Consider the following 496168-nt stretch of genomic DNA (forward strand, 5'->3'; position numbering starts at 1 on the left):
CTCCCCATCAATATATAATGTTGCTCTGTGTCTGGCTGATGTTGAATGAGCCAAAGTTTGCTAATACAATTAAGCAATACAGCTAAGCAATTGAAGGGTGTATTGAAGCCTAGCTCATTTGGACCACCTCTTTTGAACCTGGAGCGTTTCACCCACTCACTCGGGCTGAGATCACCTATTAGTTAGAAATCTGTTAAACACACACACACACACACACACACACACACAAAATCACTAACACACAAGCAGGGGGTTTACTGTTAACCTAATAGCAGAGATGGCCTTTAATTTGATTCCAGCAGTCCACTTAAACAGTAATATATGACATGTAGCATGCATGACAGATTGATCTTTGTGTGTGTGTGTCTTGATCGTTAAAGAGCTCGTTAAAAATGCTTTCTGTCAACAGCTAAGGTCAAACAGCTAAGCTTGGTAAGGGCATAATTGTGTGACTTTAACTGGTGTTGCGACCTTATTGGAAAATAGTTACAATAAATCCAATTGCTGTCAAAGTTTGTGTATATGTGCATCCGCCTGCCTGAATGAAAGGGGTTTTTTTTTAAAGCTGCACAGTCCAGTGCGAGGAGACTTGTGGACTTTGGTCTTTCCAATCTTTATAGATCGCCATTTTCCAAATACAAGAAAAGATCAGTCCTTAATGCTTCTATACTGATCAACACCAATCAGATATTTTCTTCTATTGTCACATTATTTGCAATGTTTTTCAGCTCTGCATAACAGCTGGCATTTGCTCATAGATGTCTACATAACACACAAAGTTGGTGTGGAATAAGTAGGTTATCCGGGATGTGATGAGAAGATGGTTTGCTCTGATCACACTTTGGCATTTGCTTTGAAATGTGAGTTTCCTGCCACACTGCCAGCGCCTGTGTCAGACTGCACCTGTGGAGCCGAGTGTGTGTCTTTTAAGAGAGAGAGAGAAAGAGGGAGAGCGAGAGAGAGGAAGAGAGATGTGATAGGCTTCTCACCTCTGACAGACTGCAGCAACAGTAGTACGATTGTTCCCTCAGCAGATTACTGTGTGATATGAAGCCTCATGCCTTCAGAGGACATGTGACTCTTATTTGGTTGAGATACAAGAAGAGTACACTGTGTGTGTGTGTGTGTGTGTGTGTGTGTGTGTGTGTGTGTGTTTGTGTATCATTATCGATCTATGGATCACTACAGCGCCTGCCCCACTAGGCTAATTTGCCATGCTGAGCTGAACTCCTGGCCGAACCTATGAAGCCAACAGCGTGAAAGTTTCTTCTTGGCTGCAAGAAAATGGTGAAAGTGGCACAAATACACTCCTAATTTTAGCAGTAAGACTGAGACTTCTGCATGAAATGTTTCTTGAGAATATGCTCTCAACTCTTACATTATTTAAGAGTGTTCAAGAAGCACACTAACTTGACTGGCGGCAGGCAGGTGGCTGCTTATCTATACACAGGCGGTGAGTCCTCACAGTATTTGTGACTTTTTTTTTCCCCTTTAAACCCACAGATGACATGGAGCTAAGAGATTTACTGAGACATTCTTAAACACATCAAGCACTGTGCAGAATCTGACTCTCACTGCAGATATTACGGCTGTGCAAGCAGCAGCATGCAGATGAAGGCTTTTGCTCTTTGCAATCAGCAGCAAACTTGAATCAGTAAACGTTTGGATCCAACAGGTAATTTTCCTTTCACTCATTAATTTATCTCGGTCAGTGAACGGGAAATTGGGTTAAGATCTGGCGACTGCAGCAAAGGCATGTGATTCGTATTGCTTTTATGCTCTTCAGACCATTCAGTCATTTGTATTTATAATGCTTCTCCAATTATTTATTAGGTTTTTTCCCTTGTTTTTGGGGGAATTTTTTTTGCATCCCACATAACAACAGTGACAAAAACACATCTTCATTTGCAAACACAGTCTCAACTCAAGGCCCGCTTACATATCTTTTTCCAGAAATTTAAATTGTGATCTGGGCTTCATCAATGGAGTTGGATCTGACATAAAACTGCTGTGGATTAAATCATAAGGCTGAGGTTGCATGTCAGCAGTTCCATCTGCATCACATCAACAACCGACCTCTCTTTGGAAGACCTGGTAAACCTCAGTGTCTTCTGAACGCCAAGCCCCCAGTTTGTAAGGCAAACTCTGTGAGAGATTTGGCTCCAGGTTAACACTGCAGTAACCCTGATGGCATCACCCTTACATTACCGGGGTTCATTTCCCATACATGACAAAGCTACTTCCAGGGAGTTTTCAAATGTTTTCATTGGCTGAGAACTACTCCTCAGTATTAGTTAAGCTGACCTTCATGGGTAAATGAGAGTCAGTTTACCTGTTTTCTCATAGAGTTTGAAGAGTTACAACACAAGCGAAGATCTGCTTGAGAGTCTTACGTTAATTTAGTTTGTCTAATTCAATTCCAAACGTACCTTGACAATCAGTGTAGAAGCATTTTCTAAGTATTCCTGTAAGGAGTAACCATGTTTGCTATTTTTGAAATTTGGACTGAGGGTAAATACTGCATTGGCTTATATTTGCTGGCATCTGGCATCACACGCACAAACATTCTTTCCAATTTCACCTAGTTCTTCGACTGTTGTCAAGTCAAATAATGTCAGGGCCAGTAACCCGTTTTCTCACAACCCATTTGTGTTTTGAGTCCTTGGCACAGCGGTTGACAACCACTGTCTTAGAGGCTTCATATGGATGCTAATTGGAGCGCAGCAGAGAATCAGGACATATGTTGCATCCTCTCCCCTCTCCTACCGATCCTTCTCTTCTTGTCATCTTCAATTCTCTTTCTTCGGGCACTCAACCTCAGCTTCCACGTCAGCCGAGCTCCAATAAAAGTTTCCTCCATGTCTCCTGGTTGACTCCACCTAACATCTCATTCCATCACTTCATCTTTATTCCTGCTCCCCGCCTCAGTCTTTCACCTCTCTTTCCCACCTCCTCTCACTTTATCCTCCATCCCTCTCCCTCTTTAAAAAAAAAAAAATGGTGTGAGCGAAAGATAAACAGAAGTGGAGAACAGCAGATTCAGACTGGAGTGTATATGTGGGAGGGCTCTGGTGTCAGCGAGCAATCCCACTAACGCCACCAACACACATCAGAGGCTCCAGTGTGTGTGTGTGTGTGTGTGTGTGTGTGTGTACGGATGGTGCATACTGTGCCTGCTGTGCCTGAGGGCAGGGAATTTAAAATCAGGCGTCCAAGGAAACTGATACAGCTGAATATTTGAATATTTATTCCTTATCAGCAGCTGGGATATTAATGAGGGAGCCGTGACTGAGCGGGTTATGGAAAGAGAGCGAGGGAGTCAGGCGGATGTGTGACAGGCAGATGGTGTGTTTACTCCTCTGTTTTCATGTCTTAGCTGAAGGAAAGCACATGAGCTCTGCCTAGTGTTTATCCTCTGGAATTACATAAGAGCGAACACATCTAACAAGGACGTGGGGATGTTATGATGGCTGTATTCCCTGCTCATCTGCAGTCAAGTCAGTTTTTCTTTAACCCAGTTTTTTGGATGTCGCCTCCAGAAATAAGAAGGATAACCTGAGAATAAGGAGGGAAAACCTGCTAATAGGTTCCCACGACAATTTTAGAAAGAGCTATATAAATACTGTTGTGTTACAGAGATAAACACAACATGAGATACAATTAAGTTACATTAAAGTCACTGACAGGCACCAGAGACACACTGCAAATCTCTGTACGTAACGGCATTTAGGGAAACATGCTTGTTCACTTTCTTGCAGAGTTGGATGAGAAGTTTGACACCACTTTCATGTTTGTCCATTAAATATGAAGCTACAACCAGGAAGCTGTTAGCTTAAAGTAGCTTAGTAAAATCACAACATGCCATTTTTACACTTGGCATAATGGCCTAATGAGAGAGCTTCACGATTTTTCTTAACCCTCGGACAGAGCCGGGCTAGCTGTTTCCCCGTTTCCAGGCTTTATGCTAAGCTAAGCTAACCAGCGGCTGGCTCTGCCTTCATATCTATTGTACAGACATGAGAGTGGTGTTAATCTTATCATCTAATTCTACATGAGGAATAAGCATATTTTATTGAAATAAGTGAATAACATTTTAAACTATTTCTGTAAAGGAACCAGAAGGTCATTTAAACCTAAAGGAACATTAAAGCGCCTTCAAGTGACACAACTTTCTCTCAATCTTAGAGTCAAAGAAGCCAACATGTGGAACAAATCTCCCCTCCCTTTATCTCCTTTAACATTCACTCTGTTGGCCTGTTCCCGTCTTAATGGAACAATGGAACAGCATTACCAGCGGCTCATCCTTGTGATCCTGGCTCCCTGGGGTCCCAGTCCCCTTCCAGTGGTGTCTAAATGTAGGTCGACTGCGCTGTGGTTTAGCGGGCCTGTTGTTTGTTTAGATGAGGACTTTCAGTCGAGATGAATTATCGGCTCAGGCACTTGAGCGTGTTTACGGGTGGAACAGACGAGGACTGTAAGCACCTTTCTCAAATGGTCTCTTAGTAGTGGTGATGTACAGCCGGCTGAGAAAATTCAGCAGGGAGTCATAAAGTGCTTTTCCATCCACCTGTTTTTAATGCACTTTTTCAATTTTCACGTTAAAAAAAAAAGGAAATATCACAAAAAATGGTTTTACACTTTGAGATGCAGGCGTTTGTCTGTCATAAAGACATAATGCAGTTAAATGGAAACAGACTTAGCAAATTTGTTTCGGCGCACATGAAGCATGTGACTTAAATAACCTTCATCAGTGAAGAGACAAAAACATCAGACCTATGTCACATTAACATATGAAACAAGCACTGGGGTGATTTTTCTATCATGTTTTCCGCTGTTTGAGGTTCAACTCTCACTCTTTTAATTCCATCAACTCATTGCAGTGACGTAATGACAACTGACTGGATGACCAACTGCTTATATTACCAACCCTGTATTCACATGTTTGTTCAAATCTGATGTGTTTGGATGGAAACGACTATAGAGTCTCTGTGGTTTCTCAACAGGGACAGAAATTGTTCAACATTTTGGGGAATGTGATTCAATTTCTTGCTGAGCGTTAGATGAGAAGATTGATGCCAGTCTCATGCTTGTAGGCTAAATATGGGGCTACAGCCAGCAGCTGGATAGCTCAGCTGAAACAGCCTGGTTTTGTCCAAAAGCAACAAAAAAAAAAAAATACATCGACCAACACCTCTGAAGCTTGCTTATTAAAAAGCCATAACTTATTTCTTTAATTGTTACAAAATGTGCTGTTTTATCGGTATGCGCTGGAATATTTCTTGGCTTTTATTTTCCCATCTGCTGCATAAAGCAGTGAATCTCTTTTTTTTTAGATTTACTGCAGAATTACCTCTGATGTTTGTCAGCCAGAAGAGTTCCTAAAGCGTGGTTTGGCATTTTTGCAGGATCTATCGCCTCCCCTTGTTTGAAATCCACACTATGTCAGCTTGTTGTTCACAGACCAGACGTAGCTGTACAATTTATCACAATGTTCACTACAGGCACAATTTCAAATTGCAGAAGGCTGCACTTTTTTCTCCGTGAGAAAGATGTTTGAGACGGCTTCCGAAGCAAGGTGTTTTGATGTAATGCAGAATGCGTGGCCTGTAAACAATGTGTTTTCAGGGGGGAAAATCATTCATTTTTACTCAAACTAAGCACTCAGGCGTTTTCTGAGCATCTTTCAAAAGCTGAGGAAGAAAAACTGTTGTGTTGTATTTCAGCCCATATCTCAACTGCAATATTGAGCAAAAAGAAATGGCAATAGGCCTGTGATTTCTTTTTTCTTTGTCAGCACTGTGCGGCACAGCGCTCGTTCCAAATGGATCAACAGACGACTATACATTTGTCTCCTTGTCTACATTTCCATCCGCTCATCCATTTATTCACCCCGTGTGTTGCAGCGAGCTGCGTTTTCATCTGAGAAACGGCTGAAAGAACAAAAAAGAAGAAGAGAAAAGGGGCAGGGTGTTTGGAGCAGAGCAGAGCCTTATCCCTCTGACACAAAAGCTCACTCTGATCCCTGGAACACAATAGAGCCAGCCCCCTGCACCCTTGGGCCAGGCAGCAAATAATACCCGTAATGCAGCATGTCTGTGACTGCCGGAATCCCCCATGGCCATGCTTGTCCAGCTTGTAGAGGACTGTGCCAGAGACATGATGCCAGGCAGCAGCCTATAATGCCAATTTATGGATGCCAAATCCTGGCACACGCTCCATTCTTATTGTCTCACCTTATGGACAGTGTGGGATGTTTCTGAGCCTGTGGTTGACATAGATGTCAGCCGGTCTCGTAGAGCAACATGCCCTTCAGGTCTATAATGTACATATACTGAAAACACATGCTCACAGCAGCATACGGACCCTCGTCTCCTCCATCACGCTCTATGGCAGAATTGAGTTATTCGGCGCAGCCATGCTTGTCACACCAGCAATAACGTGGCAGTGCAACTCATAGTGGCTTAGATGAAGCAGATACAACAGTTCTCACACAAGTAATAAGTCCCATGGTGATGCTCCCTAAATAAAAGAACAAGGCACACACGCACGCAGAGAGACTGCAAGTTCACTGCAAAGTTTCCCCCTGCACTCCCTTGAGCTCCCATCATCTCCTCAAAACAGCTCTGACGAGGGAAAACTGGGAATTTACCCACAGAAATAAAAGAGCAATTACATCTTAGATTCCTCTGAATAATTCATAAGTCATTGTTTGTGGGATGCTGCGTGAACATGTGTGTGTTTGAAAGAAACTGTCCCTCAGAAACAACACGACTGTGCTACATTTATGGCCTCAAAGTTGAGGGTTGGGAATTTAAGAAGACTCATGAACAGCTATTGGTTTCAACTGGGTCGAGCTGTTGGCAGAGCAGTGCGCAGCTCCACAGCGCCACGCTGTGGTGAAAAGGAAGTACGAGACTGGCATGGTTGGATTTTTCTCTTTTATTTAAAATATACAGGGCTGCAGCAGCATTTACATCAAAGGTATGACAAAATTCCACTGTTTTACACTTTGGCAGCAATGGCAGCTCACGCACAACAGCCAGCGACACATTCATTCTTTACAACGAAAGCTCACAGATAAGCATACAGCGTGCAAATACAGTGCATGAAAATACTCCTGGAGTGAACTGTGGATCACGCGCGGTGGTTTCAGTGGCTTCAAGCGTAAACATGGTCATATGAGGAAACCTCGGACATCCTAATCTGTCCCAGCGTGTGAGATAATATGTAGGTTTACATAATGTCATATTGTGTTTGTAATAACTTTTTACAGCAACGTACATGAGAGCAGACTCAACCCCCAGCTGCCCCGGGTTATATTTACTGTTTGCACTTGCTGACATTGGGGACCACTCGTCTCACCACATATGGGCATGTGATGTGTGTGTGTGTGTGTGTGTGTGTGTGTCTGAGAACCCACACCGGTTTTCAGGCTGTTTATAAGACTGTTATTTATTACAGTGCACCATGATATATTCTTGGCTCTTGACTCTGTAAATACTCCAGGGAGACTCTTAGAATAAATAATTTCACACGCCCAACTCCCAATTTAGAAATATAGAAAAAGAAAAGAGAAACACCAGATCCGACTTCAAGTCTGTTGACTCATGCACACGAACATTTTCAAAAGGGAATGGTGCGATTGTCCGCTGCTGTCCAACATTCTCAGTCCTTCTGCGACCCAGGCACAGACAGCCCGGATCACAAATTAAGGCACTCAATGTGGAGACCACTTAAGTGTAGAAGACTGAAAACCCTCGTTTATAAAAGCAGCTTGTGACTGAAAGAAAAATGCTTCATGAAGAAGTCTGAGGCTGTTTTTGTATCTTACATTTCTCTCCCATTCACCTGTCAATAAATTAGGTGACATGAGGGGGCCATTATGAAATCTAAAGGAGCGGTTAAGCTGAACATAGCATCTGGATGAGCCAAACCATCAGGTATCAGTGTCTTCCACACTTCCACACAGACTTTAGACGACATGTAGCCCAAACAGGAATCAGGCAAATTCCCATGCCGCCCCTCATACAAGGGTCTACACCAACACTCATCCCCCGTTCAGCGGTTCCATCAAGGATCCATCCCCGTGCAGACATTCCTGATTTTGGTCCTCTCAGCTCGACGGAGCGCACGCTCATACTCGTCTCTTCTTCACCGTCTGTCTCATTCTGTCAGTCACACATTGAGCTTCTTAAGCTGTTCATATGTGAGGAAGAACTGGAAACAGAGTAAAGGAGGACAGCCAAAAAGGAGTGTATATGATTTGTTGAGCAGAATGTGAAGAGTTTGGGCTCTTCCTGTATTTCAGCTCTAAGCCTCCCTCGGTACCATTTCATTGTTGCCTCAGTCTACTCTGCTGTAACAAGTCAATAATCTCATTATATTTTTCAGGCCTGGTAGGAGCACACCGACGGCCTGCCAGCACTTCTCCTCTCCTGTAACTCTCTGTACTTTGCAGCAGGCTTTCATAAAGGTCAGTCTCCACCCTTCCTCTTACCCCACACAGAGGGGCCCCACGCACCCTCTCTAACCAGGGGCAGTGGGGTACTGAGGCAGTAGTTACATAAGTTACATAATGGAGTTAGCTAGGCATTAAGCTAAGCCTCGCCACTGAATACATAACAGAATTTACGACTTTTCCCTGCTGATTTCTCCAGTTCAAAGATATTGCATCACAGAGGATGTATGTAAACAGACTGGTGCACTAATGAGATGGTTAAAGGATACAATGATGTTCCACGGTCCCAGGCGGAGCCAGTTGGGAAAGAAACCCTTGTAGAGGGCCATGAAGCCCTCAGAGCGCCATGTCTGAAAAGAAACAAACATGTTAAAAACCCATTTTATCTTATTATCCTCTGATGATATTTCTGAACTCATCCCTGGGCATTTTTAAACAGGAACTGGAAAATCAGTGATCTAGATCAATTAAACATTACTTCTTTATATTAAATATTCATCATCACAGGGGGCAAAAACCAAACATCCAGCACTTCTTCGTGATAACAGGCCAGTGATTACCAAGTCTAAAAATCAAACTATTTTGATTGTCAAAACATGGTCAAAACATTTGCATGGTCATTCAAACAGCAGACTGAAAGTCATGAAGATCCCTTTGCTTAAAGCTGTGGGAACCACAAGAGACAAAAAAGAATGATTGAATTTGAAGGAGTGGACATGAGTGAGACATCCTGACTTTTAGTCTCTAGAGTGAGAGTTAGTGTCTCAGACTTTAAAAGCTCCACCCAGAGCGACAGAAAACATTACGCGTGACATTATCTTAAGGGCTGCATAGTAGTGCCCATTATGAGTAAACTGGTCTTCATTTGCAAAATCAGCAGCGTGCTCCTTTAATTGAGTCATTCAGAAAAACAATCCGACTGACCTGCAGTATACAGTCAAGTGTTCCTTGGTACAGAGCGCCTCCTCTCTGGTTCATCATGCGTGTCCGGACTACGTCCACTGGATTGGAGGCCAAAGCCCCTGCCAGACCACACACAAAGCTGGACCTGAGGGACAACAAGACAGGTTCAAATGATCATCTGTAGATTCTTCATGTTCGTCCTTTGATTAAATCTTTGTTACTAAACATGGCTGTGTAGTGTGTGCTGCTGCCACAAAGGGGCCGTGTATAATGTTTAAGTTCCACCTTAAGATATACAAATATGTCTCGCCCTGACAAGCTATTCCTCCAAGTGATAACCACCACATGAAAAACGAGAGGATAATGTCCACGTGACTTGGGAAACTTACAAGAAGTGTGTGTACACGGTGTCCCCCATGCAACCTGACAGGATCAGATGCTTCTTGGTGATGTCATAGACCGGTAGTTCAACTCCGACCACGATGGCCGCCCGCTGAGCCGTTAGAGAGACGCCCTGATGCACAAAGAGAGGGAACGTTACAAGACTGAAGAGCCAAGTATTAAAGAGCAGTGTCAGTGCCACCTGAAACCCATGTAAGATGAGCTCATTTATTGATAAAATGAAGCAATTTTTAGGCTTTCTGTACCTTCCACAGTCCTCTTGTTCCTTCCTCCTGGTAGATGTTGATAAAGTTGCCCATCATACTGCCCTGGATCACATTTCCCTGAGCCTGCATGCGAATCTGGAAGGACACACAGAGGTAATGTCCATAAACTTGAACTGGAGACAATGAAAGCATACACAGCCAGTACGGAATGTTATAGGTTCACCAAGCCAAGCCCGTGGGTGTATTAATCAGGCTCCCGTAGGAATGCAAAGGCCAAAAAAGTTAGTTGGAAATGTTGGCAAACACGATGTCCTAAAGTATTTTCTCAACCCTTGTTTCCAGGAATTCTCCGGCCCGTGCCGGACTTGTTTTCATTTATAATGACTGCTGTTTACTTCTGCTCGGCTCCAAGATGGCTTGGCGGGTGCAGCTAGAACACACCGTGATAAACACACAGTGTTCCAAACCTGGAGACACATCCCCTTCTCTCTTAAACTCTTAACAAATGCACACTGTGGACAGGGGCTCATTATGCCCAACAGGGTGTGGCAAAAAAAAAAAGGCCGAGCAAAACATTATGAGAGCAGATAAGTATGCACACAGACACACACACATATTCATGCAGCCATATCATTTACAGAACACTATGTTAAGCCTTAGAGGCTTCCATCTATAAATAATCCACAAGTGGTTTCTTAATAGCACCAAGATGGCCTTTACTCCACACTGCATCACATCAAAACACACCTACAGCCTGGAGCTCTTACAGACTCGTACAGAATGGACTTGCTGTCTCTCAGCATAGTCCTCCTCAAGGCTGCATGAGCAGTTATAGCTGAACAGCATGTGAAAGAAACGAAAGAAGACTGCCCTGTTCCTCAGGGGACGATTTGAGTAAGAAACTGTCCAACCTGCTCTACTGCTTTAGAGTTTTCTCTGACTGTTTAATGAGGACAACATGGAGATCCAACACAATCGTCACGTGTGCAAATAGCTACCTTCAGCACATCAGTGGGGTTGGCGATGGAGGAGGAGACGACTCCAGAGAGAACACCACACATCACATTAGTCAGCAATGTCTCATCTGAAAGAGGAGTGGGAAGCAGACTGTAACTGTGAACAAGCAGCATTTGATACCACGCATCAGGCAGTCGCTTGCAGTTTATCGTTACAATGTTTTGCAGAAGCGCAGACAGTTACAACGAGCTCTTAGCATGACTAAATGAGGAGACACATTTAAATAGGTCAACATGCACATCTGCACCTCCCCTTCAAGAGGAATGTGCCTGAGTTGATGGGGGCGGGTCACTGCCTGTCGAAATATGTGTGTATGTATGTGTGTGTGAGAGAGAAACTAGGACTTACCCTCTGGTCTGTCAACCAGCAGTCGCTTCAAACTCTGGTATGTGCCAATTTTTATGGTCCCATAGGAGGCCTGGCGCAGCATGGCAGGCTTAATTCTGCAAAAGTCAAGTGTTTTTTCATCACCCACTACCATAATGTCTCAGTGGGTGTTACGGACCCACAACTATGGTTTCTGTCAAAAAGCAAAGAAAGAAATCCCCACCCAAACTCTCAGCACATAAGGAAGAGAACAAATCATGGAGACTGGCACATCTAAGACAGCCCCCTACCCCCGCCACTCTGGATAGGATGGTCGAGGTTGAGATAAGTCTGGCAATGGCAGTTTACTAAACAGGAAGCGTACCAAAAAGAGGAAATGTAAACATTTAGAGGAAATACGAAGTACAGTGGGGGGCCCATCCGTGTATGAAACAACGTCTGGAAGACATCAAAACACGCGCACATAAATGCAGCATACAGACCCTGAATACAGCGCGCGGAGCCCCTCCTCTCGCCCTATCCTCACGATAGCATGGAGCATGCCTCTGTAGCGGATCTCTCGGTACTTGCTGTCGCCCACTTGGCCTTGAACTTGAAGACGCGTCTTGGCTAGGTCGATTGGGAAGGTCCCTGCAACACAAACCATGAAATGTTCACCTTAAGACTGTAAATGGCAACACAGATTTAAATGATCAACAGTAATCCTCGCAGCTCGGCCTCCTCGCCGCTCCACATCACTCACCGCATTCAGCCGTCACAGATGCTAGCCCGCCGAAAACAAAGGGCTTCCAGTTGACGTTAGACATTTCCTCCAGTCGTGTACCGAGTCACAGTAAAAATCTCCCGGCGAAGCGGGAGGACCAATGTTGAATCCTGCCGCTGATACTCTCCGGCTGCTATGTTTCAATTCCAACCGGCGTTTGAGGAGTACAGCTTCACGTGCCGGCTCCGCCTATCGCTCCCTCCACTGGCCACTGTATTCACTCTCCCCGCCCACTGCCTGTTGCTAAGCAACCGTGCCAGACAGTAGCGAGGGGCCATGTGATCATGAATTTGGCGACAAGGGTGCTTATTTTGTTTAATTGCGCACAGAAACAATTTAATTATGATATTATATTAATTCCATACACATAATTTCAGAGCTTTCTCTGGTTTGGGTGATCACAAGGATTATTTGAAAGCAGTAACCAGTGAGCCTGAAACTCATGGGAATGACACAGTAAACTTCTCCCACCACATAAACATACAAATACATAAATGTATAACCTGAAACTATATGTACATTCTATTTCCTGTACTGTCCTGCTTAAAGACACTGAATGTGAGCTCCAGAGGTTCTGTGACCTCTGACCTCATTTCAGAGTAGGCAAAGAAAATGTCTATTTTATTGCTGGGATCAGATGTCACATTGACCTATGGGAGCACAGAGTTCTTGAAAAGGTTACAAGATCACTTGCAGTGGTACTGCACAAATGTATAGCATACTGTATGAGCTACAGAGCATGTTTGCGGTCATATTTATGTGTTTCTACAAACTTATAGTTGAATTTTAGACAGCCAGTGAAAACAGTGGCTTATGCATACCAGAGGCTTAATTTCCATGTAAAGATAAACATAGCAGGGAAAATAACGTGAGGTCTCACTCAACCCATACTTCATGTACCACTGATTAAATGGACCAGACAAATACTGTAAATTAAGCGCTGCAGCAAAAAACTTAAACTCATGACATCTGACGCCAGCGAGACAATAAAAATGTTCTTTTGCCCTCTCTGCAGAGAGGTCAGAGGTCACACAACATCTGGAACTCATCTTCAGTGCAGAGGTCGACAGGAAAACTATGTATTACAGGTGAAGCAAACATCAAAGATGCTTTGCTACAAGCAGGAACTGCAGGAGCTACATATTAACATATGGTGTTGCAGTTTCCTTAGTGGAAGGGTGGGCAGAGCATTCACATTGTAGGAAAGCCTTCTGCATCTTCAGCAGGTATCTGAGGTACGTGCCCTCACTCAAACCAGACATTGTTCTTCGATCCAGGAGCACAAAAAACATCTTAGTAGCTGAACTCACAGTGGCCTGGGAGGACAGGCTAGTCATCTCCCACCAACTGAAAAAGGCCAAGTACCAGGATTTGATTGATGAGGCTCTTGTCAAAGGATGGCATTACAGAAGGTCGCCTTGGAAACCAGACGACTGAAGAATGCCTCTAAGTAGATAACCATGGCGGCTGAGACCAGCTGAAGATGGCTGTGGTTATCAAAAGCCTGCAGTTGGAACCCTTCTGCAAGTGAAGGTTAATCTAGTCTTTGTTGCCACACACAGGCAAGTACAGCCTAAGGGATGAAAAGGCTAAGGGCTGAGGTTTATTCTTCCGGAGAGTTTCTTTTTCAGGTCCACTTGTATCTCCCAGTCAAACACTTTATGCAAAATGGAGGGGTCTTGGCAGTTGCTCTTGCCATAGGAGTTTTGTCTCCTTCCCAAAAGTGACAACCTGGGATTGTGATGCCTGGTGTTTGCCACCTTTGACCCTCTGCAGGTCCATCCATTTGGCAATTTCTATAAGGATCTTGTGGCGCCTTCACCTGTATCACCTACTTTCAGCGCTTTCAGGAATCCAGTGGTACAAAAGGTTGCTCCAGACTAACTGTTGGCTACATTTATTGCCAAAAGTGTTATTACAATTAATGATAAGCAGTAAAAATTAATCAACAACAAAAAGATAATGAAGGATATAAACAAATAAAACTGAACCACAGAGCATTACTGACATCTCCACGATAGGCAGGAGTGCAGGAGGAGTGTAAGGCTGAATGTTGAGACTGTTGACCCTTCACACCATTTGTCTTGGGCTGTAAATGTTCAACATGTTCATGCAGAGGAAGGTCAGTATTTAATTTCCGACTGCCAAGGGTCCACGTGGACAATGAGCTGGAATGTCTGAAAAATAGTGAGGCGTGCACATGTCTGTGTGTGCCTGCATGGTCAGAGTCATGCTGTCATGTTCAGTGCCAATGCCACGTGCCAAAGAGGCTGAGTCATTCAGGTGAGTCATACGGGCTCGTTTGATAGGACGACTGAAGAGCCACGCTCATATTCAAACCATTTTATTGAAGGTCTGAGTGTGAGACTAATGAAAAACTCCTCCTCTCATACTATCACAACACTAGAGGGGCCTTCCAGGTTCATATTGGTCGACACTATGATGACAAAGATTACAAAACTTCCCACAGTTCTTCTTTAAAAATCTTCCTTTAAGAACACAAACAGTCCTAACAGTCACGACACCCACTTTAGCCACAAGCCACGACACCACTTAACTTTATCACTGAATCGATATGCCTTTATGTTTAATGACTACATCTCGTGCCAGTGGTTAACTATGTGAACATCATGTCTCTGCACCATACAGTCATGATGTCATTGTGTTAATGCCAACATATCAGCTATTGTATGCTAAGTTAATGTAATGCCATTAAATCAATGTGTCATTTTTCCAATATGTCACTGTGCACTCCTGTGAATTAATATCAATAGCATGCAACGTGTTTATGTTTACACGGTGCAATACCTTTTGTTTAATGTGCAGTTGTGAAGAGATGTCACTGAGTCACACGTGTGGAGAGGGTGTATTGGGAACATCGTGACTGATTACTCGTAGACCTCCACCTTTTTTAATACTAGGTTTTTCATCGTAATGTTCTGATGTTGTTAATTGCATCTCATGTTTGTTGTCCATCTCCTTATATTTGTCTCACTTTAAAAGCATGTTTTCTTAAAGAGTGCAAAACAAAATGCACACATAGAAAACCCTAAAACATTCAGAATGTTAACAGTAAAGAAATGAGTAACAATTTCTGAAAGAAACATTGAGTTTACTCATCAACACCAGTCATTCACCATCTTAGAAGTGTCTGAGTCTCAGAGTCTAAGATGGGGTCTAGTCTTTGGGAGGCACTTCAACAACTTAAAAGCATGTTTGAAAGTGGTGAGGCGTGACCCTGTAATTAGATCTAAAAAACAAAAAACAACAACAACCTTGAAATTCAAGGAGTGGTAGTTTCATCCCACTGCCACTAGAGGTCAGAACAGCACCACTGTAAATCTCTTCCAACAGAGGTCTGATTGTTACAGACAGCACTAGCTAGCAGCTCAGTCTCTTTGATGGTGACAAAACCACAGATATATGACAATTAGGCCAATCCCCTCAAAATGAGAGGACACTATCGATACAGTAAATTAGAAATTGCAAATATATTTGAATGACAACACGCATGTGCAATAGATCAGCAGAGGATTGTGGAATAATGGTTTAGTGAGGATGACATGCTTGCCTCAATGTAACTGTGCTCTGCCTATAAAAACAGCTTTCCACAGGAAGAATATATTGCTCGTGTAAATACCTCAGCTTCATCCTATCTGTTTTCTATCACATTTGTCCTTTTGCTCTCAGCTTCAGGAAAGCATCGGGTCTATACTCCTGACTGCAAGACATTCATCTGGAGCATATTTATTATGATCATATGCTAGTTGTATTGTTTGATTAATGGGTTGGCTACGGGTCAGTAACCTCAGTATTGCCATCAGTACATTATTAACGACCACAGAGAAAGAGGAGGTGTGTGTATAACTGTGCACTTTACCGTGAGTGTGTGTGGCATGTGCACGGATGAATGCGGTGCACAACATCGACAAACGGAAATAGATGAATGGAAATATTGCAGTTTTATCTGAAACCAATAAGCAGAGGGAAGTGTGGTGCACCTAAAAATGGCCACATTTAATGTGGTGATTTGTCATATGAAGCCTGAGAACGGACCTGGGATAGAAGAGGAGGGGATATATCTGTGTTTGGTGGTGTACAAAATAAGGAAGGAGAATACAGTTGTGTTGAGAGAGTGAGGGTGCGTAACCTAATTCGTCATTTGTTTGTCACTCTTGGGACATATAAGCCTAAAAACAAATGATCTACATCTATACATTCTATATCTGGGTTTTTATCGTGGTAAAAGGCTTTAATGCTCACTTAAGTGTGGCATACATGGGCAGTTTGTATTACTGCTGCCAAGATCAGCATTTCATGTGTTCACAGCATTTTAGGCCTACACACATGTAAAAGCACACCCACATGCTGTTTTATCCTCTGGCACAAAGTGCATTGTGCTGTTATTGTGTCAGCTAAATAGGGAGCGCTTGTTTTGTGCTCACCATGAGTGACTGCGGGAACATTGTACTAATGTCACTGAGCATCACTTGACTGGTGTTTTACACCAGCATATCTCTCTGCAGAAAAACCTGTGTGTGTGTGTGTGTATGTAGGTGTATTACTCATGTTGTGGGGACATAATGTGTAATGTGACATCTTTTTACATGGTCACATTGTTGGGACAAAACACAAGTCCCCATAATGTAATTTTAGGGTGAAGACTCGGATCAATGGTTTGGGTTAGGCATGTACTGGTTATGGTTATGGTTAGGCAAGTCCCCAGGAAATGAATGCAATGTTCCCCGAAGTGATGGGAGCACAACTCTGTGTGGGCGCGTGTGAGGTAACTGATGTTCCCAAGACAACACAGTACAATGTGTGACAAAGGATGTATGTATGTGGACTCAATTAGAAAGTGCGCAGTTACATAACCCTGTTCTAACTGTACCAAACACCCCTATAGCAAGCACACACACACACACACACACACACACACGCAGAAGTGGAACTGTATGAAGTACCCAGAAGGAATAATTTGACATTTTGAGATATATGCTTATTTACTTTCTTGCCAAGAGTTAGAAGAGAAGAGTCATAGCACGTGTTTGTATGCTAAACATGAAGCTACAGCCATCGGTTGGCTAACTTAATATGGCACCAAGGTCACTAATCAACATGTTATATCTTGATTGATTTAGCTCTTTTTAAGGTTTGTTTTGTACAGATGTGCTAATTAGTGCTTTAGAGTTGCTGGTAGGTAGATTCTGTTACCCTTTAACAGAGGCAGGCTAGCTGTTTCCCCTTGCTTCCAGTCTTCATGCTAAGCTAAGCTAACTGACTGCTGGCTGCTGCTTAATATTTACCATCCAAGTACGACAGTGCTGTCAATCTTCTCATCTCGCAGCATTAAAACGAATAAGGCAAAAAAATGTTTCAAACAAAACTCATGAGGCAGGAATACATTGCTAGTGTGATGTTTATGGAAGTCAAGAGGGGTGTTAAAGCCCAAGCTTTTCATGCTGAAGGGTTTAAACACCCACACATGCCCTAGATAGATGAAACCACCATTTCTTCTTTTATTTCTTTCCCTTTTTTTAATCCACGAAATGGAAAAACTTCACTTCATTTCAGGGAGAATGACTCAGAGATGGCTGGAAATCCTAAGTGCATCCAGTTATTGCTGATATATTGTAAGGATTACATGACTAAACCAGTGTGCTTTCATAGGCTTCCCACCAATCACACTGGTTACAGTGTTATCCCAGTTTTTGTGGATGTATTTTTAATTTCTTATGTAAATGAGTGTGTGTTTTTTTTTATACAACATTAAACTGGAACCATCAACATTAAAGTAATTATCTCTCCGCAATTAAAATAATTATTTGTAGAGGATAATCAGTGCAAGGTGAGAGTACACTGATGAACACTGCCTCATACACACACACACACACACACACACACACACACACACACACACACACTCAGATTTGTTTTGGACCCTCTCTTTGTGGTGAAGTATTTTTACCCCGTCCTCAGGGCAGCACTGAACTTAATGGGAAGTGAAGGCTTGTCCACTATGGTTAGTGTGTGTGTGTGTGTGTGTGTGTGTGTGTGTGTGTGGGTGTGTGTGTGTGTGTGTGTGTGTGTGTGTGTGTGTGTGTGTGTGTGTGTCTGTCCTAGTTGTTTACCATGCCCCCTCTCACTCTGCTCCTCACACCCTCCAGCTCTGAGAGCGTGGACTCATCACTATACGATGATGAATACGACATGCTGCTTTCTGATTGGTCGGACCTGAGCTGTTCTCCTCCAATCTCCATCCAGACTGCATCCGAGAAGTGAGCCTCGGTTATACAAAACCCTCACATCACAGTGACGCAAAATTTGCAGTGTTTTTCCAGACCTGTTTCTTTTCCAGTCACAGTCATTCCCATAAATCCATGCTTTCAATTTTTATTCTGACACCATATAAGGAATTCTCATAAGACGTCATCACAAATCCCCACGATTCACTGATGCTCCACCTGTTAATCCTCTTGCTGCGACATAAGATTCATGTGTAGCTTCTGTACCTTAAAACCTGAACACCTGCAGAAGTATGCAACCTTGTGTGTTTGCGTGTGTGATCACCTTGGTTTGAGCTTCCAGGTTGTCCACTAAGCACTCAGCCTCCTCAGGGTTGCTGCCCTGTCAGCAGGATTCCCTTATCAAGGCCTCCAAAGAGTGGGAGGTATAAGGTTGCTCACTCAGAGAAAATTTTCTAAAAGTGGTTAAATTGGCGAAATTCTTAAAATGAAAGCTTAATGTTGCCAAGGCCTTCGACGTTGACCTTAACCCTTGGCTAATAACTAGTAAGAACAGCTGACTTACTGCACTGTGATCTGCCCTCAATTAAGAGCTGCTGTTGCTGCCAAGAGGAAAGAGGAGTGGGCTTGAGACAGTGAGGTCAGCAGCATGAGGACTGGATTTGAAATGTGGAAAGAAACTAAAAGTTCTGCTGAGATGCAAGGCACTAGGAAAGCCTTGGAAATGAGAGTAACAACAAGCTGACCTTATGTGAATATCACACTTTAATTCGGCTGAATTTTACTGATGGTCTGAATCATTGTAATTAAAGCAGAACTGAACATGTGAGAAACAAGAAGAACAATAATTACGATAAGAACAATCCCTGAAGTTCTGAACAAAGTAACTGTTACACTTAAAGCTCTCCTCCACTCAGATGTTGTTCTAATTTGACCTTCGCTGTGCACAATGATTGCAGTGCAGACCTTGACGCTAGAAGGCTGTTTTCACATTCAGCCGCTCAGCCTCATCTGTGCTCAACTTAAATTAAAGCTTAAGACGTGGACAAGTCAGCTGGTCTCCAATATACAGCTGACACACGTGGGATGAGGAAGCATGAGGCCTCCAGGTCACATAGTCTGAGAACGGGCTTTTCAGACAAATAGGAGACATCTTGTCTGTTGTAGTTCTTCACATAAGGTGGTTCATATCTCTTCAAAAACCTCTAGGTTATGTTGTATGTGTTCATGTTTTTCTGCAGGCTCTGATTTGGACCAAAATGCTCTGTGTGATCATCAGCTTTACAAATATATTTACATCACTGAGATCTTTGAGAGAAAAACTCACATGTACACTTCTTAAATTCACGTTTTTCTACTTAAGTTCTTGTCCTTCCTTCTTATTGAAGGGCAAGATGGATTTGCAAACAGCTCAAAGTTATAGTTAACCAAAAAGAAAACATTTCACTTCAGCTCACAAGGAGAACATAGGCCGATGCTAATAACATTTTATCCACATACAGTTTATTTAGTGTATCTAAGACATACATTTTGATAAAGATTTGCCTGTAAACTACTTAAAATAATATGCAGACATCTTTGCAGAGAAAATAAAAACAAAACAAAACAAAAAAAACGTCTGTGGAAGTATTACAACAGCTGATTGATGCGATTGTGTGCGTGTGTGTGATAAGTGGTCATTAATGAATGTGTAGAAGTGTGTAGGAGTTGTCAGATGTAGGACTTTGCCATATATGGAGGACTTTAACAAAGAGGTCATCACAGTCATCTTGGGTGCAGAAGGCCCATAATTCCTGGCGACACCCCTCGGTGCATTCATAATAATCTAGCACTCCTCTGCTCCGTTTGGGTCTGTATTTAGAGCCATTAACCTAGCGTACGTATCCTCTTCTCGCACACTCCTTCCCTCTGCTTCCTAATAGCCTGGATTAGCCGCTGCTTTAATAGACTCATCCATCTCCTCTGTTTATTCACTAGTTTTCCTCTCTCGAACACACACACTTTCTCTCGTCCTCTTTCTCCCTCCATCTCTCTCTGCTCATGGGCAATTACACAAACAAATGCGGTTTGTTTTCCACTCAGTCCGACTGGAAGGCAAATGAATGGATTTAGCAGGCAATTACGTTTGTAGTTTAAGGTCAGTTGTTGTATTATATTATTGCCGAGAAAAGGTGAAGTCACAGTGTCACTCCTTCAATTTGCACAGAACATTAGCCATGCAGATTTATGCAAATTCCTGCCACAGAGTTTCGCCTCTGATTGGCCGGAGCTTTCCGCCCCTGCCAGGCAGACTCAGCGCTTAAATCCAAATTTGCATAGCTTGACGTGAAGCGAACAGGGGAGGCAGAGAGGGATGGCTTTTTGTCAGCTGACGTCGCCGGGCTGGCAGTCGTCAGACATACGTAAGACACCCACGCATGATTCATATAAAAACATGTATGGACAGCACGAGCTTTGAGGCGTTGCCACGGCCTCTGAAGGGCAAATCAAGGACAAGATTCCTGGACTTGACTGTTTTGTTTCCACGGACAATAAAAATGTCTGAACTGTTCAGTTCTGTATGTTAAGCCTTCAATGTGGTCACCCAGAATGACATTCAAAGCTATGGGCAGCTTTAATGTGGTTAAAACGTTGTGTTCATTTTTTAGATCTGATCCCCAGTTAGACCTTCAAAATGATTCCACTCCTCTGAAAAAAAAAAGTTACGTTTCAGCTCAGGTCAGTGCAGCTGTAGCTCCTCAATAAACTGACCAGCTGTAGGATGCAGCAGTGTATGTGTGTGTGTGTGTGTGTGTGTGTGTGTGTGTCTGTCTGTCTCTACATGCTGTTTATTGATTTGCTGACATTTCCCTAAACCAGCCAGTGGAGCATCGAGGCACCCTGAAGTAGCTGCAATCACACATACACACACACACACACACACACACACACACACACACACACACATAAACTCATGTGTTTTTAAATGAAACATGTTTGACCTAGTGTTACTGTAGGCAATGGCGGGGGACGCCACTCACGTGCACGCTTTAACTTTCAACTGTCAGACGCTCATCAGTCCCCTCCTCCTCCTCCTCCTCCTCCTCCTCCTCCCCCAGCATGTGCCGACCCCTCACTCCTCATCTCCTTCCGTCGTGTTTTCCTTTTGCTTGATTTCCTGAAGGGAGGAAAATTCCTCTTATCAGCCCCAACCAGATGCAGCACTGCATGTGTGTGCTTGTGTGTGTGTGTGTGTGTGTGTGTGTGTGTGTGTGTGTGTGTGAGGATAATCCCCTGCCTTGCTTTTATTGGCTCAGCATTAACCCGTTTTTGTGGAGCTGATGACTTGGGGTTTATTTTAGAAATGGCAGAGTTTCATTTAGCATTTTAAAGGTTGTGTCTTTCAAATGGCACAGCAGCGATTACAACGTGAAACATCTGAGAGCGGCATTTCAGAAAATTCATTAGAAACTCTTAACTCTCACGTAATCAGTTTGTATTTGCATCTGCTGACTGCATTAGAGCATCTGTGTGTGTGTGTGTGTGTGTGTGTGTGTGTTGTATTGGTACACAGTGACTCACTGAGCTTGTCTCAGAGTGTTAGCATCACTTCAGCTCCTTCTGTTTTTACCAGCCAACCCAGAATTTGCTTTCCTAATCCATCGTGATTCTGTCAGTGGTGTGTGTGTGTGTGTGTGTGTGTGTGTGTGTGTGTGTGTTTCCATTCAGCAAAATCACAACAGTCCACCTGCACGTGAAACTCAACACCCCTCACATCATCATGGGATGATTTCACGTGACCAATCAGCATCAACATCTTCAGTCAACATCCATTGGCTGCAGATACGGACCTGGGTTTTGGTTCATTCCTCCATTCAGCTCCTCGGCCATGATCACATGATGCCTGCGTGTGAATGTGTGTGTGTGTGTGTGTTCTGGTGTGTTCCCAAAACTGAGAAAAACGAAAAACTCTCCTCGCTGTAGTTGCCATAGTAACCAGCGATTCGCTGCATCTGGCAAATTATAGGGTTTTATTGAAGGGCGAGAGGGTGTGTGCGTGTGTATGTGTGAGTGTAAAGTGTGTGTCGCTGTAAGTGTGTGTGTGTGTGTGTGTGTGTGTGTGTGTGTGTGTGTGTGTGTGTGTGATTGTAGGAGAGGGCGAACTTCTCCTGCATACAAAAACTGGTGTTCAGGTGAAAATGAAAAGCAGAGCTGGATGATCGATTGTGATCTTTGCAGCCAGTCGATATGAGATAAGACAGCCCTCACACATTCACACATACAGCAGACAATGAGGCAAAGACACAACCTGGATCATTAACACCAGTTATTAGACCAAAGCACTGAGCGTGTTGAGATGAGGGCAGCTCCCTATGCTGAGGTTTCGTGACTTTGTTACGGACAAGTGAATGGAGCCATGGATGGAAGGGAGATGTTGTCTCCAGTGACCTTGCAGTAATCTCCATCATGGAGTTCAGGTGATACAGGTCCCTGTGGAGATGTTAGGGGTCACACATCTCCTCCTCACTCTGACACAAACCCTGTAAAAGAAGGTCAAGAGGAAATGATGAGTCCCTTTCAGTCATTTTAGCAGCATGCAGCACTGGGCGATGGACTCAGACTCAACACACCAGGGTACATCCCTCAACACACACACACACACACACACACACACACACACACACATACTTAAGATGAACATTGGCATTTAATGATATTGTTGTTCTGTTTTTCAAGAAGCTGAGCTGAGTTTGCAGTAATGTATTCATCACAGTACTTTGCAGTGTTGAAACAGAATCCCGCAGTATAAAACCTATAAATAAAAAGCCTCCAAAATGTCACTGCAGGGCCCTACACACCAGCCATCCTCCCTCACAGGTATCCCCACCTACTGCCTGATCAGGCCTCTTCTCTGAACTGTGTGGGAGTTCACAGACACCTCGCTCTCCTGTTCCACATGTCAAGACAAGTTACCAGCCATTCATCTTACATGCCTGGATTTACTGAATTGTAGCAAAATCACAGGAACAGCACTTCGGAATTTAGTGTTATACAAGATATAGAAATCTAACCAATCACAGTCACTGAAAACACCTGCGTGAGTGTGTGGGGTATGTAAGTAAAAGTAAACCAGTAAAACTAGTATCCACTGTCAAAGTACTCATACAGAATGGCACCTTTCAAACATTATATTATATTATATTATATTATATTATATTATATTATATGCAGGGTTGACTGATCCATGACAATTAATTGGATTCTATAAGATTATTGTCTCTTCTGTGTGTAAAATGTGAATGACATACATGTACAAAATTGTACTTAAACCCAAATTGACCTTTTTTTCCACTGAGGGCAGCACAACAGGCTGTTCACATAAAACTCACATATTAGCACCTCCCTTGTCGTAAAAGGATACGTTGCATCTCAGATTCAAACTTCTCCACACACGTGATGTCAGCAACACAACAAGCATTTTTACAGGGATAAACAGGAGAGCAGCCTCGCCTAGTGGCTGCAAACATTGCTCTATAAATCACATGGGTAAATGGTGTGTTTAACGTTTAACCGCTGCCCATTAGAGAGTCCTGTATGGCTGTCAGCATGATGTTTATTGGGAACATTAAGCTATTTATAAAAACACATTAATGTTACAGAGTGCGTATGTTTTCCCTCTTCTTCACCTGACAGCCTAGACTCCTCTTCATCCCCAGGATGGTGGAAATCTCATTTCAACTCTGTGGACTCAGTCAGACTTTGACATCTTTATTTTTACTGTACCTCAAATAAACTGAGCGCTTAAGGAGGAAACATGGGGAGCTGTCGTGGGAGAGAGAGGAGGAGAAGAGGAAGGAGGAAAAGAGACAAAGGAGGAAAGAAATGGGAAGTAAAAGGAGATGTAAGATGGACAGAGGAAAGAGGGAGAGGAGAGGGGAAACAGAGGAAGAGGAAGCTGAATGATGGATGGATGTGTGTTTGTGTGTCTGTGTGAGTGAGGACAGAGGTACAGAGAGAGAGAGAGAGGTGTGTGAGGGCACCATTAAAGCCTTGTACTATAAATCTCTGACAGTGCGTGTGTGTGTGGAGATAACAGAGGGATGTCTCTCTCCATTCTGGCTCTGTCAGAATGATGTATGCATCCCTTTCTTCCTGCCTGTGAAATATTAGAGGGGGGCCCTGTGTGTGTGTGATCTCAGACAGCATGTGGCCAACATGTTTGGTAATTCCTCACCTCTTATCAGCGCTCACATGAGGTATTGTAGGTGGGAGACTAGTGGCTGCCTGGGAAAAGAGGAAAAGTGACCCGGAAACACACTCACGCACATACAGACGAGCAGAAAACATACCAAAATGAAAGAAAGCCGGAGACAAGAGAGAAACAGGCAACAGCTGACAGTGACAGCTTTCTTGATCGAGGGCTACGAGCTTGACAGCCGTGATTGATCACATAATGGCAAGCACATTTCAGCGCTCTGCTCTTCATTTAGCTGACAGCATTTTCTTTATGGCACCTTGTGTTATGGTATCATAATCATGCCAGTGCCGCTGGAGCGCCCGAGGAATAAATCTTTCTAATCCCCCCCCGCCCTCCATGTGACGCACCAGGAGATGCAGCTTAGCCGTTGCTGCTGCTCGGGCCTCTCCGTCTCCTTCACGCCGTTTCAAATGGCCGCCTCGGCTGTCACTCAAATTACCTCATCGTTCAACTGCTTCATGGATGGAGGAGAGAAAGCATGGAGAATGTGTTTGTCTGCAGGTGCCACCACGCCATCTCACTTAGCCTACGGGCAGTGGTGAGTGATGGCATTCTGAAGACAGAACATATTAAAGCTCTGTGGTTTCAAACCTATAAGTATTTCTCTTTAAGGCTGCACCAATCAATATTTCAATATAGACAACAGATGAAATAAGTGTGAGATGTGAAAGGGTTCATTCGGAGTGACGCGTCCATAATGAAACAGCACCCGACTCTGCAGCTCTACACAGCCTTTGAGCCTCTTCTGGCTCATTGTTTGGGTCTGATAAACAGACTGTGGGCCATCTGTCCCGGACCAGATAGCTCGACAACAAAGTTAGCGACTAGCTGGTGAACAAAGTGGAGCATTTAGCGGCTAACGAGTCAGATTTTTCCCTCAGGAAGAGACCAAAACACATTCATCAGGTGGCCTGAACAGACTCAAAGTGAATGCCAATGTTGCTCCATTTTTATCTAATATGTAAATAGGTAACAAAAGGTTGGGTGTCCCCCAGTGGCCAAAAGAGTAATTAAATACATACATGCATGCGGCTTTAAAGAAAATCTTTGTAATTATGTAAGGAACAATCAGAGTTTAGAGTCAGAAATGAGCCTGAGAGTCCAATCTGCTCCATCAGGACAGTGTGGGCGTGGTTTCATCAAAGTCACCTGACAGTCGTGTCCTCCTGAAAAACACGAACAACCCCGCAGCTGTCAGCAGATTCCGAGTTCAGTTTTTCTTACCTATTAAAGAGCAACGTAACACCCCATGAAAATCTTGTTTTTTGTTAATGCATCCAGTGGTTTAGCTTCTCACCTTGTTGCAGTGATGTAGACGTGTTCTCCAGGGCATCCGTCACTTTTGGATGTGGCTTCAGGTGCAGCAGCGCTCACAAATATCAACATCACACATGTGAAATAACCAATATTCTTTTGGCAGATAATAATGTGTTGATGTAGGACCCCATCACTGTAAGTCAGACCGCGACTGAATGGAAGAAAAAAGGGCTTTTCAGGTGTGTGTGTTTGTGAGAGAAAGAGAGCGACAGACAAACAGACAGATAGACACACAGACATAGAGGTAGGCTACAATGTAGGAGAAAGTGAGAGAGAAAGGATTAATGTCACATTGGAAATCCCCTTAAAGGTATAAATCAGCCTTGAGGCTCTCTGATTAATGATGATCTGATCTTATTAATGAAGCATCCTGGTGCAGCTTTACACCCTTAAACCAAATTTTGCGACTTTTAAAGGCCTCTGTTGCATTTTCAGATGGTATGAATATGTGTGTGTTTTGTATGGTTAATAACTTTTTACTGTGATCGTTTTTAAAGCTGCTGCACTGTTTAACCTGCAGAGCACCTGATTATGGACATTGGGCTGCCTGCTGCTACACAGGTTTTCTGTTTGTTTTTTTTTGCTTTTTTGCACAATCATCATTGCAGATGAATTGATCAGTTTCATTCTGTGATCACAAGACTTTTTTCTTTATTCTGGTGATCAGGTCCCCTAATAAAAGTGAGCCCATGCAGGCTTTTTTGTGGAAATAGCTTCGGCTATGGATGGACAGCCAGCAGAAATGACAGAGGCATAAAATGAAGCAAGGAAAAGACCGGATAGTTAAAAGCTGGAGGCAGACGGATGGAACGGAAGGAAGAGGTGAAATGAAAAAAAAAAAAAAAAAACATCCCTGAAATGGGTGATGAGTGAGGGAGAGACAGAGATGGAGTGAGGAAAGAAAATGAAGAAATACAGAGCTGATGAGTGAGGAAATGATGAATGGGCTGAAGGAGAGACAGATGGGCCGACTCTATCAGTGCTGCAGAGAAATGGAAAGAATAAGTGGAAGAGTGCTTACGAAGTCAAAGATGATGATGATTATGATGATGACAGAGAGACACATACACGGAGAGAGAGAGAGAGAGAGAGAGAGAGAGAGAGAGAGAGAGAGGGACAATGCAGTGCCCAGTGGACAGTTATCCTTTAAATAGAGTTCATATTAAAAGCAAAGCATGTGCAATGATATAAATGTTAGCAATAAAACCCACTGGCTCGCGCTACGAGGACACAAACAAGTGAGTGATTTAATTGAAATAAGATAATAAACTGATGCGTGATTGCGTGTGTGTGCACCAACACAATGTAAAATGAATGAAAGACGACAGAAAGGTGAAGGCTGATGATGTCCTGGACACCTGCAGACATCAGTATGATTCTTTTGGTTGCTACTTAGCATGCAGACATGAGAGTGGGATCAATCTTCCGCTCCAACTCTCAGGTGGATCTCCCAAATTGTTGAACTATTACTTTAAGTGTTGAGCCATTGAAATAATTTTTACAGGGAGTTAATTTATACATGTCCATTAGTCACAGAGGTAGTTAGAAATATTATATTTCTCACCTGTAAAGTTTTTTATTTTTGGAACTATTTGTTGTGTTTCTCTCTCTCTTTTTTTTCTCTGTTGTTGCACATTTTGGCACGTCGTCATGTGCTGCATGGGATTTTGATTTGTCTGTTAATGCTGTGTGTGTGTGTGTGTGTGTGTGTGTGTGTGTGTGTGTGTGTGTGTGCGTGTGTGTGTGTGCGTGTGTGCGCGCGCGTGCATGTGTGCGTCTGTGCGTGTGTGCGGACCCCTGGAAGAAAATGCTGATGAGGATCCTAATAAAGGAAATGAAATGGAAAATTATGAAATGTCACTGAAAAACACGCCTGGCTTCTCTTGAAACGACAGAGAATTCACACAGTATTCACAGGGTTTTGTATTTCAAACACTGACTGTGGCGTTCAGGAGCAGCTTGTAATTTACTCCGCTTCTTTGTTTTGATTTGCGACTCACAGTTACATCACACATTTTAATTAACCTTACTTGGCCTTCACACTGGAAAAGCAGAATTTTGGCCAACAAATAAATCAATACTTGTGCTACCTCACTTGTCCCCCATTATGCGGCCTGTTTGTGACGTCAGCACCTGGCATTTGGTACCCTGCCACCCCCCACCCCACCCCACCCCACCATCCTGTTATACAAGACACACACACAGAGACACACACAGCCATAATGGAGCAATTATCCTCTCCTACTCCGATCTGCTCCTCTGATTGTAATTTGCATTTATTATTAGCCTTCAGCCTGCCAGAGGCCGTGAGGCATGAGGATGGATGGTCATACACCGCATCACACTGACAGACCTGCACAGATGCTTCACAAACATGTGCGCTCGAGGACACAGCAACATGAGCACCGGCGTACGAAATGAAGGTGAATAGAGACCGCACAAAGCGCATAGGCCTCCACCACAGAAGAAGTCATTATGACGGCAGGATGCTGTTTCGTTTTGTTAATGTCGCTCTGTGTTAATGATGCTACAGTGGGAACAGTATGTTCAGTGGCGCTCCATCACAGAAATACATGCTTCACATTCCACACGGTGATGTCCTGAAGGACTGCAATGAGTCTCCCTGTCCTGTGTCCCAGTCTGTGTTCTCTTTTACTGCGAAGACAGCCTCAGGGCTCATCATATGGAAATATGTGAGAAGCAGAGTCTCTCAAGGCACATACAGTACTACAACACGGCAGCACACTAATAGATGTGCATACTGGTGCTCACACGCACACACTCAAGCTCATACATGCACACAAAAAGGACGTGCAGGGGATCGCTGAAGTGTGAAATGATTCTGTTATCATGTCGTCTGTGTGGAATATATTTTCCCATCAACCCTCTATGGCAGGTGTGCCTGATGGGCTGCTGGTGCTGTGTGCATTTGTGTGTATTTGTGTGTGTGTATTTTGTGGTTCTCCGTCTGTCTGTTGTCGGGCAGGAGGGGGTGGGGAGGGGGATCTCTATAAAACAAGGTGACAGTGTCAGTGCAGTTTTTGCTGTTCACGTTCCACCTTGGTGTTTGACACTTGACATGAAGAGACTCGCTAAATTACTGTAAAATAATATCTTACATGACTGGTTGAGTCTGGAAACATGGATTCAAGTGAACTTAATATGTCTGTTTTGTTTTTTTGGATATCATGAGCTCTACGCAGGCTCTTACAGACCCTGAAATCTGATTTCCTTGTGCAGCTTCGAGCAGTGGGCTCATACATGAAGATTCACATTAGATATTTCTGCCCCTTTTTTTTTTTTGCTCTGTTTATTTGTGCTCTTATCACTGGTTTGAAGTGGGCAGGGTTTAGTTGGTAAACTGTGATGTCATATATAGTATTTACAATCAGAGTTTATATGACTATTAACTATTAATATAAATACTGGTTGAGTCTGGGAACTATTCATATGAATACTAGTGACTTTCCAAACTTTAACTTTAATGTAGTCATGAGTATTTAATGTTATAGAAACATGCTAAAGACTGAAAATCAGGGGCATTAATAATACATCAAAATAACCCTTTTTACTCTTGAGTAGCTTTCAGGGTAGAAAACTCATCTCATCCATATCATTTGAGCTTGTTCCAGCTCTTCACTGAAGGTCCATAATGTTTACATCGACTGAAATATTCAAAAAATATCTGTCTCAAAATTTAGGTTTTTGTGAGCATTAAAGCCCAGACTGGGTGGACTTATTTCTGCTTTTATGCATGAAAGGTATCCTTTATATTTGTCTGACCTCTTGGAATTGTGCACCTGTGATGCTGAATGAAACTAATGGGCCTTTATTTTGGCAGGGCAAAGCAGAACAGATTTACACAAGCCACGTTTAATGAATGCAACATGTTCACAACACATTGCCAGACTTCAGGGTTCAGTAGCCTCCATGTAGGGCCATGTGCACTCTGGAGACTTTTCCCTTTTGTTTTTGTTTTAAAAGAGCAAGGAGGTCTCTGGTTCGATCCCCGGGTCGGGCAGGGCCTTTCTGTGTGAAGTTTGCATGTTCTTCCCGTGCATGCGTGGGTTCTCTCCGGGCACTCCGGCCCGGCCTCCTCCCACGGACCAAAAACATGCTCATTAGGTTAATTGGTGACTCTAAATTGTCCATAGGTGTGAGTGTGAATGGTTGTTTGTATGTCTGTCTATATTGCCCTGCAATCGTCTGGCGACCGGTTCAGGGTGTACCCTGCCTCTCGCCCATTGCCAGCTGGGATAGACTCCAGCCCCCCGCAACTCCGAAAGGGATACGCGGGTATAGAAGATGAATGAATGAATGAATATACATACAGGATTTTTTCTTAATAGAGCATTTAACGCTGCAAGTTGTTTAGTGCACAAGATACAGGAAATTTACAAAATTGAGTATGCAAAAATCATTAGTCATATATAGAATTTACCAGTCAAAGTCGAGAGAAAATACAAGAAACACATTTATCTTTCATAGTGTGTAACTCATACAATGTAAGAAGGTCAAATGTTATGCCAATAATATAATTTGAGGCACTCTGGGATAGTCAGCACACAAGAACCCCAGCTGCTTGAATGTGTCATTCCTGTCTTTTAGTTTGGTTCCACGATGGCAGCAGTCCACCCAGTAATGTGAATGTAATCTCAAAGCTTAAAAACTCCATAATGTTCCATGAGAAACTGACTTGTGGATATTGTCCTCATTCATGTCTGTCTCTTTGCTGGGTTCCTTCTGCTCATGCAGTGACAAGGCAAACTTTTCTCAAGATAAGATTGATTGCCCCCTCTCCATTTTTTACACTCATGAACACACACACAGTCTACACACTCACCAACAACATGCACACGGTTCAGTGGTGTGCTGGTGTGCATGAGATGGATCCCAAGGGAGAGTTCAGTCCGAGCAACTTCACTGCACTGCCTAATTGATGTGTGCTTCTGTGTGTGTGTGTGTGTGTGTGTGTGTGTGTGTGTGTGTGTGTGTGTGTGTGCGTATGTGTGTGTGTGAGAGAGAGAGAGAGAGTGGCAGGTGAAGAGAAGGCATGCACATTTAACAGTCCAAGCTAACTTCACCTATCTCTAAACAGTGCTTGACACTCTGGCAGCAGATGAACAAGCCTGTCAGTCATGTGCTAATTTAGTTTCTGTGGGAAGTCTGAGCCTTCAGCCGGACAGTTTATCTCTTCTTGAAAGTATAAGACAACCATGAAACAATACAGCCAAGTGCTGAGGACACCTGAACCCATTTGCCACACACACACTGTCTCCATCCTTACACACATGCACAGGGACACACAGATTTAAGAATGAGGGCAGCTCTTTCGATGTATGCGCAGCTAATGTAGCAGTTACAGCTACTTATTGGATGAAATATGGCTGACATGGAGGGTGGACAGAAACAGCTAAGCTTTGTGCAAGAGGGGACTGGGGAAAAGCCTTCAAAATCTCTTATTTCTGAGCTTAAATACTGCACACGTGACTGTGCATTCAAATGCATTTTTGGTGGCTTTTTATTTTACAAATGAAGCAACCAAAAAACAATGCATTGCTGCTGCAAACTGAGGGGGACGGCAGAATTATGGATGGTAACATGTCATGGTTCAACAGATATTAAGACATTAGTGTATGACAATACGTTTTATAACACTGGTAATAAATTAGCTAATTAAAAGTTTAACAACCCATACAATGAACAGGAACACATAATTACCTATTTAAAATAAAAAGCCAACTACGCACAATAGTACGCCACCACTTTTATGAGCTGACGCTACACGCTCCAAAAGTCGCATATTCTTAGAATTGCAAAAATTCCAGCAGCACTTGAAGGCAGCACTGACTCGGCGTTGTCCCGTTTCTATGGTACCGACTGTTAGTTTACCTGTTGCGTCGCAAACATCGTTTGTCCTACTGACAGCCAAGCCCGTTAGCTTTCAAAGGAGACATCGTTATTCAGCATTAAAAGAAAGTTTCAGAATTTACAAACTTTCTGCCTAAAGTTGCAGTTGCTGTATCTTCCTCCATGAGCAGGTGAGCAACGGCTAGCTGTCTAACATTCTGCCCCAGCTATTGAATGCTTACAGTTCATAATGCAACGTTAGCTTCCTGCTAATTCGAGCTAACAGTTACTTTACTAGCTACCCCAACACAGCAGTTAATGACAGAATCATTTCTTTCAGTACTATAAATGTTAAAATAAATACTCCATACGTGGTTTTATCCTTGAATAGACTGAGAAAAGATACTGTGTGACATAAGGTCACTATATAGGCCGAAGTATACAATGAAGTGTCACACATAATCCTTAATTCCCTCTGAAAATGTTAAGATTTTATAACTCGTGCAAAACATTCCCAAGCAATAACAAAGGATTATATGATTTCACTGCTGTGATTTGATGTCCAGGTTAGAGTGTTTGGGGAAATCCTCCACTGGTTTCCAGAAACAGGTAAACACTAAAGAATCACACATTGTCCATGCCTGTGCATTGCCACTGTATGTGGCCCAGTTAACACCGTATGAATAATACCATCATTTTGATCTGTACTGGATGTAGCTGGCAGTAGAAGTCACCTCCGCTCATGCTGAGACACACAAAGCCAATGGTAAGAAGAAGAAGACGACACATGGTGCACAATACATCAGAGCCACATGTATTTCCTTTTTAAATACTGAAATGAGAAGATTTCACTTTGTGCTTATGCTGCTCTCTAGCCTTTCATGGCAGGCTCATATTCTGATTATGTTCCAGACAAAGTGGGGAAAAAGACAGTTATTGATAAACCTCGGTAAGAAAAGTTCCATCTTAGCAAATATACATTTCTACCACATCTCTGAATGCTCATGCTTTATTCTTTTTTTTCACTTTCTACGTCCCGCAGCAGTTTTCCTGCTCGTCCACTGCCTCGCTCTGTCCAGGTGCGTATTCTGAGATAGACTGAAGCAGTTGGATTAACAGAAATATGTTTTGCTTCACTACTGGACTGAAGGTCTTTGTCATTCTGAAGGTTTCTTGTCAGGAGACTCAAAAGTCTGGGTTTCCATGTGGTGAAGTGCTGAATACAGATGGTATGTGGTGGTGGAGGGAAAACTAATGTCATCATCACTCTTTCAAAGTGTTATACGTAACGTAAGTAATGTATGTCTGAACAGGCAGCAGTAACAGTTTCTGCATCGAAATGTGCCTCAAAAGACCAGAATGCAATGCAACCCTCAGACATGTTATGAGTGCAACTCTTGCTTTATCATGAATGAAAAAAACTCTTGTCCTTTTTTTAAAATTGCTGTTGATCACTCTCGACAGGTATGTTGATATATGCATGCATGTGCATGCCTGTTAAATTTGTCATTCTGGGAAAAGCAGTGAATAACAAACAATGTCACTGACTGTGACAGAATTAGAAGAGACAGGCTGGGAACACCTAAAGTAAAATAATCCAACTTTGCAGCATTTGGTTTTATTCACACTTAATCTGGACCTGCATTAGTGTTGTTTAATAATCTTGAGGTGTCGCTGTCTGTGTCACTTTTTCTTGTGTCTACTATCTGTTGCGTCTTAAAAAAGAAAATGAAAGAAAATCCATGCAAGTTTCCTGTCTGAATTAAATTTCTGGTACGTCCCTCCTTTTCCTGTAGAGCGCTCAGTGAAGGAATCCATCAACATGTCACCAAGGTCCGTACTCGGAGCTCAAATAGTAGGTGATCACGAACAAATGAAATGTCGCCAACACGCAGTTTTAAATCTTAAATGGCGTTTCAGGGTTGAAGAAGAAGCACAGTTGACTGCAGTGGCTGATGATGAGCTGGAAATGAAAGACTTGATGAAAGCACAGCCCCCAGACTCAACAGTGACAGGTAGGCAGACGTAGAACAAGAATGCAAAGAAAGGAAACGCAGAGATAAGAAACTGGAAGAGTGAGTTTTGTTGACAATCATGATGATGATACTGGTTGCCATTAGGAAGAACACATGCTCCCCCAGCGGCTGAGCCTCTTCCCACGCATGAGCCGAACGGGGGCGAAGAGCAGTCCGAGGAAGAGGATGCTGAGGATGAAGACCTTAAGGCACCAGTGGAGCTGATAATGGAGGTAAAGTGACTGATCACCATCATTGATTCCACACTTCAAGCTCTGTTGAGAAAAGGCTTAAACTTTAAATGTAAATCTAAATGATCCATGAAATATTTTTCATACTTTTAGTCCAAATTCCACCTTGAGTCAATTTAGATGAGCTGAACTTTAATGGTGGAAAGCGACATTGAAATGAGGATGTATGGTTTCAGTTCCTCAGAGCTGTGATGGACAGAGACTTTCAGCTGGCCAGCAAACTGTGTCAGATGAGTATGTTTCCTGCATCTATCAACTGTATGTCTGTCAGTCAATGAACCAGCCACCAGTGTAGTCAGCCCATCATGCCTCTTCTCTCCTCGTTTCAGTTCTCATCTATGAGCCAGACAACCCAGAGGCCTCGGAGTTTCTCCCGCTCATCCAGAAGAAGCTGTTGGAGGGTGAGAGTCCCCCCGTTTTTACACCAACACAAAGATTTACCTGCATACTCCTAAACACACCATCAGTTTGTGTCATGTTTTTTTTTCCATTAGAGCAAGAGGCAGAAGAGAGCAGTGAGGAAGATGATGAAGAAGAAGATAGTGAGGATGAGGATGATGATGATGATGACTCTGGAAGTGATGAGGAGTCATCTCAGAGCTCAAGCTGCTCCTCTTCATCTTGCTCCTCTTCTTCACCATCAGATGATGATGAGGAGGAAGAAGAAAAGCGGGTGAACAGACACAAGCCGTGTCCTCCTTCTCACGTTTGACCCGACATCTGTTGGAACAGTTCATAATAGCATCCTGCATTTATTTTAATCCTCAGAGCTACTTTGCACAGGAAGTCTTCCTACACATTGTAGATGTTGTGAAATATGGGTAACTTTTCATATTTCAACTGCAAATAAAATATTGAGTGTGGACAAACCTGATGCCCTTGTTTCCTGGAAATGCTTGAACTTGGGAAGATCATCAAAATATGAAGCTAAACATCATCTGATATAAATCCAATCACCTGTGGTGCTGCATCAGAAAATGTAAAGACTCATAGGCAGGAATCCAATTTTCGACCAGCTTGTTGCACTCTCTTCTTCTGTGGTGGTTTCATGGCATCCATCTGGAGAAGTAGCGCCACCAGCTGTTTATCTCCATGAACCAACTCCTAATGCTCACATGGAACAGCACTTCAATCAGCATTTTCGTTTGCTGGTATTATTTAAATTTGCTTAAAATGTGCTTCACACAGATGGTCACAAATGACCCTTAGAAAAAGTTTTAGAACACAGTGCAGGAAATAATGAGTTGCTGAAATCTTGACACTTCACTCAGCAGCGATTTAACACAAATAAAAATATGATGAATTTATCTGAACAGGGTTTACATTTGAAATGAAACCAGTGAAGGGCTGATTATGAATGAGGATGTAAGCATGTTTCTCTGTGATACGCTGCTGTATGTGCACACTTTCAAGGTTACACACCCACTCTCTCACTCACACACACACACACACACACACACACACACACACACACACACTGCTAATCCATCCTCGTGGAATGCTATCAGACAGTATATTGTGAGTTATTATCACATGGCAGAGCTTATCTTTATGAGTCGTCTCTACGCATGACTTGTGAGAGGAGAAAGTATGAGCGCCATCTGATAAAGGCTGTATAATTTGCTGTGATTGAATGAACATAATGGCCGGTCTCTGCCCATTCAGTGGACCAGGACACAGGCACGAGGATGACGCCGAGGACACTATGTCAATGCCTGCCAGCCTGGATTCACTTTGATGTCCTAGTGTTATTGTCCATGTCAAGGTTATAAAAAAGGGTCAAAAATTATGATGCATGCAGCGTTGTCATCTCATGAAGGTGAATATTACAGTCAGTACTTGTGTGGATGGATGGATGGATGGATGGATGGATCGTGGATGGTGCGCTCTGCTCTCTCCATCACTTGCTGTTTTCTTTATTCTAGGCTAAATAACCAGACAGACACCTTGCAGAGCTTCCACAGGTCCCGTGAAGCCCTGATGTATCAATTCTGCATGCGTAAATGTTGTTACTAAAACCCATAAACCAGCTGTTTGTCATCCCAAGGTCAAGTTTCTGTATAACCCACTCAGAATGCATTTCACATTCAAGTCTCCATCCTCCATCCTGTGACACGCACCCACACCTGGACACACACACACACACACACACACACACACACACACACACACACACAGAGGGAGAGAGAGAAAGAGAGGGGTGGGTATACGTCACTGGTGTTTTTCCTTTTGCTTTTTAGGCTCCTTAAAGTGGATTGTGACTGTCAGTACCACTCAGGGAGGCTTCATTAGTCGTCAGGGGGAGGCAAGGCTCTGACTCATGCCTGCGTGAAGAGACCAATGGGCAGCCAGAGCCTGAGATATAAATAACGAATAAAAAAAATATTCTTGAGGGAGAAAGGGTCACTTGCGCGTCGCTGGATGGGATTTTATTAGTGCGCTCTGTTGGTATTCCGCCATCGCCGCCTCTGGACTGTTCCTGGTCGTGCCTTTGGGTGGCAATTGGAACATCCAGTTATAGTTTCTCTGGACTCGACAACCTGTGCGCCTGTGAGTCGGTAAGATGCCTCCGCCTTTCATTTCAGCGGCGCCCTTGATGTGTTGATAAGCTTCATGTTTCCGCTTTATTCGTACATCACAACGTTATTTTGGAGAAATTTTATATGAACGACAAAGAAAAAAAAATGTGTTCCAATTCGCTGCGCCGTCTGACAGAAGTGAGCCTCAGATGAGTGACAGAGGGAATGCATTAGTTGCTCAGTCTGTCTCATGCCGTGGTGACATTGAGTGATGATGGTGTGGGATATGCTTGTTCAAAGCGCAACTTAATTGAAATGTCGATTGCTGAGTCAATAGGTGAATGACGTAGGTTATTTATGTGGATTTATGTGGTTGCATTTTATCAACATCTCTTTAATGAGTCTGTTTAAAATGTGCTGTGATTATCAAGATATCCTGTCATCTATTCGTTTATTTTTCTCATATGTCATCTTGACTGTGTCAGGCTGAATGTGTCTTCTTCTTTTTTTAACCCTCTTGTTTTTATTCCAGAGAAGATTCAGTTGTTGTGAGCGCAGTGGATGATCACACATAAAGCTCATAGATTTTAACGGTCTGCTGCCGCTCTGCCCAACACTGATATCTACTGAAAATTAACATTTTGCTCCAGCGAGCTATTACCTGTTATTCTATGTCCCTGATAACAACTTTTAAATTCCACCCTTATTGGCTCCGTGCTCTGGACCTCAGTGCCACTACAGTGGCCCTGGGAGTATTTTAATGGCTAATTGAATGCAAGAAATATTGACGGCTATCTCCAAAATGAATGCACCCACATAGGCATTATCTTATCACCAAAACTGTTTATCCTGCTGTGCGTGCTGCTTATGCGTCGTGCGCAATTCTGCGCGCTTTGATTCATGTCCTTCTGGAATAAAGCGTTTCTGGCGACGCACAGCAAATAACATCATTTTCTGAACGAACCCTGGCCTACTCATTAAACTGACTGCACCAATTATATAAATACATATTATATATGTTCGAGTCAAGTTTTTTTTATGTCTGAACTCGATAAACTGACCTGGTCACTCCACTAACCGTGGACCGTTTTGTTCGCAGCTGAATTATTTCCCAGTTGGAGATCAGATAACAGAGGACTGATGGCCACGTCTGAACCGAGAGCCACCGGCGGGGACCAGGACCCCAACTCCGACAATTTAAGACCTCCGTCTACAAGTACGTCCTCACACTCCTCGTTATTAACACTCTGATCCCCTATCGATCCCCGAGGGTAAATTCTCGTTAAGGATGTCCCTCACCGGAGCGTTCCGGTTGTGTTTACAGAAACAGCCCACTGGAGCTGACAGGGACTTGGTGCCTTGCTCAAAGACACTTGTGCAGTGCGATCTATTGCCAGCACAGGGCTTAGACCCAGTACACCCCCACACACCTCTGTCTGTGCCTCTCTCTCTCTCTCTCTCTCTCTCTCTCTCTCTCTCTCTCTCTCTCTCTCTCTCTCTCCCCTCCTTCTCTGTCTGATAAAAGCGAGTCTCGCCCGGGCCATTTGCTGTGTGGGCTCCGTCGTTAATCATTCCGGTTAAAAACAGAGCCATCACAGCTGCCTGTCGCTGCCTGGCGGATCAGCGGTGCGCACCGAGCACTGGACCTGGCGCAGAAATGATGCGCCATTAAGACAATGATGTTTATAATGATCCCGAGTGCATTTAGTGCAAACATTTCTGAATAAATGTGCATTTTCCCCATCGAAAATACAGACTACAGATTTGAATAATTTCCTGCATTTTATTGCAAAAACGCATTCGTTGGGTTTTTCATTGTGAGCGTTATTTAGTGATTTTGACAAATATCGCCAATAAGCTCCGCATTTTTATTCACGATGATTTATTTCTGTTCTAATTCATCTTATCTGATTCCCCACGATGCGTTAGGCCCTCGCGGCTGTAGGCTGCATTGATGAGTTGCGCTTGGAAAAAGAAATGTATATATTTAGCTGCTAATTCTAAAAGTGCCTGTTTAGGTTTACATTAACCTGTGGGTTAATTCATTAGTTTAAGACGTTGTCGCATGCACAGAATCGACCCCATTACAGTGCACTTGAGCAGCCATCTGCAGCGCAACGCGGGGACATAATTACAGGTTTTGTTTTTTTTTTTTGTCTTCAGCCAAATATAAAGGGAATAAGCGACAGTTCCCGAGGGCCAATGTACACCTCACTTTCATATTTTCTCTCTTTATCGAATAAAAATATTTTTCAAGCTTTTATTTGTGGCCTTTGGGTATCGATAAACATTTCTACAAAAAAAAATAAAAATAAAAAATCTCAGGTTTATTTCAAATGTGGATTTGTACCCGGAAAAGCCCATTAAAAAGAAGATGTTTGTTTTGTGTGACTTGCTCGTATACTGCTGCTGGATGTTGCCATTATCTCTCTGCCACGCTCCATCTCACGCCTGGCGGCTTTGTAGTGTGTCGGCGCGTGCGTGCGTGCATGCGCGCGCGTGTCTGCCTGTGTGTATGGTCTTGGCCTCGGCCCCTCGGGCTGTTCTCTCACAGTGAAACTGCCTCAGTAAATTTAAATACTTGTTTTTGTTTGGAAACTTTTCCATCAGGTATATGCGCCGCCTCGCCTTTGCTCTGCTTGCCGTGCGTTCTGCATTTTTATTCCCTCCGGCTTCTGCTCCATCTCTGCTCACGCATGTCCACGCTCGGGTTTGTGTGTAGCTGTGAGTGTGTATGCATGATGTGTGTATGTGTGAGACGCACTATACAATACTATAAGTTTGTGCATCAAGCCGGCCATAGGCTTCCCGGCCACAGACATTACCAGCTCGCTCCAGTCACACTGTGTTTCACTCAATTAATTTCTGCCCTCCTCCGTGAGCTCATTTCACGGGCGTTAATTCCCGTCCGCCCCTTGGCTGGGTGTGTGAGCCGGCGGGGATGTGCCGCGCGGGCCACCGTCGGTGCCTATTGATTGAACTTAAATCGGAAATGTTATAAGACTCATCCCTTTGTGGTCAGTGGGTGCTGGGGTAAATAAAAAGGTGGATAAACAAAGGCAAGCAAAGTCCACATTGAGCCAAAGTGCTCCTTAAAAACCCACAACCCCTAAAGTGTTCAGGATCTCACACCTGGCCAAGAGCCGTCCGCATCCCGCTTGCACTGTGCTCACTGTGCTCCACCACCAGCTTTATATCCATCATCCGCCCTTCCACGCTGTCTCCGCGGCCTCAGACTCAAACGTTCATTCTGTTTTAGCCTACGAATACGCGTGGATGCACGGATGCACGCGGAAACTGGGGATGAAGATTTGTGGTAAGTTTTTTTTTTTTTTTTTTTTTTTTTTCTTTCTTTTTGTGAGCACATAAAATGTTCCACGTTAACGTTATTGAACATGAAATATTTTTTCTAGTCACATTTTTGGCATCTTAGGAAAATGCTATCTGGGAGGGATATGAATGTCTCCATAATACATCATTGGGGGTGTGTATTTTCTCCTTCCATTCCTTTAAAACTTTAATCATAGGGTGGTTGTTGTTATTCTTCTTTGTCTTTTAATAAATAAATCCATTTGGAGGCCGGAAATAGGCCATCCACGACTGTCACAGTGTGTTTCCATCTTCCAAAGGTCAGTGGACATTAGCCTTTAGGTCTGATGATGAGAGCCCCGCATCAACCCCCCCGACCGCCCCTGAACCCCCCATGTCTTTTCCATTTCACCACCGAGACAAAAAATCCTCGAGACAGGCCTGCAAATACAGGTCATAAATCCCAGAACGGCTGTTGAAATATCCTGTAAATAAAGGAGTAGCTTTATTTCCCATTCAGATATTTCTTCGAAACAATGAATACAATTTTACCTTCGGTTGCCTTCACTGTCAGTCTCACTCACAGCCCACATTGGAGCAGAGGGTAGCGGATGTGACGTTGCAGGGATGGTGTGTTTATTTCGCCATTATTTGAAGGAATGTGTTTCCTTTAGTGCCTTAATTTTTTTTTAAGTGTATGAAGAATGTGTTTTTCTTGCCTCTGATGAAAGGTTGACATGGTCATTCAAACATGACATTTTTGGCCTGTTTGTTATGACAGAAATCAATTCAGACCAAAGGATCGAATAAGTTTGATCTTTACATTTTTGAATATGAGACATTGAACAGTCGATGTTGATTGACTTCAATGACATTTCAATGGACTGCAATGGAAACTGAATGCAATTTGAAATGTTTCCATACGGACGCTATTGCAGTTATAGGGTCTCACGTATCGGTTTTGAACATGTCATTTAGGATTTAATGAGCAAGGTATTCTAAAGTTTCCACTGGAAAAATACGAGAGATAATATCTTATATGCTTTGAGACAAGAAGGGTGTATGATTTCCACACATTTTTCGCACAGTTAGGCCCACGCATGATCCTGCAGCTACGGAGGGTCCATATGCAGAAATTCGATCAATCATGGAGTCGAAAACATGTCGGCCTCGCAGGGTCAGACTGCTTCAGGGCACTGTGACTCCTTCATTAACCCCTCTTTACAGGATGTGTATTTATTGGCTGTTGGGGTCATCACCAGGGGCTGTCCTGCCCACTGAGCCGATCAGTCTGCAGACTCGGTACCTCTGGGTGTTTTCTGACTGGGGTGTGGTTGTGATGTCAGAGGGTGGGGCGGGCACCCACCCACACAGGGATAAAGGTGGTCCCTCTTCTTTGTGTTTAGGTGTGTGCACATATATGGCCTACATAGATTTGGCCTCCACTGGAGAAGCACTCCTGATGAAAGAATTCAGGGGATGATTAGCTGACTCTAGACAAAACAGATTATTTACTGTTGTACCACGCGCACATTTACAGACTAAATAAGAGTGTATTTGGACTTTTTTTTCTCTCTCTCTTTCTTGTATTTTTTTTTTTTTTTTTAATTTGTTTTGGTCCCATCATTTTTTTCCTTGTGTGTGGAATGGAGATGTTTGGTGATAACTCCTGCCCTCCGCCGTGTAACGCCCTAGGGTTCCTGCAAAAGAACAACAGCCTCGAGGAGAAGGGGAGGCTCGCGGGACAGAAGAACCTGCTCTCGTGCAACAACAGTGACAGGGACGCGCGCTTCCGCCTCACCGAGACGGACTTCTCCAACCTGTTCGCCAGAGGTGAGGCCTACACATACCCACACCTGTCTACGTCTAAATATGTTATTGCTCATTTCTCGAATCATTTCTGTAATTTTCCAGAGCTGCGCGCCATGTTCACAGAGACTCATCACTTCTAATTAAAATGACTGTTGGGCCTTTGTCCAGATAAGGCTGTTAAAGGCCTGCTGTATTGTTGACCTTCTTACACCGAATGAAAGTAAAGTGTAGACGACCACTTAAGTTAGAGGCATGTGAATAATGAGAACAATACAGGAAATAACCAGAGACCGAGGTTGAATATGGCGTCAAGAAATTACGTTGGGTAGGACTACCTGATTTTTTGTTCCTGAAAATTAAATTAGTAACTCGTACAATTATCTTAACGGTTTTTGTTAGGTGTACTGTGAGTGTTACCAGTTAAGACCTGGTGAAAAATACATTTCTCAGCTCAGCCAAAATGAATGAAGATGAAAATGAAATTTATGAAGTGTTCCTGAGCTCATGAACTAATCTCCTTTATACAATCATGTGTTCACAAAGTGGTGAACCTCGCTCCATCCTTACTTGGATGCCCCTTTCATACCCATTCATGATACTGTTACCAATGAACCTGTTAACCTGTTTACCTGTTTACCTGTGGAATGTTCCATGTTTTTGGAGCATTCCACTATTTCTGCCAGTCCTTATTTGTTCGTGTCACAACTTGTTTGAAACACGTTGCTGCATCAAAGTCAGAATAAGCAAATATTTACAAAAGGTCTTTGTGCTGTTTTCAGTTGAGCATTGGTCAAAAACAATAAGCAACTTGTCACAGTCTGTTTTATTTATATTTTACACAGCTGGAATCAGGTTGTAGCTTGTTTGAATTCATCACACAGACATAATTTCCACTACCTTTCACCTTTTAGACTTGCTGCCAGCCAAAAATGGAGAGGAGCCTACCATACAGTTTTTGCTGGAGATAGTCGACATCCTCACCAACTATGTCAAGAAGACTTTCGACCGTTCCACCAAGGTGCTGGACTTCCACCACCCTCACCAGCTCCTGGAAGGCATGGAGGGCTTCAACCTGGAGCTATCTGACCAGCCTGAATCCCTGGAGCAGATCCTGGTGGACTGCAGGGACACGCTCAAATATGGCATCCGGACAGGTAGGCCAGGACACCTTTAAGGATGAGCTGTACTAAAGAGCTGTATCTGAAGGTGGGGGGTCACCTAGATTGAGTTGAGAATATGTTTTAAAAATCTGAGGCCTTTTCAATGATTCATATAGTGGCATAAATTGCTTTAAATAGCAAAACGTCACTGAATTTGTGGGGATAAAAGGCAAATAACGTTGTACTCTGTCAGTTCTAAATAGGCTACTTTTTTAAAATCTGCAGACCAACATATAACCATATACATCATCATGCAACGCATACAGTAGAGTTCAAGGAAAGCAATGCTATATTCTTAAAAACACCTGCCCATTTTATCCCTTTCATGTCAATTGATACAGACAATTTTACTACACAGAGGTGAATTCAACACAAACCTTTGGAGAAGAAGTCGTCTGCCACGTAGTCTACAGCCTATTACGATGACTGCCTTATTCATTGTCCCCCTGGTAATTCAGTTGACGTCCCCCCTTTTCTTCTCCCTCGACTTATTAAAGCAAGTGTTGCCTGAGGGGATCCTAACACGGGCTGTTTCAAGCTGTTAAAAACGACAACGCTCAAACTGTCCCCTGGGTTTTATATATCACGCAGGGTCTAGTGTGTCTACAACTCAACACCACTTTTCATCTGGAGATGTGGTCGGGTTTTTGTGTGCTTTTAAAATGTTTCCGTGGCTGAAAGTCCCACTGGAGGAGCTGTCCACGGTGCTGAAACACAAAGATGATCGTTCTTTCCTCTCACTGCTAAGCAGCACAGTCAGTTTCTTTAATACGTCCACAGTTTTAGATGTATTTTTCCACATTTGATATTTTTATTCAAATTAACTTAATATGACACACGTATTTATTATGTCAGCCATACAGCGGTTCTTATATCCATGACTGCATTTAGGCTCCAGGCCTGTTGATGGTGACTGTGTGTGCAAGCACCTTAGAGTCTAAATGGCTGTCATATAGCCTTGTTACCGATGTAATTATGGTACACTGAACAGTGCAGTGTCAGATCCCCCAGGTTTCATGGCTGACCAGGGGAGTACAAAACGAAATCTAAATGACTGTGAACATCGAAATGAAGAATGCTTTCTTTATGTTTCTTTTGTTTTAATTTTTTTGCAATCAGATTTTTAGTGATCAGCTTTAGCCTGCAGGTCATTGTGGTGATTATATGCCTTCGTAAAGCTTCTTATGTGCTCAGGACAGGGCAGACGTATCAGTGTTTCTTATTGCTGTGTCTTTATATAAAGCATGATTCCCTCATAGAGGCAGCAAAGCCCTGTTAATAGGAATTCAATTAAGATATTTGTGTACATTTTTTTATGTTTAGGCCACCCACGATTCTTCAACCAGTTGTCTTCTGGTCTGGACATCATTGGTCTGGCTGGAGAGTGGCTCACCTCCACCGCCAACACCAACATGTAAGTCACACAGTGTGCTGCTCTCTTACGTGCATGACACAACTTATATCCATACAGGGGAAACACCTCTATATGTCATGGCAGGACAACATTGATTTCCTGTTTATAGGCCACTGGAAATAGCCTCCAGTCATTATCATACTGTATAAAGTCACGGTGGAAGTGCTTGTGGTGTTCCTCTCCGCTCACACCACACTTGGTCACAACAGCCTCTGAGGGCAGTTACATAAAGTGTTTGGTTTGTCCTGTGGAGACTGTGTATTGACAGACGGCACGCTGCCACTGCGCTGTACTGTAAATCGGAGGAAGCCGAGCCCCAGGGATGGTTAGATTGCGTATTGATCCCAGGTCAGAGTTACATGGTGGCCCAGTCTGATAGAGGGCATGAAACTTATCACACACTCTCGACACAGATACACACACAAACTCACACGCATACATTGTAAATGCACTATGACTCTGTGTTATAATCACTGGAATAGAACAGGGAACGTTGTACTAATATTTCTGTACAGTATCAGAATATTGACTCCAGACTCATGCATGCACAGAGTTGCACACACTGACAAACACATATTTGCTGAAACTGTACCTGCCTAATATTTACAACTTTGTTAATTCATTCTCAGTGGAGGGATGAATAAATCTGTTAAAGTTAAATTACTTGTTGAAATCAACCAAATATATCTTGATGTTTATCCACAGACACAGTTACAGTATTAAGACCAAAGAAGAAAAGGTACCACACTTGTCATTTAATCTGCCATTTCATTTCTCAATGAACTGATTAATAATTCAGGCTATAAACTGTCAAAAAAATAGTGAAAACTGCCTGTCACTCTTTCCCAAAAGCCTAAGGTGATATACTCAATACGACACGAGAAAAAGAAAAGCAATAAATCCTCAGAATTTAGCAGCTTGAACTATGGAATATTTGACTTTTTTGCTTGAAAAAAATTAACAATTAATCAATTAATTGATCGGTTGTTTCAGGCTGTTATGTACGAGGCAGAGAAAAGGCATGACAATTACCAAATTACAGACAGAAAGCAGAAAATAGACAGAATCTCACACATAGTTGCAGAGACAGCAGGACCTGCACTGTGCAAAATGACCATACAAGATAACGCGGTGGTCAGAGGACAATATACACCACAAATTGAGCATTTAGTATTCTCTAACTATTGTGGCCTCTATCGTTTCCCCTAGGCTGGCTGCTAAAGAAAAGATCGATGTACGGACAGTAAACCAAAAGCTGCAGGAAAATTGAGACGCTTAATTTATCCAATTTCTCAAAACATTAGCTTGGGAAACCACCCCCTCTTTGGAAAAACTTTCCCATCTCATCTCCGGGTTGGAAGAACGCCCCAAGAGACAGGGCCATTGAATTCACACACTCGCGCACACTTTCATAATGACACACACACGCACACACCAGCTCTGGCTGTCCCAGATACAGCAGCTAGGGTTTCCAGTCCATTGACTGCAGGCTCATTGAGAGCTGGTCTTAGCAGATAGGCCAGCTGGGCCCCACACTGACACACAATGTCCTCCGGCTGCACAGAAAACCCTGTCACACTGTGGAAACTGGCTGCTGCAGCTCCCTGCAGAGTGCTCATTCCGGCTCTATTGTCCCTGTGGATATAGACTGACTCAGTGCTCCTTTGAGGGGCTGAGAGAAGAGTGTGGTAGGGGGTCACAGGGTTAGTCACATAGAGACACATACACACACGCATTCAAACACAGACTCACACACATTGAGTGCCCTTGATGATGATAATAAGGGCATTTAGGGGCTGTCCCTGGAGACAGGCAGGTGACTGAGGGGTAATTTTCACCCTGAAAAGACCAATGATTGGCTCTGATTGTGATAATGATCACCATTATTGCCATTACAGCGTGAAATGACTCAGAGAGAAGGAGAATTTTAAAAAGGTGCACTGGTTTTGTCCTTTTTCTGCTGTGGTTGGGATACATTTAAGAAGAAATGAAAGTGAGACACGCAGGATAATACCTATTTTTGTGTTCCTAATACAGTATGAACCACAATTACAGTAAATCACAAAACATATTTCTGAAGTCAGACCAGTGAGAAGCTGCAAAATAGGTCGTTTTGTCTTCTTTGTGATTTTGTCCGTGGTTGTCGCGGTTCATGGTTGACGCCCAGCAGTCACAATCTGATCTGATGTATTGACTCGAAGCTAATGTTCCAATCAAATTCATCCTTTGGGTGACCCCTAACCAGGCACAGTTATACAAGAAAAAATTCTTTCCCATTTCTTTCATCCTTCTGTTTTTAATTCAGTTCCTATCTATCTCGACTGTGTTCATTTTCTTTTTCCCTCCTATTTTCTGCCACTTCTTTTTGCCGTCTTGTCCTGTTTCTTTTCTGCACGCTTCCCTTGCTCTGCTTCCAGTATTATCCCCTCCTCTTCCTTTGTTGTCCTCTGTCACAGTTTCTCTCAGTGCATTGTTTCCCCACAGCCCCCTCTCCTCTCAGCCTTCATCTCCCCTCCTCTCTACCCAAGCTGCGAAATGCCTCGGTCCTCGTTTAGATGCCTACTTGTGAAGAAAGCAGAGAGGAATCAAAGAGGAGGGGGGATAATGTTATAGTTTTAGATGGTACTGGTGGTGGTGACTGATGGAAGTGGGGGAGTGTTGTGTAACTGGCCTCATTAACGGCAGGGTAAACAGGGATCAGTCCTAAGGGGGTGTGTGGGAGGCGATGAGATGTCCTGTCGGTTAGCAAAGAGAGCAAAAGTTCAGGCCTCACTGTACGAGTTGGCTCTCTGTAACACATTTAACCTACTTCAGCTTCTCCAGGAGTTTTCTTGGTTTGTTGTCCACGGAGCTAGCAGTCATTTTATCGTCTGTAAGCCGACAGAGAGATCAGAGAGAGAGACATCTAGCATTTTCTGTCCGTCATCTCTCCAACAATTGTTCTTGTGTTCTGAGTATTATTTTTTTTGTCTTTTAATCTTTTCTTTTTTCTTTCTTTTAATGAAAGAATTAAATTAGCAATTATGGTGTCTTGCTCAGCTTCTGAATTTTGGGGTCAACAGAGGCTGTTATCTCTTTAAAACACTCTCTCCACCTGTCTTTCTTCCTCACACACACACACACACACACACACACACACACACACACACACAAACACACACACACATTCATGTCCTCTCAGCCATCAAATCAGCCCCATTCAGACTCACGACTGAGATTGGCAGGATTGACAGATAGTCATCAGAGCTTTGTGTGCTTTAATTAAACCACTGAGTGATTTTAGAGAGCATTTGAATATGAATGTTTGCTGCCTGACTCCTATCAGACACTTTTTAATTAGCGCAGTCAGCACAAGCTCCAGTTTGTGGCTGGAATTATAGTAAAGCTAATGAAAAACCAATGAGTTTGTGTGTGTGTGTGTGTGTGTGTGTGTGTATCGGTGTGTCTGCTTTCTAATCTGCCCAAGTGTGTGTGCATAAGAATCTTCTTTCATTCTTTGTTCTCACAAAGCAGTTGTTAATAACTGTTACGGTGGTGTTGAACGATGCTATATTCATACATTTTGTGATGTGATTGACAGGTTCACCTATGAGATTGCTCCAGTGTTTGTGCTGATGGAGCAGCTGACTCTGAAGAAAATGAGAGAGATGATTGGTTGGCCTGACGGAGAGGGAGATGGACTCTTTTCACCAGGTAAGTTGATGCAAAATGAGTGAGGTATTTTGTGTTGGTGGCAAAAAAAAAATGCCTTTCCCATAAAAAGAAAGTTTAGTGAATTGTTATTTATTCTAATATTCTAGTTACAGTGGCATGCACTACAGTGTGTGTGTGTGTGTGTGTGTGTGTGTGTGTGTGTGTGTGTGTGAGTGAACACTGCTGTCCAAGGTGCTGATGTACCGTGTGTCTCTCCTCAACAGGGGGCGCGATCTCTAACATGTACAGCGTGATGATCGCACGTTACAAGTATTTCCCAGAGGTCAAGACCAAGGGCATGTCTGCTGCTCCTCGTCTCGTCCTCTTCACATCTGAACACGTACGTGACCGTGAACACACACACGCATCAGCGCGCACACACAGACACACACACAGACACCATTTTAGGTGTTCTAATAAAGCAGGCGCTATGCTTCATTGGCTGTAGATTGAGGCCATAGAAGAAGTCCGGTAATAGTCAGTGGGAGATGGCTCGTTTAATGCATTCTTTTTGCTTTTATCACATCTACTTTTGTCTATAAAACATTGCACACTTGACAACAAGACAGAAAGTAAGCTGGACCTCAAATAGCAATTAGCTCACAAAATCTCCACTCTCCTGAGAAATTAGCTATCATTTCAATGAAAGATGTCTTTTATACCTAATGTGTGTCCTTACAGAGCCACTACTCCATAAAGAAGGCTGGAGCTGCTCTGGGCTTTGGTACTGAGAATGTCATCCTGCTGAGCACAGATGAGAGGTGGGGAGCTCATCTCAGAGATGTAAAGCTGCAGTAGATACAGTGTGAAGTACGAGGTGATTCCTGTTGAACTTGTATGACATGTTGTATGTGATGATGATATGATGCTCTACACTCTTTCAGAGGGAGAGTCATTCCTGCTGATCTAGAGGCCAAGATCATCGATGCCAAACAGAAGGTCAGTGTCATTGTTCTTTTGTCTTTCTTTTACATTCTTTGTTTGTTTCAGTGTTTTTTCTTGCTCTTTATCCAAAATCCCCCCCTCTAATGGTCATGTGTGTTGATCCTGCAGGGTTATGTGCCATTGTTTGTGAATGCCACAGCTGGTTCAACAGTGTACGGTGCATTTGACCCCATCAATGAGATTGCTGACATCTGTGAGAAGTACAACCTGTGGCTCCATGTCGATGTGAGTGGTTGACATTGGAGCGGTCACTGTAGTACTTTCTTTATAGCAGTAGTAATACTATGTCCTTGCCTGCATACCCTTCTTTAAAAGTGCTGTCTCCTCAGGGAGCGTGGGGTGGTGGACTTCTGATGTCCAGGAAGCATCGCCATAAGCTTAGTGGGGTGGAGAGGTGAGTACACGGGAGCGGATGGGCTGTTCTGTGTTGTTATCTAAAGTTAAATCTTCAATGACACTACTTCAGTGCATTGAGACATGTATTAAACTTTGCAGGGCCAACTCTGTCACATGGAACCCCCACAAGATGATGGGCGTGCCTCTCCAGTGCTCTGCAATCCTGGTCAGAGAGAAGGTACAGTGAACACACACACACACACACACACACACACACACACACACACACACACACGAGTGAAACATTTCTAGATTTTTAACCCTTTCAAATGCCTTATTTTGAAGGTTGTATTTGTACACACATTGTATCTGGATTATTGCTATAACAGGACTTTTTTTTTTTTTAAATGGCCACAATGACCACAATGCATATTAATGTACCCTTTCATAGCACTCGTCTGTGACAGTGCTACATGGTGCTGGCGTGCCATGGGCAGAGGAGTCCTGGAAAAAAGGTGAACAGTGTATGTACTCAATGTGTGTCTGCAGGGAATCCTGGCAGGCTGTAACTCCATGTGTGCTGGCTACCTGTTCCAACAAGACAAACAGTACGATGTCACATACGACACTGGGGACAAAGCAATCCAGTGTGGCCGGCATGTCGACATCTTTAAGTTCTGGCTCATGTGGAAGGCCAAGGTGAGACACAGGGAGACAGATGCACACACATGTATTGGCTAACTTGTAAATCAGTCTTTCACCAGCATATAAAAGTCAAGCCAATACAAATTGTCATGGTGTTATCGTAGCAGATGCTATAGCTTTGCACTGATTGCCCGATCGTTCCTCCCTCCCCCCCGCAGGGCACCATAGGCTTTGAGCAGCACATTGACAAGTGTTTGGACCTGTCGCAGTACCTGTACAACAAGATCAAGAACAGGGAGGGATATGAGATGGTTTTTGATGGAGTGGTGAGCTTCCTTCATTTCCTATTCTATCATTAAGGAAAATTCAAAATGTTATCCTTTTCGTTTTTTAGGCATTTTTGGTGGGTAACCAACAAAAAACAATTACATTTTATTTTACTGCAACTGATTTACATTAAAAATGTTTCTTGAATGTTAATTCAAAATTGTAATTCTTCTCCAAGTATTCCTCTTGCTCTCTTTCCTCTGCCTCCATCATTGTTCATTTTCTTTTTGTTGGTGCAAATGAAAAAAAGATCCTGTGGTGTGTGTGTGTGTGTGTGTGTGTGTGTGTGTGTGTGTGTGTGTCTATTAACTGTATTTATTTCTGTCTGCAGCCACAGCACACCAATGTTTGCTTCTGGTACATCCCACCCAGCCTGAGAGGCATGCCGGACAGTGACGAGCGGCGAGAAAAGCTCCACAGGGTGAGACACCCGTCAGTGACTGCTGTCTTTCGCTATGCTGAGCTCTGCGTTGCTGGTGGCCGGTGCCCAGAGGCTACAGATGAAAATGAGCTTTTAGCTACATGTGGTGCAATAAATGTTGTGCTTGTCCCTTTTAAATGAATTAAAAAGTAAATTAATTGATTTTTCCACCTACCACCTTTCATGTTTACCCTGCCTTTTCAGTCATACAGTGAATGAACACTCGTTACAGCAGACTGCCTTCAGGAAGGTGAGCCTCTAATACGTTCTTTTTTGACTCCACCAGGTGGCGCCAAAGATCAAAGCCATGATGATGGAGTCAGGGACCACCATGGTGGGCTATCAGCCTCAAGGCAATAAAGTCAACTTTTTCCGTATGGTTGTCTCAAACCCCGCGGCCACCCAGTCTGACATCGACTTCCTCATCGATGAGATCGAGAGGATGGGTCACGACCTGTAGGCGCTCGTCGCTGCGCTGGTGGCCAGACGGTGAACCTGCAGTCTTTAATCTGTTCTATTTCCACGGCGAATGCCAGTGAGGTGAAACACTCACAGTGCTGCAGACAGAATAACAATAGGACATGTTTTAGGCTCTTTGTAGCCAGTCTATGTTTGCCTGAAGCATTCTGACTGTTTCTCCAACCGAAGACAAGCTTACAATGAGAGAGACTTTGAGTTTCTCACTCGATGGTCCCACTATTTCCTCCTCTAGACAAAGAATATAAGTACAAAGTATGTGAAGGCTCCAGGTACAACAAACGTGCTCTAATGTATGTGTGCGCTGTGGAGTCTTGTAATGTGTGTGTGTGTGTGTTCTCTCGTCCAATGTAGTTTGTCTTTTAACGTCTGTATGTGTGTGCCTGAGCGTATGTGTGTGCGTGTGTCTGTGGTGAAACACTGAAAGGGAGAAAAGCACAGATCAAAATATAACTATCATAACATTATTCTGCTGTATTATACATTTGCTACACAAAATAGAATCACTGGTGCTTTCAGCTGTACATTATATTTAATCCAGTGCACCGACCTATTTGTCCTAAACCAGTGTCTAAACCCCTGAAGCAGTGTGTGTGTATGTGTGTGTGTGAGTGTGTGCGCGCAGGTGTACATGTGAGTGTATCCTGTCATGTATTTTAGGCTAGCAGTATGATAAAGATAAGCTTATTCTGACCTAATGTGCACACCATAGGTACCGAGTGTGTTAAGCTGAGAGGTTTTAGATAACCTCCAGTAACTGGTCTACAGTCTGCAATATTTTCCCTTGTAGAAGTTTAAAGATTTAAAATGTCAGCAGCTCTCCTAAGTCTGTGACAACTTTTAACTAAACGCTGGCTCGTTGTCTGTTTCATGCAATCATGTGATACCCATGTGTGTTTCTAACATTGTTGAAATATTAATATTTGATTATATAGGAGCAAATATTTATTGCATTTCCACTGTTTGCAAATTCAGGTATTTTATTGTAAATGTATCTTTATGTGTATTACATGGTAATACATTTGTAAATGTAATCACAGAATTTGAGTAAAGTTTATTTATAGTGATTTTGTCAGCCAAAGAAAGCGAATCGGGAACAGAGCAATCCATCGTACTTCATATAGAACTTCTTATAGATTATAGATGTTTGTAAAATGTTACCTATTGACCCTCGACTGCGATGCAATTTCTATAGTGTGTTTCTTTCTGTGATTGTTAGTCTTTTTGACTGAATGTTTTGAGACGACTGACTGGCCTTCTGATGAGATTAAGGATGAAGTCTATATGATCCTCTGGCGCTCGTGCCAGTCTTTTATTTCAGAGAGAAGCACAAGGATGTGAGAATGTACTCTCCTCTAGAGACTGGGAAGAAAGGATCGTTGTACCCGTCTGAATCCTAATGCATTTACTGTAATATAATATATTAATTGTAATACATATTACCTGTATTCTCAGTGTTATGGGAGCTCAATGGAATATCTTGTATAAAGAGTTCCTGTTTGTGTCTTTGCACAATGTTCACCTTTCTTTCTTCCATTGTAAATGGATGTGTATTATGGCAGTATTATATAAGAATTATGTTAAGTATTTATGGTATTTAGGGACCATATGTGAATGGCACAATTGCGTAAATCATATTTAAGATAATCTGTGTACTGTATGTGGCCAGTGACTCCTGTATGTGACCAAACTGGTTTTTTTGCTGAAGCCAGCCCGAAGGCAGCATTTCCCAGGAGGTTTTCAGTCGGCACTTTAACAGAATCATAGCATCTCGAAAAAGATCTTTAATAAAGTCTATGAAAGGGAGGAGTGAGTGTGACTTATTGAAACACACACACACACACACACACACACACACACACGCACACAAATAAGTCTCTCATACAACCATTTTTCTCTGTGGCTCAACACACTGCACCCCTCAAAAATGACAGACATTTTATTTTTGTCTACAATCCCAGTCTGCCTCTGAAGTGCCTGCATCAGTAACTACACACGCACACACACACACACACACACACACACACACACACACACACACACACACACACACATACATTATTGTTTCTCCACCTAATCATCCTTGAGAGGCTTTGTTTGGCCCCCAGCTGTGTGTCGAATTGGCTGTTCTCCAGCCTGAAACACTCCTCTCTCCTCATTCTTTCTTTTCCTCTCCATTTCTCCTCTCTCATATCTTCATCTATATCCTCTTGTCCCCTCATCATTTACTCTTTTCTTCCCTCACAGTTGCTCTCCCCTTTCTTTTCTCCTTCTTAATTTTCCTTCTCCTCCCCTCTTACCTTTATTCACCTGTCACCTGGTTCAGCTTCAGTCAGGCACCATTTCACAGAGACACAAAAGCACTGGTGACACTGTTTCATAACCTTTACATGGATGGCATAAAAATACCAGACAAAAGGGTAGTTATGAAGTGAATCCACAGTGAGCGCAGCAATGAGGATGTGGTGTGCTGCTACCGCCCTCTAGTGGTGACTCTCTGTCGGCACAATCATCCCAACAACAATACAATACAACAATACAGAGCTGTGCAGAAAAATACCATATAAAATACTACAAAGGTGCTTCATGAGGGATTTTAAATATACAAATAAACCCATATTAATAATCATACAGTATAACAGGAAGCCCCTAATTAATGAATTTGTGAATTAAGAAGTTAATGAATTAATCCATGAAATTTGCCCTATTTATTACTAAGAGTCTTGTCTTTGTATTCTGTGCATGGAAGGGACATTATGGCACATAAACGCTATTGACTGTAGCTGTTCATTAGCCAACAAGGATGATGTGACATTCATTCAAGATCTGTCAGCAGACCTCATTAAAAAGAGAGCATCAGTACAGCTCTCACAACTTCAGCGCTGTAAGCTGCAAGGACCGACACACACTGCAGCAAAATATGTAACAAATGCCAAATATGTCAATCTAGGCAAACCAGCAAAGCAACAGCGAATAATAACTGTATGTCTTCATGACAAAGAGCAGCTGGACTTTTAAAGAGTTTTGCCCTCTGGCCCGTATAGGAAATGAAAAGCCTGCATTATACACCACAGTTCAATAAAACAGTAGAAAAGTAGCTTCAGGGGTTAAAAGATGACCTCACTTTCCACAGAGTGGTTGCAATCTATTGAATATTCCGGATGAATAAACCTACCAGATATTATGCCAAGAAATGTTGTGTTAAAGCTTGACCCTTCAGAGGCCCATGCTCAAGCTTTAGAATGATCAAGGTTTAGATTTACATTCAACATCGAACACATATTGTTTATGTGACTATGGTTGCATTCACTGTATCTATTTGTATGTATGTATGTATGCAGTGTACATATGAAGGCTGTGTGGGCGTGTGTATACATGAGATGAAATCACATGAGAGCACATTCACTGCAACAATACACATCCAGTACAACATAGTACCATGGCAATTTATGCACCGTGTGTGAAATACAGAAGGAGCTGACATGATAAAGAGGTATAAGATGAGTTATTAACTTGGTTTTTCCACTCCAGCTTGTAGAGTCGTGTGTGAGTGTAAAAAAAAATGTGGATACATGGGAGCACATACTGTAAGTGGAGGTTTATGTAAATGTGAGAATTTGCAAAAGGAAAGTTCCTGTACTGCCTTTGCACCTGTGAGGCGTTTAAGGTAAAAGACAGTGGACAGGCTTTGCAGTTTTCACAATGGGCTTTTTTATCTTTATTTTATTTTATTTTATTTTATTTTAACAGAGCATGAAAATTGCTTCAAGGTACGTGATAAAAGCATCTGCAAGAGAGCTTACAAATAGAGCAGTCAGTGTGGAATGAAACTGTGTAACTAAAGTGGGTAAAGTGACAGACAGCTTACAGCTCTGTCTGTTTTTCTAATGTTATAAGAACATTTCATGAGAATTTGAATGGTGATATGTATTAGTACTATTTTTTTTTTTTTATTATAGTAGTGTAGTAGTATTATAGTAGTTTATTATAGATTAAATTGGCTGAATGGGTCAAGATTACTATATTGTAAAAATATTCAGAACTTGTCTCAGCAGCGAATATCACCAATGTGTATTAAAAGATGTCGATTTCAGCATTGTGTCTCAGCTCTACGCTTTGATGTGAATGAGCTCTTTGAATCACAAAGAAACCGGCTGGAATTTGGGAATTGAAGAGGACGTTTCGAAAAGGCGTTATTTCCTGCCACGTAACGGCGCATGCGCATCGTTAGCTAATCATTTGGCGACGTGTACCCGGTGAGTAGAAGTGTTCAGGCATCTCACCTCTGCTGGGTAACAAGCTGCCATAAAAACTGTAAAGCCTTAAAAGAGCGAAAGCATGGGAGGATCGCAGAGTGTGGAGATACCGGGTGGAGGCTCCGAGGGCTACCACGTCCTCCGGGTGAGTTTTTAAGATTCTGCATCCTGTTGTTAGCCGTTAGCTTAGCACTGGGTCAGAGGCGGAGGATTCCCGGCTCCGTGTGTTGACGACAGGCCGGGGATGACTGCTGGGGCCTCCGTCTGGAAAAGACCACGTCAGAAAAATGTTGTGTGGTTTCGAGTTGTGTCATATCGTTTCTTCGTTATGTTTTGTCTTTATGTCTGAGTCTTAATTAGCTAGTTAAATATGCCTGCTAACAGAAACTAACTAGCATTGTTTGAGCTAGCCAAAGCTACGTAGCTGCACTGAATGACAGCTGCCAAGCTCCTTCTGTTATAGCGACCAAGTAGTGTTTCTTCTTCCTTGTTTTGTAAAATTTGTAGTGACCTTAAGACGCCTCTAGTAGCAAGCTAACAGTCCAGTTAATGCCAGTCGTCCTGTCTTATCCTGTGTATCAGTGACGTTTAGCCGTAACGTTAGTAGCTAAAGTAGATGCTCCACTTGACAACAGTGCAGATGAAGACCTGCATGTGCGGTAATGCACATTGGCTACAGTGATTACAGTGAGTGTATGAATCGTTACCCAAAACAAATCACATGGTGACATGATTGTTTGCCCACCATGGGCCCGGCTCTCCTGTGTTGTTGGTCAGCTCAGGCCCAGTCTGTTGTTGTCCCATGCTGTTCATGCAGAACATGTGTGATACGTCAGTGAAATGTAGGAGGTGACAGTGTGGCCCTGCAGCAGCAGCTCAGTCTCTTCTTTCTCTGCAGGTTCAGGAGAACTCGCCTGGTCACCGTGCAGGATTGGAGCCTTTCTTTGACTTCATCGTCTCCATCAACAACACTAGACTGGTAAGGACAGCCAACGGCTCTACCAGAAAGACTGAAGTCATGATGGACTGTGTGTTTCATGGTTGCCCCTCCGCTCTCCCTCCTCCCCATCTCTGCAGAACAAGGACAACGACACCTTGAAAGACTTGCTCAAAGCCAGTGTGGAGAAACCAGTTAAGATGCTGGTTTACTCCTCTAAGACCCTGGAGCTGCGGGAGTCGACAGTCACCCCCAGCAACCTGTGGGGGGGGCAGGGCTTGCTTGGTGTCTCCATTCGTTTCTGCAGCTTTGAGGGAGCCAATGAGAATGTTTGGCATGTGCTAGTGAGTAACCCCAAAGACACATCTGCGTTGTGTTGTTTTATGTGGTCAAACGGTTGCTTGTTTACTGATTCCCTCCCTCTCTCCTTATAACAGGAAGTGGAGCCTAATTCCCCAGCAGCCCTTGCTGGCTTGCGGCCGCATACTGACTACATCATTGGAGCCGACACTGTTATGAATGAGGTAGTTTATCAGCCCTTCAGCTCCTTGAATCCGTCACTCCTGCACATTCTCCACCTGATAATGATAGTGTGTGTCCTCATTTTGTCCACCGTTTCCTCCTCTCTGTGACTTTATCTGCAGTCAGAGGACCTGTTCTCTCTGATAGAGAGCCATGAGGGGAAAGGCCTGAAGCTCTATGTGTACAACACAGACACTGATAACTGCAGGGAGGTGATCATCACACCTAACAGTGCCTGGGGAGGAGAGGGCAGGTAACACTGACATTTGCAAACTCGTCCCTGTTAGACCCATTTGAGAATTTGTTTGACTCCCAAAAGGAGTACACAGAATGACTTTCAGTTCATCACACCGAGCCTGAGAACCAGACTGAATTGAAACTTTCGGTTTTGCATTTGTAGTTTGTTTTGTCTCAGCTAATCAGTAGTGAGTGATGCATCCACCTCGCAGACACTTTTAGTGGATGTACGACTAAATATGCTGATTTAAAATGGCAATGATTGAAATTTTTATCATGACATTATCATGAAATGACAGTGTGAATACAATTTGAAAGGGAGACACTTGCAGTGATAGAGAATTATCACGCAAATCTTCAGTTTCCCTCGGCTTCATGGAGCTGTGAAGTGGCCTGGTTCCGGAGCTGGTTCCGTTCGGGGTTCTTGGAGCCTTTGTGCTATCTGGCGAACCAGTTTTGGAACCACTGTAATCATGGATGCGTCATTAATAGAGGTTGTTGCACGATGCACACCAGAAATAATCAATACTTGCAAGATGGGGCATTAATTACCTTGAGCTTTTGTCTTCTGTCTGTAGATATTTGTTTATATCCCAAAACAGGCATAGACTCATAAAGGCCCAGTGTGTAGGATTTAGTCACATCCAGCGTGAGGTCACAGATTGCAACCAAATGAATACCCCCCTCCTCACCCTCCTCACCCTCCTCACCCTCCTCACTCTCCCCTATGGTGACTGCTAAGAACATGAACAACACGAAAGGCCGTCCTAGAGCCAGTGTTTGGTTTGTCTGTTCTGGGCTACTGTAGAAACATGGAGGACTCTGTGGAGATGTAGAGCTCTTTCTGTGGTAATGAACAGACGATTCTTATGTTCAAGGGGATTATACACGATTTAAGGTAGACTTCTGAACATTATATTCCATTTCTGTCAATAGATCCTCCTAAATACTACACACTGGACCTTTAATTATAAGAAGACTATTACAAGACAAATAGCCGCCTCCACCCTCTTTCCAGCCTGTAGAATATGACAGGTAACGTGCCAAGATACACAGCAGAGCAGCAGCAGTGTAGAAGAAGACTGACAGCACATAAACATGGATGTTAAATACTTTGGCTTTGCAAATATTTGATGAGAAAGGAAACGCTCTCAACGCATTTGTTAGAGCTCAAGGATACACACAATGTGTTCCGTGAGTAAAACTGAACGCTGGTGTAACTTTTGTTTGTTGACAAGAAAACTCCACAGACCATCTATTTAAAAATTGTCAGTGTTGGGTTTACTTTTTTTTTTTGCACAAATGGCCCAAAAATCTGTTATTGCAGGTTAAAGCGTTTTTATTTCTGTAAGTCGACTGTCATCAACCTGTCCGTGTCCGTGTCATCTGTGCTCGTTGCCATTATGTGATCATTTTGCTCTTACTGTTCTTCATAGATGTATTTGTCTACATGAAGATGACATTTTCATGTTCTAATTTCCCAACTCAGCCAGGAGAAATGTCCATTAACATGAACAACAGCAGAGATGTGGGCAGCTGTGCAGTGGCCTCATCTCTAATGTGTTTGCATGAAAATTTTCGTGTTTGTTTGTCGGATTCTGAATCTTTTTGCTCTTCTCGTCCAGCCTTGGATGTGGGATTGGCTATGGATACCTCCACAGGATTCCCACTCGGCCTTTTGAGGAGGGGAAGAAGATCAGCTTCCCTGGAACCTCTCCCAGTGAGCCAGTCAGCCCTCTGAAGGATGGCTTCACTGAGGTCAGGACACACACACACACACACACACACACACACAAATCAGCACTTGTGTAGTTCCGTTGTGTATTTCCCTGAAATGTTACCAGCTTTGACTCTCACTGTTCGCTGTGTATCCCTCAGAGCTATGGTCTCATAAGCCAGCCAAAACTTTCCTTATCAGTATGCAGCGTGTGTGCTTGACATTGAAAAGCCTGAAGTTTTGTGTCTTGTGGCCTCAGATTTTTTTTTGGAGAGTTCACACACTAGAAATGCAAGTGTCCTCATTGTGCATGCAGCAGATAGCAGAGGGACAGAGCAGTGCTGCTCATTACAGCTAATTGGCCGTGTGGATGAATGTGACCTCATCTGTTTGACAGCAGCATCCTTTTCTCTGCTGCCTTCATGTTTTTTAATGTCTTCTAACTCCTTCAGGTCCAGCTTTCGGCAGTGACCCCTCCCCCTGCTGCGCCCGTCGTCCCCTCTGGCCTTGAAGATTCACTGTCAGGCCTGTCAATCAGCACAGCCCCGCCCACCATGCCCAGCGAGCTGCAGACAGGTGATTGTCAGTTTTTGCTGTCTTTCTTCTGCATTGACTTCATGTATTTTTATCTAACATGCTGCTGTGTCGCGCTCCCCTCCAGGTTTGCCCACAGTACCTCTGCTCCCCTCCTCCGCCAGCCCCTCCCTCAACCCCCTCACTCCACTGAATCCTGCCGCCACCAGTTTCAACCCCGCCACCACGCTACCAGGTGTGTGATTTCTCCGACATTCAGAACAGACAGTCTGCTAAGTCTGTGAGCGCCGAAGATTTCAAAAGTCATTGCATTAGCCAATATCAAAGCTTAGTGTGTGTGTACACAGTATACACACTCTGTTTTTGCAAGGACAAGTCGCACCTTGTCCTTCATTGAACAGGATTTAAGTAACATTTTCAAGCACTGAAGCAGAGCAGTGTGTGACTTCTTGTCAGACTATTATCTGGCAATACTTAGTTTGTATTCTGGTTATCGTTTATGTTGCCATAAACTGTCAGCTGTGTCTACGATATGAATTCCCACCTCTTCTCCTCTGTGTCTTGTTGGCTCATGTAGAAAAGGTCTTCCATGTGCCGCTCCCTAAAAGCAATTCACTTTTCTCTGATCCCTTTTCTCTGCAGTAAAGTAACACGAGTTTAAGAATCAATAGTAATTAAAGCGCCGGCAGTTTAAAAAAAGGGATGAATAATGACAGCACACCCTTATTACACCCTACATAATGCCGTGTGTGTGTCTGTCTGTGCACGTGTGTGTGGTTGCAGGTCTGATGCCCCTCCCAGGTGGCTTACCTCCGCTTCCTAACTTGCCCAACCTCAACCTGCCACTCCCAGACCTCAGTGCCGTGTCATTAGCAGGACCACCGCCAGTAGGAACCACAGGTAGATAAAATCTTTCTCTACAGCTGCATTCTCTCTCAAATCAAATCAATATCAATCTCATATCGATCTGTTATCAGTCAGTTAGCTTAGCTTTTAGCTTAGCACAAAGACTTGGCTAACCTCAAAAGTAACAAAATCCATTTCAGCACAAGTTCAAGGGGTTGTATCCAGGGAGCAGTCATTTCCTGAAGTCTTATTGTCACCATGTGTTCGCCAGCCATGCCTCCTGGCTTAAAAAATAGTCTGTTTTCAGTCTAAGGCTAAGCTAACAGGCTGCTGGCTACAGCCGCATGTACACAGTACGGATGTAAGAGCAGTCAAGCTTTTTATCAAACTCTGAAGTTAGTATTTGCTGAAATGTGGAACCAGTGCTTAAAGTATGAGCGTGTAGATGTGTAGTTTGGTTGTGAGGCTAATTTTAAACTCTCTCTCTTCCTCTTCCTTCTGTCTCCACCAGTGCCCCCTCTGGCATCTCTCCCACCCCTCAACCTCCCAGGTCTGGCCCCCTTACCCCCTCTGCCCACCATGCTGCCCTCCCAGCTGCCTCCCCTCCTCCCTCAAGGAGTGGCCCCCCTCCTGCCCATTTCCACCAACGCTCCTCCAGCCTCGGTCACGGTCACGGCGGCGCCTGCGTCCGAGCCCACCGCCGCCTCCACGCTCCCCACGGAAGCCTCCTCCACGAACGCCACGGATTCGCCGGCCCCCACGGAAGCAACACTAACGTCGTAACCTGGGAAACAAGGTCCCGCTTGCCATCAAACCAAAACACACACCCGGTTTCTCTTTCTCCCGTCTGTCTTTCTCTGTGTTTTTCTATTTATTTGGCCAAGAGGGACAGGCAGACAGCTGCATTAGTTCAGACACGGAGGTCGGCATGCTCCAGGTTTGGGTGAGGAGGCTTGTGTGGAGCAATGAAGGATGAATGGATATGAAGAATGGAGGACGAATGTAGACTGGTCTTACCAACATGTCTTTATTGCCAGATTGTCATGGAGCTTGCCTAAGCTACTGTTTGAGGAGGACGAGGAAAGCTCTTTGGTTTGTAGTTTGCTTCGCACATCTGCATTTGCAACATGGCAAAGAACTATTTTAGGATTTCCCCCCTTTCTGATCTGGCAGTCCTCTGTTTCACATACTGTACTTATTTTTTTATATAAACAGTGTATGTTCATGGGGCTGGATGATAAACCAAACTTACTGAATTACAGTAACAGTCACAGCAGTGAGGCGGAAGTTCAGCCAACTAACCTGCTCCCAGTTAAGCCCAGAGGTCCTTAAACTGGTCATACTGTAAGAAATCAGGACGAAGATATTAGCATGTGCCTACAGGAGAAAAATATCATGCACTGCGCTACTCCAACATGTGTTATTATGAATTCATCACACAGATTTTTGGTCTTATCGTCCAGCCCTGACGTGTAACATTTTATTATTAGTTAATAGACGACCCCCCCACCAATAGAGTCATTTGATTTTTGTTGAAAATGCTATATGAGTCTCCACCCAGTGAATGAATCTGCATTATTTTGCACCACCTTTTTGTTTTGAAATGATTAGTCTGTCCCTTTGTATGTCTCCATATATCCAGAATCCACAGTATCCGTCTCTACCACACAGGCATGGCAGCAGCCTGCGGGCCGTGCCGGAGGGGACAGAGGTTTACACTTACATGAGCTACTGAGTCGAGGAGAGTATGTGTTGCTGGTGAATGATCAGTGGGTGAAATATGGGTGCAGGATTAATAAATACATATGTCTCCTCCTGGCATTGCCTACATGAGTTGGTAGGGAGAGGTGCAGTGATGCCTCTTAACCACAAGGTGTCACTGCAACACAACTTTCTGAAAACATCTACAGTATGCACTGTGCGAGCAATAAAGCCAAATTAATTTTACATGATGCCTCTGTGTGTCTTTATGTAGCGTCTGTTGCTACTTTTTGCAGTTTCAAAGAAAAACAAATCAAGTAGATGACAAAAAAAAAACAACCAAGATTTAAGTTGGAATGGGAGCGCAGTCTCACAGTAAAGTTTGGATTCAGCCGCCACAGGCTGGTGTGGGTTACACTGATCACCTGCAAGCTACAGGTGGTGGATGAAAAAGCACACGCAATGAACAGAAAGATGGAAATGCAAGCTTTGCAAAAAAAACATTTTGGGAAGAAATTAACACCTGAAACGTGGATGACACTCGTCTGCTTGTACTCTCTGTGGCTGCTCAGGTAGTAAAAATGACATCAATAGTCTCAAATAGGAGATTAACCACACTATGGAAGCAAACAATCGTTGTAGCAATTTGAATTATATCAGCAAATGAACACCTAATTGTGAAGTTGAATTGTTACTGAATATGTCATATTGAAATTTAAATATATCAATTTACAGCAGCGTGATGAAGCCGACAGGATCCCAGGCAGCTGTGACACTCAGGATTAGATTTCCATCTGGAAATGTGGTGTTTGGATTGAACCGATGCATTTTTCTTTTAATGGGACACATTGATTGTTCCATGGAAATCTGAAATTGCACCTCTTGAAATTACCAACTGTAAAGCCACGTAAATTCAGAAATCTGGTTCTCAAAGTCAAACATTTCAGTGCTTTAATTTCAGTGGCACTTAAAGTCAGGATTAAGCATTCAACAGTGGTTAAATTTGACAATTAGGCATTTAATACAATTCAAATGACCATTTGCTTCCATACAGTCACAGATGATGGATCACATTGTAATAAACGCCTGCTGACTGAACTATGTCCGAGTGAATCATAGTGCAAATAGTGTTAAATATCATTTTTCAGCATTTCCAGAGCTGCAGTACCAACAAATACTGCGAGTGTACTGTAACGGTGCCTGTGAAGCCATGCATCACTTCCACACGCGGCGTCTTCTTGTCATTAACACATCGATGTCGTCACCTCCCTCTGTGCTCCATCTTGTATAAAACACTTGTAGCTGCGTTACGTAACCCTTCACAGGAAATATGGGTCACACTGCAGGAATTAAGACTGGTAAGGCAATCTTTATTGCATATGAATGACACGGCCTAGCTGTGCATCCCCCCCCGCTAATGTGATGTGACACGTAACTTACTAATGGCTGCGTGGAACATCTGCCTGCACACGGCTCTCATTAATCATGTGCTGTACGCAACTGATGCTAGCACCCGCTTTCTACTGTTGTCGTATGTAGATGGAAAAAAAAGGGGGGATGTGTTTGTTTTAAGGTTTGATTTTTAAGTGGATCAAATTCAAATTTATCAAACCGGACACAGACTTTACCTTCTTCATTGCGCTTCATCACTTCCTGTCATGTGGGAGCAGCAAGCCGTGAGCAGGGACTTCCTGCACTTTCATCTGCCTGTCATGTCACTCAAACTACTATGGGAGGGTTTTTTTTTTTTGTTTGTCTAACAGCTGGGACACAGAAAATCACCTGAAACGTCTAAATGAGCAGAAGCTGAGACACCCACAGCTTGCTGTTAACGGCTCCCTCTTTAATGGGCCTTCTCGCCTGGGAAGACTTCTCTTTGCTGCCGCGGCCGTCCAGGTTGCCTTTGCTTGAGAGGGTTTAAAATGTCACAACACCGTACATGTAAGTGTTTTTTATTTACAGGACGACAACATTCTGATATATCCACTTGATTTCTAGCTGCAGGAAGTCATGCAGCAACACAGCCAACCCGGAGCGTGCCCTCTTCTACCGGCATCAACACTCCTCTCTACACAGCCTACTGGGCCTTTGCTCCATATAATATCTGTTGGACTTGTACATGAAAGTAAACAAAAACCCGTGTGGACATTGATGTTGGTGGCAGAGGAACGTATTGCATCCCCAGCCCCCTCCCCGAACAGCACAGCAGGTGTCCGCTTGGGCAAAGGGGGCTCTGGAGAGTGTTCCTCTGAACGCAGTTCAAGTATGCACATATGCCAGGCGGAAACCATTCACACGTTACAAACTAAAAGCAACATTTATAGCAGCAAACTGAGAACAGCTTTCAGGAGGAAACACAAATAAAACGGAGCAAAGTGAGACACTGGGAAGCGAAGATAAGCCTCATTATTATGTATTTGCTAAGTGAGTAATGTCTCCTGCACATGAAATGTACACTAAACTCTGTGTCCCGAGTCTTTGCAGAACAGTAACAGCGACGGCTGATCCAGTCCCTCAGTTCAGTCCAACTCTCTTCAGGCAGCTTGATGAGGACGTCTATGACAACATGGTGCTGTAATACTCTGCTGTTTCCGGACAACAATGGATTAAGACAGATTGACAGATCCACTTCCTGGCCGGCGGCAGATCTGAATTGCTTTGCAACAAAACAAAACAAAAAAAAAAAAAAATGTGTGCAGAGGACTTGGCTACTGAGGAGTCCAGAACGAGCCCACACTGTAGTACTTCATGCCAAATGTGTGAGACCAGATCACCACGACCTGGACTGCAAGTGCAAACTGACCCCAGACATTTCATCTGGAAGTTTTTTTTTCTTTTTTTTTTTTTTAAGTCGAGTCCCATTGAGGTTACAACCTCACTTTTAAGTGAACCCCTGTCGAGTGCAGAGGGGCTACGAGGGTGAATCAAAGAGATGTAACCATCATTTTTGTGCCTCATATAAATGGATCGCTCCATATTTGACGTCAAGACACTCGGACCGGTTCGTCCTTTTCTGCTGCTCCCCGCTGCTCAACGCCACCCTCACATAACAAGAGAACATCTCGAACAGCGGCTTTACTCTAAGCCATCTTGTGAGGTGTGCAGGGATAAAAGAGGTGGGCTTGGACAGGGCATGTAGCCGATCCTAGAGCTGTTGAGGGGGTATTTAATAAAGTCCATAAAGAAATGCACTAGCTTCATCATTTTCATTTCTTGCTCCAAACAATGGCCCCTCTCTCTCTTCCCGTTTCCCTTTCGTTTTCCAGTTTTGTCCTTTCTCGAATCTCACACAGCTGAGTTCAAGGGCACATCTCTGTACATCATATGCAAAGGGAGTATCCCCCTTTCACGTCTTCAACCCATTTCCATCTCTTCTCTTCTGGTGCCAACGTATCCATTTGAGAACAGCTCAAGTAGAAAAAAAAAAAAGCACATCCATTATCCTCCAGTTCCAACAATCCTGCCTTGAGATTGGTCAGAGGGTCCTGTCAGTCATGTGAGAGAGCCAGTCAGTAGGTAGGGAGAGATGAGGCGGAGGGCTGCAGGGAGCCGGAGGAGTTTGAACGTCTCATGTGAGGGAGGAGGTAGGAGTCCGAGCACAGTTGGTGAACATCGAACCGGTCCTCCTTGCGGTAAGCCAGACAGCGCCGGATGAATGCCTGCAGAACAGAGAGAGAACATATTATAGAAGGAGCTGCAGGCTGTGTGTGTGTTTGTGTGTGTATGTATACTCTTTATATAAAGTCCATTCAGATGCTCACACTCGTCCACATGTCAGCAGTCAGCACAACTGTTTGACATTAATACACTAATAACACCTTTTCATACTGCAATTAAAACTGCAACACACCAGTGTCTGAACCCTAGGTATGCTCACACCCAATAGAGTTGAGCAAAACGATGACACATACTGTGAGACGAATAACATCTGCCAACGTCAGACACACTGTTTACACACCGAGGTCACCTTTAATATCTCTGGCTGTATTAGACCAAATCAGGCATGTTTATATATGTATGTATGTATGCTAGCAGAATGTGGACAGTAAAACTGCCATATTAGCCCTTGAATATACATTGTATGTGTTTACACTGTGTAAAACTTAAATAGAATGTGATCATTTGCTAATCCTTTCTGACCTCAACTGAAAACAGCACAAAGACAACATATTTAATGTTGTACAAACTTCAACTTCATTGATTTTTGTAAGTATTTGCTTATTCTGAATTTGATGCAGCAACATGTTTCAAACATGTTGGGGCAGGAGCAACTAAAGACTGGGAAAGCTGTGGAATGCTCCAAAAACACCTGTTTGGAACATTCCACAGGTAAACAGGTTCATTGGTAATGGAGAGAGGTTCAACACTTACACAGCAACCCAACTTTTCAGGGTTGTACATTTATGTGTTCTTGTGTGCGTGTCTGTGTGTGTGTTACCTTGGCCTCTGTGCTAGCCTGTGGTTTAGCAGGGAACTGGACCTCTGTGGCTTTGAGGATGGTGTTTTCCTGGAGAATATCCTGCTGTGACTGGTTGTGACCAAACGGCTGGAAAAACAAAACACATGACATCACCACCAATCCAGTGTCTTTTACGCTGCAGGACACTGGGACTTGTGATCAGTGTTGTACCTTGCGGCCATAGAGGCACTGGAAGAAGATCACTCCCACAGACCAGACATCCACCTTGTTGGAGATTTTCGGTGGCTCCTTCCCCACCACAAAACACTCCGGTGGAAGGTACCTGAAACACAAACACAATGCAATCAATCTCATTTAATGCAATTCCTTGAAAAATGACTGCCATACAAAACAGGCCGTAAAGATGGATGTACTGTGTGAGTGTCTGAGAGGGGTACTGGTGTGTGTGTGTGTGTGTGTGTGTATTACCAGTAGGTGCCTGCTCCCTGTGATGTGAGGTCCATCCCGTCCACGCCGTAGTTGTCATCATCCATAATCTTAGACAGGCCAAAGTCTGTGATTTTGATTTCTCCACACGCAGTGCCGTCCACCAATAAGATGTTACCTGCCCAGCGCACAGACACAGACTCAGTACAGTGTGCAAGACACAGTGACTCACACAAAATCAGGTTCAAACACTGGGAAGGACTACAGCTGTATCAGCAACTGTGCTGCGACAGATCAAGCCCAGGCAGACCACTGCACCCCCACGGCTGAGAACACTAAAGCAACGACAAGGACGTGAGCTGACTCCAGCCTCTGAATCAAAACAGTAAAGTTTTCAGCAGATTTCAGTGCATCTATGTTTAATTCCATGTACGATGAACCTGAGTGACCCACCAGGTTTGAGGTCGTAGTGGATGATGGGGGGTTTGATTTCGTTGAGGTAGCGCAGGGCGCTGACGATCTGCATGACAATGGAGCGCGCCTCCTTCTCTGACATCAGCTTGTTTTGCTTCAGGTAGAAGTCCAGGTCGTTTCCTTCACAGAACTCCAGGACAGTGCAGAACCTGAGCGAGCACAGACGCACAATTACACACAAGAGGAAAAGATCAAATTCTACAACGGAGTGTGAACAGATGGAGGTCACCAGAACTTGAAACATCAAATAGCGACAGTCCAACAATACTGTCATTGCTTTATTGACCCCTCTGTCGAAGGATTAACTGCTCATCCTGTATGTTTCTTTTAAGAGCTCGAAAGGCCGAGGGCTTAGAGGATGAATGTCACTTCCCCCTCCTCCACATGGAGGTCAGGGGTCAGCGCCAGGACCTTCTGCTACTGAGTGAGCCTGACGCAAGTTTCCAGTCACGTCTGTGTGCTGCTCACTTTCACAAGCACAGCTTTGCTACAGTATGAGCCGGGCCTGCGCTCTGCCTTTGTACTCAACACAGAGGACGATTCATCCGTTTCTCTGGACAAATACGCAGTCTTGTTAGGCTGGGAAAGTAACACTGACTGCACCTCACATGCTCCAGGTTAACCCTTTAAAAATAACTTCCATTGTCAGGACATGTTGACGCTGAATCATACATTTTTCCTTGATTTGCTTTTACTGTTTACTCTTTCCAAATCTGATAACACCCCTGTGATGTTTGCTCTTACTTGTAGCACCCACAGACGCGGAGCCTTGGGGCAGAAAACAAACAACTCATCCATTACTTGAATATTTACTGCATATGGCTTTCATCAAGGTTTATGTCCAAAAGAGGGAGAAGCTAAAGATCAGAGACATGCTACTTGTATTATTTCAACATAATCATGGTTTTTTAAAGATCTACAAACCTACACATGACAGAATAAAAATATCTGATCCTGGACCCTATTTTCCCATGTTTTTTGTGCCCAAGTGACTAATGAGACAACAGTTTTTGCAGTTTTTTGCGGTATCAGGTGAGAGCACAGCAGCTGGCGGCCATGAAACAGGCTGCAATGTAATCCCTCTGAACGTTTGCACTGCGTCAACGTACGTCCACTAAAAGTGTTTGTTTTTGCAACTGATAGGCTCAGATTGTGTCTGACAACATTACGGACAGGATCCCGACAAGGATAAACCCTTTTGTTAAAGAGTAAGATCATTTTTGTTTACCCACAAACAGCTGACTGCACCAAACTCCATGCTCAGAAACAGTCATTTTATCATAGTAAAACACACGTCAGCCAAACTGGAAATATCGCACCTGAACAAAATATAAACACACCAAAAACCTTCTTGGTTCATCTTTCCACTGTTCCAACAATCCCCACCAACTGTGCTTTGGTTGAAATAAACACTTAATTCACCTAATCAGGAGAGGAGCGAGAGCGCGGGCGGACATCGAGAAGCAGCATGTACAACTGAATTTGAATTTTCACAGTCAAACGTATGGATTTTTTTACAATTTGAATATAAATTTGAATTTAGAATATTGGTTGACGGCTCTACCGTGCACAGTGTTGCACCGCAAAACGATAAGGATATTAAAAAAAAGCTTTTTAAGGCAGCGCTGGGTGATAAACAACCTCAGGATATGTCAACCCAGCAGGGCTGCAGCTGGCAGAGGTCAGAGGTGACTCACGTGTCAGTGTCCAGGGAGAAATAGTCATACAGTTTGACTATTCTGGGATGGTCCAGCTGCTTGTGTATCCGGTACTCCCTGCATGCATGCCTGGAAGGAAATAAATGTCGGGGTAGTGTGTGCATTAGTGGAGAAACATTTTGCCTTTTGTGTATCTTAACTTGTGTCTGTGTGTACATGAGACCTACTTGTGGTAGTTCTCCTTTTTCTCCTCTCTCCAGTTCTTGTTGAGCTGGTGGATTTTAACAGCTGCATAGCGCTGCTCAAACAGGTCAAAAGCCTGTGTGTGACGAGAAAACGCACACACATTTGTCTCCAAACACACCTTACAGAGAGAGAGAGGACAGGAAAAACATCCAGTCTGACCTCGCAGACGTTACCTTGTAGACTTCACTGAAGCCGCCTCTGCCCAGCAAGTGCAGCAGCAGGTACCTCTCGTTCAGGGTCGGGTGGTCTTTAAACCTGTGTGAAGACACACAAGACTTTTTAAGCTCACTGCTTGTACCCGACTGGTGTGTCACCTTTGAAACAAGGACCCTGCATAGAGGATTTTTATTGCACTTCCATATTCTTACATGTACGTCATAACTAGACAAGACCAGTGTTTTGTAATGACAGAGTAAAAACTCTTCATCATTAGGTCACCTGGCAGGCTGTGGTCCTGTATGTAAACTGTAGACTTACGCCGAGCTGTCCTCGTTGTTTATCCTCTTCAGCTCTCTGATATGGAGGTTCCTCACCCGCTCCAACCGCTCCAGCTCTGCTTGGATCTCCGCTTCCTCCTGCATAAACAAGACATTTTAATTTTGCTTCCTGTTGAAGATTCACGCACTTAAAACTCACATATGCAGTCAAACAATTTAAGGCTTCAGCGGCCATTTAAAGCAGAATGCGTGGTTGAATTTTTTTTATTTTTTTTTCCCTGTTACTGACCTTCTTCAGATGTCCAAGGCGAAGCTTGAAGATCTCTTCCTGCTCATGGTACTCAGCCAGGGTCAGTCTGCGAGAATATGGACAAGTCAAAATCTCCAAAGACCTCAAAAAACCCCCCACTTGATTGAGAACATTCATTTCAATCTACACACGTCTTAATAACTCAACTGCAAGTCACCTTGTAATGAATTTCAAAGTTAAGAAAAATGTATCTAAAAAGAGGCCTATGATGTACGGCTGCTCTGGTCAAAACAAGACAAACAAGGGACGACAATCCCTTTCATTTTTTACAGTCCAACATCCTCCAGTTTTACCTAAAACGACGGCATGTATCTACTTCAGTGTACTCACAGCTGGGGCAGGGAGGGCTTGAGGAAGGGGTCAGAGTCGTTGCCGTTGACCACCTTGGTTTTGCGCTGCTTGGGTTCAGAGGTGGAGGCCACTGAGAGGGAGGGAGACGCAGGGTTCGGAGGCTTCCTCTTGGCCAGCAGCTTCCTCTGTCGCTCTATGTCCTCCCGCTGCTGGTTGATGCCCTCCTGCTGCCTGCACGGAGAAGAGGCCACAGAGGGGCAGAGAATGGGTCATATGGAGAAATGCTGTCAAAGGAAATAAACGGCTTTGTGCCTTTTTACCTGTACCACTGTATTTCTGAGCCTTTGACACAGTTTAGAATAAAATCTAAAGGAAACACACAGAAATCAATTTAAATGAAAAGCTTTGCACATGCTTGCAGCCTCTCACTTGATCAGGTTCTGGAATGCGTATCCGTCGGTCCACTGCTCCGTGTAGGACGCCCCGTGTCTGACAGTGGTGAAGTGGCCGAGACGGAGACGGTCCTGCATGCTCTTCTCACGACACGACTGCTTCTCCTGGGTGCTCTGTTGATGGAGACAAGCGGACGTTACGCATTAGGAATAATGAATAGCGTTTCTGTAGGAGTCTCAGCAGAGTAAGAGAAGAGAGAAGAACAAAATGCGCTGATGACAAACCCTCACCTATACAGGAAGTCGTGGTAGGCAAGTTTATTGTAAACTGAATTCTCCAACCATACCAAATAAATCAAATGACTTGTGAAAGAGCCACCTGTACACTAAATCCCCCTACTATTGTGCAGCTCTATGACAAATGGAACCTAAGGAAAACAGGTGGCTGGTGAAGAGACTCTAAGATCGACTAACCCAAAGACAGAATTTTTCCCTCAGGAGCTGTCAATCAAAGCAGCGTTAAAACACTGGAGAACTAGACTGTCTTTCCAAGAAATGTGATTCAGAACCTCTGCATGCTGCTGACACATTCGGTGGAAGAGGATGATAAGATGATATAGTGTCTCCCATTAGGCTTGTAAGCTGTGTCTCTGTCAGTTTGTTTTTCTTTCTGCTCACGAGGGATCAACAAACACTCCATGCAGCTGTTTGTCTTTAATCAAATGTCCCGTGAATACACAAAAGGCTGCGTGCATGCAAAGACAGATACCTTCTCTATAAGCAGTTTCTTGCTCATGGTGATGCACTTGTTGAGCCTCTCCTTGTATTTCTCCAGGAGTTTCTGCTGTTCATCTATCTGTCTCCGCAGGTCACAGTTAGCCTGTAAAGGAAAGACTGTGTTAAATTTGGTTGTGGTTATAAAAATGAAACAAACCTGACATAATAACTTGTAATACACCGGAGAATTGTCGTCTTTTGCACTCTCCATCACAACTCAGCTTACGCACACTGAACTCACCCTGAGCAGGTCATCTATTCGCCCCTCTTTTTTCTCCAAGTCAAGACTCTTGTTGCTCTCCAGAGCGGCAAGTTTCAGGCCTGTCAACTCCGTCTAAGAGATCCAGACAGAGGGGTGCCAGTCAGAACAATGTAAACTGCTGGAAAAAGTGTGTCATGTCAGCATTTCAAGCGTGCATCATGTTACCTGGACACACTTGCTAGAGGAGGCTTTGGGATTGTGTTCCCCAAAACACAGACTCGTCGGAGAGGAGCTATTCTGCCGGATCTACACACAAAAGAGACTTTGTTAAACCTTGTAATTACACAGAGACTCAAATCACCTCATGTGCACATAAGTCATCAGAAATCCTCGTGTTACGGCATTCTGCTGGTGGTGAAACACTCACGATGGAGCCCGGGGCAGAGTGTGAGTTCTGTGGAGAGCGGCGAGCTGATGGGAGGCCTCTGACCGGACTGGAACCATTTCCACCCTGGAACTTTGCAGAGCAAACAAATGGGTAAACTTGAGAACGACAAGAATCGTAACAATTTAGGATGATGGAAGATTCTGTCGGACTCACGTCAAAGTAGTCGCTTATCTTGGGCCCACGTGCGGCGGTCTTCCCTGGATAGAACATTGATTTAAAGATTTAACACCAGCTATCAGTAATGCATATATGTCTATAGTATACCGATTTCTCTGAGGTGTCAGCCATACCTTGACTGCTTTCTGAATAGGTGTCAGCTTTCCTTTTTCTCCCTCTGGACGATTCAGAGTGCTTCTTCTCTGGGGTCTGTGAATTGATATGAAATAAGAGAGAGAGAGCGGGAAGTATAAATGCCTTGTGTTTCACCTAACAAAGCTGGTTCAAGTGGTGGTGTTGAGCAGGAAACAGCAGCAGGAAGAAAGAGTACATACTGAGTAGGCAGGAGAGCTCCCTCTTTTCAAATCAGAGTTCTAGGAAGAGAAGAGAAGGAGAGGTGGGAGTAGTGGGAGAGACAGAGAGACAAGTGGGAAGAGCAAGGGAAAAAAATGCAACCGTGTCTAACCAGGCCTCACTGTTAGCATCTGCGTAATAAAATATGGAATATCTAATTTTGGCTTTTGTTCTGTCTTCTCAAAATAAACAACAGTCACCCAAGCCCGTCGCAAAAATGGTACGTGTGTGCATGTTTTACCTCTGACTCCTTGTCGCTAGATGAGCCCAGACTGCCATAGCTGTGGTTAGAGGACTCATTGGCCAGGCCCTACACACAGTGAGAGGTCAAGATAAGTGAACACACACAATATGAAAGTAGTCTCTACTTCAGAGTTGTGCTACCCAAGTTCAGCAACCTTGTGTAATGTAAACACCAGTGAAACAAAGCCTGGAGGCCGGCCTCCATGTCTGCCACGTTTAATAGGAATCCAGATCTTCAGTTATTAGGTGTGTCACTTGGATCTTTTCCAGCACATGCACATTTCCAGGAAGCCTGCATCCTTTTTAGGAAAACAGGAACTTACCTGCTTTTCCACCATGAGAATCTGGGCTTGGTTCTCATTTCCTGCCACCAAAAAGTCCCTGTTGCTGAGGTAGTACTTTCTGATGGCCTAGGAACTATCATGGCGGATTGAGTCACTGGACTTAGTCAGTCAAGACTGCTAAAACTTGTTTGTGGCCTTTTTTTGTGCCACAAGTGCTCACTGGTTGTCGCTATTATTGATATTAGAACTCGGGATTGGAATTTCTTGATATTGACATCTGCATGATGCAGCCAGTGTCTAGAATAGTCTTGTGAGCGAAAATTACACCTTAAAACAAAGCTGTTTCAAAGCATTTTAATCCTTTAATTGTCAGGAAATGAGCAGAAAATGAACTTTTAGCTCATCAGGCTCATGAGCAACTGGGTCAACAGCATTTGTGCTCGGTGTGTGACGCATCTGAAAAAACAAGGCTCTCGTCTTTTCTGTGCTGCGGTTACCTTAGCACCTCCACTGGTGCTCCCAGTGCTGCCTACTGTGTTGCCACTGACAGCTCCTGTGAACCTGGCCTCCAGCAGCTCCTGTCTCCTGGGGTCCAGGCTGTGCAGCTCCTCCATGGGGCCTGGCATAGGAGCACCAACAGGGTAACATTAGACGTGTACATCATCTCCATTACAAGCAAACAGTGTTGACAAGAGCGACTGAGCACGAAGCGTTTTTCTGTTACAAAAATTATTAAAGAGGAATAAAAATGAGCACTAAGAGAAGGAACAGAGGACAGTATCTGGGGGAGGATTAGAGAAAATTAGAGTGATTAGGGGATAAAAATAGAAAAATGGATTTGATTCAACTGGGCAGCAGATAGCCCTTTAAAAGATGCACTTTCATGCTATGACGGAAGATACTGTAGATGAGTGACACTGCATTTCTAACTCAAGCAGGAAGGTCATTCTAGCACTGGGAAGGCAGGAGGGAGAAGAGAGGAGGTCGGGCAGAGTCTCCCAGTATGTCAACACAAAAATCTTAACCCAGCTCTTCTATTATCTCATTAGTCAGACTGTCACAATGGCCTCATTTCACAGTGCTAAACTAGTCTGTCTGCCTTGCAGACAGAGCACAACACCAGCTGATATAAAGGACACAGGAAGTTTCATCCAAAGTCACATCTTTCTACGTGCTGCAAAGTCAGTGAGGAACAGATGTGGGCCTTCAGTAGTTGTGTGGCTAATTAAATGCTACATGTGTGCATCAACGTTGCTTGAAAACAGGGCACAGCTTTTCAGGTCATTCGGGATTTGCAAAAGCGTGGCTTTACATTAGAATTTCCTCAGCATACAGTCAGATTTGCACATGTCGGAGTGGTAAACCTCACCACCGTGAGTCTGAACCACAATATGACTCTCCCACAAGCAGCAGGCTCAACATATATGATGCCTGACTGGGCCTTCTTCTCTGACAACAACGGGTTTCCAGGGACACACACACACACACACACACACACACACACACACACAAACACACACACACACAGGTCTTCCTCTCCCTGCTGACTGCTGCTGCAAGTGTTTGTTTCCTTATTGGACATTTCCTGGCTGTCATCTTTACATAGCTTCTGGCACAGGGGCAAGCCCTAAAAGGCATAATGGACATTATGAAAGCCTTGGACTGTGAAACAGAGAGCACACTACAAGGCCTGTGTGAGGTTATCTAAGGACAGGAGGGGGGATGATTTAGGTTAGTAAATCTATACAGCTGCAGCTTTACATTACAGCATTATTTTGGATCTCAGCAGGTTAGTGTTAGCGTTTAAGGTTGAAAATAAATCCTTAAACGTCATCCTCAGTACTGTAACTGTAACGCAGATCTTCGCTGTTAAGTTACCGTCTTATCAACACCGTCGCTGTCTAAACATTTTTATGTCCTCTAAGTTATATGCTTAACTGGCGGATTATAACCAATCGCTCCCACTTTTTTTAATCACTCTTTCGTCACTACACATCCAGCAACTCAACAACATCAGGGTAAATAAAGTCACAACAGCTTGTCAAAAACACTGTGGAAAAGCAGATGCGTCCCAGCTGGCCAGAAGGTAAAATTCAGGGCCTGTTCTCAAGTTTACAGCAGTGTGGACATGCACTGCGATGCATTAATGGATGCATGCATAGCTACGTTGTTTAATATCCAACTAGATGCTGCTGGTAGGGGGCGAATGTTAACAAACTGCTGCCTAACTGCAATCGCTCAACAGCTTCGAGTAATTAGAAATCATGTAAGCTGACAGTCGTACAAACACGACAACAAGCTAGCGCTGCCTTTGTGCAAACATGATAGCTCGCTGCTACTTAGACTGGCCATCAACTGAACTGACAGCTGACGTTTGGCTTCCAATTCACGGCATCAGTGAACTTGACATCCATTTTTACTTCAACAAACGTTTGCTCGACACGGCCAAAATAATCCACTTCTCCCGCAAAGGACACGCTTTAAGGACAACAAGAGTCGTTCGTGCACTTGGCGAGCTAATATACCTTCCTTGCTCTTTGCGGTCGCCGTTATATGTTGTTGAGAAATCGTTGGGGACGAGGAGAGCTGCGACCAAGATGGCGTCGCCTCCAAACTTCCACCACCACTTCCACTGTTACTTTGGACACTCATGAAGCCACTTTACCGCCGAGAGGAGCCAGCGTACACACTGCCGTTCGCGGAAATCCCAAACTTGCGTTCATCGTTTGACACCTGCTGTAGTGTAACAGGCGAGTAAACGTAAGTTGGAGCGTTTTGGCGTTGCTAGACGTCTCGCATTTTGTAGCCCGTGTGAGTCCTGCGGAGGAGCGGCTTCTTTAGACACTCGCTGAAACGGATCCAATGTAACCTTTGCATGATGACCGCACCGCGCGCCTGTCAGCATCCAGTTCGCGAGCGGAGCTCTGATTCTTGTAGGCGAGGCTATCGCGAGGCTGGCGCGCACCTAGCAGCGCGATGGGGGATGGCATGACACCGAAACAGACACTGATCTGGGATCATTTCACCCTCTTCCTAACAAGCCTTAGGTGTACTGGAAGGCACGTCTCAGCGTCGACCTGAGAACAGCCTCTTGTTTTGGTGAAAACAACAAACACCCCGAAAAAATGGCCGAAAGTTCTTGTCTGCCTGAAGAGAACGACAGCACACAGGAACACACACGCACACGTAAATGCCTGTGTGTGTGTGTGCGTGTGCATGTGTGTGTATGTGCATATAAATATATAAATATAAATATGAATATAAATATATATATATATATATATATATGTGTGTGTGTGTGTGTATTTAAGTTTGAGTGTGTGTTTGTGCATGCATATGTATATGTGTATATATATATATATGTGTGTGTTTTTATATTTATGTGTGTGTACACACACACACATTAACATTATCATGCATGTACAGTATGCATTTAGTCTCTACAGTATGTCAGTATGTGTTGTGTGTGACAGAGAACGTGTGTGTCTTTGTGTGTGTGTGTGTGTGTGTGTGTGTGTGTGTGTGTGTGTGTGACTGAGTGTGTATGTAGAGGTAAAGCTGGGGTCTTGATATGCTGTTTTTCAGTCTTGAAATACAAGTTTGGGGGGAGGGGCAGGTGCAGGTGGGAGGATACTGATGTGGTCTGGACTATAAGGTCTTTTGTTCCAAATTTGGTGCAGTGCATCAAAATGCCTTTGCCTTCTTGTAGGGCAGCAGGCACACACACATACACACACATACGCATACACACACACACACACACACACACACACACACACACACACACACACACACACCGACAGGCATTAACAGTCAACCGTTTGGTCCACATCTTATACTTCTATTCATTTCTAATTCATTTTACATGAAAATAAATTCCCTGTAATCCAGAGATGAGACTCAGCAAATGTGTGTCTTTCCTGATACAGAAAGATTTGTCTAACCAATATTCGAAAAGTAAATTCTAATGTCATTTCATTGTTTCAGAGCAGTATAGTAAGTACACTGTAAATGGATCATTTGTCTGTCAAACCCCGGCTCCCCTTGCAGCCAGATTGCATCAGGAAACAGACTGAGGCACAAATGATCATACTGCACCTCATATGCACCTGCCGGTGGTAACCTGATTTTTTTGGTCACATGGTTTCCATGGTAACAGAGCAATAGTCTTGACAGGCAATGAGGAGGGTTGTATAAGCAGACTACACTACTACACACTTCACCACACACACACACACACACACACACACACACACACAGAGTTTGTGATGTCATTTCAGGTATGAAATTGGAGTTGTGTTGTGAGGAAAAGGTGACGGGTGACTGATACTCGAGCAGCAGTCAGAACATTCCAGGAGCATCGAATGTCCGATGGAAAACTGGGAATGCTGGCTGACATTTTGAAACTGTCTCCAGCTTGTGTATGAGACACAGAACTGTGGCCTATCACAATAATGCCGCTTCAAATAAAAATAAAAGTTTGAAAATACAGAGAAAGTAAAGAGCTAAAGTAGCTGTGCATTTACACAAGGTACAATGTTCCCTAACTGTCTAAACACAGCTGTGTGTAATGATAAATGCTAAATCAGCATTCAGTTTGCAACGGTCCAACTCTCCAAGCTGCAAACACTAAACGCTGTTTTCAGTTGAAATTGTTTCAGCTGCATTTCACAAGTGTCAGAAAATCAGCTTGTCATTTTTTACATGGCACATTGAGGTCAGTCATTTTGGATTTTAAAGACAAAGATATTTATGCATGTTATATATGTTTTGTAACACCCCCTTTCCACCCTCTTATATACTTGAAATGGATATGTATGAATGCGGTAATCATATTTTGGTAAATTTTGCTGATCAAACAACAATTGATAAAAATTAGATTTTAAGTGTACGTGTAGATCTTGAGAGCCAAAGTAGTCTGATGTAAGTGAACAGTTTGGAAAAATACAAAAAGTATGAATGAAGTTATCGGGTGATTACTAAATATTGGCTGACGTTGAGTAAAACTGGAAATAATATGCAAGACCAGTTCAGGTACAAGCTAGAATCCACATTGAGGAGGCTCCAGTTTGTCATCCACACATCTTTTGGACTGTACACGCTGAAGTCAGAAGTACCTGATTCACACATACTGACTTCAATGGAATTCATTCATTTAGCTCTGTTCATCCAGGGACTCACTGACAGTCTAATGGCAGCTGCAGCCTTTTCACAAAGACATGAATGCTTTTTGACAATAATCATCTGACTGCAGCTCAACTTGTAGCCTAATCGACCTCAGCAAATTCCTTTCAGTGACATTCACAGAGACACGCCTCTTTGTCAACATTTCACTGTGTCTTCTTCAAAATAGCAAAACATAATCAAACCAAGAATTATATGGACCATATTTCATAGAAAAAGCAGTTAAAACCACTTGTTTCACAGAGGATCTAAGACACATTTGCAATCGTATATACATGTATACAAAAATTCACAATGTGCATCAGGAAACAACATAAATCTGATTTTAATATTATTAATGTTCAAAGAATGACATGTAACTTTGATTTGTGCTGTTTTATTACCCTCAGTCATCTCAGCCTTAACAGGCCTTCTTCACAGCAAACAGTTTGACCTGCTATAGCGAGCAAAGCAAAGGTGTAACTAATCACACTCATTACATCTTCATTCCATTAGCTGTCCCTGAACCAGGCCTCTTTAACCTGGCACAAGTGGCACAGCTAAATGGAATGCAGCTATAATTAATGTCATTAAGCACACCCGTGTATTTCCTGCTTTAACGTGTCAAATGTCTGCTCTGAAAATGATTTATGCTCCACCTGACTGGCTACTCCATTGTTCCGCTGGAGAGGATAAACACTGCACAGTTACAGTGTTAACATTCAGTTTGGCACTTTGCTGGGACTGTAAGAAAACTCAGTCACATCTCATGATTGTCCAGTTATTTTGGCCTGCGTGTGTATAATGTGCAGAATACTGCAAGTTCGTCAAACAGCGATGAATATATAAACTACGAAATAAATAAAACCTCTAAATAAAATCATTTTGCGCTGGCAGAGGACAGAAAATGGAAAGGGTAAAGGGACTAATGCCAAAAAGTCTGCCAATTAAATAAATGTTATTTAATGTGTTTACGTCTTGAAAACGTGTGTTTCCTTGAAGTGAAAGCCTGAATTTTTCATTTTGCGAGTGATTCGACTTGAAATGTGTAATAAAAACGAGTGTTAGTGAAATCAGAGGGAATGCAGTACTTTAAAAAATATTAAAACATGAAATTAGGGCAAAGCAAGGGCTTAATCCACTTTAGCTGAATGACAAAATAATGAAGGAGCAGGCAAATGTATTCTCCCCTCTGTGACTGCAGTAGCTAGTGATAAATCAAAGATAAAAGACTCAGTGTTGGATGTATTAAAGTTTAATACCACTACATTTACATGAATCTCAACACTTCTCACACTGACACAAGTTAGGTATTGCAACCAAGACAATAAAGAAGGAGGACATGACACTCTTAGGTTTGAATATGACTGTCTTGTTTGCAGAAATAATCTGTATTAGGGACAAATACATTATTGTACACATATCGCTCAAGAGTGCATATAAATCACAGCGGTTCAGTCTTTTCTTTTTCCTTTGAAGCCTCAGGAAAACATGGCGTTCCTCGGTGGAAAGGCCCGCCTCTGCCTCTCGTACATGCTGACGTGCGACTTCTTTTGTGAGAAATGTTTGAACGTTATGAGCTGATAAAGACAGCCAATCAGCTGCCGCCGCTCACCAGTGGTCACCTGGAAGCAGCCACCTTTGTGGCGGCGTGTGATGCGGCAGAACGGATGCACGACCAGCAGCTCCTAAGAGGTTTACAGTGTGATTGAGCTGCGTTAAGATGTGAAATAGTGATAGCATGTGAGTGAGAGTAATATGATCAGTAATACCAGTGCTTATTTCTATTTGTATTAATATTACCATTTTTGTTGTCTTCTTTTCTGTTCATAATATCTTTGTTCTGTGTGATGTTACTTCTTCTGAAAAGCAATGAAAAGTGAATTACAAAAAAAAAAAAAAAAGGTCCCTCAGATTGTTTTCTGCCAACTTTGTCTTTCAGTTCATCCTGATGACTCACTTCAAAGAAGGCACAGCTGAAGGTTGGCCAACAGGAAGGCGATTTTGGCCTCCTGCACCATGATGCTGCTCTGCTTGTTGTAGGAGGAACTGATGCGCTGCAAGCAAGAGAAAAATACGCAGGAGACGTCTCTTACACTGGACACAGTCACGTGAACGCTGCTTCTCTCCCGGTACCTCCCCAAAGATAAATTTCCATTCTCTGAGATGAATGGACATGTCATCAGTCTCTGGCCTGCCTCTGTACATTTCTTCCTTCACCTTCTTCTATTATCTGGTCTGCAGGAACCTGCTCCCTCAGCATTTCAGGGACCATGACAAACTGCGATCTGTTTGAATGGACTTTGGCTCTGAGGAGCAGCCCAGTCAGGTTGATCATGCCCTCTTTGCGGTATCCCTGCTGGTACTAAGGCCTCAGCCCCTGTATGGAGGCACATGCAGAGGTCACGCATCATGAAAATTCTGCATGTCAAAAAAGAGGAAAAGCTGGAAGAATGAAGAGTGTCTGGTTATATACCAATGGGAAATGGAAAGTGAGTCTGAGTCACAGCTTCCTCTTAAGCATCACCAGGTTGAGCCTGTTGGCCTGGATGCCTTTAAATTATAAATACAGAGAAGCGCTGACATGTGAAAACTGTGTCAGTATGATGCATTGCCTCTTTCAGTCTTATTGCTTTCTTAGGAAAGTCTGAAGTCTGCCTTAAACTGTCAAAGATGGATTTCTGCTCATCCGAGCTCAGCACCTAATAATTAAAGACAGAATAATATCAATATGTTAAACAGGGTAGATAGAGATTAAAACACATGACCTGAGTGTCTCATATTTTTCTCTCTACATCAAAATGAGTGATAGCAACATTGTGAACCATTAAACCTTAAACTCACATAGAAAAGAATAGATCTAATTACATAAATTACATAATCAATAACTGACAGAACTACAGGTGAAATAATTCCAAAGCACACTTCCAGGTTTTTAGAGGAGAGTGTGGTGTCGCACACCATCTGTGTCATTTGGGAAGTGGACCTCCACCCGCCTCTACAGGGGAGGAAATACTCAACATTTGAAAAGTGCCAAATTATCATGAGATTCATGATACTATCACCTGAAGTTCTCGAACATAATCTCTGTCAGAGCGGCACTGTTTTGTCTCTCTGTGGGGCATTTTGTGTTGCTGAAGGTCTCCTCTGGCCTGGATTGAGCAGCTCCTGATGGGTCAGAGACAGTTCATTAGTTGCACCACAAGGGGGGCTCAGGCGAACCATCGGACTCATGGATCCACTGCTGCATCAGCAAACCTGTGGACACACTACGCAATATTTTCATGTCCGTACATATGTGCAGCTCTCTGTAGAAGTCAGTTACTGTTTCCACCCATTAATACATCATGTAAATACTAACTACAACTATTTACTTTCTGCCAAAGTATGCATGACCATGTTTCATAAGAGACTTTTCCACCTTGTTTCAGTTGAAATTCTTTCCTTTTTCAAATGAACACAGTGAGACCTAAATACAAAGCATTGCTACAAAAAAAAACATTTGCATTGCATTTTCAGTACAACTGTTTTGGCATTGGTATCAGCCTTCAAAACCCTTATTATTTAATGTTCAATGCACTGTTATTCGAGTTTCCTTTGTTAAGCAAGCATCAAGGAGAGAGGATAATGTCAGCTACACGCCCTGAGATCTGTAAAAGGTTAGAAAGCATCAGACTTTCTCGGCACTCTGTCCTCCCTGTAAGGCCTCCAGTGCTACTGCAACACCGCAGCTGCCTTCCGCTTCTTCAGCAAAGACTTCCTGCAAAAACAGGAAAGATTGTCATATAAAAGCAATAAAAAAATAGAAAGAAGCATTCTCCTAAATCAGCCAAGAAGGTAAAGTAATACACACACCTTTTGAGATTATGTAAAAAAGGAGATAAAAGTATAACATCCATGACCACATTCAATTCTGAGTTCATACTGTCTGTGTGATGTCCCCTGTAGTCCTCTGAGAGACTGCATCTGTCTTTGCGTGCTATCACGAGCCTTTGGACCACCACAGATATCCTGCTGCACTCTCCTTCTCTCAGTGAACAGAAAATCATCCAAAGCAACTAAATCATAGTCAACTGCAGCCTACAGTAATAACTGAACAGTGCACAAATTGCCTAAGAGAAAATGTAATGTCAACAGTAGATGCTAGATGCTGGTCTGGTTCATAATACTGATATTATTTCAGTGTCAAAACAGTTGAGAAAAGCTGTGGACTAACGTGCTTTGAATTCCAAGTTGTCTTCACCCTCAGGAAAATCTTGGTCCTGCCTACTCTCCACTCGGCCTCTTCTTTAATCACTGTCTTGCAGATGGCTCCACAGCAGGCAGCAGCTGTCTCCTGGAGAGACAATAAAGAACTGATTTGATACTGACGAGATGCTAATGACAGCCCAAACTCTCCCAGAGGAAAGACTATAAAGAAGTAAACCATCTTTGAGGACATCGTAATGACTTTTACAGTTGTTATCTTGAGCGACATTTAGCAGGGTTTCCCAAGTGCGACACCAATTTTATGGAATCAGCAGACCACGTATGATCATCTACAGGATGACGTCGTTTCTAACTGTAGCGCCAGCACCTTAGGAACATGGCTGTCTTCATCAATCAGAGCCAGCAGGTTACACGGTTTCTCAGCCAGGAGGTCCAGGATGCTCAGACATCATGAACTCCTGCTTCACCACCATCACACTGTTAGGCACAGCAACAACAAGCATGGCTGAAAGTGAAAGAAACACCTGCTCCATGGTGGAGGAGTTGGCTGAAAAAAGGGGAGCAGGGAGCGGTTTGATTACCAAAGATCAGATGTGCAAGAAACCACAGTAACATGTAAGAAGTGCGAGGTGACTGGAACAACAAAAGGGGGCAACATAACAAACTTATTTCACCACATCTGGCAGAAGCACCAGGTTCAGTACGAGGAGATCTCAACAACTGCTGTAAGTTCTCAACCAAAACTAAAATTAAAGATCAGGGAGATGATTTTTCTTTAGCTTTTACTGAATCTTTGAAGACCATTTCTGACATACAGAAGTGCAACACTTATATATTTGCAATAGTATGTTTCTGAAGTTCACAATAAATGTTTTTTGGTGCCTTACACACATAATTCCTGCTCTGTGTTGGAGCAGCTGGTTCCTCAGGAGGCCCGCCTCCATCACGTCTCCCAGTTACATCACGCCATCCACACCCTCCACCGATCGGCTGCGTGATCCTGTGACGGACTCTGCACCTGGAGGAGGTCAAAGCAAGAACTGAAACTACACTTTCAAGGTCTATTTAAGGCTGAAAATGCTTTTATGATGCCTGATGTGAACATCACGCATCTGCATCTTCATTTTGCTCTACATCAAGTCAGCAAAGGGTGTTTAACTACCTTTCTCAGCATCACAAATTTGCAGCTTTGCCACTGATGAGCTGCAGTTTCAAGGAAAAGGAGAATGTGATCAGCTCATCAGCATCATAAGAAATGTAAATGGGAGGTTTTTGCTGGCTGTGTTCGACATTATTCATCACAAAGCCCACTGCTGCGCTCAGCTCCCCTGGTTGAAGTGAACACAGGTAACAGAAAAACAAAGCGTTTAATGTAACACACACAGAACAATCATCTTTTTAGCAGTGATCTTCGCTAATTCCCTCTCTTTCATCCTGCTGTGGAACTGTTTGTCTTCATGCCCCCATGAATCCATCTCAATCTGAGGAAGGTGGAAACACAGCTCTGCCACCACTGACAGATTGATTTTAAGGATTTTTTAAGGCTGATCCCATTTTTTTTGTTGGTGTTTTTGATAAAGAAATCTTCTGAGGCAGCCTGATATGACCAATCACTCCCAGTCATGTTGTCCAAACACAATTCTGCAATCGCAGCATTTTAATTTATTTTAATCTGATATCAAACAACTCCTCATATAAATGGCCTTATTGTAGATCGACCATGGTCATACAGTGAACGTCATAATGAATTTATAGGCAGCCTTTGAACCCTGGTTGTGCAAATCAGACACTGCTGGGCATCTCACAGACTGTCACTGCAATAAAGATGTAAATTTGAGATTAATTATTGAATCTTTTGAACTGAAGGAGGACCAGATTCCTCTCACTTGAGATTGTGTGTGGCTGCTATCATTTAAATCATTTTATGCATAATAAATAGAAATACTGCAGGGATTCTGTGGTTGTGGAGAAGTCAGCTCTTCCACTGCCGGTAACGAACTGTAATGGATTTCTATAATCTGCAATGATTAGCAGTCGTACTTCAAACCTGAAGGGAAACCTCACTGATCGTCAAGTGAGTTAATTGCATTACTGTAAAATTGAAGTTATTACGTGGGTTTAAAGTCAAAACAGCGCTGAGATGGGAGTCACTGCTGGTTATTGACTGGAGTCAGTGTGTTCAGCTTGGATAAGAATTTCTCTGCAAGACAGTCAAAGAGAAAAATCAAAATGTTCCAAAGGCAGGTCAGTTCAGCACTGCCTGTAGTGACTAAATGCGGTGACGTTATCTTAATGCACGTCTGTTTACAGTGTCAGATACAAAGATTAGCTTCCTGTTTCAACTCGTCAGCCTGATCTTTGACATCCTTTGAGACGTTATCAAACCAGAGGAGTTGACGTCACAAGATGGTAACAGCAGTATGTTAAAGGGATACTGTGCAATATTTGAAAGAAAAAAAAAACAGAACACTTTCTTCTTCTTTACAAATTAAAAGTTGAATTTGTCACATTAATAATCAAAAAAGCAACTTTGCTGAACTCATTGCACTCTGATGTTTTCCTGCTACAAACTTACGTGGTCTAGTATGACCAGCAGCTCATTGTTGCTAACATTAGCCAACTGATTTTTTTGGCCACTTGGGGGCAGCAGAAACAAGTGTTAATGCTGTCTGAGTGGGTGTGGAACCTACAAAACCTGTATATTATGAAGGCACCATCATCAACTGTGACATAACTATTTATCTAATCATCTTTGCAGGTGCAGTGGTTTTACAGTAGATTAATTACAAGCACTTCCTGGTAATAAAGAAGACAAAAATAATCTGTCTATTAGCAGCATAACCTCAACAGGGGAGGGCTGTGTCACAGTGTAATGAATTAGGGGTCACCTGCGGGTCGCACTGCAGGGTTTAGCCACCAAGTTGTGTTTGCGTATAATCTCCATTTCCCTCCTCAAAGATGCCCATCACCTCCAAAAATGTAGTTCACACAGTTTGAGTCACGTTTTTCTCCAGTGGATTTAATGTCCGTATTTATTTACCTAGAGACAAAGACCACCATCTATTACTCTGTATGGTGGTTTAGCAGAGTACAAATGCACTTTCAATACTGACCACAATCAAAGTTACATGTTACAATATAACTTTGGAAAAGACACAAAGAATTGCACAAGAGTTTTTAGACTTCGCACTGCATTCTCAGGTTTACAAATGTGAGAGACATTTTTTCAACCCCAGGCACAGAAACACATCCACACGAGCAGTTAAGTTGCTGGTTTAAAATACATTTCAAGCTCATGTCAGAGACTGTCCGGTTGTCTGAAGAAAAATAAGTTATAAAAACATTAGGTAGTGGTCTGTCAAAAAACTGAGATTTGATATGCAAGAATGAGACAAAACTGTGCAAGACATGGCAGCTAATTTGTATGACGTTACATGGCACTGCTCAAGAAGAATCCGAATGAGTGACAACTACAGAGATGCACGTTGACTCAGTTAAAGCAAAATCGGCCCACGAGCTTTTTTTTTTTTAAAAATGTGCAGCTGCACTGTAATGTAGCTGTATCTGCACTTGAGTAAATTAAGGCTGAAATTCACAGTTGATGTTAATGAGGTCCATAAAGTACTGTATCTGTGCTAAACAAATCAAGTCTGAGCATAAAAAAACAACAGCTGGAAGCACTCCAAAGCACATGGACCAACATAAAAAACGTTAAGAATTCAAGGCCACCGACCATTTTCAGCAGCAAGTCACATTCAAGTCATCCCCATGTCTTCTGTTAAAAACAATAAAAATGAGTTGACAAACTATTCAACTTCGGCCTGACTGGCACAATAAACACAGTAAATCTACCTGATGTTATACTAGAAGAATATGTTCAATCCAAATGAAAAGTCCTGTCAGCTGACCTGACGAGGCCCCTCAGCCCCTTCATTCACACCCCAGAGCAATCTGAAAACTCTTCCTGCATAAAACACTAAAAATACAGTGCACACAGCAATGTAAAAGTGGCATGTGGTAGCTGTTATTGTGTTAATACACCTGTTCGACTTTCCTATTCCTGCTACATTTCTACAGCTTGATCCACGTATCCTCACTCTGTTACTCACATTACAGCCACCACAGCCAGCCGACAGCAAAAACAAGCAAACTTCAGCAGCGTGGTTTTCTTCTTTTGCTTTGCAAAAATTAACACAGGTCTCCCGTCATTCTACACTCAGGAAACCACTGAAAAATAGTTCAAATTCATCCTTCACACATTAGGCTGTGTACAAGAGGTACATCACATTGAAGCGGTCCTCACTGGGTTAATAAATCAACAGCAAAATAAAACTCACTGCTGTATTGGTTCTTTCACAGTCAGATCAGAGCCACGGTTCAATCTCAAATCCTAACAGAACTAAATAAAAATGCTGTCTGTCTGCCCATTAGTGACTTCATTATGCCTGGCATGTATACATGCTGCATGTCTTTAAATGTTGACTTCCATATATTACGGAAAAGAATGGGAACCAAAGATAGAAGCAAAGTCCTTTTCACAGCCAATTCAAAAATAAGAAAGACGATAAGACGCCTTGGAAAGTGGGCAGCAGTCATGTGCATGTGTGTGGGTTATTTGCAGAAAGTGAGCAAACATTAAAAAACACCGGAATGGGCCTTCAAGTTCAGACTGAACCTCGGTGGGAATCCATTGAAATCTGACTCTGACCTGACTGTTAACCTCCACAGTAACACTGCTTCAGAGCTACATGTCATTTCTACCAATCAACAGAAAATGTGCAAGTGTTTGAGTATTCTGCGGAGCGCTGGAGTGTTTAGGATTTGCCTTCCTCGGGCCTCTTGAGCACTGCGCTGTATTTCATGGGTGCAGGGTCCGCTTTGAGCTGCACCTCCACCAGCGTGAAGATTGAGATCACCTGGAAGCAGAAACAACAGGTGATTTCTAACCATCCTAAGCCCAGCTGGCTGCTCCAACTCTTTTATTAAAATTATGAGTGGCTTGGTGTTTCTCTGTGTCCCATAACTATCACATATCAATGTTACACCTTCCTTCAAAATCTATAATCACCCACTGAAGAACTATAAAACCATGAAACCTGAAATTAGCTTCTCTATTGCTGTTACGGAATATTCTAATTCTTCTACTTTGGCAGGCCAAACCATAACTAAAGCATTTTCAGTGTCAGTGGTTCTTACCTGCTCTAATGGAGGTTTCTTTGGGTCCTCTGGTGTCCAGACCAGAGTCAGCTCGGATTTCTTCCCCACCTTACGATGGTGGAAGGAGTCCAGGCCTGCAACAAACTGAAGGTGCAAACAAATGGTTTCAAGCTGCAACTGGGACGTTGACTAGTTGGACAGTTTTGTTTTGTACTGTCACATCATCAGTCTCTGCACTGAATCATTTCTCTCCCCTGAATAAGCTTCTTCTGGGTAAATAATAGTGTGAGTGTGTAAGATAAATGACAAAATTGAAAGCCATCTACACAGTTTAAAAAATAGCTCTGGTTATGTCGCCTGGATAATAAAATAGCAAAAAAAAAAAAAAAACCCATAAGACTCACAAGCTTTTCTGAACATATGTGAAAACACTAAATCAAACAGAAATTCAAACAGTTCTCTGTAAACGGAGCGTACTGGAACTGACCTTGCAGTAGATGCGTTTCTGCACTCCGTATCTGAGAACCAGCACGTCAAAGGACTGATCCAGCACCCCCATCACCATGGCCTCAGAGTCCAGAGGACCACAGTCCTGTGGAGCAGACCCAAAAAGACTTTTGTATACTACCAGTATCCTTATTGTTCCTTAACGTTAGTCTTGTCCCTTAAGTCCCACTTGATGTCGAGACTTGGCTACTCACCTTTACAAACACTCCAAAGAAGAGCTCAGAGCTGAGCTCCTGGACTCTCTTCGACAAAGTCTTCTTGTCATTGCAGTGTGAGGCCTGTTTCTGGACTTCTTCTGTCGACAGCCCCAAATTAGGCCCGCAGTCTGCATGCAGACATTTAATGGACAGACACGTATGAGAAAAAAACAAACTGAAAAAACAGAAGTACTGCCTCGGAGTTGTTTGCCTCTGCCAAAGAGTCAAGTTGCAGTTTATATCCATGACTGTCCAGACTCATATAATATATGTAGTGAAGACTTTGGAACGTGCATTGCATTTATGAGAATGGGACGGACAGAAAACCTGAAAACTTAATGCTTCTGGGCCACAGCTGTCGCCGGCGTGACGTCATAAAAATCACACAGACACGAGCAGACAGACGCAGGAAGCGCAGAAACAATGGCCAAGTCAACCACCCAAACAACACATCAACTCAGTGTGAGATCTGAGGCGGCTTTGTTCTTTTCCGCGTTCCTCTTCTACATCAACTACACAGGCCCTGCAACACTACAGCACTGTGCGACACAAACACAGCGTTCCACCATTAAATGTGTGTGTTAGTTTTTGTGTGTCCAAGAGAGACTTGAGCAGACAAGGTACGCACTCAGTGAGGAAGCCAGCAGGCGGTGGACAATGATGTCAGCGTAGCGTCTGATGGGCGACGTGAAGTGAGTGTAGAGAGGAACGTTGAGGGCGTAGTGCTTGAAAAACTGCTCCTGCTTGAGTGCACCTGTACAGAAGTACATCGCCATCTGGGAAAAAAAACAAACAAACAATAACCCAGATTCAATTCAGAAATATCACTGCAAAGGTTTCAGGTTGACATGTTTTTTTCTTTCATGCTAACAACTACTGCATGACATGAACACACGACACATGTCCTGCTACATGTGGGTGCCTTATTGTCCTCTTTTTGAAGAAACTGTTATTCTCCAGCTGTGGCTGCTGGGCTCTAACCTGCATCGGTCTGGAGCACATGTGGGTGAGGACTTCTTTTCTGGCGGTGGAATACTCATCATCACCAAGGGCAGTATTGAGACTCTTCTGCATGTTGGAAAAGCGAAAACACAAACAAATAAAAACACGTAAAAGCAAGAAATTAAATACTTGAAATGCTGTAAATTTGAAATCTTACGGAAAATCTAAACCTTGTGCATTCACTATTTTTCTGAGATCTTAGAAACTGGGCTACTGACGTGCAGCGCTCCTGCAGAGGACAGATCGATGTCAATTCCCAGCTGGTCGCAGAGCTCCTGAAGCTCATCCACCATTTTGGCCTTCGGTGGAGGATGGCGCCTGAGCAGGGCCAGCTCAGGGAATCTGCGGTGGATGTGGTGGGCCGTGGCAATGTTAGCCAGTAACATGAACTCCTCCACCAACCTGCAAAACACAGTTATGGATGGAAGTTAAATGGCCAGCGGGGAGAGCTCAAAATGATTCAGAAATGCGTTTCCCCAAAAGTTAAGTTAAGTGTTACTTCATGAATATTATTTTAATTTGGAAGAGAAACAGACAGGATACAGACACAGACACGCATGAGGGGATTTTGTTACGCACTTGTTACTGTCTCTGTACTGGTAAACATAGCAGCCCTGAGGCATCATGGTCTCTTTGTCCAGGGTGAAAGACAGTTTCAACTGAAACAAACAAAACAAACAAGACATGTACAGAAAACAATGTCAGCAAGATGATGAATCAAACAATCTGGTTCTAGTTTCTATACAATAATGAATGAATGCTGCTGCCTTAGATCATGCTAACCATCTCAAATAATCTTGTTAAATCTCTTCCAGCTAACTCTTCCATGATGAACTTTCATTTTGAATTAAAGGGGACATGGGTGGAGTGCTGAAGCTATGATCAGCAGCTGCACACAATCTACCATGTCCTACTTCTTAACGACTACACAGATTATAGAGACTACAAAACTGAATATGCAGTTGGGTCAAGAGGTTTGCAGCATGATTCGCCCTCTGAGACATTTCTGTTATGCTTCATTGTTCATCATACAGAAAAGACAAACACATGGCAACCAGGACTAACCTGGTCCAGTCTGAGGGCTCCTCCTGAGAAGCGCTGAGCCCGGAGGTTCTTGGCAATGGAGTGCAGGTTGAGCACGGCTTGATGGATCTCATCGATGGGGTGCTCAGGGTCCACAGGGGGCAGCTCCTCAGCAGAGAACATCTTTTCTGGGGCCTCGATCAGGCTCTGGGCATGGTCATAACTCAACTTAACGCAGGAGCGGATGACGGAGCGGCCGAACCACTCACTCAGGATCTGGAGGATGGGCAGGTGAAGAGGAACCAATGTGATGAATCAGGGAACGGAAAAACAGAAAACACCCCCAACAAACGCCATCACTACGATCACCACCACCGTGTGCGGACAATTCAGCTTAAACAATGCGCCATTAGACCCTTTACTCTGACAGTTGCATGACTTTTGAATGGTCATACCTTCCCCTCCGGTGTGATTTTCCAAATGACAGAGAAAGTGAGTCTGTCGGTGAGAGGATTCAGACTGCACAGCTCCTCACACAGCAGCCGAGGCAACATGGGGATCACCTGGGCAGAGAGAAAGCATCCAAAAAGTCATTTAATGCAAGACAATCTTGTCAGATCTATTAAGTTCAACTCTGATACCACGTGAAGTAGCTCATTATTTTAACCTCTCACCTTTTGAACCATGTACACACTAGTTGCTCTTTGGCTGGCTACGGCATCCAGAGTGTTGCCCTCCTCCACAAAATAACTCACATCAGCAATGTGGACTCCCAGCTCGAAGTTACCTGTGTTATAAAAGACAGTCTTTGACCTCCCATCCCGGGGCAAAAACAGCATCTATATCAATAGTCAGAATTCATCATAATCATCATCAACAAGCTCCACAGTGAAGGTAGTTTACCATCGGGGAGTTGTTTACAGGACAGAGCATCATCCAGGTCTCTGGCGGTCGCAGGGTCGATAGTGAAGATACACTCTTTCCTACATGTGATGAAAACAGTGCTTAGTAAACCAGATGAGTGACTGAAAGTAAGATTTTATATAGTACGCCTGTTTGCTGCCATTGACATGATCAGTGGTCTTATTATAGTGGTCAGTGTGGGTCTTCAGAGCTCCCATCTCTCCTTCTGTGAGCCAAAGCTGGATGTGGCACATGTAACACGTTTCCCACTCAAAGAACATGTTTACAAAAACACAGGAAAGAATGCAGAACAACATAAGCATGTATGGACTTCACCGTTCTACCTCAGGTCTCTCCTCTTTCCCATCTCCTCCGGTGGGATGGTCCAGGGCAGGTTCTTGGGGAGGCAGTCTAACACTTCATCTGAGAACTCAGAAAAATCAATGTCGTACTCTGTCAGGATGCCCTCCGTCTCTGGCTCGATTTCTCCAGCTTGACCCAGAGTCTTAGCCAGTTGGCTGGAGGAAACATGAGGAGAGTCAGGTTGGTTCTCACAGGCTTGAAAAGCTTCCCTGCGTAACGCTCTGAATGTAACACTCACCCTTCTGCAAAGTTGCTGTCGGCTGCCCAGTTGGTGATGCGACATATAAACAAGGTGTTGGTGTAGTCGCTCGGGCGGAAGGTAAAGTCTTCGGGACAGTCAGCAAGGGGAACATTAATTCGTGGAACCCGGTGGTCCACAGGGGAAAACATGGCAAAAGGCTTATCAGGAAGGAATCTCAGGAAGCCAGTGGCAGCTCGTGAGTGTTTCTTTTCAACAATGTACACCACCTGACAGAGAAATGATACAGGAGGTGCTGAGATGACTTTGAAATCTAAGGCCTGAGTGCATTTTTTAACATCCTGCACACAAGAGAACGAGTTAGAGGTACAGCAAATACAGCACAACAGATATACAGGAAGCTCACTTTAGCTGTCTTTTGGAGTAGTTCCCCATTGGATTGTGGGGTCGAAGAGTCCTCCAGAGGTTCCCCTATTTCCATCAGATGAAAAGACAAATTAAGATGTATTAGCTGAACTACTGTACAACTGTTTTGCTTTTCTGCATTGATACTCTCTTCAGATGGGTGAATAAACTTCCAAATACAGCTTACAAACAAACACCAGCTGAATTATTATGACTTGACACCGCAGCTCCCATATTTGTGATTTGCAGTCGCTGCTGCCATCATAACTCCATCTCAGTACCTGTGTCAGTGAGGGAGGTACTGTGAACTGCTCTGATGAGCTCATCCTGGTCGCTGTACTGGTCTTCCACAATCACATCAGGACTGGGGACGTGCGCCGTCTTCTTCAGCGCTGTTTGCACCATGTTGTCTCTCTGGCTCTCTGACTCACTGGCGCCCTCACAGTCAGTATCTGACCTCACAACCTAGAGAGACACAGAAGTTCATCATCTGCAGACACATGAACCACTGATGGCTTTTTTTTTTTTTTTGCTGTCCTGTGGGGCTTACAAACTAAAAGTATACCAGACACATAGTTAAGTGTAGTCTACCTTCCACTGCTCCCGAGGGAGGATTTGCACCACCACTATGTCTCCATTCAGTGCTCTGTTGCGAGCTACAATCCCATCCAGAAATATGTCCCGTGTGTCATCCTGCAAACATAAAAACAGACTGTTTACAACAAAAGTCAGAGTACAAGCTCATAAAATGTGCCCACTTACACTGATTACACTGCATACCTAGCTTAGCAAGCTAGCTTTAAGGTGCTTTTTTTTTTTTTAACCCAATGAACAGAAAACAATGTGTCCAGTCTTTTCTGGGTCGAACTTACAGGTGATGGGATGAAAGCTTCATGGTATTTCTTTGGGTTGATCCGTAATTGTCCCTGCAGAGAACACATGTACAATTCAGAAATCAATATCAAGTGTGAATGACTGCTGCGATCATTATACATGTTACTTTTCCTGGTGCCACTTAGTTCAAGGTCTGGCTGAGGAACTTGGTCTTGAACAAGGTGGCATAGCAAGTATACGTATGTGGTATTTAAACATGGTTTGTGTGCATACAGAATCAACAATCCTCCATCCTCAATACAGATTTCATGCAGTAACTCTTGGTTTGTACCTGAATGAGTTCTCCTCTTTTCAGGCCTTTGGAAACCTCCTCAGACATCATGTACAACTCAAACACTTGCTTCTTTGACCTTCTCCCTCCTTTGTTCTTGCTCTTGTCGGCAGGAGAATTGGTACTTGCAGCTGAAAATGATTTCATTCTTTGATTTAATCCATCATGAATCATCAAAAGTATAAAAACCACATGATCTCAACACCTGCTGAGAATTAACATCCAAAAAAACGAACCTACCTCTGGGCTGCTGCAGTGTTTTGTCTTTTCCATGAGGGGACTTGGGCCTTGACGACTGAGTGTCAGCCTCATGTCCGAATGTCTCCTCTCTGCTTTTCTCCTCGTCCGGGTGCTTTGGCTGGTTCTTTTTCTTCGACTTTGTCATCTTCTCTCGCTCCTGTCCACTTTTGTTGGCTTTCTTTGGGGACTGGGGACGTCCAACAAATGAGTCCGTGTCTTTAAAGTCTTTGTTTTTCTTCTGCTGCTTCTGGTGTTTCTTTGAATCGCTGGGTTTTAAAGAGATGAGTTCCTCGCCAGACTCGATGTCTCCATCGTGGCTGGTGGCGGTGTCCCTTCTTTGTCCCCGTCGCTGCCTGTCAGACACACCCTGCTTCCTTTCGCAGTCCTGCTGAGCACTGCGGGTGCTTAGTTTCTCCATGTACAGAGACAGTGAACTCTCCTCTCCTTTACTTTTCATGGAAGAGGGGGAGAAGTCACTTGAATCAGAGAAGTCATTGAACACTTGGTCTTTTTTACGCTGTGGTATGTTCAGCCTGTCGCTCTGGGCTTTGAGCAGCGTGCTTGGTCCTTGTCCTTCCCCCTGAAATGACACATCCTTTGCATATTGTTCTAGATAGAGACTGAACTTGCTGCTGCTGTGCTGGCTGAGAAGCCTGGCATAGGCGTCTTTCTGAGGAGCAGTGCTGGACTGATTCTGGCTGCGCTTTGGCTCTCGACTCATGTTAGCCTTCTTGCATTGCCGAGGAGAATCCATGTGGCGATCCTGCAAGATGCTGTCTCTGAAACGGCAAAAAGCAAACATTGTGAGTGCTGCCATTAAACAATAACTTCATATACGTACACATGTTTCTGCTTACAGATCAGTGCCCTCAGAGTCGAAACAAACAGGAGATCGTTATCTAAAGTAAATTTCTAGAAAATGAAAGCAACTCGTCTGACTTGTTGCTGAGTAATCCACTCATCTTACATCATGTGTTAGCTTCGTAATAATAACAAACGTAGGAATGACTGGCAGGAAACCAAATTAAGGTTAACTGAGCTGCACTCGTACATTACTTGGAATCATGATCATACGAGAAACAAGCGCTGTGTTATCCCGCTCTCTTCGGGTTTAACGTCTTGTCAAAACTAAGAATGCCTTTAAAAACATATCCTTGCTAGCAACTAACCATTAGCTCACGTTAGCTGGCAGTTAGTAGCATTGCCTGGCTAGCACCAGCAAAGGTAACCGGTGCGACAAAGTGTCAGTTTAACGTTAACTAAGCACTTCTATGTCAGGCAGACCGCAACCCTGAAGCACCATAAACGACTCGATAAAAGACACAAAGACTGTCAAACTTAAAATGTTGAACGTTACCTTAATAACAACGTGTAAGTTATGTAACTTAGCTAGCTAGCTGTCGCACAGAGCACAAAGCCAGCTGATGCGTTCAGATCCTCCGTCGTCATGAATGGTTATAACAATGCTTCCTTTCGGTGCTGTCGGAAATATCGCCATTGGTTGAACACGCAGAAACGCCCCATAGACAATGTCAAGATTTATCTGTGGTAATGTTAATAAAAATTATGCAATAGAAATTGGGCCATTTTTCGGTTAGTCCTTTTATCAATTATTGCTCAGGAGCACACAAGGAAATGTAAAGGGACAATTCTGCTGCACATTAGAATAATTAAATCAACTTTTTGGGAGTAGACTGCTGACACTGAATTGGTAACTCTGTGGCCTCATATATTTCTGTGTGAAACTTTACAGGGATATGAATCAGTATCTCACCAAATTCCAATAAGTGCTGTCTGCACAGAGCAGTTCCATGATTTCTCTGTATTATTAACAATACTACTAATAATAAATTTTCTTTGTATGGCACCTTGCATACAAGAATTACAGCTCGAAGTACTTCACAACAAAGAAATCACATACATGTGCTTCACATAAAACAAAGATATATATAATGAACATAAAAAAGAGATAGAGAAGTAATGTAAAATAAGAAGAAAACTAAGGAACCGTGGACCTAGCTGGAGGCGTGAGAGGATCACCTCTAGAGGGCAGCAAAGACTAAACATTTAATTCATTCAACTGTAAAGTGACATACTGCTGTCCGTGTCAATACTCTAAACAATTCATCCTCTGTGATGGTAGATATTGTATGAAAGCAAACCTAGCATTCAGTCAGACAAAGATGTTTGTGTGTGTGACATCTGGGTGTGAGGTTGTGTAGGCATGTGTAAGTTTTATCACCTATATTTGCTGGAGATTCTCTTCTCTCCCCTGACAAGCTGATTTCACACCTGTCTGTTCACGCTTACATCACTTACATAGTACAAGACAATTGATGAAGGCTCCCTCAAGCACACACACACACACACACACACACACACACACACACACACACACACACACACACACACAGAGAGAGTCCCTGATGCCTTCAGTAGTGGTTGTGATTAAGTTATTTACAGTAGGAGCTGTACATGATTGAGGAGAACACAATATTACGCCACCTGCTGCTCATAACTGTCACACAGCATGTCACTGAAGTTGTTAACGACATGAGTTTGAGAAGACTGATTTAAAAAGAAACTTCATAGCACGTTTCCCTCAGCTCCCTTACATACAGTGTCCTGTGACCTCAGTGTCATCTGGCTCCATTGACATCATCACAATGCACTTATTTTCGGACACTTCAACAAAACCGCTCAGACTGCCTGTGGAAACATCTGGTCTCTAATTACAACCCACCTGTGCAGTATTGTTGTCAAACAGAGATAGCGTGATAAGGCTGTAATTGGATTAATTATATGATTTAATTAAGCCTCACCTGCTGTTGCATTAGACATGGACTGTTGGATTGCTTTAAGCAGTACTTACAGCTGGGTGTTATCTGTATAAACAGTTGTTGGAGACTGTAATGAACTAATGCTTGTTTAGGAGGCGACACCTTGGTGCTCTCTTCCCAGGCCAACAGTGAGAGTTAGCAGCAGCACAGAACAGCATGCAGGCAGAACTGGCAGCAGGTCTTTTTTGACTCCAATTCACTAGCACAAATCAATACTTCTCCCATATGTCCCCAGACATCATGGCTGATTAGTTTTCTCTCTGTAGATGGCAGAGTGGCTCAGTGATTAGTACTGTAGCTGCACAGTAATAGGACCAGCGCTGGGCCCCCTCTGTAACTGAGTTTTCCTCTCAGCAGTTATAAAACCTGAGTGTTTGGTGACACAGATGCTCCGAGTTGCCCGCTGGAGTGAATTTCAGCATGAATGTGTTTGTCTATTTGTATTTGAGACTGGCTGACTATCCAGCATTTACTCGGGCGCTTGCCAAGTGTGTGCTGGGAAAGGCTTCAGTTTGCACATTTAACGACCATTAACAAGGAAAAAACATGTCTATAGATAAAGAACCATGTTTCTTGCCAGCATTTGGTCGGATATTAGTACGCTGTACACACCCAGACCAGTTATTTGGGACATTGTGCTGACACGTGCAGACAAAGTAGGTATTTTTTTCCACCAGTATTAGTTGATAAACTGTCCTTCCTTTGGCAAACTGTACCATGGGAAATTAACATTGTTACAGCTTTCAGCAGCTTTTATCATAATCTTCATCAGGCGACTGCAGTTGATCTGGCAGTCAGAGCGTTGACATTTAACAGAATCATTATTTTCAACCTTATAATATCTCACTGCTTTGAGTGTTGATGGCCTGTTTCTATTACGCCGCCACAAAATGTACTGATTTGACTTGAACTACTTAACATTAAAAATCAAAGATAAAATGGGAAAAGGAGCTGGAAAAAAATCACATCTTTTTCATCATTTTCTCCATCATTGTTCTTCATCTGTTTCTGCATCACTTTCTGTACCTATCGGATACCCTACTGGCTAATTGAAGGTGAACTGTCAGAGGAAGAAAAATGAGGAGCTGTTTCCATCACCACATCAAGCTCTATTCAGTAACTATAGATTCAAACATTCTTACTGCGCTTCCAGCAGCTGCACAGCATCCAAACTATAAAAATATATTCCACTTATAGAGCTTTGATGTTGTTGACATCGCAGATGGAGATCTGTGGTTGAAACTGAAGTGTTTATTAATGCCAGAGGATGCTCTCATGACTGTAAACTGCACACCATGATGCATAAAACGCACACTTGTGAGGAATAGCTACTGATAATCTTTTCCAGAGCCCCTCCAGTGTGTTTGATTGTAGATTTTCATCAAAAACACACCGTTTCAATGACACTGTAAACTTTTTTTATTGAGCCCTGATCACCTTCCCACTGACAGCAACTTAGATCAAACAAAGCTCCCCTGCATGGGTGCAGGAGCACAGCAGACTTCTGCATGTACAAACAGGAAATACCCTTTCGCTCATAAGCCTTTTTTCCTTCCCGTGCTCTCTTCTGAGAAAATCCAGAGGAACCTCTGGGAGAACAGGGAGCGTGGGTGAAAGAGGGGCTGACTCTACCGCTGTTGCGGTTGTACGGACTCAAGTTGTAAAGCATGCAGATGAAGCAGCAAATGCCTATCAAATATTTATCAGGCCAGGGGAGGCAGTGCAGCTTGTAAAAGAGGATGAAATAGTGGGGGCAGGAGCAGTCACTTCGCACAGACTCTTGTCTCTTTCCTTCTGATGCTCCCTCACTACTTGGTCTTTTTTCCTCCGCCTAATTCGTCAGCTCCGCCACATGCACGCCTTTTTTTTTTTTTTTTTGATGGGGCCTGGACTGGAGGCTGCTTAGTCATTTAAGCCAATGTGCAACACGAAAGAGAGAGTTGATGGTGATTTATGTGATTTACAAGCACTTTCTCGTCAGTGTGATGTCTTTTATCTACGAATATCTGTCCTCATCGTTTGCAGCATTACATGTCAAAGTTTAAGGCTGATTCCACACAGACTGATGAGCAGGTGAGCGTGTGGAGTGAATGAGGTGTATACTGTAGTTGTAGATGCTGCAAGGCCAGTCAGGCTACCTTCCCCATCACCAGCTGCAGCAGGCAGCACAGGGAGATCTCTGTGGTCGTCACCTTCCACTGCCATGGCAACGGCCTGCAAGTCACGACAGTCCGGGGCTGACTCCTGATGAGCCCTGGACAATGTCAGAGTGAGACAGAGGAAGACACGTGCACGAACTCTCGTACACAACAACAAAATCAGTGCTTACTTTTTTTTTTTATGAGCGACAACAAATGCACTCATCCGGTCCGTTCACATTTTCTCATATTCTTTCTATGTGTTTATTATGTTTCTTTAACTGTGTTTGCGTATACACATGTACCTACACACTGTATGGCCAAAAGTAAGTGGACACTGTTGTCTGCATATGTTTGCATGCTTTTAATCTGGGGCTGTTTTATAGGAATAGGCCACATAGTTCCCTAAAAGAAAGGCTATATACTGTATATGTATATACATTATGTACACGCACACACGCTGTCGTATCAAAACTTAGTGCAACATAGGAGCACGTCAACATTATTAACCTGTGATATCCTACAATTTGTGACGATGCTCCCTCAGAGTCTTCAAATACATCATCGCATGTAACTCCTCCACATCCAGTCGCTGCCGTTTCCACGTCAACTAAGATGAGAGTGAATATATTTTGTGTTCTGGCTGTCAGAGCCTTGCTGCATTTACAGTATCACCCACTGCTTCATTTCCTCTAGCTTCTCCATCTGATCAGTAATGAAGGACAAGATCAAAATACAATGTATCACCTGCACTGCTGTCCCTAATGATGGTCTCAGGAGAAGGGTCTGATGTTCTCATTCTCATTAAGCTTTGGTGTAGGTCTGCAGAATGCAAATCATGGGAGCCGTGAGAGACCTACAAAAAAAGAGGGAGTGACAGGGAATTTTTGTTTTCTACTGTATTACTTAAGTCGCATCAACTCAAGGTTCAAGTTTCAAAGTTACTTCATTGGCCACTCTAGAATACAAACTCTCAATTTACCAACTACGACTACAAGGAAACCAGTCCTGATATCAGGGTTCAGCAGCATAACAGAAATACCTCATCAACACTTCAGTTCAATCACACGTTGTCTTGCCAGTTTGCCCACTAACTTTTTAAAAAATGTTTTTCACACCAAAGAAGCTGATGTTCGTTACACAGTGAATGTCGCACTTCTGTCTGGCACTTTCCTTCATCCTTGAAAAATGCAGTTGTCAGCCCTTATTTTGAAAAAGGCATCTTAGACACCTCTAATCTAAGCAACTTCAGACTCATCTCAAACTGACCAGTTTTAGGCAAAATTATAGAGAAGGCAGTTTTTAATCAGCCAACACATTTCTGAATTTTGAATAACTATTTAGATACATTGCAATCAGCCTTTTGGACCAATCATAGCACAGAGAAAAAGTTTATAAAAGTTCTGAATGATATTCGTTCTAATGGTAATTTAGGCAAGGCATCAACTTTAGCGCTTTTCGACCTTGGTACAGCCTTTAATTTACATAGAATGGAAAACTGGGTCGTTCTCAAACAATTTTAGTCTGGATTAAATCATACTTGGAGGGCTTGGGTTATTTTGTTGCTAGTTGGAACTATAATTTAAAAATGTAGACTGTATAAATAGTGGAAGGAGATTCTGGGTTTGAAAAGTGAAGCTAATTTGGAAGTGCCTTAAACCTGCATTCTCTTTAATGGCGAGCAGGGAGCGACTCCACTGGCTGCAAACAAATCTAATTGTCTGTAAGATTATGAGAAAAAAAAATTCTACTTCTCATTTGATTTATTATCTCAGGAAATATTTTTCCTAATGAGTTTAGGGTCTCAATTGCTAGTTTCAAGTCTCCCTCAGTACAAAGTGATGTTCATTGTGTAAATTATGGTCCCATTTAGAGTAAAATAGTGATAAAGCAGGGTATCCTTTTGGCTGTGGTACTGACAAGTCACTACCACAGCATGTCCTCAGTATCTCAATCGCACCCAATCAGAAAAGAAGGGTAGCAATGTGTATCACCCCCATCTCCACCCAAATATGGTCACTTCTGGCTCCAAAAAAACCAAAACAAATGGTGACAGCCAAACTTGAGGCCTCAAGGTGGTATAGGCCACAAACCTTAGGGAGGAATCAGGGAGGGTTTACACTTGTTCAGAAGGCATGCCCTTCACCTGTGGTGTTCCTCAGGGGTCAATTCTCAGCCCACTTCTGATTAACCTGCTCCCACCTGGCCACACAATACAGACAAAAAACTTGATCCATGATTTATATCTTAAGTAAAATGGATTGCTGTGGACTTCTGACTGGGCCTCCTAAAAAGACCATCAGGTACCTGCACCTGATTCAAAATTCAGCTGTAAGAGTTTTGACCAAAACCAAAAGACATTACACTGGTGTCTTGCAGTGGTTGCCATTACACCGCAGAATTGATTTTAAAGGTGTATCACTTATTTATAAATCTCTACATGGAGTTGGTCCTAAATATATGAGGAGTATGTATGGCTGAGCACTATAACGCTGCAAGGCCTCTTAGATCAGCAGAGAGTGGACTGCTAGTGGTGCCCAGGGCAGCATCTAAACAAGGAGAAGTGGCTTTTAGTCACTCTGCAGCACAGTGATGGAGCCAACTGGTCAGCGGTTTTAGGAATGGCCCAACCATCACTGTTTTTAACCCGGACTGAAAACCTTATAGTCCTCGAGCACTTTTAACTAAATGTTTTTAAAACCCAAAGCCTCACTGTCATTTTATTAATATAATTTAAAATCTAGTTTTAAGTCCTTGTCTCCTTTATCTTATTATTTTTTTTAAAATTTCATTTCTATATTAATGTATCTATTTTGTTCTGTTCTTCTAGTTAGGCGTTAGGTTACTTTGTTTGGTGTTACTTTAATTTCTCTGTACAGCACCTTGAATCTACTTCTGTGTATGAAACATGGTTTATATCAACATGGCAATATGACAGTATAGACTATCAGCCTGATAAAATTATAGAACAGGCCCACTGTGTCAAAAGCTGTGCTTCATTCTGATGGGAAAACGAGAGCTTTAGTAAAATAAGCGCACAGTTGAAGGGAAGCGTGGTAACGCAGTGGCTTTATTCTTAGAAATGTGAGTAAGCAGCTGAGAAAATCTGTTATGCTTATTGTTTTGGAATGGAATTTATAATGGTTATGTATCCACATGCTTTTGGCCTCATACAGAAAAGCCTTTCCAGTAGAATAACACACATGTGGTTGATCTCATTCACACTATTCTTTTCTAATTTTAGATTCAATCTAATTGACAGGCTGCTCCTCCATCCTCATCAGTGAGAGCCCTTCATCATCATCACTACCATCATCATCAGCAGCGGCAGCACCACCCTCGCTTTTCTTCCTACGGGCGCTACTTTCAGCACCGGACAGCTCCCGTCTTTCCCACGCTCCGCCCACCTCCGGCAGACTGGCAGTGAGAAACAACCACACACACCGGTGGGCGACGCTTTAGGTGGCCTATTATGGTTTTATTGGGAGGGACGGAACTTCAAGAACAATTCGCTCCGTTGCTCGTCATCCTACTCCTCTCACATGGATTTCTCCGCGAAGGGGGAAGAAGAGACGGTGAGCACTCGGTGATTAGGGCGCTTCATATGAATGGATTGCGGACTGGTGAAGAGTCAGTGTTGTTTTTCTAGGAGTTCGGAGGCTGGAAGGTGTCTGTGCAGCTCTTTGGATCAGATGGTGCTTCTGTAAAAACGGAGAAGGGGAGAGGAAAAGTCTGCGTTTCCTGTGGCGCGGACAGAAGATGCAAAGGATGAGAAGTGGGAAGCCTTCATCGTCTCCAGCTCGATCATGGCCATGAAATTGAGAGCATTCTCCGGTGTGTGTCACTTAAAGTGTCTCTAATCCCGTGAAGCCGCGGAAGGGGGAGAGTGGCTTTGGTTATGCTCGCCACACTTTGCAAAGTGTCCACGGTTTCTTCTCTGCGCCTGTGAAAAGGAACGACATGGCTCTCCTGGTCGTCCCGCTGCTCCTGCAAACGGGGCTCGTTTTGGGATCGAACTACGGTTACGTGGAGTGGTCGGATAATGACCGAGACGACAAGAGCCCGCCAGTCTTCAGCACGCAAAATATCAACAGGGAGCAGGTTTACCACCCGACCTTCTACCCGGTACCGGCCACCGAGCGCGCAGTGGTGGCGCACAAAATTGAGGAGGACCTGCCGAGGGTGGTGACCGCTTTCCTGCACACCGGGGACTCCTCGGCGCTGAGGCAGGTCAACTGCTCGCGGAGGTACGAGCTGAGCAGCCTGCGAGGCGGCCTCCACGTCGCCTCCCACTACTCCCTGCACAGCATCCTGGACACTGTAGCGCACGCCACAAACTTCCTGAATATGATCCTGCAGGCCAACAGGTCCAGGGAGCACACCCTGCGGAGGGACATCCACTGGTACAACGCGCTGGTCCAGAGTATCCTCGAGGGGGACCCCAAAATCCACAGGGCGGTGGTGACCTTCCACGCGGACGCGCCGACGCCGGGGCCTCACGTTTTCCTCCAAGCAACCAGAACGGAGAAGGAGGTGGTGCTGCAGGACTTGTCCAGCTCTGCGCACCGTCACCTGAAGAGCAGGAGCGCGGAGTCCGACTGGTTTAATGAGTTTAGGGACGGGAGGAGACCACACATGCACAGAAGAGTCGTGGAGAGAGGAAGTTACCTCCTGGACAAAAACCAGATCAAGTGGTCGGCACCGTACCTGGAGTGTGAGCACGGAGCGTTTGTGCCTCACTGGCTGCTCACCTTGTCCGCTGGCTTCTATGGGCTGAAGAGCAACTCTGCACCAGAGTTCAGGTGAGGGGAAGGGTGTTAAGTTTTGTGATGGTACTTTTTGTACGTATATGTATTAAGGTATTCCACACTTTTTAGGTCGCAAACATACTTGAACATTGAAACTGCAGCTCTCCAAATCACTTCAATTCGTCAGTCAACAAGAGCTAAGTGCCCCACATTTGATTGACAGTAATTCCCTGTGAGATTTCATGTAATACGGATCCCGATCAACTGCAGCCGTGATGCAAGAAACAGATGGTGTGAAAGAGGCTTCAGAGACACAGGTAGACCTTTCTCATTTAATATGCTTGCCTGTCAAAGCACAGCTGTGCGTCTTTACTGCTGCATCCCACCATCTAATGAACACTGCAGGCTTTACAAGTGTGTTTGTTGGTGAAGGGATATGCACAAGCTGGTATTTGTGTGTGTGTGTGTGTGTGTGTGTGTGTGTGTGTGTGTGTGTGTGTGTGTGTGTGTGTGTGTGTATGTGGACAGCTGTTAGGCACATAAAATCACCTAAGGATCTCATATTTCAAGGCTGCGGTCCAAGAGTGTCTCAAAAAAGATCAATTAAGTCATGAATAAACAATGAAAGATCAGAAACTGCGATATGAAGCTCTTCTGAATTTCAGGTGCGCTAAACCTTGACATCCGTCTGAGTAGAGATGTATCACACACAATGATGTCCACTTCAATGCCATCACATAAGTCAGTTAGTGCATGTTCAGAAAGACCTGTAAAGAAATGAAAGACGGTTCGTCCTTGGTGCCAAACACTTTCTCAATTTCTGGAGCCAAAATTCCACCACAAACTCACGCCCACATCTACTTACACCTCCAGCAAAACGTTTCGTAAAATCTATCTAAGCTGCAACTAGAGGATAAACAGGACAAATGAATGTGGGGGACATTTTATTTGGATGACACATAAATGTTGCTCAGTGGTTTGTAGGCAGCAGTGTGTCGTGTCTGTGATTTAGGCCTCGGCTTGGCATGCGTCCACCCTGTTGACGTGTCCCTGAGCAAAGTGCTGCATCACTACCTGCTCCAGGGACAGTCAGTCTTGGGTTATAGAGCTCGTGATGTGGTCTGGAGCTGCTCTGGGCATTTCTAGGAGTTGTACTGCGGTCAGTGTCACTGCTGCACTGCATCCAGGTGTGACAAGGAGGACTGCGGAGGTACCACAAAATCAGTTTGATCAGAATCGTCATGGTCTTCATTTCTGCCTTACTTGGCAGGAGATCTACTGCATAAGAGAGACGCTTAACGTTTGAGTTACAGGCCTGTTTCAATTTGCTGCAACAGCTGGCATATTTCTGGCTTTGATGCTGTGTTTGTCTCCAAAAAAAAAAAAAAAAAAGGATGCATGTCCTGTCTGGCATATTGCCTGTCAAAAACCATCAATCAACATGCAGCGAAGAGGATGTGGAACTAGGTGAAATGGGAGATCTGCTTGTGTCCGTTGCCTTAAGTGCCTGTTAATGCTAAGTTTCATTAAATGAATGCAGTGAACAAATTCATAATTAATCAACTGACTATTCAAGTTCAGCCAAGAGGCTTTTTGAGTGAGGGTGACATTTCACAAGTGACTTTGATGTGTGACAGAAGAAGTCAGATATAGAAAAGACATTCCTGAACTCTGCTAATATAAATATTTAAACAATATAAAACAGTGTATTTGTTGGCTGATGTTTTGATGTGGACATGGTGTATATTATCAGAGCCATGAGCCAACAGTTGAGCCAGGCTTTCTGATATCTGGTCTTCATAAAGGATGTGTTGTATATTGATTTGTAAACTAATGACATTTGACACTTTGAAGGTTTTTCAGGCTTTTCAGGTCTCTGGATGACATGGTCTTTATCAGTGTCATAGAGAGGAATTCATTGAAATGCAAGCACACTTGTTATGATTTAATGGACTTTCACCTCACATTGGCTTAACATTTAAAAGCCATTTTTGACCTTGAAATTAGTAGTTCCAAAAATTCCAAACTCAAAAAAGTCCTAAAAATGCTATGGATGAGACCATAACAGCTACTAAGCTCACATGTAAACATCTCCAAGACAGCTGAGAAAACTGCCTCTGCTGATGAAGATCAGGTCATACAGTGGAGAGCTCCTGAAAAGATGTATTAAGTATACAGACACTGATTTGGAAGTATTTATCAAATTACTGTTTCTAATATCCAGGACTGACTTGGTGATGTTCAGGCTTAAAGTAATGCAGCAACAGTTATGATGTCAGCAGAGGGAGCCAAGTTAGCAGAGAACATAATGAAGTGGTTGCTTCAGACCAGAGTGTGTCGTGTAGAAAGATACACTCTGTAATTCAGAATGACAATTGGCTGCAGTTGCAGAACTGGATGCATGCTGTTTTCCGCCTCACTCTACTTCTTGTAATCTGATTTGTGGTCTGCAACTTTTCTTCCACTCGTTTCAGTCCTGTGATGACATTTCTAAAAATAGAAAGCTGGTTGGCTCTGTACAGAATAGCATAAGCTTGTGTAGATGATGGAGTCAGTTCCACCATGTCTTCTATTTTCTACCTCAAAGCAGCCTCTTTCTCATCTCTTTTTCCTCTCACACTGTACTTCCAGACCAAATTTTCAAACTCAGACTACATGAAGAGAGGTAACTAATGTTGGTAAACCTATTCAAAGTGGAAATGATCGGCGCAGATTTGCAGCAGAGTCGGGAGGCAGGGAGAGACAGACTGCTGTGAGGCACAGCAGGACGCTGCTTCCTTTACATTGAGCACAACTGTTGAAGGCGATGTGATTATTTCAGTCCACAGTAGGTTCACAGCTGGTTTTAAAGGTGCAACAAATACCATTTTGACATATGTAAATTTGAAACAGTATCATTTTGAGATATTACAATGGACTTAGCTTTTATGATGATAAAGAAACAGCACAAAACAGCGTGAACAGTGTCCAGAGCTCATGAAGCTAATGCAGGCTGCAGTTTTGCACAGTAGGTGGTGGAAACACTGAATGAATAATGAAATATTTCTAACGTGTTCATCCTGTTCAGTAGAAAAGCGGGAAAACATAAATACCTGGAGCAACACCTTGAGGAAACCCATTTCAGACAGGAAAGAAAAATAATGCATGATAAAATAAAAATACCCTCATGAAATATTAAAAATCAGAAGACACTCATATTGACTTATATTGATCATTTTCAACTAGTCGGCCTTTTGACGTACCACAACACTTTCCATGTTTTTAGCCATGCTAGTAGCTTGGCTCGAAGGATGGTAATGTTGGCTGGCTGGTCCACCAATAAGAATTCACTCGGGATGAATTGTAGTAACTTTGTTGATCCCTTAACTTTCATCTAGCAACATCCTCAGATCCAGTTTCTAATGTGGATACCAAAGGGTTAGGGTTGAGTTAGGTTTAAGGAATATCAAATATTGCAAAACTAATGACAGTATTTGAAGCTAATGTGAGCATGCTAACAGGCTATACTGAGATGGTGAACATAGTAAACATCATCTGCTAAACATCATCATGTCACCTTTCACCTGCCACATGTCATTCTGAGCATGTTAGCATGCTGACATTAGCATTTAGCTTACAACACTGTGTGAAACCTTAACGTTGCTGTGGACTCACCGCCGACCTCTAACTGTGCGTGGTAGCTACCTTGTTGAACTGCTGAGGACGCAAAAGAGAATCCAGTAAATTTTCAAAATAAAACACCCTGTGCAGAGTCCCAATCGTACATTATCAATAAACCTGCCTATCCGTGGCAGACCAAATTGACTAAATCTGAGCAAGTCAACACAATCGGGCAGGCAAAATGCTTCGCTTCTGAAATGCTCTCTGGGCGAGAACAACGCACGTCATGTGGAAAATCTAGACAAGACTCTGAATCTCCATATGATGTGCTGCTGCAGCTGTGAGGCTGCTCAAACCTGTTAACATGAACCCTGAAATGCAAACGCACACACGCTGCTCACACAGCCAGTGTTGTTTTTCTTCTCTTGGGGTAAATTGGATTCCATAGCTGTTAGAGAGAGCAGGAGGAATAAATTACAACATCTATCTGTGTGAAGAAACAAAGGAGTCATTATGATAAATGTACGTTGAATTTGAAGAAAAACTAGCTCCAGCATTAATTAGCATTGACCTGAGATAGAGGCCTGCTATCTTTTATCTGTCTACATGCTGTGGTCGTCATTTGTTTGCCAAAATCAGAGTGAGGATAGTTGTTCTGGCAAGAATGAAAGAAGTTTAAAGCTGCACCATACACCTTCAACAACAAGACGAGCAACATCACTGACTTTTTCATTATTCTTGACAATTCATGGTATACTGATTTTGACTCAGACTGATACTGATTTTAACAACATTTCCAACAATATGAGACTGAAACTCTCACTGAGTGATCATCCTGGCTGTAGTGGCTGTAGACCTCACATCCACAGAGCGTTCTCAGATCTTACATCAATCGCATGTTTCTGATATTTCCACTACTCTTCATCTGTACTGAGCCTTGACCTGCAAACACAGACTGGAGCGCACACACACATATTAGGTTTTCATCACTTTTGGGGACGTTACATAGACTTCCATTCATTTCCTGAAGACTTACCCTAACCGTAACCATAAGCACTACTTTCCTAACCCTTACCCTAACCTGAACCCAAGTCTTCACCCTAAAATTGTCCCCCCCCCCAGCGTGAGTAATACATGGACACACACCGACACACACATGTTCTGTCATTCAAAGGTATCAGCACCTTTGCCTCTGTCGCTTTCTCTCCGGTTGTGTGTGAAGAGAGCTTGTGGCCAAAGCCTCTTTCCTTGGTTGTTTGTTCCACTTCCCAGCAGGCAGATGGAGGTAACGGGTGTCAAGCTCATCCACCAAACCACAGAGGATAGAGACAGAATGAAGAGAGATGGAGAGCGCTTATGAATTTTCATCTTGTGCGCGATGGTGGAGGAAATTACTGGGAGAGTTTTGCAAGAGAGAGAGAGAGAGAGAGAGAGAGAGAGCGACAGATGAGCTGGTCTCAGATCTACACAGAAAGCTATACAACAATAGCTAAAGTGAACTAAGCTCAATCAGTTCAAGTCCCAGGCAGTTTTCCTCTAATGCTGTATTGCAGTCACATCCCTGAAGAGTATTTCACCTTATTCACTTCTCAGTGTGGATCTGTGATGGCTCACTGCTGCAGAGGCCAGCAGTCTCCATGTTTTTACCTTTAAAACTGCACCAGCATTCTGCAGAGGTGTTTGGGTTTATAAGGAGATAGAAAACACAAGAATCTCTCTCACCTTTGGTGGGAAAGCGCTGAGTCTGCATTGTTGCTGAACAGCACACACTTCATGTGTAATTACTGTTTTTAAAACTTTATATTGAAGCACAAAATAAAGAAAGCTTCCACTGGAACTATGTGCACTGGCCACAGGTATTAAGGAACTAAAGCAGCCAAGCCAATGCCTTTAAGGATATGTCTGGTGATATTCTGTGTGTGTCTTATCCTCAACAGTTCCCATGAAAACACCCACACCCACAATGAACTGAGCCTTCTTACAAACATTGTCAGCGTAGCCAAAGCTTAATATATCTTATTCCTCGGTGCCACAAAGCTCCACTGTTGTTCAGAAACTATTAAAAGCCACACTGGGCGCCATGTTCCTTCATTACATGAGCACAGTAGTTTATTTTGAGTCGATCCCAAACACCCCATCTTGTATACTCCTCAGAGCGCTGGATGTGTATTCATCTTAGTTGAAAATAAACCCCAATGAATGCATTATTTACTTTAAGTTCTCTAAAAATGACAGGGCCCTGCTGTTTTAGGAAATTAAACTCAGCTCCTTGTTTGGTTGCTAAATCTGATACAGTCTTAAACACCAGCCCTGCAGTAAATTCTCCCTTCATGAAGGTTGTAATGTTCAGCCTTTGTTGAAACTGTTTCAGAGAGATGGTGCTGATTGAACGCTCAGATCATTTTAGAGGATGCAGTTTGTGGTGCTGTTGAACTGTATTGACATGTGTTTTTTTTTATGATTTTTGTCCACCCCATTTCTATCAATGTGAGCAGGGGATAACAGAAACAGCTCTCTAATATCCTCCTGTTTAGCTCTGTTTTGGTCTCCACTACCTCCTGAGGAAAATACCCGACTCTTTAGCCACTAAATGCTTTGCGCACCAGTTAGTCGCTGCCTTTGTCTGCTGGGCAGGTAGTACAGTGGGCTTATCAGAGCCTTTTCACTGAAAACAGCATCACCTTGCCAGAGCGATTTCAGCCAGTTGGCACAACTATTGGCAAACACCCAGGACAGCTCCAGAGTCTGACTGAGACTGCGGCCATGATACAGGTCCACAACCTGACACCAGTAACATCACTCAAATATTGGCTAACGATCTTAAATGAAATGAGCACTATTAGTACTTAAGCTTATAGTGTGACAGAGGGGAGCCAGGGGTTAAGAGTGGAGAGAATGGTGATGAAGTGCAGAAACAAGCTGTTCATTCTTTTTTAGAGGAAACTTTTGTTTTATTAAAGAAGTGAGGAGAAAGCTCGAGACAGCTTCATGCTGTAGTGTCCTTTTCCGGCCAAAACAATATAGCCTTTATACCGAGTACATCTCTCAGTGCATGTCTGGCAAGAAATAGCATAACCTTGCAGAGCAAGTATTTATTAAAACTTCAACCTTGCTTCTGTTTCTTTTTCTCTTCACTTTTATCTCTCTCCCTCTCTTCATTTTTCACACTTTGTCACTCCTATCACTCTTAATTTCTTTCCCACTTTCAATCTATTTCCTCCATTCCTCTCTGTTTCCACCCCCGTTACCTTGCTTCCTCCTTTTTTTGACCTCACCTCCCCTGAGCATCACTCTTCCTGTTCTTTTTAATTTTCTTTTCTTTCATTCTGGCCTTCCCCGCCTCGCCTCCTCCTCCCCCCTCCTCCCCCTCACCCTGATTTGCTTAACCTCGTGTAACTTTGTCAACTCCTTCCCCATCTTTCCTTTCCTCCCTTGTCTCACATTCCTTTCCTTTCTACTTTGCTTTTCCTATATTCCCATTAAATGTATTTCTTTCTCTTGTCTTCTTTATCATTTATCCCAATTTACTAATCCTGTATTCTTTAACTCTTCTTCCATTTTTACTTTGTTCAATCTGTTTAATTCTTTCTTTCACCTCCTTATCATCTGCAATTCCTCTGTCTCCTTCCCCTAACTCTACACTATCCGCTCTCCTCCTCACCCTTCCTCCCTTCTGCCTCTCTTGCAGGGGTGTCGTTCGTGTGGATGTGAACCTGCAGGATGTGGACATTGACCAGTGCTCCACCAGTGGCTGGTTCGCTGGGACTCACCGCTGTAATCTAACCAGTATGGAAGTGAGTCTGCTCTACAGTACGGCTGTCTTCATCATGATCCATCAGCGATAACAGAAAACGATCTCACTTCACTTTACTTGTCTGTTTTGCCCTTCTGGTGTGCTGTTAATGAAGTGAATATATTTCATCGTTGCATTCAACCATTTGTTCACTCATACATCCTCCAGTCTGCTCCTCATTTCCTTAAAATCAGACCCTGTGATCAAAGCAAATAGGTGCATCAAGCAGGGGAAAAAATGGTGTAATATGTCAGAGTAAAAGCTCGAAAGAGGCATTTGACAAGAGCCTTTCCTGTTGTATTAGTGTTGTTCACCACCTCCTCTCACAAGCATGTCCCTCATCGAAGTGTCCTTGACCCCACTGTGAGGCTCCCTGGTTGAGAGCATCAGCTAATTGAGCAGCACTGAAAGAGTAAAGCTGTCCGCTCACTGCCACAGTGGCTAAAACACGGTATCTGTGGAACGCCTCGAAGGAAAGACATCTCATCGAGACCAGCGGAATACAGCCATGATAGCAGCTCTGAGGCTGCACAGCAGTGCTATGAGCTAAATGCTAATGTTTGTATGCAAACATGATGTACATTATTCAGTATCAGTGGACTTTATCTTCTGCCTGTACAAAACTTCATGGCAATTCTTTGGACCAGCATGGTGGGCTGACTGACAAACCAACAGTGCCATTCATGGAGCCCCAGAGCTCAAATGTGACACAAGGACTGTTCTTATCACTGCACGGGAAATTGTCTGAAAAGGCAAACCACAGACAGTTCAGGTGCGGGGTCCTTGTCCGTAATGGCGAGGGTTGACAATGGTGACTTGTGTGTGAGTGTCTTCTCCGTGGCGTCGTGTTTTTACCTGTGTGTGACCACTGTGATGGAACTGGCAGCAGCCATACATCATATTAGTGTCTGTTAGAGCGTCCGTGTGCTGTTTGCATGTGTGCGTGTGTGTCTTTGTCAGTGTGTGGTCTCACCTGTGTGTTTGCTGCCTTGCTCATGTCAGTGCCAATGCGTTAGTTTTATGTGATGTATTGCAGGAAGCCTCTCTGGCTCCGACAGGGGAGAGTAGCTGCTCAGGCTTGCATGGCATGTCGCTGGCCATATGATGTATAATAAATGCAGTGTAATGGATTGCTGCAAGATGTGGTGAATAATTGACCATGCTCTTTGTCTGTGTGCCTCCCCCTTCTCAGTCTGTCAAGGTTTGGGGTGGGGGGGGGAAGTACAGAGGAGACACAGGAGGTCTCCATGTTCTTCTTGATCTGCTGCTCTGTTTCTTTTGCATTGTTCCATCTTTATAAGCAACTCTCTGGTGACTGCTGTCTGGTAAAATCTGAGTGGTGCTGAATATAGTGCTGCAACTCTTCTGTTCAGATCTGTATTGGCTGTGCGTGCAGATGGTGTGTGTGTGCACTGTGTGTGGCATCCTATTATCATCACAGTAGTGGGCAGAGGCAGCCTTGTAGTTACCTTCCAGCCTGTTCATCTAAGACCACTTTCATGGAAATGCTTTGAGTTTTCCAAGGTGTCTCCTCTAAGTATGTCAAAGTATACATATTTTTGTTCATATTAGGTACATTTATGTGTATGTGCATGCAATTTTACCTCCTACTCTCTGTGCAAACGTTTGCTTTTAAACTGCTCATGTTCTGTACTTTAAATGAACCCTGAGCCTGACACATTATGGGAGGACATTTTCAGCGGATCATTACAGAGCTCACCGCTCGTTACACTCGTCCTCTGACGATTCTCCTTAAGCACCATATTTGGCCAAGCGGCAGTGAGTGACTCAGTGCCATCTTGAATCAACAGTGTTATTTGTCTCTCACTGTTTCTCGTGTAGGATTGTTGGAAGCAAGAATTAAGACCTTGAAAACAGTTCAGCATTGAAGCTATGAATATCATTACAAATGTTTTGTTAGAGGGGACAAGTATTGACCATGAAACTCTATTTCTAGCGGTGGCATCAATCTTGTCCCTCTACGGATGATTTCATTTTGTAATGAAATCAACAAAAGGAATTGATGTCACTCTAGAATAAATTCAGATATATTACAGTAGTCCTCTGCATGTGTAAACAAGGCGTGCGGAGTCTTTCGTGGCAATCCGTCCAATAGTTGTCAAGGCTTTTACTCATAACAAAAAAAGTAAAATGTAGTCTCGGTGAGGCAAAACTGCTTCCATCACCTTAGATCTCTAATGATGTGGAAAGGCATGAGAGTCGACAGTTCGCTGATGGTGTTTGAGCTTCTGTAATATGACTGCCAATTAAAGGACTGTTACATGGAGAGAGGTTAGAATCACATCACAGTTATTTAATGGGGAGTGATGAAGAGTTGTTGTGATGTTGAAAATGTGAGTGAATGGCTTAAGTGCTACTCAACAAGTGGGAATTAGCCATTGAGTTCACACTATATGGATTAGTCATAATATTTGTCGATGAACTGTCTATAGCCTCTATTAGAGAGTCTGTTTCAACTTATTATTGCAATGCTGTATAAAATTTCAATTTAGTTTGACCTCGTCGTTTGTCATTTTGTGTTATTTCTCTCTCAGTGCTTCACTCTTTTTGTTTCTTTCCCCAGCTGTTGTTCAGCCAGCCCGTCGCTCAGACTTTGGTGTAGTACTTTTGGGACTTTACCTCATTTTTTTTTTTTCAAATCAAACTGTATTTAGGTAGAACTTTAATAAAAGAAAGTTGTTTTTTTTTAACTTGTTGGTACAAGCCAAGTAGAAACGAATTGTTTTTTGTTTTTTTTTTTCATCCCAAAGTCCCCATTTAACAGTTCATTTCTAAATCTTGCTAAATACATTTTTTAGGAAATGGGCTGTGGAAAGTCAATGTGAGGCTCATTGCCTTCCCCATCAAGTACAAACGCACCCGGAGGCTCTGTCTCAGAGAAGAACACAATAACGAGACAGTTTCTAGTAATGTGACGGAGCATCATGTGCTCTGCAGAGTGTGCAGACTATTACCACAACAGTTCCCTTCTCATTGTTACTATGATGTTCAGTCAGTGTGGAGCTGAACAACTTTAATGTCAACAATCTGCATTTCTTCTCCTCTGTTTATTCTGCATAATGGTGAATAGCCTCTTTTTAGCAACCAGTTTTCTTTTTCTTATGAAGGCAGTAATGAAACCTGAGGACGTTTAGGCTGGCAATGACTGTGGCTTTTACTTTACCACTTGGGGGCAACACAACAAGCTGTAAACACTAAAATATTAGCAAACAGTTGCCTATATACACACCCAGCATCCTGAGAAAAATATGTCTCTTTAGCTTACACTACATTCATCTGCCTGTCTTTATATATATATATATATATATATATATATATATATATAACCCCCAACCTCCTAAATTACGAGCAGCCTCTTTCATATGACACATTTGATCCGAACCAATTAAGGTGGTTCCAATGAGGAACGCTCACAAAACACCAATTTTACTGTAAATTGTAGATTAATTAGCTGTATACTGTTGAGCATCCTTTCGCTCAGCTACATCTTCGTCTTCTTCTTGGCCTTCTTTCTGGTCTGCCCAGATACAGCAAGGCTGTGGAGGACGGCAGGATGTGTCACCATGAACCAAATACAAGACTTCATGCATTATGGATAGTCAGTCGTAGGGGAAGCATCTTACATAAGGAACCACTGCTTATATAATTAGACGAGGACTTGAGGAATGATTATTGCGTGTGATTTGTGACTGGATGCGTCTGAGTATGTTTACATGTTTTCTTCGTTGTGTGTGCTTTTTAAATGAAAGTAAGCATCAGTGTGTGTGCAGTATGTTTGCATATGCATCGATGTGTGTGTGTGTGTGTGTGTGTGTGTGTGTGTGTGTGTGTGTGTGTGTGTGTGTGTGTGTGTGTGTGTTGTCTTTCTCCCCATCCTGTGAAACGTGCCGCTAGAGATAAAGGGCTTCAAAGGCAGAGCTCTGCTAATGAGTGTAAACTGCTGTGACAGCCAAGGAGGGTTACCCCCTCTGTCTCTCCTCTCGCTTTTTCTTCTCAATCAGCTACACTTCCTCTTCTCCTTTCCCCTGCTCTTTTCCGCGCTCTCTGTTTCCATGGCTATTCACTCCGCCAAATTTTGCTCTGTCTCTGGCACTCCCACTTCATCTCTCTTTTACTCTCTTGTTTTCCTGTTTTTGCCTTTTCCGTCACCCTTACCCCCGTCTCTCTGTCTCCATTTTCTTGAAGCCAATTAACTCCTCTGAGGAGGGCACGAAGACAAGCCAGAAATGATGCCTCCATCTGTCAACATGTCATTCTCTGTTTTTTGCCAGCCTAATCATTTGAACTGACCACGTTGAGAGACAGTCCTCGCCTTCTTCTACTGCCTTAAATCCCACAATAAAGTCCTTAAATTGGTGACCTCAGCTGTTGCCACTGCAGCTTCCTCACAGCGCACACCGAAATTTGTGGATTTACCTTTATGCAGTCGCAGAAATCACAACCTGGCAAAGACAAAAGCAGCAATACCATTACCTCTCACCTGCGCTGCTCACAGCAATGTGTGAGTCCCTTTATTCTGAAAAATTAATTGCCTGGACACATGTGGCCCTTCTCTGCCCCACTGCAAGAAACCAGGCTGGCTCTGCAGGCTCAGACTGTATGGGGTGAAAAAAGGGGCATAAATTAAATATTTGTCCCTGCCTTAGTGGTGTGTCTTTTGCAGTCCTTATCATCTCTGGCACATTGCAGAGAAAGAAGAGGATTTAAACTTCAAAAGTCTTAAAGTCAGTAAAAATACTGTTTGTAAGGAACAGACTACCCAGCCGAATAAGACTGCAAAAAAAAGTCTGCGCAGGATGTTAGCAGTAATGGATATTTAGGTAGAAGGAATATGCTGGATTTGGGGTTTTCGTCTTAGATATGTCATTCTGCATTTGTCAGGAAAGCAGACACTAGCAAGACCTGTTTTTACCTGCCTTATCTCTAGCAGGTAAAAAAGGTGATTTGAGGAGCGCAGGAGACAGAAAATAACCTGTTCTGCTCTGTCTTTTCCTGTTTCACTTCTCCTCTTTCTGTTTTGTTCTGCCAGAGGCTCTCCATCTCTCCTCAGGGAGTTTCAAGCTCTACAGCTAAACCTGGGTTGAAGTGTTTCAAGACTCAGTGTATCTGTACACCAGTTGGCATTGCATGCGTGTGTGTGTTTAAGCATTTTTCTTTCTATTTTTCATCATCAAAGGAAACGCTAGTGTTGATATTTTAAGATGCATTTACAAAAAAAAAAAAAGGTCAAACCAAGGCGAATAAACCCTCAATTTAATGAAGCGAGCCTTACTGTACAGCTGTGGAAATGTAAGAGGCTTTTGGTGCATTCAACGATATACAGTGTTCAAAAAACGCTTTCTCTTCTGTAGGCTGCAGGGAACATATATAACAGAGCATGAATTCACATTGTGACTTACCGTGCTGCACAATATCCATTAAAACCTATTACCATCTGGAGTGATCTGTACACCTCCATGACTGTAACACAAAGAGGTTTCTTCCCAAACGGGCCCACTCTTGCAAAACATGCCACTGCAAGGTGTCTGCTATGAAAGCGCCATACAAAAGGTTATGGTTTGTGGGTTACTTTTAAATACTCCTTCTTATACTGCACATGTAGATGCTTATACAGACTGTGACAAGATGCTGGTTAATGGGTCCAGGCTATCGAATGCAGCACGATGTGAAGAAAACTAGCAGCACAACTTTAGACACTTACTGAACACACTATTTATCATGAGAATTTAATTGCTGGACCTTTGTCAATATGAAAACTGCATTAATAATATAACACCGCACATAGCAGTTTGAGGTCACACCTCACAATAATTCAGCTGTTCTCAGTGGTGGTGCACTGACCACAAACACTTTTATTAAAAAGGGAATGTTGCAATAACCTTCCACTCCTTAATAAAACATCCAGCGGAAAGATACTGCAAGCAAATGACCAGGGAATTCTTAATGTCTGTTTTAATCAAATGACAGTATTCATTACCCTCAGGTTTTACCCTGAAAAGACAAGACAAGCTATTGATCTGAATTTAAATGTGACACTGCCATGCTGCATCACAAATAACAACTAGACTGTTGCTCGAGTGGAGCCTGAGCAGGATATTTGATGGCATGGCTTATTTTTGACTGGTGAAATTTAAATGAAAGAAAATCTTAAAGGGGAATTACGCAAATTTAATCTATCAACCTGACTTCACTAGTTGGGGGTCGTTTTCTCCAGAAGCTGGAGATGTGAAGTTTGAAAGAGCTGGCAGGAAGGGTTTAAAGAAAACGTGCAATCAAGTCGCATCTTGGGACATGAAGCGACAGTGAACTCCCTCTTTTGTTCCTGATCCTTGGCCACACATTGAGCCTCCTCTCAATTCCAGCTCCTCTTGGCTAGCTTGTCACAGTTCTTCGCCAGGTCATTTTTGATCCTCCAGGTTTTCTTTCGCCTGGAGTCCATCCAGTGCAAAGTTTGGGGTATAATCTGCTTCCAGTTCTCGATCCAAACCAGGAAGTGAAACACGGGATCTTGACCCCGTCTGCTTTAATGTTGACACTCTGTCTTAAACTCATCTTTTGCAAGTCCCTCACCTTTGAAATTACGACTAAACTGCTACTAAATGGCCTTTTAATGTCTGCTTTCTGGAAAATCCTTCACACTGGACACAGCTCAAAGATATACCATAAAGCTATAGGTAGTCTGTGCATAATATGCTCCGCAGTATTTTCTGGCCAGCATATTTCTTCTTTGATCTTTAATTAGGTTGATGACGCACGCATCGGAGCAAAAAGCGAGCAAGGAGAGCGGAAGGACAAGGAAGCATATAGCATGGGGAGGAGGACGAGACAGGCGGGGGGGACGAGGAGTGACAGCAGAGAGGGACAGTCGTCAGGGAGGATTCATCCTCCACAGAGAAACACCATTCACTCTCTAATCTGTTGCCTGCAGCTCAGCGGCTGCCACGGCAAAATGTAAGAGCCTGTCAAGTCGGCAGCAGCAGTTGGATCTTAATTGAGTGAGGCCTCCCAGTCGAGTCCATGCAGGGAGCTGGGGACCACCCACCCAGATGTCTGTGTGGGAAAGCTGAGGGTTCATCTCATAAGTCTTAAAATGCCAGGCGAGACTTGCATTTCCGAAGGCTGCGAAGCCAATCAGTGGTAGCTTTTTAAATATTTTCCCCCTTTAACTAACTTCAATTTGAATCGCAGCTTTGAAATTCGGAATTCACAATCCCACCGCTTCTGCTCCCTCAGCTAATGTCCTTTAAGGATGCAGGGAAACCAACACTTAGCTCAGCCCTGGCGACTCCATCTCCAGTCACAGCACTGTCACCGCAACAAGCCACCGATCAATAACCCAGCGTATATGGCAGTTTATGCCTTCTAACATTGATGGAGAAATTCCAGACAGGCTTAAGTCCAAGGTCTCCTCTCCTCAGACATCCACTGTTTCAGTGGTTGGTAGTCTTGTGAAACAGCAGCAGGCAGATTCCCTGCCCAGGGGACAGAGTGATTGTAATGCTTTTAGGGTTTAATGCTTTCAGTGTATTTATAGATCTCTGAGGGACGCCGAGTGCCTCTTCTCTCTCTATCTCCCTCTCCCGCCTTTTCTCTCTTGCCAGCTCCCATCTTGGTGTCGTGTTCACAGCTTTTTATCAAGTAGCAAGGCGTGAAAACTGAAACAGGTACCACCGGCTGTGGCCCAAACATGAGGGGCCTCCACGTGAAAGTTACAGATAATTCTGTGGAGGAATTGTTTTTACTTGCATGAAAAGGATGTTTTACACGTTGTATCGAGTTCTGTTGTTGTATTTGTCCTTGTTAGACAGAACAGGAAGTGCTAGCTGCGTCTTAGGGGGCTGTTAAGTTATGATTGATGCTCTGATATTTGTAGAGATTAAGTTTGAACATCAGTTCCCAAACTTTTCATGTCTTTAAAACAGCTGGGTCTAATTTGTAATATGTATTTTTCCTGTGAAAAATGGAGATATTTCTGGCTTGGCCAATGTGGAATTAAAAGCAGAACGATTGAAACATATGACTGAAGCATAAGTCAAAGAGCAGCAGCTTCTTTCCAGACTCATCACCGTACAGCAACATACATCAATAACACAAAGAGAAAATAGCCTCCTCTCCCAAACAGAAGTGGGATAACCTGAACACAATGTCAGGTTAAATGAAGTCAAATTGCAATTGATAAACTCTACGAGATCTGAGAAAATGCATGGCTCTATAATAAAACATCCCCTCCCCAGGGATCCCTTCTTAAAATAGAGGGGTTTGCACTTTCTGTGATTGACAACGCAACCTTGAACCCTGTCAGTCAAGTGTGATGAAAAAGAAGCTGAATTAAAAGCCCCCACTGCATCCAAAGTAAGGTGCAATTATAAAACACTTTCACACTTGCAGCCTGAGGTCTGATGAAGGTGATCCATCAAACTGAGACATGTCAAACGACCGTTTCATTCCGCTTTCATAGTGGCTGAGGAAAAACGAGGCTGGCCTTGGCAGCATTATACTCCCTGCCTTTAGATGTGTGTGTGTGTGTGTGTGTGTGTGTGTGTGTGTGTGTGTGTGGGTGCATGCATGTGCGTGTTGTTGTGGGCATGAGAGTGTATAATTTTGGTGATAGACGTCATATGGAGCAGTGTGCTGGTGAGGCAGTTCAGGGGTACTGCGTGACATTAATCTAGTTTCGGTGGTCCTTGTCAATCTCCTGTGTGACACGCATGTTTTCTGTATGAGACGCTTGGGATCTGAACTCAAACTAGTTCTGAGAACTACATGGGCTCAAATCCTGTACGAAGGTTGGAAACAACAATGCTCCTCTCATTCAAGGTTGAAATTAGCCAGAAGCTTTTTTATCTGACTCTCTTATTTGCTGTGCATTAAGATGCACTTGGGAACCAAGAACTGCCTCTGCCACGACAGCACAGACAGGTTTAATAAATGCAACAATTTGGATGCACGGAGCCCTATAAAGGTCTAAAATAAGCATCATATTTCATCCTAGCCCACCTCACTGTCCCTGGGTATGTCTTATCTTAATGATTCTCCACTTCCTTTGGAGTAAGCAGAAAATAAGTTCTTAACAAATGCTGCTGGTGAACTGTGTGTGTGTGTGTGAGTGTGTGTGTGGCTGGCTGTGGTCGGCAGTTCCTCAATTTACCAGATCTATCTATCTATCTATCTATCTATCTATCCGTCTGTCTGTCTGTCTGTCTGTCTGTCTGTCTGTCTTTGTCTCTCATCTTTTCGCCTCGGCAGATGTTGAAAGTTTCAAAAGTTGGACTCCAACTGTGTTCAGGGCCCTCAGGGAGGCTGAGTCCTCAGCTCGCCACCTGCTCCTCCAGTCAGAGGTAGAAACATCCTGGCCGAGACCCAGATTCATTCTGGGTTGGAGGAATAAAAAATTATCAGGCTCTGGCTCAAAGCAACGACCCCTTCCTGTGTTTTCTAGACTTTAATTTCACAGGTATGCTTATCTCCTGAGAGAGAACACACACAACGTAAACAAACACACACACACACACACACACACACACACACACACACACACACACACACACAGATTTGCTCCAGCAGTAGATGAACTGCAGCTTGCTGTGGCTCAATTTCTGTTTTTTAAACTTATTGCTTTTCAGGGTTTGTATGCAAATTGTGATTTAGCAAACGCGTGAGCATAGCATGGAAACAACACTTTTGCATAAAAATTCTCAAAGCTGTTGTGAGATTTAGTCACCCAAAAGCTGCATGTTGGTAGCTGTTGCAGCATTGCATATATACTGTAATTGTTTGGACATCTGAACCCTCAAACCATGAAACATGACTCATCTGCCCGCAGGACAGAAGCATTTATCAACCTGTGTGTGTGTGTGTGTGTGTGTGTGTGTGTGTGTGTGTGTGTGTGTGTGTGCCGGGCTTTCTCTGAACTGTGCACTCATGACTTTTATGGCAGTTTTCAATTTTGCTCTTTAATTTCTATTCATGACAAGTCGCCATACGGATACTTTATTTGCATAAATATAGTGAACCTGCTTTCCTCTCTTAGGGAGAATGAGATGCTCTTATCTATGCGGACCTATTTTTGGCCACACCAGTGACATGGTAAAAATTTCAGTATGTTCGTCCACCACTTAGGTTAAATATTAGATGAATTAGCATGGCAGGACGTTTCCTCAAGAGCCGGCATGAGCAGCTGTAATGTATTTAGTGCTAATCAGCAAATGTGAACATGCTGACACGCTAAACTAAAATAAGGTGAACATGGTAAATTTTACCTGCTAATCAGCATGTTAACATTGTGTCATTGTGAACATGTTAGCATGATGCATTTAGCTGCCTTCCGAAGCTTAGCTGTAGACTCTTAATCGTGATTTATTGTGCCTCGTAAGATGGCTTTCTTGTACAATAAAATGTTCCCAGTGCAGGTTAAAGCCAGAGGGCAAATAAAATGATGCTGAATTACAGTAAATAGTAATGGATTATGCTACCGTAACAGCTGTTGTTTGGTTGGTATTGGGTGCTTTTTACAGTCATGAAAATGCAACAAATATCTCCCAAGCTTGCCATAAAATTCCCTTGAATATCCACTGTTGCTTTGTGGTTGATAATCTTATGCAGAGTCATTTTTTTCTGAATAGACATACTGTACGGTAGCTTCACAATGGCTGTATGTGAATGTAAAACAAAATCAGTGAGACTGGGTCTTTCTTCCTGGTGACATTTATCCCTCTATAGGCCATTTGCCTCGGATTCCTGTATTACAAGAAGGGCCTGAAAATAAAGAGGCGGAAAAGTTCAAGATGGATTTGTAGCTATTGATATAAAACAGCTGAAACACACAAATATGTCACTCATATCATTATGCTTATATGTTTCATTTTTCTTCACAGCTAAACCAAAATAGCTTGAAGGATCTCCGTCTGACACACTTCACATTTCAGAGCAGTGCCTGCGCACTTCAGTCAGTCAGCACCTTATAAGAAACAAAAGAGGTGAAGTCTCCGAGGTGTAAAGCTCACATTTCTTCTTCCAAAAAGTGGAAACATGCATCATAACTCCCAGGCCTGCTTGTCTTCACTGGTGCAACACTGGAGCAGTGATTTACTGTATCTGTTTATTCTGTCAGCCACTTAGACTTCAGTTCAGGCGTTTATACCCTGTACAGCCCATCCCTCCTGCCGCCGCTTCCCAGTTTAGAGATTTGGGGCGGTTTGTCAGCTTTGAAAAACAACTGATCTGTGCAGAAGTTCAGTGAGGAAGCTTTGCAGGAAGCGTGCAAAGCTCGACCGCTTAAAAAAATAAATAAAGACGTGAAGAGAAATAAATCGTATCAAAACTGAAGGATAGTTAAAGGAGAGTACCACCGAAATACCAGACAAAAATATGTTTTACGTTGGGTTTATGGCTGTTAATGTTCCTGTCCCTTTTACATGTAAATGGTATTAACATTACACCAAAGCCCCTACACACTGTTTGGTTGCTCGGTTGTATCTGGTTTCAATTGACAATGAACTGCTTCAAATAGGTGACGCAGCAAAAGTAGTTAATTTAGGTTAAATGAGTGGTGTGACTACAAGGTTGTTCTGCTGGTATTGCATGTATGCAACAGTAGTACAGCTGTACAGGAGGAGATTAGCTTAGCTTAGCATAAGGACTGGAAGCTGGTGGCAACAGCTAGCATGAAAGTTCAAATATACACCTGACAGAACCTCTAAAGCGACAATGTATGGGAGCGTATCTATGTTCCCAGGGTCCTATGTTCCCCAATATTCTGTTACCACACATTAGCCCTCCCATTATGTTTGACCAAACAATCCTAAACTTAACATCAGAGCCTGGGAACACAGGCTAGACTCCCAGTGTATTCCATTTATTTGATCCGTAAGCAGACGAAATGTAAAAGTGATGAGTTGTGGTAACCAAACCACATCCAGCATGTAAATTCCTGAGCTTCAGAGGTGCTGATAGGCCTATTTCTGAACTCTGAAGACAGCCAGGCTAGCTGTTTCCCCTCCCTCCAGTCTTCGCTAAGCTTATTGACTCCTGGCTCTACGAACTAATGCTCTACTCTAACTCTCAGAAAGAAAGTGAATAAGCAGATTTCCCAAAATGTCAAACTATTCCTTCAACATGGACTCTGCTTAGAATATCAGAGAAATACTGATTAGTGAAGTGTGAATATAGTCCTGCTCTCCACAGCTGCCGTCCCTGAGGAGATATACTGTTTTTACTGTTAGCATGCAATGTAATGCACTATTTATGTGCATTCATGCCAAATTTATTGCAGCTTTATTTTAGGACAGAGATATGTGCATTCACATGAGTGTGCACCGTGCTCTACTGCTGCCTGCGTGTGCGTGTCGCTGAGTTCACTTCCGCTCCAGATGGCGTGTAAGCCCATGTAGCTCCCACAGTTATCAATGCAAGCTGGAATTATGCAGACACGCTTTAATTCTGCAAACAAGCCTTAATTCTTAATTTAGATATTAATTAGTTTCCCTGTTACTTGGCAAAGCCGTGTGATTTCCCCCGACACCAGGCATGTTTATAACTGGGGCGTCTGCTGCTCGACGCTGCAGAGAAGCATGTAGATGATGTAGGAGACTCAATAACATGATTGAAACAAGTTCATTAACCGAGACCGCAGCAGTGGGCCTGAGAAGGAGTGTAATCAGCAGCAGACAGTGAAAACACAGAGGAACTGTACTTAATTCAGCTTGTGATGTCTCTTTTAGCTGCCGAGACCCTGTATAATATTCAAATTCTGTGATTTCTGAGTCTGTAAAACACTGTGGTCTATGTTTAGCCTTCTGCATTATAAATGTTACAGCATTCACCGTCAGTAAGCTGCAGTAATCCCTTTGTTAGTCGCCATGAATCATCCAGATCTGGACAATGTTTTCCTGCAAATGCAAATATTTGGAAGGTCCGACACCAGATAGCTCATATTTAGTCAAGAGGCATGTTGAAGCATGTTGTGAAATAGTAAGAATATTGATGAATATGTGAATGGAATAATCAACACAATCACTGTTTATTTCTGTCTAGCGAGTGTGATTTCGCCTCATGTTTACTTGACATCTGTTTGGGTTCATTTTCATTTTGGATTAGACAATCTTTTTTTTAACAAATGTAGGCCTGCAACAAACAATTATTTTCTTAGCAATCTGCAGGTTATTTTGTCGAATTTGGTCTGTAAAATGTCATTAAATAATCATTTTGTAGAAGCAAAACCGAGTTGCTTTGGCTGAGACTCCATCTTCACTGATCGTCATGTTATTTCTCCTTCAGCTTCTCACTTCTGCCCTCATGCAGCTCCCTCCTCTGATACTCATGTTGACATCAACCAAAACGACTGAGCGCTGATTGCTGTGTTAATCTCTGGTTGTCTTTCTCTACACTTTTTCCCCAAGTGCACTCCCATCGTCGGCCATGGATTCGTGTTGGACAAGTACAAGTGCCAGTGCAGGAGAGGATTCTACCATCCAAGCCGAGTGGCACTCAATGGCTTTAAAAGTAGGTTACAAATCCCTCTGTGATATAAAAATACATTTTACAGCAAGCTGTCAGATCAAAACTTTGAATCTTTCAAAGCAAGCTTTTGGGATTTACAAAAAAAAAAAAAACATTTTTTTTTTTTTTTTTTTTTTTTCAGTTGACAGCCACACATTTTGTTTGAAATTCGTCTTATGTCTTGAATGGGTGTCTTGGGGCTTGTGAGGTTATGAAAGCTCAATATTCAGTCAAAGGATTTTGACTGTTCTCATTGTGGAAATGCCTACTATGTTTCTATTCTGAGCGCCAGTGGAGCCACAGGTGGCATCTGAATCACAGACCTGTTGGATTATAAAGTGGCTGTTCACATCTTGGTGGCATAAACATGAATAAGGTTCAGTCACACTTTAGCTCATTGTTCAGTCAGCTCAACGACACTTCCTTACTGCTAAGCTTTCTGTTGTCACACAGGATGTGATGGCAGATTCACGGTTTGAGATTCTTGATTTCATACAGAAGCTCTTGCCAATGAATTTTGCCAGCTGAGACGACAACTGTAGCGTAATGCTAATGCTAGTACTCCAGGTGATTTTTTACCATTCACAGCTGAACCCTGTGGAGGCAAGAACATGTGTAGCAGGGTAAATCTATTCTGCCTGAAGTTCAGTGTTCTCAGTGACAATCTGTCTTTTTCCGACCGTTAGCACCCCGCTCCCCCGTTCCCCTGAAAGAAACAAAACGTTTTATTTGCAGTATGTTATTTACTTAATTCATGTGCACTCGTCTCATTTCGGCTCAGAGTCTTAACTCTGCTTTGCTGTCGTTTTGTGATGAGCCTGGGTTTAGCCCCTCTGCACGTCTCCGCTTCTTTCCCAATGGTAATCCCACTCTGCCTCTTAATAGCCAGTGTTAGGCATGTGGAGTGAGATGGTTAGGGTTAAATGTCAGAGTCAGAGCCAGTCAGAGGCAGAGAAGGAGCGGGTCATGGAATACAGGTGGAAAAAACAGCGTTTCCACACACAGAGTGGAGCAGAGGAGGTGAGAGACAGGTGAAAAGAAGATGACGTAATTTATGAATGTAATCCATCTGAAATTCACTTTCAGTGGATAGCACTCAAAACAGCCTGTCCTGAGCCAAAGAGGACAAAGATGGCTTTGAATTAATGAGTGTTCATGACTTTGTAAGGAAAGCACTGTAAATTAAAACTAAATATGGGAAGAGTTGTAAAATATGACAGTCAGGTGTGGCAGACACAGTGAATATGGGCTGAGAACGTGCAGTCAAATCTGAACCAGTGCACGCAGCTTGGCTTTGGACCTTTTCTCCACTGATGTTTCTTCTTTCACCCTTGCGATTTTCATGTATATCCTCAGCTTTACCTCCCTGCTCGTGCTCTGAGTTTGAATGCCTGTATTCTGACACCTTGACTGAGAGCGCTGCAGTGTCCTCCGGCAGAGAGCTTGGCCCTGATGAGCGAGATAATCAAGCAACGGCGGTGGTTCTCATCCCTGACTCCAACAATACAGCGCCCCGAGGGGGATGATATGCTAAGCTGGAGCTTTATTGTAATGCAGCGTGATGAGGCCTCTAGTCAAACGGCTCAGTCTGCGAAGAGCCTCATCTTCCAAACCCCGTGCAGAACCCGTCATTAAAAATCACCGCAGCTCAGACTGGGTCGCAGTAGCTGGCGACCCCGATTCCCTCCCCTGGAACCTGTCTGTTATTCCTTGTGCGTCCCTTAAAACAGACCAGACTGGAAACAGATTTTCTATTGTTCCCTAGCAACAGGAAAAAAAGGACAGATATCAAACAGGAGACGGGTTGGAGAGAGAAAAACAAACTAAGAAATGAATTATTTGGAAATGTGCAGTAGAACTTCATGAAACATGATATTTGATCCGATTGTCACTCTGTAGTTTGTTCATAGGTAGATGCAGCACTTTAATTCAGAGGGCACCAACATGGCTAATACATACTGTACATAACAAAGCGGTGATGGTTGGTTTTGTTCCATTCAGCAGCTGATACAGAGTGAATCAGACATTGGCTGAGTCAGTGTGTAGATTCGTGGATCTTTAAATATCGGTTCCTTAATAGTGTGTACAGTCTGTTCTGTAGTGACTTACGAACTTTATAGTCCACAATTTTGATTTCTTTTCAGGAACGGCTTTCTAGCTAGTCATTATTTGGCAGTCAGCTCACAATTTCTGTCTTATTCACAACTTGGAAAGCTGTTAAGGATTGTGTGTCCTGCAATGTTTTAGATAAAGGCTCAGTTCAGAACTAAAGGTGTTCATACAGTAAGCGGGAAAAAAAAAAAGCAAAAATCTTTCCTCAAAATGTACCAGACATTCGATGCAGCTAAATTAGTGCAAAAACTCATATCAGATGACTGCAGTGTAAACAAGCAAAATGTCACCCATTACAAACTGTATCAATACTGAACGTAATAAGTCCTATTCATCAGCCACACGTGACGCATTTACCATCCGAAGCCATCTGTCTGCTCCTGTGTCAGCCATCGCCAAGTGCCACGCTGAAACTAAATGTCAAACTGATCACCAAAGGACTGATGAGCCAGACGAACGTAGGCACAATTCATCAAGCAGCCATAACAGACAGTAACAAGTAACAAGCGTCTCTTCCTCACCAGGTTCTGTACAGAACTGTCCATCGCTGCTTTGCACCCCCGGAGCTTCTAATTCTGCAGTCTGAGCGAACTGGGAGGTTTCCTTTTCGACATAATGGACATTTTCACCTGTTACCATTGTGATGCGTGCAGTTTAAGACCCAAAAACAGCTTTAAAGACTAACAGTCACTGAACAACACTTGTCCGGATGATCACTCCTGTGAGGGAATCTGATGGGTGGCAGGTGCTGCTTGCACCTGACAACTGACCCCAAACAGAGAGGTGTAGAATCACTGTGAACATCTAGATGTGTGAGTCGAGAACTGACAGCGTGATGGCGTTTCTCTTTCCCTTCTTTCTGTTCTTTCCTTTGGTCCTGTCTCCACTCATTGTGACAATTATTTCACCCTCTGAAGTCAAATCTAAGAACAGGTGTCTGAAATCAGAGCACTTCTGCTCTTCTGGTAGTCAAACACATACTGTACCAGACTAATATAAATACATTATTTAAATATGCAGAGATTACGCTCTCTGAATATATATGAAAAACAACCACATTTTTACAATTATATCCCATTTTTGACGAGATAAGTTGTGCAGTGACTGGTGTTGGCAACAAGCACAACTTGACCATATGTGGGAACGAAGGAGCTGAAGTTAGGGTGCATGCAAAATGGGCTATGGGAGCTTTTTGGATTCTTATCAAGAGCTTTTCCATTTTTGTATTTTCATTGGGCCTGCATTGCACTACTTTTTTTTTAAGTTATTAATTATGGCCCAATGCATTCTCATTGGTATTATTCCACTCACCTGTTTATTTCTTCATTAAGACTCTTTTATTAAGAACTTGTTGAGGTCCAATGCAAATCATGTTTCATTAATTCTGATGCATGGTTAAAATATGTTATTTTGCTCCCAGCTAAGCTAAACCTATCGATATATCTGTGTGAGAAGCATGAAACAATGATTCACTGCAGAAAAAAAAACAGCTTCTGGCATAAACCGTGCCCACATCTGTCATAACTCTGAGTACAGATAGAAATACAGATGTTTTTGTTACATAAACAGATACAGATATAGATAGCACTTTGCATCACACTCCTAACAGATACTTAACATATCCTGACACCAGTGAAACTGCCATTGTGAATGTCAGTGAATGCGTTAATACCATGAAGATAAACAGCTTCTCTGGGATTTACAGCAGCAAAAGATAGTGGGGGGGGGGGGGGGGGGATCATGCGTCCTTTTGTTATCAGGTCACCTCTGTCCTTTCTTTCCTAAACCCCTAAACAGAGTGAGACTGAGTGGGAAAGCAAAACCACTTTGTGTGATCAGTGACTGCATGAATGCTTGATAAATTCATCATCAGTTTCAACCCAACTTGTGCAGCTCTCATCCCGGGTCTTCCAGCACATTCTTTTGCAATCATGCACTACTGAAGCACTGTACAACTTTAGCACAGTGTTTGCATACTGTATGAGCTCTGGGACTTACAGAGGAATTACATGCTCATCAAGCATCATTTTCAAGAAGAGCTGCACAGCGTCTGTGTGGTGAGGATTTAAACCCAAGATTGACTCCAAATCCTGCCGCAGCAGACAAGTTGCAGAATGAAGAAATTATATTTTTGGCAGTCATTTCTTTACATGTAATTGATTAAATTCACGTTTCAAAGGCGCTTAGCCGAACACGTCCAGTCATGCTAATGTGAGCACTCTCAAATGAGATAGGAAAAGTAATCTAGGGACAGATTCGATAAACCGCATCCAAGTGTGCCTCATGCTGGTTTAACAACAATTATGCAGGCCGGAGTGATGAAGGGAGCGGTGTCGCAATATTTTATCCTCCCCTCCTTCATTATTCCCTCGTCTGCCTAATTAAAGCCTGTATTCTTGTAATCATCACCCCCGAGGCTTTGTGATTTATTGGATTGATGATTTCAACTCCTTCAAATTGATTAACTGAGCATTTAATAAGATGTCAGTGTGCAACAGCTAAACGCAAATTAATTACACTGATAATCCTTGAAAACACTCCAGTAAATCAGACCTGGGTTCTGACTTGTGATTAGATACGTAATTTTTCTAAAGGCTCTTTTTCATCTGTCAGAAAAGCACAAATGCTTTAGCTCTGCAGGACCAAACAGCATGTGAATACTCCCAACATTTAAATATCTGATTGTCACTTAAAGTGCCGTCACGTCCTCAGGTAAGGACCAGGGCTCTAACAGAGACGAGACCTCCGACGTGTCCAATAAGTGCCTGCCATGCCGCGAGGGCTGCCCCTACTGCCGGGACGACACGCCCTGCCTGGTACGGGAGGATGGCGCGCTGCGGCTCGCTGTGGCCTCCTTCCAGGGTCTGTGCATGGTGCTGGACCTGGCCAGCATGGTGGTGGTCTACCACTTCAGGAGGAACAAGGTGAGGGGGAGCTCAGACTCGCAGTTCGCTTCTGCTCACTTTTGACTCTGGGCGTGTGCACAGTCTGCACATAGAAACACTGATGTAGGAATATCTTAATAAGATATATTATAGCTTCTTATCTTATGCTTGCAACTAGAATTTCCAGAATTATAAAGCTGTTTGATGAAAACAAACAACAACAACAATGACTACAGGGATGGATTTAACACTGTCAGTAACTTAGAGGAGCAATTCTGAAAAATAAACATTAATTTGCTGTATATATGCATGTATTCACACTGCATGCATTTTACAGGGAGTACCTTCATGAAGTGAAATAAAAGACATTCCATCTATGCTTCATTGCTTTTTCCTTAATGAACATCGACATAATAAACATCCCGCACAACGTACCTGAGCTCTTCATTTAAATCCACACAGGTTCACAGCAAAGCTATGGCATAATATCTGCTCTAATAGAATAAAGGGAAATAAATATGAGATCCTCACGGTGTAGGATAATTACAACCATTCCTCAGGCAAAGTTGAGTTGAATTTCTCCCCGTGTGCTATTTATAGACACTTGTGCTTCAAATTCTCCTACGTTTGTTCAGCTCACAAGAAATGTCCCTGGAGCCCTTTGAATTTACATAAAAAAACATATGAAATCTTCTAGGAGGTCATGTGGGTAATTAAATCCAACCTAGAAAAGTGCTGTCATCACCTATAGACTTGTTTCGGGGAAGGTAAAACATAAAATATATACATATATACACACATATATATACATATATACACATATTCCACCGCTCTTTGTATTTGCATTGAAATGATTTTAATATTTGCCTGCAGTGGCAAAGAAGCTGGAGCTATGACTCTTCCCAATACCCTGTTAAAACAAACCATGATGTGAGATTGACAGCAGCAGGATTTGAAGAGTCAACCATGGCCCTCCCTCTGCGTATGCGCCATGTGCTGTCACAGCAGCATGAATTTTAGGCATCATGTCAACGTATAACCATGAGAGGCCATCATTTCTCAACCTTCCTCAAGTACAGCACCTTCTCACTGTCAGTGACTGATTGATTGATTGATTGATGGAGGGTTTGTTTGCTGTTTCTCTCTCCTCATTAACAGAGCATCCGAACATCTGGTCTCATTCTGCTGGAAGCCATCTTGTCCGGGGCGTTACTGCTCTACTTCCCGGTAAGTCTGCATTCAGATATTAAATGGCACTCACAATTTGCTTGACAGCGCACACTCCTTGAGCAGCCACTTTTTAGAAATATAACAGATGCCATTGCAATCACAATCTCATTTGATTAGTTTCACTGGAGTTGAACCATGATGTTGATTACCTTGCTGAGCGTCGCAGGTGAGCAACCTGTTGCTGCTAAGCTCCCGCTGTGGCTGCTTCTAACTCACCTGCTGTCAAAAAATGGCACAACTACCTGTAGGACTATGTTGACACCACTTTTTAAGGAATGAATGCTAGTAGCGCCAAACACAGTGGCAAACGCATCACGTTTCCTGTGCCATCGTCAAAATGAAAGCTTTCACCGATGCAGTGGTTTGAATATGAGGCAGCAGCAGCAGGAGGGATGTTGGGTTTGCATTAACAGCTCTGATCTGGCTGTCAGAGAGATGCAACTACAAACAGAAAGGCTGGATTACTTACACGCATTGTTTCCTGTTAATCCCTCCTGCGTGCGAAGGCAATTTCAATCCAGTGTGGTGGTGGCGGACTCTGCCACTGACAATGAAAACTGCTGCATAGACAGGCTATTACAGAACGTCAGAACACTGAATGAAGATAATAAATATAGTATCAAAAGTGGGATTTGATTTAATGAAAATCATGAGGATTTTAAAATGAAAGGTGAAGGTGGGGATTTCGATATCATACATTTACATGAGAAAAGAAAAGCTACATTTCACCAAGAAAATTAATCCAGAGCTTCAAGCACAGAAGGAATTGCTGTTCCTTATGTTGATAATTGCAGTAAACCCAGCTTCCTGCTTCTTCAGTTGCAGCCGGATGCTGTTATAGTAGCTACTTCTGATCATTGTCCAGACAAAAACAAAGGTTTGCACATCACAGTGTGACTTAATGCGCATGGGCCTTTGCAAGCCTTCCTATTGTCTGTGTGTGTGAGCGGTGGGTGAGCGCCAGCGTGCATTGTATATGTGTGTATTTACACTTGTGCACACAGCCCACAGTGCACCTGGAGTGCTGCGTCAGAAGCCCATCTTTAGCAGGGAAACAGATGGAAGAAACCTGAGCGCCGTGTATCAGGGAGATCTGATGTAACCGGGGAATTCGCTACTTTCAAATACTTGCACAGACTGCCAACAGTGAGCCACTGCTCTCCTCAAACACAAAGCCCAATGGCTGGATGTTAGCCATTTTAAAGAAAAAAAACCCCCCAAAATCTGTTGAGAAGGAGCTTCAGAGCTCTGGGCTGACTCTTGGGATGAAGGTTTTGATCTTTTTCTGAAGTTACTGGAGTGTTACCGTAAGGAACGTATTTACATCGGCACAGACAGCCTGGTAGTTTTGTTGCAGCAGATAAAGGGCCCGAGGTTTGTGTAGTTTTGTCCTTATGCGACCACACTTTTTATATTTCTGCTGTGATGCTCAAAATGGATTTGATTTTGCACCCATCCATCTACCCTCTCCCCCATTCACCCCAAGGATAACTCAAGTACCAATAATAGCTCTCCAAAAATATCCTGCCGCTGTCTTATGTTCACACACTTGGATACACTCAACGGTCTCTTCTTCCCTTAGCCTTGCTCTTTCTCTTTTTCCTGCATTTCTTAGCACCGCACCTGCATGTCTCTACCTTTTCCCTGCCCCCCCCGTCCCTCATGATTTCCCCTCTTTACCCCTCTGCATGCTGTCTCTCCATCTCACCTTTGTGTCTGCCTGCTCTCCTGCAGTCTTACGTTTGTTGCTGCTGCTGCTGTTTCTTTGTTGCTGCCACCACAAGCCTCCTCAGCTAAGCTCGGTGCAGCTGCTCTGGTGCTCAATGCATTTTTAAACAGTCCATCAAGTTCTAGCACAACTTGTTTTAAAAATACATCTGCTGATTAATTGATGGAGGAGGCATGGGAGGTTGGATGCACACCAAGACGGCCACCTTCTCTTCTGGGCGATATGAAAATGTTGCTTTTCTTATTGTGCAGTCCCCTGAGACTGTGTAGTCCACATGGGTAGCACTGCAGAAAGGGTGTGACACTGTTTGCATCTGCCTATCTGTGCATGGTTGTTTGTTTGTGTGCGTGTGTGTGTGACAGCAGGATGGAGGATGGATTATGAGTGTGTTTAAGGAGCTTTGAAACTTCTTATTTTCCTGTGATTGTGCACGTGTGCATTTGTGCGTGGATTTGCATCTCTACGTTTATGTACGGGGGTGTGAGAAACAGCGTGGCCTACTTTTACCTCTTATTGTGGAGCTGATTTATTGTTTCTGTCCAGAGAGCTGGAAGGCTGGATGTTTGCTCAGGAGGCAAAGAGATGAAGGTGCCAGGCGGGATGCTAATCCTGAGCACAGGTTAGCATCAGAGTGAGACACACAGAGGCAGGAAGGCAAGAGGAGGAGAGGACACTGGAAGAGGCAGAGGATGCAGGAGCAAGTGCCTGCTGAATGGTTGCACTCTTAAGGGTTTCTTTGTGTATTTGTCTGCTCCATTTCTTTGTTTCTCATTTTGATTTCTAAATTTAATTTTAAAACAGACGACGCTTAAAGCGGCTCTAATCAATATTTGTATATTAACAGTTGATCAAATGACGACAAAATCAATGCATTCAGGTTTAAAAGAATAGCTCAATATTTTAGGAAATATACTTATTCACCTTCTTAGCATGAGATGAGAACATTGATACAGGTCTTGGAGCGGGGCCACGACCTGGTTAGCCTAGCTTAGCATCTTTGAAAAAAGAGGAAAAGACTGACAATAAAAATGCTAATTTGTGGGTTAAGCACCTCAGCTTTTTCTTGACAAACAGTCTGTCAGTCATCTTAAAGCTCTCTGCAGCATCTCAGGCCACAGTGCAGGTTGCCAGACACAGCTGGTATTGTTGCCATGACCGTGCTAAGCATAGCAACCTCACATATGACAGGACTCTTGAAGCTGCACACGGTCATGGTGTCCAGTTGTTGTGAGCCAAGAAATAACATGTACATGCTCTGACTCACAGGAAGTAGGCTGTTCAAAGCCCCCGTTATGTCTGTGTATGACTGACAATGTATGTCACATGTTAATCACTGAGCTTTAAAGGTGTCGGTAGGCATATTTCTATACTTTGGACACAGTCAGCTAGCTGTTTCTGCCTGGTTAGAATCTTCATCCTCAGATAATCGCTCTCTGGTTTGAGCTCCACACTTAATGCACAGACATGAAACTGATAGCAGTCTTGTTTTTAAAGAAAGCCAGTTGCCATATTTCCCAAAATGTTTGTCTATTCACTGAAAAGAAAAAAGACATTTTTTAAAGGTCATCCACAAAATCACTGTAATTTTCAAAAAATTGTCTTAATATATGGAGGGATTCATTGTTGGCAGCAATTTCTTTTCTAAACTGATACATAAAATGAAAACTTGTTTTAATACATAATTTGTCAGATCCTGAGCAGCAACAGCGACTAACCCTAACAGTGGGCAGTGGAGCATTAAAGAAGAACAGATATAATTCCTGTTCTTGGGTATAAAATGGACTTGGCTCCCTGCTCTCTTATGACCAGCATACCAATGACAGACTTTGACTCTATGAGGTTTTGATGAGGATTGTGGATGGAGGGAAACTGTTGCTGCTGTGCTGCGTGCTTTGACTGTGTGTCACATTCTTAATCAGGAAGTTGGAGAAACGTCTGGATACCGAAGCTGAACTGAGAGTGGACAGACTGAAGGCTGAGCGTAGGGATGTTATGACAGGTTAACTGTGCACTGAGGCATGTTTTGGCAGAATGGGTGAAATGATCTTGCCTCTTTTAAGACTGCATTAGAAAATCCTTCATACAATCACGTGTTGATGAAGTGGTGAACCTCGCTCCATCCTTGCTTGTGAATGCTTCCTGTCCCAACTTGTTTGAAACATGTTGCTGCATCAAATTCAGCATAAACATACATTTACAAAAATCTATTAAGCTCATGAGGTGAAACATTAAATATATTGTCTTTGTGCTGTTTTCAGTTGAGTGTGTGTCATGAAGGATTAGCAAATGATCACATTCTGTTTTATTTAATGCTTTACAGAGAGTCCCAACTTCTTTGGAGTTGAGGTTTCACAACAAACAATACAAATGTGAAAAAACGAATCAAGCCGTAGATTAGCTCACTGCTCGTGCTGCTGTGACATTACTTCAGCACACCTACGCTGCGTGTGTCATCTTGAGACTCTCTTTTACCTGGAACTTGCTGAAAAGCTGCATAAGATGTTGTCAGATTTTAGATTTGTTCCATTTCATCATGGTGTCATTGTGCTGTGCTTTTTACTCTGCATTTCTGTTGGAGGTAACATGGAGCATAAACAATTATTCATATTCCCAATTAGACATGAGTTTCCCTTTTCCTTCAGTGCAGCTCACAGGCAGACTGCTGCAGCCTCGGGGCTGGTTGGTTGTTCAGTAGCGTTTCCCGCAGATGGTCTAGTTCTATTCTGAGGAAAAGAGGTTACAGGTGCTGTTGTTACTTAAGCTTAATTACTCTGGATAGCTGCTCTCTCTCGAATGCCAAGGCATCGTAGGAGCTGGGATAAATCACTGGCTGTACTCCTCGGGATGCATTTATACTGCATCTGTGATCCATCCATCCATTAACTATACCCACATATCCTGTTCAGGGTTGTGAGGTGCTTGAGGCTGACGCAGCTACACCCTGGACAGGTCTATTTAACATGTTTATACGGACTTCATAGATGGATGATCCGTTCAAATATCAGGGTGAAAACTTCAGTGTAGGTGAAGTTAGAAAACAGAAAATGCCCTGGTGTCTCTTGGGCAGAACGGTAAGTGGAATATCATCACGTATAATACAACAGAAAACTGGTCGATCACGTCTCGGCGAAGACAACCGTACTTATTTGCTGGAAATGGAAGAAAGCTGATTGTGTCAATCTGGAGCGCTGGTTTGAATATTATTTGAATGCAGCACTTAAAGAGCTGAATCACCTGGACTCGGATCAGGTCATATCCAAATATTATCCCTGTCAGTTAGGTCACTTTTTCAGTTGCTTTTACTGTTATGTGAGGCAGTCTGAAGCATCCATCCAGAAAAGTCGTTTTTACCTCATCTTTTGTGTAGAATAATACGAGACTGAGATGTGTAAGCATAGGAGAGTGATGTAAACTCAGCACTCTCTGGTGGGAGGGTACAAGGCTGATCTCATCTCTAGTGTCTTCAAGTATTTATTGTCAGAAAGTAGAGGCCAAACCTTCTATATCATGTCTTTGTTGAAAGGCCTACCAGTGAAACACCTACATGATGATGCTGTTCACTTGCACTTAGTTGAAGCACCTTGAAGTGCTGTCAAATTTGTTTGGGAGCTGGTACAAAAGTGCTCAACATGGAGGGAAGAATGTGCGAAAAGACTGCATATTTGTGTTATTATATTCAACATTTATCAGGTGACAAGTGAGGCTTTCAGCAGCCTGTCACGATCAAGGTTAAAACTCGAGTTTCTGGGTATGCTCTGTGTGAATTAATGCAGAGCACATTTAAACAGCCAGACGAGGCTGACTCAGGAAGGAGCTGTGCTTTAACACCGCGGAGGGTGAGCATGCAGCAGGTGAGTGAAGCAGGGTTTCTTTGCTTCAGTGGAAATGAGCACCGGCTCCTCAGAGCAGAACGTGGAACTCTGCTTCACTCGGGTCACTGGAGATTTGACATGTGGCGCCCCGTCGAGATGCACACTAATGAAATGAAACACAGCTGTAATAGAAATGCAAATGGTGGCTCAGATCTGTACGGGTGTGAGTGTGAGACTTGGCTCTGTCACAGCCTCCTCTTTAACAGTAATAGGTGCGAATAAACCTCACGCCAAGCAGAAAATGATGAGCCACTGGCAAACTCTCTGTGTCCTTGCAGATCCCACAAAAAAAGACATGACAAGAGATAAAAAAAAGGCAGCTGCACACACAGAAACACGTGCACATGTCCATGCACTGTTGACACAATCAACATGAAAATAATCAGACGTCACTCACATATGAAAAGCTCCAGAGTTAAATATCACTAGTGAGATAGGAACAAACTCATCTAATGTGTGCTAGCAGCTGACATGTGAGCAACATAAAGCCGTCAGAGCTCTGCGAGGCCGAGTCTGCCTCCAGCTCCGGTTCTCACTTCATTTTCATTTCTTACCTTCTGTTTGAATATGACACGAGTGGAAGTGTGTCATTCACTGCTTGCACAAAAAGTTCGAACACTGCACTAACACTGCTGCACCACTCCACAGGTGATGATCCTGTACTTCCATCCCAGCGTGTTTCGCTGTATCCTCCTGAGGTGGGTTCGCCTCCTGGGTTTCGCCATCATGTACGGCACCGTCATCCTCAAGCTGTACAGGTACTGTAAGCTGAAAGTGAAAGCACTGCAGTCCAAAGACTAGTCATCATCGTGTGAGTGAGATGTGACATTTCCTCCATGTTTTATCTCAGTCCTATGAATTATTCCTCTCTCTAATGTAGAGTACTAAAGTGAAGATGACAGTAAAAATAGGCAAGCCTCTCCTGTCCTCTCCTCTCATCCTATCTCCTCACCTCATTTTGTCTCTACACCTCACCTCTCCTTGCCTCCTTATCTCCTCTTGTCCTCTTCATTCCTCTTCTTCCTGTCTCCTCGCCGCTCCTCTTCTATCTCCTCTCCTCTCCTCTTCAACGTTCTGTCCTTATTTTGGCTTTGATCCTCTCCACTCCTCCTATCTCTACATCTTGTGTCTTTACCTTTTCTCTCCCCCATCTCATCTCCTTTCCTTATCTCACTTTGTCTCCAATCCTGCTCCACTCCTCTCATCTCCTCTGTTCTCCTCTCTTTGTCTCCTTTCCTCTCTTCCTATCTCCCCTCCTCTCCTTGCATCATCTTGTCTCCTCACCTCATACTCTCTTACCTTCTCTCCTCTCTTCCATTTCCTTTCCTCTCCTCAACTGCTGGTGTATCCTAGTTTCCTCTCATCCTTTCTCCTCCTGGTCTCCTATCCTCTCCTGGTATTAACTTGCCCTATGAGTTAGCCTTTCTCAGTTTCAGTAATTCAGCTCCCTCTCAGTCTGCGCACTTGTGAACACACACTCACACATGCGCGCGCACACACACACACACATGCATGCAGTCTTGCCAATAACTACATTTGAATTTCACATCAGGTCCAGAATATCTGCGTCTGCCTGCTGAAGTATCTATTCAGACACGCACACTCACGCTCGCTTCCTGCTCTTCAGCTCTGAGCAAGTGTTGCCGTGATGGGAGAAGGGGGTCAAAGGCCAGCCAGAGTGTTCCCTTGGCAAAATTACCAATTAGATTTTCTTCCGAGCTCGCTGGGTGTGAAGTGTGCCCCAGGGGCCAAGCTCTTACAGCCCGGTCCTGCTGAATATATCAGAGATAAGACAGATTTGTCACAGTGTGGCTGTGAGAGAGCAGATGAGTACAGTGCACAGATGATAGTAAACAGAGAATTGACTGTTTGTATGGATGGAAGGTAATATTTATATAACTACATGCTATCCTTGTCAGCATATAGCTCTCCCTAACCATTATCAGATCACCTCAAAATTATAGCTGATGTGTTACATTTTAATTCCCTTTACAGAGGCGGTATTGTCTTGTGTGCATACAGTGAGGATAGTAAATGCTGAGCAACTTAGACAAAAACAGCCTCTGCATGCAGCAGTATAATATATTGGTTCCAATCACATTTGTTCAACCACCTCCAAGCTAAAAATGAAAAACTGACAGCCATGAGAAAATTGCAAGTTCTTAAATTTCTCTTTGAATTGTAAAAAAAAAAAAAATAAATAAAAAAATAAATCTTTATTTCTCCCTTCAGCTCCAGAGATATTACAAGATGAATTAAACTGAAATGCTCACCTAACATGAATGAACTGAAATAACAGCGTCTTTATCTCCCTGCTCCTTTTAATTCAAGTGGGCATGTTAATAAGAGCAACAGCCGCGGGCATTAGCTGTCCACCGCAGGGAGAGAATCTTTTATTCACTGACACTGCTCGTCATGATTCCACCCAGCGGTCTCCTCCACCTCTCTGCTCCTTCTCCCAGGGTGTTAAAGGTGTTCCTGTCCCGCACGGCCCAGAGGACGCCTTACATGACCAGCTGGCGGGTCCTGAGGCTGCTGGCGGTGATTCTGCTGGTGGTGCTCTGGTTCCTGGTGGCCTGGACCTCCGCCGTGTGCCAGAACCCCGAGCTGAGTCGGGCCCTGATCGCAGCAGGACTCACCCCAGAGGGACTGCAGTTCAGCATGTGTCTGCTGGACCGATGGGACTACATGATGGCTGTCGGTAAGTGTGTGTGCCTTCAGTGTGTTGTGACGTCTCTACAGGAAGTGAGGAAATTTTGCTCCTACTTACCACTGAAGTGTAAGGAGCTTTTGGGCTTATAGCTTGGCTGTGGGCTGCTTGGATGGGGCTAAAGATTAAGTTTAGTATAGAAACTAGCTTGCGGGGTCAAGTGGAAAAACTGGTACCACAAGGGATTCTGAATTTTGGTCGTTTTGGTAAATGCTCCAGCACAGTTTTTCCAAACGTTTGTTTGACTCTGCATCAAATATTCTGTAGATACGCATTCCTGAAAACTGCTTCAAATACTGCTATCTGGTATTCCGTCAGAGAGATTGTCATTAAAGAATAATTTAAAGGTACCCTGTGGAGTTTCGAGCATGTGGGTGATACGCTACACATTCCTGCCATTGGTTTCAGACTATTATGTTCTGCATGTGGTGGTAACATGAAGAAGAGGAGTGCTAGCAATACAATACACGATTGAAAATGTGTTCAAAATTACCCCTGAAAAATGTTTTACAAGGGATGAAATGCAATCAACGTCCGTTAGACTTGTTAAACAGAAATACACACTATGTGTACTGACACACCCTGAGGTACGCTTTGCTTCACTGCAGCAAGGTGAGACATTAAAGGTCAGCAAAAAGTAAACTTTCAGGGGTTGTGAAGTTTCTCTTGAAGCTCTTTCACGAACTCTTCTTAAGGGGCACGCATCATCGCTTTCAGTATTAAGTGGTTTTGATGTGCTGCAGTTTGCCTGAAGTTCTTTTAATGTACTTTGAACTATTTTCTTAAGGTAGACGACATGAAATTACATAGAAATATAGAAAAGTACATTTGATGGCTATTTCTGAGAATATGTGTTTTGCAGCCTTTTCACTGGGGCTGGTGGCAACTCTAAAGGTAAGTTTGTAAGGAGCAATGACAGCATGCTGGCTTAACTGTGAGTGGTTTAAAGTCCAGCATGGTCAAGGGGTAAACAGCCTGCTACGGTTGAATGGTACAGTACGGTAGAAACTTATGGACACAGTCAGGCAAAAAGACACTCTGCGACCTCACTGAATTGAGTTTTCAGTAGTGTAGCCGCACCACATCTGCTTCATCTATTGTGGACAGTGCAGTCCTCTTTACAGAAACCGACGATACGACAGCAAATGCACTGCACGCAAATCGAGGGGACTATTTGAAGTCATTAAACTGCATCTTGAAATTTCCAGCGCGCTTTGAGCACAATACATCCATTGTTGTTCAAGTGACAAATCATGTCAGACAGAAATAAGCAGATATGGGCAGGAGCATCTCGGTCTTGTAGAAATGTGATAAATGTCTCTGCTTCGACAGGATTCTTGTTGGAGATGAATAGCGCTACCCCTTTAAGCAAGGCATAAAATGCTCCAAAGCATGCCACCTGCTTGCCAGAAGCCATTATTGTGCTGTAATAGGTCTGTTTATTGAGCACCCAGCCCTCCAGGCAGCATTTTGAAAAACCTCTGCTCTTAAATGGATGCAGTTATGAATTTTGATGATCGTGTCCATTGTTTGATTCACCTTTCCTTAATGGGCTCGCTCACAAACAGTCGAATGAATGATGCTCTGCATTAAGTTAACAGTGGGATGCTCTGATAAACAAGACAGAGTACTCCTCATTTATTTTTACAACCCATTACCACAAGCATGTCTCCCAGGGACTTTCTGAAGGATAAGATCGTCCAGTTTTAATAATCTATCACAGAGGAAAAACGCTATTATGTATTATGAAACATGATAAAACATATGAAAGCAAATCTAAACACAGTAGTAAACTACTCACCTTAATCTGTCAGCCACCAAGATGCTGATCACACTTGGTGTCACCACTTCTGATAAATTAATCTTGAATGGAGACCTGAATATTCATATCAACAAAAAGAATGACTCCAGAGCTGTGGAGCTGTGAATTGGACATCGCTGAACTCACCCAGTATATAAATGAAGCCACTCATCAGCATGGTAACATGAACGTTAAAAAGACTGTCGACAAAGAAGATAGACATGCAAAGAAGCCATGACTGTCTATAACAAAGAAATGTGTGTGGAAAGAAAAGATTACTTTTATTCTCCACTACTGACCAGCTGCTCATCACTGCCCCCACCCGTCCACTGTTCTCTGCATCAAACTGTGCAGAACTTGAATCTTTCTTCAATACAAAATCACCAACAACACAGATGACCTCAACAAACCCTGTAATAAAATGGGAAAATTCACCTGTATTACATTAACTGAGCTCTGCAAGACTGTCACTGAGTCTAACTCCTCCACCTCATGTGCTGACCTTGTACCTTCAGCATTTTTAAAGCAGGTGTTTGACAGTGATTCAAGTCTTGAAAAGTTGGTCGGTCTTTCTGACTATGTGTTAAACTGGTTTAAAACAAACATCAAATGGAGAAAATTTTACATGAGTCTTGCAGATCATTTGTTTTGGGGTTGCATAAAGGACCTGCCTTGGTCCATTACTGTTCTCATTATACATGCTGCCACTTGACATCAATTGACATGCTTGACTTTGAGAGAAACTGCAATACTGTCCACTCCTAATATTTCAACTCATCTCATCATCATCACCTTAATGGAACAACAGTTTTCAAATGGCCCAAGAACATTAGCAGTGGAATGAGCAATTGCAGCTGTAATATAATAAACACTTTTTACATCATCCCTGCATAAGTGAATGGGGCACAGCCATAATATTCAATTACTGGCTATTTGTTGCATGTGAAGTGGAAAATGAAGCCCTGGTTCAGACACATGACTGGTGTCCTCTGCATAAGGTAAAACTCACAATTATGGTCCACGGCACAGACAAAAGGCATTTTCTTTACAATAGATATTGCAAGAAAAGGACAAAATAAAATATAAAGAAAGGCCAAGAAAGAATAACACCCCCTTTTCTGACCTGTGACCAGTAAAGAGAACATACATACCCCCCGACCCCACCTCCCTTTTCTGAACAATCTCCAAGGACAGTCATTTTTGTAGCGTCCCTAAAATGACCTGAATTTCTAACACTGTCAATCTAACAAGCAAAAAGAGGAGTGGTGTGGTGTTGCAGGTGCTACTCCTCAAGTATCCTGTGAGTGCCCAGATGGCTCTGTGTGTGCGCTACAGTACCATAATGACCGATTCTTAAAGCAAAAGGCAGTGACAGGCACCTCACTGAAGCCAGTCTGACAGCAGGGGAGACTAATCCTGTTTGGAAAGGAGGGAAGGATGGATCGCTGAGAGATGCTTGGTCTGCCTCTGAGAACTGATCGACAGACACAGGGAGAGAGACAGAAGCAGCACGGAAAAAGTGGAGTGAAACCTGTGAAGTATGAAGCTTGTAGGAATGTGGGCAACGGTGCAGAGAGACTTTTCCACCAGCTGGGGAGGGGGAGAACTTGAAGAGGAGGGAGGTGAGGAGAGGAGAGGACGGCTAAGGACACTCTGGAGACGGGACAGCGTCTTCAGAGGAACAAACACAGCACTTGAAATGGAATGAGGCCCGTAGAGCACAGCCATCCCTCCGTTTGTGTTCATGAATCTGCGCGTGTGTAGCGGTGTGTATTTGTGTGTGCATTCAAGACAAGACAGGAAATGAGGGATCCCCGCTGTTCGCTCTGACAGCCAGGGAGAACACACTGGTGCGATGAGGCTACACTGAAGGACAGGAAGCACCCTGCGAAGCTGCTTTGGAGGATCTAACATTGCAAGCGGCGGCGGCGGCGCATGCTTGTTAAAATTGAACTAATTGCTTTTCTGTGTTTTCACTTGTTTTGTCATAGTGCTGACAAGGGAACACATGTCTTCCAAGAAATTAATAAATCATCCTATTTTGTGTTGAAATGCAGAGCAAAACGGTGCTAATGCGAAGCAGTATTGATAATGTCAACAATAAGCAGTTAATTTGAATCCTCAATTAATCTGCATGAGTTGCAATTGTGATCCTTTTCCTCTTGCGTGTAGCTCTCAGTGCATCCCAATTCTGAGCCTAAGTACCATGTAATTAGTGATGATTTATAGACTAGGCCTATTTATGAATATTAATGGACTGTAATCACTGTAAAGACTTTATGGACTCATAAAGCACAGTCCTTGGCACACATCTCAGTGCTCTTTTGCTGTATGCAAACAGATCAACAAGCTTGTCTAAAAGCAGATCACAGGAGGACCTCAGACTTTGTACTGGTGATGTATTTTGCAATTTCTAGATGCACAAACTGAAAATATTATTCATTTGAAAACGTATTGTTTTTCCCCTAGCAGTAGAATAAGAATCATCCCTTTGTTCTGCACCAGAGAGCAGCAAATATAAGATCTATTAGATTGCTTCAAGACATGATTTCATACCTCCAAAATGCAGCAACCCGAAAGGAATCCTATTCATCACATTCCAAAAATTAATATTGATCGATTGCAACAGATGCCCTTTAAAATTTCATTACGCTGACAATTTAGGCAATAACGAGCAATCTGTGCACATCCACACAGCATATTCTGATGTGTTTTGATGAGCGTGAAGACAGCCAGCTCTTTAAATACATCTTCCCTTTGATTTGCAGTCGTGCTGTGTGTCCTTGGTGAGATTACACGATAGCAGGAATATGTCAACACACTGTCGAGGAAGCAGCTGCCGTACTTGGGGAGAAACGCTGCAAAACACAGGGAATTCTTGTTAAATTAGGAAGTGCTAAATTTGAAACTGCGTTAATGCCGTCAACACTGTGAGCGTCGGGTGTGGAAGCAGGGTTGAGGATCCGCTTCTTTGCGTCCTGAGTCACTGAACAGCGCTGCTTTGATTTTACATACAAATTAAACACCAAGACTGAATCAATGCTCAGATGCTTCAACATTGTGAAAAATGCATTTTGGGAAGATTCTCTCAGAGATGGATGGGATGATCGATATCATATCACTCGTGTCTGTGTGTTTAATGAGGAGCTGGAGGTAATTAACCTGTCATAGCATTAAGACGGGAAACAGGGGGAAAAACCTCTACAACACCTTTAAAGCCTAGTATTTAACATGTTGTGTCTCATCCGTACACAAACAGAAAAACAAAACAACAGTATACTAAAACCTGTTATTACTGACCATTTTTGGCTAGATGGATGGATTGAGCATCCTAGAACCACAAATTTTCATTTTTACATTCCTGTTTGTGTATGACTTAAACAGAAGACATCCAACTTTTTAATTAGTGGGCTTTAGAGGTATATTCTTTGACTTTAGAGAGGGCCAGGCTAGCTGTTTGACCCTGCTTCCTGTCTTTATGCTAGGCGAAGATAATCACTCTAGCTTGGTGTTAAACTCAGACAAAGACAAGAGAGTGCTATTGATCTTCTCATCTCACACAGCAAATGAGTGTATTTCCCAAAATGATGAACTATTACTTTAAAACTTTTAGAGTACTTTGTTCCTTTAAAAAGAGACAAACATTTCCAGCCTCAAGGGAGGCGTTTACAAAGTCCTACTGTCTGGACTTTATGGACCCAGCGTAAGGAGTATACAAAGACTCACTTAACCTGCTTATATGTCATAAAATGAAGACAATGAAGTCTTTAACCTCCTGACTCTCCTTGTGACTCTGTTGTATTGTTTTTTTTCTTTTGTTTCCCAGCGGAGTTCCTGTTCCTGCTGTGGGGCGTGTACCTCTGCTACGCCGTCCGCACCGTACCCTCGGCCTTCCACGAGCCTCGCTACATGGCTGTGGCCATCTACAATGAGCTCCTCATATCAGCCATCTTCCACATCATCAGGTGAGCAAGGCAAATGGGGTGGAATAGACTGTCAGAGAGAGAAAGAGACGTTTGCTCAGAGGTGAATGGAGACATTTTTCTTTTTGCATGTTGACTGGAAGAAAGAGAGAAAGAAAAAGGGAAGTTAAACAGAAGGGGATATAAAAGAGACATGAAACAGGACCTCAGAACAATGACGTATCTTACTTCTCTTTAACATCTTTGTGACAGTAATGAAGAAATGGCAAAAGGCTTCGATGACTTCAGCCCTTCTTGCAGCACAAGCTGTTGTTTAATCATAATCATACAGATATTTGCTCGTTAGAGAGGGCATAACAAGTGCTGAACATGTCAGATGAAAGGCAGAGTTCACCCGCCCCCTTCATCAGGGAAATGAAGAGTGTCAGCAGAGCGCCTGTGTGAGCCACTTGAGAGGTGGTGAATAAAAATGTCTTCCCCAGGCAGAGACACAGCATATAGCTACTGTGCCGGAGCCCAAAATAAACTCTGTGTGCCCTGTAACTGTCTGTCTGTCTGTCTGTCTGTCTGTCACTTTCACAGAGGTTGAAAGTTACATAATGTACCCAGTTAAACATCTTTGTTGTATTTTAAATGTTGGATAATCATCATTATATGTAGAAGCTTAATGATAGCCAAACCTTGGTGTGACGGTGACTCGTTGTGGTATTTCCTGGAATTCATATGGACAGTAGGCGGAGGAATACATTACCATAGTGCTGTCTTTAAAGAGGCACACGTCAAAATGTTAGATTATCCAATATTAACAATGGATTGAATAACTATGTGTGGGTCGTTCATAGGTGAACTTATTATCACCCACAGCACCGCAAAGCCTTCTTTTAGCATCTTTTAGGTCGTTGTTTGGTGTTATGGCTAGCTGAGCATTTCAGTTAGCTCAGGAGTTGGTGGAGACCAAAGCGGACCTTAAAGGAGCAGCCTAAATATTGGACTTGACATCCATCAGGACAGAAACACAACTCTAAATGAAAGCTTATGTTGCTTTATGTCTACTGGACATGTAATTAGCCGACTGTTAGCGAAGACGTAAGATGTGTTGACTTAAAAAATGTGATTATATGTCAATGTTGTGTTCTGAACTTGTTTAGTGGGCAAAAAAATATTAGAGTCATCAGTTGTCACTGTCCATTTTTTGGTTTTATTCCCCGTGTGTCACTTCTTGCACAATGCTGCAACACCTTTGGATGCAAAATTTTACAATGTCTAAGCTAGACGTCTCAACATTTTCCTGTTTGGATGCGTTCATTTTACCAAACATTTGAAGACAACATGTGCCAATTGTTTTGCAAGCAGACCTTCAGGCAGCCACTTTAAGTTTGTGTTTGAAAATTAGCTTGCAGAGACACTTAATTAGGAAGTGTAATAGATTTCTTTTTATAAATCTTTCAATACATGTGCATCTTGCAGTTTTGTCAGTAACACAGTTGAAGACAGTGTGTGTTTGGAAAAAGAAAAACTCCTCTTTGTTTAGAAACAAAACCATGTGGGAGTTTTGAAAAAATCCATTAGCCTTCTGCCCCACTCGTAATTGATATCGTCAATGCTTGAATCATCTGTTTTGTACTGCAAAATCAGATTTGAGTTGGTATATTCTGACTCACAACAATGGATCTTGTGTGTCTCGTAGGAGCTTATTTACAGACAAGCTGTCTTTTCATGTGCTTGTGTCTGAACATGGGTTTTGACTATCTGAGGTGAAAAACACAGAGTGGTGTAAAGGAATAGTGGAAGCAGTAACATCCGCATTTTTACAAGACTCCTAAAGCCAGGACTACTTTGTCAGTTCAATTGCAGAGGGAATAAAACTGGTCAGGTGGTTTTTATAGTGAGCCTGCAGAGCCTGGGGCAAAAAATTCCATTTGTCACACTTTCTCAGATAAAACTGTAGGTGATTGAATATTCTTTCATTTAGGTTGAGGTATATTGTGCTCAGTTGGACAAAAAGGAAAAGATCACATCCTTTTAATCTGTTGAGAAACTGAGAAGTCGAATGGGTACACCTTCATCAGGGGTGTGAAACTGTTATAAATCAAGCTGTTCTCGCTTCCTGGGGAATAAAACACAGTGTTTTTTTATTTTTTTTTTTTGGTGAGCTGACAGAGTCAGTCTGCTGCTGCCACCCAGAGATAAGGCTGGACTTGTGTGTGTGTGTGTGTGTGTGTGTTTGGTGGGTTGAGGTTGATGAAAACACACACACAAACTATGCTTTTGGATATCTAATGTGAATTCTGAATGTGAATTGGGAGTGATGACAAAGGGCCGACAGCGTCTGAGCCACCTTGGTGGACCTCTAACAAACGACAAAGAAGCAACACTCTAGGTCTCTCTCTCTCTTTCTCTCTCTCTTTCTCTCACACATGCACACACACACACACAAGCAGTTGGTGCTGCACAGAGGAATCTTTTCACAGACTTAACAAAAAACACACAATTCTCAGTTTGATGTAACAGGTGTAACAACTGCATTCATTTAATTGTCATGGTGTCAGGTTTTGATTGGTTGTGAAAATTGGTGCCAACATGCAGCCACTTGTCGGAGCCCATTTAGGCTTTTGTGTGGTTTTAATATTCGTGATTACCTGAACGTGAATACAATACAAACTATTTCATCCATTCAAATCATTGAATTGTGACATGAAGTGTTGAAAGGAAGCCACAAGCTACCGAAACCGCTGCTGTGAGCTTTGACATAGATTCTGCACATGGCTGGATGGAGTCAGCTGTGACAGAAATAGGACACAAATCCTTTGTGAAAAATTACTTGATTTGGTGTCTTGCTGATGGTGGGAGAAAACAATGTCTCTGCTGTGCTCTTTGACTTTTTTATATGTAGCACTTTTTAAATTTTTACAGCAACGTGACAAGTAGCCATGCAGTATAAAAATAAAGATAACAGCAACAGATTTGAAAAAGGGGCACAGACTTTATGCTCGACCTGCCAGACGATCTCAATCAGCTAGACTGATATAGGGTAAACAAACTACAAATAAGCGGGAGCCTGACCATGCCAAGCTTTAAAATACCAGCAGTAAAATCAGTTTTAAAGGCAGCCAGTGAAGGGCAACAAGGATTTGCAAAATCACATTAGTCTACATTCAACATAAAGTCGGCATCTGGGTGTAAGAAGTATCAAGGCTGCCCTTTGTGGAGATGCACATTCAAGGCTAGGCATGTTAGCTTGTAATCCGTTTCAGACTTCCACTGTAGAGGGTCCAGGTAGCAGTCTGGATTCACACATGCCGGTACACAGCCAAGAGACCAGATGTTTGTAGTAAAGACAGAAGACAAGAGCCAAATATGAGAAATCTTAGCAGGTTTTATGGACTCACAATACATATGACATGCTGCCATTCCCAGCCATAAGAACAGTCATTTCAAATCTTGAGACCAGCTGGGAAAATGTTGCACATAAAGCTGACAACATACTGTATGAGCTGTCAGCATCTCACTGTAACCAAGACGCTAAACGCTGATGCCAGATATTTCTTTGGAAGCTGAGATGGTCAAGCTGACGTTAATGAGCCAAACCCTAAAGGGTTCCTCCAGGTGATTCAGTTTGCAGCCACTGAATGCCACACAGAGACAGACGCACAGACAGACAGATGGACAGGCAGGCTGTGGATGATTACATTACACAGTTTAACATTTTCGTATCAATGGAGCAGCAGAATATAAAGGAAAACTAGACTAGACCATGCTAGGAGCAGCTCTGTGAGGCTGTGACTAGGCACAGCGGTGCTTATTAAGCTCAACGCTAACATCATTATACTAATATGCTCACAACTGCAACGCTAGCATGCTGATGTTTAGCAAAAGCAATGTTTATGAAGTTCGGCATTTTACTTTAGCATATTAGCATTCTAACTTTTACTAATTAGCATGAAAAATAATGTAAAAAACATATGTTAAAATGTGTTGGTTGCAGGCATGGTTGAAAAAATATGCCTGGCAGCTACCATTCAAGTGTGTCTTGCTTTAACACAAAATAACTGCACTACCCTCAAAACCAGGTTTAGGTAAACAGATCTTTCATAACCTTTGCAAACGCCTCTGAAAAGGAAGCAACTGGTTCCAATATGCTGCTACTTTCCCCCCTCAGTTTGGTTTTTATGCCTCTGTTTACAGTTTTTAAAGCGGAGTGCCTCGAGGTTGTAGTGCATTTCATTCTGTTCTTCTCATCCTGGAAATCACTAAAGGCTGTTTTTAATGTGTGTGTTTGTGTGTGTGTAGTCCACAGACACACTAAGTAGTCAGTTCCACTGGATTTCAAATATTAACTTTGATAAAGTCCTGGTGAATGAACAGATTCTCTCCTCTTGGCGTTTCTCTGCAGGTTCTCTCTGGTGCCTGGGCTGCACCCTGACTGGATGCTCATGTTGTTCTTTGCTCACACTCATCTGACCGTGACCGTCACTCTGGGCCTGCTGCTCGTGCCAAAGGTGACACCTCATACCTGTACCTCATGAACCGTGTCAGTTACTGCTTTGCTTGGATGTCAGTGGTTAAATGTAGCAGAGTAGATTCACTCAAGAACTGTATTGTACTTTTCTCTCCACTGGATTTATTTGACAGACATTACAAATAAAAATTCTACATAAGAAAATGTTTTGTAGTTCCACCAAAGAGATATTTCCCCTTGAAACTTCTCACATGGTTTCTTTTGAAGAAATGTTTGAGGCCCAAATAGGTAAAATTATTCAATATTTCACAAAAATGCAAAGATTAGAAAAAAGTACAAAAGACAAGAATGAGTACATATTTGGAATATGTAGAGGGTATTTAGTAAAACAAAGTGAAAGAGGTTATTATAGTGCACTCGTGTACGTGCAAATTGATTTATTGACCATTATTTAATTTATTATTTATCTGATAATTTCTCTACAAAATATAACATATGTCATTTATGTGCTCAAAATGTGTAATTGCTTGCTCAGAATTGAGTCCCAGAGAGTTCAGGTATTTATACTACTTGACTGGGAAAATCTAGAAGAGGAGCAGCTCCCATAGGAGGAGCTGCGTGAACGTGATCGGTGCAGAAGTTCTACTTTTCTTTCTTATATGAGTGACAGACCACTCCATTAATCATCTTAAGTTCATTTGACATTAGCTATCTGGAACACACACATACACACAGATGCACACAGGCCCATTTGCTGCCATTACCTTAGACTCATTGAAACTGCATTAGTGGTTATTGTAATTTACCTAAGCTCTCCCCCGAGTGTCTTTATGTGCAATCTCTCAAGTCTGATGGAAAACATTTAATTCTCCTGCTGTGTGAGAAATACAATACACCATCAGCACTCTCTGTTCTTTCATTCTTTCTTAATTAGGCACCTCAGAAGTGCAAGTCAGTTGAGCACACGGGGATAATTAAGTACAATGGGAGAATGGTAATCCACACAGCGTCTGCTCCTGAATATGGGATAAATATTTGGTCTTTTTCTTTGTTCCCAGATTTGTTATTTAAACAAAAAAAAAGTCAAATCTATCAGATCATTCTCTCTTCTTAGTTTAATGTGTTATTGTGATAATTGTAATAGCAGTAATGCACCCTTTTCCCACCTTTGATTTCTGTGCTGAGGATACCAGTGAAGAGGAGATTAGTGCCTACAACAACTGAACCGCATACTTTTGAATCCTAAATAATTAATAGTAAAAAGAATTGCAAGCTAAACTAAACAGGGTTACTTATATTTGTATGTATTAACACACCTTTTTACTCTGATTTCAGATCCCTTAAACGAAAAAAAAAAATTCTTTGCTCCAAAAGTCAACAGATAGAAATCAACTTCAGTAAAAAACTTAACTTGAAATTGGAGCTAAAGATTAATGTAGAGCTGAAAATTGAATGCAACAATCAATAATAGATTAAATAAATAACAGAGGAAAAGCGCAAATGTCCTATAGAGTGCGTTTTTCTGTAGTCTGCAGTTCATATTATCTTTTTGGCAAAAAATTGTTGTTTAAGTTAAACAAAGTCGATTGTGGGCAAGAGGCTGAGAGTTGAGAGCAACTCTTTCATGAAATAAAATCTATATCAGTAAATATTTTGTTCCAGCCCACCTCAAATGACCCCTTTAGTCAACATATTTGTATTATAAATCTAATCAGAGGCAGCTATAGACCAGAGTAATATTGTTTGAGAAGCTCCATTTATAATTTTACATCTCCCTCTCACCCTTCCAGCTGGCTCATTTAGGCCATTCTTTAACCTTGCTCTCCATCTGCCTTAGTTCCTGTCCAAAGGGACACAGGCCAGGGATGATATTGCCACTGAGGCCTATGAGGAGGAGCTTGACATGGGAAGATCTGGCTCTTATCTCAACAACAGCATTACTTCGGCCTGGAGTGAGCACAGCTTGGACCCTGAGGATATACGGGTAAAGTAGCATTCAGAATCATGGCAAGATCTTAAGTCTGGTTACATTTAAAGATGTATGCTTTACTCCTGTTATTCGCCGAAGATAGAACTAATAGATTATGTCACACACAAGACAGATCTTTGTAGCCATTAACAATACTAACAATAGGATCTATTGTGACCTGCAGTTTGCAATACAAAAGCAGACACCTTTGTCCAGAGCATGATGTTCAGCTCTTGCTCTTAAATTCAAACCCGGCAGAAGCAAGAGCAGGATATTATAAAAAACTGGGATTTCTTTTAATAAATGTGATGTAAGTAAGTGCAAGCAAGAGTTGTTAAGATAAGATAAACTTTATTAATCCAGCACTGGGGAAATAAATTAGATTGTTACAGCCAGCAAAGAATAAAAGAGAGAGATAACAAGATGGATATGAGTGTATGTTAGCATAAATTACAGTAGTGCAAAACAGTAGGTTTGTGATGGGAAACAACATCAGCACAGTGCTGTGTTAAATATGCTGGAGTTAAATAGTCTGACCACTGTTGGAATGAAGGTTCCTTCTTACAGAGTGGATGCAGCAGTCTGTTGCTGAAGGAGCTGCTTAAGGCCCCCATTTTCTCATTGTCCATGATTGATGTCAGCTTGCCTAACATCCACCACAGTGTTGTAAATGGTGATGAACACTTCTCATTGAATGGTCCTTGACCCTTTGAGCAACACAAGCTCAGTCTTGTCCAAGTTGAACATTAGGCGGTGTCTTGACATGCTCTGCAAGATGTCAGCCAGGCAAACAGCAACGCATGCCTCCACCTAAGTGTCAGATGGGGAAAATGACAAGAATAGCAGAGTGTCATCAGCATAGCAGTAGAAGGAGAAGTCATGACAGTGTATGCTGACGCAAAGCTGCCTTGTATAGATGGAGAGGAGGAGAGGGCCCTGGATGGAGCCTTGTCTTAGATATTTCATTTATTGATTCATATTTCATCAAAATATGAATCAAGTTGCACAGAAGAAATGTAATTAGTCAAAAGTTAGCTTACATTTACAGCCTCCTTCCTTTTTTAGGATGAGTTGAAGAAGCTGTACGCCCAGTTGGAAGTCTACAAACGTAAGAAGATGCTCGCCAACAACCCTCACCTCCAAAAGAAGCGCAATTCCAAGAAAGGTCTGGGCCGCTCGTTAATGAAACGGATAACAGAGATCCCAGAGACCATGCACATACACCGACAGTGCAGCCGTGAGGACGGCAGCGAACACGGCAGCAACCGCAGCACCTTGAGGAGAAACCCATTTGAACCTAGTCACCACGGTAAGATTATGGTTCCCCCTGTTTCATCTGGTCAGGGTGAAAGAAGCAGCCTGGAAATTACAATAATTTATCGCTGAGTTTCACCCTTGAAAGGATCTATACATGTGACTGAGTTGTTAGATGAGTGAAGGCCTGCAGGTTTTTCTTTTCAAACCGTCTGTATAACTCTTTTCAAAATCTGTTAATATTGCTTATTTTCAAACTCATGACTAACTATTGTGACTGATTTTGTCTGTAATTTCTTTCTCCTCCAAAAAAACCACATAATGGAGAGGCAAGCTGTGCTAATGGTTTTTGTAATATGAATGTTCCGTTGAAAAGATTAAGAAAAAGAAGCCAGCTTTGAAAAGCTGCAGTTATACCTCATGAACAAAGGCCTTTTTAAAGACAAGCTGTTGTCATTGGAGGAAAAACGCAGGTGGTACTAATAGGATGGCACAGTCTTATACAAATGCCCAGTAAACCATGACAGACACTGTGCCAGCATGAACAATATCAAGATCCTGAAAATGATGGAACTGTGGTAAATATAGTTTGTTAGTTTGCTAACACTTGCTAATTAGCACTTACCGCGAACTGCAGCTGAAGTTGATGGGAATGATTTTGCAGGTCATAAATCAAAGTATTGGACAAAGTAAGATTTAGACCTTAGTGTCCTTGAATGCATCAAAATGTCAAGCTAATCCAATATTTGTTAAGATACTTCAGTTTGGAGAAAAGGGGAGAAAGAATGGCTGATCAACAGGCCAACATTGCCATCCCTTGAGCAACACTGCTTGTGCGTCTGAAAGTAACCCATCAGAAAACCTACACAATGTAATGCTATTTCATTGTTTTAATGTAACCCCAGGCAAACCTCGGGATGACTCCCTGAAGAACAAAGTCATGGGCTTGAAGAAGTCACTCAGCTATGACCATGTTTGTGACCAGGACGAGGAAACTGGAAGCCAAACTGGCTCGACTGCAGGAGACAAAATGACTCCTGTTGGAGGTGGTGGGGAAGGATCCCTTCTGGGTTCCCTGATTGGCCGGAAACATACGAAGAAGCAGCTCGAACCAGCGGCAACGCCACCGAGGCTGGAACCAGCTGAATCCACCGAGTCTGTTCCACTGTTCTGGAAATCAGCCAGTGCTCACAACTTAACGCACGAGAAGAAACCTGTCCACTTGCGGACCTCCATCATGCAGAAGTCTCTGAGTGTGATTGCGAGTGCCAAGGAGAAGATGCCGGGGCTGACCAACAAGACACAAAGCGTGGAGGACGCCAGTAAGAAGGGTCTGAAGGGACAGGAGGAGAGGATGCTGTCTGAGGTGGATGAGACACCTGAGCATTACCCCAAGATGATCATCAGCCAGTCAGTGGAGTACTCCAAGACACCAATGAAGATGGGCATCATGAAACAACAGGTAGTTTTTACATATTTTTATCCCAAATCCAAACTGATTGCTGCGCTAGCATGTTATTAAAGTCTAGTGTGGAAATGTTAGTCGATGAATCAATTAGTCCATCGATGGAAAATTTATCAACAGCAGTCATTTCTAAAAAAATACCAAACATTCTGTGTTTTAAGCTTCTCAAGTATGAGGATTTGCTGTCTTTTTATCACTGTAGTTCAAATACCTTCTGAGAAAAATTCGTTCTTTACCTTGTAGTAGTAGCAGTAGTAGAAGTTCTTAACTCAAAATCCTAACTACAGCTGACCAGCTTTTTCCGAAAGTTTCATTTACATCTCCGGGGAGGGAGACCCTCCTACACAGAACAGAACATCTTATAAGTGACACGTAGGACAGGGATTGAGGCTTGTTTGTTTTGTTTGCTTCTCTGGACAATGATGACAAGGAATGAATAATTGGAATCCTGCCCAGACTTTAGACCAGGACGGATGCCGATAAATCAACAATGACTACCCTTTATGTGGTTGAGCGTTTGGAACATCTGACCTTTAAACCTGCACTAACTGATTTCTCAGCCACATCAGTTAAACAAGCTGTAAACACATCATCAACATGTCAATTTAAGTCAAGCCTCTTTACATCTACAGCACATACAGATCAAAATTTGCATTAATTTGGAGCATAGAAGTTCAATATTCAGTCTCCTTTCAGCTCTATTTGGTCTCTGCTAATGTCTGAGGGAAACATCTGGACCTTCAGCTGCTAAATGCTCCACTATGTTCTTGTTAACTTTGTCATATGGTGCAGGGAAGGTCATGTTCAGTGAGTTTGTCAGACCTTTGTCGCTGAGCAGAGCTGCCTGTTGCTGTTGGGAATGACATGGGTGAGAGAAAGCAAGCCAAAACATTAAAGTTGGCCATGAAACCAAAACAATGAGATAAAAGAGGTAAAACGCTCCATTGAGCTGAAAGGAACTGCAGAGTCAGAGGGTATATATCAGGGGGGTAATCACTGCAGGTGTGCATGACTTTCACATACACATAGTCATTTGATCTACTGTCACGAATAAAAATCCTGATCAGCAGCTTTAAGTTACAGAAAGTCAGCACTCACCTGATGGTACACCCTAGAGGCAGGATGTCCCTGGAGAGGAAGACTGCAGCAGCTGTCGTCCTACACCAAACTGGTGAAACTCCAAAAATCCTTGAACAGAGGCAGGCTATAATGTCCGTCCGTATCTAACACCTGTTATCACATGACAACTTTCCATATGTTGGTCATGTGATGACAACTAAGACATCTCCATGAGAACTCAGCAATCTCTATCCTCTGAAGAAGACCATGAAATACAAATGAAAGAGCTGGAAAAAGTTAGCAAACTTGGACTTTGAATAAAGATTTTTTTTTGTCTTAATTTTTGGTTTGGGGCTGTTCAGGCAAAATAATAAATTAAAAGACATCAGCGACATTTTATAGATTAGATTCATCAGTTAAGTGATTAATACAGACATATTTGATCATTAATATAATTGACAGTTGCAGGCCTAGTAGTTAGTTCTCTAATCATTTGATTGATACTGTAAATGATTTATTGGGTGGTTATTTTGCTGCTTAATTCTAACAGGTGAGTGGCAGCCAGCCATCCATTTGCTCTGAGACGGGTAGGAACCTCTACGATGTGTCCGAGGTTTGTCCCTGGGAGCTGGAAGAACCTCAGACCCCCTCTGAAGCAAAGACCCAGAAACACGTTTCCATTGCTCCTGGAGAAACCACCACTGGCCGGAGAGGCAGCAGCAGCTCTGGAATCACCAAAGGCAGCCGATCCCAGCAGAGGCAGAAAGCAGGGCAGTCCCCTTCCAACAGACGGCGTTCCAAAGATAAAGGAGGAGAAAGGGAGGAAGGAAGGGAAACACGGAAGTCTCGACCACCCAGGTCACCTCTGCCTCTAAAGCCGGACGTCTGTCCCTGGGAGTTTGATGAGCAGCCCATGCTGGGAGGAGATTCAGATTCCATCTCCCCAGACAGGATCAGACGTAAGAAAAGTGTCACGCCCACTGATGGGAAACCCAAGGGGCTCCACTCAGACCACTCCAAGTCCACGGGCAGCCTTTTGCAGCCTCCCTCCCTGATGGTCGAGATCTGCCCGTGGGATTACAGCAGCCCACCTTCACCCAAGCAAGAGAAGACCTGCAACAGCCCCACCACACACAAGAAGAAACGGAAAGGCTCCTGCTCGTCCAACCACAAAGCTGAGAAGGAGAAAGCCAGGGAGAAAAGCAGAGAGAGGCGGAGCTCCTCCAGCAAGCCGCCATCAGAGAGGAGGCGTGTCAGCCAGTCGTCGGAGTGCAGCGGGCCGGTTGCTGAGCGGCGGAGGAGCTCCACCAGAGACCCAGAGATGATGGAGGTCAGGAGGGCGGAGGTGTTCTCCCGCGAGACCGAGCCCTCACACACCAGCTTTGTTCAGACTAAAAAATCACCAGAGAAGAAGAAAGAGAGCTCTTTGAGTACTACTTACAAACCTGCAGTCATGGCTGATGTTTGCCCCTGGGACTTTCAGGGGCAAGACTCCGGTGAGAGGGCATGATGACCGGGGTGTTGATTGTATTTTTTTGTATTCACAGACTGACAGCACAGAGGACAAAGCAGAAAAACGTAACGATTAAGATGTAACATTGCAATTGACGGGAAGGTTTTTCTGTGGGTGACCAAAGGGGAAAGATTTTGTGAGGAAGAGAACATTGATTCTGCTGTCTGCTGATGCAATATGATACTATTTGCTAAATAGCAAACTTCTCGTTGTTACATTGCATTGAATGCAACCTTCAAGTCACTTTAAAGGAATTTTTAGTCTGCACTTTTGCTTGCACATTTGTCAAAGTTACATTATATGTGTGTTTTATCACATTAAGCGCATCAAGGCAGTTAGAAAATGAATCATACCTGTATTTACCAGCAGATCAGACAATCATTTGTCACAAACACCGTAAATGCGTCACCTAACGACAAATGTTTCCCCTGTTATGCTGATGATATTCTACCTAACGCAGTGAGTCAGTGGAGACTTACTGTCGCGGATGCTACTGATGAAAACAAGCTGGCAGCAGGGAGGAGAGAGCGAAGGAAAAAATGGGATATCAGCTCTGAGACGCAGGACCAAAGCCCCAGATGCAGCAGTGATTCTTACCTTTAGGCCAAATGCATAATTCATGGCACAAGTATGATATGTTTGATTAGTGAAACGTGGGAATAGCAAAGAACTGTAGTACAGCCTCATATTAAAATGAGAAAAACTGTATATTTCAGTCAAATATACAGTATGTATTTTTCTAAAATGCCATTGCATGTGGCAAACTATCAAGCATCCAATAACTCAGTGTTTATTGGTGAACTTGTACTCAAATGACAGTGGACCTTTTGATGTTGTTGCTTCTGGTATTTGTCACATATGTGCTTTTGAAATTATGTGCATCGCCATCAATAATGTACACACTTACTTCAAATGGCTGCCAGTTACAGTTGAGCAGTATTAAAATGTCCACAAGGCTCTCCCTTCTGTTGATATTTATTTACTGTTTACTCTATATTCTCGCTCTGGATGTCCCTTCTCAGAGGCTGTCGTACATCCACATGTCTAAATAAATGTGCCCAAGCCTTTCACGGACCAAAACCAAGCCCGACCGGGGTGGATGATGTGAATAATGCATTTTTTCTGTCACTTAGTTGCCTGTTTTACATCTGCTTGACTGCACCCTCCCTCAAATCGTTGCACATATTCAATCGCGAAAACCACGACTATGCATGACCAAAGCTTTTTTTGCCACTTTCTCGCTTTCAGACAAAGAGTAATTTACCATTTCAGCATCACCTCCAATAACAACAACAACAGTCAGCCTTTCTGTCCTTTGATCAGCCACCCACCAGTGACACCTAATGCAATGCAGCCAAACACAGTTGTCAGTTCAGCTTCATTACAATAGTGTGTGCATGACAGTGAAAATACAGGGGTAATGATACGCTAACATCCACCAGAAGGTTTAAAAAAATCATTGCATATATATTATGAAATACTTAACAAGGACTTGGGAGCACGTGGGATTTTCAAATATACAGTAGATGTCAGATGTTGTCATGTATTTATCAAGCCTTTTAAGAAAGAACTTCTTGTGTAAATAATCAGTTTTGTCCAGCAAGCATTGGGAAGGCAGCATCCATAAAGTGAGATGCTTGATAAATAAACATGACCCACCACTCAGACTTTCACATGCCTTTTTCTATCGGATGGTTTTAGGCTGTTTCGAATGGAATGTTGTAACTTGCCCACCACACGTATTTTATGCTTGTTATACTGTATGGTGTTGCTCCGAGACGTTACAAAATGTTGTAGCATCCACATGGGAGTGTTTACAGTATATTGTACATTCATATTGTGTTGCATGTACATACAGTAAATACCCTGTTCTCAATTCTGGATTAAACCTTTCTATGAAACCCCAGTTTGCCTCAGGACTGTGTATTTCTTTTCTGTTTAATTTCTGAGGTTTGCAGGAATAGTCCATATATCTTGATCATATGCCGGCACCTATCGACATGAAAACACGCTGCTCAGCTTTTCTCCAGAACACCATGGTTTCATCACCCCACTGAACCAAACCAATCAGCTATTAGGGTGGTGCCTGAGGCAGTTTGTGGTTTTCTTACACAAGGTCCATTGATCAGCCATAGATCACCACTGATACCAAGCATACAAAACAGTCATCATCTTTACAAAAAAAATAGATAAATACATTTTTACATAATACCATGTTTACTCCCAGTTGAAACAGAAATTTACAAGAGAAATTAAAATGACCAAACATGAAACATTACAACCAACTTTTCAACATGTTCCTATGATGCAATCATTCATCTTAACCCATCAAATGATCAAATATATAATTTATTATGTCATATGAAGAAACGCATCTGTAAGTCTTTCCTTCAAACATTTCCAGTTGTCTGCCACATTTCTAGCTTAATATCATTCATTTTAGTCCTCTGTAAATTCTATTGGAGGTGTTGGGTGTTCTAGCAGTCTGTACAACACTGCCACCGTGTGGAGGATAAGAGAACCAACGCGTGAATTAGATGGTGCTGGAAAGGATCAGGATCAGGATCAGAATCAGAATACTTCATTGATCTCTGTGGGGAAATTGGGTCAGTTGCAATTGCTCCCATTGCGGAACAAGTAAATAAAATGGAAAAGTGAAATAAGAAAAATCTTAGGGAATATGTAAAGAATATGTTCTTTATACTGCAATACAAATCAACCTTAGATTCTAAAATATGAAATATGTAAACTATGTATACAATGCTACAATAATTAGCAACTGAATACTACTACTACTGCTAATACTAATACTATCGTCATAACAATACTTACAATAGTGCGTGTATATATATGCACAATAAGTGCTCTTAATTTTGTTTCTTAAGTACATTTCACTGATGATACTTTCAGAATTTTGCTTGAGTATAATTTTGAATGCAAGACTTTAACTTGTGAAGTAGTATTTCTGTTACTTTTACTAAAGTAAAAGATCTTAAAACTTCTGCAACCACTGAAACATTTTAAGGATATAAGAACATACAGTGATGCTGTACTGAAGACTCCAAGTACACCATGATGTGAATTTCATTTGATAAAATACACGGTCCCCCTCCACCAGGACCCGGCCCCACCAAGATCCACCTCCACCAGGACCCAGCCCCACCAGGACCCACCTCCACCAGGACCCAGCTCAACCAGGACCCAGCCCCACCAGGACTCAACCCCATCAGGACCCACCTCTACCGGAACCCAGCTCACCAGGACTCACCTCCGCCAGGACCGAGCCCACCAGGACCCAGCCCCATCAGGACCCACCTCCGCCAGGACCCATCCCCATCCTGCTGAATGAATAAGCGGCAGTGACGTCACCTCTGCAGCACCGGACAGGGCTGTGTCCCTGCAGGAACAGCTGGTCCGACTTGACACGCATCGCACATCCACTACAGAGCAGCACATCGCCAAAAGCCTCCACACACAACCTTCATTCTTCACCGTCTAACTGCAGCGAGCGGTCTGGAACATCATGGGCAACGTGCAGGTAAGAAAACTTCTGCAGCTAAAATAGCATCAGCTCTTAACAAGTGCATCATGCGTGAGTCCACTTTAAAAGACACTTTTCCAGTGCGGGATGGTCGAGTTTGCGGTGGTGCAGCGGGATAAATGTGAAAAATGAAACTCGTATAAATAAACCAAGAAGAACGAGATCACTAAACTATCACAGGCAGAATATCACAGGCCTGTTGTTGTCCTCAGGAGGTGAAAGCAAGACTTTTTTTTGTGCAAGCTGACTGTAAACAGTGTGCTGAGCAGCAGAAGCTGCGCAGTTAACTCGGGTAAAGGGAGTGTGGCCCGGCAGGCCGAGGAGGAATATGTGAGGAACGCTGATCAATAAGGCCGCATTGTGTTAAACAGAGGGTGGAGGAGAGGAGACTGTACACTGCTGCTGCTGCTGCTGCTGCTGCTGCCGCCCCATGACTCAGCGAACACACAGGCTGCACCCTTTTCCTGCGGGACAAACTGCCCTGCGTGGCCTGGAATGAGCCCCCTCCAGAGCTGCACTCTTTCATCTGTTTCACTGGACAGAATTAGAATTGTGGCTTCATTCTAGTGTTTTTAAATATATGTCATTATACATTTTCCATCAGTTTTATTCTGATTTACTTTCTAAGACTTTGCAGGCTGCTTTGACGTATGCACACATGTTACATTTTGCTTAAAATGTATGAATGATTGATGGATTTGCTTCTTATTCTCCAGCCCACCTTAGTCCCATATGAGGACTTTGATGTCACAGCTGATATTAAGGCCATCAGAAAAAAATGTAAAGGTTTGGGTAAGTGTACAGTAACGAGTGTGTGTTCCGCTGTTTTTCTTTGTTCTTTCATTCTTCATAGTTGCTGCTCTCATGAAGCCTCTCTGTCCTTCCCTGGTTGGATGCGACTCAGGCATTATCACCTGATTGGAGTGGGAGGAGTGCAGTCACAGTGCGCCCACTTCTAGCTATATTTTCCCAAATTAAGAATCAGCTAATTTAACTGACATCAAAACATGTGATGTGTTAATGCTCCAGTGAAGAAAACAATGTTGTCATCGTTTTGAAGTGAAGTTTGCAAGATATCATGCAGAACATTTGACAGCAATCTCTCAATGCATCTGTCCACTGACAGCTGCTACTGTACATACCAGCAACTCCCATTTTAGGCCATTTCTAACAGAGATGTGTTTTCCTGGTAGCCATTTTAATAAAAGTCCTGTCCAGGTTGAGGGACAAGATTCCCAGACTGCCTGCAGTCTTTAAAATGGTTTTAATGTGATGGTGCCGTGATGGTTAAATGCTTTGAGTGTATTTGAAGGATTCTGAAGTGAACCTTAATGTGTGTGTGTTCTGCAGGCACAGACGAAGAGGCCATTATTCAGATCCTGGCCAATCGATCTGCAGCTCAGCGTGTGGAGATCAAACAGGCCTACTTTGAAAAGTATGACGACGTGAGTACCTGCCCACCTCCCTCTCTTTATACACTCACTCACACGCACGCACACACACACACACACACACACACACACACACACACAACAACAACAACCATGCACCGTGTTAGCTCTGTGTTCATTGTGTGTTTGCTCAGGAGTTGGAGGAGGTCCTGAAGAAGGAGCTGACAGGTAGTTTTGAGAATGCCATCATGGCCATGTTGGACCCTCCTAACATTTACTTCGCCAAGGAGCTGAGGAAGGCCATGAAGGGGGCGGGAACAGACGAAGCCGTGCTGGTGGAGATCCTGTGCACAGCCACCAATGAGGTCTGTCAGTATATGACACTGCTGTTGTGCAACATCATTTTAAATCTAGAAATACTGCTAAGAGCAGCTTTAATTTAACTAAATCTCAACTTTCTTTTTCTTTTAACAGGACATCTTGAGCTTCAAGGAGGCTTATGCCCAGGGTGAGTTTTCTGCTGACTCACGCATAAACAGCTACCCATCTGATGTTCATCTCATACTGGAAAGTGTGGTCATTTAACCAGCACATGGAGCAGATACATACTAAGTGTTGCATTTGTCATAATGTTGTGGGTGTTTCACTTTTTTTTTTTTCCACTTTTCGGAGTGAATCATGGTGTAATGAGCCATGTTTGCCTTCACTCGCTGGCCACAAACACACTCTGATTTTATCGGGATCAAATTTCACTGCTTACAAAATGTCTTGTGGCACTGTACTGTAAGGACTTAAACACAGATATTCTTCATCTGTTGATGGTGTGAAACATTTGGCTGGATACCTCTGAAGCGGTGACTATGTTTGGCTCTTATTTTACAGTGCATGAGCGTGACTTAGAGGCAGACATTGAGGATGACACCAGCGGAGATGTGAGGAACCTGCTGATATCACTGCTGCAGGTAAAGACTCGTTATTTTGACTTTATTGAACTGTGAAAGCTGCTTCTAGCACTGGCTGTTAGAAGGGGAGCGGCAGTGCACAAAGCAGCACAAGTTCCAAGCGCAATTAGATATTTAACAGTACTTGTCTTCCTTTGATAATGGCTGGCAGACTTGTTCTCCGTGCTGTGATTCGCCCACTGAGGCATTCGTCACATATCACATCATTGTCTGGCATGCCTTGGCCTCTATGCCGTCTTCTCCAGCGCTCCCACCCTTTTGTGCTTCCCCTCTCTTTTCCTTCCCTCAGAAAGAAAAGACAAACACATTGTGACTCATGTTCAACAGCGACATGTATTCAAAGAGCTGCAGTGGCCTTCAGATATTCCCCACTGATGTGTGGCAGATGATTGTTATCCCATTAAATGCCTGAGATTATTTTCGTAATCCATCTTTTTGACCTTTCCTCCTCCGTCTAAATCTTTTCCCTCACTCTCTCTTTATGCATCACATCCCTTATCCGTCCTCTTAAACCTCTCTTCTCCTTTTCTCCCTCCACGCATCCTTCTTTTTTTTACAGGCGAGCAGAGACGAGGGCTACGAAGTGGATGGGGATTTAGCCGAACAGGATGCCGCATCTTTGTTTGAGGTACGTTCTCAGATGAAATCTGTGTTGCAGAGTTCCTTCAAATTAGAGGCCTTAATCAGAGTTTGTCCTTTGAATAACACCAGTGTTTGCAAAGTAACGTGATCCTGGATTTAGATGGATGCCGGGCAAATCTCACAAGTAGAGATTTTTTTGAAATCAAAGCTTGTTTTTCTTTGGTCATGCTGAACTGTGGCTGTTATTACAGTACAGGATTGTGGGTTCTTTGTGGGTATTCACAACTAAGGCGTGATGCTTCGTATTTGAAGTTTCACAGTAATGCTGTACAAATATAAATGTGTGCAGAGACTGTAATGTGGCAAAGTCTGCAAAAATATTTTCACCATGTTTTCAAAAAGTTTTATAATCATTCTCATACAACTCATAGTAGTATGACCCTGAGTCAGTTCTTTTTAGCCACGTTAGCATCATGACTCAAGCAATGGCAGATGTCCACCACTTTGGTCCAAGATGAAATAACTCAACAACTTTTGGATGGATTGGCCAGAAATGTAGTACAGTCATTTATGGTCCCCAGAGGATGAATGCCACGGACTTTGTCGAACCCCTGACTTTTCATCTAGCGCCAACACAGGATTGAAATTGTTAGGTTTTAGTGAAATTTCTTGGTGACCATTGGATGAATTGATGTGAAATTTGGTGCAGACATCCATTCCCCATTTGAAGACTTCTTAACATTTCATTTAGTGCCATTATCAGGTCAAAGTTTTGACTTGTCCAACACTTTTTATGAACAGATACCTACTAAACAAAGGACATTCCCATCATCAAGCATCAAGCTAATGTTAGCATGCTGACATGCTAAGATGGTGACCATGGTAAATGTTATACCTGCTAAAGAACAGCATGTTAGCATTTTCATTGTTAGCATGTTAACAAAACACCACTATCTCTAAGTACAGCCTCATCAGAATATCATAGTCCTTATTTTCATAGTACTAGCAATACTTTTTGTCTTGGTAACATTTTACTCACCATGTTAACCTGAGTACAAACTTATTATTACTGAAAGGAATGATTACCAAAAGTGTGAAAATATTCATCTAACACAAATACTCACCAATGTACAAGTGTATCATTTCCTGTTGTTGTGCCCATCAGGCTGGAGAAGGCAGGTTTGGCACAGATGAGTCGACCTTCACTTACATCCTGACTCACAGGAACTACATGCAGCTTCAAGCCACCTTTAAGTTCTATGAGTCGGTGAGGACTGCTCTCATTCCTGCCTGTTTGTGCACTGTGCATTTCCTGCCGACCTCGCCTCACTGTTGTTTGTTGTTGTTCTCATGTTAACTTATTGTCTTGCAGCTGTCAGGGACGGACATTTTGGACACCATTGACTCTGAAGCAACAGGAACTCTCAAGGACTGCTACATCACTCTGGGTAACATGGCAACTCACAAGCCGTGAAATATCAAATCATATATCAGCTTTTGTAATAACACCCGCTGCCATTGTTTGTGTGTGTTTTATAGTCAGGTGTGCTAAGAACCCGCAGCTGTATTTTGCACGACGCCTTAATGCCGCCATGAAGGGAATGGGCACTGATGAAGACACACTCATTCGCATCATTGTAGGCCGCTCTGAGGCAAGTCTGTAACCACATAGCCGAATGTCTAACCATACTCAGTCACTGCCTAGTAGTCATGACCAAATTTTGACACTAAAATGTGCTCTAAAAGTAATTTTGGACCATGTAAACATGCAATTCAAAGACAAAAATAAGCAACAGAAATGGATTTAGTGTTGACAGCAGTGTTGTTGTTGACCCACAGTTGGACCTGGAGACAGTGAAGGACATGTACCTGGAGAAATACGACGTTACCCTGAAAGATGCTCTGGATTCAGAGTGTGGCGGAGACTTCAAACGCCTCCTCATTGAGATCCTGCACTGAAACAGCTCGCCACCTTCCTACAGGCCTTATTTAACCATCGTGACACAGTCTCTCCTCTGTACCCACTCATCCTGCCTCCTCCTCCTCCTCCTCCTCTTTGTACTCCTTTTTACCAGTTTCACTCATTCACTTTGTAGACGTCTTTCTGTCTTTCATCCTTCTCACGTCTTTTCTCATCTCTCTCTCATTTCTTAGAGACAGTCAGTTCTCTTTGCAGCATGGACCAAAAATTCAACTTATTATTATATGATAGTGTTTTACACATGGTTAACTTACAGTGACAGTCTTTAAATACACAGTTTACCCAGAAAATTACACTCAGTGAAGAATCTCTTACTCTTCTAGCCCAGTGTGCAACAGAGACACATTGAATATTTGTTATGTCAGCATTGTGGTATTTCTATAAAACTTGTGCAGGTGGGACTCATATTAATGCATTCATCCAAATCTTCACAATCAGCAGCTTTACGGTCTCTTTGTATTTCACCATTTCAAGCGTATCCCAAAGCTGTAAACATTAAGAGGTTGCTGCTGCTCAACTTAAACTATGTAGCCTCTTGTATTTGCCACTGTATTCATTTCATGTCATTATCAGCCATTAATCCACTACTATTTGCCTCAAAGATGCCTTTCAGAAGATGGTAGAGATGTAATTTCCTTTTTGCTGCAGCACTCAACACTTAAGTGCCGAATTATGATGTTTGATCTCTGATATCTGAATACACCATCAAGCATGACTGTAGTATTACCCTGATGTCAAAAGTCTGAACTTAAGTACACACTACTGGGTTTTTGTAGTCACATCCCTCTATGTGGGATTTTTAACTCAGACAGTTTGTAGCTTTATTTCTAATCACAGCTTCCATTTATACACTTTATTAGACAGTTGCTGTCTTCCTGTTGTCATTAAATATACTAAATAAAGTTACAGTCCTACAAACTTTGAAATCACTGTGCATTTAAGATCATTAGATTATGATATTAATATTGAAACAAAGACATTTTGCTCTGTAACCCCTAAAGTACAATCACTGATAATGGTCTCACTGGCTGCATCCATGTATGAAATTCTATCTTGTATCTAATTGTATTTAAAACCAAGATTACAGTAATATAAATGGTGATAATATATGGTTATACTGTCATATAGCAAAGCAATAAACTAAATTGTTAACATGTAGTAGTGGCATAGAAACATGTGGTATCTGTATGCAGTGATAATAAATTTTAATCTACAAAAAAATCATGTTGTGTTCTCTTGGTGTCCTGTAGAGGGCAGTATTGCATCACTGGGAATATTGCTTTTCAGGAAGAAATGAATGATAAAATCGTAGTGACATAAATGATATAATGTTCTTTATAGTTAGATGTTTTCTAACATGTGCAACCTATTTTGTGTTGTAACATACTGTTTGAGGGACATTGTGATATTCTTCATAAACAAACTTTTGCTCTGATGTTAAGCATGAAGATTTACTGGGTTGCGTACCATTTCATAATGTTTGTGTTGATGGCCTATGATGCAAGGCCATAAGAAAGTTGTTTTTTTACAACATCTACCCCGAAACATATCTGACTTACTACAGAGCACAGAAACTGTGGAATGCCTCTGGCCGAGTTAAAAGGGGATAGAGGAGAAGAAAAGTTCAAAACAAGTGTGAACTGCTTCCAGATGCACTGACACAGGAGCAGCCGATTTCTCACTTTCTTTCCCACCGTTAGTTTCTTTCCCACATCTTCCTCCTTCTCTTTCTCCCTCTCTCCTTCCTCCATGTTTTTCTCTCTCTCCTTAGCCTTGATGGTAGGGTTGTTTCAGTAACAAGGGGCAAGTTCAGAGCATACCTGTCCTCTGTACATTCTTGCTACCTGTAGTGTATATCTGCAGTCTGTGCACCATATGTAGCTGAGCTGAGCCTGTCTATTTCTCTGGCTGAGAGGACTGTGAGCAGCACACATGCCTGTTGATGTAAGACAAAGGTGAGGAGTGGAGAGTGCATGTAGTGTGTGGACGCAAGTATGATGGGTTTGACGGGCTTTTGAGAAATATGTGCTTCAATATATTGTATTTTGGAGGAAATTGACTATAATGCAAGATTTATCTGGTTCATTTCCTAATAAAAACCAAATAAGGGACTGTAGGAGAATTATTATAGGTTTCCTTTTTTTATTTTTAATCAAGACTCTCCACAGGGTTATTGATATTTGACCCTCCCTTTCATCTAGAGAAAAACAAAACTCTGAAAGCATGCATGCATACAAAGCATGCTCTGCCTAAAGACATACATAAACCTACTCGACACACCCACATGTTGTCTCTCCCTCCGTCTGTACTCTGTTATCTATTATCTAGTGCTAATGTGTTAAGGCAACAGTCCTGCCAGACGGAGCACCACTCTGTACTGTGGCTCTGACCCTTCTCCTTAAACATTTATTATCCTCAGACCACCATAACTCAGTCAGCCAGTCATCCATCAGCCAGGAGGTGGTTTCAATTTGCTTTCTTTCTACTCTGTTTGTCAACTCAAGTCTGCTTATTGTCTTTGGTCCTCTGTCTAGTGTCTGACAAAGGTTGAGCCCAAGATTTAGGCTTAGTTCATAAACTGTGCTGCTCATGCCTTATTCATGGTAACAATCTGGTCAGGCAACCTTGAACTAGAGAGAATTAGAGGACTGAAGTGGGAAAACAGTTGAGTCGGCACTCTTTTGATCCCAGAGACTCCATACCAGCACCTTCAAGACGCAACCCTGCATATTAATGGCAGTAATCCCCTAAAAGTCATGATTTATTGAATAATCTATAGCACACACTAACCTGGAGGTCATGACTTCAAAGGCTGGAATAATAACATCAACTGGTCTACTGGTTTTATGCCCTGGATCGTAATACGCTTTTTGATCTGGTGCCAAAGCAGAGCAGCACTCTGGGAATGAGAAAGTTTGTTGGTGGACGTGCGCAGGAAGGCCATTAGGAGGTTAACTACGCAGCTAATATAATTTCAACTGTTTAAATTCACGATAAAGGACCTCTGTTCTTTGATGTGTAGCCTAATAGGAAACACCTGGCAGCTTCTGCCAACAGAAAACACGTTCAATTCAGTCTCCATGCCTCTGACTGCAGCACATGGGGAAACACTCATGATAGGGTTGGAACTCGCATGATTATCAGTCTCTAAATGCCATATATGCAAGAACTGGAATGAAACATACTCTCTCCACAAAGTGCGTCCCTGTCGACACAAAAATGACTTCTGTGACATATTACGTGATGTAGTTTGTTTTGACTGAAATGTCAGTTACACAGCAATGGCTCTCTAAACGTTTGCTAGCATGAGCTAACAGTAAGCTAGTCGAACACCAAGTTAGGCTGTGGAGGAAGAACAAACAGAGCAGCAGCAGCAAAAAATCAGGCAAAACATTTTTATTTTCATTGTATTTAATATGAAACATCAAATATACACTTTATTACATTTTGAGTAAGCTGTAACTATATCTTAAAGTGTTGATATTTAAAACAGCACGCTGTCCTCTCCAGGACAATTCAACAGGGCCTTGGTGAAACACATGACTCTCTTCAAGTCCATAATATGCAGAAAGTGGTCATTAAACAAGGCATGCAATAGATATTCACATGAGAAAATGGCAGCTAACATGAAACACATGCTCTTAAAAACACACTTCTTAATGAAACCAGCACCAGCAAATCGTTTTTGGTGACAACAGAAAATGCTGCAGTCACAGTGGGAATGATCTGAAGGTCTTTTGCTGTCAACAGAGTACTTACATAAATAAAAGCCAGACAAAGTACAGCACATGGAATTTATGAAGATAAAAAAGGCTGGAAAACTCAAGTAAAAAAGTAGAAAAAAATGTGTGTATTGTGCCCTCTACAGTTCTTTTGAGCCATCATTTTTTACTTCTGCAGAAATCATTACACAATATTCTTGCATTAATATAAATACAATGATTGATGCATAATGCTACATTAAAAAAAAGTCCTTATTTGATTTTGAAAAAGAAAAAATCACATAAAATAATTACAAAAGTCAATTTAAACCTTTGGCTACTCACTACAAAACCAAGGACTTTAAATGAATAGTTCAATATGCATATTGCTTTGTATGCTTAGTTAAGGAAGAAGATCCATACCAGTCTCAAATCTGTCTGGTAAATATGCTAAAGCCATGAGATTGTTGGCTGAGCTTAGTGTAGCTTACAACAAAGGCTTGGGGAAAGGGGAAGCAGCTACCCTGGCATAAAACCACAACCTGTTGTTTTACATTTCAGTGTTTGCACGGATTAAACAAACGAGATATAATGTGTTCATTTGTGGGCTTTACAGGTGCTGATAGGTACAATGTGTTACCTTTGCTAAGCTAACAGCTAACAGACTGCTGGCTGAAGTTGAACAGACCAGAGAGTGGTGGCAGATAAGTGTCTTTGTCACACTGTCTAACTATTCCTTTAAAATCAAACCAATAAAACTAGTCCATCATATCATAAATGGCTTGACATCTGGTCTACTGAACTGGGACCAACAGTAAGAAACAACACAAAGTTTTGGCTTTCTTATGTTATGCTGCCACCCAGAGGACTGACACTCCACTTCCTGTTTGGTGGCTGATCTGGTTGACCCGTCCACGTACACAGTCCAGTGTGAAGAACACCGCTGTGCCATTATGAACCTGGAAGGAAGCCCGCAGGCTCACTCTGGCCCAATGGCTGCCCTCAGGCATCTGACCACCCACCTGCTGGGCCAGAGGAATGGGCTGCGCTCCCTCTGCCTCCCGACCTCCTCCCGACCCCTCTGGTTTACTTCGCCTTAGAAGAGTCACCTTGAGCAAGTTGCAGGAGTGAATGAGTTTGAGATCCAGAGCCACACTGGCTGTGCCACTCTCTCTGAAGACAAAATCTCGTCTCTGATCTGTGGATCCCTTTCCCAGCAGCCCCATTTGGGATACCTGAGGAGTGGTCTGGCGGAAGAACAGAGGCTTGTTTCGAACTGCTCCTGAGGGAAGGCCGGTGTGAGCCACGGAGGCTGACAGAGAGGAAGAGATCGCTGCAGGGACCCAAACCAAGCTTAGTGTACTGATGCCTGTCTCATCGCCAAAGAAACGCACGTTGCACTGAGCAGGAGAGAGGATCTCAAAGCCCAGTGTGTCCCCTGGGCCAACTTGAGATGCTCCGGACAGAGATATGGATGTGTCTCGATAATGAACGCCTGGTTTGAAGGTACGGCACAGCTCCAGACTAGTGCCATTATGGTTGAGGTACGCCAACAGCTGGAAGCCCTCACTCACACACGCCTGGCCCATGGAGTACAACGCCTGCTGAAATACGAAACGCACGGTTCCACTTTCTGCAAAACGGATCCCACGGCCGTCATGAGTCAGCCCCACTACGTAAGGGTCAGAGGTGGACGTGGTGCGGAAGACTGGGCGATAGTTTGTATGGTAGTGTGTGGACACCGTGGCCTGTGCTGTCATGGCAACAGCTCCGGTGTCATGAGAGAGCCAGAGGAGACTGAGTGGAGTTGCTGAAGGGTCGTACAGCTGCAGACCTTCAGTGCTTTGGTTACAGTGGTGGCTGGCACTCCGGAGAGAGAGGGAGATGATGTGACCTGGGGCGACCTCTGCTACCCCGCTGATGCTGGCGCTCTGTAGCGACCTTCCCTCCTGCTGCTCGACCCTAACGCCACTGAGGTCACGACCCTCAGAGCCATCTGTGTTGTTCATACGCAGACACACCTGGATGAAACTACGACAGCCATGGCGCACTGATAGATTCTCATCCAGCCAGATTAGGCCATGCTGCCTGACCACCAGGCGCCCGTCTTCAACAGACACCAGACCTGCATCGTTTCGTCCCTGGATGTAGAGCTGCGCACTAGGGAACGCATGAGCCAGGACATGGCCTTTTGCACCAGGCAGACTTACATCGCCAGCCCAGGAAAGAGAGAGGGCACTGTCACCAGCAGCAGCAGGGCCAGAGCAGATGGTGTCTGTGGTGAAGGTACAAGGTGAAGCCATGGGCTCCCCATCACACTCATTACAGGCCTGACACTCATCCATGTCTGAGTTGTAGAAGTAGCCGTGGCCGCACATTCCCGAGTTGGCATCTCGCTCTGTCATGCCCTGACATCTGAATCCACCTGATGATGGGAAAAAAAGAGCTGAGCGTTAGTTCAAAACTTATTGCAATGTCTGAGAGCACAGTCTCTATAAATAATCAGTCAGTAGTTCAACAAATGGAAGAGAGGGAAAATGTGACGATGTTGTTATTGCATGGATTTAGAGAAATTAGAGCTGTTATCAAATGCAAGAAATATTGATAAAGGTTCTCAATAATTCACGTTACCTGGAGTATTGAGACATTTCTGTTGATCTCCGCACAGATCAGCTATTTCAAGGCATTCATCTCTGTCCTGTAAAAACGGAAAGACTCAAACTCTTAATCAACCCTAGGAATTTTAAATAAGCCATCATGCTTACTTGTAAAATGTACTTATATGTGAAACAGATTGCTCACAGCGGGGAACATACAGAAAATCACCCTGCTCTGTAGTTCCGGTCAGTTCTACAACCTTTATAGGGTCATTCAGCTTTGTTTTGGTTTTCCAGCCTGAAACTTAACTGTTTACTGTTTTGGTTTACCTTCACTGCTCAGAGCATAGCGTCTGGCTGCAGCAGGCAGTTGTTAACAGGAAAAAAGTTTCTAGTCTAGCAGGGAAAGAGTAAGATACTGTATTTTAACTCAGGGATTCACCAACACAAAGTTTGTTTTTTCTCCCCTTTAAGTCAAAGTTTTGTCATAGTGTGTGATTCATGTCCACAAGTGCCACACTGTAAAAAAAGAAACAGTAGTGCTAACCTGGCAGATTCTGTCTGCGTGGACTGAACACTGGGCGACCAGGAAGAAGCCAGCAGGACAGATGGTACATTTCTCACAGCGAGGATGACCGCTGCTGAAGCCACAGTACTCATCAGGACCACAGCTCCCACAGGCCAACAGGGAGCGACCCACCTGATGGCATCAAACACATCAATGTGATGAGCAGAGTTTATCTGACAGTTATATGTTGACTGCACAACATATAAGAGAATAGCTAAGCAGTTGCTGATATCTTTTTTACTTGTGCAATGCATTTAAGGAAGGAAGAGACAAAGTTTATGTTATATTAGACTAGATTTTGTTAAAATATGATTGTAACTTGTAACCAAAGTTATCAAATAAAAGTGAAAAGTACAATTTTTCACTCTAATTTTGTACTGGATGATTATGTGTGTAGTAAGTATAAAGTAGCAGGAAATAGAAATGTTCAAATAAAGTACAAGTACTTCAAAATTGTACATAAGTACAGTATTCAAGGAAATATACTTGGTTACTTTCCAGCAGTTCTTGCAAAATGATGCAAGATGATGCGTGAAAGAGAGCGAATTTTGTACATTACTTTAGTTACAAATAACTTTTTTTGCACTGCTTTTCTTTGAATGAGTTCAGCCTCTGAAGATGGAAACATCTGGTATCGTACTGACTGTCAAGTCATTGTTTTTTATGCATTATATCCTGAGCACACCTGTCTGCTGATTCAACTCGCTGCTCACCTCCATCACGCTGGCCTCCATGTCCACCTTGTGCAGAGAGAGAGCCTGCTGCGCTTGATGGGTTCGAACCTGCCCACTCAAGGATTCCACGTGACTGTCTAGCTCCCCCTGGAGGCTCTGGAAAGATGTTTGCTTTATGCTGTCCATCAGTGCATTGTACTGGGTTTTAACCTGGAAGCAGAAAAATAAGATTAAAAAGTTCAAATATTGTTTTGATGTGATCATAGCAATAATCATCACTACTTGTGCTTTGAAAAGACAAACTACAAAATATATGATTATTTTATGCAAACTCTGTTTGTCAGTGTCCTAATTTCAGCTCCTACAGAGCATTTTCTTCCACTGATCGGCACATGGAATAGATCCTCCACAGGGAGGACAGTGTTGTGTATCATCCAACAAAACAAAACCTCTATAGGTCAGATGTTTTCAGTCCACCTCTCCTAAATAAATGTTTAACGTTTCTCTAATCACTGGCCAATAACAAAAACACAAACTATTAACACTTCATCAATCATCATCACCATCAATCAGAGCCGCCTTACTTGCTCCATCTGTTCATACATCCTCCTCTGTTGCTCCAGTATTTCTCTCTGCTGGTTGACCAGCGTCCCCTGCTGCTCACTGAGGAGCCTCTGCAGCTCCTTGACCTCGTCCTGCTGGCCCCTGAGGGCCTCAACCAGCTTCTCTTGGCTCTTAGACAGCTGCAGCTGCAGCACAAGAGCGTCCTCTGACGGAACCTCATTGATCCCTGTGGCAAAGAAAGAAAACCATTACATAGCAATTTAAGCAATTATTGTTTTCTCACTGAGAAGCTGCAGTTTGAATAAGATCAGTTTTTCCGTTGTGTGGCTAATCACTCACAGGCTCATACTGACCTGGTTTCATGTCACAAGTCAACTGTATCCATGCACCACGCTCCGACCCAAAGTCTGGAAGCTCATCCAGAAATTGCGCAGCTCTGTCTGTCACATGAACCGGTGAAGAGTTTGCTCTCCCGTCGTCCACTACACCGCAGCCGTCTCCGACGCATGGCTTCGGCTTCTGGAGCATCCGGAGGGGAAGTTTACATCCAATCCCTTTGCACTCCCGTGTGGCACTATCATCATTCGTCGGGTGATGAGAGACAGTGGTCGGACAGGTCCCACCAGCGCAGCCAGGATGGAACACCTCCGCCGTGATGGTTCTCGGGTTCGTCCTCCTGGTGCCATCCGTACCCGATGGTTTCGCAAAACCTCCCTGTTGAGGTTGGACGATGGTGTACGGTGATAGCGGCGCACTCTGGGCTTGGTGATGACTGAAATGAGCATCCTGTTGGTAGCCCGGGTAGACTTGTCCTTGCCTGGGCTGTGCAGAGTGGTGAAACTGCGCTCTGGACGCTACTGCGTCCGTGCGCCCCTGGCAGTGCGCTCCGGCGCACGGTCTTCTCCAGTCCTGGCCAGAAAAGCAGCGCGTCCCCCGGCAGGTCTCAGATACGCTCTCTGCTCCACCAAGTATAGATGTTATACAGAAAAAAAATATGGCAGAGATATGAGCCATGTTTCAATGCTGAAATGTAAAAATGGAAACAGGCAACGAATGAATGATGGTCCTTTTTGCGCACCAACCCTTCAGCCCTGGAGATCTTCTTTGATCATCTCTTTAAGAGTAAAAAACGTCAAATTAGTAATTGTCCGTACATGTGTTTGCCAATTGGTTTTGAACAAGTGATTGCACAGACATTCAGCTTGTCTCCATTGCGCGCACCGCACTCTCTGCCCCCTTTGCCCCTTCTGGAGATAGCTACGTCTAGCCCACATGTGGCGCTCACTGCTCCTAATTGGCAACAGGCTTTGCTCCTAGTCTTAAATTAACCCGTAGCTTTCCCGGACATACCACTCTGCCGAGTCACTCCATTCCCATTGAAGCTGTGCATGTGGTAGATATTTGGACTATTCTAATGTTATTTTTATTCCCACACTCACAGGGTCATTCCTAACCAGTGTTTTACGCACAGAAATCCATGGCAAACTCCAAGTGGTCCAGTGGAATTTCAGATATTTAGTTTATAGAGTTTTTCCGAGTGTAACTATATTATTCAAATAAAGGCAAACGGCTCTTTCTTTTCAACTTTTCCTTCGTCATTCATTTTGATGACAGGATCAGCCCTGTGGGTTTTTAATAAGCCCTGTCAGAATTAAATTCTCTGCTTTTTATTGCGTCAAAGCTTTGATCCCCTCTGTAGCACTGAATTAGGGTGCTGTGGTGGGACTTTAAAAACACAACTCGTATTGTAAAGTTGGAGCCAAAACTGCCTCTCCTGTAAAATGTAAACTTTATTACACTTTATTACCACTCTCATTTCCCTTCCCTGACCCCACATGGCTTTGATTAAAGCTTTAGCCCACATTAGAAACACTTAATACGTTTTCCTCTCTTGTCATTTTGTGTCTTTTAAAAACACACATGCATACACACACACACACACACACACACACACACACACACACACATGCACTGAATGTAAGCAAGTCAGTACATAAATCCTCCACTTTTTAGCCGTAGTTTGTTATGAATCATTCAGAAATGCTAATAAACAATCACCAGATGAATATATTGAGTTGAGAACTCTCTAGAAACTGCACACACACACACACACACACACACACACACACACACACACACACACACGCACACACAAAGCAGGTGATAGCAGGCTCGCACTTAGACATAGTTACTAATTTACTCCCTGAGGCTAAAGTGAGACCACACATGATTCTGAGTGTTGCTACTGACATCAACTCCACAACTACGATAAGCCAGTCAGAACTAGAAAACGTCTGTGTGCACTGTTGTTTTCACACTGTGAGACTTCACGCATTTCTGTCGGCACTATTTATATTGATGCTGTTCTCATCAGGATGCTGTTTTATCTGCTGCCACAACAATTGTGCTGTGGCAATATAAAAGCACATCACCTCATTCTCACATGATTTAAATATTATTTTAATTTCATGTGGAAAACTGCTTATACTCACAACTAAGCAGACTTTATGTTTTACCCTTATTCAATTAGAAACATTCCATTTCCTATGTGTTTTCAATACTCCGCTGAACTCCTCATTTCCTTTATTTCTGAAAAGAAAATTAACCTTTTATGTATTGAATAATGTATTTGTATTAATTTGACTTTATTAGATGATAAGTGGCACAAGAACACACAGAGCCCAACATGTAAACATATGTAAACATTCAACACAGAGAGGTGTTTCAGCCATTTAGTCCCTCGCTGATATAAATGTCAGTATAACGCAATACAAGTCCACAGCAACACACACACAGCTGCAGCCAAAACGAGCATAACTGTTAATGCATGTTATTTGAGCCAATCATTTCACATATAGTATAGCTGTATTTTAAAATGTACGCTATAACAGATCTTTTCCTGTATTTTCCAGCTGACTGAATGCATATATATTGGAGTAATGTTGCTTCTTTTACCAAACGCTGTAAGTTGTTACTGAGTTACATGCAGCATTACCTCAAGTGACCCATATATTTAATGGCCCTGGAAACTAACACAGGTGTTTTCAGTTAAGCTGATTGATTAGACCTCGTTAAGGCAAGGGCTGATTTATGTGTATAGCACCCTCCAAAAATGTGGCAATGCAAAGCACTTCCTATTTGACATTAAAAAGGCATGCATTCGAGATTTAAAAGAAACACAGGGTAAAATGAAAAGACACATAGATAGGATTAAAAAAAAAGTTTCGATTTAAAAGAACCGGCAGTTGGAGCAGACCTCAAGAGCCTCGGTATCACTAGACTCTGTCCCCTCCTGAAGGAGGCAAGAAAACTAAGAGAAGAGTTAAGGAGATGTCCATCAGTTACGTTCTCTACATGCTCACAGAGTCCTGAGGGCAGGTCTAATCAGGCAGGGACCCCTGTGATAGGCGCCATCATGATCATATAAGGCTGTGAGAAATGAAGAGGCGAGTGTATCACGGCCGTTAGCTGCACCACAGCATCGCATACACTATATAATTAGAAAATTAAGCCTCACTCTGCTTCACCAAGCTGTGAAATCCACTTCCTCATTTCACAGGAACTTTAGCTGATTCATGTATGTGCAGAGGCAAAGCAACGTCATGTGTAGAAGTAGTTGTGCTGTAGTTGTAGTGTGTTAAGACTTATCACCTGTGAAAGAGACAGAAAAGGTAAGAACTCTGACGAATTTTACATGATAGTGAATGTTTTTTAAGGGCTTTACGCATATCATGGCAAGTGTACAGTAAATCAATGAAATACAAACATGCAAATGTCACATCAGGGCCTATTGTGTAAAAAATAATATATATAGACACAGTGTATATATACAGTGTTTATGTGTGTATTCTCCCCGCTACTCTCCTTGCTGTTAGTCTCTTGAAGAGTTAAATACTTGAGCAGCCACATCAGCTTTGTTTAGGACAAACACATGTCCTCTCAGAGCAGCCAGTGGATGGTTGTGCAACTAATTAAAAAATAGTAAGAAGCTCTCAACCACAAGAAAAGGGAAAACATGTTGGTTTACTGTCAGCAGGCAGTGCTCTCTGATTCCCTCCATGCATGTAAGTCTCAATAAATCGCTTTTTGTATTCAGGCTTTGGCTCGTCAGCCTTTTAGGCCGCCTGTCTGTCTGCTGACGGTTGCTCGTTCTGTTGATGTGTGAGACCACAGTGGGAGACGGCAGCAGTCTGACATGCATGATGAGAGCATGGAATTCATAAACAAATGTGGTTTTGTGATGCATGCTTTGATGAGCACGTGCCCCGGACTGCAAATACAGTGTCACTGACAAGCACCAACAATTAATATTACTGGTAGATAAACCTACAAAAGTCTTTTATATGAGAAAGAAGTTATGGAAACAGAAGTGAGGACTGACTTCCACATATGTGAGGTAGAAGACCTGAGAGGCCACAAAGGTTCACTTTCTTGATGCAAAAATTTCACTTTCATATGGAAACAATACTTAGTTCACTGCCATCCTCTCCTCTCTTCCCCTTCTACCTCATTACAGTTTAATGGACGGTCTGTTTACTGTTCAGCGTAAACACAGAATGAGACTGAGCAGCACAGGCGGGATTGTATACTGTATGTCCCTCTGTTTGTGTATATGCACATTAGGCTGCGTGTGTGTGCATATATACGTGTGTGTGTGTGAAGAAGAACAAGTGGTAGAGAGAGCAATAAAGAGCACAGCAGAGGCTCCATATTTATGAATGTCTCAAACACCACATGTAAGTTACCGCGTACAGGACAGAATATGTGCTTCACATACCTCGAGCTGCAGCTTCAATGTATAAAATACATCAGCATGAAGTAAAACAAAGCCAAACAGACGTCAGCTGTCCTCGTCACGTATTTAGACTCACCCTGACCTCGGTTGGTATTTACAGCTCTGTCACAATGTGGCCCATCTCTGCTAGAAAGAGGCGCAGAAAGAAAAGGTGATGGTAGTTGTAGCTGAGAAACTGACTTGTAGTATTAAGAATAAGAAAATAAGATGAAAGCAAATACTGGATTTGCATTGGCCAGAAATACAACTCCAAATGCTAACATGTCGGCTGGATGTGTTACCAAACACCTGTTTGCTAACATGTTCGCCATATCAAGTCAAAATGCCATAAAATGTCTCTGTTGTGTTTATAGGTTGTGGTAAAAAAAAAAAATCTGTTAATGCAAGTTTAACAAGAAAACAGGAAACGAAGTTTGGCTTCACACACAGAAACGCACATACAACCGACGGCTTGGATACAGATTTAGTTGTGTTTAAGCTCACAGGGGGTTGGAGCCTTTCCCGGCATCCACTTAGCAAAAGGCAAACAGACAATTAAGATATGTGAAGTGAAACGTGGTTAATGTGTTACAGAATTAAACTTAGAAACAAAACAACTTAATGAGACACAGAAAGGAATGAAAACAAAGCCTGTTCAATGCAGAATGTGATTAGATGAAGCCTCATCAACGCCAGGGGTGACAAGTTGTTAGCGCATGAAGACACAGCAAACATGAAGTTCAAATATTTGGCATATCCATATTACAGTGGTTACAGTCAAGTTAAGACCAGTGGTACCATGCATGCATACCCTGTCTATGCTACATGAAGTGATAAGCTAACATGCAGACAAGAAGCAGGTGACAGAAACAGAAAAACTTGCTGTAGCACCACGTGGTTTCCTCTGTCTATATGCACCGTTTTAGTTTCTATTCACGCTGCTGCGGCTTTACAACACATTATCATCCTTTGTCAATGATAACAGCACATAGCAACGCTCTCAAAGAGTTGGCAAGATGCAGACAGCTCATTCTTCAGTTTGGTTTTTTAAGCCGCTCCACATGCGAAGTGTATTTTTGACCCTATAGCTGGCAAAGTGCCGTCTCCATATGGACAAATCCAGACCAGAGTTCAACAAAGTTTGGCCTGATGAAAATCTTTGATCTCAAAGAGAATTTATCAGTTATTAATACAAAGAATGTGACATACTTTGTCTTGACCTGTCACCCATAAGTCACGGATTATTGAGTGAATTAAGGTCATAACATTTTGCAGGACACATTTCAGTGTGGTGTGTTTGCTGTCTTCACCTGTGGGACAGTCAGGTGAGCTTAGCTCTGTGTTCTCCAAACACATCACTCCGCAGTTTATTCAAGATGAGGTTTATTTGTTTGCTGGATAGTGATAAAAACAACTGGAGTGACTTCACCTCCAGAAAAACGTTGAAACCTCGTCAACCTGTCACACGCGCTGCTTTGTGTCTTCGTCGTCATGGCAGCGACACTGTTCGTGACTTTGAGCATATTCCAAAGTAGAGATCACATTTCAGTTTTTTTCTGCTCAGTGAATAAGCTCTCTTTGTGTGTTGTTTATCTGTTTAATACCAATGACAGACGTATCCAAACTGTGTATTCGAGCATGCATGTGTCCAAAAGTGTTTGTGTCTCCATGCCACAAAAATGTCTGGTGGACGCCTCATGCAGGCTTTTCAATACAGTTTATTTTCCAGCTTTTCCACTTGCTGCCTGTCAAACTATTAAAGAGCTGGTGGTGGTAGAAACTGAATTCAAAGTGAACTGAAATGATCCAAAGTGTTTCAGTTCTTGATGCTTCTGCTGCACTTTCCTATAATCTGCATTGTGCTTATTCCCCGCACTGCTGCTAAAAGTGTTGTGTTCTTCCGTTCTCAGATGGACGACATAAACGACATGTTCAGTCACCTGCTTGGAGAGATGGATCATCTCTCTCAGGTGAGTTGTATAGCAGTGGCAGGTAGGCTCTCTACCAGATTCACTATCATAGTTCACTATGTTAGCATGCTAACATTTGCTAGTTTTGTAAGTATTTGGTTGTAAAGCATCAGACAGATTAAGGGGTCACAAGTGCCGTTAGAAGGTTTTTGAGATATTTTGCTCAAACCAAAACTGCTGACTATCTTCTGGGACTAGAGGAAAAGTCCGGGGATTGCCAAAGTCTTTAGGATTCATCCTATAAGAACCACAAATGTCCATCCATCCATTATAGGTCTCAGCACATCAAAGGGCTGACACATAGAGACATTCATGCCTACGGACAATTCAGTCGCTAACTAACTAACTAGCTAACTAACATACCCTGCATTAACTTGTGAGAGCACCTGGAGAACTTTCAAACTCTACAGACACAGGTTTGAATCAGAACCTTCTCGCTGCGACAGTTCTAACCACTATAACACCACACACTAATATCTGTACCAAGTTCATCGCGACCCATCCAACATGTGTTGAGATATTTCAGCCTGGATCACAACGATGGAAAAACTAACCACCATCACCATCCTCAGAGCTAATGTGGCTAAAAATACACTGAACAACAAATCCCATTATGCATCAGTAAATTTCATCTGGAACTGTGAGAAGCAGTGTGATATCAAATATCTTTGGTCGCATTCTTCCTCAAAACATGACCAGATGAGCTGATGCTCTTACACCCTCTGAATTTTCCCATCAGCGCTTTTGAAACAGGAACAGGTTACAATAAGTGAATCAGACAAATCACTTGATGTTTACCTCACTAATCTGGATGTTATCTGATTACACATGGCAGTCTTTGTTTTGAAACCAAGCATCAGGCAGAAAAATGTAAGGCCACGCTGAGATGTGAAGTCATCGCATCTGGATTGGACCGTGGGCGACCGCTGTGGAGTCCCTTAAGCGCACATAAGCTGCTCATCATATATCTGCGGCTTGCCAAGAAAAACATTACACACTTCTAACTGATGCAACCTCAGCCTGAGGCCCACTTCATTATTGTCCATTTCAAACTTCTCTATGTAAGCTAAATGAGCGCAGCCCTGAGAATGGGATCAATCCCCAGCGTTGCGTCAGACATGCCAGAAAAAGGCTCTATATGTCACTTTGGCATGCCTGTTGTTGGAAAGCCATCGCAGTGACAAACACCACTCCACAGACTATCAGCGGAAAAACATTTTGATTAAAACAACGACCCTCTGAGCCTGACAAACAAAAGGGATTAAAGTAATTCCACTTATTGCCCTGATTGGGTCCATTCTCTGCCTTGGAGCCAGTCGACTAAAAGCAGCGTTTTTTGATCCCTGACTTATGGAGCTCGGAGGTGTCATTGAAGCAGCCGCTCCAGCATGACTACATATGTTTTCAGACTCAGACATGGAGGTCGAAGTGCACGCTGGCAGGCATCCTGTTGTGTGTATGTTGACAATCTGCCCAGCTTGTTTACAGAATATAATTGAGCCTGTGTTAATGATTAAAATATTGCAGCGTAGACATCAACCCCTCTCTTCGTGCTATTCACATTCTTTAACAGGGACGCAGATTGGCCAGAGTCTGGATGTTTGCAGCTCGTTCCAACAAAGAAAGAGAGACTGTAACATCACGGTTTTGGCAAATTTGTTTTTCTTAATGAACAGACATATGATTTATCATCCACACATACAGTAAGCTGAGCGCAATGTGTCCTCTGCTGTTGTTACAGCTTGAAAACCGAGCATGATTAAGCGCGAGGAAACAAAGTCACTGATAAATAACAGGCTCGTGTAGCATAATTATACAAGAGCTCAGAGCAGCAGCAGCAGCAGTTAAGGGACACATGTGGCCCACTTTGATTTTTGGGGCTGCTCTTTGATTACTCTTGTTATCTGAAATTACAAACTGCAGCTTCTGTCAAAGACGTGACGTATTTTGAAATATTAAATGAAATCATGTTTGATTTTTCACAGCGTAACACTATAGGCAAGGGAGGAGAGAGTTCCTGTTCACTGTGTACTTGCAATGAACTTAGTGATACAACACTTTGGTCCTTAAACCTTCATCGGGACCTTGTATCGCTAATGAAGTTTTTATTGCAATTAAAAGGCCCGTTCTCACTTCCTTCTTTTACAGCCTGTACAGTCACAATATACAGCTGTCATGAGTGGGTGTGGATAAAACAGTGGGACCTCTGTGGTGTGAGGTGTTGTTAGTTGACCACATCACATTACTTCTCTGCAGAGTTTAATGCCTGCAGCGGACTCACCAGATGTGGTGCCTGCCTCACAGAGAGAGAGCACCTTCTCCATCGGCTTCACAGACCTGAATGGTGAGTGCTCCTTCAGCCGGCGGTGCCCTCATCCAAACTTTGCAGAAAGAGTCACATTGACCTGAAAGTCAGTGGGAGGTCGAAGGATGCAAGCAGGGGAGACACGAGGCAGCTTTTCAAGAGATTAGATTTCTGTTGGGAAGATGGGGAGTAACTGTTTTTTGTTGTGCCAGAAGGTCGTGCTGACATCTAAACCAGGTGGAGATGATCAATTTGGGACGTGAAAACACTAAATTCTTTGGCATAAATAAGGATTACAACTTGTTAGGATTTAGAAATCTAAATAAATTAGATAGATAGATAAATTATGAGTGCAAACAACTGCAAATTTGTGTTAAAGGAATAGTTTGGCCTTTTGGGAAATACATCCTGTCTCTTTCAGAGGAGGAAATCAATTCAAGTCTGCTTGTTAAATATAAAGCTACAGCCAGCAGATGTTTTCTTAGCTTGGCATACAGACTGGAAACAGGGGGAAACAGCTAGCCTGTCTCCAGGGGTCTTATCGGTAGACTGAAGATGTGAGGCAACCAGAACTTTGGTTTTTGTTCAGGTTAAACAAGATATGTAAGAGATACATGATGTGTTCGTGAGCGTAGGTGAGCTTTAGAGGTGCTGGTGGGCAGATGTGGTTACATTCAGACAGAGCAGGGCTAGACGGTTCAAAAGCTAAGCCAACATAATGGTTTGTCATGAGTTTGAGTCCTGTTATGTGAAATGAAGAGCTGACTAAATGTCAAGCTAAACATTCATTTAATTGATCAAATTATGTTGGTTAGAAACATTCTTGGCTGGCCAGCATGTTGCAAGTTGACCAAAGACAAAGGCAAAGCTTAAGCTTTTGTTCAAGTTGTTTTTTTTTTTGTCCTTAAAATGTTGTTCAATGTCATTTTTACAGCGCAAACAAATAGATGTGCTGGCTTTGTCTGGTAAAAATGAAAATCTGTTTTAAATTTGGGGATTTCTTTTTCAGACATGTCCTCTGTGAGTGGAGAACATTTTTTTTCAATCTTATTTTTCAAGTGAAGCTTCAATGAGAGCAGCCACAGCCTGATCTGTTGGCTACAGAGCAGCTTCATTACAGAAACTGGCAGTTAAAGGGCTTTTTCGCTTGTAGCTCAGCAGTGCTAATGAGGGAGCGGTAAGGACAGCAGACGTGCCAGTCCAGGGATGAAACCATGCGGTGACCTTTATGAGGTCGCTTCTCTAACCTGTAGGCTGCAACCGCACCCTTATCTCTTTGCAGCGTCACTTTATGAACTGGAGGATAACGATCTGGACGCACTGGTAGCTGACCTCAGATCAAAATCAACCGAGAACACCAGCGGCACACATAATCAAATTGCAACATCAGCCGTGGCTGAGGAACAGGGGCCAGCTCAGATTCCTCCACCATCAAACGCTGCTGAATCCTCTGGAGAGCTGCAGATGGTAATCAAGAATCTGTCAGTGATCATAAAAATTAAATTAGAATTTCATGACAAAATGATTATTGTCCTCATTTTATGCTCCCAGTATGAATCCCAGACAAAGGCAGACAAAATTAAATTGGCTCTGGAGAAGCTGAAAGAAGCCAAAATGAAGAAGGTAAAATCAGCTGTTTTTTTCTGGCATTCTTCACCATGCAGCTACGCAGTGCATGTAACTGAGCTTGCTGCCTCCTCTAGTTAATAGTAAAGGTGCTAATGAGTGACGGCAGCTCCAAGACACTGATGGTGGATGAGAGACAGACGGTCGGAGAGGTTTTGGACAAGCTGTTTGAGAAGACGCACTGTGATTGCAGCATCGACTGGAGCCTGTGTGAGACGAACCCTGAGCTGCAGATTGGTGAGACGAAGAAGCACATATGCTGCACATGTACTCAAATCAGACGCTTTCAAGCACATATAGCACGTGTGAGTGAACTGCTCCACAGAGGCAGGAGATGCTGTTACACACACTTTCAAAGGCCGGTTCCTCATCCTTTCAGAAAGAGGCTTCGAGGACCATGAAAATTTAGTGGAGCCGCTGTCTGTGTGGAGTCGCCACAGTGAAAACAAAATCTATTTTGTGTTAAGACCTCAGAAGTATGTGATGTTCACAGACCCTCAGGTGAGTTTGAGACTGTGCATGCATTCTGTTTTCACCAAAGTTTGAGTGCTTGGTTTGTCACTGAATTGAACTGTGCTTTTCTCACCTGGAAGCTATTCTACATGTGGAAGAAGAAGACAGCGTGTTCTAGTGAGATTAATGAGAACGCCAAACAACTCTTACTCAAGGTCAGTTACTGAACCACGCTCACTGAACATATCACTGGAGCTACATGTCAGGTTGCTGTGTGTCATAACACAAAGTGGAAAGCAAAATTGATCAAAACCTGTTTAACTTCCTGCAAATGTACATGGTCGTAACATGATTGGAATTTTTGGCTTTCTGGTCCCCAGTGCTCAAATAAATTATTTTGTATTATTATTAGCTTCAACAAGTGTCACAAAATGTCCTGAAGCACCACCTGATACCTGTGAACATTTCTGCTCACAGGTATCAGGTGGTTTCTGTTATACTGTTTAATTCAGCATTCTGGACACGTGTCAGTTGTTTTAGGATGCACCACAGCACAGACTCCACTGTCCTGAGGGGGACGAATGATGTCTTCTTGTCCTTAAACACAGAAATCACACGACTTTGATTACTTCAGGTCTCTCTGCTGCCTTTGACACAGTGGATCAGTCTTTTTTCTCTGTACTTACCTCCTGTGGAGTACCGCAAGGCTCCATATTAGGACCTATTTCATTTTCCCTAATTTTTCCTTATATTTTCCCTATATCTCCTATCTTTGTTTCACAGCTGTGTTGGTAGATCTTACGCTTTTATTAATTTACATATATCCTCTTGATCATGCCTACGTTTTCATTTGATTGTAATCATCAATCAAATAATATCAAAATCTCACCTCTCCGTAAAGCACTTTTGTCAGCATTTCTTGTTGTTAAATGTGCTGTATAAATAAATTTAGCTGACTTGATAAAGAGTGCATTCTACAAACTGAAGACATCTGTTTTTCATCCTGTGGTCATTTCTGTTTTGCATGTGATCTTTGTTGTCTGACCCTGCAGGAGCATTTTGGAGGGTCTGCTCTGATTGTTCCTGATCTTGAGGGCTCACTGTACCTAAAGGAAGATGGAAAAAGGGTTTGGAAACCTCGCTACTTCGTGCTCAGGGCCTCCGGCATGTACTATGTACCCAAAGGAAAGACAAAGGTTTGGCAGATGAATATGTTTTTGAACAGTGAAAACACTTTGTAGCACATTTCATTTTAAGTGTAAGCACATCTGTGGTGTCAGTTGACACCAATGAATTGTTGCTAGAGACAACAGGTAGCTGAGAGATCACATTTAGCAGTCCGTGTGGGAGAAAACCACATCCCACACACAAGCCTGGAGAAAATTCTAGTGGGCTGTCTTCATGGCAGTCAAACTAGTAAATACTCAGTTGTGGTTATGTTTTCATGATTTTTGGTACCATGTGCATAAGAAAAACGATACTCCACTTTATTTACTCACAGTCATCTTGGCTGGCAGTAGCTGTAAGGTTTTTAAAGTTACAAACTGAATTTTAATTCCCACACAAACAGTTGAACTCATTCACATTGAGGTATTTGACTAAGAATGCTAAAGTGTAGAAAATAAGATAAGATTTTCATTTGGTTATCTGATGTGATGGTAATCTTTTGATATTCGCTAATGCCACCAAGATACATGAGGCGCACACATTTACATAAAGTGTTTATGAATTTAGTGTTTTAAAGTTCAGTCATATATATTCCATCAGACTCTTTGCTTAAAGCTAAAATTTGACTCATTTTCTCATTTCCATTTTGGGAACATACATTTTCTTGTGAGAGTTAGATGAGAATGTTGCTACCACTCTGTGGTACACTAAATATGAGGCTACAGCCAACAGTCGGTTAGCTTAGCTTAGCATAAAGAGTGGAAAACAGTCAGACTGGCACATATAACACATAATATTTGTTTAATTCAAAAAACAAACTGCAAAAACCACCATTAAAGCACACCTTTTTTTAAGGACTTTTTTATAACTAAGAAATATGTGTTGAATAAACATATATATATTTATTATTATTATTATTTTACATTTAGAGCCAGCCTAGCTGATTTCCCCCGTTTCCGGTCATTGTGCTAAGCCAACAGCTGCTGACACATTGGACTGGCCAACAAGAAAGTGGTATCAGTCTTCACATGTAACTCTTGGGAAGGAAAAAAAATAAGCTTGTTTCCCAAAATGATGACAAATAGTGTGGGTGTGGACAAGTTTTTCATTAAACGCTTGTGAGGAGAAAATTAAAAGAAAAGAATGGATGAGACAAGTATGGCAGCATGACACTTTTTCCCCATGAGAAGTCTATGATGTCAAGCGTAGCAAAGGCAGAAAGACAAGAGGAAGAGCCGTAGAAATGAAGATGGACAGCGTGAATTGAGGCCTCACTGCTGTTCAAGAGAAACATGTTATTGTGTCACTGAGACAGAGCAGAAGAACACCGCCTGTGCAGGCTCAGTCGAAAACAATCGTCCAAGAGGGAGAAATAGATGGAGGGGAAACTGTGCGAGGCAGATGTGCAAATCACAAACATAAGAGAGCTGCAGGAATCATCTGAGGCCGAAGACAGATGGACGAAGCGGAGGAAGATCTGGAAAGCACAGTACATTAGACAGGGAAAGAGAAATGGCCACAATCACACAGGAACAAAGCCCAGCTGACCAATCGACCTACCTGTACATTAACCACACGATAAAACTTAAATAGACACAAAAGCTACTGCCGTGTACAGATTGACAAACAGAGAATAATGGAGCCATGGTGATCGAGAAGGGGGAGTTGGAGAAAAAGGTAAGATGTGGAGGAAGAAAAGTTGGCAGCAGTGCAAAATGAAGTCACGGACAAAATCTGAAAGAAAGAGAAGTCTGAACTACACACCGTCACATCCACTTCCAGGAAGCTTCACCCTGTAGTTTCCAGTGAACAACAGCATCTTTGCTAGTGCGGTTTAATGTGTGAACGCGATGTGTTTCTGCTTAAAATCCAAAACGGAAGAAATGTCCAAATTCTTTAGAGAGATAAACACCATCTTTTCTCTGGCATGGAGCTTGATTGTTGACTTTCTTTGAGTCTAAAATAGAGACGACTGGCCTCACACTGGATTGTTCTTTGAAGTGTCTTCATTATGAATCCCTACCATGCAATAACACTGAGAAAATGTATTTCTTCTACACAACATGCTACAGACCTTCAAGATGAAACAGTAAATGGTTGACATTTAGACTTCTCTAATTTATGCTTCCTCTTAAATAGCACTGTAAAACTGCTCTGGACTGGAGAGGTTTTTTACCATTGAAAATCACAATCAGAAATGTTCAATATGTGAATTATTCCTTTAGTACTGTCAAGCATTAAAGAGCTATATTGTGCAGGACACATTTGCAGGATAACCCGACACATTTTATCTGTCATAGAACCTGAGTCACTCCAAACCTGTATGAAGCAATGATCGTGCATTTTGTCCTTGCTTTTTTCCTGTCCGGCAGTCTTCCAGTGATCTCGCCTGCTTTGTCCGTTTTGAACAAGTCAACATCTACACCACCACTAACTACAAACAGAGATACAGAGCTCCCACCAACTTCTGCTTCGTGCTAAAGGTAACCCCAACAGAGGTGAACACCAGGTAAAGCCATGACATCTGAGCGGACGATGCATGTTGTTAAACCACATTTATGAATCTGCACCACTTTGAACAACAAACCCTGTAAATATTAGCCCCTGTGTCACTGGAAAAACATGGTCCTGGTCTGCCAAGAGAAGAGAGAAAAACATCGCGGGCTGATGTCCGAAACAATGACTCATTTGAATCAATCAAAAAGGTTGTGAGGCCGAGCTGAGCGGAGAGTGGAACAACATGTAGGCTGCTGCTGTATTGTTCCATTTGAAGGACGTGTCTTTTCGAGGGGAAATTGAATTGTAATAACTAGTTTTGGCGTTTTAAAAAGCCACAAACACAAAATCGACACCCAGCACTATTAAATCACATAAAATCCACCGACTGTATCGCGTTATGTTACTGCACAGAGTTTGGCTCCATCAAACATGAGCACACATGAGCATGACGAGAGCAGAAACACACTGTTGCTGGCAATGACAGCTAAGTCACGCTGTGAGGAAGTGAGATGAATGAAGAGAAACCTCAGCCGGTTCTACCCATTTGAACTGTGAATGCAATGTCAAACAAGTGCTTCTCAGCTGTGAGAAACAGGACAAAACAACTAAATATAGCTTCATGTTTGCAGTTAACTGTGCCATTTTTTAGCAAATGAAAACAATCCGAGCCACATCAAGGATTTTGAGTCAAGAGACATTCACATTCACTGTGAGAAACACATTTTTTGGTGCTCTTTTAACAGTTCTGTCAGTGCTATTCATGCCACATGGGCCACGGTGTGGTAGCAGCGTGGTATGGGCTGCCCTCTACTGGCTGTGATGTGTACTACAAATACATGAACTGAAACAAAGTACAGCAGATAAACAGCTTCTGTGCTGAAAAGGGTGTTCGGTGTATCATCATGGGGAGGACCACTCACTGTATGCACTGTAAGTGGCTCTGAAAGAGCTTCGTCAATCTGAGACAATGACACCAATGATGTCATAGTGATGTCATCAGGGTTATCTCAGCTTGAGCTTTGGGGACCCTGATTAAGAAATGAGAGCGTTTGAAAGATGTGGGCATGAACCAGGGAGGCAGGGTCTACCAGAAGACACCACTGAGTCGCATTAAAGGTTCATTTAACATGAATGTTCTCTCTGTCTGAACTCTTTTCCCAGCATCCCTGCATCCAAAAAGAGTCGCACTACATCAAGTTCCTGTGCTGTGATGATGAACACACACTGCTGCTTTGGGCCAACTCCATCAGAATAGCCAAGGTCAGACTCGAATCACTTTAACGCAGGCCGTCAAAGGAGAAATCTAACTGCAATTCAGCTTCACATTTGGGAATTTCATGGGCAAGAATCGCAAGCAGAGACTTTTCATCACTGGCAAAGAGTTAAACAGGTGTGTGTCCTCTGTCTGTGTGTTCAGTATGGGACCGCCCTGTACAAGAACTACCAGGCTGCAAAGACGAGAGCCTCCAGTTTGGAAACTCTCCACTGTGCTGCACACAATGGTGAGCCTACACATTAGAACAGGGCCTGTACACAGAAAACAAAACACTCTTAAGCACACTTACAAGGGATTTTTATTTGTAAAAGGAAGACTTAAAGGAAGGAAGCAGGAAGCTCTTAGCAGGCCTCAAAAGGTGGTGTGTGTCAATATATGCTCCTGCATTTCGGATACTTTTCATAAAAGTCTTAATAAAATTGTGTGAAGTCAGAACCGTCTGTTGGAGCGGTGTAAAATGTTTTCATGTTGTTCAAACACTTAACGACCGTCTTTACAGGCAGATCCACCAATCGTGTTGAAGACCACCCGCACGAGGCACCACCTGACTTCATCCCTCCTCCTCCTGGACACGCACAAGTTTGAACCATGTTGTCTAACCTGCAGACATGATGCTTCAACAACACACACACTTCATGGTAGACCTGTAGAATAGGATATTTTAGACGTTTCATTTTTTCTTTGCAAATTGCTGCAACTTTCAATTTTTTTTTTACACCTGTTCCAACAGCCTCACCACACACAACACACACACACACACACATCTGTTCATTGTTTCAATGAGCTGTTTATTACAAAAAGACTGTACATAAATTTCAATGAACACATCCTATGTACAAACTGAGAGGAGAAGACAAATATTGGATTCTGTTCCCATGAACATTTAAGTTACTGAACAACCCCCCCCACCCCATTTCATCATTAAGAAAACACACATCAAAGAAAGGCGCCTTGACCTGTGATGCCCTGAAATGCTAGACGTTAAGTGGTAAACATTACAAAGTTCTGCACGTCAGTGGTTGTCTCATGATTTCTCTATGAAAAAAGTATAAATTAATCCTTTACATACAAACTGCTAGCAAACCTTCCACAGCAGCCTCTGACACGGAAACGAGTCGAATGCAAAGCTAGAAATACATTAGGTAGAAAAAGTTGTTTTCTCACAAAAAAATGACCTCATGATGGAAAAAATACAATCAAGAATGGGATGTAGTGGCAAATCATTCGCTGTAATGACGCTCAGATACTTTCACGCACGGAGGCTGGATGAATCCTCACATGTCGTCGTCGTCGTCTTTTCGAGTCTGCGCGGTCGCCTGAAAACGTTGGATCATGATCCCCTCGCAACATAAGTCTGCATTCATTTCAAAATAAAAGCTTCCCGTTCGATGCCCGTTACCCCCAAAGTACGTATCTTTGTTTATGTGGCTTGTTACAAACGTGGATGCGGAGATAAACAATTGTATTTGCTTCACTGGCACCAACAATCAATTTGTAAGAGCAGGCATCTTATTTTGTAAAAGCAGATGAGATCAGCGCTGTTTAAGATCTCAGGGTTGCAATTCATTCCTTCACTGCAGCTAGCAGGTGTCATTCATATGTATCTGTGTGGATGTAAACACATACTGTAAGCAGCAGAGCGAGTGTAGCTTTAGCACATTTCTGGTAAGTTGCCCACATTCCCTAAAAGAGAGGCGATTGCAGACGATTACAATCAAATCTGATGGATGTTCACCCTCTGGATCAGCGCAAAGAGGCTGAAATCCCTTGTTCCATCCCTACAGTATACAGAGCAGTCTAGTCTTGAGGTTGTTTGGGTTGGTGATTATGGTTATTGAGCACCAATGTAAAGCACCACACCAGCAACCACTGAAAGAACAGACGACGAGTGCAGAGGTTAGTTGATACTTGTGGATAACAACTCTGGTGTGAAAATCAAAGCAATGACGGTAATCCTAAAGTCATCACAGTTGTCGACAACAAATCAGTGCAGCTATTCCAACACAATGGAAAACGACATGAAAACATACAGGTTAGTCCTTCCTCTGCTTCGCATCTGGAAGCATCTCGGAGCTCTGCTACAGTAGCTGGACAGCATCAGCATATATAGTGACGATGATCAAAATGATATAGTCGTGACTTCAACATAGAAAAATAAATGTTTATACACGCAAACCTTGCCCAGATCGAGTTAAAATGGCACTGTGAGTGACGAATAAAATTAACATTCAAGTAAAAACAAACGAAATTCTGAAAACACCGTCCAGTCCCGCCGTCACCTCCGCTGACGCTGATGGAAACTCACAGGTGAAACACAATAACTGACAAATGTACTGTACTGGCAGCTTCTCACGTTACAGTTTATATACAAGACAAAGAAGAAACTTTTCTTTTTTCTTTTTTTTTTTTTGTAATGCGTTTTATACACTCGGCTCATCCTTTCTGACAGCATCCCCACTGGCACAGAGCATAGTAAATACACAACTCCAGGTTGCTTTTGTTCCCTCTTAAACATCTTGTGATTTGGACATCGACAGCATCAAACATTCAGCCGTGTCCTAATGCACTTGTTGATGTTTGTTTGTCCTTTTTTCATAAGGTAAGATGGATGTTTTTGAAAGGAGGGAAGGCTTGGTCTGCTGGTCTACAGAGCAAATAAAGGGGCAGGAGCGTCTGTGCAGCATTTCGGCAGAAGAAAGCTGCTCTGCCTCATCTGTTTATGAAATGATGCTTCACCGTCTACTGCATACTGGAAATACTGGAAATGTTGGTGGCACATCCCAAAATGAACACAAAGTGCCAAAACTAATTCCAAAAAAAAGCTGGGACCATGAGTTTGCTAATCCTTTTTGACCTTTACTCAATTGAAAACAGTACAAAGACAATATATTTTATATTTGACTCATCAGCTTCATTGATTTTTTTAAATATCTGCTTATTCTGAATTTGATGCAGCGACATGTTTCAAAGAACAGACTGGGAAAGTTGTGGAATGCTGCATTATTGGTGTTTTACACAGCGTCCTAGCTTCTCAGGAACCAGGGTTGCAGATCTTCAAACTCCTCTGATTGTATGTAATAGCTTGTGAGGCAAAATGTGAGTGTTAGAATTTGAGAAGTGCTGCCAACCATCGCAGATGTAACCGCGGTAGCAAAAAGGCTTTTATCTCCCCCCTTTTGTCCACAGTGTAAACTAACAGACCCATGGTCATCCAAAGCTTCAGCAGCCTCCTCCTTTGTGCAACGCTTTTTTTTTTTCTTTTCTTTTCTTTTTTTTTTTGGGAGCACAACAAAACCGTGCAAGCACAAGCCCCCCGAAAAGAAAACCGTTTGGAAATTCACCATGGCACTTCATTCAGAATGGGAACTCTATGAACCGCGATCGCTGGACTGCGTACATCTGTACAAGTTCATGGTTTTACCTCCGGTCAAAATTGCAGTGTTGTTTTAGCCGTTCTTTTCTTTTCTTGTTTTAGTCAGCATAGTGCATGATGGACTCGACGTAGTTTCCTGGGAAGAGTCCAGTGACGCCGCTACAGACGCCTTCAAACCAGCCGTCATCGTTTTTCTTGATTATGTAGATGATGGCTCCTTCCATGAAGGACAGCTCGTCCTCCTTGTCCTTGGTGTAGTCATAGATGGCCACAACTGGGACAAATAACACCAAAGAAAGTTATGACAGAAAAGAATGAAGCTGAACAGCTGACGGACACACAGTGGGACTTCCTGTCACTAACCTTTCTCTAAGTAAGCCTTGGGGGCCCAGTGGGGGTCTCCATCAGAGTAGGGATCACTGTAATGAACCACTGCAGCTTCCTCTTCCTCGTAGTCCACAGGTGGGGGAGGAGGAGGGGGAGAGGGCTCCTCAAACACACCGATGTCCTCTGGGGGAGGCGGAGGAGGCGGGGCGGGGCTGTCTGTTACTGAACGAGCACACAGAGCGAATCAGAAAGAGAGGAGGAGTGCACCGACAACGTGTTTGCTCCCCTGATCTGATCTGTCCCTGCAGAGTGTACATACATATACTTCATTTCAAACTTCAATACTTTTTCAAAACCCTCTATTGTTAGTATTCTTCAGATGGATCGGGTCAGAGTCCATCTTGGATGAGTGATCTGTAACAATATTTGGTTCTTTGACCATTTTTGACAACAACAAACGTCATGGTGCACAAGGACAATGGGACTGTATAACTACACAACACACTCTACTAAACTTTAAACTAGCATACTTATATTGTCAAATTCAATTTTCTGTGTTTGACCTTGTTGGCTGAACCTTGTTACTGTGAAGACAGACAGGAAACGCCACAGCAGACATGCAGTGATTTCACTGTTCACTAGAGGGCGGCTAAGGGTCGTATTTACACAAGTGAGGCACTCATCCAACAGCATCTACTGCTACTGCTACTAGTAATAATACTACTGTTGCTGCTGCTGCTGCTACTACTACTGCTGCTACGACTACTACTACTGCTGCTACTGCTGCTGCTGCTGCTGCTACAGCTATTTCTACTGCTACTACTGCATTCTGTTTCCCTGCATGGTGGTCTGGATGCTGATACAAATTTCCAAGAATACAACTGTTGGGAAAATATTGACTGTATTTATTTATTACCCTCACGTTCTGTCTTTTTTTTCTTTTTTTTTTTTTTTACTATGTGTTGGTATGTATGCATGTTATCTCTCCCCAGGATGTGCCTCAAAGGGATGTTTAAGCCTCTGTTCACTTGTACTATGGCCTCCTCTACGACATTCACTTAATTGTATGATTAATATTTTAGTTTCTCCCCTGAGAAATTAGCATGCCGTTTTGGACGTACACTTGAAAAACAAACACCCTGAATGTTCCTCCAGTCAACAACAGCAACCCTGCACAAGAGGAGTGAAGCTCACACATCCCTTTTTCCACTCGTCTGACAGCTGACTTCAAATCTGTTTAAGCACTGAGAGCTGAAAACGCTTCAACAACAGTTGTCTTGGATGTTTTAGTCCCATCCACGACCTCCCATGTAAACACAACAAATATTACATTTAGTCAGAGTTGAACTATGTAGTTGGCAACGACTATATTTACCTGATAACCAACCATTCTCTGTAAAGAATAATAAATAAGCACTGATGTGGGCTCTGTTTTGGAAGTGCCATCCAGTATTAAAGATTGGCTCATTGTCCCACTGTTTTCACTTTAAATGTCTCTGTGTTCAGAGCTGTGACCTCTTTTTGACTGTGCCACTCTTCTCTTTGTTCAGTCAGAGGAGCTTCTGCTCATCATACTAACTACTCTGATTTTGTCCCATTTACATACTAATGGCTGTTTCTGCTGCTGCAAATGGAAAAACGCCTCACCTCCTGTGTGCCAGACAGCCTCTGCTGAGACATCCCACAAACACAACATAGGTGAAGGGTTTAAGGTTTAAGGCGTCATCTATTTTTTATCCGACTGTATGCCTCATATCCAGTGGAGTGCCTCGGCTCGGTGCGGCGACGGCCTGCGCTACGTCTGACCAGACAAATGCAGACAGTTTTATCGCTACGCAGCTGCATCTCTCCAGACAGGGTGGCGAATCAGGACACGGCATCAGATCGCATTTTCTCTCGTCAGTGGACAGACAGCACAGGACACGCGCTTTCAGTGATCCATCACCATGGCAACAGACAGACATGTGAGGGGCGTGGGCTCCCCCTCAACCCCGAATACAGTGCGAGAAAAGGTGCGCTGAGTGTGGCAAGCCGCAGAGGAGGGAGAGGCAAGTGTGTGGACATTTCAGACACGTGAGAAAAGATTTCTCTATGTATGTAAAGTCGCACATGGAAAGACATTCTGAGGTTTTTTGGAAATGCACAGCAGGTACACAGTGGATTTGATCGGACTGGTGCATGTGCAGCTCTTGCATGAAGTGTGTATGCATGTCCTTGTATGGATTTTCTACTTACTGCTCTCCTGCATTCTGGCCACAAAGCCGGTCAGAGGGATCTGTGGGGTCAGCTGGACCACTGGAGGGGGAGGCGGAGGAGCCACAGACACTGGAGCAGCAGCACCCAGAGAGGCAGACAAAGCAGCAGAGACAGACAGCGAAGGAGGTGGTAGACAGGGAGAAGGACAGTGATGAGAGAGGAGCAAAAAAGATGTAACAGAGGAGATAAAGTCCAGAATTAAGACGGAGAGAGGGGGGAAAAAAGAAAACAAAGAGCTTGTGAGTGAGCGAAACAGTGCAGGAAGCCTTGCTGAGCAACTCATTTACACATTTTCAATCAGTGTTCTTTTGTGTGGCGTTTCTTCAAGCGGGGCTAAAGAGGCATTCATCTCATCTCAGTCTGAGAATCCACCTCATCAGCATCTGTTTGAAGGCAGAGGTTGTAGCTCGCAGTAGATTTCTGCTGCAGCGAGAGAGCTGCAAAGCACCGCACAGACCCAAAAACATGACAGTGGCAAGGTGACAGCTCAGACGCTGTGTGGTAGGAATAACACAGCAGAGACGTGTGTTCTCACAGAAGAGCAGTGACAGGTGGAGCTGCAGCATCCGTATCTGATCTGAATTAAATGCTGAATTAGCGTGGTACGTCTGGATCAGCTCCACATTCAATCACACCCTTTACAGTATGTCGCAGCATTCATACCATCTCCATCTTCTGGCCCTGAAATGAGGCTTTTTGCTCCATTGTCTTCCAAAGGGACACACATGAACAGACAAGCAAAGAGCAACACAGCAGTCCTCGCTCAAAGACATGATGTCACACACACTCCTGCCAGGTTGGACTCATAAATCACATGTAACGGAGTGGCATCCGTCCTCTCACTGGGCAGTAATGTCTCATTATTCTGCTGGGCTCTTTCCATCCACAGCTTTCTCCACCCTGTGAGATCAATGAGCCCCCTCATGTACTGGAACTAGCTTTTTGCGCTGTCAAACTTCTATTACATCCAGCGGGAGACCGAACGTATCTTTCACTTTAATTGCATATGAGGTCTCAGTTTAACTCCCTGGTTGATGGAGCTCGGCTTCATTGTCTCTCTCCTCCCCGACAAGACAGACAGCCTCCTCCTTCTGTGCCAAGGAAGATGCTTGTCCTTTGAGAGAGAAGCCATTAGAGGAGAGTGAAGCCTGCCAAAATAAATTCTACTCTTCTGACAGAAAAATCTGCATATGTCCTGGGTTTCCCCTTGTCTCGCAGCTGTTTGCGTGTTTCCTTCCCTGCAATGCGTCCTGCCTGCCGGCCTGTCTCTGCTGAACAAGAAGCCTTCTCCTGCTTACTAAAGTGATAATGTCATAACTCAATTAGAAATGGTAATGAAACCCTTTGCACAGCAGTGCTGAGGTGGGAAGGCTTAAACAAGCCTGACTTCAGCAATTACGGCTCATCATTCATTTTCATTAGCCTCTGAAAGGGCTGGCCCATGCATATCTTTCAGACCCAGAGGACAGTTTTTAGCAGTTTAACATAATTATGGATTGCGGTGAACAAGAAACTGACAACTGTCAAAAAAAAAAAAAAAGAGTTCACTAATACAACACAAGCTTAATACAACACTGAGTGACCGAAACGAACATGCCAGCTTCATCATCATTTCTACACACCACAGCACTGTAGCATGCATAGATTACTGATGAATAAATGAATTAAACCTGTGTTCTGTGGATAGGCAGGGCCCCCGTTGATGTGGGGCTGCTGGGAGGAGACAGAGGGTGCGCGGCGGTAGGTGCCGGTCGCCGACACCATGGAGGCCGAGGAGGTGGTGGAGGAGTTGTGACGGGAGATCTGGCGGGAGATGGTGCCGAACTGGGACATGGGGATGGGACCCAAGCCGGGGCCCTGGGGCACTGAGGCCGAGGAGGTTGCCACTGCAGGAGGAGAGAGGAGACACGCGAGTGCATTAACACCTCAGCCTGGTTAGTCAGCGTGAGGTGCTGACAGATTTAAAACATTAGCAGCAGTTTTTGTAATAGTATGCAGTCAGTTTCAGTATGTCTCCATGCAGTCATAAAACAAGCAGAGACACTGAGAGAAGGCCTGAACAACGCTGAATGCTGCCAGTTTGTCTATGATTCACATAAATGTCTCCAATATTAAGTATAACTTATTATCAGTTTGAGTGAATGCGACAAATTTGATGCTCAGGATAAGAATGGACCAATGAAAGCCAGAGAGGACACGAAGGGAGAGCCAGCGAAGAGCCATTAGTGTAAGTGGGTCCACACTGAGGACACCTGTGATGAGCAGCTGCTGAGACTCACCTTGTCCCATACTGGGAGGGGAGGGGGTGGGAACTGCTAGAGGGACACCAACTCCACTGCTTCCACTGTTCTCCCTGCCGCCACTGCCACCACTGCTGCCACTGCAGACAGAGAGACAGAGCGAGGGAGAGAGAGCGAGACTTTGTGGTGATCATTGGAAAATGTGTGAGACAAACTTAATTACATGACAGCGTTTGACATCCTATCATTACTCTCTCATATGTCATTCAGGCATAATATTCTTGTCACTGTGGCAACAGATTCTCGGTGAGTGTGCTGTGTGTGCCGTCTGGGACGTTCACACACGAGCACTGTTCATGCCAGCTCACAGTTACATTTGTAGTTACACAGTGTAACAAAAACAGTTCGAGAGGCTTGTCTGGGATGCAAAAGGAGAGGAGGAGAGCCACTGTCAGACCTCGAGAGCTCAGAGTAAAGGAGTAATTAGACTTTGTCTTGAGATGCTGAACTGTAAACTCGAACATGAATACAATACCGCATTGAATTTGAAACGCTGGTGTGGTCATCATAAGCAAGGGCTAATTAGTCCTGAAAGAGCTTTCAATAGCAACCACACTGTCTGTGCAAAAGAGACGGTTGTATTTTAATGGGAAATACTGTCTTCATTTTAGGAAACACCAGCACTAGCACAGTAGTACAGTGACGTGTTTTTTGTTTTTTTTTGTTGTAGGTAAGCAAGTATATTTTATGGATGGATGGACGTATCTGTGCTCCAGCATATAGCTCTGAAATGAAACTATGATGATCAAGTGCTGACCTTAATCTGAGAGCTGCTGTATTCAGACTGGCTGAACGTGTCTTTCTCCCACATCACTGTTCAAACTGTGGAAGAAGCTGTATAAAAAGGGCCTACAAGGACTACGCTGTTCATTTAATATGAAGGTGGCCACTCAGCCTTTTAGCTAGTGAATTGATTCCACTGATTCTGGGAGAAAATTCATTCGGTTGTCTGCAGTTATGAGTATGAAGGTGTCCAAACGCAGAATATATGAGAGGGTCTGTGCTACCTGTGTGTCCTGGGCCTCTGGTTGAGCGAGGCTGTGCGCGCAGGGCTGTGCTGGCTGCCCAGTCGGGCTGGGCTCGTCATGTAGTCGTTGGGCACCACTGGAGGCTTCACTGGCTCCAGGGTCTTGTACGGAGTGTTGCGCCTGGTTACAAGTAAACACAGTCAAAGAGGACACAGCTAATTCTCTGTGTATTCAAGATATGACAGACAGTACTTTGGGCTTTTACACATGTGGTACAGTAACAATACATAAAGGTATAATACACAGCCACATCCTATACCAAAGGACTATTTTGTCTGTGCAAGAATACACAGATGTAGAATGAGAAGAACTCAAAGTATTTTGAAAACTGTGTATTCTCACCCCAGGGTACCACGACCAGCCATGGGTGGGCTTGGGGGTTTCTGTGTGGGTGGGTTGGTCCTGGAAAGCGTCCCTCCTCGTCCTGCTGCATTGTTCCCATGTTGCTAAAGAAGCAAAAACATTAAAGTTAAAACACTCATTTTGAACAATGTCATTCACTGACACCAGTGTTGGGAAGGTGTGCATGTAAAATGGGACGCCGCTCATTGATTGGTATGTGAATGAAGATGTACAGGACAGAGGAATATGTGTTTAGAGCCAATATGAAATATAATGTTTCAAACAGGTGCATGGATACCTTGACTGGTTGCAGGTTTATCACTACATGACAAAAAGAAGAGAAAGACAACCATCTCTTACCTTGGCCTTAAGCCACTGAGTGCAAGCAGGCGAAAGGGGAAGACAGAAAAAAGGTTGTTGATTGGTTAATGGTTGAAAAAGTGGGTTTAGTGAGAGCAACTGTGAAATTTAAGCATTATTCATGAAGCCTATATTCATTCTTCATTAACACATTTTCACTCTTTAATCCGTTTAGTTTATAAAATGTCAGGAAACAGCAAAGCATGCTCAACAGTGGCATATTCAGCTAGAAGGGCACTTGGAGGGCGCAGACTATCAAGGCCAGCGGTCCTCTCCTCTATGATATGTAAATTAATGTTGGCCACACCTTAGTTTGAGTAAAGAGCTTTCTTACAGTTGTACCAGCCTTCCCATGAAGCCACTGTCCCTGAGTGCTCCATGATGACTGCTTTTTGGATGAAGTTTGAACAACTACATGCATCAGCTACCCCAGGAGATTACTGGTACTCATGAATGTGGATATGGAGTCAGCATATTTCTACAATTGTCTGTGTTTTGTCACTGGTGAACTTTACTACCATCTACTGGATTTTAAGATGTATAGCACTGATTCCACCAAGGCCAAATGCCAGATTTTACAATGTTAATGAAACAGAAAAATCCGTAATCTAACTGCTCTGTGATTCAGATTTGCTCCAAATCCTCATGGGTTCTTCTTTGGCCCCTGCTAAAGGCTTCCACCAAGTTTCATGAAAATGGAGCCACTAATTTTTCTGTAATCCTGCTAACAAACAGACCAACAAACCCAATAACCGACACAATAACAGCCTCCTTGGCAGAGGTAAATATTGCTTGTGTAGTCTGACCAACACCACAAAATCTAATTAATTACAATCATATAAAAGCAGCGAATAGTAACATTTCAGACGCTGGCACGACATCATTTGTTGTATTTTCACTTAAATGACTTCAAAGATTACTTCATTACCAAAAATGACAGCAATTCATTTTGAACTAATTCATCACTTTCACATTAGTCACATTTTATTCAACATTTCTTACAATATTTGGTCTATTATCTGTTACAATAAACCCTTAGAAACCTGCCTGTCTGGATGAAACCCAAACCAAACAACCCAATGGAGGTTTTCCACAATGAGGAGGAAGAAATAGCTTCCCGTTGTTTCACACAAAAAATGAAACCACCACAGATCATATATACATACAGAAACTAATCTCCAGCCCTGTTTGTGTGTGCGTGTATGTGTGTATATGAGGCTATTCGGTGTGCCTCAGTGTCTAGACTTGTGTTACAGACTGTAATCAGAATAAGAATCACTTAAATCGCTAGACACACTGGAAATAATGAGCAGTGCTGAGCTACATGCGGCGGTGCTGATGTTTTAAGCTCAGAAAAAAAAGAAAAAAAAACCTGGGCTGTAAAACCTAGAGAGGTCATAAATAACAGCAATGAGGTGTTCAGACCATCGGAGTGGCTGTAATGTGGCTGAAACTATGTCACCACGGCAACTGGCAGTAATGCCAATAAAGGCTGTTAGGGTGGAGGGGTGACACAGTCATCTGTAAACGTGTGAATGGGTCTTTGCGTGCTCAGGTCTGACTTCCCATTCAGCCATGAAAGGCCGATGGGCGACGATCACACCCCAAACGCTCGAGGGGATCCACGGCAGGCTGGAGCAGAGAGGCTGCAGGCATGCTGCGCCAATAAGCTGCTATTTCCCACACAGAATGAACACACCACGGACACGCAAATACACACACAAACACACCCACACACACGTGGGTTAACGTCCTTCTCAGAATACTGTACGAGTCTATCGAGTGTCTGATGCAGTCGTGAGTATGAAATGATATCAGTCCTTCTGAATTATTGACAGACGTGTGTGTGTGTGTGTGTGGGAGAGAGGGAGTGTTCTGGGGGGGAAAATATGGAATGAGATATGCATTTCTGTCTGCATCCAGCCAGACAGACGCACACTCGTGAACCAAAATGCAGCTACGCACACACACAGACACACAGAAATCACAGAGAATGTAAAATGAACCAGTAGCCAAGCAGTCTTCAGTGCTCAGAAGTTTTCTTCCTTGCTGAAATAACCCTTCTAACCCTTATTAAAATAACTAAATTAAAGGTGCTCCCCAAATGTTGACTCCCAAAATTAGTCTGAGTCATACGTTTTTATGTGCTGGCAGCATGAGCTGCTTTTTTCCTATGCAGGCATATTTTCCAGCATCTACGCTGATCTGCACTGATTTCTGCAGAGATCCATCATTTGCCGCATCCGTGAATGATGCTTCATTTGCATAGCGGGCCGTGCCAAATTCATCTCAGCGTGAGCCAGCTCTCAGAGGAGGAAACACGAGCTTCTGAATTTGAATCAGTCCGTGTTTGAAAATCAGTTGATGGCCACTATCTCAACAGAGGCAGACAGGGATGAAGAGGCCGAGTCGAGGGCGCTGTGGAAATGTGTGACGCCGGCGATCGATGCACTGTGCGCACAAACACACAGAGCGTTCTATGAAAGGGGAAAAAGAGGAAGAGGGGAGAGGAGAGGGCGGCGGGCTCATGTGGAGAGAGAATAAAAAATTGAAGAGTGAGCCGGAAAAAGGGTTGAAAGAATATTTTCCCACAATTCAATAGGGGGATGTGATGGTGCGAGCAGCACTTGGCCAAAATGTCTCTTGCTGGACGCCACACGCAAACACACATTTGCATTAACTTCCAGCTCAGGAAGTTGTTACTGGGCATGAACCAAACGTGTGACAAGCAAAGCTCCTTCAGCCACAGTCAGCTTCCATCTCAGCGTCTCCGCCTCGGACGACTGTTTGTTACATTTTGTGTTTCTGTGCTTAATCAACTAAAAGGCCAGCGTATCGATCGGCTTGCGGTGTGAGTGGAGGTGCCCGAGTGAATTATGAAAGCAGACGGTCACTTTGTGCACATGAAGGTGCCAGGTGTGAACTCCACTAAGTACGTGTTTTCCTGTCTAGCAGCATTGATTAACACTGGAAATCGAGACAGAATATCAAAGTAATGACTTTGGCTGCAACACTCACTGGCTGTGGTGAAGACCAGCAGCTGAAAAGTGAACAGAAACCAGGAGGCTCTTGTTGTGGGTAAATAAATGTAATGCAGATTAAAGTCTGTTTGCCTTCCCTCAAACCTGTTTACACTGAAACAAGCTGTCAGGGATGCACTTTGACATAATGACCAAAATCCTTCTTACTTTGACGCCGTGTCCCACGTCATCCAGCAGCGTGTAGTCGATGGGCTTTCGGATGTAGCGCACCGGCCGCTCCATGTTGCCCGGGGCGATGATCTTGTGGGTGCGAGACGTGTTCTTATTTGTGGTCAGGATGCCGATCTCTCGACGCGCCACCTTCTCTTTATGAATATCCACTGTCTGCAGGAGAGAGGAAGAAAAATTTGTACCGTTTACTTCTCATATTGTAAATAATAAAAACACTACATGTATTCACTTCTACTCCAGAGTTGCCAAGACAGGTTATTATTAGAGACATGCATGATTTCCCTGTAAAGAGATTGGATTACATTTTACTAAAAAGGCCTCCCCAGTGCATGTTACAGTAATTTGCTTTTAATGCAAACGCAACAAATCCTCCATCTGTTTCACGTTAAAAGCCTCCCAGGAGCTCAGGGGGCATTACCGCCTCCCTTCCCTTCCCTGGAGGGATTTTATTAGAAAGTATTTTCAAGTAAGTGTTCGATTTCAGCAGCAGCTAAACACGACAAACGCACAGCAAAGAACCCATTTTAAAGCATGCAAATGTTTGCATCAGGAACACCTGTGGGGTCCCTGTTTGAGGCCTCGTCCTTCTCTCTAAGTTAATCAGTCTTTTCAATTAAGCATATTTATCATTTCTACATTTACTATTTATTTAAGCTTTTTGTTCCTATCACAAACGACTATCATTTAAGCACATTTCCTATTATTTGAGACCCAGTGATTATTTGAGTGTTTTTTTTTTTTTTGGCCTGTGCTCAACAAATCTATATCTAACACTTGCTACACTCTACAGCTGGAGTCAAGCATTTCATAATTGATGCTTTCAGCCCGTGTTGTGTAAAATCAATTAGCAGCAGAAAGCAGCAAAATGAACATATTCATATAAAAAAAAGATAATCACGCTTTTTGAATTTCACGCAGCTGAATCCTCAGAGGCTTTTAAATGCCCAAGCCTCCCACTGCTTGGACATCCACTCTGGGTACAAGCCTTTGAACTCCTACTGACCCACTATTCTGCTATTTTACTGGTCTACACCCTGGGGCCCATTTGACGAAGCTCCCCTTTGAGCCCTTGCACCAGAAGTAATTGGAAATACCAATGACCTCCATCTCGTCTGCGATTACAGTCATCATCGCTCACAGCACCCATTCACAGCGGGCCCCTTACAGAGCGGCCTTCAATTTATGAATGATAGATGAAACTGGAAGGAGTGGAGGATGACGGGAAGGGGGGAAAGCTGAACGAAAGGTGGTGAAGAAGGAGGGAGGACGGACAGCTACATCTGTGAAATATGAGGTCACGCTTGGAGAAGAGTGCTGACGAGTGTGAGTGTTATTAAGACCCGTGTGACACATCCTACTGTAAACACCGCACCTCTCCCAGCACTGGTGCATACTAGAGACTCATCCGACAGGAAATAAAACACAAATGTGTGTGAGTTTACATACAAGTAGCTGCGCACTCGCATGTGTGTGCGAGAGCCACACAGCAACGAGGTCGCACATCAATCACCACTCATCCAGTCAACCCGGCAGCTCCACTGCTACCACCGCCTCTCTCTGAGGGCTGGAGCAAGGAATCCAGCTGAGACTGAAAGTCTGACAGACGTTGTGAAGTTGACCCGAGACTGCAGCTCCCTCCCGCTGTGAAAAACCTCTCCCTGCGCCTGACGTCAAGTTTGTGTGCTGCATGTCAGAGATATACCGAGAACATGCAAGGCTCTTTTTTTAGGAGCGGAAACTGAAGCGACACGCCCAGCTTCAGCTGGGAAGTAAGAAGAAAGAGACCCGCCTATTTCCTGCCAGTGATAGGCGAGTAGAGGTGCAGAGCAGATTAGAGACAGAGAGAACAATAAAACTGAGAAAGACAGTGAGAGATGTACTGTATGTCAAGCTAAAAGCAGATTCTGGTGGGCTGTCATGATCAAAAAAGAAGAAAGTAAAGTGTTGATGGGATGGATGCTAAGAAAGATTTTAGACTCTCTTTAGATTTAAGGCACCTTTCCCAAACAAAAAATGCAGCCCAGCCCCTGTCTATACTGCAATCCCAATAAAAAGCCATAAAAATTGAAGCGGCAGTGCAGCAAGCATGGCCCACATCTGTAGGTGAAGACTGGACCCTGTCAGCTTCATTCCAGCACGTCCTCTACATGCACACAGTGAGAAACAAATCTAAGTGAGGCAATCGCTCTGACAAATCTAGACATAATAACTGTTACCTAATCGCTGACGACAGACCTCTGTCTGCCCTTCCTGCACTCTCTCAATCTCATTTTTCTTGTGTAATCTCTTCACTCTAATAAACATCTGGCTGTCTGCTCAACCTCTGCAGCGAGCAGATGGTGCAGCTGTGATTTTCACTGCTGGATCTATACAGTAGTTTCAGCACGATGTTCAGGCAAATGATTAGTCTCTGCAGTGCAGTCGAACAAGATGTGCGTTTGTTTTTACTCTCGTTGAAGTGTTACTGGCAAGACGGAAATATGACGTAGTCCGTATTGAGATTCCAGGGCGTGTCAGCAGACGTGTGACTTCAGACATCGACGACCTCGTATGTGGCTTGGTAAGATGTCTGTAAATTTGGGCAATTGTGTGGTGGACAGAACATTCTGGAGTTATGAATGAATCCTCACAGGTGCCTGTGAATGTGTCATTATCAGGTTTTGAATTAACCCTCAGTTCTGCACTAAAGAGGATTTGACCAGTTGAAATGGAGGCACACCGAGCTGATGACAGCTTCTGAGGAAAAAGGAACAGATGAATCAGGAAGAAAACATGAGGCCCTTTTCTTTTCTATTCTTGCTGCGATGCAGAAAACAGTAACAGAATCAGGGAACTTCAAATCAAAATCAACTGTAAAAAGCAGAAATTGCCAAAATGTATAATGTAGTTTCTAAAAATCAGGGTTTTCTTACAGCTGCAATCGTTTTTCACAGTACATAAGTCACATGAAGAGAAAAAAAAAACGATGCTGCTATGTTTCGGTATCCATGTTTAGACCCGACCGTTCAGTTTAAGTGATGCACACACACACACACACAGCAGACATGGGCTGCAACAGCCCTGCTTTGATTGAACACGCTGTTGTTTTGCATTTCGGTCGTAGCATTCCTTGTATAATTTTGTCTGCTCTGCTGTGGGCTTTTAAATCCTACAGTGATGGGACTCGGATTTGGCAGCAATGTTTGGCTACCTTCTCTTTCCAATCCCATTTTAACTCTTTCAAGTCAAGACAATTTGCACAACCTAAGCCAGAAAAACACTTGGCAAAACCAAGCAAGACAAAATTTAATTTCTTGGGCACATCACTACTAGAATAATGAATGGAAGCCCTGAGGACATACCTGTGTGAGATGCATGGAAAATTAAATGAACTTTTCTCAAGAGTAAAAAAAACTTGAGGCATTTCCAACCCATCTGCGCCTGAGACAGCTGCTGGATCTATAAATGATACCACTTTCGATATATTATTTTTTTTCATGCAACCATGCCTATTTGATAGTCCTTCATACAGCCTTCATGAGGTCAGCTGGGTTTACTGAGGTTGGACACAGATGGGAAGTTAACAATATAATTGCCCCATGTTTGTTTATTATATGCAAACAAGCAAAAGACACTGTGGTGCCCTTCCTCGTCCTAGTTAAAACGATACGTATCATATTGAAATGTTTCCAGGCAACACAATGAAAAGTACTGGTGTAATTAATAACTTTAATGATGTCTGTGTCACTAGTGGTGTGCATACTGGCTCACTGGCTTGTCTTCATCTGTCCTCTCATATAGGACAATGCCATGGACAGACTGGGGCTAAGTCTTCCCCTTGACTGACTGTGAGAGACAAAAATACCACCTACAGTTAAGTGACTGACTTAACAGCGTCTGAAGCAGAAATATCAAGGTGGGGCTGGGTGCATAAAGCACCACTGACCATCTCTAAAGGATCAATAACAGACGTTCATTATTCGTCATCAGACTGTACCTAACTGTACTCTGACAGCTGTACTCTGGAGCCGAAAATGCTAACCAGGCGAAAGAGCTGGCGTCAGGATTTCACTTCATCCCTGACAGGCTTAATGAAGCACGTAGAGAGGGGACGGGGGGGACATTCACTGGCTGACAGGCCGGGTGGCTGCATGAAGCGCACAGAGAGACAGAGCGAGGACTGCTGATGAAGCAAGACAGACTGAAGAGGGGCTGTGGAGGTTTGGCAGCTCGAGCGTGATCCATGCCCCTGCCATAGCTGTCTGTCTTTATATGTCAAATGTGTCACTGTGCACTGTGGTGTTAGCAGACAGAATAATACCAGCAGGCTTGTACTTTATTGCACTTGAATAAGATTCATCTTCAGATAACACTCCTCAGATTTCTTTATTTATTTATATATAAGATAATATAGCATAAGATTTATTCCACTTGTTCTGCTAGCCATTTCTTTTTTTATTGCCATTTAGCTACAGTCAATAAAACTGCTTCCTGCAGATGTTTCACATTAAAAGCCTGCCACTAAAGGGACAGATTGTGCCTGACCAGACAGCTTTTAATCTGAAACATCTGTGCAGGAAATGCTGAGTTTCACTGACATCAACTGGGCAGTGATCAAAAAAATGGCAAAGTGGAAACGGATGGAAATCATTGCTGAATGAAAACAGTAATTCTGTTAGATCTGACAAACTGGTGGTGAGTATGACATGACTGCCGTGGAAATGTACATGATCCTGGATTCATTGAGACAACAGGTAAACATGGACTGAGATTTGAGTTTGTATTAACATCAAACAGAATCAACAGCAAATGAAAACAGGAGTAGATCAGAAAACGGGGAGACATCTGACTAAATGTGATATTTAGACTTCTAAAACAGAAGAAATAGGACTGTGTTTACTGAGGGCCTGTTTCAAATAAAGGCTTTGTTCTCTCTGCAGATGAGGTAAAGAACGCCCTCAAGCCATGATGCATTTACATAAATGCAATTTATTAATGCATGGAGTGTGTGTATTTTCCAGGACTGTGGCGTGTACCTGGGAGATGTGGTTGATGGAGGACTCCATGCGTCGTAGTTGCGAGGCCTGGATGTCCAGCAGCTGCAGCACATTGTTAGCTAAGGCATTGATCTGGTAGGCCACGCTGGCCAGAGACTGGGTGGTATAGGCCTTGGTCTCCTCCAGGGCCTTCTTCTTGTCTTGAGCCTAGCAGAGAGAGGACGCATGAACAGAGAGGAAGAGACAAGTCAGAAAAATAAGTGGAAGGATGTGAGGGCTGAAGAAATGGTGAAGTCGCCAGAGTGAAGTAAGGTATAAGCTTCAGAAAACTGAAGAGGAAATGCAACACTTTCATTGTTACTCTCTTATCAGCTGAGCGAGCGTGAGGGAGAGGGCAGCCTTCATCTGACAGGACCATTCATTGTCGACTGTTTTTTAACTGCAAAGCCCAGTTAAGATCTGACAGGACGTGAACAAGAGTTTAGGATTCTCAGAGGGAATGGCTTTGTGACACAAAGCAGCCTGACACTGGACAACAATATCTTCTGAATAACTCAGATGGACTACATGGGACAGGTGCATGGAGGGAGCTGAGCCCAGTGAGCAGGAATGCCAAGACGTTTCATAGGATCCCAAATCTCCACCCGGCTGCTCAAACCATCTGTTTCTGGATGCCTTTAAATAGCAGAGGGACTGAATGGACATATTTATAGTTTGGAAACAAAACTTGGACAATGCAGGCACACAGAGAACTAGTCCAATAGGGGACTGCCAGTATTTTGCAGGAAACTGGAAACCGCAACTGGGAATTATTTTCAGTACAATTCTATGGATTTTATTGTTTCATTAATAAATTACTCATTGAGTATTCAAAAAGTCCAAATTGCCAAAAGCCTACTAAAAGTTGAAAAGTATGTAGTTTTATCAAAAAAACAATATTTAAAACAAACACAAGTTGCTCAATTTACACACATATGAAATGAGGCTAATCTTTACCATTTTATATACCCCAAAATGCAACTGCTTGGTATCTTATTTTATGTTGTCTTGAAAACAGTCAACTAACCGCTTAATTGGCTAATCACTTCAGCATTGTGTCACATCCTACATCAGAGTACAACTTGTTTTTTATGATGCTTCATGGAGGAAGAAGAAGCTGCTCTTTAAGTGTTGCATCACTGTACAACACTCAGAACTGAACAATCAAATGACCTGACAAATGACTAGCTATGAACTGAATCGAAATATCTTAATGCATGCAATATATAATAAATATATATGTAATATATATGTAATAAATTAAAAAACTAAACCCTCTTCTGTGTGTGACTTGGCATTTGTGCAAGGAAAAAGTGATATTTTAGGAAATATGCTTATTCACTTTCTTGCCAAGAGTTAAATGAGTAGATCAACATCTCCTACTCTTTGCATTAAGTATGAAGCTCGAGGCCAGAAAATGAAAAACTTAGCTTCGCATAAAAACTGGAAGAAGGGTGAAACTGCTAGCTTGGCTCTCTCCAAAACCAAGTTTAAAAAAAAACAAATCAGCACCTCTGAAGTTCCGTTCTTAATTTAACTTGCTTGTTTAATGTGTTCAAAACCAGAACAGCAAAAAACAAGTTGTGGTTTTATGAGAAGTTGCTGAAACATGCTACCTGTTTCCCCCTGTTTCCTGTCTTTACGCTAATCTGAGCTAATCCTCTTGTGACTCTCGCTTCGTACTTAAGGGACTGGTATGAGAGCGGCATCAATTTTTCCATCGAAAGAAAGCGAATAATTGTGTTGTTAAACTATTCGTTTAAAAAGGCTTGTCCCCACAGAGTCTGCTCTGTTGCTGTATGCTGTTCAGCCACTATGATTATTTTGTAAGTGCCACAAAGGCTAAACAACAATTTGGTATGTGTGTGGTAGCAGGAGGCTAACAGCCTGTAACACCATGACACCACTTAACAACAGGACCACCTGCCCACCTGCTACCTCGCAAACCACCTGCAGCACCAGTATCTGTTGCAGATGTCTGGTGGGGCCTGCAGGTCTGTGACTGCTAGTATGCAAAACACAGAGTTACAGGATGAAACACTGCTGGCTTACTCAGCATTACCATAAAGACTCGAACTGGTCCCCATACTAGAGCTTGGAAAACGCTGATGTATGTTTCCAGGACATGTGCAGCCTGCTGATTCACATTGCAGAGTCACACTTTGCATTCTCATGAGTCACTTTGACACAAAGCTTTTAATGAAATACAAAAAACACCTACAGACAATGGCAATAGACACAGATACACTACACACTGTTATCTTCAACAGAGTGCCACGCACAAACGAGACGGAGATAGAGGACCAAAACGTGTGAACTGGGATTTAAAGTGAGGTTAAAACTTCAAACGGTATCAAACTAATTAAAAAAGTCTGAAAATACCCTGCATAGAAAACCCATGGCAATAATAGCATCACCCTAATACGCATTATTCGCCGTGGATCTCTCCCTCTCCTATTAACTGTCTCCTGCTTTGAGTTATTATGTTTCATATTAAGCTTACAAAGGGCTTTTTGTAAGGGCTCCACTTGGAATAAGCACCAGACTCCATCCTCACAATGCCCCAAAATAAAGCAATTTCTGAGTGCCGTATCACACTGAACACCAGGTCTGACACTGGAATATCATTAACCTCATGAGTCATGAATGAAACAGCCATGAGTCAGAGGGGTATCATATGAGCAGACGAGGGGATTTTGGCAGGGTCAACATCAGTAAAATATGAAGTAGATTCATGGGCTTCTGTTTCACCACCCCTTTCTCCTCACTTCTTGAAGACAGGAAAAACTACCCTTTCAAAAAAGTGCCACTTGAACATATTGATTGGCACTCTGTGGTTTAGATATGCAAACCACATACTGCAACAAAATGAAGAAGGCAGTGCTCATTTTAAGCTTGAGCATTCACCAACCTAAAATTTTAAGACCTGTCTACAAACCAATAGCAGCAAAGGCCCATCAGTATCCCAAAAGCAGCTTTGATATCATCCAAAGACTTGCTATTTTAGTATATAAAGTCCTTAAGAAAGGCACTAACAAAGCTGAGCTCTGCTTTCATGCCACCCATCATTCTGTAGGTGACAGTCTTTTTGAAATGGCTCATTCCAAATATCTCATCTAAGAATAAAACTCTTCTTCTCCAGCATCACAGAGTGGATTTACATATCAGGGCATGAATTTCTAGTATGGTGTTTTGTGCCATTTTGCTATTCCAGTTGATAGTGTGAACACATAAACTGCATTTCTAACATGTGTTCTTCACAGGATTATGCAGATCTATGTCACATCAACAACACCAGGTATTATAATCGCCTCTGTAACAGTATGTGACTAAAGACATTTGAAAATGTGGTTAGCCACTGAGAGCAATAAGCTAAATTAAGAACTGTATTCAGAGTACAGAAACATATTCCACACTCAGTGTTACTGTCCACAATATGAGCAGAGGCTATTATGGCCTGCACAGCCCCCTTACTCTTAATTCCCTGTTGTGTTTGTCAAGCGTGTTCATACGCATGCACTAATGTTTCTACAGTCCCCGAAGAAATCATTATTAAGGAGAGACCGCATACATGCACCTTCATATTGCAGTAGAAACAGTAGTGAAGGGGATGAAAAGCATCATGCATCTACTTCTCATGATAAAAAAAGAACCTACGCATTTGTAAATAATATTGGGTTCCAGGGCTGTCGAGCAGAGGGCATGGGGGTCCTTCCCCACAAAAAGAAATAATGACACACTCTTCTGCAATTTGACATTCATATTCTGGGGGAATTATTAAAAACTTGACTTAATCAGTTTTTGAAGCTCAGTAATCTTCCACTTTCCATTAAGGGAAATACTTCGTCTTAGATTTTTTATTTTTTTTTTTATTGAAAATTGAATCTCGTTCTCTTCTACATCGCTGCCACTTTTCTTGAGAAAGAGCTAAATTTTGTCTGCTTCACCCCAAAAAATGTAATGCAAATTAATTTAGAGAACATAGACAATAAATCCACAGATGAAAGGAACCTGCCAACATGGGAACAGCTGATTTTTCAAATACAATTCAGAGGAAGCAACATGAGCGCAGTGCTAGTTGTTATTGTGAGAATCGCCATTAGGCTCCTCATTTATCTTTACCTGCTTCACACAGATCAACAACTTTAACTGCCTTCTCATCATCATCATCATCATCATCATCATCATCATCATCATCGTCAATCCTCAGTTTGGTCTGAAATGGTCGTATGAAAGAGGGAACCAACCTTTGAATGAAATCTACTAATCTTTCAACATTCCTATGTAGGAAAAAAAAACCTGTGCGCTCATAATTAGATATTTTTATGACACTTAAACTTTCCGAATCTTCTACGGCTCTCATGGCGGCTCAGATTTCTCGGTCCATTGTGCGTGGAAGTACTCATCATTGTCTTTGTCTCATTCAACTACACACACACACACACACACACACAAACACACACACACAGATGCAATAACAATGAAGGTGATAAATCTTATTTGAATGATGGCAGCTACTTCCAAAAAACAATCACAATGCATTCTGGGTATTAGTCACATCGTAAGGCTCATACAAGAAAAAATGCACTGTGTAATTATTGGTTTCCGAACATGTGGCCGTACAGAAATAGGTAATATGACGCAAACATGTTTCGGTAATGAGAATTCACCACACATATTTCCATATTTCTTATCATTGCTGTATCATATATTGTTTCTGTAACACATCAGGGATTTCTTTCTTGATCCAACCATGATGTGAGGGACGCATCAATCTCACATCTAAATCAGATATGAACACGTCTGTTGACAACACCTCACATATGTGGTTTTTCAGTTCCTGTAGCTTTGACTTGTCGGTAAGAATTTGCATCAAAATTTACACAAATTCCAAACTGATAATTCATGATCATCATCAACCAAACAAACATATGGAGTCGGGGTGCAAGAGACTTAATTCTTGTCCTTGCTAGGTTTTATTCACATGTTTATGGACGAAATGACATAAATGTGTGCCTAGCAGACACACAGGGGTCAAGCTATCAACCTGATGTTCTTAACAATATGTAGTCTGCCAAAAGAGTCATTTAGTGCCAACACACATACAAATTACTGACATTTAAAACATCCCCAAGCAAAATCCTCAGATAGCTTTCTGCATAATGATACTGGGGTGAGGACACTCACACCAACACAGAGTTGTGTCTGCTTGTCAGCATCTAAGCCTGTATTCAAGCAGCACCTACGCTGCGTTTCTGGTGACAAGCAGGGCAAAGCAACCTGATGTGTTATTATGGCATAACTGTGGGCTTTCTCAGAGCCACAGTCAAAAAACTGCCATGCTGGAGCACAGCAGGGCTTCTGGTGTGTGCTTCTCTGTCAGCAGACACCGCTGTTCACACCACACCATTCAACCCAGTTATGGTCTCAGATGTCAGCTCACACTCTCCCCACATTCCCTGCTACATTTACTGACTCTCTCCACAGCAAAGTAACAGGGTGGTGAGGTTTGTTGCGAGGAAATCTTCCGGCTAGAAATCCTCATTTTTTTTTAAATGTTTTTGTACAAATTGATCATTGCCATTTTGTCTGAGGGAGACTCCCAATCTGAGAAAGAATCTGCTGTTGAACATGTACAGAAGTGACTCACATCTTACAGTATTTGTAGGTGCAGACGTAACACAACCAATAATAGAGTCTAATGATGAAATGAATAAAACTGTAAGAAAAACTTGCACATCCCCACCTTGGTCCCCAGTTTGTGAAGCACTGCCTCTACTGATTCACACTCTTCTTGACACTGATTCAACATTCAGCCTGTTCCTGTAAAAACAAGCTGACACACCTATCGGCTACCTGCACTGTGCATTGGATTGCAAGCAAATGATCTATGGACATGCTCTGGAGCCATGTTAGCAGACGCATGATAACCTGCACCATGAGGAGCTTCACCACACATCTCCAGCCTTGCATGACTTGTGTTTTTCCCTTAAAGTCTTTAAGGACTTGGCCTACATAAGGATATCCACTAACGAGCAGCCTCACAGATGTGAGATGCCTGCTGCCTTGATGGCTAATAGGAAAGACGTTAGCCCAGTCCTCGTGAGTAGGGTGTCTTTGCTCAATATGCTACAGTTTATAGCGGCTAAGCGTTTAGCTAATGGTATTTTGCTAACATCATTATTTTTCTGGTCTAAAAACAAGCGTATGACGCCCGCTTAGTTGGAGCCATGTGAAAAAAGGGCCGAGATTATTTTCTGTCTCAGGTATCAGAGAATGCAGTCGGTGACAAATCACTTGGTGGTTATCACGACACACCCTCTGAAAGCCCCCAGCAGCTCCTCCACACGTCGAGCAGGGGCTTTCAGTGTGAACACGGCTCTGATAAACCGGGCCAACGAGCCAAAAACGAGAAAATGACGACACACACGGCACCGAGCCGCGGCTGAACCGCGACACCGGCGAGAGCAGAGCTCTCCGTGTAGCGGTTTGAGGATCCCTTTCGTGGCGACCAGCATTTCCTGTCTCTGTGGTTTCGCTCACTTCTGCTAGAACACCGCAGACACGACGGAGATAACGGACAGATTCACCGAATTCAGCGGCCGTTCGGCATCTCTTACCTGAACATAATTGTTTTCACAGTATTCCGCAACCCGGGACAGGTTCTGGTAGCTTTCCACAAGAGCTCTTTTGCCGGCAGGGATTTCCTCCTCTAATAGCATTTGTAGCTCTGCCATCTTACATCCCTTTGCATTTCTCTCCTCTCCGTCCGTTTCAGCGAGGCGAGGCGGTGATGCTGTGGTGTGTTGCTGAGAGAGGGGCTCCCCCGCCTGGCTTTGAGGGGCCGCTGGCCTCCGATTCACAACAGCCCCTGACAAATGGCAGCTACGTAGTAAACGGTGGCCGGTGATTGGCTAAGAGAGCGAGGGAGAAGAGCAGTAGACCAATGACTTTTCACTGTGATGACGTTTAAGTCTATAATGTGAACGTAAGTTTAAACAATAATAGTAGTAATAATAATAGAAAAAAAAAATATTTTGGCCTTCTATTATTATTATTAAAGTTAATTGTAACATCAATAATATATCTTTGGCTGAATGGAATACAGTTATATATTTACTCGGGGATCACATTGATATATTATGTATAACACGTTTTCCTCCCTTTTTATTATTTTTTTACCACGGAAAAACAGACGTACAAAGAAATATACACAAAAAATAGAAAATGTGTCAATTAATATATTGTAATATTAGACCATTAAAAAAAGGCACCAATCAAAAGCAATCACAGTCAAAACTGGCTTTATTTATGTGTGTGGGCCTACATACAAGGAGTGCATTTGCTTTGGAAAGAAGGACATACAGTTCAACGAGGACAAAAAAGACTGAACAGTAAGTTAAGTGATGCAATAATATAAAATAAACAACAAACAATACATACAAAGAATGGTGAGGCAATAAACAATACATAAAATAACAAGCACACACACAAGAGCACATATCTGTAGAGGTGAACATACATTTTGCATCATCACATTCTTCACGTTAACAGCAATGATTACCAAATGGAAACGGAATATCGAGTCGAAAGCCGTTATGGAATGACAGGTACTCCAAATTCTAGTTGAAACACGCGATTCCATCGTCTAAATCAGCGGTCCCCAGCCTTTTTGCGCCACGGACCGGTTTCACGTAAAGCAATAATTTGCCGGACCGGCACAGAAACGAATAAAAACAAATGATTAGAAACACAACTCACCATTACCCTGAATGTAGTTGCTGTAATTAGTGGGAGCCCTGCGCTTGTTTCTCTTCAACGAGAAGGCTTCATTGCCTCATTTGCGAGCCTGCACATATTACGCAGAGCGGACTTGGAGCGTGAGAATCACCTGAAGCCATAAACCCGTATTTTAAGAGAACTGCTGATATTGTCTCTTAAATGCAGCTTTCTTTTTCATAGAAGTTATAGGCTCTTCTTCTTCTGTCTCATCATTTGACCTTTTCCCCTTTCCCAAGAAGGGCAGAAGAAGATTTTTTTTATTATTATTATGTTATTATCAATAGTGTGTATGTGTCGGGTCGGAACCAAGCGCCGTGTGTGTGTGTGTGTGTGTGTGTGTGTGTGTGTGTGTGTGTGTGTGTGTGTTTGACATGTGTACAGAGGCACATGTGGACGCACCTGATTTTCAAAATAAAACTTCTTTCAGGCTCTGATGATCAATAAAACATTTTTTGCTCAGTCTCTCTGCGGCCCGGTACCAAATAGCCCTATGACCGGTACCAGTCCGTGACCCAGTTGTTGGGGACCGCTGGTCTAAATGACTCATCGACACAACAGATATACACGCCTCGATAATGATACATAAATACTTCAAGAAGCGATATCCTCACCAAACACACTACGTTTCCCATACACCACCGCGGTTTAAATACCCTCTGAGAGGGGTTTGTGGGATATGAAGGAATAAACGTTGAGCAGGCCATCATTTGCCGCGATTCCACTCAACAAAAACTACATTTCCCAGGTATGTTTAATTAGCAAATGTTGACTGTTTGGCTCATCCTTGACCGGAGTCGAGATTGGCTTTCTGCTGCATATTGCACACAGACACCGGGCTAATGAAATAATTATTGGACCGGCGATATGAACTTTACGGTGAGTTTCCAACAAATCAGCCATAGAGGGAAGCATTCGTGATAGAGATTATAGCCTATTATGGCTAAACCGGCTTATTATGTAGACTAACTATCCATACATCTGTTAGAATAAGGAGGAAGCAGTCTACACCCTTTGATAAAACAGGTGAACCAGCTGCAGTGATGGAAAGAGAAACGTGTCCCTCACTGAACACTTTGTGAACTGGCCCCATATTTCCACGACCTGTCTCTTCTTCTTGTTGAAGATGTGAGGACTCCTTCATGTCATCCTCGTTGGGGCTCAGCATGGCGCAGGAGGAGGACGAACACAGCCTGGAGGCGAAATTTGCTGCTGCAGTTAAAGTGATCCGGAGTTTGCCTGAAGAAGGTGGTAACTTCTTATAGTATGAAGTCTGTGTTTGCTGCTGAATTAACACTCAAGGTGATTGACCTACATGCAGAGCATTTAAGAGCTGCCAGGTCTTGGCTAGCCCTCTATTGATAAAGCTGCTGTAAGGATAAGAGCTGATTAGCTGAATCAGACATTTCTCAGGTCCAATAACAGGTCCTGTAGCTCACATGTATCTCAGCATAACATTTCATCCTGTCGTCACATTTTCAAGCTGCCACGCACATGTACGTGTTTCCCTTCAGATTTATCCTCCTGTATTTCTCAGGTCCTTTCCAACCATCTGATGACATGATGCTGATGTTCTACAGTTACTACAAGCAGGCCACCCTGGGGCCCTGCAACATCCCCAGACCAAATGGTTTCTGGGACACTCGTGGCAAAGCTAAATGGTAAATACTTAAAATGTGGTTTATTGTTCCATCACTAAATTCAGAGCTATGGCTAATAGCAACACAGAGCACAGACGGTTGGTGCATTTGCATCTTTCACATTAACCTGAGAAAACACACCATCCATACTATCAGAGTCTCACTCCCTGTCCATTCAGAGCCAAGGACAAAGCCACAGTCACTTAACATGCCTGCCATTGTTCCAAATCCATGACATATTTTAATAATACCCGAATATTACTGCACAGTACTGCAGGTAAATCCATTGGCTAATCCTGCAGTAATACAGAATAGATTAAGTTTGCTGAGATTTCTGCACTGCTTAATACCGCCGTAACTGTGCAGTTGTTCAGTGTTCACTTTCCTCTCAGAGCTCAAGTGTTCAACCAAGACTGTGTGTTGCCAGGGATGCATGGAGCTCTTTGGGAAATATGACAAAGGAGGAAGCCATGAAGAATTATATTGAGGACATCCAGCTGGTAAGTCCTTTCAAGGAAAACTGAGGCTGAATAGAAGCAGCATTCAGAATAATAAACAGTCAATAAACCAGGAACACACAACTCTTTATATGAAAGTTCTGGCATGCGTGCCTACCACAGACAGTACATCTATGCATATTTATACTGCATTGCATATTTATTTCTAACAGGCTAAACATTGCATGTTAGCATTGTCACTGTGAACATGTTAGCATGCTGACGCTAGCATGCATGCAGCTGTGCCTGAGTACAGCACAGCCTCACAGAGCTGCAGTCGTGGCTTTAGACTCAGCCTTGGTGATGAAAAATGACTCATTTTATCACTGAGAAATGTGTTGAGCGCTGACAGAACCTTTTAACAGCACAGGCTGCTTTTGCAAATGTTATTATTCATTTTCACCTCATTGCACCCATGTGGCATTCACTTCCTCCAGGTACCAGGTGTTTTTAATCAGCTTTCATTAACTGGTCCAACAGATCGATCAGTCAGCCTTTGCTTCAAATAATTCTATCTAATTAGCTTGTTTTCTGGTGAGTTGCTGACAGTCACAACTATTTCCATAAGAACATATGTTTTGTTTTGACACTCTGAGACTTTATTACTTATGTGTACTGTCAGATTTTGGAGACCATCCCAGTCTCAGATGAAGTGGCGGACCTGGTACAGAAGCTGGGAAACTTCTACACAGAGGTAGACCAAGAAGAAGACAAAGCTGAAGAAAATGAGGTGGACAGGAGACCCTTCACCAGGCCCTTTGCACAACACACAGGTAGTCTAATACACATGATCAGCGGTGCCGTAATAACTCTACACTGGAAGTCACATCAATGGAAAATGTGATACAACCCATGGAGGGCAGCGCTGCTCAAGTGGGATGCAGTACTGCTGTTAATTCTGTGTCAATTACTGAGCCTGTCTTACTTGTGTTTTTATCACTAGAGCTGGTCAAACCGATTCAGAAACCTACAATGGAAGGCAAGTCTTTGATGTGTACAGTAGCTGTAGAGTTTAGGGATTGGTCCCACAGTGTATGAACTTATTTTAACCTAATTAAGCTGCTTTCATTGCCATTTCATTAGAGTGACAAAAGGCAGATGAGTGCACGTTGTCCTTGGCTTACACTGTAGAACTGGAAGATACTAGATTGTTCGATGTGTCTTGTGTAATCTGTCATGTATGTGCTGTAGCTTGTCTTGTGTAGGTTGTTGGTTTACGTAGTCATTTGCACTTTGTGGGATGGATGTAGTATGTAGAAGCTGTGATTTACGCTGTGCAACACATACTTGATAAAGAGTTAATCAAGAGTGTTTCCCTCACTTCAGGCTATGGGGATCTGTGGGCTGATATACAGAACCTGCAGGAGAATGACAAAGACAGCACTGTTCATGGCATAAGTGTCAGTAGCACGGAGGGAAGCAGAGAAAATAGTGAAATCGAGAGAAAAGAGGAGAGTAGTGATTGGAAAAGTGAGGAAGAGGAGAATGGGTATGAAGAAGACAATTCAGAGGATGAAGACCAGGAGGAGAAAAAAGGTACCATCTGTAGTTGTAGCTGTGAGCTGTTTTGTGCCGTGAAGTTTGCTGTGTTGTGCAGGTTACTCACTGAGCCTTAATTTACATGATTTAAAGGGGGAGGCTGGTGATGTTCTATGTTTTTTGTAATATCGGCAAATCTCATGAAAAGACCAACAATGGCTGATGCTGATATCTTATTCCTCTGTGTCATAGAGCTCTACTGAACCACGAAAACCATGTGATGTGTTTCTTCACGACCATGAACACAGCACTGTAGTTTATTCAGAGTAAATCTCACATAATCATCCTGCTGCTGCACATACTCACCAAAAAAATGTGCATCAATCCTCAGCTGAAAGTGTGTCTGCGCCTACATTTTTGCCAATCTATCCTTCATTTATAGAGGTAGGAGAGTAACTGTTGATGTACATAGTTTCCATTTGTAGCAGCTGAAGGAGACTTTCCTTCATATAAATGAGAGCAGTATTTCAAGGAGATAAAGAAAAAGCAATTTGCACTAAGTGCATCCAAGGTGAGATATGGCTCGACAAAGGGCACATAACAAAGAAGTGCACTTTTTTGTAATGCTTGGTCGCTCTCTCTCTCTCGCGCGCATCTTGCCTCAGACTGGAGTCCTGACTCGAGGCTGCTGATGGTGGAAGACAAGAGGTGGAGGTCTGATACCAGGGGGTCCAGCAGCAGCATAGAGCCCAGCGTGTCCTCCTTCACCAATGGGACACACAGCTCCCTCAACAGCGAGATGGAGGAGGAGGAACTGGCCTGTTCCATAGAGCCTAGTGTGCAGTGTAACTCCTATGTGCACTTAAATGGACACCTGAATGGTATGATTACACATTACTGCAAAAAGTTTAGATATCATTGTATAACTCTATAGAAAATGTGACAAGGTATACATCAAATTGTTTACCATTATGACTAACTAATGACTGTGACCTAAGGTACAATGTAAGAATAAAATTAGGTGAAACATACATACAGAGTTGTGGGATAATACATGGGTTTCTCCCTTAGAGCGACCCCTTCACATACACATAGACATTTGATCCTTTGTTATTTTGAATCATTAAATTCCTAAATATATGTTGTATATACTGTATAAATAAAAGCTAAAAAACATTGCATTATCAAACTATCGTTAACAATATAACAAACTAAATGTATATTATGTATACGTACAGTGGAGAATGATGTATTTCACCATATTGTCCATGTTTATCGTTGCTGGTGTGTTGTGTTCGGCATCATTCAGATCACAGTGATGCTTTTCCTGAAAAGAACCACAGATCCACAGACTCAGATAATGAGGAATTCTGTGACTCAATGGAGCATCTGGCCATGGAAGAGGTATGTCCCTCCTCCAAAGTTGACACCAATGATAAAGGATTAGTTTCAACATTGAAAGAAACATGCTTATTCACTTCAGCTAAGTGAGAAGATCATTACCGCTCTCATGTCTGTGTACTAAATATGGAGCTACAGCCATGAGACGTTAGCTTAGATTATAATAAAGACTGGAAACAGGGAAAGAGCATCTGCAGCACCTCCAAAGCTGACTATACGACAAGATTCCAATCATTGCACCCGGACAAGAAGTAGTCCAGCACATAAACAGCTCCCCTTCGGTTTTTGTACACATCAAAATAGTCTCAGAGTTTCAGAGCTTTAAACTTGCTGGTATGTGTATTTATGAGCTTCAGACAGACCTCGGCTAGCTTTTTCCCCCTGCTCCCAGTCTTTATGCTAAGCTAAGCTAACCCTCTCCTGGCTGCAGCTTCATATTAAATGGACAGATATGAAATTGGTTCTACTATTCCTTTAAAAAGAATAAAGTCATTTATGTTAGTCCTTGATAGAAATTCGTAACAAGTTACAAGTCAAAAACAAATTTAGCATGTTCTGACCTAATTATGTCTATTCACCGTGTGCTTGACTCTCCTCTTTTCTTACCAAGGGCCAGTCCACATTGGAAATCCAGTCACCGGAATCGGGAGCTGTCTCAGTGAGGCAAAATGATCTTTGGTTTGAGAGCAACACTTCCTTGAATGGAGGAGAGGATCAAGTACTAATTGGAGATTCCTTCCAGAAAGAAGGGATTAGTACAAGCCAACGTAACAGCTCCTTGTCAAGAAGAGGCAGAAGTGAGATTACTGGAGTCGACTTTTATTCACACTGACACTAATTTACTGTGCCTTTCTCCTAAGATGTGCACTTAGTTCACTCTCCTGAGCATTTAAAGGCACCGGATACCTTTGAAACACAGTTGTCACAAAGGTTACGTGTTGTAGCATGAAGATGTCACATTCTGACTCCCATTTCAGGTTCTCAGTCGCCAAGGGCAACCCACAGCTCTCAGCAGCATGCCAGCGTGGACGCTGCCTGCTGTTGTCTGTCACCGAGCAGGCATCCTGTCAGTGCTGCCAGAGGAAATGTCAATGAGCAAATAGCGACAGCTCTGCTGAGGCTGCAGCGCGACATGGCCACCGTGCTGCACAGGCTGCACACTCTGGAGGCGCTCACATTGTCACAGGTGAAAGACGAGAGGTGTTAACCGCATCACGTTGCCCACGGTGATCGAGGCATTGTTATTTGTTTTTGCCATCACATGAAAATGAAAATGAAATGACATATTTATTGATAGATTTTTCTATTTTCTCATTCAATTTTTCAGTCAAGATCATCTTCGCCGAGGCAGGAGGACTCCTTGCCTGTAGCACAAAAGGTCTTTAAAAAAATCTTTTCTCAAGTTTATTAGATATTTTGAAAATTGAAAATGAATTTGTTTTTGATGATTTTATGACCAGTATGTCAGTTTAATACAAGTTTGTGTTGTCATAGTTCCTGAGACCGTCCTGGTGGCCTTTTGACTTCTGTCCACTCACAGTGGTGTTGACTGCATTCTGGCCTCTGATTGCCCATTGGCTTGTTCAGGTTTACTTAGAACGGAAGAGAAGGTGTGTAAAAATACAAATTAAAAATGTCCTGGCCAACGACAGACTACTAAAACTCTGTCTCACCTTCTGTCTTCACAGGAAAATACCCTGAATCATCTGCCAGCCATTGTCCTCAGTCAACCTGGGATGAAATTGTTTGCACTTTTTTTGCTTTGTGGCTTTTTCAAGCCACCACCACATCCTGAGTGTAAGGAGGCAGCAGCCTGTAAAGGCAACCTGAGAGAAGGGAGCACTCAGAAAGGTGTTTAAAGGGAGAGTCTGCAATATAGTGTAGCATTATGACGTCATGGATATTTTTTAGGTGTTTAAGTGAGGGAAGATTTATACATTCTGACTGATGGCATACTTTCTTTGTTAGCTTAGCGTTAGCCGGTGATCCTATTTATGACACTTTTCACAGATCACCAGGAACTCAATATACACGTAACTCACATAAATGAGTCAACGTTGAATTGAAAAAAAATCACAATCATACCATAGCAGTGGATCTTAAGCGATGCATTTTTTCCACATTGTCACGGTTTTATTTATTGTGCATTTCATCGATTATTTAGGTGTCTTTTCATGTTTTTGTCAAACACTATGCTTTTCTGATAACTAAGGACATCAGCCTTTTATATTTATTGTACGGAATATAGAAATATTGTAGAGGCACTTTTTTTTTGACCAACATGGTAACAAATACAGTTATTTATGGGTAAAATTATATACTTATTGTATGGTTTCAGTGCATTAGTATCAACGATCACACTTTTTAAAAAGTGAGATTTAAAAATAAGGACATTCCATGTATTTATTCTTGTGTCTTGTCGGCTGTACAGTGAAAATGAAGAATACTCGGTTTAAGCAAGTGTGTCGTGTTTCAAATATGCAGTTGTAAAACATAAGTACAAGAAGCAGATTTTGACATGCAATAAACACTTTCTTGGGACATACACATTTACTGTAGTGAATCTTTTATTTTGATGCATCAAATTGAGATTAAAAAATGAAATCAATGGGGAATGTTGACTGTCAGCAATCATTCCTGTTTGTCAAGAAATCACGAGCTGTTAAAAAAATATACACTGCTCAAAAAAAATAGGGGAACACTTAATCATCGCAGCACAAAGTCAGTTAAACTTCAGGGATATCAATCTGTCCATTTAGGAAGCACAAGTGATTGTGCCTCAGTTACACCTGCTTTGGTGCAAATGAAAGTGACAACAGGTGCAGCTGAGAGGCAACAGCAATACAACCTCCACAAAGGGAATGGGTCTGCATGTGGTGGCCACAGACAATTGCTCTCTCCTTATCCTTCATGACTGATTCTTCTCTAGTTTTGAATTCTGTTAGTGTCCTTGTCACAGCTGGTAGCATGAGGTGGTACCTGCAGCCCAGTCAGGTTGTATAGATAGTCCAGGGACACACTGAGCACATGTGACAGGTGTCAAAGAGTCTGGAAACACTGGTGAACCTTATGCTGCCTGTAACATCGTCCAGCATGACCGGTGGCATGGCGGTGGGTCAGTGATGGTCCGGGGAGGCATATCCTTGAAGGGTCACACAGACCTCCATGTCATAGCCAGCGGTACCCTGACTGCTGTTAGGTACCGGGATGAAATCCTCAGAGCGACTGTCAGACCTTACCCTGATACAGTGGACCCTGGGTTCCTCCTGGTGCAGGACAATGGCCGGCCTCATGTGGCCAGAGTGTGTAGGCAGTTCCTGGATGGCGAAGGCATTGATGCCATTGACTGGCCTTCATGTTCCCCTGACATAAATCCATTTGAGCACCTATGGGCTCGCCAAGTACCACCATAGACTGTCCAGGAGCTCACTGATGCCCTGATAGACATGATAGATATGTCTCTAGATGATATATCTAGAGACAAGATCCCATTTTAGACTACCACAAATGAGCATATTGATATAATGAAAATTAATGATGAAATAACAGTATATATAATATATGCAATTTTACAGACGAAAACTTGGCAAACGGAAGTTGAGCCACACCAGGGTCAAGAGAACAGATTTCGACAGGGACACAAAATTTGTCACAACGAGGCAGACGTCACTTCCGGTTTATTTTCAGCTGTCAGACTACCGCTGGAGTTCGCAGTTTGACTTGCTATGCCTGCTACAGAGAGATAAAGTGACAGAGATAGGGACGTACATCTCAAAGGAACAGTGATATAACGCGTGTATCTTGACGGCCGTGTTGTACCAGTGATATTAAAATGTTTTCTTTGACCGTCCAGCCACAGGTAAGAAAGCAAGAAGCCTCAGGCCGAGCTAGCATTAGCATTGTTGTTTTGGTTCTGACCCCGTTCGGTTGAGCCTGCTAGCAAGAAAAGTTAACCTTAGCTTGTTCTCTTAAGAGCGAGGCGAACTTTCCTCATGGTTTGATCATTTGAAAGAAACATTGCATTACATTTACGTCAGCTGACATTGTGTCAATATTGTCCTCTTTCTATTCACCCGTAATTAAACAAAGAGAGACCGTGCGGGCCGTTGAAAGAAGTTTCAGCTAGCGGTTCGTCTCTTGAACGTTCAGTGTGTCCTTAGCCGCCAGATGGGAAACTGCGTCAGTGAGCGACATGTTTGAACACGGATGATTTCTATATTCTAACGAACCAGCAGTTTAACCAACTTTTCTACCGATAAATGTTCATCATCTCTGCGTCGCTACTCTTTTAATATTTAGAACCAGCTAGATTATAAATTTGATGCTAACTTTGTAACACCAGCTAGCTGGTGTACTAGCTACCTAAGCTGCCTTTAGACTACCTAAGAAGTAGTATTTATCGTGATAAATGATAACATGTATGGTAGTGGTAATTCTTATGCTGTCTTGCAATCACTGTCTGTTTGATTTCATGCGATCACAGGTGACTGTACCTCTTAGCCACCTTATCAATGTCCTCCACTCTATGAAGACCTCAGTGGGAAGCAGCAGCAGTGCCACCTGCACGTCAAGAAAACACAAGGAGCATGTCTCAGACTCAGAGTTACTCTGCACAGAGGTATACATCAGTGGGACATAATCTGTTACTGCTGCATCAAGTCAGAAACAATGTGATGCTGCACTGTGTATTCTCCCAAGCCATGATCTCCTTGTTTAACAAAAATCCTTTGCAGAATATCTATGTGAGGAATATAAAGTGGACCTGTATAACATTTGTGTGTGCAGCCCATGTGGAACCTGCGTGAGCTTGGCTTATCAGACCTGGGAGCACAACAGCTGGATGAGTTGGTGACCCGTGTGTTGCCGCGCTTGAGTCCACAAGAGGTGCCACTTTCACTGAGTGGACAGACAGCCTGGAGGACCTCACATCTTTCAACACACTCCTTTTTCTACAATAAGCATGGTGAGAATGTGCATCTTTGTTATCACCTGGCTTCCCATACTGTGCTCTGGACCACTTAAATAGATATGCCTGTGGCTGGATCTCATGTCATGCTACCAGTGACTTCTGGATTCCTGTTAATGACTCAACAGTTGTCACTTCTGACATCTCTAATATCGCTAGAAGATTATTGGAACCTCAGAACCGTGTTTGACTCTTCGTCATCACTCACTAATGAATAAAACATGCCAGGACTTAACTATTTTAAACATACTGTTTGACTTGACTGTGTAGAGTTTCATCACAAGATTCTCATTCCTCTGATCAGCTTAGCTATGCACCATGTGACCGTCTTATCAAGCAAGTATGACTTCTGCTACCAATTTGTATCTTAGGGTTAACCGTCACACCTTGTCCTCTGTTCCCAGGCTTCTCATATGGTGCAATGTCCATGCCTATTATTTCCAGGCAGCACCCGTCACCTCTTCAGACTGTCAGTACAGAGCTACAACACTGGCCAGGTAACTATGGATTATAAGCATTTATAAGAGGTGTAATAGTTTATTACTGACCCATAGCTTTGTATTCAGGTGTTGGCTAGAGTCATTACAGGCAAATATTCCAGTTAATTGCCAACATTATCAGTGTTTTCCTATTTTTACTGTGGAAACTGGTTAAACATTATATGCTTACTGGATATTTCAAGTGTGGGTCCAGAGCAGAGGCTTTAAAACTTTAAGGAACAAAACCAGACGACTGCAGTCAGCCTCCGAACGCCCCCTGGAATCTGAAGGGTTCACACCGTCTTTTATGAAGGTAAGTGCTGTGGGCGGCTGTGGCTCAGGAGGTAGAGTGGTCGTAGTAGTCGTCCACCGATCAGGAGGTCGGTGGTTCGATCCCTGGCCTCGGTCAGTCCATATGCTGAAGATACTGAACCCCAAAAACTGCCCCAATGCCGTCCCATCAGAATTCATATATACCTTCTTTTTTTGGGGAGGGGATAAAAACGTCTGCCAAATGACTAATTGTAATTGTAATTGTAAGTGCTTATGTTAAAACAAATCCTGAAGCACGTTATGGACATACGACATATGCTTATTACTCGAAGCATATCCTTGACATGCTTGTCAAGCATATTAAAGATATAGTTTACATTTTTTGCCAGTTAGTGAAGCCTTACCACCAACGGACAGTTTCATCTGCCGGAGGAAAATGTAGTGCTGGCAGAAATTTCAAAATATTCAGCTCTTGAGTAGAAAATGCATCACATCACTGCAGTTTTTTTCTGCTGTCAGGTCAAATAAAAACCAACATGGGCCTGTCATCCATTGGATTTTCTTTACACAAGATAAATGGAGGAAGTGCTGGCATGTTGTTCTGTCTAGCATGTGTCACCAACAGGCCTATAATTTTCTTATTTAGTTTGGTAATGTTATCAGTTACACAACTGTGTTAGCTAAGTTATTGACAGCAGCTCTCTTTGCTGTTGCCTGATAATACAAAAAGCGCCTCCAGCTACTCTGCCTGTGCAGAAATATGAAAATAGAGGCAGGGCGTGTGTACCTTGAGTGCACAGGCCTACTAGTCATATCCAGTTTAATTGCCTCTGGAGTAAAGGTGAAAGGTAAAAGTGAAGGAGTCTTCTGGCTGTGTGAGCAATCTTACCTTGTACTGCAGGGTTTCCTGACACGTGACAAGGGGATTGAAGTTGAAAGTCTAGACAGCCTGTTGAAGACCAAGAATATACCTGATGGACAGCAGGATTCTTTCAAGAGGGGCTTTGCTGAGGGTTTCCTGAAAGCTCAAGCCCTGACACAACGCACACAAGGCAAGTTTTAATACAAACACACTCTAAGTGAGTATATTATGAAGCATTAAACACGACTGATGTACAGTTTTCCTTCTCCAACCGTTCAGACTCTCTCAGGAGGACTCGTCTCATCCTGCTGGTGCTGCTTCTTGTTGGGCTATATGGTATCTCCAAGACCCCCTTCATATCGGGTAAAGGCTCCTTTTCTTCTCGAATGCTGCTTTTTAATTTCATGGCAGGCATGAAACACCTCACATTCAATATGTTGACTTTTTAACATATTAAAATGTTAACATTTTGAATATAGCTCAGCATTTTCCTGCTAAACTAAGCTATGCATATTGATCTTGCGTTGACCCCTTAAAGAAAAGAACAAAGCTGCATAGAGCAAACATCAACAACTAATTCTGAGCTGCAGCACTAAATAACTAATCTATGCAGTCAGACGTAGTTATTATATAATTCTCAATAACATGTGCTGTGTGTGAGTGTGTGCATGAGTTCATTAACCGTGCCATGCAGTGTGATTTCGAACTTTAATCTAACCATTTTGGATAGTGCGGTTCCGAACCACATCAGGCCTGGACTCAGCCGTGGACCCTGTCCAGATGAAAAACGTGACATTTGAGCATGTCAAAGGGGTAGAAGAAGCTAAGAATGAGCTGCAGGAAGTGGTGGAGTTCCTGAAAAACCCTCAGAAGTTCACAGCCTTGGGAGGAAAGCTGCCAAAAGGTAGGCCTGGGTTTTCATTTCATAATGGTATGATGACTTTTCAGTTGAACGGGTGACTGCGCTATTCCATCCATATCTCTGTTGTTGTTGTATCACTCTCATCCTTTCTCATCTTCTCTTCCTCACCTCTCTTTATTTCAGGTGTTCTACTGGTTGGCCCTCCAGGAACTGGAAAGACTCTACTGGCCAGAGCGGTGGCAGGAGAGGCAGACGTGCCATTCTATTACGCCTCCGGGTCCGAGTTTGATGAGATGTTTGTTGGAGTGGGAGCCAGTCGCATTAGGAACCTTTTCAGTGGGTATATCTTTTGGAAATTGACATTTCCCTTTCCCTTCCTTAGAAGCCACTTGTTCAGATGAATTCTCTTAATACAATAGCTGCATGATTGTGGCAAAAACAGCAAGTTCATGTGTTGACTTTTCTGTCTTGCTCCTTTTTCTTTCTAGGGGAGGCTAAATCCAATGCTCCATGTGTGATCTTCATTGATGAACTGGACAGTGTGGGCGGGAAAAGGATTGAGTCTCCCATGCACCCTTACTCCAGACAGACTATCAACCAGCTGCTTGCTGAGATGGATGGGTAATCTCCAAATGATCTGTTTTACATTTCTAGGAATACAGTGAGGAATTATTTTAATTCAGATTAAAGTTAATTCATCATGTAATCGTGGACAAAATCTTCTGTGATGATTTTATACTGCCATGTTGAAGTACTCTATATTGTGATGTAGTAAATTAAGTTGATTAGGTAAAACATGAAATATATTGTCTTTGCACTGTTTTCAACTGAGTATAGCCAAAAAGAATTAGCAAATTACAAATCAGGGTACTTCATCACATTGATGCAGAACTCTTGTAAATCTAATCAAACCTCCAAGCAGTCCTGCTCACTCATTTGCATTGTGGCCTTCATTTGACGTACAACTATTGAGCAAAGAACAGTCTTTAATCACAAGTACAGTGTTGGTCAACACAAGAATTAATGGCGGCTCAAAACATGAATTAGGCTGCTGAGGACTGCTGTGGTGACAAAACAAGAGTCTCTGCAGGACAGACACTGACTTACATGAACTGTGATGTTATTTTGTAGATTTAAACCAAATGAGGGTGTGATCATCATTGGAGCAACCAACTTCCCAGAGGCTTTAGATAAGTATGTTTCCCTCTGTGTGTCTTGCTAAAGCCAGAGCAGAAGTTAGAGCTTGCAATACACATGTGCATTTACTGTCAAGGTTAACAAACTTCAGAGTTTCAAATTTCGTGCTCAATAACAAAGAAAGGACTTCATGTCTGACTCTGTTTTTAATGCAGTGACACAGAGCTGTATGCTGACCCGCTGATCTTCTCTTTCAGTGCCCTGATCCGCCCCGGCCGTTTTGACATGCAGGTGACTGTCCCCAAACCGGACGTGAAGGGACGCACGGAGATCCTCAACTGGTATTTAAAGAAGATTAAAGTGGATCCAGGTGTGAGATCAGCATCGGCTTAAACTATATGTGGCCACAATATTTTTTTCTCAACAGAAACCACAGTTGTGTGTGTGGCCCAGACTCACTGTTGATGTTATGTTTTATCTCTGCAGCTATTGAGGCCAATATTATTGCCCGGGGCACAGTGGGCTTCTCTGGCGCTGACCTGGAAAATCTGGTCAACCAGGCTGCCCTGAAGGCAGCGGTCGATGGCAAAGACATGGTCACCCTGAAGGAGCTGGAGTTTGCAAAAGACAAAATCCTCATGGGTGAGTAATTAGGACGCTTTCTTAGATGGCAAAGAAATGTTCCAGTGCCCTTCATCTTTCTGCTTATCTGTCCTGGTTGTTTGTTTTCGTCTAGCATCGCTCACTTTCAGTCTTCCTCTTTTTTAATAAAAGCATTTAATTCATCTCCATTTCTCTTTTCTTCAAGGCCCTGAGAGAAGAAGTGCGGAAATAGACAAGAAAAACAAGCTCATCACAGCCTATCATGAATCAGGCCATGCTATTGTAGCGTACTACACCAAAGACGCCATGCCGATCAACAAGGCCACCATCATGCCCAGAGGCCCCAGCCTGGGACATGTAAGGAGACCAAGACCTTGTAAACTAAGCTTTGACGGCAGGTCTGGTACAGACTTTAAACTTGGTACATCCTCTCACCCCCTTAATCTTTCATTCCTCCTCTCCATCTTCTCTTCTCAGGTGTCCATGCTGCCTGAGAATGATCGCTGGAGTGAGACTCGCTCTCAGCTGCTGGCCCAAATGGACGTCAGCATGGGCGGCCGTGTAGCAGAGGAGATCATATTTGGCCATGAGTACATCACCACCGGTAAGAAAGAGTTCCTATAAGTACAAAAAAAATAAAGTAAAGCTTTTCCACAAGGGGTACAAAGTTGAAAAATCTTGATTCTCTTACATTAGGAAAGGTGGTTGGCGGGCTGGGATTTTATAAAGGCAGCGTACATGTTTGTTGTTTCTTCTCCTCCAGGTGCGTCCAGTGACTTCGATAGTGCCACAAAGATCGCTAAGATGATGGTGACCAGATTTGGAATGTGTGAAAAAGTAGGTTTACTTGAAGGGGGCTTAAAAATGGAAGGCCTTTCAAAGTATTTGTGCTACACATGCATCACAGTCTACAGTTTAATGTCCATTTATGTATTATGTTTCCCCTTCCTGTCTCCCAGTTAGGTGTGATGACCTACACTGACATGACCTCCCAGAGCCCAGAGACCCAAGCAGCTGTGGAGCATGAAGTCAGGGTGTTACTGAAGGTCTGTGTGATCTTTTTTTTTTTTACGACAGCTGAACAAAAACACCTTTTGTAAAACCTTTTTCTCACCAATTTTCTCTTTGTCTCCAGGAGTCCTACGAGCGTGCCAAAGCCCTGCTGAAGTCTCACGCCAAAGAGCACAAAAACCTGGCAGACGCTCTGCTCATGTATGAGACACTGGATGCCAAAGAGATCCAGCTGGTTCTGGAGGGCAAGACCCTGGAGACCAGATGAAACCAGCAAGGACAGCATCAATCACGAGGTAGCAACGTGGGAAGGGGTCAGATTTTAAGAGCTCAGGGGTCGTGGAAGGACAGATGGACTCTGTTCACGAGCAGCTAATCAGAGGAGTAAGAAATGATGGCCAAGTCTCTGATAAGTGCTCATGTGAGACTGTGTCATATCTCCATGTTGTCACCTTCGTGTAATCTCATCAATATTCCCAGATAAGTAGGTCTGTCATATGAAACAGGACTTCCTGCAGTTTAGGGTTTCATTGTAAGTTACAGAGGTTGAGGGGTGAAAATGTTAATGATGTTGCTCAGGTCACTTTATCAGTTGGTGGGAGGGGATAATACATGAATGTAATTATGCCCCTCAAATATGAACACTGCATTGGGGTACCATTCATTTTTTAATGTGTTAAAAACCAGTTTCACTTTGGTGAAATCCTGCCTCGCCTGGTCTATAGATTCATATTCTGTCAATGGGAAATGCTGAGCAGCATGTATATTCAACCCAAAGAACCACTGTGGATTCATCGCAACTAGGCTATAGATCTCAACCCACCTATTGTCAGCTGTCTTCTGGTGTTTGTGTTCATGTCTGGTCTAGAATATCTTCAACGTCAGGCTATATTCTGCTTTCGCTGGTGCATTTCTCATTTCGACACCTAGAACTATCATGATGGGGTGCTGACTCTGTGTGTGTGGGATGCATATACATTCTCCTGTCCTTCCATACCCCATATGTCCCTGTCACTTACTTAGAAAGGTGGCCTTTTTGGGAAATGTACTGTAAGTGTGACTTTTTTCCTTTGAAGTAGGAATTGTATAAAGTTAAGCTATAAGTGTGTCAGCACGCTGGGTAAGTGTACAAATTGAAAATGCGCTTGTGTGCTCTTCATGTAATTTATTTCATTTCTGCTGTGTGTACAGATGGATGAAAAACTGCTGCTCAGCCTCAAATAGCATGCAACAAATACAAGCTGTGTTAATGTAATAGAGCACTTCAATCTTGAGGATTTTAAAGATGCAACATTGGCCTAATTTTTTTGAATAGTCTGAGCTCGGCTTCTGAAAAGAAGCACAGTATTTTTCTTAGAACTGCTAATGAGTGGATTAAAGACTCTTAAGCTTTATTCAGACACACAACAAGGCCAGCTCGGCCAGTTATTATCCATTGCTGTCTCCTTTGTCATTCTTCAGAGCAGAGAGATGTCTGACATGGAGTGCTACACCTTTCTGTTTCAACATGTTTTGCACAGTGTTCTGGAAGAAGGATGCCAAAATTCAGTGCTTGCAGGTGCAACTCTGCATAAAGAAAATTAAGATGTGATGAGTCTAATTGTGAAGTGACATCCTTGATTCTAAATATGACATTTCTTCAACAAAATGTGGAAGAAAGTTGCAGTTAGGCCACTGTTAAAATGTTGAATGTGTATGTAATCCATACGTAGGCATTTAGGAACATTGATTTCACTGAAGGAGTAGCTCTTGTCAAGATTACCACCAGCATATGTTACACTTGTTTTTTTCTTTTGCTTCAATTTGACATGCTGTTCCCTCTGTTTATTGGCCTTTATCCATGTTTAGCTGTATATATGATTGGGATTGGGCACATTGTATATACATGTATAGTAATGCTTTTATGCTGTGAACACGTTGAATGGCTCTCTGCTGTTGATTGACACAATCTCTCAACAATGTGATAGCAACAGTAAATGAATGTTTGTGCAGCTGAAATAAATAAAAAGATGCCCAAATGAAAATAGCTGAATATTTGGTGTGTGAGTGAACTAAAGAGAGACAGTTTTTGGTGTTTTAAGCAGCCACTGTAGCAGAGGGTGAGGTGAGAGATATTCACTTGGTTGAAATCCTGCAAATCCTGCACACCAGTCCTTTAAATGCCCTTCTTTAAGTTAAGAATTTAGGCCAGTGAATGTATCAGGGTGGCTGAGGGCCCCCCCAGCCATCCAGTGGTGGCACCACCGGTTAGGGCTTAGGTTAGGTTATGATAAGAGACACCAGAGTAACTGGTTTACTTTGGAGCAAGTCAAGGGGAAGCTCTCAGTGGAGGCTGGAAACTTTCCACAAATATGTCCAAAAATCATTTTGAAAAATGGAAAGTAATGCGCAATAGCTTCATTTTAGATTATGTTTCCTTACACAAAAACTGTGACAAATTCAAATTTCATCTTAACACCAAACACAGGCCCTGGACAGTGTCAGAAACACTGGAATGAACACTAAGCTGTGAAGCAGTCCAAATGTAATCACCAGAAATACAATCTTAAAGAATGTCCTGAAGATGTAACTTCCAGACATGGACAGCACCACCACTCCTAAAACAGTGGACAATGCTCCTTGCAATATCGGATAGCCAAAGTGGGCCAAGGCATTGATAGCTTTCTCATTAACATCACTCTTTTGGCTGGAGACAAAAGAGTAAAAAATATGCGTTGAGAAATCTACAGAAAAACCGATGCACATGATGAGGTTGATCATGGAAATGGAGTCCAGGTTTACACCCCACAGCGCCATGAAGCCTGCCACACCAACAATGACTGAACAAATTGCAAAAGCCACCCATATGGAACAAAGAGGATTGGGTATGAGGATGAGTGAGACCACTAGCATCACAACCATGGCCACCAAGATGGTTTGAACGGTGTTGTCGATAACTACAGTGTACTGATCGAAGTAGATGAAAGCAGGGTGATACACCAGGAGCTCTACTGGACAGTCCTCTGCTGTTTCCCTCAGTCCGGTCATCATGTCCTTCATTGTGGTTTTGTTGATTGTCTGAATGAAAAAGCGAGAGGCCTGAATCTCATTGTCTGCAGTCAAGTTGATGTCTTGTTTGAACATGGCGTTGAGCCCTAAGAAATGGGGCAGATGTGTTTGGAAAGCCTCTTGGGAACTTATATTGAGATTGGTTGCATTTGCATACTGCTCAAAGGAAAGAAACCATGCAAAGGTGCTATTGACAAAGTTCAACCTTTCAAAATTTGAAATGCACGAATGCAGACGCTTCTGTTCATCCTCGTCCCAGTAAAGCACTGGCTGCTTCACGGCTACCATCACGTTATAGCTATATTCAGAGAAGTGCTGTCTTTGATTGTTGTAGTAATTGACGATGTAGGACTCATCCAAAGCCAGATTCTTGATATCGAGTCCCTCTTTTAAGATAAAGCAGCCATAGATGCTAACAGCCAGGTAGCCTGCATAGATGACAAATACACATGCTTTCACTAATTTGTGGGTCAGAAATGGGCCATAAAACCTCTCAAAAATGTAACTCATGGGCTGAGTTTCCTCCTTTTCAGTGATTCGATTGTAGCTCCCTCCAACACAGCAGATACTGAAGGCCTTGGAGTTCCTGGATGGTAAGTCCTCTGGGATTTTGGCACAGGTGAACCAGTGCTTGTTCTCTGCTTCCCTCTGTCCATTCAAAGCCATGCACGCCCCTAGGAAAGTGATGCTGTACAAATAGCAGAAACAAATAGAAATCCCAGCATACAGGCAGAAGGACTGGACTGAACCAAAGGGTGAGTTGTAGCCCAGGAAGAGAGCCAGAGCATCTGTCAGGGTGGTGATGGAGATGGAGACGGCAGCATCCTTATAGGTGTCAGCCAGCCGATCGGGGATGCTGTCCAGAACACGGGTCCGCTGCCAGCAAGAGATCATGATGAACATATCATCCAGTCCAATACCTTTGGATTAAAAGTCAGAGGAGAAAGAGATGTTAAAAATGGCAAATGGGACTCTTACCTGTTTTGTGTGCAAGGCTGTGTGTGCTCTTTGACTATAAATGATGTATAAGCTGCTTTGCACTTTGGTGACCACTTTCAAATGCAGGCTGTGCTGTCTGAGCGTATTTCTACGACTGTTTCAGGCAGCCATTGGTTTCCATTCATTTCTTTGCAGACTCTTGAACTTGAGGTGTGTAATCCCTCACTGTGCACATTATGTCTGCATTGCTTTACGTCTTTTGTGACCCAACAGCAAATTTTTGCCCACTGGACCCCTAACTGTTTAATCCAACAATAGGTTTATGACATGAAAGGTGTATGGCAAACTTCATTTTTATCAAAACTGTGTGATGAATACCTTGTCATATCTTTTTTGGTTACCAGGAAGTAATGTTATTTTGAGTACTTTCTGGCTTTCAGCCTTGGGCAGTGGGATCTCATAGTCCTGATGTTCAACACAACCCACCTAATATCATGAAAGGACAGGAGGCAACTGTCATGACGAAAGGTTGATTCAGCAACAGCAGCACACCAAAACTGCTCAGGACTGCCAGACCTGTGGAGAGCACCCCACAGGAGGCCACCCACACCTTCGTCCTCACGTTATCCAACCTAACAGAAAACCAGAGATTAAAAAAAGCCGCACAGCCAAAATTCATTGCATAACATGTTCAGCAGATGTTTCACCAACCTCCAGCATGACATGATCGAAAATGCGATGGCAATGGCATAAGTGATGGAGAATAGATAGATGACAGAAGCTGGAGATTTTTTAAATTCCCACTGCATGGACATGGAGGTGGAGTATGACACCTGGACAGATTGTTGATAAGTTACCAGAAGCCACTTCATGAATGAAAAGGTGATCACGTAAAAAGTTGTGCTTACCTGGATGGAAGCTAAAGATGCGTTTGAGACCAAATGAATGAAGCTTTCCAACCAAAGGTCAGTTTTTGTTCTGTTGTCCTCACGTAAGTAGTAATGGAGCTGTATGGCTTCAGCACTTTCAACAAGTGAGCTCTCCTTGTGCAACTTCACACTCCCCAGACTTAAATATAAAGCAAAGCTCCTAAAATCACTGTAATACCACGGAAAAGTCAAATTGACTGCGTTTATATTGTTGGCATTGTATTCAATGATATCTAAAATGTCATTAGTGGTGCAGAATCCCATCACCTCGGCACAAACGTCCACATATTCAAATGACCGGTTGTCAAACTGCACTACCATACTCCTAACTTTAAAGTCCAAGTCCAGGATGTCCTGAAGTGACTCCACAGTCAGAATATTCCTGTCACTTGTAGCTATGAGAGTTGCATAATTTCCATCTGTGCTCAGTCTTAAACGTGAAAACATGGAGTCATTTGCTGGAAACATTTCCTGGATTTGTTTTCTCTCCATCTTGGCTTGCCCATCGACAGGTGTGAACTGCTCTTCGATGTTGTTTGACATCCTGTCCTCGAGAAGATAAAATCCACTCCCCAGACTTGTTGAGAGAATAAGGGGGCCAATCACGAACCACCAGGGATGAGATCCAATAAAATGACCCATCATCTCAAAACAGATGTGCAGAGGTCTCTCTATGCAATCTGTGCAGAATCTGGCCATTCTGATTGGCATTTTGAGCAAAAAAACAACTTTGAGAAATATAAAAGCACTGCTCCTTTTCTTGGAAATTTCAGACAAACATGAGAGAGGGGTCTGAGCATTCACAACCAGCTGTATTTATTGTGCTGCAGACTCTTTTCAGCTCCTTCATGAGATGAGATTTGCATAATAACAGGGTTGGCCCCCTCTGCAATGAACAGAAACAGAAGAGGCTTGAAGAAAGGCACAGTCAAAGAGCCTATTGAAGAGCAGAAGGTGTAGTATGGCTCACTGGTTCCATTTCAGTACTTACTGTCACTGGTTTACAATTGCTTAACCCTCAGGTGATTCCTTCTCGTGGTTGAAGTAACATTAAAACTTTTGGTCTGTGAGTATCGATGAAGGGTAGCAAAGGCACAGCACAAAGATGTATTATGATGTGGGTCGTTACTTAGACCATTCAGAGGTTTTCAACATGTCCACTGACAACAATTCTCTGTTGTAGACCTCCTTCTGATCCTTCCTCTTCTGCTTCAGGGTGAACTGCTGAACCTTAGCAGCAGAATTAGATATCAGTGGATTGCAGTAGTAGTAGGTTTTCACAAACAAAGTGCATAGCGGTCATAGTAGTAAGACAAAAAAAAAAAAAAAAAAAAGCACAAAAAACAAAAACAAAGACATTTTCATTAAAAAAAAATGTAAAATATATGTTTCAAAATGAAAAGACATGCACTGTGTTTAAAAGAAGATAATATTGATGCAAAGTATTGACTAAAGAATGTGCATGAAAAATATGTACAGTGAGCAAAAATAGCTGATTATATAGCTACAGTATGTTAGAAATATATTCGTTTTTTGTGGCTTACACATTAAAAAGATGGCAGATGCATGATATATGTTTTTTTTTTTTTTTTTTTTAGCAATATGTCACAGAACTTACTTTCACTACAGCCAGAAAATAAAACACATTTTTTAACTTTAATGGAAAAAGCCATCACACTTTACAATAGAAAGTTAAACAGTTAATCCACCAACCTCACAAACTCTTGTGTTTTACATATTACTTACATATTATCTGCACTACTGCAATATTGCACATTTGGTCTACTTGCACAAATTTTTTTGCTATATTGTTATAAAATTATATAATATGCATTATACATTATAATGCATATAATATAGCTATATTTAATTTTACTTATATTTTTATTTTTATTCCTGTTTATATTTTTTTGTTACTTTTTCTAAATAATTGTGTATACATCCTTTGTTTGCTGTATGTTTAATTGCTACTGCAACAAAATAATTTCCCAAATTGAGATCAATAAAGAAACAGTCTAAGTCTAAGTCTAAGTCTTCACTCAACACTTTTAGACTCAATACCTTTAAAAAAACTCTTAAAAGTTGTACCACCTTTGTAATTTAATTTAAATTTGTTATTTTTGCAATATTATTATTATTAATATGCGACTTGACTCAAGTTTATTATATTATCAAGAAAATTACACATTTAATTTAATGTAATTTAATTTAATTTTAAACCAGTTTTATACTTTACATATGGACGCCGTGACCCCCCGTGACGTCACGCGCTGCAGGTTGGGCGGAAGTTGCGCGAACAGCAGCCTGTCATCGGAGCTGTTAGCCGCCTGATGCACTAAAAACTAGCGGAATTTATCGATAAAAGCTTCGCCAAGAAGAAGTCGAACTAGTTTCCACAGGAATATGGACGAAGACGTGCTGACGACTCTGAAGCTGTTGATAATTGGCGAAAGTGGTGTCGGGAAGTCCAGGTTTGTCTCAGTTTGTAGCTTCTTAGCTAGCTTTGTTGTGAATGTTGACATTTCTCTTGTTATGCAAGTTTATTACCCGCAGCTCAGCAGCTGTTGCTACAGTTAGCTGCTAGTGTTGTTGTCCTTTTCCACCAGTTTAGGCCAAACATTAACTGTTAGCAAGTTGTCTTTTAGGTAACAAATAACGTCAGCTCCACACAGACAGCTGTAAAACCCCTTTACCTCCCGGTATTTTGTTGGTTGATCAGAGATAACAACCTCTGACAGTTGTCAACAATAAAACTGTACAGTACTGTACTGTTGTGATGTTTCTGTAGCTGAGGGAACAGCCGATAGAGCTCAACTCACAAAAGAAAATTGTAGTGAATGCCCTGCTGATTTCCATGTTATCTTTATTTCCCCTGACAGTCTCCTCCTGAGGTTCACGGATGATACTTTTGATCCAGAGCAGACAGCGACAATAGGTTTGACACACATACAGACATACATTCACACAGACACAGACACACACACAGACCTGTGAAAACTACTACTGTTTAAGATCGATCATTTAAAACTCCTTTCTCTTTCCCCCCTCTCTCTCTCTCTCTCTCGTGACTGATCAGGTGTGGATTTTAAAGTAAAGACACTCGCAATAGATGGGAACAGAGCAAAGCTCGCCATATGGGTAAGACTGAGGTCACTGAGCCATTGTCTACAGTTCATCTGGCTTGTCAGTAAAAACATGATGAAGTACACGGGTTCCCCACGAGATGGCGACATTGCACAGCCAGAATCACAGAGAGAAACTGAACAACAGATAAAGCTTCCTTTCACAAGGCATAAAGTGGCCTAGTCCTGATGTCCAAGTGAGGCCTTAACCCGAGGCATAAATACTTAACTCTCACAGACTTTATTATTTGTTTTCCTCACAAAAATGTGTTTTTGCAGGAGGATGCCACAGGGCTCAAAATGCTTAATGAGGAAGAGCACAGCACTTTGTGGCTAAGGGCATGTGCAAGGCTCATGTTGCATGTTGATTAGTGTTCCTTATTTTTCAATAGAAAAATTTAATTTAAGAATATTGTTCTGTCTAATTGAATCAAAGCAGAACCCTCAGATCATGTATGTAAAGTACATGGCTCCAATTACATGGCAATGGCCAGTTTCACAGTAGAACAGGCCTGAAGTCCTGCTGTCTTATCTAGAGCACATGTCAAAGTCAGAGTCTGTGAGTGGGAATACTGGGACTTGGCAAGTGAACCGGCTCGTCTCAAAAGTTTGGTATCATGAAGGTCTTTGCTGCCGTTGATCTTGAGTGTCTTTACTTCTGCAGGACACAGCTGGACAGGAAAGGTTTCGCACTCTGACGCCCAGCTACTACCGCGGTGCACAGGGAGTCATACTTGGTAAACAGTGACACGTAACACGTTCAGTACCAGCATTTATATGCAAATTTCTCTCTCTAGTAAAATGACTCTGTCAGCTCTCTGCACATGATCCTTCCAGGGTCACACTTCATGCTTATTGCTTGCAATTTTACAGACCAAAATGCTGAAATGAATCATACTGCAGGAGTCAATGCGCCACTCTCAGCGTCAGTTAAATGCTCCTACTGAAATTAATAGCCCTCAGATATTTGCAGTGTCCTGTCTAAACTCTTATTAATAAAAGGAAGATGTTATTTAACTTCTATCAAATATTCCCTCTAACTCCTCTTCTGTGTTTGCATGCTGTTGACAGTATATGATGTCACAAAGCGTGACACTTTCACAAAGCTTGAAAACTGGCTGAATGAACTTGAAACCTACACGACACGCAACGACATTGTAAAAATGCTTGTCGGGAACAAAATTGATAAGGTGAGTCTGTAGCTTATGTCAGTTTGACAAATATAGTACAAGATTGTGGTTTTCTGGTCATTTATGTGAAAGATATTCAGTGTAAAGACAGAATAATGGCCTTAATGTAAACCATGGCTTTATTCAGAAATACTCTAAAGTGCTTTATAACTGTGCTCACCAGCCAAGGGCGTTGTTACATTTGTATTCAACACTCTTGTCTGCTTTTCAGGACGACCATGAAGTGGACAGAAACGAGGGGCTGAAATTTGCGAGGAAACACTCGATGCTTTTTATTGGTAAGTATCCATGGTGGAGCAAAATCAGATGCAGTCAGATGTCAGACATGGTCAATGAAAGTAATAGAGCCATAAAATGGAACTTAGAGCCATTAAAACATACCGTGCTGTCCTCAAAAGTCAGAACTGTAATTGCATAGTTGGAAGCAGTCGAGACGTCACTTAGCAAGTCATGCGTTTAGTTTGGGTTTGTTGCGTTGTTTATAGGGCTCTGACATTTCTGAGTCTGTGCTGTAAGAGCTGCGCTGAAAGACGCGGCTTCTCCAGCAGAACTGCATTCTGATTACAATCTAGCGGGCTTTCATTTATCGGATCCACGTCTACACATGTTCCCGATTCTCATCTCCAATCTGCCCCTCTCTGGGAAATTAGGTTAACGTATCTGTGGAGTTTCCATTTTAGAACGGCTAAATTAAGGGCTTTTGAAAAGGGTTGGGCTCGAGGATGTCTTCATCCCACTGGATGTCTGCTGCTTCTTAAATTAAATTTCATACTTTATATGTCATGTTTGTCAACATGTGGATATTTTGAAAGCTATATCATTAGTTTTGCTGTATTATTATTATGCTCTGTTTTGTATTTAAAAGCTGGCGTGTAGTTTTTTCTTTCTTTTCTACCAGTTTTCTTTTTTTCCCCCCATAAATCTCGCTAACCCTCTTTCCTTTGTGCTTTCCTCTGTACAGAGGCCAGTGCAAAGACCAAAGATGGCGTCCAGTGTGCCTTTGAGGAGCTTGTGGAGAAGATCCTCCAGACTCCGGGGCTGTGGGAGAGTGAAAACCAGGGTCAGAAGCTCCAGCTGAGGGGGCAGGAGCAGGGCGGCGGCAGGGCATGCGGAGGATACTGTTCCATACCCTGAAACTGGACTGAACCAAAAAGCACCAACCCGATCGCAACGACTGCAGACCAGAGACAGAGAAGAAAAGAGAGGGAGAAGGAGAGGTGGAACTGGATGAGTACTTAAAAAGCTTGTTGCTGGAGAAGTTCTGTTGGTCTAAAGGACTTTGCTGTTTGCACCTTTCTTTTCAACCATCATCTCTCAAATGTCACTACTTTTAAAACATGAATGAAAGGATCATGCAAAAATAACCTTGTCTAAGGCAGTATAGTGTTTTAATTGACAAAACCATGCCAAGTGTACGTCATACGAGTGCGTCTGGTCTGAATTTATCTTATTGGCAACAGTGATTCCGCTGTACATTAAGGCATCAGGTTAATCGTGTAGTGCCTATAACATGAAGCAGTTTGTAGGTTACAGTTTATAGCTTGTCAGTTTGACTCTGAATGATTCATTTTAATCAGCGCAGAAGTCTCATCAATCCTCTTCCAGGAAAAGTCTTTTTCCCTGCTTATGGTTTGTCAGCTGTTCATGTTGACTTATGTGTCGCTGCACAGTTAATGTACAAAATGTTCCACAACACATATATTTGCAAGCTTTATTTCACACATAACACGTGACTTGGGCTGAGAGCAGTGGTGGACTTGTTATGTGGAGTGTGTGTTGGCCTCCGTTTAACACCAGAACACTGTGAATGCCAAATAGGACATTTCACAACGGACCCCTGTTACTGACATCAGTTCATTTTTGCTGTTAGTCCGATTATCATTCATTTGATGGTGATTTCAATCAAATTCTGTCTATGTATGTATAGAGGCTCTGAAACGAACTGCTTTCCTGTATTTCGTCTCTTTCCATGGAGAAATCCAAGACACGTCTTTTAGGATTTTCTGCAACCAGACCTTTTTTTCTTTGCATGTCTGATCTGGACCACAACTTCCACAGCTACAAGTCTATGGTTTACAGTATTGAGAGCTCTTGCAATAAAATATGCTCTTTTACTAACTTGAGTTTCATTTTTCTACTCCGGCAAAATGTCATTTAGTCTCAGTTTGACCCCGTAAGCTTGTTTTTTTTTTTCTCTCTTTCTGTGTGGTGTGATCTATGTAATATCCCACTGACGTTTTGAAGGCATTTCTCACAGGTCATTGTACGAGAGCATTCCCAAAACCTTTGATGTAACATTGCTATTTGTTTGAATTCCTCTTGTCTTCTTGAGAATCATCCTCCCTTTTATCCCTGTACTATTTCCTGTTGCTTTTGCTGTGCACTTAGAATCATAATCAGCAATATGTTAAATTGATATCTGCCTTAACATTGAATGGCATTTGCTTGGGCTGTGGTCCAGTAATGTCTATATTGTTTCAAACTGAAATAAATGACAACCTCAAGATACTCTCGACTAATTATTGTTTAATTGCCATTTGAGAACTGCCGTTTAGTTTCCATGTTGTGTAGAAGCCCACCTAATCAAAAGCAGGCTTACTGTGGAAACAGTAGTGAGGTGCTCTTTCCGTAATACTTTGTTGATGTCGTACACGTGAGACCTGCACAAAATGTCAAAAAACAGAGCAAAACCGGGACACCAGTGGAAAAATCCTGTTAATCATGTTTTGTGAAAATGGTCCCAGAAGACGGAGTGTGATTACAAGCTTATGTTTGGTGTCAGGATGTCCCCAGACGGAACAGGACGCTCCCCACAAGTCTCTCCTCGGTGGCAGGGTACCAGACATTCCCCCGAGGCTTATCATGTTCTCCGTATTTCCAATAACATAATGTTTTGGCAGTTGATGCCATATTGAGGTCAGGAAACTCCTGAGATCTCATTTGGCATTCATGTTATGTTTTAACATCAAAAACAGATGTCAGCTGTGTGTCCCAGCGATCATAAAAATGTTTGCTGTTCAAGAAAATACAGAAAAACAAGATTTTTGCACCTCGGACAGATATCACATTGTGTTTGTGAGCACCTTACCTCATTATTCCATAACAATACGTTCACGGTTTCATCAGAAACTCTTCCAATAAGATGAACCTGTGTTACCTGGCAATGAAATCAAGCTACAAACCCAACACCGTTAGCTAGCAGTAGCCTGTATACACATATAGCCAACATGGAGCAGTTGTGTTCATGGTGACAGGACAAGTGAAAGCACCATATTTACTCTCCTTTTAGCTCCTGTTTTTTGTCTCCACTAAGCTGACTAACTCATGAGGGAAGCTCTCCGTGTAACTTCTAAATGCTCTGTGTTCACTGGCTAGTTGCTAACTTTGCTGGATTTGCACTTCACTGAGTCACAGTTAAAGCTGCCTGTATGGCTGATAACGACTCGATGAGCGCCGAGGAGTGAACCAAAACACTGAAGCTGTGGCCTGGAAAACCGAAACAATAAATTAAAAAACACTAAAAAGCTGGAGGGAAAGAGCCAAATTCGTCACCATGAGCGACCCCTTTCAGATACACAGTCATTTGATCCATATAAAGAATATTGATTACAGCTGCTTTATCTTTGAATCAGGAAACCACAGCGTGTCCTCCTGAATTTTCAGCCGTCTACATCATATTTCACAGACTTGATTTACCAAAATTACTCATGTCCAGCCATCACAGTGAATCCAGAAGCCCTTTAACCTCAGTACTCTGCTTGAAGAACCGTCTCCCTGCTCAGCTCAGGATGCCATCTGTCTGCCATTATTACAAGCTTTTATAAAGTCATTTGAAAGGACATGATGAAACTGCGAGTACCACAATTGCACACAGGGAAACTACCACTAAATACAGCTCAGTAAAGCATAACTCTGCATCTTCAGCCACTGCAAAGCGGTCATTTAAAGCAAACGACTACTCAAAAGATTTCACATTGGGTTTATTCAAATAGCTGCTGTCAGACTTTTGCATTGGATGATAATCCAGTCTCATGGAAGTTAATATAACTTACTGCAACAGGCGGCAATAGGAAGACATTAGAAACATGGCAAAAACAGTAGAAAATATTCAACTGCTTTGGGGCAGTTTTTCCCATTTTACAATGTAAAAGTGATTGAAAATGTCAAAGTTTATCAGCATTACAAAATAACAGAGGCTGTACATATATTGCCAGGCACTTAAGCATCTGGTTTTCCCATATGGAGCCATGTGCTTCGACCAGATGCTCGAATTTAATGCCTACACACTGTTTGCCAGGGCCACGTTAACAGTCTGAACCTCAGAGATATGAGAGGACTTCTGGATGATGCGACTGGTGAGCGTGGGCCCCGCGGTGCAGCTCTGCCTCAGAACAGAGGTGGGTCCTGTGACACACATCCTGTCCACGATAGTGGTCCTCGTAACCGAGAAGGGCCCTTGGGTGCAGCTCTGGCCTGTGCCAGCGCTGGGCACCGTTACGCCGCTCTGGTCCGCTGTGCAGCTCTGTCCCTGGGCCAAACTGGTCAGAGCCACAGCGGCATGGATCTCCCTCCAGCCCTGACTGACTCGTCTCTGCTGGCTTCGGTCCTGCTGCTGGTCCCTGTGAATATATTAAAGAAACTCAGCTGTAAATGAGCTGGATTATTAAGCATCATCTCACCTCTTTCCTAACATCAACCTGGAAAAAGAATCAGCTGAAGAGCAATTTGAGTCCAAATCAGAAATGGTGCATTTGCTTGCACATTCTCCTCTTGATATAAAGCCAGAATAATATGGATGAATTAAAGGTGGTGGTTCAATTTCAGGAACAACCTCCAAGAGGTATTATAAGTAGTTTCACATTTCAAGTTGATGAAAGTTGAAAAGTGCAACAGTTGATTGGATCGCAGATTGAGCAATGAATGATTACGCTTACCTGTCACATTTAGTTGAAGTATAGTCCATCGTGTCTGCAAGAGAGAAGAAAAAGACTCACCTAAACATGCCTTGAATCACTTAACATGATAGCAGTGAAATTGCAAACAGAGAATATTCACCGGACAGTCCGTGTTGGATTAGGCCTCTCGACCGTATGTTAGTGGTATTAATGTATGAGAGTTTCTAATTTGTAGCATGTGTGTGAGTATGTTTGTATGCATGGGTTTGGTATGTGCATCTCTTAATACATTTGTGTATTCAGTTACTACTTGTCTATGATGTCTCCCTGGACTCAGTGAAGTGCACGTGGTCTGCCTGCGCTCAGCCACTCTGGCCAAAACAAATGCAGTGCAGAGTTTCTCTTGAGCTTTTGAGAGGGAAGAAAATCTGATATCTGCAACGTGTCATGAGAACTGACGCTGTGTTTTTAGGTTTCCAGCTCTGCTCGCACCTGTGAAGTAAGTCCACTCTGTGTCATTCCTTTTCTACAAGCTGTCCCTGTACGTCTCTGTCTTTCCTTTGTCTTTCTTTTTTTTTTTATGAATGACAGTGACAGAACTCGTTGGCTATCATCTAACATTTATTAAGCCTGTTTGGGCAACAATTTGTTTTCGGCAAAATGGTGATGACTCATCCTACTTTGACTTCTGACTGGCTAGTATTCATTGTCTTTGTTGGTAAGGTTTAGGCATGAAGAGTAATGATCGATTAAGGTTAGGGAAATAGTATCAGGGTAAGCCAATCAGAGGCAGACGAGAGTGGGTCATTAAGTTGCCATCTCAGGGAAAATAAAAATATGTGGGGGCAACAGCCCATATTTCAGGCCTTGAGCCAGCAGGTATCTGGAAAATGGATGATGGATATCCGGACCAAGAATTCCTCTTCTATATGGTCATTGGTTGTATTTGAAACAATCTACTAGCAGTGCACACTGATTTGGCCAAAATGTAGTATGTAGTATGCAAACAAAAGCAAAATCTACAGTACACCAAAAAAACCCATTTCTACTGATTCCATAAAAATCTCCAGCATACTTGTCTACTGCAGGAGTAGCTATGACTGAACCAGCATGGGCATTAACATGGACAAAAATACCATCAATCAACAAGTTTTAAGAAAAGGCCCCCAGATCTCCTGAAACCGGGATAAAAAAGATAACATTACACTTCCAACAGAATTGCTGGGAGAACCAGCTCCACATCACCTTAACACACTAGAGCATCTGGTTACTTCCAGTCAGATAGACGTGACCCATCTCTCAGGTAAATGTGAAAATCCGCATATAATTTCTCTTGTTTGAGAGTATAAAGGGATGCTGCACAGTAGCTGTGGTTTGCCATTTGCCATGTTATTGTTTACTGTCCAAAATCAATTCAACAGTTTCATACTGCAAACTCATATGAAAAAACACTAGGCAGTATTTTGTACATACTGTATACTGCATTTGCTGGTAGTATGCAGTTGGCGGTTGGCGGTCTGATGAACAACTTGAGGCACGTCAATGATATTTCGACTAATTTCTATAACAGATATCTTGTTAAAAGTTAATGAAAAGTTAAACTGTCGTCAGATGTTATTGCATTTCTTCCAATGTGTTCCACCCTTGTTTGCTCTCCACATGCACTGCTTACCCCACATGCAACCAAAGCCCACTGAAATGTGATTGGTCAATACTAGACTACAAGCAGACTACAAACAAAAACCAGAGTGCTTCTGAGACCAAAATCTTGTACCTTGCCAACAGATTGTGCACTGACATGCAGATATCTGTTTGTAGAGATTATCTGAATGAATACCTGAGAACCCCAACCTATCCGTGGAAGAAGGAAGGATCATTCTTTATTTCACAATGTCCTGAAATTAACCGACAGTATCTGTTTACCAAGCAGGAGTGGGATGAAGAGGACTTTGGAGAAATATTACACCGCTTGTGCAATTTCTGTTTGTGGTCTGTGCATAAGCGTGCCTTATATGTAGAACATATTTTCCATTTCAGTTTTGGAATATTGCCTTTTTTCATTGGAGCAGATAGAAGCTGGTCAGAATTTTTCTTCAGAGAGCAATAGACAGGGAAATTAGAGGCCCACTGTGAAACACAGTCTTTCAATGCTAACAGCCTGAAACATCCCTGTCTCTGATTTCTTTAGCCAGGTTGGAGCCAAGAGCAACTACTTACTGATAGTAAATCATTTTACCGTTTTATGCTTTTTGCTACTGAACATCCCTGAGCATTTTTCTCTTTAGCCATGACATGATTTGCCAAGAAAGTACTTCAGTACCTCTGTTCTATTTATTACCAAGAGAAAACATTGTTTTATCTCTGGTGAGCCTCAGATTTACAGCAGGGATCAGGTACAACAACATTTTACAGCGGTAATGAAGCTGCTGGCTTTTTATTTAATATAATTGTTTTTAATTCTTTTAAAATATTTTTCAGCTTCATTTCTGCTTTATTTAGATAGACAGGAAAAGCAGAGGAGAGAGAGGGGAGGCCTGGACTCCAGTCAAACCAGGGCTGCTACAGTAAGGATAAAGCCTAATGTAATGCATTCTGCCTGGTGAGCCAGTAGGGTGCAATTCCATATCAAAGCTTACGTCTAATCGTACTCATTTACAAATAAAGAACAGTTTGATATTTTGGGAAAGATGCATTAACTTTTCTTCATGATGAACTTTCTTGCTGAGAGTAAGCTGAGAAGATAACACCCTTAAGTCTGTACAGCAAATATAAAGCTACAAGCAGCCAGTTAGCCTAGCTTAGCATAAACACTGAAAACAGATAGACAGCCTGTCTCCGTTTGAACAATATTCACCTACCAGCACCACTAACGCTCATTGAACAGTAGCCTATGTATCTCATTTTTGTAAAACAGATGTGTGAAAACAGCTAGCTAAAATTTTTTGGTCATAAAACAGTCAAAAAACAGTCTGGCACAAGTGCTAAGCTAAGCTGGGCTAACCATCTCCTGGCTCCAGCTTCATGTTTACAGACGCTGGAGGTGTCGATCTCATCAAACTCAAGACAGAAAGTGATTAAGTGTGCTTGAATTAGTGTATTTGTATTTCTACCACAGCCATCAATCCTGTCTTATGTAACCGACTCATAATGAAATAATGTCTGCATGAGCTGATTTAAGTCTTGGATGTTCTCCCACAACATCAGTTTAAACTCCCTCACGTCCGTGGTCCATGACTTCCAGTCACTCACAGGTGTGTCACTGGGGTCCACGCTGGAAAACAACTGTGCTCTGAGAAAATACTGTAACACCTTATTTCCTTGATGCATTTATGAATAAGAGGCTCCCCTCTCCGCATGCATGTTTTTATTTTAAACAGAATGTGTGGAAAACGCAGCAAGGCATCTGTCCAGGTATGTTTTTTGTCGCTCTGTGTCCAGTAAAGCATGATGCTGGTGATATTTATTGCTCTCCAGCCTTTTTAAGGGAAATATATAAGTTGATGCGAGTACCATATTAAGTGGTAAAAGCATTCTTAGATATCTGTCCAGTGCATAGTAACATCACTAACATACTATTCCATTAGACTTTTACTGTCTGTGGGATTCAGGCTGATATGTTTTAAGTGTCCTTGTCAGACACTGTTTAGTGGCATCGCTTATTAGTCCATCACTTGAGGTTTAGTGAGGTTTAGTGTTTTAGCCGTCTCTCGGGTGGAGTATAAACGTGTTAATGGTGTTAGTGCCTGTCATGAATCTGGCAGCTTGACTTTCCACTTCACCTCCACAGAGGAGCCGAACTGGGCTGCAAACACCCTTAATATGACCAGCAGGGATACATTAAACGTTTGCACAAACATTTCAGCAGCGCTGCCCACGTAGTGTGTGATGACATCAAGAACCCCCCAGATGCTCCAAAAGAAATATGACTTGAAGTAAGAGAGTAATAACATGCTTGAAGGAATAGTTGAACATTTTGGGAAATACGCTTATTTGCTTTCTGACCCTGGGCGGGTGTTAGCTTAGCTTAGCATAAAGACTGAAAACAGGAGGAAACAGCTAACCTGGCTCTGTCCAAAGGTAATCTTAAATGACTGTTTTCTATTTTCTAAAATGAATGCATGACTAACTTAATTAAACTTAATTTAAACACTAATTAAAATGTTGAAAAATTGTAGGCTACCACATTTAGTTTAAGCCATACAGTGTGCTTTATACAATATGCTGTACCATTTCACTGGTTCACAGTTTCTTTAGATATTTACTACAAGCCTGAAATGATGAATTATCTTAATTATTATTAAATTGCCCATCTGTAGGCCAATTTGAGGTTAAACTGAGTTTCCCGGATACAGATTAAGTCTTGTCACAGACTATAAAAATATCCATTAAATAACTTTTGGACTGGGACCAGAATCTAATGTTTGCCATGAAAGTGCCTCCAAAATGATATAAAAGCACCTCAAAGCATTCCTTGTTTAATTTTAGAGTGAAACTTGCTAAAAAGCAGATTTGGTAACAAAAATCTTTTCGCCGCTCTTATGATAAAATGTAAATTTAGATTGAATTTGAGTAACAGTAAGTAACACTTGGTAGAAGCAGCCTGCCAAACCACACGTAAGTCGAGGAAGCGAAGCTGCACCGTCGAGCGGTGACGGGAGCAGCCAAATGGATGTTAGTGATCTCGCTGTGCCTCGTCTCACAACTGAGCGGCAGCTCTGACGGTCGCCCTACGAGCCGTCTACAGTGCGTTACTGACAGGCTGCTCCTTCTCCACATTTGGCTGAGGTTTCCATTTCTCACCCTGGGAAGAATAAAGTCTCAGACATTCTGTAATTGTCCTTGAGACTGGACTGGACATTTCCACCATGGCAAGAAGCTGAAGCGGAACAAATGGCACATTCTAGTATATGGAAATGATATTTGTGGTGCGCAGCGCTAGCCAGCACGAGTTCCATCCAATTTTAAAATGAAGGATTTCAGCGTCTGCATGAGACTTTATTAGTAATGTTTGTAAAGGCTTTGGCTCCTGTACCTTAGCGGATTTGAGGGTTGTCAGTGTGCTGTGATCCCTATAGGTCTGAAAGGGCACCCAGGTGTCAAACTCCCTCCCACTTTCACTCTAACTTTATAATTGAATCTCGCAGAGCTTCTGACTTTCTGCGGAATGCCAGAGATTTATTAACGTCAGGGAGCTCTGAGGAGCCATATGGAAGTTTCTGTTCAGTCTGTTCTTATTTTACTGTACACTGTGGTATGTTAAAAGTGAACTGAGGGGAAGCAGGGTAGTTAAAGTGTCATTTTACCTCACATTCAGTGTTAATCTACAATTAACAAGGAAGATGGTTAAATGATTTCTGTGGGCATCACTTTTCCTTCCAATACCCTCTATTTTGATCATGATTGCTTAACTTGTCGTGGATGCATAATATGAGTGTTAGAATGCAGAATCACATGCTACATACTGAGTACAGATTCGGTGTTAAAGCACAGTATTCCACTCATCTTACTGCTTTCATGTGTAATATTGTCCTGCACACTGACAAAAGCTGACGTCTCTCACCCATGTGGTAAACAAAGTTGGCTTCAGTTTCGTAGGACGACGCCGGGGAGACAACATCTCGATCACATTCATTGGAGCTGAAGGACTCAGAGTGGCTCCTCCTCTTGCGGACCGAGGTGACGCCATCGGTCTTCGTTGCCATCATGTGTCGCAGGGTGTCATTCAGATACCGATTCAGTAAACTGCTCTTGTACTTGGACGGAGGCGATGTGCTGTCGTCACTGTTGGCGGAGTCCGCCATGGCGAGGACGCTGCCCTGTTTTTGGAGCACGTTTTTGTGGGAAGATGACCTGCCAAAGTCTGATTTGCTGATAGATGTTTGTAAGGGACATTCTTCATCTGTAGTAGAGGAAACAAAACTGTGATTCATTGTACTGATTCAAATGATTCATATGGATATATAAGATGGGCAAAGTAGAAATAAATCCAGTCTTCTTTTTCACAATTCCATCAATAAAAAGATGAGAAATAAACTTAAATACTGCAGCTCATACCATCTGACTCGGTGTCATCACTGCACACGCTCAGCCGTTCAGCGTTTCCCTGGATGTATTTATTGTACAACTTGATCCTCAGCGCCCAGCTCAGGTCTGGCTGTCTCACGGTGTTCTTCAGCCTCCGCCGGGCATTCGCGAACCAATTTGAAACCTGCACAGATGCACCTTGTTATAGCACAGCATTGAAACGCTCACAATTCAACACCAGATCGTCCCTGCAGTAACTTTGCCTTGGGGCCGCCATCGCTGCTGTCTTGCAGGGGCTTGTCTCTCACCTGCACTAGTGTCATGTGTGAGCCCAGGGCCAGCAGGACCTTCTCCGTCTTGGTGGGGTAGGGGTTGTCCCGGTGTTTGTACAGCCAATGTTTCAGTGGTCGGGCCATGTCCTGCAGCACCTGTCTCTTGTGGCGAACTTTGACCCCACCCAGACGAGACCTGGAGGAATTAGAAGGTACCTAATAGATTCATGAAGACCACCTACAAACCACTATGCATGAAACACAATGCTGAATTATTTCTGTTTGAAACTTCCATGTGAAGAACTGCAGAGATCTATTAAGCCATGTATATCAAGGCAGATGAAAACCATTTTAGCATGACAAAATGTAGATTTGATACGATTTTGAAATGCTGCTTTTTAAGTTTAACTGCATTGAGATACATATGACAACTATAATACAAAACACAGCCACCTTTAACTGTTCATCATGCGATTAAAACAATATTTCCAACTGAGACAAAAAGGGCGTACCCATATCTTCTGTACTTGATCGGAGAGCTGTTTTCAGTGGCGTCCTGGCATCGCAGCAGGTCTGCGTTCTCCCCGTCTGTTAAACTGCTCTGAGGTAAGTCTACACAGCCCAGTCTGCTCCTCTCCTCTGCTCTCCTGTTGTCCTCCAAACGAAGCAGCGTGTCAGACTTCATCACACCAACTTTGTTCATTGTTAAACACAAGTTTCCCTCAATCAACAGGTGCATCAGTAGACTTCCAGATGTGAATAGAAGCAGCAGGTTCCCATCCTGGATACACTTGATGTAAAGGTGGTGTAAAAAATAAACAAAAAAAAAAGTTAAAAAGTGCTCCTTGCTCTTGTTTCTGTGCTCACGGGAGCAGTGACTGAGCAGACTTGATGACCGACTCTTTGAGAGAATAATGTTTGAAAAGTCAGAGGATGTTGTCTGGTTTAGTTGAGCTGTGCAAGGAGAGTTCAAATAACCTGCTGCTCCGCCGCCTATTGGCTCTCCCGCCGTCCAATCACTTCTGTGGAGAGCTGTGTGAGGAGAAGCTTGCAGGGCAGCACCCCAGCATATGAAAAGTACTGCACATGTAAGAATATCAGCAAATGCGGTCATTAGATTTACTAGTGAGATTTTGCCTGGTGTGGCTGCAGCCTGTGCTAAGCAGTCTGACATGCTCTCATATTTTCTACGTGAGGCATATGAATCTGTTGCGGTTCTACTAAAAATCGTGTCAGCAAATAATAGATGTTTTACCAGGGGATTCTGGAAATTTATGAGTGTAATTACACGGTTGCTAATAACCAGCAAAACCACCAAACTGTGCCTTGTGTTGGGCAGTGAATCCTGCTGAGTTGAAATGGATTTCAGTACAAATTGGCTCATAATGAAGTCAACACAAACACTGGAAAATGAAATCGATCCTTGCCTATTTAATCCTCAGCCAGTGCTGCACGTGCAGTTGACAGATCTTTGAGTCAGTAAGTGTGTCAGGATTGTGCATTTTTACACCGTCTGCAGTGTGAGCAGGGGTAATCCAACCATAATGCTCATATAACCATATGACTATATAACTATATGACAACAAGCGGGCACTGGGCCCAGTATTCGAAGACGCTGTGGTTCAGCTTTAGTTGTCAGCTACGTATGTTTCCCCTCTTGACATCCCAACACTCTTATGTAAGACTGTTTGGATCTTCAGTAATGACTTTGCCACACACAACCATAACTTAATAATCTTTAAGCAAACATATGCGATAAAATACATTTTTCCTGCCTCCAGCTGACAATTTTGAAGGTTATGGCTAGCATCCGAGCAGCACTTGTTCAACCGTTAAACATATTAAAGGACTCCATAACTCTCATCCCTGTTCATAATTCAGCAGTATCAGTGGGAGGCTGAATTTCAATGGTTTCAAAGCTGAAAAACACATGGACCAGAAGCATCCCCGGTAGGTGCAGTAAATTCCTCGCTCACATTCCTCAGCAGTGGTCGGAGAATGCTACATGCTATCACACACCATTTACTCCTGTCCCTCTGTGATATGTTCACCGGCTCAACTGTTGATATTAGCTGGGAACACGCCTTCATTCAGCAGCCAGGAGACCTGTAAAAAACACCATGGAAGGACATATATCTCTGCTTGTTTGGATAGTTTGGCACTTGTGTGTGTGTGTGTGTGTGTGTGTGTGTGTGTGTGTGTGTGTGTTGAAGGTTCACTAACTCCAGGCCTGTCCAAAGGGCCAAACATCTAGCAAATGTGTGCTGAGAAAGTACTTTTTTTTTCTTGAACTTGCATTATTTCTAATTCACTAGATCCAGATTGTTGTTTATGAATACAACTTTGTATTTGAAAGAGGAAGATTGTGTCATTTCTCCTTTCAAACGTTTTTTTTTTTTTAAAATCAGGAAATAGGAATTAGTTGATGACTCTTGTAAGTCACAGTGGTCCAAAATAAACTGAAAATTTTTATGCTGTAATAAACTCCTGCATCCTTTCAGCATTTACCTCACTGTGCTGGCTGTTTAGCAAAGATGAAGATATTGTTTAACATCAGTCGCATTTATTTTCACATACTTTGACTAGACAGCTACACGATTGAGCCAAATTGTCCGAGACCAATTGACATCATGCTCCTGTGTAGTGTTTGAAGTGGGCGCTGCAGTGAACATAAAACGGTGGGTTTTCATTGGATCACTCCAGTGTCTTAAATGGCATCGTTATGATCTCAGAGGGTGCCTGCAGATTCTCAGTGGTGTGATGAAGTTATACAGCCTGGCTTTGGCTGAGGTCGGCCTTCAGGCCTGGCAGAAGTGTGACTGTTGTCCTGACAGTCTGGTTTGCGTGTTTTGGTGATCAGGAGACATGTAAACACCCCAGTGAGTGCATCTCCACTCATCCATTTGTGCTCCTGTCTTCTTTGTGTACTCAGTTGTGTTTGACACTGACAATAAGCCTGCCAAAGTAAAATAAATACCTGAGACAAAATGGCATGCTCTTCATCCCTGCAGCCTAATCCACTATGTAGAGCCTCGCTGTGCTTTTGCAGTAAGCTTTTATGTGCGCTCGTAACTTTCTCTCCGTACGTCTGCGAAGGCCCAAGTCCCTTGAAAGCCATTACCGTCTCCCTACATCACGCAGCTCCCTCTTCCTCCCAAACACGACATGATAGACACATTAACACTCCTTCACACCCAATTGAGCACAGCATCCAAAAAGAGGAAGGAAACGCCATGAATGTAGAGGAATGCAGCCATTAAAAAGAAGTAGATTAAAGAGCTTGTGTGAAGGAGAACAGTCGACTCTGCACCTGACAGCTGTGATTCTCAGGTTTGACTATTTTTAATTGTTTTTGTATTAAAAAAGACATCTTCATAATTAATGGTCCACAATAGAGTTTATTCTCAGTCGGGTGCTGAAAAATGAACAAACTGAAGCCTTAAAAATGTTCAACAACCAAGTTTCTACAGTGAATATTACAGTAACTGTGAGACATACACACTACTCATCGACAATATGTACACAATTCTGAAACTTTACAGCCATGAAACAGACCTTCCTTCCTCTTCATCTACAGTCTAATTGACTGATACCTTGTTTGCGTCCCTATTCTGTACATCATGTTGCTGGCAAAATGTCTCCCTGAGCGCTACTAATAATATTTCTCTGGTGTACATTACAGTTAATTGAAGTGCAGCAGCTGTCAGAATAATTACATGCTGATGTTTGCGACTTGGCAGGGAAGGATTACACTCAGCCACAAGCTCTGGAGAGTTTCCTTTTTTTCTTCTTCTTCTCCGCCCTGCGAGCCGACGTTATTTCAGCCAAATGCCAACAGAAAAACTGGCTATGAGACAGACGGAGGGAGAGACAGAGAGAGGGAGAGACAGAGAGAGAGATGGATTCTGTTTGCCGAATTAGATACACACCAAGTGACGGTATGGAAAACTGTGGTAATCACAGGACTTGTTGACAAATGGAAAAAATATTTAAAATATGAGAAAAATTCAAACTTTATACTGGACACACAATTAAAAGTTCATTTTTCCTTCCTTTGTTTCTTTGTGACTTCAGAGTTCAAATCCAGCCGTCCAAGTGACCACAGCTTCTCCGTGCTTTTGCTGGTGAGGAGCACATCCACTGTGCAGGAATCCAGTGGACCTCTGCCTTTTCCACCCTCTCCAGGTCTGCCTTCAGCTCTCTGAACGCCACGGCGATGTCTCCGTTAACAATCAACTTGTCGAACAAGTGACCGCACTGGCTCTCTATGACTTCAGCCAAGTGAATCATGTCCTCAAAATCCTCCTCCTGTGACAAGAGAACACCTGGGTAAATAAATGCAGTGGCTCTATTCAGCATTTCATTTGCACGTCCTGGAAGGTGAAGAAAATCTGCACAAACAACAGCAACTGATGATTCATGAAGGAATGCTAACTGGCCAGCGAAAGGAAAAAAAAGCCATATGGTGACAAAAACATCCTCCAAGAAGTTGTTTTACAATAATGTGCACATACTGTAACGTAACTGGACATGGAACGGATCACCCCAACCATTCAACTGTACAGACCAAAGGCGTAACACATCGTTACATGCTGAGAGTAAAGGATAAGAGGCCTTTTCACAGAAGCTGTTGTATGGGTTGGATGCACTGCCCTGTAAGACATGCCTGAGCTACCTACGGGCTGCCGTACTTGGCACTGGGCAAACTCCATCTGGGCTGCAGCACAGGTGTGTGACCTCTTGGGTTTAATAAGGGCAACATGGCAGCCAGGGTCAGACAGTGAATGAGAAGCCAGATGGGGATTATGAAAGTGACCCAGCATCTTTCTGTTGTGTCCAAAACACATCTGCCGTCAAACATGGACGCTCCTGTCTGTTGGACACAGACAAATGCATAACAAATGCATAACAAATGAACCCCTCCCTCATTCAGTCACTCTTTCAATCCACTGCCTGCACACACAAGATGTAAGCGTTCATCTTCAGGACAAAATACACTCACCGATACATTAGTTATGGAACAAGAAGCCACCCACCAAGCAGCCTGGTAACCCCTCCTATCTCCTAAATGTCTCTTAAATGCAAACCACAGGGTCAACCATGTGTAAAGCAAGTTGCTCGCATGAGTAAGGGGGTTTAGGTATGTGTATGTCTGTGGGGTTGGGTGGGTGCATTAAGGCCAGGGAGTCTGACCTCACACCGCCCCACGTGTTACAAGACATGGAACAAGTACCTGACTTCACACACATACCTGCTGTGCCTTGCGTGTTTATGGTATAGTTTCTCTTACTGCAAAGATCCTCGCCGACTTCTTGTCCTCTTCGTCGCAGATGAATTTAGCCCTCCGTCTGGTGAGGCGTAGCTCCTCTATACGCGGGGGCTTCACAAACACCACGTATGGTTTGAATTCAGATGTGTACACATGCTTTATTTTCTGCAGTGATCAAAACAGAAATGAAGGAGCTTAGATGAAGGATGAAGTAACTACAACGCAGTTGCCTGAACAACTTCAGGAGCCTCCTTTTCAATCAAAACGCAGGGAATCAGAACCTACTAACATTATATTAAATGTGGCAAAGAGAAAACTTGTAAAAGTTTTTAAACTAAATGTTAAATAATTTAAAATGCTGCAGCTATGGCAGTTCTGTGTAGAAGATTAGTGAAATTGATTATTCAAATAGCATCACTGGTTTTAACAACAATAGCATGAAGTGTGCTTAGTACATTCATCAGTAAGTATAATCTAAGTATATTTTGTCACCTGACATCCTCCTTTTCCCCAATTTTGGACAATCCTCATGTGCTACAGTATGTGTAAGTGCTAATTCTCTCTGTTGACCTAAGATTAGCGACCCCTAAAAAAAACCCCACTGGTTAGCAAGGACCTCAAGAGGCGGAGTTCATGCTACAGGTTTCCCTACAGATCAGTATCATGTGATCCCTCACTGGCTTCCCACCATGTAAACTCTGCCAATTGCATTCAATGGAGGGTTTGGCCATACGGCAAGCACCGCTGCCAGGAACTGAACCCTGTAGTGTAGTGGAGGCACACGGCCTGTGGAAAGTTTTCATTATTGAAAAAGCAATGATCACAATGACAGTTTTTTACTTTAGTATCAAACAGCAGTGTGGATGATTTGACCGGGGGTACGTGAATTAGTTAAGAATAATCTTTTTTGATGGCATCATACTTACACTTGGGTGCACATCCAGGAGGCACACCTTGCCCTCAGCCATCACTCTGTGCACAGAGTCTAGACTTGTTCCATAGTAGTGTCCATTATATCTCCCATATTCTATAAACCTAGAGACCAGGACAGACAGGACAGACAGTATAAAATGGTTATCAGACAGCAGTGAAATGGTGGACATCACTCTCATGAAAAAGGACAGGAGGAGTGAGTGAACAAAACTCAAATGGGACTATTTTAACACCATGGGAAAGGAAACCTTACGAGTGCCATCTGCATATACGGTACCTATGATTAAGAATGTCCTCTTCAAACATGTGAACTGATACAAAATGATAATCAACCCCTTCATTCTCCTGCCTTCTCTTCTCACGCGTGGTGTCTGAAAGAGAAGAGAAAGGGAGGCAGCTTTAAAATGATGACAAACCATCGTGTATGCAGGAGGTAAAGGTGACGGTCTCAGATGTCTGCCTTACGTGGTACAGTGACGCCATAGTGGTCAGGGTCGGATATCAGGAGCCTCCTCTTCAATTCATTAACGCCAACACCGTCAGGCCCTTGAGACAAAGATCAAAACACTGTGTTCTGCATGTGGGATTCATTCCTAATATCACTGTTTGCTAATGTTTTCCTCACGACAAGTCCAACATCAAGTAGGCTCGGTGATCTGGTGACACATCTGTCTTTATCATCAGAGGAGGAGAAAGGCAGTGAGAGAGAGTCAGACAGACAGAGCTCTGATTTCATCCTGATTTCAGTCTGAAAACGATTCTCCAAGCAGCCTCGCTCTTTTCCTCCGTCCGCGTCGCTCTATCGAACATTAAATGCTCCTATACCCTCTGGAAAATCCATAGCATCACATCTAACTGTGCCATCTGCAAAGTCACACAGTATCAGTGTCATTATAGTGTAGGATGCACAGGATGAATCGCACACACGCACACAGGCGCACACACACATCTGGGATTTTCTTCTAAAGCAGGTTTCTGCAGCCCCAGATTGCATCAGACTCTAATGGAGCCCTGTCTGAAAGTAGGATTCCTGACATACCTGCCTTTTCCATCACAGCGTTGCATGAGCTTGATACATTACAAAATATCAGGTTTATAGGCTCTGCACTCTAACACCGCTGATGTCTTTTACAGCTGCTCCACAGAACCGGAGAGGAGCATCATCGGGCTCGCTGGATACTTTCTCCTGACCTTTTTTTTTTTCAAGAGTTACATGATCAGTACGGCTCAGAGTCACTTTCACCAACTTTCCAGGGGCATAACAGTCTATTGTTTCATTCAGAGTGTGTATGAATGCAAACAAAAAGGACAGATTTCCAACCTGGTCAAACATTATCCAGCTGGTCCTGTTTTAGTGATCCAGGTTTTGGTTTTCCTGTCTATAACTCTCATTGCCAATAAGCGATATATTCTTAATGATGACCTCCGGTCAATGAAGAGCCTTCACAGCAGACAGTAAAATGTAATCCAGAGTCGGGGTAAGCTCCAACTCAATTAAAGAGGTCTAAATCTAAATCCAAGCTGTCTTAACTGTTCTAGTTTGATGATGGAGCACTTGGCTGACATTATGAGGGATCTTATTCACAATCCGCTCATCCCTTTCTCTCCATTCATCTATCTTTTATCTCCTCCCTATCTGCTTTTGCTTTTGCACCTCTTCAGTTCATTATGTTTCTTTCCTCTCTGTCTTCCACTTTCAATTTTCATTCCCCCATCTTCCATCTCTCTTCTTCTCTTCTTTCTTCGATTTCCCTCAGTCGCAGATGACCTACAGTTGTATCGTAATATGACATTAAAAAGACCTCAGCGAGGCTCAATGTAAAACTCCCTGGGGAGGGATATAGCTCAAAAATACATAGAGCAGGCCTGTAGGATTGGCAGGGAAATGAATCTGGGGTGGGCCACAAGGTAACTTAAGAGAACACAATATATTCTGACTTGGAGTTTTCTGACAGTGTTTACGTGGTTCTGATGGGAAAGGATTGTTCCCGCACTCAGGAGCGGGACCATAAATCTTCATCAATGCATTACTTTTTCTTTTGATCAACAGCAGCTTCAATAATATTGTCCTTTTAGTGAATGGGATCATGTTGTTTTGATTTTTTTATGTGGACAAAAAAAGGCAGAGGGATAATATAAAACAGAACACAACTGACCAAAAAGTGAAATACTGTCCACACAACCACAGCAGCTACCATGTTATAAGCTTTCAATACGGCTATGTTATATATACACGTCACGCACACACAGGGTAGGAACCGATATCACAATCTTTTGGGGTTGTGCTTTCAGGATGAACTTTCCCCACAAGAACCGTGCTGTTTCTTTATGGCTGTATGTTCAGTTCACACGTACCAACCAGAACAACCAGACGGTGTCTTTCCCTTGGATCTCTGTGGTAGGGGATCACCTCTATGTAGGTAGGGGGATGAATTGAGCCATGTACCCCTGTGCTCCACCTCCTGGACCGAGCCGCTTCTCTGGCACGACTGCTCTTTCTCCCGAGTCGGAAACTCCTTCTCAATCCAGCTGAAAAGAGAAAAGGGACCATAGCCAGGTGTATCACTGAAAACCGAACAGGATATCCTCCTTATGAGAGTCCAAAAACCTGCAGCACAACACAACATCTGGCATATGATCAGCTTATAAAGCTGATCAGATGTATGTGTTATGATGCAATGCCCTGTTGATGCCCAATTTACACATCCAGTAGATGCAGAGCAACATTAAAATACATCTTGAGTCACATCTCTGGCCATCTGGTTCACTCAAGACTCCTTTCACTCTCCTTTTAGCTCTGGTTTTGGGTGCCAACAGTTCTTGAGGGAAATATCTGGCTCTTTAGCTGCTAAATACTCTGTAAATTCACCAGCTAGTCGCTACCATTGTCTGTGCTATCTGAGAATGGGTGCGTAGCATACATTGGGTTTTTAGAGCTTTTTCGGTGATAACACTTGCCTGCTCTGGCTGGCAATGAGGTTGATGAGAGCGGTGAGAGCAAACCAAAACAATTAAGGGCTGTAAAAGCAAACAATGAGCTGAAAGAGGTTAAATTTAAGACACTGTCAGCACTGCCACCCAAACTCCGGTGTCAGCAGCACCCTGAACAGCACAAATCTCAGTCAAGAGACAACAACTCAGCCTGTCACACGTCGCTTGGAGGCCGTCTGACAGCCAGCGTCTGCCATGCGACTGTGGTCAGGTCTGGCTTGGCAGGCTCGCCCTCTTTCATGATGTTAACTGCTGCTAAGTGATGGTGCCAGGCTTTCTTTGACGTCAGCTGTAATTTCACTGTGTAAGCATATCTGTCCATTTCCTCTCTGGGCTTCATTCTGAGAAACATGGCACTACGAGTAGACATTTCAAACTTTTGTTTACATGGCATTCAGACTGATGATTTCACTCAGAAATGTGAAACGGTTATACGTACTGTATAAAACCAATGTTAGACAGCAAAAGAGAAATCTTATTTCCTCTACTGAAATAAGGTCTTTAGGAAAACATTATGTAATTCTTCAATCTTCAGTAATTCTGGCAGTAAAATTCTCATCTATTAGTAAAAATACTCACAGCTATAAAACCTTCATTTTTAGAAACGCTGCAAGTTATTTCTGCTGCAGCAGACAGTCAGTGTGGGATGACAGCAGTTCCAGTCTTCATGCTAAGATGAGCTGACTGGTTGCTTGGTTTTTACTTTCAGATTTAACTGACAGACGTGGGAGTGGTATCAATCTTCTTCATCTAATTCTCAGCAAAAAAGTAGCAAACAATTACTTGAACCTGACAGATAACCACAGCCAATCTCAAACATCAGTCAGTGTAGGAAGCCCGTGTGCAGGCTGTATTTCCCTTCGTCACCATGCCTTGTGTATCTCCACGTCCCCTCTCTTTCATTCACTCTCTCCTCTGATTACTCTGCATTAAGTCATTTGGTCGTGCAGCATCAATAAGGGTTTACCAGACAAAGAGGAAACACAGAGTCTGAACCACATCCTCAGGTGGACGCTGGCCTGAGATAAGATGAAATGCACATTATTAAATGCACATGACTCTTAGAGCTGATACAATGCAACATCTGTAATTACCCTGCCTTGTGCGGACATAAAGACCCTTTTTACAATCAGCTTTGAGTGCACACCCCCTCATGAACGTCCTGCACCACTCATGTGCACACACATACGAGCAGTGCACACATCACATCCAATCCATGAGATCAAGACAAATGGGATAAATGGGAAGGCTAAAACCACATTTGCTGTTCCAGTCCTCTCCCACAAATCTCCAAACCACAAAACTACATCATCATATAAACTGGTTTGTACTGAAAATATAACCAGGGTGTCCTTTTGTTGCTGGTTTTTCTTCATCTATTTTTATCGCTAAGTCCAATATTCATTCAACAGAGACTTATTAAGTACATTTACTCAAGTTCTGTTGGAAAGTACAAGTTTCATTTACTTCTACTTTACTTGAAGCAAAGTTATTACTCTACTCTGCAACATTTCAGAGGGAAACGTGCTTTTTACTTACTGCATTTATCTGATAGCTTTAGCTGCTCGTTATAGTAGTTTACAGAGTCTGATTAACATTATCAAATACAATCAACAAATAAATGATGATCTATTATCATAGATTAAGTTACAATAAGATAAGACTTGATCCCTAGGAGGAAATTCATAAGATACCCAGCAGTATAAAGTCATTGAAACTAGCCCCACTTTTACCAAGATGCACACATTATTGCATCTAATAATCATAATTCAACAATATAACATATATTATTCCGAAAGGGGACGCTCATAATCAGGACGTTTGCTTTTGAAACTTTAAGTATATTTTATTGCTGATGCTTTTGTACTTCTACTTTACAGTGTTCTGAACTGTGGTGCTGTTACTTTTACTGATGAAAATGACCTGAGTGCTTCTTCCATCACTGATATTCAGTATATGCAAGTGTTGCTGTGAGGTGTTTTGTCTTTTATCGCACTGCTCCCTTTTCCAGTATCAGTGGGATTTGAGTGGAACAAGTCAAACATCTCACCGATGTGGATCCCTGTTATAGCTCCATAGTCGACATCCTCCAGGACTGGAAAAACTGCGAGAGAGAAGAGGAAAGAGTGAAGAGACGGTGGAAACAAACCACAAGGGGATGAAATATGTGTTGCTCTGAAATTTCATACTCAAAGTATTAGCATATGTACTGACCCAAATGTTCTAATATTTTACTTTGGAGATTCTAAAAATAGTTAGATTTAGAAATAATATCCACAATTTAGAAATATTAATAACTACCTTACTCTTACAAAGTGACTGTGAGTGAAAAAGTAGCACATAACAGAGGAACATTTAACAGAATCCTCTCCGTTTTGGAAATGTGGTGTGTGGAGGTTTCATGATTATTAAGATTATTATTTCACCTCTTTAAATCTTTAAAAACCCCAAACTCCAACCTAAAATGTACATATCATGTAAATTATGCTGAAGGTAAGTTTTCCAAAAGCGAATTCAAAGCGACAGTACCTTCCCCCTCATCTGCACGGCATGTGGAGAAAACAAAAGCAGTGAGTACAACAGGAGGCCAGCAGAGCTCACCCATGACCATGACCATGACCTTCATCTTCAGACATGACCTGTCCACCTCTCAGCTTAGCACTAAAGGAGCTCAATAAGTTTACTGGAAAGTGTTAAAAGGTTTAACTCTTTTCAGGTGTGGTGCTTTTATGGACAGACATTGGCTCGTCACCTGGCGGTTTGACTCGGGGAGGCTTGAACAGGGCTTTAGGTCGCTGCAGTGCAACTCTCCTGAAGAAAGCCACAAAAACACGGGATTTCATTCAAATGTATTTGAAATATTATATGATGTTGTTTTCAAGTGAGCGAACATTTTGCTGCTGACTTAAAAGAATGAAACGACTACCTCTCATGGAGCTGCTGCGAGGGGATGAGCCCTGCCCGAGTGCTGCTGTCCCCGAGGTGACAGGCCTGCCACCAGGTGTCCTCCTCCATGCTGACGATCTGCAGGACGTCGCCCCTGTTAAAGGCTAAAGCTGCATCCTTGCACGGAACGGCGGGATCCTCGTTAGGATTATAGTCAAAAAGAGCCCGCACAAACAGCTGCAGAAAGAAACATCATTTCATGCTTTTACGTTCAAGCAGACAGACAAGTGACAAAGGATAATACGTGATCTACAGTTTGCGACCTGCCTCTGCATCCTGGCAATGGACACAACATCTTTCACATATGTTGGTTTACTTTTTGAGAAACAACCATGATCATGGACAATAATCTGTCTTAATCCTTTACAAATGCTCCGTGCTTTAACCGTTTCCAGCTTGGACACCCACTCCGTGTATGTGGTGGAAGTGGCCGAGAAACAAAGAGGATTGTGGAACTTGAACTTTTCCACATAGGGTGCATGGATTCGTTGTTAATGCTACACTGAGCTGATGTGGCTCAACACATGTGATGTGTGTAAAGTACATCAAGTGTTTCAATGATAAAAAGCTGTAAATAATAGTGAAGTTAGTGAGCGTCTTATCCTCGACCGTCTGATCTGAATTTACTTCTTGACAACGCGCTGCTGTAGTTTGGCGTCGTGGCAAAAACAAAAAATAGAACCAAACACATAAGATACCACAGATTTCATCTCTTCTTACTGAAACCAGGTGAGCAGCTTTCTCCATGCAGCCAGACTGCATGCTAGCATAAAATACACACAGCATGGAATACATGAAGTTCATACTGACTGTACCTTCTTCTTATTGGATGCGATTTCTTCCTTGGAGGAGGCAGGAATGATTTTGAACTTGACTTCACGCTGAGAATGAGCCTGCACAACAACAGTTAGAAGGAGTGTGAGTTTAAGATTCTGGGAAATTTTCTTACATGCTTTCTTGGCTGAGAGTTAGAGAAGATCGTGACCAGTCTCATGTCTGTATGGCAGACATGAAGCTACACCCAAATGGCTTTGCTCAGCATTAAAACCGGAACTGGCTAACTTGTTTATGTGCAGAGCATCATATCTGCACGTTAGTAATTAACATGTTTATCTCATTTGTCGAATCTGTACAAAAAGAATGGTTCTGGCCAGATTTTTTAAGATAGCTATCTTCCCCCTGTTTCTTGTCTTTATGTTCAGCTAAGCTAACCATTTCCTGGCTGTAGCTTCATATTTCTAGAATAGATTCTACTAACAAGCATTGTCTGTGCAGCCAGCCCCTGACATATCTTATCCCTCTGTGCTCCACTGTTGTCCAAAACTATTAAAAAACTCAACGATCCACAGCTTTACACTGGGTGACATGTAGTTTATTTAGAATCAATCCTGCTCCCGAATGTGGATGAATTCACAGCAGGAAGTAGTCCCAGACAAATGCACTATTTGCTCCTTTAATATTCTTGTGATTTGTTTTTTAAAGTTTTCCATCTTCAATAGTGAAAAAATATGAATGAAACTTCATGCCACAGACATGGTGAAGAAGTTGAAAGATATTGACAGATGACGTGATGCTTTGTTGGTTCAGGGATGTCCTTTTCATGAGGTTTTTTAACAAAAATATGAAACAACGCCAGCCTTGTTGTTAAGGTGCAACATTAAAGAGGAGAAAGAAAACAGGAAACAGAACAGAAACATGCAGTGTGGAGACATGGAAGCACACAATGTGGCTGAACAGCAGAGGTGAGACTAACCAGAAGAGAAAGGACTTCCTTTGGCTTCCTGTGCTCCAGTGAGACTCCATTCACCTCTTTTAGCTCATCTCCTTCATGGATCAAGCCTTCAGTGTTGGAAATACATATGGAAATTTGTAGCACATGCTCTCTGTAATGTACATTTACTGCACTCCATCATACTGTTACTACAACCTAATGTAAAGCTGCAGCAAAGTGTAGAGTGGACACACATGTAACGAGTGAAAGTTATCAGCTTACCGCTTTTATCAGCTGCGCCTCCTCTCATGATCCTCGCCACCACAATAGCCCCAGTGGATTTATCCCTCTTTATTGTTGCTCCCTTGAAGATGATGATAAGTGAATTAAAGCATGATGGACAAACAGATGAGCAAATGCACAGCGGCAAAGAGGTCAACATGTGAATATAACATGTTGATTTTATTACAGTCTAGACAAGCGTCTTATTTAGAACCACTTCATTCCAGTGAAGATTATTTGCATCAGGACGGGTCCATTTAGCCGGCTGCCTTCATGTAACGCACAAAGCGCTGGAAAAGGTTATCCAAATTAACATTATTTTCAACAGATGTTATTGATGTGGAGCAAATCGCAATGGAAAGAGCATCTTATGTAGTTGAATACAATCAGCTCGCGCTGGGGTGTAACGCTGTTGTCTGGAAAACGGGAACATGCTGTATTGATCAAAGAGACCATGTCAGACAAAGGTCAGTCCCCCTCCAATCTAGTTTTGGGATCAATACAAAAGTGTGTTCTTTATTATTGGTGCGCTGCACATTCCCCCCCGAAAGCTCAACTATTAACACACGAGCATACACACTGCAAAAACATCCATCATTGAGTAAATTGTGCTCCTATTTACCCCTAAAATCATGTATTTCTCAGAAAGGATTCAGCTCATCTCTGTCGCAGCTGTTCTTTTTTTGGCCACTGTTTGTTTGTCTTTTAGTTAACAGGATATCTCAAAAGCTTGCTAATAGATTTCATTGAAATTTGGTGGAAAGTGAGGCCACAGGCTAAGAAACAAATGCTTAGTTCTTGATGTGGGTCCAGGAATTTTTAAAGGAATTTTAGCTTGAGCTTTTTTGAAAATTTCCCCACTTTTCTAATGAACTACTGGACTTAGTTGAGTGAAAAGACATCTGGCACATGAACCATTCATTGTTCATCAGTCCATTGCTCTATGCATTCTATTGAGAGCTTGATCCAGATGCAGATCAAAAAAATTCAGAACTTTTTTTCTTGCTAAAATAACAATTTTTTCGGCATTGACAAAGGTATATGTGCTTTGTACTTTGATTAGTTTTCAGTCCAGTTTCACTGGAAATTTCCAGAAATACGTGACTATGGCTTGGAACAAGGTGGAATAAGGCAGATCATTCTGACAGTATCAAAAATGATTTACAATTAAAGACCTTGAAACAAATTGATTTACATCAGAAACAGCAGAGAAATGATCCCAATCCATTTTAATGCTCAATATGGCTTTAAAGGACTCATTTAAGTTTCACAGTGCATATGCATATATATGAAATGTGGAAATATGCACGCACACACCCACTCGAACACACACAACAATGCTGAGGCTATATTGTGCGCCACAGCAGATATATGGGAACAAAGATGTGGAAGAATTGGCTGTAAATTCCTGGTTGAGGAAAGTGAGCAGCAGGCCAGATGCAAAGGTGATTCAGGCTGCAGCAGAAACCCTTTTTGTTTTCTGTCGTTCCAAGGGTTGTAGTCCTGCTACACCTTGGCATACAAGACTATAGCAGTCACTGTGTTTGACAACATGACAGGAATTCAGTCACTAGAAAAAAACGGGATACTTTTATTGCTTTGAACTGCCTCGGTGTGTCAGATATTGTGGATGGGCAAATTTCAAATGGTTAAAAGCTGAAAAAAAAACTTAAATATTCGCATTTTTGTTGGTTTTGTGTGTACTGCGAGGCCAGGTAAACTGAATTAGAAACCAGCTGACATCTCGCAAAGTACAGTTGTACTTGTTTTTAGAGGATTTTTAAGGATTCACAGACACTAGACTATTTCTGCCTCATGTGAGACAACAGAAGACATACATGTTTTTTCAGTGTTTTTTATAGTCTTGAAGGTTTTCTAACTGAGAGGTTATGCTTATGAACCTCGTGGGAAATGCTTTCTTGCCAAGAGTTAGATAAGAAGGTTGATAGCGATCTGATGTCTGTGCACTCACCGCTGGCACTCACTCACTATTTTAGTAAATTCTATGTGAGTTTTGACCAGTTTGACTTTAGAGAAGAAGTTGTAGGATTTAGATGTGAACTTAACAAAAACCAGCACATCAGAGGCTGAAAGAAAAGAAAGAAATCTCTCTGAAGATAAACAAGAGCCCTGGTCCTGACAATACCAGTGACAAACTACTGACATCTTGTTCAGGTCCACTAAGTCTTTTATGATACTTTCAATATGTTTCAATCTCAACATAAAACATATACCTAACTGTGGCAGTAGGCTCTGATCATCCCTGTCACTAAACGCAGCCCCAAAACTGGCCGCCCTTAATTCTCTTGTGATGAAAATCTTTAAAAAGCACTTGCAAGGGAAACTGAGCATATAACTGACTCTATGCAATTTGTCTATAGGAAACACAGAGGAGTTGAGGATGCTACAATCACCCTACTTAACCTTTTGTCTGAACACCCAGAGGGGAAACCCATGCAAGATTTTTATTGCTTTTTCTCCAGCATTTAATATGATCCAACCCCACATTTTATCTGTGAGGCTGACAGAGCACTTTGAGCTGAGTCACAATCTGTCAGGATGGATGATGGATTACTTGACAAACAGAACACAAAGGGTGAAAGTAAATGGTATTTTATCAGATTTATTATGTTCTTCTACTGGCTCACCCCAGGGCTGTGTTCTCTCACCTTTACTTTACAAACATGTGCCAAAGTAAGCATGAGCACAGGACCATATTGGAATTTGCAGATGCTTCAGTCACCGTAAGTCTGAAACACGACAATGCACCCGGCCACGGCCCACTCACATGATGAGTGTGTCACTTGGTGTAATGAATCTTTCTTGGAGCTAAACATATCCAAGACAAAGGATATGATCATAGATTTTAGACCTGATGCTTCAGTCGACAAGACTACGACCATTAAGGACCAGGCTATGTAGAAAGTATCTTGTGTCATAGAGTCATAGACTCTGAATTGACCTTTGGGAAGAAAAGTGAGGCAGTGTGTATAAAGGACTGCTCAATCTCCCGTCTGCACAACAAATTTACCTTTGGGTACTAAAAAGGACCTTGCACCATTCTGATAGTATCAAAAAAATTGAAAATCACAAAATGTAAAACCTCCCAGCGGAGTCAGGCTAGTTGTTTCTGCCTGTTTTCAGTCTTTATGCAAAGCTAAGCTAACCGCTTGCTGGCTTTGGCTGCACATTTAGCCTGCAGACATGGCATAGTTTCAATGTTTTCATTAACTCTTGGCAACAAAGTGCATTTTTACCATGACCTTTGAAACATGAAGACATATTTACTGACCAGAGGCTCTTTGGTTTTGACCAGACTGACAATTTTGACTGAATCCTCATCCTCTTCAAGTACATCATCAGGTATTGGTGGCAGAGTCGGCTCAAAGTCTCTCTGAGCCACAGTGTCATGGACAGACAGGAGACTCTAAAGGAAACAGAAACACAGTGAACGTGCTGATCTGCATTTAGGTAAGTCACTTTAAATTCTAGATGCTGTGAACAGATGTGACACAGGGGATAATATTCCCTCATGCCTCTCACTTTGTGTGGAAACTGGCTGAGGCCAGCAGAACATTCTGAACAAAATGGAAATTGGCATGTTGGCTGTCAAGCTGCTGTCGAATTCGGCATTGTGAACAAATGCCAGTGTAATCACTGCAAACGTCTGCTCATTTAATGGTGTCCATTCTAGAAGGAAACCTACTGAAAAACTGGTCACCAGTTTCACCAGTGCATGTTTAGACCAATATTTTTAGACAAACTGCTGAGGCTAGAGCTAATTAAATGTAGTTGTAAGGTTGAAAGGCACTCAAAAAAATGCAGTCCCTGTTAATTAAAGATGACTGGGTGGTGAATGAGACTGTGCAAAAATTCCAACAAGTTTGGCTGGCCTTCCTGCGCTCACTACAGCGACTGAATCCAAACACAGCACTTTCTTCTCTGTCGCAAACCTTTAATTTTGCCTGTGCCAACATGCCAAATTTGATTTAGTTGGAAAATACTGCCAGCCTGTGGGCCACCTGAAAGCAACCCCCCACACTACTAACAGTGCCTCTGCCTGCAGTCGCACTGGCTCGGCTCAAACATGACACATGTCTAAGAAAAAACTCCTTTTCCAATGAAGGACTGTGAATTGATATATGATTCACTATCAATGCCCAGACAGTTCATTTAAGTTCACTCTTTGTTAACTTTGGCAGTACGAAAACTCCAGGTTTGTTTGCAGAAAAACAGTATTCTGGATAAACGTTAATCTCTCACTGAGAGCCTGCACAAAGTACAAATCCAAAAAAGGGAGTTTGGTGTAATAAGAAAGAATGAGAAGCGGGGGGGGGAACATCTGCTCATCAACTCAATTTTAACAATCAGCCAATCCATCTGTCAGTTAGTCTACTTGTTATCCCCGCGTCCATCAACAGTCGCTCTGCTCAGAAGCTGCCAACGCGTGAGCAATGTGTCTCTGGCCACTTTCAGAGACAGGTTTTCAAAAAACAAACATTCATTTACAGAATATTATACCCAGAGTTTCTCATAAGTATGTGTGAGCTCCTGCGTCAGGGCCAAGAACAAACAGGTCATTAAGACTGTTTAAACAAACCTGTTAGTTCTCGGCTGGCTTCAGCTCCTCATTAAGAAAAGCCACGACTTCTGCAGCTCACTGGAAAACCATACACTATGTGTATGTGTGTGTGTGTGTGTGTGTGTGTGTGTCTGAAATATGACTGTCAGCAGATCTAAAATAAGGAAACATGCATTTGAGTAGTCTGGGCCTCTACATGAGTGAACACTAATAAACATAACTAGGGAGTAGATTAGCTTCAGTGCCAGTGTGGTTAATAGATGTCAGCACCTCTCGGAGGGCAGAGTGATGAGGTGAAATCAATTTGAATAAAATTTACAGCTGGATTAATTTGTCAATTTGTGTGACCCATATAAGAGCTGAATGTAGGGAACAAAATACTACAAGAATTTTGATGTAGCCGAGCTCCAGCATTCAGTCTCCTGAACAACATCAGAATAGCTCAGATGATGCATGACTGCATGGAAATTAGTTTGTCAGATTACAGCTCTAGTGTTAGCTATGTCAAGAAAAATGACTGAACGTGTAACCGCACCATTCATGAGTTGGTTTCTTTCATTTTTAATGATCCACTGGGGCAATGAAGTAGAAGGAAGCAAAACAACATCTTCCGAATGGATTACATTGTTGCTTCATAAATGGCCCATGTGAACGGCAATTATAGGATATGCTTCAGTGATAGAAAACTGAACTCTTACTTAGTTTGTGCCATATTTATATGTGTGTGGGTGGTAATGTTACAGGGAGTGAGAAGCCACTCGAGGGAACTGTTCAATATGTTGGAAAATACACTTATTTGCTTTCTTGGAGATGAGCAGAGCGATACCTCTCTCATGTCTGTCTGTTAAATGTGAAGCTAGATGCCAGTTATCTTAATTGCCACAGAATAAAGTTTGGAAATGAGGGAAACATTAGCCTGGCTGTGTACAAAGGTAATAACATCTGTCTTCTGGCACCTCTGAACCCACTAATTAACATGGTATATATGGTTTGTTGAATTCATACTTAAACTTAAGTGTGAAACTGACAGACTGCGGTTTTTAAGCTAATGGTAGCTTCAGATTTTGAGGTTGAATAGGTAAGAAGCATTAGAAGGATTTTTGCTATAAGAAACACATTCAATCATTTCATATGGGCCGAATGAAATCATTGAATGGCCACCTGCTTGTATATCTATATGTACCTGACTACCTGTGCACATGAGTCTTCTACAAGGCTAGCAGATATATTGCTAAAGCTACAGCGAGCTCGTCGCACAAGAATGGCAGAGAAAGTGCAGCCAAGTTAACTTAACTAGTTATGTCTTGTTTGTTCAATCAGTACAAAAACCAAAGTGTAAAAATGTTAAGTTTTCACAGGGAAACTACCCAACAAGCCAGGCTTGTTGCTTCCCTCTCGTTCTCATCTTTGTGCTAAGCTAAGCTAACTGGCTGCTGACTATAGCTTCATATCCATCATACAAGCTATGGTATCAACCTTCTCAGCTAGCTCCAAACAAGAAAGCAAATAAGTGGATTTCTCAAAAAGTTGAATAATTTCCCCTTCAGAGTGGTGTATTCCTTTGGTAGGAATGATGTGATGTGGCTGGGAAGTTTCAGGTTGACACACATGTGAAGCTACAGGAACACATTGCCATGGAAGGAAAGACTCCTCACCTTAAAGTGGGGTTTGGAAAACAGAGCAACCAGTTCTTTGACTTCATCCCTCCAGCCTTGGTATATCAGCTCCTCTGCCAACTGGAAGCAGAGAAAAGGAGAAGGAAAGGCAGGATATATCTTTTATAATTAGTGGTATACATTTATATCATGGCCTGAGGGAGGTTTGCTGCAGACTTCACTGTCCTGGCCAGGAGAGACAGAGAAACGAGCAGAGAGACAAAGGAATGTCAACTGCAGTGACACATCATCAGCGCTGTCCTTATTTCTACACTTTCATATGGCCTCCTTCGCCTCATCGCGGCTTTGCTTTTCTCTTCTTGATGTTAACTATTCATCCGTGTTCCTGGTTTGGTTTTGCGTCTTTTAGCCACAAAAGCTCCCGAATGTTCAAGGCTACACGACAGCCGCAGCGACGGCTAAAACAGAGCAGCCTTGACCGTCAGCAGCAAGTGGAGAGGCAGAGAGTGACTGTGTGCAGTCGCCCCGTCTTGTCAAGCATATTACTGTAATGACTTCTACTGCTTCAAGATGTCGAGGCACACTCCAGAGACACAATGCATGAAGGTCATTAGTTTCCACTGTGAGCAAACAGAAGCCTCTCTGAGGGGAAACAGGCCTATGGTTTGGCCCTTCCAGTAGGTCCTGATGATTTAAGCCAGGCAAAGAGTGGCTGTCGAACCAAATCTGAGGCAGAGGGAGTGAGGGGAAGGAGATGGAGAGGAGTGAGGGGGAGAGGATAGGGGGAGATAGACAGTATGGAAACATGGCAGGAATTACAGAAGGGTATACAGCAGGGAGAAGATAAAAGAAAGCAAATGGAGAGAAAGGGGAAAGGACACAGAGAAAGGGGAGGAATAGAGGTAATAGAAGAAGGGTGTGGTTTTTGGGGTGGAGAGAAGAAAGGACAGATGCAAAGAGTAAGAGAAAATATAAAAGAATATCCTTGTTTCACACTTTGTTCAGGAACAAGAGGAGAAGATCAGCAAATGAAGGTGGAACATGATCAAAATTAGGCAAAAAAAGAAAGTGAGATAAAATGGAAGCACAGGGATGATGGGTTGGTAACAGGAGTGAAGAGGACGGCTGTATAAAATATGAAATCCGAATGGAGACTGCTCATGCTGTTTTGAGTCACATCTGTAGTGGGAGTACTCCCTGTCACTTCATCTTAAATCTGAAATTAATTGTGTTCCTCCAGCCTGAAACATTAGCTAACACACGAAATGATTTTAGCAGCCTTTTGCTCGGCACTGTCCTCAGTGACCTAACTCCTGGCATGCAGACACAAAATGATATCTGCCGTAAAACACAGCCTTTGGAGCGATACTATCTAATATTTCATAAGTCAGTACACATAGGAAGGAATGCACGATCCACCCGTGCTTCTGTGTGACAGGAAAGTCATCTGTGTATCAGAGGAAACAATTTGAACGATGAAAAATCTTCCCCGCTCTCTCTGCTGTCAAGCTGTCATCCTCGGCAGCGTGTCGGTGTGCGAGGGATGTTTGGAGAGAGGCGCTTACTTCTGAGGCCAGCCTTGCTGCATGCTCCTGGACGGGGATGGGGCTTCGCTTTTCAAAACGCTTCAGACGCTCGTGGATCTGTCAGGAAAGTATCGCAATGAAGGTTTTCTCTGCAGTAAAAAGGCACTCACTGCAAGTTCTACTGTTAGCTCCAATACTGCTTCTACTACTAATAACATGAATGTATGAACATATTGAAATTATTTATCATTTATTGAAAGATCTGCAATGTCACCAGGCCTGGAACACAAACTTTGATTTCAAAAAATAAATGTCGATAGAATAAAATATTAGAGAAACAGATTATGTAAACTGACTTAAACTGATTCGCTGCAATATATCTTAAGTACTGTTGTTAATTTTGATGTACTTTTACTTGAATTGCTAGTTATTAAACAGATTAATATTAACATAATACACACAAACTGTCTCATTAATGAAGTATCTTTAGAACAGTGAAGTATCACTTAATGCAGTAGTGGTAATAATGTACTATATATATCATTATATCACTGACAAGAGCCATTCTTCCTGTAAAATAATATATAGACCACATATGGTATTGATGGGCATGACAAAATGTCAGTGTTAGACAACCTGAGACTGAGAACGGGTTGGTTACTTCTGATCATTTAGGTACATTCTGCTGATAACACTGCACTTTGACTTAAATAACAATTCAATTTGTAAAGTATTTTTAGACCAGAACTACTGCTAAAAATAGGTTCTGAACACTTGTCAAGTGCAGAAAAAGTGCTGCTTTAAAGAAAAAAGAAGAAAAAAAATACTGTAATTGAAATGAGTGGAAGCCAACAAGCACGAATCACTGCGGCTCAATCATGTCGTCACCTTAAAGAGCAGGTGAAGCTTCTTCTCCATCAACATGCTGTGGAGGAACCTGTAGTCCTCCTCTCTGTCTGTATGACACTCCGTTCCAGACATCACTGATGAGAGCAGCCTGCACACGCCTGGAGGAGGAGGCGCAGGACACGCCCACACAGACACATCACACACACACACTCCACCTGCACCTGTTACTCATTGACAGTGCCTGGTTTCAAGGTCATGAGGTGAGGTCAGGAGCCCAAAGAGAGAGGTTAAAGGTTAAATGGAGGGTGTGATAAAAAGCCTCCCATAGGGTCAGCCTTTAAAAGATTCACTGTTACAGGGGACCATTGCTTCTATTTTCCACTTATGTGAGTATTTCATCTCTAAGGGCAGGACAAGGGAGGTGAAAAGGGAAGAAGCAAAAACATAATGTATTGACCTGCACACGATGGACGTACCTCTGTGTTCTGTTCTGCTCAGCATCCTCCTCATTCTGAGAAAAGAAATGTAGTCATATTCAGTTATCTGCTCCAGAGTGATTTTGTTTTTGTCTGCGCAGACGGAGAGCAGAGCATGACACAATGAAAGACAAATTATTAGAGAAAGGAAGGAAATGGATTTGCTTTTCACATGGCACATAGAAGAGGCTTCTTATGAGATATCACTGCCCCCTAATGCTGATACGAGATATTTCAACATTGTGATGATCATACATTGTTCCACTGTGCGGCTATGTCAATAAATTATGAAATCAGTCAGGGCTTCATCAATAATATTCAGAGATCTTTTCCTTTAAACTTTACATGTTTGATTAAATATCACTTCCAGAAAATTCTATCAAACAAAAGATGAAAACGAAACTGCTACCACTGGATAAATACTCAATGTCCTTTTCTCAAATTAATACACTTTTACCTTTTCTCATACTGTGATTTTGATTTATCTGAGATCAGTTAATCCTGGTATGAAAATATGAAGACTTTCATTGAAAAGCACGAGGATCGATTAAAAAAAATGCACTTGTTTGAGTCGAGCCCATATAAGACATTGTCCATACTGATGTTTTTGAAATTATTTTAGTGTTTCAACAGCTGATAATTAATGAAAACAGTGCTAAAATAATTTGGAATAGTTCACCTGATCTGGTACAGATGAGGTATTTAACACGCATGTTTATGACCATCAGACGAAATCCCAAGCAAAGGAAAGCTCAGCTCAGCACAATCAAGCGAAACTTAAAGTGCACTCACCAGAGACTGTCCATTAGGCCTGGTTCAGGCAGGCCACATCGCTTAATATGTGAAGAGGACCAGCTGCATTTCAACATCCACTTGTGGAGAGAGGCTGTACAGTGTTCGACTGGCCATGTTGTGAAAGAGACTGTCTGTTTTCCAGTCAATATGTGTCAGGTCTGACCTAAATCAAGCCAATGGGCAATCAATACAGCAATCAAAGAGCATGCAGTGTAATGTTTACCCACGCCAGTTCACTGTCCACATAGGACTGTCACTGTTTTAACTGAATGTGAGGTCAGCAGTTGCATCCTGTCAATACCCTTTTGTCTGAGGTGATACAGTACAAGGGTGTTCAAGGTTTTAGGGTAATAAGAGATCAATCAAGATGTATTAATGGGACTCTGTAAACTCAACAATCCCATGAATGATATTTTGGGTGATGCATGTCACAATATAAATCCAGTTAACCCTTTCAATTGGGTTCAAGTCTTTTTATGAGGGGCATGATCCCGTGTGAGGCAATGAATACTCACACAGTAGGAGGTGTTCAGGATGACCCTGACCCCTGTGTGGGGAAGAGAAATGACAATTTCCTTTTAGAGGCCATGATTTTCTTTGTGCTGTGAATAAATGCAGTATTAACAGGTCATGTTACTCATCTGTGTACTGACCAGGGAACCAGTGTCTTTTTGCAATCTACTGCCTCATAACTGTGCTGTTCATGGAGGGTAAGTGTTCGTTACATACATATATAAAGACAACAGCTCAGGCCAGCAGACAGACCGTGGGTGTGTCCCAAAAAATGGGCAGCCAACGAGATGTGAACTCGGAGGAGGAGTCCACAGCACCAACTAGCTTCGTTTTCAGCTGCGTCACGTTCTCCAGAGACAGCTAGGCTAATACCGGAAATGGAGCTACTTACTTCAAAATAACAGCACAAACTAAAAAGCTGCCACAGTGGGAGAAAATATAATTTCGAATTTGCAGTTTCAGCGAGCTCCTGCTGTGCTGCCGTAGTGCGTTGCCATGCTAAATGGATATTGTTTTCGATATATCAACTAAAATTTTACGGTGGCCCTGAAGTGCAAAACGCAAACGCAAAAGAGAAAACACGAACGCAAAAAAGAAAACACAAACGCAAAAGAGAAAACACGAACGCAAAAGAGGAAACACGAACGCAAAAGAGAAAACACAACAACATTAACTCTAACGGAAGAGGTAGGTACCTTCGGGTGGCATGACTTGACGCTGATTGGACGACGTCTCCTGAACAATCCAGCTTCCTTTAAACGACTCTTCAGTGTACGCAAACTTATTTTAATGTTGTGAAAAGTTGACAGCATATCTAGTATGACGTCATATGTATGCCCGGCATCAAAGTACTCTTTGATAATACCAACTAAGTCTGAATCACCAATCGCGCTCATGTTTTGAAACCGATGCGTTGAGGTAGGTTTACTTCCTGGTAAAGAGACGGGCAGTGACGTCGTCCAATCAGCGTCAAGTCATGCCACCCGAAGGTACCTACCTCTTCCGTTAGAGTTAATATTGTTGTGTTTTCTCATTTGCGTTCGTGTTTTCTTTTTTGCGTTTGTGTTTTCTCATTTGCGTTCGTGTTTTCTTTTTTGCGTTCGTGTTTTCTCATTTGCGTTCGTGTTTTCTCTTTTGCGTTCGTGTTTTCTCATTTGTGTTCGTGTTTTCTCTTTTGCGTTTGTGTTTTCTTTTTTGCGTTCGTGTTTTCTCTTTTGCGTTTGCGTTTTGCACTTCAGGGCCACCGTAAAAATTAGACATGTATAGATATTTTTTCCAATGGCAAGCACGGCTGCTAATTCTGCTGAATATTCAGGAAAAATATTGTATATTTTTCATTTCATGATAAAAAAATTGGGAAAACGGGAATTATTTGACAATTTAGCATAAACTGTGTATGTAGATACCATACCAAATTGTATTTTATCAAGCTTACGTAGTGTATTTTCTCCTGTTTTCCGACTTACTGGTATTTTTCTTGTCTCAAAAATATTCGACAATTGTACTTTTAATTTGAAAGGCAAAACCGGAAATTCCTTTCCTAGCTAAACATTACCGAGGAGTCCGTCTTGTCCGTTTCCTCCTGACTCTGCTGCTGCTTTTCGCTGAGCTATATCGGCCAAGCTAAACGCGTACCGTAACTACATGCCAGATGATGCACTGAGGGTGGTTTTTAAGAAAGGCCACCCGCTATGCAGTGCTGGTGCTCGGTGCACGGCTTGTAGGTATCTGTCTGGCAGGGTAGACTGAGTGTAGATATCAGGAAGCTGAAGAAAAGAGAACTGTGAGAGCAAACAGTCAGGAGGCCACGGTTCCCCCTCACACACATACATACATCACCACGGCCTTGATGGTGATGTATGCAAGGAAACCAACAAGAGTCAGCGATGGGTAAATCCAGCACAAACGTTAACATTTAAAGAGCTGTGCAAAGGGGTTACCTATTTTTTATTATTTGTAGGTTGGTTGTTCATGTTTGCGTGTATCCGTTAGCTATCAATGCTACCAGTTAGCGTTCACAGTTTGCCTGCAATTAGCTGTAGCGTCTGGATATTTCCTGTAGCTAATCGAGCGACGTTAACGTGACGTTAGCCAACTAAGACGTACACGGTAAACCCTACCTATGTTGGACAGGTTATATACGATATATTTTGAACATTTTCAGTTATTTTCTGCACGTGACATAATGACCAGGCAGCCGTTACTGAGGGAGCAAATCAAGCTAACTTAGCTAACGCCAGCTAATTAGCTGAATATGCTCCAGAAAGTGTGTTAGTAAGGACAGAAAACTAAGCTAACCGTCAACAGGTTCCTAATACCTTCTGTTCTGTTTGTCTCCACAGGTGCAACGACAGAAGGGATTCACAATCCTATCAGGTATGATATGTCCAAATTGTTAATGGTCACCTGTCATTACTGAGCCCTGACATAGATAATCAATGTGTCATAACAGCCACTTTTCATTGAGGTGATGAACTTCATTCTCTTATTTTAGAGATGCAAGGACTGTACTCAACATTGGCTGGCGTTATATTTTCAAATGTATGTTGTGATGCAGGTCTCACTAGCCCAGCTCCCAAGTAAACCACAGTGTTAACCATTAAAGATGCTATTTACATAAATCTGTATGGGTATTATAAAACATGCCACCATGGGAATTAGTTTGCGTGATGGTCTTGTAATGCTTGGTAAGTTTCCTCTTAAATTCATGTTATGTTAGTATGGCATCAGGCCTGTCGTGGTAGGACACTGATTTGTGCTCCTTGAACATGGTCAGATACTGACGTTAGCAGCTTTTAAATGCCTTCTTATAGGCTACATTCAGTAATTGCTGTAAGACAGTGAAACATGGCTTCATTCGATATTTTCTTATTTATTGCAGACATGCACACCTCACACAGATGATGTGAATTTAAACAAAAAAAGGACAAGTGTACCAAAGCTAGCTGGCTGCAGTTTGAGAGTTTATATAGAATATGTGTAATGATATAGTTCAACTCTTGATTTTAGAATACGTCTTGGCACTAAAAACAAAACAAATGGCCTCAATAAAAGTTTTTTTTTAATATACTGAGCAAATTCTTGCCTATAAAGAAGCTAGTTTAATGATGACACCAATATACTATTGCTTCAGTACAGATGTGTTTCTTCTGGAAGCAAAATGTTACGATCATATCTAGATGAATCAAAATGTCTTGCACTCCATGAGTCAAAAGATGTTACATTCAAGCACTTCCACTCTGAGCTGGGATCTATTTATGAGGATATCAATTGTGTGTTTGCCGTGTTATCCGTCTCAGTGGTGTTACACTTCCTCAGTAAGGCCTTCTTAATGCAGTGTATTGTCCAGAAAGGTTAATAATGTTATGAACTGCATGAAGAAACTATCATCACTGTAAGCTTGAGCACATCCCAGCAAGTCTCTTTGCCATGCTTTATTCAATCTAGACCCATAAATCTCAGCCAAAGAGCCAGTCCAGCAGCCTTTACCGTTATGACAAGGTGCGCGATGGCTCATCAGACCCCACACCCCCTTACAAGATGCTGCGACGCTCAGATGAAAGTCCTGTCAGCAGACACGGAGACGGCGCAGGACATGGCAAGGCAAAAACCTCTCACACAGTTAAGGGAAGAAATGGTAAGCCTGGATCTGGTGGTCTTACACATGCATGCCATTTGAAGTTTTATCTTAAAGGTGTTGTTTGAAGGAAAATGCAGCATGTCAGTTGAACTGTAACCTCAGACAAATAGAAAACACCCGATGCTTGTGGCTACAGGTAAACTTATGTCTCTCAGGTTCAGCCTGCTGTGATTCATTGTGTTAACTGACCAGCCTCTTCTGATGGATATCTCTGTCTCCACAGTTAATTTTAGCATTCTTGTTGTGTTGATCTCTCACACACTGTGTGGATGTTTTGTCATATACAGAATGCACTCTAACCGCTATCACTTATGAGGAGACATGGGTGTCAGAGTTTGATGAAAAGCACGACATTAACCTTAAAAACTCTCATGGAGAGCAAAAGGAAGCTTTTGATTATTTTGTAGGCTCACTGCCATCAGATTACAGTATAGCTATCAGTGCTCAAATGTAAGTAACGCAAACCTAAAACAGTCAAACACACTGTTTCCTCTTTGGCATTTGCAGCTGTCACAGAAGGTTCAGTCCTCTGCAGAACATTGTGTATTTTCTGTTTCCTTGTTAAATGGCTTTTGTTGCAGGGACCAGCGGCTCTCCTCAGGAGAACTCTCACAACAACAGCTCCCACCATGGCAGCGACTCGCATGCGACTCAGAGCAAGCCTGCAGACAGGGTAAGACGTTGTCCAGCATTATCTGATTATATACCCTCAGCATTTCCTGTAGAAATTGCTGTCACGCTACTTTGGAACATGGTATGCGGGACATTATGTAGGGGCATCTCTGTGTGTGTGTGTGTGTGTGTGCAGACATTTTTGTCTCAACAACAGTTCATGCATAAAACTTCATATTCAATAGGCTTCCTGCATAGAGTAGATGGTCTGATTAGATTTTAGACTTCCTTCCCCATGGTAATTATTTAATTATTCTATCTCACGGGTAGGACTGGGCAGATACTCAATATGTAGCATGACACACTGATTTATCAGCATAGTGAGTACAGCCATCCATGTTTAACAGGTATAGTAAAGCTGGTGGTGTTGATGTAAACTCTCATGGAGAATGGTGACTATGTAACAGTCCACATGAAATCTACTCACGAGTGACGGACATGTAGCCAAAAGGCAGGTTTTCTCTCATTTGGTCACCTTTGTGTTACCCATCACAAGAGAGAGATACGAAGAAAACAATCAGCGGAGGAACACAGGCAAAGAGACAGGAGCCCTTCACAGATCAGGTTTAGCAAGATTAAGAGTAAGCATTATGTGTTGTTAAAAAAGGCCTACTGGTAATTATGCCCTCCTGTCCTTTTTCTGCTTTGATGCTCACACCAAGAACACTTTGATTAGCCGCTGCAAAAGTAACTGTCCTTTTTTGTGGGCTGGCAGTCAAAACCTTTTTTTGTGTTTTGAGTGTCAAACCAACACTATCTGTTTTTTTGTTTATTGGCTCAAAGCGACCCATCACCACCTCTCTGTGCTGTCCTAAAGACCCGAGGAAGCAGATCACTCATAATGTTAGTGAACGCTAATAAGCATGAGCAGTAAGTTACAGTTGAAGATGATTCAAAACTATTTTACATACGTTTTTAAACATTTGAGGGACGTTGGAGTCTACCACAGTAGAGTGAATCCACAGTAATGGTAAAGGGGAAGCACGGTTGTTTTATATGAGACATCCATTATGGTCTGTTTCTGTTAGGAGTAAAAGCAAACTGCAATTCATCTAATTAAAACCTTGTTTTGTGGCAGTAGTAAATGTCAAACCCCATCCCCTCTCTGTTTGTGGTAATACCAAGACTCTGCTATAATCTACTATTACTACTAATGGTCACATTTATCTCAATTTACGCAATCTAATTTGCTTTTTTCCTGAGAGAAAGCATGAAATAATGTGTTATTGGGGGCTCAAGTGTCTGCAAAATTGGTCAGTTTTGAAATGTGTCTAATTGTGGATTGGAAAATCACGATGAGAGGAAGCTCTTTCTCTTCCTGGAGTTTTTGTATTGACTGGAATTGTCAGTATATACATGATCATTAATATTAAACATACCAGTTCCCATCCAGACTGACAAGCCCTTATCCATTATTGAGTGTGGAAAGTAAGAGATGTTTACCATCTAAAGAAACATAGACCTATATATATTTTACTCATGGATAGTCTCATGTTGTGATCCTTTTTGAGGCACAGTTAGCTCATTTACCTCCAAATGTTCACTTAAAATTGCTGCTGACTATTTTCCAAAATGTGCTGTCGTGTTTCAGGTTTTTAAAGTTTATGTTGGTGACTTCATGCAGTATGAAAATGAAAGACCTGTCAGACTTGAAAAGTCAGCTCACATCTCTCTCAGTGCTATTCTTCACATTATCACAGTTTCCCTCAAGCAACTCTTGTCTTGTCTCTCTACACCAGGACCCAGCAGATGACTGGACAGAACACATCAGCTCCTCTGGGAAGAAGTACTACTATAACTGTAGAACTGAAGTCTCTCAATGGGAGAAGCCCAAGGACCTGTTGGAGAGGCAAGCCCACTTAAATGAAATTACAACATATGTACGCTGAAGGACTATTCACAGTAATCGAGATGATCATTCTCACGCAGAGTCATATTTTACAGCGTCACGCAGTGCACCAGTCTTAACAGAATCTCATTAGGGTACGGAGCTGAACTGCAGCCTGCATCCTGCACATTGTCACTGTTCTTTCTGCTTAATCTGATTCAGGGAACAACGACAGAAAGACTCTGTCAAGATGGCGGCGAACAGTTTCCCCAGGGACATGGACTACAGACAAGAGGCCTTGCAGGACAAAGCCACAACAAGTAAATATGGCTTCATTCTAAAACCTCAGCAGTGTGTTTGAGTTTTTGCATGGTCCCCCTCTGAAAGATGGTGGCTGGCTTCTGTTGATCGCTTTCCTGATAAACATCTGGAATACAGACAAGGGGTTTTATTGAAATCTGCTGCAGCTGTCTGTTGCACGTATTCTCTCAGAGAAAAGATGAAACATTGTGTTGAATAATGCTTTGTTCCTCTGGTCTGCTCGTCTCCACAGAGACCACATCAGGGGACACGTCCACAGCATCCAACTCCGGCCATTCCTCCTCTTCCTCTTCTTCTCAGTGCCTGAACTCTGCTCCCGGTGCTTTAGGTTCCACCCCCTCCACCATGTCCTCCTCCTCGTCCTCCTCTTCCTCCTCTTCGGGGCAGGTGCCCCAGTCTGTCCAGTCCCCGTCACCAGCGCTGCTGCAGGACCCGGCGCTCCTGCATCAGCTCCTCCCAGCGCTACAGGCGACTCTGCAGATGAACAACGGCAGCATGGACATGGCTAAGCTGAACGAGGGTGAGGGCTTCTTCCACTTCCACACATAAATGCTGTCTTCCATCGTGTTGTTTCGATAGAATCACTGGGGTCATCAGAGTCGTGAATTTTTATTTCTTGCATGTAGCGGCTGTAATGTAAGCTTTTGTGCACTGTGTGATCCCAAATCTAAAACATTGTGAAATTATTACATACCAGAGAATTCCATCCCTGCTGTTTGTATTCTTATTAAATGCAGAGAGCACGTCTCCCACAGAAAGTGTTGCATTATGGGTTGTTTGTTGAACATGCAGGAGTTTGTCAGGGTCGTGTGTAACGTGCCACAGAGGAAATAAAGTCATGACGAGTGACGTCTTTATTCTCTGGATTGCTGCCACAGATGACAAGAAGAAAAAACATTTTTTTTTTTTGGACTGCTTTCAAGAGTCTGGCAGCAGTGTGTGAGCATGTGACAGATTTCTCTTTGCTTCAAGGACGAGGAATCTGTCCTGCTTGGATTAATAGTGTCACAAGGAAACTTTCCTAACAGGACTAGTGTGAAAGTGTAGCAGTCATTTTTTCGAAAACAAGCGTCGTATGTTCGGACCAATATGGTGGCTTGTGTTCACACAGCTGTTGATTATAGTCCCTGCACATACGGCAACAAAATGTCAATATCTTTCCGCTCCTCATCTGTGTGTGTTTGGTCTTGTTATTAATGGGTGACTGGGCTCTGCTGTTCCTAAGCTGGGCGTTCGCTTCTCATTGACGATGAATTTCTTGCTGTCCTCTGTGAACCTGACGTACCTGTGTGCCTGTTGTTTAAGTTCCTCCAGCTGTTTGCCGGTAAAATGACGTTCACATGAACTGGCTCGTGTGGCCGGTGAAAAGATTAATCTCTCCACTGATTCGTTTCTTATCTTAACCGTGTTTTCTGACTTTACCATGTGTGTTTGTGCACTCACCTGTTGTGTGTCCTTGCTCACTCACCTGTGTGTGTGTGTGTGTGTGTGTGTGTGTGTGTGTGTGTGTGTGTGTGTGTGTGTGTGTACGTACGTGTGTGTACGTTTCCTCTTTCCTCCCTCCAGTCTTGGCAGCTGCTGTCACCCAAGCTTCCTTGCGGTCTGTGCTTCATAAGCTCCTCACTGCTGGACCTGCTTTCAACGTCACTGCTCTGCTCTCAGCTGCTCAGCACTCCAACCAAGGTACGGCCTCCTTGCTGTTTCTCACCATCTGCTCCACAAACTAGTTTCCAGTTTCTTTGAGAGGATCCTGCTCTCCCTGTCCCCACAAATCAGTGTTGTAGTTGCCACTGACCTTCAGTCAATGAAATTGAGGATTTTATGAAATTTAGGTGTGTATATATCGCTGATGAGGTTAGATGGACTGCAGTTATGTGGAAACGCAGATGACTTTCTCGCATGTTTTCCACTGAGCAGAACAGAGAATGTGTTGCATAGCAATCGCAAAGTGCGCCAGAAAACGTTGACACCAGTCAAACTTGATCTAAACGCTGTTTGCTCGCTGTCAGATTGTTTTTTTTTTTTTGCTGTTGACTGCAGGCTTTGGGTGTTCATGACAGCACCTGCTGCCAGTGATGATAAATATCCTGATACTCAAGGCTAACATGTGTGTTCCATGTGTTTGGATATGTGTAAGATGAGCGATTCAGAAGGAGAGCGTCGTAGTGACCTTCCCTTCCTCTGTTCCAGCCCAGCACTCCAGTCAGTCGCCCGTCTCTCTGACGTCAGATGCATCATCGCCGCGGCCGTACGTTTCACCGCGGAACGGCACACCGCAGAGCACCCAGAAATCCCTTTTGGCTGTCCATCCTGGCAGCATCACATCCTTACAAACAAGGGTGAGTCACACAACCAAAAGTAGCAAAGAAAAGTTCAGATTGATAAATGGACTTCCTGTTGCTCGTGACTCACCCCATCTTTCCCTCTCTTCTTTATTTTTTACGACTGCCTTCATCCGTCTTTTCTTCCTGATTGGTTCCCTTCCCCTCTTGCCATCTGTTCTTCCCTCTCCAGGGCAGTATGTCTTCAGGTAAACAAGGATCAGTCCCCCTGTCTCAGACTGCAGAGAAGCGTCCAGAGGACCCCAGAACTCTCCAGCAGAGAAGGTAGAAACGATCACAAATCATTTCAACACCTTTTTTTTTTTTTTGTTGTTGTTGTAAGTTTGGATTGCTTCGAGGTAAAGCAAACAAATAAAAACCAAAAAAGCTTTTACAACAAATCCACCTGAGTTAAAAAAGCACATTCTAAATAGCTCAACAGCAGTGCGTGTCCCTGTTCTGATAGCTTTGAAAGAAGTTGCAAAGAACAATGTTTGCAGCGAGGTCTGTGGACAGAGACCAAACAATGAGAAAAGTAATTTATTGCAGCATGAATCCAGTGTGGAGAAATGCTTTTACATACATGCATATCCAGTTTTGAATCATCTTCTCCACTTATACACATGCCCTCGTCTGGACTAGAAGCATGTCACCTTTTTTTGGCATAAGAAGGCTGCACAGTAAGATGTACATGCACATGGGATGAATGAGATTACCGCAGTAGCATCCACGTGATACAGCTTTGCAGTGAGTGTGTGTGTGTGTGTGTGTGTGTGTGTGTGTGTGTGTGTGTGTGAGTGTGAGTGTGAGAGAGAGAGACAGTCTGAAACAATACCAAAATGCTTGTCTGGACGGAGATGGTTTTCCTTTTTAAAAGGAAAATGTACATGTAGCCATCTCCTTTCTGTGAGGTGAGGGTTTGTGTGCTTGTTGGTTGTGAGGCGAATTGATGGCTCACTATTCTACTTGGTAGTTCAGTTTACTGTGTGCTAAAAAACCATGTCCCCCAGCTGTGCAGAGTCCATACAGCAAGCAGCAATCCCCACACTTCCAAGGGAATGGTCTCTGTATGAGCACACATCATGCCAAAATGCTTTATGTAGATAGTGACTAATATTTCTACAATATAAACACTAGATTTACTTACTCTATGTAATTAGTTTCTAAGTATATATTTTTTCTTCCTGCATGTAAACTAGCTGTCATGATATGAGTAAAATGACTCAGGACTGTATGTTTCTACAAGAGAGATGAACAATACAAATTTAGCTCTAATCTCATCGATGGTTAAAAAGATTGATGATCATTTTCAGCATCTAACTGATCTAACTAACTTTCCTCTTCTATCTTTTTCTTTACCTGACATAAGTTTGTTAACTTAGTATCAGGGCAGTCACTTAACTTTATGTTAGCTTAAAATACAGATAACTTATCGTGATAAAAAACTAATGAAATGCTGCCAAATGTAAATAAAGATGAAGCGAGAAGGAAATTTATTAATATAACAGCGGGTGGAGAAAGGATTTCCCCTGGATAATGTCAACATTATGCAGGGAGGCTCCAGAAGAAATTCAAGGAGGCTCCCCTTATATTCTTTTATTAGTCTTAGATGAACTTTAATGGGGACAAATCTTTTAGGCAGGATGATCCGTGCTGTCTTCCACTAATATGCCAAAACTTCCAACATCAGTGAATCTGCAGTTGGATTTGATCAGCGCCGTCTACAGCCACTTAATCAGTTGTCTCACTCCACCAGCCAGGAGATTCTGTGCACGGGATCAAACATATCTGGTGCCGCGTTGCCCCACGTCCCCTCCAGCAGCACCAGCCAAACCCAGGCCGACACGCCGGGCTCCTTCACCCCCACCCTGGCAGCTCATTTTGATGAGAACCTCATCAGACATATTCAAGGATGGCCTTCAGAGAACACTGAGAAACAGGTACTGTCCTCCGCAGACGTGCTTCCATGTTACAGAGCTGCGTATCTCTATAGCTGTAGCATTATGACGGAACTATGGATGCTCAAGGTGTTGGTGGTTTTGTGCCATTCATGAATAAGAAAAGTTTCATCACAGGGTCAACTTCGGTGGTGTTTCTGAGCTTTCAGACCCATCTTGTGGCCTTTCTCAGAGGTTGCAGTGAGCCATGATATGTAAATCATTTCCATGACAGGAGGTTGTTTGCACATGACATCATGTCACTCGTGAACTGCAGATGGACGGCCAGAAATGATTTTCCGCATTGGAAGCGTTATAACACACACTCAAAATGGCCATGTTGTGCTTCATTTACGGTTGTTCAGGTCGATCAAACCAAGAAACCACGAGGAACTTTTATTGAGTACCAAATGCTGTTGTTCATGAGGGTGAAAAATGCAAGAAATTGGCCAAAAAACGCGGGAAAAAAATGGCTTTTTAACTGTCTGCGGTCGGGAGAGGCTGAGTCGGCTAATGGTGGAAATGTTGTGACATTAGCTATTATTTTAAATCTATGGTGATTTAAAGTAACAGCTACAAGCAGCACAACAAACATGCTAAATCAGCATATCAGACAGTTTCACATAAGGCGGTGAATGTAAATAATGTATCCTGTCTTAAGTGGCGTTAACTGGACTTTTGCGAGTGGTTAGTCTAGCAAACAATGGCATCGTAAACGTCAGAATTCAGCACTGCGCGCTTAATGTTTGCTGCTCCGTTAATCACCAGGACAATAAAAGATATGCACCCTTGAGAAAACAAAACGACTGTCATCCCGGAGCACTTTGCTAGCAAGGTTGTGGACCCAACCGCTAACAAGAAAGTTTTGTGTCTCCATACTTTTTACTAGTTTTTATATCTGCTGCCTCAGTAGCAGCAAAACTTTCAGTTCAGGTGAAAAATAGCTCCCTCATAACGTGAGGGTCACATCCAACAGATGATCTGATTTTCTGTTCAGACCTTTCTCTCCATTGCTGTTTTCACTTCCTGCCCTCTGTCTGAATTCAACATCGCGTGACTGCAAACAACCTATTGAGCGACTCCATTTGCAGAGGAAGGCCATTAGTTAAAAACTTTAGAAATATCAAATAGGCAGTAAGTAAGTAAGTAGTCTTTAAGATCTGGAATCAGAAGATCAGGAAGCTGAAGTCAGTCCTTGCTGAACGTTTGTTGTGTAAAATCTACAGTCTACAGACTTGACAGTAAACACTCGTCCTTTTCTGCCAGGCGGCTCGGTTGCGTGAGGACATCCACAACATGGGCAGCTTGTACATGTCTGAGATCTGCACAGAGATGAAAAACCTCCGCTCCCTGGTCAGAGTGTGTGAAATTCAGGCCACACTGAGGGAACAGAGGTGAGTCAAATGTCGCATTTAGACCAGGGCTGAAAAATGATCACTACAATCAGCCATAACTGGAGATCCACGTTAACTGATAAGAATATTCACTTCACACATTCATTGACTTATTTCTCCCCCTCAACGGCAGAATCCTGTTTCTGAGGCAGCAGAGCAAAGAGCTGGACAAGCTGAAGAACCAGAACTCCTACATGGTGTGAGGAGCCGACCAGAGAATAAAGGACTGGGATGGATGGATTAAAATACTGTTTAAAGGAAGAGGAGTAGACATGGACAGCGAGCTGCCATAGCCTGTTAATTCTCCCTGCAAGAACAACTGAGAACAGCTGTGAGAAGACACAGCGGCTGACGAGCTGAAGCGACAACATCCTGAACATGTCTTTTTCTTTCCTTTTTTTTTTTTTTAAATATGTTTTTCCAGTGCCCACCACATGAACGGTGAAACTGCCGGTTCACCAAGTCAGACACTTTAACCAGTGGACGTAGAGGACCTGAGGCTCTTTTCAAACAGCACCTTTTCGGACTGTGAACCTTGGATTGTGTGTATTGTATTGGATTAACTTGTTTTCTGGTGTGTTTTTGATGTGTAGTGGTCAGGAAAAGATTACAGTTCTTTCTTGGGAAAATCAGCTAAAACAAACCATCTCATAGAAATTGGTGTGACGCGGTTCAGACTGGGGTTGAATACGTGCGACGCAGTCTTCTGAAATGGACTTTGTCACGCATTGAAATGGCCGTGATGTTACTAATCTTATTTTTTAGTCACTAAACATGTCTGTGGTTTTTCCATCCCAGTGCATCTTCAGGCTGGTTGGTTTTACATTTCATGAGATTAGCAAAGACGTTGGGTCAGACCTCTCTGGAAATACTTCAGTGTGCTTCACTTATTTTGTTTCAGTTGATGGGAATGGCCATCATGGTTCCAGTGGTACAAATTCACTGGTTATGGTTGGTTGTCAAACACACTCCAGATGTTTCAAAGTCATTTTGAAAAGAACAGAAAAAAGCCATTATTGGACCTAGGTTGGCTGCTAGTACACATGAGGTTAGTGTGTATTCATTTGTAGCCCTGCTGGACGCTTTCTCATCCTTTCTGATACTTTTTTTTTTTGGTTTTGGTATAATTGTCAACATTTGGTTTCTCTCCCAAGTCAAATTGGGGGATTCATTCCTTTTGTGGAGCTTAGCAAGAGATAAAAGAAAAGTGACTGAATTTTTAAAGTCATGCAAAGATAAATTATTGTTGCACATGATTGATTATGTCCTCGTCGTCGTAACGGAAAAGACTGATGGAAGACGGTTTATTTTTCCATGTTTTGTTTCATCGTTTTCACTCAGCTGTCGTGGCTGCAGCCCTTTTATCAACTGATTCGAGCCAGATTTGGCTACTTTTTTTAAAGGGTTCGCTCATGCTGAGAGGGGATACTTTTTATATGAACATCACATTAAAGTGCTGTCGTACACTTCTACACTCATAAAGCCACTTCCTTTGTCTCTCGCCTGTTCTTTTCCTTGTCCTTGAATAGTTTCCACCACATCTGATGTACACACTTTTTTTGGGGGGGGGGGGGGGGGGGGGGGGGGGCGGTGGGGTTGGGGGCTTTGTATTCCATAAAATATGATAATAAAATATTATACCACACCTCTTGCATGACTCTGACTTACTGTTCAGCCGTCACTGGTTTGGAGCTACTTTGACCAGAGTCACTGGTGACACATTGTGTTTGTGAGGTGCCTGAAAGAGTGCACTGCTCCGTTTGTGGCCACAAGGTGGTGACAGTGAGCAGTTTTACTGTGAATCTGGTTCTGCTTATGTGTGCGTTTTTGCTCTATCAGATTAAAAACCCATTACTGCACATGTCACATTTAAAATGTAGCTTAAACAGAAACAGAAGGCTGGATGAAATCTGAATGGAGTTGACCTCTGTTATGATTCAGAGCCAATTCTTGAGGCAATACACACATACACGAACGCAGACGATAAATGATAAGAAAGCAGAGCTGCCGATTGACAAGACAAAAGCACGATAAACTGTTGAAAATAACAAGTTCAAAATGTCAAAGTATTTCACCATTGGGTGTATGGAGGATGACATTGAACTTGGCCTTTTCGTTAGAACACCTCAGCAGCTTTTCCTGCTTGCACAGCTCCACAGTGAGCCCCCCCGCTTCGTCTCTCCTCTGAACGTAGATCAGCTCACACACTCTTGGCAGACTGTTTCAGTTTCATAGCTATACCAATATCCTAGATAAAATCCCTTTTTTTCCCCCAGCTTTTTTCCAATGGCTGTATCAAATTGTCCTCAGGTTAAGGTTGAGAATGCAACAAAACACTCGTGCTGATAGTGACAGTAATATACAGTTTACAGAAAAATAAACCTGAGTGCTCTCTAAGGGACAACTATAAGGCTCTGTCAAAATTTTGGTTAATTTTCATTGGTTACAATTGTGAGCTGAATTTCCACCGTCGATCAACATGTGAAAGTGCCCTGACAGTGCAGACCTCTGGAGGTGTAGAGGACACCACCACCACCAGGCACCATCCATTCATTATGCCAATATTAGGAATTGGTTCATGAGCTCATGGTGCTAACTCTCCAGTCAGGGTGTCATTAAACCATTGCAGCAGCATAGAGCGCAGCAAGATGATGTAATTGAAAGAGCTCCAGTCAAATGTCAGTCAGTGGGAAACCATGTGGGAAAAAATGATGGAAATGTATCAGGAAAGTTTCAGTTTCCTCGTTGATCCACACAGATCTGATGTTTTCTCTCCAGTGCAGATGCTTCAGTGGGCGTCATGATTCATTTATTTCTTTCCATTGCACTTTGCAGCATTTTGCTCTCATTGGGCTCATCGCTTTTCTGGCATTTTTATTATTTTTTTTAATTTTTGGTCGCTAACTGACAGCAAGCTAGTTAGCTCTGGAAACTTTTTCCCTCTTCAGTAAAACTCTTTATTTAATGGAGCACAGACAGAGAAAAAAGCTCTGTGAGCTACTTGTTAGCTTGTGCTAACTTGCTCCAGCTGGTGAGTGTGTTATTTGTTAGCACGCGCGCTAGTTCGCCAATCAGCCCTGTGAGTACTTACAACCTTGTACCTTGTAGCTTGTACAAGCAGATATTTTTGCAAGGGTGTGCTAATTCATTTCACTGAGCCTGTTTCTGCTATAAGCAGGCCTTAGTGTTGACACTGTGACCCTACAATGGTGACCCCCCTGGGTACAGGTCTTGAGATATCTGTTTTTCCCAAGAACTACTTTCATTTGAAGGCTTCATCCCTATTTGCATATAAATTCAATCATGTCTTTCAGCTTCAAAGCATGTTCATTGATGAACTTTTTTTTTCCCATTTTTTTTAACCATATCGAGTCAATTGAATACTCCACTTGAGAATTCTTGCTTTTTAAAGTCGACCATCTTCAGTGGTTAGATGTGTTGAAAATGTTCTTTCAGTTGCAGTGAATTGCAAGAATGGGCAGGAACAAAGTGTTCCTCAGAAGTTTTTACCAACTCAGTCACTGAGGTGCAGTGATACTTTGTTGCTTTGCTGTTGGGAAAGTTTACGGCTTCACATCAAACAAAAGAAGACCTTTCTATACTTTTGCACTGGTCAGCGCCGAAACCTTTGAGATTTGGAGCCAATTCATCTTTTTTTATGCTCTCTGCTTATTGTGTATTCAAGATATTCCCTCAGTTTCATATATTATCATTTAATCACAGCAAAACACCTGAGACTTTTTCTCGCTGATGCCTCAGCACCTATAAATGCGTTTACTAGAGCTGCTTCATTTGTCCTCATGTACAGTATTATCAGAGGCCACGGAGCATGCCAGAGACTGCAGTGAGCTGCTGTGTGACTCAGAATGGACCCATTAGTTTTAGGGTTGGTCTGACCTTAGATAATACTTTATTTATCTCATTTATTTATCTTCATTTGACAGGTAAACAAAATTATTATGTGCTGGCATACCCCCTCACACTGACCAGTCAGTTCGGAATATTGTCTTTCGTGTTTGTGGTCATAGCTGACCATTTACAGCAATGAAACACTGCATTTGTAGAATCCCTTTGGTTTGTATCAAGTCAAATACAGCCATTATTTGACCCATACTCTTTATGTTTTACAATCTACATATATCTGTATTTGAGTCATCAAAATGTGCATATATTGTGATTTTTTGCCGATCTATTCTTTACACATGACATGTTGCATGTCTGTCTGTCCTTGGAGAGGGACCCCTCTTCTTCTGTGGCTCTTGCTGAGGTTTCTTCCTTTTTTTTGTATGGAGGTTTTCTTTATCCAAATCAAGGGTCTAAGGACAGAGGCTGTCGTATGCTGCACAAATTGTAAAGCCCCTCGAGACAAATTGTGATTTGTGATTCTCATTGTGATGATGACTCTCAAGCTGTGTGATATATCCAAATGCTCTTTCACCATGTTAGTGGAGAAGGAAAGGTAAGCCAGCTTCTTCACAGGTCAGCAGCCAGACTTGCAGCCTCTGTGTCACTGATGCCAAGGCTTGGTCCAAGTTACCATCAGGACACTGGTCTATCACAACTCTGTCGTCCCTGAATAGTGAGCAAACACTGATGTGGCAAGTGAAGAAATATGTGCAGCAAGGCGGTGCCTCTTGAAGTGGACGGGCATGTGCAGTATTCATTAGGTGGCACTCGGTCTGCTCATGCTAAAAACATTACAGTTCAAGAGGGCAGTCAACGCCCCTTGCACCTTTCAATCCAGGGGTCCCTGAAAACCAGGGGTCCCTGAAAACCAGGAGGACATGCTGGGTCATCAGTACCCCCTGGGACTGGTTCACACCTCTTTTTCACTATTGAAAACTTTTACAAAATCATCGTTTCCTCTGAAGGATTGGCACGAGTGCAGTGTTGGTCTTACTAGTTTTTGTAAAAAATGCGTTTGACCCTTCCACTGGATTCTACAACCCTGTTCCATGTCATCCATTACATTTATTTTCCTTTTTCACATTCTCTCCTGAGGGCCATTGTGTTCATGTTTGCTACCTCTCCTGGGTGCCCTTTAAGCCGTTGTTACCCCCGGCAGCCCGTCCATATGGCACAGTGTCTCCTATAATTATATGTGAAATAGAAATGAACTTTTTTGTTTTGCTCAGGGTTGAAGTCAGTCCTAAGTCCACATCCTCTCTGACCAAATATCTCCTAATGCATATTTTTTCACATTGTGAAGAGAAGTCATCCTTGGATGTGCTCACAGGAGAGAAAGAAGCAGATGTAACTCTCCATACTGTGCCAGAATGTACCTTCTATGGCAGCTTGGGTGAAAACTTCTACGACTTCTACTTCTACGGCCTCTTCAGGCTCTTTGACCGCTTGTACATCTTCCTCTGCTTCCATGCTGACCGCTGTCTTTTCGTCTTCCTGGGCTTAACTGCTTCGTCTAGCAGCAACACCATTATATTAGCAACCACATCATGCCCTCATCATGGTGCCTTTGAAACTGTCAGATCATGTGCAAAATTTCTCTGTATACTCTGTATGATGCATCAAGATTGTAAGACGTTATTACCAAAGCAATAAAAATATGACAGCTGCTTAGGTATTGTACAGCAGAGTACGGGATAGGAAAGTGCATTGCCATTTCACTTATTATCTTCACTTTGTTAAATGGAACTTTTAGTGACTGGTTTCATCATTCTATATTACAAGGGTAAACTATTTTTCCAACGTCAGCAGGAATTTAAAATTCTGTCAAAGGTACTCCAAGATATTGCCTTTTTTGCCCATGAGGCAGCTCAGAAACATTGCACTTCATCATTCCTTAAACCCTGATAGGCTTGATCACTGTCACCTTATATAACAGCCAATATATCTCCACACTGGTTTGATTGATAGATCCCATCGCTCCTGCCTTCGATCCCTCAGTGGTCGCTTCATACAGCGCAGGTTAAAGGTCATCTTCATGTACTCTTACTTTTGCTCTCCTCTGGGGACTTGTGTAATGTCTCCTCACATGCTGGACCTCAATCAGCTGCTCATCACTCAGGGTGTGTGAGACTCTGGGCAGTCCCTGTGCCCTGTGGCCACTTTCGCCAGCAATGTCCTTGGGGGACATGGGTAACTGTGCTGATGACCTGCCATACTATATTTATCACTGTCACATGTTTATTTATGGGTCCTCCTGATCCAAGTGAGGCAGCTGTGGGCTCAGCCATTAGCCCTGTTTCTCTAGTCCGTGCTCCTCCCCTCAGTTCTTCAATTAGCCCCATCTCAACCTCCTGGCTTTTCTCCCCTTTCTTCCATCTTGTTTTTCTATCCCCCTCTCTTTCCCTCTGTCCTTGTCATCCTCTTCACCCTTCCACTGACCGTTTAAACCCCTGACATCACCGGCTCCCTAGTACTCCTCTCCCATCATTCCTGCCGGGGGGGGGTTACATTAAAGTGACCGATCTCCCCTCAAACTGAACTCAACATCGAAGGGGGGCAAACTCTGGTTGACTTTGTAAAACTTTTGATACATGAGAGAGCTGATGGCCAGTGCCTTTTAAAGCTCACTCAATGGCATTGAGACGTGTGAGGTGAGACTGGGACATGTGTCGTTATACAGGATGACTAATTGTAGGACATACACAGTACAGATTTTACAACACACAGTACTGTTAATCATCCTCTCTATATTAGAATGGCGAAACGCCACCTTAGCTGTAATATGTAAAAGAGGCATGTGCAGCCTCATGGTCTCAGGAGTCCAGCGTTTTCTGTGAAAGTTTGAAAAGTTTGGGTTATTTTACGTGACAGATTTCTGTGCTTTTCACACTGGTTTGAAGTGGGCAGGGTTCTGTTGGAAACTATGTGACATCACAGTCACATATTTCTATGCACCAATGAAGATTTACATTGGAATCAAAATTGGATGACATTCGTGGGGTTGTTAGCTCATGTTGTCTGTCAAATGTGATCAAATGTGATCAAACCATACCAACGCGGCCATGATGAGGCTGATTAGCTAATACATCACACCTTTCAGTGTTTTTTTTCCTGCACTGTAAAGCTGCCATAATCCATATTTTTATATGATTGATTTGATTTTACAGTCTGCGATTTTAATATTTTGGTTCACTTTCACGTTCGCTCACATCAGCATCACAGCAGGCAGCTTTTTTTTTTTTTTTTTTTTCTTTTTTTTTTTTTAAAAAGAAAAGCTTTAAAATCTAACCATGTGTTATCTTCTGAGCTCCAAAGGTCAATGGACAAGTTCGTGATTAGCAAGTGGACATGGTGGAGCTTTTGGCAACTGATATTTCCCTCAGGAGTTGTGGAGACAAAAAACATTCATTTCTTCCTTCAGACTTAATTTATCAGGTGTCAGCAATACGACTCCAAATGAATGTTGATGTTGCTCTGTGTCTGCTGAAAGTGTAAATAGGCAACTGTTAGCTAACAAGGTCACAAAATCAACTTAACAGAATGTCAGTGTTGTGTTTCCGGCTTGGATTCACGGCTCCCAAGTTGCCATTAAAACCAGTTATTGCAGATTCATCTTAAGCAACAATTTAACTAATTGTTGCTCATTAGCCAGGAATTTTAACTGTTGAGAAATACTAAAGATAAAAACTACATTTTCAGGGACTTTTAGATCACAATGATAAGTTGCATTGATGCATTATAGCAGCAGGACGGAGGTGTTGCAATTGGCTTATTGTCATGTGAGCACACATTTCCCAACAATACCTTTAGAAAAAGCCACTCATACCTGTAAGAGTCACTTTGTACTGCAGTGATCTCTGAAGTACTGTGAGAGATCTGTCACTTACCAACTGAAACATTGTCTCATAAACTATTCAAATCACAACTCTTACTCTCGCTGTTAGTGAAGCACCTACAATTTATACACGCTCACTTTTGGAATTACCTTCCTGCAAGTGTCTGTATGCATCTTTTATTTGCTTTCATTTATTTCCCTAATATATGTTTTCCAGCCTGGGGACTTCAGAAATCTGTCTATTTGAACATTGATGGCTCATCTTGTAAATGACTTGCACTCAGAATGCGTAAAAACATCCAGTTATTTTTGAGAGTTGATGACTTTTTGCCCCAAACCACAATTGCACAGAATGGTTCTGTTGTGAAACCAGGCACATACCCTAGTAAAAATCAGATTGTTTAGAAATGTTTTTGCAAAGACATCTCAGGATATTAAGTTAGATCTGCTACAGAGCAGAGGTGGTGTGCAATTTAGTGTAGCAATCAATTTCCTCACCTGTTGATCAGATAAATATGACCCAGATATTTATACATTTACCTTAGTCCTGATTGTGTGCAAGACGGAGGATACACTCAATGCATATATGCATAAAATTCCACATTGACTCATAGGTGAATGGTGCAACTGGGCAGGATACTCACCTTGTCAAGTGTCATTATGATTGTCAGAAACTGTAACAATACAGACTCACCACAGGGGAGTGCTGTTAGTCAGTGGTCAGACCTACTGATCAAGTATCACTAAAAATGAGCTCCTCATGAGCTGCTTTGATTCAAGTCGATCACATATCCATGAGCAAATTACTGTCTGACATGCAACCAGAGAGGAAAGTGGTGCTCAAACCACGTTATAAAAATGCAATGAACATGGAACTATTACAACGTTTATCAGATGCTTTCTTGGTATTTGGCCCGAGGGTAGACTCAGAATCATGAAACTTTCTATGTCGGAGATAAAAGTACATTAAAAGACGCATCAAAGCTTGCTTGTATTACAGTGTTGTCAATTTCTTCTGTTTTTTTTGAACTTCGGCATGAATCAAAAAAGATGTTACAGTGGGTGGAAAGAAGTTGAATTTTTATGAAACCATCGAGATGTGAACAGTGAGGCTGTTCAAGTTGTGTGCTCTCAGGAGGCGCTGTAGGCTGCTGTGGATTTGAATCGCAGCTATTACCACCCCACTCACTTTGGTGGAGTCATGGTCCGGACTTATGGCAGTCAGCCCATTAAAATGTGCAAAGTATGACTATTAAGAAATTTACCGAAGCGGTCAAAAACAGCCCCAGTGGCTCTGACTGAGAGAGATTCATGTTTGTGTCCTGAATAGGGTCTCCATTATCTTAATTGTCTTAACAATTTAAGACTGTTTACTGATACAGAATAGTTGTGGTGCCTTTGGTGCTGCAAGTGAAAAGCCTCTGTTCTTCTGGATAAAACTTCTGTATTAATAAGGGTAAGTCGACTTTGTGCAGTGTCCATGTAGTGTAAGTGTACAGGCTTCAACAGAGGGAGGTGTGTGTGTTTGGAAGAGAGCATTACAATTATCTATTTATTCATTAACCCTACTCTTATGGAAGAAGCAGAAAGCAGAGTCCTGTTATACTTGGCAGGAACTGCCCCCAGCCATGGTTTAGGTACATGGATGACACCTGGGTCACAATTAGGACACAGGAAGTGAAAGATTTCATGGATCACATCAATGCAATGGACAGCAATATCAAGTTCACTCGGGAGGATGTTAAAGGAGGTCTGGCCTTTTTGGATTGCACAGTGCACATTGAAGATGACAGAAGACTCAACATCAAAGTATAGAGAAAACCCACACACACAAATCAGCATTTGCTCTTTGATTCTCACCATCCACTGGAGCATAAGCTGGGGGTTACCAGAACCCTACAACATCAGGCTCAGAACATGTCCACAAGGACAGAAGGCAAGGAGCAGAACCACATCAGGGAGGCGCTCAGAGTGCGTGGTTACCAACTGGGCCTTGATCAAGACCGCGAAGAGACGAAGAACAGAAAGAGAAGAAAAGGACCATAAACAGAACAATGCTGTCATCCCTTACATTGCAGGAGTATCTGAAAAGCTCAGGAGGATTTCCAACAAATGCCACATCCCTGTTTACTTCAAGCCCTGAGGCAGGGACAAAACACCCAGACATCAGCACAGCAGTGTAGTGTACACAGTCCAATGCAGCGAGGGATGCACAGACTTGCACACCAAGGAAACAAAACAAGCACCTCATAACACAGACAGCCAACACCTCAGGTCAAGACTCAGCAGTCCACGTACATCTTAAGGACAAGGCACACTCATTGGAGAATAATGATGTACACAACACAGCGCATTGAGCCGTGATAGTTCACATCTAACTCAGGACTTATTTTCACTGGACGTTATGACTGGAGAGGCTTAAATATGTCAGACTTCAACAGATTTTCAACATGAGTGAAGGGTAGTTGTGATAAAGCTTTTGTTTGTGAGAGCTGTCCATAATGTACTCAGGCTCCCAAACTGGCTGTCTGAGTTCTACACCTTGTACCAAATTGATTGGAAGCATATTGGTCTCAATCGTACAGCACAACAACTGGGTGATGGCCTCAGACCGGAGTGCATCACACTGTGTGCGTGCAATCTGTCTGCAGTTTGTGGATGGTTTTCTGATTTTCACAGTTTTTAGTGGAAGATAGGACAGAGATCAACCATTATGGTCATACAAAATAATGAACAAAACATGGATGTGAAGTTTCTCAGTTACTGCCATGGGCACCCATACATACTGATGAGGCCACCAAATTTACTAGAACATCATTTACTGCAGAACTACCTAACAGTGTCCAGGCCCTCCTTGCTAAGAGGACATAATGACCTAATTGCAGGCTCGTTGTGTGTCTTGCCCATGCTCAGGACAAGATTATCTCCCAAACCCTCACCCCCACCCTCGTTCTCATTGTGCAGTGTGTGTCTGTGCAGAGGTCGCTGATCGGCCATAAAGCACACACGTTCCGTTCGCACACAGCAGAAGAACTTGCCTCTTCCACGCACTATTTCATATTGACAATTTCTATCCCATACATAATCAAGTTAATTTTAGAAAGAGTCAAGAAACCATCTTTAAATTTGATGAGACGAGGCTCACATCAGGACACAAAGACAGAAAACAATGCAGATAAGCCTTTATGAAAGCATTTGTCATCAATAATTAACAGGTTGTGTCAGAAAACCCCTGCAATCCTGAATCAAAGTGTGAAATCAAATCGTAGCTCCTTGATCTGCTGAATCTCAGTTACCAGTGTTTCATTACATGTTTTATAAAGTCTGTTGTGTCATTCACATCGATTTCATGACAGACAACTGGAGCCATAATGGAATTCGTTGTTGCTGCGTTACTGTGAGACTGGACTGTTATGAAGCTGTGGGACTGTGTATTGACTGTCAGAGCAACTCTCACTGCTTCTTATGAGGCTCTGCTGCTGATCTGCAGGATCGTTGCCATGATGGAGGTAGAAGCTGCTCTGCGGGCTAGCGTGTTAACCATGAGACCTCTTTCCATCCTAATGCCGTTTGGCCTTAATTTAAAGTTGCAAAGAAAATGCTTTGAAGACAGCAACAACAATTTATCATCTGAAGTAAAAAATATATTCTGGGCATTTTTTCAGTTTTTGCTCTCATTGCACGTTTGGTTGTTGGCCATTATTGCCTTTTCTATATATTTCCAGTGCTTGAAGTGTAAAAAGTACTCCTCTTATTCATATGCATTAGGGTTTCCTGGGAATACCCATCGAAACATATATATCTGAGCCTGTCAGAGGCAAAAACAACACTTTTGGTGGATGTACATTGAAGGTGTGCAAACGCCCTGAGAGATTACATCGCAGCCCACTTCACGGCTGCTGGCTCCTGCGCTCTCACTCAATTCTAACTTCAAAAACCGCTGCCCCATTAGTCACCTGGACACGGAAACATGAGACACAGCGTCAATAAACACAGATATATTTTGACCAAACTTTCTCCCTTTTGAAATCTGACTCTGAACTCGTCCAGGACAGATGGACCGATTCTTTCAAAGGGAAACTCTCTGTGGAATCTGTCTCAGCTTAATAGCATGACTTTGAAAACTCCAAATGACTTGCTGTGATGAATTTTGTTTGTTTAAGCTTATATAATGAAGAATTTGAATAAAAATCTCACTTCCATGAGACTGTTTTCAGCAGACACATCACAGGAAATGACCTTGTTTATGTATTCCTTGCAACCATAGCAAAGTTAAAGCTGCACGCAAAGTTTATGTTATGCTCTAATGTTAATCAGCATAAATGCCAGTGTCATTGCTCATCAATACGTATTTCCTGTCTACATGCGTTTCTTATCAACACATTGGACCCAATGCAGTAACCTACTGTGAGGGATATCCAAAAACAACAGCCATTACGGCTACTTTGGTGTTCTGCCACCCCCAAAAAACATCAAACCAAACCCAAGCAGAAGAAAAGACTTTTATTTGATAAACACGAAAAGAATAAGCAACACGTGTGGCACAAGCTTTTGCTAACAAATGAGCTAGTCAGTGGATGCACTTGAAGCAAGCAGGAAAACACTTGGCAGCATCCTCTGTGTGTGACTTGATCCAAATAGGCGATTCTCACATCTCAGCATAATAAAAACCAAGCACAGATCTCATCTGGTACACACTCGTCTCTCAGGCCTGACACATATTCACCTGTCAAAGACGACCACAGAGACATTTGACCCAAAGCCAGCTGTTAACCTGTGGACGGAGACAGATGATTGGAAGCTCAAGCAGGGACTGGGAGGTGCATCTTCATCCTCTACCATGCAGGAAGCTAAAGCAGAGGACAGTGAAGGAGACACCGAGGACAACAGTGAGGAAGAATGTGTTTATTCAGACCACACACCAAACACCATCTCCTGTACTCACCTGAGTACCTGACTTAAAGAGTTATGTGCAGCTTTGCAGTTCAGCTTGGTTGTCCTTGTTTTTAGCTGTGTGTCTGTTTCTGTATTTAATGTGTATGTTGCATTTTACTGCTGTAGATGTTGATCCACAGCAATGCATCATCTTCTGTGAAATCATCATGTTTGTGGTGTCCTGTGAGAACTACATACCTCGAGAAAGTCAACTTTTTATGAGCACAGAAACAGCCCGATTTGTGACGATGCATTTTCCAGCTAATCTACCAGAGTTTTTAAATGGTTTATTTAGCTTAAGATAAAGTAGGAGAATATGCTCAGCCAGTAAAGGAACACTTAATCCTTCAGTTTATCAGTAACTACAGATGTCAGGCTAATGAAGTGGAGATGTCATGGAGTAAAAGTAAAGTACAAGTGCCGCAAACTTGGATTTAAGTACAGCATTTGAGTAAATGTACATTTTTTACTTCCACTGAATATCCAACGCATGAATCTATGGTTGGGTATTTCTCGATTTACATGGTCTCCTCCAGGCGACAGTGGCCTTCGTATAGACATTTACATATTCTTCCAACCATCAATAGTCAAACATTAAAAGAAGAGAATTCTGTCATAGTCCACGTTTATATAGTCAACATACAGATGAGAGCCATGCGCTACGAGCAGAACTGACTGTGTTACACAGTCATTTAGTCAAGGAGTAGGGCTGGTTGCTGGGTGGTCCCTCATAACAAGGTACCACAAGGAGGTTTTGAACACTTCAGCGCGACATAGTTGGTGTGATTAATTGGAGCCGAGACGTGGCATTTTCACGACCTTTCAAAGGGGTTTCATAAGAAGGTCACGTGTATTTTGTTTTTAATAATTATCCAACAGCACTTTCTCTTGCTCCTACGTGTACTGGCTTCTGCACAGGTAGCCTGGCATGTATATTACTATTAAAACTCTGTCCATTATTATTGAAATTTCTCTGTAATCCCAGAACCTAATCAACTATGTACTGGGATTAAAGCATCAGATGCTTTGTAACCTGTTTTCATTAACCACTGACACGTCCAATACCCAACGAGGACCAATGAAGTCATTCCAACCCGGGCCAAGAGACTGCGTTTAAGTAATTTTCAAAAGCCCTGAGCTGACAATATTCAGCAGGGTTACATTAATGGAAGTGAAAATGCCACAACATCGTACCCCACAGATGGACTCTAAATTTTAATGCTTAATAACAATAAATAAGTTTGATATCCTCAGACAGCTTGGAGCAGCATTAGACCGGACCAGTGAGCCCTCTGAGAACAATGGACAATTAGCTGGGGGATAATTGCATGGCAAAACTGTTATTGTTTCAAATAGTTACAGCACTTTTGTATGGCTCATGGGGCTCCAAGTAACTTAGTGTGACTAAGGAAGTTTTTACTTTGGGAGAAGCATAATTAAGTGCTTCAACAGTCAAGAGTTTGCTGCCTCACCAGTGGGCCCTCTTCTATTTTAAAGTGTGAACAGGGAGCACTGTGAAAGTGGCATTTACAGGATAATGGTAAATGCTAAACCTTAAAAATGTGCTTAACATTCACTAGAATTAGAAATCGTAAGTTTTACCTAAAAAGATCAATTATACATGTAGAATTAAAAGTAGGGGTGAACAATACGGCCCAAATCTTCCATCACTGTATCTGAGATTTTATATCACCTTACACCGTAGCATAACTGTTGTGTATGTTCAGTTAGGAAATGATTTAGAATAACCATACCGCACCCTACTTACCACACTTGATTGTTTTATTGTTGTCTTATTTAATTTGGAGCCTCCATACAAACAAAAATAACTGCCTCCTGACAGTGTCCACAGATTCAGGCCCAGACATTGTCCAGAGTCCATGTAGCACATTTGTCCACATCAAACTTGTTCTCACTCACTTGAAATCCTGGGCGAGGAGTGGCGCCTGCGTAGAGTGTGCAGGAGGAGGAGGAGGAGCACTCCTCTGTAATGATGACTGTTTCTACACTGATATCAATGCTACTTGTATTTGGACATATGCACATTATTAACAAAAGAGTGCTCATTGTGTAGCAGGGCAGCAGTGCAGACACTGTGAACGTCAGCGTGTAAATACGTCTCCTTTAGCATGATATCATGTATGTGGCCATCAAGTGCATATTTAAGACCCATTAAGACTAACACTGCATATAAGATTCAGTGCCACTTTATAATAAGGGTACAAGTCACATATGTAATACTTAACAAATGCATGAGTCATGATAATTTAATGCATGAATTAACTTAGGATGTATCATGAATGCCATTAACACATGGTCAAGTCACTGTGACTTAATGTGATTACTTTCCACTTAATAGAACATCAGTTAGACAATATTAATTCACAGTTAATTCATACATTGATTGTTATGTGACCAAGTTCGCTGGATTTCAGTTGCAGAACAGTTGTCATTTCAGCTCGTAAAATCACCAATCATTGGCGAGAAATGCGAACTGTTTCTGTCTACCCCTCTCTGAAATCAAGGACCCACTGATGCAAAAAGCAGTAAATCTGCCACAGATTCATTGTAAACTGCATGTTGTCACAGAGCAAGTGTGTTTTATTTATGGATTCGATTTTCCGTTTGTAAGAGGAACATTGTGTTATTTTTTTCTTTGAAAAGTTACGAACTTTTCACTTTTATACCAGATAACTTTGTCTTCATACGTGATAAAAAAAAGAGCAATGCCATCAAAAAGTATTTTTCATCAAGTCTTTATGTCATCACATAAATAAATATCAATGAGCTGTGCAATGTGCAGTCCAATCAGCAGATTTCCTCCCACTTCACGGCAGTTTGATTTCCAGCAAACCTGAAGATGATTGAAGTCCTACAGCCAGCCCTAAATGTTCCATGCATTTTGGCTTCAGCATTGAGTGCAGATCAATGTGATTTAAGAGATTTTAAAAGTGAAATGTTGTGAAACAAAAAAGACTCGTCTACAGGTCTAATCAATAATCATTTGTTTAAAGGCTCAATTAAAAGTTCTGCTGGTTTAACTGTGGTTCATGGCTCTTGAGCAGCTGTGCTGGGCCTTTCTGTTTTTACTGGTGCTGGTTGAGTTAACTTTGGAAAGGACCGTCTATCTGTACCTCTGCCATATAATACACACCTCCTCTTTACCTCCTTCTCCCGTCCTTGTTTGTAATAAACATATTTTCTTGGAGAAAACCAAACACTGTTAAGGCAGAATATATCTCTTTAAAGTCTTGGCAACTGGCAAAGGTTAGCGAGCCAGGAGACTGTGTCGGCTGTACTGATGATACACTGCACTCGACTATGAGAATCCCTGGCTCTGCTGGCAGACGTGTCCCTTTGTGATTTGTGCTCTGGCATGGCTGAATCAAGATGGAAATAGAGAGAAAAAAGGCTCAATAATTATCTCTCAAGTTTGCATTTCTGGTGCGAAAGCGCTTTCTGATCATTTGACAGAACAACATTAAATGCTGATTCATTGTGATGTGTCTGTGAAGCTGCCACACCAGCAATCTTACTCAGAGCGTGTGGCCTTGATGGCAAATTACAGGTTTGCGCGACAATAGCCTGATGGTGCCAATTTGATTGCGAGAAACACTTAGCAGAACAACAAAACACTTATCACAGTGTGGAGCTACTTCTGAAACCCTCCCTCACCTCTGACCCGCTGACGTCAGCCTGACTGGACAAAATGGTGCTCAGAGAATGGGCGGACAGCTTTTAAGAGGCCATGTTAAGCTCATGTTGACATTCTTACTTTTGTTTTAGGCGTCTGCTAGAATAGGTTTACATGTTTTAATGTTAATGTTCCCGAAATGCATTGATGCAACAACACGTTTGTCTCTGTCTGAAATGCTCCAGTTTCAAAACAAAAACAAAGCAGCCGTCAGTGGTCCTTTTATAAAATAATGAAAAGAGCTGTTCCACTGGGTGACCACATTCAGGATCAGTTTGTGTACTGGCAGGTTTAGTGGTCTCTGGGGATCAGCTCTTTGGTGGTCAGCACCAACAGACGGCTGGAGCGGCCTACGTTCAAACCTGCTGGTGGAGCGAGGTTTAAAGTGTGTGCAAATCACTTTATATGTGGGCTCTGGGACTGTTATGCAGAAGCGGGGCTCCAAATGCTTCTTTCAGGCTCCTTTGGCCTGGCTGAAGCTGTGAAGTTGTGAGTTGATCTTTTCCAAGTGCCGATGTACCAAATGACTTCCCATGTTTGTTGTGTTTCCCATAGCGTAGCTGACCATCATCCGGTCGTATTTGGAAATTGTTTTTGCATTTCTCAGTTTGTTTTTTTACCTCTGTCATTTCTTGAAACTGAAATGCTGCCACACATCAGCTCTGAAAAGCGATTCCTTTATCAGCACATTCATCATAAAGGATGGCAGGAGTCTGTCTTCTTCTTCTTCTTCTGACTGCTATGACTGTGCCCTCTGCTGTTCAATTTTTGATTGGTTGTAGGTAACCATGTAACATCGCAGCAGAGTCACAGTCCCACGTCGGTATGGAGCCACAGTTCTATCGCGATATTGCAAGATTTGAAATATCGTTACACCCTGATCACCGCGGTATGAATCATTAAGAACAAAGTTGCATTACAGCATTGTTGTAATGATACACCGATAACCAAATTAAGTTTTTACTCTCAAAGATGGCTGTTCAGCTAAATTAAGTATAAGTCTCTCCTGAGCTGGGATTACTGCACAACAAATGTGTATGTGAGGGGAGGTGAAGAAGAGGAAGAGGAGGGGCTGGCTGTCCCTTGTGTTTAGGTTTGCTTTCTTTCCCATTTTTCCTTGTTTAGCTGATGCTTCTGTTGTCCCGTATATCACTCCCGTGATGTGAGCTTGGCTGAAGATGGAGAGGCCAGCTGTCTGGAAACAGCTGAATAGGAATTTCCTCTCAAGAGTAATTTTCCACAATAATGAGAACGAAACATCAATGTCCCTGTCACCAGTGTATGTAAGTTTGTCGTAAATCTGGCGCAGCAACCAATGACAGCCTGTTTTACTTCTGCGTTCATCCCATGTGACACACACAGAAAAATGGAATCAGGACCTCAAGGTAAAAGAACTGAATGGATGCTCTTCTAAATCCGCTGTCTGGCTTCAATGTGTACACACACACAACACATAAAAAAATGGTCTGGTAGCTCAACTGCAGTGCTTATTCAACATCCCATCATCTCCTGTCTGTAGGTGCTGGGTCCTCAGCCTCGTGTGTGCGTCTGATTGAATTACCGAAAACAGCAAATGGGAGTCAGGGAGCAAAATAGATGGCTCTGATATATGGACAGCAGTATGTGCAAAGATATACCATATTCTTCTTTACAGTATTGACTCACAATCTACCCCTACAGTAATGTGTAATATAATGCTAAACACACTTGGTTACAAATAGAGAAAAGCCAGATAAAGTGTATGGCTAAGTCTCAGGATTTTTGTACAACAGTGAAAAGGTGACTGTGTCAAGCAACATCTTTACGTTCCCTCCCAGAGACGTTTCATTCTTTACTCACAGACCTAAGGAGAGATGCATCTCATCTCCTCAGCCTCACCACTGTGGTGCTGAATAAATAAAAAGGGCATCATTGTGAGGAACGAACGACTCTGTCCACCTGTCCCTACAGGTCCTCATTATAACTAATCCTGTCAGTAGCTGCCTATGGAAGAAAATCCTCGTTGTGCTCGGTTTAATTGCGCTGAGGCCACCTCTGTGTCTTTCTAGCAAACGTACATCAATACCTTTAAAATAAATGTAGGTCCACATGGGAAAGTCATTTGTCAAGAGCAACATGTCTGAGAAGGGAATAAGAGCATTTGAATGCATGCGCTGATTAGACTTCTGGGTGATGCCTTTGATTTTAAATTGCAGTATTAGCATTATACAGCACCTAAAGCAAAAATAAATAAATAGATAAAATCGGTGTACAGTAAAGTAGTAATGAGGGAAAGAAGCAAACTGCCTGAGAATAATAGGTTTAGATATCTGAAGCGATGGACATCCATTGCATATGATGCAGTTACATGTAATGGAAACACATGGGAAAGTGTTGTAACTGGTCTGCTGAGTGAATTTATAGATTTATGGACCATCATTAATTTGTTGTTTAATTTGCCTAATCTGTTGTTCATAGTAATTCTAGGCTCAATGCCATGTATGTGGGTATAATTTAAGCCTTGTTCATTGAACTTGTTGAGTAAACGCAAGACTGAGGATGCGAAAAGAATCGTATTTATCTGGCTAATTTCTCAATTTGAGGGGTCTGGAGACCGTTTTCTTGCCAGTGATATTCATTTCATCTGTGGGAGGGTGCTGGTAGTAATGAGCCTACTGATAGCTAATCGATTGATTTTATTTTTTCCTCTTGGAGGCAGTGCAACACGCTGTGAAACAATACTGATACAGTACCACCCTATGAAGTTGATATGCTGAACATGTTGGCAAACGGAGGCTTATTTACACGTCCTGCAGACATGAGGCGACATTAACAATCATTTGCAGTCATGTTTCAGGTGACCTGAAGAATGCAAGGCCATATTTCCTTTTACTTCTGTTTTTGGTCTCAACCAACTCCTGCGGGAAACATGTGCTTCTTTAGCCTGTAAATACTCCACTACGTTCACAAGCTAATTGTTAACGTTGTATGTCTGTTGTTTGGTGGTGGTTCTTTTGCAGAAAACAGCTGCATCACACTTCTAGGCCAGGCTCCACTGTAGAGTGCTGAGGAGACCTGCACAGTCATGTGATAATTCTGTGTGGGTGTGACCCCCCTCACTTTACACGCAGTCATTTGATCCATTGTTAATATGAGAATGATGATTAGAGCAGCTTTAGCAAAATCACGCCATGCATCTGCAGTCATTCACTATCCATTACATAGGCAACTATTCATTTTGCGTTGTTGTAATTGTTATACCTTGTGTAATACGCTGTGCCCCAAAGTGCAGCATAAAAGGTAGAATCAGTGAAGCATTATCTGTTATGACAAGGCAATCTTTGCCAACCTAGAAAATATCACACACCCACGGATTTACTAGGTTTCTAAATGTATTTTGTCATTGATCATTGGTGAATATGTCTCTTGAGCTAGAATAAAAAGATATATTAAACATCACGGCTCATACTATAAATTCAGGGTTTATGAAATTAGTCCCAGTTTTCCGCTGCAATTTCTATGTTGCTGGCTCTTTAATGGTAATTCCCTGTCATGAATATGACTTTTCCAGTTAAGGAGTAGTGCATGAATGCACCATTGGTTTTTATCCCCGTAGTGACACCGTTTCATTTGGGCAGGAAATGCAAGTCCAGTCTGGTTCTTAGGTCTACAGACAGATGCCACCCATACATTTGAGTCGACTGCAGCTGTTGAAGTGGGATACACATTTGGTATTGTTGCAGAACTGAAGGCTTTTCTCTGGTCGGCATGGCTGCCCATCTCAGAATGGTTTTAAAGGAACACACACAAACACTGCGTATTCTATAATTTTAAGGAGTTTGAAGCTGAGATTTTAAAGATCTATGAACTGTTTGTTCGACAAAACTGCTTGCGGACACTGTTAGGAAAGGCATAAAGTCCCCTACTGTATGTGCAAAATAGCAAAAGGGAAACTTTTTGTCAGGGAAAGACCTCATATAAAATGTTAGACAAGGCCACAACGTCGACTTCGTTCTGTCACATCAGTCAGCTCTTTTCCTGCTGCCAGTCACTGTTTCAGCTGCTCACCTGCTCAGCCTGCAACCTTCACCAGCTGTCCACGCCCACTTGTTCAATCACTGGACACACACCTGGAATTCATCACCTATTCAGTGCTATACTTAGGTCCCTCTTCCACTACCATACCTTGCCAGATTGTTCTTAGCCCTTATGGAAGACTCTCCAGCAATAGCTCTCAAACAGATTCCCCTGTGACCGACCCAGCCTGCCTTTGACCTTGCCTGCTCTCCTATTCCCTGGTAAAGACCTCTGTTCTGTGACCCTGACTATGAGTTTCACCTTGCACCCTCTGGACCAGATTATCAATGAGACTCACGTGCTTCTCTGTTCAGTCAGCGATGGATCCTGGTATCCCCGTTACATGTTCTAGTCCCAGTTTGTACCTCACAGAACACTTTTATGCTGATGATTATACTGGAGTCACAGTTCTGCACCAGGGATTTTCTCTGAGATACGTAACAACAAACTTTGAAAAACTTTGGAGCACTTGGTGCAATTTCACTGAGATGTCCAGAATCTTTAAAAAGTCCTCGATCTTACTGGAAGGAAATGCATCCTATCCACTGCACAGTAAAGCAGGTTTGGACCTGCTTCACAAGGTGCAGCTGTTCTTTAACCAAAAAGAGTGTCGACATAGTGTTGTTCATCCTGTGTGGTGCAATGAAAATGTGAATGCGTCCAAACGAGAATCCGTCCTGGTGTGCTGCCACATATCGTATTTCAGATTGTAAGATTAACAAGAGCCTCAGTTGGTGATTTATTGATATAGAATTGTTGTTTGAATGCAAAGTAACTGCAGTGATTAAGGAATTCACTGGAATTGTAGATGCTGAAAGCATACCCTGTGGAGCAATGAACCATAAAAGAGTTGTTTACTGTAAATTATTATCATGGCCATAAGATTTTATTACACAAGTGCCACATGTTTTATGGCCATGCATAGACAGACATACAATTACACATCCACACACACAAAGGATTTATAAACAACTGTGCCAAAGTTTGAGTGATATCCTGGGATTTATTTTCCTCTGATGATTGAGCCTGAAGTTCATTAGTCGGTAAGCAGTGCATCATGGGTAATCACTTCCACTCTATGTATTGCAGCACGCAGAGAGCTCTTATCATTGAAACGTTTTCTCATCATTGGTTCCATAGCAACGAAGCTCAGATTTCGATGAGTTAATTTACGTGTTGTCACCATCAGTGTACATAAATAGGCCCAGGACTGCATGAAATGATGTCAGCACAATTAATTTTTAGTGTTGGATTCATTTTACTCACCATAATTGGGTTTGTTTTAATCAGCACAGCAAGAGTGTACAGACCTCAAGATTCCTCGTGTAGGCAGACAAGAAGATCCCAACACACAACGCAGTCTCAAGCACCGTTTTCCACCCAATTTACCGTAGATAATTAATTATGGTGAAAAGAGAAGAAAAGAGGGTGCTGCAGGTTTTTCCCCCCACTCCCCCTTTTTCCAAGCGACACTCGGATCACTGCCCACACAGCCGAGGAGAAAAAGAAGTGCAGCTTCCACTTCATTTAATGATCGCTTTAGTTACACAATACCACCTTTGACCCCTCTTCATTCAAAGTGCCACACTTTTTTTTTTTTGATGTATTACCTCAAATCACAACAGTTAATAGAAGCCATAGATCTTCATTCTTTCTGCGCCAGATTTTTCACATTGACAGCAAAATAGATAGAAAAGCTTAAGAGAAGCAAATCTGAATGAGCTTACATGCAAAAATGTCTTTTGTAGCAAACAGACAAATAAGGGAAAAGTTGATTAATTGGCCCTGATTAATTCTAAACGGCCTCTTAACTAATTATGTTGGATATTTAATTACACATGAATGCACAGCTCGCTCAATAGTCAATTGTTTCTCCTGGCAGGATGTGATCAAGTGATTTGGATGCTGGTGTGGCAACAGTGTGTGAGTTTAGACTGGGATGAGGACTTGGGAACTTACTTTCCTTTTTGATCAGAGTGGAAGTAAAGAAAGCGACACGTGACCTCTGCCCCTTTTTGAACTGTTGTTTGCAGGTCGTGTACCCTCACGCACAGCAGTTTGACTACCAGAGCCCGGTGCTCATGTCGTTCTCAGTGGTGGGTATTGGTGTGGAGGGGCGAACGGTTCCAAACTAATGGATTGTGGCCTCCAACCTGGCAGTGATGAATGGCGCTGTAGGTCTTTGCTGTGGTTTTAGGATTATCACGGTGTAGTTGGAGGATCGGGGGGCTAAAGTGAGCTTTAGCTGCACTCAAGCATGTGCTCAGCCAGCGAATCCTGTGTTTAGGCTTTTTCTCAGCCCTATGTGAAGTGCCGGGCAAACAGGGCAACAAGCCAGATTATCTGCACATGACTGGTGGCAGGATTGCTGCTTAGTGTCAGCTGACAGGAAATTTTATTGTCATCAGGGCTCAGGGTGTGTTGCGATGTCAGCTGTGAGTGATCTTTGTAATACCTAACATAACTTTAAGTGTTTATGAATTGGTGAGACGAGACAAGTGCTTTACAGTTGAGGGGAGGACAGATTGGAGGTCAAAAGGTGGCTGTGCATCTCAGCCAAGATCCTTTCATGCCAGTAACAGGAGCCTTTTGTCCACTGCCAAAGAGTCACAATGGGAATAGCCTCGCTCTGTCTCTTCTTTTTATTTGGGCTCATTATCCTGACCTGTCTGTCACAGGATTTGTAACCTTAAGCAGTCCAATTAGAGCAGCGGTCTTTTGTTGCACTTTTCACAAACTGTTATTCTGCACAACTTACACTTGGCCCTAGAGACGAACAGAAATGGATATCAGAGATACCAAGGAAATAAATGTCATGCAAGGGCTTTCCTTGGAAGCATTAGATTAAATGCTGACATACTGTTAGCTTGTGCTAAGACTTTGTGACCCTTTCCATCCCTTTTCCATGAAACCAAAAACTTCAGTAGACATTCAGGTACTACGTTTTTTTGCATTTTGAGCCCATTAACCAGGTTCCATTTTTTCTTCCCAAGGTAATACTTTCCACTAGCCATCAAACCCTGGCCTCAAGCCTGATGCAACTTGCCTACTGTCAGACTAAAAAGCCAACACTGAGTGTCACTAGTAATCAATATTAGGACTTTCATTTAATGTTATTGACTTGCTATGGATCTCACCTCCCTCCGGGGATCACTGTACTCTTTCCACTTGTCGACAAAACTTGGGTCCCCAAGGTGGGGGCTCTGCAGTTGAATCCCACTCTGTCCTTGTAGTTCTTAGGATGCGGTGGAAATATAAACAAGAACTTGCTAGTTTAACTTCTAGTGGAGCCCCAGCTCCACACAATAGTGTTTTATTTAAAAGAAAATCATACACAACCATTTACTGTCAGATGGATTATTATGATATGAATGAATAATAAATTAGTAAAAGTTAATAATAGATTAATAAGATGTTAAAAAGTGGATGCTGTTCAATAAGTGGATTCTGCATGAAATGCAGTTACTCCTGCTGTGACTTCCATATGAAATGAAATGCCTTCTCACTGTATTGATGATTTTTGAGGGATACTGCATGAGTGTATATATTGTAACTAAAAACATTCGCTGAAAAACAGATTTTGTTACATGGACAGTTTACTAACTACGGTGCAATTACCATTACTCTCACTTTGGTATTTCCTGGTTGTGCACACAGCTGTTCAGAGAGCCACCGGTGTTGCTTGATTGGCTGTCTTGATGTGAGCGCCACTTAATTTTTTGAATTTTTCATCAGTGCGTCATGGCACCTGCCAACACAACCTTACTAGGTGCAGAGTGTTGTACTTTCCAAAATTTTAAATGAAAGGCAAACCAGTGTGCTTACAGTCACTACGTTTACATGCAGTCAAAAACCCTTTCATAACTGGAATATCAGCAATAACAAGGTTGCGCATGGCCATGTAAACACCTTGAATTTTAAAAACCTGAATATGACCCCTGCGTTACTCCTTTTCTAACCCGAATATTTGGTCATGCATACACCAATCGGAATATCCCCATCGAACGGAACATTAATTTGTGTTCTGTGCATGTTCTATTCGCAAGGAATCTTGGTCTTTTGAGTGAAGGAACTACTTGTTGAAAACACTGCACTTTTGGAGTGAGGAGGAGACAAGTCACCTCATAAGTGTGGTGAAAGACATGAATATCATGTCTTTTGTAGACGGTAGAAAGTACCCTCAACGTCATGACGCTGTCCGTGCGTCGACACGTTGTCCGTGTGTCGCTGTTTTGATCGGGATATCCCAGTTGATTATAATTACCATGTATACAGGAATAACCCTGTTTGCTCACGCATGTAAACAGGTTATTCCGAATGTTTCAGAAACCGGAATATTGACCATAACCCGAATATTGACTGCATGTAAACGTAGTCAGTGATGTAAAAGGCCAAATTCAAGTCAATACAGACGCAAACATGCTGAACTGGATGAGCTGCAAGGACAAATGCACTTGGATGAAGTTAATGCTCGTTGGTGGAGTATGGATGCCCAACAAGCAGTGTTCACAAGCAACACTCTGACAGAGAAGTCTGCAGGCAAGTTCTGTGGTGAGTGTGATAATAGTTTAGAAGCTGAAACCTCATTCAGAAGGAGAATTTGTGAAGGAGTGCCTTGTTGCTGCTGTGGAGCTGCTAACACCAAGTGTCACTTTGCCTGGAATAATTGAGAGATGAAGGAAAACTTGACATATAAACTCAGTGATAGCAAGTGTCTGTGAGATTTGGCCTTCCACCAGAGAGAGGTTAGTGTGATTATGTGTTTAATTATTTAGTATGGCCAGGGGCGCCACTGAGGGGGGACCAGGGGAATCAAGGCCACCTTGATACAATTGTGGGTCCCCCCAAGTGAGCCCCCTCCTCCCTCCCATAGCATAATAAGCTTCCCAGGTGCTGCCCAATTACCAGTGACAACTGGTGGGCGTTTGAGTGGATGACTCCTCATGAATAGATGTTACAGCTAACATTCTACATACTGCCACCCGCTATACTGGAGTGGAATTTAGCAAACACATTAAATAGGCCATTATGCCTCCCATCAATGTTAGCCAATCTTCTTTTTTTAAAAAAAAAGGGTAAAAATACAGTAGATTTACAAAAAAAATATTTAAACAGGAGGACAGCAGGAAAGAAAGGTAAAATACAGGAGCTTGTGAGGGTTGACAGGTCTGCCATTTAGCTCAAATCATCTCTGAGCTTCATATAACAAAGCTGCTAGTGTGTCTGTAGACCGACTACCTGTGCTTTGTTAAGCTCTAAACAATGAACATTCGCTACTGTGCAGTTTTATATTTCCTTCCAAAATTACATGAGTGATTTTATGTCATTAATATTATGCAATATATTCAAATAAAGTGCAACACAGCAAGTCTGCTCAGTGCACAAACTTAGTTTGAGAGTTTTTTTTTCAGGCACAGTCCCCACTAAGATAATTCATTTGGAGATATTTTTAATTCACAGCCAGATGTAATTTGTTTTCTGGGAACTGGTGACAGCTCCGTGAAAATGAAGCTATTTTTGTCTCGTCAGGATGCAGCAGCTCACTGCAGCAACAATAGAACCTGTGCTGCACTTTACCTGCTCTGTCTGATAACCACTTTAAGGATATAATATGTAACATTTACACATTAAAAAAAAATGAATAGAACTATGTTATATATTTTGTTGAGTTATGTGCTTACATTATCCCAAATCTTTCCAACAATATTTAAACTTAGAGAAACCCTTAATTTGATTCATGGTAATGGTGCGTTTCATGTGGTCGCCTGTCAGTGGTGTCATATACCTTTACCCCCTCTAGATACTAAAACTCAAGGTAATTACCGGATGACACATCAGAGAATGAGGAAGGAAGTGAACGTGACTAAATGTTGTATGAATAAAACTTACATTGCCTTGTCTGTGAACATGAGTCATGTCAGATATGATTTCATCTGCAGTGGTGGTTTTTTAACAATGAAAAAACAACTCCCATAATCCCATGCTACATTGCAACGTCATCAAACTTCATTTCATGGAGAGGCTCTGAGCTGCTGAAATGACAAACTCTGTGTTAAATCGGGAACTGAGGTTTGTCGCTGGTTACTGAAGCTACATGCTGATCTTTTTTTACAGCGGCTGCCTGAAGACTTGCACATAATGAAGTATTGACTTGAAGGAAATGATTAACAAATGTGACTTTGAGATGCTCGAGGCAAAGTCATCCTTCTGTAATAACCTCTTCAAATCATACTGAATTCACAAGTAGCCAAACCAAATATATTGCATCATTACTCTCTTGATTGATTTGTGTCATTGCCCTTGAATTGATTTGTGGGAAATTGTAAAATTGTCTTCTTTTCATGTCCAGTACCGGCAAATGCATCCAGTGACCGGTGGTACAGTGTGAACCACATGGTAGCTTTGTACAGTCCAAAGAATGATTTATAACCAGGTGAAAAGTGAGATTAAGGCATGGACAAGGTTTCATCCATGTGGCATTCATCATGACAGTGGTATACATTAGCAGAGAGGACAAAACTGTATAAACACTGGCTTATCTGTGACAAAGGAATGGACAAGAAATGATGTGGCTCGCCAATTTTCATTCACGTGCAAACAAAATGGACCATTAAGCTGATGGTTTTAAATAAAACGGTCAGGCTCTGACGTCAGATGTGTCAGAGGAAACTTAGAGAAAGAAGGATGATGCAGATTCCAGGGGCCTGATATGAAGATGAAGACTTTTTCCTCCGCCGTCTCCCAGGAAGGTGCAGGACCACAAACTGGTCAGCAATGTTAACAAAAAACCTCACGTTTGAGACTTTTTTCTCCCCAGTTTGTTGTCCAGCTTTCTGATGTGATGATCCGGTTCAGTGTCCTGAATTTAAGAGAGCCAGGCAGTGTGTTGAGAACCCAAGGGTTTATCTGACATGTTGTGTAAGTAGCCAAGCCCTTTGATGGATGACTCTTATTTTCTTGTCAACCTCAGACTACTTTTATGTTTATCTTGATATCTTCTTGATGAGCTTTCATTTATCCAGTACAGACTGGACAGGGCAGGAAGGAAAGGAGGGAGAGGGAGAAAGAGAGAGTCAATCAAAGAGAGAAAAGAGCGAGGGGAACACTGAGTCGAGAGAGGCAGGTGGACAATGAGGAAATTGGACATAAGCTGTTGAAGGTCTCAGAAATGATCAGTGCTGATTGCCAGTTTTGTGCAGAAACTTGAGAACAGAGCAGCACCTCTAAGTACTGAAAGAACAAGCCTGAGCAGCTGCTGTATTTGGAATTCACTCCTTTGACCTTCATTTGACTCACGCAGCATCTCATTCACCTTCATTGCTGGAAGCCCTGCAGACCCGAGATCGAGTGCAATCCGCACTTTCCCTCTGTGTAGTCATTACTGGTCCACTTTTGGGCAGTATGCACAGTTGGAGAACTCTCATTCACTCAAAGTAATTCTATGGTATTCAACTGGGCCCTGTGCTTGTTAGTTACTTGATGAGCAGCACTCTCTTGCACCACCCAGGGGAAATTTAACCACCACACATTGATTTTCAAGGCCTTCCATCAACTGACCTTAAAAATATCTGTAGCATCCTCGTGAGCGCTCCCTTAAACACAAAGAGTGTTTTTTCTCACCGTCCTGACATCCGTCAAGCAGGAGCTTGGACTAGTTCAGCCCTTTATTTGTAGAGCCACACACACACACACACACACACACACACACACACACACACACACACACACACAAAATCAAAAACTCAATGTCTTACAGTATATTTTCCTGTCCATGTAGGTATTGCCATTACTTCACTGATAAAATGCAAAAGGCAAAATAATGAGTCACTTTATTAGTCTGAGTGTTAGACATCACCTAGAGCTGCACTAAATGACATGCTTTGTCATTCGGAGTGCTGTGTGCCAGCCATCTATTATACATCATCATGGCCTCTGTTAACGACCCAGAATTTTAGAAAAAGGTTGAAATACTGCATTGCATACTTTCATTGTTATTGTCCACATTTCCAATGCAAACACTCTACATTAGAATGAAAAATGAGCTCTGGATGGACATTTTACAGAAGTCACTGAACACGGCCTCTGAGAACATTTAATATCTCGCTTTTTAATGAGTGAACTTTTCCAAGAGTGTGTCTCCCAGTAGGGCTCAGAAGCTGTTATTTATGTTGTGCAGACACACTGACACAGATTCTGGCCATTAAATGAATAAATGAAAGAAAACCGTTATCTGTTTAATGGTGTACAAGTGTGGGGGTAATCTGTTATCTGTGAGTTAAGATAAACGTGATGCGCAGCTCCTTCTTTATGGAAACTTCTGTTCTCTAATTTCATCAGACTGGCCAATGCCCCTGTGACCAACCATGACTACACATGAGAAGTGGTCATAATTACACAGTGTATGAAAGTTATGCTTTTTATGTTAAATGGGCTTCAATCCAGCATTTTAGCAATCCAGTACTGCACTCCTATAAAGCTGTTTGAAGCCAGTAGAAACAGGTTAGAACACTGAGTATTGACATTGGCTGAGATATCCTCAGTCTTCAGGCTCAAGCTCCAAAAATGGATCCTACAGCTTTCATACAGGAAATGAAACTGAATAGAATCTTTCATTAGACTTTGCCTTCCTCCTAAATGGCCACTTCTTTCATACTCACACCTTCAGTTTGTAATGCAGTCTACTTTGGAAAGCTCCTCCAGACCACAGAGGACATTATACACTGGCTGAGTAGTACTACTTGTGACCAGTAGACTAAACTTCATGTGTTAAAATGCTGGAATACCCATTTAAAATATGGCATTTACGTATGGTCTGAGAAGAAGTCAAGAAAGTCACTTTAGGATCTACTTCAGGGGTTAACCTCCTTCCTCTGGTCTTCAGAAAGTTACATTGAAAAGCTGAAAGAAACACTACAACACTCTGCTTTATTCTCAAAGTGCACATCTGCTGATTTGTTTCGCACAAGAGACTGACGTCAACCGCAGAGACAATGACCCGTGTGACTGTACTCTTGTCACCCCGAAAAAATGGCAAATGATGGAATCATCAAATGCTCAAGCATGTAGACATCACACTGAAATCACCGCATAAACAAATTTCATGCTTTACAGGATTATTGGTTTTCTACTGGGGTCTGCTTCTGCTGCTTGAATCCACACGTGATGCCAATCTGGCTTCTCACCCATATTGTCCAGTCAGCTTTTAAACGGTGGTACAGTTCATTTCTTCAACACAGCGATGAATTGTAGTGGAATGTCTGTCCACTTCACCGGACTGTTGCCTTAAACACACTCCATCTCTAAACACCAGAGTGTGTGAGCAAATGTACAGAGGACAAACAAGTATGTCTTGTATCAGTCGATTATAGAGACGAGCTCAGAGGATTACCACTCTGCAGTTCCTCCCAGCTTTATGGAGATTCAAAGCATCTTCCAACTGATTTCAGGTTTCAGGTATAGTTCACTCTCACTGCTCTCATCAGCCTGTTTTAGCAAGCAGCTGACAAGCAGCTGGAAAATCCACATGCAGGTGACCTGCCCACCACCAAATGGCAGACAAAGTTTGCTACTTGCTGGAGAATGTAATGGAGCATTTAGCAGTTAAAGAACCAGATATTTCCCCGAGGAGCTGGTGGAAACAGAACCTAAAATGAAAATGAATATTGGACTCCACAAAGTGGCCACAGACATGAATCCAAATGAATGATAACGTGTCTGCTGGATGTGTAAATAAACTACTGTCTGCTCTCTCTAAAAAGAACTGATTAATGCAGCATTAAGTTTATGTATGTACCTTCTGTTCGAGGTATTTCTCATGTAGAGATAGTCTTCATCCCATCTTGTAGAAAGTTTTCCTTTTTGATTATAAAGCAGGTCTGGGTACTATACAAATACTGTGAAAGTATCAAAGTGATGGATTCAGAGAAGAAATGCACATAGCCTGTATTCAGAAAGTCTGCCTTTAAAGGACCTGTCAGGACTTCAGTTTGCAATGTCACAACTATACAGTCACCGCCCTCAGCCATGCCCCCAGCATGGCCGCTGAAACACAATGATTGAACGACTGCCTACAAAGACAGAGAGGCATGTCCATTCTGTGTGACCATGGAAAATGTCAGTGGATATTTGTTAGATGTCAAAGCTACTATATAAACTCCATGAGCCAAAGATGAAGTGAAAGAAACCGAGCATTATTTATTCTTTACACTGGTACATGACGTGAAATGACTGCAAACACAACGATGACAAGAAAGTTAAAATGATGCACCTCACTCAGAATACAGATAAATGGCATGATAAACTGCATTTTCCTGCAGTTGTTAATGGTAGTATGTGTAATGTAGAAGTATATAGGTGTTTGAGACTTTGTTGGTGTGTCTATCTTTATTCAAGACCGTCAGGTTTGTCCACAAGGAAAGAAATGTGATTGACGCCTTGAATCAGTGAGAACAAACAAGTGTGACGTCTAAAACAACACTGTTGTCCTCACCCAGTGTCAGCTAGCCCTCATCTGCCAGGCAGCAGATGTATAAATCCCAGGAAACTGCCTCCTCCTGACACCCGTGTGCTCATCAGCTGCAGAATCTTTGAGCCTCACACATCCAGAGAGGCCCTCTTTAGCAGCCAAAGCCCACAACCATTATTCCCCTGGCTCGGGAAGTGTTTCGGGGGTGGCAGGGAATCTGACGGGAGTTGGCTGTTGACTCAGATTGCCTCTCAGGTTGTTTCAGTTCAGCTGGGGTTTGAAGGGCGCATTGCCAGTGTTTGATAAAACAGCAGTTTGGAGTCTCAATGTGTCGTGTATGTTTGTCTGTCTGTCTACTCTCTAAGGCTGAAAATCATCAGGAACAAAATGTAAAGCACAATAAAACATGATTTCTTCAGAAGATAAATCATTATCATTCATTTTCTTTACCCACTTACTTCTCATTAGGAGCAAGATGTAGTCTAAGCACACAATGGGCATGAAGCAAAATTAACTCCCTGAGCAGGTCATCTGTTCGTCACTGGGCTAATACAGGTAGACAGACTATCACTCACTCTCACACTCATACCTGTGGGCAATTTCAAGGCTGTCTCTCCATCCTGGGAGGACGGTGAGGTGAAGCACACAGAGGAATTCTGAACAGGAGGAGAACATGCTAACTGTTGGCACAGCAGGAGCTGAGAATAGGCCCCTCTGCTATGAGGTGACAGTGTTAATCACTGTGCCTCCTTTGTATCACTGTTAATGTAGACTGGCTTTGCCATGGCCAGGTAAAAATGAACAACACATGATGGAGTCTGTGCACTTTTATCGCTGCTGATGATAAGTTTGTTGACCTCTAATGCCTTTTTGCTACAAAATCTGCTGGAATACACATTTGTGGTAGCTTACAGTTGTTCAGAGTACACACTTCAGAGTTGATTTAGAATTGATGTTCACTTTATATTCTAAGGCTCATCTCACCTTTGACATATAAAAGAACTCTGTGATCTTGAAGCTCTCTGCCAATCACCATGGCTGTCAGTGGCTTTCTTTGAAAGTAAAAGACACCATTAATCTCATGTCTCACCTGTCAGAGGGGTGTTTCGCATGCAGGCTATATGACCAAGACAGTCTACCAAAAGTCTCCAAGGACACATATTGTTAATGTCGCTGCCCCAACTTGTCCCCCTGCATTAGGCAACAAGCTTTCACATTGCTGCTTGACAGTTCTCCAACGCGCTCACACTCACACTGTGTTCTTAGGTTCATTTAGTGGGTGACAAACAGAGATCTGTCTGTGGGTTCCCTAAATCCTCCAAAGAACCTTTGCTGAACAATGACAACTTTCAGAACTAATATAAGGAGCAGGCGTAACTATTAAATATGACAGTCACAGGGATCAAGTTGGTTCCTCCAGGATCACAGAGTGGTAAAATAACAGAATGCCAACTGGCGGGTCTCCATGGCTACCCAGTCATCACCACAAACTTAATACTTAAAGTGATGATAAAGTTGAAGATTTTGGGTACTGTTACAACCGCAGCCAACACCTGCCCTATGTTCCCAAATTTCAATCCAGTTCAATCCAGTTGATGCAATTCGGGGAACTGTTAGATGTCCAATGTTCAAAGTGAACCTAGCATTGAATCAACCACTTGTGAGTGTGAAGTGGAGGGGATGAAGATCACCACCTCCAAGTCTGCCAGGGAACAATGGATTGCTCCTTTAGGGTTGGGAGTGAGTCACTGTCCCAAGTGAAGGAGTTTGGGCATACTGGGGTCTTCTTTACAAGTGACAGTAAGATGAAGCATGAGGTCAATAGGAGGATTGGTGTCAGCAGTGATGCAGGGGCTATACAGGACTGTTGTGGTGACGAGGAAGCTTGGCCTGAAGGTGAAGCTTGTGATTCATCTATGCTCCAAACCTCACATATGGTAACCCCTGGAAGAATGAGATTATGGATGTAGGTGGCCACATTGAGTTTCCCTTGCAGGGTTGCTGGGTCCACCCTTAGAGATAGGATGAGGAGCAACACTCAAAAAGAACTTGGACTAGAAATATTGCTCCTTCGCATTGAGGACAGCCGGGTAGATGTTTTAGCAGACATTTTGCTTACATGGTCCATATTCCAAAATAAATGTGCTTAAAAAAAATTAGCACGACCTAACTGATACATAGTTAACATGCAGGCAGGTAGTGTTCTAGCACAGGAGTACTGGTCGGTTCCTCAGCCTTAAGGCAAAATATAATTAAGCTGCTGTGAATAGTCCCCTGTGTGACCTGTATTGATGGGTACTTGAACAATGCATGGTGTATATGCACAGTACAATGAGAATGGGAGGTCAGCAGGGGCCCACAATAACATTTTGACCCAGCGCCCCCAGTGTGTTAATCCACAATACAGAAGAATGATAGAAATATCCTCTGTGCATTTTCTTCTAACTCTGTGTGTTCACAGTTCTAGTCATGAAAAGAGTTGTATGTCTCAAAAAAATAAATAAAAAAAAAACCTTTACAGGCCTTTACAGATATCCTACAGATAATTGAACAGGCTGTAATGGTTCTGGACAACACAGAGTGAAGTTTAGAGAAACACACCGGATACAAGGTAATGTTTGAAAAGCCAAAGTCTTTAGTGAAGAAACAGGCAGTCATACACAGGAGGTAAATGGTAAATCTAAACAAGGCAAACAAATCGAGGCAAGGAGTAGGCAAAATCCAATAAGCAAAGAAAAGTCAAAAACCATAGGAATGAACACAAGGAATAATGGTGGAAAGGGATGATCACACATGGATGAAGAAAGACAATCTGGCAGAATAACAGGGAAATCAGAGGAGTGCAGGGTTGGCTGATGGCAAGACCATGGATGGGTAAGTAATTGGGAGCAGGTGTGGACAATCAAGGAGCTGGGAAACACTGGAGGGCAGACTTTCAAAATAAAATAGCAACTACAACTGTGCACAGATTAGCAGGATATTACACTGGCTCATAAAATAATGGTCCCTCTGTACAACTGCAATTGCTGTCTTCTGTGCTTTCCATACTCTAGGCCTCTGCCAAGATCCTGACTATCAAAAGCAGCACAGGGGAATCTCTCTGGTTATTATAGCAGATACTTTTTTGTTATTTAAGTCAAATCGACAGTGTGCTGCAGTGACTGATTTATCATTTAATGATACGGAGAGGGATTACTCCAAAGTTTCACATTGTGCTTCTAAAATGTTAGACTTACAAGAGAGATACATTCTGAATTTTCTGTTTCTGCAGGAGCTTGAAAGAGCATGCTGTCATCAGGGTGAACTAATGGAGAGGAAGGGTTAGTGTTGAACCTGCACATCCTGCCAATCACCTGTTCCAAAAATGTCCCTCTACGACAGGACATAGAACCAGAGCAAACAAGCTTTTTATTGAGAGCTGAGAGCATTCTGCTCAAGTAGCTGCCCTGCAGCTCTACCTCACTTCTATCTCTGCTCCCCAAACCACCACAACAGTACCAAATTCAATCGAAGGCTGTGTTAAAACAAAACCCTCTATGGCATGGTATTGCCCTTCGGCAACAAACCACCTTTTTGGACCCCACACCTGCCTTTTTTAAATAAAAAAACTACTAAATACTTTATACAAAAATATTTACATGTGAGTATGGAAAGAAGTATGTTTAATCAATTAAGGACATTTGCTCTAATTAATATACTAAAACTGTATTGTTTTATGTTTTAGCTGATGCCTCAGGCCAGCATTGTGCAGTTAGACCATTTCTTCTTGGGTAATATAATGCTAAAGTATATAGCATTATATTACACTATATATAGGGAATGGACCAAAAAACACTGTTTGAGCAGAAGGAACATGATAAATCAGTTAGGGTCATCCTCTCCGACAGTGTGTGCACGTGTGTGTGTGTGTGTGGTGTGTCTGTGTGTGTGTTTGTTTGCATGTGTATCAGTGGATGAAAAAGGGTATATGACACATTGGCTGATGTCCAGCTGTGTTTCACATCCACTAGCAACTGCGTCCAGTGGTTCCTCACAGAATAGGAAATTTGTTCTTTGTCGGAAAGAGAAACACAAACAATAACCCACATAAACACATGCACACACACACACACACACACACACACACACACACACACACACACACACCTACTCACACACATACCTGCACAAACAGGCTAACCCCTCCATACACACACACAACCACACACACACAGTCATTTGTGTGTTGGTTATTGATTATTTGATGTTTTGACTTTTGTGATTGGTTGGTACCATTTGTGTCCTCTTAGGACATTGCTGCTCTGAGGCAACAAACCAACATTGGGTTGGGGGGGGACAGGTTTTCTAATGGATATTGTATCAGGGACCCTGAAGCTCACAAAAATGGGGGGAAATATTTTTTTTTCTACCAAAAAAGAAAATTCATGGCATAGAAGAGAAATATACATACATTTAAGCTCAAAATGTACTTTTCAATCCTAACATACATATATAGATACATTGACAGCCTCATACACTGTATAATGGACAATATCTCCTTCTGTGTGGATAATATCGTACCCACCAGAACTGTACAATGTTTTTCCAAAACAAACCATGAATTAGTCCAGACGTAAAGGCCCTCCTCAAGGAAAAAAGAACACATTTTGATCAGGAAACAAAGAGAAGCTGAAGACTGTCCAGAGAGAACTGAGAGGGAGGATCAGGGATCAGGAAAGTAGTGTTGATCAGGGAGGATCAACACTACTGTCAAGCTTTTTTTAAAAAAAAAAAAAAGGAAAAAAGAAAAAGAAACCCGTCGGCAGTCAACGTGGATTGAGCAAACATCCCTTTAGCATCACGCTAGTGTTCCCATGCTGGACCCAAAAGTATATGAAGACAAGACCTAGAAATAATTAAAACAGTCAATTTAAACAGATAATAATTCACCCGGATCATCTAAACAAGATGGCGTTTCCTTAAATAGAATTAAAATGTCCTTGTTCTAAATGAATGGCTGCACTGTTCTCCTCAATCCACAGATAAAAAAGAAACATGGTAGGATAGGATACTAGCCTATTTCATTTTGGCACGAGCAGTATACATGCATGTGCCACTTACTGCAAAACCATTTCATCTGTCCCGTGAGGCAATTCATAAAGACAAAAAGCGAGATAAAATAACAGAATGTATCATGGTACATTACCACGCAGCTCTCACAGCTGCACCTCAAGCTCCAGCCAGCTTCTCAGCTCTCTGCCTTCAAATGTGAAATCGTCTGATGTGACATTAAAGCTGTGACAGCTGTAACTGGAAAGAGGTAACGCTGTGCATTTTCCAACTCTGAAGGAACAAAAGCCTGCTCTGACATCTGAATACGCTGCTGAGTGTGAAAACTCCTCCGTGGGTTTGGTGAGAGGTTTCAGGGCATGAAAGTAAACAAAAGTAATTGAACACACTTCCTATGCTGTTTAATGTGGGATCAGCTGATGTGTCTGACAACCTACAATATGAAATCACTGAGCTGCAAAGAAACAACCTGCTACTGAGAGCAGCTCTTTTCAAAGCCGACTCTTACAGATATTCAGTTTCTCAAGACTGACTGACTCCTTTTCAAGGAGATCTGTTCCAACCAGGTTAGTGTGATATGTGTTAGTCATTCATTCATTCATTCATCTTCTATACCGCCTATCCCTTTCGGGGTTGCCGGGGTCTGGAGCCTATGTCAACGGGCGAGAGGTAGGGGTGGGGCGGGGTACACCCTGAACCGGTCGGCAGTCGATTGCAACATATAGAGACAGACAACCATTCACACTCACACCTAAGGACAATTTAGAGTCACCAATTAACCTAATGACCTAATGAGCATGTTTTTGGTCTGTGGCGGAGACCAGCCAGAACATGCAAACTTCACACAGAAAGGCCCTGCCCGACCCGGGGATCGAACCGCCGACCTTCTTGCTGTGAGGCTACCTGCTGTGCCACTGTCTACCTGCTGCGCCACCGTGCTGCCCCGATATGTGTTAGTCCTCCAAGAATATTATAATAAAAGAAAAGGTTCCCTACTCTTGTTCTATAAAATACTATCCTACCACATCTCTATATTAATACGGACAAAAACCAGGTCTCATATGTCACAAATACTCTTGTATAGTGTCTATTTTATATTCTTTTCTTGCTCTCATTTTTGAATAACTTAACTATTTAATTCATTTACTTATCTGAACTTATTTATGTCATTGTCATTTTTACTGCAACGACCTCATTTCCCAGCTCGTGATTAATAAAAGTTGATCTTTTCCTATCATATTTTGTGTTGTCTATCACTGCGATGCTTTAGTCCCATTAAATAGTTCTATACTTCACACTGTGTATCACTATTATGTGTGTATGGCCGGGTCTGTGTACTTGTACAGTGTGTACAAAAAAGTTATGTACTGATTTTGGTGATGCTGTTGGAAAACTATGTTTACTGTTGTTATTGTATTCATGCAAGGATGTTTTATTTCTTAGCACAAATGATTTGAGCTTCTCTATAAGTTGCTGCGGCATTATGTGTTATTCTGTTTTCACTCTAACCCCCAGCATTAGTATTAAAGCTGCAGTAGGTAAGATGGAGAAGAGAGCAGAATTAGCCTGAAAATTTGAACCAACACAAGTTCACGTCACTCCCCATCCCTCTCCGCTGCACTCATGGTGCCTCCTAGCCCCTCCTCCCCACGGCGTCCGTGCAGCTGCCGTGACAACCAGTAACGTTAGCCTTAGCATCGAAACAAGCTAACTCTGCCCAGCCACTACATCACAGTCACTAACATAGGCGCTGCAGAGTGTTACTGTAACAATCACCATATTAGCTTTATGGTTATTTGTTGTCTTAGCCGTATATGCAAACTTGCGTACTTGCAAATCACAGTAGGAGCAGTAGGTGGGACCAATGGAGCGTATTTTTTTTTTTTTTTTTCCACAGATTACATGTTTCATGTACTGCTGTCTGGGCATAGAGACAGTTTAAGCAAATATGACAAAAAATTACTTTTATACAAGTTACCTACTACAGCTTTAAGTGTAGAGTGGGAGGTTATTTCAGGTGCTGGATAAGGCCCATCAGTTTGATTTCTGAGGTGCTCTCAGCTGGGAAATTTGGGAGTTTGTTCAGTAGCCAAGTGAGGATATATTTTTGGACCACATTTTTATGTTGGAAGATAAATTTTGGTGTGATTAGTTTGCTCTTTCTGGAAAAAGTGGATTGGACATTTAAATCAATTCTGTTGTAATAAAACAAGTGTGTACGTCACTCACACTGAAAACACAAAGTATCGACTCAAAGTCATGACGGCTGCACACCAGTGACTTAATATGCGTTTGAACCGAACATAGACAAATCTGACACAACAAAATGCGTACAAACTGACACAGTTTCACTCCAGGGCCTATAAACTCAGACTGTACAAGCACTGCATCATCAAATCTGTGAAAATTAAGTGAAATCAAAGTCAATTTTCTCCACTATCTACAGTTTAGACAATTTAGACCCCAAACACACCATTCTGGAGTTCAGGTGGGGCTGATGAAGATCAGAATCAGAATCAGAAATACTTTATTGATCCCCGAGGGGAAATTGTTTTCGTTACAGGTGCTCCTTACAAGAATAGAAGAGATAGAAGGGAGATCTTTGATACTAAGGTGAGCAGTGCACTGATTCACATGTCAAACCTGTTCCACAAAGGGCCGAGTGGCTGAAGGTTTTCTTTCCAACCAAGCAGCAGGACACCAGACTTGACTCGTTTCATCAGCTGATCTCAGTCTTCAGGAAAAACCTGCAGCCACACGGCCCTTTGTGGAATAGGTTTGACATGCCTACAGATGAACCATGTTTTGGCGAAGGGCACATTGGATATATGCATTCATACACACTGGAAACTCTCCGCTTCAAGGTAGAGATCATCATATGTTTGCAATGACTGTCCTGTGAGAACCCAGCCTGATCTCATTCCCATGTGTTGAATGCTGATGTACTGTGTCTCCCCTCCCCTGTATGAGACACACAGCTTTCAGCTAACTCCAGTATAAACTCCATCAATATTAGACACTTAGTGCAAGGTGATGTAGTATAAAGATCAAGAAAGTCCACAAATGGAAGAAGGTGGGGTCAAGCCACCACATGACTTTCATTGTTTGGTTGCCTAAACCTAACCAAACAGTGACCTTTGCATAACATTAAACGTGTGTTAGAAAGGCGTCCTGGCAGGAAGACTTTGTGTGTCACTGAGAGGAGAATGTGTTGCTCTGGATGTCTAAAATTACAGCAAATAGACTTACATTGAAGGTAGTCTAAATTCATGCCTCTCACAAGACAGAAAGGGTATGAAAATCTGACTACAGACAAATTATAGTATGTGTATAGTATACTATACGTAGTATAATGCTGCATAAAATGGAAATGCTCCAGTAAAGTGCAAGTACCTTGAATTTGTAAAAGTACATCATATGTGAGTGTAATAAAGCAACACGACTGCCTGAACTGGCTTGCAGACTTAGTGAAGTAAAAGGAGGAATTTCAAATAAGTTTGAAAGTGTTTTGGGGCATTTTTATGTCTTTATTACAGACAGTAGTAAGACGACAATGAGCCAGAGAAAGATGCATCAAAGGTCCCCAGCCAGATCTCCAGACCACAGCAGGGCCCCAGGAAGATAAAGCTTGAGAAGAAAAGTCTGTATGGAGGAGAGTAACAAAAACTTCTCTATTACGTGACTAACAAAAAATACAGTGGACTTCAATGAGGTGTGTAACTTACTTACTATGGGTGCTCATACAGGATCTGCTCTCTAACTGCAGCGCTCAGTGAGAGGACTGTGAGGGTGATTGGCCTGCTAATGCAAATAAATGCAGAGACAAACCACACAGATCAACACAAAAGAAAGCCAGGAAAGGGATGCAGAATATGAGAAGACAAAGATCCACCTGGTTTGAACAGACAAACTGGAAGAAGGGAAGAATCCTTGTGGCAAAACAAAGGCCCAAGGTAAAAGAGCCAGAGCTCCGGGGCTGAATGAATGCAGCAACACAGCAGCTGCGAGAACTACAATAGACGATTTATTAATGCCATTCACCACCAACACTGCACAATTAAACTAAATGTGCTGTTTGGCAGCCTGCTACTGCTTCAAGTCACTCATCCAAGGAAGACTGGACTAAAAGCTGCAATAAACAATGCAGTTAGCTTCTTGAATGCAGCTTTGATTAACTGGTGATGTACTAAAATGCTTATTCTACCTCCAGGATCTGACAAGAAAGGCCACAGGACAAGGCAGGAGCAAGAGACATTCATGTCCCAGCAGGTGTCTTCCAAACACTTAAAGAGACAGAGGGGAACAGGACTGGGAGAGAAAAGTGTTCTCTAGCACACTTTTCTTCATATATTAGAGCAATGAAAAGCAATTTCCACACAGATTTGAAAACTGCTGGAGCTACATAATGCATCTCGACATGAATCCTTAATTTGGCTTTTGTCAAAGTGATGCAAGTTTTACAATAACATCAATCAAAACATTTCGCTCCCCTCTGTTTTGTTGTTATTTAATTGCACCAGAGTTGAGTGTTTCAAGAGTGATTATGAGTCAGCGCGCTGTGGGAAAAAATGAAGGAACCAACAAATATCCTTTTACCTAACTGTGCAGCCAGTGAAGAATGAGCACACGAGAACTCTGTTAATTTCTGTTTATTCACTGATGTCTCGGCCCCGTGCCTTCCCCAAGATTAGGTGGTGAAAGGTCCTGAAAAAAACAGCTTTAATGCAAATGTGTTAGTTGGACCTTTGCTGATAAATGTTAAATCTTCATTACATGGCATATGTCATAGAATATCAGTCAAGAAGACCCAAAGGGGAACCAAAGTAGGCCATAAATGACTTTCAAATGCTTTATTATCATATTTTATGGCTAATCTAATCATTTAAATTGCATTTATATCCAACTAATCTGCAACAGCAAGTAATGAGGAAATGTTAAGTAATGTAAAAGTGTTGATACTGGATGCATAATTTGCACAATTTTCCTATATTTTCCTCTAATTTTCCGCTCACAGCACTTTGGATTAAGCATCAGAAAAGATGGTGATTTTAGTTTAATATTGAGTCCACAGTGACTCGAAGCATGAGGCATGATGTTTACCTTATTAATATTTTACTGAAACCACCATCGTTCCCCGAACTGAATCAAATGTACTTTTGTTGCCCAAACCTAACCGCATGTGGGAAAAAAAATGCTGGCGTGAGACATAATCCTGGCAGCACTTTGCCTTAAAAGAAAATTAGGAGAATATAAACCGAAGTTCCAGGAGACAGAGTTGAGTTTCAAAGCTCCATAAAATGCTAGTAAGGGAGTCGGGTTAATATCGCTGAATTTATCATCACAGTTTAAATTCTCATATTAAGAGAGTCTAATGGTGTAGAACAATTATGTGCAAGTGGTGTTTATGGTCTGTTTTTCCTCTTTACTTTTCAGCTTGTTTCCTCCTGGTCCATTGAATTATGATTCATTTCGCCAACCAAGTTAATGCTCAGTGACCGCTTTGAGATACATCCAGTGTCTCTCAAGTGCCTGTAATATTTCCTTATGCTGCTCATGAAACTCAACATTGTGGATGAATGACTCTGGAGTTAGAGAGCACAGAGGTGGGTGCTGGGTGATTCAGTGGATACACTCGCTTTGGGCCTCTGGACAGTGGAATATGTGATGTATTATGTATTATTTAAAGAGAGGCAGAAACAGAGAAATTACAAGAGGGGGAGCATAGAATTGTAGGCTATTGAACTGAAATACCTCTCCCTTGTTGGTGGGAATTGGTGAAAGGAGAGGAGGAGAGGTTGAAAGAATGATGAAAATACAGGCAGAGGAGCCCTGCACATTAGTGAATACGTGAAAGAGAGCGGAGTCAGGAGGAGGGGAGTGCGTCTCTTGCTAAAATGGTTGATGAGGATGTGAGGGAGAAAAACTGACACAGTGGAACTTCCTGAAAAAGTAGTTCTGCAGCCACTGAGGGTACGGAGGGTTCTGGCAGGGGGATTGGGGGGTCGTAGTGTGCTGACGCCTTGCAGTTCTGCTGTCATCTAAGTCGAACCGAGAGGGGAAGATTGACATTTTCTTTCCAATCATCACAGGTGGAGGAAACAGTGCAGCTCCCATTTGATTCATTGGCATAGCAGCATTAGCAGAGAGTGTGCTTCAGCTCCAGCTCCAGCCGTCTCTGTGCTTTCCACAATTTGCTACAGCTTTCTGTTCCACTCTCTCCCTCCCTCAGTCCCAAACCTGCTAATTTAATGCTGGGTAAGGGAACTCAAAATGGCTGATAGGAGATTTTAAGACTGGGAGTTTGTGGTTGTGTGTGTGTGTCTGTGTGTGTGTGCGTACATGTGTGTCGGGCACATGGGTATGGGCTCTTCCTCTGTAGAAATCGGAGAGCTGTCAGCAACTTGATGGATGGTATGGTAACGTATGTCGATCTAGCAGAAACAGCCATCCGTTACTCATTTCAGCTGACGAGTCTGCATTCTGCAGGAGACGTTAAGGAGGTGAAGACGGAGCAGGAGAAGGTAGAGAAAGAGGAGGTTGTCCCTCCCTAATGAGAAGAGCTTGCAAAAAAAACAACAGAATGGGGATTTGAGTGAAATGCTTATGTTGGAGAGTACTGAAAGCCCAAGTTCATGATCTTTATCTCAGTGATCATTGGAGGTCAGGGGTCAACATTGGACACAATTAGGGAGGCATCATCAGTTACATGTAGATCCAGATGATTATGTCAGCAAAAAAAAAGTCTCTCTGAGTGGTTTTATCAAAGAACTGAACGAAATCCCTCCAATCTGTTATTCCTTCAAACCTGCCCCTCAGCAAAAACCTTCATCTGCACCATCAAAGTCTGCACCTTTCTCTTCTTTGGCCAATCCAAAGGTCATTTGTGCTCAGGAGCACAGTCACATGTTTGACTGGATGTGGAGTGAATTGTGAGGGGAGAAGCATCTCCAAAGCACAACTGACACACCAAGCTCTTGAAAGGTGACATTTTCAGAAGTGGCAATCATTTCACTCTGACTTTCTGTTACACATTCATATCTTTTCACCTTTTATATGCCGTGACCTTTTCTTGTCCATGCGTCTTTTGCTTTTTCTCTCAAACTGCTACATTTAAGTATTCATATTGTGTGCATCAGACTGAACAACACTGCACTTAAAGACTGGACATCCTGGCAATTTATACCAGCTGCAAAAGCATGGCTATCATTGTTTTCACCTCATGAGTCTTTGCGTGTGTGTGTGTGTGTGTGTGTGTGTGTGTGTGTGTGTGTGTGTGTGTGTGTGTGTGTGTGTGTGTGTGTCCATGTATTTTTCATGTTTTGGGTACATAAATCTGTCTACACAGTTACATTGTGGGGGACTCACCCTCCTTGTGTGGACAAAGTGCAAGTTCTCATAACGTAAATCATTAAATATTAGAGTAAAGACTCCTTTCTTAAGATAAGGGTTAGGGTTAGGCAAGTGGTTAGGAAATGAATGTGTGAGTGTGAGCAAGTCATAATACCTAAATGTGGTCCTGGATATGCCGATTGTCACGGGAGCTACTACAGACGTGGTTTTGAGCACTTTGCCAGGTGTCCATATGTCTGTATTTCTGTGTACAGACTTTGTCAACAGCTTCACAACAGTGCAAGATGCAGTCAGGAAACTTCACAGGTGTGTAGTTGAGATCAAAATAAAGGCTGACTCTGCAGATTATTGGTGAGTCTCATTAATCTGACCTGTCTTCATGGCAGTGAAGCTGTAGCCTATTTCAGTTTATAATAGATGTAAAATTGTAGAGCAAAGTAAACCAAGCAAAAGTTGTGAATGCCTCCATCAGCTAAAGGCATGAGAACTGTGTCTTTTGCATTCACTATATTGTTTATGGAGCAGTGTTGGTGCAGAAATGTGAAAAATGCACTCCTGTTGATTTAAGTCTTGGAGGCTTCGGCGGTGAAGGATTCTCCTGTCTCAGCGACGTGTTCTACACTCTAAAAGAAATAAGAACTGTCAGTACACCTATAACACCCCTTTGCCGTCATTTGGGCGCGAGTCAATCTCAATATAATTACATTAGTGTATTCCATTGTATTTTAGTGTTGCGATCAGTGTCTGTTGTAGAAAGATGTCAGTACACAAAGGCACAATGAAAGAGCTTTGACATTTCTTGCAGCCAACAGGAAAATATTTAATGAAGAAGACAGGAGGGAGCCCTCCTACACAGGAGTACACTCCTGCTGAGGAGGTGGCGCTCTGTAGTAATGAGGGTTGTTTCTTCAGACCCTGGTGGAAGTGGCAGCTCCCAACAGGCTGTGTGTCCGTGAGTCAGTGTTAAACTACTGGCTTGCTAATAAAACACAGTTATATAATACACAAATTATTGTGGGATGAAGTAACATGTACTTACTTTCTCTACAGCTGATAGGAAGACATTGCCACCACCCACTTGCGCACTGTCCCATACAGAGGCAACAGTGAAAGCAAGCTGTCACATACAGTGACATCTCATCTGTGGTTGCTGAGCATGGATTAAATAGACCATTTACATGTCTTCTTTTCTCGGGTTTAGGTCATAGATGATGAGATGGTGTCTGTATGCTCAGACAGAGCTTTGGGTATATGCTATAGTCCTTTTTTTTAACCAATTTTGTGCAGTGAACATGCAGTGAACACTTTGCTGTAATTGATTTGGATTTAATTACTTGCTAATGGTGGTGGTCTGCACATGGGACTAATAACTGCTTCGATGCTCACTGTCCCAAAATGAATCAATTTCCTCTGTTCCTGTGGTGTTCATTTTGCAGGAAGAAGGAAACTTTCCTCCCAGCTGATTCTGTGGCTTCCACCTCAGGGCCAAGACTCTCACAAGCTGAGTTAACCTTCATTTTAACAGGTTGTCAATGTGACATTTACACCTTTCCTCAGTTGAGCCTTGCAAAGGGACAATGCTTAAAATGTTAACGCAGCTGTATTGTGTGTTTTATTTGTTTTAGGTTAAAGCAGTCAATGTGTGGTCTCTCTGCAAGAGGACATTAGCATTTGATATTGAGTATAAGAATTTGATAGTGATGGTCACAAGTCTTTGTGAATGACTGAGCCTTTCCAGGACGCCCCTTTCATACACAATCATGATACCATCACCTGTTACCAATGAACCTGTTTACCTGTGGAATGTTCCAAACAGGTGTTTTTGGAGCATTCCACATCTTTCCCAGTCTTTAGTTGCTCCTGTGTTGAGATGTGTCGCTGCATCAAATTCAGTATAAGCAAATATTTACAAAAGTCAATCAAGTTGATGAGGAACAACATTAAATATGTTGTCTTTGTACTGTTTTCAATTGAGTATGTGTCAGAAAGCAAATGATCACGTTCAGTGTTATTTATGTTTTACACAGCAATCCAACTTCTTTGAAATGGGGCTTGTAGATAGATAGTGTACTTTATATTCCCACTGTGTTACAGTGTGTGCTACAGCTAACATGTGTATCATATGTATCTCACAAAAAACACACAGTGAGGTGTGTGTGTGTGTGTGTGTGTGTGTGTGTGTGTGTGTGTGTGTGAATGACCAATATATGAACTATACTAAATGAAAATAAGCAGTAATAAAAATTCAAACTCAAGGCAAGATATTACTGTCAAGAAGAATTCTTTCATTAATACCCCTCAGGTGAAATTCATCTTTACACTCTGATTGGTGTTGCACATGCAGCTATACAGAGAAACCTATACATGCAATTAAAATGTGAATTCAATGTAAAATTGGATTGTGAATTACCATTTGAAGATTTACCTGAACATTGAGGCTGTGGAATGACTTAATCAGCTTCATTCTGACCAAGACGTATGAAGATGTGAATGTGAGCGCAATCTATGTCACCGATGACTCCGGGAATCACAGGGTCTACATTATTTATAGATCAAGCAGGCACACAGGTTAATGTCTCCCTGCTATCTCATCAAAGGCCTCATTTACAGAATGAGAGGCCAAGTGGCCAGGGACCATGACAAAGGCATCCAGTAACTCTGTTTGAGCTTGTGCCGCCTTGTGACCTGCATTACTGATTGGGTTTTTGCTCAGGTTCTCTGCATCACCCACAGCATCCATAAAAGAACTTGTACCAAAGTAATGCAAAGCAATTTATGCAGTCTGTGGGACTGTGAGCGTCCGACTCCGACGTGTCACATTAGCAACGTGTGGCTTGAGGAACTGACACAGATAAGTCATTTGCTCGAATGACAATCTATATTTCTCATCTTGCCCCCCTAAGGAGCACCATGCTCCACGGGATCCTCTACGGATGGTGATGCCATTTTGAGAACAGAATTAATTGGTCAGAAGACAGTGCTTTTGTATGCATTGATCTGTCATCTCGAATATAACCTCCTGTCGAGCAGATGAGTTGTGCACCATAAGTTACCAGGTTGATGTGCCCTTGTAAGATGTGAACCACTGTAACCCTGGAAACCCAGGGTTAAACCTGAAGTGACCTCACTAGCCACAACCCTGTTTCACAGTACAGACCTCAGGCCTCCCTGGAAAGCAGTAATCAATATTGAGTATATATTGAATGGATTATCTTGATGAAACAAACAAAGTTAAAATTGAATTGCAGAGTCCTGTGGTCAATCATGGACAGGCGACCTCCTTCACATACTAACGATGGTGTGATAACAGCCTCTAAATTATGACATCTTCAGAGTAAAGACAGGGTTCAACCTGGGGGCCCTCCATCAGTTTCCCTGAGCCTTTGGGCCCTCGCACTGAGGACTTGCCCACATGTGTTTTGTCCTACAAGAGCAGAAGAGACAGGCTATTGTTTAATTATTATTGTACCTTGATAACAATTACTTTCTTACCTTATCAAGTTGCTTCATTTGCATTCCCATGTGAAATTTGCTGCAGATCAATAATCCATCACAGCTTGATCAATACTTTGCTCGAGCGTAGCATAACAACTGTTAATGGTCAGGACTCAGGAAATAACATACGAAGAGATGCATGCAGTGAGCTAGTTAGACTGTTAAGTTAAAGTGAAAAGGTTTCCTGTTACAAAGTTCGAGATCCAGCACAATTTGGCCTTAATAGCACAGTATCAGTTCTAATTTCAGGCTGTCGCTGACAGGTTCTCTTTGTGCCACAGCAGAAATGAAGTCCATGTACCAAATTCAAGCTGTGAAAATGTTTGAGCCCTGATTATAAGATGATACATGCCAGTATTGCTGGCTGTATTTGAAAAACAGGGGGGACTCTAAGAAATCTGTAGGTACAGTCTATCCACAGAAAAAGCTCTGAAGACTTAGTGAAGACTGAAAATGAAAATACTTTGTGAAAATATTGGAAGCTTAAATCCGAGGAATGAATATCAGAAAGGAGTGCTGTCATTCAGTACAGTGGGAGGTGGAGTGACGCTCTCAACTGCCCAACTGCAAGTACTAAAACATGAAACTATTACATCTATATTCATATGAAAGTCATGTAATTTCTTCGTAGAAAAATAGACAAATACAGCACACCAAATGCTAAAATGACTGATGTTGCAGTATGTTTTTAATGTATCATTTAAAATAAACTGGATTCTTGAACTGACCTGAGAATGGAGTTGGAGACTGACAACAAAAATCAAGTTAATTGGTTGAGCTTGAAAGAACAAATTCTTGGCTCTTGTTAAAAATAGCTCCTAACCAAAAACAATATAGTTTTCTTCTTGAAGAAATGGACGATCACAGCTATACATCAACATGTGGACACAAAGTTGGTCAGTTGATATCATCTGCTGGTCTATTTCACCTCTGCTGGCACTCTCTCATAGTGTTCCTGAAGCTGGTTGTGTAAGGTTTACAATGTAATAATAACTGAGAATGTAAGACAAAAGAAGGAAAACTCACAGGTTTCCACTATAATGAAAGGACAACGATTGTAGCAATGAAATCACTGTATGAATGCAGGCTAAAATTATTCTCAGTCTGTTCAAAATAACAGAGACAGAAGTGCACAGTGTTTGGTTTGACTGGTGAGAGATCCTCTTGTGTGTCGGTGGCTTAGTGATTACTTCCTTGGATAGTGGCATATTTAACGAGAAGTATTTAAAATTTGAAACTTTCTTTCACTTTCTTCCTCCTGGCTGGTGTAAGCTACATCACTGAGTGTCCTGCAGGGGATACTGGCAGGTGCCTTTTGAGCATGCAAGGTGGGCTCTGATTAGCACTGACAGCCCTGTTTGCTGCACAATTGGAAAACTGACACATAAATGAAGTGCATTCATGTAGTGCTTTAATCCAAAGCACTCTCTAATGTGTCTTCACCCATTCACACACACACACACACACACACACGCACACACACACACACACACACACTCACACTGATTGATGTCAGCTAGCCAACATGCCTGTTCTTTGACTTTTAGAAACTAAGCTGTAGATGTCTGTATGTTTTACCAGAGGTAAGTTAACAAGTAAAACTTTCTAACAAAAATATTTCAAATTTCATTTAATACTTTAGAGATTACTAACCTTTCCCTGTTATACTGTTATATATTTTTCATTATAAGATGTTGAAAGTTATACCAGACAAAGATAAGTTCACATTTAATGATAACATTAACAAAAGTCTCCTGCAAGTCTTAATCTCACTCCAAGACTGTTTTAATCACTCTGCTGTGAGAATAGATGACTACAGGACCAGCTGGGGAGTGGCGGCCATCTTTCTTTCAGTGGGCTAAGTGAGTAATCTCTTCACTGAGACTTCAAAAGTAGCAGAAGTGACATAAAGTACTGATAAGATACAGTTAACTTTTTAACAACGTATCTGTATAATGGTTATTATGGGAAGCTTCAATTTTATTCCATTCTTTGTAAAGTTCAACAATATAGCTGCCAACAATGCAAAGGTTGTATGTCCACAATTTGTTGACTTGTTTTTCTGTTTCATAGGGCAGCCATACTCTTTTTGGCATTCAAAAAGTCCCCGGCCCTGCCCCTCCATCCCAACCCTCAGCAACACCCTCTTCAGCCACCAGGATGAGAGTGAAGAGGAAAGGGAACCAGGACTGTTCCCTGTGGATCCCCTGTCCTGCAGACAGCCGTGTCAGACTCACAGCCCTGTATCCTCACATACTGTGTACACCCCTATGTGGGCAATCTTGTCCTTCAGAAGCATGGGCTGTATGGTATCGCGCTCCCAGCCTTTTCCAGGCGAGGGAAGGATCTATGCAGGATGTTTTCCACAGCTGTGGCACTCTCCCCACCTTGAGGCTTAGGTTGAAAATGTGCTCAACTATCCTGCACAACTAGTCTGCACAGTAAATGGGAAGTCTTGACATGATGCCATCGGCACCCACTTTCGGTTTTTATTTCCTGAACTCAAGATCCTCATCCTACTGAGGAGAGCCTTTATGTCAGGACTAATCCAATGTTTGTTGTTGGAAAAACACATCGCAGCCATGCTGGGAACAGCATGCTGCACATAGAAGTTATGGTCTGTTATACAGGGTGTGAGACTGTCAGTGTCCCACCCATGAGCAAGTACTTCCCAGTTGTAACAAAACAGTTCTTCAAAGCCTCATCAGCCTTGTTGGGCCATATTTTCACTGTGTGAGTGACAGCTGACTGTCAACTGGCTTCCTGCCTCTGTACAAACCTCTTGTCCACAGGCAGGAGCTCCGGGTTGTGATCAGATCTGTGATCAATGGAAGACAGAGAGGCATGATTAAAGTCACCAGAAATAAGACGGAGATTATGTGGGTGCTGTGTCTGCAGCCTGCTTGTTACTGAGTGGATGAAATCACAGGCCGGAATAGCATTTGCATAGGAGGGAATACACACTGCAAGAATTCTCTCCATACCTAATATGGCCTTATGCTCATGGTTAACAGCTCAATGTCCTTACTACAGAGTTGTTCTTTAATGGTGATGTGCCCAGAGTTACACCATCTTTCCTCTCTCCTTTGTCCTGTTCGCCTGCATCATTAGTGAGAGCAGTTAGCCATGTCTCAGTCATGTTTCAGTGAACAGCATAATGCTAGTATTTCCTCTGGTGCAGAGCCAACGCTGCTAACTCGTCCATCTTACTAGAGAGAGATCTCATGTTCACCATCTGTTTCCCTGTCTCTTCCCAGAAAGTGCTGCTCTGTTTCGGAGCACTATCAGCTCATCCCTGGTGTAAACAATGGAACCACGACTGCGCTCGGGATCCCAGGTCGTGATTGTGAACAATGCAAAAACTAGTAGAAAGACCAAGGCTGACTCCATGAGTTTAGTGTCCGTAGTGCATGGACAAGTTAAAAATGAACTGCCCATTGAAAGATCTAAAATAACCCCCACTAAGTTAAAGAAACTAGAGGAGAAAACTCAAAACCCAATGAGCTGCCACTTATGCAGTGCCAGAAGACAAAGTTTTCAAATATTTATTTACATTATCCAATATTATAATATTTTATGAATAATTCAGAAATGTGACAAGTTTTGACATCTTAAATCAAATAAATATTCTGCAAGTTATGATTCAGTGTGCTTTGATTTTCATTTTGACTGAAAGACAATATTACTACGAGTGAAAAATAGTAAATTAGTGAAGTAAATTTTGAATTGTGTGATTTTTTTAATCATTTGGCAAATTTACAATACGTATTATATATATGATACTCATATTCTGAAGTAGTTATTATTTTTAAAATGCACTGTTTTACATACTTTTTTGCCTACAGTCACCACACCATTATTTTACTGCTTTGGTGTTCAAGGTTTACAGTAGTTCTCAGTGGTTAGACACAATGCATGGTGGGTGCTCTTAATTGCGCCAAGGTGTGCGTTATTTCCCGTACCCCCAATTTACAGATGATCCCCAAACGCCTCGCAAACAGGCCATTGGTGGGCACCTCCGGACCTACTGCACATAGGGAAGCCTGTAAGTCCCGCCCCTCACCCACCGTGACGCGCAGCTGCCAGACAACGCGAAACTCAGACAGGTGAGTGATGCAGCAGCTCAGCGAAGTTGACGAAGTTAAATAAGACATTTGTAAGATTTCCCATGAAGTTAAATCGAGTGTAGCCGGCGGTATTGGCAGAGATAACACCCGCTAAACTGTAGAGGGACTGTGAGGAAGAAGTTATGGTCGGGACGAACTCCATCAGTCGTTTTTTGCCGTTAAGTGGATCATTCAGGTGAGTTAGCTACCTGCAGTTAGCTGGTTAGCCTTAAGATTTCATTGCAAACAAGTTGAAATGTGTTATTTTACTTTTTTTACTTTGAGAGCCACGTTAATGCAAAACCATTCATTTGTGTGATGTGAAGTATGGTTATTATGGGCTGTTTAGCCGCCTTTGTCTGTATTAATTGTATTGTGTTAATTGCAGCCTAAAAGTAAGTGCAGAGCTGGCTGATCGAGCTCTAGTAAAGCACATCAGGAAACTTGTGTGTATTTGCATTGTGGCCACAGCGAATGTGTGTGTTCTGTGAAGGTGTAAACAGCCACATGGTTATTATTTTGAACCTGAGTGAACAAAGAGACAGTTTAGTAAATAAATGTTAAAAGTTGGTTGTGTTAATTCTAGTGTGACACAAACAAAACAGGAAATTTAGATCGTATGATAACTAGTTTGCACATTTTGTTTTAGGTCCTGCTGTCATCATTTCGGCTCGTCAATGCTTTCACCTCGCCTGGGCCTGACGTCTGGATGCTGCATCGTTCCCAAAGAGCGGTAGGGACCAAATCAAAGCGAATGTACCTTGTTTTCCCTGAGATCTCAGATCAAACTGAGTAAAACTGGTATTTCAAAGAGGCCCATGGTTGAATGGCAACCTTAGAGGAACCTTCAAAGGAGAGAAGCTCAAGACTTAAACTGATAACCTTACAGGAAATAAGGAATGGTCATGACTTCATCTGGGCATTATTAGCTGTAAAACACAATGAGACCACAGCATGAAGCTTCACGCTAGTCCAGCTCAATACAAACTGATAATAATACCAAATGAATGGATAAGTATCCATCTTGAGAAAAGAATGTTGCTGTTTATGTTGCTTACTGGAGTCATAATGGAGGAAACGTGGAAGATTAACACATATGCCAGCTAATTTGATCTCTCTGGACCTTTGCCAGTGTAACCAGACTGTTTTTGTTTGTTTTGTTATTGAGTGTTGGATTACTATGAGTTACCTCAGTTCAAAAACCGATTGTTTGTCTGTTGTTGGCATTGATTGTCCTGTTGTTGTGATTCAACAATCAATCGAATCAAAAGAGTCTTTCCAACGATGTGTGGCACAAGTATAAACTTATATGTAGCAGTTGTGTACATAGACGGGCAGAATACCAAACGCTTTCACTGCACTGCACCCTCATGCATGCCCCTATGGTAGATAAAAAGTAATAGCGCTCTCTAGGGTGCCCATCCAGTGGAGAAAATGTGATGCAGTGCCATCAAGGCTGCCCTACATGCTGGAAAATGAGTTGGCCCCTTCGTGCCTCCAAATTTTTAAATGGGCAGTAGTTTCCTTTGTGTTTTATAACCCCATAATGTCCGGTAATCGGTAAATGTAATGTGATTCATTCTCAGAGTTAGACAAGGGGTATGATTAGGCATCTTAACAGCATTTATTTGGCAGAAAACTCAAAGTATATTATATAAGTACAACAGTCAGTGTATCACAGGCCACATCTATCAAGTTCATTCACATACGGCAGCAACAGACACACATAACGATGCGGGACGCAGCAGACGGGGCTTTCCTGCAACAACAAAACCAGCTGAGCTTGTGTTGCAATATGAAGTGTGGAGATAATGTTAAGTCTGGCTAACAAGCTGACCAGCAAAATAAACAGTAAAACTCAGAGGTTGGTATTGATCCATCCTCAAGCCTTGAAGCCTCAAAACTTCAAAGCCTCAAAACAGTCCAAAGCAAAATGATTGATACACATAACCTAAGGGTTTCCATTTCCATCAAGTTAATCCACTGAGTCTTCACTTCCTTGGATGATGGGAGTAGGTGAAGACTGTTGTGTTGGTTCTTGCAGCCAACAACAGAGAGGAGTGCGTTGCTTGTCAGTGTTAAGGGAGGAAAATCCTAATTACGGATGTACGTCCTATGACTGTGTGTAGCGCTCTACCCACATGTTATTGCGGCCACAGTAAAGCTCATATTTTATACACTAAAACATTTGTCAAGGTGATAATGATATTGCAAATCCATGTCGTGGCAGAACGTGACACCGGTGACCGTGACGAAACCGATGTACCACCCACCAGCAGGACAGAGCAAGACAAAGAGTCGCTAACTTTCAAACACTTAAAGGCAGTTTGAAGAGACAGCTCACAGTCATTCAGAGCTTCAATCATTCTGTCTTACCCTCTGCTTTGCTTGATGGATTTAGTATATTTTTAGTCAACCCAAAGGAAACCTGGCCAGACACGGCACCATTTACCATTTTTACACCATGACAAAATGGCGACATGGTTTGACACATCAGCTCAGTCTCCTTGTCCATGTTGAGGTATGTGTGTGAACATTGTACACACTCTTCAATCAAACCTTAGTTGTATAACACCCACAGTGTCCTTTAAGTCCTTTTCCCACTGGCATGATATCTGCATGCTTTAGCTGTGGCGTGAAGCAGCACAGGGTTGAATAAGTCACTAAGCTTGACCTGCTTAACCTGACGAAGGACTTGGGAGTGTCAGCATTTATAGCAGCAAAACATCAAACCAAAATCAATTCAGTTCAGTGTTAATTGCCATTTGCTTGCAAAGCCAAACTGTGTTGACAGTGCTGAGCTTAAAGAGAAGGTTAGAAACAGGGAGTCCAACATGGAGGTGTTGTGTTAACTGTGTAAACTTTTTTTTTTTTTTATTCAGTCAGTGAGCTAACTAGCCAGCTGTGAAAATGTTCACCTGAATGTTCAAACTAGCCACATAAAAGTTTCACCACATTTTATACTTTTTTTCCCCTTTTGTTCAAGTTAGTTATCACAGTAAGTTTTTAGTTTTTGTTCTTAAATGCAGTGTCTCACAATATTTGCAGTATTAGCATCACTGCATACACTGATGTGCTTCATATATTGAAAGCTGCACCTGCTCTAATCATAATAAGAAGGCTGTATAGCAAAAAGTATGTCAGCATGTAGTCGGCTAATAATGTAAGTAACTTACTGTACCGCACTGGAGTTGTTGTGTCATCACACAGATCATTATGCAAGGACCAGACTTCTGGAGTTTCTTTTAACCATAAATTCAGCTAATAAAAATATTGCCTGCCATTGTCAGCATCCTGCATCTGGGGTGGATGTATTGTTGTGTTTAGGGACTGCATGCAGCTTCACAGAGGTGAGTTGCTAACAGTAGTGAAAAACAACCTCCCAAAGTTGTTTTTATTGGACTGAATAGGGAATCAGAATTTGACGCCTACCTCACTAAAATATCACCTGTGTGTGTGTGTGTGTGTGTGTGTGTGTGTGTGTGTGTGTTTGTTTCGTGATATATGGCTCTAATGTGCTTTCCTTGCCTGGACTAAACTTTTTGTGTAATTTCAGTAACTTGTGTGGTTTCAACAAATAAGCGCTTTGCTCCATGGACAGAGCCCACCAGGACAGAGAAATCTGTAATTTCCTAAATATTTCATTGTTAGTTGTAAGCTAGTAAGTAACAATAAGTAAGAATTGTCTGTGTGTGTTTGTTTGTAGCCTTTGTAAAAAATGTCTGCTTGTTGCTTCGTGGACGTCAGAGTTTTCTGAATAATGAGAACTTGAATATAGAAAAGACTATGAAGAATATTTTTGTATCCTATTAATGAGGGATCATGTATTTGATGGATACGTTGATACATTTGAGGAAATGCCAGCTGTAATCTTTTTGTTGCACTTCCATACACGTTGCCATAAGTCTGTCCAGCACTCAAATACCTAATACGCTTTGCAGTGTGTTTTATGGTGGGACATTATGCAGTTTAAAAAGAAAATATTGAGAATAATGATATCTGGTGTGTTGTACCCCAGTACCATGGAAAAACAAATAGGCTAGCCTTGCTTTATACCAGCAGAGGTATGTATCACACTTAGTTTTTTTTAGAAAGTGTGTCTTAATTGGTTTCATCGCAAGCTTTCCGATGCCATGCCACTTACGACTCCCACAGCCTCCTTTTGTTTGCACCCACGGCTAGACAAAAGTGGGAGTTAAAAACAGTAGGGAATGTAGTACAGGAGCAACTGAGTATTCCACATTGGGAGGGGAAAAAAAGAATAAATATACAACTATGACAATAATAAAAACAAGCTCTCTGATCTTGTTAAAGGCCCTGCACACTCAAACAGGTGTTTAGAGTCATTACAGCTGAGTAAACCCTCTGAAAGTGAGCTTTGATGAGGTATTGAGGTAACCAGGCTGTATGTATAAGCATGGTGAAGTTGTAATTTGTCCTGCCCCAACAGGTGCCAGTCAGGCACAGTTTGTACACACCCACACAGTCCAGAGAAGAGATGCAATTTAGAAGAATTAAAGCCATCTGTGTAGGTTTATCCTGACTGTGCTCAGCCTTAAACATTGTGTATACAGTGTACCTTTACATGTACTCTGGTCATTAGGGAATATAATTGTACTTTGAAATGCATAAACTGTGAGGGTGCAGTACCTGCAGCCCTTCACAAATGCAGTTTCTAGACTTCAGGTCAGACCCAGAACAGGAAACTGGGCAAAAGAGCAGGAAAAAGTTAACAATGTCTCAGTTTTGCTGCCCTACCACGCAGTTATTCCCAAGGTTAGGATGCTCCCGATACTCCCAATAGCATCATACCTTTTCTGTGATGTGGAAAACTTTTCAGCTGTCCTAAAAAAGGTCTTTGCTGAGCTTTCTTCCTTCGCATGTAAGCAGTGTGTAGATTACAGAGGCAGGTGAGACCCTGATCTTTTCAAAACAGTCCTACCATTGTTTCATATGATGGAGGAGGAGGAGGAGGAGGAGGAGGAGGAGGAGAATGAATGGAATGGATTGCTCCCCTTCCATCTCCCCACTCACATTGCACATCTTACTCAATCTCGTCTTTCATTAGTGCTGTTCCAGCTGGTGACATCCCCACATGCTTTTTCACTGACCTCCATTCTCACATGCAGGAAACACCCAATAATGTTGCTTCTGATGCATAGAGACATGTTGCATATTCAGCAAATGCTCCTCGATAACGAACGTAATAAATGAGATGCCACATATCTGCCGCCTTTTCATGCTTTCGCTGAGCTGACATTCTACCGCCTTAAGGTGAGAGCTGGTGAAAAGCATCTCCTCCATGCTGCTCTCTACACCTCCATTTATCCCTTTATCTTCAGTCCAGTCCCTCCGCACACTGAATGAAAAATGTGAAAGAGTGCATCGGCTGCAGAGGAGGCGAGGGGTGTCCTCCCTCAGTCTGTCACTAATGCTTCATTAGATACTTGGCGGGGCCATTCATCGCCGTTATCGCCTGGCCACAGCATGCCCCTCGGCCACCTACTCCTCACACACACGCACTTATACGTGCATAGATTTTTACACCTTCACGTAGCTGACACGGTCATGTACTGTACACCGCACGAACACAGATTGTGCTTTTGTTTCATTATTGGCCATTCAGCACTGCTAATAACTCAACCTGCACCGTGAAGTGTTGCTTCCTCCAAGTCACATTTCTGATTTTCAACAGCCTCTGCAATTCTTCATAAGAGTAATTGTTCAACCTGCAAACGTGTGGGCTAGTAGGCAGTGAAGCATATGGATACTCACACTATATCATGTAGCTAGGCAGCTCCACCACCCATACACACAAACACTGTGCTATCATGGACTCATTGGACCTCAGTGTTGATTAATCCCTGTGCTGGTTGCACTGTGGAGGACTGTTTCATTACCTGATTTCAGTGGTTCGATACATCGATTAAGCCATTACTCTCATCAGAAGATGAATTAAGCACACTTAAGGTGCTCAGCTCAGCTCCCTTCCAGGCACTGGCTTGTGCTATAAACCATCAGCTCAGCATGCTAAACTTGAAAATATGTTTCATTATGTGTGTGACGCATGACCCTAACCTGTTAGCTTGTTGTTGACCACTGCTGCTGCGTTCTCTCTGGTTGTTGCTTAAAAATTTGAACTTGTAAAAAAACGCATTTTGTCTCGTGCAGTCAGCCAGCCAGGGTTTAGCTGCTTTTGTTAACTAGCTCTGCTGGTTGCCTTGCGTTCTCCTGGAGACAAGGAGACTCTAGGAAGTAGAGAAAAAGACGATAGTCAGGCTCATGAATCCCATAAAACCAGGTGTCTTTTTTTTGCTTTTTTTCCAGATGAAACAAACAAGGTCTAACATGTGGATTGGTTAGCTTTAGAGGTGTTGGTTGGCTTTTTGCAAGCTAGCTGTTTCGCTCGATTTCCAGTCTTTATGCTAAGCTAACTGGCTGCTGCCTATAGTTTCATATAAAGTGTACAGTACACACGTGAGAGTGGTATTGGTGGTCTCATCTAATCCTCGGGGCAAAAGTGAAGAAGTGTATTTCCCAAAATTGTCAAACAATTCCTTTAAAATGAACATGAAAATTACCACAAAAAAGAAGACATGATAACAAAATTAAAAGACAAGCAATCTGCAGCATTTTGGTTTCATTTTTGTATGTGTTTGGTCCAAATTTACAATATTGCTGCTTCATTCTACATAATTATTTTTAGGACAGCTCAAGTGCAGTTGTTAAAATATCTCATTACCTCTATCCAGATATTTTTAGGCATTTGCCACCTTGTGTCTGAGTATCAGTGCACAGTGAAGTTTGAGAACAGGAGGAAGTTGAATGTGAGGACATATAGTCACAGTGCATAATTGACAGGTTCAACTTAAGGTTTATTCACTTCTCAAGCGAATAAGTTCACTTCTCAATTAAAAAGTGTGGGTACTCATACATCTTTTCTCGGGTCTCCTGTCGATGGAGTTTCTGTAGTGTCTGTCCTGCCTTTGTTCAGCCATGGGGTCTGTTTATTCCAGAAAGCGATCAAGATACTGTTTAATTCAGACAGGGATAGAAGCACAGAGATATTAGGCAAAAGACAGTCTAAAGCAATTTAGCCACATCTCCACCACACTCCCTGGCTGGGTCACAGTGTCCTCTCTCTGCTGCTTTGTGCCTCTCCCTGACAGCTCCATATTTCAGCTCCACGGGCATCCAACCTCCACTGCAGGGTTACAGAACAGAGGTATAGCATGCACACAGCTTTTATTTACTTCCAATTTCTCAGTCCATTCATAACACTCACAGTGCCAGTCACTCAGCCTCCTGGAGGAGAATGAGGCAGCGCTCCATAAAGGTAGATTAGATAGCTAAAACAATTAACCTACTTCTGCAACACAGATTAAAAAGTCAAGTCAAACAAAATGCAAGACTTAATCATGTCCCTAAACATGTTAGTGATCCATTATAATAAACATTTTAGAATATATAAAACACCTTTTATAGCACTTTCAACAGTGTGTGTGAGTACGTAGCAGGGGAGTGCTGTGCACTAACAAGATTATACAGCCTTTCTGTGGCAGCATAATGATGGGGGGATTGATTTACAGTGCTGTGGAAGGGAGAAATATGGCCATGCTTATTGCTGTACTTTGATCTATATGTAGATGGATTATTGATCCATATCCGCACAGCGTGGCTGAATTTTACAGTAGGTGTTCCCTTCAGACTGCTACATACTCAATTAGCACACTTGCCTTCAATGTCTAATCAAAAAGAATTAGTGGACAGCAGCTTCAATTTTGTCATTATGTGCAACACAATGGGATGTCTAGTGAAGTGAGGCTAATGTTTGTTCAATGCAAGGTGCATGTGCAAGCTACATATTTCCAATTCATGACAGATTAAAGGCAGAATGAGTAGGATTTGTCAGTTGTGGTTTGTAAAGTCAACATTCAAAGTTGGAGAGCTGATTACCTCATAACTGAAGAAGGTTCAGATGACCTGGATGTCTTGCAGAGAAGTGTTTATTGAAGCTCGATGGAGACTAGAGATGAGCTGCACAAGACAGTCTGTGTAATGCCGCCCAGTTGTAAAGCTGCTACCTGTTGGGGATTATTTAACTCTTAGCAGACCCACAACATTTGTTACATGTGCACGTAAGTTTAAACATACTATACCCACCTTAGTCATGTTGTGTGGTGCACTCATGTTGCAGGCAATACATTCTAAGAGGAGACAGACAGACAGACAGTCAGTCTGTTGAGCTGAGTACAGCCTGTCTGCTGCAATAGGAGACAGAGAGGTTGTCATATTGCCTTTTAGGCCTAAACAGTTGGACCTAATGTGCTTACAATCTGCCACTTGGCCCATGCTCACATCCTGCATGCTGTTAGTGGCTATTGGTTATTGGCTAACACTCTTTTTAGGGGAAAGGCATGAAAAATAATATATTTAAAAATGTAATTAACTAAACAAATTGAGTAAATTAGGATTGATGGTTTTGGGCTATCGTTTATTTAAGCAGAAGGCCTTATAGATTAAATGGTCACTTCACCTAAAAACATTTTCTCATTTGTCTTTTTGCCGTTCATAAAAGATCAACAGAGGTGGTCCAGAGTAAATATCTGACAGCTGGTCGATGGTGAGCAGTAAGTGTAATGTCAAAGTCTCAAGCACATCATGTTGTTTTAAGCTATAGAGGCTGATCTCAAAACCTTGTGAGATGAAATGGGAATTCTCTATTGAAAACCTGCTATTTTTGCTATTAAGCTGACTTGTTTTTGACAAGGAGAAGAAAAAATGTTGCAATGAATTGACCGCACAGCAACACACCCCTGCCCTGTCCTGCAGGTTTTGGTCATCTAACACGGATGTGAAGCATCATACAAACCTCACCAGGGCACTTGTTCACCGTCATTCATCCCATTCCTCCCTCACTGCTGCCCTTCCTCTAAATCCTGCAACCTTCAGCCTTGGGGACCTGGGAAATCAATTAAATGTCTGAAAAATGACAAGATCTCTTTCTCCCACTTGCAACAGCCACATCCCCCTTTTTCCCAGGACTTCAGGGACAGCACATTGATTTCCCCACTGTCTAATTCTCTCAAGCCATGTCTTCCTTGATTTTTTTTTTTTTGTGAACAGACAGCAAAAACTAGAAAAAAATGAATGATATGGAAGGGCACTAGGGGGTGCAGAAACACCAGTGGTGATGCTGTGAGTTAGTGATGCATGGATCAGGGTTTTCAACACCCCACTGACCCGACACGTTATGAGAGCCAGTCCGCACGCTGCCCAACCAGCAAAGAATATGTTAGTCAGCCACCCTAAACTGACCCGACCCGCAAACTGCATTATAAGACTGAGTGCTGCGGTGCTCTCCAAGGTGCTGATCCTGCTGCTGGGAGCTGCAAGGGAACTGTCCAGAGTGCTCTATTTCTCTGCCACCTACAGCAGTGGGGAGATTTAGGCTAAATAAACAAAGATAGAGAAGATAGTGTTCTTAATTTTTGAATAGCAGCACAATAAGTAATCCTTCAAGACATGAACTCTCTCTCTGTCTCACACACACACACACACATGCACTCACAGTCATCATTCTTGGGGACATTACGAAGGCTTACATTCATTTCCTGGAGACCTACCCTCACCATAACCCAAGTCTTCACTCTAAAATGTAGTAATTTACATTATGGGGACTTGCGTTTTGTCCCTATAAGGAAGGCAAGTCCACGCAATGTGACTGTGTTAACACATGTATTCCCACAGCATGAGTAATACATGGCCACACACAAACACACAAACCGTGCATCCTTCACATCTTATTGGAGGTGAAGGCAGGTTGTAAGTGATGGCTGAAGCATCAGGAATGTAAAACACATGCGGTGACCAAAACCACAATCCAAACTGATGCTAAAGCTGCGTGTGTGTGTGTGTGTGTGTTTGAGAGAGAAACGGAGAGAGGACAGGAGTGGGAAGAGGGTGGACTGTTGCATGCAGTGTTTCTGTAAGTCATTAATAATTTACTGGAAATGCTGCTTTGTCACTTTTTGACCCGCCCGCCCAAACCTGAGATATTTTCTAATGAGCTTAGCTGCACCGCACGACTCATCACTACTGTATCACTACTGTGGGTGCCTTCGCGTGGATGTGTTGTGCATCTGTTAGCAGGCACAGGCATGATTGTGCATCCATCCATTTGCAGTTTGTGCATGTGTCCGCTTCTACAAACAGTCCCTGTCAGTTGTGAAGGCTGTTCATTAACTTTCTGCTCTATTCCCTTGGTGTCCCCTCCCCTTCCTGTTCTGGGGTTTGTTGGATGTGTCCATTTCAGAGAGGAAGGTCACGCAGTGGAGGGAAGCATCCTACAGAGACCTCATTAGCATACCATCATGATGTGTTGACTAGTTTGGCTGTCATTCTCTGGAACCATGCTTGTATCGAACACTAGATGTGACAAATTATATTAATAGCCAACTGCCAGAAATAAATAAATTAGTGAGGTAATACATTTATAAGAAATCAAGTGACTCAATTAATTTAATTCACAGAAATTAAATTACTTCATCCTGATGAATCCAGAGAGCATGTAGTGCCTTCGACCTTGGTTACAGAGTAACTTAACACCAGGCTGAATAACAGTGTTTTGCTGCCTAGTCTTTGGTCTCACATCTGACCACAGCCGGCACCACTGCTGGATTTGAAGTTACTCTTTAATGAGAGAAATCATATTTACTTCTTAACGGCAACACACACCAGTGGTGTATTTTGCATGTCAAAGCACCCAACCCCACACCAGCAGCATGCTGATGCACATCAACACGTGCTGACACACGTCAAGTTGTCGGGATAAGCGGCTATCCTGTTTCCCATTCCAGAAAAGCAGCAACTTTATCACATTTACTCTGGCATGACTCTCTCAAGTACAAATATTTTGGTGCTGGTTGGATCCAAAAGTAATGTTTAAATTTTAAATTGACACGCTTGTCAGCAAGCTTTGACAAAGAACTGGATCTGGAGCGAGTTTTCCTTTGCACACAAGGAAGCAGATAATTGAGGCCATGTTCTTGTCTGTTTTGGATTCTGGTGATGTTATCTATAGACATGCCTCTGCCTCCACTCTTAAACCCCAAGATTCAGCTCATCAGTCCGCCCTAAGATTCATTGCTGGTGACGCTTATTCCACTCATCATTGCATCTCATGCGAAAAGGTTGGATGGGCATCTCTAACAGTAAGACGTGACAGGCATTAGTTTCTATTTATTTATAAAGCCCCAAATGGCAACATGCTGTTATACATTATTATTCATTATTTGACCCATTCAAGTGATTGGCTGATAGTGTCATACACTACAATGCAATATACAATCATCCAGTATGAAGGTAAATCCTGGGGGGGAGACTGACGACTGTAACTTTTCAATTCTTAAGTAATGTAGATCCTTTTGTGTAATGTTGTTACAGACTTTGACTACTTACTGCACCCAAGTAAGATGAAGTTGGATCCATCCTTCTACATTCTACCGAATGCATTAATAAAGGGAACTTTATGAAGTTTGAACAGTCAATCCTGCTACAGTTTATGCTGTGATACAGATCACAGAGAAAAGGAAAGATAGCTCAGTCACTCAACAAGCTGTCTGTCTTTTCTGACAGAAATCCCACTAACAGCGTGGGCCGTAGGTTTGGTTCCCTCAGCAGACAGGACAAAATTATAACTCTCCACCCATTCACATCAACAGCTGATGCCTAGTTTCTCTCTGTAAATGGCCTTGACTTGAGTGCCTCTAATCACGGCACTGAATACTTAGCAGGTCTGTCTCAGCTGAAGAAGATTTCAACTGGCAGACAGTTGCAGGCTGTGGTTATATGGACAGAATTCACGATGGAGCTTTAAAGACATGTTGATTGAATGGATTTACGGGCAAAAGTTATTTCAAAGCAGTTGTTTCCAGACTTCAGAAGCATGTAATCTTTTTTAAATCTGTGCTTCACAGCTCAAGAATATGCCACATTCCCTTTAAGAATCCATCTAGTGGGCCAAACTGTTATCTAATGGTCTGACACATACATTTGATTGAACAGACAGACAGATGAGCAGGAACAGTCAGGCGATGCAGGAGCATCCAAGTATTACTCTGAGTAATCATGCTAGCACGCACACACACACGCACACACACGCGCTCAACCTGGCCCAGCACCCAGCTCACATGTACCAACGGTTTACATTTCCGGGGCACTTTTATGAGCAACAGCTAGTGGAGACAAATTGAATTTAGGCTAAAATAAGTCAGAATCCAGAACATTGCTAGATGTGAGGTTTGTGCTGGATTTATTTCTTCATCAGTCATTTAGTTGATTGAAAGAAAGTAAATTGTCAACAGTTTTTTCATTTGGGCTGTTCAACAGTGAAAGCTCAACATTTAAAGGCGTCACCTTGGGCCCTTGGAACTTTGTGGATGATGGGGATTTTTCTCTGTGTCCTGACATTTTATCAACTAAACCTTTAACTGATGAATAGAAAAAGATTACACAGGAAAATACCAGCTGCATCCCTATATAAAATTCACATGCACGCACAGGCTCTTTCCAGTTTAAACCAATTTAATTTCATTGAAATTAATTTGCCATTTTGTGCCGTTTTGAGCTTTTCACGCTGAAATCAAAATGGCACGTTCTTCAGAAACATTTTAAACAACTCACTGAAGCCCTTCATCAACACATCCCCATTCCCGTGGTAAACAGACCATATAATTAACCATTTGTTTTCTTAATTAACTCACAGTGACCCCAGAAAGACCTTGGAATAATGGCACATTGCAAGCTTCTGTCATCCAATATCAGGTTGTAGAGAACATGTCAGTGGGCAATTCATACACTAGGTGATCATTACAAAATCTGTGACCCCGTGTTCTGAGCTCCACGCTTCCCCCTCCTCTGCTGAGTGGCTTTTGGAGCTTGATGGAAACCTTTTCTGTCAAGTGACACAAGAACACACATGAATATAATCAGTAGCTCGTCACGAGTGCAAGTCAGATCAAAGAAAAAGCAGACAATGTAAGAAATGGAAATTTGGCCATAGAAAATGAAAAATGAAATATATTAATATAATAGATAACATGAAATGATTAGCTTTTGGTGTTTTGGCTTCACTTTATGAGAGCTGTCATGTTGGACATCTTTATATACTGTCAATGGTGAATATGCGTTTTAGGGGAGATTTTTTTGTTTTTCCAGAACGCTCTGTTGTGGCCTCACTGAAACGAATGAGGTGCTGTCGTCTGTTTGAACATGGCCTTACTCATAGTTTCTCTCCACCTGCGCCTAATGACATCGTGTTCATTATGCTGTTGCTCTGATTGGCTCTAGACAGCTGGACTCCCACCCTACTTCAAGTCAAGCTTTCATTCCACTAACCTCTGTTCAGCAATATGATTTTTGCCACCATTTTCCTCAACATCAACTGTCAACATCAGCAACAACACCACTATGAGCACCACTAACTACACTTAGGTGATGCAGTTTCCTGGGTCTCTTCAAGAGTAATGATCTCTGGATGATGAAGGAGCTCAGGTTCAAGGGTCTCCCCAAAGCCCTGTCTTAATCCATCAAACAGCTGGCACTTGTGTATGCTGGAGATCTGTGCATCTTTGTTACAGGCGAGGGTCAAAAGTCGAGATAGCACAGGGGGAAAGAGTGTGCTCCATGTGTCAGAGTTAGAATGATAATCTGCAGCAGTTTAGCAGAAACGTGCTGGTTTTCATGTGCAAATTGTCAGAAATAGGTCCAAAAGCATTCACACATTCTTCTGTCCAACATGAAGTTAATTAATTTTCGCTTATAGATTAGAGAAGGACTCTTATATAACGTACAGTTGCTTGGAGAAAATATGCAGCATGTTTTTATGTACTCTACAGGTAAAGATGTGTCCATTTTGCCATGTGATCTTTGATAGACCCGATCCAGGATTGTCATTTCCTGTAACTTCAACATGTCAGTCACTGAGTGGCCCTTAAAATTTATAACAGTCAGAGACCCTCACCTGAGCTGTGCATCTTTTTAGCAACTTCAAAGGAAGGAAATGATATCAGGCTTCAAAACCAGCATTTACTCCAATCAAGAAGATGATTTTCGATTTAGTCAATAAAAACCACGTACAGTAAAATCAAAGAGGGTTCTTAGCAGCTAAACTGTAAACTGTCATATGACGATTGTCAAATATGTCTTTCATACAGATAATACAATAGTTGTTCCACGTTTGCATGGTGTATTAAATCATTTACATTTGTAGAAAAAATATGCATATTTACATTATGTAATTCTACCCAATTCACTTTCTTGACTTCACTGCCATCAACTGCAGAGTGAAACAGTCAAAAATTAGAGTTCAGACGATTGCTCATCAATTTCATATTTTGTTTTGACTTTAGTTTCTGTTTGGTGACCTCACACCTACTATACTGTCATATCATGCACAGCTGTGCATTCAGTGGTCAGCAGGGGCGAGTTGACCCTTAGGATTTTCCTTCTAATGAGAAATTTGTGACAGCATTTGATAGTTGATGGGTGGTAACACCAGCAAATTAAGCATTAAATCCAGCGCAGGACACTGATTGTCTTAAGATCTCAGTACCTGAACGGCTGCATGTTACTGAGAAGTAGGAAATATAATGCCAGTTTTAATTGACTGGTGCCACTTTGGGAAAAAAAGCCTAAGGAGCTCAGGTGGGGGCAAGGTGTTGTTAAAGGTGAAGACAAGCAATGACAAAGTGGGTGTGGGAAGGGACAAAGAAAATGGAGAGAGGTGGGATTGAGGTGGGGAAAGGTACAACTGATGAAGACAGAGGAAGGTGTATAAAAGAAAAAGAGGAGAATAAAAGAGGGGGGGAGGCTGATGGAGACCGAATCGGGGTCCCTGCCTTTGCAATTTAGTCTGGCTGTCATCCTGGCTAGTGATTAATGAAGAGTGGAATTCCATCTGTTATCCTTGGGAATTTCTCCTCTCCGGGCTCAGAGATTGCCCTTTCTGAACTTCCACTGAATCTGTGTTTCCAGGCAGCTACAGTAATTTGGGATAGTGCAATTCATAGCTGATAGCGGAGTACGTGGTGGTTAATGAGAACCTGGAGACAGTTAACAGAGCAGAAAAAGGGTTGGAGGAGTGGAGAACATATTAAGGTATAGGGACAGTTGATGAAATGTTATCACACAAGGTTGAGGAGCACGGGTCACGAGGGAGAAGCTGGAAAGATTGGTATCTGTTGTAAACATTACTGCCATCACCATCCAGAGGGATTACTGAGGCAGTGAACTGTGATGAACAATATGAAAACAGCTTTTTTTTCACCATCAAGGCCATTTGGGGAATTTATCTTGTGGTTTAGAAAGCAAAATGATTTGGGTTCTTTCTGTTTTTCTTTTTCTTTTAGGGAAGATAACTACAAAAGAAACATAGTATTTACATCAAGGGATATGAAAATGGAAAAAAAAGGCTACTATTGAATTAAGAGACCATATTACGGCTTCCAAGTCATTAAGTTGCCAGTGTTGGTTTAATTCTTTTCACAGTAACTACATCCATTGCAGGGTTTGTGCAGATTTATACCCTGGGCTTCACATAAACCTTTTAGTCAGGTACTCAGGTGAGTACCAGGAGATGGTCTTTGGTACTCACCCCATACACAGCGTGGTCTTAACAAACACAGTCCTGCCCTCTGCTTCAGCTTCAAGCATGGTTGATGATGATGATGCACCTCCCAGTCCCTGGTTGAACCTCCAGTTAGCTGCCTCCATTGACAGGTCAACAACTGGTCACTATGCTCACTTGAGGTGGTTTTTGCCTTTTTTGAAGTGCGAATGTGCTAAATGGGAGATGGAAACACCTTTGCTGAAGAAGCTCTGACATAGCGAACGTAACTCATGTGACTGATCAGCTGTTTCCGCTACAAAACCCGAAAAAGACGAAGCTGCTTCTGCTGTCGTCGTCTTGCCAGATATTCCCATAATGCTCTTTGTCTTTGTCTTCATTATCTTTGTCTCTGGACAGGATGAAACATGGCCAATACCAGCCGACATGAAAGAACACCATTGGAGTGTTTGTTTTGCACGTGGTTTTTCCTCAGACCTCTGACTGGACTAATGTTTATTATTATGAAGCTCTTGTAGCTCTGGGTTACTGGAGATACGTCAGAGAGTGTAAAGGTCTTTATTTTCCAGATTATTTTCATGCACACCCATCTCCCACTTTCCTACAGCATGATTAAGTTTTCAAAACACGATATCCACTTGAGAGAGGTAGTTGTGATATAACTTGCTGAGGGCGGCCCTGCGAGTATGTTCTTTCTTTTTCAAAAACCAAACACTTACCTTTTTCTCGTGAAGATATGTGTAATTTCACAGTATTTAGCAGCACTTTCCTCCCGGCCTTTTCAACTTTTAGTATGCTCGCTCTTTTCATTTCTCTCCTTTCCTTTTTCTTCTGTGCTGTCCATTTTTTCCCCACACTGCACTCCATGAATGCTGTGTTGATGTTTGTGCGTGTGTGTGTGTGTGTGTGTGTGTGTGTGTGTGTGTGTGTGTGCAGCCAGACGCGTGTGATGACCATCAGGATAAAAGCAGCTGGTGGGAGGGAGGCTGATGGTCTGCTGTCCTGAGGGACTGTAGCTGTCTTGTGTTGCTTTCTCATTGATTTACCCATTTCATTTAGCATTTTTAACACTGGCCTGACACTCCTGGCCAATCATCTAACCAGGCCAGTGGGAATTCTCCCTGTGCTCCTTGTTGCCAGAGCCGGCGAGGACCCGTGAATTATATTTAGTTCTTTATGATTCAGCATAGCTACAGAGCCTATGCGTGCAGCCACAGAAGACATGTTACATCTAGCAAAGCCATTTCCTCTGCATGCTTTTTGCTCAGCAAAGTCACATCTATCACATTTAATGAAAGAACATAAATATGGCAGTTTGACAAAATAGTTACTAAACCAAACTACCTTGACTACCTACGTGACCATTGCAAGATTTCCTTCACCGCTTGGGTCAATTATTGCTGTGGAACATGATAATTGCTGGACAAATTACATAAAATATTAATGCATCCTGGGCAGCATTTCCCATGAAAAGGTAATTGCTGTGTACAGTGTTTCTAGCCTTGACCCTTCTTTCACTTCATGCAGAGCCACCTTGTATTGATTTGCACAGACAAATGTGTCAGTGGTGTCTGACACATGTAGTTGGGGGAGCATGCACGCCTGCCAGCTTCACTGATTTTTTTTGTGAAGCATTGTGAAGGGGACCTATTATGCTCATTTCCATCTCTGTATTTTTATTCTGGGACTCCATTAGAGTAGCTTTGCATCATTCACAGCTCAAAAAAAATCCTTATTTATCTTATAGATTACTTGATTGATTCCACACTGGGGAAATTAAGTCGTCACAGCCAGCAAGTAATAAAAAAGCAAAGCAGTGTCACAGAAGGGTCAAGATAAGAGTACACAGGATACAGAATAAGAAAATCAGCTATGTATATGTGGACATATATGTACAGATCATAAAAATACTAAACACCACAAAAATACTACTACCCATAAAAGTGCTATTCCCAATATTTTTATGAGAAAACTACCAATTTCATGTTTTCAAATTACACTTGAGAAATACGGTTGCATTAAAAGAACATTGAATGAGTCTATGTAAATGTACAGTAAGTACAGTTTCTGAGAATACTGTTGCCAATATGAATGACAGTGTTATTGCACAATTGAAAAAAAACAAATAAATTAATTAAAAATTGCACAAGATGTAATAGATGTGCTCAATGGCATCGCAATAGGTGCTGAATTTGATGAGGCCAGGCTGCACTGATTACTACGCAATAACACAATCTGTCATTATTCAGTTTCATCAGTCAATGAAACGCCATTCACTGATTTTATGAAACTGCATCATATTTTATGGACGAAATAACTTGGTGATTTACTGAGCTTCTTGTTGGTCAGGTAGTTTTACATGTTACTTTGTTAGTTAGCTCAGTTAGCTGTGTAGCTAGTTAGCCATCCTGTTAACTGACTCTGCTTGGAGCGGGAGCTCGGAGCAGCAGGTGATTGTTGATGTTTACACCTCTAGTGCAGGAGCTTGGGATTGACACTAGGAAGAGGTTTTCCTGCCTGGGGCGGGTGGAGAGTCACGATAGGACCACTAACTGCGCGGCTAACTGAGCTAACTATCTAATGACAGGTAACTTTCCAGGCAGAAGCAGTTAGTGGTGAAACTCACAGAGTTCAGGCAGAGCAGCTGGAGGAAATCAGAGAGAAAACCAGAAAATATTTTCTACACAAATTATGATCCAGATCAGAGTCCTGCTCAGCGGCTGTAAATCACCTCGGTATGATTAAATAGACTGAGTGCATATGGGTGTGTCCCTGTGCTTGATGGCGTGCTGCATTCGGAGCAGATGACCAATAAATGAACTGAAGATAAGTCAACGACAGCTTGTCCTCAAAGTAGACAAAGAGAATGTTGTAAACCTAGTACTCTCACAGGGATTACTTTCACATACATTTAGCTCATCATGCCGTTCCATAATTCATTGTAACATTACGTTGTAACTTTTTTGAACATCTTCGCGTTATTTTAGAGGGAATGAAAGGAGAGCAGCTTTCCTTTATTTTGATAGTCCTTGGTTTACTGCAGGGATAGCTCTTAGATATAATCAAAGTCCTACACCACATGGGACACAGAACCTGTCTCCTTTAAATGGAACACTGGTTCATGTAAGTGACATGCAATTTGACCATGTATGACAGCGAGAATTTTATAAACTAGTTCAATTTGTGCCCTTAAGTCACGTGCATTAGATGTTTGGTATAGAGTGAAAGACCTCATTTCATTTAAAGTGGAAAGAGATGACTTTCCAACCCCTCTAGCATTTCCAAGTGGTAATTCTGTCGCTGTTTTTCACTTTGCCTCATAGGATATCATGACGTCACAGTGTGGGCACATGATGTGGACCACTTCTGCTGGACTATTCCATGAAGTTAGGCTCTCTGATGTCTCGTTAGAATCACTACAGGAAATGGAGAACACTACTGCTGGCTCTCACATTGGATGAGCACGTGAACTGAACTAAATGCATCCTTCCTGTAGAAGCTCTGCAGAAGTTGTTACTGCCTTCCTTCCATTTTCCTTTGTGTCTGCAAAACAACAAAGAGTAAAACTTTTAGAGTGAGAACAGTGTACAGGAGAGAAGAAACAGAAACGCACTGTCAAAGTGACCTGCTGTTTGTGCACTTTGCAAACCAAGCGAGTGGTGTGCTGGAAGACTTCAATGTCCGGGACAAACGGGAGAAATTCCAGTCACTTATCTGATTATGTTCTCATGTGTTTATGTCCAAGTGACTAATGGAGACACTTTTTGAAGATTTTCCAGTATGTAGCGAGAGCACTTCAGCCGGCAGCCACGTAACTGGCTGCAATATAAAACCTCTGTGTTTGTTTTTGTCACTGACAGACTGAGATTGTTCTAATAAGTGTCTGACAACATTATGGAAAGGATCCATTTTCCTTTTTTTAAAGAGTAAGATCCTTTTTGTTTAACCAGAAACAGCTGCCAAAGCCATGGGACATTTACAGAAACAGCAATTTTATCATCGCCAGACACACTCAGAGACAGAAACAAAAAAAAAACAACTCAACTCTCTTTCCACTGGTCCAACAATCACCAGAAACTCGGGTTTGGTTGAAATAAACTCTTAATTCACTGAATTGGGAGAGGAGCAAGAGAGAGGGCAGATGTCAGAGAAGCGGCGAAAGCAGCACGCAGAGCTGCGTTATTTTCACCTATCATGACCAGAGAGATTCAAATGTGTCTGACTTCAACAGATTTTCCCAGTAAAAAAAAAAAAACAGCAATTACTTTAACTGATTTTTTTATACAATCAAATGGTAATTTTCATAATCAAATGTGTGGATTTTTTTACAATTCAAATTTAGCTCATTCCATGCACAAGGGGAAACTCAACCACCTCTAATTTGATAGCAGCTTGATAGATCAACTTGTGCTGCTTTTCATTGCATTGTTGTGAATCGGTGGTTTTGAGGAAATCTGACTTTCATGAAAAGTTTTGACCTTGAGTTGGCAGCTCTGACCTGCTTCAGAGTTAAAACAGACCAAACATCAGGCCTGCTCTGTTGCACCTGGGGTTTAGTCTTTCATGAAGCTCCCACAGTGGAGCTGAGCATACACGCATGAAAAACAATAGGTGGGTTGCCTTTATAAGGGCGAGCTGTATCACTGTGAGAGAGACTGCCTGCAGTAGATATTAAAGCTCCGGAGAGGGGCGCTCCCTTGATGCTGGACAGTCATTTCTGCTTAATAAGCGTGTAAAATTAATTCAAGGCAGTTGTGTCAGGGAATTAGCTGTGTAATGCTGTGCAATGTGTGGCTTATACTGTACCACTGGGCAGCTACTATGTCCTATCCTCTAATTTTTAGTGAAAGCAGCTGTTGAGGTGAATAGCAAATGATGGCATTGGTTAGGACTGGGCAAAGTCACCTGAAGTCACACAAGGTGTGCACTGATGCCTTCAAGGTACCATTGTCATGGATGCTAGGGCTGGACATCTTTAGTTAAATGGTACAGAAAACGTATATTTCAAAGTGAAGTTTGATTGTGAATTTCATGAGCTGATAGTTGAAGTTCGTCAGCGTGTAGCTTGCATCCTAACTTTCATTTTAAAAGTTATTGATCGTAAACACACACACCCATAAAGCTGTGCTGAGTTTTCAAATGGAGGAGCCACCAAGACTTATTGAACAATCCCCTCAGCGAGAGTTTCTGTGCAATGCAAGCTGATATTATACAAAACGACAACAAATTTGAGGATGAGCTATGAGCACCGAGAAACATGAATTCATGAAACGGAGAAATGCTTTAAAATACTGTGATGAAGTTTCACTTTCAGCTGGAGTTTATCTGGTGTTGAGAGCGTCTGTGTGGACGGGGAAAGACGCATCACCTTTTCTCAGTGGGTGATGAATTATACCTTTGTGCTGTTCCATTTTCACTCTGTTCACCCTCTTTCATTTCATTTCTTAGGCTGCTTCTGTGACAGAGAACTCTTGACACCTTATTTGAATTTCTGAAGTATCGAGATCTCCCCGTTCACCACATCCATCCATCCATCTGCTCACCTTTTTGCCATTTTATTGATCTGTCATCCATCCATCCACTTTATCAGGGGAAAGAAGAAGAGATTGAGAAGAGAAGTCATATTTCCCCTTTGGTTTATTTGAGGTTTAATTTCTCTCCTTAGTCTTGCATTTACCCATGGGTTTCCAGATGTGACAATTACCATGGCCAGATGTAATAACCTTCCATTTTTGTCACTTTTCCTCAGTTAATCCCTATCAGCCTCTGTCTGAGTAATTAAATTCTATAACGGAGCTTGGCCCATGCTTGTGGATGATTACAGAGACAGTGCAACCTCAACATAAATCACTGTGACATGCACACAAAGGAAGCTGACTCAGTTATTTTCCTTTTACATTTTAAATGGATTTTGTTTCGAACATTTCCTCTGTCTTCAAATGCCAGAGCTATTCTTGTGTCCAACAAGCTGTGAAAAATATCACAAATGGGAAAAATATCTTAATGTCAATTGGTGTGGCAGTATTTATTCTGTCATGCATGTGTTCATTTGAATTGATAGAAAGTGTCTGTGGTTTTCATTAGTTTTGGTAGAGGGCTTTATTTATTTATTTATCTATTTATTTTTCTATAAATACAATGATAAACAGAAAAGATATGAAGACATGAGTGATTCAAAGAGCTTGCTGTCAGAGCAGAGACCTCAGTGTGGGATCTATTTGCAGATAGTCCTTCTTGACTTCACAGGAAAGGTGACCTGATACTGTCCACTTGTCCTCCTTACTGAATCCCATAGCTCCAATTAAAGTCTTATGATTGGGCTTAAGTGTGCCGCTAGTGTGTCAAAGCAACTGCAGCACATGGTAGCACTCTAATGACGGGCGATTTGTCAGAAGTTAGGTGTGGGCTAGACGGTACAGAATGGACTCAGCAGCTTGCACTTCAGTGGTCAGGCAGTTATGGCTTTACGTTTGTCATCAACAGACTATAAAACTTTGATACAAAGGAGAATTTTCTCTGTTAAAGTTCACTTCAGAGAATGTTCAGGACTTACACTGGACTCGTACATTGTCCAATATATTAGATGACAGTTAATTCTAACCCTCAAGAGTTCAGTTTCCTGATTCATTTGGTGACATGACACTTGGTTTGATATTACAGGTGCAACAATTCTGGAGGCAGCACTGGCGTTTCTGTTCACAGTACAGCCAAACCAACTCGGATTGTTTTTATAAAGAAATCAGTCAAAAATTGGCCTTTTTCCCTTTGTGCCATGAGCAACCGCAAGCTATTTGCTCACTGTGCCTGGTCCTTCTTGTCCCATTACTGCCTGAAATATATAAAACTGATGTTAGCTGCTGTCAAAAAATGCAAAAAAAACAGCCAGTCCCAAAAAATATGTGATTTTTGTTTGCTGAAATCAGTGTCCCTTTACATAAAAACACCACTTACTTTTGCTCAGACAAGCAGAATTCAACAAATGCAAACTGATGATGGTTGCTCATGGCCCCCATGAATGTGGCTTAATACAAAACAGAGAAGCACCAGAGAAGCAAAGCTTTTGGCAGCAAGGGAAAGTTCATGCGACAGTTTGAAAAGGCATCTCCAGAGAGGGAATAGGCTCTTATCATTGGTAAGAGTAACCAAAACTGACTCAGGTTATGCCCATGAGCTATGAAAAGACAAAAAAATATCCCTTCCGTGAGAAATGTGGTGGAATAGGTTTCAAAGATAAATGAAAGAGCAACAGAGTTGGGCATTACCACAAGAGCACTTTAGAAGATAGGGGGAGAGCAGAGAGAGGGAGAGATCTGCTTGCGTGGCTTGCAGAATCTTACTGGTGGCACTTTTACATTTTGTAAAGAAGTGTTTTTCAATGCACACTGCAGCAGTGATGCCAGTGTTTTAACTATCATTGACCTGACTGCAGCTTCCAATCACCCAAAGCAACAAAGACTCTTGTATTAAATCTAGCGATCCAGGACCTTCCAGCATTTCCTGCAGCAAATTATCACAAGCTATGCTGCAGTTATGGGCCACCTTGGCAGAGAAACTCCCACTCAGTTAATATTTTATTGTATTAATGCATCTCATTTGGACCAAACTGTCACCTGAGTTTCAAAGTTAGATAAAGTAATTAACCTTGACAATGGCAGGTCAAAAAAGTGTCATCAAGTAGAGTGGAGCATCCAGGACCCGGCAGAACATCGGATAACACATCGATCATCTTTAGAAAACTGAATGTCATATCAGAGCAAGTTGGTATTTTAGACACATGACCAAAGGCTTTAAACATTTCTGTAGTTTATGTGCTTAATAAAAGCATGAGGGGGTTAGTTGGCTCATAGAAATGCAAATAACATGACAGATTTCATTTTGATATCACTACATGTATCATCCATTAAATGTCCATACAGTCTTTGGATTTATACGTTTAGTTTAACAGAACAACCTATGAAGTATCAATATAAGTGTCAGTGTCAATATCAGTGACAGGGGGTATTAGTTATTAGTTATTAGTTAGTAATTCAAACTGAGAGTAATTTTTTTCCATCTGAAAATATTGAATCGTTTAGAAATAAATCAAAGATGAGTTGCTTGATAGAATGAGTGCAGGGAGCCTTCACTGATTGCTCTACATGTAAAATCAATTCAACAAAACTCACTAAATGAACAGACATTAGCGAGTAAAACCTTGGGCAGAGAAGCCAAGATCCTAAAGGAGAAGGTCAGAAGGCTTGAAACGAACCAGCCAAGGGCTATTGACACAAATTAATTGGGAACCTTTGAGAACGACATGGGAAGATTTAGAGTGGCACTTAGCTGGAGAGGAACTTTGGAATAGATGTAACGTGATTATTTATAGAAACCAAGTTTTCTGCTCTCACCTCTCACTCAGTGGCTTGATGAAGACTTGTCTTGTGTACAAAAGCAGCATGGCTCGATGATGTCCTCCTGGAATACAAAGTTCGTATCCCAAGGATGATACACTCAGTGATGAATGTAGCAACAGGTTGGAGTAGTTATATAGTGCTGGAAATATTCTCTTTTTTTGTTAGAGAATTCGGTGCACGTTGCTGTTGTATGTTGGCATGAAAAAGTTTGGGCACCCCTGGTCAAAATGTCTGTCACTGTGAATAGTTAAGTGAGTAAGACTGATCTCCAAAAGGCTTAAAGTTAAAGATTAGACAATCTTTTTAATATTTTAAGCAAGACTTAGCAAGATTATTTTGTACAATTTTAGAGTGAAAAAAGGTAAGAAGCACCAAGCATACATTTGGGCACCTCAAGAGATTTGAGGTCTCAACTAACTATTACCTGACCTTCATCAGCTTGAAACCCCACCCAAACAGGAAGTGAAAGGCTCTCAGCTGCTACAAAAAGCCTTTACAAGCTGAGATACTCGCCAAAGGGGGTGTTACTGAGTACTGAGCATGCAGGGTGCGCAAACTTTTGCTTCAGGCCATTTCAAAACTGTGCAAGATGAAAACAAAAGAAAAAAAGTGACCTTGTTTAATACATTAAAGAAATAGATCATCTTAACTTTGTTTTTGTTGTAGTTGTTGTTAACTTTATTTGTAGGACCTTTCATACATTAAATGCTGCTCAAAGTGCTTTACAACAAACAAAGTGCTTCACATAAAAAAAGACATCGAATAAGCATAAAAACAGAGATCGAATAAAACCACTGATAAGAATAGTGACAATAACAGAATAACAATGAAAATAAAGAAAATGCATAACAAAAGATGGGGGGAAAAAAAGCTGTGAACAGCGAACAAAGGACTTCACTTTCTAGCTTTGTCCTCATCCATTAAGGGCTTTGTTCACAAGGAGGAGGACCATAAAATCAATTCTGAATGTTACAGGAATCCAGTGCAGAGCAGCTGAAACTGGACTATTGTGCTATCTGCTCTTGGTTCTGCTTAATAGTCGAGCTGTTTGACTTTCGAATGAGCTGAAGTCTGTCGGCATTGTCATTACATTTTTTTCTTGAAGCCAATAAAGAGTGTGTTACACCAATCGAGTTGAAATAAAGCCATGAGTGTGTATATTCAGAATGTCTTTGATTCAGAAATGATTGTACTTCAGCTATGTTTCTATTGTTTAAGGTGGAAAAAGGCAATTTTCATCACATTGTTGATGTGGGACTTGAGCTTAGATCTGAGTGTAGGATGACACTTGTAACCTCAGATTTAAACCAGGGAGTATCTTGTTGTGGACTGTAGCTTTTGGAGCTGTTCAGGTTAGTCTCTGTATTTTGAACCTTTATAAACACGCAGTAAGAATGCTGAGTTTGAATATGGCCAATATTACTTTCACTATCAGTTCATCTGTTGAATTTAGTTAAAGAAATGTCAGAAAATCGTGAAAAATGGCAACATCCCAAAATCCAGGTCTGCATATTCAAGAGGCTGACACCAGAGACAATTTTATGCTTGATAAATTGCTAAAACAATCAATTATCATCATTGTAAACAATCTGACTAATTGATGAATTGTCTGGTTGTTACAGAACTAGTTTGGATGCTCATTTCCCACAAACCCTGACTTGTTTTCACTCTCCTCCCTCTAAAACAGATAATCCACTGCCAGACGTGTTTTGCTCCCGTGGCATATGCTTGATTTTCTTTCAGATAATCTACTTATTTCTCCATTACAAACATCACAGAGCAACAATGGCAGTTGTTTTGCCAAGCAGACTTCAAGAGTTTCCCAAAAAATGTTATTTCTACATGTCAAACACAAGGTGCATGGAGCGGCTGTGATTATCTGATCCCTGATCGATTCAACCATTGAATGATCTGTGTGGGTGAGGGAGTGTCACTAAATTCCTTTCCTTTGCCGTTACCTGGACCAACATAAGGTCAAAATTTTTACTTGTACACAAGAAATATCAAAATCCATCACAATCATGAAATAAACCAAGGACCTTCATTATTCCCTACTGATGAACGCTTTCCAGTTTGGAAATTCAAAACATTTTGGAAAATCATGGTCATCTATTAAAGTTAAATACACACATTTTTTTTTAATGTTATTGAGGTGGCGGTGGGGTTTATTAATCAGTTAAGTGTGGAATCCCCTGTGAAGTCTGCACTCATTTACAATGTGTTTTATCATCATAGTGCTGGTAGGCCCCACCGGTCACAGGCAGCCTGCCAGATATTACAATTGCTTTAGTCTGGCTTGTTTGGCAGCAGTCAAAGACAAACACTCTACCACCTGTGCTGCAGGAAGCATGGCTATTAGTATCAAAGAAACAGATTTCTTTAGTGCTTCACTGCTTAGAGATCACTCAGTAAAATGTTTGTGTGACCGTGGGTGCATTGCCAAGTGTTTCTTCATGTAGCTTTTTCTATCATCTTTTTCCTGGTTGGAAGTAGCTCATCTCTTTTAAGGAGTGAACATAGAAAAGCAGATTCTAATCCTGGTTTGTCTATGACTACAGATTTTCAAGTTGGAATGAGAGAGCTGGCACACGTTATCTTGTAGTGTGAAGGCAGCATATTGTGTGTGTGCAGCATAATAGAACTTAAAAAAAAAACAGTAGTCATGGACAATTAACATAAATCAGTCGATGTGCGGTGGCCTCACAGCTGCCAGGTAAAACATGCCCATGCCTTGTGTGCCCTTCCGCTGTCTGACAAAAGCTTGACGTTGTAACCCATCTGTAGGCAGAAGATTAGAGGTCCCGAAAACACCACACAGCTACTAAAAAGTCCTTGTTGATTTTGTAGATGCTAACTGTGAATTCTGTCAAACTGACGTCGCAGCAACACTAAGCTGCAGCTGTGAAAGAGGAGTCGGTGTTCCTTATGCAGTGGCACGTCGTCTCGGAGAACCTGCTCAGAATAAACTCTGTGAATGGACATCTCCTCCTGAAGGACTGTGCTGCATGCCAACGTGCCATTATTGAAGGCCAGTCTTCCATGAGCAATATTACTTTTTATTTATCATCTGAATAAATGTTTCACATCACTGCTGTTTTTCTGTAATAAACAAGTGGTTTAATGACATCATGCGGAGCTACCGGATGATGATGGTAGATTAATAAAGACAATAATTGTCAGACTAATCCATAATAAAAACAACTGTTAGTTGCAGCCCTATTGCAGTCTTTTTGATGGCCAAAGTTAAGTTCAGCATTGCTTTATTTTCAGGCAAACATTAGGCTGCTGCACCACAAGCTAATGCCACAATTAATGATGAGAACAAGAGGCAGCGACATGTTGTAGCTGTTCCGAAGCAGGCGGTAGTGCTGTTAGTAATGCAATCACAGGCTCCAGTGTAAGTGAGAAAGGCAACAGAATAAAAAGTGTTTTCCTGTGTACCCCTGCCAGTGCTGCTACCGGCACGGGGCACACAGGAAATGTGCTTACCTGTTTGTGTTGTGATGTGTTTGGATCAAAAGAACATGAGTAGTTCAAAGGTTTAAATCTACGGATTAATGGATGTTTGGAGAACATGTTTCTGAAGTGCCTCTTACATGGGGACTCAAAAGACGCCTCTGTCCCTCTCATCTCTTAAGAGTAAAAATCATTTGATGCACAAATGGCAAAGTATTGTTATCTGTGACAGCAAAACTGTGTTGCTTCCACTACATTAGAAAGGGGTAAATCGTCTGTTTAGCCAGAGCTTAACTTTTCATCCCATTCCATCTGTGTTCACCCATCTCACTGAATAAAGAAAAGCCCTTGACATTATCCACGGCTAAAAGTCAGAGAGAGAGAGAGAGTGAGGTGTTCAAAGTAAGAGAGAAGGAAATCAATTTTGGTGCAGGCCCTTAGCGGGCAGCTATTTTATTAAGACAACCGACTGGTTCTAAATTTGGATAAAAGCTGAAAGGGTTGGTAACAAAAGGTCATTTGGATTCTACTCATCCCAGCTTTACTCCAGTCTTCTGGCTATTCAGCTGGTTAATCAGACATTACGCCCGGAGCTTCTGGTAAATGGAGTCTGTCACCACAATAGTGTCTCGCAACCATGTTGATTATTGGGGCGTCTCTCTTATCTCCACTCACCAGGGGCTTCATAGTAAACAGTGGACACGAAGGACCAAGCATTACACAAAAACAATTAGCAGAACATCACTAAAGGTGCACTGAAGCCTGAAAGAGATTTAAAATCAGTGCTGAGAACAGATTTGTTCAACCTGAGGTCCCACTACCAATTTAAGTTCAGTCTCCGGGGGATAGGCTTATGGGTTAGTTTGTGCAGTTCTTGGAAATCTTTTGTTTTTTTTCTCTATAGATAGCGCCAAGGTCACATGAAGGCAACTTCTCTTATATTCCATAATGTAACCTCTACTGCTGATAATATTTAACCATGATTTTACAGATGCAAGAAGTCAATTGATTAATAATTAGATTTTTATTGTTCACAACAACCATAACCCCTGTCCAGTGTTAGTATTATTAACTTCATGTTGTAACCATTTTAGTAATACTTAATTACTTCGCTGTAATTACAATTATATCATTACTTCCAGTGTTTTGAGTGCATATAGATTCAATTTTGAAGCGTCCATCATACATGATTCAATAACCACCATTTGCCAGTTGCCCTTTAGTCCCAGTGGAATTACTCCATGGTGAAAAACACCAAACTACATTAGTGTTCAGCTGCTCTCATCTCTGTTATAATGTGCAATCGTTTCTCTCTCTGGCTGTATCCAGATGAAGTTGATGTGTTTTTAGAACCTATGTTAAATGATTTAAGATTCAGGATAAAAAGGTATCTTCTCAACTCTGGGAAACTAGCACAATTGTCTTGGACAATGTCAGCAATTATGTATACACAGGACTCTTTTATTGTGTTTCTGAATTTAAGACGTGGGTAGGCTAAGTGTTCCAGCTTGACCGAGGATCTACAATGAAAAAAAAAAAAGAAAAGTATCTTGTGACCAGGTTAGGCGTAACCTGAAATTAAATATTGCCCTTGGCGAGTCGATGTTGATTACGTTATAGGTAGTAACTTCATTAGCAGCTAGGTTCACCCCAGGTAACCTCTATGTAAAGTAGGTTTGTAGATCTTTTTGCCCATGGGATTTTTCACTACTTGCTTTTTTTTCCTTTTTTTTTAAATGTTCAATTGTGCTCTGAATAGTTATGTTCTGAATACCATTTGCTACACCCTGCTGTTTTTTCGCCTGTCAAGCTTTCTCTGTCAAGCTTTCTCACACAGCACATAATGCCAGCACATATAATGGTGGCAGATTTACCACTCAAAAGTCTTGGTAATTTTATGAACAATGGATTCCTGATTTCACATAGATTGACAAAAGCAGGCTGAAAAGACATGGCTGTCACTTGCAGACTTCAGCTCTAGCTAGCTGGCTAATAATGTTAATTCTGTGAGTTTGTTGAAAACATCGTCCTATGTTGACTTTTTAAGGTTTCAAAGTGACTCATTTTAAAAGGGAGAACCATGTAAAACGTTCTTAAATACACAGCTGATGGCTACATATTTGCTATAAGTCTGAGTTTGAAGCTGCGTGAGATTCCGTGTAGAAGAAACAGAAATAAAGAAATTGCATCGATCGTCTACTGCAGTGTAGATGTCACTGTTTGATAAGTCATAGTATTATAAGTATGATAAGGAAAAGTCTAAAAGCAGACTTGTGTTTCATTGTAACATAGCCAGCCAGACATGCTAATGTTTGCAGCTAAAGTTAGAGCAAACAAACACAGTCCATTCATCAGCTTTTTCTTCAGTTTTATCTATTAAAAACAGTATGGACCAACCATAATTTAGCAATTGGTCAATTTCAAATGACTATGATGTTACTTCTGTGTACTGTATATCACACATTAACCCTCCTTAATTTTGGCAACCCACTTTTTAAACAGGACTTTGTTAGATATATAAAAAAAAAAGCACTGCGCCTTGATTTAGGTAAAAAAGAAACTTTATTGAACAGTACCCCTCAAAAATATTAGAATTTCTTTAGCTTTGGTATCAACTGATGTACATTAATGTATACAAGAGCTTGACAGCACATAGAAAACAGTAAGTGTGCTAAAAGTAGTTACAAAAAACTGCATACTGTAATCGTATGCAGTAGCAAAAAGTACCACACCACTTATAGCTTAGACATTCACTGACAACACAGCATCGATGCACTGCTCTCAGAAACGGTGCAGTTATCTTTGTATTGCAAGAGGAAAAAAGTGTCAAATCAGTTATCAAAAAATTGAACAAGATGCAGACAAGTACATGGCAAACAATATATACAGAGTAAACTTATTCCATCTAAAAGATATTTCTTGCCTCAAGTAAACTCTTGTCATGTTCTGGGAAACACTAGGAAATCATTTTCTGTTTGTTTGGGTTTTCTCTGATGTCAGTTACTCAAAGCAGAATGACTTGTGAAAGCAAATTGTTTGAAAATTTTGGAAATTCTGAATAGAGGCTGATGCCTTCCCACATGCACTGTTGACTACGTGCCAGTTAACAAGGCACTGAACTGCTAATAATTTTATAAGAATGTTTGAAGATTACTCTTTTACATTAAGTGACCAGTGACCACAATCATTTTTTGAGTACACTGGACACTCTGTACTTAAGATTTAACCAAATCCAGTACAGCTCAAAAAACAAACAACAAAAAAAAAAAAAAAAAACGATTTCACAGATAAGTACATGTGGAAATGCCCAATTAAAATCTGTGAAAAAATTAGCCCGGAGAGGCATATGTTTGCAGGATTTTTGCAGGATATCAGGTATCTGCATCAGTAATATCAATTGAACATTACCAGATACTGTATTTCTCCAACCTCATTTGCATATTATACTGCAGAAGTGCACATGCACAGTCATTATTGAAATGTACAGTAACTCTCCAACATGCACCTATTTCTTTGACCTTAAAGTCACTTATTCCTGAAAATTTTTAATGCCGCTAGCATGCTAGCAATGCTACACGTCTAATGAACCACTTATTAAACCACTTAATTGAAAACCACAACGTATTTCAAAGTGACGAGTGATGAATTAAATGAAAATTACTGGCAGGGACTAATAACTAAAAAACTCACACTTTACAGACATTGCCAGTACGTTCTCATTACTCTTTGTAGTCTGTTTTGTCTCTTTAATCTTTTCTATTCCAGGAAAGACTTCAAAATGCTTGGGGTAATAATGTGTCTTACTCTACCTCACTTTGTAACCACAGACAGTAAGCAGCCAATACAAAAATACATCTCATCCCTCTTCCTGCACTATAAACACATTTCTGTCATGACATTTTATCAGAGTGAAGACCAAACATTAGATAATGCACAAAATAAATGATCCCTACAATGCCTGTTGTTACCATAACATTCTGACTGCTTTCTACAAAAATTGTGGTAACATCCTTCAAATGCTGATTCTTAGCAACACAGAGAGATGCATTTTCTCTGCAGAGAAACAAAGACTCCCTGCTTCTGCAAGTTTACCACCTCTGATATCTGTTCATATTGTCTAGAGGCAGTCCAAGATTTGCCTTTACAGGTCCATCATCTATACTAACCGGGGCAGAGCTGATGCAACAGCTGCATTAAATCCACCTGGACTTGCAGGCTGCTGCTCTCCAAGCCTCAGTAAAACTACCTCTCTCAATATTAATGACTTCCTGGCTGGGGACTTTTGGACTTTTCTTGGTTATAGCCAATCATCAGCCATCAAAGTGGGCCACTAGTGATACTACAACAGGTTTGTTGATGTCTGAAGAAGGGGCTCTGGTGACATCGTTGGTGGCTTCAAAGGAAGGGCCTAGTTGGGGCATGGTGGCGGCTGGTTGGCCCAGGGAGGCTACCATAAATAAGAAGTCGTTGCTACGGCGGGGACCAGTGACTGCTACACCTCTCATGGCCTTGGTGGCGACCTTGGAAGAGCTCTTCAGGCTGGAACCTCGTCGAGGAGCCTCACAACGCAGCAGGGCTTGAAAACATCTGTAAAACTGGGGCAAGCATACAACACAAACACGTGATTAAAATGTACTGTATTACAAAATTAGATGAGACTACAGAGGATGAAATTGTAGAGACTTCCCAAGAAGAGTATTGAGCATCTCTCTCTCACTGATAAGAGAGATATCTACTGAACCTTAAGGCAAATTACAAATAATTATGAGTGATCAGACCCTTCTCCTCTCTCCTTGCCCCCCTTTACCCACAGTAGCTACTACTTTGTGGTTTTGAGGTTTTTCTGTCTCCTGTCTTTTCATGCAGAATAATATGCCAAGGGACACACATTATTTGTAAAGTTTCTAAAGTAAATTATACATTCAACTAATTACATTCTCAATCATGAGTGCGAACGATTACTGCATTTTCAATGGGATAAGTGCTTTTGTTAATGTGTGCTTAGAAAGTGTGGCAAGCTGAGGGTGAACGAAAAAGAGAGAATGGGAGACAGCCAATTTCACCCAATCTGGTATTTTCTCTTGCGTGAACTAACCACCCAAGATTTCCATTTTGTGCATAATAATTTTCATAGTGCAATTTTGTGTGTCAAAGGGGTCTTTTGTGAGGCGAGTTAACATGTAAGAGTTTGGAAAGAAAAGCTGACACCTTAAGCAGTATAATGTATACTGGTAGTTGAAAAAAAATGAGGAAAAAAATTGCTCATAATACGGTTATTTTAAATGTAATATTTGAAATATTTCTTTCTATAAATTTCCCCTGATAAGACTTCCATATATATTGTGCAAGATAACAATTCACATTGCACTAACAAAGTGTGTCAATCAAAACAGGAAGTGCACTGCATGCCCAAGTTAAAGCTGCTAAGTGGCAGAAAACATTGAAAAAACAACTTACACTAACAAAAGTTGTGCAACTTTACTAAAATGTGAAAGTGTCAAAAGCAAAGGAAGAAAAAGAGTGAAAACAATGGCAATGATTTGGGGAAGAAGGATCCACTCACGGGTATAACTGCATATTCAGATCTCCATCTCATCAGACTCAGAATCTTGTCAAGGAATCGCAAAACCAAACCTTGGAAAGCACTAGCTAGCCTTAATTTAGCTAAACACCACGTAAACAGACAAGGGTTTTTTTGGACAAAGAACAGTTTGTTTGTTTGTTTGTTTTTTACCCTTAAATCAACCAGGAAAGTCTTGCTGAGAGCAATGTTCTATTTTTCAGGTTCACACTCACACATTTTCTGCTCAGTACTCACACAGAAGCTGCTCAGTGCAACCATTGTGCTCTCTCTGCCCCTGTGCCACTTCACTGGAGCAATTTGCGGGTTAAGGGCCTTGCTCAAGGTGGTAGTTATCAGGCGGGTGCTGCTTTTTCACTTCCAGCACAACTTTATCTTGGTGGTCCAAGAATTAAACCGCTGACCATCCAGCCACAAGACAGCTTCTCTGATTTTTACACCACCACTGCCAGAGCATTGTGCTTTACCCTTAGTAACGTGTGATAGGCTATGTCATCTGGCCTGCTCTACAGTTGATCAATATTTCGTGTGGAAGACTGAGGTATAGCCAGCAATGATCAAACAGGATGACAAGCGGTATAGGTGTATGTTGCCTTTGTTTCAACCATACAATTTAAACTGCATGACATAATGGCTCTTCTGTGGCATCTTCACACTTCTGCGAGGCAACTATGGCTAGATATAACAATCCTTTTGTGGCTGTTATGTCTTTAAATTTCTGCCATGACAAAATCTCCAAGACTCCAAGTATTAACTTATAAATGAGATGCTGCATCAAATACATGAGAATGAGCAATTCATTGACTCCGGAGCAGCCTCTGTACAAGGTACTGAAAGTGGACAGACTTTTATACACAGGATTACTTCTGCTATAGTCCATCCTGGCACAGATTTGACTGACACACTGCCCTGGATGTATCCTAACACCACTGGATTAACTGTTGAGGCTCACATACCTTTTACTCGCACAGCACTGGTGCTAGACCTAGAGCATCCACTCCAGCCAGGACTTGGGCTGATGTCATTTGCCACAAAGTCAGATCCAGTAGGAAATTAAATAACAGTGCACCACAATCACTCCACGACTCATTCTCTCATGGCAAAACAGATATGACCCTCTCACTCTGAATGATGAAAGGTGTGACAATACCAACCATGTTGAGGCCAAGGAAACTAATTGCAACACTAGCATTAAGGCTGGCCAAAACCTGATGAATAGCCCCAAAACCTCTGATAAGCCGAGGGCCAGGAGTAATTTTGGTAAACCCACACCTAACAGGACGAGGGCAAGAGGAAATACTGGTAATCTCACATCTGATAAGCCAGACACTCTTCTGATAGGGGACTCTATAACCAAGTATGTAAGAATGCCAAAGACTGCAAATCTAACTAGGGATGATACATCTGTCAGGAATTTAACAGGGCTGCTGCCAGTTGTCCCCTCTACGCATCCAAGTGACAGGAAGATCATTATTCTCACTGGATCCTGTGACATTCTGCAGAGGAAAACTGCCTCAGAGGTCCTGAAAAACGACTTGCCTCCTACTGGAGAAACTGATTGACTATCAGTCACATGCATTCACATCATCATTCCAAACTTGGGACAAGGAATAAAATCTGTCAGCAGAATCTTGGCCCTGAATACATGGCTGACAGTGGCATGCCTCACCCATGGGATAAATTTTGTTGAAAATGTCGATATCGTTTGGAACTGTAAAGGCAGCTTTAAACCTAGTAGGATACATCCAAACATTACTGATTGCAGACTGCTCTGCACCAACCTGAGCCGTGCTCTTGGCATGTTGTACCAAAACAAGAACGCACAGATAAGTGTCAAGGGCAGCCTGTATCTATCACTCCTCATCAGATCCTCTGCCTCACATTACTCAAGGCATTCAGAGGATGACTCCCAGTCAGGCATCTAAAGCCCCTCTTCCCCCTCTTCATCACATTCGCCAGGAACCCAACATTCCCCCTCCCCACCTCCACCACAATCACCAATCAATGAGTGAGTTAAAGCTGCCACAATGCAGCTCAGTGAAATTGGTGAACTATTGAACAACAATAACCACAGACACCATCACTCAGGCGTCTTTCAGAAATGAGACAGACACCATGCTGCTCATGCTTAAACATACTTAAGCAGCTGGTGGCACGGTCAAACATGTCGTAGCAATCTGGTGCCTGTCTGGGTAATCTTAACTTTTATTAGCCGCAATCAGCCTCCTGTCCTGTCATAGAAGGTAGATCAGCCACCAAGATATTCATCAGTGCTTATGCAGGAATTCTCAGCGCTGATCACACTTGATGCCACTTCTTAAGATAAATTAATGTTGAATGGAAACCTGAATATTCATATCAACAAAAAGAATGACTCCAAAGCTATGGAGCTTGTGAATTTACTGGACAGCTTTGAACTCACCCAACATGTAAATGAAGCCATTCAATCAATCAAAGGTTGATTTGGGCCTGAGAACTGCACTGTGAATCAACAAGAGGAAGTATTCCCTCACTGTTAAGATGCAGACAAAACAACGATTTTAGGGCTAGGCAGATGTTCACGTTCTACCAGGAGTACAAAACACAGGCCCACTACTGAGCAAATTTTCTCTGCAAGTCAACATTACACTCAACAATCAACACTGGCTTTATGAATCAACAATGCTAGAGACACTTGCTCTCTAGTCTTGAGTAGACAAGTTGGCCAAGAGAAAAGGCCCTCTAAAAGGCTTTACCTGGTATCTCTGCGCTTGCTGCCACTATGGTAGCTTGCTGGAGATGGGGCAACCCCTACCAGCCCGCTACTCCTAGTCAGCACTTCAAGCTACTTTGGCTTCCAGCAGTGGTGTGAAGGAGTTTAAACCCACTGACTGCTCTTTAGAGTCACTGCTCCCTTACCACCATCTCCTATTAGGGTCTGTCACATTGTTGTAACTTGTATGCATTAGCATTTTTTCCCCTCCAGTGCACTTCTGTGAGAGAAATCTGGACAGTCAGAGCTATCTCTTGATGAAATGTTTTTGAAAAGGTGGGAGGCAAAGGCGGTCGGCACTTTGCCCCTCAATGTTCCAGCTGTTCTCAGTGCCCTCTTTTAAGAGTCATTCAAGTATGTTGACTAGATGCGGAAGTTGCTGTCTTTCTGTACAGCTCTGGTACCTGCTGTGACTGCAGCTGGAAGAGACTTATGTTCCCAGTGTGTTGTTCATGCAGAGATGAGTGGTAAAGCCCATTATATGGAGCCAGATCAGTCTCAATATTATTGAATAGGGTTTGTATATAAATAACTCTCTCCACATAAATATTTTCCAGTGCACACGAAAATAGTTATCAAAATATCAAATATCAAACAAGTCTGCATACGAAAAATAAGGTTCACAGATGTGTTTCTGATGCACACACAAATATTTCTTGTTTCAATAGTAGAAATCCATAAATATATGTATTTCATCAAGAACATATTTGAATGTTGTTACATTTATATACAAACCGTTGAACATGCATTTACAAACTGCTTGTCATGTATGAACTTCAGTGCATTTGTGTGTGGGTTTTTTTTAGACTCCCCTGATGTGGCTGGATTCACAGATGCTTTTTTTTTTTTTTTTTTTTCTGAGGTCTGTCTACAAATAAACTTTCTGCGGATCTCAACAAGCTGAAGATCAATGGTGCACAAGATGTAATTCTAATCACATAGAAATCTTTTTCAAATCAGCTCTAAGTTATAGCATGAAAACACTGGGGTCTCTTGCTGTACCCACTCAGATGAGCATCACTTGTTTGATGAGGATGTACGATATACACACGCAGCATCAACATGCCTCTCAAATGCTATTTTCAGTAACCAGATATTTTCTTTAAAATGCAAGCTTGACCAGATAACAAGAGATATTACCTTAAAGACATTTCCTCAAACTGATAGCATTGTGTCAGTGATTTCACATAAACTGTTACAGGTCTACACCTCCACAAATACTGTATTCTAACCACCAGCAAGAACAGGAACACATCAAAGTATTTTGTGGAAAGAAAGGACAGGCTGTCTCCAAGGTACAGAGGAAAGGTATTGCAATGTATACACGATCTGTCAGCATATAATAAATAGTGAATTGACCCATGGATATATTTTTCCATCCAAGAAACAGATCCGTAAGTCTCAGGATTGTGATTTCATGCAGATCTTCCTGTTTTACACCAACCTGTACACATAACAGAGCTCCTGTGTTGCCCAGCTCACAGTCCGGGTATCCGCTGATGGACAGATAGGAAGATCCTGAATAATTGAGGACCCCAGTCGCAGGTTGAAAGCATAACAATGCATTCAGGGTATTTGGCTATACTTTAAATTCTAGGCATTTCCAACCACATCCAAGATATATTCACAACACAGGCAGGCATTGGACCACAATTTAGACCATTTTCAAGTGTTCTCAGCTCCTGTTAATGTGATCTATGAAGATGCTCCTCTTAAGTAAACGTAGTATACTTAGTATACTTTGAGTTTCATGTATACTTATAGTCTACTACATTTTCTCATGAGTGCAAATCATGATGAAACTCTTTCACAGCATCTGGTTAGAGTGGGGATACCACAAAAGTCAACTGTGAACAATATTATGTGTAGTGATGAATTAGTGAGAGAGAAAAAACAGCAAAATAGAGAGTTGGTGGATACATAGATGAACCAAAACACATTTATAAAAAATGATTGCTAAAACTAATGGGAAGTTGCCCAGCAAACCTTGTAACAATAATGAGATGTAACGTCAGTGTGGCCTTGCACAGGTGCTGAAAAGGAGTATCTTTATGTAACAGCTCCTACGAGCATCCTTTTGTTAAATGAAAAGAGGGGCTGGTGTCGTCAGATTCCATGAAAAGACTAGAACCAACAATGTATTGACAACAAGACAAGTATTGCGTGTCTGTGCATACCTTCTGGTTTTAAAGATTTGCATCTTAAGTAAAATAACAATGATCGCCGGACTGAGAGCCATAGCCAGGCAGGGACCGTGTAAAGTATTGATAAATGGACTAACATAGATTTGCTATTGATCTTTTCATTGGATTTGTTAACAGTGACACAAATATAGAATATCATCAGTCTTATCCTTTAAATGATAGCCTCGATACTTTTTCTTTCAAAACCTGTCTTAAAACATGATTTTTTTTTTTTTTTTTCCTAACCACACCATGAACTCATGAGAATTTTGTAGTCATTTGACTTGACATCGAACATCTCCTAAACATCACTGTCTGTCAAATGTGTATTGTGTATGGAGAGATAGAGAGAGAGAGAGAGAGAGAGAGAGAGAGAGAGAGAGAGAGAGCCTCAGGACATAACCATACATTTTTCTCATGGTGTATCTTTGTGCCATGCATTCGTCCCCTTTGTCAGTCTGTCCATAACCTATAGGTCATCTAAGAGTGAAGGCTAGCAAGAAGATGTAAAGAAATGAGACAATCAACATCTCTCTGTGGTGCTGATGCAGACTCCCTCCTCCCCTCCACTGTCCAAACAACACACTGAAGAGTGTTAGAAAGACAAATAGTAGAGGATGAAGTTACTTAAGACACAGGGGCATCAAGGCTAAGGTCAAGAGAAAGGTGAAGGCAATGACAGACAAATAGATAAAGCATGACAGGGAGATGGGAGAGTATTTTGGAAAGAGGGTTGGAGATGACTCAGGAAGGGTCATCTCAGACTGCTCACATCAGGTTTGGGTGATGCTTTCTGTGATCTGGGCTGATGCTGTGTGGGTAGAGGATGACAACAAGAGGGTCAAATGTCAGGCATCATCTCAGACAATAAGGCCTTTATCTATTTTTTAAAGCATGGGATGTCTGCATGGATGCAGTATCTACGTGACTGTTCACAAAGACACTTTCATTAGCAGTTCACACACGTTGGCTTTGCAGGAGGACACACCAGTTTAATTTGTTTTCTAAAAAGTCCAACATGATCCAAAAATATGCTTGAGGTAGGCCATTGTTCATATGATTTATTCTTTATGCACCCAACAGAGCTTGATGCAGAAAAGAATAGATCCTGCTCTTTTAATTGAAGTCTTTGCGACACTATTATCTAACTCAGCAGTGTTCTCACTGCAGTCTGAGAAGAGGTCAGTTGCAGACACATCATTACATTATACATAATGCAATTTAATGGATCCAAGTAAAGTGAGTCAATGGCAGGAAGCATTAAGTTTCTTTTATAAACATGAGCAGATAACCCACTACTTCATTACAGTTGTGTCACTTAATTTGAGCCAGTAAACTCTCCAGTGTTGTGAAGTATCCTACAGACCCCAGGAAATCTTCTAAAAATGGAAAGATTGGAGTGCTGTAGCTGGGAAAAATAATGAGTTTCACACAGGAACATGTGAACAGAATGACAATCATCTGAGATCCTCCTGGGATTTCCTGGCACATTCTCAATTCAGCGAAGGGCTGCAGTGTGTTTATATTGTGTGTATCAATCATTTCCTCACACTGCAATCAGTGGCTGGAACTTTCAAGTCTCACAGACAAGATTTCCTACAACATGTCATTGCTGTGATGGGGAGAGCCATTGACTTAATACCTCCTAACAGACCAGTCCCTTGCCTCAAACATGGTTCTTCAGCTAGAAAAGTCGACCCAAGTTCCTGTTTGAAGTGGTTGGAGGAGTGAGATGATTCTGATGTGGTTAAATAGGCATCTACCCAGAAACCAAACAAAAATCAAAACATTACTGCGGCAATGCTTCACCAATCTTGATGGTTACTTTTTCAGGGGTACTGTGCATATTTATTTATTTATTGTTCCATTATTCACCAGTAATTTGTATACACATATAGACAATATGCACATACCAATACAGAAACATGACAGCAACAGTGCCTGCACAGCAGTAAACAATAGTTTCATTTGGGCAAGCAACATGAGTGACACTTGTTAAATCAACGTTAACGGTTTCACACAAGACAGCTGAACGTAAATATCGTACTGTCTTGTTTCCAGACGTGGATCGTCTTTGCAAGTGGTTAACTGAGCAAACAACCATAACATAAACGTCAACATTCAGCGCCGCAGCTAACCCTCTTTCTGATAATTTCATCTAAACTAGCCCAGTAAGAACTTTCCCTCATCTTGTCCATTGCAGATTTCACTTGGGGCCCTACATCTGAATTTAACATCACATGACTGCAAACAACCAAGTGGGAGCATGACTAGGAGGACTTGCATCAGATAATGTGCCAAACAAAGAGATATAAAATATTTGTTGAAACAGTGAAGCACCGAAGGTTTAATTGACACAGGGATGGAGTCAACAACAACATTAGGAGGACACACAGAGAGATTTGATAGTTTCCCAAAATCTATAGTCATTCGGACTATCTGCGGTCTGTGACAAATAATCGCTTTGGCTTTTTTAATGGTAAGGGTCCTGCGATTACGCATTTGGCGGAAATGTCAGCCTCAAAGTCAGACGTCCTCATGTCAGCCCAAAGATGATTCCTCCTGTTTAAGAAACCTGCAACCATACAGCTTCATTAGTCAGTTACGTATAAGCTACAGCAGTTAACCAAGTGAGATTTTATTGTTCAGATCGAGTCCAAAAAAAAAAAATCCTAACTCTGATTTCTGCTTGCCAAGGCTTTGCAGCACTGTTGAGTGCTCCCTTTGAAAATTCCATTACATCAGAAAAAGTACATTTCAAGTTGATATTGGGTCTTGGTCTTGGTTTTAATACCTCTGTACCTGACGAAGAGCCAATTTGGGCTTGAAACATTTCTCACATGATAAAATGGAAATTTTAGGGGAGTTCTTAGGGGGCAGAAATGAGGCAATAAGCCCGTAATATTTTTCAAGATATTGCTGCTATTCCTTATTAACACAGTCATCCATATAGTCTCCGGCTGCAGGGGCAGGCTTCAGAACTTAATGATGAGTTATCATTTGTTTAATAGGTATGAACAGACTATGCTGGATTGGCTGAAACATTACATGGGAAAAATTGTACTCTTAAGGTGCAGACACACTGTATCCATTGACGGATGGCGAGTAGGCAGACCCTATTCATTTTCCATGGAGAGCAGGAGATCTGGCCATGCGGTGTATGATGGATATGGCATGAGAAGCTGACGGACCAGTCGCCATATCCGAATTAGCATAATCCCGACTCAAATTTATGCAAATGAGTCTGTCCAGCATGACACACCAGAGAAAATCAGCTCACATTGTCAAACTAGGCAGAGCTGATAAAATATGAATCAAATTCTGTTACCTCTATTTCGTGTTTCCAGGAACACATTTCAGTGCACTGTTTAGCTTTAACATTCACAAGTTTTTGGCTCGGCTGCCATGTTGAACAACGGACCAGCCAAAATCAAGCACGGTCCAACTCACAGTTCGTCGCCCTCCAGCCAGATCTTTCAGTGGTCCGGTGCATTCAGAGGTGTCCTCGGTTTCTGTGTGTCTGCACCTTTACGGGCACAAAATTCCAGTTCTGCCAGTCGGTTCAGTTGGAGTTCACTCATTCAACTCATTGTTTCTTTTAAATTGACTGAAAAACGTATCTCGTCTGAAACTCACCGCAAGTAGGGGATGAAAGTACTGTACAGACAACAGTCGATACACAGTGTTATGTGTAATGCCAAAGGGGTAATTTAAAATATGCTTCTATTTCAACTTTCCAATTAAAAAGATGATTATATGAAGATAATATAAGGCACGACAGCTATCAGCCTAAAGGCCTCTAAGTGAAATACTGCATAGATGTACGTGAGCAGAAACCTCTTCTATCATTTAGCCTAAAGGCTCCTAAAATCATGTCACAAATACATTTCCTATTTAGGTCAAATGATGATTGGAGTTCTGAAAACTAGTCGCAGTCAAATATGCCCCGACTCCACCGTCATGAGTGTAGCATGAAAACAGACTTGATTATTGTTACCATGAACTGAAAAATGCCAAAGAAGGAGATCTGTTTTCCTTGACCGCTTGTTGAGGATACCTGCATCTGATTTTTTTTTTCTCCATCACATCTCATTTTGAAACTGTTATTTCTCTTTAAAAAGTCAAAGCCAGGGTGGAGCAGGCCTGCTGACGGGGCAGAGCTTTGTCACTCAACAATATAAGTTATAGTTATCCTGATTGTCTCAGGATAACTGGGAAGAGGTTTGCCTACATGTGCTGAGAAGAGTCAGCAGAATATTCATTAAACACCCACATCAGGATCACCACATCCACCCTGGTGTTACTGTTGCTTGTAGTTCAGTCTAGAAACTAGAGGCCATGCAAGGCAGGAACCCACTCAGTAATCTGTCAGATATCACATCAGTACGCCAAGGAGCACGCCACAAATCTTCATCATTGACTTTATCGTTAAACAAGATTTTACAATGTTCATCCTACATGTCAAGAATTTAATTACAGTAAGAATAAAATCAGCAATATTTCCATTTTGTCCCTTACACTAAGATTAGCAGAACAAGTTTAAAGCCCTAAATCCACAATAATAAATTTCCGTATGGCTCTGTTCTGTCACTCTCGCGAACACAGAGAAGCTCTGTGTTTCTCAGAGAGGCCTGGTTTAAAGTAAAATAAACCAAAGTAAAGTAAAGTAAATACAAGCTAATGTCCAGTTGTTCATCATTCTGTTTCTTATTTGCAAATCAGTCATTGAATTAGACAGAATTGCGCAGTACCCCAAAACTCCAGTTAAACAATTGTGGAATAACCTGAAGGAAGAAAGATTGTCAGAAATAAACAAGAATGTACTTTCACCAACCCAAAGATTTAAGGAGTGATGGAGTAGATCACTCAGAAAATCACAGGGCCTGTCAGACTGTCAGTCATGATGAAGCAATTCACTGCAATAAAATGGGAAAATGTCGAATTTATATTCTGGAATGATGCACCTGCAATTTGCGCACAGATTATTTTGGAGCTCTGCTGCTTTGCCTCATTGTCTTAAAATGTTCCACAGCTAAAAATTACTGTTTGCTGCTACTTGACCCAATTTAAGCCCCTTTTGCAATAGTGTTTGTAATTATGATTATGTTAATGAAGTCGTTTTGGAAAAATATGCTTGATTTGAGTTATATGACAGGATTGGTACTGCTTTTCATGCCTGTCTGCCAAATATGAAGCTAGAGCCACTTAGCTAAGCAGGAAAGACAAGGGCAAAGGCAACAGGGGGGAAACAGCTAGCCTGAAAGTTAGTAAAATACAGGAAGTCACTGCGCTGGCCATGAAATCACCGACACAGAACCCTCTGTAAGACCACAAACAGTCATTTTTGCATTTAAGTGGTCAAACAAATTAAACACACAGATATAAGTTGATAATTAGTGTGCTGTAGAGGTGCTGGTAGGTTGATTTTGATACCTTAGCACAGAGCCAGGCTAACCATTTCTCTGTTACCAGTCTATGCTAAGCTTAGCAGCCTCTGACAGTAGCTTCATACTGTATGTTGTATGTTTAATATTGTCCTTTTCCATTTCTATCATTTTGCGTTATCCCTCTGTGTACAGTATGTCACTGCTGTGTGCAGTTCTGCTTCATTAACATCAACATTCATCCATTATGTTGGGCTGTTTATTCACCAGTCCTGAGGCATGGCTATGTGTGTGTGTGTGTGTGTGTGTGTGTGTGTGTGTGTGTGTGTTTGCAACTGGACTCACAGTTTATGGGGCAACAATAATATTTAATGTGAGACAGAAAGATAATTCAGTGTAAACTTACCCATAATTCAAGGGTGTTCTGACATCCACCACTGGCGTCTCAGCTGTGAGTGCCGTTGATCGTTGATGGGACAAACACACACCAGCTGCTACTTGTATCTGTACAGCATTTTTAGTCTTCAACTCGCCTCAACTCACAGTTTCCATAGTAACGGGCTGGGAGGAATTGAAGACTGAAAAAGACATACAGGACATTTGGTGTCCCTCTCTCCCAGTTTGGCTCTCGCTCGCATGGTCATGGGGTAGATGACTGTGGCCTAAAATGCTCCTGTAGTATCAGGTAGTTGCATTGGAGGCTTGAGAAGGAAGGGAGTGTGAGAAGAAACAGACACTGTCTGCACCTCCAGATGACAGAAGAACATCTGGAACAGGCTGCAATTCTGTCTTCTATCTAATAACTTCACAACAAAATAACTCTTGACAGGAACTTCGTGAGGAAAGTTTCAACTTCAAAGCAAAGTATTACACTTGAATGACTTTGGAGACTGATAAGATTTGCTCTCCAATATACAGTGCTTTTTATAATTCTCTGTATAGTACATGAAATCCTTCAGTCTGAGTCTGAAGGGAATATATTCTAAAATCTTACACAGCATTTTGTGTTCCACGTAATAGAACAGAATGAGATGATAAAGATTACATTGAGGAAAAAAAGTTTTATCAGTCTGCCCCAAAGGGAGTGGAGGACAATCTTGGTTATCTTCTGTTGCTTTTTCTCACCACGATGAACTGGTTTCCACAAAGGAACAAAACACCTTAAGTCTTATGTGTAAATGCATTGTTTTGTGCAAAGAGTTTTACTTGAGAGAGGAGCCTCTGACATATGAAGTACAAAGCAGAATTTGAGTTCAGTTCCAGACCACCATACATCCAAAATACAAACGCTAAATCAAAGTCGGAGGAATAAGATAAGGGGTTCAGTCTGTGAATGAAGTGTTTTCATCTGTCAGCCAAGAACAAACGACACCTGCCGGTTTTTAGCTTTGATTAATCATTTCATAATATGCCTGAAGTTCTTCAAATCTAGTGTCACTTTGAAGTCGTGTGTCAGCTGAAAATCTTAATGAACCAGGCAGAATCACAACAAACAGCTAATGTGTGAGTGAAAGCAGTTGTAAGCTTACGTTCTCTTTCATAAGTTGAATGTAACAAATCCTGAAATGCTGTGAAACAACAATGGCTGAAGGGACACAAAGAAAAGTCTAACTCTGTGTATATTCATCCAGGCCCTTATTTTCCCACTGTGTCCCTGATGTGGATGGATTCTGCTCAGTGCTACTCTCTAAAACACCCAGAGAGCGAGGACGGTCTCCAGCACCCAAACCTAAAATCCAGGTTGTGGTTACATTTTTTCATGTGCTGCAGCATAAGGCAGCTGACGTACTGACGACAGGTTAAGAATGCTGATGCTGCGCTCATGTCACATGCAGTCGGATGTTCTGTAAATACAATCTGTCGACAAGGAGAAGTGTTTGTGTCAACTTCCTGATGGGACTTAACAAGTAGGATCTGTGGACAGTTTTGCAGCTGCTGTCACCACACGCCTTAGGGAATGGCTGCGTGTGCGTGTCGTCCGCCTGTTGCAGTGAATTTGTTTGGTTTAATATTCAGAAACTGCTGTAGATATTGGTGCTCCAGTGATTCATGCATACTTCAAACGTGTAAAGCCAAAGAAAAACAAGCAAAGAATATGAGGAAGTGTGTGAACAAAGGGGCTGGATTAAGCCACAAGGGGCCACCAAGGTAAAAATGAGCTGTTGGCTCTTATTGGCATCTCCACCCTCTGTGCATCGTGTAGGCTTTAATTATTAATAAGTCATTAGCCCACACAAATTTTCAAGAATATGCACCATGTAAGCACAATAAAAACTGAAACAACAAAGGCCTGAAAAGTAGATTTTAGTTCCGGAACCCTGAGGCCTCAAAATGAGGTAATAATTCAGGTGTCAAACTAAAGCCATGATTTTGCACGGATGGTGCACAGACTGTTACCAAACAAATTTAGAGTTCATCAGAATATCACAGACTAATTGCCACTTAGTTTGCGGGCCCATTTAAATGAGGAACGTGTACTTGCGACCGCTCATCACAGGTTATAGATTTGCTCAGCTCTGCTCAGATTTGAGTCGACAGCAATCAAACCAGAGTGAGCTTTTTTCCCTCAGTGGATTGTTACATTCGGATGATTTTTAGAGGCCCAAAGAGGCGCAAGTATCAATAATTTCACATGAAAACAAAGAACAAAAGAAGTGTTTTTTTCAATCAGCCAGTGTCCCATCAGATTTATCTCAACCCACGCGTTGCCAAACACAAGTAAGAGTCTGGAGCCCCGAGGCAGCGTCCCGCTGTGCCCAGTTGGTAATGCAGCCTTGGTAAACATGCAAAACAATAAAAAAAAATATTAAATAGGTGATTAAATGCAGCATGTTGCAGTCAACAATCAACGTGTTTGGAAAGACGTTTGAGTCACTTTTCAGACTCTGCAGTTGTAGCTGCTCCGGTTGTGAACTGTTACTGTTTAAAGCTCCATAAGGAAGCAGGTGATTTAAATGCAATCAGTCATTATATATTATGGCCTCGTTAAAACTAACAATACCTGTCCTCTCATTTAAAAGTGCATCAGCACTCCTCCTCCTACTGCCAATGTGTCTCATTAAATCGGATTTCAATTCGCCAAAGACCTTTGCTGAAAATAACCTCATCTAATTTTCAGGAAAAAGGAATCTCAGATCCATCTCAAGCATTGTTCTTTCCGTCTTGGCCGAACCTGAAACTGCTAAATACAAAGGCTCCAACTGAATGAATCAACAGTCAGCCATCAGCCTGTGGATTTAATTAAATAACAAAAACAGCCGAGAGTTGCATGATAAATGTGACACTACTTTTAAGGTCTGCTGTGATTAATTATTTGAGGCTTTGTGTCCCCTAGTCCTTAATTAATAATTTAGTATGTATGTACAGCTAGTTTATAATCAGATATGGTTCTCCACATGTTGGCCACTAGTGGCATAACACGAGGAATGACTGATGAAACACGTCTGATGTTGGAGTTCACTTCCCAACCCTGGCTGCCTTTTGGCTTTCATCCTGTCTCCTGTCTCTCTGGCCCTCAAGCCAAAAAAGCATAAGCGGGGCCCTCACTGTCCAGGCAGAGCCCGCTCTCTCTTCTCCTTTCAACTTGTGACAGATGAACAGACGTGTTTGCAGCATTTCTTCCACTGCTGTATTGAACTTTGAGACACATGTGACTACAAATTTAAAGGCTCTGAAAACGTATTTTCTTAATGAGCGTCTTGCTGTAGGCTAGTTGATGGAATCCTACTGCACATGAACTCACCATAGTTTGCTGAAGTTAGGATAGTATTAGTTATTTTTCTTTTTGCCCTCCAGTTGGTGTGAAGTAGGTGGGATTCACTGAGAATAAATTGATATTGCATATTTGCGTGCACCAGTCAGGATTGGGCACCATCTGAATGTGAAATCTGATCAAACCACACTGAGTTTGGGAGTTTTAAATGATAATAAACCCCAAACTATGTCACTTTTATTACTTTGATTGTCATTTATTTAGTCACAAGTATCTAGGAAATAGTTTGACATTTTGGAAATGTGCTTATTTGCTTTCTGGTGGATACTATCTTAGCTTAGCATAAAAGGGGAAACAGCTAGCCCGGCTCTGTTTGAAGGTAACACGATCCATCTACGAGATTCTCTCAATCTTATCTCTCAATCTTATTGATGAACATGATATATCTCATTTGTTTATTCAATAAGATTAAATGTGAAAATTACAATTGGTAGTTTTACATGGGATTATGTGGTGGGGGCATTAACTGCCTTGAGTCTTGGCTTGTTGCTAAGCTACGCTACTGGCTGCTGACTGTAGACCTCTATTTACCACATCTAACTAACTTATCTAATTATCCACCAGAAAGCAAAGAAACTAAACTCCCAAAATCTCAATCAGTTCCTTAAAATATTCATGACTCAATAAGCAAAAATCATCTTCTCATTTTCCAAAATTGAAAATTTTCTTTTAATGTTACAGACAAATCCTTGAAGTGCTTGATTTGGAGCTTTCATACATTAATATTATTCAAGCATCGCATATTGGGGGAATGCACAAATTTAAAAAAAAAGTTCATAGTAGTGATAAACCTAGTGTGAAATGACGTGAGCTATGGGGGCGATGTGACGTGGACCCATGTCGCTTTTTATTTACCTCCTCACAGGCAACTTAAATGTAATAAAGTAGTAGAATAAGCAAATAACACAATCATAGTCCAAGGCCACAACAACAAACTCAAAATAGGAGCTCCCACTTAAAGATAATAACTCCCAAAGTGATTTATCATGTTGTCTAAAGTGGACACAAGCAAAGTCGGGACCTACTGTTAGTTTAATGATCAAAACTGCCTTCATAATATTGCAAATAGCCCTGCTGGTTCGATAAGCAGCGAGTAAGTACCAGCAGTTGTTGAGGATTATATGAAAGACTTGGGTTGTTAAACGTAGCCTGAGATACACCAAAATGCAAACTTGGACAAGATGGAGTCGAGGAGGATCCAGACAGTGACTCCCCTCTCTTCTTATTGGATTGTTGTCATTTGATAGCTCATTACCTCATTGTGACGCTTCTCGATACGCTTATTATAGCACATTAACAAAGGTAGAAAGCCATCATTCACATGTCCAAAAATAACACATTATTTCTTCAGTGTGACATCGCACAATGGGACTTGGGCGTTTCTCCTTGAATCTGTTGCAAATAGCTCGATACAATGTGACAAAACCACCGTCTTATTCATCATCCGCACACAAGAACATCATTTAGATTATTCAGTGTCAAGAAGGCACCGTAATGACATCAGAATATAAAACAATGACTCATTTCCATTATATCAAACCACCGTGACAACAGTGTGAGGCCAGGTGGCCACTTCGTGACACTGGATGATAAAAAGCACTGACCTCGGCCTCAGCCTTCCCTCCCACTCTCACCTGTTTATTCATGAAGACATAGATGACTGGGTTGATGACCGTGCTTGTCTTAGCCAGGACTGAGGGGATGATGCTTGCCTCAGGCGTGACCAAGCCTGGCGGCCCGAAGGTGGCCAGCAGGGCCATGATGCCGTAAGGCAGCCAGCACAACAGGTAGCAGATCACCATAATCACCACCATGAAAAGCACACGCTGCTCACGTTTCCTGCTCATCGACGCGTTGATCCCGCTGACCTGGAGACAGTGAGGGAAAGAGAGCGAGAAAATAAGGAGAGGGTGGGAAATAAGACTTCGTTGAGCGAGCAATCTCCTGCGATGACACAATGTGTTCAGACATAAAGGTTTTTGACTTTTGCTGCCACAAGGCATCCGAATGTTCCCCTATGGGAGAGAGCTGTTAGAAGAGGACTCCAGCAGCAAAATGCAGGAGCGACAGAATGGAGTGCAGGTCAGACAGGGTGAAGGCAGGGATTGAAAGGCGTACAGAGAGGCGATGAGAGGAGGGGGCAGGGAAACTCATCTCAACATCTGCAGACAGACAGACTCTAATCAGCGGGGAGACAGAGGCAGGGGAAGAACAGAATGACTGAGAGCGCTTTGTTGTCGCTGATCATTGGATTCACTGCAAGTCTTGATCTCAAACACAGATATTAAGTGGCACAAACGCGTTAAGTGATTGCACATCGTTTTCTGACAAAATGACATGCCCACACACACAGTGTAGTCCTGAAATTAAAAGATAATTACAACTCAGCTTTTTGTTTGTTTGTTATTTCGGACATCAATCCCCTCGTGAATAAGATAATGCTCAGATAGAGTCGCAGTTAGATCCCACATCCCTGCCAAGGCTAATAGTCCACTCCTCTGTGATATGCAAATCTGCAAGCACAGCAACAACATACTGTACGACTGGACATACTGCTCTCTGATTTGTTTGTGAAATATGAGTAGCCAGTTGAAGGTTAGCTTAGCTTAGCACAAAGACTGTAATCTTTTTTTGGCACAGGAACTTCCTGGAGTTGCTGCTGGTTGCCTGGCAAACAAAGGGGATATACATTTTTAATTACTGAGTGTTAGAGTTGCTTTCAGGCAAATTTATTTCTCTTTGGACCGAGACAAGCCAACAACTTCTCCATGTTTCCAGTTGTTATGATAAGCTAAGCTTTGCTGTCTCCAGCTACATATTTACCATACAGTAAAGAGATGAGATTGATATCAATCTGTTATCTAACTCTCGGCAAGAAAGCAAATATATATTTCCCCAAATGTCAAACTATTTCATCAGCTGCTAAGATCTGGAAACGCTGCAACATTGTCAAAGAAAGTCTGACAAGGGCAAGAAACACAAGCACTCAGACCACTGTAGAGGTACAGCTACTGGTCATTTGGAAGAGAAAACAAAAGTGAATGTAAAATTACGACTCAAACAGTCATGCATGCAGTCTTGACTTAACGTTTGACTTTAATCTACTGTACACGTTTTGCACCCTCGCTTTTTTCTGTGAAATGAAAAGTGACATGATCTGGCCAAACCATCAGCTTGTTTACAACCAGTATGATTGTCTGACCACTCGTGTTTCTTACCCCAGACCGCAGGCAGCTGAGCAGTGGAGCAGGTGGAGCAAATCCATCCTCATCCTTCAGCTGAGGGAGCAAAGTACTTTTTGTCTCCTATTAAAAATAAACTTATCAGGTGATTATATATTTAAGCAGCCTACATCTATGATCATTTTACTCACTTTTTTTGAGTTCACCTTTGTTTAAAATTGGATCATTTAGTTCAGTTCAGTTCAATTCAGTTTTTCCACCTTTTATTTTATTACTACACCCCTCAGTGATTTTGTCCAGTTACTGTTAATGTCACAGGCTAATCTGCTGTCTGATGCAGCCATGAACATGGAGGCCAACACACACACACACACACACACACACACACACACACACACACACACACACACACACACACTCACCTTCACATGGACAAACTTTCAAAGTTAAAAACACCCTCACTCTCCACAAACTTTCTCAGTCTCCATTTGTGTCTCTGCCTGATGGCTGCATGTCGGCGGCTGTCACTCACCGCTGTTTCACCACCATGGAGACACACACACACACTGACAGACTGGTTTCAGCAGTGGCAGGTTTTCTTTTTGCTTTTTTTTTTTCTTTTTTGAGGGGGTGGAGGTGACGTCAGATGGTGATATTCTCAGAAAGTAGGTACTGATCACATAGTTGTACGCATAGTTTCACACATACAAGTAAGTCACTCAAAGCAGACAAACAGCGTGACTTAAACAGAACAAAAAACTCCAGTAATGAGTCCAGTGATCAGTCGTCATTCCCTTGACAGCTAATTCTCACTCTCTGCTCACCCCTGCATGAAACCTCCATGTTTAAGACTATATATAGACATTTCCATTTGAGCACATTCTGCATGCATGATGAATACATGTTTATGCATGGGTCTGTAAATTATTATAAAGTATGTTTAGGTGCACCTCTCCACATTGTTCTGTTCACATTATTCTGACCATTCTGTAAACTGCATTCATTTAGACCCCCGTGCTGCCACTCACAGTGCAGCATTTGCATGAATATACACATTAATATGGCACTCAGCTTTCACCAGACAGGCAGAGTGTTTGCCTTGCTGCCATAATATGACACAGAGCAAATAAGCATTGTGGCAGATTAATCAAGCCATGCCAGTGATTGACAGACTCTTTACATTTGTCTTTTACCCCCACCTGAGACTTCCACAAGTCTTCTAATGGGAATTCAGTGTGTGTTCATACAAAACATGTTTAGACTATTGTATTCAAACTGTGAAGTGTTTACACTGCACTACGTTAGTTCCTTTCAGGCAAACTGTGTCATGGTTTGTCATGAGCTACCAGCTTAGTAATTCTTTTGACAATGGGTCGTGATTTCAGACGGAGGCAGACAAAAGCAGGCTTCTCATTTCTAACGAACAAGCATACATTTTGCCGGCTGAAATGACAACTGTCTCGAGCAGAATGTACCTGCTGTAGATGGCTAATTAAGCTAACATTAGCTCCAAGAGTTGGTGTCTGTGGCTGGCTTTCAAGTTGACTTCTGCAAATGGGAGTCATTAATATGCACTAGATGGCTGTATTGTAATGTGCTTCATGCAGGCTATCTGCATGTTCCAGGCGAAAGTCAGCACCCTCACCAGTTGATGACCCGAGTGTAGCACTAGTTTGTCATAATATTTCAAGTATGATATGGGAAAATCAAACAATTTCATCCTAACATAGCCCCGTTTGGCCTCTTAGTTTTCTTGTACAGGACAGAGGTGTGGTGGTTATGACATTTATGCTTTCTTATTCATATTTTCCAACCGTATCTTTCACTTTTAACATTATGAAAGCAAAGTGTGTAGGACAAGGACCTCAGATAACAAGTTTGATGAGGGTGCTGGAGTGTAAATTTATAGAAATCCAATAAAGAGCAGGACAGACATAATGCTAACATTAGCCTATGTTCTAATATAGTAGTATAGTACCCAGGACGAACTTCCACACAGTGGGCAAATGATACACAATGGAGGACATTGTGGACATTTTGCTTTGAGGACATTTTGCTAATGTTCGTAGCGTATGTTAAAGCAGCAAATACACTTTTGGTTTAGGAAAGAAAAAAAAAAACTTTTGATACTCTTTACCAAGTGTTGCTCTCGCCCCCATGCATGGTGCTTAAATACGAGTAAAAGTCCAAGACTTGATAGACCTGCCATGCCTAGTTACACTTCCTAAACTATGACTGGACAGGAGTTTAGTGAACAGTCAATTTCACAGCCTATCACGATGAAGCCACTGGGAGAAAATGAATTTGTTTTGAGTCCCTCTGGCGTCAAAGCTCTAAGTTGGCAGGACAACAGCAGGACAAAAAGTCCAATAAACAAGGTCCTGAGGAGACAGTTTGATTTTTGTCTGATTTACTTGAAAGAGGCCAGTATGAACTCAAAGAAACCAAATACAAAAATAATTTTAACTTGCAACAACAGCCAATATGTCCATAAACTGCTAGGTATCCTGCCAGGAGCTGGGTGACAGTTCAGTGCCATCTGTATATTGGATAAGCTGCATGACACATTGGATAAGCTGCCTAGGGCTACACACATTTATGTCTTTTTACCGCCTTCTCGTGTTTTGAAAGTTTTTAGAATCCATCCTTGTTCAGCTGAAAAGGTCGTCTGTCATTTCAGCTCAGAAAAGTTTCAGTTTTACTGCCAGTTTGGCTCCGTTCCAACCCTGTACACTTTCTCACTTTGTCAGCTCGGGAGAATAGGTGGCTAAAAGCTTCAATCTTGGCTCTGATTAAATAAATGAAGTGGCAGAGATCACAGACAAATTGAGGAAATGGAGAGTAAGTGGTGAATGATTGCAATCAAAGGCTGGGAGGCTGGTGAAAGGAGCTAGCTTACTAATTGACTGGCCTCACAGAGAAACTGTTTCATATGCTAAACAGCAATCCCCAAAGCCGTTTTATTAATATTTATGTGTTGCGTCCGTGTGACGGCACAAATCTGTTGCAGCCTTTTGTCAAAATGTTGACGACTACAAGCTTGGTAATGAGCATCAAAATAAACAGTAAGTTTTTGATGATGGACGACATGATGTTGCACTAAGGAGGCAGTGAACTGAGAACAGCAGCCACTTTCTTTTTAGCTCCGCGTCGTGACAGTTTGAAATAGAGTTGTAGATTGCGGGCAGCGGTCCAGCGCAGCACTGATGCTCACAGAGTGTGGATAGACGGGTGGGAAAGAATTTGTCAAGGACGGTTTGATGGGAAATCTTTGTCAAGAGAGAATATCTTCACAGCGTTCACTGACTAAATTAAATATCCGGTGGCTAATTTTCCTTTGCGACGACAGAAGGAGCATTGTCTCCTCTTGAGTCCCTGGCGAGCTGTCAGTTTTTCGACAGATCATTTGGCCGATGTGCTGCAATGTTAAAATTAGTTTTGAATCAAACTAAAAGGAACAGTAGATTAAATGTTGAGGTAAATTAAATGGCTTTGAGCTTTAATTATGTGTGTCTGTGAGTGCTTCGACTCTCAGCGTGTCCATGTTTGTACCCTGCCTTTTTTCCTGTGTCACACACCAGCACATAATCAAATTGCAAATGTGCCATGTGTATGTGTGTGTCAGCCCCCACCAGAAACAGAAACAGTCCTTTTCTCTACCATGGACATTTTGGATGTGTCATAGTGCGAGCTAATAGCATTAAAGAGGGCTCTGTTCTAGTCAAGTGACCCAGGAGGCCGTGACAGTGAGCCAGCACGCACAATACCAGGAACCTGCCACTGAAGCAGCTAAATGGAATTCAGCCCTCAATAATTCCATTAATTGAACTTGCTTTTCCTACTCTGACTTGTCAAAATCTCCTCAGAGGAAAAAGGCCTGTGTAAGCTAGTGTCATATTTATCAAACATTGGATGAAGTACCGAGACGCAGCAGCCAACTCTCTCATGAAAGCTGCTCAGTCAGCGTGTGAAGTTTCCATCAGTTCCTATACTGTAATAATACTACTAATGTACTAATACCTTCTACTGGACCTAATGGTTCAGACTATGATGATTTAATTATTGATGATTAAGAGGTTTTACAGTGTGTGTCGCAGCAGTTTTGCAGCAGTTTTCCTCGTATTGGCGCCCAGTGCCTTATGTGACTTGCATTTTAGACCTTGGCTACTACATTGATCGGGTCTATTCTCGTGGAATTTTTATGAGTATTTTTATTGGAAAAGCATTCATCCTGGTATAGAAAGCACTGGCACAGCTGAAAGAAACAATTCATGGCTGCAAGATAGGCTGAATGTTGACACATGGAGGACAGACCTTCAAGAAAACCACTTAACTGCCAGGCCTGAAGGAGTGTCATGTGTAGTGCATGTGGAGATCAAGATCAAAAATCTGCAAATGAATTTTGGTTGATTAACATTTCTGCTTAAAAGCACAAAAATCTCCTTAAATATCAGATGGAGAGGACAAAAAGCGATGTCACCTGCCAACCCCTCATGTTTACTGCACGCTGCTGCATGGATAAGGCTATGTGAGTGTGCCTGTCTGAATAGGAGAGACGTGTATGACAGTGATTGTGTGTTTTGTGGGTTTTCCTTCTTTTTGCCTGTCTAAATGCTTGCATCTGTGCGCTTTGTGCCATGCAGACATTTGCTCTTCCGGATGACACTGAAGCTGACATTAAGAACGCGCTTTCAATATGTGTCAGCCGTGTCGTCCCCCTGCGGGACAAGACAAGTCACTTCCTGGTCTTGTGCTGTCACACTGGCGCTGAGTGTAAAATTTCCTATCTGTAGGCAAAGCCATCTATTCTAATCACAGCATGTCACATGTAAGAGGGTGAATAATGGTGTGTGAAGTGAGAGAGAAGGATAAACTGCATTGTGTCATTTGAGAAATGTGACAGTTACATTTTACTGTCAGCATTTAACTGTTCACACTTCATGTTCAGAGGAGGATTTTATAAGGAGTGAATGGTGAAATCAGTTCCTGTACATGCCTTTAACAATAAGCACTGGACAGATATGAAGTGAGCTCTCTCTAAGGCACCCGCTGGTCTTCTTGAAGAGACTGCAAAAAATAAGAAGGCATTTCTCTCTGCTGAGCAGAGACAGAAGGTTACTCCACCCCAGACAGGCAGAGAGAAATGCAGCCAAAAAAAGTGATGATCTGGTCTTCTTACAGGGGGGAACGTAGCAGGTAGCAGCAGAGTTTAGAGCGCCATTGGTTCAGGCCGCAGCTCCATTATGATTAGCATCATTCAAGGATGTGAAGAGTTGAAGGACATGCAAGAAATGAGGGAATCATGGATGAGTTTCTGTTTAAAAGAATATTTCAGCAGCCTGACGGCAGTTGCTGTTGCAGTGGTCAAGGCAAGGATGATTTAAGTTTTGGGAAAGAGTCGAGCAGAGTCCTGGGTGGGGAACGATCAGATTTGATGGATTTTTTTGGGAGATTGAGCCCCCATACTTCAGTTCTGGCTGCATTGTGGAGTTTGTATGTCAGTTCCTTGTCTAGAATCAAGTGAGGGCTCCAGCTGGCTTTAGGCACTAGTCGTTATAGTCTTGTCAGTGGTGATGGAAAGGTCTAGTAAGGCAGAAAGTGCTGCAGAGTCCAAACATCCATCCTGTTTATTTTTCAAGGAGAGCAGTTCACAGTCCATATTTGGCATATTCTGTCGCTTATACTGTATATATTGAATTAAACACCAGGGCAGTTGAAAAAGAGAAATTAAATGCTTTGAGTACTTTACAAGCCAAAAATTAAAAGACAGTTCTTGCTTCATTCAGCAGTCTCTGAATGGCATACATTTATCTGAATTTAAAAAACATTTGCATTTCATGAGTTCAAGCACAGAGACACAGAAAGAGAAATACTGAAGTGAACATTTTTATTGGTTCTAATTTGCCACACGAGCTAAATCAATAGCAGAAAACTAGCAAGAGGCAATATGTTGACTCAACATTTGCGACTGCCTGCCCGGCGCTCCTTCCAGTGGCCTGTCGAATTGGCCATAAAATTGTGGTTTATGGAGACTGGGCACGAGGACAGACTCAGTCAATGGAAAAAATCTTTTTATTGGAAAACATTGGCACTAAAGCTGGCCAGAGTCTTGATATATATGTATATAAATAGATATAATCTCTAAATACAATCTAGAGAAAACAATACAGTATAATTTACTAGGAACTACCATCTTTTTCCAGTTATGTTTAAGTATATTCAGTGTACACTGGACTCCCACTTCAATGATCATTTTCACTTCGACCGACACTTCACCGCTTCTCCTCTCAGCAGTTTCCCTTCAACATATACTTTAGTCAGGGCTTACGTTTAAGTTGACACTTCAACTTAATTCAGTGCTGAACTTCACTTCATCTGAGGTGTTCTTTCAGCCCCTCCATTTTAACCGCCACTTCCTCTTCTTTGACTTCCACTTCAACTAAAATTTCAACTTTTTTCAATATTTTAACAATTTCAAATGTTTCAACTGCAAAATTTCAGCAGCAAGCACGTTACACACATTTTCTTCCAAATAAAATGCGTCAAAAAACTGTGTTAGATTAGTTTGGAACCTGTCCTATCCATACTACACCACATTAACTTCCAGAATTGTATTTCTGTCTTCTGTTTTGTTTCAAAAATACATTTTTCAGGTTTGAGCGGCAGATAAACCTTATTTGGAGGCAGGCGGTGAAAGGGAAAACAACTGCAGGTTATTTCATAACATGCATGAACTGCTCAAATTACAGGCTTGGATGCAATAAGCCGTGTGAAACCTCAGGTTCAGCATGCATTTGTGTTCGTGTGGTCGTCCTCTCTGAAGCCTCATGACACACTGGAGGGATCAGCTGCTTTTTATCAGTTTAATCAGATAATAGAGTGAACAGAGCTGTGAGTGGCTCTTTTGAGTGTAAATAGTTTTAACCTGCATTTTTTTCTTCCAGGCAAATAGTCTTCCAAGATTTATTTTAAGATTGTAATTATCGTGTTATGCTATTATAACCACACATTTTCCTCGTTTTTATTTGTTCATGATATAATTTATGATTTAGATCTTTAAATCTGAGTCACAAAGGAAACATTCATGTCAGACTGTCAGACATTAAAGATGTGATAACCTTGGCCGAGAGCATCTTTTCAACTTTGTGCACTGAAGTTGAGTGTTTTGGTGTTTTTTGGAGGAGTTTCAGGGCAGAGTGTGAGTCTGTGTTTGGTATCAGGCCAGTAGGCACATGTGAGGTCCCCAGTGTGGAGGATGTGCCACCTCCAGCAAACACACATAGAGCTGGTCTGCAGGTGGATGGAGACAGACTGACAGCCATGTTGGCACGGAGCTCAGACGAGGCAGAAATAAATCAACACACAACTCTGACTGTTTCCATTTCGACAACTGCTCTGACAAGAACTGTTGAGTCATTACATACCAAACCTTGCTTTCCACACGCCCTACAGTAATCACTCTATGTTTCTGCTTTGTTATCAGCTCTTCCACTCGTTCAGTTTCATCCTCACAGTTTCATTTACCCAAGTCCAAATGTTCCTCGTCTCTTTTCTCTCACTTTATCGAAAGATTTTCCGACAATTTCCACTTCCTGTCTTTTATGTCTTCATTAGCTCTGGTACAAATGCGGCTGTGTTTATTTGCTGATATCTATAATCGCATCATGAAAAGCAGATTGAATGAGACAATGATAGCATTCAATACAAGAGCACTTTAGAAAAGACTTGGTCACTGCCGGCGACCACACAGCGATCACACCAGATGCCCCCAGCTCCTCCATGCATCCAACACCCACACACACAACCACATTAGTGCACTCTAAATGTTATTAATTAATCCACATAATCAGTTAATTTGGAGTCTTCAGGTCGGCTAACTGGATTACATGGATGGAGCTGGCGGCTGCCAGACCGGCTGCTAAAAATCACCTCAGCCCTGGGAGGATGGTGGCAGTCAGTACCTCCTGCGCCTTCCCCAGCTGCTGCCTGCCCTCCCTCCCACCCACAACAGCACCAGACACTGGCTATTAGACTGTGAGATTGGTGGTGGCGGCGATGCGACAGAAAGCAGGCGGTATGGGCCAGACATGGAGGTGAGAACAGACAGAGGAAGATGGAGGGGGAGTGGGAAGAGTGAGACGTAATGGAGAGAGGTTGTTTTTTTGAGAGGTAAAAGCATACAGGAGGAAGGAGCTGGGATCAGTGCAGCAGAGAGAAACAAGAGAGGTGAGGAGGGAGAGTGAACATACCAAAGGGGGAGAAATGGAGTCATGTAAGGAGGAGCTGCACGCAGGTAGATTTTGATTTCTGTCGCAGGCTCCTGTGAGTCTAATTGTTAATGGCAAATCAGTGGAGAGACTAAAGTGCCGTTCACCCTCTCCTGCTTTTGTCTCTCTATCCTAATTTTGGGAAGTTGTTGTGGGAGTTCGCCCCATGCTGTAACCAGCAGGTGAGGCTTCCAGCTTGGCCAGCGCTCACTGGCTCGAGAAATGTGCAGCAGCTGCAGCCATGTTTGCGTTGCCAGTTAGACAAATACACACACACACACACACACACACACACACACACACAACTTTAAAAGAGAAGGCTGTCATGTGAGTGCTTTCAGTGAAGCAGACCGAAACAAATAACCTTCTCTGACTGTCTTCTTTAAGTGTATATACCCTTGGAGACTCTTGAGAAAATAGAGACCCAAGACAAATCATTTGAAGCAATTAAGATCTACCACGTAAGGAGATTTCCTTTGCGAGCATGCGCTATCAACCCGTGTGTAACTCCCGGGAGAGGTGGGCTGGAGTAGTTTTGGAACAGTACACTGCCTCAACCAGGAAAGAAAGATTAGAAGCCATTTTCTGAGTGCCTTTACTGTAAACTCTGACTCCGTATCTCCTTCAATTTTTTACAAGAAGCTTTTCCCATTTTCAAGTCTGTAAGTCAGCTGCATCTAACTCTGAAAAACTGAGAGCCAAAAACTCATCTTGGGACTGTTGAATGTGACTGAAGTGATGTGGAGAGGAACAAAATAGCAGATATGTGATCATTGCAGGCAACTTGGTCTTAAAGTTCATTTAACGAGGAGGAAACTTCTGAACTTCTAATGCCACAAGTCTTAACTCAGGGAACTCACCCTCATAAAAACCGTTTATAACCGACAGCTAGAGTTTCTTTTTCTAAACATTTAACACGAGCGTATCATGTGGTTTCAAAATACCCCAAACTTCTGGCTTCTGACTGGAAGCCAGGGCTTTACAAGAACTACAGTGCAGAGATTGTAAGCATAATAAAAGTGGCTCATTTTGTTTCAGGCGTCGCTGTAATAGCTGATTATTCACATGTTAAAAAGTAAAACCTTGTCGGTGTTCCTTTGGAAAAATCCTCTGTACTGTGTGATTTTTCTCCCGTTGGCAGGCCTGTGACAGCTTAAACTGCACCGCGATATCAAAGCTAAGTCGAATCCTGGCATCAGAACATGAACGCCTCAGAAAGCGACATCCTCACCAATCTCATCGCACTTTTCGCCCTTCCATCATCTTCCCCCTCGCTCTGCCAGAGGGGGGGGAAATGCAGTCACTGAGACAAGACGTTCAACTAATGCTGAGAGTCACATTAAAACATGTTGGCGACTGCGTGAGTGACAGCTCTCCTCTGAAATTACTTACTTGAAGTGGGTAACAGAGAGAGAGAGAGAGAGAGAGAGAGAGAGAGAGAGAGAGAGAGAGAGAGAGAGAGAGAGGGGAATGGCTCTTGAAGCCAATCCTGACAGTACTGTGTGGGTTTGCACGCACACACACACACACACACACACTGTACAGAAATATACACTCAGATGTATACATCCACTCTGCATGCAAATATAGGTGCAAGAACTTCCTTATTAAAATAGACACCCAGATATATAAAAACACAAACATAAGGTACTCAACTCAAATTTAAACACACACCTGGGCGCCCAGACAGTCAGTCAGTACACACACACACACACACACACACACACACACACACACACACACACATACATTAGGGGAAAAGACATAGCCACAGCACTTTCGCCTAGCTTGTTTTGCCTCAGCATTGTGAGGCTTCTGAGTCGGCCTGGATGTTCTGCCAGCGCAGTTGTTGGCTGCTAAACATGATTGATCGCAGAATTTGTGTCTGCTGCATTAGTCCTGTACACCACCAGCCTCCTGTGGCCTGCCAAACACTATGCCTGTCTGTCGCCCATCAAAGGGCCTCTCTCAGCAAGAATCCTCATCGCTCCACTGAGTCGCTTTACAAACACTCGCTGTCCCCCCCCCCCTCCTCCCCCTCCTCCCTGCCTTTCCATATCCCCACGTTCCTTCCCTCCACCTGCTCCGTCTCTTCTCCCCTCGCCGCCGCGTCGAGGTGTCTGCAAGGTCGCGCAAAAAAAGGAGCATGATTGTAACTTTTATTGAATGAGGGGAGAGTCAAGTAAATCTGTGCAGCCCTGGGGAATAAGCATCACCAGCTGCTTTCTACAGACAAACAACTTGTAAGGGAGGGAATCAGGAATCAAATTGAGGGTGAGGCTGTCGGGCTGCTGGGAGAATTCAGGGGAGGATGCAGTGAATGCAAGGTTGGTGCGGGTGAATGTGTGTGTGCGGGTATGCTGAGATGGAGTGCCGGTACATTCATTTTCATTTGGAATAACAACACTCCGAGGACCTAAGGGAGAGGACGGCACTGTACAGGCGATGTAGAATTGACTTGTTGAATTGTAGACCTAAAGGGCTTTTTTCACGCTTAGATTGCTTTTGGTAACATCTGGAGGTCCTGCCTCTTGTCCTTGCCTCCTGCAGCTCTAAAGTGACTCTTGATTGAGAGGTGCGGAAAAAAAATCAAGGGACCGAAGTTTTCATCCGACGTCAAAAGTCCTTGATAGAGTTCACCAAATGGAGAGAACAAAATGAATCATATCCGCTGGATGTGAGCAAGGTGTCAAAGATGAGTTGATAGCAGCCCTGACACATGCCTGCGGTTGGTAAACATAACTGACGTCTCTGACATCAAGAACGCCTCACATCCTGATCCTAAACCATTCAGTATGAACTTCTACCTGCATTAAACTGAAGAAAAGAACCCCGCCAGAAGATAAATTTGATGTAAGGTGGAAGCCTGGGGGAAAATTGTCACTTGACTGAACTAAACTGGGCTCTTATAGGCCTTTATCTGTATGACTGGGGTGAAAGAGTATTTAATTCCAACTCTTTTGGTGGGTTTGTCCAAATTTAGACCCAATAGCTGGCTGGCTCAATCGAACTCACTGACACAAATAGCGACACACACTTACGAATTCACACAAAGACGAGGAAAGATTTGAATTTGGTCATGGACATTCAGAGAGTGAGTGAGTATGAATAAACTGGAGAAATTGCTTGACAGTTAGTACTTCCCTCTATGCAACTTGAACAGTGGTGTGGAATGTGAAAATGAGAAAATTGGCATCCGATGAGTTAGGATGTCTGGAAAGTTCAAGCTTTTTCTGACATGGCAGATAATTTGTTAGAACTATTTTCACAAACTGTCAAAGACACACGACACAGAAAAGTTTGGCAGCACCTTGCAAACAGAGGAGACCTGATGATGTCAGTGAGTGTTAAAGCTGGAGTTTTCAAAGAGTCCAGTTCAATGGTCACACCCCTTAGAACCCAATTAACACTGTTTCCAGTGTCAGGACAGCCAAACCCAAAAAACAGAAGGGCACGGATTTTACTTGAATATGCAAAATATCCTGTTTAAGTTTAAAGCACAGCTGCATCTCAAAGGGACATTGCAGAGATTTGGTATTGCTCTCAAATTACGTTATTTTGTCTCACAAGAGACAAGAGACAAAATAAAAAAAGAATGGTTAAAATCACAACAGCAGTGGGCCGTGATACACTGACCTTTTGTCTGTAGTATGGGTGAAGCTCAGAAAACAGTGGACGCCTACAGTTCCAACAATGCAACTCTGCAGGATGTTTTGTTAGAACCTGATGACATCATCAGAGTTATTTTCTCAGACTCTCCCTTCAGAGCCGCAGAAGACATTATAAGTGCAGACATTATTTACATGATTCCTAATCTCATGATGAGCAAGCTGAACTTCATTAACTCCTGGAATGTCCCTTTAACCTTTAAGACTCTCTGGGGTAGAAGGAAATAGGCTTATTTCGGTTAAACAAGACCGGTGGTGAACCTGTGTCTGTTGGGAAATTGGGAGGCTCTGTTATGCTTGTTACTTCAGAAGCCTAGGCGTCGATTGGCAGAGTGTGCACACGAGGCGAAAAACTTGCTCTAGCCCTCGCCTATTAAGTCTCAAGTTGCTGACAGCCACTTTATTAAAGGCATAAGAAGAGTGTGGACACCTTTAATGTTTCTATTTTCATCCTTAATGTTATCTTATTTTTACTTTGTTTTTACGCTCATTCAAAGACTTTCTTTATTATTATTATTATTATTATTATTATTAATGATGATAATAATAATAATACAATTTACAGTGAAACACTTACAGACTTCCATGTACCATATGGAAAATGTTACTCCCTTACACACTCTCACTCACATGTACTGTATACAAGCACATACACACATAGATAGCCACAGACTAAGACTGTCCTTGTGTTTCATCTGTTAGTGGCAAGAGGCTAACGGCTCATTGCTCAGTGTGTCCTGCCTAAAACACCAGCATACACACACACACCTTATTGGGACGATTCTCCTCCGTGTGGTTTTAAACACATTTGGTATGAATATTATTGATTGTCCCAGTATGGCTCCAGTTTAATACATCAGGGGTACATTAAATTCCAACAGTGAATTAATTATCTACATGAATATTTAATCTGATGTGGGGGGAGAAAAAGCAATTAGCCGAGGTGCAACACTACAGATGTGAAGATTTGCATTTTCGTCAAATACAGGGTTACACAGGATTTTCAGTGTTGGTAGTTCCCAATGTTGTATATTAACTGTATGCCCTCTTAAATGCAAAAGCGACCCTACTTGTTCCATTGTTACATTATGCTAATCCCTGTTCCTGCACCACTATCATGAGTCATGTTGTAAAATTTACAAAGATTGACTCAAATGTGGACAATCTTTTTGTTGAGTTATTTATAGACCTGCTGTCAGGAAGACAATCCCATCACAACAAGGTGGTATTGAAAATCAGTGGCTGTACCCATAAACTATCTTGTCTTGGCCCAGGAGTCCTCCTAAATAGTGCTAGAGACATATTCACAAGGCTTCTGGGGGCAACTTTTACTAATTGAACTGAGAGTACTCCAAAGCTCAAAAACAGACCTTGCTGTTGTGAGTGACATTATGTTTCAAGATTCAATAAACACACAGTGATTGATGTAAAGGTGACCTGGCTGTCAGTGAATGTGAAATAAAATATTCATTACACAGGAGAGCATTATAAGTTTTTCTTCTTTCATATCTGTATTTTTTGGCCGGTGCTACATGAAGCATATTAGTGACCTGGGAGTCCTTTGAACACCCTCTAACTTCTTTCAGGAGCTTTTAGCACTAAAATGCTTTGTGAAATCCTCTTAGATAATAAACAAAGGAGTATTATTTTTAGCTAGCTTCTCCTAACCCAGACAGCTAGCTATTTTTAGCATTAGGCTGCTTTGAGAATACCATGGCCCCAGATACAACAAATCAGCTAACCTAACTGAACTTTGTGTATAACTTTGAATAAGCAAAGAAATGGAGGAGCAAAAAGTAAGGAAACTAAAATGTATTCATACACAGTAGAATCTTTCTAGATCAGATTTCACAAAGTACTTTCCAGTTAAATACAACATAAAGACGTAAAGTGGGGACACAATATGGAAATCATGCATAAAATGGAGATCAAAATGGAACAAGGAACAACCAATAATGATTGATGACGACCTTAGAAACCGACGGATGAGCTAAAAATATAGTAGGTCTCTAACGTAGGCAGGTGTCTGACCATGCAGGGCTCAAAAATAATGATGACAATGTAATTGGATTCTGGTTTGATGTGTCTCTTCTCTCTAGAGCAGACTTTTCATACTGCAGAACATGGAATTGCAAAAAATGTCCAGTATAAACTGACTTGTTACAGATTACATTCTATTTTTTTTACTAACAAGACGTAAAGTTTGATGAAAAAGAGAGGATGTACTGTGAGGAGCCAACAGAAATCAAAAGAGAGCACGGATGATGCAGGTCACTGTGCTGAAATCCCACCCTGAGGCTAAAGGCAAAATTTTTAGAGCTTCTCCTCAGCCACATTTGGGACCTTTCTCCTGCCCAGCATTCAAATGGGAAACTTTAAAGGGAACCAGCTGTACTAAAGCTCAAGGATGTGATCCAAATCTCAGAGGACCAACTTGGAAGAAAGTTTAGAGATTTGAAGAGAAATAGACATGGTACAAATAGCAGATTACAAGAAACTACAAAGGCAGAGGGCAAATGACAGAGCAACCAATTCCAAACCTCTTGATTTAAAAAAGAATTATCATTTGTAGGGAATGGGAAATCTCCAGCAGAAGTCAACATAAGCGTACAGCTTTTTTTAGGTAGGGCCAGGGTACAAGAGACCACATGAAAATAGGTCAGGAAGAGCCCAATCAAAGCGATAATATATCTGTGGCCGCTGCCCCATTTCCAATCTAGAATTCTCAAGAGGTATGCTTGATTTATATCCTGAGGAAAAATACAGACGGGGCGGAGCTGGGGCAAGCACACACTGTCTTAACAGCAGGGAGCCATCCTCAATAAACCTGTGGCCTGTAAAATATGGCAAAGAACAACGGCTATATTTCAAGGAAGGCCTCGCTGTTCATCACTGCTTTAATGAACGAATCAGTCTGAGTGTATCTGTCTCAGCCAACAGTGAAATGCTCCTACATCCTGCAGACAGATGGCTGCAGAGGCTGGCCATGCCAGACAAGAGGCTGCCTCACATTCAAATAGTCCAATTAGGCCATGGCTTACTGGGTCAGGACAGACGGAGAGCCCAGGATATGAGCAAAGAGCAAAACAGTGGCCACCATACAAATAGAATGGTCCCTTTTTTTTCCCACAACCACATAGAAGAAAACATACTGTAGTAAGATTATGGATTGTTATTTTTAGCCAGCCATTGGCAACAGTTTGGTCAGATGATTACCATGTGGGTCAGGGGTTTTGTCATCTACACTAAACTGAGTCCTTGAGTTGGCCAAATTACATTGCCAGTGTCCGTACACAACACTTCATGTTAAAAAGACAAAAGGTTGACTGTCTTTTTTCAGACAGACCAAAGAGCGCTGAGCCTTGGGTGGGGGCTGTTCAAGAATATGACAAATGATATTTTGATTTAATCAGACCACATTCATTTGCTGGCATAGCTTCAATAAGACCGCCTTCAGCCATGTCCCAGTTCAGGGCTTCCTCCTTCAAAGTCCACATTTCATGATAGGGATACGTTGTAATGGGTTGGCAAGGCTGTCCCATCTCTAAGGTCCTTCCAAATGCAGAGGTCTGCTGCCAGCACAGCCTGTGTATTCCATCCTTATCATCCTCATCACCACAGAGGAATGTTGATATTGGATTCCTCTGCAGAACTGGATTATGTTCAACATTCGATGCAAATTCTTAAATTCTTTCTGCCCTGAAACATCTGCACGTGGCAATGGTGGTTGTCAGGCAAAGATTGTGTTTATGGTAAAAAGGAATACAAATAATTTCAATACTAACAAAAAGCTTCATTTGAACATCAATCAAAGGCGGATTACCGCTGGCAAACTCCGGTCTTGTCTTTTAACCTCCTAGGACTTGGCGTCCACATATGTGTATACTTATACATGCATATGTATACATATACATACACATACACACACACACACACACACACACACACACACACACACACCTCTCTCTCTCTCTCTATATATATATATATATACTGATAATTTTTTGTTTGCCATGCAAGAGTTCAGGTCTTGGGGGTTAAAGTCAAATATGCTGCACACCCATTCACTTCTCCAGCCTCCATATCCTTACTTGTCGTCTTGCAATTACTTCCTTAATTCCTTAATTTCTATGTGTTGTAAGCATTTTGAGGCTGCTGCTGTCACCATTGTTGTTGTGTAAACTTATAGCTTGACAGTCTTGATTTGCTTAGTAAACTACACGGGGCATTGTGGTATATTGATAAAGAGTAACTTTTGATCTCCATGTATGCAGATGTTCACACAGTGGTAGGCAACTTGTTTAGACAAATAAGGAAATATCGGCGGTTTAAATATTCCACGAAGCTAACACTGATGGTTGGCATAAGACAGGCCATAAAGTGTCTGGCATCTCTTTCCTGCATTGGTTCAGAATGTTGCCAGCAGACAAATTATACATCCAATAACATTTTACCCAAGAAGACTGGGCTGCCACTGTATAATGTAGGGCACAACCCAAGTTTTTTGTAGAAACTGAAGTTCTTCAGAGCTCTGTGCAAATTATCCAGCCAAACTTTGCATTGGTTCTGTGACAACCAGCGATGTTGCGTTGACTTTGGCATCAAAACAAAAGCACTGCGGTTCCAGTGATACAACTGGAGAGTGCATTTTCTGGCCCTGTGGTTTACAGTTTTTCAGTAACTTTGATGCCTGCACTTTGATTTTCCCTTGAGATGCCAACATGAAAAACTGGGGTTGATATTTTCAGATCATTCTGTCCCAGTTTTCATTGGAGGCAAATGCAATGCCAGTCAGAAGATTTATATTTAAGATCTACTGTACAGTGTATGGCATTTTGATGACATCCATCAAAACTTTGTCTCCTCACAGAGGCGTAAGGCTCAAATATCAATAATTAACATAGTGATAATGAATAATTTAATCACTTTTGCTCATTTGGTAGATGTGGTTTGAGTTATTGGGTCAATAATGCATACTTTGTTGCAGCTGAAATAATACAGACATTTGTAATTTGAGTCAATAGGAACTCTTTGGATGTCGAAGCTCTCACCAGATAGGCAATAGGGCAGTCACAACTTCAGCATTTTAGTAGTCATGAGATATTCCCAAAAAGTAGTCAACTAGTTGATTAAGATAAGATAAAACTTTGTTAATTCCATGTCGGGAAAACAGAGCACTCGGTCATACAGCAATGTGTCTTTCTGCCTCTTGCTCCTGATGCATGTCTGCCATTTTAGCACCCCCACTGCACAGTGTTAAAATCACATGTGACACTGATGACTTATCAGCAACAGCTACCCAAAGCACCCCCAGCTGCATATCTGCTGTAGATGCATTGCCACCGCTTTATTTTAGCACTGTGAACAATTAGTCTATTGATCATCATCTAGTAGACTATTCTGTGAAACCTGCGGTCGGTAAGTTACTGATAGACCTTACATTACATCCAAGCTCATATAAGCAAATAAGTTGATTTAACTAAATCTATGTCTTACACTTGTCCTGTACTGTCAGCATAAAACATAGGTGAAAATCAGCATAAATTATAGAAAACCCTTTTAAACTCTGGAAACTGTTTCATAATGCTGTGTTCACAAGACTGTAGGTTTCCGAAGAGGATCAGTTAAAGTGAAGGAGGCCCATTCCCCCGAAGGGCCAGTGCTCCAAAAATACACATCGTTCATTGCTTGGTTAGCGTTAGATGGTTGGCTAGATGTTTAGAAGGGTTAGAAAAAATGTAATGCTCAGAGCCAATCAGAGGCAGAGAAGGGGGCGGGTGGAGAAAAAAAATGATTGTGAAAAGAGTGTGTATTTTCGGAGCAATGGGCGTTTGTTTTCGGGATAACGGCTGTCAGACAAATGGACTTTCAGTCCAATGGGACATTTTTCTGACTATTTGGGTTTCAGAACAGTGGGCCGTCTGAACAATGGCGTGGCACCCAGTATATCATTACCCTGACAGCCATTAAAAACATTAGCCCTTTCAACTCTCTTATAATCAGTTTTAATAACCGGAGTAAAATAAATGGCTTGGGGCTGCCATCATCGAGCACATCTTTATTATAAATTAAAGTAATGATACATCCTCCTACTTACTCTGAAAGGGGTCTTGCAACTCTGAAAGAGCTACACAGTATCTGTTTTAAAGAGTTGTTCACAAAAAGGCAGCACATGCTTCAGTGTAAATTACTTGAGTGCACCACACACTCATCTAAGTAGGGAACTTAACGGAAACATGCAGATTTGAAAGTGATGACCGTTTGAGCATTAGTCATCAGTCATTAGTCAGCCGTTGCAGAATGTAAAGTAAAACTGTAGTCGAGCATGCAAACATTTAAAAACATGCTGTCATGTAAATTGTGGACAATATTCTTAGCATGTTGATGAGATTCCTTTAATTGAACTGTATAAAAAGCAATTAGCTTTGTTCAAATGTGATTTTTTTTTTTCATTGAGAAACACTTCTCTGTTGTTGAAACAACTCCTCTAAACAACAACACTGAAAATTACAACATTCATGAAGGCAGGATTTATTGCAGGACTGTTAGACTTCGTTAGATGTAGCTAATAAACTGACAATACTATGTATGCTCATAGACTTCAGAGAAACATGACCACACCGGTCGGCTGCTTGTGCATGACCACAAAACTGAAATCATATTAGTTGTTGACTAATGACGGCTAAAATTTTCATTTTATTCTCCAGAAAATGTGCTGCTGGACTTGTCAGAATGTCACAGAAATGAGAGATAATGATCTGTGAAAGAAGTATATGTACACTGCTGCTGAAGGGATATTCTGATCATTCAAAGTGTCCCCTAACTAAGCTGAAATCACCAGTGTGAGATCTTTATCCCATCCATCAGTTCCTTGTTCGCAAAGAAATACATACACCTGAAACGACAAAATCTGTCAGCAAAAGGCAGAGAATGAAAGGTACTATATCGAATTAAAGTGTTGTCAACAACACATAGTAATCAATACACATTATGTGTTATTATTGACTGAACATTGCTGCAAATGTAGTTGCTGCTGCTGTCTGTCCCACTTGAAACCATTCAAACAGGTTGGCAGTATGGATTTGTTTGGTACTATTGAGAGCTACATGAACCACATGACTGCGTGGCGATGAGATCAAAGAGTGTCGCAACTCTCTTTTTTAATGGCGCCGCCACGGACTAACTGACCCTTTGATCCATATGAGGGCTACTGTGACTGAACGTCAATCAGCATCTGCTGATGCACGCAGAGGTCTTTGTGGTTTTACTGCCACATACATGGTGACCACACTGAACTGGTTTAAACATAATACAGTACTGCAACGGCTGATGAGTACATTGTCAATTTTACATGTCTGAAAGATTCCACCTCCCACCCACCACATTCAATCTTTCTCTCAGGTTTCCTAATGGATTTTGAAGGTCGGCAGCGCTTTTGACCATAATTTAGAGGAAGTGTTCCTCAGTGAGGTTATCAATTAGTATCACAAAGTATCATCAGGGTCTATTTAATGGCATCTCACAGCTTGAATCTAAGTGCAGGCTGCATGTGCTCTCAACATGTCCACAGATTGGTAGTGAGGGGTTGGCAGATGTCAGTGCTGGAATGGTGCTGCTCTGTAGCTGCAGTTATTGGCAGTCGCCATATCTGAATACGTAACACTACCTGCACCCATTCTAGATGTTGGTTATAGTTTTATATAGATAGTGCCAATGTTGATCTGTAAGTCACATAAGTGAATGATGGCAAGAAGAAACCCTGGTGAATAAGCATGGTGTCATAAAATATTAAAACGTGTGTGCCTAGCAGCCCAGTCATGGTCAAGAGCTTAAGTCAGTGTAGATAAGATCGAGTATGTAGTAAATCTAATGGTTACAGGATGCTAGCTTCAAAGTAGCTGTCTTAAAGTTTTGAAAGTCTATGTTTTTAGCTATGCTGTCAACGTGGCCTGAGAATGCTGCTGTCAGTCTGAATTGCCATAAAATTTTGGACCTTCATGTCCCTCTAAGCATGAATTATAATAACTTTTTCTTCAACTTATTTATCATCAGGTCAAAACATACCTACTAAACATCATCATGTTGGCATTGACATTGTGAGCATGTTAATACGCTAACATTAGCATTTAGGTCAAAGCAATGCTATGTATAAGTAAAGCTTAACAGAGCTGCTAGCAATTTGCACCATATATTTAATGATTTTGATTTTTTTTAACAAGGTGGTCAAAAATACTACTTTTGTAATTCTGCTCTCTGAAAAATTCAATTGAACTCCAAACTTTGAGATACGGGTCATTCTTCCATAGAAACAAACCTCTTCATGAGATGTTTAAGGCTTCTCGTCAGCAGGTCACAGAGCCTCTAGGCAGGAAGAACAATATGTTCACATAGGTGGGTAAAAATGATCAGGTTCATTCCAAAAAAAGAATCTCCAAATAATCGACCACTCACTTCTGGTTTGGTCTCTTGGCTCCAAAAGCCTGGTAGAAAAGTTAACTGTAGTGGACTTTCTTGTTTCTTCTTCTCAGAGTCTGTATCAGGTGGGTACAGATGACCAAATAGGGTATTTGAGCATATGCACATCATTCAAAACAAAGGCTTCCTGCCTCATTTTGTTTTGCTTGCTTTGTATGCACAAGAAACTGCTTGCTATCGGATGTCATCATCTGTCTCATTGTTAAACAAAAACCGCACATTTCTGCTTGCTTCTGGAGAGGCGATGAGGGGTGGAGATGGGATGGAAGTGATAATGGCAACCGAGACAACCAAGGTGAAAAAGATGGATGATAATGGGACAGCGAAAGGCAAAGAATATGTGAAGAGGGCACACACAGGGCTGGGAGATGGAGAAAGGCAATGAGAGAAAGAGAGCTTAGAAAAGAGTGAAAAAGAAAGTGAGAAAGCAGGGACTGGAGCAGTCACTGCAGAAAATGAAATGAACCGTTGTATTGGGTGTGTGCACACAGATTTGGAAAAGTAAGCCACTGACTGGGACAATTGGAGTGTGAATGTGAGTGAGAATAAAAAGCACACACATGCAAGATAAGCAGTCCAAAGACAAAAGCATGAACTACATAAAAGAAGTGGGCGTAGCCTCCAAGTCTGAAATGTGAAGCCAACATGGAAGTAAGGGAAACCTGCCTTCTTTCTAATGGCCAGCTGGCAGCGACTCCACTGGTTGCAAAAATAAGTCTAATTCTATAGATGTCTATGAGAAAATGACACTACTTCTCACTTGATATATTACCTCAGTTAATATTTTCCTAAAGATTTTATGGTCTGAATCACTAGTTTCAAGTCTTCAATACAGCACGATGTCCATTCTGTAAATTCTGGCCCCATTTAGAGTAAAACAGATGACAAAGAAGGGTATGCTGGGGTAGTTCTGAATAGTCGAGGCTGCTTTGATGTGCTGATGTTTGCTGGTGATTCCTTAGCTAATGATCCAGGCTGGGAGGCATTGTGGTCCCACTATCAGGTGTTCTGAAGATGCAGTTCAGACAAAAGCACCTTACAGAGCTAGCAGCTCAGCGCTAGCTTGCTTTGTTGTTCCAGTTGCTTGTGAAGTTAGCCAGCAGACTTTGTGTTGCAGCTGATGGTGCTAACCAACACTCGATTAGCATTGTGCACTAACCAGGAATCTTAGACAGGCTCTTGTGTCACTGCTGTAGAAAGGAGTTCTGTGTGTCTGCTGTGATCAGAGACCCATCCACGAGCAAAAAGAGGGGAGCTGGGGTTTTGTTGACTTGATGAGGTCATAGGTCATAGGCCACACTCAACCAATGGTAGCTAAAAGCTCGGGACATGGGTGGAGTTCATAAGTAGGTGAAAATAGCTGGAAGATTGTGGAAAACATGAAGGAGGCGGGGAGGCTGAGTTCAATGGCTTGTGTTTCATAAAGTTTCAGTCAAACAATGAACAAATTCATCAGTACGGTTCCCATGGCACCAACACTAACAAGTTGCTGCCACGGTGACTGTCCGGTCAGGACAGAGGCGTAGTAATGTGTATCCATGGCACTGTGTATATTTCAATAGCAGTGTGTTTTTTAGTTCATGAAAGTTAATTGTAATATTTTGGTCAGTGTTTTGTTCTAAAAGACAGCTTTTCATTTTTTTCTGTAACATACACTTTACACCAAAAATAGCATCCCAATTAATATCATAGTTAATATGAATTATGGATGCACCTTACTAAACAAGCTAGCTAGTGCTAGTGCTAGCTGATAACTTCTATTCTAACACAGGGCTGGTAACCTGTGTTATTTATATACTACCTATTTTAACCCATGCATTAATGTAACGGTTACTATATTCCTCCCCCTCTAACCAAATATGATCATGTCAAAAAAACAAATTTGAGACTTCAGAACAGTAAGCAGGGTGGCATAATGGCAGCTCTGTCAATTTATTTTAAGGTCTATGGTCAAAAGAGGGAAAAGGTTACTGATGCACAGAAGGCGAAGGGATCAAAGAGGAGAGTAAAAGACCCAGCACAGCTCTAGGCAGGACAAAGAGGGAGAGAATTTACCAGTAGTTACTAAAAATATTTTTTTTACATAACTAAATGGAAATCAAGATTAAGACAAACTTAAAACAACAAGATCAAACAGGGTGAAAGTCTGGGGAGAGAGCAGCTTGGCTGACTCCCACCAGCTTGTCTATCTTGTTGCCAGACCAGGTGAGCTGCATCTCCCTGCCCACCTGACTCCACCCGCCAGGCTCCCGCAGGACGAGGCCTGCTCAGAGGGTCGTCACACCCGGCAAGACAATGAGCAGAGGCAGGGGACTTGTAGTACAATACAAATGGAACAAGAGCTTCAGCTGGAGCCAATCTGACAGAGAACTCATTTGTGTGTGGAGCGTGCAGCCTCGTCTGCAGCGCAGCACTCGTGCCCTCCAGCATCTCGCCACTTCCCCACCAAGCTCGTATCGAGCAGAAGTGCTGGCAATTTTCATTCCAAGGCCTCACAAGAAGAGCTTTCACAGCTGTGTCTCCTTCTCTCTACCTCTCTGTCCCTGCTTTGTTTGTGCGTGTTGTACGTGTACGTGTGTGATGAGTTTTTAGTCACTGTAGTTTTTGTGGTGAGGCCCGAATGTGAACAAAGAAATAAACATAAGTACAGTGTGTTGTAGCAGCGGCAGCAGAACAGTTGGACATAACAAGCAGATTTTTTTTGTAATATTTTAGCAGAGACACAAACTGTGTTGTGGAAAATGTTCAAGGTACTTGTACTTATCTTTCAGTGTTTCCATTTTATACACTTTTTAATTCTACACAGTTACTTTTCAGATTCCAATGTTTCCGACCCTTCCTGTCCGATGAAAACCACACATCTCCAAGCATCATGAATGTTCTCAGACTGCTGAGCATGCAACTGCTCCGCTCTTCAGCCGCCTTCTCTGCCTCCACACAGCAAATGTTGCCGGCTTTTCTTGTGGCTTTCAATCGACTATTTCCAATAATTATCGGGCCTGACTCGATGTGTACTTATGACAACTAATGTGCCTGTATTTATCGAATCATACTAATCACAAGGTGGGTGGTTCTATCCCCAGCTCTTCCTGTCTGCATGTCAAAGTGTCCTTGGGCAAGAAGATACTGAGCCCCCACTGATGCTGTGCCACAGGTGAATGGATGAATGCGGCATGTGTTGTCCATTTACCGTTCATCATCAAACCAGTCGTATGTTTCTGCCCATGATGCAGTCAGTCTTCTTTTGCGTTTGTGTTTCAACTCATATGTTGCATTAGGGCCTTTTCATATATGAAGTAAACAAGCCTGCCTGGGTTGGGGCTCTACCTCTATGCGAGGACAGACACTGTCTGGAAAACAATTTCAGTGAATTTTTATTAGAATTATTTTTTGTAACTTTTTGGAGCACTGGCTGATTGTATTCACCGGCCCAGTGTACTTTTTAAACAATCCTTATTGTTGGACTTTTTGCTGACGCAGCAGCCCTGCACCAGCCTCCCACCAATGCACACTTTGCACGCAGTGTCCAATCGACTGTTATCTCTTTGCATATGAAGTACAGTAGGCAGAGAAACTTTATAACTGTACTGTTATGGATGCCAGCAAAGTGGTTGGAGGCACAAGAGTAATATCTTAATCCAAACTGCATCACCTAATTTGCATTGAAATTCCCCTCTGGTGCACTCCCTGCCTATTTTTGTGTAATATGATTGCAGGTCACGAAGTTACCAAATAGGCAAAGGCAGAAAAAAAAAATCTGCTCGTGGCCAATGAAATTATCTCATGACCAGTGCAAGGTCACTACATCTGATGTGGGCCAGCACAAAATTAGGACCCCAGCAGTCACAGTCTGTCACTCTGCCCCTCCTTTTCTCCCTTTCATCTCTCTGCCTCCTTCACTTCCTCTTGATATGTTCATCTCTCTCTCCAGCTCTACCTCTGTGCCACATAGCCTGCAGCGTGTTGGAGAAATACTGGAGCACTTGAGAGTATCGCTAGATATCTACAGGGACATATGAGTCACATAATGAATTCAGACCAAGGGTAAAGATGTTGAGACAAGGGAGGGAGCCGCTGATTATCTAACCAAAGACTGCTTGATGTGTGTGTGTCTGTGTGTGTGTGTGTGTGTGTTCATGTGCATTTTTTGTCCTCTTTTTTTTTTCTTTTTTTTTTTTCACCCAAATTATTTCAAGTGTCGTGGATATAGTTTATCCACATCACTGAAGTAGTAACATAAGATGCTGCTTTTGACTATTATTTTGGCATCTTCGTTGCTGAGGCTAATTGAAGGAAAGACATCGGACAGATGGTCTTTGGATCTGGAAATCTTATACCTTTGATGACCAAGGTTTGGTTAAATCATGACTCATCAGAGCAAAGGGGACAACACTTCAAACCACTTAGTTGGTCAACCAAATGCAAATAATACGTGTCTAATTTGATGATTAGAATTGTGATTTCAGTTGAATGTCAATTGAGACACCAAATTATGTGAAATGACATATCAGTCTACAAAACTGTGTCCTTTTTGTCAAGGTTTACATAAGGGACCTGGTTTCATGGCAGTACACAGCTCATGATGCGCCTTCGTGGCATTTTCCTGGTGTCCCATGATGTTTTCTGCCCCATATTTGCCTGTGAGGTATTTTGGTGACTTGCAATCCAAAAATGGATAGAGAAGCACATTGTGCAGTTCAACAGTGCACTGTATTTTTTGATTTAAAAAAAAATAATAACAATGCCCTACAAGGACCTGTTCAGTTATCCACAGTGCAAGATGCACCCATGCTTTGCACAATTAGTGTCAATTTAAATGGTGATGTTGCACTTTAACAGGCTTCTCTAAGATCACACTAAAACAGAACGTACAATATGTGGTGCTTACTGTACCGCTCAGGGATGATCCGTCAAGATGGAGAGACGTTCTTTCACAAAGTCTCTTAGGAATGATATATGTACAGTACGTGGAGATGTTTATACTGCCTTGTGCATCGCAGCAGCTCTGGTGGAGACATTTCTAATCACTGCTATAATGCATAATAATGTGTACCCTTATATCAGAGTGAAACAGGCAAGCATGACATGGGGTCCGTTTGGATGCACTGCCAGCAACCAGAGCAAAAAAAGAGCACAAAACAAAATGCTGTCAGTGCTGCTGTCACCCTGGCAAACCAGAACGAGAGGGACCTGGTCCAGGTGCAGAGAGCTCGCTTTTTTAAGGGACTCAGTTACCGTACCCTGCAATTTGTGCTCAGTTCACTTGTTCCACAAAACAGTTCCAGAGTACTGGACACAAAGCATTCAAGGTTTAGCCAGTTTTATATATCCTGAACTACCGGAGATAGCACAACTGTTGTGTAATTAATTCATGGTTAATTAACTAGATAGCCCATAGCAGCAACAGACTGCACAGTCCGCAGCACTGCTACATTTTATTGTGGTTGTGGCTGTTAAGGGTGAAAATGCCATTCCATCAGACACTGTTAGTGAGTCCAGTTTTCTTGCTGCATTTGCATACATTTGCAGTTTAAGTCAAACAGAGCAATTGGAGATTTCGACAAAAGGGGATTATGTGTTGCTATTTAGACCTCTAAAATCAGCCTGTGCAGCTTTAATCTAATGAAGCCTTACATTTTTGAATGTGCATGTTTTCATTGTAATACTAGGAAACATTTAAAGCATCATTTCACACCTTCCATGAGCAGTTTTAGGATTGATGATGATGATGGTTTTTTTTTTGGTTTTTTTTTTGTTTTTTTTCCTGAGGCTGTGGGTGACTTCACAGCATCAGTAAGGACAGCTCTCAGGTCATGGGAGGAACATGTTTGAGGGTCAGTGAGCCGATTAGTGCCTGCAAGAGCAATAAAACTGAGGCCACAGTTACGTTCAGCTACATGGCAATGGCAATAGATAGTACACAGTAATATGTGAGACGTGAGTAAGATTTAGATCATTCGCTTGTTTTGGATTGTTTCGCCTTCATTTTCATTATGCTGTGCTGACAAGAAAAAAGAAATACATCAAATCGAGCAAATTGTGCTTGATTTCTGTTGAAAGACTAAACTGATAGTTTCAGAAGTTTTTTCTTCATTGCACTGACTATTAAACTCAATTATCTTAGTATTACAATTAGTTACAGAGTCAGTACTTCTCTGATCACTCAGTATCCCATGAATCTTCCACCATTGTTGAGACAGAAACGGGGTAAATGGCACAGAGTTTATTTACCTCTGTCCAGCATTTTCACATGTTCCCTGACTGAAGTGCCTGTGACAGGACGAGCTCACCTCTCTCACAGCTCCTGTCCCCTGCACTGATAAAGACCTCAATTTCCCATCACAGAGCAGGAGCAGTAAAAAGAGACGACGCTGACAGACACTTACAAGCAGGAGATGAGCACTGCCTGCCTGCCTGCCTGTCTGTCTGCCTGTCTGTCTGTCTGTCTTCTCTATTTACAAAAGCCCCACCACCAAGTATTGAACAAAGAGCGTCTTTTCACATCATGGACAACTCAAACATTACATTTGGAAGCAGTTTTGAACACTAAGGCTAATAGTTTCATGCATAATGTAGAGATCCACATGCTAAACCGTGACATGGGAGATCGTAAGGTGCACTGTGGGAAGTTATCCAATTACACTTAATTGGTCCAAAAAATGATTATTTAATTACTGGAAATAATTTGCCATTGTTGAGCGCCCGTGCCAGCGATGTCGTGACTGACAGAGTAATGAAAATACTCCTCCACATCAGTGGGTGGCAGTAGGTAGTGCAATCATGACCTTGTTAATTCATGACAATAGAATTAATGATGCACGCGACAGGTAGCTGTGACAGAAGATCGTGGTTTGAAGCTGAGCTTTGCTGATCTACCATTGGACAGCTATTGGTTGACTGCTGCCAAAGAGTTCCCCATTCTGGCAAACAGAGCTATTTCAACATTGCTCCCATTTTCCACAACATATCTATGTGAGCTGAGCAATTCAAGCATGACTGCTATAGAAACTAAAAACAGAGAGAGACTGAGAACTGTTGCCTTTCTTCAGTTCCTGCCAGGAAATCAGTTCATCCAACCAGGTTTGACACTGAGTGAGTGTAAACAAACTGGGAGATTAAATTGTCATTATATATGCTGTGTTATGCTACAGTGTGTCATTTGGTAAAACTTTTGGTTGGTGGTGTGCCGTGGGATTTTTTTAATGTATAAATGTGCCATGCCTCAAAAGAGGTTGAAAATTACTGGTATAGTGAATGAGGATGAGGCGCTGAGTGTACACAGATTTGGATAAACCCAAACTTGATTTACTCTCCTGATAATCACACTATTGGATCAGATAATCAACTTTCTTTCAGCTTTTACCGGACAAGCTGCTCACTACTTTTATCCGTCCCAACTGGTGTTACAGGACATGGCCGTCAAAGCCTTTACATAACACTGTCAGTGGGAGAAGAACAACCCTAAACAGTGCGGCAAGCTATTAAAACAAGCACAGATAATGTAGCCCTGCTCAAGGAAGGGACAAAGGCTGAGAAAAAGGCACAAAGAAGCTGAAGCTGACATATAATAGATATATAAAAGAAAGAGTTAGAAGGAAGAGAATGAGAGGGAGGTAAAGTCTGACAAAGACAGAGAGAAAGAACTAAACGCTATTACTTTCTCCCACCACCCTCGTCATCCATACACAGATCTGTGACCGCAAACAGATTAAGTGTGAAAAGGGACAAAAGAGGAAGAGCAAAGTTAAAGAAAGTGATGCAGAGCTACAGGAAGAAGAAAGGACCACATCGTTGTAATTAGATTAACTGTTGCTCATGTTTGCTCACAGTTGTGTCGGTGCCACACGCAAGTCTGCTGAGCAGTTAACAAGAGAGGACAGAGCACATGCATGCTCATGCAAACACACACACTGTGTGTGTGTGTGTGTGTGTGTGTGTGTGTGTGTGTGTGTGTGTGTGTGTGTGTCAGACAGAGAGAGAGAGGCAGCTCTGGAGAGAAGGAGCATGCTGCCCTCCACACTGTCTCCCCTCAGCGTTCCAGTCAGTCAGTGTTGGACAGTGTGTGAAAAGCCAAACATTGCTTACCTCGTGCCACACTTCACAGCAGTGGTGGAGCGAAGAGGCCAATCCCACAACAAGTACTCAGCTGATCAGTTGTCCTCCTCACCTCACTGCAGACATCTACTGCCAAATATTTAATGAACATAATCTGGGCCTGTATTTATTCCGCAGCTCGGTGAAAGTGTACCGAGGATTAAAACCACTCGTACCTCAGAGTGGGACTTGAGAGTGATTTATGGGGCTTTCTACACTCACTTTCAGCTTTTACTCCGAGGACACAGTGTGACGTTGCTTGCTGTTTATATTGTACTAATGATTTTTCTCATAGCTGCGGTTTGAAATATTACACAGAATAATTTCGCCGCTTCTTTATGTGTAGGCGCCATGTTTGGTTATCTAGGTTATATGTGTGAAAATTGATGAAATAGCTTAAATCATGCAATGACATCTGCCAGTGATAGGCTGCGCATAAACATTGGCAGCGTGTGTGTCAGCCCTGTCCAGCCACATTGTTTTACACTGCATATATTAGCACCACCTCCTGCGTGTTGACTGTGGCCATATGAAATTTATCTTCTCTTCCACTGTCCATTCAAACATCAGCTACATCTCCTGTTCACTTATGTGTCCTTACAGGTGGGGAGAAATTATGTAATTCTTTGTTTTCTAACTGTTGTGAAACACAAAGCACATTCTGTCAAAGCCACATTTTTCTTGTCACTGTGAATTTGAAACGCTGTTTATGCCAAGAGAGCAAGGCCTCACTTTACACGCCATACAAAACAAAAACTGTAGGAACTTTATCTTTTAATAAGCTCCTAAGAATCAGTGAGCTTCTCTCCTGTCGTGTGTGCACACGTCTCTGCCTGAACGCTGTCTCCTGGTGGCTCCTGTAACAGGTTAGGAGCTTTCCTAAATATAACATCATAGATAGGAATGATTTCCTACACTAAGAAAGCTGATAAACAGCTTTTAATCCTCACACTAAAGCTAGGACCACATACAGTGCCTGGCCAAAAAAAAAGTCGGCACAAAAAAAAAGGTCACACACTCTAATGTTTTGTTGGACCGCCTTTAGCTTTGATTACAGCACACATTCGCTGTGGCATTGTGTCAATAAGCTTCTGCAATGTCACGAGACTTATTTCCGTCCAGTGTTGCATTAATTTTTCACCAAGATCTTGTATTGATGATGGGAGAATCGGACTTGATGTCTCATGCTCCCTAAACCACTCTTTCACAATATGAGCCTGCTGAATCCTGGCATTGTCATCTTGGAATATGCCTGTGCCATCAGAGAAGAAAAAAAATCCATTGATGGAATAACCTGGTCATTCAGTATATTCAGGTACTCAGCTGACCTCATTCTTCGGGCACATAATGTTGCTGAACCTTGACCTGACCAACTGCAGCAACCCCAGATCATAGCACTGCCCCCACAGGCTTGTACAGTAGACACTATGCATGATGGGTGCATCACTTCATCTGCCTCTCTTCTTACCCTAATACACCCATCACTCTGGAACAGAGTAAATCTGGACTCATCAGAACACATGACCTTCCTCCATTGCTCCAGAGTCCAATCTTGATGCTCCCTGGCAAATTGAAGCCTTTTTTTCCGATTAGCCTCGCTGATTAGTGGTTTTCTTAAGGCTACACAGCTGTTCAGTCCCTATCCCTTGAGTTCCCTGCACATTGTGTGTGTGGAAATGCTCTTACTTTCACTATTAAACATAGCCCTGAGTTGTACTGTACGATTTGATTTCACCAAACGTTTAAGTGATCACCGATTGCAATCAGTCACCACATTTCTTCCTCGAAGAAGATGATTCCCCACTATCCTTCCAGTTTTTAACAATGCGTTGGACAGTTCTTAATCTAATTTTAGTAGTTTCTGCAATATCCTTAGATGTTTTCTCTGCTTGATGCATGCCAGTGATTTGACCCTTGGCAAACAGACTAACATCTGTTCCACGACCACAGGATGTGTCTTTCAACATGGTTGTTTAAGCAATGAGAAGCTCCTTATTGCATCAGTTGGAGTTAAATAACTTGTTGCCAGCTGAAAGATAATCGCCCATGCAGTAATTATCCAATAGGAGGCTCTTACCTATTTGCTTAGTTAAATCCAGGTGGCGACTTTTTTTTTGGCCAGGCAGTGTATTTTGAGACTGATTTCCCACGTTGAGATGTTGATGAATACAGGCTCTAACCCAACTCACTCTGAATGTGAGACCAATGTCTTTAACACATGAATCGAGTCGTTGTGTTTTTTAAGGTGATTTGGATAGAAGTCTGAACTAAATGGCATGTGTGGTGGGATCAAAATGCAGCTCCACCAACAAAGACCCAGACACTGACCTCATGTAGGTAAAGTCACAGCCCCGATGGTGTGATGTGTCATGCAGCCACAGTTTCTGATTCATAATCGTAATTAGCTCTGCCATAAAACAGCTATTCGAATGCAAGGTCGTAAAAACAAAACAAAACATGTAATAGCCCAAAAAACAGCTGCAAATGAATTGTTAAAGTGGCTGCAGGTTTCGGTTAACTGGTTCAAAGCTTTTGTTTGAGCAGCGTCAGCAGAATAACAGAGCAGCCAAAGCACTTTAAGTTAGTATAGATTTAATTACTCAACAACAAAAGAGAGTGTTGATGTGCATGTATTCAGTTCTGGAAGTGATGCTGAACCTGTGAGCTGTAAATCACGACAACACTGATACAACAGCAGATCTCTGTGCATGTTGTTAGAACACAATCATGATGCTTCATGTCTGTGCTACCTGTACAATAACCTCTGTATTATTTTTACTGCAGAGCTTCATTGCTTGTGGCTTATTTGGACACACAAGTGTTACTGCATGCTGTGCCGTTAAAACTTTACTTTTCTTGTAAGAACCTGCTTGAATTAAATGAAAATGTTTCGTAACCCAAGACGCACATTCTGCATTGTACAAGCAAACATTGTTTAGGAGGCAGTCTGGAATGTCTTGTCCCGTTAAAGACAAGAACATTGTCTCTTGTGATACTTAAATTGCACAAGTCAATATTGTAGATTTGACCATTATTCTGGTTATTTTATTGATATCCATTTGCAGCATCTAGAGGCTGTGGTAGAATTTAGTTTTGTTTCCACAGTTGCTGTCTGGTCTTAAGTTGAGGTGTGTTGGGCTGCAGTTAATATTGTAACATTGACACAGTGGGATCCTCAGACCTGCTCAGTCAGCTAACAGTGACGCCATCCTTCATGTATGAGCTTCTTATTTTATTATAGCATTATTGTTAGAAAATGTTTGTGGGTAACTGATGTTATTAAACCTTAATTAACTGTTATGTGGGGTTGCAGAAACAGGCTGTAAACACAACACTGTCAATTAACTACATTTTAAGTTGATATTGCAAACCTGTTAGCTAATTGATGCCTATTTACACTTTGTTTCGGTCTCTTCCAACTCCTGAGGGAACTATCTGGCTCTTCAGTAGCTAAATTGTCCAGTATGTTTAACAGCTTGTTGTTAACTTTGTCTGTCTGCACTTTGGTGCACAACAAGTCAAACAGCTGCCTGCTACTGCAGCGAGAGTGAACCAAAACAATGAGCTGAAAGACACTAAGACACACCGCTGAGGAGGATGATGAGGGGATGAATGTGTGTGTGTGGGGTCATCAGTATGAGCAACACCCTTCACACACACACACACACAGTCATTTGATAAAAATCTAAATCAGTCTCCATAAAGACACTGATTAGAGCAGCTTTAAAAAAAAAAAAAACCTTTACCAGTTTGTGAAATGAAAGTTCAATGTGTCACATTCAATAAATCACAAATTTTGAGCCCTTTAAGACGCTGCCATCACTGTAAACAGTGAGACTGTGTTGGATTGCATTCAGGTGCGCTGTATTGTGGCGAGGGCTCAGGAGGTGGCATTAATGTGTGAGGCGTATAATGTGCTTTAGATAAAAGTGCTTTCAACGCAGCCATTGATTTACCTTTTGTTTGACAAATTGTGAGTTTCTTTATGGCAAAAAGGGAGACATTCTGTCAAAAGGGAGACAGTAATGAGACAGTAAATGAAAAAAGAGGAAATGTGTATTTTCATTTCATGGCTCTGTCTGCTTACCTTGTCAGAATACATATGAGCTGTTGCAAGCACTCACTTATCCTTCTGTCTCCTTACTTATCAGAGCTCTACGGGAGATGAGGTGTTCGTTCTGAGAATCCCACCACAGGTGACCCTTCACACTGTAGCCAGTGTTGAATATGCACCTCGTGTTTGCAGGTACTGCAGGTTTAGTGGAAGCCCTCCCCTTCCCCATATTTCCTCACCTGTCTGATGGCGCACAGCAGCTTCCCATAGCAGAACACAATCACCAGGAATGGCACGATGAGGCAGAAGACAAACAGGCAGATGATGTAAGAGATGTTGTTCGCCGTCTTGGCCGTCCAGTCAACGGAGCAGGTGGTCCCCGGACCCTCTGGGCCGTAGCTGCTCCAGCCAAAGAGTGGTGGCATGGTCCAGATGAGGGAGTAGACCCAGGACAGGGTGATGCCCAGGGAGACCTTGCAGTAGTTGGAGGAGTCAGCCTCAGTGGGCGTCATCATGGTGCTATAGCGCTCGAAGGAGAGGACAGCCAGGGAGATCAGGGACACGATGCCTACAGGGTGGACAGAGCACACACATAGGTCAGCATTACACGCAGTTTAGGAACGGGAGTGCAGCATGGAGAAACATATCACAGCAACAGTTAACAGCACTCAAACAAACTGCAGAGCATGTGCAGGTGTGCTCTTCCTCTTTACACCCTGACTGCTGTGCTTCATGTTTAATGGGTCCATCAAGTAGAGCCAAAAATGCACCGCCTGTCCCAATGTTCACCTGCTCTGGTGAGGGGAAACACGCACTGTGACTGTGATATAAAGCTTCAGGGTGCAGTTAAAATGAGCTTTATGGTTTCCAGCTTCAAAGAGAGGGCATGTTGTGATTTTCAAAATCTTTGCCAGAGTTGAAAAGTACTGCGTAATAAAACCGTAATCAACGTGGTTTTGGAATCATCTAATATTTCAGTGCTCGCACCGGGAGCCTGCAGCAAATAAACGCTGCAGCTGCACTGCCTGTAGCATCTCTGCTTGACAGAAGCGATGCAGTGAAACACACCACCGAACATTTCTAGAAGCTTTCTTATCTTTCTGTAGCCACTCCATGAGCACACACACACACACACACATGCACTGTATGTCAATATCTCTACGTTTTCCTTTCTCAGTATCTCAGAGGCAGCAGCAGGAGCCGGCGTTCACGCTGACCCCTCAGCTCTTTTATCCTGTTTGCTATTTGTTCTGGAGCCCTGCGAGCCAAGAGGCCATCCTTCATGCCCATTGATTTTAGCCGTAGTGGAAGCGGAGCTGAACTGGGCGCTCCTTTAAGAGGGCGGTCCCTGCCAACGCCAGGGCTGCTGATGGCACCGTGAATGAATGAAGGTAAAAGGTGAGGAGGGGGGAAAAGTTCGAGCCAGTACAACAAGATGGAAAGAAATTGTAGCTGTGGGATTAACGATGATGGTTTCATAGAATGTTTTATGTGCCGATACATTGACCGCTCTGCGTGTACCCCTGCTGCACACTCTCTTTGGCACAGCATGATTTGCTTGTCTGTTGCCCGCAGATATTGTGCTCATGCTGCTTTTCCTGCATAGACTGCTTAGCGCTGGGTTTTTATTAGCTCTGTTACGTACAAAGTAAACACAGTTTTACAACAACCCACTTGTGTTTCTGTTTGATCTGAGCTCACAGATTCATAGCAACCAAACACATTTCACATATATTTTGACAGAAAATGCTCCCAGCCCAGCTCATAGCCACCTTATCACATGTGGCCTAGGATTTATGCCTCTGTTGTTGTCTGTCTGCACTCTGCAGACGTAGAACAAAAATGCATCTCAGTTTCAGATGAAACAGTAGGCAAACTGTCTTCTCACCACGGGTAGACTGGCTGATCTCACCTTTAAGCTAAAATCGTTATGATAGTGTTTACAAGACAGGTGTCATCAGTGAACACTGGTGTAGTTCAATAGCAGCATCAGAAACTGATAGAAGAGGCCTTTATTCCAGTAAGTTTTAGAGCAGACAGTAAACGCAGGAAGAATTTATTTTGTATGAGCTCTGATTGATTAATGAATTGTTACAGTTTATATCAAGGCCACAGAAAACACTCTTCTCTGATTGGCTGGGAGGTTGTGTATCAGTTTGTACATGTATTAAGCTGCAGGAAATCAAAGCTACGCTACAGTCGTGACTAACTGCAAGCAGTTTATTTCGAAGATGAAACTGTTGTTTCAGTCGTCAGGAAGAGTCCATGTTGGCTAAAACTAACTTGTCCTAAAGGTGCTCAGAATAATGGAAACTTTTGATATTTACACTTTGAGCTAAGCAAACTCTGTCTGCAGACACCATGTGGAGTGGCCAGAAGCTCTGAAACAAGTATTAAAGTGGTCCTTGAGTAGAAACTGTTTTGTCAAACTAATGAAATACCAAAAATTATATTTTCTAACTTTAAAATGTAGTTTTGTGTCTAAAGCTTACAAAACTTTAACCATAGAGACGGCAGATGAGCAAAAGGTTATAAGAAAGCTTTTTGAAGGTCTTGCAAAGGTTGTTCTTTCGCTAATAGGGCTGTGAACATATGTGTTGGAGGCAATGACTCTACCTGTATTAAGGGGGGCAGCATATGTAGGGATGCATCAGTCCAGTGTTTTCTCTCCTGATACCATCACCAATACTGCAGCCTGTCTGCTGATGAAGACGAACTGCTCCGATAACAAATCTGTATACCTCCCTGTGTGGAACTCATTGGCATTGTTGTCCTATGGGGCAACACCAGGGACTGCACCTTTACCAAGAGTCTGCAGCCTGACGTGACTGTGGGCGTGTAACCGCAAAAACAATGAATTTGAAAATGACATTCACAAAGAAAGCTGTATTTAATCTGGCCAGTACCTGAACCATTTAATAAGGTCAGCACTAGATCCACTGATCCAGCGTATTGGATATCTGATGGTATGAGCAAGATAATACACTCATAGATATCCTGACATATAAAAAGAACTGACAGGAAAAGCAAGAGGCACAGAATAAGGACAGCAATAGAGATGAGCTGAGAGACTGATAACATCTATTGCAAATGTCTCCATTGTCCATTAACCAGATCTGAGCGAGGAACCTAATCAAATCACACTTTATCAAAATTGCAAAACCACCGTGGCTCACACACAGAGGTATCAAAACGTAGTGCTGGCAGCCACCTCCAGCCCCAAAGCTCTACAAAAGTGTTGTAAGACAAGATAAGATAATAGGACAAGAGAGCCCGTTATTAATCCTACAGCGGGAGATTCGCAGCAGCAAAGAGGACAGTGCAGTAATAAGAAGCATCAGTGTAAAAAGCACGATACATAAATAAACAATATAATGAGTAAAACAAGGCAATGCATGAGATGATTATGATTTATCACTTTTAATATGAAAACGCATTCTATATATAAACGTATTATATCTGCTGATCCCAGCACATGTCCACCCTCTTGATGACAGCAGCTCTGCCTCTCATTTAAACAGCACACGAGTGACAGGGAAATCTAATTTATTCCAGATAATGTGGTGACATGGTGAAAGACACCCGCACAACTTCACAGCGTCTGAACTCAAACTTCACCCCGCATCCATCCTCGAGTCTTCTGGCTGGATCAAAGGCAGCAGCTGAATCTGATATCCCAAAATGCAACATCTTAAAATCTGATAATGTCTGACAGAAAACAAAGGAGCATCGCTGTTCTGCGTTTGTCTGTTAGAAAGCATCTGTTCCGCTATAGCTCGCCTGATACTGTGTATCCAGGAAAAGGCAGTTTGAATGAAAAACACAGGATTGAATAAAGCTGTGTTTGCTGTAGAAATCCAATCCCAGTGTCTCATCTCAGTCATGGCAGGTGCACAGAACTACTGTGACACCACCAACAGGTAAAAAGCAAAGGAAAAGCTTTCATCAGATGACAAATGTCTGGCTAACATGAAGGATGACTGCTTTGGTAAGTCGCTCTGTGTTTGAAGATAATTATTCACACTAACGCCTGACTGAAAACCAGACAGCCCTCACACACAATACATATTTTTGCCTCTGCTTTAGGAGTCCCTAATTCACGATATATTACACAGCCTCATTAGCCGGCTGCCTCACTCTGACCTTTATGGTGGAGCTCCATTGTTCTGCTTCCTTTCTCCCTGCTGAGACGACTTCTTACCGTCGTTGCAAATTACAATCACTCAGGGCAGATGTCGCCTGTGCCAGGGTGATGCACATGTACATCGATCAGCCACAGCATTAAAACCACCTGCTTAATGTCGGGTAGGTCCCCCTTGTGAAGACAAAACAGCCATGGAGGCATGGAGACAGGAGCTCTGAAGGTGTCCTGTGGTATCTGGCAAGACATTAGCAGCAGGTCCTGTAAGTTGCACATCCCACACGTGCTCCCTCGGGTTGAGATCTGGGGAATTTGGAGGCTTAGTCCGCACTTTGAACTCTATGAATATTACATTACTGAACAACTTCTGCAGTTTTGCAGGGCACATTGTCCTGATGAAAGAGGTCGCGGCCATCAGGGGACACTGTTGCTATGAATGGGGTGTGCTTGGTCTGCAACAATGTTCAGGTAGGTGGTACATGTCAAAGTAACATCCACATGAATGCCAGAATCCAGGGTTTCCCAGCAGAACATTGCATTAAAGTGAAATGATCAACTACTTCACTTCACCTGTCAGTGGTTTTAATGATGGGGCTGATTGGTATATATGCATTTCCTCTCCTCTATACATGTTCATCTGTTTCTGTGGCTGTATCTGTGCTGCTTTGTGTGCGTGCAGGAGGGGCTTCAGTATGCAGGGAGTGGGCATACGAGTGCAAGGTTAATCTAGTGACTGTGTGCAGAGTCCACTTGAGGCAGAAGCAGGCAGCCAGCAGTATGCAGGAACACGCACACCTGGTGTCAAATAAAGAGAGAAAAAGATCCTCTCCTGTTCCTCCTCAGTATAATGGAAGACAATATAAGTTCAGTTAGATAGAGAGGGAAATGCAAAGAGGTGGACAGGAGAGGTGAAGCAGCTAAATGGGTGCCAGGAGGCGGATGGCAAAGCAAAAAGTAGGAGGTGAGTGTGTATTTGCACACACATGTCTCCACAAATTGTCTTCAGTTTGTGCTCCTGGCATAAAGTCAAAGCAGTGGATCTTCAATTGTTCAGTCACTCCAAAATGTAAGATTTTATACCCTAAAAGCGAGTGAGCAAAAAGTAGAAATCGATGTGAAGAGGGAGCAGGAATGCAATGTTCCAACACCAAGCTAACAGTGCCTTTTGTCATTGACAGTGATGCCCTCTAATTTGATGGAACATCGATCATTCAGAAAAGCTTTATAGATATTTGGTGAAGACAGGCACAGTCACTTTGTCAAAGGTGCGCCAAACATTATTCATCTGAAAAATCTATTCCACTTTTCCTTTCGCTGACCCTCCCTCACTCTTTCTTTCACTCTGTTTTTATGAGCCCATTGAGGAATTACTCATCCATAACCAATGAAGGCTCTAATGATGTCTGCGAGCCATATCTCTCTCTCCCTCTCTCCCTCTCTCCCTGTCTCCCTGTCTGTCTTCCTGCTCTGCTGTAGCTTGTAGAAGCTCTGTCCTGTCAGACAGATTTTAATAAATTGGCTCCTTGTGGATGTCAGGGTTACACATCTTCAGATGGTGCTTAATCTCGTCATAACACCAGGGTTAGTGAGACAGTTGATACAATCAAAGTACATCCTGAGAAATGGCTCGCTTTATTCTCCCCGATATGACTCAAATGAAGTAATCCTGTTTTGGAAAGTGCCAACTTATCCCAGAGGAAGGAAGTAGTGCTGAGGAGTCTGTTTTCAATTTTAAAGTTTGACAGATTCAAGAGGCTCTTGAGCAAAGGAAAATTCAATTTAGTTAACTGTACTGTGTGAACATTTTTGCAGTAGATCTGGGAAAGTAACAGGGCGGCTCGGTGACAAAGGCAGGAACGGAAGAGTCTGCTGGACTCCCACACTCTGCTGAAATGTGACCCACAAACTCAAATGTGTGTAAATCTTTACCTCCCTCCTCTGCTGCTCAGATGAATTAATTAACTGGCTTATCAGGCATACGCCCAGGAGCCCAGGGGGCCAGGAAGCTCCACAGACTTCACCTGCAAAATGTCACTCGTGACACAAATCAATCACTACGGGATGCAAAAAGCTAATTACCAACAACTAAGGAGACGCAGAATGACCACAAAGAAAGCCAGAACAATGATAAAGAGACACAAAATGACCACAACTGACATACGAAGAGTCTGTTTGTCTCAGTCTGGGTGTTTGGCCCCTATGTTGAGGGCTTGCTCAGGGGCCACTGTCCCACAGTTCACCCTAGTTCAGTTGTTGACACAGTCCTACAAGTCACAGAGGTGCAGCCAACCACAAAATCTGCTTCTTTTTCACTTCACCTTTTTCCCCAGTTGCTTAATATCAGTTGGACTCTCAAGCAGGTGGCTAAGCAGCTCTTCTAGATAAGGACAAATGCTGGAAATCTTTAGTTACAGTGGGTATCAGAAGCCGTGGCATTTGGCTAGTGTATTGCTGAGATTGTGGGTGACTACCAATAGCTGCCGCCCTTAAAGAAAGGCTTTAACCATCAGGATATTAGATGCACTGAAGTGAGCGAGAGGAAGTCCCATTTGTGCAAGATTTATGAGCCCTTTATCCAAACTTCATCAGACTAAAGCTACAGCCGCTGACTGTGGACGGCCGGCGGGAAATGTGCAGTCGATGTGCAGTTGTAAAGGGAGGTGGTGGTCTCTATTTCGGAGAAGCTCTAAATATTTTATCAAGCGAAAAGCCATTCACAAAGTCGGCATGTTTTTTTTTCCAATTTTCAATGAACTTTAGGAATTCATTTGTAAAAGAAGATGACCATGAATATAAGTGGCTATGATTAATTTATGGAGGCTGTGTTGCGAGAAAAACGTGGCAAAGTAATGAAAACATGATAAATTATTAAATGCACGTTGTGATTCCTATAGTCTGACAAATTATTCACTTTTAATGCTGTGGATTTTGCATGATATGCATATAGACTGAAGTTTCTGACATCTGATCTGAGCCAGATTCTGTCAGTCGTGGTGTTCAGTAAGAACATGAAGTCTGAGGGCTTGTGAGTCCGACTGCAAGCACAAAAATACAGTATTTTTAATTTGAAAATTATGTATGACAGCTACATCTCTCTCTCTCTCTCTCTCTCTCTCTCTCTCTCTCTCTCAAAATTGTGCAACATTTAGTTCAAGGGGAAGCTTTCAATTCATAAACTGCCCAATACTCCTTGAACTATGCACTTTGACCGGACAGCAAGCGATAATGTTAATAGCACACAGCAGCGCAAATGCAGTAACACTGTGTTTACATCAGAGAAATGAGTGTTTTAGTGCTGCCTGGTCTTCAAAGGTTGTTTCGATGACTTGGGGAGTTTTTAAAGCAATTAGTGGAAATGATAGCGAGAGAGTCTGTTCATCAGAGATATTTAAATCAGGCGTGAGAGACTCCTGATGATCGGAGAGCGTTTTGGTTTCAAACATTCATTCTGCAAATGAGGAGGAGAAACATGATTCTGTCTTTTATGTTTGACCAACACAAAACTCCTTATTTGCAGTTTTTCTATAGCACCCCTGGCCCATCTAAATATAAACACTAAGCTTTTTTTTTTTTTTTTTTTTATCTGGCTCAGCATCCCAGCCTGGCCCGGCTCCAGGTGAGTGGGTAAGTGTCTTCTTCTCACCTGCATCATTGCGCCCTTTGCATCCATATCAGCACTCCTGGGCAAAGGTAGACCAGCGTCACCTTTCACTTTACAGATTTCCCCGGAGTGACTTTACTCTGCTACAAATGCTGCTGATGCCTCTGCCGAAGTCTGCTCCATGGACCGAGACCGTGTCCCCTCAGCCCCCGCAGACCTGCACGGGCAGCTAAATGAACAGTGATGAGGCTTCCTCGCCTCAGGCACAGACGCTCTCCTATATAGTAACAAGCATTTAACGACCATTTAATAGCAGGTTGCACACTGTTTTAAACGTGCGGCTCCCAAGTCACCCGCTGACAGTGTGTCAGGGCTTCAGAGTTCGTAATGACATTGAACAAATGGATAAGCTGTGAGGGAGCGAAGCAGCGAGTATGTCTCTCTAAATACCCCGGGCGATCTTATTCTATGGACGTGCAGCTTTGGAAGTAATTCAACAGTTTGTCATGCAGCCCCTTCCAGGGATAATGACCAGGACTGCTTTTTACAAGTCATCACCTGGACCGAAGCTGCGCATCTGCATGTGCAGGCATCATAAGTGACCGTGATAGTGGATGGAAGTCAATGATCCGCAACATCGGTCTTGTTGCCCTGCTGAATTCTCCTACAGCCTGTGGTTTTCCCCCAAACAACAATAGATAATAGGACAATCTGCTCCTTTACCTTAACGATCTCTGTGATGACATACTGCAGGATGATCACACCCAAAATTAAAGAAAAGAGAGAAAAAGCTTGATCGACGGAAAAGGTATCCAGAGGAATGCAAACCTAATCTGTTGGCTGAATAATAGGTTTGATGTTGTCGAATTTGGCGCATAAGCCATGACCATTTCCCCCATTATTCAATTCATGCGGGCTACGCGGATTTTCAGGCTTTTCTCCGAAAGTTTCATACGGCCAAAAAGACGCACCGCGCACATCACAGCGGGCGGTGCAAGCAAAGACCCTCAAATATGTGTCTAATTTTTCAAAATCCTCAATTTCGACTTCAGATATGAAGCTGAAGAGCATCTAATCTACCAAAAGCAGAGCTCTGGGAAGGATCCGCGCTCACAGCCTGCCATCCCTCACGATCTCATTTGGAATTAAAATATACAGCAGTCTACAGATGTAACAGGAAGACGCAAACAAAACGCACATATGTACAAATGTTCATCGTCTGTTTCTACTCACCAAAGAGGGAGTTAGCGAAGCCGTACCACACGCATCCCCCTTCTCCTATGAGCCACCTTCCCTGCGTGCTGGCCGCGAAGCTGAACGGAGTCCCCAGTACGCACACCAGCAGGTCGCTGATGGAAATGTTAATCAGGAGCAGGTTGATGGGCGACCGCAGCATCTTGTAGCGGCAGAAGAGCACGAGGACCAGGAGGTTGTTCATAAGTCCGAAAGTGCCGATGAAGCCCAGGCACACAGCCACGACCAGGTTCCCTGTCGGGGTGAGGGTGGTCCGGTATGAGCCTCCCCCCAGGTGCCCTTCCGCGACTCCCGCGCACAGAGCGCTGTTGACCCCTGCGCAGCCGCTCAGGCTCACGTTGGACACGATCATCGCAGCCCAGTGTCACACGGCGGTGGCACACTGGGCGGCCACGGTGCACTGAACGGCAACTAATATGTCGTTGGCATTTTTTTTTTTAACTGTGTGGAAAACTAATACATAGACAAGCTGTCGCTCGTAGCCACTTGTTGCAGTAAAAGAAATGTAAAGTGAAAAAAGTCGAGCCAAACAGAAATGAGGGGTACTGAAAAGTTTGCTTTGTTGGGGATGTCAAAACTTTGTGTCTCAGCTCGGAGGGGAGGGGAGGGTGTTCGAAAATTTGAAGAACCCCAAAAGTTTGAATAGTCTTTGCTCCACCGTGTGGCAGTCTGTAATGCACACTCTCACTCTTTCCAGAGACGCTCCTGTCTCTCATACAGACCCTTTCTGTCCGTATTTAAATCACCGTTGCCCGCTCCCCAGCAGCTGACGTCTGGGCGGAGGGGGGGGGGGCGGGGGGCGGAGCGGAGCACGCTGGTGGTTCGGTGGGGAAGAGAGCAGCATGGACACCGATCGGGCCGTCATCATGTGGCTCAGATACAGCACTGCGCTGAAGCCGCCCCGCTGCGCTCCGAGCTCCATTCCACTAAGTCCGCCTTCAACTTTCCGGAGCTGTCCTCTCTCTCTCCCGGAGCTGCGCGACGTGCGCGGAGCGCGGATTGATGCGCGGCGCTGTCCGTGGTGCTGATCACCGGCAGCGGCGGCTCCACTGATCAACTGCTTACTCTAGCCTGTCGTGCATTTTAATTGCAGTTTTGATGCAAATAAACATGATTTAAGAGCCCAGAGCGGCGAGGATTAATTTGTTTGATCAGGTCATAAATACAGCATTAAAAGATGAACTCAGGACCATTTACCACACAGATGCCAGTAAGGTCTAATTTATTAAATGCATTTGGTAAGTTAATGATGCTCACAGGTCAAACTGTATTAAGAGTTTTGAGTTATAGCTTCCACAGCCGCCTTGAGTTTATTTTAAGATGAAGCACTTTGTTCATTATTTGGAACAGAGGGAAGTCTTGGCACAAGGAAATGAGGCGTTGACTCGTCCAGATTTAGCCACACACACACACACACACACACACACACACACACACACACACACACACATACACACACACAGCAGGCTGAATCACTTCCATGTCAAAGATGAGATTTCCAGTCTGCTCCATTTGGTGCACTGAGACCAGAAGATGGTGATTAGGTCACTCCAGAGCACTGTGCAACATCTTGGTACAGCAGAAGTAAACTCTGCAGGACTCCGGGCTGTCACAGATATCCACATGTTGGGATATTTAGCATGCTTTTTTTCTACAGAGGAAATCAATCTAAGTAGATTTTCCATTGTCCGACGGCTCTTTTCCTTCTCTGTTTTGGTTGATTCGATCTGTGAAATTTAATCAGCATTTTTTCCATCTGTCAGCACTGAAAACATACACTCCAGAGATGACAGTTTCAGACTGGAATAATGAGGAGCAGTGAAATGCTAAAACACGTTGAGTGTCAGGCCTTCACATCTCATGGTGTCCATATATTTTACCACAGGCAGAGAGAATAGCAGCAGTCCTTGTTTGCAGATGCACGCTCTGTGTTACCGAACCTCGGCTCTCTTCCAAGTCTGAAAAGCATAATCTGGACCAACTAGCAGGTCCACTGCAATGCTGAAGTAACCTCTTATCTGTTACCTACTTTACATGGCTGACAGATAAAGTGCTACCAACTGACTTTTTTATTCAGGGAAAAGAACAGCATGTCCTAATTTTAATAAGGTAGTTTCATACTAAGAATGTCGTGTTCAGTTTCTAAAGTAAAGTGCGAGTAAGCAAACACAAAGGTGCTCTAATAACTTCCTAAGAGAACAGTTTGCATCTGGCAGCAGGTGACACGGAAGTTCAAGTTCCTTTTGGATGCTTTCCTCTGTGTGCGCATGTGTGTTTGTGTGTGTGTCTGCTGCTGCCATACTTGTACAATGCAGCACAGATGCCCACAATATGATGCCACAACCCCCCCCCCCCCCCCCCCAAAAAAAAAAAAAAAAAAAAAAGTGGAGCAGAGGTTCAAAATGTCAGCAATTAAATGGCAATTAAAAGCAAATCCTCATGGTCAAGTGCTGGCATTTGGTGTTAAAGCAATGCTCTTAATTACATGGGTAAAAATGTGCCCTCCGCAACACTTGACTTTGCACGCCGATGGAAAGTTACAGGATCAGATGGGGAAGTTACTCTTCCCCTTCATGGTCTGTTCTAATCCCTTCTCACCAAATAGCCCCCCTGTCACACTGGAGCAAGGTAATTACCCATGAAAACTGTACCATGACATTTACTCTGACATCTTCCGCATATACGGTCCTACCTGTAATTGGGTTGAATTAAGACTCTTGGGTTCTATTGTGAATACCACCCCTATTTAATCATCTCGGTGGGACTGGGCAGCTGGTATTTAGTTGGAGTTCGAGGTCAGCTTGGTGGCTGCACTCTTGGGAGATGTTCAAGAAGATATAGTACAAATGGGGTTAGAAGGTCAACACAGAGAAAGCTGTTTTATGGTTATTATCCCATGTATCTGATTTGTTATAGACTGTTATTATCATATTAATGCAGTCTTGTTTTTGATATTGTTCTGAGGAGCCGCCCTCTCTTGTCTCTTAACCCCATAGTGTGTTGTATGAACTGGTACATTTATTAATAACCGGCATGACTATTAAATGAAAGGGCTTTGTTCCCCTCCAGGGCTGCATGACTAAAGGCACCTGTTGTCAGTCTCCTCCAACAGACTTGATTCATTCCACTAAAGAGTCACATGTCCTGCCTCCATGAGAGATCCCATCTGGACCAACTTACTGCCACAAGAGTTAACATTTAAACAGTAATGAAATAAATTGGCACTCTGGCTGCTGGTCAGTCAATTGTGTCATTAAAGTGCATTTTGTTTCTGTGTGTATTAACTTATTTGTTGTGATTATGTCGTCCCCTGCGCTTTCCCGCAGCCAAATCTTAAATTGCAGATCAAGATCTGAGCCCAAAATTAAGGTTAGAGGACAGCCACAAATTCAGCCTCTAATTTAATTATAAAACCCCCAAAAGACCAAGGGTAGGTCATTGTTTCTCTGTTAAGGATATTAAGTTATCATGTTGCTCCACACTTTGACTTGTCTCACAGATTTGTTGTATCACAGTAGATCACTGCAGCATGTTTTTATCCTTCTGTGCCTTTTGTCAGCCTTGAACAACATTATACCAAGACTAAGATTCGACAGCCGTGCATGCTAGGTATCCCCTTCACAAAACATCCAGAGGGGCATTGACTGTGTACCTAATCTCTTGCCAATCCAACTGATTGTTGTCGAGACATTTCAAGGCCACAAATGTCAACCTGTAGGTGGCGCTAGAAGTGAAGTCAGTGGGATTCATCCTTGTGGAACTTTCACCATCTGTACAAAACTTTGTGCTCGTCCATCCACAGAAGTGCATGTTGAGATATTTTGTGGCACTGGAGGAAAAGACTCTCAGAGCAGAGGACATAGTTTTGTGTCTTTTATCAAACTTAATCATACAGTATTTACTGTTGGTAGCTGCACGTGTACAAGCTGCGGCACTGCTCCCTCTTCCTACAGAATCTACACCTCCGTTATGCAAAGTAGAGTCACTGAAAGAGCTGCGTCCTCAGGAGGCTCAACACAGAAATTAACATACCAGAATTACAATCAGAATTGACTTTATTGGCCAAGTATGTGTGCACATACAAGCAATCTGACTATATAAACAATATATACAGTGAAAATTACAGTGTGTGTTGACAGTGACAGTGAGTGGTGTGAAAAAACTGTGCATTCATGGATTATAAATGGCCAGTCAGTGGTTGCTTTGGTATCAGAGGGTTCGGGACACTGTGACTCGCTGGCTGTTCATCAGGGTGACAGCTTTTATCTGGTTGTATTAGCATTAAGTAATCTGCAGCGCCTAGTTCAGTATAACTCAGAGGAATACATATCCACTAAAACTACGTACAGAAGCATTGTTTTTAGACAAATTTGCATCAACAACATGCTGCTGACATGTTAGCCATTAAAGTCGGTATATGTCAACTGTACCGACCAGCTGGATAGAGCAGGATGTCGACGCTTTAGCGCTCAGGAACATTTGAACAATGAACAGCTTTCCGTGAGATAAAATGTACACACATCCATTGTTAACATACGAAAGGTAAAGTACAGTTATTATCATATAGCATTCCTCAATACTGCTGGCTATGTATGTGAGGATGAATAGGTCGAGGATGGTAAGTCGAAGCAAGGCTGCAAGTTACGTCTGCTTTCATACCGAACTATTATGTTCACAGGTAACTTAAGTTCATGGTTGATGCTCAAACAAACAGGATTATCCATCAACAAATTCTAATGTCACATGCCGTTTTGTTTCCCTGTTATATTATGTGGAAATTGACTCTTTAACTTGGTTTCATATCTTTGGATATTTCTTTAAGTGTCTGTATTTCCTCTTTCAGACTGTCTCAATATCAGGTCTGGAATCAGTACATTTGATTTGTTTGTCCTGCCTCACATAAAAGATTATGGAGGCCTTGGTGCTTTGTTTGCGTCGTCATTATGCTGGCCCCAAAAGGATGCGCAACTCAAGGTAAAAGTGTCACCAGGTATCGCTGCCCTGCATTCAAATAATCTACGAGTAGAGTGTATACAGTAGATCTTTGTATGCAAGTCGTCCAGCCACTGCCATATTGTCAGAGACAGAAAACATGATGACATCTCACAGAGCCAAGGAGAGGAAAAGGATAAGAAGAAAATGAGGAGCGGAAAGGGCGGATGTAGGGAGAGGAACAAAAGGTCATCAAACATGAGGGGTTTGCTGCTGTGTCAAAGAGCGATACAGCCGCTACACAAATGTTTTTGTTACACAACATTTCTCTCCAGTGAAAGTGTGTTTTAAACCCTCATCACACTGGCATTTTGTTCCATCTTTCTCCCTCTCCTCCGCTCATGCCCTTGAACTCCCTCTATTCCCCCCACTCCTCCTCCATCACTGCTGCCCTCCCCTCTTACGTTGACCTTGGGAGAGTGGCCACTGCTGCTCTGCAACTTAATATGCCTGAGGCTTTAAGGGAAGCTCAGATGAGGTGCGGTGCCATGGATCATATAGATTTATTGTCCACCGGTCTTATACAGGGGTCCGCCTCAGCCCCCACTTTATCTGGACACAAGTGTCACTCGAGCCCCATGCTTTAAATGCTTGACACACAGCCTGTCATGGCATGATACAGGAGAGGAAAATATATCTTGGATGATGGGTGAGGAGGGGTGGAGAGGAAAAGCTGTCTGAGAATACATTGTGAGAGGCCGGTGAGAGGCAATTCATGATACAACACAGCATCCTGTGGCAGACTGACAGGTGTCAGATCAAGTGCGTGTGCCTGTCCCCAACTTCAGGTTTAGAACATCCAACTGTTCGGAACCACCAGACAACCAAGAATGTGTCTTCAAATGAACACCGTGGTGGTTTTTGACCACTATTTCACCGTAGAGTGATGATGATGAATAGCTGAGTGTGAAAGTAAGAACGTATCTTCTTTGGTAACTGAGCAAATTCCATTCATGCATTTGAAAGCTCCACAAAATGCTAGTTAGTGGACCTTGATATACAATCCTTGAATACAATTTTGATGGTTTTGTTGTTCTTGTGACCTACCAGCATTTGTTCTTGTAGAGGGTGATGATATACAGTTTATTCAGCATTCTGTTAAAGATGTAAAGTTCTGTCAAATTTGTATTAAACTAGCTTTATATAGCCTTTTCATAGCTAAATCCATTTTGATCATAAATATATTCACCAAAAATTTAATGCATGATGTTGTGTTTTTGGTCCCCTAATAAAGTCCAGTACTGACTCTCCTTTTAGCTCTGCTTTTGGTCTCCACCGACTCCTTATCGAAATGTCTGACTTTTCAGCTGCTAAATGTTCCTTTTTGTTCACCCGCTAGTCACCAATGTTGTGAGTTTGCAGGAAGTTCATTAGACCCTTTCAGTTTAAAGCAGCTGCCTGCTTTGAGAGCGGTGAGAGTGAACCACAACAATAACGACGCGGCCTGTAAAGCCAAAATAATGAGCTGAGAGATGTAGACTGCAGAGTCATTTGATAATTCTGTGTGGTTTCTGTCAACGTGACCCCCTGAACACATGTAGTTGTCATTCGATCCACTGTCAGAATAGAAATATTGGTTCATGCAGCTGTAAGGATAAACACAATTGTTTGTTTTCAAGCAAACTCTTGGTGTATCTTTCCTCTTTGTGGCGTCTGTGCAGGCCCATTGATATTTGTACAAATCAAAGGCAATTATCGCCCCCTGTTTTCTTTACAACCTCATGTGGCTCACGATCATACGAGGGAAGGCAAGGACATACAGTCAGTATATAAGCTTCCACTTTATTGGCTTTCTTTGTGGATTCATAGATTTTCCAACACCGTTAGTCGATCCACTCCACAGAGAGCTCGGAGAGGCGCACGGGAACATATGACATATAAATACGGGAAAAATAGAAGTTAAACAAAATGTTGACCCTTTGCTCCTGCTGTTAAAGTGCATCTCGCTCCCTGATGTGAAACCTGTCCAGACATGGTCACACCTGCCAGAGGCGTAAACCCCTGAGGTGCAGCCTACAAGCTGATATTCAGACAGTGCAAACAAGTGGCTCTGACTCTGTGCACTCTGAGTGAAAACATCCCAAATTTTATGGCAACACTTGCTGCAAAAGCCAGTATCATTTGTGCAAAGACTGTACTCTGGGGAGGTGGAGTGTGCCTTATGTATTACAGCTCTGCTCCTGTGTCCGTTTTCGTCTCTTTTGAGGAGGTTAAAGTGAACACGGTTGGACTGTGAATTGCTCATGACTTGTTTTATGTCTGTGTTTCACCAACACAGAATCCTGCAAGAGTAAAACCTCACAAGGCTGGAAGGTGTGGGTGTGGGTTGAAACTTTGACATATATAGTGTTAAAAGACAAAACACCAGCTGTGGTGCCACTGACTGAGATGTGTTCAGTGCAGCAGGCTTGAAAGTTCCAACCTAAAGAGCCACACATGGAAAGGAACATCGTGTTATTTTGATATGTTTTGAAGGTTATTTTAAGGTGAACATGTTTAACATGCACAGATGGTTCATTATCATAATTCCCCAGATAATATAAGACATGCTTGATTGCATTAGCTAGGTGGCTTTTAGATTGTTCTCATAATAAGAGATCTTAAAGGGTCACGGAGGATCACCATATGCCTCCTTCCCTATGTTTGTCCTCTCTGAGCTGTAGTACTGTCTGCAATTGACCTCAGCGGTCAGCATGAAAACACCCGTCAGGACAGGGGTGGTGAAGAGGTTCCATCACACGTGCACATCAGTGGAAGAATTGATCCAATTCTCTCCGGCTATAAATACCTTGATGTGTTTATCGATGAAGCAGGTTCAGGTGGAGTGGGATGTCCACTGACCACAGGGCTGGCGGACCCCTCCTGTCCTCACATCCTTGGGCACTGAGATTAGTGAACCGAGAAATGAACACGTCACACTTTTGTTAAAGAATAGAAAATTTATTGCGAATGATTTTACAGTTGAAATTAGTGGAATAGGCTTGGCTCTTTGACAGAGCTCTCATGAATGAATCCCCTGTTAACATAACAGAATAGAAGATACTGTATCTGTGAAGATGAACATTACCTCTTGGCAAGCCAAGATACTGATATATTACCTGCCTAGAGCACAGTTATAAATTAAGTGTATGTTACCAGTTAGCTGGTTGCGCAACAGATAACGTGGATCAGATGATGTGAGCAGTGAGTCAGTTTCTTCCACAGTTTAACAAGTGCAGGGAGTTTATCATTCTTTTTTATTCAGATACTTTTGTTTTGTTTTGTTTTGTTTTGTTTTACCCAGCCAAGTTAAACCAAGGGATCAATTGATTGATTCGAAATGGCTTTTCTCCCCAGTGTGAATGAGATCACTTCATTCTTAGACTTGTTGATCATGAGCAGAATGACTGACTTCCTTCCTAATTTCTTGTTTTACAGAGGAGAGTAAGCTGTGGGAGAGACGTTTCATTCCTAAAATATTTCACACAAACCCAGCATTTAATTCAGAATCAGTGTTTTAGTGGCTGAGAAGTGGGATCTGGGAATGGATGCTGTCCCACCAAAGAGAAAAACTCTCTCAGTGTAAGTGGTGATGTCAAGTAGCTCTTTATGTAATCGCATCTTAAGGTCATTCACTGATTCATTGTTTATACCTGCTAATTCCCAGTCAAGGAAATGCTCAGGATGCGTTGAAGGTGTAAAGGGCCATTCCTAATCATACACATTTCTATGAGCATTTTGTCTCCAGGCCATTTAAACAGTGTCTTTTTGGCTGGGCTGCAGCAAAGCAGGAGCCAGCGCTATAAACATGAAAGTCTGTCTCTGACTGTATGAGGGCTGGAAGCAACAGAAATGGATAAAAATGGAGATGATGAAAACGCATGTGAATTGAAAAATAGAGAGGTAAAAATGGATGTGAAGTAAAAGGGATAAAATGTCAAGTGATTTGATTAAAGTCGATATGATTAAACCAGTCATGAGTCAGAGCCGTGTTTCATCATTTCCCCTGTCTTTCATTCATCATTGCCATTTATCATTGAGGGAAAGTGGCCTGAAGGATGAGAGTAACAAAAATGAAAAAAAAAAAAAAACAAGAGTGGGAGTGATGAAACGTATGTGAATTGAAAATTAGAGCGATAAGTTGTCAATCGATTCGATAAACTCGAGTGACATTTTACTTGAAACGGTGGTGTTCTAATAATCAGCTGGGCCGTGTGACAGTCAACCGTTCATCACTCACAGACACGTCCAAAAACAAACCACAGCAACTGACTAACTGATTGGGTGAAAACCCTGAGCACCTTTTGACCGCAGTGTCCAGGGTGAATGACATGTTTCCTCACAACAGTGTACAGCAGGCTCTGAAGTACATTTTCTCTTGTTTGGTTCTTGTTTCTATTGTTTTCTCATTTTTCATGTCTCATCCATTTTTACGCCTCTGTTTTTCTATTGACATACATTGTCATCACCTCCATTTGTATCATTTTTTGTTACTTCCTCCCTCATGTGACTGACAGAGTGAGGGATGAAGTTACACTTGGATGGTCAGGGGTTAGAGTTCCCTCATTGGCCATTGCTCTCAAAATCAATAGGCGTAAACGTTAGGTAAGTAACAGAAGTATAGCTGCAGCCCTCTAAGGCTGGTGGGTTCAGTCACTCACATGCACGGCGCTGGAGAATTTTTTTCTCTACGATGCACACTTACTAATACTCACTCTCACCTTGTGGATAAGATAAGCTGTAGCCAGACATTCGGCTCCCAAAAACACAGGGCTGCGTCTGCACTCATAGAATATACATGACCGGCGTTCAGTTTCGCACAGGTTTCATCCTCCAAGGCTATTGTTAGTGGGATAAGGGTGAAGCAGGATGTGGTCCATGCCCCACAGGGACTGTCCAGTACCCACAAGCACACACACACACACTTCATGAGAAATCAATAACCAGTCCATACTCTGTCAGTGCGTCACAGCATAATGGTGCATCACAGTACATCGTAGACAGTACAATACCTGATATTCACCATGAGGGAATGACACTGGAAAACAGCATAAAACCTACTGCTGTGAGAAGCAGAGACAATGGTTAGGCTCTGGAACAGTTCAGCACAGAGCAGAGTTGGAGAGAAAACAGCTCCAATGACCTCAAATCTGACAAAACACTCAGTGCAGAGCGAGTCATAGAAAAATGAGACATCCAGCAGATGGAAACAAATGAAATGAAGCGTTAATAGGTGATTAGAAAAGGTCTGATTATAATTAGAAGAAGTTCTCTTTCAACTCAAACAAGATGTGAGTGGAAAGTGTTGTTCTCGCAACCGCATTAATAACATTTTTCAAGCGTAGCTTCACTGTGTCATGTGATATGCTACCTCACAGCACCTTTAGAACAAATGAAATGAAGACATTTCTAAAATGAATGAAGCAACACCAGTTTGATTGATATTCCTTTGACTGCACAAATTAAAACTAAAAACAACTTTGACTGATACTCCCTGGAGTGCAAACAAAAAATTAAAAAAAAACATCATTTAGGACAATAAATCAAAACAGAAATAACTGTTTTTTGCAAATATTACTGGCTCCATGGCCACAGATGGTCAAGCCATACAGGTTTCAACCTTGTCTTGACTGTGAAGTCCACACATTTGCATCCAGGACCTGATTGTTGTGAGGTGACCAGTGAACCATGCTGCTGACCTCTGTCAGTGTAATAATGTGATCAAACGTCCCCTGATCCATTACATTATTTCACTTGATTTAATTCCCCAACCGTTCGAAAGACATTATATCACATTTAGACAAGTTATGACACTATTTCTGAGTTGCAACATTATCAGTGGCTGCAGTGCAGTGGGGCATTATGCCAGTACCAGTCCAGTGGATTCAAGACTGAGCTGAGGGTAAATGGCTCTTGGCGAAACAAACCATGCTGTAGGCAGTTTCTTATTGAAAAACGAGAGAGCTCTTTCGACGTTAAATAAGCTTGACTGAAGGAAAAGGGAAAGCAGAATGTGAAAGTCTTTATGACTAATGAAACTGGGGCTTCGGGGACAGAGCAGATTCAAAGGCTTTACAAAAGCCTCCTCAGTATATGAAAGCAGGCACTTTGATTGTTATTTTCACCATTATTCCGACAGATGTAAGGACATAAACATGAGGAAGCGGGGCCAGAGTGGCTTTAGAGATTAAAGTCCAACTGTAACTCGGTCTAGGAACAGACTTGGTAGGTCAATCAGCCAGATCATTAAAGGTATGCTAATGAGGGGCTTTATTATTGGCCATAAAGAGCATCACCCAGTGCTGGGATAAAAGTGCTGGTGTAAACTGTTTGTGAAGTCACACACTATTGATTGTTCTTCCATGTTTGCCTCTCTCACAAAGAGGTCAGGGTGTCTGGAAAACAGAAACCTTGAGGGCGGTTTGGCGGTACCACAGGGAGTCATTGTTTGGACAGGCTCTAGTGACTAAACCAACTAAAAAACACTTGATTTTCCCTGAATTACAACCCAAGTCCAACTGAAGCTCAAATGCCTTGAAGGACATTTTTTTTTGGAAAGGAAAGAATTTATTATTATTATTCCAAAGTACTTCTGAAGTACTCGGAGAACTCCAGACTGTGGAAATGGGTTTTGAGCTTTTAAACATCACACATTATGCCTTCCAGCCGTCAAATACACGGAAATGAAGAGTGTTTGGTTTTCTTTCAGTTGCAGAAATCCATGCTTTTTGCTGTCTTAATTACAGCCCATCACCTTTTACCCCAGGAGGCAGCACATTATGTTTCCTGTCAGTCCGCTCATCATTAAAACCTTTTTTAGAGATCACCCTTACGAAGTGTCTCATAAATCTTTGTCAGCTGAACCTGCTTTCAGGTCAGCAATAACCAAATGAAGAAAAGCTATAAGTACAGTCTGAGAGGGGCCGGGTGCTAAAAGCACCAAGCAATGGGAAGTGCCTCTTTGGGTGGTAATTGTAGAGAAACCTCTTTTCATGCTACGCTGAAAATATATATATATTTTTATAATTTTTTTTTTTTTTGTCAGCACATTTTCAAGAGCTACCATCACATTACGATATGGCGCCATGACAAAACCAAACTCTTCTGGATGTATGTGTGGCTGCTCGTTAGATGGAAGTAACATTTGGGGCTCAGTGGGGTCACAATTTGTTCCAAAGACACATTTAGAGACTTCTGCACTTTTAGTTTTCAAACAAACATGGTTGGTGCATCCATGCATCCATCTACGGTAGACTGGATGTACAAATAACTGCTCAGACTCAAAATCATCCTGTCACATGAAGAGCCCTTAATGGTGTATTGTGGGATAATTGCAGTGCTATTTATAGCCAGAGAACAATGGCAACAAACTTTTAGTTTTAACCAGCACCACTGAGCACTACAGAAAAAAGAAAAGCTCTCCCCCCTTCTCAGACTATGGGCCGAATTCTAACGTGCTGTGTTTGGTCAGCGGTGGAGCTTCAGATTCTGCTGTTTCCTGTTGTCTAACATGAACAAAAGAACAGCTTTGTAGTGTCAAATAATTTGTCATCCTTCAAGTGAATGGATTACCCTTTTGAATTCATACTGGACTGTTGCTAACTCTTTAAAAGGACTATGTAGCATTTCCAGAAGCAATAATATTTACAGACACAGATCAATGCACAAACCAGCTCATCAATACTGTGAACTTGAATGAAAGCAAGATCATTAAACTTCTGAGTTATGGAATAATGCTGAGCCTTCTAGATAAACGCTAAATTCTTTTTGGGGTCCATGGTACTGCCCCTTAAACGAGTCAAATCCCATTTTATCAGTCAAATCACTCTTTTATCTGTGGCGTTGTATATACAGAAACACAGGATCACACAGCATGGCAGGTTTCCAGAGTCTTGTTTCAAAATTACCTCACTGGAAACAGAGGCTAGCTAAATGCTAAACTACTATTTAGCATTTCAGCACAATGCTAAGCTTGTAGCAGTAACACATTTGAGAAGTGGTAAAGTCAGCAGAGTGACTTAGTAATGTCTGTTATTGTGCATTATTTACCTACATTTTGCTAACCAAAATAGCCATTATAAGCTACTGGTCACACCAAACCAAGTAGCCTGTAAGGCTGCAGCAGCAAAACTCATTTACTGACTTACTGACTTGGTGCATTTTATTGCTAATGAATTTACCTTTTCGTTTGTAAGAGGAAGATCACGTCTTTTCTCAGAAGTTACATCGGCCTGCTTTACAGTCGAAGAAAAAATAGGACACAGGTTTTCTGGCTAAAACTTGAGGCTAAATGGCAGCAGATCCCGTGGAAGGCTCCTCAAACAGAGGGAGGACATGTTTTGCTCAGATATTTATAGAAAACTCAGCAGTGTTCCACAAGCATCCTCTTCTCCTCTCTTGTGTCTATATGCAAATTGAAGAGGGTCTAGCAAAAGTTCAGTTTTTTTGTCTAATCAGTGTGTTTTCAAAGCATCCGTACATTCTTTGCACAGCCTCTGTGGTCCATCTCTGTGCAGTCCTCGTCCCTGCTTTGTTGGTTGTCTCAGCAGTGGCTGTGTCAATTATTCCACACTGAGAATGCAGGGTGGTTTTACACCAGCAGCAGCAGATGAACAGACCAACCTCGCACCACCAAGGCCAGCTAGGACCAGGTTAGAGCACCTCACCACATTTCAGTCGAGTGTAGAATACATGCGTTATGTAGCATGTGCTTGAATAAGGCTCATCTGACATATTACTGAAAGACTGATTAAGATCTGGGCACTGTCTCCTTAGTCAAACTCAAATGCCTCCTTCCTCCCCTCTCTGCATTGTTTTAATCAGGTGTTTTTGTTTCTCCACCTATCAGTTGTTGAACTCTCTCTCATTTAATGGGAAGGAGTTGGGCGATTGATCTCTCCATGGCATCAGAAGCTGCTGTCTGTATCGGATTCTTTTGCCACACTCAGGACTGAAACAAAGCATGCAGGGTCTTAAATAAGAGCAACCTTACTCTGATGGATTTCTTGCCACTTGCAGTTCTTTTAAAATCCCGACCCGCACCTCCATGACGTCTTTCTTTTAATTGGTCATTTCATGAATTGTCCTCATAAATGTCATTCATAATCCAACACTGAGTCACGGTGAGCTCATGGGAAGTCAGTTCATGACTCAGTCTTATTCAGGCTAACTTTCTGAAAAGAATCCTATTGTTTCCAACGTATTAACCAGAGTAGAGGAGCCGCAGTTTCCATCACTAACACACAGTATTTCTATGTGAAAGTGGCCTAAGATGCTGAAATAGAGGTGCTTTGAGAATCATCGTCTTTGGCATTTCAGCTATTTTTTATCAATCAGTTTTGCAGCTCTCACAATTTCGATAAGTTTTTTCCACTTCTCATGAAGCAGCTGCATCATTTCTGCACAATATATTATAGACGTTGCTGTTAATGCACTTTAGGTTTTATTGTTATTTTCTCAACCTCTAGAAAGATGGATGGGTTCATCTTGAAAATTGTGTAATACTGGAGCTGCTATTTGTCTCTCTAGTGCCACTATTAATTGTTGGTGAGACAGTTATTAGAATGACAAATAACTGAGGGCCAATGAGGATTCAGTGTTTCCAATTCAGACGATCTGTCTTGTTCTGTAGGCTGACGCAGCACCAATTAACAGCGTATCAGTGAGGAGCAGTGACAGTGGATACCAGACAGCAGTGAAAGAAAGCAATGCCCAATCTATGGATAAGATAGATAGTTCTTTAGTGTGTGAGAGAAAGCTAGATGACAGTGGCCAAACAATACAAATGGACACTTATTTGTGTACTTATCTGTCATTTTTTAAAGTATGAAAAATGCTTTACAAGAAGAGAATAACAAATAAGCAAAAAACATACGGAAACATGCCGGCCCCAGGGGCGCTGTTTAGAAACTACATGTGGGGATGGTTAAATGACAAGCAGACAGAAGAGACATAAACATTACACTTCACTTTTTCACAATAAAGCTCGCTAATTACAGCAGAGATCTGAACACATAAACATCTGAGAGGTGGTTTATCATCCGCCAAAGTGCTCTAACGATGCAAAATAATATTGCTTTGTCATTTGTATTTACTGCTCGAGGACAAAAGGCCTTTTGATCCTGCTTGCTCCCCAGTGGCTCTGTCCATTGTTAAGAAGCGTAAAACTGTTCAGAGAACTGAACGCAATTAGAAAGCAGGTGATGGAGGGAGGACGGGCGCCAATGTATGTTTCGCGCAGGCGGCAATATGTGAAGTGATCAATTCACAGGCAGGTTTAAAATTAACAGGCAGATGACACAGACAAGTTAAAAGCGGAGTAATGTGATGGCAGGGTGCACGTTTTCTCTCCATAAATAACCTGGCAGCAGCAGCAGCGGCAGCAGCAGCAGGGCCTACACGCCTGTGCTAAGTCAGCACTACACAGCACAACTGCATGAGACAATCATACTTTCCATTAAAATTAAATGTTACTATTATGAACCCATTGAATCGATGAAAATGCTGCAGAGCTTTCAATGTCTCATCGGGGATATGAGTGTGTGTCTGTGTGTGTGTGTGTGTGTGTGTACGTGCGTGGGTGGGCGTGCGCAAGCGAGGCTTCTGGCACGCAGGAGCACATGTTTCAGTTCCACCCTCATGGGAGCAGTGTCCCTCCTACCATCATCTTTTCAGTTGACAGTCATTACTCTTTGTCACTGGCGATATGAGAAGCGAAGCGAGTGAAAGAATAACGGCGCAGTGAGGGCTCTGTCTCAATGTGTGCCCACAAACATCACACAGATCAACAGCAGCTTTCAAAGTGACAAGCTTAGGAAGCACAAATCTGTGGTGTATCAGTGGGATGCAGTTATTCATCATTTTACCTGAGGGAGCTCCTTTGCCATTTAATAAACAGATATTGGGGAGTGTGAAATTACAGAGAGAGCTGCTGTGTTATTTGCCAGTGAAGGAATAAAGTTATTTGTCAGGGGAGAATGGTGGGAATCCAGCTGGGTGCTGAGATTCACAGTCATATGATAACAGAGTAATGCGTACCACTTTGTTGTTAAAGGCCAGAAACAAATTCTATCAAAGGAGCCTTTTTAAAGAGGCAACAGTGAGCAACACAGTGTGAACTGTCGCTGTTTGAAATATATGCATATGTTCTTCTTTCATTGCCACTGAAAACAAGCTCAGACTTATTTGACTTATTTTGGTTTTGATACCACATGAATCCCTCAGTCGCTGTTTTGGGGTCAGCTGTTTCACTTTTCAGCTTGTTGCCTTTATCACTTAGTTTGAAAGTAGAGGAACAGGAGTCAGACAGGAAGCTGCTGTGTAGCAAAGGTCAACATCCAGATTGGAACCAGGATGTCACAGTTACATGGCGTGTCTGTTTGGGCCACCCAATTGGCCAAACCACTCCTCTGAACAGCATGTCCAATCATAGATTCGCACCTCTAAGGAGCACAGCAGGTGTGTCAAAGTCTGGATTTCACCACATGCTGAAGTGGCGTGCATGGGGCTCTGATAAGAGTTACATCTGACAAAAAAGGTTTGCAAAATTCTGAGGAATGGATTAAGCACTGTGTTTGTCTGTAATGTTGGCCGGCTAAATATCCAACTAGCCTAGCCCTCCAGGACTAAGAGCATATTTGCGTTAGCACATCCACTGTGTTGAATGGATGCTGGCCTCAAATGTTACAATATCAGAGTTTAGGCTAACATTAGCAGCTCTGTCCTACTTTTTTTGAGTTGGAGACATTCACACTCCAGCAACCCCAGCCCTATCAGAGACAGCGTTAGGCGCATTCGTCCCCCATCAAAAGTCGTTTCTCTTGTAATGTTCAAGTTTGAAAATCCCAACAGTGAAATGTAAGTCTAACCTCTTTCTTGCTTTTCCAAAGCTAAGCAGCGAATCGGGGTAAAATAATAAATTAAATAACCTTTCTTTATATTAGTACCTGGCTCTACTCAGCAAAACAAGAAAAATGCTAATGTCTTCAACATGGACCTTCAACTCTTAAGAATGTGAACTTTTTCCCAGGACATGTGGCTTTAGTTTCAGTCTTTTAGCACAAGGAGTTAGCACATGTATATTTAAGACCTTAAGAGTACTCCCTTTAAAAACAAGTCTTCCCTGAGCGTCTCAGCAGGAGCAGCTGCTGGGAGACAGCTTCTATGACCACCTCCTCATTTTCCGTGACCACATTTTCCCAATCAATTTTCCCGACTGCCTACATTTTGCTCTTTAAATGGCTTTTGGAGATATGAAAAAATAAATCTAAAATCAAATGGAGGACAACCTTCCATTCATCACCACATCAATAATAAAAGAGGGATATCACAACACATCTATTGGCTGAAATACTTCCAGTATATATCCAGTATCTACTATAGTATAATGTGTGTTCTCAATACAATCTGCACAAAAAACAGAATTAATGCTCTTCTTGCTCAACCAGATGGCAATAAAAGCAGCTGTTTATCATGTCTGAAATAATTACATGCTATTTGGGCCAGCTCGCTGTTTTTCAGCTCATGAAATATGTGGATGGAGCACATGCTTATGCTGCAGAAACTCCTTGAGGGCGGAGCTAAAGGAATATTCTGCACAAAATCTATAGCTAATTATTTTTGAGCAATGTACTCGTCCCCTACAGACTTGCAGTTTGACTGTGGTTCGACTGAGTTCATGCAGTTGCAATGGATTCCAATGGTGACCAGTTGCACCAGTGCATGAAGGAGGGAAAAAATCAACAGCAGCCTCTAGAATGATCTAGACCTCATTTGTTTTTTTTTGTTTTTGTTTTTTTGACAATGCCATACTGCTCCCATACAATCAATTAACAAATATTAAACAAGTTATATGTAGTTCATTTTAACTGTAAACAAAACCAAGTTTACAGTTGCACATATCAAATCTGGGCAACCCTGCAAAATTAAGGCTCAGTCTCCTCAACTGATGATGCTACAGCAACATGATGATTTTGATTGGTCTGAACTCACAGATTATAATTCATCTGAAATGTCACGCTGTGTATCCTTATACAAACCCCCAACACTCCCCAGCAGGATCTGCTCTGCAATAATCATCAAAAATCATCGTCTCCTGCCGTGTTTATTTTGATGAAGACTGGAAACAGATGATCCAGACAGTGTAAAAAAAATAAACATTTTTCCTTTTAAAATAACGAATTTAGCAGATGCTCTGCAGGTTCTGAGAGCTTTGTGCTCAGTGATATTTGTCCTTCTTTGTCTTCTTCTTTCATTTATCATCTCATTTTCCCCATCTTCTCCCTTCCTTTTTTCCTTTTAGGTTCTTCTTTTTCTGTCAGTGGCTCCACATCTATTTATCAACATCTCCTTCGTCTTTGTCACCACATGCCTTTCCTCAGCTCTACCATCTCTGGTGCTTCTCCATTTCCACATTCCTCCAGCACTCCCACTTGACTGTACACCTCCCCATACATCGGCCTCGTGTTCCTTCTCCCTTTGCTCCGGCTTCTCATCTATCTCCCTTCCCTCCTCCTTGCTCATCTTGCCTTTTCCTTCAGACCCGGGCAGCTCTGTGGAGTAATTTAGCAGCTAGTGAGTCCTGGACCAAATCTGTCACTACAGACATACCAGCAGCAACACGAGTGATTTCCCACCCGGACCACCAACACTTCTAATCACATCCTCAGGGACACAAGGAGACAGAGGGATAGGGTGAAGAATAACAGACAGGTTGCGAAAAAAAGGAAGAAGAAGCCCATTAGGTAAACAGGCGGGGGACACAACCCCTAATAGAGTTGGATATCACTCTGGTGAATTAATTAGACACTTAAGTCGGCCAAGCAGGAAGTGTGATAAACTCACAAGTGGGACTTCCACAGTGTTGACATTTGATTGGTGGAAAGCTTCTCTCCTTTGCTAATTTTAGCACTGTCACACACGCAAAATATATAATGGCTGCATGTGGGGTCACACTTATGAATGTGTTCAAACTTGGTTAAAAACTAGGACAATCTAATTGTCTGTATGAATATCCCATCACACCACATTATACAGTCCAGTAAGGACCACACGGATACAAGGTATATATGAGCTGAATGCAGAAGAGCAAGCCTCACTATCACCTCGGCAGATTCCCACTGGGACCTGTAGGCAGTTAGTTTCTCTATCTGATGGGCAGAGGAGTGGAAAGCCCCAGCTGCCAAATGTCTTATTTCATTAAGATATATAAGGAAATAGACTAGATCAGTTTTAATTAACTTCCCAAAAACAGCCGTGCCAGCACGGATGACACAGACACATGAGAATTTAGATATGTGTCCTTGCATGTCTGGACATTTACATGAATATAAGCTGCTTTAGAGGAGGCTGGTGGTGGAGGCCAACATGTGCGTCCAAACACGCATGAAAGCATGTGCTTCATATGTGTCGACTTCCTTTGATTGAAGGGAAAAGCGACCTCCGCTGTCAACCTGCACGGCGCACTCAGAAAAAGACTTATGTCTGCATCACACCCCCACAGGTTCCTCCCTGATTAAGAGACGTCGCACGGAGAGCTGGAAGCAGGGCTGACAGAGCGGACCTCGCGTTCATTATGTATCTGGATGTGGCGCTGACAGCTCAGATGACTGACGGGAAGAGCCTGAGGAGAGGCGGGAAGCTGGGTAAACTTTGTGACCGCGGGACCTTTTTCACGCTGCCTGCGTAAATATTGTGCTCATTCACAAGATGGAAAGAATTGTTAAGCTCATCAGACGCATCTGAAAAAAGGATTTAGCCCTTTTTCCTCAAGCAACATATCTACAACTAGCAGTGTGCATGTAGGAAATGTTGGCTGAATAGTCAAAACTGTAGATGCCAATAAAAATAATAGAATAATGATAATAAAATGGACCGTATCAGTGATTTGGCATGTTTTAGCCCATTAACTTCAAATTGGATTTAGTCTACATTACTGCTGACCATTTTCCAAAGCATACCATAGATGTTTTGGTTGATTTCCTACCTTTCTTCCTGGCGGCCACTGGCTTATTTCTGGGCACGGAGTTACATTATCGTCACATGGGACTGATGTCATTTCAAACTGCTGTATTTAAATGAAATATTTGCTCCTTTTGTGAGTATGCTGCTTTAAAAAAGGGATATAAACACTGAAAGAAGCAAACTCAACAGAAGGCAAAGGCAAAGCTTGACAAATTGGAGTGCCTGAACTTCGACCCTCCAGCCTGCACTCATGACAACATTTATGAAATGTACCCTTGCAGTGTGGCACTGTATTTAAGCTTTCCATCCTCTGCTCATCTTATCATGGCAGGTGCTGCTCTGCTTACCTGAAAACAACTGCTGCTACAGCTTCAACATATGTGCCTTTGGGACCCACTGCTTCCCCAGTTGGAGCACTCCCTCACGTCACCAAGGTAAGATGAAGCTGCCTGTGCTATAAACATGTACATATAAGATGTGTCTTTGTAAAGTCAGTGCCATAGATACTTATATATAACAGACGGCTTGTGAGATGAGTCTCTGCTGCCGTCATCGTGCAGCAGAGTTCTGGTCCATTCAGTTGAAACAGTTGAAAATGCCTGACTTTTGTGCTGCTTTTGGATGTTCTGATGAAAAAAATTCTAAAACCAAGGAATAATATTTTACAGGTGACGAGCTGTTTTACAATATTTTACAGATGTGTTGAATTGATATAGCACAATAAGTTATCCATAGTGTGAGCAACCATAAAGCAAAGTGACTGTGCTGATATCAATTAAACTAACTGATGTCAGGTAAAGAACATTTTTTCATGCAATAGATCAACAAGGAAAATGATATTTATCACCATCAATCATTTTGTGCATTTAGTAGAGATTAGAGTTAAATTTGTATTGCTCATCTCTCTTGTGTAAAAAAGCTGTGGCGGAACATGTAAATTACCAAAATGTGAATTTCACTTTACGTTTCACATTTCACTTAAATGTATTTACAAACAGAATTGTGAAGCCTGCCAGAAACTTAATCTTTCAGCTTGAGCGTTTATTGTAATAACATCTTTTTTATTTATTAAGTCTCCATTTATTTCCAGAATAAAACAAAATTACACCATGGCAACAATTTCCCCATGCAACAATAAAAATAAAAAACTAAACTAATTACATCAACTAAGTTCATCTTAAATATTATGTTGTTGAAATATTACTGTTATTATTTACACAAAATAAAGAATTTTAGTATGAAAACCTGCATTTTTAATTTAACCAAGTATCCTGTTTCATACATACATGTCAAATACGTGTTAAAAAAATTCAGAGTTGATTGTGGAAAGAACTCCTGCCTCAATGGACTTCCATGCATGAGGAGGTGCAGCTTCCCTATAACAAAAGGGCGACTGTTGACGCATCAGTCCAATGACCACTGTGGTACCTATGGGTCAGTGTAGGAAGTGATAAGGCTGTGAATGCTGCTGACGGCCATGCATCAGCAGTTACTGAATGCCAGAGTCTGCTGTGGTGCTACTGTTAGCTGCGCAGCTATATGCAGTGTTTGCATTTGTATGAAGCCATGAGTTGTTACAGTGGCTGAGCTCATTTTCTTGTGGTGGTGGTTTAGCAAATGTGTCATGATGCTGATTTATGTTTTAGTAATACATAAATAGTAGTTGCACTTGCTTTTGGGGATTCTGTTGGCTCATTGCAAAGTCAGATAGAGGGTAACCTTGTTTATTGGCTTTAGGGATGTAAACATGACTGTTGTTTTTGCACACAGCTCATTCACATACCTGCAGATATTTACCTGTAGCGTTGGCTTCAATGGGAACTCAACATGGCTTCTGTCACACACGAGATATGAAAGAGGTCACAGTTGCATTTACTCCTCATATTCAGCCTAGAAAGGAGCTGGTTTTACTATTTAAATATCAGAGGCCCCCAAACTGCTGAGCTCTTGTATGGTTTATGCCACTGTACCTATTACCAAGATAAGTTCATATCCATGCCCTAATGGTTATCTTCTATTTATCAATGCTGCATAACATTTCATAGGTGGACGTTGTCTGCTTTAATCTATGAATGTGTCATTTTAATATCTGTAAATCAGTAGTTATCTTTTGAGTCAGTGATGTGTCTTAGCCTGCAGCTACATATCACAGGCTATCCAGCAGGGGAGGGTCGGACAGCGACTTGCGCCTGTCCCACATATGCAGTGAATTCAACATAACGACCGGCATCCAGTACTGTATGTAATACTTGCAATTATCATCGCTGCCCAAACTCTGCTGTGCTGAGCTTGGTGGATGTTTACACGGTGTGACAGGACCAGAGCCCAGACACAACAAGCGTGTCATCTTAGACAACAACCAACGCCGCATCTGGGACACCCGACAAGAACACAAGCATATGTGCCTCCAAATCCCATGACGTGTTCCAAACATTGACCAATAGGAGCAGAGAATGTTTGGCACGAGAGAGAGCCAGTATCGTATACCCCGCCACTGTCATACCTGGAAGTCGGTCCCGATGACGTCACGCATGTTGTGAAAGATGGCAACGATGGTTGGTCAGAGAGCAACGTGCAGTCTGTCATGTCTCTCGGCCAAGACACAGCAACAATGTCTGACTCTGTGATGGCCTAATCTGACGCACAGACCGTCATAACAGACAGAAAGATCTTGTCACCTGAACCTGGCATCAGACCAAAACACAGACAGCGATTTCCTCTCAAAATTAAATTGCTGCTGCACTAGATCTGCATCAGCACCAACAGACGCCCCACTCCACTGGACCCAGTGCAGGCAGGCTCATTTTAGACTGCAAAACTAGCAGGTGCAAGCAGACAAAACACTGACATGCAGATGATGAAACTGGAAATCCACCAGTTTAATCACAACAAGATAAAAAGAGAGTCTGGTTTTTTGATTCATAGGCGCACATTATCAGACAGCTGCTTTACTCTCCTTCACCCTTGAGAAAATAAAGTTGGTACTGTTCAAGGTTTTGTCAGTCTGAAAGAAATTTTGCATCACTAAATGAAAGACCATTACACTAAGCACCTCCACAGGTCTTGGAGGTTGCCATAGTGACTGCCTTGTTCACCTCCTCAGGAGTGCTGCTGGTCGGTAATTACTGCAGACGAGATTTAAGTCCATTATGTAAAAACGGACCTGACTCTAGATGAGAAAATTACATTCTCAGGCTACAATAAAAAAAAATAAACTCTGCGGCTGAAAACAACATCTAACAACAACACTAACAACGATAACCTTGGACAACTCTTCCCTCGAGTTCCTCTAAAAATATTCAAATGAAGTTACATTATATCATTCTGCCAACAGCTGATTAATGTGCTGCAACTATGAAGTGAGGTTACAGTAAATACTCCAGTGTTTGTTGTCAGTATTTTGTCAGCGGTGTAGTGTGTGTCTGTCTGTGTATGTATGTGCTCGAGCTTTTGTGTGTGTATGTCAGCCAGGTGGGACCATGTTGAGCATGTGTAATGAGGTGGGAGTGTGTGTGGAATGGGGATTAGGGTAGTTGAGAATCTCCTGAAGGCCAGAGGTTAGACTGGAAACCAGTACAAGGGGGCCCTCATTACAATGATGTGGTGTGCCTGCAGCAGAGGGGCAGCATAAACAGCATGAATACTGACCTCCGTATTCTCCAATCATTCCTGCCTGAATCCACGGGCCCTTCATGATATGTGCACATCTTAAGATGAAACAGTTCCTGGGGCCGCATTAAGTAATTTCTGACCACTAAGGGGGTATTAGCTTCACCAGTGCTCACCGCTAACATGTTGTGCGATATAGAGATTTAGAAAACAAAATATAACATGCAAACGAGTGAAGTTTAAGGATTTAGATTGTCATATTTGGAATTCTCTCTGTTTCCAGTGTTTTTGCTGAGCTATGACACTGGCATTCATTGGCTTCTCCTCTCAGTAAAGAAAGTTAATGATTTACCAACACACTGAACAATCCTTTTAAATCAATCCAAAGAGTGCAGGACCATGGCCTGCAAGCAGGAAAATGTTGAATGTCTACACCATGGCTATACTTTGACTTAAACCTGCATTAACTGACTTTTGTGGTCACTTGGGGGCATCGGGAACATGATATAAGCACAAGATTAAGTCAGTTGTGTCTTTGTTGAATACTCGACTGTGGTTGGTCACTTACAGCATCCTACGGTCTGTTGTTTGTGGATCACTGCTATGAATAACACACCGATGCGATGGACGCAGTTCTGATTGTGTACTCTGCAGGACCACATCCTGTCCTAGGAGAAGAAAGGAGCCCAGTAAATTAAATGTCAGCTCATTCAGGACACGCTGAAAAATGATGACTAAAAAAACATTAGTTTTATTCGTTTTTATTATTATTGTTAACTATGGAGCGATGGAGGATTATGATATATATTTATTGAGAGCATGCAACTTTCAATGTATGGTTAATGGCTGAACTGTCCCCAGTAAAGAAAAGAAAACAAGAGCAGGCAATTTCCTTGCTAAAGATGTTACCTGAAATCAGCCAGTTAGCCGAACCTTCATGAAGATACACCAATCACATCCATCCATCCATCCATCCATTGAGAGTGGGGAGATAACGTTTGTGACTGGGCACAGATGTTAGGACGGCCTGAGGAGCCCCTGGACTGGACAGATAGAGAAAAGTGGAGGAAGATTGTGTCTTCCAATCCAAACAACATCAGCAGATCTGCTGAGGACCTCTCCTACTTGCCTATCGCTGGACGCTAACTGAAGCAAGAAGCAGTATTGATAATAGTAACATTAGTAACTCACAAAGAAGTCATCTTGTCTCACCTCACCATCAATGGAAATGATTAGTGTAATGTGATAACACTAAGTGGGCTAATCTTAAGAAGGTTACAGTTACATTGCTTTGGACGCAGATCTAACCGTCGAATGTAATGGACTGTGTCTTAAGAAGAAGCAATGAAATCATTTTTAAATCAATATTTGTGTCAAAGTATTTATTCCTTTATGAATTCAATACATGTAATGAGTGGGTATTAAAAGTGATTGAAACCCCTCCACTTCACATTGAGGTCCTGTATCACCATACCAGGGTTTATTGCACAATAGTGATGTGTTTGCTGTTCATTGTCCCTGACATTGTGAATTTGGATAGGAGACTGGGCACTTCAGCTGCTAAATGCTGCTCCATGTTTGTCACGAGGTAGTTGTTAGCTGTGCCTGTCTACCATTTTGTGTTTGACAGGTAGGGTAGAGAGGGTTTACTAACCCAAACCCTGAATGTGGCTAATTGGCCCTCCACTCAGTGTCCTGGAGGACTCTCCAGAGACAGCTGGGTTGATTTTTTTTAACTTGCATTTTAGTTTGTGGTTAGCTTTTGTGCTTTACTACTTGCAAATCTTGCCAATTTTTATAGGAGGTTCTAATTTCTTCTTCTGGTTGCTTGGTCTTTGTCTTTTGTTGTAGACAATCTAGTAATACGTGAATAAAATAAAATTTTCCATCGTTGTCACAGGCTTTTGTGGCCAAGGAATCACAATTTCCAGTTTCCATGATGACTACACATCTGCACCTGTTTGCACCAACTCTCATCCTCACCTGGTAGTTCTAGACTGAATAGACTTGGAGATGCTACATTTAATCTCACCATATCTACATTTCCTCACTATCTGTGGAAGAAATTCTCCCAGGCTGGTAAAGATTCTAGACATGAATACCAGTAACGTTGTTCTACATGTTGGCACCGCTGACATGACATGAAACAAAGTGCGATTACATGTGACCTCATTAAAAAGACCGTTCAGCATCAATGGATCTCTGGCCATAAGGGCTAATGGGGTTCATAGCAGGTTGTCTTTGATCTCCAGGCAGGTGAGTTGTTTGACAAGCAGACTTTTCTTGCCCTCCATTTGGATCTGACCTGGACTGCTTAAAGTGGACAGCCTTTACCCAGCTGGAAACACCATCTTGCCTTGGAATATAGATTACTTGTTCATACGAAAGGCATCTAATCACACATTCTCCACAGTGAAGGTGTAAAATCTCTCTTTTCTCCTCCCTCACCAAGTCATTTTCCTTTTTAATCGTTAGCTGCATCTCAAAATTTGTCCTTTCTGCTGTATTAAGATTTGCCGTATCTTTAATTGTATGAACTTAAAGTGCTTGCATTGTAGGGTTGATTGTTATCAATGGCAACAGAAAGCCTTGTGCTGCAGGAAATGCTCTGTTCACAATAACTTAACACAGAAAATACAGCTCTGATATGGCTCTAGGAGACAGATCAGTGAACAGTGAGGCTGATCTGTTACTTGGAAGCAGCAACATGTGCGGAGGAGTGACACTAAACTCCGACCACAGAGATTCAGTTACAAGCTGCAAAAGTGCTGAGAGCTAAACACAGAAAGACATTTAAAACAGGGCTGTCTCTCACATCGCCTGCACAAGGACACATGTTGTGCCAATCAGTTTAGCGCAAGGCTTGTCAGGGTTAAACAAGCAAACCATCAAGGGTCAGCCTTGACTCTCCCGGATCAGCCAAAACAATGAGGGTCGACAGTGTCCTTGGCTGTGAGGTGGCAGTTGAAATGTGTGTGATCATGGCTCAAATCACCACATGCACACATACATTTGGCCATCTCACCTTCTTAGCATTGATCATGCTTTTGGCAGCAGAGGCTGCAGCGTCACTCAGGTTTAGTTCAGACGTCCATCACTATGAAACTGCCTTGTAGTCAGTTAAGGCCAGCATTATATCTGCATTTCTCCTTGTCAGACGTATGTTGTTGTGGGATATTGTCACTAATGATTTGATTTGATTTGAAAATTGCTGGTGTGATACAATCACATGCTGCGGTGATATCAGCTCAGGAAAACAATAAGCAGTTGGTGACGTGTCACAGTTTTGCGGTTTTACTTTTTTACTTTTGACTTTGTGACCAGTGTTTCATAATGATAGTGACCAGCAATCCTGCAGATTTTCAAATGTGATCTGATGTTTGATACCAAGTTAAACTTCAAAATGAGTCAGAACTTTAAATGAATGTCTTTACTAGTAACAGTAATATTTGTGCAGCCTGCAGCAGATGACAGGCAATTGCAACAGTTCCTCACACAGGGGGTCTGTGTGCAGCCGACCCACAGACCATTCATTCCATCACTGTGAAATTTGTTTGGGTTCACTGGGGCACCTGCATCCTCTTTCCTCTGTTCTTGCAGATCTGTATCTTGTTTCTGCCTATTAACTCTGATATGTTGAGCACAGTTGGCGACATTTTCGTTGCAAGCAAAAAAAAAAAAAGAAAAAAAAAAAAGACCAAATTATCCTGCAGTGTCATTCAGATATTATCTGGGCTGAGCGCTGAGGTCTGGCAACAGGTAAAACTGGACTTGATGGGAAGGCATAAAATCCATAAAGCATCTAATCTCTTTGCTGTTATGGCAGCAGCTTAGCAGAAAATGGAAAAAGCCTACTTAGAATTTTTTATGGCAACAAAGAGGGAGACAAACGTCAAGCTTACTCCAATTAAAACACTTTGTGAAAAGAAGGATGTGTTGCAGCATCTCCTGTTAGAGGCCATGAGAGGGGGCGTGATGATTCAGGCACAGGTGGGGATTTCAGGTGCCTGAATTATTTTGGATTTCCCATGGGTGCTTGAGAGCTTGGGCAACCACAGGCAACTGTGAGCAACCATGGAGAAATCATACTGATGCGTGACCAGATCGGAAGAATGGTAACGCTGTCCAGTGAAGGTCGAAAGTGGAATAGACGTGATGTCAAAGCTGCGTTTTAACTGTGAGCTAAACCTGTGTCCATGCTTTTAACTCTCTTGACGCGGTGGTACACATTGCAGTGTAGTTGCTTTGTTTCAGTCGGTCAGTAGCAGCTTTGCAATCATATCTGGGTGAATCAAATCATCATATGTGAATCATTGACTGTGACTCGTGAGTGAGTCTTTTCCAAATGGCTTCTACGTACAGTAATAGCACAAATGGTTTTCCATGATAAAGGCAGGCGACTGGTGAATGATCTTCTTTTATTTCAGCTGAGGACACTTTAATTGTGCTCAGAGAGAGGAGGATAAGGCCAGACATGTCAGCTAACTGATGTGTTCTTAATATAATAGAGACAGTGTAGGAGGCATTCACATTTCCCTAGTTCATCAAAGAAGCCTGCAGCCATTCATCAAACTCCTTCTCTTTTAGCATATCATGGAAATTCACCTGGAGAGAGAGGGGGGGGTGGGGTGTGGGAGTGACGGAGGGAGAAAATGAGAGGATGGAGGAGGAGCTGTACTGTAAGATTTGCTGTTTTTACATAATGCTTTAACAGGCTGTTCAGATTTATGGAGGTGGTTTGGTGACAGGAAGGATAACAATGGTAGGCGCTTCACAATCATCTATCATCGTGTCGCATACAAAAGAGCAGACGCCACCTGCTTGGCCAGAGGTCAAAGAGGTGGGGTGTAATTCGCTAACCCCCGTGCTCCTTATCTGCATCTGTCCCTTCCTCTCACTTTGATTTGTTTTGGAAATCAATATCAAATTTTTTCATGTTTCACTGATTAGATGCTTTTGTTTTTGCTTGTTTTTATCTGTGACATGTTTGCTATCATTGATTAGGCTGTGGCGAGGATGGGGTGGTCTGTATGTGATGCATTCTGCAGCAATCATTCAGCTGGTCAGCACACATTAGCTGTGACTTGTTTTTAGCACGCCTGTCAAAGCAAGAGCCAAAATTACTTTGCTAATGGTGGAATTACATGCGGGCACGACCAAAGGAATCAATAGTGCCGCTCGAAAGCACAGAGGAAAAAGTGCAAAATTGGCAGACTGGTTGAATAGCATAATCAACCCGGAGTAAGGGTCTCAAAGATGATTTTTCAAAGATGTGCCGACACGTGAGCCATGATGCCGAGAAACAGAATGAGAGGGTAATAGCACTTTATTTTCCTGTCATCTGTCTGGCCCCATCTTTCGTTGTGCTGCCATTCTTCAAAAGTGATTCAAATCAGACTTTATTTGTTTTATGTCATGGCGAATGCTTTTACAAACCCGATTCCAAAAAAAAGATGTGATGCTGTGTAAAATGTGAATAAAAACATGCAATTATGTGTTCACAAAGTGGTGAACCTCTCTCCATCCTTGCTTGTGGTCCACTGAGCCTTTCCAGGATGCCGCTTTCATACCCAATCATGATACTATCACCTGTTTACCTGTGGAGTGTTCCAAACAGGTGTTTTTGGAGCATTCCACTACTTTCCCAGTCGTTAGTTGCTCCTGTCTCAACTTGTTTGAAGCATGTTTCTGCCATTAAATTCAGTTCAGTCAAATCAATGAAGCTGATGAGGTCAAACGTTAAATATATTGCCTTTGAATTGTTTTTAATTGAGTGTATGTCAAAAAGGATTAGCAAATGGTCACATTCTGTTTTATTTATGTTTGACAGCATCCAAAGTTTTTTGGAATCCGGGTTTTCTGTGAAGAGAGCATTTACTGTGGCACACAGGTTACACTGTACTCTATGTCTCAGTGTGTGTGGATGATAGTTGATTGACACCAACTATAAAGACCTGCACTGTGTACAGTAGACTGGAAACATGGTTCAGGCCTCATTGCACTCTGTCTGGCTCTCCCCTGTGTGCTGGGAAGGGAGTGTGTGGTCCACTGGGCCATGACATATTCTCAGATATGATTGTGGCAAAAGGCCATTCCACCAGTAACCAAAGAAGACAGAGAAAAAATGGGAGGAGGGGGAGGGATGGAAAAACAAGGGAAAAAGTGTAACCTGCAGAGGGATGGACTTAACGGATTATTTTTCCTCACATCCTACAAGGCCGCCTACACACCGGGTTTACTACACACAAATGCGTGATTCCTCTCAGAGTACCACTCATTCCAATCATAAGCACACATAGGGCAGGATAATCACCAGCCCTCAGCCCTTTAAACTGTTCCCCTCACCACGCTACAGGCTGAGGCAGCAGAGAAAATGATACAGGTGATTACTGTATAGAAGCATGTGTTCTTTAATGCCTAGACTGGATCTGGACAGCATATCATCCTGGCGGGTGGCTTATACTGTTTGTGTGGGCAAGAGAGAGAGAGGAGAAACAGTAAATAGTCTAATTTGCACATACAGCGCAGCCCATGGTTTGGTCTAACATGCCTGACATTTCTCATACTGAGCACAAGTGTGACGATATTTAGAGAGCATTTTCAATGATGAAGGAATGGCTCTTTTTGATTACAATTACAATTCGTCATTTGACAGACGCTTTTATCCAAAGCGACGTACATATGAATTCACACACCGATGCTGTGTTTTGGGGTTCAGTATCTTGCCCAGGAATACTTCAGCATGTGGACTGCTGAGGCCGGGGACTGAACCACCGACCTCCTGATCGGTGGACGACTGCTATGACAGCTCTACCTCCTGAGCTACAGCCGCCCACAATTGATCACAATGTGTTCGATTACAATGATTGGACTGTCAGGGACCTCAAACCATGCTACATTTCAATTTCAGTGTAAATTTAATCAATCATTTTCAAATGACTTTTTAAAAAGTGTCAATATGTTGATTGATAATACTTAGACACTATAAACGTATATTTTGACTCTCTGGCCACAAAATTATGATATCTTGGTCAGTGCTGCATCCATTTTGACCATTGTTTATTTATTTATTTGTGTCTCAAGAGTCCCTCAACTTTCGGGAAGTGGAATGAAAAGTTCCTTTCTTGCCCCTTTAATGAATATTATGACAGCATATGGGAAGACAAACCAGCAGTCTGCAGAAAGTATTTGTCTAGTTTTTCAGTGTTTTCTGTCACAGTCTGGATGCAGACGCAGGCTGCTGGCTGGGTATGGGGTGATGTTCACTGGTGGTGAGGTGTTGGTGGCAAGAATCCCAGAGAGAGAAGAAAATAGTCATGTCCACAGAGATCCTGGTGTGTTAATGAGACTGTGAAGCTGCCAGGGCAAAGGTGTTGAATATATTGGTCTTGGCATCACCGTATGGATCGAGATGAGATTTCAGATGTGCTTTCAAGAAAAAAAAAAAGCCTTGTATGCTTAACAATGTTTGCCCTATCCCATTCTGGGACAAAACTTCAAAAGACTCGATCAAAGTCAAAGAGGAGAAATGAAGAGATTTCCATTCTTTAACCTCTCTTCTCTCTTCTCTGTCTTTCCTTATTCTTTCTTTTTGCAGCCTAAAAAAATAAATAAATTCTCATGAGACAGGTTTTTAAGACTCATGTTGCGGTACATTAAGTCATTTCATTTTCTTCCATTTAACTGGATAAAAATCTCACTGGGGTTATCATCTCTTTCTCAAAAGAGACCTGGCAGCATGAAAGCATTGTTACAACAAAAGCAAACAACATAAATGGACGCACTACAAGCACGAAGCGTACTGTATAGACAAAATCCAGTTAAGATGCATGAACAGATGTGATTTTCCAAAACAATCCAAAATAAAGAAAGACTTATGAATTCAAAAGCATGACCAATGACCGAGATACTATTTCCAACATTCTTCAGAACTGACTTAACTTCACCAACAGTAATCAGCTCTTAAAGTCTTTCTATACATTCATCCAGGAGGAAGAAGCAGTGTATTTTAATCCAAATATGTCAACATATGTAGAACCTCGTGAGAACGCAGGCCTTGTTTGTTTTGATTTCTACACGTTTATGCACATAGGAAAGGGGGAACCAGGCCAAGGAGAGATCTATATATGTCATGTTTAACACAGAACACAGCCAGTATACAGTATCCCACATCATTTGAAACTGGGCAGGTGCCTTTCATGAAGAACAGATCACCATAATCCAGTAAAGGTAAGATGGTTTCCAGTATCAGGTTGCCTGGAATGAGAAACATGATTTATTCCTAAAGAAGAAACTTAATTTCAACTTGACCTTGGGTACAAGGCTCTGATCAATAATTACAATACCTAAATATTTATAAGTTGAGACCATCTGAATTTCAACTTGTGACAGGCGAGAGCTTTGGAGGGTTGAGATGGTAGACAGCATTTGAAAAGAGCATGAATTCGAATTTCTCCACAACACCAGCTTAAGTTGAGTAAGATGGGACTGAACGACATCAAAGGCAAATTTAAGGGTTTGTACCACTGAAGCGAATGAGCAATGGGTAACAGTATCAGAGATAGAAGATTTTTTAGAAATCTGGAAATATTAATGGTCCAAGTATAGAACCCTGGGGCACACCCTTTAATCCAGAGAGAAACCAAGAAGAACAAGATGTAATTTGGTACAAAACACCCGCCAAGGATGTTATGTAAATACTAGTTCTGTTACAGAAGCAGGCTAGATAATGACGACTACTGCATGCTTCAGCAGAAAACCACAAGGTTTTTCCTCCCATCTGTCTGACAAAACAAAATCAAGTATTTGTACAGCAATTTAGATTGCATGCTCGAAAGGTTTGAGAAGGCTTTGTAACACCTCTACCTCCAAGTCTGAATAAACATCCATTTACAAAAGCCTTAGAAAGGAGAGAAAAATACTCCCTTTTTATGTTCAGCTTTTTCTATTCCACGTATTTGTACACAAACATCAGTTATGAGATCATCTTTATTTTTTGAGACATTTCTCAGTGTGATTTATACAAAACCTGTCCATACCAGGCAAGGTCAGGCTGTTCCAATCAAATGCACCATTAATCAAGGAAAAACTATTTGCAATGACAAACTCATCACCACAGCGGCCAGCATCATGGGGAGGGGGGGGGGGAGAAAAACAGGGAGGAGAGAAGGAGAGATCATCACCTCATCATCACCTTCTCCACCTATTCTTCAGAGAAAAGGGAGAGTAAACTGAGACAGTTGGGAAGCTGAAGAGAGATAGAAAAAACACAGAGACTCCTGAAATATGAATACTTGACATTCCTCAGCCAGATTCTCAGTGGCATCACTGTGTGTGAAAAGGTGACACACTCTAGAGATTGGATGATGATGACATTCGGCTTGAAAAAACACTTCCTGTGCACACTGGCTGTCGTTTTGAATGAGAGGATGGCAGCTGTCTGCTCAACACTTTTCCACACATTTTCATGGAAATTAAAAGCTGCCTGCTGTGTACTTCTCAAAGGCAGTAATGGAAATGGAGTTCTTCAGGTGCATGACTGTGTGTGAATAAGGCAGACATGGACAGAGAGAGACTGACTTGACAAAACTCAGCAAATCAGTATGCTGGTGGTTCAAAGATTTGTTTAATTCATAGATTTTAAGATTAAAAGGCATCAGAGTTATGAGTGGGCAGTTCAGCAAATATAGCTTTATCTGAAAAGGGTGCTCACTAACCGTCCTTTAGGATTTATTGTTTGTGCTTTTCTTCAAAGTTTTTCTGCCAGTAACTACACTGCCCACCAGAGTAATCCTAATATTGTTTGGCTTGATTTAATGTTGCAGCGGCACTTGGTGACTTATACTCTTTCATGAAAGTCATGTCTGTTACAGCCTTACATGAACTAATCTCTCCAGAAATTTGTGATCTTGTAAAAGCAAGAATTGGCCCCAATTCAAACATCCCCTGCAATAAATTTGAGAGGTTTAAGATTTTTCAAACACATAGTTTTCCTCAAAAAAAATGTAAAATTGGAGAATTGCTGGCCAGTTAACCAACCACTGCAGTTAAAAGCTAAAATAAACCTTTTTCCTTATGGAACCTGGCGGCAGCTCTTTCCTGTAGACTCAGATAAATTGAGATATATGTGAAGCATTGATTGTGTGCGTGAGATGTAGGTGGAGGTTGTCCACCTACATCTCAAGGACAAGGGACATTCAGTTGAGGATAATAATGTACATACTGTATTTTGGCCAGGGAAGACCGACAGTTTGAAAGAGGAGTGAAGAAGCCATCCGTGTCAACCTGGAAAGACCATTACTGAACAGAGGTGGTGGGCTAAGACACCACTTATCAGCCACTTACAGTGCAGTCCTGAGATCTCTCCCCAAGCTGCTTAACGGCCATTAACTCCAGGACTCACATGAGCCTATTGAGTCACATGACGGGCGGGCAGGTCAACGACCCACCCATTCTTGCCCATCAACACCTATTAAGCCTATCAACGCCATGACTCATGTGACCCTAACCCTAGCTATAATCCTGCAAGAGGACAAATGCCTGAGACTCCCCACCAGTCAGTTAGAAATGAAGAAGCCTATTGGGTGAGAGGCGAAACGTCTTTCTTGGCCCACACACAAGTCCAGTTACCTTTGGAAGCACTTAGAAGTACCATGACCTGGATGAATGTGAATCTTCACAGACATATTATGTGCACAGCAGATGATAGACCTTCAATGTACAATATGACAAGATGATATCAACTGTGTGAAAAATCACACATCAGCGACCTCATGCTTTAAACCTCTTCAAACAGAGCCTGGCTGAGTTATTAAGCACAGCATAATGCAACTGAAATTAGCACCAAATTAGCGACCAAATAAGGCAGTTGTAATATATTCAGAGTGGTGCTGATTTTTGATAATTTTGATAATGACCTCTGCGGAGAGCATTATTTTTCAGCAACTGCACAGCTCTAGGTGTATTATACCACAGTAGCCAGTCATCAACAGAAACAGTAATACAACATAATTATTGTTCAGTCCAGTTGTTTGCACAGCAATGATGAGTAGTGCACTGAAAGTAGCACATGCACACTGGCCAATCAAAACCAAGTATTCTCTAAGTGCATGGTATAACTGTTAGTACTTGTTTTCCACAAAAGACACCAATATTGGACAAGTAATGCCCAGCTATGAAGTTGTAATACTGTGCGAGTGATGTAGAGATTTTGGGTGTCTCTGTGTGTGTTTGTATACATGTACAGTGTATGTTCTTGTGAGCAAGTTGACCTTTGTTGAAACTGTGGCAGATGTAATAATAATAATGGTTAAGTGTGCTGATTTTTGACCCAGTTTCTATTTGGCAAACAGATGTCCTGTAACAAAAATATGTCAAAACACACTGCAGCGTTTCTAGTGTGAGTGTGACACAGACAAAGAGGAAAGTATAGTGCTGTTTTTGGGTCACAGTCAACTTATGCCAAACAATACACCCACAGTGACTTGTGATTCTGGTCTCTCAAGCCTCTTGTTGTGCAGAGATACAGCAGGGAGTCTGAGGCCTGACAGGGACCAGGTGCTCCTCTTCTCTCATCAGACCCTCCCTTCATCTCCTGATCAGTGCCTGAAACTGAACCTGCTTCTACAGGCTAATGTGAAACGTTCGATACATAAAACATGATCCTCAGCAGGTTGTCACAAGAGCTACTAAATGCGTTATCCTTTTCACAGCATCTCGGCTTGCACCTAGTTTCCCTCCAGCACATGAATCGCACGCACATCGGTGTTTTAATATATCCCCAAAATAATCCATAGATTCTGACTGACAGATCACAATCACTATGATTCATTAGTCCACCGCTATCACCTCCACACTCACCAAAGGCACCCCAGATTAAAAGCCAACAAGGTCCACAATTTGTCCACTCTTCAATATTGACAAGTACAAACTGATATGTCCAGTGTAGTAAATATCATTTTGCCTCTGGGAATCTGTTCCAGGTAGATACTGAAGCAAATTACCCAAAGGACCTGGTCAATTGCACCAAAGAGCTTGGGGTGAGATGAAAGTGTCAGCGACAGACATGCACTCAGATCTTTGCTTCATTTATATCTGATGGCAACTTAGCATACTGCATTAAAACCATATGTAACAGTGTAACACCCAGGACGGTAGCACCAATCAGGACACCGAAGTCAGGTACTTAGTAATATAGTTTGCATTTTACAAGTACACACATACTCCACATGTATTTTTTTTTTTTTTTTTTTTTTTTTTGTTCTCAATGGGCTAGATATCTTTTGTATTCTTACATAGCTGTCATTGTTAAAAAAAAAAAAAAAAAAATCCAAAACATCATTTAGAAAATAGAATTTAACTTTTAAAGAATTAGTGACTTTTTTTCCCAATAATCAGATGCAGCTTCAAAATATTGCAGTTTTATCAAGTGGTTTTTCAGAACTCTTTGTCTGATTTACATTATTTTCTGGTATATATTTGAGCGTGTCAAATGCATCAGGTAGTTACATGCATGTGCCACCTCCATAAAATAAGTGGCGAGCTATATATTATAACTTTGCGCCACTCTATTGAAGGATGGTTCACAGATCCAAAGAGCCTGCTGGTGTATCAACACACTATTGCAGTTACTTTATCATGAACCTGATTATAAAAATTCAAGATTTTCATTATAATTTTGGTTGTAATAACAAATTGCAGCCATAGAACACCACTGACAATATTTAATTTAAGGGTTCCTTAGAAAAGAGTACCCAACCTTTTGTATTACTTTTTATTATCTCAAACTGGACCCAGTCTGAGTCAAACACCATAGCACATATCTGCTCACGGCAGCTCTGTACGAACAAGGATCATCTGGGTTGTGTGTATCTTGGTTCCTGCCTTCCTCTCTCTGAGGGTCAGTGGCGTGCTCAGAAGTTGTGTCAAGGACTGTGGCAACTTGTGATAAATTTTCAATACCTGCTTTGCCTCCAATACCTCCGGGCTTCACATAGAGCCTCATTATGTTTGATGCCATGGCGCTCATATCAATGAGTGGCAAGAGAGGCAAGATGACAAACAGAGGGGAATAACTGTTTAGGGGGGATAGTAATGTGTATGTGTGTGTGTGTGTGTGTGTGTGTGTGTGTGTGTGTGTGTTCGGTGTAAACTTGTAGCCATGCAGGTTATGGTGGAACAAATCTTAGCATGTCCAGTTTCATTTTCTGCGTTATTACAGGTCAGTCTAACAGTCCAATAACACAGCGACCCCCTCCCTGAGAAATCAGATTCTCTGCTGATTCTTGCCCCTCACCTTTTCAACAGAGGCAGCTGAAAAGGATGCTCGGACCCTCCTCTCATCCCGCTGTTAGATGACATTGCGGCTATGAAGCCTGAGGCGCGCTGCCCTGGGGCCGTGAAGAGCCGGAGGGGCGTCTTTGAGGAGATGAGTCGCGCAGAGAGGGACCGGGCTCTTGGCGAGGCTCACGCCGTGGAGAGCGGGTCCGATAAGGCATGAGGTTTCAGAGGCCAACCGACTCCCCCTGCTGCTGCTCAAACATGTAGGTTATCACTGGGCAGGAGGGGCTTCTCGGAGCATGGGAGGCAGCAGAGGGAGGCAGAAGGCTTTGTGCTGTGTATGTTCAAATTGCCTCCTGCAGCTTTAACCAAATGTCATCCTACTAGGTTGTATAATGAAATCAATTTTTGTCTTGCACAAGGGAACACTGGAAAAACAGCAAGATATCAGGCGCCCAGAATGAAATCGATCATTTAACTCGAGTGCAAATCTATACATTTGAAGAATTCTGATAAATGATATTAACAGAAACATCAGACCCTACAATACCTGGATACCAGGCAAAATAAGTCAGTGTGTACATTGTGTACATGTTGCTAACCATCGATCTACAGTATATTGACAACCACTGATACTCATCACGTCTCAGCAAGCCACCATTACAAGCCATCTGGGTGAGAAAAATCCAATCTTCCAGTGAAAAGGAGAAGTTGTAGTTGGTCATAAGGGGATCTGATACAAGATGTATGTGTGCTGTACACAATGGGAAGTCTGATACTATACTTCGGATGTCCAGAGCTCTGGACTGTGTAGCACTTTGTACTGTGGCTGTGTCCTTTTTTCACACCTCATACTGCTGCTACATGCTATATACTAATCTTCATAGTGTCCTTTTTTATTGGTCAAGGATGTTTTTTCCTTCTTGAAAATAATTTTGTACTTTTCTTTGGCTTTTCTGCTTTATTTTAACATGCTGCAACCCCTTGACTGACTGACTAAGCCCCACCCCCTGAGGTGACCGTTGCTTTGTCTGAATAATGTCGGGGCATCCTCACCAGCCGATGCTCCAACACAGCACTGCTTTTGTGTTGCAGTGCAGTACAAGTTGGCCCTAATTTTATAAATATGACCAGGAAAAATGTCAGCTCAGACAGTTATTTCTTTTTAACCATATTGCTCAGTTTACATTACATGTTAGTTAGTTTTTTTCACTTTAAATGTAACAAGAGATAAAGCTATTAGGAAGAAGACTAATCTTCTGGTTCTGTACCAGAAGATTTGTTCTGATTGAAGGTTGAGCTCTGACTGTTGGCCACACAGAGAGGAAATACTACAAGATGGATTTGTAGTCATGAGCAGGTTTTTTTAGGCCCATGTACTGTAAGCTGTAACCAAACAAATGACGACTTACTTAACATTGTGCTGCTTGGCGTTGGTTTTTACTGTTGGTAATAGGTTAGTTGTCTGGACGTTCTGTTCACACGACCTTCATTTTACAAAATGTCTTCGTACACACGGGAACACAAGAACGATTCCAAACATACAAACCAACATCCGAGCAGGCAGACAGAGGTGTGTGAACCACGGTTTAGAGGACACATTTAGTCGACTGGGACAGATCTTTTGTGTATGAGTAATGTTTATATTCATAAGCTTTTGCTGGACATCTTGTGGGTTTTGGCAGTGCTCAAGTGCCTCCAATCAAGAAGAAAATATTTTACAAACACGTCTAAGACACATGGCCATTGCCGCTACGCAGAGATGTTTTGCTTTAATTGGTCATAAAGCATATACAACTGTGAAAGTCCAAATGGTGAAAGAGAGTCTGTCCAGTAAATGAAATGCAGAGGTGAGTGGAGCTCATTACTCACTGTCACAGAGCAACTGACAGGTACATCAGCTGAAAATGCACACAGCGAGCTATTTATAAATGACAGGAGCTTGAAGTTGACGTCCCATTTTGTGTTTTTTCCACCCCCCAGCTCTGATCGCGGTCCTTTGTCTGAACAGCTGGTACAGATGCTGCAAAAGATCCCATGTGCAAACACTCCGACACAATAACCTCTCTGTTTATAGCTCTCTTCCATCAGAAAGTGCACACAAACACACACACATAGTGAAGCCCAGCATGGCACCCTTGTCCACCTGTCACAGACTGGTGTGTACTCCTCCCTCAGAGAAACTCCCATTCAACGTTTCTCTTAATTGGTTGCAGCTCTCCCCGGGGTGGGAACTGTGTCTAACAGCAGACACGGTAATGGTTTACCATGGGAGCTGTGCATTAAACATATAGTTCAGCAGAGTCACCAAGGACAGCTTCAGCACATACCTGAGCTGCATGGCTGTCCCTTATGGATGCTCATTGTGGAGGCATCATCAACTAATCACACCATATACAGTCTGGGGTCACAATAATTAATCTACAGTATGTTATGTTGGGTTTTTATCATTCTAGGAGCATCTGTTGGAGATGCTCAGATGAACTGATACAAGCGAATTGATGAGGTGATCTTATTTTGGCCCCCAGGGATCAAAGTCAGTTTTGATAATAGCGTTTTGTGGAGCTGACAGTAATGGGTTTGATAATGAGCTGCTTGGATTATTTTCTGTACTGTGTTCTGTGTAGAAAATAAACCTGTTATGTAATCTCGGAAAGTCAATGAGAAAATCAATAAAAAAAAGTCGATGAAGTCAGTAAGAAAAAGAAAATGTCCCTGACAGCACCGCGACCTTTGGTCAGTGGGCCTGGCTCTCGCAAGGATTGTGATTGGAGAATGGGATTGTCCAATTAGCTGGTCATGGAATCTTTATTTCTAATCAAATGTTTCAATAGGTATATGTGTGTGTGTGTGTGTGTGTGTGTGTGTGTGTGTGTGTGTGTGTTTAGACGTGCATTACTCATACACAGTCATATTGTTGGAACTTGCCAAACCCTAACCCTTATGGGGACAAAACACTAGTCTCCATATTGTATATTATTACATTTTTACTGGTTATGGTTATGGTCTATGTAACATCCCCAAAAGTGACAAAAAACACAGCTCTGTGTGTGTGTGTGTGTGTGTGTGTGTGTGTGTGTGTGTGTGTGTGTGTTTGTATGTGCATGTTCAGGCGTATGTTTGTGTGGGCAAGATAAGATGTTTCAGAGCCGAAAGGACAGCCTCATAATATTAGAAGTACACACTGTTTGAAACTAGAAAGTTGTTTACAGGACATAAAATACACAAAAATCACAAAACACTGACACTCAGGTTTTTTTTGTAGTTTCCTAAATACAGCATGTCAAAGATGAACACTCGGTGTATAATTACACAGAAGTCATTTCAGCGGGGGGAAATTGCCGACCTAGTGTGGATGAAGAAAAATAACAGTAAAAAGGAGCATATTAGTCATCTGAGCTACAAAATGATGCTTTTGATTCCTTTTATAATTGAAAAAAAAAGTCTTGGCATGATCCTCCCTGCAGACAACCTCAGAGAGACCATCTCTCAGAGACCTTACCCGCCGCATGCTTTCTGAGGAGAGTGGAGGTTTACAAAGCTAAGCTAGCAGTTTCTCTGCTGCAGTCTTTGCCAAATAGGTTTTTGATTCAGACTTAAGTCAAGGCCATTATCATTGCTTTGCAGGACAATAGTGAATCGCAGGTTTTATATTACCTAGACAAGAATTAATCAATGTCTAAAAACCCTTTCGTCACACATCAGTAGGTACAGTTTGTATACAACGAGCACAGTGAAAAGAAAAACATATGAAAGTGCGTGACTTCTCCTCACTCTCTTATTCCATTAACTGGGAGCATGGCCCTGAATACGGCGTGCTTGGTGGAATCCACTCCATGTCTCCCTGTTATTTTCTCTCTTTTCATGTATCATGTGAGACAAACAAGTAAATAAATAATAGCGCGGCCGCTCCTCAAAATGAGGTTTAATTATCCGCAGGCAGCTTAACGGGAGAGGGAGGGCTGTTTTTTTCCGAGGGGTGACAACCTCTGTGCCTTGAACCTTGCTACACACACACATAGACAAGCACATCCAGCAAACACAAAGCCATTCATCATAGTGTCAGTGGGAAGCCTGTGGGGAGGACTCCTGGGTGAAAAGCTCTTGAATTAGAATTCTGTTTCACATGTTTACTTGGCGCTAGCTTGTCTGTGAGGTCTGGTGCAGTTGGGTTAAGTGTGTGAGTGTGAGTGTGAGTGTGAGTGTGAGCGAGAGATGAAGAGGCCCATCATGCTGTAAGAGGCATTGCAATATGATTAGGGTACAGTTTTAGTGTAACAGTGCAGTGCGTGCATTCACTGGTTCCACGTTAAAATCCAAGCTTCATTGTCTTCTGCAGCAGGCTTGGCACAACAAAACGCTGGTCATATCGTTTTTCGCAGGATCGTACCTGCACCACAAAGCACATAAGAGCTCATTAATGGTGTATATTTCTCCACAGGGAGGCTGAGACCTCAAGAATGATCTGGTTTTAAATCACGTCTCATATGATGGGAATATATTGAATCATACATCAGCTGTCCAGCTATTAGCCACGGAAATGCACTCCAGGTGTCAGGAACAATTAAAGTTGCATAGAGAAAGACTTTATGATGTGGGCATACAGGATTCAGATTTTACCCACACACAGCCTTGGGTCAGAATGAAATCCTTTCTTTACTTTCAGGGACTTGTTATTGTAGAAAATACAAAGCTTATTTTCCATGGAGGAAAACCATTTTCACAACAGCTGCTTTACTGCAGCGGTTTTATCATTTTTATTGCCCCACTCTCAGCTTATAGCACAGATAGTCTCAAATGGAAAATGCGCCCTTACTCCACACCAACAAAACACTTTCTTTCCTCAGATATGAAGAGCCGATTCCCTCGGCGCATTATTCCTCGATAATGAAGGATTGTTTATACTCGACGAGGGAGCATAGAGAAGCGGAGACGTATGGATGCATCATTTTCTGAACAGTTATCATGGTTAAAAAGGCCAATATCTTTATGATTATTTACATGAACAGAGCAGCATTGAAGGAAATTTAACATTTTTTTCCCCAGAAGAGCTAAAATTTACAAGATGAGAAATTAAAGTAGGTGAAATGATTGTAATCATAGCATTATTTCTGTACACACAAACACAGACAGGAAATCACCTGCAGAGGACTGATAAATGTTGTGGATAATGAATTTTTGTTGAATTATGGCTGGCACATGGTCTCCCTCTAATGTGAAGGAGGTCCATCCTTACAATCTTTGATGAACTTCATTTAAAAGGCTCCTTTTTGTGCCACTCAAAATTGGAATTTGTATGGGGTTCACTATGGATTTGGACCTGAAGACCCTCAGCTCAACATTTCCCATGTGCACTTGCATGAACAACCCTGTTTCCTAGAACTTAGGTTTATATACAAAGACTTTGCATTCAGTTTCACATTGTGGTGACAAACATAATCGCTGCCTGGATTATGCCCAGAATCAACACGTCTTTGAGTGAATGACATTGTACACTTATGTAAGAAGTTGCAGGGAGGTGCTCATGGTGGATGATACAAAGTGCAGGACTGTGACATTAGAATCCAGGGTCTGCATCCAGGCTGTGGTCAGGCTTAGGCAACAGAAGCACTTTGGTAAAGTTTAGGGAAAGATCTTGATTGCTGCTGACTTTTTCTGTATCAAGATAATCATAATCTAACATTAACCAAGACTGTCAGAGCCTAAACAAGAAAAAAAAGTTGCATAATACTGTCGTCACTATGAGTGGATAGTGCATTGCAAGATTTCCAATTTTGGTAAATCAGTAAACATAAGTTCAGGTACATTAATCAACAACATTTCCTCATTACATTAGTACAAATGGTAGATCGGCATCACGTTACCTTCAAAATGTATTTGCTGTTGCTAATTAGCTTTGTACAAACCTGTGTGTGCTACATTTCAGTGAGTGTCAAACAGAGGTACCTGTACCCCTGAGGATACTCCTGCAGTATCCTGCATATGCAATACATTCATGTGCATGTGCAGTATGTGAATGTGGGTGCGTGAAAAAGTGTGGGACAGATTATGAACCCACTGCTCATGCTGCTGTGCTCAAGCAAGTGGTAGATGTCTGAGCGCAGTGTCTCCTGCTCCAGTCTGTCTGTCTTTACTGTGATGGAGGGACTACAACGGTCGCAATAAAGCGTACATGTGCTTTTTCATACACAAGGGAAATGCCATTCACAATCGAAGTTCCAAAGGCAACATCCCTCAAGCCCTCATCATTATGTAGGCCTAATGTATATTTAGAGGAGATTTCATTTTTCTGTTTTTATTGAACAGAGAAACCAGAACATTGTGACACTGAATAATAGTTAGATGTTAACATGCAGAATGACACCACTGTGCATTTGTCAGAAAAGGTAAATACAGTGCTGAGAACATTACTTGTCAGCTTGACAGTGAAACTTGTTTTTCACCGTGCTTGCACAGTGTATCACAGACTTTTACACTCACACCTTTAGAACCATATTTTGCTCAAGGGCACTTGATTAGGTGTGGATGTATTATCAGTTCCTTTCAGTTTGTGGTGAGGACAGACCCAGCAACATTTTTACTTCTTGGTCAGACAGTGCAACACCTGTCTTTGGTTCTGAGAGAGTTCAGTCTCTGAAAGTCAAAGGCTACTGTGAGCTTCCTTTCCCCTTTGATTGGAAAGGTGAGCTGTCTGCACTGAATGTTGAACTACGAATGGAAAATGAGTAAGCTATCTCTTTCAAATTGTTGATCTTTCATGGGTGAAATGGAAGTCTTTCATGTTGGGAGGACGCAAAAGGCCAAAGAGGGGGGAGAAATCTGTCAGACTCAAATTTCAGTCACGCTTATTTAATTATTTCCTATTCCAGCCTCTTTTTTTCAGACTTGAAAGTCAGTGACTAGCAAAAATTACATTTGCATGAAGCGATATCAGTAAAAAAGATTAACGTTCAAAGGTGAAAAAGTTGGATCGTGATTACAGATCAAATATGCACATAACCATTTCTTATTAGCATGCAAATATATGCACATTGACATGTACTCAGGTATTATCAATAGACAGTTTTGTATCAATGCTGACGTGTCATTTTGCTGTTTCCTCTCCCAGAAAGGGTCAAAGGTCCAGGAGCCAACACTCATGAGTTAAAAAAAAAAATGGCCTAGCTGAAACGGGTGTGTTTTGGACCCAAATGCAGTACAACGGAGAGCAGGATCAGTTGGTAATGACTTTTATTAAATACCACCAGAAACAAGGTATGGATCAGAGTAAGTTCGTTCTCCGGGCTTAGCGTTCTCAAAATGTCTCTGGGGCTCAAGCCAGGGAACGAGAAGTGGCTTACCAAAGCCGCTGATGACGAGGAGGAAGCTCCGCCACCGAAGAAACAGCTGATCGAGCCGGCGCGCAGCGGAGTATCTTTCTTCAGCCGCTGATGATGAGGAGGAAGCTCCGCAGCCTGGAGAAACAGCTGATCGAGCCGGCGTGCAGCGGAGTAACCTTCTTCAGCCGCTGATGACGAGGAGGGAGCTCCGCAGCTGGAAGGAACAGCTGATCGTACAGCGGTGCCGGCGAGGAGAGAGCAGAGGGGTGGTCGGAGGCAGGCGGGGGGGTCGAAGCCAGATGAGCAGTCCACGGAAGCAGAAGTACCGAGGGGGAGCAGGCAAGAGGAAAGCCGAAGCCAGGCGGATGAACCGTTGCCAGCAGAGCAGTCAGACACCAGAAACGCTGAAGCAGAGCACGAGGTCAGGGACGGAAGGCAGGTAAGTTTACCGGGAGGCAGACGAGGAGAGCAGGTCGGGGACAGGCAAGGTCGGCAACGGGTGATCAACTTGGAAAGCGCTGGAAAGTCTTGCATACTGCAGAGGAACGATCTGGCAACGGGTGAGAGTGCTGGAGAGGCTTAAATGCAGGGCTGATTGTGATGAGCTGCAGCTGTGTCGGCAGGTGAGCAGAGTAGAGCTGATGAGGTGGGCGTGGCTGGCAGGTAGAGTGGAGCAGAGGGAGTGAGAGACCGAGGCTGTGACACTAGCTATCTTTTGCTTTTGCTATTAGGTGTCATTAACTAGTTAAGTCAGTTAGCTGTGTAGCGAGTGGCCCTATAAGATGAATCGAGTCCGCGCAGGCCGAGAGTTCAGAGCAGTGGGGGAGCATTGGTGTTTACACAGAGGGCAACAGAACCGGGGACGACGAAGACACGGCAAGCACAAACAAAAAAAAATGTCTGATTAAAGTCGCAAGTGGCACGTCTCAGGACCCGTATGTAAGTATGGAAATGCAGTGGGGTCTCAAAGTGGGGTTGGTCCTGGGCGCTCTCGTGACAATTTTGTATTCATCCCTGTGGAGAAATTCTGCCTATTTTTTTGCAATCTGCACAAAAATGGTGTATTTTTTGTGTATGTGCTTGCAACGGAACGAGTAGTGTGGTAAAAATCCAGAATAACAGAATAATAACAATGAGAAGAAGTATGAGGAATACTAAAAGTGTGTTTGTGCTTTGCACAGCTGGCACACTAATAAGAAATGTGGTGACTTGTTGCCTTCATGCAACTATAATAATGTCCATACCAAGTTGCAGATGTTGAGGATTACAATTTCCACATAAGTCATATTTTAAAATGGCACGATAGCATGTATGCTGTGAAAAGCAACAATTTCCTTTTGGCATGTCAGAGGAAACAGTAAATTCATCTATTTGGCTGCTGTTATTGTTGTATTGTGGTTATTAGCATTGGGCTATTTTTAAATGATGAATTCTGATGCACAAGTGCATCATTTTGTGCTGCAGCAATTATTTTATTACCTATGAATATGCTGATTATTTTCTCTCATTGTTTACTCCATAAAATGTCACAATATTGGAAAAAATGTCCAGTGCACTTTCCCACAGTCCTAAGAGATTTCCTCAGATGGCTTTTTTTTGTTGTCACTCTATCACTCCAAAATCTAAAGATATTCAGTTTACAATGTTGTAAGGCAGGGGAAACTAATTTTCTCATTTGAGAAGCTGGAACCATCAAATCTTTGTCTAATTAAACTAACAGTGCTTTGATTTATTTGCTTCTTTCTTTCTGCCTTTCAAATGTAATTCCTGTCTGTTTAAACACTGTTAACGTTGGATTTGTGTGTTCTAAATACTTTCAAAGGTAAACAAAGACACATGGAAAGGGCCAAAATCTATGTTCCCGTCTTTTTTAAAGCATGCTGCCACTGTTTGCATGTAGTAAATAGTAAAGTCAAACATATTGGTAAAATCAACTGTGAATGAAACAAACTGATACAAAATATCTTTTGAACAATTACGATCAGAGGGGTTTCTAGTAATAATAGATTATTTATTGTGAAGACAATAATAATAAAAAAAATAATAATGGTGTGTAACCGTGACCGGTACGCAGACACCTTGGAATGATGATGGTCACGAGTTGTTATCATGTGACCTTTGATCATGGTCGGGCTCTGCTTGTTCACCATCAACCACCTTTCTCCGGAGCCAGTGCATCTCTGGGTCTGGCTGCTTTTGGAGGGATTTGTCTTGATGTAATTGGTCAAATCCTGGCTGCTGCTGGAAGTAGATGGATCTGCTTAGCTCTTTCTGAAATTTGAAAAAAAGGAGAATAACAGATTGAAAAAAACACAAACGGACATCAACCTGATGCAACAGCTTCTAAATTCTTAAAAACTTGTTTGCAAACTTGAGTCAGAATGATGTGAGTGATGTAGGTGAGTGTACCTGTGCCAACTAAACTTGGCCCTAGAGGTCGGGGTACGAGTGCAGGGATGCAGGCTGATGCAGTTGTCCTGGCTCAGGCCGCTCCTCTCTGCAGGAGGACGGGTTGTTGGTCCTGCAGGAGAGCAGCTCCAAAGACCCTCACACAGCTTTCCCACTATCAGAAGTCTGGCTCTCCTGACAGGCAGCCATTATCATAACCATGTGACTACAAAACACATATTCAGATGAATTAAGATAGATAAAACACATATTTGATGTTTTCTACATGGCCCATAATGGAAATGTATCTCCTGTGCCCAGCAACAAAGTGCAAGATGCACATTAATGGAACAATCAGTGATGATACCTTAAAAATGATTCATGAAATCACAGTATTGACTTACTGGGAGCTGAGGGGGGGGCCGCATGCTGGCAATGTGGCTCCTGCTGATGAATGGATGCTCCAGCACCTGACGGGGTGTAATCCATTTGGCTGCATCAAAGTGAAGCATTCCCTTTAGCGCGTCCACAAACATCAGCAGCTCGCTCATTTCTGCAGCTCTGGAACATGAAAAAAACAACAACAAAGGTCAGAGGTATCTTCAATCACCTCCAGGAGTGAATAAAAACCCCTGCTGAGTGTGCTGCATGTATGCTTCACACATAAGTTCATGCCCCCAGTTGACTGTGAATGATGAAAAAGAAAACCTCCATGCAGGAGGTCATCCAGAGAGCTGAACTTCAACCTCCTGTTCTCCATCGGCTGACTCACCGTCTCTTGGTGGACCTGCTCTGTTGTCTGATCAGACAGTGTTGTTGTTCGCAACGACATTCAGAGTGCAGTCAACTTTGACAAACAGGCAGACAAAAACAACTATTTTACAGCCAGTTATAAATATGAGAAAGAGAGAGGAACATTTAAACCAATCAGAGGTTTATGTGAGTAAAACATCTGTATTACAAAGAAAATGAAGGACAGTGGTGAAGCAGTAAGGACATTGACTTTCCAGAGACTGGTGGCAGAGTCGTCATCTCTGGAAAAAATGGCCCGTCTTGTGTCCAAAGGTGAGCAGGTTGTCTGGTGGTCGACCCTGAGTTTCCACTATTTACCTCATCTGAAGATCCAACACAATGTCAAATCACACTGGGCGTCCAGGTCGAGCTCTTTCACTGAGTTTTAATGGATTCATTTCTTTGTTCCATATTTCCATAAAACACTGAGGAATAGTTTCTGTGGACGTTTTTTTTTTCTCAACCTAGCTTTTAGCAATACGAACTGAGGAAAAATGAATAATTGTGTAACAAAATGTTAAACCTTTTCCACAGGTTGAATAGTGTAGAATAAATAAAATAGAAATAGATAAAATATTCATTATATGTACAGAAGTGAATCAGATGATGCTGATTATTTCAATAGAACATGCAAACAAATTCTTGAGGAGAACTTCAAGTAGTACTTACCTCATCATATTCATATCTGCTGGTGTAGAGCAGAGCACCAAGGCACAGACCTGCAACCATGCAGCCAAGAGACCATATATCTATGGCCTCTGTGAACTGAAGGCCCAAGATAACCTCTGGAGACCTGAGAGAGGACAAAGAAACACAAAGACAATTTCCCCTACTGTGAGGCATCTGTACTTCTCACATCTTGGTAATGTGTTTTTGTAATGGGAATTCTTATTATTCATCTTCTCTCTTACTCAATCATAAGTATTCACAGTCTTAAAACCAAATGAATAACTATGTCATATGATTAGGTGTGTGCGTGTGTCATAATCTGCTGACCAAGACACCACATACAGTATGTTATTATGCACTGATTAAGTGAACCTTGTTACACCACTAAGAGATCAAATGTGGTTCCAGTTACTCACCTGCATGGATGGGTCTGGATGTACGAGCCCAGCCTGGCCGCTGACATGTCATGTGCCAGGCCAAAGTCAATCAGTTTGACCCTGTCAGGCTCCTGTCTGTGGTTCACCAATACCACTTTCTGCAGCTTGAGGTCTACATGTATTATCCCTCCAGCCTTCGGTGGTGGAGTGCGTTGGCGAGAGGTCGGAAATATCTTTCCTTCATGAAGTCAAAAAGACTTTTGTTCAAGTACTCAAACTCGAGGCAAATATGTTTCCTGTAAGTGAAAACTTGGTGCCATCAAACTATGTTGCACTTGTCTGGATCCAGCAATGTCATTGTAAACAGGGCGGACACCCGGGCATGCAAGGTTTTATATCAGCTTGACCCACATACAATTGCAGATATTTCTTGAAATACAGTCGATGGAGCCTCTGTGTAAAGTTGTCAGAACAATGGATTAGCATACCCAGTTTCTTTTCCTACCTCTTCTCGTGTGTCCATGACAGGAGAGCCCTCATTCTTTATCATTTTGATTGTTTCTGTCCTCATGTATTTTACAGCTTAGCTAAAAGGATAGACTGCACCAGGTAGCTGGAGGATCCGGAGGACAGGCTGACTTACTGGTCAGTCTGGGCACCTGAAGTGGACGACACTTTGAAGCAATCAAAGGGTGTGAAACCAGATGCTGGGAGCTAAAAGCTGACAGATTTGAGTCTGTTGAAGCTTCAAATTCAACGTTGAAAGTTGTTCGAAGGAAAAACCTCTCTTCACGTGCCTCAATGCTCTGAACTTATCAAAAACACTGGTCACATTCTGTTCTGTGACATCACACCCTCACCCCGAATGAACCTTAACGGCTGAATAAAGGTTCTAATTTTGTCATAAGATGGACTGATGTGTTGTCAGTGAAGGGTGGTTGGTGGATGCACCTCTTTACAGACCAGAAACACTTATTATTGTATTCAAAGGCCTCTGATTTATCAGTTGTCAATCTGATTATGGCTCATCAACCTGAGATTTTACTCTTAATTGCATTGAGAGCAGTTTAAATGTCAGTTAATCTGGAGGTTTCACAGTACTTGAAGGGGTGAAAAGCATGTAAACAGCACAAAATTATTCATAGCGCAGAATAGGTAACAATCCAATAAAAAATCTCAAAATTAGACTTTTTCTGCTCTAAAATTTTCAATCTAGGATGGAGATTAGAAAAAATAAGGTCTATCAGCAAAACACCAAAATTGCACTTTTTATTAACAGTTCAATTGGAATTCAAGTAAATAAACCAGACAGTATCACAATGGACCATGACATAAACGCTGAATTAAATATACGTATATATGAAAATATCATCATTATCCGTAAAAGTGAAAGTTTTGTAAAACTTGTACTCAAACTAATTACACATAAACTGACATTCTTCCAGCCCCTCTCTAAAATGCTACATCACCATATATTATCATTATGTTGGAGTTTGTTTATTTCCTGCACTTCGTTCTCTAATTGAGAAGAGAATGGAGCAGCGGCTCGTTTGACAGCGAAGAGCAAAGAGAGAAGCAGACTGTCAGCCGACCTGTCTGAACAGAGAGCAGCTTCTGGACAGCTGGTCGGCTGGAGTCGCTCTCCTTCACTCTCTGCTTTATTGTGTCCATTTCCTACTGCAGGTTGGGTCAATTAGTCAGACACGCGGAGCCACTGAGAGCCAAAAAAACTCTGCTGCTTCAAGAGCCATGTTGCACACAATCACCTCCCAATTAATTCAACCTCAAGTGTTTTTTGTGGTATACTAAATTCCATGTACACATGGGTATTATGCCCCTTCTCACTAGATGTTCCTTGATGTGAAATACCTAGTTTAGCTAATTTCTCTGAGTAGCTTGTAGTGTAGGATGCGGTTTATATCTCCACTCTTTACAGTTTCAGAGTATCTTTCCCAAAACTCCAGCGAGTGGCACATGTTTAACCCAGGACGGGAGATGACACATCTCAGCCAGTCTGAATTGGACAATAACAAAAAAAAAAAAAAAAAACACTAAAATATACTTAATATGAGTATACTGAACATACTAAAGTGTACTTGCATCCAGCCTATTAAGTAGTGTACTTCAAGTGTGCGTGTTGCACTGAAACAGTATTTTCACAAGTGGAGTGACAGGATCCTGCTGCTGACCATCATCACTTTAAAATACTTCCTTGCCTTCTGCTTAGCCCTTCATTTTAATGCAGTGTCAAGCTTGTGAATGGTTAAGCCATCCATGAAAGCCGATGCTGATGCCCTTTGCTATGAAAAAAACACTAGTGATTAGATTATGTTTAGATTAGTATTTTCTTGTGTCATCACCAGCGAACAGCGAGCCTCTGTCGTGCCGTACAATACATGCAGTGGCACACACACTCACACAGTGATCATTATTCTCAAGAAAATGGACATTTAAAGGAATATTTTTTGCGTATTTTGAGATATACTCTTGTTTGCTTTCTTACCGAGAACGAGACGAGAATATCAGCACCACTCTCATGTTCACTAAATATGAAGCTACTGCCAGCAGCCAGTTAGCTTAGCTTAGCACAAAGTGGGAAACAGCTGACCTCACCCTTTGCAAAGGTTACAAAATCCACCTACCAGCACCTCCAAAGTTTGCTAATGAACACATTATATCACCTGAAATCTGTAGAAAAGCCGAGACGTGAAAATGTCACATTGTGGTTTCATGAGGGGTTCATGCTCGACTACTTCTCGGCCGGGCACAGTGACACGCTGGAGTCTTGGACGAGTGCTGGTCGGAAGAATTTATTACCGCTGAACAAAGCCAGGCTGACTGTTTCCCCCTTACTCCCATTTTTGTGTGAAGCTCAGCAGTCCTCACTGTCCTCACAGTGAGCAAGCATATTTCCCAAGATGTCAAAGTCAAAAGTGACATTTCACTGGACTCAGGAGTTTATAATCACAGTGGGTGACTTCAAACAAAGGTCCTTGATTATACTTCATCTTCCAATAATTAGAATGTATTTTCCACATTGTGGTTGAAGAACTTTCTGACGCTTAAACTGGTGAACTGAAATGCATTACTTTCTGTTTTTCTGGTCGTGTGTTCATTGTAAATAATATACATTTTGTAAGTTATCCGTTTTTTAAGGAACCACTAGTCATTAGCTTGCAAACCGACCTCCTCTCCCAGACAATTTTATTCCTTAATTTCAGCTGGCATCTACATCTCACCCCCCGGCAAGGAATGATGAAATAGGATGCTTATCAGAAGGACACATTGCAGAACTGGACACCAGACATCCCAACTCTGCAATATTCATTCTCGCTGATTTGTGCTGGAACTGGTTACCTTTCCAACCCGTGAGGACAAAATATTCAATCTTCTTTTTTTTCCATATTTTGCTATATTAAGGGTACATCTAGCCCAAAGCATTTCTGACCAGGCAGTTATTCAGATTGTGCCGTCCGAATTTCAATCAAGCCAAACCGATGCGGACCCCAGAAGAAGCTGAAAAGTTCGGAGACTGCACATCCCTGCACAGTCTCTGGGTTTTCTGTCCCCCCAGGGAAACCCGTCTTAAAGTGCACCGAGCATCCTCCGTCACCAGCTGCTATCACTTCACCCTCATCATCACTGAGGAAGAACAGATCAAGACAGAAGCTCCTTCAACAACATGACTCTCCTGTCCACAGCTTCTGTTCGGTTTAACTTGACAAGCTGGAGGTCTGACTGTCCTCAGTTAAAATAAAGACAAAGTGAGAACCCAACAGTCTCCTGTCAGTGTTACCTACAATGCTAAATATCAAAATGGGCCATCACACTGTCCTGAAGAACCAAGACACTGTGTGTGTGAACCATTGGTGCCACCTTCCATAATACGTCAATAGATAACATGTTGAACTGTCTGACAGAGCGGAGTTTGTTAATGAGGACTAATCGTCTAATGAATGCAATACGTTGCAATAAGCCTCATGCATTTGTATTCATCCTAGCTCATATTTATCAGCCAGTACCATTGGTTAATAGTCAAATTTAGCTGCCAAGGTGTCAGAAGATGACTTGCCTTTGTATCAGCAAAGAGAGAGGAGTCTTACCTCTTCTTTTTCTCGGCTGCCTTTCTAGTTTCACAAAATCTGGTTTGTTTCTTTTCTGGACAAATTTATCCTGTGGGATCCACTCTGCTTATTAGTGATGACTATGACCCTTGCGGTGAGTAAAGGCACAGTGAAGGCCTACTCATTAAGTGCGCTGACTTCACAGATACCTCCAATCTCCAAACTAAATTGAAAAGTTGGCAGCTCTGCTTTTGAATGTTTCCAGCTGCAAGTCTCAAGGCTACATGGACAAGCAACATGGAGAATGTTTCAGTTACATGAGGAGGAAAGGCTCTGAGGACGAGGAATGACTGAGGAGTCTGAGAGAGCTGCTAAAGTTAGCTAAACCCCGGTATAGTAGTATCATGGCTCTCACACAATGAATGTTTTGGTCCTGAATACTTCACTACATAACCACCCAACACACACACACAGGCCTGCAAGCTACAGTTGCTAAGCTATGGTTGGACAATCAGGGGAAGGGGTTTAGCTAACGGTCAGTTATTACCCAGCAGGACCCTTTTTCTGGCAATAAACAAGGTTTCATACTCTGCTTCGGGATGAAAGACATCCTAACCTTCTCAGTCACAGTCTGGGTCTGTTCACCTCCATCCTGCTCCAACAGTAACAACTTTTTCTGCTTTATTACTACACTGATAATGGGCACAGTGATAAATATAATAGGACAGTTATCTTGACCCACATCGTTCCACAGCAACCCTAAGTGTGCATATGAGAGCTGACGCAGACATTTAAAAGTAAGCAAAAGTTACTTTCCCTAATAACTGGCTTTTATAAGCAGTAATTGGCAAAGTAGTTATTTTTAAGAAGAGTTACTAGTAACTGAAACCAACTACTCATTTTCATTATCTTGCACATACCTGTTATTACACACTGTTGTTACAAATCAGTTTTTGTCATGAACAGGCATCAGTGACTGTAGAGACGTCAAACTCATGGAGTAAAATTCAGGGGGTGCTGTGATACACTTAACACAAACGCTGATCAATAATCAAAAACACAGCAGATTCGTCTTTAGAGAAGCACAAAGCAGCAGAGCTGATATAGAGCAGCGCTGTAAAGGTGTGTGTGTGTGTGTGTGTGTGTGTGTGTGTGTGTGTGTGTGTGTGTGTGTGTGTGTGTGTGTGTGTGTGTGTGTGTGCTGCATAAACTCCAAAGCAGATATGTGTATTTTAAAATGCAGTTATGGCTAAGTAGGTGATAACTATGTAAATGTTACATTCTGTGGAGCTGTTTGTGTGAGTTTATGCCTGCCCTGAAAACATTAGGATGCACTGTGCTGCTTATCTCTGGGTAAAAGCTGAGCTACTGAATTGTGAAATAGCTGCAGATGAGAAAGAAATTTATGTTGAAGCATAAAAAGTGTCCTTATTACAAAACAAATTTGGAGCATCTCTTTGGACTTGATTCTTGAAATTCTGGTCAGGATTACGCCTTTTCCCTCTGACAAGGTTGGCAAGGTAGAAAAAATTTACATTTAAATATAAACACACCATGATTTATAATCGTTTAACTGAAAATTATTTTGAATTTTACAGCACTGAAGAATCTCAAGACTACTGGTATTTGAATAAGTTCTGTTCGGTGTTTAAGAAACTTTATTTGCAACACTGAATTCAGGCTTTGAACGTCACTTCGTTCACGTCTGTGTTTCTGACTCAATCTGCTGAAGAATTTTCTCAGCCCATAAAGGAACACTTCACTCTTCAGTTTATCAGAAAAATAAAAATTCTCCCCAAACGGAGATGCATGATTTTCGCCCGACAGGAAGAGTATTAAAGATTGTTATCTGAAAAGTGACTCATCTAAAGCTGTCAGGCAAATGTAGTGGAGTAAAGAGTGCAATATTTGCCTCTGGGATGTATTAGTAGAAGTATAAAGGTGCATAAAACACTCCAACGTCTGACTGATCCGAGATGCAGCTACTGATGAGGCTTGTAATAAAAGATGAATGCTGCTGATGCTGCTGATAGTTTCCCTTCAAACTTTATCTCTATTACGAAGTAATGGCCAATATTGTCCTCGTTAAACTGCTCTCTCCTCCTGTTTAGTGTGATATCTAAATTCTTAATAACCCCAAATTAGTCTTTTGGCTTATGTATCGGAGTGAATTATAACCCCAAAATGAGAACAAAGCTAATGCAACATCTTGCCTCACTGCTGCGGCTGATCCTCACTGGCCTGTTTCTGCTCTGCCATCTGTCCATTTATTTCTGTCATGAACAGAGGACTGCAGAACAAAGCAGAACTGTGCAGCCTGCAGACCCAGGCTGACCTGGGCCCAGTTTCTGATGTTTAAGCACTAAGATTATCAAAGCGCCTCTAAAAGCACCAGATGAAACAGATTTTAGCTCTCATGAACAACTACAGAGGAGGGCAACAGAACAGAAGTGTACACATGGCCTGCAGTGCACTTTATGGTCAAAAAGGACGGGCTGTGAGGAGAAAGAAAGCAAAGGCAACACATTATAGATTTTGCCCAGAATAGAATCAGAGCAAAACTAACAATAATTAGGAGGTGACAATATAATATGACAATAAAATTATCAATCATTTCCACAGTAAGAGAAAGAGTGATTAAAGTGACTTTTCCCTGTAACGTTTAAAAGTGCATTGTGTGCTGTTTGCTGCTGCGTCTTCCCAGCCAACAGAGGCTGAGATCAGCGTGAATTCACAGCAGTTAAGAGGGACTCCAGACACTGACAATGTAGTTTCTAACAATGTCTTCCAAAACATGGTTTCCGTCGAGGTGTTTGCACATGACTCGAAGCTGGTGCATGCGTCGGTTTGTGCATCTCCCTCTTGCTGTCCTGTTGGTCAGTACCACTCTATCCCACACACACTAATGGGTTAATGAAGCTCACACGTTAGGAAAGACAAGGCATTAAGATCAGATAAAAGAAACACAAGATGACAGTTCAAGTAAAGCAAATTCAGTGAACACCTCGGTGTCGCATGGAGGTCGGGGACAGCCTGTGAGCTGTTAGACAGGGATGGTAGTTTTTGGCTGGACTGCAGCGAAGTGGGGGCTGGCACTATAAATGTAAAACTCTGTCCCTACCTGACTGAATGAGCAATGAGGTTACACCACTGGCTGCTTGAGTTTCCTCACCAGCCATTACTCTTTCAAAATGAATAGGTGCGAACATTAGTTATGTACCATAACTCCACATTCTATTATATGAACTAAATATATATGAAAAGAATAGGTAATTCTTATATTTCTGTTTTTCTAGTATACAGCTATTGTTAGCAGGTTCATCTCTTACTCACGCAGGACTGAAGACATTTAGTCTACATTAAGTTTGTGCCACATCAACCTCGCCTTCTGAATAAGCTGAACTGAGACCAGACAAACAGCTCCGGGCAACAGCTTCCTCTTCAGCTAGTTAAAGAAACTGGTTGGTCCCACAGCTTAGAGCGCTGTGCATGTACTCATAGAACCTGGAGTTGCAATACATAAGTAGCCCTTCATTTCACATCTATCATTTTTCCAACTCACTTAGATGAAACCACGGCCACTGATGGATGATGAAAGCCTTGTCGACTGCGTTCCCATTACGCCCCTTCAGCTGCTGTCATGCCAATGCCAGCTAGCTAATTCTTGTTTCATTTGTGGTCTGATAAACAGTAAATTCATCAAATTCATTTTCCTGTATCACTATTTTCCAAACTACTGTAGCTGCTCCCACATGAGCACAGTTTCCCTGGCAATGCCGCCATCACAAAAATCAATAACCAGTTCATACTGTCTCATTATAGCACATCATATGTGCCCGGGTGGCACAGAGACAGTGCAATACCTGATATTCACCATGAGGGAAGAAAAATGGGAAACAATGTAAAACCTAGTGCCGTGAGAGGTGAAGACAATGGTTAGGCTCTGGAACAGTGCAGCATAGAACAGAACTGGAGAGAAAACAGCTCCAGTGACCTCAAATCAGTCTGACAAAACACTCAGTACAGAGCGAGTCATAGAAAAATGAGACATCCAGCAGATGGAAACAAATGAAATGAAGCGTTAATAGATGATTAGAAAAGGTCTGATTATAATCAGAAGAAGTTCTCTTTCAACTCAAACACCTTAAGATGTCGAAAACGGCGGATTGCTCCCTCCAGGTTAGCAGTGAGTCGCTGCTCCTAGTGAAGGAGTTTAAGTATCTTGGGGTAAGATAGAGCCGAGCGACAGGCGGATTAGAGCAGTGATGGCTGCAGTGTGGATGCTTTACCACACGGTCATGGTGAGGAAGAAGCAGAGTGTGAAGATAAAGCTCTCAATTTCTAAACCAGTCAATTTATGTTCCAAACCTCACCTATGGTCATGAGCTTTGTGCAATAACCGAAGAACTAGAGTGTGTGCAGAGGCAGCCAGAATGATTTTCCATCACTGTGTGATAAGGTCTGAAGCTGATCTGGAGGGAGCTGCGAGTAGAACCGCTGCTCCTCCTCCCTTCTAACTGGGAGGGTCGACCCAGAGGATGCTGGAGGATACGTGTCTCAGCTTGCCTTGGAGCACCTCTGGGTCCCCCAGGAATAGCTGCAGTAGATATCTTGTGAGAAGGACAGGTGGGCTACCGTGCTCAGTTTGCTGCTAATGGATGGATGGATGAGGGCCTTGCACACTTGTAGCCAGGTGGTAAGTTAATCTTAATGGCACAGCAAGTGCATTTCCTCCTGTTTATGCTGGTCCACATCATGGCTGGCTGTGTTGATCCTGACACTGGTGCGTTGTGAATATTTCACCTACTCTCCCTGTTATTTGGAGAGCCCCTCGATAGGACAGGCAGTCCTACACAATAATATAACACATCCCCAGCTGCTTAAATGCCAGAGAAATGCATTAATCAATTACAAATTTCACTTTAGGGCTAATTGTTATTTTGTTGTCACACACAGAAATGGACCAGATGATGAAACTAATTCTGATTGTCACCAGCGGACACCAGGATCAGCCAGCTTTTCCTGCTGAACATTTTAAGCCTGCAAACTGTCTGGATTTTGTTAACATGTACATATTTTCTGCTGAACATTGGGGAGCGCACAGAATGAAGCAGATGCTAGTTGTTAAGTATATTGCTTCTTCAGATGGAACAGATTGCACAGTAGATTTTTATTAGCAGCAAATGAAATTCCGCAAACCAATCAGCCAACTCCCAACTCAGTTGAACAGAGCAGGACAAACATGACAAACTGTAAAACTCATATCTGCAATTACTAGTCTCCATACCATCCCTTTCTCATCTGAAAAGAAAATGTAATTTAACTTTGTCAAACAATTACTCTCCAGAGAACTTCCACAATAGCGAGGAGTAAAGAACAGAGCTCGGGGACTGATGGCGCAGCGCTGTGTTTGTTTATCTACGCCGTGCTTTATCATAGTTTATATCACGTTGTTGCAGTGGTATTTCACTGGGTTTGCCTCCAGCGCACATACAGTTGGGCAAAATTATTGGCTGCCTGCAGCGATGTCATATCACTTTAATTTGAAATAGCTCCGTAAAAGTCACATTACATTTCTCACGCACACATAAACCACGCAGGTGTGGACTTCAAGTCTGATTGCATCCGGTATTTATGGATGTTATTTTGTAATTTTTTTATTTTTCTGTAACTGATAACACCCCCACCCCCAACCACACACACACAAACACACACACACAACAGGCCGCCTTGAAGCTGTGGTGCCTACAGAGCAGCCAAACTGCTCTTTGACTCCCGCTGGAAGACTAAATGAACATGATCACTCTGCATTAGAAAAAGAAATCCACCATAAAGCTCAAGTAAAAGCTACAATCAACACAAGGAATCAATAAAAATCTACATTCTGATGATGAGCTCTGCCTGGGCGAGCTGACGGACATCACCTGCTGCGTGGACAGCACACTGCCTTGCCCATGGGGCTCGGGAATCGATCAGTCTCTCTGTTTTACCACACCACTCAAAACTCAATCATCTCTCTTCCTCTGTGTCCCTCTCTCCTTCCCTCCCACTGTCCCCCTCTCTCTCTCTCAATGCCCCATTAGTGCTGTGAACAGCCGTCAGGGATGCCCGGGGCTGCTGGGTAAAACACTGAACAGAGCTGACAGGAGGGAAGGTGGAGAGGGCAAGAGAAGAAATGTACCGGAGTGATGAGAGAGAGAGAGAGAAGGCAGGTGAACCGGATGGAACCTGGATCATCTCGTGGTTGTGAAGAAATGTTTCAGCACAAACACAAACACAAACACGCTGTACTCTACAGTATGTACTGTATCTATAGGTAAAGACGGAGCTGTAGTTCTCCAGGAAATTTTGGACTTGAATGTACTTTTTCTGCAACTTTTTCTGCCAGGTCGCCTACACTTTTTTTTTTTTTGTTCACTCACACTTCATTAAATGGATATATAAGTTTGACAAGTCAAAGATTTTTTGTCAACATGGGTCTGCTTCTTGTAAGACAAATCTGACTTTTCCTTTTTCCTCTCGCCCTCACCGTCTTTCCTCTCCCTATAAATTGATTCAATTTGAAGGGGTTTTTTTTATTGGTTTTGAAAAATTTGGCACATGGCTAGTTAACACATCAAATGAGACGTCCCATGACCGCCATCAATGGAAATAAAATGAGGGAGAGATCTGTATAACAGAGGATGCAACTCTGCCTCTTTCTAAACCTCAGTCTGACTCTGATGTCCTGCTGCTCATCATCACCATCGTCATTATAAAGAGCTTTCTGCAACTTTTTCCTCCTAAAGACGACACACGTACAAATAAATTGTCATATCAGGATTGTGTTTTTAATCCACATACAGAAAGGTTTATGATGAACATTCAAAATGACTGGTGTCGGAAATATCCGTCCCATCCCGTCGTCCATCCCGACGGTGAAATGAAGCCGTGCTGATGTTACATCTGATAAGACGATGTGATATATGATACATATACTGTATACATAGGTATTACCTTTAACATCATGAAAAATGTATACAAGCTGTGTGACATTTTACAGCCTATACCTTCCTCTTCAGATGGGAGCTGGGTGTGTATTTCTGTGTGTGTTTGTGCTGTAGGTGCAACTGCGGAGAGACAAAGAGTTGATTTATAGGGCTGACTGTGAACTGATCAGGCCTGGCAGTATCCTGCTCCCAACTCCTCAGGGAATACCTCTCCTTTCCTCTCTCCTTAAGGGTTTGATGGTGGTGATCCATACGCAGTCAGCTGGACAGCCTCGGATGGAACGTCACATGTGCGGCCGCATCCTTACACGTTTAACTGAAAGTGAAATCTGTAATGTGGTCCAGCATCACATTCAACATGCTCTCTGCTGCGATGCTAAAGGCCCTCTCATATCTCATCACTTAAAAAGAGCAGCTGATAAAAGGAGAAGAACAGATACCAGATAAAGAAAGCTGAGGTGACAGAAAGACAAAAGGACTCAGGGAATAATGACTTGTTGAATAAAAAGGGCTTTGACAGCCTTCTTTGAGGGTAATGTTCCCCAGAGGTTCCCTGCTGAATGCCTTCAAATGTGTTTTCATGTTTCATGTTTCTTTATTAATTGTATTGAAACATATGCAAAGGTAATTTATAACAAGCTGATAATACTAATATCTGCCAACAATACATGGATGTTGTACTTCTTAATTTCAAACTTGTGAGGTCTATGTTTGAGGAGAAAACCCATTAGTGCGACTTGCTTTAAAGGCCAAACATTTACTTCTTATAAAGGCCCATCATTTCTTAGACTCTTTGCATAATATGTCACAGAGCAAAAGAGTTTCAATTTTGATTCGTGGTGTGATGCTGGATGTTGCACACTGACGCTGACCAGCACTGCCGGCTGTAAAAGTTCAATAATACCACTACTTTATGAAAGATGTGAGATGTTTTAAGATTTAAATGAAGTTTCTGGCTTAGAATGAGCAGAAGAGAGAATGAAAGATGTAATGGGTCCCAGGAGGGCCGTAGACAGATAATTACCTGGGAAAACAGGAAAAAAGACAAGTGAGACAGGAGACGTTGCTGCTGTGTCTCAGCCGTTCGTTCTCTGTTTAATCAAAAATATTTTCTCTCCTTTCAGTTTGTGGTACTTTGCATGTCTGTCTGTCAATAAAAGCATAAATACAAACACTTCATATATACATAGTATCTGGACTGTTTTGCTAGTTAATTACATTTTCTGGTCGTCCAGGAGGTTGAAGTTCAGCTCTCTGGATGACCTCCTGCATGGAGCTCTTCTTTTTCATCATTCACAGTCAACTGGGGGCATGAACTTATGTCTGAAGCAAACATGCAGCACACTCAGCAGGGGTTTTTATTCACTCCTGGAGGTGATTGAAGATACCTCTGACCTTTGTTGTTGTTTTTTTCATGTTCCAGAGCCAGCTCACCCGTCATGACCATTCTGCAGATAAAGCAGCAGAAATGAGCGAGCTGCTGATGTTTGTGGACGCGCTAAAGGGAATGCTTCACCTTGATGCAGCCAAATGGATTACACCCCGTCAGGTGCTGGAGCGTCCATTCATCAGCAGGAGCCACATTGCCCCCCTCAGCTCCCAGTAAGTCAATACTGTGATTTCATGAATCATTTTTAAGGTATCATCACTGATTGTTCTCCATTAATGTGCATCTTACACTTTTGTTGCTGGGCACATGCAGAGGACATCAAAGATGTATTTTATCTAATCATCTGAATATGTGTTTTGTAGTCACATGGTTATGATAATGGCTGCCTGTCAGGAGAGCCAGACTTCTCACAGTGGGAGAGCTGTGTGAGGGGCTTTGGAGCAGCTCTCCTGCAGGACCAACAACCCCATCCTCCTGCAGAGAGGAGCGGCCTGAGCCGGCCCGACTGCATCAGCCTGCATCCCTGCACTCGTAGCCCGACCTCTAGTCCCAACAAGTCAGGGATAAAAAGGGAGACTGATGATGGAGATGGAATATCAACGAAACCTCTCCAACATCCAAAAGGACCAAGTCTAGTTGGCACAGGTACACTCACCTACATCACTCACATCATTTTGACTCTGTTGGATCAGGCTGATGTCTGTTTGTGTCTTTTTTTTTCAACCTCCTATTTTTCAATTTTCAGAAAAAAGGCAGCTGATGATGACGATGCGTGGCGTAGAAAAAAGAACCGTTTTTAATAAATAACCTATTATTAAATTGTTCAAAAGATATTTTGTATCAATTTGCTTCAGACAGGCAGGAATTACATTCGAAAGGCAGAAAGAAAGATGGTGCTGCTTGCAAATAAATTAGAGCCGTCACTATTAGTTGATTAATTACCTGATCTGCAGAAAATTAATCGCCAACTACTGTGTTAATTGCTTAGTTGTTTAAGTAATTTGTCAAACAAAAACGACAAAGATTTGATGGTTCCAGCTTCTCAACTGAGAAAATGAGATTTTCCTTGTTTTACAACATTGTAAACTGAAAATCTTTAGATTTAGGAGTGATGGAGTGACAAACAAAGCAGTCTGAAGTAATCTCTTAAGGATGTGGGAAACTGCACTGGACATTTTTTTTTAACAGTATTTTGCCATTTTATAGAGTAAACAATGAGAATATGCATATCTGCATATCAATAGGTAACAGAAACACACATGAAAACATAGGAAAAAAGTGCAGTTTTGGAATCAGTCGGACTTTTGGCACCGTGAGCAACAGGAGTGCCAGCATGTAAACGGACAGCAGGAAGTCTGTCCTTTGACATCTCCTCTTAAATTTCAAACTCACTGTCACATTCAGCAGACTCTTTTGGTTCTGATGGTATCTTTATTTTCAGGATTGGACTCACGGTCTTCAAGCTACAAGCAGGGGTTTGAGAGGTTGCCGTTCAGCTTACAATAGGATTTGAGGCTCTCATGTGCAGTTCACCCCCCCACACACACCCTCCCGCACTCAGCCAGGCTGCTGTGTGTGTGTCTGCCTGAGGAGCGTTTATAGGAATTAAGGACATGTGTGTCACACACACGGCGTCCAAGCAAATGGGTTTGCTCACCTGCCTCTGCTGGCAGACAGCACAACAATGCAGCCAGCAAACACTGGAATACAAATCATGTGTAAATGTTTTAACATCAGTGATTCAGTTTGATTCATAACCCGTGTGCCTGGGTTTTATTCTTTTGTTTTCAGACTTTATTCAGAGAGCAGCAGAGGTGACGGAAATGCAAAAAAATATACAAAATGTGTGAGTAGACAGTCAGAATAGAGGGAGTTCATAAAAAACATCACTGCTTCATTGTCTCATTAGTCAGTGTATTGACTTTCATAAATATTTGAACGTCGTGTTGCGTTTTTTAACCATAAGTGCAGTATTTCATTGTCCGCTTATGCTGGTGCTGAGCCATTCTAAGTAGAATAATAATTTTGATAATCAACAACATCATCACTGCCAGCAGCTGTGAATGTGTAAGAAATGACTGATCCTTTGGTCAGACTTCTGTTAGTGCTGCTCTTCAGGAAGATTAAGACCACATGCACCGTCGGTCTCTTTGGTTACTGTTGAAAAACAGATGCTGGTTCTTCAGTCAGTGACTTTTTTGTTTTTGCCATCTTCCATTACAACCAAAAAGCTTAAAGCTACTCCATGAAGGTTTTGACCTGCGCGCTGCGGATCGGTTGTGTTTGTATCTCGTGCTTTAACACACACAAGGATGCAGATCTGTGTGCACACACTCACAGATGATATAATACACAATCCTGACAACAGTTTCACACTATTCCACTGACAGTCGGTGGCGGTAACATTTCAAGAAATGTGCCAGCAAAAGCCAGGGATGAAGAAGACTGTACACTAGCAAACATGGATGTAAACAGTGTTGACTCAGATGTTACAGAAATTGTCTTTTTATGAGGAAGGATAAGCATTCAGTGTTTTTTAGGCCTCGTGGATACACACAGTGCTTCTTGGTGAGAAACAATGAATGGAAGCATTCTGCTGGGCTCTTTACCTCCAAATGATTTAACTTAACTAACTAGGTTTTGCCATTAAAGCTAAAGTGTGTTTTCATTCGTGTGTAATTACCTGAAAGCAAGTACCACCGTGTTTTTGTTACCTTGGAATGAGCAGGTCTTCTTTCACAGCGGTCATGTTGCACTGCCGTGTTTCTGGCTCTAGAGAGCACCTTCTTGCACGAGTTTCGCGGCCACCATAGGTTCTCCTACATGCTTGCAAAGGGAGGGGTGCAATCTGCAAACTCACTGCTAGACGCCACTAAACCTTTCACACTGAGCCTTTAAAAGCAAGCAGTAAGATAGATTTGGAAAGCGATCAGAAGAGAAGTTTAACCTGGAGTAGTAATGAGGGCACTGTTGGGGGATAAACCTGATCAGGATCTACCTGGGTGTCTTCCCAATAGGTGAACACAGAGAGAGCAGAAGCCATGCAGTGTCTCTACTGAAGGTGCAGCAACCCAGAGGGAGACGTCCTGAGGCGGAGATGAGAGAGGCTCGCACACTGGAGCTCCAGGTTTGTCGTCTACTGTCTTCCTCAAACCTCTCAATTACTGGGAGTTTGTGTTTGTACTGCAGTCTCAACTTACTGTAGCTCCTTAGATGTGTCGCTCAACACCTCACTTCAGGGTTTAAAATCGCTGAGGTTTAAAGTCATGACTTGGAGCTTATTTAGAGAGCTAAGACTTATTTCTTCTTTTTACCCTATAGGTAAATTCTTATATCACTTTCCTGTCACATGCCCAAATTTGCTTCTGTGTGGCTGTAAGTTTTTCTCATCCTTTTTCTCTGTATATTCAAAGAGGTCATCGAAGTTGAATGCAGAGGATTATCAAGCCCTTCTCCTATAACGTACATTTAGATACACCTGATTTGCAGTCATAATTACTCTGTGCTGATGAATGTAATTGCCGGCCAGATTATATTCAGAGTCAACATTTGTTTGACTTAACTGAAACACTATATTTAATGTACAGCACCGGAGTCGCAGGGTGGTCGGGGTGGAAAATGCAGGACTGTGACACCAGAGTCATTTAAAGCATATTTGCTGTTGCTAATTAGTTGCGCATAAACAGAATATGTAGGATACAGGGAGGTTTGTCATGCAAAAGAATTGAAGTATTTGCACTAATGAAATTATGTTTTGTTGCGCTCCTGTTTACTTTGCATTCACCGACATTCAGTTCTGCAGCAGAAATGTCTGTCCGTGTTTTTTCATTCTGCAGCTGTCGTATGGTAATAACATCACACTCCTACTAGTCTCGCTTCACCTATAACCTACCGTTGTTGCACGTTTCATACATGCACCTGCTCTGTCAAATACATCTGGGTATGCACGTGTATCGGCACTTCCAGAAATCCAATTACATCCATGACTGGAGGTCAGCGGAGGGAACATGCACATAATGTACCAATATAATAGTCAGAGAGTCATTCATAAGCCCAATAACAGCCCACCTCTGTAAACATTTCACAGCTGACGTTCACTCGTTCATGTCTCATTATGTCAACTGATAGGACATGCTCCACAGAATATATGTGATTACATCATGTAATGTTTTATGATATATAAGGAGGAGGTTCGGACGTCACGTTTTGAAACAAGGTAATAAATAGTTAAGAAGGAGGAGTTCATTTGTTCTTGAAGGTTAGATGATTCTAGAATAACACAAGCACACAGGGACACTGGAGGAAAGGCGACCTTCGCAACGAGCACACTGATTATCTGTTGAGTAGTGACTTGGCTTGGTTGGTGCTTCGGAGTGTTGCTTTCAATTCTGTTCAAAACTAGTCTCGAACAAGGTGATTAGCTTAGCAATCACATGCTTGCAGTCTCTCAGTAACATTCTGAAGAAAGTAATAAACTGTATATCACAGCTGAGCTGACAGCAGCACTTTCAGTGACCTCAGCGGGGCTCCACTGCTAAAATCTACTGATATATACATGTACTGAACATCACTGCTATCCAGCATCAAGCAGCAGGCAGACAAAGTTAGCGACTAGCTGGTGAATAAAGTGGAGCATTTCCCTCAGGAGTTGGTGGAGACCAAAGCGGAGCTATAAACTGAGTGAACACTGAGCCATAAACACCAAATGAATGTGAATGTTTCCAAGTATCTACTAGATGCATAAATATGTAACTGTTTGCCAACATGTTATTCATCTCAGCTTAAAAAGAGTGATTATGTGTCAATTTTGTGTTTACAGCTTGTTTCTGCTGCCCCCAAGTGGCCATTAAACCTATAAATGCAGCTTAAAAAGCACTCCATCGTTTACCATTATCATCCATCACCTTCCAGAGGAGTCCTTTCATGACGATGGGATCAAAATATGATGTTGTCTTACAGTTTTATGGCGGCGAATGGTTTTGTTTTGCATTATATCCATCAGTTTGAGTATTTTATATGTTATCTTTCATACATACAGTGTGAAAGATATGGTATTAAAATTGTGATATTAATTTCAGCCCCGTTGCTCAGCCTTAACTGCATGGAGACAAATTATATGGCAGTAATATTCATTTCAGTGATCAGTGATTATTTATATTGATAGAGGTATTAAGGAGACGCATGCATTAGCACAGCACCACATCCCTCTCGGCCCAGTCACCAGTCCCTCCCTCTCTTTTGTGATTTTTTTTCTCTTCTCAGACTTCTCAAAAGTCTCTCCCGCGTCTCCTCCTCTCCACCGTCACCCTGCCATCACTCCGGCTCTCTCTGCTGCGTCGCACACCGAAGGCTTGTGCCTGTGCTCCGAGCTAAAGTTTCAGCTGAGAACAACAAAGGAGATGGCAAGGAAGGAAAAAGACGCGGTGAAAAATATATCTACCTTAGAAAAATAGAAAAAAAAATAAAGTAAAACTGAAAAAAATAAGCAAAGAGAGATAGCGAAGACGTATTCTATAAAGCAAACTGAAGACACATACACACATAAATAAATATATATGCTGGAGGATTTCTTCTCCAGCCGGCAAAGGTACGCTCTTATCTGCTCCTCTGCGCTTTCTTGGCAGCTCTCCTCCTGCTTTTGCTTTGTCTCTCTTCCCTCTTT

The 496168-nt window shown here is 42.3% G+C and overlaps 18 protein-coding genes across 25 annotated transcripts; 10 read left to right on the forward strand and 8 right to left on the reverse strand.

Annotated features, from left to right (window-relative positions):
* Nucleotides 1-6924: 6924 nt before the first annotated feature.
* On the reverse strand, nt 6925-12232 carry LOC143329776 (kidney mitochondrial carrier protein 1). The gene is made up of 9 exons (XM_076745824.1): nt 12056-12232; nt 11796-11943; nt 11335-11429; nt 10968-11053; nt 10009-10104; nt 9751-9875; nt 9383-9506; nt 8728-8808; nt 6925-8217 (listed from the first exon to the last, which is right to left on the reverse strand). Exons 1-9 carry the CDS (start codon nt 12117-12119, stop codon nt 8176-8178), a joined length of 861 nt encoding a protein of 286 aa, XP_076601939.1. The 5' UTR covers nt 12120-12232; the 3' UTR covers nt 6925-8175.
* A 19526-nt stretch (nt 12233-31758) lies between these two features.
* On the forward strand, nt 31759-34865 carry LOC143329723 (uncharacterized). The gene is made up of 12 exons (XM_076745743.1): nt 31759-31917; nt 32293-32335; nt 32444-32492; nt 32639-32675; nt 32769-32805; nt 32895-32955; nt 33523-33559; nt 33647-33741; nt 33847-33974; nt 34169-34226; nt 34322-34393; nt 34487-34865. The coding sequence occupies exons 1-12, from the start codon at nt 31910-31912 to the stop codon at nt 34702-34704; spliced, it is 843 nt and encodes a 280-aa protein (XP_076601858.1). The 5' UTR covers nt 31759-31909; the 3' UTR covers nt 34705-34865.
* A 1392-nt stretch (nt 34866-36257) lies between these two features.
* Nucleotides 36258-52856, forward strand: LOC143328991 (glutamate decarboxylase 1-like). Of its 2 annotated transcripts, XM_076744582.1 has the most exons (17): nt 36258-36550; nt 37611-37727; nt 39771-39827; nt 41516-41653; nt 42544-42786; nt 44116-44206; nt 47787-47899; nt 48124-48239; nt 48581-48660; nt 48784-48838; nt 48953-49069; nt 49174-49238; nt 49340-49418; nt 49730-49879; nt 50044-50151; nt 50484-50573; nt 50860-52856. In XM_076744582.1, exons 2-17 carry the CDS (start codon nt 37652-37654, stop codon nt 51031-51033), a joined length of 1752 nt encoding a protein of 583 aa, XP_076600697.1. In that variant the 5' UTR covers nt 36258-36550; nt 37611-37651; the 3' UTR covers nt 51034-52856. The 2 variants fall into 2 exon arrangements, with proteins under 2 accessions (XP_076600697.1, XP_076600698.1); XM_076744583.1 differs by lacking the exon at nt 39771-39827.
* Nucleotides 52857-55283: 2427 nt separating this feature from the next.
* On the forward strand, nt 55284-62046 carry LOC143328960 (Golgi reassembly-stacking protein 2-like). The gene is made up of 10 exons (XM_076744521.1): nt 55284-55451; nt 56205-56285; nt 56384-56587; nt 56681-56767; nt 56888-57018; nt 58628-58760; nt 59172-59295; nt 59381-59488; nt 60037-60153; nt 60611-62046. Exons 1-10 carry the CDS (start codon nt 55389-55391, stop codon nt 60880-60882), a joined length of 1320 nt encoding a protein of 439 aa, XP_076600636.1. The 5' UTR covers nt 55284-55388; the 3' UTR covers nt 60883-62046.
* Nucleotides 62047-64647: 2601 nt separating this feature from the next.
* LOC143328959 (serine/threonine-protein kinase tousled-like 1-B) lies at nt 64648-76094 on the reverse strand. 3 transcript variants are annotated; one of them, XM_076744518.1, is made up of 22 exons: nt 75444-76094; nt 73416-73537; nt 72633-72701; nt 72373-72411; nt 72172-72247; nt 72035-72078; nt 71861-71950; nt 71659-71739; nt 71473-71565; nt 71224-71334; nt 70492-70628; nt 70102-70293; nt 69751-69817; nt 69502-69599; nt 69198-69279; nt 69006-69097; nt 68818-68907; nt 67100-67269; nt 66689-66824; nt 66431-66542; nt 66239-66346; nt 64648-65459 (listed from the first exon to the last, which is right to left on the reverse strand). In XM_076744518.1, the coding sequence occupies exons 1-22, from the start codon at nt 75568-75570 to the stop codon at nt 65310-65312; spliced, it is 2286 nt and encodes a 761-aa protein (XP_076600633.1). In that variant the 5' UTR covers nt 75571-76094; the 3' UTR covers nt 64648-65309. The 3 variants fall into 3 exon arrangements, with proteins under 3 accessions (XP_076600633.1, XP_076600635.1, XP_076600634.1); XM_076744519.1 differs by having other exon boundaries at nt 64649-65459; nt 71861-71944; nt 75444-75844; XM_076744520.1 differs by lacking the exon at nt 72373-72411 and having other exon boundaries at nt 75444-75844.
* Nucleotides 76095-85288: 9194 nt separating this feature from the next.
* On the reverse strand, nt 85289-94913 carry dis3l2 (DIS3 like 3'-5' exoribonuclease 2). Its single transcript, XM_076745279.1, has 21 exons — nt 94809-94913; nt 93452-94230; nt 93212-93342; nt 92919-92972; nt 92638-92739; nt 92328-92511; nt 92048-92112; nt 91681-91910; nt 91424-91597; nt 91080-91159; nt 90851-90963; nt 90632-90739; nt 90219-90452; nt 89733-89812; nt 89372-89555; nt 89133-89219; nt 88780-88927; nt 88149-88279; nt 87935-88039; nt 87487-87591; nt 85289-87206 (listed from the first exon to the last, which is right to left on the reverse strand). The coding sequence occupies exons 2-21, from the start codon at nt 94203-94205 to the stop codon at nt 87105-87107; spliced, it is 3171 nt and encodes a 1056-aa protein (XP_076601394.1). The 5' UTR covers nt 94206-94230; nt 94809-94913; the 3' UTR covers nt 85289-87104.
* A 6958-nt stretch (nt 94914-101871) lies between these two features.
* Nucleotides 101872-157975, forward strand: gpr158b (G protein-coupled receptor 158b). Its single transcript, XM_076745166.1, has 13 exons — nt 101872-103231; nt 110466-110571; nt 123989-124091; nt 128913-129124; nt 130244-130312; nt 136565-136674; nt 138379-138617; nt 144254-144392; nt 148744-148849; nt 150647-150793; nt 151844-152087; nt 152938-153494; nt 155107-157975. Exons 1-13 carry the CDS (start codon nt 102390-102392, stop codon nt 156064-156066), a joined length of 3834 nt encoding a protein of 1277 aa, XP_076601281.1. The 5' UTR covers nt 101872-102389; the 3' UTR covers nt 156067-157975.
* A 1445-nt stretch (nt 157976-159420) lies between these two features.
* LOC143329746 (annexin A13-like) lies at nt 159421-165747 on the forward strand. The gene is made up of 11 exons (XM_076745771.1): nt 159421-159607; nt 160327-160402; nt 160961-161055; nt 161196-161366; nt 161476-161509; nt 161884-161963; nt 162523-162591; nt 163711-163812; nt 163918-163993; nt 164085-164197; nt 164385-165747. Exons 1-11 carry the CDS (start codon nt 159593-159595, stop codon nt 164502-164504), a joined length of 951 nt encoding a protein of 316 aa, XP_076601886.1. The 5' UTR covers nt 159421-159592; the 3' UTR covers nt 164505-165747.
* A 10542-nt stretch (nt 165748-176289) lies between these two features.
* LOC143328974 (amyloid beta A4 precursor protein-binding family B member 1-interacting protein-like) lies at nt 176290-189285 on the forward strand. Its single transcript, XM_076744546.1, has 13 exons — nt 176290-176301; nt 179315-179374; nt 181631-181718; nt 182962-183146; nt 183231-183302; nt 183383-183542; nt 183685-183806; nt 183899-183973; nt 184811-184954; nt 187298-187408; nt 188586-188684; nt 188842-188926; nt 189200-189285. Exons 2-13 carry the CDS (start codon nt 179315-179317, stop codon nt 189283-189285), a joined length of 1287 nt encoding a protein of 428 aa, XP_076600661.1. The 5' UTR covers nt 176290-176301.
* Nucleotides 189286-189467: 182 nt separating this feature from the next.
* On the reverse strand, nt 189468-213774 carry LOC143328973 (abl interactor 1-like). 3 transcript variants are annotated; one of them, XM_076744543.1, is made up of 11 exons: nt 213534-213774; nt 206914-207081; nt 201875-202051; nt 198687-198701; nt 198327-198430; nt 197964-198104; nt 196936-197036; nt 196327-196542; nt 194636-194725; nt 192437-192622; nt 189468-192347 (listed from the first exon to the last, which is right to left on the reverse strand). In XM_076744543.1, exons 1-11 carry the CDS (start codon nt 213648-213650, stop codon nt 192172-192174), a joined length of 1491 nt encoding a protein of 496 aa, XP_076600658.1. In that variant the 5' UTR covers nt 213651-213774; the 3' UTR covers nt 189468-192171. The 3 variants fall into 3 exon arrangements, with proteins under 3 accessions (XP_076600658.1, XP_076600659.1, XP_076600660.1); XM_076744544.1 differs by lacking the exon at nt 198687-198701; XM_076744545.1 differs by lacking the exons at nt 194636-194725; nt 198687-198701.
* A 1674-nt stretch (nt 213775-215448) lies between these two features.
* On the forward strand, nt 215449-222256 carry LOC143329794 (acyl-CoA-binding domain-containing protein 5-B-like). 2 transcript variants are annotated; one of them, XM_076745859.1, is made up of 14 exons: nt 215449-215571; nt 215819-215940; nt 216230-216353; nt 216760-216832; nt 217452-217602; nt 217773-217808; nt 218156-218365; nt 218974-219189; nt 219618-219712; nt 220320-220506; nt 220687-220895; nt 221037-221087; nt 221204-221319; nt 221398-222256. In XM_076745859.1, exons 2-14 carry the CDS (start codon nt 215835-215837, stop codon nt 221408-221410), a joined length of 1587 nt encoding a protein of 528 aa, XP_076601974.1. In that variant the 5' UTR covers nt 215449-215571; nt 215819-215834; the 3' UTR covers nt 221411-222256. The 2 variants fall into 2 exon arrangements, with proteins under 2 accessions (XP_076601974.1, XP_076601975.1); XM_076745860.1 differs by lacking the exons at nt 217773-217808; nt 218156-218365 and having other exon boundaries at nt 215460-215571.
* Nucleotides 222257-223377: 1121 nt separating this feature from the next.
* Nucleotides 223378-231932, forward strand: yme1l1b (YME1-like 1b). 2 transcript variants are annotated; one of them, XM_076745416.1, is made up of 18 exons: nt 223378-223568; nt 224193-224327; nt 224495-224672; nt 225080-225172; nt 225358-225467; nt 226329-226479; nt 226569-226652; nt 227041-227193; nt 227335-227487; nt 227640-227772; nt 228283-228345; nt 228546-228658; nt 228775-228930; nt 229097-229248; nt 229369-229495; nt 229655-229728; nt 229851-229937; nt 230027-231932. In XM_076745416.1, the coding sequence occupies exons 1-18, from the start codon at nt 223542-223544 to the stop codon at nt 230168-230170; spliced, it is 2133 nt and encodes a 710-aa protein (XP_076601531.1). In that variant the 5' UTR covers nt 223378-223541; the 3' UTR covers nt 230171-231932. The 2 variants fall into 2 exon arrangements, with proteins under 2 accessions (XP_076601531.1, XP_076601530.1); XM_076745415.1 differs by having other exon boundaries at nt 223389-223568; nt 227020-227193.
* Nucleotides 231933-232353: 421 nt separating this feature from the next.
* ptchd3b (patched domain containing 3b) lies at nt 232354-235517 on the reverse strand. The gene is made up of 4 exons (XM_076744052.1): nt 234798-235517; nt 234601-234722; nt 234376-234521; nt 232354-233870 (listed from the first exon to the last, which is right to left on the reverse strand). Exons 1-4 carry the CDS (start codon nt 235515-235517, stop codon nt 232354-232356), a joined length of 2505 nt encoding a protein of 834 aa, XP_076600167.1.
* A 1573-nt stretch (nt 235518-237090) lies between these two features.
* Nucleotides 237091-241638, forward strand: LOC143329665 (ras-related protein Rab-18-B). Its single transcript, XM_076745667.1, has 7 exons — nt 237091-237289; nt 237698-237753; nt 237895-237956; nt 238605-238677; nt 239012-239130; nt 239342-239408; nt 240092-241638. Exons 1-7 carry the CDS (start codon nt 237222-237224, stop codon nt 240262-240264), a joined length of 618 nt encoding a protein of 205 aa, XP_076601782.1. The 5' UTR covers nt 237091-237221; the 3' UTR covers nt 240265-241638.
* Nucleotides 241639-243409: 1771 nt separating this feature from the next.
* On the reverse strand, nt 243410-251060 carry LOC143329785 (homeobox protein Mohawk-like). Its single transcript, XM_076745845.1, has 6 exons — nt 250834-251060; nt 250358-250517; nt 250080-250233; nt 249586-249924; nt 244065-244098; nt 243410-243749 (listed from the first exon to the last, which is right to left on the reverse strand). Exons 1-6 carry the CDS (start codon nt 251058-251060, stop codon nt 243410-243412), a joined length of 1254 nt encoding a protein of 417 aa, XP_076601960.1.
* Nucleotides 251061-253699: 2639 nt separating this feature from the next.
* Nucleotides 253700-274404, reverse strand: LOC143329367 (MAGUK p55 subfamily member 7-like). The gene is made up of 19 exons (XM_076745218.1): nt 274295-274404; nt 273503-273537; nt 273066-273184; nt 272217-272294; nt 270691-270771; nt 267746-267880; nt 264454-264535; nt 264214-264299; nt 263276-263353; nt 262441-262637; nt 262267-262325; nt 262044-262055; nt 261565-261618; nt 258879-259052; nt 256989-257069; nt 256801-256894; nt 256517-256625; nt 255612-255755; nt 253700-254629 (listed from the first exon to the last, which is right to left on the reverse strand). The coding sequence occupies exons 2-19, from the start codon at nt 273534-273536 to the stop codon at nt 254399-254401; spliced, it is 1848 nt and encodes a 615-aa protein (XP_076601333.1). The 5' UTR covers nt 273537; nt 274295-274404; the 3' UTR covers nt 253700-254398.
* Nucleotides 274405-276352: 1948 nt separating this feature from the next.
* On the forward strand, nt 276353-288567 carry LOC143329505 (WW domain-containing adapter protein with coiled-coil-like). The gene is made up of 13 exons (XM_076745427.1): nt 276353-276700; nt 277153-277186; nt 278258-278447; nt 279032-279123; nt 280862-280971; nt 281173-281270; nt 281504-281791; nt 282838-282954; nt 283462-283610; nt 283786-283877; nt 285349-285532; nt 286796-286923; nt 287057-288567. Exons 1-13 carry the CDS (start codon nt 276660-276662, stop codon nt 287124-287126), a joined length of 1593 nt encoding a protein of 530 aa, XP_076601542.1. The 5' UTR covers nt 276353-276659; the 3' UTR covers nt 287127-288567.
* Nucleotides 288568-367837: 79270 nt separating this feature from the next.
* Nucleotides 367838-430051, reverse strand: tmtopsa (teleost multiple tissue opsin a). Its single transcript, XM_076745189.1, has 4 exons — nt 429679-430051; nt 420943-421271; nt 386598-386831; nt 367838-369886 (listed from the first exon to the last, which is right to left on the reverse strand). Exons 1-4 carry the CDS (start codon nt 430049-430051, stop codon nt 369602-369604), a joined length of 1221 nt encoding a protein of 406 aa, XP_076601304.1. The 3' UTR covers nt 367838-369601.
* Between the last annotated feature and the right edge of the window lie 66117 nt (nt 430052-496168).

Source organism: Chaetodon auriga, chromosome 12, assembly GCF_051107435.1.
Source record: "Chaetodon auriga isolate fChaAug3 chromosome 12, fChaAug3.hap1, whole genome shotgun sequence".
Taxonomy (NCBI): domain Eukaryota; kingdom Metazoa; phylum Chordata; class Actinopteri; order Chaetodontiformes; family Chaetodontidae; genus Chaetodon; species Chaetodon auriga.

What these genes read in the sequence shown, in the direction of transcription:
- LOC143329776 (XM_076745824.1), bottom strand. Translation starts at nt 12,119, where the DNA reads ATGTCTAACGTCAACTGGAAGCCCTTTGTTTTCGGCGGGCTAGCATCT. An exon ending in GCTGGTTGACAGACCAGAGG is followed by an intron (nt 11,054 to 11,334) that starts GTAAGTCCTAGT and finishes CTCCTCTTTCAG; the next exon opens with ATGAGACATTGCTGACTAAT. An exon ending in TGGGACCGTGGAACATCATT is followed by an intron (nt 8,218 to 8,727) that starts GTATCCTTTAAC and finishes CTCTGTTTCCAG; the next exon opens with TTCTTCCTCACATATGAACA.
- LOC143329723 (XM_076745743.1), top strand. An exon ending in CCCAGACTCAACAGTGACAG is followed by an intron (nt 33,742 to 33,846) that starts GTAGGCAGACGT and finishes GGTTGCCATTAG; the next exon opens with GAAGAACACATGCTCCCCCA. An exon ending in CAGCAAACTGTGTCAGATGA is followed by an intron (nt 34,227 to 34,321) that starts GTATGTTTCCTG and finishes TCCTCGTTTCAG; the next exon opens with TTCTCATCTATGAGCCAGAC.
- LOC143328991 (XM_076744582.1), top strand. Translation starts at nt 37,652, where the DNA reads ATGGCCACGTCTGAACCGAGAGCCACCGGCGGGGACCAGGACCCCAAC. An exon ending in CAAATATGGCATCCGGACAG is followed by an intron (nt 42,787 to 44,115) that starts GTAGGCCAGGAC and finishes TTTTATGTTTAG; the next exon opens with GCCACCCACGATTCTTCAAC. An exon ending in GGCTCATGTGGAAGGCCAAG is followed by an intron (nt 49,880 to 50,043) that starts GTGAGACACAGG and finishes TCCCCCCCGCAG; the next exon opens with GGCACCATAGGCTTTGAGCA.
- LOC143328960 (XM_076744521.1), top strand. Translation starts at nt 55,389, where the DNA reads ATGGGAGGATCGCAGAGTGTGGAGATACCGGGTGGAGGCTCCGAGGGC. An exon ending in CCATCAACAACACTAGACTG is followed by an intron (nt 56,286 to 56,383) that starts GTAAGGACAGCC and finishes CCATCTCTGCAG; the next exon opens with AACAAGGACAACGACACCTT. An exon ending in TGAAGGATGGCTTCACTGAG is followed by an intron (nt 58,761 to 59,171) that starts GTCAGGACACAC and finishes TAACTCCTTCAG; the next exon opens with GTCCAGCTTTCGGCAGTGAC.
- LOC143328959 (XM_076744518.1), bottom strand. Translation starts at nt 75,570, where the DNA reads ATGAGTGTCCAAAGTAACAGTGGAAGTGGTGGTGGAAGTTTGGAGGCG. An exon ending in CTATTCAGAAAGCAGTCAAG is followed by an intron (nt 72,079 to 72,171) that starts GTATGGCTGACA and finishes TGTTCTATCCAG; the next exon opens with GGAAGACCGCCGCACGTGGG. An exon ending in AACAACGAGGACAGCTCGGC is followed by an intron (nt 69,280 to 69,501) that starts GTAAGTCTACAG and finishes GTCTTCACACAG; the next exon opens with GTTTAAAGACCACCCGACCC.
- dis3l2 (XM_076745279.1), bottom strand. Translation starts at nt 94,205, where the DNA reads ATGGATTCTCCTCGGCAATGCAAGAAGGCTAACATGAGTCGAGAGCCA. An exon ending in AAAGAGGAGAACTCATTCAG is followed by an intron (nt 92,973 to 93,211) that starts GTACAAACCAAG and finishes TGTTCTCTGCAG; the next exon opens with GGACAATTACGGATCAACCC. An exon ending in CTGTAAACAACTCCCCGATG is followed by an intron (nt 90,964 to 91,079) that starts GTAAACTACCTT and finishes TTTATAACACAG; the next exon opens with GTAACTTCGAGCTGGGAGTC.
- gpr158b (XM_076745166.1), top strand. Translation starts at nt 102,390, where the DNA reads ATGGCTCTCCTGGTCGTCCCGCTGCTCCTGCAAACGGGGCTCGTTTTG. An exon ending in AACTCTGCACCAGAGTTCAG is followed by an intron (nt 103,232 to 110,465) that starts GTGAGGGGAAGG and finishes CCTCTCTTGCAG; the next exon opens with GGGTGTCGTTCGTGTGGATG. An exon ending in GCCATCTTCCACATCATCAG is followed by an intron (nt 144,393 to 148,743) that starts GTGAGCAAGGCA and finishes GTTTCTCTGCAG; the next exon opens with GTTCTCTCTGGTGCCTGGGC.
- LOC143329746 (XM_076745771.1), top strand. An exon ending in ATGCCGCATCTTTGTTTGAG is followed by an intron (nt 162,592 to 163,710) that starts GTACGTTCTCAG and finishes TGTGCCCATCAG; the next exon opens with GCTGGAGAAGGCAGGTTTGG. An exon ending in TCATTGTAGGCCGCTCTGAG is followed by an intron (nt 164,198 to 164,384) that starts GCAAGTCTGTAA and finishes GTTGACCCACAG; the next exon opens with TTGGACCTGGAGACAGTGAA.
- LOC143328974 (XM_076744546.1), top strand. Translation starts at nt 179,315, where the DNA reads ATGGACGACATAAACGACATGTTCAGTCACCTGCTTGGAGAGATGGAT. An exon ending in AGATGGATCATCTCTCTCAG is followed by an intron (nt 179,375 to 181,630) that starts GTGAGTTGTATA and finishes ACTTCTCTGCAG; the next exon opens with AGTTTAATGCCTGCAGCGGA. An exon ending in CCACTGTGCTGCACACAATG is followed by an intron (nt 188,927 to 189,199) that starts GTGAGCCTACAC and finishes CCGTCTTTACAG; the next exon opens with GCAGATCCACCAATCGTGTT.
- LOC143328973 (XM_076744543.1), bottom strand. Translation starts at nt 213,650, where the DNA reads ATGGCAGAGCTACAAATGCTATTAGAGGAGGAAATCCCTGCCGGCAAA. An exon ending in GTGAAAACAATTATGTTCAG is followed by an intron (nt 207,082 to 213,533) that starts GTAAGAGATGCC and finishes TCTCTCTGCTAG; the next exon opens with GCTCAAGACAAGAAGAAGGC. An exon ending in GCTGGTCGTGGTACCCTGGG is followed by an intron (nt 198,105 to 198,326) that starts GTGAGAATACAC and finishes ACTTGTAACCAG; the next exon opens with GCGCAACACTCCGTACAAGA.
- LOC143329794 (XM_076745859.1), top strand. Translation starts at nt 215,835, where the DNA reads ATGTCATCCTCGTTGGGGCTCAGCATGGCGCAGGAGGAGGACGAACAC. An exon ending in ACTCGTGGCAAAGCTAAATG is followed by an intron (nt 216,354 to 216,759) that starts GTAAATACTTAA and finishes GTGTGTTGCCAG; the next exon opens with GGATGCATGGAGCTCTTTGG. An exon ending in TCAGAAACCTACAATGGAAG is followed by an intron (nt 217,809 to 218,155) that starts GCAAGTCTTTGA and finishes CCCTCACTTCAG; the next exon opens with GCTATGGGGATCTGTGGGCT.
- yme1l1b (XM_076745415.1), top strand. Translation starts at nt 223,542, where the DNA reads ATGTTTTCTTTGACCGTCCAGCCACAG. An exon ending in CCTGACACAACGCACACAAG is followed by an intron (nt 226,480 to 226,568) that starts GCAAGTTTTAAT and finishes CCAACCGTTCAG; the next exon opens with ACTCTCTCAGGAGGACTCGT. An exon ending in AAGTCAGGGTGTTACTGAAG is followed by an intron (nt 229,938 to 230,026) that starts GTCTGTGTGATC and finishes CTTTGTCTCCAG; the next exon opens with GAGTCCTACGAGCGTGCCAA.
- ptchd3b (XM_076744052.1), bottom strand. Translation starts at nt 235,517, where the DNA reads ATGGCCAGATTCTGCACAGATTGCATAGAGAGACCTCTGCACATCTGT. An exon ending in CATCTTTAGCTTCCATCCAG is followed by an intron (nt 234,723 to 234,797) that starts GTAAGCACAACT and finishes CAATCTGTCCAG; the next exon opens with GTGTCATACTCCACCTCCAT. An exon ending in TCGATCATGTCATGCTGGAG is followed by an intron (nt 234,522 to 234,600) that starts GTTGGTGAAACA and finishes GTTTTCTGTTAG; the next exon opens with GTTGGATAACGTGAGGACGA.
- LOC143329665 (XM_076745667.1), top strand. Translation starts at nt 237,222, where the DNA reads ATGGACGAAGACGTGCTGACGACTCTGAAGCTGTTGATAATTGGCGAA. An exon ending in TGCACAGGGAGTCATACTTG is followed by an intron (nt 238,678 to 239,011) that starts GTAAACAGTGAC and finishes TGCTGTTGACAG; the next exon opens with TATATGATGTCACAAAGCGT. An exon ending in ACACTCGATGCTTTTTATTG is followed by an intron (nt 239,409 to 240,091) that starts GTAAGTATCCAT and finishes TCCTCTGTACAG; the next exon opens with AGGCCAGTGCAAAGACCAAA.
- LOC143329785 (XM_076745845.1), bottom strand. Translation starts at nt 251,060, where the DNA reads ATGCACCTGTTGATTGAGGGAAACTTGTGTTTAACAATGAACAAAGTT. An exon ending in ATCAAGTACAGAAGATATGG is followed by an intron (nt 250,518 to 250,833) that starts GTACGCCCTTTT and finishes TAATTCCTCCAG; the next exon opens with GTCTCGTCTGGGTGGGGTCA. An exon ending in ACTTCAACTAAATGTGACAG is followed by an intron (nt 243,750 to 244,064) that starts GTAAGCGTAATC and finishes ATATATTCACAG; the next exon opens with GGACCAGCAGCAGGACCGAA.
- LOC143329367 (XM_076745218.1), bottom strand. Translation starts at nt 273,536, where the DNA reads ATGAGGAGGATGCTGAGCAGAACAGAACACAGAG. An exon ending in CAGCAAGGCTGGCCTCAGAA is followed by an intron (nt 270,772 to 272,216) that starts GTAAGCGCCTCT and finishes CTCTGCTTCCAG; the next exon opens with TTGGCAGAGGAGCTGATATA. An exon ending in TATAACAGGGATCCACATCG is followed by an intron (nt 259,053 to 261,564) that starts GTGAGATGTTTG and finishes TTCTCTTTTCAG; the next exon opens with CTGGATTGAGAAGGAGTTTC.
- LOC143329505 (XM_076745427.1), top strand. Translation starts at nt 276,660, where the DNA reads ATGGTGATGTATGCAAGGAAACCAACAAGAGTCAGCGATGG. An exon ending in CCAACAAGAGTCAGCGATGG is followed by an intron (nt 276,701 to 277,152) that starts GTAAATCCAGCA and finishes TTGTCTCCACAG; the next exon opens with GTGCAACGACAGAAGGGATT. An exon ending in CACAGTTAAGGGAAGAAATG is followed by an intron (nt 278,448 to 279,031) that starts GTAAGCCTGGAT and finishes CTTTTGTTGCAG; the next exon opens with GGACCAGCGGCTCTCCTCAG.
- tmtopsa (XM_076745189.1), bottom strand. Translation starts at nt 430,051, where the DNA reads ATGATCGTGTCCAACGTGAGCCTGAGCGGCTGCGCAGGGGTCAACAGC. An exon ending in TGCTGTGCGCCATCAGACAG is followed by an intron (nt 386,832 to 420,942) that starts GTGAGGAAATAT and finishes CACTGTCTCCAG; the next exon opens with GTCAGCGGGATCAACGCGTC. An exon ending in ATGTCTTCATGAATAAACAG is followed by an intron (nt 369,887 to 386,597) that starts GTGAGAGTGGGA and finishes TGCTTGCCCCAG; the next exon opens with TTTTACAGATGTTTTCAAGC.